At 46.2% G+C, this 566,059-nt stretch overlaps 15 protein-coding genes and 1 non-coding gene across 28 annotated transcripts; 8 read left to right on the forward strand and 8 right to left on the reverse strand.

The window, feature by feature from the left end:
- Positions 1-5,022: 5,022 nt before the first annotated feature.
- LOC8036290 (major facilitator superfamily domain-containing protein 12) lies at positions 5,023-46,652 on the reverse strand. Of its 2 annotated transcripts, none has more exons than XM_029973209.4 (12): positions 46,472-46,652; positions 34,647-34,781; positions 30,163-30,302; positions 27,597-27,838; positions 24,316-24,523; positions 21,825-22,137; positions 19,413-19,505; positions 18,878-18,970; positions 16,229-16,411; positions 15,084-15,178; positions 11,687-11,826; positions 5,023-10,713 (listed from the first exon to the last, which is right to left on the reverse strand). In XM_029973209.4, exons 3-12 carry the CDS (start codon positions 30,252-30,254, stop codon positions 10,592-10,594), a joined length of 1,581 nt encoding a protein of 526 aa, XP_029829069.1. In that variant the 5' UTR covers positions 30,255-30,302; positions 34,647-34,781; positions 46,472-46,652; the 3' UTR covers positions 5,023-10,591. The 2 variants fall into 2 exon arrangements, with proteins under 2 accessions (XP_029829069.1, XP_029829070.1); XM_029973210.4 differs by lacking the exon at positions 46,472-46,652 and adding an exon at positions 44,045-44,338.
- On the forward strand, positions 35,368-38,116 carry LOC8036286. 2 transcript variants are annotated; one of them, XM_042288897.1, is made up of 2 exons: positions 35,368-36,003; positions 36,115-38,116. In XM_042288897.1, exons 1-2 carry the CDS (start codon positions 35,761-35,763, stop codon positions 36,820-36,822), a joined length of 951 nt encoding a protein of 316 aa, XP_042144831.1. In that variant the 5' UTR covers positions 35,368-35,760; the 3' UTR covers positions 36,823-38,116. The 2 variants fall into 2 exon arrangements, with proteins under 2 accessions (XP_042144831.1, XP_002402191.1); XM_002402147.3 differs by having other exon boundaries at positions 35,378-36,828; positions 37,959-38,116.
- Positions 46,653-48,046: 1,394 nt separating the features above from the next.
- LOC8036289 (polyubiquitin-C) lies at positions 48,047-50,806 on the forward strand. Its single transcript, XM_002402148.4, has 2 exons — positions 48,047-48,206; positions 48,799-50,806. Exon 2 carries the CDS (start codon positions 48,811-48,813, stop codon positions 50,638-50,640), a length of 1,830 nt encoding a protein of 609 aa, XP_002402192.1. The 5' UTR covers positions 48,047-48,206; positions 48,799-48,810; the 3' UTR covers positions 50,641-50,806.
- Positions 50,807-52,760: 1,954 nt separating this feature from the next.
- On the reverse strand, positions 52,761-62,265 carry LOC8036288 (DNA repair protein complementing XP-A cells homolog). 2 transcript variants are annotated; one of them, XM_029973208.3, is made up of 6 exons: positions 62,195-62,265; positions 60,717-60,851; positions 58,104-58,304; positions 56,669-56,831; positions 54,376-54,493; positions 52,761-53,065 (listed from the first exon to the last, which is right to left on the reverse strand). In XM_029973208.3, the coding sequence occupies exons 1-6, from the start codon at positions 62,248-62,250 to the stop codon at positions 52,914-52,916; spliced, it is 825 nt and encodes a 274-aa protein (XP_029829068.2). In that variant the 5' UTR covers positions 62,251-62,265; the 3' UTR covers positions 52,761-52,913. The 2 variants fall into 2 exon arrangements, with proteins under 2 accessions (XP_029829068.2, XP_040077126.1); XM_040221192.3 differs by lacking the exon at positions 62,195-62,265 and adding an exon at positions 60,911-61,099.
- Positions 61,143-77,915, forward strand: LOC8036291 (zinc finger protein 532). Its single transcript, XM_029973205.3, has 9 exons — positions 61,143-61,464; positions 61,560-61,721; positions 61,805-61,871; positions 61,952-62,047; positions 63,595-64,068; positions 66,528-66,843; positions 70,268-70,695; positions 74,201-74,404; positions 77,428-77,915. The coding sequence occupies exons 1-9, from the start codon at positions 61,301-61,303 to the stop codon at positions 77,830-77,832; spliced, it is 2,316 nt and encodes a 771-aa protein (XP_029829065.2). The 5' UTR covers positions 61,143-61,300; the 3' UTR covers positions 77,833-77,915.
- A 3,284-nt stretch (positions 77,916-81,199) lies between these two features.
- Positions 81,200-91,736, reverse strand: LOC8036292 (metaxin-1). Its single transcript, XM_002402152.4, has 9 exons — positions 91,433-91,736; positions 90,853-90,913; positions 89,489-89,568; positions 88,624-88,716; positions 87,158-87,337; positions 85,598-85,674; positions 83,831-83,988; positions 82,380-82,525; positions 81,200-81,371 (listed from the first exon to the last, which is right to left on the reverse strand). Exons 1-9 carry the CDS (start codon positions 91,499-91,501, stop codon positions 81,327-81,329), a joined length of 909 nt encoding a protein of 302 aa, XP_002402196.2. The 5' UTR covers positions 91,502-91,736; the 3' UTR covers positions 81,200-81,326.
- A 176-nt stretch (positions 91,737-91,912) lies between these two features.
- LOC8036293 (vacuolar protein sorting-associated protein 45) lies at positions 91,913-111,331 on the forward strand. Of its 2 annotated transcripts, XM_029973120.3 has the most exons (13): positions 91,913-92,096; positions 94,451-94,646; positions 95,767-95,915; positions 96,703-96,840; positions 97,799-97,909; positions 98,482-98,616; positions 101,155-101,265; positions 104,813-104,980; positions 107,749-107,907; positions 107,971-108,078; positions 108,708-108,829; positions 109,503-109,643; positions 110,529-111,331. In XM_029973120.3, exons 1-13 carry the CDS (start codon positions 92,004-92,006, stop codon positions 110,593-110,595), a joined length of 1,698 nt encoding a protein of 565 aa, XP_029828980.2. In that variant the 5' UTR covers positions 91,913-92,003; the 3' UTR covers positions 110,596-111,331. The 2 variants fall into 2 exon arrangements, with proteins under 2 accessions (XP_029828980.2, XP_029828979.2); XM_029973119.2 differs by having other exon boundaries at positions 91,973-92,096; positions 107,749-108,078.
- On the reverse strand, positions 102,301-102,382 carry Trnas-gga. The gene has a single exon. It is a non-coding gene; the product is annotated as a tRNA-Ser (tRNA).
- Positions 111,332-114,525: 3,194 nt separating the features above from the next.
- On the reverse strand, positions 114,526-138,866 carry LOC8036295 (angiogenic factor with G patch and FHA domains 1). 2 transcript variants are annotated; one of them, XM_029973230.3, is made up of 10 exons: positions 138,425-138,866; positions 124,503-124,552; positions 124,308-124,427; positions 123,765-123,899; positions 123,293-123,571; positions 121,602-121,703; positions 120,285-120,515; positions 116,501-116,625; positions 115,613-115,712; positions 114,526-114,776 (listed from the first exon to the last, which is right to left on the reverse strand). In XM_029973230.3, the coding sequence occupies exons 1-10, from the start codon at positions 138,795-138,797 to the stop codon at positions 114,630-114,632; spliced, it is 1,662 nt and encodes a 553-aa protein (XP_029829090.2). In that variant the 5' UTR covers positions 138,798-138,866; the 3' UTR covers positions 114,526-114,629. The 2 variants fall into 2 exon arrangements, with proteins under 2 accessions (XP_029829090.2, XP_029829089.2); XM_029973229.3 differs by having other exon boundaries at positions 123,293-123,574.
- Positions 131,842-137,749, forward strand: LOC115314154. 2 transcript variants are annotated; one of them, XM_040221189.3, is made up of 6 exons: positions 131,842-132,078; positions 132,142-132,221; positions 134,435-134,599; positions 136,808-136,970; positions 137,036-137,131; positions 137,221-137,749. In XM_040221189.3, exons 1-6 carry the CDS (start codon positions 131,877-131,879, stop codon positions 137,295-137,297), a joined length of 783 nt encoding a protein of 260 aa, XP_040077123.3. In that variant the 5' UTR covers positions 131,842-131,876; the 3' UTR covers positions 137,298-137,749. The 2 variants fall into 2 exon arrangements, with proteins under 2 accessions (XP_040077123.3, XP_040077124.3); XM_040221190.3 differs by having other exon boundaries at positions 136,808-136,949.
- Positions 138,867-182,836: 43,970 nt separating the features above from the next.
- LOC8040737 (myosin-IIIb) lies at positions 182,837-343,179 on the forward strand. Its single transcript, XM_029980058.4, has 34 exons — positions 182,837-182,908; positions 262,398-262,436; positions 264,520-264,630; positions 266,920-267,078; positions 271,027-271,202; positions 279,497-279,601; positions 280,777-280,876; positions 284,452-284,528; positions 288,402-288,547; positions 292,680-292,745; positions 300,443-300,533; positions 301,055-301,219; positions 302,329-302,445; positions 304,116-304,220; positions 308,459-308,542; positions 313,021-313,171; positions 313,867-313,918; positions 313,990-314,094; positions 314,259-314,361; positions 319,470-319,596; positions 319,879-320,089; positions 321,577-321,718; positions 328,751-328,904; positions 329,232-329,320; positions 331,197-331,364; positions 333,321-333,589; positions 334,082-334,193; positions 334,954-335,107; positions 335,527-335,648; positions 336,468-336,599; positions 338,502-338,650; positions 339,817-339,917; positions 340,624-340,723; positions 341,949-343,179. The coding sequence occupies exons 3-34, from the start codon at positions 264,540-264,542 to the stop codon at positions 342,208-342,210; spliced, it is 4,185 nt and encodes a 1,394-aa protein (XP_029835918.2). The 5' UTR covers positions 182,837-182,908; positions 262,398-262,436; positions 264,520-264,539; the 3' UTR covers positions 342,211-343,179.
- A 14-nt stretch (positions 343,180-343,193) lies between these two features.
- On the reverse strand, positions 343,194-350,863 carry LOC8040739. Its single transcript, XM_042288899.1, has 5 exons — positions 350,560-350,863; positions 348,466-348,567; positions 346,715-346,919; positions 345,349-345,589; positions 343,194-343,624 (listed from the first exon to the last, which is right to left on the reverse strand). The coding sequence occupies exons 1-5, from the start codon at positions 350,709-350,711 to the stop codon at positions 343,521-343,523; spliced, it is 804 nt and encodes a 267-aa protein (XP_042144833.1). The 5' UTR covers positions 350,712-350,863; the 3' UTR covers positions 343,194-343,520.
- Positions 350,864-352,782: 1,919 nt separating this feature from the next.
- On the forward strand, positions 352,783-364,180 carry LOC8040736 (NADH-quinone oxidoreductase subunit B). Its single transcript, XM_029980061.4, has 4 exons — positions 352,783-353,027; positions 358,231-358,410; positions 363,300-363,435; positions 364,053-364,180. Exons 1-4 carry the CDS (start codon positions 352,791-352,793, stop codon positions 364,148-364,150), a joined length of 651 nt encoding a protein of 216 aa, XP_029835921.4. The 5' UTR covers positions 352,783-352,790; the 3' UTR covers positions 364,151-364,180.
- A 1,552-nt stretch (positions 364,181-365,732) lies between these two features.
- LOC8040734 (regulator of MON1-CCZ1 complex) lies at positions 365,733-368,164 on the reverse strand. The gene has a single exon (XM_029980059.3). The coding sequence runs from the start codon at positions 368,098-368,100 to the stop codon at positions 366,214-366,216; it is 1,887 nt and encodes a 628-aa protein (XP_029835919.2). The 5' UTR covers positions 368,101-368,164; the 3' UTR covers positions 365,733-366,213.
- A 326-nt stretch (positions 368,165-368,490) lies between these two features.
- Positions 368,491-481,558, forward strand: LOC8040733 (probable histone-lysine N-methyltransferase CG1716). 7 transcript variants are annotated; one of them, XM_042288901.1, is made up of 32 exons: positions 368,512-368,578; positions 368,678-368,856; positions 374,676-374,738; positions 410,729-411,288; positions 415,153-416,261; positions 418,633-419,112; positions 421,177-421,455; positions 429,319-429,611; positions 429,702-429,998; positions 430,952-431,080; positions 433,028-433,079; positions 433,172-433,248; positions 433,929-434,130; positions 443,121-443,218; positions 444,690-444,858; positions 453,189-453,314; positions 455,662-455,772; positions 456,781-457,058; positions 457,827-458,022; positions 460,152-460,341; positions 464,144-464,285; positions 465,133-465,192; positions 469,736-470,115; positions 471,206-471,399; positions 472,238-472,465; positions 473,318-473,458; positions 474,201-474,452; positions 475,552-475,712; positions 477,437-477,518; positions 477,786-477,833; positions 479,254-479,433; positions 479,900-481,558. In XM_042288901.1, the coding sequence occupies exons 2-32, from the start codon at positions 368,831-368,833 to the stop codon at positions 480,068-480,070; spliced, it is 6,774 nt and encodes a 2,257-aa protein (XP_042144835.1). In that variant the 5' UTR covers positions 368,512-368,578; positions 368,678-368,830; the 3' UTR covers positions 480,071-481,558. The 7 variants fall into 7 exon arrangements, with proteins under 7 accessions (XP_040360782.1, XP_040360781.1, XP_042144835.1 ...); XM_040504847.2 differs by having other exon boundaries at positions 368,508-368,578; positions 429,319-429,998; XM_040504848.2 differs by lacking the exon at positions 374,676-374,738 and having other exon boundaries at positions 368,491-368,578; positions 429,319-429,998.
- A 9,071-nt stretch (positions 481,559-490,629) lies between these two features.
- On the reverse strand, positions 490,630-493,146 carry LOC8040738 (40S ribosomal protein S26). Its single transcript, XM_002401089.4, has 4 exons — positions 493,044-493,146; positions 492,051-492,228; positions 491,162-491,298; positions 490,630-490,701 (listed from the first exon to the last, which is right to left on the reverse strand). Exons 1-4 carry the CDS (start codon positions 493,044-493,046, stop codon positions 490,657-490,659), a joined length of 363 nt encoding a protein of 120 aa, XP_002401133.1. The 5' UTR covers positions 493,047-493,146; the 3' UTR covers positions 490,630-490,656.
- Between the last annotated feature and the right edge of the window lie 72,913 nt (positions 493,147-566,059).

Genomic DNA, 566,059 nt, shown 5'->3' on the forward strand with positions numbered 1-566,059 from the left:
CACAGTTTCCCCGCTAAATTTAGCGGGGAAACTGAATTGGCGTTGAGGTCATGTGACGACAGTTTTACCGCTACATTTAGAGGAGAAACTAAATGCGCAGTGTTACATCATGGGACGTCACACACGGATTCAGTTTCCCCCACTAAATTTAGCGGGGAATTCAATTGGTGTTGAGATCACGTGACGTCAGATTTCCCGTTAAATCTAGCGGAGAAACAGAATTTGTTCATAGGTTACGTGACACGAAGTCAGGTGACGTCATTTTCCTCGCGTCATTTAGCGGGGAAATCATAATTGGTGTTGAGGTCACGTGGCGTCCATTTTCCAGCTAAATTTAGCGGGGAAGCTGTCGGAGGAGGGGAGGGTACGGAGGAGGAGGAGGAGGGGAGAGTGGAGAAGAGGAGGGCGAGGGTAAGGAAGGGGAGGACACGGAGGAGGGTACGAAAGAGGTGCAGAACCAGTATAGGAGAAAAGTGACCTATATTTGTACACATATCTATATATATATATATCCCTCTCAAATTTTTTAGCACGCTATATCGCAAAATCAAAACACCTCAAGAGCCGCGCTCTAGTTTCGCATTACAAAGATTTGTAAAAGTCCTTTTTTTTTTTTTCGTTTTGCAGTTACAAAAAGATAATTGTCTTCTCACCTTACGTACCATCATTAATAAAGCGGGTAAAGTATACTATGATATCCGATGCTTTCCTCTCCACTTTACTTTCAAATCTATTTTAATTAGATTTCTGCGAGTAAAGTGTCGAGACATTTGACTTCAAAATGTCGTTACGGATATGGTATGCCGGTTTCCATCGAAAGCACCGAAGAAGCTCGAGCGCGATTGTTTCATTCGATTACAACGAGAAAATGGGGGAGTCGGTGGCCGAGTGTGTCAACGTGCCGCAGCTCGGAGGGGATGGAGCAAAAAAAAGCTCGAGCTGCAGATCCCATGGGCTCTGCAGAACCCTGGGATCTTGGTGTTCGAACGAGTTCTTTTAATGTACGCTAGAGGTTCAACTGGCGCTAGTGTGCATACGACTTCCGGGGTGCCAATAGACATATTGCTAAATTATCCAGGCATCAAGGCGAATGCAGGGAATGGTGTTCCACGCGCCGTACGCGCACGCCTTCGCCGTATAAAAGATTCGAAGTAAAAACTGTAAAGCCCTTTATCTTCGCGATTCGGATACAGAGGTTATAATCGCGGCCACTAAATTTCGCGAATTCCAAACTCCTGCATTGAAACTTCTAAGAATCAAAATTTTTGCGTGCCGCGAATTTTTCGATTTGCGAAATTTGCGAATATTAAGGGCTCGCGAAATTATAGAGTTTTACAGTAACCAAACTAAAGCGTCGACGAACGCGCGTGCAAGGTGCCATTTGTTTAAGGATTTTGTTTTAGAATATTGACTGCTGCCATAGCCTCCTCTATACTCACAAAGCCTGGCAGTTCGACGACGGAGCCATAGAGTGCCCGGTCGCAGATTTGGAGCCTGAGGATCTGGTAGCACAGAGCATTTCTCGGGGAACCTGGACGCCAGCGCACGGCTTTTACAGCGGCGAGGACCCGAAACATGGTTTCCAAACCCGACGAGAAATGAAGCGGTAGCGCGAGGAACGCGAGAAGCGCGAGCGGACATTTTATTGCTCGGGAGAAGTGTGTTTCGGCGCCTCGCCGCAGCGGGGCGCCCGTCACGTGGCTCTTCTCTGATCCGTTGTCTGCAGCTCTGCCTTTTCCATTTCCCAGCCGCTTCTCGTGGCAATCTGCCAGGCTTTGTCACTATATGGGAGGTTGGTTATGTTGCTGCAGACGCCAGCACGTGCGGTGCGTGGAGAACCATTCGCTGCATTCTCTTGATGCTTGGATAATTTAGCAATAGGTCTATTGAAGCAAACGGTAACCAGTCTAATCGGGGGTTCATCTTTTATATTGATGCGTATCACTTATGCCTTTTTTTAAATTATAAGATATAGATATAATCCTAAAAAGTAGCACATAACACGCAATTTCTTTTTTTTTTTAGGAATAAGGTTGAGGTCAAAGAAGGTACGTGCACAGTAGGAACTTTACACTCGTTTAACTCATAGTTAATGTAGCCTGTCAATATCGTTTATGTAAAATTCTACAAAAACGTCGGTTAATAAAGATGCATTCCACCAGGATTCAGGAACCTACCAAACTCATAAACTGCGAAAACCATCACTCCCAAATTATAAAAAAAATTCAAAGTTTACGTTTAAAATCGACCTTTAAATGTGTAATACGTTTGCTAGTGTGCGTGCGTGCATGTGTGTGTGTTTGTGTGTGTGTTTTAGATTACTTACAACGAATTCGTTTCACGCGCACTGGATCCGTGCAAGTTCTCTCCCAGAATTCATCGGAACCCGATGCTGTCGCCATTTATGTTGTAACCAGAGTACCGACCTCAAACCGAAACTAGTACTTTGCCGTTCGATGACAGGCTGGAACGCCAGACAGTGCGGTCGCTGCAATGTTTATATTTGCGATGACTTAAACAGCTCGATTGTTTTGGAGATATTTGCAGACAATGTATGTTTCCGCCACAAGCTGACAACGAAGCAAATTGTAAGAAAAAAAAAGCGAGCAATCCTTTAAGTCTGTTTAAACTGGAAAAGCACCCTTGATACTAGTCGGGCATAAGTTTGATCAGTTTTAAACGTAATCACCACTGAAAGGATACGGTTTCAAACTAGTCGTTGGAACCTACAGCAATACGTCTGGCGGTACCTACGATTTCTGTCCTTGGTTGCACACAGCTGGATCAGCTTTTATTCCTAATGCGACGAAATCGAGAGCATGCACGAAAAATGAAACGATGGTGTGGTGTAGGTAAATGTTAAACATGGTGATTTCCCCCAAACCTTGGTTAAAATCATCGAGTTTAGCTTTCTCAGCTGCGTATCTACAGGTTCTGTTGAACGAGTTTTATCGACAAATGTTGTCCATTAGTGAGTCAACAATCGGCCATATTTTAGCAATACATTTTCATCCGTACACCCGAGAGATCAAGCGGTCACTGCTGCATGCGTTTTCCCCCCAGACTTTCTTTTCAAGTCAATGTATTTCAGCGACTGTACGGGAAAAAAAAACGACTCAAAACTTCCAAAAGTATGGTTTGCCGATTGCTTCCTTCATGAAATAGCAGAAAGTAACATTTCAAGCTCGCGTTCGATGAAAATATACTATTTTTTTTCTTTAAGTTTCCGCTTTGTGCGAATGGCAGTTCGCAGCAGAGCAGTAGCAGACGGACCCTCGTCGTCTGCTCTCGCACCTCACCTGAACAGCCCGGGCAATGCATGCCGGGATTGCATTCTGGCGCTACAAGTGGGCACGCATGGGCACGAGTGCAGTCTGGCCATTACAGCTTTTGCGCCATAAAACCCGAAAAGAACGAGCAATCGACTGCTGCGCGGGAACTACCTTAAATAATTATTTAAGTCTGCATGTTTTTTTTTTTTTCTTGGTACAGCACTCTAAGATCAGAGGTCGACCTACGATCAAGACCAAAAAATGTCGACCTGTAATATACTGAGCGTAATTTCCGAGCCCATCCGCACAAGATGTTCCCCCGCGAAAGCTGCTTCTCCTAGCACGCCGATGCGATGCGGTGAAGTTGGACGTGCCGACACCTGTACGAGGTGTTGAAGGTGGACGCGAGGTGCCACGGCGTGGAGACGCATGCAGCTGAGATTATAATCAACTGATCTCTCCGAAAGTATGAGACCCTGGTCCTGCCTTATCGCAGCAGCCGCCATACCACCATTTTATACACTTTTTTTCTCGCGACTTTTAGCTCTGTGATAAGACCGACATCACGGCATCAACGTCTTGAAGTTCAGATGATGACGTGGCCAGCGGGGTACATGTTTGTACCATATTCCTACTCTTCTGGAACACGCGAGCAAACCGCTAGTGTCCGCGTACAGGACTACCGGAGCCTTTCAAGCATGCTTTTAAGAGCGCGCCCAGCCCCGGGTGACTGATACCGCGACCGCGAAACACACAAAAAACACACACACATTTTTTTTTTTTATCGCAAGTTTAAATAATTACCTTTCTTTTAAATTTTTTTTACACTAAAGATATACACCGGCAAACACCAAATCTGTAAGAGAAAAAAACGCACACAAAAAGAACGCTCCTGAATTAAAAAAATATATATACAGTGTTTTTTTTTTTTTTAAGCTTAACAGATTTGTTTAAAAAAAGCCGTGAATGTGACACTTATGCCGCTTGTGGAGGCGAGTTATGCAGTCTGGGGGACATAGTATAGGGGGCTAATCGTAACGATCAGTCGGCTAATTAATTAAAATTCGTTAATTAACTTTTTAATTAATGAAAATAGACATATGGTTCCAATTAGAAACTTGCTCAGCGTCATCGAAAACTCCTAAATCAGTCATTTTCAGAAAGACTTTGAGCGCGTGAGAAGAGTAATAGTGCACTAAAGTTACCACTCGTGGAGCAGGTACAAAGCTAGCGGTTGCGGTAAGGCGCCCGCGCGATTTTTCCGTCTCTTATTTAGCCCCAGCCTTGTACCTGCTCCACGAGTCGTAACTTTAGTGCACTGTTACGCTTCTCACGCGCTCAGTTTTCCTGAAAATGACTGATTTTGGGGTTTTCGATGACGCTGGGCAAGTTTCTAATTGGAACCATACGTCTATTTTCATTAATTAAAAAGTTAATTAACGAATTTTAATTAGTTGACTGATCGTTACGATTAGCCCCCTATAATATTTCCCCTTGGCCGTATAACTCAACTCCACAAGCGGCATAAGTGTAACTTTTACGGCTTTTTTTAAACAAATCTGTTAAGCTTAAAAAAAAACACCCTGTATGTATAAAGAAATAAGCCTCCGAAACACAGAAGCCTATTTATGGAGCACAGTTTTAAATGGTGTTACCATTTTAAAACCAGGACGTTTTGGAAGTTGATCTCTATGACGGCAAAGCACAATAAAAAAAAAAAAAAAGAAACTAAGCAAACGAAGCAGTCGCTAAGATTGGATAAAATTTATTGTATAAATAGTCGCTTCCTTCTGGAAGAAGTCGAAAACGATGGGAAAAACACGCTTATAATACAATAAAAAGGAAGAAATCACAGTCCGTGTTCCCAGTTTCTTTTTGTACATTATGTACCCTCACTTAAAATGGCTCTTATAGTGGAACATACATCTTTCGAATGCAGTAGGCACTCTCCATACAGATTGTCATGTTTCTAAACACTCCTTAGTTTCGTTTTTCTTTACAAGTTATAACTCACGAAGGCTGGTCATAGAACGGGGTACAATTTATGTTTGTAGCATGTAACATGCCCAAATATAAATATACATTAGAAGCTAAAAAATGTAATGTGACCAATATAAAATTCACTCAATTAAGCAACACCAATTTGAGTGTCATCTTGATGCATAGATGGTGGCACGAACTTTTGGCAACAAGTACTGCCCTAAACTTTCAAAGCATACTGCCTAAAAACGAAATATTGATCCTATCTGTTCAAACCTTGGTGAGGTTTGACTATCCAGATTAATCTAAAAACAAAATTTATAAACGTGACATGCTGTTGAATGGTTACTGATCGAAAGGACCATTCTTATATGTCAACAGAATGCTGCTGTTATTCTCGTTTTTAGAAAAAGAACTTTCTTCTAAACAAACCCTTGTCAAGCACACAAAAAAAAAAAAGAACTATCATAGAAGAGACAGGCTATACATTAACTAAATGTCGACAAGCAAGTGTGCAGTCGAGTCAAAACTCCGGGCAGTATTTCACTGTAAGTCCAAACAAAGCCAAATCTACAAGGGCTGTCTTCTTTTGTTTTTGTTTTCTGTCACAATTTAATAATCCGAATTAAAAAACATATTAATTTCTTTTTTATTATGCACAGAACATTGACAATAATTTAGCTCTACTCTTTTTATAAATAAAAAAAAAAATTGGCACTATTGTTGTTTTTTTTGTTTTTTTTTTTACCCAATTCATCAGAACTTGGAAAAAAAATTAGTAAAAGCCCCTATATAAGCGCGATGACGGTGCCCTGAACTACACTCATGCACCGCACGAGGGAGCATGCTCAGCATACCCGGTCAAAGCGAAAAGCCCGCTCTCTTAGCTTCCGCCGTGCTCAAAACTTCCGCCGCACTCAAAACAAACAAACTCAAACCACTGGTGCGTGCCAAATGCCAGCAACTTGCACGTGAAACTCCGGAAGGGCGTCACCGCCGTGAAGTGACGTCGAACACGCGAGTTTGCAAAGATGTATGCAAACCCCATTGCCTGACATGCATATTTTTTGCCTCGGCCCTACCACTCCCAAATAATTTTTTTAATGTGCAGATGTGACATTCGACAGCCGTGTCGCGTTAATATGGACACCTCCGTTCCCTCCCCAAAATTCGTTCATGATTTGAGCTGTCCATAATAACTAGAAAAGGACACATATTTACCCAGTTTGTTCTTGAAAGTGTTGTCTATGCGATGGGATATCCGTATTATTGGGGGTCCATATCAACGAGACATGACTGCATTAATGAACTGAAGCCGGCATCAAACTCAAGTCAGCAATATATTTTCCCACATTTGAATAGTATATTGGTCCGTCATATTGGGTGCCGACACCTCTGTGCAAGACCAATCTCACAATTTCGTTCTTCGATAATTATCCAGTCACAGAACTACAGATCGAAAAAGCAAAAATATTCTGAAACAAAAAAGCAAAAATTGCAAGTCCCTCATTTTGTGCTCGAGCATAAGCAAAACAAAAAACCTTCACGTATTGTAATCAGTGATGAGTGACCCTATGTTGTACAATTCTGAGCATTCAACTTCTGTACTGTGGCAACCTCAAATATTTTTGTGCGAGCAAATTAGCCCCAGAAGAGCCCTTAGGGGACCAAACAAGCCATATGCAATTCAATACCACAAATATTTTCTTTTATCCATTCCTACCTGTCACAAATCACAACTAGACGATTTGCCAATTGAATACTACCCACCACAACCTCGCTTGCATTCATAACGCACGATGCATTTCGGCAGGAGGTGTTGAGTCGGTATCGGTCGTTGAACCACAACTCGCACGCTCACAAGTCTCGCCACCAGTATCTGGGACTGACTTTTTCCCAAAGAAACTAATGCTGTTAAAAGGTAGGCCAAAACTTTTAGATGGAAATGAGCCCCGAAGGTTTAGACAGCAATTTGGCAGATACGTCACGGATTCCACGAATTGGCAGCGTCAAGTTGGTGGTACATCTCGACCAAATATCGGAGCGAAAATAATCTCGGATCAGGCAAAAAAGATGCACTAAATCCGCCGGCAAAGGCAGCACCAGAAATGTATGTTTTCACGTAAACAATGTCACTTTTAAGGATCTGCCAAGAGGCAAGAAGTGTCGTAAGTGGTGCGCACACCCTCAACTCAAACAATGTCAGACACTTGAGTAGCGATAGGACGAGCACCAAAATGTAGAATGCGTCGTAGACAACTCTACACGGACAAGACTAGAATGCAAACACAGACATGGTAATGCTCCAAAAATATGCTACGTTAACCCCCAAGCCAACGGCTTACGGGTGAACGGTGCATAGAAGGTGCCCTGACAACATGGCGCAGGCACAAAAATTAAAAGGCATTCGCGAAGCAAGGCGATTTCAGTGTTTCGATCAATGTTGTTTTCTGGTGATTGGTGCGAAGGTACCGTGGAATGCTAGCAACAAAGGTTTGTACTAAATACGCTAAAAAGATGGTTTCAAGAACAGAGTTAGTGCGTTGCCTCGCAATGAAGGTCAATGGAAAGGACAGTTCGGGCTCGTTCAAAACAAGTCTTGGACCTGTTCAAACCCTATACGCGGTGTGTGAGGAAAAAAAAAGATATCCAAGCCTTTAACAGGAACAGGCAGTCACATAAAGTGCTTGTGAGGAGATGAAAAAAATAAAAAAGATCCAATATGAACAGTAATCAACACTGCAACTTCAGTAATGAGATTACGATTTTGAATGTTCACTAATCTACACCTGGAAAAATCTTTTAAACAAGCAACATTGATCCTTACAAGTCTTTGTACGAGTTAGAATTAGAAACATCCCGTGTATGCTAAAATGCTTACGGAACATTTGTCTCCCTGGGAATGAAAAAAAAAAAAAAAAACTGATAAGCACGAAACAAGGGTGCAGCCTGAAAACAACAAACCATTAGCTTTCCATAGGTTGTCTGCTTTCCAGAGCTTCAAAAGATGCATATAGACCTATTTTGTGCACTCTCGTCCCCAGTCACCTAATAGGTCTATCCGATATGAACGACGAAAAAACGATAAAATGTTTCTACCTGTAAATAGTAAACAAATAGAGGGGAGGCAAAACGAGAATGTGCGACAATTACACTTACATTCTAAACGTCTTCTATTGGTGTGGCAACGGCAAAACAATGTTTTCGCCCACACTGGAAGTGACGACAATTCAAAATGACGGCGCCCTTGTGAAAATGGTCTATACATTAGGGCGTCCCAAGCAGACTTTCTGCTGCAAAACAAGCCGAAAAAATCGGCGCCTGCGCATAGAAAGCTCAAACTTTCGCCGAATGAGCACTGAGCAGATCAGTTTCACTGCGTGAAATTTCAAGGCGCCGTTACCTTCCCGTAAAAAATTTGAGTGAAAAACCTGCCAAAAGCTAAGGTTGGGCACGTTTGCAGACGAGCGATTTGGCAACGCCCTTTACTCGTGGCGCCCCAACTCTCGATGGTCGCAGCGAGCAGACGACTCACTCTGTTGTCTGCTTGCTGCGCCTATCAGGAGATGGTGCCACAAGCAAAAAGTGTCGCTAGCTCGGTCGTCTGCGAATGCGCCCAACCTTGACTTTTGGCAAGCTTGTTGCTCTCCTTTCTTACACAACGAGAACTGCAGCTTGAAGTTTCACACGGTAAAACTGACCTGCTCCGTGAACATATGCCGAAGGTTCGAGCTCCCAGCGTGCAGGCACCCATTTCTCCGGCTCGTTTTAGGGCGGAAGGTCTGCTTGGAACACCCGACATAGACGCTTTGTAGCAGAGGCGCATGGGCGCAGCCATAACCGACCTTCAGTTCCCGTTTCCTCTTACTCCGTTCGCTTTACTTCCATTATTACCACAGCAGGACACGTCATTGCCATTTCAGATTCTACCGTGTCGTTCTTTCCAGCATAGACCTTTGTGGAGGCTCGTCAACGCCCGCTCCATTGGCTCGGCATCTCGATGAGACGAGAGAAGGTCAGCAATGGCGGCTGTAATCTGGCGCGCGTGCAAAGCGTCTATGATTAGTTTGCCGTGTTCGATGCTCCGGAAAATTCTCTCAACGAAAAGGGGGGCGGGGAAAACTGAAAGACCTCCCCGCCACCCTCGTCCTGTCAGTGGCCGTAGTGGCAAGAAAACAATCCTTTGACAATATGAAACTCTCTTGCTTTGAACTCTAGTCATCAGAGTGACAATTATACATATATATAGCTGCAATGTTCGATGTTCCAGAACATTCTCCTAATGAAAGCGGGAGATTGCGCTCCTGTTTAAAGAAACACAATCTGATGAATGAAAAAAACAAAAAAACACTACAGTAGAACCCCATTACATGTTACAAGCAACCTTCCCATAATCCCAAGTTCGTAAAGACATTCTCGACACGGCTGCCGATCCATTTACGAAATACAACTGACACGGCAGAACAACGTTTGCGATACTGAGGTTCTTGGTACCAGAAGTCGGCTTGACCGTATTAGAGCCGTGTTCCATGGAAGCCCAAGGCATGACTCAATGTCATAACATGGTGCACATGGCACCGGTGGAATGTAGAAACATGCAAAAATAATTGATGTATAAATGGGTTCGAAGTACTATCGTGTCAATGGTGATTCGGTATTACCAGCATATTGTACTAAACAACGTATAAGCACCATAAAAATACAAAGTACCAATAGTATGTCGACACACTTAGTAAACGAGATTGTACAAGAGTGCTGTTGATCGGCTCTGTCATTGAGACATCAGTCATCCCTCTCTTACTGTCTGCAGAGGTACACTGGACCACACCAACACAGTCACTAGGTTGCAACGGCATTAAAGGCTCCTCAAGGCACCTCGAACGATTCATGTTATCAACAACAACCGGTGCTGAGAATGTTCCCAATAGTTTGTAAATCAGAATATTATAATAATACAATATATTACATACAAGGCAGCAGCCAAGTTTCTGCGAGCCATGTGCCCCACCCTACCGATGCCAGGAAACATTCCGACAATCGAGCCGTATTGCCGAAGGTAGACGCACTCTGCGACGCAATGCAATCTTTTTGGCGTCATTGCAAACGCTAGTACCACATAAGCGGCAGCGCAGTAATAAGGAGTTTTTGTAGATCATTCGGACAACCGTACCCTCCAAGAACAATCTACCAAAACTCTCACATGTTGACCCAGGCATTGCAGTGACATTGACATGGTCACGGGGTTGGCAGAATAGATCGGCACGTGGGTGGCACGATGGGCAACCCAACTCATCGCGATTGGTCATGCAATGGCTCTCGCCCAAGGCTCGGAAACAGAACTAGAGCACAGGAGAGGGTCCCAGGAGTGGGGAGGACGGCGACTGGTCGACGGCGTCTTCCAGATCGGCCGGACTTACGCAGCGCACCTGACTGTGGTCGGCCACCAGGGAGTTTGTGGACACTGCAAAAAGGTGAGACATAGAAGCGTATTTAAAGTGGAGAAGGAAATTTTGGGGGTTCTGAAAGGGAGCTCCGGCTGTCTTGTGAGCTATCCAAATTAAAGAAACTTTTGAAATACCCCAGCTTTTTTCTCCTCAACACGCTATTTGTTATCTCTAAATTCAAAAATATTACTGGAAAAAAAAAAGATAGTGCCAAGAACAAATTATTCTGCACTTTCCAGCAGGATGTAATTTCGTAACAATTCGAGTACATTTATTAGCAAGTACCATATTTACACAAACGAATGTGGGTTTAACCATTTTTTAATTTTTAAAAATTTAAAACAGGGGAGGGGGGGGTCGACTCATAATTGAACCAAAGCATTCCACCGCCGACAAAAATTAAACAATGACGATATCGAGGACGCCTCAACTTGTTACGAGTTCAGCCGGCTCTGCCTGTAGCATTACGCTAATCTGTGCGCTCATTTTACAAGTTCTTTCTTAAATTTGCATGAACGAGTATTGTCGATAGCGATTAACGTTAGGAAGCGATTCCGAGTAGTGTTTAGCAAAAGTAGAAAAATTGTTTCATGACGACAATAATCCCTGGAGAAGGGGAACAAGAGGGACAAAGGACAAACACAAATCTCCAAACACAGCTAGGCGACTGGTGCACGACCGAAAAAATCCGCCTGGTTCGGGTATCGAACCAGAGACCTCTCCATTTTCCAGTGTTCCAGTGGAGTGCTCTACCTTTCTACAATGATTTGCATTATAATCGTTTCATGGCTCCTTTAAACGTGGATAAAAGCGAGGAAACTGAGAAATCAGCGATTTCCGATTTCCCTTGGTTTCCCCGCCTTTCTCTTTACACCTGTTCAGCTGGTTTTGTCCCTATTGCAAGCCACAGACCAGAGAGGCCGAGAGGCCACGACAGAATGCAGTTCGAGTCATTTCCGAACCACCGGTATCACAGAGTTGCCGACTCACCGTTTCCGGACAGACGACTCGCAGGAGCGTCCTTGTCCCAGAGAAGGAACAAGGCGAGAATAATTCCAAACGCGGCGGCACCGCCGCACGCAAGTGCCACCACATACTGGTAGTAGTTCGTCTCCGTCTCCTCGCACGTCCTGCAACACACGCAAGCGCCGTTCACGTTAAAGGGGCCGTGCAACGAGATTGAATCAGAACGTTTCTCACGAGATGAGAGCTCATTACTGGCACTACTGGGACCCAAGCGTGCTCGCACGAGACGCAGCCGACTAAGAAGATTCTTTGACGTCGAGCGATTTCACGAATGAAAGCTGACCTTTTCGTTCGGTCTCTCCTTCGCAAAACTTGGTGACAAAGTCGTGGGGATCGAATTGTTTGGCGTTGTCAACAATGCAATCTTCAGGATTTCACCGTCAAGCTTTGCGACCTCCGCGGTGACGATACATGCGGCTTGTACGGTGAGCACGAGTACTGCGTGTGCATTCCATTTGGGCTCGTGACAATAATTGCCTCGACACGCATACGGGTAGTGGCTCGCAGCCCAATTGCCGCGGTGACGGGAACAGCCGAACATAACCGACACGCGGGACTCGGCACGCCGTGTGGCTATGACAAACGATGATGGCATAAAATGGGCTCCACGTCGCGTGGCCGCTTGTTCTGGGTGCGAGTTGATGGGGACAACACTGCTTGTTTATTTTTTATTTTTTTCTGCGACCGCCACTGTGAGGAGAAAAAAAAACAAACCCGCATTCCATATACAATGGATGTCAAAAGATAATGCTAAGTGGAGTACAAAAAGGCTTGAGGTACACCTAAGCACTTCTTAGGAGTTGTGAATGCAAAAGCATCCGTGCCGTTTTTCCACTCCCGTGTTTCGTTTGTGGCATACAGTATAGACCTCTTACAACGTAACCACCTAGAGTGCAGGACCGGGTATAACGCGGCTTTCTTAAACCACCGGTTCGCCTCCCATAGAACTCCATGTAATTACATACCGCTTAAAATGCAGGCGCGCAAAGGGAAATACCGGTTATAGTGCAGTTTCTGGAACAGCCCGCCGACCGACCGCCGCAGCGAGCACACTTCCCTGTGCGACACTAGATAACGGCGCGAGCCGCAAGCGGCACTCGCGGGGCAAGGAGGTTGCTTGAAGAAACGGGGAGAAGTGAAGAGAGAGGCTTCAGTTGCCATAGCGACGGAGGGATGCATGCACGTGTCGTTCACGTGCGTGCGTCCTGCCGCTGCATTGGAAACAACTGCAATGACAGACCAATCGCAGGTCAAGGGGAAGTGTTCGCGTGCGTTGCTTGCCGGTCGCGGGCCGGCTTCTATCTGCAAACATGGCGTCGGTTGTGATCGTCGACGTAGACGGCGCGGTGGAAGCTCGTCGTTCCGCGTAAAAGCGCTATCCTTGACTGTGAATTTCCATCGTGTGTCGCTATGATAACTTAGCAAGTACGAGAAGGGAAGATCCACCTACTCGTGCGGCGATGTCGTGGCAGCACTCTCAACACGGCAGAAACGCCCGTGTCGTTGTGTTTGTTTACTTCGACTACAGTGGTGATTTCTAAGCATTTGTGTTTTCGAACATCGCCCGAATTTCTTATTTGGATCCCTGTGCTCAAGTTGAAGGTATTACTGGCGCGTACCGTATAAAGGATGCGAATTTTCACGCGTTTTCATCACCGGAGAAAAGTGATAAGGGTTAGCAATCCTGAACGCTCGCAACGTCCGTTCGCAACCCGTGACGCCGTTAAAAGGCTGCGCCAGGCAAAAGTCGCTCATTTCTTTCAAAATGTGTGATACACTTGACAGAAAAGCGTACTAGCCTGGTGAAATAAAGACTCCTCAAACTAAGCTTTATTTTTCATCTAACATAAAATAAATTCTTTTATAAAAAGGTAAGTTGTCTCATGGCATGTATTTTGGCCTGAAAAATTGATGTTATGGTTATAGCGCGGTACCGCTTATAGCGCGGATTTTCGCGACTCCCGCGACATACGTTATATGCGGTCTACACTGTATTTGTGCCGACCGTGCAAGCGCTCTACCAGCTCTCCTCGCAGCGCCATGGGGCGGTGGTCGTTGAAACCGACAAGCGCAGCGGCCAGTGGGAGCCTCGTCAACGCGTGCCAGCCAATGGGACTGAAGGCGAAATTCATCAGCTTTACTCCACTCCTTTGGGATCGGGGAAAATAAATGCCGTTGTCTAGGCTCTTCGCATGGTTTCATTTCATAGCTTGGAGCTGGCTTCACTTGAAGAAAAGATTTAAGGTGCCTTTTGGCACGCTTCAAACTGATGACGTCGGCTCGCTCCATGGGACCAGTTAATGCTTTCACATTAAAAATGTTGCATCACCCCTTTAAACTAGGATTTCTCTTCCGAAGGTGCGATGCACTGGTATGGTTGTCCTTTGTTCCTCTAAGTAGTAGTAGCAGTACCAGAGCAGTGCCAATTCGTATAGAATTGCTTCTTCGATTCCTACATAGAAGTTATTAATTGACATCTCTAAACCTGTTATTTAGAAAAACTCTGACACTATCACCTGTGGAACGAAATGCAACAAGCACATCACTCCTTACCAGTTAAAGGACACATGCAAAGGAAAAAAATAATTTTTTTTAAACAGCCTTGATGGAAAAAGAATGTCATAAAACAAATTTAAAACGAAAAAGAACATTTCCAGAGCTATATTTACGACGCGAAATGAATTTGTAGTGCATGTAAATCTAATGGGCCTTGTATCGCTTCATTTCTAGACATGCCATGTATGCAAATCTAGATACTACTACATTAAAACACAAAAATCACATTGCACTTGAGCTTAGATTGATAAATGGAGCTTTTCCTCTTTAAATTCTGTCGGCAGCAGGAATATGTCAGCTTTTCTCGAAAATATTTTATGTTTTCCCTTGCATGTGTCCTTTAAGATTATTTTAGAAACTTTGTAAACAAAAGCTTCCCTTGCTTAAGCGGTTTCCCTTGCATGTAAAAAAATGCTCTCATAAAAAAAAAATTTATTCCTTTACTTTTTTTCCCACAAAGAAAAAACAAAAATCTGTCAACTAATGAGTCACTTTGCATTTATATGCTTTCAGGAAAAAAAGCCAACAGATATCAAAAGTGCATAGTTACAGCAGCAATTTCTGACTTGCATTAGAGGCATTGTAAAGAAATTCATACTGTCTGCTCAAGCTCTATCTATCTGCAATATTTCTTTAGGCAATTATAAAAAACAGTACATTTTCACAATTTTTTTTTTTTTTTAAGTTGCACACGCAAATGTTGATGATGATACACTCTAAATAGTGCTGATGAACATGACATTTAAAAAATGGCATATGCTAACAGAGTATTGAAAAGCAGAAGTAGAAGATACTAATTTCCTACCTGCAGGAATGAAGATCCTGAATGGTGATGACAACAATTCCATTGGCCATCTTGTCCAGGAAGCTCATGGCTCCAAACACAAAGGCACCGCTCGTCTGCAATGATATTTCATTCTCAGTAAACTTTCAACCAACAAAACTACATTATAAAAATAAAAAATAAAATATATTTTATTGGTATGTTAGCGTCTACAGGACTAGCAGGCTGAAAATGAAGCAGGAAAAAACATTGCCACTCGCCCAAACACATCAATTCAAATTTATCTCCCTGAAAGCGTACATCGGCAGCTTTAGACTATGCCGTGTATACCGTACCGCTTGAAAGGCAAAGGAACATCTCGATTTATTCAATTGCCTTCCAAGTTGTCAAAGGAACAGACAATGTCATTGTCACAACTCATACTACGGCAATTAAATAAGGCACATTCAGAGCATCAAGTCTCCATTCCCGGAACGTCTTGTGGGTGCTGTAGGAATCAAAGATGCAACTTCTCGAGCTAGCTCGGGCAATATTGTTGTGCTCCAACACAAACTGCTTTACTATTTCTGGAAGATGAAAAAGCGTTTCCTGCGATTTCAGACGGAGCTCGGGATATCTGGCGACGACCATTTCAGGCTACAAGACGGACAAAGTGTCGTCATACTCTGAAGTGCAGCCCACTCGCCGGCTCCACCTGGTACAAATCGCCCGAACTGATGCGTAGAGGTAGACTCTCTTTCCCGGTGGGCAGTCCCTCTGCCCACCATGAAAGAGAGCACAGCACGCCAGTTTGCACGACAAGCAATCATGAATAATCAACAACCAAAATAGAAAAAAAAGAACAAAAAAAACTTCCCGTCTTTTTGGCACATCCCAAAGGGGCTCTTACCCTGTGGGATGTGCCATCGTCATCGCGCGATGTCACATTACCGTCAGGAAAGCACAGTCACATGACGTTATTTCACAGTCACACACGAAGTCACGGTCTCGTGCGACGACAGTCACGCCGATGATTTCACGGTGCACCTTAATGCTGACGACGTCAAGTGTGACGAAACCGTTGAAAGTACGCTCCACGCGCACGAAGGCATTAAAGGGCTCGCCCTTTGAACGCTACGCATTTAAAATATTCATTAGAAGGAAAGGAGGGTTTTCCCTCGACGCACCGTGTGTCCACCAATGAGCTCGTTGGTGATGGCAAGGCTGGCGAGTAGCACCGTCGTTCCCGCCATGCCCACCAGGACGGCGATGCCGTAGATCTGGTACCGGGTGTAGCCCGGCGTGGACTGGCCCAACATGATCCAGACGGAACCGGCCACGCCCAGCACGGCGCCCAGAAGATAAACATTCTGCGGCGGGGAGACAAGAGAGTTCCCATGCTGAGCACAACTCGCGGCGGCTCTCAACTCGACTGCCCACGGCAAGGACCTTCGAGACGTCGCTTGTTTCCAGTGGATTGAACGAAGAATTGCGTTCCTATGGAAGCTAACTCAGATTATGGGGCACTGCGTGCCCCACTGGAATTTAGCCAGCTGCCAAGAACGTACTGGACGGGGACAACAAAAAAAAAATTATCTCAATCCTGGGTATAGAGCCGGTATATGCACAGGACGCGTTTTCGCGGCCATTTCGGGGGGTTTGTGACGGACTTTCTGGTTACTTTTTTTTCTTTTAGTTTCCTTTGGTTATACCGAAAGAAACTGGGGGAAAGGAGAACACGAGAGCATGCAAGGTTACCGGAGCACCGAGCTCTGGCTGGAATGATTTGTGGGCAGACGCAAAGCAAGCTGCCTTTGTCCCTACTCACGGTCCAAACGCAAACACCGGCGTCCAGCGTTCGGCACTTGCGTTCAGACGGCGAGTAAACGGCTATTTTCCGTTCTGCAAGTCTCCCTTTTGGCACCTGGCTTGCAATCTTGGGGTCGTGGGCTAGACTCCCATCAGGTCGCTATTAGAATTTTGTTCTTTCTTTTCAATTAATTATTGTTTAGTCTCAATTATGCAATCTCTCGTACAGATTGTCCTCCGAAGTATGCGTCCCATATTTCGTGACGGCCTCTGTGGCTTTCCACCACACTTTCCATGGGGATCCCAGCCCCCCCCCCCCACACACGCATTCCGCGTTGAAAAGAAAAACAGAAGAGGCGGAAGGGACGACGCTTTAAGAAGACTTCAACAGCTGCGAAAAACTTTTTAAAAAAGAAACGGTACAGGAGGACGTGGTAACACTAAAAATCGAGCAGTCCTGTGCTAACCCGAGGTACAGTCGCGGCGAAGACTTCGATGCAATTGGCTTTGTTCTCACGAGCACGTACAGCAATCCCTCGTTATAACAAAATTGCTTTTTTCGAATTACTGCTTTTATTAAGTTCAATGTGGTTTCGACCGAAATGCACGCATTTCTAACCGGATTATTCAATGTGTATCGGCAGCTGACCACGCTTATTACAAAGGCTGAGGTGCCGAAAGCATATGCAAGCCTATGTGGAGGCAAACGGAGACCCTTGCGTTTCCTCCCCCTTCTCCACCGGGGCAAACTGGGAAAACGGAGTAAACAGCTGGCGGACGGTAGAGCGCTACTTCCGATGCTGATGCGCTGACGCGGGCATGCGGGCACAGAGCAGCAGGAGTAACGTCAACGTTCCGACGCTACTCACGGCGTTCGCGACCGACGCTGCCAGACTTCTGTCGGAATCTAGTTAAGGGAGCAATAGAGCCCAGAGGAGATCAACCCTTCAGGAGCCCCCAAAGAGTGCACCTGCGCAGGTGTGCTTGCGGCGTACTACACGCACAGGTGCGTTGTATGGGAGATTGGGAGTGTTCACCGAAAGTCGCTCAGATCTGCGAAGTTGACAAAAGTGGCCCGCCCAAGTCCGAAATCGCCAAAAAATTTGCGACATTCCAACATCGGCTGTTCAACACTGTCCACCATTTTGCGGAACAAGCAAGGCATATTAGAAGGGTTCAAGAAGTTTCTCATAAAGGAGAAAGCGCGCCCGCGACACGAAGATGAAAGATTGCCACCTGCTTCGTGCACGTCAGATTTTTTCTCGCGAGCATGCTTGCCGAGCCGGCGCACTATTTCCATAGCTGCAATGATCTCTACGGGAGTGTGTGAAAACATGTTGGCAAGGCCACCGAGGATAACTTCGATTCATTCGCGCTTGTCAATGAGGATGTTGCCGTTGTTGCTGCTGCCACGGATGCTGCGATCGTACACCTTGCATACGGCCATGGTAAACGCGAAGCGACGTCGGAGAGGCACCTCGAGAAACGCCGACGACTGTGGGGCCACGAAAAATTTTACGGTTGTTTCGAAACAGAGTGGAGTGGAATGCAGTGGCGGTGACAGTGTTCTTGCAATGCCTGGAGCACCTCGAGAACTGATGCCCACATAAAATTATCTGCAAACTCCACTTAGTTATTTTTTACTAGATAAAGCTGCTGCAAAATGTTCATAGCCCAGGTTTGTTTGATTAAATATACGGTCAGAGTGTTCCGCAGTGTTCCCGTCCTCCTTCGAGGATGCTGGCGCCGTTTGTTTGGCTCTATCACTTTTATCGAATGACCGCTTATATCAAACTTTTTTGCCATTGCTTTTACTTCGTTACAACGAGAGATTACTGTACCTTACAGCTCTCTCTGCGATGAACGGCAAGGTGCGTCGGCGCCGCCCTCAAGCGCGTCTTTCGGCATCTCGCGACGGGCGCAACAGCGGCATGCGGCGACGCCAAGACACCCACGTCTGCTGCCTCGCACAATGCTTTCGTCAGTTGCAAAAAAACCATGCAGTATTCGAAGGAAAAGAACCTCACCTTTGTTCCTATAAATCGCGTTGCATACTTGACTGGAAGTGATGAAATGAATCCGCTCACATACATCACTAGAGGAATGATGGCTATGCTTTGCTGCAACAAAAAGAAAACAGTTTCAGTAAGCAACGCGTGTAAATGTGCCGACAGACGTACGAAATCAAATTAAAAAGCTTACAAGGGCTCCCAGTCGGCAACTGTTAATAAGCTTGCGGTACGAGTGTTCACACTACTCCCTTGGGGTTTAGCGACTTGGAGAAGCTCATCGATTACACAGAGTACACTCCACGACGCACTCAGCGCAAACAAACCGTCGCCGGTTTTTGCAATTTTTTTTTCGGTATTGAAGGACTGCCATTAAAACTGCTGTAGTGTTGCCACACAGATTACTAACAGGCAACCAAAAGCTGAATGAACAAGAATGATGGCATCACGTAATGATTTGTTTCGATCGGTGGTATTCTTTGCTGAAGCCAACAAGAGCCCGATTATGACACGCTGAGAAAATGACAGCGGCGAAATACGTAATGTAGCTCACCCTATGAAGCTTGAGAGTTTCTTGAATGTACATGGGAATGAAGACCTGGCTGAGGTTCACGTAGAGACGAGTCGACATGTACAACAGGCCGACCTGGAAGGAAAAAACCAAGACAACAGCTGTCGCCATCTTCTTGCCCTCTTGCTACGTGACGAGAAACTTCCTAAGATGACTTCAATAATTACGCCGCTGCCCATGACAAAGAACGTGGAACACCTATTCTTCAAAACCACAGCTATATTTTTTCACTCATTTACTTAAAAAGATACTGCAGCTCACATATGTTAGCCAGTTAGCAATATGTTAGTGATTCTCTCGTTTTTAATTTTTTTTGTCTCACCTCGAAAAGTTTTCTTCTTTCTTATGTAATGTCCATCTCAACGTTTGGGCAAAAAAATAAATAGTATTACATAAATAGCACATGTGGTTACATGTAAACATGAGTTAGCATAATATACCGCACTCAAGAGCACTTACACGTGGCAGAACCGACAGCATCAATAAAGCCTACGAGCAATGTTAGGTTTGTCATTTCATTTGTTAAGCAAATGCATTAGTCAATTTACCGAGACCAAAAACAATATCTGAAACTGAACATATCAAGCTTAAATTTGTATCGTTCTATATAGCCCTCGCATTCCGAGTAGAGCCACCTCCTCCTTATGCCCGGCACAACGTCCTCGAAGGCAGCCCACCCACAGACGTCGATCAGTCACTTGTGTGTCGGCTGCGAGGAAGACGAAAGTGGCGTGCGAGGCAGACTAAACCGATTCGGGTATCATCTACGGACTATGCAGAGAGCAAGTCGTCTGCTTCTTGCGCAGGGGTTATGATGACATCAGAACACCGAGCTCTGATTGGCTCTGGTTGAAGGATAGTGGGTAGACCTTAAAGCAAGCTGCCTTGAGGTCTATCTACTGTCTTTCAATCAGAAGCAATCAGGGCTCGACGCTCAGACGTCACCGCAACCCCTGCACAAGAAGCAGATGAACTTGCGCTTCGCATACAGTAAAACCTCGTTATAACAAAATGGGATATAACAAACTAATGGATATAACAAAGCAATCATAATTTCCCTTGCTTGCTAATAGTGGGAAGAAATGGACACTGGCTATAACAAACTAATGGTTATAACAAAATAATTACGACCGCTCCTTCAACTTTGTTATAACGAGGTTTTACTGTACCTTCAACATTTAACAATCTGTTGTCGTTTCGGGACCGCTTTCGACGCATGGGCGAGATAGGACGCTTCCGCCAGAATTGATGACGCACGTAAAATCGAATTCATTCGCACTTTGTCTTCCTCTTTTTGCAGATTCCACGCTACAGCTTGCGATTAACGAATGGAATCTCCCATCAAGTAAGGTCATTACAGAAACTGCCAAATTTTGAGAAACACTCACCGTCTTCACTACTAATCGTAGCAACCAGACTCAAGATCATAATAGGAACCGTAACTTTATTATTGCCTAAATGGCATGCCTGTACGTGCTTCATTCTTACCGTTTTCGTCACATTTGCTACAGAATTTAGAAATCATATTTACGTAGACCCTCACTCGCGTAATACCCTGAAACAAATCCTCGAGGTATATACTAAATAAATGTGAAGCACAAGTTTGTCTACTTCTTGCACAGGGGTCGCAACAATGTCCAAACGCCGAGCTCTTACTGGCCGTTCAAAAAAAATAGTGGGTACACCTGGAGGCATCTAGCATTGAGGTCTACCCTCTATCCTGTCAATCAAAACCAATCGGAGCTCGGCATCATTCCGACGCCACCGCAACCTTAGTGCAAGAGCCAGACGACTTGCACTCCGCATAAATTAAAAATTCACAGGGTCTCCTATGTCTTATCCCTAAGACGACTTGAGGGAGAAAGCCAACGCACAGATGCGTTAAAAACAGACACCCCTCTTAATGTGCTGAGTCATCCTTGTCAACGTGCTGAGTCATCCTTCTCAATATGCTGAGTCATCATCTTGATTCGCTTAGTCATCCACTTAATTCACTTTAATTCCCCTTAATTAGCTTTGTCATCCTTTTTAATTAGCATTGATCACTCTTACTTCTCTTTAATTCCTCTAAATTCACTTTGATTCCTCTTAATTCACTTTGATTCCTCTTAATTCACTTTGATTCCTCTTAATTCACTTTGTCATCCTTCTTAATTTCACTGCCTCCAACTCACCTCAGTGGTCACGTTAACATTTTGGTAACTTTTGTGTCGCCGACGTGTTTTCGCTCAAGCACTTTGAAGGTCGACTGAACGATGAGACATATAAGGCTCTCGCCTTAACGCACCAGTCGAAGACACCCACCGTGCACCATGGTGCGTAACCTCGCCCCCCCACTAACGACGCCAGCCAAGACCGAGGGTCCGGGTCGTTGCGCGCCACGGCGCCGCTCACCATGTAGAAGCGGCGCTCCCGGAACCAGTCCCTCCAGCGCAGGTGCTGCGAGCGCTCCAGCACGAGGGAGCGGACGTACTCGTCCCGGTGGCGGGAGGCGCTCTCCCGCCGGCCGCCCCTCGAGGGGTCCCGCACCACAACGTGGAAGACGAGCGAGAAGAGCGACCCGATGCCCACCACGATGAGCACGATGTTGCGGAACACGTGGGCGTCCGGTGGGCCCACCTGCGCCTCGTGGTCCGTGCCCGAAATGCCCAGGGCTACCCAGGTCACCGTGTACACCACGATGTTGCTCGCCACCGTGAACGAGTACCTGCACGGGTGACACCGCCGAAAAGGAGGGTCACCGCGCGGCCCACGGGATGGGAGCGGCACGGTTTCACGCGCCGGGAAATCGCGACAGGTTGCTCGAAGCCGGGGACGGGCGGTACTTGAAATACGGGTATGTGTGCAGCGTATGCACTTTAAACGCTTTGAGTATTCTGTATTTCACATTTAGTTACATATTGGGGAATGTATTTGTGAACTGTATTTAAATAGTTAAATTTTAATTATTTCAAATACAGCCCCGAGTACAATTTTGAGTCGTACGGAAAGAGCATGAAGCCTGCTGTGCTTTGCACAGAATAAACGCTGAAGAAAAAAGGAAGAGCAGAACGTAGAATTAATGGGATGAATACAATTATTTGTTTAGGTGCAATTTAAGTCTATAAACATGTTGAATCAATGGCCATGGTCCTTTGAAAAGGCTTTGATGCCTCAACTTATCTTTGTAAAATTAATCTTGCAGTGAATACATTGTTTGTATCTGCCTATGAAAACTTTTTTTTTTATCTCTAAAGCTGCAACTTTCTTTTTAAGCACTTGATTCATTTAAACTTCGCCCTTTGTTTGGGCACTGTCTTTTTTTACCTGGGATAAATTTAAATCTAGGATGTCAATCTTTGAGAGCAAAATGTATTTGAAAAAGCATCTGAAAATTATCAAATACACTCGTTGTACCTCGTATTTAAATACCCTTCTTAACAGTGTAAATTTAATGCACTTTTGAAAGAATTTTGCCCATCCTTGCTCGAAGCAACACCACCCAAAAGACAACGCCCGCACCTTTCCTGACAAGGTGAGGAATGGCAGAGGGGAGCATGTGGCATAACGCGACGCGGTCATGTGACATCACGGCGTCAAGCCATAGGTCACATTACACCGCTACTTGGCACTTGACACCGTCAACACCGGGAAGCGCCGCGACACCACAACTTCACCGGGAGCCACGCGACGTCAGGTCACGTAACGTGATGTGCACACGGCGAAGAAACACCAAGTCTGAGCTGAGGCTGTTTCACACGCTTCTGTCTGACTGCGACCGGCTGCACGACTCCTTGCATTCCACCGCGACGCGATGTGCAGAGTGTCCATGTAGCACTTGGAACACTTCTGGTCCCGAACTAGACAATGTTTTGCTGCCCTTGCGAGGTCAAATCTATGCACTATCTAGGACGAACGGTCGTTTGTAACGTTCTCGGAATCGTTCCAAGCCCGTGACGTGTGAAAAAAATCACGAAATATGTGCACACCGGAAATGTTCCAGCGCTACCCAATGGATGGCGCCAGCGTCTTCTCTCGTCCTAAGCAGTTACAAGAGCATGTAGGGCAATCAATTGCAACCAAATGCAAGTGTGTGAACCAACCTATGGCTTCCGTTACGACGGAATATACACCCTTTTCAAAAGCAAGAGCAATCCAGTGGCAGTTCCGAAAACTCCACCGTTTATGCGCTAACGGCGATGCTAGGAGAACAACCTCGGGCCCCCCAAATCAAGCACCCTCGACTTCATAAATCAAGGGCGATGGACAAGGACCAACGTGTTGGGATCGATTCCCCGTTCTCGTCTCGGTGCTTTCGAAGACATTCACTCTTCCTGGCGCGAAGATGCGTAATGCCGTCGTTAACAACGTTTCTAGATCAAAGTCAGTTGACAAACTTGAATGGATGGATGGATATGAATCCGACTGAGCCCTTTAAATCGGGCGGTAGCTTACGCCACCTAGCCACTTCCCTAAAATGCCTGGAGCCCTCTCGTGGCGGGTCTGCGCGGTGGTGCCCACTACACCGTCAGCCCATTCGTGGACGAAAGCGGTGGAACTGGCGCAACGTTGGACGCACATTTTCTGCAACGGAAAGTGATTCTATTTCGGTTTTTATGGTAAACGAAGTTTACGCACAAAGGGCGTCGTTCAGAAATGGTCTTTCTCCATGGCTTGAAAAGGCACTGCTGCCAATGGTGCTAGGAACGCCTTCTGCCCGTGCCGAATCACGTGCGGGCAACAGAGAAGAACCATTTTCAAACGGTGCTCCTCTGTGGAGCTTGTCAACCGACAGGCATGAAAACGTTGGCCGTTTGAGCGTCAGGTTCAACTTTGCACAGGGTAGCTGGACAGACTTTTAAAAACGGTCCGTTCCGCGTTAAAAATGCAAGAAGGGGGGACCTGCCTGAGTGCGTTGAGCTCCACGCGCTCGTGCGGTATGGGGGTGAGGTCCGGAATGAGGGAGAGGTGAGAGACCTGGGTGGCGGCCCAGCCCAGCTGGAAGATGACAATGAGGGCCGCAAAGTACACAAACTCTGCCTCCTGGGTGCTGCCTTCTCCTCCGAGCGGCTTGGAGAAGAGGAACGGGAACGTGCCCATCACGCACAGCGTGCCTGCGGATGAACAGACGGACGTCGGACGACATTTCAGATTCAAACTCCTAGAAATACAGGATATTCCCCCCCCCCCCCCCCCTTTAAATATTTTTTATTCAAAAGTTGAAAGTGATTTTCTGAAATTTTCAATGGGAAAAAGGCGGCCGACAGAGTTCCCAAAAACACGGAGCTCTTTGGCGCCAGTTAGCGAAAACGAGCAAGAATGGGCACCATTTTCTTACAAAAATTTTCACAAAATCACTTATAACTTTTGGATAAGATAACGCTTTGTGCAGAAACTTTGGCGTCTGGTTTGAGACCGTAGCGCCACCTTAGGGCAGGGAATGAGCGTTCGGCGATGCATACTTTATGTTTGCTGCAAAAAAAAAACACCGTAAATGTTTTTTGGGGACATGCTGTAGATCAATTGGGACATATATGACGCCACTGTCTTTTCAATGCACTACGACAGTCCGGGGCGCAAAGGAGCGTCCGTAAATAAAGGGAGCAGTTCAAGTTTGTTTAGCATAGTTTCAGAACGTAAAAAAGGCAGGACGATAACCAAACTGGGCACCTATCGACTCTGCGGTGGGTTCACTCCGTTTCTCCAACTCAAAGAGGCAAGAGAGAAGGAAATGAGCAGCTTCAAGGATGCACGGGACATGTGAGCTGGGCCGGGCATGCGTTGAAACAGCCCTACAACCCCACGCGTTGTAAGGTGCAATGTGGAATTGACAAGATGCCTTGCGGGATCTTCCTAAAAGGTCTATCAGTGCCTGGAACCCCCCAATACTAGGATGTGCCTTTAAGGCAGGTCTGCGAGAAACCTTTTGTTTTTGGGCCGTTCAGAAAAAAGTGGGGCAAGTGTTTAAGAATTTTACACAAAGGTAGGATCCACCTTCTAGGAAAGTTTAAGACGAGCCCTTTTTAGTCCGCATCAAGGAGAGTGGGGCAAGCATTTCCGAATTTTACTCAAAAGTAGAATGGGCCTTTTAGAAAAGTCTCGATGAGCCTTTCTCGGCCATTTCGAAAAAAAGTGGGGCGAGCGTATCAGAACTTTACACAAAGTAGGGTGCGCCATTTGCGGAAGTTTATGGTGAGCCTTTCTAGGTCGTTCAGAAAGAAAGTATAAGGTCAGACCTTAGAGCGGGGGTCTCTAAACTCCGGCCCAGGAGCCGGATCCGGCCCGAAGGCCCGCTTCCAGATGGCCCGCTGCTACTGGCACAAAAATAAATGCGTTTAAAAGAAATGGTGCCACAACGCGCACCAACTTCACAGGCAAAGGTATGCTGTCAAAACGAAAGAAAACTGCCTACCGTAAGCGTGTCCCCTCTAATATTAAGTATTCACTGAACATTGTCCTCACCACCATCACCATTCTTAGCCCCCTGTTTCATACCTGTGTAATGTCGTATGTTAAAATTCCTGTGTGTTCCTATGTATATTGCGCATACTAGTAGTGTCCTGTGTCGTAACCATTGCATATTGTCAGCATCGGTTGTACTATTCTAATTAGTCTTCTACCCCGTTAGAACATGACCAAGTTTCTATGCGCTTTGATTTATGCCTGGCGAGTTTTCTGGGTCTATGCATATTGTATAATGTTTTGGTTTTTTAGCTAAATACTAGATTTAAAAATAAAGTAGGTGTATACATCCACCTTACATTCTTCTTTTGTTACTTTTTGCTCTATCAACTTTGTATTTAATAATTGCTTATTTAGAATTATTTCTTTAGTTTTTCCTTATTTATACTTATTTTCCGGCCCTTGGGACAGCAACAGATCCCCGATCTGGCCCCTTAGCAAAAGGTTCCTTTCAGAACCTTACCCTCGCGTTGGACAGACCATTTAAGGACACCTATGATAGGCTCTTTTAGGCCATTTAGGTGAAGTGGAGATGTGACCAATCTTTCAAGGGAAGTTTCTTCTGGATCTTTTCCTATGAAAATATGAAAAGGTCCATTCCAGAATGGACCTTTTCATATTTTCAGGGAGATGAGGGATGTGCTTTCTGGCCAGGTTATTTAAGGAAAGTTCTTTCCAGGTCTTACCCGTAAAAAAGGGGCTCATTTCACACCATTCCTCTTTATGCTTTTCAGGAAAAAATGGGATAGGTTTTTGGCCCTCACAGAAGTTCCTTTTGGTTTATTCCCTAAAAAAAACCATTCCAGGCTTTTTAGGAAAAGTGGGAAGTACTTTCTAGGACATTCTTGTAAAGACCATTCCAGGAAAGGACCATCTCACAAAGGGCCTTTTTATGCCTTTCAGTAAAAAGCAAGATGGGCCTTCTAGTCCTTAGGGAGTTCCCCAGTTCGTTCAGTAAAAAAGGCCAAATCCAGGCCTTTTTGAGAAAAGTGGGATGTACTTGCAAGGTCATTCTAGGAAATCTTTTTTAAGGTCATTCCCTTGAAATAAGAAAGCCCCACCCTAAAAAAAGGCTATCTCCCAATGGGCTTCCTTGTGCCTTAGAGGGAAAATCAGTATAGGCATTTTAGCCTTTAGGGAAGTTTCTTCTGTTTTGTTTCCTGAAAAGGCCCATGTCAGCAGGGGCGGATCCAAGGGGGGGGGGGGCGACGGGGGCAGCTGCCCCACCCAAACAAAGTCGACCCCCCACCCTCCCCCCTTCTCAGAGGGCAATTTGCCATGGGTGGACCCCCCCCGGTGCACAAGAAAAAATGGGAGAATAGTATCCTTACAAATTTTCCACCCCCCCCCCCCCACCCCCCCCCAAAAACGGAGTTCTGGATCCGCCCCTGCATGCCAGGCCTTTCCATAGCTTTTAGGCAAATGTGGGATGTTCTTTTTAAATCTTTCTAGGAAAGCTACTTCCGGGTCTTCCCCTAAAAAGGGCCCACCTCACAACGGGCCTCTTTAGTCCTTTTAAGGGAAAGTGGGATGGGCTCTCTAATCCTTAGAGAAGCTGCTTCTAGTTTGTTCCCTAAAAATAGCCTATTCCAGGCCTTCCCATGCCTTTTAGGAAAAGGCGGAACGTGCTTCTAAGATCATTCTAGGAAAGCTCCTTCGGGGTCTTTCCCTAAAAAGGCCCACCCCACAACGGGGGCATGCAGAAAATGCCGGGCGTCCACGCACCAACAAGATGCCAGGTCTTGCGTCGGCCGTAGCGGCACAGCCAGAAGTCGTCGTCCCGGTCGGACTCTATGCCCACGAAGGGAGTGGCCAGGGCATCCGCCACCTGCCCCACCAGGAGCAAGGCCCCCGCGAGGGTGCTCCTGAACTGGCGCACAAAGGTGAGGTAGACCAGCAGGTACGTGAACCACATGGAGGCACACAGGTCGTTGAGCACATGCCCGACGCTGTAGGCTAGCCTGGCCCTGCAGAACAGAACGAGAGAGGCGGTCGACTCCTTGTATACACCAGAGTCTGCTCTGTTCCATGGGCGCCACAAAGTTTGTTTATACAAAAGCCATTACATAGTAGGGGGGCTGCGCTCTTTGCCAGACTCCGTTTTCTTGGAAACCTTCACACATATGGTAGTGCAAAAACGTTAGAAATGCAGTCACGAAGCTCCAAGAACAACACCAATGTTCTATAAAAAGCAAAAAATCTTGTTTTATGCACAGCCCCTCTCTTCACAAGAGCTCGTGTTTGAGATCATTATTTCCCATTTTTATCACTGGGGGCTAGGATTTCAGACACTGGTCTATAGAGCTTGGGTTCTCAAACTCTGATTTCAAGGAAGCACTATCCCTCTCGATTGATGGCAGAGGAGCTCTTCCCAGCCTTGGCACTGGTACAATAAAGTAGTTTAGAAGCCTACCTGCCCTCTGGACAATAATTCACCTACTAGGGGGTGACTGACTCACAGTTATGCATCAGCGGATGGCTCAGATCTTCTGAAATAGCGCTTGAAATGAGAAAACAAGGAAATTTCGAACTTAGGAAACCTCTGACGGTGCTCTGGGGAACGCTAAGTACCCAGTGTGAGAACTCATGGTATAAATCGTCGCCGAAAAATGACGAGTCACATGTGGTGTGGGCGCGCAGGCGCAGGGGCCGATATTCGGCAGAAGAGCGGCGCACAGAAGCCGACCGTCGGATAAACCGTTTCGGTAATTGCCTTCTGCACACAGCCATCTTTGTTCGCTGGGCTTTAGAGGGTGCCCTTAGCTTGCGCAGTGGCACTCTCCTGCCGAATATCAGACGGCACGTATCCGTCTACGGCCTGGTGACTCTGCATTTTTTGCCTTAATGATTTAGCGATGTGTGGGGCACGCAGTTATGTGATGTGATCACTGCACTGCACTGCACGGGATGGTTTTTAGAGTCATCCCATGCAATTCAGATGCCACGGTCCATCGGAAATAGTAGGGTTCTGTGTTTTTAAAAAAATCCGGTAAGATCAAAAAAAAAAAAAAAAACGCCCGCCGGTAAAATTTTTCGTCAATCGGATTTATCCAAAGAACTCAGCATTTCAATGTCACGATTGCGAAAAAACAACAACAGAAGAACAAGTTATTCTACAAGTATAATTGGTCAGGAGACAGGGTCAATGGTCCTGAGGAAAGGCCTCTCCAGTTTCTTTTTGAATATCAGACTATAGACAAATGAGAGGTCACCGTTTATCTCAACAAGTTTTGTTCAGGAAAACGGCTCACTGTAATGTCAGGTCACAACAAAAGCTACTGTCCTTGTCTCCGGTTTGAGAGTCTTAGAGGAAAGTGTGGTTGTGTTTTTATAACAGTGATAGCTATCATCAAAGGAGGGAAGGGAGCAGCTAAATGTTCTGTTTCAGCAATCCACCCTGCATGGCCACAGGGTGCAGCAATGGAATGGGATGGGAAGAAAACAAGCTTGCCAGAGATTGTCAAGGAGTTCAATGATTCTACAATATTAACATTAATTAGAGCAACACTTGTTAGTTGTATGGTTGTGGGACAGTTACTATTATCAATGGCAAGGGTGCAAATGCTCAATGCAGCTGAAAAAAATATAACACGATACAGGCGAGTCCTTGTGCATTTAGGATAGGTTTGGTTCGGATAAAATTAGTTTTTATACTGAATTTTAAAAAAACTGGGCACACAAAAAAGCAAGCTTAAAAAATCGAATGAAAATGAACTGCGATAAACTCTGAATTTTCGGATAAAAATTAACAGCGAAAAACACCCTCCGAATTTCACAAGAAATAAACTCGGAAAACACAGAACCCCATTCATAAAGTGAAATGGAGAGCAGCAATTACGAACGGCAGTTTCATCCCATGTTCACCTGATTTGTAATTCTATGAGGTCGCATATTCAGTCTGAATTCCGCCATCTATATTCGGAATGTAGTATTCATTGGGTAAACTCAAATTTTACAAATAAACAAAAAAAAATGTGGCACTAACTATATACATTATAATATATGGCATGGCAGCCACATGAAAAGGTGCTTCATTCTGTCTGTCATTCCATCCCCTCCCTATCTGCCGTGACAAATGGGGACGCGATCAAAAGCAAAACATGTAACACTACTGCAAAGTCTCGTATATTGAGACGCCATTAATATGAACGCCCCTTTTCGGGGACGAGCTGGATAAACATACCTATGCGTTATTGTCTCGTCCTGGAGGACCCGCATTACGGATGATTGTTTGGGGAAACAGAAGTGCCTATATTGAATAGACGTGGCCGTAACAGCTGCATAGACCCACCTCAGGGGAAGCACGTGCGTTCTTGGAACCATGTCGTCTATTGTTCGGACCAGGGCCTCTTTGTCGGAAGATCCAGACGCCGTGCCGTCCATTTTCTAGCAGACGAGATTTCGGCCTCCCTCCCCGTTCAGTCCAGAGACCTGGAGGCAGAGAGAACACGCAGTCTCGCTTGCTCCAGATGTTAAGCAAATATCCTCATTTTCGGGAAAGATTTCAAGGAAAAACAGTTGTACCAGGAACTACATACGTGATACCATCTACCTTGTAGAAAACACAAGACATGAAGGAAGTCAGAATATCCAGTGCAACTCATCGTAGACATTTCACAAACATCTCTTATTTTAAGGAACTTTTCCCCAAACTTTCACAACTGTACAATTTCCCTGGGAGGTGCAACTCAACCCTGAAACTGCGGCTGCACCCCTATTTGTACAGTAGATATCCCAAGATGTGAAGAAAGACAGAACACACACTGTTGTTTATTCCAGGCTTTACACAAATGTCTCTGTTTTCGAGAATATTTTCAGTGAGAGGTATTTTAGGAAAAGGAGAGGGGAGTTTGGGAAAAGTTTTAGGAAAGATTTCAGATTTCAGAGGAGTTTTATTAGGAAAACCACTTCCTCCTGATGCTGTGGCTGCAATACTATTCACCTTATAATAAATTTGGACGCTTGAAAATACAAGATAAAGGGAAACCACAAAGAAAAAAAAAGGGGGGAGGGGACAAGAGTAACTTTTTTAGTTTTATTTGGATGATCACCACTGGTCTGCCTCCTTAGCTTTCTTTCTACATTCATTCATTCATTCATACACTAACTTTACGTGCTCATCGACACCTGATGCCCCAGTCATGATCATCTACTTTCTTGTCTGAAAAAACGCGAGAGTTCGCTAATAATCCCGGCACACTGAATTCAATTACACCGGCAAAAAAACGCAAATGGGCTCTTAAAAAGATTGGTGCAGAGACAAAACAATTTAAACATAATTGCAGATGCCTTAGATACATGCCTACTTATCCATTGCCAACATGGCATACAAGAGATGTGTGCTTCTTATCATAGTAGCAATATATGAAGCAAGTTTTGCATAATGGGCAGAAAACTTGGTTTCGGACTTGCTCTACGAGTCAAGTTGTCAGAAGCATCCTGAGCCCAGGAGTCAAACTCAGCTTCTTTTCATTTTTGTGCCAAATATGAATCCTTCATTTTAAAACATTAAGTGTAACAAAATTAGTGAGTTACACGAAGTAAGAAAAAACGAAACTATGTCGACAACAGTTCGTGAAATAATACCGAAGACAAACGCTGGCTACATACGTCACACGCTTCTGGTCGTAAACAGGGGATACCAACTCGCTAGAATGATACCGAATCGAAAATTTAAGGTCAAAGTTAGCAGCTGTAATGGCCCATATAATGCAAGCAAGTGCCACATGTCCTGAAGCTTTAGGCAATAACACTTCACAGACAATGTTAAAACCTTAAATAAAACTTACAGGCTGCATCCAGAGTGCAGCTTCACCATGACATTATTACCCTCCGCAAAAAGGCAAGGCCTACCCTTTACAGTGGATGTTCGAGAGAGAGGTGGAAAGGGTGAATATGAGAAAGATGAGTTAACCAGTTAAACGCAGAGTATAAAAGGGGACCAAAAAAAATATACATCACTTTTTTTTTATATATAACTATTTGTTTTTAAATGAACAAATTTAGTTAGTGTTCTCGGCAGTTGTGTGCTCCAAGAGCACACTTGCAGCTGTTTTAGAGTGCAGCTCTTAAGTGCTCAATCCCAAGCTTCGCGGCGTCAGCGTCGCCGTCAGCGTAACTACGCGCGTTGCATTATGGGACGTCACAGACCTATACACCAATTCAATTTCCCGCTAAATGTAGTGAAGAAACTGAATTCGAGGGTAGGTTTGTGATGTCCCATAATGCAAAACTGCGCATTCAGTTTCCCCGCTAAATTTAGCAGTAAAACTGACATCACATGACCTAAACCCCAATTCAGTTTCCCCGCTAAATTTAGCGAAGAATTGAATTGGTGTTGAGGACACGTGACATCAATTTTCCCGCTAAACCTAGTGGAGAAACTGAATTTGTTCATAGGTGACGTGACACAAAGTCATGTGACATCATTTTTTCCTCTAAATTTAGCGGGGAAACTGAATTGGTGTTGAAGTCACATGGAATAAATTTTCCAGCTAAATTTAGCGGGGAAACTTTGGGAGAAGTAAAGGGCATGGAGGTGGAGGGGAGGGTACGAAAAAGGAGGAGGGGAGGATACGGAGGAGGAGGGTATGATGAAGGAAGAGTACACTGAGGAGAAGGAGGGTGCAGAACCAGTATGTGAGGAGAGTGATCTATATTTGTACATACATATACTATATATATACATTTCTTTCTCAAATTGTTTGGCATGGTATATCACAGAATCAAAATACCTCAAGAGCTGCACTCTAATTTCGCATTATGGAGATTTGGAAACGTCTTTAATTTTTTTTATCAAGCCCCAAAGTTTCAGTTTTGTTTGCCTTTATGAGTGAGCAGTGTGTAGCGCAAAAAGAAATCGGACCACTAGCATAGCTACAGCGTACGCGGCTTTCACCAGAAGCTCTCAATAATGCTGGACGTAAAAGAGAAAAACAAAACGTTTCGACTGGAAGAGATCTCACGCCAGGGCCCTTTTCGAAGCCTTGTCTGGAAACTAGGACTATTGTCACTGCTGCAGAAGCCAGAACTGCGTAGTCACCCCCAAGCAACTATAAGTGTGGTAGCAAGTGGAAGCTAGAGCAGAGAGTATCAATGATACTTTACGTCGGTACGCAATAAACATGTGGCAGCAGTTGCATCACTGCCAGCAATCTTTGTGATGTCAACGACAAAAAAAAAAAAGGAAGAAATACAGCAGAGCTAGAGATGAACAGCTGTGGATTGACTTTCACCAGATAGCAATTCAGATTCCAAAAAGTGTGCGAATACTCATAGGTTGACGTGCCTGCCCTTTCCACAGCCTTTCCATTCCACTACACTATATGCAACAAAGTCGCAACCACCGCAGCTACACGCCATTAGTCATAAAACCTCAAGCTTTGCCACAGCTGCAGCTGCTTCAAAATTTTGTGCTGTAAAACTTTGCAATGCAAAGGGTGAGTCATAACTACGACTCGACTCATTAATCGGTACGACAGCCCCTTTAGTACAGGGTGCTCCCATATGTTTGATGAGCATATATATCTCATGACAAAGTTTCAGCATGTGCTTTCTACCTAAGCATGTTGAGCCAGACAAACGATAATTAAGCTTTTCCAATAGTCCTGGACTTAGTTAAAGAGTAATTATAATTGTGCTGTACATGTTTAGACAACAGGAAGTTAGCCAGCCCCAGTGGCCAGCTGGTATTTCTGCTGTAGGTGAGAAATTTAGCCAGTGCAATACAACTGCTAGCCTGGCATTACCACTACAAGCCTGGCAGCACCAGTCCTAGCCATGCACCACGTGGTAGTGATACATGACCACATGCCCGAATGACACTCATCTATATTGAAATAGAAAGGGGACCTTACTCTACGCACTTTAAGCTGAAGTCAAGAAAAGTTGAAGCCAAGGACCAACACAAAGGAAGTACTTCGGTCAGTGACTCTCACTCCCTGCCTCTATCAAATATCATACTGGTTGCAAGAAAAGTATTTTCATTTTATTGTGCAGAAATTATAGCTCCCCTGACTCTCGACATCTGTGCAAAAAGGAGGAGAGAGCCAAGGAGGAACAGTGAGACAATGGATGCTTACAGCCAGGCTGCTAGCAATTTTGTATGTTCGCTTTTAAATAGTAATTGAACAATTAAATAATTGAAACAATTAGACCCCAATTACTGCCTTTAACTTTAAGGACAGCTGACTCTCTGGCACTACGTACGACGACACTGTTGGATTACCACGCACCTGACGCGCAAACAACAAATGTGTGTTGTTCAATTAAGCCGCTACACATTAGGATGAACCAAAAGTGCCGTATGTTCCGGATTACTATCTGAAGGCTCTACATGCTTAAAAGTCAAATTTCGGCTGCAGAATATGGACCAGGTGAAGACTGCCTAAGCGAAAGCTTTATCTTTCAGCCGAAATTTGAACCTGCAGATCCACATTGATAGGACCACATGTCGAGACGGAGCTCGAAAGAAATACAATTAAGCAATTCCCATATGCAATTTCATAAAAAAAAAGAAAAAAAAGTTGTCTTTGTAGATATATTTTATCAAAGTTTTACATCAACCAAACCTTCCATTTTATGGCCCATTCACATACCCCCCCCCCCCCCTCTCATGTCTTCGACATGAGATATGGCAAAAGGGATTACACCCTGAATGTGTAACAAATAAAGTTGAATTTATATCTACACAAGACAACGTGGAAAAGAGTCCGTGTATGAGCGTTAGCACAGACCCCAGGCCCCCCCAATATAATTAAATGGAGGTATAATTACCCGAGAATCCCTTGGAGATTCTTAGAGCGTTCCAATTCACCTAACTCCTTCAAAAGTAGGCTGTAGACTACTGACAGACTGCTCCAGACGTAGCGCACTTGGAGACATCTTCGAGTGTTATCCACTAGCTCTCTTCTGAAAAGGAAAAAAAAACAAAAACAAAAAAAAACATTTTTGCAAAGCTAGCAATGAAAGGTCGCGCCACGTAAAAATCACAACAGAGAGCAATTTCTCTAACCAGATTGCCAGGCTGAAAAAGAAAGCAGCTGCTCCAAAGTGCACACAAAGGAAAGCGCAATAAACCAAGCTCACGGAGTCGTCATGCGTTCTTGAACAGGTGTTCAATACTCAACTCGGACAACCCAGACGTCAGAATGTATGCAGGTCTTCATTATTTTCGTTCCGTAGGCAATTATGGCGAAAGCTGAATTATAATTAAAGGCGCGCCAAAGTTGAAAATTATTGTTAGGTCGCTCGAAGTTCCTTTCGAAAGCAGACGATTCACTTGCAGACGCCCCAAAAGCAGACGACGCAACTGGCGCCTTTTTCGGAACGACCTCGCCGTGATTTCATATCCTTCAAAATTTACCGCGTTTATATTAATTTTTTTTTCTTTAAACAAAAACAAAAAAAAATGCGACACATTTTTATTATTTTGTTATTGTGGTTTCACAAGCGACACATTGGCATAAACACACCAACGCATGAAAGCAACACTGCTAGATCGCGAAAACCCTGCTGACTAAAAGCACGATAGCATCCCTCACCGCGATATTCAGACTAATATTGCTATTATTGGCCCGGTCACGGAAAACGAACAAGAACACACGACGTTCCGGACGGTGGGGACGGTAGCCAAGTACGAAAAACGAAACTGCGACGGATCATCACGTCGACCTGATACCACGGTAGCCATGGTAACACAACAGCATCGGCCGCATCATCCACTAGAGCAGCATGTGAGCGCGCCGCGCGAGCTCCCGTTCGACTCGAATCCCAGGCCCAAACGTGTCACTCCAACACGTCAACGTCCACTCCCGACAAGACGCCAGCAGCGAGCGCGCCTACCTACGCAGCCATAGTACTATTCATCATCCCAATCAATCAATCAACAATGATGACCAGCTACGACGTGGTCCTCTTCCTCATCTCCCTGCTGCTGGGGCTGGCGCTGCGGCGCGCTGCCGCTCCGATGGCCGAACTGGGCATCATCGAGCAACTCGAGCGCAAGCTCAACAGCCTCGAGAACCAGAAGCGAAAGCTCAAGCGGCAGCTGTCCGATTTCAGGACGCGCGCCTGCAAGAGCGAGTCCAGGCTGCTCGACGACGTCGCGACCTCCCGCGACGGTTTAGCCCAGGTGAGCCGTGACCTTGAAATCGAACGCGACCGCTCAAACCGTCTCGAAGAGACACTACGGCACCGCTGTGACGACGTGTCCAAACTGGAACGCGCTGTCGCTTCTCTGCAGAAGAGCATCAGGTCCATGGCGGAGCTTGAAGACGTCGCCGACCTGTACGGTCACAACCGCGAGGAGACCTTCAAGCTGCTCCACTTCTGCAGGTCCGCCGTGCTCGAGAACCTCGAGGGCGCAATCGAGTTAGCCGACAGGCGCAACTCGGCCGTGTCCAAGCTCTACTTCGACCTGTTCGGCGAGACCAACGGCAACGTGCAGCTCCTCAGCGAGCTTACCGACCCCTGGCGGCGGTGGGCCGAACTTCTGGCGTGTCAGCGCGACCGGATGGACCGCGTGTTCGCCCACTGCCTGGACCGCGCGAGCCGGAACAAGCGGATCAGCCTGGACGAGCTTCCCGCATCCGTGGGGCTCCAGGAGCCGGACCACGGGTTCGACCGGATCTTAGACCTGGTCCGCGTACGGTTGTCCCCGATGTCACGCTCCGAGAGCCTGGCGGACTTCGAGTATATGCCCTCGACGGACTCGCCGACGAGCACCGTGTGCGGAGGCGCCAACGGCTCTTTCGTGAGGTTCAGGAAGACCGGATATCTGAGGCTAGCCCGGACCCTTCACAGGCGGATGCCAGAGGTGCCGGAGGAGCGTCTGGTGGCCTGCCTGGAGACGCTGCGGACTCAAAATGGCGGGCTCACAGGGTTGCGCATCAGCGAGATCAGGGAGGAGGTGTCGCGGCTCGTCCAGGACTGGCCCTCGGCAATTCGCTGACCGGAGGTGCGCCCACTCTCGCCCTCGTCGCGCTAAGAGGGTATTTTGAGAAGGATAGAAGATTCCTTCGGCTTGGGAGTTAATGTAACGTGTTAGATGCAATCTTGAACAAAACATGATGGCTTATATGGTATGGTCGTCAGTATATTCCCTTCTTGCGCACGACTTGTAGTTCCAGCATTTCTGCAAGGCATTGTCCTGGACCTACTGCCATTAGGCCAGCCATAGTCGAGCACGAGCTTGCGGTAACGATCTTCCGCCGTGCTTATTCTACACTGCCATACTTTTAGTTTGATGCAGGTTATAACAGAAAAGACACAAATGCTGCTCATTAATGTCTCCTCCCATATTTGTAGGCATTTTCCCAAAAAGAACAATTACTGCAGTCTGAGCGCCCAAACTATGCTTATTAGGAGTGGCCATTGAACAGTTTGGATGCCCTACCATCTAGATTGGTACATCAAAACACAAAATGCTGCTGAATATTTTTTTTTTGAAGGATGCCAACAATACTTGTAGCAATGATAGCACCATATGATTGTTTAATTCCCCAATTGCTAGAATGCCCGGATCTATATTTAACAAATCGTTAAACTCCCGCAGCACCAGAGACTTCCCAATGGGGGTGCAGCTGGGCAGTGAAAGGAAGGGGGGGGGGGGGGGGGGGTGACGGCACTGGGCAGCACAATGGCTCTCAACAAGTAACTTATACCATAATCGGAGGCTTCACCTTGGAGTGCCATATCATGTACTTAAGAATTACAACTAGAATCTTATCTCTATACTTGACAAAGAATTTCGGCGCCCAAACCAGTGTGTTTACTCAATTCTCAGTCCTTGGTCAACGTTTTCTTTGCAAGCATTCCGAGTAGATAGCTCAAGATAGAAGAGTAGGAGCTGGCGCTGGGGTCCAAAACCATCTGTTGCCATGTCAAGTTTCCGAGTCGCCTGAGCTACCACACCTAAACCTTAGAGAGACAAATTGTTTAGTCGTGACTATCGCCGGTTGGGGCCCCCTTTGCATTTCACACCAAAATGGCCGCGCCCACGAAAAATTCGAGATTGGAGTGGCGATACACGAAGCGTAGCATATTTAGTGGCTCTAATTCCGACTTCTTGTTCGTCTTTTGATGCAGGGTGCCAAAACAACTTCGGCCGAAGACGCGTTGCCCCTGCCCGGTCCTTCCGTGCTTATTTCTAGAGACAGGGATCATTGTTTTGCCAAATGCAGTATTCACAAGCTGCCTCTTGGTTTCTGTCCAGTACTTCATGCTCATAAAATGTTTGAACATAAGACACGGTTTAATGCTCAACTCAACGGTTCTGTTTTTGCGCAGTGTCTTTGGTGTGTAACGGCAGCACTGCTTCCTTTGCAGGCAGTAGAAACCTTCTGCAGACTTGGTATAAAAATAGCAATATGATGAAGCTTTTCTCTGAAGTTTGTTATTTATGCATCAGTTTATGTGCAAGTTGTAAAACGTTCATATAACAAGGTGGGTCGATGTATGAACAGCAAACTTGTCAAGGCACTGGTCAGCATGAAATTGGAAAAGTAAATTGTGATACAAGCAATAATAATAAAATAAAGAAAACTTGAGAAGCTACGAAAAAAAAAAAAATATCTAGTAACATAAACGTGTCTACCCTTTTCTTTTACATTTTATTTATATTATTTCTCATCAAAAAATCTACAAGATCAACACGCTTTTCTACGTTCGATACATCTGCAACTGGAACGTTGGGAACAATGCGAAATATAAAAGCAACTGTTATGATGTAGGTGGACATTTCATCCATGTTCTACACAAATCAGGTTTATCTTGAAGGTTACTATAGTCCGTTGCAACCTAAGAACGAAGATCGACGGTAGACAAGCCAGGGAGGAGGAAGCAAAAGGAACGCTAAAGAGAGAAGGAGGTTTACCCCTCTCTTCACATTAATTTAAGCTGACCGAGGAAGAACGCTGGTTAACCTTGCTTGCAATCCTTCTGTACACTGTGGTTTTCAATGAACCACCTTGGTCAATAAAACTTTGGTTGGGGCTAGTTGGTTCATATCGATTGAAAGGTTAAAAGGCACGAACAAACGGGACGGAAAAAAACACGTACGACACGGACAGGAGCCTGTCCGTGTTGTACGTGTGCCTTTTTCCTTCCCGTTTCTTCGCACCTTTTAATCACCTTGGTCACGTCTTGCACCAGAATGTCACTGCACTGATAGTTAAAAAAACACGGGGCTTGGCAAGCCTCGGGCATTTGTCACTGCTCGGCCTAGTGCCACTAAATAAGCTACGCTTCAGAGTAACGACACTTGGCCATATTGTGTCTTAAAATCATGGTTGCCAGTTATCTGAAGCTTTATCTGAAATCACAGGAAACGCATTTCCGCCCTCCACAAATATTTAAACAGTTCGCAACAGAGCAAGACAATATTACATGAGCTTCCTAACACCGAATCTAATGCTGAGGAAGTCACACTTTTGAATCATGACGATCGGCAGTTTGGTCTGCTCTGCATACGAGCCAAAATCGCGGCGCCTACAACAATGTTGGGGAACGGAGTGCCGATACTCTAAGCGCAGCTCATTTAGTGACTCTAGCTCGGCCAATAAAGGCCCTTACAACGAGAGGACACACTGGCGCCATCTATTGGGTAGCAGTGTAAACTTGGCGGCTCGGCATATTTCCTATTTCTCTTGCGCATTATCCGTTCTTGGCTCGAAAAACTTCTGTCAACGTTATAAACGAGCCTTTCTCATTGGTACTACGCACATTTGACCTCGGAAATCCCACAAAACCTTCGCTCTTGTGAAATGCAGTTCCAGGGTCACTGCATAGATGGCACGAGCATCCCAGTGTGTTCTCTCGTCTTAAGAAAATTTAAGAGGTTTCAACAGGTCTCGCTCTCTTGGTCGTACTCGGTTGCAAGTGTGTGAGCGGGCCTTAAGACTGTAGCATTAGCCGATAAGAATGTTGGTGAGCAAATCACGATCGTAAACATAATAATGCAAGCCCTGTGTTGACTTCTGCTCAGTGCAAATGAATAGTGCTAGGTAGCTAGTTGCCTTCTTATAGTAGCCTTCTTGGACAGCTCCCAAATGAAGCAATACAAAAGCAATTTCGGAGCACTGTGGCATAGTGCAAAACGCTACTTGCAAGTCTCGGCTGCTTATTAGCTAAAGGGGTTATGCAATGATTTTTGTACTTTGCACAAATACCGCTTAGAATGGATCTCTGACAATAATGACCTGTGAAACACCCATTCGTTTTTCACCACACGCAATCAAAGTCTCAGAAAATTTTAAAGAAAAAAAACTAGCAGCATTTATTCCCTCAACTCGCAGCCAGAACAAGTGGCCACGTGGTCTAGAGCCGATTTTATGCCGCCAATGTTGATCGCAGCCAGGTGCTGGGGTTGGCCAGGCACAGGACACGCGCTGAGTTCCAGACATTGTTATGGCTCGGCTATTATCGCCACTGCAGCGATTAGACACGGGCCACTACTTGAATGCTCCTCGAGCGATTGATTATTATGAGCCCGAATCGAGTGCCCATGCTATGCTTGGGTCCAATCTATGAGCCACGGCCAAATATTGTCGCTGAGCACTACTGCGACCGCCCAGCTACGCCGTCAAGTTTTGCAAAGGAGAGATTGAATGAAAACGCTCGCTTTTGTCTTTGAAATTACACCGCAACAAAGGAGTGTCTTGGCCAATGGCGTTGCGTTACACCGCCCCTTTAATTAAGACAACATCACATCTGGAATGCCGTGAGTGGCTTGCAGCCATAGAACGAGAAGTCAGTACTGGTGGTCCCTCTTACATTATTTTCCTTCATTACTAAACAACGGCCGTAGACTGAGAAACCGTCATCAGAATAAACATTGCTTTTTATAAAAAAAATAACAATTTCAAGATTTTTTTTTTTATGTAACATATTTTTAAGGCATTGCTATGCAACCATCACAACTGGGAGAAGTGTGGGCATATTCCAGCCAGTTCAATGGCTAAAACATGCACTACGACGTTTGCTTCGCTGACCTTGAGGTTTCATAGTTTCAGGGTTTATTCGGTTATAAAGTATTATTCACAAAAGCTTTCGCATTCTGCATGAAAACTTTGCTGATGAAAAGTTACTCGACAAGACAGCGCTTGTGCAACCACTGATAACATATTGTCTATTTTATCTGGACTCGCACTTTGTATTACTGACAAAAATACAATGGGGCACATTAGCCGGTACAATCTTATTCCTATCCGGTGTCCGAGGTCGCCTGGCACAATTGGCTCATAACAACGTGGCACTCAAGATATGGAAGATTAGTTCAAATCAAGACGAAAAATCGAAAAACAGAAACCTGTTTCCTCTTCGTGAAGTACCGACAAGTTGCTGCGTTCTGGGTCTGCGAAAACGAAGGCTGGTTCATATATTTCCGTCGGTTGTGCTCCCAGCTACCGAGTCACAGCAACAAACGCGTCACTGGGAGAACCGTGCTTCGTATGCCCCATGGACGGGTCGTTTGTGTCACCTGTGTCTGACCGATCGCACACGGAGAAGAGTGCGTTGCTGGCATTGGCGTCACATCTGCTGCCATTGTGGTGGTCTTGCTGCCGAGCGCATACCTTCCGCAGCATATGTTCCGTACCGCTGAATTCGCTCTCGGCAAGAACAAGCAGAAACGACCATCAGCCAATGACGTCATGTACAGCTACAGGGCGAGTCATTAAGGACCAGCACATTTGACACGCATTGCAAAATTCTAATGCCGAACAGAAACATACCTGAAACCGGGCACGCAAAAGTCATTTCGCAAGAGGTTTCAGAGCTAATATTTACTCGAAGTTGGTGCAATATTAAAAAGCAAAAATGGCGCGGCCTGCATTTTCTATGCCCTTTACCAGCCTGTCTGTCGTCTGCTCACTGGTTTACAAGCTCGCTCTCGGATGGCTTGCTGAACGCAAATATGCCGAGAACACCTTGTAGAGGCTGGTGACGAGCAGTGTAATCACAATAAGTGATAATTTTAACGAAATAAGCTTGCAAACCAGTGTGCAGGCGACGAACAACCACTATAAGGCATTGAAAATGCACGACGACTGCCGTTTTTGCACTATTATTTCACCACCCCCGAATTGAGCTCTAAAAATTATAGACATAAAACTTTTTTTTATAAAACGGCGTTGGCGTGCCCAGTTTCAGGTACGTACGATTAGAATTCGGACTTTGCAAGGCTTGGCCAAATGGGCTGATCCTCATGGCCTCACCACATGTACACGCCATACAGGTATAGGGGCACGGATCTTTTGGACTCTTGAAAGTTTTTTGCAACTACTACTTGGGAACGGTTGCCACTTAATGGATGGCACTCAGTTGTCTTAGTGATTCTGTCATGGCCATCGTTTCAGTCATAGTGAATGCAACCGATACAAATGTAGGAATTGGGCTTTAGACCGCTCAAGTGTACTAACTGAACAAGTTGATTACTAGTTCCCATTTGGGATTGTGAAGGAATTTCCAAGAAATCCGGTGCAGCTACACTGCCTACAAAAGCACGACTACGGAGTTTTCTCTTTTCCAACGCTCCTTCTCTTTGATCACTAAACTTCCCACACCGCGGCAAACCGTAGGGGTCATCAAGAAAAAGCCCCCTCCACGAGGGAAGGTACGCTTCTCTCTGCCATACCGGTTATTTTTATTTTTTGCACATTCAAGTGCAGCTAGCAAAATCTCGGTACAGGTCAGACAACACCGGTACACCTACCGTCGGTGGCAGGCAAAGAAAGCAGTAGATGCTCTATCTACTGTGTGAGCTTTCTGTCTTTGATAATACTGCGGTCCTTGGACTATCTGCTCTGGAATCTTTCCGTCACGCAACAAAAACGGTTTTCCCAGGGACAATTTGAAGCACTAGAGGCATACTGCCATTGTCAGAGTCGTGTATAGAGAGAGTTTGGTCAATGGGAGGCACGGGCAGAGCCAGGGCGTGCATCGCAGAAAGAGGGCTTGACATGCTCTCTTGGCCAATTGGAAGCCAAAAAGAATTCCCTAGCGATGGTAGTTACAAACAGTTTTAATCATAGGTATATGTTAAGCATGTAAGAGTGAAATGCAGTAACCCTTTATGGTTGAAAATAGGGTGCACGTGATGTTTCAATCATGATCATGCAGAAAGATGTAAGAAACTAATGCACCGCTCAACTCTGTTTTGCTCGGACAGAGTGCGACCGCTCGATAGCAGATTCCCGGCCCTCGGCACTTGGCGTACGGATTATGTCGATTGTTCTGGTAGTCGCACACTTCCACCATGATTGAAACATCACGTGCACCATATTTTCAGTCACCGAGAGTTACTGCAAAGCACTTGTTAAGTTTGTTTCTCGCGACTACCGTCAGGGTATTATTTCCGGCTTCTGGTCGGCCAGATTCGAATTTGTGAAGACACCCTGGAACACGTCCAGCCCGCTTTCGGCCAATGGCGCCTCCTCATTTGTCTCCTATACTTCCCAACAAATGGCCAAACTCTCTACACCTACGGCTCTGGCCATCGTTAAGAATCAACCAGTCAGATCCTCGAAGAACCTAACGAATGGACGTGCATTCAAAGAAGCTACCACAGAGAAGTTGTTGGACATGCGTCTCCTCTTTCATAAAACCCCACAGATCCTTCGAACCAGATGACTGGAAACACCACCTACACTTGAAACCTATAGGGATGATATTTCGAAATAATTGTTACACCTTGTAAAGAGTGCAACATCTGCTTAAAAAAAAAAATTATAAACATTTCTTAATTTTTTTTTTTATCACGTGTTTTGCGTTATTTGTGGCGACAACACTAACTCCGACAGAAACAGCCAAACTTCCCAAACCATCAAGTAATTCATATAAAGACTGTGATACTTTGGCGCACGCGTAGCCAAAGCCCGGCGGGAGGCAACAAGAGCGCGCTCCTTTTAACCTCTCCCCTATTGACTACATGCCATTGTTTCTAAATCTACAGTCCGGCACGTGTATGTTCGTGGCTTCGATAGCGCAAGCGAAACGCATTCCACGTGCACAAAAGCCGAAAATGGCAGCAGCCAGTAGTCCTTTTCCCAAATGGCCTATAGCTCAAGGCGCGAAGAAGCTTAATCTGTGAGCTAATATCGCAGTAGTTCCGAATCATCACCCAGTCAATTCAGTTCTGAAAAGAAACAATGCGAAATGATGGTGCAATAACTCACCCCTGGTTGAGCAACACTGGCCTCTGGCTATTTTTCTCTCATTCCACGTAACTGGAAACGCTCTACTGAGTCGGGGTTACACTGATCCCGCCGACTGAGGTAATGCCACGTGAAAAAGCACGCGGTAAGGACGTTGTCGGCGCCGGTATCATCCGATACTTGAGGTCGTTTGTGCGAATTTCGTTATCTCCTCCGAAGACAACGGCCATTGATTACCACAAGGCTGAAAGCGATGATGATCTGACATTTGTTCTTGAAGTGTATCTGCTTATCATAGGGTCCAGGAACTCCTCTGATACCATTCGTCGAGATAGGAAGCAGTGAGCAAGTCCAATTCCAATGGGGGAATCGTAGTGCCTCAGCCGTGGGAAAGTGGAGAATTGCTGCCTAACAGGCTGGGTTCGTAACGCATAAGTAGTATTGTAGCTGTTACCGTAAAAAAAGTAACGAAATATGTTACTCATTACTTGCAAATAGATGGAGTGCATTACTGTAAAGTAATGCATGTTACTTTTGCATTACTTTTCTATTTATTATTTAAAGCCTTTGACGTTACGGGTAAGCATAAGCGCCATATTTCAAGCAGCGTTATGTCCACACAGAAACCTAACATAATTATGTTATCTTTTTATGGTGGCACCCGAATGCCCACAAGGGAAGCCTAGAAACAAAAAAATTTAAGATGAATTTTCTTTATAAGTTTTGGAAAGAAGCGACAAGTAATGCAACTATGGTACCGATTACTCAAAATAAGTAACGTAAGTATGTTGTCTGTTACCGTTTTAAGAATGTAACGAGCATGGGACTATGTTACTGAGAGAAGTAATGTGTTAGCGGTAACGGCGTTACTTGTAACGCATTACCGCCGACACTGTGCATAACTAGGATTTGGTGTTTTTGACTTTTGTTTTTAAAGTTTGGGAGTGATTCTTATCATTTATTTTTTCCCACATTTCCCGTGGTATCTCTTGGGGCCCTTTCTTTGGCGTCGGCAAGAAATCGGCATTTGTTAGGGGTTATATCGAACACCACAGGACAGACACGGCGTTCGAATTTCCCAATCTCGGGCCGGGGGATATACATGCCCAAACCAAATATGCTTGAAAAACGTCCAGACACCGGTAACAAGTGGAGACGCGACAAGACCAGGCCATAGTTCTCAAAGAAACAAAATCGGCCTCATGGACGGTCCATTGTGAGCAGCGTTTCGGGCAACAAAAATAAAGCTGTGGATATAAAGATCCCTTTGCATGTATACTGCAGCTTTCTTTTGCTTTGCATTCTCATTCAAGAACAGAATAAAAACAGGGTTTATCAGCACACACTTCCTCAATCGCAGTTAGCGGAAACACGGGAAGCCGAGAATGTACTCGGACGGTACCCTATGCCATGTGCTCCCGCCAACTGCGATTAACGCAGTAACAAGAAGACAGGACCCTTTATGCATAAGCAAGCAGGACTCTGTCATGTTTATGAACAGTTATTAAACTTGAACCTTTTGGCTTAATTGAAGCAAGAGTGCCATAAAGAAAGGTTGGTATTTTTTTTTAGGGACAACAAAGAATTCAAATGTCATGCCATAATACCTGCCTGGCAGAAAACTGCAGACCTCCATAATGCTCAGTTGTAGACAGCGCTATGGAGTCGTCCGAAATGGCCAACTTATATTGATTTTACGTTGTCTGTAACGCAGTAAGACCAGCCTTTGACTGTCTTACTGGCAATTGGATGAAAGGCTTCCGACCCTTCTCGTTAGCCAGAAATGAAGAAGTATGCCATACTGTCGGAGAGGTCCGAAAGTTTCTGCAACTTTGCATCTATTAGGAAAACCTGTATCTGCTATGATCAAGAAGAGAATCTGAAGAAATTGGAGGGCATATGTTGTTTAACGCCACAGAACATCGCTACTCAGTTATTTTTGTCGTGCGTAGTGTATTACTCTTATAATATATGCGCGTGCTTGCTTTTACTCTTCTAAAAATCAGGATTGCAACTAAATGTCCAAAGCGGTGTGTGTGAGAATGCCAGCCAAACGCCGTTTCGAGGAACCTTTCAAGGCTTTCCGTTCCACGGAAGTCCTGTGAGGTTGCCGCTTACGCAATCCGCTACACCGCTGCCAAGTTCATGGATTTCCCAATCGCCACGGGTTCACCGTAATACGCCCCCCAAAGTTGGAAAGTAGGCCGGCCATTCAAAGGAGGAAATCAAAGGGCTCTGTCGTCTCCGAACCCACGCCGAAGCAGCCGCATCAAAGAACACACTCACGAAAACCACCAAAGAAGATACCCGAATACACGATTATACATGAGGCCGTTGTTTTGTTCAGATTTGAGTAGGTGATCTCGATCCACTGCAGCCATGGTCATGGTACTACGTGAAATAGGCCTCGGCAAGAGTGCCGCTACTCGAAGTTAAAAAGTATCTCACCTCGTTGGAGTGCTGACGCATGCGGTTGACGGTGGTCTCGCGCGTTAGGAGAGCGACTTTTGGATTAGTATGCATCGAGAGAACGTTAATTGCCACACCGAAGCATTCCATTCGAACTTGCTTCGACAGGAACATGCGTAGCAGACGAAACAGTTCGTCAGGTGTCGAGGGTAGGAGAGACGCACTCTCAAACCAGAAACGTCCAACGCTATTTTTTTATTTGTTGTTTTGTAAATTACGAATTAGTAAGTACTGTGTTTACTACAAACTCTGGCTACAAGTACCGACTCTAACTGAAGATTCCCTGATAAAAAAGTTGAAAATCTAAAGGTTTTTCTTTTTTTCTTTTTTACATGCGTGGTGCGTCACGCGCACTGGCACTGATATTTGTCATGTAACATCTCCGGCATTTTAGAGATTATCGATTTGTACGAACGTTACACCGAGTAGTCGAGTACGAGCAATGCATGACTCACGTGTGTGTTTTTGCTAGGTCCTGATCGCAAATGACAAGACACTGCGCACGCGCACACTCACCATCACATGTTTTCATTGTCGTTCCCTGAACGCTCGCTCGAGGCGATGTTTCATCAGTGAAATACTAAGAAACAGTGACACGAGCGTTTGCGTGTTTCGACAGCGATCTCGGGATCCCAACTGAGTGTTGACACTTTTATATATATATATATATATATAAAGTTGCGAGAAACTGGGGAGGTCAGGAAGTTGTGGCATCCGGCCAACCGACTACGTAGAAACTGTTTGTTTGTTTTTAGCGCACAAATATACAAACTGCTACCCTAAAAAAATAGTATAATAATATCATATCAGAATTAACACTGATCTGAAATTCCTGAATTCATTACCATGGCAGGTAGTAGAATGTCAGAAAGACAGACTAGAAAGAAACGCACAAAGTGTCTTGATGTCTGCCGAATGGCGAAAATATCTGATTCTTCTAATTCCGCCACAAGCACAGAGGTAAGGCCAACGGCCGAGCTAAAATATATGGCCTTCCGAATCGGGAAACAAAGCTGAACATGCCCCGCCAAGAGCGTTGCCACATATCGAGTTTTTTATGTTTTGTTTCACGGCTGGGCCGGGTGGGGTGGTGAGCACCGTTGTTGAGGTTGAGTTTCCGACATTTGCGGTATTTTAAGCCCTTTCGCGATCGCAACTCCTGAACGGATCTCCAACCCCAAGAACGCACGACGGCGCCAGGCCCCGCGTGAAAAACGGCTGACGTCCCTTGATGACGTCGACGTCCTCCCAGACATCTCGTGCCTTTATGTCATCATGAAAAAAAATTAGAAGAAAAACCGTCAAAAACAAGCAAACCGCAGAATTAAATGCAGCGAACAAACGAGTTGGTTATTGAAATTAACGTCAAGCGTACTCCGTGCAAGAGAAACATCAAAACTAAAGATAATTCGGAATCAAAATTGGAAAAACATTCGCATTTTTTCTCCTGATACTCAATTCTAGTGTGACTGACCCCCTAGAGAGGGCGCAAGCAATAATGACGTCACTCAAATTTCCAGAGAGTTCTCGAAACTTGCGTCAGGCTCTCGAGTTCCGATTGGACGGGTATTGTTGCCGGGTTGCTCTCAACCAATCGCGTGCCGCGGTCGATTTGCGGTGGCTATATAGGCGGTGTGACAAAGGAAAAATCTAGACTTACCGCTTTTACGCTGGTAGTGTGACACGAGTGGTATATTTTCTGGACTGCTAAAAGGTAAGTTCGAGCTTTTTGGCGTTTGGTGTGTTGGTGGCTCGTTGTACGAGCTCGTGAACTACGTGCTGGCAGCGCGAGCGTTCCAAAATTTTGCACGGTCAGTTCCCGTCGGGTGCGCACAAGAACAGCCAGGTTTGGTGGCGGTAGGCTTATTCGCACAGCCCTGTTCGACTAGCTCGTAAAAATTCCTTCGTTAGTCTGCTTTGTTCTCACTTGGTTTGTAGCTATTACCAATCCGTTTCTTCTGTTTAGATGGCCGTTTTCAAAAGCTAGCCGCACTGCGTCATCGTAACGTTTCGCCACGTAATCGCCATTTTCCAACCGTCGAGGTGGCCCCTTTCCTTCAGTCCGAACAGAGCTATCGTTAATTGTGTAAGCTGTTTAGCGGCTAGCTTCTGCGTACCTTCGCGCTCGGAACTCTGGTTCTCTTGCAGTCCGGTTTCAATCCCGAGAAATTTAGCAGACGAGGTACGCGGTTCATCGCTAGGACTAACCGCCATCTTTGCGGAACAGCGTTTCCGCCCTTTGTTCGTCGCCTGCCTCGCCCGCCTCGCCCGATTACTCATGACGTGTTTTTATTCTCTCCCGGCAGAGCTGAACAGTCATGCAGATCTTCGTCAAAACCCTGACCGGGAAAACCATCACGCTCGAGGTGGAGCCGAGCGACACGATTGAAAACGTGAAGGCTAAGATTCAAGACAAGGAGGGGATCCCGCCCGACCAGCAACGTCTGATCTTCGCCGGCAAGCAGCTTGAAGACGGACGCACCTTGTCCGACTACAACATTCAGAAGGAGTCCACCCTCCACCTGGTCCTGCGGCTGCGCGGAGGCATGCAGATTTTCGTCAAGACCCTCACTGGCAAGACGATCACGCTCGAGGTTGAGCCGAGCGACACGATCGAAAACGTGAAGGCGAAAATCCAGGACAAGGAGGGAATCCCCCCGGATCAGCAGCGTCTGATCTTCGCCGGCAAGCAACTCGAGGACGGCCGTACCCTCTCTGACTACAACATCCAGAAAGAGTCCACCCTTCACCTGGTCCTGCGTCTGCGCGGTGGCATGCAGATCTTCGTCAAAACCCTCACCGGCAAGACAATCACACTGGAGGTGGAGCCCAGCGACACAATCGAGAACGTGAAAGCCAAAATTCAGGACAAGGAAGGCATTCCTCCCGATCAGCAGCGTCTGATCTTTGCCGGCAAGCAGCTCGAAGATGGCCGAACCCTGTCGGATTACAATATCCAGAAAGAGTCCACCCTTCACCTGGTCCTGCGTCTGCGCGGTGGCATGCAGATCTTCGTCAAAACCCTCACCGGCAAAACCATCACGCTGGAAGTCGAGCCCAGTGACACAATTGAAAATGTCAAAGCCAAAATCCAGGACAAGGAAGGGATCCCCCCGGATCAGCAGCGTTTGATCTTCGCCGGCAAGCAACTCGAAGATGGCCGCACCCTGTCGGACTACAACATCCAGAAGGAGTCCACCCTACACTTGGTTCTCCGGCTCCGCGGTGGCATGCAGATCTTCGTTAAGACTCTGACCGGCAAGACGATCACACTGGAGGTGGAGCCCAGTGACACGATCGAGAACGTGAAGGCGAAAATTCAGGACAAGGAAGGTATTCCTCCCGATCAGCAGCGTCTGATCTTTGCTGGCAAGCAGCTCGAAGATGGTCGTACCCTGTCGGACTACAACATCCAGAAAGAGTCTACCCTCCATCTGGTGCTGCGACTGCGTGGTGGCATGCAAATCTTTGTAAAGACTCTGACCGGCAAGACCATCACCCTCGAAGTTGAGCCCAGTGATACCATCGAAAACGTCAAGGCAAAGATCCAAGACAAGGAGGGCATTCCACCTGACCAGCAGCGTCTCATCTTCGCCGGCAAACAACTCGAGGACGGCCGCACGCTGTCAGACTACAACATCCAGAAAGAGTCCACCCTTCATCTTGTGCTGCGACTTCGTGGTGGCATGCAAATTTTTGTAAAAACTCTGACCGGCAAGACCATTACTCTCGAGGTCGAGCCCAGTGACACCATCGAAAACGTGAAAGCCAAGATCCAGGACAAGGAAGGGATTCCTCCGGACCAACAGCGTCTCATCTTTGCCGGCAAGCAGCTTGAGGACGGTCGTACCCTGTCGGACTACAACATCCAGAAAGAATCCACCCTCCACCTGGTTCTGCGGCTCCGCGGTGGAATGCAAATCTTCGTGAAGACCCTGACGGGGAAGACCATCACCCTGGAGGTCGAGCCCAGCGACACCATCGAGAACGTAAAGGCTAAGATCCAGGACAAGGAAGGCATTCCCCCGGACCAGCAGCGTCTCATCTTTGCTGGAAAGCAGTTGGAAGATGGCCGAACCCTGTCCGATTACAACATCCAAAAGGAGTCCACCCTCCACCTTGTCCTGCGTCTCCGTGGTGGCCAGTGAAAGAACTTTTTTTTTTTTAATTTTAGTGTCCGAGGTTTTTTTTTTTTTTCGAGAGAGGAGCAAAGAACTATATCTCAGTACCCTGAAGAAGCTAACTGCTTTTTATTTTGTTAGGCTTCTTTGATGTGACGAGCAAATAAATTTTGTTCAGGTTCAGTGCACCAGATGCTTTGTTGTGCATGATTTCTTTATTTGTTGTGGCATTTGCAGTAAACATTGGTGTTGCTCCTTGGCATGGTCTGGCTTTGTGGAGTTATCCACGACATTTTACTGCAGATGGTTCAGGGTATGCAACTGTTCTAGCAAAATTCGTGACTGAACTGTTTTGTGTTCTGTATTTGGTTAGAAGCTGCAAAGAATGCTTTAGCCAAGGGCATTTTCCACCTCATTTTGAGTGATAGTTCCAACCAATTCATAGGCTTTGCATAAAGAAAGTTGAACAGTTTTTGCAATAGTATGAAGCAACATGGCTTCATTTGGTCTGTTTGGTGATTCATTGCATATGCTTCTGATCTTATTCTGAAAAAAAAAAAAAAGCAAAGCGATAGCGTCAAGTGCCTAGCATTGGGTATTTCAGTAACAGGTTCAAGGTCTCTGGAGATTGCCTCAAAGTAACCACTGAACATTGTTCTGTTGCTAACAGAAGTGATGCTAAGTTAGCAGAAGTATGGTTTTTGCTATTTCTTTTAATTTGGAAGTTTTCCAAAACTTGCCGAAGATGACTGCAGATAACTGCGTCAGAGTTGTTATAATGTACGCTAGAGGTTCAGCTGGTGCTGGTGTATGCAACTTCCGAGAGGCAAATTGGAAGCAGACAGCAACCAGTCCACTTTTGTGGTGCTCCGGAAAACTGGCGTGAATTTTGTCTCTGCCGGAAAATAACATGAATAACTATTTATTTAGGTTGTACCAGATAGTATGTACCTTTATTATTATTGTAAAAGGGTAATTGCTTTAATTAAAGCATTTTTTTTACCACTGACCGATGTTACGCTTCGCTATATTTCAGGCCCAAACCTCTATTCCATGGCAGGTATGTAAAAACGAGCGACGATCGAAAGGAATGTAGAGCGTGTTCAAGGTTCGCTAGCATTCTGGTGGTGCTTATATATTGCTAATATGCCCATGCTTTCACTCCATGAATATGACTGTCATGCATCTTTACAATCAGTTAAAGAACATTCGAATGTAAAAAATGAAGTATGCGGGCTACGAAAGGTGCGTCTTTTTTATTATTTCCTATGTCGGGCAGTTTTTGTCGGGCCCCTGTTCTTTGACTTCTCCCTATTTGTAAAAATTTGGAGCGTGCGGTTGATGATTAGAACCCAGAATATGCATCTTTGCACATATATTCATGAGCAGAAAAAATAAAGCAGTACTTGTTTATTGCAAATTGGACTATATTACGTGGCTTTCAATTTAGTTTGATCGCCTGCATGCACAAGGAGTTATTTACCCAGTGTTGCTGCGTAGTTTTTGCCGTCTCTTGGTTTTCCACATGTCCTTCTTTCGTTTGACATGTATATCCCCCATGGTGGAAAGCGCCGACGCCGTGTTCGCGCTAACAGTGTCCGACAGTGCACATAAATACATGTCGAAGCGGTTTTAACACCGTTTTTCATGCCACGAATTTCAAATAAAAACGCCGTAACCGACCAATTATTTTGTCTGCGCGACTGAGAAATGTTCCAATGTGCCTAGCTTTTTCACTTTTTCCCATAGAAAAGCATTACCGGAAGTCAATTTCCGACTGGTTGCTGTCTGCTTCAATTTGCAGCAGCACCTCTAGCGTACATTATAATAACTATGAACTGCGTAACACAATTTTAATGACGAAAATTATGTTTTGATGAGTACATCTGTAGAGTGGCATTTGTTTTATGATTTTTCTCTGGAACAGACACTCGCAGCATGCTCCCTGGTGCTCAAGTAAGTTTGCAAGAGGTACATTCGACAAAAGACAATTTAGAGTCCATAACCTTAAACAAGTGCCACCATTGCAAGGTTCTGCAAGAAACTGTGTCATGCCCTATGTCTATCAACAATTCGTGACTGCTTCCGTGGAGCCGTCGCTTTACGAATTGCCCACGTTTGGGCGTCTTCAGATCGCAAACAAAACACGCCGACCGACATTTCCGAGGCATTTATTAACATCGACTTGTATTTACATTCTCATGCAAAGCTTAAGTTACACACCCCACCCACGTCAATAAAATGTGGGAGCGGGCTCCTATAAAATACGTTCACAGAGACAATGTGCGTGAACAAAGTCGTCACATTTTTTCGTAGCTCATCCGGTGGCCGCAGCTGTCGCAGATTTTGAAGTATTCGTCGTTGTCTGCGTCGTGCTCTTCGTCGCCATAAGAATGGACGTGGTTTGTTCCGGGAGGTCTGTACAAACTGCTTCTCACCGTCATGCGCAACTCTGCAAATTAAAAACATAAAAAAAAAGGATGTTAGTAAGCAAGGTTGACAGTAAACCATTTCCCACAGGAGAAGTCACCTAGATCCCAGAGTTTTAAATCGGAGACCTCAAGGCCCCATGAAAGACGTTATGCGGGGCTTTAACAAAACACAAATGACGCTCGCACAGCAGAACCGGCCTAGAGCATTTTAATTGTTCCTGTAACATACATAAATAAATCTGGGAAATGTGCCCAAAGTGAATCAATAGTGAAAAAAAACAAAATGCAGTAAAAAGAAGGAACTCCAGAAAAATGTATATATATGCAACACTTCCAAGAAACTGCAACATTGATCGTGCTATGTTTTCATTTATAATTCCTTCCCTTCCCAAATATGCTGCTTTCAAGCTTAAAAATCATAATATTTTTTCCACGTGACACCTTCGGAAGGATAGAAATTTCAGAGGATGCCACTTGTGAAAACCATGCAAGGTTTTTTGACCTCACCTCTCGGATCTGTGTGAGTTGCTAAAGAGACACTGACACCACCACAATTTTTTTTATTATTATTATTTTTTTTTTGCTAGGCAGTTTATTATGGTGTTTGAAGACTACCCAATCAATATTTTGCTACAGCGTCACATATATTTTTTAATAAAGTCAAAATACGTAACTGCTCGAAACCAAAACCGGACTGGGGAGGAAGAAGAAATATAGAGGAGGAGAAAGTTACCAAAAGCCATGCGGCTGTGTACCTTTTTTTTCAATCAAAGTATTGTCAGCTTTTTTAAAAGCCACAAAAATTGGATATCATTATTTTTTCTATCTCTATCTCTAGTATTGAGCGTGAGCCTTCAATGACCGATGACTTTGATTATCTTTTGGTGGTTCAGTAAGACCACAGAAAACGTCACGTGACCACGAAGAAGAGAGTGAGCGCGACTCAAACAGAGCAGTTCTCGATCGGCCGTCTCCGTGTGCAAAGAAAACAAATTTCGAGCTGCAAATTGTGTTCTGGGTAGTTGAGCTCTCGTACGTCATATACAAATAAAAACCTCGGCCACCATAAATACCCTGTCACTGTCCCCTTAAGACCATGCAGAGTGCAAGTTCGTCCGCTTCTTGCACAGGGGTTGCGGCGACGTCAGAACACCGAGCTTCCATTGGCTCCGATTGGAAGGATAGCGGGTGGACCTCAATGCTAGCTGCCTCGAGGTCTATCCACGAGACAAATGAAGTACCTCCCCGCCATTCTCGTCGTGTCACTGACTACGGTGGAATGTGCACTTTGAGCAAAGTTGGTGCCTGGCGTGCAATGCAACGCCCTCACCTTTGACTCTCTTGTTGAATGCTTTCTGTTTTCTTTTGGCCCTCTCGCCATCTTTCTTCTCAAGCTCCCTGTCGAGTTCTTCCAGCGAACCCCAAACTTCGATTGCCCTCTCTTCGACCTGGAAAACCATAGAGCAGAGCTATTAGCCGCCTCATTCATTAATACATTATATTGTTAGTCATACCACTTATAGTCTGTTGTAGGTAAGAATAGCTGGAAAAGCTCTTCCCAGCAGGCCCTCCACCTTTTCCACTTCAGCAGAGCGAACGCCGGAGAGGAGGAATCTGCCAAGCTTGGAGAGTCGAAAGCTTTTTGAAAAGGGCTTCTTCACCTTTTGATGCAACAGAATTATACGATCCACCAGTGCTATTCTCCGTCGTTTTTCTTTGTTTCATATATCCCTTTTATGTGAAGGGGGCAGGTTTTCACGAGCCTATTAGAATTGGTTCTGGTAAATAAAAGTCTAAATTTTTTGGCATTCATCTATCCTGCTGGACATCAGGTATGCACAATACTGGGAGTGTGATAAAGCATGATATAGTCTTGTAAATGCATGGCATCATCTCTGGCCATACTGCGAGAGTAAAAAATTAAAACCATATGACGAGCAGCACTTCCCTTAAAAGGTACAGTTACCACTAGGCTACTCCATGGAGAGCAGCCAGATTTCCTTTAATGATGAACCTTCGAAGCTAGAAAGACTGACTAATGTTTCCAGAATTGTTTTGTCATTTCCAGCAATCCTGCTCTTTCAGCCACAGATTAAAAACAGTTTGACATTGCAAGTATACAGCATTTCACCAACATAGGCGACTCAAAAAACTAAAAGCAAACTGACCTGTAAACATCAGTAAAACCTCCCAATACAACAGTTACAACCCAACCATGGGCGTGGTTACCGTCGAAAGCTTGTGGCGACTCCTATGGGCAGAAAACTGAGCTACAATCACCCGCTGAATGTGAGTGTGATTCTTGCATCACATCCAAGGAGTGATATTTTAACGACTAGAGTAGGTGCCGACTTCAGTACAATTTGAGGCAAAGCAGATCTGACTTTGTTCCGTGTTTTATACTACCCTTTATTTTTTTAAATTCAAAGGGAAATGAAAGACAAAGAAGTAAGCAAAAGTTAAAAGTGCCCAGTTCGTTGCAATGTAAAGTCTGATCTACACTGCCAAAATGGTACCGACATGAATGTTGACCTGATCAGCTCTGCTGTTTCGAACGGTTGATACCAAAACATAATCAACAGCAACAAATGGTGCGTTATATATAGTTCAAATATTTTCGTAGGGAAGCAGGGGTGGCGGATTTATAGGGTCAGGCTTGTGGGGACAGCGGTAGAGGCATTTGGATGGCGGGGGGGGGGGGGGGGGGGGGGGGGGGGGAATCTGCTGAGATGTGACGCTAAGGCCGAAACATTGTCTAGATCTTTTTTGTTGACCCAATAATTGCTGTCACTAAAAACGGATTTTTGGCTGGTGTATAATACATTTTTTCAATAAAATAAAGTTGACATAGGGAAACTTGGTACTAACTCTGCCCCTGCCGGGAAGTGATGCTGACCATCCAGCTGATGCTGACCATACAGCCGCAATGTCCGCAGCCTTTATCACACCATGAGCCGAACGTACATACTTACCGTTCTGCCTCACACAAATTAAAGTCACTAACCAAGTTAACCCTAGAGTACTGTCAATGAAGCCATACTGTTCCAGAGGTTCCGCGCTGTTGCGGACGGCTGGCACGAAAAAGAAGTGCCGTCCTATCGCATTTTAAAACAGCCTGCAACAAAGCCGAGCAGAATCGCCAACGTTACCCAATTCAAAATAAAACAAAAATGCAGGAGGTGGTACTCCAGGACGACACTGGTCGGTGAAAGCGTGCACGAAGCTTTGCGCAAAAGAATGGCGGCACCTACGAGTTTTCGGCACACACACAAGCTTCGTGCAACGTAAACCGACGAACGAGCACCATGGCGGCTTTGGACGGCGACACAAAAGTACCAATACCGTAGGCAGAGTGTTCGAATGACTCTGCCAAACACACGCATCTTCAAAAGCCGACGATGTCAAGGAAGTGCCATGCTGTTGCCTCCAGTATTCCTGGCGGTGGCAGACGTGGTGTTCATACGTGTCGTGTTTCTGTACGTGTTCCATCATCGCTGAACCAACCATAAATGGAAAGGGCCTAGTGACCTGTGCTTTTTACGCTGCTCGATTAGTCGTAGCATCGGCTGCATCTGGACTTAAGCTGAAACCAAATATGGCGACCACATCGGCGAGGGTCGTACCTGGCACTTGAGGTACAGTTTCATGCTCCCCAGGGTGTAGTGCGGGTTCTTCTTGACAATGAACTTGAGCGGTGGCTCGCGCCTGTCGAAGTCGCAGTCCTTCAGCAGATACTCGGCCTTGGATTCCGTGCGCGTTATCAGCTTGTGCTTGTCCTCTTTGTCCCTGCCAGAAAAAGCGGCGTATATTGCGAGAGACGGCATGCGAGAGACGGCACGGAAGATGGAACCGCTATACACTCCCGTCTCTTTGATACAAACCCAGTTAACAAGGATACCTCGCTATACAGGCAATATTTTTGGGGAACTGAGTAAATATGTTCATTTTTGGCTAGTCATAATAGGAAATTAACATTACGGATGACTTTTTGGGGCAACAGACGTGTCTATTACTGACGAGAAACTCGACTCCACTTCGCTTTACCTTACAACGAACCGCAGGCGCTATGACCCATCGGAGCTAATTTAATGCAGTGTGAGCGTCGAGTGAGTTTTATGAGGACGGCATGGGGTTCACTTTATGCCCCCCTACTACGACGAACCGCAGCATCAACTGCAGTTTGTCATAAGGTAAAGCGGGGTATACACCAACGCAAGGACAAAGGACCGAGCTCTGAACAGGCATCCCAAGCTCGTCAAAACCAAATTTGTCCCGTTGACGTTCGTTGGAAGTCGAAGGGATGGACTAAAAAACGCCACAGATTCGTCGGTCGAAGGCACATTCCAGACGCCACGTAAGAAACGCAGTTTGTCCAGTGCGGCACACCCGCCCACCTGTAATGTGCGCCAGACAGTTGTGATTACTGCAGAGCTGTGCACCGGTAAAACAGCTGCAGAGAAATTGATGGGGGGGGGGACCCTTTTCAACTCGCGACAACTGAGCGAACCTTGGTTGTTTCGTTTTTTTTCCACTTCCGCACGGGGTGTCACTACAGAGACTGGTTCACTCGCCATCCGAACCAAATAGCGTGACTAAAAAAACCAGACATTTGGACTAGAACTTGGTAAGTGGGCACTGCCAAGAGTACCTCTCCTATACGTTTCAAGTTTATAAGTTTGAAGTTCATTTTTGGCACCTCTTTAACGCTTTGACGGTCGCAGCCGTACATTTACGGCGGCGAATGCACGTTAGGAAGTGCCCGCCTGGTGGAGTGAGAAAGCGACAAGAAAAAATGGGTTCATTGACCCTTTCTCTATATTATTCCTTAGGAAACAAAACCTAACCATTAAAAAACAGCCATTGTTAATAAACTAAAAAAAAAGCTAGACCGTCAAAGGGATAAAAGGGCACACTAAGGTGGTTTTTGGGGTTGTCTTTTTATCTCATTCTTTTTAAGCCCATCGTTGCTGGCAATCAATAACCCTAGCTGTGACGTCACAGATGGGAACCATAAGAGCCACCGAAACAACTCGTAACCAATAGGAGGCACGCACACACCTGCAGTTGTCGCACACTTCTAGGGCGAAGTTCTCGAGGAGGAAGGAGAGGAGAAAGGCCTTGCCGCAGGAATCGCAAGTCGAGTGCTCCGATGGCATCTGCACTGTCTTGACAGGAGAGCCCTGCGACGCGGCGGCCATTGTCTCCTGGTCAAGCAGGAAGCCGCCACCGGTGTCCACAGCCCTCCTGCCTGCCGCATTACTGACAACAAAGATAGTCAGATCATAGGCATGCACAGCAAGGGGGGTGTGGGGACAAGCACGCTATGCCTCAACCCCTAATGGCTTGAGAAGGGTGCGAATTCAGCAAGGCTCAATTTTTATTACGCTACTCCAGAGCCATTAGGAGCATATAACGATAGCCAACAGACTGGAGCTATATAGGGTGGTCCAAGTCACCAGGTTCCATCTAAAATGGATCATAACCTGCACGTAGCAATCAAAGCTTTTCGTCAAAGGTGTATTTCATGGGTCGGTTTTTGCTTGTAAAATTACAAAGCATAGTTCTTTTTCTGTAAAAAGTAGGGCCAAGAAACTTGCCAGGGTTTACGGCAGGCGATGACCCAGACGACCAAGTCCAGTAGCGGGGTGTGTTTGGCGTTCGTATTGATAGACGGCGTCAGGAGCAGCGTCCGAAGGTGCGGTTGACCAGCGAAAGAAAGCAGACGGCACGCAGACGAAATCCGTTGGCAGCAAAAGTGCCGTCGTTATGCACACACATTTTTTTTTTGCTTTCAAGTTTTGCTTTTATTGTCCGCATTTATTTTTTACCCGAAGGAACATTCCAGAAAGGTTATGGTCATTTCAATACACCAGGGTGGTCGCGAGCCGTCGCGAAAAGGAGGTGGCGCCATCTATCAATACAAACGCCAAACACACCCCGCTAGCGGACACCCGTCGTCTGCGTCGCTGCCAGCTGTAGACCCTGGCAAGTTTCTTGGCCCTATTTTTTTACAGAAAAAGAGCTACACTTTGTAATTTTACAAGAAAAAACCGACCTGTGAAATACACCTTTGATGAAAAGTTTTGATTGCTACGTGCAGGTGTAGATTTTTACGGTCCATCTTAGACCAAGCCTGGTGACTTGGACCACCCTATATTTTTATTTGCACCCCCCTGGAGCCATTCATTAGGGGGGAGGGCATAGCATGCTATGCACCCCCCCCCCCCTCCCCAAATTGTTTGAGAGGGGTGCAAATTCAGTAAGGTTCTATTTTTGTTGTGTAACACAAGAGGTGTAAGGGGGAGCCATAACGTGCTTGCCCACCACACCACTGTGCACGCCTATGAGTCTGACTGGTAAGGTTTTCCTGGAGCGAAAGCTACAAAGGCCACATACACTGTTCCAATGTTTACAAAATCACAGCTTGATGAGGTCAGGGAGCCTAGTCAAGCCATCTTCGCAAATTTATTTTTGCCAGTGAGACCACAGCATTGTATGCGCTAGAAAAATAAACTTTGACACAGCTTGGCGTGTGAAAATCACAGCCCGGCATGCGCGTGTTCATCACTTCAGAAAGCAAGCGAAGCGTGCGATGCTCAAACACTTAAAGCGTCACTGGCCAGAACTTGGTTTCTGGAATGGTCTATAGAGAACCAAATGACAACAGAGGGGGCAGGGAAAACAACAATGTAATGCGCTGCACTGATCACATCTTGTTGGAAAACATCTCAACAATATTTTCTCACAAGGTGAGCAAAGTAGCTATCCATCCAACAGGGCGGAAAGCCAACACTCCAGACTAAAGTGCTTTGGAGGCCAGTGTGCCAAAGATTATTTGAAACGAAGTACCAACTCCTATGTTTATTAGTATTCTACCTCCATATTATACTTGTTGCAATACCGGTTTGAACTGTATTTGGACCGTATAGGGGGTACTCTCAATAAGACACCATCTTTATATTTACAAAATTAAAGAAAAGGACACTTCAGTTGTGTGTACATACCAGCGCGAAATCAAGATATCCGACGGCTGCTGGTGTTTAGTGACGGATCTTTATATCAGCTTATGTCTTACCAGGCTGACATCTCCTCAACAGGTTGCGATGTAACCTATCAAATTAGTAAATTTGTTCGAAAAACAAACAAACTAATAACAAAATGGTGGATTGATGTCATGTGCAAACACCCTACACTTACTCCCCTACTTTCATAACTTGCACGAGAGTGAGAGGCATGACCCTGTATGCACATATATTTGCTAGCCACATATACAATAACATATCTGTGCATATCAGCTAGTCAGATCTGTAATATAACATGTGCATCTGTTATTCAGAGGTATGTTCAGGCAGTATATATTACAAACTATTTCTATGAATATGTGACAACATGCAGCCACTTTGTGAAGCATGCAGAAAACTGGATCTTGGCATGTACTACATAGAGCAGCGCGTTGCATGCTTCATAGTGTACAGCAGGCATTAAGACTTTCTATTTTTTGCTTGGAATTTCCCACCAGTGTACACTAAGTGAGCAGCAAGATATTGGACTGTAGCTCTGCAGAGCACAGTGATCCTATTTATAGTTATAAGCCCTACAGGCAAGGCTACCACAAGGTTTTATGTGCAGTGGTACCTTTTATTTCCGCCTTCGAATCGCGGGTCTACTCACTTTTCGGCAATGCTCTTGACTGCTAGCTTGGCCTTCTTGATCTGCAGCGCTCGCTCGCGATTGGCGGCGATTCGTTTCCTCTGCACATCTGTGAGCTCTGGAACAATCTCACTCTCATCTGCCATTGTCACCAATCTGGAAAAGAGAACAAATAACTATATAGCTTATAAAGAAACTTAAAACTTCGCTCTCACCCACGAACTCGCCGAAGCTCCTCTAGACCTACCAAGTAACCCAGACCCAGGTATACTTGCTCTAAACCTAACAACGCGTTTCTTACAATTCAAGGTTATCTTACTGACGAAACTCGAGGTTTACAAGAGCCGACAAAGACCATTTTCGAATTCGCGATATCTTTCCGGCGTCTCTCTCCGCTCTACGACGGCGTGATGCGGCGTGAAGCAACAAATGAAAAACGAGTAGACAGACCGCTGCGCCGTCTAGCGGCAAGATGCCGTACTTTCCGTAGGACGTTCGAGTTCGGGCGTTGTTGATGCGACGCCTGTTCCTTCCGATCGGCTTCGTGCGGCTCGTATCACACTGTGCCCGCTATCGCCTCATGTGTACCACAGTACACATAGTCAATGTGGAGGCCGCGCAGCAATGTGAACTGTTGTGTAACCGGCTGTAAGAGCACCTACCGCACCGTCTCGGACTCGGGTCAAAGGCTACGCTTCTTCAGCTTTCCTGCCAAGGCGTACCACGCTAAACGACGTAACGACTGGATAGAACTGGTCAGGCGAGCCCGGTAAGCGAAAACACTAACCGTACTATCGCGCTGGAACCTCGGGTGTTCTGGCACACTCTCTCCTTCTGGTAAGAGCCTTTGTCTTGTGCTTCAAGGGGAGACACAGACGGCACTTGGTCACCGACAAAAAACTCGAGGATCTGCTCCAAGCACTTTGTTGGCCATGAAAAGGGCGAAGATCCAAGGGAGGTCAACTACAATCCGACCATCTTCGAGCCGATAAGCAAGGAACAAGCGTTACACCAGAAGCTCTACGCGTAAGTTTATCTTTCAGTGTCCGCTGTGCCGAATCAACTCGGGTGAGGTGCTGGAATAAATGAAGTCGCTGTTTTCCACACAGCTTTTACACTAAGGGAGGTTCGAAGAACGCAGCAGCAGGTTCAACTCGCAAGAGACCCTCGAAAAAGGTTCGTCATATTTTGGAACCAGTTAGCTGATACACGCGGCGTACAGTCTTTTGACGTTTGGCATTTCTTTTTCTCACCAGGCATCGAAGGACACTAACAACTCGGCTACGCAAACGACCGTGAAAAAGATGCTGTCCTCAGTAGCTCGCACAACTGCTACAACCGCGGTGACACAGGTTAGATTTATTTACAGGCTTGTTTCTCGGATCTCGGGGTCAGCATGGCTGCCACTAGCATCTAATGGAATGCTTTAGTGCCTTCCTTTAAAGCTCCTATAATCTGTAGCGTCAAACTCGCAAGTAAGAGGGAACAGAAACGCATACCCCCACCCGTGAAAAATATGAGCAAAAATGGCGTTGCGGGATTTTTTTTTCTTCATTGTTTATTTGTTTTGTGGAATGGTCAATGGCTTTGGATTGGCATGGATTTTCGTATCCGCATCGATGATGATGATCACGCGGAGTGCCAAATGTGTGCGAGACGAACGTTGTCCGTACCAGGCATGTGGTCCAAGTTATTGCATCGGCGTGATAACTGGAAACTAGAATCCCAACTTTGCCCAGGCAAAGTCTCAACTTGTCATTGACCTACTGCCACCGATTTACTCTTTCAACGACCGCTAACGACCGTGTGATTGACGAGTGCATTCGACGGCAACGTAGCGTCCGTCCTCACCAATGCGGTTCGTTGAGGTGAGCGACAAGTCGGCAAAACGTTTTTTCTTTGTTTTGTTTTCATTTTATTTTTAGAACGATGAGCGTAATCAGTCGTAGCTGAACGTGGTTCACGATCACTATTCTTAAACAGGCTCTATTTGTCCCCCGAAGCAAAACAAAAAAAAGAACTCGCCATCGAAAAACACCGTTTGTCGGTCCTTTTCGATTCATCACTACTACGCCGGCTATTTTAATGTCGGGATTATCTAACGCCTTTATAATTAGAGAGAAATGCGCTTTCTAGTGGAACCGAAAAATGGCTTTGAAATGTTTCACTCTGTTCCAAAGAAGCCAGGCACAACTTTACTCAATGTGACCAATGTTATTGAAAGTAGTGCCTCGCTCAACTCTCGATGAACACCAGAAAGCAGGGGTACAGGCTCACAGAGCCATCCAAAGAGAACAAAATGAAGACAATCGAATTGTAACTCTGATGCGCTTTGTGTAGATTGATACACAGACAGTATCAAAGTAATCGTATTGTAAGGGCATTTCTGGACGTGGAGCCATAATCATCCTCATTATTACAGTGTGCACTGCCCCAGGGGGAGTGTGTGCTCCATGCCCAGGGCAGTCGAGCTCTGGGCCTGGGACAGTAAACGTGACGCTCAGCAGCGCGCCTTCGTCTTCTTTATAGCATCTTATTTTTCCTCGAATGTACGACTGTGTGGCACCCAAATTTCTGTATCATCACTGACGAGGTGGCAATGACAGGGAGGAGCTTCAGTTAGTTGTCCCGCCCCCAGTGAAAACTTCGTACCTTCAACGATGCTTCAATGTCTTGTGTCTCTCGAGCGCCGCTCATGCACAGCCAAAGCACAGCGGAAGGCTCGGAGCGCACACTGAAGGCTGGGCACTCGAAGGGCATGGCCCGCTTTTACTCATCCTCTCAATGACCATGGCTGCTTCCAGTTCTACCCTTGCAATCTTTAATATTCAGCCAAACAGTTACCGACAGTCTCCCTCTAAAATTCTTTGCCGTTTTCTTTTTTTGTTTGTTTCTGTAGCCTCCCCAGAAGACAGTTTGCAAGCCGGCGTCAGTCGACGGCGACCTCGGAACCGTCACGCTCGACGACTTCCTCCGTGAGTGGTCCACGGATCCCTTCCCAAAGTTTGTTGCACCGCGCCTCGCGGGCAATGGCAAGGGCGGCGGCGGTGAGTCGAAGGAGGCCGCTGACCGCAAGGGCTTCGAGTGCCCCGTGTGCGGCGACAAGTATGGCTGCTCCCGAAGCCTGCGGCGCCACCTCTCCCGGCGCTCGTTCCTGGCGCGGCTGCCGTGCTGCAAGTGCCGCTCGTGCCACCTGGCGTTCAACCGCTGCACCCTCATCATGAGGGCACAGGGCTGCCACATCAGGGCAAGCGGCGCGACACTGTCGGCGCTCGGCCCCGGGGAGACCCTGGTGCCCGTCGAGCTGTCGCAGGACGGCGGCGGGACACCGGGCGTGGCGCAGGATGACGTGCCCATGACGGTGCTCGAGAAGGTCCGTGGCTTTCCGCTCGCGTGGTCCCTCTCCGAATGGCGTTTTTCGCGTCCTCGGATGCGGTCCCTTGATTTCCCCGCAACAACGTCGTAGATGTGTCATCTGCCGCAATCATACGCACAATTCGGTGCCACGTTGGAACGACTTTCGACTCCCGGGCGGGAAGGACCGTAAACAAACCGGTCGAAAACGCATTCCAAGCGGCATACTTCTGGCGACGACCATGCGGTCGTATGTTTCTGCCGCTCGGCAAGGAGGAGCGTCGGTATGAGCTGACAAACACCGACTCGCGTAGGGTGACCACGCGTCCCGCGACTTGCGGGACTGTCCCGCATAAAGGGCTCGTGTCCTGCGTCCCACGAGAAATTCCCGAATCTTCAAATTGTCCCGCATTTCACACTGTCGTAAAATTCACTCTGCAACTCATGATGTTGTCGAACAACAGGACATGAGGAAGTGCGTAGGTTGCTGGTAATTGCGTGAATCGCAATGGTACGCCATTTTATATACAAGAATTGCAAAAGTGATTGTCGTTCTTGCAAGAGAACCTACGCACATGCTCCATTGTGCCTCTCTTTGGTGGTAAAATATTGTAAGGGAAAATTGTTTGCCAAAAGTTTAAATATAAATTATTGTAATTATTTTCAAATCACTGTGTGAATGCAAAAGGGTTGCTATGGAATCTTTTGTTAGTGAAGTTGGCCACGAAAGGCAAAAGGCCTGCGACTGACAAAGGTTGGAAAGAACATAATGTTTAAAATTTGTGTGGGACCATGTTGATAAAAGTACAATAACTCAAAAAAGGAAGCAATAACTCGAAAAAGATTTACTGTTTCTTATTTCCATTTGATGCATTCAGTTCTGCTGCAGTTGATTTTTATGTTTTCAACTTTGACACATTTAGTAACATATTTAGCATTAAAAAATATATATCATTGGGAGTGAAAATTATTTGAACTTAATTGCTTCTATACAATTTGCAGGTGTATAAGCAGCACGGGATATTAAACGTGTTACCAGAGCCACGGTTTGGGGTGTGCGTGTTAAAGGGCAACTCCGCTTAATTTCAAAAATTTTGAGATAGTGGCCGATTTTGCTTTTCGAAGCACTCAAAAACAGTCCCCAATCCTTTGTTTCGCGAAAAATAAAATATTTTTCGTGTAATTTTACTCTAGCCATGATCACAAACCAAAACCGAAACGGTGGCAAAGCCGGAAAACATTGTATATTCGGCATCACTAAGCATGTACACCCACGTGATATACAATGGGAAGAAGGAGCTCCCCTCTTATCAGGATCCTCCTTTGTGCCTCCTGGATTAGCACAGGCGTCGCTATTTTCCCCCCAGAAGATTATAGAAGGTTAACCTGTCACTCAAAATTCTTACAAAAGCAGCTTCCCTCTCCGGGGAGAGCACGGCGCTGGCGCCACCCGTGCTCTCCCCAGGAAAGAAAACAAAATTGAAAAAAAAGAAGCTGTACATGCTTGATGACGTCACGGACGTGTCAGTAGAAGGAATTTGGAGGAAGCGGAAATGCAGCCGGGCAGTGTTGTCTGGCCCGCACGTCTCATCCAAAACCAGCGGATTCGTGCTTGTCAAACTTTGACAGCGATTTTAATGAACTTCTAGGCGGAATTCCGTCGTAATATTTGCCATGGGGGGTTTGTAGATGATAACAAAGAGAACTGTATAGTTTTGCACTATTGGAAAAGAAGCGGAGTTGCCCTTTAATAAATTCCCTCTACCCCCCCCCCCCCCCCCCTGGCCCCACGTGTTTCGCATTTCGCTAGCAGGAAGGTGGTCACCCTAGACTCGCGGTGTGTGAATAGTAGTTCGAATCGAATAGCCGTGCGTTGTTTGTAGCCCTCTAAGTGCCAGGGAAACCCGTGAAGTAACGGTCCTTTTTTGCCATGTCAGAAGCTAGAGAGGACGCCACGGCTCGTAGCCGGCTAGTCGGATGCATTCCGCTACAACGTCTCAAGCACATATTTGACCGGCGCGTCTGCCGTCCCTTCCCGCCCGAGCGTTAAAAACAATCCCGAAGGTGCAGCGAATGACAGTGCAGAAGCCGTCGCATCACGTTATTGGACGTTTCTATCTTGGCGGTTGTTACTAGAAGGCCCGGCGAAAAGTAAGAGCTACAGCCGGCGTCGGGGCGTCCCTTCTCGCAACTACTTTGGAATCCGCAGACCGTCAAGCTGGAGGGAAACTTGCGACAGAAAAGACGTCTGCCATATCTACCGGCACCGCCGCGACACCGCAAAATTGGTTGGAGGCGAGAGCAGGACACTGCTACAACACCGTTGGGCGGAAATCGAGGAACCACTTTTTGGGATGCGGTAAATACGCCTGTTAAGGGATCCGAACCCGTCTCGGGCACCATAGTGCCCGGTACGAGTCTGCCGCCGGACGTGCTGGTCGCGCTGCTCGCACAATGCGCTCCGCGTCCCTTCCACAGGTCCTCCAGAACGTGGTGTGCTCCGAGTGCTTCGTGGAGCTACGTGATGCCTCCGCCCGCGAGGACCACTTCCACCCGTCGCGGGGCAACCTGCTCCGCTGCGCCAGCTGCCCGATGCTGTGCACCTCGGAATGCGCCTTGCGCGCCCACCGGCGGCTGCACCTCCAGCGGCGGCCCTTCGTCTGCCCCGAGTGTGGCCTGCGGACGGAGGAGCCCTGGGCGGCGTTCCACCGCCACGTCTGTCTCCACTGCCACCACTTCGACCGCATCGTGGGCTACCACTGCCAGCTGTGCCCCGCCCTGCTGCTCGATCAGAGTGAGCCTCGCCGGATCGTCCCGTGGATCGCCCCCTAGATACTTACGAGCAAGCTGTGGAATCGCAAAATGAGCCGCGTGTATGCGGAGCACAAGGTTGTCCGCTTCTTGCAGAGGGTTTGCGATGATGTTGGAAAGCTGAGCTCTTACGGTGAAACCTGCTTAGAACGAACCCACATACAGCGAATTATTGTTGATATCGAACTCACGAAAAATTTAAATCAAAATGTATGTAAAAAGTACTTTTTATAACGAACAACATATTGGCTATATCAAACTTTTTTCCCCTGGAAGGCTTCCAAAAACTTGCAAACAATCGTCTTTCAGCCAATGCCTTCGCCGGAGAAAGTGTAGGAAAGAAAAGCAATTCCAAAAGCTCGAGCTGCAAACAAAAATAAGTGAAGAAAAGTGATTCCAAATTGGCACAGAAAAAAAAAAATCTTTTAAATGCAAAGCGGTTGCTTACGAAGAAAAGCAATTAAAAAACGGAGATAAGCTAAAAAAAATCTTTTAGCGCGTTGCTACAAGGCGGAAGCGAAGAGATGAGAAAGAAAGAGAAGTTCTCGCCTCCTCTCCCTTCGCACGCTGTTTCACCTAAAGTCACTTTAGTTTGACCTGTCATGTCCCGCCGAAGAGAACTTGAAGGCACTCTAGTTTGACCCTCCTCACCTTGCGCATTCACTTGGGGCTTGACACGGCATGCCCCAAGAGGCAATATGCCTATCGCATTTCAGATTCCATAGCATTGTCACATGCCGTTGAAAGCGTCAACCACCCCCAGGCAAAGCTCTCTCTCTCTCTCTCCCTCCCTCCTTTCTTCTCGTTAATTTAGTCGTCGTTTGTTGTCGTCTTTCTTGTCCCCATTGTACTTTCTGTTCACTGTGTGGGCCAGCTAGTTCCCGCCCGAAATGACGACAAAGCAGCGGCAGGCTCTGCCGCTTTCGGACGGATCGACATAATCAGTCGTGTGGAGCACGGCGAAAAGAAATCAGACTCGCGAACGACCAAACGCGGACAGCAGGCGCATCTGCAAGCCGGCGTACGACAAGGTGGAAAAAGCGCTGTAGTAATGGTTTTTTGACATTCGTGCGCGGAACCTGCCGGTCTCCGGACCGATGTTGCAAAGCAATGCTAGAGATTTTGCATCCCTCCTGAACGTCGAGGGCTTCACCGCTGGATCTGGGTGGCTGCAGCGATTTAAAGATCGATATTTAATCGTCGGGAAAGTCGTAGCTGGGATTTGCTATATCGAACTACTTGCTATATCGAACTGATCGTAGCGTTTCCTGCTGTTCGTTATAAACAAGTTTCACTGTATTGACTGATTGAAAAAAAAAAATGGTGGGTAGACCTCGTGGCATCCAGCATTGATTGTACCCTCTATTCTTTCAATCTGAGCTCGGCGTCATTCTGACATCACCGCAACACCTGCACAAGAGCAGACGAATTGCTTTCCGGATACCGTGGCAAATGGCGAGCTTTCGCCGAGCGGCTCCGACCGATCCATTTGCAATGTGGCGGAGCACGTTGAGCGATCCGGAGGAGTTTTCTGTGCAGACTTTTCCGGAGAAGCTCGATCCATTGTCACTTGCGACATTTCGGTTTTTAAATTTGCTTAAGCGACAAAAGCGATTGCACCAGTAGCGCTCGAAGATAAAATTTGGGATGCGATGCTGTTACAAGCCACATAACGAGCTGTTCAAATGTCGGCAAAGCGATACGACGAGGTATCGACGTTCCCATTGAACGGCCGGATTTAGGACCAAGACACGTAAAAAGTCACTCTTACTCGGGGGTACGCTTATTCCACGGGAAGGGTATAAGCTAAGGCAGTAAATACGAGACGCGCTCGTCCAACACAACGACTTTCGTGCCACACATGGGGATGACGAGGCATTGGAGGGTGGTGGCGGTGGAGAGAACGGCCACACCGTACCAGCGGTGGCCGTGCAGCAGAAATGCCGGCGAGCAAAGCCTGCTGCACTGTGGGCCCCTGAGAGCCGTTGCTCGGCCACTCCACCCCCGAGTCCGGACGCTCAGAGTCCCAAATCTGCGAGCATTTGCTGTTTGTCAGGGGAAAAAGCTAAGTGACTAGTGCAGGGTGGGTGCAAATGGCGATAGTTATGATTCTAAAATGTGACTTCTCTAGCTTTTGTTTTGCCCATCACGGACTATTTTTTCCGTTTCCGGAATGGCGCTCGCTGCGATTTCCGCTAAAGCTTTGGACTATCGGCAACAATGATTTCAGGCAACAAGATGGCCGACGGGTCGTTACTCTGGAGCATAGCTTATTTAGTGGATGTGGCAAGGCCCTAGTGTTTGGTTTTGTACGTCCACCACCGGAGGCCGGCATGAGGCATAAACGGTACACGAGCGCTGCTTCGGTGTTTGGCTAGGACTTGTGTTCGTTCGGCCTCGGGGGTGGATGTCTCGAGTCCTGGCCAGGGTATAAGATATATATGTAGTGACCCTCATAGTCAGCTCGGGCAGCGAACTACTAAAGACAAGGAAGAAAGCAGCAATGGCTCAGCAGCGTGAGCAAATAAAAATCAGTTTCAATCCTACCGCCGTCTGAGCTGGTCGTCTTTGTCTCCAGCTCCTACATTGGTGACCTGGACGTAATTCAAACCCATAACCTTTCGATAGGTGAGGACACACAGCACGGCGGATGCTGCGATGCGATAGACCAGATAAAGTTCTATTGGCGCGTGCCCGAGTTGCCTCAGCCAAGGGCGTCTCGCCGTCCAAAAAGCACACCTGAAAGAAAAAAGAAAGTATTGTTTTAGGCGCGCATTTTTTTTCGCTTGGAGCGTCTCCTCTGACCTTGACGGACGCCGGCTTGAACATCGCACCAGAGACCTCCCCGTTTTAACGCTTTGATAAGACCGCTACTGCCACCGTTGAGGCACGAAACCAGGGTCAACGCCGTTGGCGCAAAGTCCGGGCTGTAAGGTGAATGAGGCAAAACATCTTGGAAGTGCAGCTCCTCCAGCGCGGCGTTTATCTCGTCAACAGCCACCCTCGATCATCTACAACGGCACGTTCAGAGCAGTGCGCCGGTTGCAGAAGTGCATCGCCGCCGCTGGGGACTATATCGAGAAGCGATGTGCTCCTGGGAAAGAGGAGATTCCAAACTTTCCTTTGATTGTGACATCTTTCCGTTCCATCCCGAATAAAAAAAAGTTAAAGCCTACGAGGCAAATTCTATTGATCACCATTCGTATGTCATCCTAGATCGCAAAATTTCGTCTGAAAAATATTCCCCGAGACCCGCACCCCGTGAACTTGGTGAAACGTTGAGCCCACGAAAAATCAATTTGTTTACAGTGTTCAAAAACAAATTAGCAAGAGGAAAAATGTGAGTTTAAAAAAAACTAACGTCTATGCCGCGTTGTTCTCGTCCCCCAATCCGTCTTCGCTCGCAGACGAACTAGCGGCGCACATCGTGGACACGCACAGCAGCGCCCTGCACAAGTGCCAGGCGTGCCCGATGGCCTTCGTGAGCTTGGACAACTTCCACCAGCACCGCAAGTCGGTGCACCCGAAGCTCCGCTCCACCTGTTGGCTCATCCTCAAGTGCCCGCTGTGCGAGGCCGTCTTCGCCTCGTCCGAGCTGCTCACCTCCCACGTGGGGAACCACCTGGAGCGGTGCGGACGCTCCCTCTTCAAGTGCACGGCATGCGACTCGCTCCAGCCCACGCGCGCCGACCTCATCGCGCACTTAGAGAAGCTGCATCCTGGATTGCACGAGCCGTCGTCGCTCGTCGCGGAGGAGCGGGGCTTCGCGGTGGCGGTGGTGGCGTCGTCGGAGGGTGTCGCAGGGGCGCCGTACTCGGCCGGCGTCAAGAAGGAGGCAAGTGAAACCATCGGGCGTGACGCCGATTCAGTTATTTATTAACGCAATGTTCTTTGTGGCTAGGCGTTCGACATTTTGTGAAGCCCGGATAAAAGTGTGGCCGCGAGGCTTGATACCGATTGGTTGTTTGGTGGGAGAGGAGGAGTGCGGTGCTCGACGCTGATTGGTTAACGAGGAGGTTGTGTGACCAGAGGGGAAGGCGAGAAGGTGCTCAAGGGTATGGAAGGCTCTGGAAGATTGCCAGGTTTATCAGCCCGACAAGCAGTAGCATCGCTTCATTCTAGGAACAGCTGTCAAGTGTGCACACTGTGCACGTTAGACTGTCTGATGAAGAGTGCCATGAGAGTATCGCTAAAACGTTTGTGATGCTAGTACGTTTCCTGTATGCAACACAATTGCCCAGCAATCCGCCACAAATTTTTGTTATGGTGTAACCCCCATTGCCCAGAGGGAATTTTTGCGGGAATGGGATAAAAATGCAGATACGTATACAAATGTCGGTCGATGAAGATGTCCGCAGGGACATCTATATTCAATGCGGCCCTTGGCTCTCGCAGATTACGATAACGTGTTTCTATGGCTTGTAAACAAAAACGCACGGATGTACCATCGCGGACAGCACGAGCAGAAACAGTCCCTCGTGCTTCTTTGGCGTGCCAGACAGTTTTTGAGAGGGCTGTGGTCCCAACTAGTAACAAAGTGCGAAGTTGAGATCCCATACTTCGAACCCTTTGACAGATTGAAAGAGGATTGAACCCGTGGGGACCGCAGATGCAGAAAAAGGCCAAATTGGCCGATTCAGTTCGTGTTGTCCGCTGGGGGAACACGTAGCGGGACATTTGGTGAAGGACTTCTGGAGCATAACGAGCACGGGCCGGCAAGCGTCATGGCGTGATCCACACGACGACGCGTGCCTTCAGAACACCTCCGATTGGGTACATTCTGTTTTTACGCATTTGCAAGACAGATAGGAAACCCCTAAAAAGAGGAGGCGGTGTGGTGCAGGAGACCCAGGGTTTAAATCCCTGCACCATCAAAGATTTTGTCTTTCGGCAGCTTTGTGACAATTATTCTAGTCGCATGCGAAGAGCAGATTTTGGGTTCAAAGTAAACGGTGCTTTCGGCTAAATACTTATACTAGCATGCACCATGCTGAAACGAAAATTCAGCTGAATTCGTCAAGGTCGTTCCTAACCTTCCACTTGTCCACTTCTAGACAGTTGATTTGGATATAACTATATCAGGGTTCGTACAGGCTTCAAAGAAGGAACGATTCAAGGACTTTTAAGGTAATGTAAAGATATTTTCAAGGAGCCCTTCCAGTACTCTATCTAGTAAATTTATAATATAACATGTTTTTTATATGCAGTGCAAAAATTCTTTATTGCAGGATACCTAGGAAAAGGTGCATTTGCCAAGGAAGTGCTAGTAAAGGGTTCAGCAGGGCTACTGTAGCTTTTCCTCGATTGTCGACATTTATAAGTTTGTTTTCGCCGTTTTCCTTGGGCTGTTTGGCTTGACAATGTAGGTGATGTCACCTGTTGCTTCTGCTTTCTCGGTGTCTGTAGTTTCACCTCCCGGGCAGCGCGCTCAACTCAAACTGTGTCCACCATGTGCAGCATAAAACAGACGTGGAACAAGCAAACATTGCTAGCAGAAGCAGACAGTATGAAAGAGAATAAGGAGAATGACGGGCAAGATCGCAAGATTGCGGACGGGCGAAACCAGATCCGGAACCAACGGGACTGGTACCATTGTGGCCAGGCGCTTAACGGGCATCCGCTAAATGTGTCTAAATGTGCCACATAAGAAAACTTCCTCATTGAAATTTTGAAATTTACGTTAACATACACCGCATATTTTCGGAAAAATACAAGTCGTAAGGTGGGAAACGAAAGATCTTGTGGTCCGCTTCAAGCTACTAAATAGGCTATGCTCCAAAGCTGGTTCACACGTTTGCTTACGAGTGCCATTTCTCATAGATTGTGCATAGATCTGGTCTCACAAATACTGCGGAAGCTTCAGTCTAGTTATAATGCGGATCACAATCGTTCCAGAGTACCCTATAGACGGCTCCAGCGTGTTTTCTTGCGATGCAGTTACGACTGGCGGCAACGCATTAGCAGAGTAGCGACGCATCTTTAGTACCCGACTGTCTCGTAAGCGCCGCCTTTCTGTTGCCCAACGCCGAGCAAGTGCAACTGGCGACATTTACGGTTCGAAAATGCGACTTTCGGAGCTCAGGGGACGTCGTTCAGCTCCGCCACAGACTGTTCCAACGTTTCCAGATGACGGAAAAATGTTTCCTGGAGAGCTTCGGATAACTGGAAACAATGGTTTAAGCAACACGAGAGCCGAAGTCTCGCCACTCTGAAGCGTGACCAAATTAGCGTAGTATCCCGAGAGATGGCCCACCCCCGAAAGATGGCCCGCCCCTATTTTGGGCGTGATTTGCTATTTTTTCTGAAACATCGAAAGGTAGCCCACTTCTAGTAATTGCAGGGTCCTGGCCAATGGTGACCTTGGCAGAAAGGCATTACTTAACCACGGTGGGAGACAAGCAAACTTTGCTGATTGGGAAGGACAGTCGCCTTAAGTTCATTCCTGCGATCATTTAAGTTTCGAGGGTCACAAAATTGAACTTTTTTCTATGGCACACTTTTCATCTGATTTTCATCCGACTTGCTATCGATTTTAGGTGGACTATCTCGGGATAATATGGTAAATGCCTGACATTGATTTATGGAGATTAAATACGAGCACTGCCAAAATATTACGCAATGGGAAACCACGGTTCACTCTAAAACCAATACTAAAAGTGGTGGTTGGCTGTTCGTCGAGCAACCTTGTGCCCTGATGTCATCTTTGTTTTTAAGGTTTCTTGTTCGTACTTTCACTTCTTTCGCCATGTTTTTCTGCTGCATGTTATGAACCGTCCAAGCGGACCCTTCCTGCTTGCTATTCTATGTTTTAGTGGCCGTAGTTTGCAAGTGCTTTTTGGCGATCGCACACAAAGATGATCGACTCCCTGCTCGCTCAAGTGCGTCGTGGTGCCGAAGGTGGCATTCACTGGCATCCATAGTTTAGTCCGTATCTGCGAAACAAAGTAAAACAGCATCTTACCCGACTGACCGGAACCGCTCTTGCGACGAGGCCAGTCGTATGTTTTGCGGTACCGTAGTAGGAACTTGGCGTCGCACAATGGCCATGCAGCTAATCACAAGGGTTGCCATCATGCTCGAGCCGGTACTTTGTTTCGTCGTAGGCCCCCGAAACAAAACTTTCGAAATAGGTTATCCACAAAACTGTATAAGGCATAAGAAAGAAAATGAACACCTCAGAATTCAGGGACGCTTTCTTCACTGAAAACCGTAGTAACCCTGGAGTCAAGAAAACATGCGGGAGTTACCCTTTAATGGTGAAATCGGGTACAGTTTGAATGAGTCCCAGTTCCTTCTGTCCCTAACTGTTCTCCTTTCTCTCCCGTTTGGTCTCCGAACAGGAAGTGATTGAACTCGATGACGACGACGACGGCGAGGACCAGGACAGAGAGGAGGTGATAGACGAGGAAGCAGTTCGCTTGGCCAGAGAGGCAAAGCGGCAGGCAGTCACTAAAACGTACAGCCCCAAGAAGAAGGCAAGAAGCAACAGCCAAAACAGCAGCCAGAACAGCATGTCTGCCGAGGAGCAGCAACAGCCAGAAGCGGTGAGTCGACGGTTTTCTGACCCCTCCCTCCCCTCCTCCTCCCATGTTGCCAGTCTTCCTCATGGGGAGGTGAATGCGGTGTCATTATGCCTTTCTTGCCTTCTCTTATTGTTATTGGATGCATCTAACAAACGGACGGGAGCCCCAATTGTTAAGGTTAAGGCCAATTGTTAAATGTCTTAGTGAAGTTTCATGCTTTTGGGATTGAGTTTTCGCTAGTTCGATACCTTAGCCCCGCATTCCCGTGGGAAAAAAACAAACCGTTGGGATGGCCAAAAGTACACGCTTTTCGTGTAAGGCTGATAAAAATATTCAGCGCTGGAGAAAATAGGTTATCCGCGGTAAGTACTTATTTTGAACTCTTTGTTCACGTTCAGCCCATTAAGAAGACTGAATGTCAATAGACGCGAATGCAGCGCCTGAAGCCAGCTTCAGCCGCACCATCTTCCGAATGCCGTCTGCTACCAATGCAGCAAAAGCAAGCTTGGGCTTGGCTTCCGCACTGTGCACAACCACTCCTCGCCACCTTAATCATTTTAGTCTGTTTGTAATGATGAAGCAAACTATAAGGGGCCGGCTCACACATTTGCATTTAATTGTAACGGAGTGCATTGTGCCTAGTCGTGATCGCCAAATGAACACATTGGCAAGCTGGTGCCGTCTCTCGGGCAGCCCTGGGACATCTGCATATATATATTTCCCATTTTTTTAAGCATTATTCTTATCACTGTGGGCTTGAGATGATTCTGACGATGTTTTGAGTGACCATTTCTGATAGACTATGCCTAGACTTGATATCGCTAATACTGCAGAACCTTCAGCCTAGTTATAGTACGCAGGTTGGAAGTAATGATGCAGAATAACCGTAAAATCTTGAGAAGCCCCACCCCCGAAAGATAGCCCACCCCTATTTTTGGCTCGATTCGCTATATGTTTCTTAACACCGAAAGATTGTCCACTCCTAGTAATAGTACAGTAGACTCCCCATAAGGCGAACTCGCTTAAGCGGAATTCTCAGACGTGCCGAACAAAGTAAGAATATTTGGTTGGTCTCCCAGACGCAATGCAAAAAAAATTTGTTTAACACGAACCGCTTTGCGCGCGCATTTTGGTTAACTCGAACTTTCATAGGTCCCCTTCGCGATGGCACTGCACCGACGGCGACGCCGCGCATTGCGCCGGCCGAGGTGTATGCCAGATGTACCGCAAAAACCCGCATATAATACGAGGTTTATTTTTTTTTTAAATTTTCAGCTTCGATGAGGCGCGATCTAACGCTGTTTGACATAGTTTTGGGTTCAAAGCAATATGGCACTCAGAACAGCTATCATCATTATTAAAATCCCAATGTCCGAGGTGCCACCATTCGTACAAAGTCGGGCTCGGCAATGGCGTCAGCGCGAAAACAATCATTGGTCGCCTACAAAAGAAAAGTTCTTTCGGTTGCGGAAGACATCGGTAACAGTGCTGCCAGACGACAATTCACCGTAAATGAGGCCGTAAATCACCGAATGGATCGGTTCCGCCTCAAGTGGTGTGTGAAGCATTCTTTTTTTTTTCTTCTTCTTTTGGCATGGTAAGCCAAATAAATGTCCCTTTTTAAGTATCTCTTCATTGTAGGCCTTTTCATTCTGTGTTTAATGGTCAACAGTAATTTAGACATGCCCAGCATGATAATTAGGGCACTTCTGTTAAGGCGAACATCTGATAAGTCGAACAAATTTTCAGGGTCCCTTTGTGTTTGTTTTAAAGGGAGTCTACTGTAGTGCTAAGATCAGTGATGGCGTAAATGCGGCTAGTTCGCTTTGGCGGGATATAAGCGAACGTTGCTAGCTGGGAAGTACAGTCATCTTTGCTTCGTTGCCCCTCGCCACCATAACAAGCTTGGAAGGGACATGACCTAAAAATAGCAAGTTTTTTAAACTTTTCTTGATTGTACACCGAAAGTTAGCCCACTCCATATTTTCAGCCGATTTTCTCTTGAGGTTAGGTGGGCTATCTCTCGGGATTTTACGGTATCTGTAGTACTGTCTATTGTGGAAGCCAAATCAAAGTATTGACAGTAAAAAAAAACCTATCGGTGGTACTATCAGTGAGGTATTCTTGCGAGTTTGTGAGGATGACGAAGGTTCCGATGACGATGACATGTCCGGAGACGACAAAGTCTTTGGCATCGCGCCGTGATTTGGCTGAGAGCGCTGTAAATAAAGGTTTGTTTCTTTCTGTCTTCTGCCCAAACTTTCCTCCATTCTTTTAAAAAATAAGGTCGGCCTATATTCAGATATTTTTTTAATTATTTTCTGCGAGTGTAATATAAAGGCATCCACCTATATTCATGGTCGACTTATATTAGAATGAATATTGTAATGTATTTATTAAAATTTATTAATAACCCTAGGAATACACAAAATATGTGCGCAGAAAAAGTACAAAAAACGCCATGTCTGTTCCATCTCTAAATTTATTGTATGCAAATGCAACTTTTATGTTCAGTTTCCTTTTCATTTTATGTCTTGCCCCATGCCCCGCGTTGTCTGCCTGTACACATCCTTCGTCGTCTCCCTTTTGGGTGTGCTTTCATTTTCGTAACACCACACTTTTCTGAAAGTTGACTTTCGATAGTATTGATAGTCAAGCAATCAAAAGTTGACTATTGGTAGCACTATTAACGGGAATATTGGTAGTCCACTATCTATATACTACCGGTAATTTACCATCAATAGTTTTTTTTTATCTAACTACGTATTAATATTTATGTACGATAGTCAATTTTTCGATCGGAAGTGTTCCAGGCTGCCTGATAGGCAGGGCAGATCCAGAGTGCGTTCTCTCCTCGTAAGCAGTCGCGGGCGAGTGCTTACGAGGTCAACGTATTTGAATACGTTAACCAACTTAAAAACGACGGACATCACGACATTGCACCTTTGATCGGCGCCATCGGCTCGTGGCCGGCGCCAACGCCGGCCTCCGTTCAGCTCAGAACGAATCTGCAAAGCATGACAGATTTGTCTTCTCCTCCGCAGGGGCACACCAAGAATGCCGCTCCAAACAACAACAACAACAACAGCAACGCGCGCACATGCGCGAAGTGCGCGTTCGAGTCCGACGACCCCGCCGTCTTCCGCAAACACATCGCAACCCACCGGCCGGCCAACCACGAGACGTTCCAGTGCCCCGAGTGCGGCCTGTGCTACGTGGTGGAGCCGTCGCTGCGCAAGCACCTCCGTGGAGTGCACCGCATCGTCGAGAACGCGGCAGAGGACGCGTCTTCCACGGCGGTCGCGGGGAACAACGCGGGGGGCGCCTGCGCGGGGCACCGCTGCAGCGTGTGCCTGGCGACGTTCGACACGGAGCGGGAACTCAAAAGCCACACACGGACGCACGGCATGGCGTTCCTCAAGAAGGTCAAAGCGAGCGGAAACGCGTGACATGTGGCACGTAACTCAAGCATTTTGTTTTTGTTTTTTTTCATTACGTGCGGGACGAAATCCAATAAACGTGCCTCACGGAACTTGCAGTCTTTCTTTTAATTAAATGGTCTGTTTTTCAAATTTAGGATTACGACTGTTTTTAGCTAAGACAGTGTCCCTGAATTACGAGGTATAATTTTTTTTTATAAATATCAAGGCTCGAAGTTTGGTTTCGGGAGTCTATGGTGAAACAGAAACTGCCTGCTGGAGGGATGGCAACGCTGATCATCGTGGGGCTGCAGTACGCGGTACAACCAATCGACCGCAGCTCCACCGCGGCGTCGCGTCACGAGGGTGCCGCGACGGCGTTCCTCGACTAAAGGCTAACCCGCTTGCCACCCACTAAAGGGCAGCTAGTCGCATCTTTAATATCGGCATCAGTGAAGTATGCGGTTTCCCTTAAACGTAATATTTCGGCTGGGATCATATTTTGTGCCACTAAAGTGATACCGGTAGTTTATTTTGGTTTCGTTTTCGACCAGAGCTGCCCTTTAACCCCTCAGTTGGGCGGTGCACCTATTTTGACCTTGAAATGGGGAGTGCGTCTAAAGGTGTGCAACGCGTCCGTGTAATTATGTTAAAATTCTTTTGATGTTCTCATGTACTTGTGTCAGCATTAGTTTTATAATTCTCATTAGTCTTTTGCACTCTGCAATTGCCATGCACTTTGATTTTTGCCTGGAGAGTTTTTGCAGTCACAATTGTTGTGTAACATCATAATTAGCTAAATTAGGTGTCTTTTTTTCTTTTTAAGGGGGGACATGGGTCTTTGGAGCCAAAAACGTCCCAAAGCTGTATTCTTTTGAAAATGGCAATGGCTGTTGTTCTTCCGAATTTACCAGGCTTCTAATTTCGTGGATGAATATCTGGGCTATAAATCAACTAATAATGTCTATGCGGGCTGAATGTGAGTTGAAGTTGACTCTAAAACATTGTTTTCACAAGACAAAATTTTTGGACTCGTGAAAAATTTGCAGGAGGGATATCTCGGCATCCAGAGCAGATAGAAATATAACCTTTCCTGAAATGAGTAGCTAAATGTGTGAAGCACACAATGTTGAGCAGATTTTCTAATACAAGTCTAGAAAATTTTCTATTCAATCTTTTGTTTTATTTCTTGTCAGCCATGCATTGAGCACTGAACTTCAATGTGTGGTAAAATCACTAATAGTGGGTTTATCTTAAAAGTACTTCCAACATTGTATGCTATACACTTTGTAGTATCTAGCCATGTGTTAAAAAGGATTTTTTTTGTTGAGCAGTTTTTTCCTATCGTTCTTCCAAACGAAGGCAGGCAAGTTTTAATTACCTTGAGGATAATTCTCCTGACTGAGAAAACGACCACATATATGAAATCAGCACAAAAAGCTGTACACGCTTGTGCAGTTTCAATGGGTTTGGTCATAGAATAAGAAAAGAAGCTCCAAGACCAGCGTTCCCCCTTAAATTCATTTCTGCATTCAAACTTTTTACCTAGAGTCATTTTTTTAGTTTTTCCTCGTTTATAATCACTATTTGCTTTCCTGGCCCTCGAGAATGCGACAGATGCCTCATTCGACCCCTTGGCCAAAAAGTTTGAAGACTCCTGGACTAGAATGATAAATGATTTCTATTTGAATGCAAACGTCAGTGAGAGCAGCGGGTTTTGGGTAAAAATAGTGACTAAAACAAACAAAAATGCATAACAAAAATACAACAAAAATAGTTGAAAATAAAAATACTTGAATGCAGTAACAATAGATATTAAAGAAAAGATTAACCCGTAACTCAAAATTCGTACAGAAGCAGCTTTCCCCTCTCTCTTCCGTGGTGGCGCGAAGTGGACGACGTGACGTCAATGCAAAGCATGCATACACTCGGCTTTTCTGAGTACAGGCTTTATATTGATGTAAACCCACCATACTAGAACAAAAGCAGCTTCTTGCAATAGAACATCACTTTTCCCATTTTGGTTTTCTTTTGCACTGCACTTTGACTTGCTTGCAGTCGGACGTTGCATAACTGACAAATGAAATGGATCGTAGAAAAAAAAAGCTAGACGCTCTGGTTTGCGCAGCAGAGTTGTTCGCGTTCAACCCGCTTTATATTTCGTTTCGCTCGTTTCTTTACTTTAGATATGAAACAAGTGCACATTGAAAGAAGACAAGGTTATCAGACGGGGCGAGGGACAAACACGCACGTCTCAGTTGAGGTGTGCGTTGGACCCGTCCCCGGTGTAGTCCGTCGTCTCCAGTTAGAATTGCGTGCACATTGGAAGCGTTAAATGATAGACAAATAGTAGACGGAAAGTATTTTTTGGGGATTGCTTCTGCGAAAAAGGTTTGATTTAAGTTGCCGTAGTATAAAACCAGAGACTCGCTCCAGGCACCAAGCGGTGAGGAAACATACTGTACGAAATGAGCCGGGGCATGCTAAAACCCTGGTGGTGGTAGTAGAGTAGAACTCCACTATCGTGAAGACTGATCTGTAGCAAAACCGTGAATATGAGCGAAGCAAAGGGGAAGTATGCTTGACTGGCATTTCGTTCGGTGTTGCGGAGATCCTGAAAACGGTTCAATTTCCTGTAGGAGGAGTTTGCTGTAATTAAAAGGACAGTTCACGAAAGCATTGCCAGAAAATGGTTCTGGTGTGGTTCGTTGACTGCATATGCAACCTGCTTTCTTGACATGCTAACGGTGCACCATAACGGAGAGCAGCTCCCATCTCTGGGACGTATCAATATCATTTTGCTCTTTAATCTGATAAAGTTTAGCTGTTCTGACGGAAGGGTATGCTGATGACTTAACCAGTGGACGTTTTATTGGCAGAGCTCAGTTTTTCAACATTGTTGACACTGTTCAAAGTTGTCTGTGTAGACAGTGCCCCAAAAGATATTTTTCTAGTAGGTAGCCGCAAAATAGGTGCTCTGAAGGTCCTGTTATCCCCTCTTGCACAAAAACCCCTGGGAATTTGCTGAGCTTTTTGTTAGAGTGTGAAAGGTGAAAGCATTAAGGAAATGTTCCGCTTGCACAAACATACATGCGTCAAAAGCCGAGTTCAAGCCTGAAGTGTAAAATCATGATGAAAGCAGGTTGCAGGTCACATGCAGATATCAAAATCTCTTCAGGGCTCTACTACCTAGTAACATATTTTCGAATGAACGAAGAAAAGAGTGTGAAAATGACAACATCATGGCACTTTGCCAGCTTGTGTCATTTTCGCACTGTTTTCCCCATTATATGCTGAACTCTTGAAGCTGCCAATGCTACAGGATATTCTGTGTGCCAGTGAACTGCTTGTTTTGCCAGTTTTCTCAGTTCCTTTCAGACCAACGAGACATTCAACAAAGAGTTACAACCATTCTTTTATCTACAAGCGTCTATCACCCTCATTGCACAGTGAACTACTATATCGTACAAAAGCCAAAACCTGTGTAAAGAAAGAAAGAAATTTACAGCGTGTACTTCCGAGCTTTAATCTTCGTCTTGTGCTTCCTTCTCGGCCTCTTGATACTCAATCTGTAAAATAGAATGTCGTTGCATAAACCGTACAGCAATAGTCCCGCGAGGCTTTCCCGAAACGAGTGCAAAGATGCGACTTCGTCACTACCGCTACTGCAAACCGTGTTACGCCATCTAAAACGTCGGCGATTAGGAGGAATTTTGCCGTCGTGTCCTATACGACGGCACAATTTGTACGGGCTTTTTTCATAGCTGCGAGAGAAGCTGCGACTTAATACAACCACGGGGGTTACGTTTCTCGTTCGGTTTGTTGGACGAGAACAATGAAACTGGCTGCTCCCTCTTGCGCACGTGTCGTGATCACAATACACGCGTGCGGGCCTACTGGTGCAGTTTCGCAGTGCCAACCGTACGAAGGGGTGCGACTCGTCGAAAGTAGGCATGGGCGAATATTCAGTTATTACGAATAGCCAATTGAATTCTGTTCTAATCGGCATTCGCTTCGAATCGAATTTAAGAATTTAACAATAGTATTGAATTATTCGACCTTTCTAAATACAGTCAAACCCGACTAATATCGAACCCGTTTACATTGAATTATTCCTTATATCGAACAAGTTTTGTGCACAGTAATGTTACAGTGATAATATATAGCAAAAACTAAGATTATATCGATCAAGAATAGCAGCCGCAACCGATATATCTAACTGCCAAGATTGCCGTTTCGCTCTGCAAGCTGGCTTTCAACCAACGCGAGCGGCCGCATTGGGGGAAAGCCAGCTTGCAGAGCACGCTGGGTTTTTGCGGCTTCGCGCAAGGCGCGAAGCCGCAAAGGTCGGTATAATGGGAAGAAATAAAAAAGGTGACCTTCTGGATACCTCACACATGTAGTCCACACTTCACGAAAAAAACCTGGCTCGCGCCGAAATGTCCAATGCTGTTGCGAGACGCCCCATCTGATTCCCAATTTCACTCGATCGACCAAAGCCACGTTTTTCAGAAAGACTGAAAAGAGTTCTGCAAGTACCGCCGACGAGTTGTTAGGGTACGACAAGCCCGACTTGCCTGTATTAGTCCCGACGTGACCGCATAGATCAACATCGCTCCTGCTGCAAATGCGACGGAAAGAGTCGTGTTGAGCCAGGAGAAGTTGAAGTCTGTGTCTGAAGAGCCTGGCGAGCCCCCACCAGGTCGGTCCCCTTTTTCGGAATCTGCACATGGAGAAGAACAACGAGCACCGTCTTGAAAATATGTTTAGAACCACTGAAACACATACCGCATGCTTTGAGAGCGAGACAAGCAATTACTAGCATCTAAATGACATGCACATGAATGAACAGTACTGATCGAATGAAATGACCATTACAAAGCCGCCGAAATGCAAAACCTCGGTATGCCAGAGATTCAATTATTCTAGCTCATCAGTGCGGTTCAGACACCTGCATATTTTCGATTACTTCTTTTTGGGATGACTAAAATGCCCCATCACATCTAAATGTATCTACCAGATGGACACTGGATCACAAAATCTTGACATAAATTGAATCGGTGCTTTCCACGAGGGCAGTGCTGTGGAAAGGTAACAGGGCCGTAGGTCTGAAAGAAAAACGCGGCAAGTGCCTATTGGCTGTGTGATCTGGCAGTAATGTGTACTCGTGGAACGGAGAAACTTGGTTCTTAAGCATGGTTCTAACTTCCCCAAAGTACCCCCAGAAGTTCCTCATGCACCAACATTTTCTGGATTGTCCCTATCTCCGAGCAATGTTTAGGAATAGCGACAGTCCCTGAATGTAAAAAAACTTCTTGTCCCTAAGTTTGGGCATGAGGAATTGCGGCTGAAGTTGTAATTTGGCACTTTAGGCATAATCTAACCACAGCTGGGCCACGCATTGATGCATGACTATGACTATGAGCCAACCAATCCCATGTTTCAGAGCAGTATGTGCAGTATTTTTAACCAATTTGTAAGTTTTAACTGTGTTATTGAGAGAATGGTAAGGGAATGAACCTTGGCTGTCTGCCCCTGATGGTACTAGACAAAGTACCATCAAAGACAAAGACAACATTATTTGAGAATCACTGCCTTAGAACTTCGCATGGCACACGGCGACCTTCGACACACTTGTTCCAGAGCTTTTACTCATTTAATTTCTGCTTCTTTGCACACATCTTCTAAGTTTCATTATAAAAGCTGGAGTGTATGGCAGACTAATGATACTTTGTGAGATAAAATAACTTAAAAACTTACAGAATAGTAAAGAAGAAAACAATTGAGTTGCATTTTTGAGCCCATAAAGCCACGAAATGAAATTCTGCAAGGTGGTTACAACTTTTAGCACTGTTAAAAGCCTCATCATATATCATAAAACACGTACCAAGTAAATCGAAACAGACTTATGGGAAAAGTGCCGACCTTCCAGTGACTTCAACGCAAAATAGCATGTGTGGTATCAATTGCGCTCTAGAATAGATCTAAACATGTGCGAATTGATGCACATAAAGTGGACTTCACACACCTGCGCTGGCAGGCGGGAAGTACTGCTGCAGTATGCGACCCACAAACGCTGCCAAGTTTTCGCAGGCCTTCAGGTGGTTCTGTAGGGCCGCATTGGGGAAGGGGGCCTTCAGGAGAGGAGCAAGGTGCGCAAACACCACGGCATCCAGCGACGTCGGTCTGCAAAGCGTAAAAAAATCCGCCGCTCGTCAGTTGGAGCAAGGGTGCCATCTCCCTGATAGGCAGAGTGGGCAGACGACGCACCCTGTTGTCTGCTTCTGCTATGCTCTGTTTCGCCTTAGAAGTTCCGCAGCAGACGCTACGACCCACCCCAGCCGATCCCGCGCTGTGAATGTATGGTGTGACCCAAGCACACCATCTGCTCTAAAACGAGCCAAAAAACCTGCTCTGCCCATAGAAAGCTCAAACTTTCAACAAAGGCATAGTTCTCTTCCTGTAAAAAATCAAGCAAAAAACTTGTCAAAGTCAACACTGGGTGCCTTCGCAGACGACAGAGTTACCAATGCTATTAACTTGTGGTGCCTTCTCCAGAATGGTGCAGCGAGCAGACAACAGGGCGCATCGTCTGCCCACTGTTTCTATCGGGGAAATGGCGCCACAAGTACCCTAATTAGCATTGCTGGCTCGGTCGTCTCAAAACGTGCCCAATGTTCATTTTGGCAAGTTTTTTGCTCTCATTTTTTAAAGGAAAAAAACGGCACCTTGAAATTTCGGATGGTAAGACTGACCTGCTCAGGGCCCATTCAGAAAAAGTTAGATCTTCCCATGTGATGGCGTCGATTTTTCCAGCTCGTTGTACAGCGGGAGATCCGCTTGGGACATCCTATGTATTACGTGACTTCCCTATTCGTTCTTGCCCCTAAGTAAAGTGTTTTTTCAAGTTTAAGCACTACCTTAGCAGATCTGAACCACTCATTGGTACATAACTATGAGCCAAACACTTCTTAGTATATGTGCATTATTGCTTGCACGGCCAAAGAGCTTCACTGATTTCTTGCACCGAAGCCGAGACCGGGAATTCAAGGTCAAAGAATTTCAAAACCCCTGCAGTAAACTAATAAAGCAAAAATAAAAAATTCAACAGAGCAAATTTCAGGCAGGCTTGTAATACTGCTTAAAGTAATTGAGCTAGAGATGCAAAGGAAAACCTTACACGCAGTGAAGGCCTTTTTTTAAAGAAATAAACTGACTTAACAATTGAAAGCTCCCAGCATAACTGATATGTACAAGCTCCAGAAGCTTCAATTTCGGCCACGAGGATAGATGCTCAAACAGCAGGGGCCTCGAAATTACTGTAAAAAGGTTAGAAAGCAGGCTACCTGGCAACAGTCCTTCAAAAACAGCAGTTTGATGCACTAAGGCGACGCTGTTGCAAAATTAACCACATGAAAAGGGGAAATGCCAGTGCAATTAACAGCACAAATTTAAGGTGCTCGCTACATGCACCAGTTTCGCCTTTGGGTGAAGAAAGCACACATGAAATTCAGCTGCCTGCACCAGGGCATACCATTATTGCTTACAGATCTTGTTTCATACCTTAGCTGCATGGCCACGCTAGGCTCTGTCATAAATTCAAATAAATGTGCGGTCTCGGTTACTCTACTTTGCATGTTTGCCACTGGGGTCGTATGCCACACTGGAAGGTGGCACAAGCTACCACCCGACTCAGAACGGTTTGACTGTACTCGTCCATCCGTAGATTACAAGCATTCCTGTCACGCTTGCCACCATGCACATGACACAAGCGCCATTTGGTAAAAAAACCCACCGCTTGCCGAAGAAAAAGGTATCCTTCCCTAGCCGTTGCGAGAGCGTTGTCAGGCACTCCTGTGCCTCCTTCAGCAACTGAAAAGAAATCAAATGGAAATGCTTAGCAGCACAGGCTCAATCACCGCATCAAAGTATTCAAAGCAGTAACCCTGTTTGGGCGAGAGATATTACAGTACAACTTGTAGAACCTTCAAAGTCATGTTGGAATAGTGGCTCTGAAGGAATGCATAGCTGTGATGCAACAAAGCTATCCCATTGAATACTCAAAGCAAGATCATGCATGGCTCAAAACCGAGCGTGATACAGGTAGGAACAAAAACAGGCATGGACAAGCCCCGAACTGCCCAGTGCCTAATAGTATGTGACTTTCACGGACAACTTCAACGAAAGCCATGTATGAGGTGTTGGCTCTCACTGAGCTCCACTTTTACTTTTAATTGTTGCTATAAAAGACAATACGAACAATCCCAGTGATGAAGCAAAATAACAAAAAGACATCTGTGGCACTCGGAGCTTGGCTTCACATCATTCCATATTGCATGATTAATAGACTTGGTGAAACACAGGAACGAGATGTGAAGAATGTAAAACTCTACACGGTGAGTCCTCGAACAACAAGAGAAAAAAAGAAAAACGGACAAATACATTTTACCACAAAAAAAATGCTGCAAAATCAATGTAATTGAAACCGGATAGCACAAGTGGTTAAGAAGTAATTGCAAGGACGAATGAATGTAATGCATTATGCTTTGTGCACTAACAACCCTAACTAATGTGAATACTTACTTTAAAAGCTATCTAATTATAATTAAATTAGATTTAAAAAGTAAATTACCTAGCTCGCAGGCTACACGAGGCACTGATAAGTGGAACCGGTTCAACCAGGCTGTTTGCTACGATCCCGCTCACGTCTCAATTAAAGGATGTTTCATTGCGCACTGCAAATGTCCAGTCCTCAAAAAATAACATAATTCTCATAATAGCCTGTCAGAAAGAACACAAAACTCCTAGCAAAAGACATCCCCTTCTCAAACACAAGAAAATTCCAGTCTCCTTGCTGTCTCTTGCAAACAAGCTGCGGCGACAACTGAGGTGCTGCACACACTGTTGCACACAAACTACACACGATCACACCGCACAAAGGCATTTTCCCGCCAAATTTAGCATTGTAACAGGGAATTACCCGAAGCGATTGGGCCTGCTAAATTCAGAGGGAAAATTTGCTTCCTAAATGTAGCCAAAGCTTCTCCACTAAACTTCACTGTGTCACGTGATACTGTGCCATTATGTGAAACCACGACGTCACGTGACATGTCGACCCCACACAAAACACCTCCACGCGAAACCTTGGCGAGGTTTCGCCCAGGGATGTTTCGTGTAGGGTTGGACTGTCACATGGAGCCATGCGAAACCTTGGCTAAACTTGGCACAATAAAGAAGTTTCTCTCTCTCTCTCTCGCCAAGGTTTCACAGCAAGGTTTCGCAACAAAACCTCACTGAGAAGCCTCGCCAATAACAGCTACCGTGAAAAAACAAGACGGGAAAGGTTGCCACGCACCGCTGTCTCAGCCTGTTTCCCCTCCAGGTCCAGGAGTTCCAGCTTGCACTGAAGGGCGGCCATGGCGTCCCTCTGCATCTGCCCTGGCAGAACGTAGTTGAGGGGAAACGCGAGAGCCCTGGCGTACCAGGGCCGCGTCAGCTCCACGTAGTTCTTGGCATCCACCCACCACAGGTACAGCTAGGAAAAGAGACAGAGGTCTCGCTCGACTGGTGCCTCAAATCGAAGTCAAAGTTGGAGGTATTCTGGGCCAAGCCAACGAAGGGTGTTGGGCCACAGCGGAGGACTAATTCTGACCACCTGGAGGTCTAATCTTGATTACACAGCGCCTTCTCTGCAATAAGCTTACGTCAAATTATGGGCTGAAGATCCGTAGGCCGGCGCGTTGCTTCGAAGCCACCGCGGCAGCTGCTGGTGCAATGCCACACGAGAAAAATCAGTGGTCATGCATCGCCGTATTTTTGGGTTCTCTGGATGCTTAGACCAGATAAATTGGGTTTGCACCATAAAAAGACAATTTAAGAAATGGCTAAAGCTCCTCTGAATGTCATTTTTTAAAAACAAATTGATAACGAAAGCATGCGTAGCGAGAGGTCAGTTTGCCTTGAGGCGCAACACGGCACAAACCTGCGATGCAGCACTGTGCAACACAGCATAAACCCGACAACACGTTTTACTCAAACAGTGTGCCGACGAACAACACAATTCAACACTCAAGTTGGAGCTCTGACTGAGCACTTCCCACCACACTAATAGTAGTTTTCGGGCCTTCCAGTTCTAAGAGACAACGAAGGAAAAACCAGCAATCGTTTATTCGTGCTAACCGTGTCACGCTCTACGCAGGATGTTTTGTTCTGAGACGGCCAGAGCAGTACACGACTGCTAACCCAAGGTCTTTAATTGACCCCAATAGCGCACCGACTGGAGCAGAAGAAATACCTTAGGAGATGTAAAGATGCCGAGAAGCACCACACCACAAAGACCCGGCTACTTCAACCACTTCTTGTTTAAAAAGGGGGTGACATGGGGCAATTATCAGTGTATGACGTCACAAGTCTGTAAACAGACAGTTTGCAAGACTAAAACATTTAATATAAAAAGTATGGGTTGTATCAAAGAAAGCAATATATTATCATTACCACTGTCTTAGAGTCAAGCTCTCAAAAATAGAGGCACTAAAAATCACTCAAAGCCACCCTCCTGAAATGCTCGATGGATGGGCTCGAGCCGTCCAGACCAGGATGGTGCAAAAACACTTCCCGCGCTTCGTACAGGATATCAGCTACTTCGGTCAGCAGTACATTGAGATAGCTCACAATTCAGGGAACCATACAGAAAGCAGAAGTCACAATTTCACTCTAAACAAGCTCAGAGATATACTTCTGGTTGCTGTCAGACTTGGGCACTCGTCTAGAACCAGAGCTTCCTGGCAAAAGATGCCAGCTGCTGGATGAGCTGATACCCACCAATGCAGGTTTCAGCTTCTGCCTCAGCATGGCTGTGTATGCCCTGACGTCAGACGATTGCTGAGCGGTAAGCTGAATGTCCGCGCTGTAATTCTGCCAGGGGAAAAAGATGAAACAAATAAATAAAATAAACTTTGAGAAGGCGTTTCAGACAGGGACTAGAAAAGGGGAACAACTGTTTAAACGAAAGGATGCTCGCAGCTACATGAGTTATTTGATTTTCTACAAATTCGCTGCCAGTTGCAGTTGTGATATTTATTTGTTTAAAAAATAAATAAATACCCAATTGACATTTTCAGCTGCAGTGCAAGCTGATTAAAACTTCGACGAGAGCTAGCACCCTTTATTCATCTGTGAGACATAAGTATACTGGCAGTTGCAGTGACAACATCAGATCCACCAAATTAGAGGGATTTGATTTTCCAAGGGTTAGTTTTTAGTGGCAGTAGTAACATTTATTTATCTATTTAAATAAAAAATGAATAAATACTATAGCTTCAAATAAAAACAAACAACCTTGCCATCATTTCTGAGATTAAAGATAGCTACTGTGAAAGACATTATTTTTCCCAGACTATTTCAATAAGTTTTGGAAGTGCGAGTGTGATTTTGTGGGAACAATATGCAATTTGCAGTGATATGCTATGTATTTGTTGCCATGGGGAGATATATATTTGCGTGATCAATTCTTTTTCCACTATTTTCTGAGTTGCAAAAACAAAGCACTCGCAAAAAGTAAGTCTTTAATAATAGCGTACTGTCATGGTAGCAGTTTTTCTTTCTACAAATGTGAAGAGTTGAATTCCCGAAGGTCATCCCATTCGCACTCGACTGCCAAAAAAAAAAAAGAAGAGAGCAAACTTACTTGTTTTCTAAAATGAGACACCATGTCTTCAAATTTTGTAATCCTCGTGGACGGGCCGTGCCTCATTACGGGTAGTGTTGCTGCAAAGTGAACAAGCATCCAACGTTTCAGACACATCAACAGGTATTAAATTATACTCTTTGTCTAACTCCATGAGTATACCAAAAAAAAATTTACATATGTTAACTTGCCACAGGTTCCCAACATCTCTTTGCATTTATTTTTGTTTCGGGTCACCATGTGACTGGCTTTAGTGGCGCATAACTTCTCCCACATGAATATTGGCGATACAGTTTCTAACTTGAAGAGGGCTCTAACCTAGCACAAGACGCAATAAAACAAAAACACTAAAACATGGGTGTCCAACGATAGAGTAAAGAAATTGGCGGGAGAGTTTCACGTGCCAAACCAATGGAGGGCATCTGACGCACCTTGTGAAGGATTCGGGATTAAGGATCACCTAAGAATCCTTAAAGGCCGACCTGAAAAATATTTTTTAACCAGGGTGAAAATCCTCCTCGCCTGCCTTTCTATTTCCCTCTCCCACCACTATTTTGACGGCGGGGGGGGGGGGGGGGGGGGGGGGGGGGGAAGGGGGGGGGGGAAGGGGGGGGGGCTCCCTTTGTTACTGCATCTTGGGCCGGATAAGCCGGGAGCTTATCTCGGCTCATTCAGCCCTCCAAAAAATGCAGCAACAAAAGGTGTCCCCTGCCCCCCCCCCCTGCAGTCAAATTAAGAGTGGGAGAGGGGGAACCGGAATCGTGGTGAGGAGGATTTTCACCCTGGTTGAAAAATATTTTGCAGGTCGGCCTCTGACGTGCAACTGAAATCTCAGTTCTACGGCACCTACACTGCAACATGCTCTCATTCGACTACAGACAGTTATGCCGGAATCCAAAATTGCTGGTGGGGGATCCGTAAAGCTGAGATTGCGCTCCCGTCTTAAACTGAAGATGTCCGACATTATTCATAGAACATGCTCATGCTCTGTTAAAAAATAGTACGGTAAATCCAAGAAACTGTGGCCTTTACTATATCTTTTTATTATTTTGCAGGGGAAAGGGCGGGCACCACTGAAGTACGAGGTGATTTACTCCTATCTTCTGTGTAGACCTTCTTTCAGAATTATGCCGTCACTGGAAGAGCAGAAAATAGCGCAAAACAGCGTGCACAAATGACATCGAACTGAATTACATAATGTTCGCAAATTCTGGGCGACTATATATGATTATAAAAGTGCCTGTTTTACGGAGTTGCTTCATCTGTCGCATTGCAGTGTTTTCAAAGCTCTGAGGAGAAGCGCCTTCTTTTTTAAAGGAGTCTATTGTCGCTACCAATGCTCATGAGTAAAGTTTGTAGCTTACCAAACCACGGTCTTCTGACCTCGTTGACTATCAGAGGTGCCCCGGAAAACTTTGCGTATGCCTTGAAAGAGAAAGAGAGCAGTTTAGCATTTCTTGGTCCTCGCTGCACACCAACAGGTGTCTTGGCCGAAATCAATTCTATACGGGTCAAGGTTAGATTTCAAACAGCTTCTGTTTAGTTTTCCAGAACTAGGACATGTCATTACATCTTAATAAATACATTTTACTAAGTACTATAGTTCGTTCCAGGTGCAGAAACGCACGGCATGCCCCGCCCACAAAGCTTTCGGCTCGCCATGATTGGCGATTTCCTCCTCTCCAATCGCCTCGTTTCCAGCGTTTGCTCCGTTAAAGTGGAAAGGGGAAGGGCATTGTGGTAAAAGCTCACTGCGTGCTTCTCGTTTTTTAGGGACGTTTATGAAGCTGGGTGGCTGGATCGCATGCGTGTTGAGTCGTCTTTCATGATCTAATGATCATAAGCGTCTTTGGCTCCCGTCTACCCATTGACATATGCATGGATAGATATCATTGAGAAACAAAATTTGAGTAATCGAGGTAATTACGTCTACAAGAGACTCACCAGCGCTTCGAGACACGCAGTATCGATGCTCGGGAGGCCCCAGTCACCTTTCCAGATGTTCAACTCCATTCCGTGAGCTGCGACGCGTCTTATAATGAACAGGGCACTTTAAAAATGGCCTCTCAATTGACGACGGAGGGTTTCGGAGCGATTTTGCATAACTAAACATCAAAATGACACTGCAAAAACCTTATTATAGTCGCCGGCGGTGTGGCATCACGCTCTGCATTTTCATTGCATTTTCGGAATCGTCGGCATGGCGATTGACCGCGATGACTATCGGCACGCTCATTGATTTCTTTTTTTCGCGCTTCGCCAAAAACAAATAGTACCAATAATCATAAATCCTTCTTTGTTATTGCATACTCCTAAAGAAAACTGTAAGAGGGCACAAAAAATTACATTCATTTTTTTATAAATCAGAACAAAGCGCGTCAAACTTATTTTGAGAAATAATACGGCTTTGGTTTGTCGTCTGCTAGTCTTAGTCGTAGCCGGAATCCATCCAGCTAGCCAGCCGCTCGCTGCGTAAACCATCTTGTCGGGCGGGAACGTTGCCAAAACTTTCAGGATGAGTTGCGTCGCCGCAGTGCGGCTTTACATCGACAAGATGATCGAGGAAAGTGGTCCAGGGATGAAAGTCCTTATGATGGATCGCGAAACTGTGAGTAGGAAGCGATTTTTTATTGCTGTCACTTTGACACTTATTCACGGGGCTTAGTGACATGTAGCCTTCACGGATGGTTGGAGTGCGTTACGGCAAGCCTCCCTGGAAAGCCTGCTTTTATAATTTTCCGAGTTAAGGTTCGAAAGTGAGCTCTTTTCTATGAATAGGGTGCATCTCGAAAAACGTATGCTTTAATCTCCACCCCTGCCCGTTTCGATCTGGATGAGCATCGTACCGGCATGCGGTCGTATGTCACTACCGCGTGATTCACGTTCCAGACCTGAGGTCAACAGTGGTACTGCACCGGCTAAGTTCCTCATCTACAGCGAATGCACCAGACGCCCACTGGGGCCGACTAAGACACAACGAACAAACACGCAGCACAATCTGTACTTACAAGTGCATTGGGGTATTCTACTTCGCCATATTTCTTGTTGGCGACTACTGGGTCGTCACACTACCGCTCCCAGGCTGCGACGATGCCAGTGCTTCGCGAGGCTCGCTTTTCCCTGCTGCAGTGGCATCGAGACTCTACATTGCGTAGTGCGCTGAAGTTTGGTAGTGGTAAGGTGGAGCCCTCTCGGCTCCATCTCAGCAACGGTGCAAGGCCTGAAGCTCTGCACGTCATGTCGGCGATCTCCTTTCGTGTTAGTTTCCCACCATCAAACGTTTTGTTCTAAATCAGTCTGTTTCCTCTTGCCTAGTACGCTAAACATTGGCCAATGCGAAGAGGAAGGCTTCTTCTTCTAGTGCAGTGACGTCAGAACGACGCCGAGCTCTGATTGGAAGGATAGTGGAGACCCCAATGCCTTGAGGTTTACCCACTATTTTTTTTCAACCAGCCAATAAGAGCTTGGCATTCTGACATCATCGCAACCCCTGTACAAGAAGCGGACAAACTTGCGCTCTGCATAGCCAAAACACTGACTAATTGCCATGGAGTGTAACTTAGTTTAACCTTAGAGTAATCCTAACCAATGCACTTATAATGGCACCTCCAAACAAAACATGAGGGCAGTTGAAGCTGCTGTACTGTGCCCCCCCCCTAAGCAGACAGTGCAATGGAAGCTATATGCTCGATGAACCAGTTGTACATTTATCTTTTGCCACGTGATCACGCTCCTACCCATATCCACGAGAAGAAGGGGGGGTCTGGTGATGAAAGGCAGGCAGTTGATAGGTCCGGCGAGTGTGTAGCTCCTGTTGCACTATCACTTTAAGGTATACTATGTCTATAGCAAAAGCTGGAAAAGGAACTTACTGGAAGCCTCGGAGTGGCAGACGACTTTTCGCCACGACACTGTTTTCTTAGTTTCCGTTTCTCAGTTTTGAATATGCGGTGCACAGCTTGTGTCAGCTTGCCTGGGTGCGTTAACCCAGGAATACCAGAGTTCAATCTCCACCTCTGCCCGCGTTTCGATCTGAATGAGCATCGTAGCAGCATGCCCTCCTGCATCGCTACTGTGTGTTACATGTCAAAGACCCCATGCTGCCAGCAGTGCTACACTAGCTAAATTTCTCGTCTACAGCATGTAACATTGTTGTAATACTTGGGCAGACCTAACTCATGCTGTTTAAACACCTAATATCTAATTTGTTTTTTTCTGGCTTAACTGCATTCCCGGCACTTGCTCTTCGGCATTCCTTAAAGGTGCGATGCAACAATTTTTTGTACTTTGCACAAATACAGCTTAGAACGAATCCTTGACGTTAAGGACCTATGAAATGCGCATTTGTTTCTCACCGCACGCAATAGAAGTCACAGAAAAAAGTTAACAAGAGCAGCGTTCACTCCCTCACCTCGCAACCAGAACAAGCAGCCACGTGATCTGGAGGCCGATCATGTGCCGCCAATGTTGATCATAGCCCCGCGCTGGGGTTGGCAAGGCACTGGACACACGCCGAGTTTCAGACAATGTTATTGTTCGGCTATCGTCGTCATTGCAGCGATTGGACTCAGGCCACTACTCGAATGCTTGACGAGCCATCGATTATCACGACTCCAAACTGAGCGCTCACGAAATGCTCTGGTCTAATTTATGAGCCGCGTTGAATTATCGTCACTGGGGGGGGTGGGTTACTGCGACCTTTGTGCTACGTCATCAAGCTTTGCGAAGGAGAGATTGAAAAAGAATGCTCGCTTTTGTTTCCGAAATTACGCTGCAACAAAGGAGTTTCTTGGTCATTGGAGTTGCGTGCGAGTAGATTTGGGTCCCACTAGTGCCATTAAGCTTGTGTAAAGTGAAAAAAATTCTGAGCGAACGTCATTGCACGGCTCCTTCAACTAATTAGTTTTTCCGGTGTACACCTTCGTTGCGTAACGGCATCGTCATTCCACCTCTTAAAAACAGACGACCATCGTGAGCGTGGTGTACGCTCAGTCCGAGATCCTCCTGAAGGAAGTGTACCTCTTTGAGCGGATTGACCTGGCCGGGGGCGACGCCATGAAGCACCTCAAGTGCATCGTCTTCGTGCGCCCCACCAAGGAAAACATTGAGCTGCTGGTGCGAGAGCTCAAGCGCCCGAGATACGGACAGTACTACATCTGTGAGTCTTTGTTCGGCCTTGCGTCGTCAGTTTGTACCATCGCTGTGGTGTCTGGAACGCGTCTTTGGCCAGTGTGTTTACCTCGTCCTAAAATAGTGTCACATTGTGCCATGTGTCGTAAAAAAAAGTGTCACAAAGTGCCAAGTCAAGTCATAGAAGTCTCATGTTTTGTCGTGTGTCATGAAGTGTCATGTCAAGTCACAGGTGGTCATGTTGTGTCATTTGTCATAAAAAGGTGTTATAAAGTGTCATGTCAAGTCATAGAAGTGTCATGTTGCCGCCTGCGATCTCAGCAGTGTCGCAGTGACGCGGGGGGATATAGTAGATGCCTGTCCTGCTCCACAAATAATATTTCTTGTATAATGCATGTGCAAACAATATTTCTTGTGTAAACATTTTCGACGTCGGTGCTAGTCATAGAGAAAAGGAATAAATTATACAAGTGCTGCAAGCGGTGGAGGAAGTGTACAGGAAAATCTGAATTTGCAACTTGTAAATGTGTGCAATCTGGACACGACGTACCGTTGGTACAATGTGGCCAGCAAGTCAGTTTGTGCACACGCACTCCAATATATCATCAGTTCCTTTTTCGAGGCAATGCTTAGTTGTTTGCAGGAAAGTTTGGGTTTCTGTTTCACAAAAAAGATGTGTGTGAATGCTGGCTTGAAGCGAATAGTGCTGTGTCGTCCCCAGCTTTAACAGTGTTGAGAAAACCGGTTGTTGTGGCATTCCCTTCTACTCTGGAGGTTATGAATGACGCATTGCTATGCGGAGAGCAAGTCGTCTGCTTCTTGCGCACGAGTTGTGGTGATGTCAGAACTACGCCGAGCTCCGATTGGCTTTAATTGAAAGGATAGTGAGAAAACCTCAATGCTAGATGCCTTGAGGTCTACCCACCATTTTTTTAAATCAACCAGTAAGAGCTCGGTGTTCCGACATCATCGCAGCCCATGTGCAAGAAGCAGACAAACTTGCACTTTGCATTCGATTTGAATCGGTACTTGCACACCCCTAGAAGAAAGCCCTGCTTTTTGTCAGTCTCTTTGGAAGTAATTGGGTACCAGCATTGCATACTTCCGAGGATCTCCTTTTGCAACGACTTCTACTTGTCCTCCTTCAGACTTCAGCAACACGGTTAACCGCAGCGACGTGAAGGTCCTTGCGGAAGCAGACGACCAGGAGTCGGTGCACGAGGTGAGGGAGTTCTATGGGGACTATGTTGCCCTGGCGCCGCACCTGTTCTCTTTCAACCTCACGGGCTGTTTTCAGGTGAGCTGGAGACCTCCTTGTCATATTTGGTTAAAAGGGTCTCCGATATGTGCAATTTTGCAGTTCTGACGGGTAGCTGAGGTATTTTAAAAGGATCATTGCTAGGCCGTAGCTTTCCCTTTGCTTATCTGTAAGGGGAAATCGGCGTTTGTTGGCTTTAAGATGTCGCTGTATTTCGTTGATCCGCTTGGAACTGACGCTACAAACAGTGATTATCTGTGAAGAATGCTGTTGCGAAACTAAACATTCCAGTGGGGAGGATTTCAACATAAACAGCCCTAGCTGGAGCAAAAATTTTGCAAAATTGGTGTTCTTCGATTTGAACCGGTTTTGTACTTTTGACACCAAGGGGAGTTTATCGGTGTTTTTCGGTTCAAACTGGGAAGTCTATGGCCTAATTATCGCTTTGCTTGCTGGAAAAATTGGCATCACAATGATTTCAACACCAATTCAGTTTTCCCGCCAAATGTTACAGGGAAAATGACGTCACATGGCTCGATGTCGCGCAACCTACATGCAAATATAGTTTACCCACTGAATTCGGTGGGGGAAATCGACACGCGACCTGGCACGACTCTTCCAACTATGTCCGCTGCTAATCACTTAATTCGACAGCAGCATAGTTGGTTCTGCCCCAATTTGTTTCTACGACAGCTACCAATATACCTTCAATGTAATATACTTCTGTCCAAGAGTTAGATTTTTTTTATGGGAAATTAAGGGAGGAAGCACACCGCAACGGTCTCTGCTTACCGAGAGGCGTCCCTCACAAACTGTTTTCTTGCAGGGTCGCAACTGGAACCGAAGCGCCTTGGAGCGAACTGTCCACGGCATCGTTGCGGTGCTGCTGAGCCTTCGCAAGAGTCCGGCCGTCCGTTACCAGGGCAACTCCGAGACAGCACGTCGACTGGCCGAGGGAGTGTCGGTGGGTCCCGACACAGCCGTCGACGTGACGGCCACGTCTTAGTCTCTGGCGGTGTCACTGCTGGCCGTCGTGCAGCAGAATTGTCTTTTTGTACGCAGTCAAAGGCATGACACTGCCTTCGAGGCGTCGGCTGCTCGTGATGTTCTCAGCGCAGTGGTGTTTCCATTTCCAGTCCCGTCGTGCAGCGTCTCGGTGTTCGATGTCTGCAAAAGGCGCCAACGTGTAGAAAATGTTGTTCTGATGGATTTGTGTGAAAACGCTAAAACCTTGTTGGTTTTTTTGTGCCTTGTTCTAGTTTTGTTCTTGGTTTCGTTGAACTTCGGCACTTTTCTTAAGTTGACGTTGGAGATGGCTGTCGTAATAATGTTTATTTTTTTAGGGTATGAGAGTAAGGAGGACCACTAAAGACTACTTGACTATTTCTAAATGCTTGTTTGTTATTTACCAAGGATGACAAACTCTCCAAAGAAATGTACTAAATTGATATGTCGTAGTTTCTCTAGTCGTCCAAATTACACCCTTCACGATATGTAACATGTACCTATTACCTAATACCGATTTTATCTCCGTGAAGTGAATGGCAATTTATTGTGTGGGATCCTGTCTAGTGTAATATAGGAAACCAGGAACCAGATCTATGGTCATTGATATCATTGAACTATGACTTGGAAAAACAAAATCTCATAATGCCATGCCTATATTTGGAGACAACTTTCTGTGGCAATGTGATCAAAGCCAAATGTGCCCATGTGCTTGCACACTCTGAGCTCTGATCAAAGCTACGCACATTTACTCTTCACTGCTTCAGAAATGCCACAGAAAATTGTCCTCAATTGTAGGCACATTGCAGTTCTTACTTTGCAATACCATCTCAATATTTTGTCAAGCGGGGATGACATTTTGGCCAAAACATTTTGTCTCGCGATATAATTTGTTGGTGTCGTCCCTTGGCACGCAGCAACTCATGACACGCGAGTCCAAGCTGTTTGATTTCCGAAGGCCCGAGATACCCCCCCTCTTGCTCATCATGGACCGCAGGAGTGACACAGTGACGCCGCTGCTCAATCAGGTACGTCAAAGGACGGATAGACAGACAAATTCAACTGAACCTTTTGAATTGGGTGGCAGCTTGCGCCGCCTAGCCCGCGTTGCTAAAGCCACCCTTTTCTAGCGACCTTACCGCTTGAGATTTTTGTATAGAAGTTTAATGCGACAACCACAGCATCAACAAGCATCTCTTGATCCAGAGTTGCATTCCAACAGAAGCTAAGGTTTCGTGTTCGTCGGCGGCGTGCAGCACTTCACATCACCTGATGGTATTGGATCTAGTAACACTGGGTGTCAATTCGGGTTGCAATGCGACATTGCGTCACGTGACCATGTAGCGAGGCATTGAGTAATGTGACGCTACGACTTGACGCTGTCACGTCAGGGTCGTCACTTGACGCTGTGCCATGGATCATCACATGACAGCACGATTTGACCACCCGATACCTTGACGTTACCTGATGTAATTAATTAGCGTGTGAAACCTACCATTTCTCTTGCGTTGCAATCCGGCGAATGGCGGTTCGATTCGTGGATCAAAATGAAGTTGCGAGTTTTTTTGTTCATTTGGGTCGTCGTCATCTGCCGTCGCAGTGGACGTACCAGGCAATGGTGCACGAGCTACTAAAAATCAACAACAACCGCGTCAACTTGTCCCAAGTCTCGGGGCTGACCAAGGACCTGCAGGATATTGTCCTGTCCGAGGACAGCGACGACTTCTATGCCGGAGTATGTCACCTTTTCTTCTCTTTCTTTTTACGTTCACTGCATTGGTCAATTTCGTCATGCTATTCCTACCTTGAAGACAAACATCCGACAGAAATCTGTCGAAAACATTCGACGGGATTCAGCGGGACCTGCCAGCACCGAAACGACATTCCCAATTTCGGTCACATGCGGAGCACACTCACTGAACGCAGCAACGTCGAGGACCGCTGCAGTGACTTTAACAACCCGAACCGTCGACATCGGAACTAGTTATTGACAGAGATTTTTTAGGGGCGAAGCTCCTTAGGGTCTAGCCTTGTCTGTCCGGCGTCCGTGCTCACATCGATCTTGCTGGTGCTGGTGCTCATGCTCGTGCTCGTGAGCTCACGTGCTCGTGTAGGGCCAAAAAAAAAATAATGATAAAAAAAAAGAAAAAAATGTTTGCACAGTTGACAGGATTCGAACGTGTGCGAGGAGTCCCCAATGGATTTCTAGTCCATCGCCTTAACCACTCGGCCACGACTGCGGGAAGAGTAGGGCGCTCTAAGATGTGGTAGTAACTCAAGAGCTGGGGATGTCATGGATGAAACGTTGCTTGTAGCCGCTCAACGTCTATACAGGAGAGGGTGCTGCGGTCAAATGCATATATAATCGCGTTAAACTTTGCATGCATTGGCTCAACGTTTATAGACTAGAGGGCGCTGCGATCAAATGCTCAAATGCGTATATAACCGCGTTCCATACCACACATTCTCTTTCTGACATGGATGAAAACGAACGAAAGGTTCGGCATGCTGCGGCTCAGCATCTACGCAGACAAGCACCACCGGAGCTTCGCCCCAATCAACATCATTCACCACGTGGAGATGCGGTCAATTTTTCTTTTTGGAATCATGTCTCATTCAAACTACGCCAGAAACTGAACAGAAACTGGAAACCTTGCAACTGCTGAGGGAAAAGTATCCTCTGTATGTCAGAAAATATTCAAGAGAAGATAGTTTCAAACCTTTTTCATAATTATTGAAGGACCAATTTTTTGTACTACTGTGCAGTTAAGCATGACTTTGCATAGATAGGTGTTGAATGCCTTTTTGCTAGAGCCTAAGTTTATAGTTGGGTCATTGCTTACGGCTCTTGAGGTTAACTGTAACGTTTCCTGCCAACCCATCAAATATTTGGATGTGTCTTACATAAAGAATTATACTATCTCCATGCACATTTTATCAATGTGTTAGCTCTATGCAATATATAATCTAGGGATTCCCTTGATCAGTAGTTACAGATTTGAATTGCGGCTTTTGGAACGCCCAAAACTAAAATGTGCAAGAAGCCTTACGAAATATTTTAAGTTTCGCAAACAATACTATAGTACATGGAGTGTGTGAAAAAGAAAGCTGCATTTCGTAGGACTTCCCTCGCTGCTGCCTGCCTTGGAGAATGACACCACGCGCTAGTTGAACAACACGTGGTCATTCATAGACTGTTATCGCTCGCGCCGCATCCCCAAGGCCCCTTAGCACACGTGGCGTTAGTCTTTTATCAGCGGTTGAGTGCTGCTCGTGTGACCCAATTGCACTTGGCCCCCTCACGGTGAAAATGAGCAGAGACGATGTAGCATGCGGGCACACCAGGTCCGACGCTTTGGATCCCCAGGAGGCCCACAGTATCCGCAAAAATATGGAACTATTTATGAATAGCAAAACTGGCTGGATGTTTTTTTGTCTCTTTAAGTGCGGAAGAGGTATATTTTGTAGACTGGCTAGATGTCTTTTTGTTTCTTTAAGTTTGGAAGAAGCATATTTTGTAGCAGTGTGGCACCATAGGCCTTAGGTACAAGCCAATGGCCTTTCCGTGGTGCTGCAACCCTCCAGGTTTGAATAAGGATATTATTATTATTATTATTATTATTATTATTATTATTATTATTATTATTACTACTACTGCTGCTGGGAAACTTAGTTTTGTTGAAATTAAAACATGTCAGAAATATTTATTTGACATCCGTGGTTTTACAATTTGGAGTGCAAAAAAATTAGGCTTTGTTTCTACAAAACTGGTATATGTCTATAGAGCGTACCCCAAAACAAAATGTAGTTGTTTTTTTTTATTATTATTGCAAAAATAAACTATGCATTGCTGAACGTTTATTCTCTGTCCAAATATGGCACGATAGATGTCTGAACCCTATGCCAAAGTTTCAGCACGAACCAATATCTTATTTAAAAGCTATGAGTGATTTTCTGAAATTTTCAATGGGAGAAAGGGGATTAGTTTTCAGTAACTGGCGCCATAGAGCTTCGTGCATTCGAGAGCTCGGTCAGCCGCCATTTTCCCATGGAAAATTTCCGAAAATCACTTGTAACTTTTGAATAAGATTAAGAGTTAGTGCTGAAACCTTGGCACGCTGGTTCGAACCTCTAGCGGTACATTTGAGCAAAGAATGAGCGCTCGGCAATGCAGAGCTTATTTTTGCAGTTGAAAACACCCTGTAAAGTTTTGGGGGTGGACACCTCGTACTTAATGTTACAGCAATGTCATGGTCTTCTTTATTCTTTGCAGAACATGTACCGGAACTTCGGTGAAATCGGCTCCAACATCAAGGACCTGATGGAAGAGTTCCAGAGAAAAACCAAGAACCATGAGAAAGTCGAATCCATCGCCGATATGAAGGTCTGAACATTCTTGGGTTTACCCTCGTTTGTGGAGTTGCTTTGTGAGCAGCTTTGCCAGTGGCTATACATGGCCTACACTGGCGTCATGTCAGTGACCATTGGAGTGGCCTTTCTGCGGTATACATTTTGCATTATCAACTTTGTTTTCCTAGACAAGAATAAGTGGCAATGACCACCAGCAGAACGTGAGGACGTCACATGCAAGCCATGTGTTTAACCTGGTACCCATTACCCATTTTTGAGTAATATACTTATCACTTCCTGCTCTGCTTGAGTTCAGATTTGTATCTTTGTTAAAGTGGCACATGTCATGCTTAGATGCAAGAAATTTTGTTTGAATTATCCGAAATTCATTGAAATATGAAGCAAGATGAAATCATGATTTTGTTATATGGATGGCTACACATACAAAGCAGATATTTGACAATTTCCTCCACACAAGCCTACTTATCATAAACATCATGAAACATTGGTGAAATGTATAAGATAAGTTTATTCACCTCTCAAAAATGTTGTGTATTGTGGACTGTTTAGACAACCCATGACACCTCAAAATGTGTTTGCCTATTGTGGACTGTTAGGCCCGTTGAGCGGGCTTCTTTCCGAACACCGGTGCACTGGGGAAAAGCAACAACCGCGGAAGTGAGCTTTGCGGGTGTTGCTTCTCTGCAGTGCACTGGTGCTCGGTAAGAAGTGCGCTCAATGGGGCCGCGAAAAAAAAAAAAAAGTATGAATTACACAAAAACGCTGTTCGAATTAGGAGGCTTATAAATACATTAAAACATGGTGGGAAAGCCAAAATTTTGAAATTTGCTTGAATTTATTAGAAGTATGAAATATCAGAGTTTGAACTGCGAGTCTACTGTAGCTACCTTCTATATTATTGGGGGCGAAGCTCCTTAGGGTCTAGCCTTGTCCGTCCGGCGTCCGTGCTCACATCGATCTTGCTGGTGCTCATGATCGTGCTCGTGAGCTCACGTGCTCGTGTAAAGCATAAAAAAAAAAAAAATGATACAAAAAGAAAAAATGTTTGCGCAGTCGACAGGATTCGAACCTTTGCGGGGAGACCCCAATGGATTTCCAGTCCATCGCCTTAACCACTCGGCCATGACTGCGGGACGAGTAGGGGGCTCTGAGATGTGGTAGTAACTCGAGAGCTGGGGATGTCATGGATGAAACGTTGCATGTAGCCGCTCAACGTCTATACAGGAGAGGGCACTGCAGTCAAATGCGTATATAATCGCGTTAAACTTTGCACGCATTGGTTCGACGTTTATAGATGAGAGGGTGCTGCGGTCGAGTGCTCAAATGCGTCACATTCTTTTTCTGACATGAATGAAAATGAATGAAAGGCTCGGCATGCTGCGGCTTAGCGTCTACGCAGACAAGCACCACCAGAGCTTCGCCCCAATCAACATCATTCATCACGTGGAGATGCGGTCATTTTTTTTATATGTCTCACTGAAACATTAGTAAATCTGTGCATGGGGTGGCTTGAGCCTAGAAACTTTCTCTCTAGAATTAGTGCAATCTAGGCAAAAGGGGGGGGGGGGAGGGTGAAGTCCCCCTGGGAGCTGGACTTCACCACCTCTTCTGCATGGATGGACTGCAGGAAACCAGCAAGGGCCACTTGTACATTTATATTCTTGCTCAGTCAGCTTAGTTTCTAGCAAACAAAAAACGGAATGATGTGACTATCATCTCTCCAGAAAGCTTCTACAGCGACAGCTGTTATGGCGCTCTTGCCAGCCCTGGAAATGACATCTGTCGCCAAATGACTGGGCTTCTCCACATTGCACAGCTGTTTCGAGATAAAGCCTGCTCGGTGGCGACCGAGATGGCATTCGTGCAGAGCTGTAAGAGTCACTCTTAAAAAGTAATTTAGTTGCACATTTTTTATAAATCCACCGAGGTCACTGTTACAAAAATAAATACCTAGGTTACGGTTAAGAGTTGAGCTTGTTAGTACATACTTGTAGATATATCAGCTTGAACTTTAGAATAATACTTGAACACGAAGAAAGAAAGGACAAAAGAGGATGAACAGCTGACTACCAACAATGTTTTAGTGTAAACTTCTTTCTTGTGCGTTTGCTTCTTCATTCATAGTCCAAAGTAGAGTGCAATAAACTTATTATATAAATAAACCTAGTGCACTAATAAAGATTACTCTGATAATTACACCTATACAAAATTATACAGAAACATTTACACAGAAATACCTAAAAGTTACTGTTTTTGAACTAGCCCACCACAAGCTCGTGCTGTTATTGTTCGGGGCGTGACATTTCGTAGCTATTGTCTTTCTTTTTTGTGATCGGTGATAGATGGGGTGCTGACGCTATCTTCTGTGTGTTCCTCGATAGCGATTGCCTTCAGTATCTCACGTGCATGAGGATTTTTGTTACTGGCAAGGATGGTTGTGGTGTTAAAAGCTGCACTGCAGTGGAATATCCTGCAATGAGCTGCCAGATGTCCTGCCACTGTTCTTTTAAGAGACGCCGCATGCTTGCAGGCTCTGTCGTTGATACTTCGGCCCGTTTCGCATGTAGCATTTCCCGCGTGAAAGGGGATTGTGGTACAACACCCCTGTTGTGCACGGGACATACTGCATTCTGTGGGCCGTGTCGCAGGTTTTTTTTCTTTTTCGTTCTTCCGTTAACTTGTCTGCACATGGAGTAGGCTTTGTTGGGTGCAAAGAACACGAGCATATTCGTGTTCAGGTATTATTCTAAAGTTCAAGCTGATATGTCTACAAATCGGTTACATTGCAGTTACTTTTAAAATGCTGGAACTGCTGACTTGCTATCGAGTTTTTAATGCAGCAAAATATATGGTGACTGAATTACAAACTAATAAAGGTAACTAATTATGATCGCCACATTTTTCCATTGTTCTATGTCACTTTTTTTTTTCTCCAGAATCTTTTGTCGCTGCGTTTTATACAATTGTGCTACTTAAACACATTTTTTTTATATAAGTATGGACCTTGACTGCAGAAATTTGCCACGGCGGTTACATTTCTCGGTTGATTCGTCGATGCAAATATTGGAACTTGCCATAGGCGTACCAACTGGGGGGCAAGGGGGGCGCTTCCCCCCCCCCCAGTTTGCAAAGTGGGGAGTAAGGCGTGGGTTTTGCCCCCCCTGAAACAGCCACCACTGAGCAGGGCAAACACTGGCCGGCTGTGCCCAAAGGATACCAAGGGCACCGCCACCGGCCGTGGGTGGGGTGGGTTGGGGGTTGTGGAGGGGGTCTGGTTTGCCCCCTCACTCAAAAGCAAGTTGGTACGCCACTGGAACTTGCTCTCACTTGCGCTTATATTACAATCATAATGCGCACATGTGGGCTTTTCAGCGCGGTTTCACCACACCAACCGTACAGAGATATAGGTGCGGCTTACGTGAGAGCGGGCCGTTTATAAGGGCGTGTGACTTATAAATCGGAAACTGCGGTGTGCCGAGAATTTTCAGAAATTATTGAGTCCACTCGAAGGCAAAGCAAGATGTCCACCTCCTTACACGTGTTGTCGTGTCGACGCGCAGGCCTTTGTGGAGCACTACCCGCAGTTCAAGAAGATCCAAGGAGCTGTGGCCAAGCACGTGACGCTGATGGGCGAACTCTCGCGCCTCGTGGGTGCCCACTGCCTGCTCGAGGTGTCGGAGGTGGAGCAAGAGCTCACGTGCAACACCGACCACGCGGATATCCTCAAGGTGACCCCTTTCTCCGCCGTTTCACTTCAAATACGATGCAAGGAACGTTTCTCCCACTGGTGTGTCTGGCACCGTTACCACGGGCAATTAAGAGCGACCGTCTTCGTACGACACTCTCTTTGTGCCAACTTAATGTTCACCTTAATAATGATGACAATGATATTCATTTTTATGTGCCCAACAACCGGCAGGCCTTTACTTTGGTGCACAAACAGGATCCATGCAAATAAAAATGTTCAGACGATCATGGGACGTGGTGTGAATGGACGGCGTCGGCTGTGCGACATCTTGACAATGTGGCGTCGTGCAGTGTCTTGCGTAAACCACGACCGATCGCACTGGAACAGCTAGCACCAGGCACGTTCTTGTGGACGCGCTGCACAAATCGCTTGGTCGCACCGTGGTGTCTATTGTTCGCCCCGTAACGTCCTCTTTTATGTTCCGCTTCACGTTCACGGTGATGGAAGCGGTATTGGACCTTTTGTAGCAGGTTTTATGGCAGGCAAATGATCCGTGGGGCAGCCACTGATGCTTTTGGAGCAGGCACCAACATTTGTTATCACATTACGTAAAAATGAAAATGTGGTTGCACCGCTAAAGGAGTTCATATCTGATAATTTTTAGAAATAAGGCTCAGGTCAGAATAAGTTCCATTTACAGTTGTTAAAAAAAAAAAAAAAACAGTTGAGAAATTAAGCATAGTGCAACAGTTCAGTTGAGATAAAGCATCTCTCTCCTACCCACTTTTACACTCAGTGGTTAATTTAGCCCGTATATATAATTTCTGTAAAAGGCCGGCAAAAATAAGTATATCTGCTAAAACATGTATCATTAAAAATACGCCCTCTAAGGTTTATAAACACCAAACTTTATAAACGGGAAAAACAACCATCCCAAACGATAAAGAAATTTACATCTGTGCTTTAAAAGTGACGCTGCACTTTAGCGGCGTTCGAACTGGAGTTGTGTCAAAATTTGCAGCCCTTTCAATTGACCGCCGCCAGGGAACTACTTTGACTAACGTATTTATTAAAAAATAGACCTTGTTTGGCACAGTTTTCAAAGATTAGAGGTCAACCTACAGTCGAGACCAAAAAAGGTCAACATGCAAAAGTATTGAGCATAATTTCCGAGCCAATTTTGCTAACCCATGCACTCTCCCGTGTCAGCCGCTGCTCCTAGCACTTGGGTGCAAAGCGGTGAAGCTCGACACGCGCGGGCTGTTTTAAGGGCGTGAAGGTTGATGTGAGTGGTACAACACCCACAGTACACTGTAGCCACTGCATGGAGGCATGTGGCAGACATTATAATCGAGTGATATCATCAGGAGTAAAAGACCCCGGTTCCGTCTTGTTACAGTAGCGGCTATACCCCTAATTTTGCACAGTTTTCTCGCTATTCTTAGCTCCTGACATCGCCAACATTGTCTGAAACTTTAGACAACCAATCAAACAGCATCAAAAGCATGACATACTAACATCCGCCATCTGTCGGTACATGCTCTTTAATCGGTTAAAGAAACGAAACGCTAAGAATGCATGTAGACTTGCACTTTTAGTGTGTGTTTTTCTGGTAGTATTTGTTTGAGCTTTTGTCAGTGCTTTGACCTCAGATGAAACAACTATGCGGTAGGTAGAGACGCTGTAGAAGAGACATTTGTACCATTTTCGTTTCCTTCTACTTGTGCGCATATTAGGATTGACCTATACAAAATATTTTTTATGCTTTTTTTCTAAGTTCATCTTAGTGCAGGTGTGGCGCAATTTTCAGGAAAAATTTTGCTTTGGCGCATGACATATATGTAGCAGGCTTTCATTCATGGTGCAGTTTGGCACAAATGGCGCAGCACTTTCATCACTGCATTCACGCACATCATGATTTGGACCTCGAATGCGTTCCCTCCTAACACCCAGAATGAGACCGTCGGTACCCACACATTGACGACGTTCTCTTTCGGGCGCGTTTACGCCATCAAGCAGTCGCTACTTGCTCCGGTGTACGCTTCGGCCGCCCTGTTCTTGCGCGCAAAGGCCTAGAGCACCGAGGGAAAGGGCAAACAAAGGCAAGAAAGAGCAGGCAGCGAGGAACACGATCACATGACCCCGCGCACTCGCGGTTGGCCGAAGATGCCGCACCCCATCCGCAACCGTTATCAGCGAAAGGGTGAGGATATTACTGTTGTACTCACCCTGTCCAACCGCCAAAAGTATATCTGCTTTCATTTTCGGCAGCACAACACTCGCCCAGTACAACGAGCCCGGTACAGCTGATGCTGTAAAAAAAATAACGAGAGCACAGCAAACGACCATAAAAACCACAATAGAATCACTTTCCACCATAGGCAATGTGCACTCAGCATTCCGCCAGATCCATTGCTTCTTCCCATGCGGGCTGGGCTGATGGCATAGCGAGTGCCAGCCTAGCCAATCAGCCACGGAAAGGCACCGCGCGTTCTAGGAAGCTTATCAGCCGACTTTGAGCTAGTGACATTGAGCGTACTATCCCACCCACGCATCAAAAGTTTTACCTGAAGTGGTAGCTATTGTGTTTCTACATGCTGACCAGCAGAAAAACGCAGATGAAAAGCTTGTTGTGCTCAAGCACACGGTCCGTGGTATTAGCTAGCTTGAAATTAGTAAGGGGATAGGTTCGCCACTGGAAATGTTGACTAGGTAGCGCTACCTACCACCCAATTCGCAGGTTTAGCTATATGCATCCATCCATTTCTCTAGCGCGAATACCTTTTTTTTTTCCTTTTGTTCCACTAGCGGATCCGGAGCCTAGTAACCAACAGCAAGGTGCGCGACATTGACTGCCTTCGGCTGGTCATGCTGTACGCCCTCCACTACGAGAAGCAGAGCGGGGGTGACCTCGCGGGATTGGTGGAGCTTCTCAGGAAGCGCGGCCTGTCAGACAACCTCCTCCGGGTAACCGGCCAATCGCGGCGCCGCCTAGACGCAAAGGCTGACCGCTCGTACTTCGTCTTCCAGATGGTGTCTTCCGCCGTGGAGTTCCAGGAGCGGAAGTTCCAGCCAGGGGACAAGTTTAGTGCCGACAACATGCGAGCGTTCACCAAGAAGGTGATTAAGGGACTGAAGGTCAGTGCAGTTCCATTACGGTGTTTGGAGCGCGTCGACTTTTATGTTCACCGTCTTATCCAACCTACGCGTTGAAAGGGGCCTTAAAGTTGCAACAAATCATGTCGTGCTGTCGGATGTCGCGACCGTGGCAGTAGGTTGTAGATGTGCAAGCGGAAAAGGCGAGCGGACACAAAGGTTGCCATCGTCGCGGTGTCCCATCTCGTGTCTGCTTCGGTCCTCGTTGGCCATCCAGTCGCGGAGCTGCCTGCAGCGGAACAGGCATCTGCCACATACAGCTCCACTACCGTGTCATTGCCAGGATTGCGACAGCCAGCAAGGTGATGCTTCTACGAGGTCATCGGGTGGAAATCTGAGGGTCCCTTTTTAAGTGCGCAGTAAATGCACTCTTCGGAGATGTGCCCTGGGCACCCGTCTATCGGGTGGGCTTGGATCCTTCTGATTCGCATATATTTTAGGTATCATTCTTTCACCGCGTGCTCTAAATAATTTGGACGTTATTAGTAACCGTTTCTCCTAGATAGTGCATAGATTTGATCCCACGAATGTTACCGCAAAACCTTCAGTTTAGTTGTAGGCAGGCTGGACATTTACAAGACAACTAATCTGTGTTCTGCATTCTCCCATAGGGAGTGGAGAACATCTACACGCAGCATGTGCCACTTGTGTACGACATTTTGGAAGACTTGCTCAGGGGCCGCCTCAAGGAATCCTCTTTTCCCTACGTGCCTCAACATTCTGCAAGGGACAGGTAGGCAATTGTTTGCTGTCCGTGTGGTGACAGTCAATGTTTTGCCAGGAGACCTATCGACATCGAGCTTGTACGGGGCGGTAGGATTTTTTGGGGCAGGAAGCTTCTTCAGGACCTGAAGCTTATTCAGGACTTAAAGCTTCTATAGGATCTGAAGTTTCTTTAGGACCCGAGACTTCTACAGCACCTGAAGCTTCTACAAGACATGAAGCTTCTTAAGAAACTAAAGCATCTTTGGGGCGTGAGGATTCTTCAGGACTTGATGCTTCTACAGAGTCTGAAGCTTCTTCAGGGCCTGATGCTTGTACAGGACCTGAAACCTCTTCAGGGCATGAGGATTCTTCAAGTTCTGAAGAATCTTCAGCATCTGTAGAAGCTTCTACAGATCTGAAGCTTTCTCGGGACCTGAAGCTTCTTCAGAACCTGAAGATTCTTTGGGGCATGAAGATTCTTCAGGGCATGAAGATTCTTCGAGTCCTAAAGCCTCTGCATGGCCTGTAGCCTCTCCAGGACATGAAGCATCTTCAGGACCTAGTGAACGTAAGGCTTGGAGGCGGTTCCTTTGTCAAGTTTACTGCATATAGGCAACTTTACTGTGGACTTTGTAACTGGAGTCTTTGTCTTTGAGGCTATTTTGATTGTGGGTTGTGCTTCTTGTTCTTTCTGCATACAGCATGTTCCGGTTCCAAGACGTCATTGTCTTCGTAGCGGGCGGTGTTACGTACGAGGAGTCTCTCTCGGTATACAAACTCAATGTTGCCAACCCTGGAACCCGAATACTTCTCGGCGGAACCGCAGTGCATAACTTTACAAGGTGAGGCTTGTCAGACATAAAATGTGGTTTCGGTTTCTGATCGTGTACCATTAACCAGGTTGTATAGGTTTATTGATATTTATTTATCTTGGATCAGGCAGAACAGATCTATTTTCCTCTAATCTATTTTTCCAAGTGTAAAAGTCGATTGGCCCCTTGTAAAGCTATTCAAAGTCATGCTATAGCCATTTTTGAGGATGCTTTTCTGGCATTTTGCATTTTATTAGTAGTGATATGCTAATAAATCAGTAATAATCAGCCATGGCATCTGAACCAACAAAATAAAGAAACACAGCTACTAGTATTAGCTTGGTGGACATGTACCGTATATAAATCAAGAACTCTGCATTGAATCTGTAATACCAAGAAAGGTTCCACAGAATGTATTTATCAGGAATGTAGAACTAAATAGCAGCCACCCTCACTTGTAGCAGTTGTAGTTGGTGGAGGCAGACATTAAGATAGCAGCACTTGAATAAAATTGTCTTTTAGCTCTTCATTCATATTTATTTGCATTACGCCACGTGTGTAAGCTGACTGGTCCTGTTACTACCTTTTTCATAGGTGATTTCATGTCAAGTGCTTTTGGCGTTTTTTGGTGTTAAAACTGAAACTTTTTTAGCTAAATATATTTGAACTGAAAGTATAGCGTTTTTCATGGACACAAGGAACTGGACGTCTACATTGTAGTCAATATTTGTAGTGTGTTTGGTGACGATAATAATCCCTGGAGAAGGGGAACAAGGAGGACAAGAACAAACAAATCTCCAAACACAGCTAGATGATAATGCAATTAATGCACCTTTGCATTAATTGCATATCATTGTGTTTGGTGGTGCAGTAAAAGTAGACAAAATAAAAAACTATCGCCGATTTCCATTACAGCTTCTTGGACGAACTAAAATCAGCCACCGCCGACTTTGCTTCAAGATCAGGCCGACATCTCTACTGAGAAGTAGCATCCGCTGTCTGTATCCTGTGAATCCCAACGTTTTCCCTTTTCCATTGAACACCTGTTGGTTACCAGAAACTATTACTGTAGGTAAAACAAGTGGTTTAACAACCCGATTGTAGCTGGCCAATATCTAAAGAGCAATGGTACACCATTCCTTGCAGAACTAAACAACTTTATTTGTGTGTACTTTGTGTAATTTTGTGACACTTTTAAGTGATTAGCTGGAGTGTCACGTTATGTATTCCATGTACAGAGAACTGGACACACTGTCACATGTTTTGAGGGACCCTAGTTAGACCTGGCGAAATTGAAAAAATGAAGGCTAGAACATTAAAGTAAAATAATATCTGAATGTGACAATTTGTGATTGACACGATTTGTTACCATTATTCCTTTAATCTACAAGCATTAGATAAAAGCAGTGGAACAATCGTTAATTCTCAAGTTTTTTTGTTGTACACCGTTTTTGTTACAAGTTTATCGACCAGGATTTTTTGTTTAGGTTTCTATTTTATTGCTTTGTAACTTCTACTGATGTTATATATCATGTGTGTATTTATAGTACCTCTACGTATAACAAGTTGTGGATCACCGTTTGGGTGTGAAATAAATGGTAGACATCAGCGATCTTACTTAATCCAATGTCTTTGTGACCCTTTAATCTCTGTGATAAATTGCAGTCGATTCTGTTTGTGTACAACCCTTTATAAATAAAGCTGTTTCTTTTCCCTTTCATAAGCAGCAAGCAACACTAAAGAAAAAGAAGTGTGAGGCAGCATTGTTTTGTAGCACACTGTGCGACGCAGTTAATGCATTTTACTCGGGAATGAGTACTGACGAGTATCAAGCTTTACGACTCAAGTTGGTGTCTCAAACATGCACTTTCAATCACATTAGCACTGCTAATGTGATTGAGGGCTGTCATCAACACTGCTAATTTAGCAGTGTTGATGACAGCCCTTTGATTCTCACCGGTCCCCTGTTCAAAACTGTGACACATTTGGCCATGAGAATGGAACATGTGGTGAAACCTAACAAACTCATCTGTTGTGACCATATCCATATGTTGCATCTGCCTGCAGTCTCTTATCCTTAATGTCAAAACGTCTTGGAGGTGCACCGACACTCCAATTGTCATAAACACACAAAAAAATATTTCCCACAAAAATTGTGTTGCTTGTATGTTTAGATGGCCTTGATGCCAGTGCACTTCACTGGATGACTTGTCTCTTAGCTTTAGGTGAGAAATTTAGCCAGTGCAGTACAACCGCTAACCTGAGGTCTTTAACGTGCATTATGCAGTAATGATTACATGAATGTGTGCCGGTACGAAACTCATCCAGATCGAAGCGGGCAGGGTGTAAGGATCAAACCCAGAAGGTTTTGCAGGGGAAGCTTTCGCTCCAGCTCCGAGTTGAGACGCGTTAGCCCTTTTGGCCACCAGTCCCTCCAAATTTTCCCTTTTTGGCATTCTTCTCTTCCGCTCCTCACGTCCTCACTTCTTTTCATTTGTGACGTATTCAGTTATGAAATTTAGAAGCTTTGTAAGCGACATATCAATAATATTTAATAACAGTATTCGTAAAACATGCTTTTTAACGCAATTGCGAACGCACTACGGGCCTTCTTTTTGAAATACCGCGAATCAAAGTCCGGAGTGATGTCGCCGCTTTTTACCCTCCCTCAGAAAGGGTTTACTACGGTTGTACGAATGCCATTTCATCGAAGCACGTTTTAGAGAATGGGCACGTTTTATCGAAGCATGGTTTAGAGGAAGCGGAGCCTCAGTTGAGAGAAACGCCGTTTATCGAAAAGGGCATGCTTTTAAAAAAAAGGCTTTCCTACTTTTCACGTGTATCACTGGTGCGTGTGTTAAACCATGCCCCCTGCTGCGCTCCCGCCGCTTCGCAAGGGCAGTCTGTGGTGGCTCATTACAAAAATGTTAAGTCTCCTGATAGGCGGCAGGCACAGAGAAGAGCGGTTGATTGCGGAACGTGGGCAAACGGGACACTTCGGGTCAGGCCAGTGCGGTAGTGCAAGAGAAACTTAAGTTGCTGAACGATTCAACCTTTAACAACACTGCACTCAAGCAGATCGTGCGGGAACTTCAAACTTGACCTTTGGAAATTGCTTTTTTTACTCCACAAATACAGAGTGCCCAAGTTTCAAATTTTGAGGGTAGTGTCTAGGCATGGTTTTCAATCGTTTCGGATAATGAAAAAATACATGATTTTTACCTGTCGGTGTCCCTTTCAAGGGACACAGACAGGGGTATTTATGCTCGCCAAAGTTTTTATTCATGCATACATGACATATGAGAGCCCAACTACCCAGGACACAATTTGCGGCTCGAAATTCATTTTCTTTCCGCCCGAAAACCGCCGATCGAGAACTGGCCGGTTTGAGCTGTGCTCACTCTTTTCTCCGTGGTCATGTGCCGTTTTCTATGGTTTAGACACAACTACCAAAGATAATCAAGGTCGCGGGTCATCGAACGCCCACACACTAGATATTAAAAATGGACAAAAAATATACCACTTTTTGTAGCGTCTAAAAAACTGCAAATACGTTGAAAAAAAAAAAAAAAAAAAAAAGTTGCACAGTTACGTGATTTTTGGTAACTTTCTCCTCATCCACATTTCTTCTTCCTCCCCAATTCGGTTTTGAGCAGTTGCTTTTTTGCATTGATTAAAAATATATGTGACGCTGTAGCAAATTATTTATTGGGTAGTCTTCCGACACCATAATAGATCGCCTGGTCGAACATAAACAAAATTTTTTTTTTTTTGGGGGGGGGAGGGTGTCAGTGTCTTTTTAAGGCTGGAGCCTTGCAGCGGCCACGAACAGTTACGATAAAGACTCATGCTTGAGGCGCGACTCTAAAGCTTCGTCGCTCCCTAAAGTGACTCATTGTATGTAACCTTACAGAACACAGAATGATCCTAATTTTGATAAAAGATGGAGATTTTTAAAGCCAAAACCCAGCTTGGATCAAACCTAAAAAAAATATTTTGCTCTCTGTTGTACTACATGGATTTGTTCAAAAATGTTTCAAGGTTTGTATATTTTAATGAGGTACATTGGCCTTCAATCGCATTGAAATAACAGAAATATACCAAAAAATGTATTTCAATAATACAGTTCTAAAACTGCCCAGCCCCATGTCGTTACAAACATGGCAGCAGCATACAGCACAATAAAGCTGCATAAATACCATGTTTCAGCATAATTTGAAAAAGGGCGAAGGTTACAGTCTTCGTAATTGGCTCATCGGGGACGTAGTAGAAAAATATGAAAAACGAAACATTGCAAACTGTAATCAATTTTATTAAGAACTGTGCTGCAGTATTCCATGCAAGGAAAGTATACTCGGGAGTCTTTCTGTATCACATTCTCCAAAAAGTTACAACGCTCTTGTCATGCAAAGCTAAACAAGTCTGAATGTCCAGACTAAGGTCCGGCCAAGATGACGAAGCAGACTAGGCCTCGACCTTCAAGCTAAGTGGAGCATATTGTAGTCAATGAACTTGTTTTTTTCTAGCTCTTTTACTGTGACCAGGTTGTCCTCTGCATAACTCTCATTTTCTTTTTCTTTGGGCCTCTGAAAACACTCCAAACACTCCTCACCGGGTTATACCTTCCCAGAAACTTACCCAGTCTCAACATCAATACAATAAAGCAGTCCAAAAGCCTCGGAGTTTTTCTTACAGGCCCTCTGAACAATATAATTCACATGTACTAGGGAGTGACTGGTTCATAGTTACACATCAGTGAGTGACTAAGAACTTCTAAATTAGCACTTAAGCGGGAAAGACGCTTCCCGCAGGGGAGGAGGCGGTCGAGGAGATTAGGGAACTTGGGGAAACCCCTGACAGTATTCTGGGGAACCCAGTATTTTCCCCCGCTGCGAAGCAATCGAAATCCGAATCCCAACAAAGCATCCCCTCAATACGAGGGCAACAATTTTATTTCTGCAGTCGCAAAATAGGTAAAAAGGCTAAAAACAAGATGAGGAGTCGGGGGAGGGGGGCCTAGTTTCCATTCTCCTCGTCTTCTGCTGGGCCTTGGAGGGCCTTGTAGCGCTCGCGGGTCTTCTTCCAAATCTGGGCCTTGGGGTTTTCCTTCCCCGGACTGGTCGATCCGAGGCCGCTCCGTGAAGCTCTCTGCTCTACGGGGACCTACGAAGGGGAAGGACACAAATTGAAGTTCTATGAACACTGTGAATGAATCTCCCAATTTTCTGGACGTCTTGGACAAACTTCCTAATTGATGGATGCCTTGATTGAACTCTCTAACTCTAAAGGACATTAAGCAGTGCCATTGTTTGTTGTGACAATGGTGCGTATCTTTGGGGTCCATCATCTTTGTGACGATTGACTCCTGACAAACGTCTGGAACTTCTTTTCCTTCATGCTTCTCACATGAGCCGTCATAAATCGAGGAGCGACAAAAACAAATATAAATGGCAACTGTACAAGGCTAAACAATATGTAGACGACAAATACAGCATGCAAATCGCCTCCAACTAGTAATCGGCTAACTAAATTATGTCATTGGAACGTATATGAGCCTTGCAAGGTTTTTGAATCGCTGTCATAGGTGGAACGCTTCGTTTGAAGCACTTAGTGCGGCATGCTAAGCGTGGTGCACACAAAATGCTCGCCGTAATATCCCAAGAGATGCCCAACCCCTCAAAAGATAACTCGCCCATATTTTGGAATGATTTCCTATTTTTTTTTAAAAACACCAAAACATAGCCCACTTCTAGCAAGCAGGGCCATGGCCAGTGATGACGTCGGCAGAAATGGCGTTGCTTAGCCACGGTGGGAGATACGCGAACATCGCCAAGTGAGAACGACGGTCGAATCTGGTTCATCGCACCTCCCTGCGGCCACAAGTTTCGCACTTAACAAAATCTATAACTAACTCTTTTCAACTTTTTTTTTTAATTTTTTTTTATTGCACCTTGAAAGTTAGTTTATGTGACTAGTGTACACGCTTGGTTCACACTCACGGGTTCTGTGGTGCCTTGCTCTCCCTTGCCCAGTCCAGAGCCTTCCTTCCAACCCATCTTGTGAAGCATGCGGAAACCCACATTGTCCTGGTTGAGAGGCCTGAGAAGACGAGGGCGAAAATGTCTGACAAACACTCCTATTAATTTACTCGCTTCAAGGTCGAAGCAAAACTGCCGGTCAGGAACCACCTGCTTAGTGCTGCCTGCCCCCCTCAACCAGTAGCATAGCCAGGAATAGTTTTTTTGGGTGAGGGTTGAGGTGGCTGGAATGTCTATGACTTGGGGGTGTGGAGGAGGAGAAGGGAAAGGGGGGTCAAAATGTGTATGCACTTTATAAGTAAGGTTCTGTGCTTTCTGAATTAATTTTTCGTCAAATTCAGGGCGTTTTTTTAGTTCATTTTTAACCCGGAGTTTGTCGGAGTTTCTTTTCGTTTGATTCCCAATTCTCCAAAATTCTGACTTTAATTTTACAGTGTTTCTTATTAAAAAATAAATAAATATCCAGGTGTAAACGTATGCTACATAAGAAAATAACACGTGCTTGTATCAATTATTATTTCTTTAGCTGAATTTGGCGTTCGTGACAATATGTTAATGGAAATACATTGGCAATACAAATTTGTCCCACAACAAAAGTTGCACACAAATGCTGCTTCGATAAACGTCGATACCTTGAAATCGATAAACTCCGGGGAGTAGTTGCTGGGAAGCTCATGTGCAACCCATCCTGTTCATCAACTTATCTCGCGGTACCCCGCGGCCACGCAAGGTGGAGTGGTTAAAGACAGACAACCAGTTCGCACTTTCCACTTTTCCCTTGTTTCCTCCTGTTGTTATTATTGTTCCCCATGCAAATCGAGTCCACACACAAAAGAAACAAATTCTTGCCTGTTTGCAGACGCAGGCTCCGCGTCACGTTCGTGGGGAAAACTGCTTCCGACGACCTTCCGCCGCGTGTCGGCACGGTCTTGGTAGCCGGCGCTCACAGCCTTCCTCACTTGGTACTCGGCCCCCTGCGTGGTTTTTTTTGTTGTTGTTGTTTTGTTTATGACCATTCCTGTCGTACGAATGCTGAAGTAAATTTTAGAGTCCCTTGTTGTGGCTGAAACACATAGCCGAGGTATGCAGGGCAATGCAACCAAGTTGTAATCGAAACAGACAATACCTTGCCCTGCAAATTGATTAAAGAAAAGCTGAAGAGGTTCTTGAGTTGGAGGTGAATTCTAGAGTGTTTTTATCCCGCGAATCTGAATATCGCGTTCGTTTTCTCCGAATATGTAACTAAACGTGAAAAACCTCCCTCCGACCAGTCATTACGTTGTACCCAGATCTTTCGGCTGTCAAGCGCGTGTCGCTCGTGTGGGCAGCGCGCGTGCATATTTTTTTTGACAGGTGCTGAAGATGCGCGAGAGTGAAGATTCTGAAAACTCCTTTTATGACGTAACGCTTTGGGAAGGAGGGGCTTTGGAAATTATTTTTTGCAGCCTCCGTGCACCAAATTGAAAAATAATCTCAATATTTGTGATCCTGGAGGCCAAATTAAGACGATTTAAGTGTTCTTAATAAAACAGAACCGCTTCAGCTTCCCTTTAAATTATCAAAGTTTAATTCTGATCTGATTAACATGCACATAACCTACATGTTAGTCGCTCGTAGTGTACCGAGCTGAAGGTGACAAGCCTCGTCACATACTACAAAGCTGATCTTTCGCAAATTTTGGAAAGAAACATAGTAGTAAAATATTCTGGGAAGTAAAGGTCAGCACACTCAGTCCCATAAAAAGTAAGAATGTGACCTTCAAAAAGGGGAAGGGGATAACAATACACAAGCTGTAATAATCTTGATCTCTCTATCAAACATACCATAATACTAAGGCATACACACAAAAGCAGCCGCTGTCTTCCTTATCCGTTCACTATCGCCGTCATTTGCCGATCTGCAGAACTGTCTCCAGAGGTGTTGAAAATCTTCCCCTCGTTAGATTCATTAATGGGAGATGGCGGAAGACCCTTTGATATGAATTTTATGCACCAAGATAACCCGCAACCTGCACAAAAGCAATGCGGAGCGCTAGTTCGTCTGCTTCTTTTCGTTCGTCTGCTTCTAGTCGTCTGCTTCTAGTTCGTCTGCTTCTAGTCAGAACGCCTAGCTCTGATTGGCCTTGGTTGAAGGATAGTGGGTAGACCTCAAAGCAAGCTGCCTTGAGGTCCACCCACTATCCTTCAATAAGAGCCAATCGGAGCTCGGCATTCTGACGTCACCGTAACCCCTGCAAAAGGCGCAGACGAACATGCACTCCGCATATTTTGGTGTACTGAATGCAGGGTCCTTAGATTCAACATAGTTATCTACGCTGCACCAACGTTTAGCGGGGGCTCGGACCCAATCACAGGCTTCATGCCCGAGAGATGACGACGACCAATGCTGCTTGATGGGGATTTGAAGAGGGTCTATTTCAGGTCTGCCCTTAAAGGGCGCACTTAGTAACTGAATTTTGAGTTTGCAGCTGACACTCAGTTTTTGATTGTTGTATTCTCCTAAGGCCGCTGATACAGCTATTTGTCAAGAAGGACGTCGCAGTGTCGGAAACCGACGTACAAGACACGACCGAGCTGTCAATATGCTGAATTGTTTTGTTTTTTCAAAATGCCGCCAAGCTTTTTGGCCTTTTTTTTTTTTTTTTGCTTGCATTAAGACGAAGAATGCACTGAAGCACAGCAGACTGAGACCAAGAAGAATTGTGTGAAGTGACTCGTATCGTGTTGATCCATAATGCGTGCTGCATGCATAATACTAATGCCGAATAATAATAATGTTGATTTTATGCACAGTTCATGGGTGGTGCAGGTGTTTGGCCGGTGGCCAACTGTGCTACCCTCCACGTACCACCGAAGGCAGGCTTCAGACGACGCTAAATCTGGTTTAGCCTCGGTTGGAACGCAATACTGCATAAAAACTTTAGCCAGCGCTAGCCCGATGCGTTTGACATGCATCGTGCTGGCAGCAGCTTGGTTTACATCCAAAACATATTTCACTTTTTGTTTTGTTTTGTTTTTTTACAGAAGTAACTGTTATGGGCTCCTCCCACCACTGAAAATGACATCCATTGTTGATGTTGTAGTTGTAGTAAAGAGTAGTAGTAGCTATTGTGGTGGTAGTAGTTGTTGTCGTTGTTGACGTTGGCGTTGTAGGGCATCTGTCGTTGATGTTGCCAATCCTTGAAAGATATTGCCCGTGGGAATCGAACCTGGGGCTGCTGCCTCGCGAAGGGGAGGAGTTGCCACAGCTTTAATAACCCACTCTATACTTGGAGCTTTTGTAGTACCGCTCGCCGGAAAAAAAAAGCCGATAACAAGATGCCGTTGTAGCACTGCCAATGACAAGAGCTTGTGCCAGGAGGCGTGCTTTTACGTGCTCTTCAGATGTCTATTTTGCTCAGAATGCAACGCCGATGAGTAACATTTCGTCCTCCCCTGAGGATGGTTGTTTTCCGGTTCTCGTCGTCTCCTTCGTGTTTTGATTGGGATCGGGTGACCGCGGAACGATGTGCCATGCTGTGGGAATCTGCCGTTCTCGGCAGTCAGGAACCGGAGAAGACGTGATGGAAGTTTTGATGAATATATTTACACTGGTGAGCGAATATAACTACAGTGGCTGTCGCACTGTTGCTGTTGCTTGCGGCTGCCCGACGCCAACAACTAAGCCTCGGCACCAAATCTGTCGCCATGCATGGCAAGTTCTTTGTCCCGCAGAACAAACTTGCGCAACCGTCGGACCGCGGGAGTCGAAACGGGTCCGAGGATGCTACATTCGTCTCCCGCGGTCCGGGAGCCGCGCAAGATATTGCGAGGACCGCAATATCTCGTGAGATGGCCCACCTAAAAGCGAGAGCAAATTTGGTGAAAATGGGGTGTGGGTTAATTTTCGGTGTCTGACCGAGAAAGATTTTAGAAATGCTATTTTCATATTCTGTGTCCCACCAAAGTTGTTTTCGCATTGAGGAACAATTGAGCATGGACAACTGTTTTCCCCAGTCAGCAATGTTTGCTCATCTCCCGTTTGTGCTAACTGACCCCGTTTCAACTGAGGTCACCATTGGCCAGGGCACTGCACTCACTAAAAGTGGGCTATCTTTCAGTAAACATTTCTAAAACCCAAGACGGAGGCTACAAAGGGGGACAAACACGAGACGTCTCAAACCAGGAACCCGTACACAAACACAGAAGACACCGGAGAGATGACAAATATGACGACAAACATGGGACATTATGCTATCTTCTATCGTCATTCCTGATGCAGGCATTGTCATCTCACCTAGCGTCTTCTGCGTTTGTGTACGGGTTCCTGGTTTGAGACGTCTTGTGTTTGTCCCCTCTTTGTAGCCTCTGTCTTGGGTTTTAGAAATGTTTAAACCAGCTCACCTGCTTCATTACATTATCTTCTATCTTTCAGTGTTTAAAAAAAAATTGGAAATTGTGTCAGAAATAGGGGTCGGTTACCTCTCTGGTGTAAGGCATCTTTCAGAATACTACGGTATGTTGTCCTTTGACTGGTGTGCCCCTCCTTGCCTTCCAATGTGCCGAAGAAGCACTTCAGAGCATTTGCTTGGTGTATGGAAGGTGTTGGCCAACTACCGGCGTCGACCAAACGCCCGGCGAGCGTGGCAGCTCACCTTGAGGGCGTACTTCTTCTTGAGCCTTTTCAGGACGGCCCTTCGCTGGGCCTCCGACGAACCGCCCCGGCCCGTCTCGGTGTCGGCGGCAGGAGGTTGGGGGAGGGCAACCGGGGAGAGGAGGCCAGGCTCGCAGTGGCCGCACGTGTGGGACCCGGGGTGGATGTGGGCTTCCAGCTGGACGGGCCCCACTTCCAGGATGTCCAGGTGCCCCAGGGGACTCTCCTCGGTCTAAAAAAAAGTCGATTTTCACAGCAATAGTTGTTATACGGCACCTCCCATAGAGACACATAGGGTGGGACCTGCATGTTAGTTTGAATTATCCAAAAGTTTGAATTAAGAGGGTTTGAATTAACGAAATTCGACCGTAGTCGTTATATGGCGGACAAGTGTTCCGAGATGCGTCTTTGGCGTATTGGAACGCAAGGATGCATTCAAGGGGCAACGTAGAAAAGGCGCAAGGAACGCGCGGCGACGAGGCACCCGAGCAGGCACCGTCATTGGTTGAAGTCGGGGGAAAACAAAGGCATGTGGGCGCAGCTGGAGGCTAAACAAACATGCGAGGTGCACAAAAAGCAGACAAACCTGCACGCAGTATAGAGACTTTCCCTGCGGCGTTCGTGGCGTTGGCGGTGTGCTAGGCAGAAAACCCCGTGGCGTCACCAAATTCTATGTAGCCACATCTATCCAGAGAAGTTTGCCCCCTCAGCAGAAAGATGGTGGGCACACCCATGCGCTCGGGGCTGAGGGAATGAGTTTGTTCAGGACGCTTACAGAGAAAGGGAATTCCTAAGTTTATTCTGTGATTATAACACAACAGCAGTGGTGTACTTAGTAATATTAAACTGATGATCCAATATTATCATTTCAATCATACATGAATTTCGGCGGCAGCATGCACGATGGTGGAACGGAAGACCGATCACACATGGCGTGCATGTATCTCAAAGTTGCTTTCACTAAAGGCAACAGTGATGTCATGTCTACCCTTTGAAGTTTGTAACAGAAGCTTTGGTTTCAACAGTATTCGCTAGTTCTATACCTGAACTTTGTTACAAAGAATATATATTTGTCTCGGAATGACATAAAATATTTGGCAGTATGTTAGGTCGACTAAAAAGAGACGAATGTATTTTTTAATTTTTTCCAGAACACTTTTGGGGATGGCATTTTGGGATCATTTGTTAAGCTTTTCATTAAAAATCCATCTAAAATTTTTTTTCTGCAATTTTAGAGGGTTTATATTTATCAGAGTTATAAAGTATGTTTGGCACAGTTTGAAACAACGCGCTTACATTAAAAGATGTCAAAACATACCGGTTCCAGCATGACTCCGTTGAGCTTTGTGCCAGATTTGCTTTTCAGGTCTTTGACAAGGTAGCCACCACGGTCTTCACAAAACCGCAACTCGGCGTGGTCCTGCAAAAAGGTTGTCGAGTCATTGCCCCTCCAATCGCGAAAATAGCTGCAAGCACATACGACATCTGAGCGACATCTGGGCGTATCTACACTACCCTAATATGGTACGGTGCGAGAAACGCATCTCTCACTGGTATGTTTACAATATATCTCTATTTTGTCAGCGATTTCCACCTGGTGGTGTCATGTTTGTGCACCTTCTCCTGCCGCTGTGACGTTGGTGGCCGTTTCAGCGGCTGAGCCACAACCCGCAGATGCATACTATGACTATGACTGTTCAGTCTTAGCCAATCAATGAAGACGCCCGCGGACATAAGTGCGGACACTGCAATGCCAGCAATGTCTGTGCCAAATTTGTCTGCTATGCCATTGCTCTTACGACTAACTGTCGGGATTGCAACGATTTGGGCTGTTTCCTCATTGTGTTGCAATGTTTTGCCTTGTCCAAACACTTCAATTCACAACTGCAAGCATGATGCTCCAAATGGTACTTAAAGCATGTAAGCACATGTCACTTCCCTTGTCAGGGGCGGTTTTTTGGGGGGTCATGACACCAAAAACTAACAATTTCCTCCGAAAAAAGCTGGTGTATGTCGGTTTTTCGTTAAAAAAAAAGTTGACTTTGGTGGCCTCAAGGGCGGGGGGGGTCCCTAAATCTGCCCATGATCCCCGTGAAAGTAAATTCGGCAAGCTTGCACTTGCACGTGCTTGCGCACACAAGCAGAGACCATGTCTCTTGTGCACAGATGGGATGCCACCTCGATTCGGATGGAACATCTATTGGCGCTAAACTTCTAATTCGGCTTGAAGTTTCAATTCGGCTGGACTTTTCAATTCGGCTTAATTTCTAACTCGGCAACAGTCTTCAGTTTGGCTAGACGTTTTAACTTGGCTCAATTTAAAGTTTGGCTAGAATTCCAAGTTCGGCAAAAGGCTTACCGTAAAATACCGGGCAAGCGCCCACTCAAACTTCGGAGATAATCACAAAAAAATGGGGGATGGGCGCTTGTCCGGTCATCAATTTTACATATAAATGTACTGGTCGTGTTTTCTCAGATCTTACAAATATGGGAATGGGTGCTTAATGTGGAATGGGCGGATGCGCAGTATTCTACGGTAAATCTGGCCTAATTTCCAGCTTGGCTAGACACCTACACTTGGCTCAAGCAGCTCAATTCAAATAACCGGTGCGTTCACCGCACCCTCAAAAAGTTGTCCTTCAATTTCCGCCCGATGACGTCAAAAACAAGCGTCACGCCAAGTCTGCCCCGATCCTAGCAGTGGCTCAGCGGCGAAGATGGAGGTGGCAGACACCCGTTCCACTGCAAGTCGTTCTGCAGTGAGACAGCCGACGGAAATCAAAGCAGACGAGACAAAATGCCACGACGACGGCAACCCTTGCATACGTTCGCCTTTTCCGTCAGCTTTTTTACGACGAACCTTCGGGATTGTGACGTCTGACAGCACGACTCGCCAGCACTATGCGACGCCGTCTGTTGCCACTTAGGGACCACTTTCGATGCGAGGGCGGGATCAAACAGTAAACGCACAGGTCGAAGAAGCTTTCCAGGCGCCGCGACGGCACCCACCTTGTCGACTCCGTCGTCCGGAAGATGGAGTCCGTGACTTGACCGGCGCCCCACGGTGGCGCCCGGAAAGGACACGAGAAGCAGGCGATGTTCGCGGAGCTGTTCCGACGCCTTTACCACGAACCGGATGCACGGCGGCAGCTCCTTCGCGGGGTCCGGCGGATCGGACGGATCCACGCTCTCCGCCGAGCTCTCCGAGCTGCCGTCTTCGGAAGTACCCTGGAGCTCACCCTCCTCCCTCGACTCTTCAGACGCGGAAGAACCGTTCCGCTTTTTCCTCTGCTGGGTGAGAACGCCACAATGTTCGACACCATCGAGAATACTGTTTGACTCGCCACCCAATCGTTTCAATCGTTACAAAACCTGAATACGGGAAGGACGTAAGTATGAATGTGCTGACGTTGAAATTAATGGCCTTGTGGTGCAACAAGAGAACCGCGAATTTAGTTCCGAGAAAAAAGGAGATGCTTACCTTGCGTCGTTCCTTGCGTTCTGCCCTGGATTTCTTTTTGGTGGGTTTCACTTGCGAGTGTAGGTGGTAATTGCCTGTGCTTGCGTCGTAGCGATAGTACTTGCCGGAAGTTGGCTCGTACAGGAGCTGGGTAGCCTGGATGGAAAAGTACACGCTCACATGCTTAAGCTAATGCTCACCGGTCAGGTTTCTTTTTTTTGTTTTGTGGATCAGTAAACAGGTTATGTAAGGGACGGTATCTTAAATATTGTCTGTTTCATCAAGCAAGCCGTGGGATGACTAGCTCCTTCAAGAAAGATAGACACGCAAAATCAAAACCTGTACGTCAGACAAGTCTCGTGCAATGTAGACCTGCAAGTGAAACAGAATGTATTGTGAACTCTGAGCACTAGATTGCTACGTGGCCCCTTTAGCGACTAGCTCGCCGCCTCAAGTCAGCATAAAAATAAACGAGTCTTTCTGCCAATGGTTTCTGGCATCCAGCTAGAACACAACGTCCGCACCTTGTTGTCGTTCTGTGAGTTTGGGGGTTTCTCGACTTACGGGGTCGTAGTAGTATCCGGTAGACACGCTGTAGTACATCTTGTACTCCTCGCTGTACACATAGTCTGTGTTGGCAACAGCTTCTTCGGCCGCCTTCTTCACGAGGTCCGCCACAGTTACCTGACCGAGCAAAGTTGATTGGCATTAAACACTGCCACGGTGATGATTCAAGGCGAGTTTGATGACTGCACTCACGTCGGATCCTTCAGGAGGCATCCAGTCTTCCGCACAACCAGCTGTGGTCTCTGTGAGTGAAGGAGCTAATATCATTGGAATGTTGACTACAATCGAGCTAATAATTGTCTTTGCACTGCTTTACTAAAATATAAGTAGGAAATTTTCCCAAAATTCCCCAAGAGAATAGGGAGTTAAATACAAAACGAGCGTGTTGGTAACGGTAATTAGACATGAGGAAGATACATAGAAAGGGGGGACCTTTCTATGTATCTTCCTCATGTCTAATTAGAATAGGGAGTTTCAGCGAATCGTATCGATACTTCCAACAATGATACCTGATAACGATATGTTGCTATACAAAGGTGTCGGCAGAGTAACGGGTACGTCATTGGAGTTCTTGGAATGATCTTCTAAAACCCACTAATATACCAATATCGACCAAATTGTGTTTCTAAATTCTCTTACGTTCGAAACAGCTGTTTCATGAAACCTAAAGTTCCCTAAATTAGAGAGTTTAGGGAAAATTGATATTGGGATGTCTATGCATAACGTAATCACGTCTTTTAAAGGGCAACCCCGGTCAAATTTTTATGTTGAGAAAACAATGCAGTCCTACGTCGCATTATCTGAAATGCCTAGACGTAAAATATTACGACGCAATTCTGCCTAAAAGTTTATCAAAACGGCCACTGAAGTCAGGGCGGCTCCACGGTCACCAAAATCTGCTCAGTCTAGCAGGCGACCCGCGGCGCGCAGAGCAGCGCAGTCAACACTGCTGTGTGGACACAGCCAACACTGCGCGGCACGTCATCAACTGGAAGAATTGTTTTAAGAGCACAGCTCTTAGGCGCCCATTTCCGACATGAGCGCCGTCGCCGTCAGCGTAACTGCCCGGGTTTCATTATGGGAAAACTTCTCTGCCAAATTTAGCGGAAAAACTTCCCCGCTAAATTTAGCGGAAACACTTCCGCGCTAAATTTAGCGGAGAAAATTTCCCGCTAAATTAGCGTAAAAAGTTTTCCGCTAATTTTAGCGGGAAAAATATTCTGCTAAATTTAGCGGGAAAAATTCCCCGCTAAATTTAGCAGGGAAATTTGCGCACTAAATTTAGCTGGGAATTTTCTCCACTAGATTTACCGGGAAATTTAGCAAAAATTTCCTGCTTAATGGGAGGGGAGCAGGAGTGGGAGGGGGGGGGGGGGGGGTATGGAGGGGCATACCCTCCTTTCCTTCCTCATAAGCTGCGCTCTATATTCTGTGTCACTACTAGTTGCGTGCAGCACAGGCAAAGGCAACGCCAGGCCGGGGGAGATAGTGCAAGCACCAGGAAGGCTGGGGAGGAGGAGAGAAACCTTTTCTCTAACGTTTCTAGTGCTCTCCCTTTCTCCCCTTGCCCTCCATTGCACTCCTCTCTCGTTCCGCCTTCCTAGTGCTAGCCATTTCTCTCTTCGCCTGGCATTGCCTTCGCCTGCACTGTACAGAACTAGTAACACGGGAGTATAATTCGGCGTTACAAAGAATTGTAAACAACTTCCTTTTTTTTTTTTTCTGACTCATTCAGGTGCAGAGAGTAAGGCCCTTTGAAATTTCAGAGGGCCTGGCCCTCCAAAATCGAAACTACTTTTTAGTGGTTTGTTTAAGCGACATGCATGTGCCCAGCCAATCTCCGATGCCCGGCTGCGATGGCTAGCAAACCTAGCAAAAGACACAGAGGCTCTCAGTGTTGCATTCGTGGCTGCTTCAACTATCAGGGGGGACAGCCAAGCAGGTGTAACATTTCACAAGTTTCCTCGCGAAAGTGCGCGTCGAATACTATGGACGGAGACTGTGTGCCGATGGAACTTGGAGATCCCCTTCTCGCCAAAGGACCGAACACTGGCCTGTTCCGATCACTTCTTGATCGGATGCTACCTGCACGATCTGTGTGTGTTAGATCCGATGCTGGCCTCCCCATGAAGCACGCTCGCCTGAAGCAGGACGACACTGCACTCGCAAAACACATCCACACGGTGTCGATTCTTGATCAGTATCCAAGCGTGCAAAAGCACAGAGACACAGCGTTGAAGCTTTGATCACGCCGCGAGACCGGCGAAACTTGATTTCGACGAGTTGTGCCCTTTTCCTACAACACTGCACTCCCGAAAAAATTTCCACGTGTTCTCAGCGGCAAGTCTCACGGCTTACATAAGGTATTAAAGAAATTCTTCGGCGAATGACGACGAACGAGTAGAAAACATGTCTACGGCACGCTGTTGCAGCCTCCGCAACGCTCCAAAAACATAATTTTTCGACATGCAAGATGGGCGTCTCGTGGCCGCACTCGCGGAGCGGGAGCGGGGATAAGCTATCCAGCAATCCACAATTAAAAACAAGGAAAAAAAAAGGAAGAAAGGAAAAAAGGTTAGAACAGTGCAACCTAGGTTTTGACCTGACTTACATGGAGGAAGGACATAAGGTAAATCAAATACTGCCATGGTTAATGTATGCAGACGAGATTGTATTCATATCAGAAAGTCGTGATACAATACAGGAACTGATTAGGATTTGCAGCAGGGAAGGGGACAATTTAGGACTAAAATTTAGTAGGGACAAGTCGGGTATAATAGTTTTCAACAACGAGAAGGGGGAACCCCTGTAGATACAGGACAAATTGATAGAACACAGAAAAGTACAAATATCTTTGAGTATGGTTAAGTGAAGGAAGACGGTATCTAAAAGACCATGAAGATATTGTAATAAAGAAGGGGAAACGAGATTCGGCTATCATGAAACACAGGGCACTATGCAACTACACTACATATGAAGTCGTTAGGGGTGTATGGAAGGGAGTCATGGTGCCAGGACTGTCATTCGGGAATGCGGTATTGTGTATGAGGTCAGAAATCCAGGCAGGTTTAGAGATACACCAAAGGAGTGTGGGCAGGTTGGCATTGGGGGCACATGGGAATACACCAAATGAGGGAGTACAGGGGGATATGGGTTGGGCATCTTTCGAGAGTAGAGAGGCGATCAGTAAAGTAAAATTTTAACAAAGACTAGCTGAAATTGAGGATACACGGTGGGCAGCGAAAGTGTACAAGTATCTATATATGAAAAGTCTAAACACTAAGTGGACAAACCGAACCCGCAAGCTGAGATTTAAATGCATTCAACGAGATGGAGCCGATCAGAGCATATCAGTAGAAAAGGGAGTAAAGGAAACTGAGAGAAAATTGTGGGAAGAGAGAATGCAGGGGAAATCAGCTTTAACAATATACAGGGCACAAAAACAAGAAATAAAAAAGGAATAGCTGTATGATAATTCAGTCGGGAGCTCTTCATTGTTCGAAGGTAGAACGGGGGTGCTACGAACGAAAGCGTATAGGGCTAAATTCCAGGAAGTAGACACTGTCAACGTATGCAACCGCGAAAGGGAAACTATAGAACATATAATTTGAAGGTGCACGGGGCTTCGTCCCACCCTCTTGGGGGGGATGACCACGGATCTGGAGGGGGCACTGGGTTTTCCGGACATGGATGGACGAATGGATAGGGAAAGAATTGCGGTAACTAAGAGGAGATTGGAAGATTGGTGGAAAAGATCTAGGGAAGGATAAAAAAAAATACAGATAAAAATAAGCAATGGAATCACTTAAAAAAAAAGGGGGGGGTTGCGTTTTAACTAGGGATGCTGCAAATTTTTTTTGAACCGAAGTTTTGATGATCGAATGAAGTGGTTCGAAAGGTTGAAAAGATTTCGAATTTTCAAAATTTCTATATTGTAAAGTTCGACGGAAGTCGAATTTTCTAACCTCTTAAACTAAGAAATTCGACGCTTTTCGAAATTTCGAGCTTTGCACGTTCAGAAATGCAATGTTTTTCAAACCTCCGAACTTATTACGCTAAAAAATTCGATCCTTTTCTAACTTATTACGCTGCAAAACTCTATGCTTGTTGAACTTTCGAACTTTATAGACCAAAAAATGCGATGATTTTCGAACTTTCGTATTAAAAGTTCCAAGCTTTTCGAACTTCCTACGCTAAATAATTAAATAATTTTCGAACTTTCGAAATTATGTATCTAGAGGATTCGAAAAGTTTAGAATCCTGAAAAGTCAGAAGATCGACGAACTTCTAAAGATTGGCGGACGGTTTCATTTGAATTCAAGTGTTGAGGTACATTCATAATTTTTTTTCTGGAATTTTTATGTGCGGTGCCGCGTTCCTTGCGAAAGACAATGCCATTTATTTCAATGTTCTGGCATGCTTAGATTTAAAGAAATAAATTGCCGAAGGAGCGAGGAAGGACGACAGGTTTTTGACAATTGTCGTTTGTGCCATATTTGAAGCGTGCTATAGCCGAAGCTATATTTATGGTAGAGATGTTAAATTTTTAAGAATGATCTATGTATAGCCTAGGTAAGTGTCGTCTTAAGATATGATTATCGTTTTTCAATATGAGTTTCTAAGAAATGTCCAAACATGTATTTACGGGCAATCATGCCCTGAATTTGGTAATTTTTTTCGTCTAAATCGTTTGAGGTATCGCGTTTAAATTACCACAGACAGTACATATTATTGCCATCTTTACAATTCAAAATAGTGTATTTATTGTTTTTTCACGTTGAGGAATAAATTAACTCATGGGGGTAGATTTCTAATATTGCCCAAGTTCAGCACGTCATTAAAAAAAACATCTTTAATTTTTTTTTTTTTTTTTTTTTTTTTTTTTTTTTTCACGTTTTTGGGACATGTTTTTTTAGCCTGTACACATCTTGGTAGGAGAAACTTGTTTCGAAATTCTGAGTTTCTGAATATGCAAGAATACAACACTTCCTTTGGGGTCTTGGTAGATTTTTTTTTCCAGCTTTTTATCCCCGCATTTATTGTTATGTTTATTTATTTATTTATTTTTTACTGATGGCACAGTTATTTAGGTCGAGAAGACATAGCCTTGAACTTCCGAACCACTAAGCACGTGACAAGTAGTGCCTTCTGACAACGAGTTTCCGACAATGATCATCAATGCAATCCTTTATGCAGTGAAGAGCGACAGTAGCTATACATATGCATAAATAATTTCAGATTAAAATAAGCTAGAAAATGCCCTCTTTCCCCGTATTGTTTTCTTTAACAGTCCGAAATATCTGGAAGGGTGGGTGGGGGGGGGGGGGGGAAGCTCTTCGACCTTGAGTTGTGTCGGCTTCTGTACTTTTTGCTCGGCGTTTCCTCCGTCCCGGAAAATAAACCTCCAGAACAATTACAAACTGAACTTACTATATGCCAGCGTCACTCGGGCGGCGTTCTATCGAATTACTACCAGCGTGCAAGGAAGTGGGGAGGTAGTTTGCCAGATCGCTTCAAGGTTTTTCTGAGCCTCAACCTCCTGAACGCCCCTGGCCGTTTCAAACTGGATGAGTATCGTAAAACAGTGCGCTCGTGAGATCACTACTGCGTGATGCACTATAAAAAAAAAAAACCCTCCCTCCCTCCCTCCCTCCTCCTCCTCCTCCTCCTCCTCCTCCTCCTCCTCCTCCTCCTCCTCCCCCTTGTGGGCTGGCGGTCACAGTTACTGATCTATGGTCACACGTCATTCTGCACTTGCAAATATTCCAGCACATCCGGGACACTCGTCGTCTCATTTAATTGCCTGAATAACTTTGCGCAGTCTAAATATCACACCCAAACTTTTCTAAACCTGATTTCGTGAAAACCAGTGAGGCGTGAAAACATTATTTGAAACCAGGGATGGGCAAAATACATGCAAATTATGTATTGAAATACAAATACAAAATACTTTGTCAAAAATGTATTTAATTACAAATCTAATTACATTTCCAAAAAAGCATTTAGTACAAGATACAAATACAACCAAATGTATTTGGTCTCCTCCAAATACTTTTCCAAATACATTCCTCAAAATTTGCGTCAGCGACTTCAGGCCACCTGCAACAGGTTTCTGGGTATCTCATTTTAATTTTGCATTGCACACTCGGGAGTTAGTGTGCGAGGCTCTAGTAACGTAATAGAAATATAATCACAAAAAAAATGTAATCAGCTTGGACGTAATAGGTGAAAAAAAGTACAGAGCTTCAGGCAGCTTTTTTTGTCGATTACATTTTGGTATAGACCAACAAAGAACCGAGACGACCAAGACGCGCAGCACTAGCTGGAGAATTTTTTTATTGTTGCAGCTCGCACCAGTTACGAAAATCTGGACGACCCGCGCATTTAGAATGTTCCATGCAAAAATTTGGATGGAAATCAGGCTGGAAAGCATCACAAGTTGTCACAGGCACTTATTTAGCCAGTCTGCCTCTGAACGTCGATTTCGTCACTATTCTTGCCCTGGACTGGCACCGTAATCACAAAGTCACTAAACGCTTGTGCTTGATTGAGAGACACGTACTGCATTCGGTGCAGAACGTAGTTTTCTTCCTGCTCTGGACAGTGACAATAAATTTGAGGGATGTATTTTTGCCCACAAAATTGCATTTAATTACAATTGCATTTCAAATACCCCTGTTTTAGTATATAAATACACACGTCAAATACATTACCCAATTTGTAATTAAATACAAATGCAAAATACACAAAGTATTTGAAATACGTATTTCAAATACTTGTATTTGAAATACTGCCCACCCCTGTTTGAAACTGAGACTGTGGAGGAACATGAAAATCGGACTTCAAACTTTGAAAACTTAAATTAAAAATAAATTCGAAATCTTAAAAAAAAAAATCGAATTTAGCCCTAACAGAGAATTGAAATTTTCGAACTTTATGATAAAAGAAATTCGAAATCTTCGAATTGTTCGAACTGTATGTCTATAGAAATTCGAAATGTTCGAGTTTTCGAACTTCAGATCCCAAGATTTTCAAATTTTTCGATTCTATCGATTTTCAAATTAGGGAAGGTCGAAATCTTCGAATTTCTCGAACCTCAAGTAAAAATTTATTCGAAATATTCAAACCCGAACTTTTAGAAAACCGTGAAAGCTTCGAACCTTTCGATTTCGAAACTCCACGGTGATCGAAAGTTGCGAATTTTTCGAAATCGAAGCTCGGGCGGTACGAAAATATTGAAATCTTTCGAATTCGAACCTAGGGTGGTTCGCGACATCCGTAGTTTTAACAAAATTTATACAAATTAAAAAAAAAAAAGGATGACGAAATGTTCGGCTAGGTGGCGCAAGCTGCCGCCCGATCCAAAGGGCTCAGCCGTATTCATCCATCCATCCATCCTACAAAGGGTATAGCCATTACCGTCCATCCATCCACGCGCGAGCAGGGCGTGTTGCTAGCGCCCCCTGTTTGGTTGGAGAACAAATGGGCGTGCCGGCTAATCCTATCCGGCGACAGACGTGCGGAAGCGAGGACGGCGAGCGCTCGGGAGTTGCGTCGTTTGTCGCCATGCCGGCGCACTGCGTGGCGAACGGTTGCAAGAATTACTTTTACGGTAAAGGGAACACCAAGTTTTTTAGATTTCCGTCGGCCAGGCTTTATCCCGCGAAGAGAGAGGCTTGGATAGCTGCCGTGGGGAGAAAGAACACGGACGGCTCACCATGGCAGCCGAACGAGCACTGCCGGATCTGCAGCGCGCATTTTGTCACGGGTACGTCGATTTTGTACGCTCCTGGGGAACTTTGCTTAATTATAATCTGAAATTGAATTCTAGGGCGGCCATCAACCTTCCAGAACCACCCTGACTTCGTGCCGACTATCTTCAGCCACACGAAGACTCCGGGAGAAGCCGCGGTATGCCATGCATCGGGAAGCCTAGTTGTTTTCCAACCACTTTCCAGCCTCGCACCCAAAATGCCGAAGTTTCCGGCGTTGCGCAATAGGCGGCGTGCACTATTGTACAAATCGTGAATTGTAATAGGGATCAGTGGGTTGCCAATTCGCGACTCCAGCGAACTATAGGGGGCGCGCTGGTCGGGCGAAATAGCGGACGAAAGAAGGTCGTTTTTGCCGTTCAGTACGCGGACCACCATAAGTTTCTTGCACTGCAGTGCAAAATGGATGTTACATATGAAAGAAAAGCAAATTTTTGGCGGTGGGAACCTTCTTCTATGAAGTGCGTAGAAACGATACGCCGGAAGCATAAAAATAATTGCTGGAAACAATGTTTGTTTCTATGCTGCCTACAAGAAGCGATGGCACACGACAGAATTGAAACGACCTCCTCTCCTGAGCTTCTCGGCATTGCTGCTACGCGGCGTCAGTTTCGCTGGAGTCGCCAATACTCCGTTTCACCGTACACTGACGGCCCCTCTCACTCTTATCGTACCTCACCACCGTACCTCATGCACTCGTGGCCCTTCACACTCTAACCGCTCATTCTCACTGGAAGCGGATCCGCGTTCGCCTAGCAGTTGCGAACGCGGTTGTATAAAGATCCAGTCCAATAGCATGCGCACTCGATGACATCAAGTGCGCGTGCAATTGTACTGGATCTTTATACAACCGCTTTGCGAACGCGGATCCGCTTCCAGTGTGAATGAGCGGTTACGGTCCTCACTCACCCTCACCTGACCTGTGAACATGAGGGCGAGTGAGGGCACTCATGAGTGAGGTTTGCCGAGATATGCCGCCAACCAACAAAACGCCGCCCATTCAGCGGTGCCTCGCTGTCTGAAGAGGCAAGCGAGCGAGCCCCCAACCATTCCGACCCAGCTTCCTTTTTTTCTCGTAAACATAATGAAGAAAGCAGCCTAACCAATGCTAGCTGTGTAAACAGCGCTATCAAATAGCGCTAAGCAGCTCGCAGTAACTCACTCCTTTCTCACCCGTTACCCAATAATGAAACTGCACCAAGCATCCACGCGGCGAAATTGTTGCGAGGCGATCGTCAACCCCATTTCTTGGGAGATGCTGCGAGAGGTCACAATACCTGCTGAGACCCCTCATAAATTCTCTACGACTTCAAACGAAATCAGGCCTCACAGAGAACTCGTTGTCTCGCACAAGCCCCACACACAAATGCAAGTGCTTCATTTGAGCTCGGATCCCTTACGAACTGATGCCCCTCACAGCCCATACACCGCTCACGCACTCACAGTCCTCACGCCCCCCACGCACTCGCTAGCCTTACCACTCTCATGCCCTTCATGTGCCCATACCCCTTGCGCACTCACAGTCCTCACCCCTCATGCACTCATCACCCTCACACACACACAGCCCTCACAATCCTCGTGGTTCAGAAACTCCCTCACGGTTCAGAAACTCCCTCACGGTTCAGAAACTCCCTCACGAGTGAGGCTTGCCGAGGTATGCTCACAACTCATCGTGAGAGGAACACGCGAGAGGAGAGGAGCCGTTCCTATGTCATTCCTGCAATACGCCATCCGGCCCAGTGTTTGGTAGAAATTATGTGCCGCCGTTGCCAAGTAAGGCCTGGAAAACTTGGTGGTGCCCCACCCACCCTAGCCTCCAGGTTAGGCACCGTCAGTCTTATATCCGTTCCCGGTGCTCAAACGACATCTGAAACGATAGCCTTTTCCCAGTGACCATGCCATCACAGATGCTTGATGTGAGAACCTAGACAATTTGTTTCTCTTCATGGGTTGGCAACACTAGAACACCGCTGGGTAAAGTGCATAACACTCAAGGGAACTATGTAGATTAGTCCAAAAGTGCCATTCGCCCAATACAGCTCCTTCGGTTAGGCTCACTACTTTTCAAGCATCCCTTGTGTCTTTGTCTCCCACCGTACCCATGCAGACATTCACACTCTGTATACAAACTCGGTAAGAATATAAATATATCCATCTTCTTCAAGTGAAGTCTGCATAATAAATTGTGTTTGTCAATAAAATATTTACTTTGATTTGCTGTGTCGTGAATTGCTGCTTTGTTGCATCCCGTATTGCAGCACTCTCGCAGCTATCCCACACAAAGCTACCTCGTGTACAAGTTCACTGTGGTGACCGGATATAATAATAAACATTCATTGATTGCTTTCTCAGGCTGGAGACCTAGCTCCAGTTGCATCGATTGTGGAATATAACACCAGCGCAACCTCGACATCTGATGTCGTGCTGACAGGCACAACACTTGACGACAACCGTGACGGAGGCACAGGAGCTCACAATTCGTTGCAAGAGCAACCTGAAGGCTTCCATCGAGGCACAGTGAGTGCAGCATGCATTCACCCGAGGCAGTTACACATTCTTTGCTTCTAGTTGCCTCTTGCTTACATTTGCACAAATTAAGTGCTCGAAAGAAACGACATTTCAAGCAAGCTAAAGAAAAGGACAATACTATTGCATGGGATAATTACAACGCGTCTGATAAGGAATATAAAAGAGAAGTGAAGAATGCAAAGAACAAATTTTTTAACTTCGACCTTCTTAACATTTTGAAGAATAAGCCTAATAAGTTCTGGGAGATCATTCATCCTAAAGAGCATAAATCCATCCACCTGACTAATATGAATGGAACTCCCGCGTCTGATAGTGAAAGCGCCTCACTAATAAATACCTACTTTAGCTCAGTATTTACACTAGAAAACAATGACAATATTCCTCTCCTAAATCACCTCTCTCATTCTGCTATGCCTTCTATCGAAATAACATATTTGGGTATAGTGAAAGCAATAGAAAATCTCAAAAATTCTGCCAGCTCCGGTGATGACCAAATAAATTCTAAATTTCTGAAAAACACAAAACATATCTCATCCCAATTTTTAACCCTTATTTTTCAACAGTCACTTGATGTCGGCAAGCTTCCGTTTGATTGGAAAATTGGTAGAGTCATCCCTATTTTTAAAAGTGGGGATCGTAATGTTGTATCGAACTATCGCCCAATATCTCTCACCAGCATCTCATGTAAATTACTAGAGCACGTCATTTTCTCTTCTATCATGAAATATCTGGAAAATTACGATCTGCTTTTTAAAAATCAGCATGGTTTTCGTAAGACATATTCGTGTGATACCCAGCTAATACATTTCATTCATGAGCTTCACAGTAACCTTGACAAGAGATTACAGAACAATGTCATTTTCATAGACTTTTCTAAAGCATTCGATAAAGTTCCCCACCAACGTCTGCTACAAAAACTAACCCAACTGCGTATTCATAATTCAGTAATCACTTGGATAAAAAATTTCCTAACCGATCGTACACAATATACTGTTGTAAACGAGTCCCGTTCACCTGTTTCTCGTGTAACGTCCGGCGTACCCCAAGGTAGTGTTCTTGGCCCCTTGCTGTTTTTAATATACATTAACGACCTTCCTGCTAACTTAACATCTGAAATTCGCCTCTTTGCTGACGATTGTGCTCTATACAGACCGATAAGTAATAATAATGATCACCTACACTTACAGGCTGACTTACTAATAATAGAAGAATGGTGTCAAACATGGCAAATGACAGTTAATGCAAATAAAACGAAACTAGTGTCTTTCACCAGATCACAGTCCCCATCACTCTTTTCATATCGACTCAACGACACAATAATTGACCCCTGTACATCTTATAAATACCTCGGCGTTCATTTAACCTGTGATCTATCTTGGGCAACTCACATTAATTTTATTTTATCTAAGGCTAATTCATCATTAGGATATCTTCGGCGCAACCTCAAACTGGCCTCACCTGAAATTAAACAATTATCATACATAACATTTGTTAGATCTCGTCTAGAGTATGCGTCTTCTGTATGGTCCCCATGGCAGCATTACCTAGTTATGAAATTAGAGGCAATTCAAAACCGAGCTTTAAGGTTCATTTTCTCAGACTACTCTCGTTTCACTAGCGTAACAGGCCTAAGAAGCAAAGCTAATCTTCACGCACTCTCCTTTAGGCGCATTCTTTCTCGACTAGCCCTGTTTCATAAATTATACTATAACAGTGCCTCTATTAGAACATCCCTCTTCCTTCCACCCCACAGCATATCTCTCCGCCATGATAACTCCCGCAAAGTTTGCCTGATTTTTAGTTCAACTGTATCATTTTATAATTCCTATCTGCCCATGACAATCAAGGACTGGAATAAATTATCCGATAGCGTTGTAACCGAAACTAACTCTGATAGATTTGCCGAAGAACTGATCAATTACCTGGAACTTACAAACATGTCTATCTGCTAATTTTTTTCTTCCTTTTTACTGTTTACAGTGCATACCGTTAAAATATTAATAATATTGTGTAATGTTGATAACTACTTGTATTTGTTGTTCTTTGATTCATCTGTATTGCTGACTTCCTCTCTGTGAGTGTTAATTTATTTTAATCTATGATTATTAGTGTGTTATTGACCCCCCTTGTATAATGCCCTAACGGGGGCCCTCAAGGAATAATAAATGAATACTATCACCTGCCATTCTTTTACAGAGCACAGATCAAGCCACTGCTGCAGCAGAATGTTATAGTAGCACAGCCAATACAAGTGACATTTTGTTAGCGAATACTTCGTCCAATGATGTCTATGGAGCAGACAAGGAGCGCTCCAGATGTAGTTCATCGAGCCAGACATGTACGAGCACAATGTCGAGAGGTTTGTGAAATGTGCCCCATGGCATGTACGTTTGTCTTGTGAATATCATGTTTTTGATGTGCCAGGTACACGGACACCAATTTGGGGTGTTAGCAAAGGCATGCAAACAGAACAACCCTGTAGCACCTACACTGGAATTCAGGCAACGACCAGATCCTCAGGTATGTGGACATACGGGCTTACAGCATGATTTCTTTTATGTGCAAGTTCATCATGGCCAAGTTTCTAATGCAACACATTTCCGTCCCAGATCCGTTGCACCATGATGTTTGTCCTGACGCCCAGTCCGTTCTGGCTGTGGGCAGGCCAAAGACCCCTGGAGAATGAAACACGTTTCCGGACATGCAGAAGGAGTTGAAGAAACATCAGCAGAAGACGAAGAAGAGTTGCGACTATGACGCGCCTCGCCTACGAGCGGCAAAACCCCAGGCCCTTTGTTACTAGACTTGGACATTATTCCTGAACATGCGGAACTCGAGGGCGATTCCCCTAACAACGGCGACATATTTACCTGTGGTTTACAAAAATGTACATTCTGATGCTCACAAAACATTACCTGGGAAAAACTTACTTCCCTTGCATTAAAAACTGCGGCTGCGGTAGTGCGGGCATCGAGAAAAGAAGCAGGTAGAGCAGAGCAGATGACATGCGACACTGCCAAAGCACGACTGTGCCATATCAACAACACTGTCCGCCGCTTTCGCGGATGACATGGCCGACATCTCTGTACCACGTGATGTCTTGTAGTTGACGAGCAGAACCAATGCTGCCTGCCGCGGGCAAGGTTTTTTTTTTTTTTTTTGTGATTTTTGTTTAAACGAGGTTTGCAAGAAAACATCTCAGAATTTTTGGAATTCACCGGGGTTGCCCTTTAAATTCCTCAACTTTTTCACGTTTGACCTAGTCAGGAATGGGTTTCCACAGTGACACATTCCGCTTACACTGGAGACGGGAAAGCTGAAAGACCTCCCAGCCATTATCATCCTGCCAAAAACACAAACATCTAAAGCCCCCCCCCCCCCCCCCAAAAAAAAAAAAAAGCCATTCTCACACGACCCCTATGCTTATTTTGAACGATTTTGACACGAGCATGCGCAGTAGTTTCCACCAAAGGTAGTACGCGCGCCGCGTGGTGCGTCTTTTTACTCCATTTACTCAACTCTGCCTTCTTAAGTCGAATTCCAATTACGCTATGGCGCTGTCAGCCTCTATCTATGTAATGCTTGTGACTCACTTTATAACGCGGTGGAAATAAAAGAAAAAGCGTGGGGAGAGCTCATAAGACCAGAGGGATTTGGGAGCACCACGCTGACCGAATAGACTTTGTTTCTGACCTCCACCATTGATCTAACGTAACACACTACTTTTTTTTTTTTTCGTTTAATAGACATTGACATAATAGTTATTCGAACCCACGTTATATAAAACAATGAGAATTAAATCCTGTAACGTACCATCGCCGTTGGAAGCAGCGTCTTCCTTCCGAGCTTCAACCGAAGTTAACGAGTCGGCAGCCCCTTGCCTGTGGCACTCGCAGCAACACTTGGACGAGTTTGCCGACTTGATCCTGGCTTGCACCAGATCGTAGTCCAGCTGAACGGTGTCCTCTTCGGTATCTCCAGCGCTGACTCTGAGTTCGCTGAGCATCAGCGACAGTTCGGAAAGCGTCCATCGTACGTCGGTTTCGACGCTCACTGCTGACTCGTGGAGCGACTTGAGGAGGGAAACGTTGTTGTGCAACGCTGTGAGGTGTTCGTTGTTCCGTATCTGGCTTTCGAGCTTGCCGATCCGCCCGAGGAAATACTCGACACAGTCCTTTTTAACCATTTCTTGGCGAGGGTATCAAGTACTCGACGAACAAACGCAGCCCCGAAAGCGCCCATGCGGATTTGGATTGGATTGATGGGAAAACTTGAAGCCGTCATAATCCGCGAGAAAGCAGACGACACTAGCACCTAGTGTCGTCTGCTTTCTCGTGGATTATGGTGGCCACTGATGGGAGCCAACTTCAACCTTTGGACAACGCCAAAAAGGTAACATTTTTCACCCTTCGTTGAATGGTATTGAATTTAAATGCGAGAATGTGTGCTGTTTTGACGGAGCACAGTAGTGCAGGCATTTATTTCGAAAGAGTCTGTCCATTTCGAATTCAAAACTGTGTTTTGAACTCGAACAGCAGCGCGAGGTGCGAGTCCTCGCGCTGCGGAAGCTCGCATGTGAAAATCACATTTTTACAACTTGCATGACGCAATAAACTATAATGGTTGTTTGGTTGATTCCCACAACACAGTAATTCCCACCATTACTCTCGTCCAACCAGTGCGTCCAACCATGCTCTCGTCGATTTCTGTCTTGATGAGTCAGCGGCAGCCGACCTTTCATCGCTCAATTTCTTTTTCCCAAATTTAGTGTAAACAAAAATTAAAAAAAAAAGACCGCGTCCTTTTTTTTATTGATTGATTTATTTTATTGCAAAAATGAATTACGCGTCGCCGAACATTCAGTTTCCGCCCCAAATTAGCTTTTGTTGTCTGATTCAAAAGTTGCGAGCAGTTTTTGAAACATTTCAATGGAGGATGCACGAATGCAAGATGAATTTTCGACAGAATTTTCTCATTGAAAGTTAAATATCCGCGAACGGAAGAATTTATTTACTTATTTATTTAATATAACCCCTCCGCCTGATACGCACAATTTACAAATGACCACAAAACGTGTTAACATTTTTGTTTTTGTTTTACTTTACAATAAACGCTGCATTGGGGATAGTTCCCACTGCTACAGGTTGAAAAATGATTTCTCCAGTGGAAGTCTCGCTGTTCTCATGTGCTTATCGCGTACATTCCAAGGAGGTTATATTTAGATTTTAATATAATTTCCTTGGTACATTCTCGCTACAGGCAATGAAAGGGGAAATGGAAGCAGGAGGTCCTCGAAACCACAGTGTTAGCAAATATTTTACTATGGAACACAAAACTTACTCCGCGAGAATCCAATGGCCACGGTGCCAACAGCTTATGCGTAGTTGTAACGGCGGGACGCGCTCATCCTCGAAGTTTTCTCTTTTGTGTTGGGAGTAAAGCCCCTCTATCCTGGAAAAAGTGGCGCCATTTATTGTTTTAGAAATGCTCGAGGCACGTGCCGCGCGCCACTTCTGGGAAATTAATGGCGTCTGAAGTCTAGCTCAGTGCTGCGCTGTGCCGCCATAATCTTCCCAAGGGCTGCACGTTGCATGCAGGGGTTTTCCCAGGATTCTAATCAAGGGGGGGTGTCCCAATGGCTCGGGGGGGGGGGGGGGGGGGGAGGCGATGCGAGGCGAGGCTAGATAAAATATAAAACTGTTTCTTTTTTAGTCCACTAGCTAAATTACAGACGTCTATTAACCAAATGCTCATACCCGTAATGTATGTTTCCCTTTCTCTATATATACACCTGAGAGATGGAATTTTCTACTTAATCTGAAAAAAAAAAATTTTGTTTTCCTTTTTTTTTTAGATTTAAGGGGGGGGGGTCTCAACCCCCCCTAGGGGGGGTCTAGGGAAATCCCTGGTTGCATGTGCCTCGTGCATCGGCGCACTTTGCGCTACTTTTGAAACATAAAGGGCCTTTATTTGGAGGGGAGGTTCCCGCCATCTATCGCCGTGCAAACCCTCGAGGAGGATTTGGTGCCGAAGACGCGCTGAAGGTAAATGAGCAACGCACGACCTACTGCAATCCTGACCTGCCCACAAAAGAGTGTACCAGAGTGCACCTTGTAGTACAGGCCGCGGCCGCCGCGTTTCGTCACGCATTGACTTCGCGGCGCTGCACAAAGGTTTTCTCTTGTTTCCTAGGGTATCCAGACATCAATCGATGGCGCGCAAGGCGCGGCACCATCAAAGGCACCATTAGCTACCATTAGTATCTGGTTCTGACCTGTTCTCCTCGCGGCATCTCGTCAGGCTCAGCCTCGTCAGCCAGTGGGCACGTGGAAGATTCAAGTCGTCACTATACTCTATATCACCCTAAAGGTGTACTGCAGGAAAGGCTACAAGCGCGAGCTCTTTCCTCTGGGGAAGATCTCGGCGGCACAATGTCTCGTGCACTAAGAGCAACTGCCAACGGTATCAGCTCGCGCTTCTAGCTTTCGCTGCAGTACAACATTCGGTGAAACGCAGTGTAGAGACGCCGGCTGGCATCACAGTGGCTGTTCATGTGTGATTCGAGAGCACGACTAATTTCGATGATGGCACGAAAGCAGTCGAAGCTAAAAAATGCCCTTGCGCTTCCGTGCCTGAGGAACGCGCTCTTTTGATGAGAGCAAACATAAAAGCAACGCGCCCTGCTACGTGCTACAGCAGCCTGATGGCGCCACGACGATAATGATGCCTGGAGAAGGGGAACAAGGGGGACAAAGAACCAACACAAATCTCCAAACTCAGCTAGCTGAGCGACCGAAAAAATGCGCCTGGTCTTGGTGTCGAACCAGCTGGCTTGCAACTTTGCAATAATTGCATTATCACGGTATAGGTGTTCCCGACAAACAGATATCACCAGCCGTGCGCCGTGCGGACCGCGCCGCTAGACAGGCTGTCGGCCCGCAGAATTAAACTACGCACCGGAGCAAGCTGAAACTTCGTAAGAGGGTGACGTTAGCGGGTATAAGAACATGCGAAAGTTAGAGCATCCGACTTTACACTGGATCAAAAGCTACTAAAGAAAGACATAATATCTCTATGAGCCGACGTCCACCTAAGCGTAATTTTCACGAAATCAAAATTTGAGAATGTGGGTGCGTGTAACAATTATGTCAGTGGAAAAAAGAAAAGAAAAGCAACTTGTTAGCAAGAAAACGTATCGTCTTTCTAACTAACAAGTGTTTAGATATTTGTTTTTGCTGTCATAAATTTTGCAGGCGTTCACAATCTTATATATCAATTTGATATTAAGCTTGGGTGGATGTCGGCTCATAGATATTTTTTTTTCGTATTATTTGATTGAAGTAATGCCATGCACTCAAACTTTCGTATTGCATCACCACCAGCCTCAGATTCTCACGTAGTTTCACCCTTCTGCGGCGCGTATAGCTTACCTGTGCGGGTCGAGACACCGGGTTTCAATTGCTCGACCTAACCCCGTAGAATGTATTCTCCTCGAAAAATATTTGCTGGTTGAATGTCGAAAAATTACGAAAGTCAGTCTGGAGAGTAGAAGCCGAGATCATGGACGTCAGTCCGCCGTACTTGGGTCCTTTTGACTCACCGCTCAGTACAAGGTGCCGAAGCAGCCATATTGCGTTCACCGAGAAGACGGAGACTTTTGAGAGGTCGCGCGATCTATTTACCGAAGAATTCCGCTCTGCACTCGCGGAGCTGGTGGTAGAATAGCTGCCGGAATACACGCGCGGGCTCTTTCGTCGATTACTATCATCAGTATACGAATGCTGACGTCTCTTTCGCACACGCGTAGCTTCAGGTGGATGGAGGTCAACTCGAAAGAACGGTCATTATACTTTAAAAGAACGCCGTCACTTACTCGAAAGAGCCGAGCGGAACGCTGTTGTTTCCCTCGGACGAACAGATCACTGTGTCAACTTCTCTGTGCGAAAAAAACAAAAAAGTATCGCTCTTGAGCGAATAGTTTTGGCACGCAGTTTTCGGCTCTTGCAACCGAGTACGACCGAGAGAGACAAGACCTGTTGAAACCTCTTAAAATTTCTTAGGACGAGAGAACACACTGACACGCTGGCGCCGTTTACGCGGTGACCCTGGAACTGCATTTCACGAGAGCGTACGTTTTGCGGTATTTCCGAGGTCAAATGTGCGCAATACCTATAAGAAAGGCTCGTTTATAACGTTGACAAAAGTTTCTCAAGCCAAGAAAGAAAGGATAATGCCCGAGAGAAATAGAAAATATTCCGGACCGCCAAGTTTACACGCGTGGTTATCATTTGAGCCCGTTCTTGTTTCGCCTTTCTCACTTGGCCCTTCTCAAAACAACCATTCTCAAAAAGATATTCTCTCTTGGACCTGTCGCATTTGGCCCTTTCCCGTTTCGTCTTTCGCATTCCAACTCTCCTCATTTGGGCCACTTCTTGCTTTGCCCTTCTCACCTGACCCTTTTCATAACAGCCATTTTTAAAAAATATCTCGCTTTGACCCGTTGCACTTGACTCTTTTCATACCAAAATCATTTTTTAGGGTAATATTAATAAATACAAAATGATATATTTTGTGCGTGTCTTTGTGTGTGTCACGCTACAGGCATACTTTCTCTGCTAAGGACTTTAGCAGTGCGTCGAGGTCGTCGTGAACAGCTAATAGCTGGCAATAAAACAGACCAACTATTTATCGCAGCCAGATCATATTCCGAAATGTCACGTTGTTTGAGGTCTCTCGACTTGGGACAATGCCACGGCTTCTATAATGCAGTGGTTCTCAAATGGGTGTCTGCGAAGGCATCCTAGGGGCCCCCGAAGCCCTGTCTCAACAGTCAAGCACGGCAATATCAGTTGTCTTTCTTCACGTTGAGAAGAAACGTTCCAATTTTCGGGTGAGTACTCTCGTGTGTATGTCAATGAGATAAGTCTACTTCACACTAGCAATTAGTTATATTCATTGATTAAATCATTATCATGATAACCTATACCTTTCTATTCCCCGCTCCCCGAACGGGGTCCTTTATCATCTCCGCCTTTCTACAAGGGGTCCGCGAAACATCAATGGTTGAGAACCACTGCTATTATGTATGCTATTTCTGTTCAAAGTTTCCAAATGAAATGTTCATCGCTTTTTTTTTTTTTTTTCTCGTTTGCTTAGAGGAAGCGAAGCAGGCGTCATTGTACGATTCTCAGTGCGTACCCCTACACATAACATATATCTGATGGTATGTTGGGGGCCCAAGCAAGGTAAAGCTCATCAACAAAACCGCGAAGGCATAACGACGTTAGAAGCATGCCGAACTATTGCCATTCGGTCGTAGCGCGAACGGGCGAAATGAGAATGGGTCCAGTTGCGAAAAATACAAATTGGATCTTATGAGAAGGTTCAAACAAGGCGGACCAAATGAGAATGGGACCAAATGCGCAAGGCTCAAATGCGAATGGAACGTTTTGAGATTCACCCAGTATACACTGCTACTCAATAGATGGCGCCAGTGTCCCATCTCGTCCTTAGGGAGCCCCCCTACTCGTCCTAAGAGATAGGAAGAGCTTCCAAGGCACTCGGTTCTAAGAGGTCGCAAGTGTGTGAACGGGCCGCATCGGCTCGCATTAACGTTTACTGTGCAGACAGGGGCACGGCGGCAAGGGCGCCGTCTGCCGCCCACAGCGGGTGTGGTCAGTGCGCGTGCGCAGAACTCCCATTCGCGCGAGGTGAATCGACTGCGCATGCGCCGAGCCGACGCCAGCTGCGTCAGCGCCACCGCAACTGTGGGAGAGGAGGAGGTACGAGCCCGCGGGGACCAGGCGGGGTCGTCGGAATGCCGAGCTCTGGTTGGAAGGTTTAGTGGGTAGACGGAAAGGCTGGCCGCCTTTCTCCCTCCGACTATAAATTATAGAGCGAACGAGAGCGTCGTCTGCTCTTTGCGCAGAAGACGGCCACCGCGCGTGCCCAGAACGCGGTTTCGCAGCCCAGTAGACGCAGATTTTATTTCCAAAAGTTTGCGTCACCTCAGGTAAAACTTTGATGTGTTCGTAGGAGCATCAGTGTTCGTATACAGAGCATCAGTGATGCGAACTTTAGGCTGTTCATTGCAGTAAAACAAAAAAGTCCTTCTTTTCGCCGAACATTACTGACTTACTCGTTCATGTGGTGACAGGTTGTATTAAGATATGTGTGGATGAATTTTAGACTAGCTTGCTGTTATCTTATCAAGACGCACACGTTTCAAGCGCCAAAAGCACCGTTTCTTACTCCGACAACCAAATCTTCTGAGAACTACTTTGTGCAGCGCATAAATAATGGGCAAACCTTCCTCCTTTTTTTTTTTTTTTTTTTTTTCTTCTTCTTTTAATGTGACGACGAGTATATTATACTCTATCTCAGGAGTTGTGTGCAGGCAAAGGCATAGGCGCGGGTAGAGACACAAAACGTTAAAACTCGGTAGAACCACTAAATGAGCTGCGCTTAGAGTATCGGCACTAGGTGTGTCGCGAACTTCTGTCAAACCGTATTTTTAGGTCGAACTTTCGTTGTTCGACTTGTTCGAACCGGTTCGACGAACCTTCGACCTTTTAACCAGATTCGACCGGTTCGACTTTGTTGACAGTATGTCCGGACCTTGATACAAGCATGTCTAGGTGTGGAGAATTTTTTTTTATGCAGAAGTTTATTTTAGTTTTATGAACAGTTGCAAATAAAAGAAACTAATTCTAATCACTGAAGAAGTTAATGACTTAGCTTTTTACTGTAATAACTGAAATAACCAATCAGTGCTGCCCTTAATTAACCCTTTAGCCATCACCATCGAATCCGAAGCCGACTGGTCACCCTGTCGCGCATGGACATAGCAGTCGAACCTGAGTTGAACCTTTGTCGAACTTTTCACAAGAAGTTTGAAAAAGTCGAACCTGGTGGAACTCGAACCACCACCGGTTCGCGACATCCCTAATCGGCACTCCGTTCCCCGACATTGTTGTGGGCGCCGCGATTTTGGTTCGTATGCAGTGCAGACGCAACTGCCGATCATTATGATTCAAAAGTGCGACTTCCTCAGCATTACATTCGGTGTCAGGAAGCTGATGTAATATTGCTTTGCTCTGTCGCGAACTGTTTAAACATTTGTGGAGGAGGGAAAAGCGTTTCCTGTGATTTCAGATAAAGCTTCAGATAACTGGCAACCATGACTTTAAGCCACAATATGGACAAGTGTACTCTGAAGCGTAGCTTATTTAGTGGCACTAGGTATCGGCACTCTGTTCCCCGATAGTGTTGTGAGCGCCGCCATTTTGGTGCATATATGTACAGAGCAGACGCAACTGCCGATCGTCATGATTCAAAAGTGCGACTCCCTCGGGATTACATTCAGTGTCAGGAAGCTCGTGTAACATTCGTTTGCTCTGTCGCGAACTGTTCATACATTTGTGGAAGACGGAAAAGCGTTTCCTGCGATTTCAGATAAGGCTTAAAATAAATTGCCCACCATAACTTTAAACCCCGAGATGGGTAATTGTCGTTATACTCTGAAGCGTAGCTTATTTGGTTGGCTTTAGGCGCGGGCACATGGCTTTCAGATTTGTTTTTTGTTTTGTTTTTCCTCTCTCGGTGTGCTCCTGAAAGGAAGGCAAGTCTGGAAGTCACGCGCTCGCGCCTGTGCTTTTGCCTCTGCTGCACGCAACTCGTGAGATGAACTGTGTAATTTATCGTGCAATAACTAACGATTCTGACGCAACACTACTTCAATGTGACCTGTGTGCTGTATCCGAATGGTGTAACTTATGGAAAATGACTCTTAACACTAACAAATGCAAATCCATGAGGATTTCCCGTCGGAACACGTCCCCATCACCATACTCAATTTCTAACAACCTACTGGAATCTGTAACGTCTTACAAATATCTTGGTGTTCACATTACTTCTAACGTTTCATGGAGATTACATACTGATCATATTATCATTAGCGCTAACTCTATGCTTGGATATCTGAAAAGAAACTTCTCTTTAGCCCCAATATCATTAAAATTGCTTCTGTACAGAACTCTAGTTCGTTCAAAATTAGAGTACGCCTCATCAATCTGGGACCCCGGTCACACAACGCTTGTGACTAACGTTGAAGCTGTTCAAAATCGTGGAGTACGTTTTATCTATTCTAACTATCATCGCACCGCTAGTGTATCATCTATGAAAACCTCATTGTCCCTGCCTCTTCTTTCCTTACAAAGAAAAATATCTCGTCTATGCCTTTTCTACAAAATTTATCACTTCAACGCTTCACTAAAGGATGAGTTATTCCTTAATCCCGCATATATCTCTTCACGCATTGATCATCGTTTCAAGGTCGGCATTCCTCACTGTGAGACATCAGCATACAACGACTCCTTCATACCAAGAACGTCTTCTGAGTGGAACCACCTTCAAGCATCTTTAGCAGCTATCCCATCACTTGATTTATTTAAAGAAGCGCTTACTAATCACTTTTGTTAATATTTTGTCGAATTGATTGTGTTTTAATCACTGCCTTTTACGTTTGTATTTTCTTTTGAGTGAATTCTTATATGCCCCACCCCCTCTGTAATGCCCTATGGGCCCTGAGGGTATTGAAATAAATAAATAAATAAAAGTATAGTGGGTATTCACTGGCGGCCATAGCTGTGTGCGCGACAGCTGAGCACGTGCTAATGGCGAGCTTTCCCAGTTCTTTTGCGACGTGCATTCCGCACCATCAAGATTGCCGGTCTTAGGAGCCTAGTAATGTGAGCTCGTTCTGAGCATGCGCGCCCTAAATAGCGCCCTCAAATACGGCGCCGTGATATATATAGCGCCGAGATGTTTCCGTGGCGCCCTCTTATGGTTTCCCTCCGTGACGTCACGACTGGGATTTGCCTCGCCGTGACGTCACCAGTTGTTATTCTGGCTACTTACCATCGGGTGCGACGACGATTTCGATGCTGTGTTTAAAAAGCACAGCAGAAGTTAGGAGCCATCGCAATCCGAATCTAACACCGTCAAAGGTGACAATCTGACAGTGCTCATATGCCCATGGTTTGACCAATCGTGGAAAGCTGACCACAGCGACGCTTTTGGCCGCGCACATCGCTAATAGGTGATAGCACATTCCCATTTCGTACTGAATCTCGCTGAGCCCGATCGTGTTGTAAGTGCGAATGGGCTCCCCCATTTCCTCCAGGGCAGGCCGAGTGCTTTAACAGACCGATCTCACCAGCCAGTTTGACTACGCCACCGCTGCCGCAATGCATCGAGGGAACTTTAGTCTTTCTGCACGGGCAACATTGATGGAGCTCTGCGCGAGTGGAGCACGAGACGGCACGAGCTCTTGCATGCACGGCCGTCTGCCTCCCATGAACTAAAATTATGGCGGCGTCGCGCTTGCGCCGAACGCTTAGTGAGATCGGTCTATTGACCGCAGCTCGCTGAGCACGCGAACAAAAACCTCGCGCTGCAGATACCCAGGGGTTCAGTCCCCACCCCTGCGGCCGTTTAGATCTGGATGAGCATCGTACCGGCGAGCGGTCGTGTATCACTGCTGCGTGGAGCACGTTCAAGTCCCCAGTTTATAGTGTGAAACTCCTGTTCTGTGAATCACTGCAACGAAATTGAAAGAGTTCAGGAGCGTCTGTTTCGAATTGCGTACGATAGATACTATAATCGTCGTTGTTATTATAGTTACGATTCACTACTTAAATATCTTAACTTACGAGAGCTAAGTAAACGGCGTACCATTCGTGATTTGTCGTTTTTGCATAAAGTCATCTGTGGTAGAATTGATAGTATTTCACCCTTATCATCTGTGAACTTTCATGTACCTTTTCGTACTCTATAGATTTCTTTTGCAATTTTACCCAAATACATCATACCATGCCTCGCCAATGCCTAGGATCCAGCACCTTTATAACGAGCTTTCTTTTCCTGATCTTGACATCTACGGCAGGTACGTTTTTAAAAATGGTGAAGCATTTATAGAGCATGAAATTTTGTTTGCGTTTCTAGCATTGTGGTTTCTTTTGATTTTAGCTCTTTGTGTTACATGTAGCGTCTTGATATATGTGTGCATTGCGTTTGTTAATTTTGTGGCTAGTTTTGATTAACCTGTGCCTCACCCTGTGCCTCAACAGACAGATGCATCTCTGATGTGATGGTTATTTTGTTTATAGTGTACCAATAAGTAGGTCTTCGTGGCCGTTTCTGGACACTACCAGAAAATAATGTATATTATTATTATTATAGCGGTCGTGCTGCACCGGTAAAACCATAGCCTCCTCTATACTGACAAAGCCTTGCAGATCGTCACGTGACGCGGCCGCCGAAAGTGAAAAGGTAGAGCGGCAGACAAGAGTCTAGAGTGCCTTCATACACACGCGCGCTTTTGCTTGAGTGGTGACATCTCAGCCATTTTTCCGCCCAATCGTTTTTTTATGCATTTTGAAGCGCGCGCAATCTGATGTCACTCAGCTCGAGCGCGTAGCTTTGGTTAATGCATAGACGCCATTTTACCGACCTAGTCACGCACCGAGTGCGCGAGAGCGTCACGCGCTGGCACATTCAGGGCAACAATGGATGTCTTCACCCTTAGACAGACAGACATGTAGGCACCCTACAAGAGTCATCTAACGGGCGCCCCGCTGCGGCGAGACGCCGAAACACACTTGTACCGAGCGATGGAATGTCCGCTCGCGCTTCTCGCGTTCCTCGGGCCGCTTCTTTTCTCGTCGGGTTTGAAAACCATGTTTCGGGTCCTCGCCGCTGCAAAAGCTGTGCGCTGAATACCAGGCTCCCCGAGAAATGCTCTGTGCTACCAGATCCTCGCCCTCCAAATCTGCGACCGGTCCCTCTATGGCCCCGTCCTCGAACTGCCAGGTTTTGTGAGTATAAAGGAGGCTATGGTAGAACTTATCGTCTACAGCGTCAGCCAGTGTTGCCGCATCTCAAAGACAGACCTACCTTTCTTCATTGATCGCCGCCATCATATTGGGATGGAAATAAATTCAATTAATAATATTATTATTATTATTATTACTTTAGACGAATAATTTGGCTTGTGTTTTGGAATGCAGGGATATGATTGCTGCGCCGCCAAACCACACCAATGTCTTTATCCTGCAGCGTTCTGATATATATTTCCCCAACTTGTAAGGAATTCGCGTTACGATGGCGCGAAAACTTAGTTACACTTTATGAATGCTCAAAAATATCCGTAAAGTATTTACAGTAAGAGTTTTAGAAATTTTCATGCCATTTAATTTCTTTATACGAAACACTGACCGTAATCTGACGTTTCGCAATATTTACTATGTTCTTAGTCTGTTTGGAGAGTTGGCTTCGTTGAGTACGCTTCTCACTGCTCACTGGTCTACTGCGGTGAAGCGACAAACGCGGTGTAGGCGTCGCAATTTTGCCTATTTTGCTTCGCCTCAGCGCATCCGTGTTCTGAAGGGATCACACTCCTCCAGAGCTTGACGTTACACACGCCAACGTTAACAATATTAAAAAAAAAGAAGGGAACTTGGTGTGAATTTGTTTATACAATTGCGGCTAATATAGTAAATGATAGAGTGAGATATTCTGACAGCATACTTTTCAAATTCGAGATTTAGCGAGGATACTTGGGTATTGCGAGAAGATTTATGCATATTTTGCTATAGGTTTAATTTTTTTTCCTTGGGTTTAGTTATTACCATTATCTGAGACCCGTATGTTCGAAGGTACAGTCAGTAGAGTAAATTAAAACCAAATTAGATGGAAGAGTGAATGAGAGCTTGGGAATAACCTTAATCACCTCGGCAGGATTGCTTTTCAAGAAGGCATATTTATCGTTCACCTTGCCGATATTATATATTATTAAGTTCTACATATAAAATATATGGAATAAAACCTACCATTATTTAAACGTGCTATATTTGCTCTGCATTTGATTCCGTGCCTAAAGTAACCACTTAACGGCAGTTCCTAGTGTCTGTCATTCATGAATCAGCATTTTGTTGCCGCGTACGGTGCTAGCTTTTTAGGCATAAGTGATTTGCTAGTTGAGTGATTAAGGGAATCAAACCTGCCGGGCAATGAATTCTAAGAAACGGGCCCACAGAACTGGAGTCGCAAAGTAGATATTGTCCTTCAGTTGGACAGGCCAACAGATGCGTCTTAGCATAATATTCGAAGTGATATTATGAGTGAAAAGAAAATATGTGATATGCTTCACAATTTTTTTTTTTCTTTTCCGTTTTAAGATGGAATTTCGTCTGCTCCAGAAAAAAACAGGGATCCTTGGATCGAGCCCCACCCCTGCTAGTTTCGATGTGGATGAGCATCGTACCGGCGTGCGGTCGTGTATGACTACCGCGTGATGCACGTTAAAGACCCCAGTGTAGACCAGTGTCGCCCCATCCTGGCAGACCGACCTTACGCTGTATAAACACTAAACGTCCAATTCGACTTTTTGAGTTTGTCAGCTTCAAAACGTGCTTCCAAACGGTCCGGACAACGGGCCACATCTCTCCTCGTCGGGGGCGGTGACAGCAGCCGTTGCGAAGAGGTGTTTCCGGAAGGTCGGCGGAACGAGAAACGTGCTCTCGCTAGACCGGTGCCAAAAAGGCAGCCAAGCGTCGCCGGCATCCCCCAGGTTACTGGCCTTCCTCCTCGACTCGGCCGGCCGACGCGTATACCGCCGGAGGGTCCACACCAGGAAGACATTGAGAGTTGTATACACCAAACACACGGACAGTCGGCTCGCTCGCTCGCTTCCACCTCTGGTCGATAGCTCGGGGGCTGCCGAAATAGCATCCTTTTTTGGCTGTATGGGAGCGCTGACGATTGTACCACTGCATCTTTCTCCCAAGTTGTCTCTGAGATATCTACCGCGATACGTCCTTGTTTCCTTCTGGTGTCGGTGTTCCTACTCTTGTACACACGTCTGCAGGTACGCTTCAAAAGCTAGTCTGGCTACCGAGGGTGGGAAACGCTTTGTTGGGGCCATCAGTCTGGCAACAGTGGACACGCCTTAGCAACCTGGGATAGACTATCGGAAAATCTACACACGTCAAAAGCACACAAGCGAGATGGCGGCAAGCAACCACGCGTCAAAAGTTAGTCTGGCCACCGTGGGAGCGAAAGGCTTTGTTGAGGGTAAATCGAGCCTAAACGAAACTCAGCTGCAGGAAGTATATATATCCAGAAGGAATGAGGACGTTGTATCTAAGCAAGCCGAAAAGGAGTGGGCATATGATGATCTAGCGGCCATTTGAAAAGGGGGGGGGGGGGGGGGGATTTGAGAGGTATCGAGTTAAACAAGAAGGAAACCAAAAAGAAGAACAAAAAGTACGAACGAAAAAGTTGGTGGGATATGGAGGTCAAGGCAGTCATAGCCCGACGCCCAGAGGCATCTCATTTCAGCGGAAATAACGTCAAAATGCCTCCCTTTTGCTGGAGAGGAAAAGGGAGGCATCACCTTCAATAGAGGCTTAAAATCGGTAGTGCAGGAGTACACTGGATCATGAAGTTGAATAAAGATGACAGGAATGCGGCAAGAAGGTTTTAGGGAGCACATTAATATGCCGGGGAGAAAGACAGAGGTGTGCCAGCACGAGAATATATTAGGCAGCCAATCGAAGAGGCTTTTTTCCCAGCTTGAGCAGAGGGAGACAGCGAAAGACATTGAGGGCAGCAGGGAACATGAAGCGCAGAACAGTGTAACGATGGAGGCGGCCAGAATGGAATGGGACAAGGAACAAAGCAAGGTTCCAGCAGTTACAGCGATAGGCCCGGATGGCATATTCACGGAACTCATAAAGAACCTAAAATAAACAAGCAAACTGATGTTACGACATGTGATAAACAAAATCATTATTAGAGGAAAGGTACCAAACGAATGGAAACTAAGCAGGACGAGACAAGCTTATAAATGCAGAGGAAATAAGGACAACATCAAGACGTACCCCCCGATAAGAGTAACGCTGATAGTAAAGCGAAGAACGAAGGAATGGGCAGAAGGAATGCAAATTTAGGATGAGCTTCAACGTGGATTCAGAAGAGATAGAAGGCTAGAAGAAAACCTATTCATCATCACTCAATGTATAGATGTAGCAATGGAAAGTCAAAGTCCTCTATGGTTAGGTTATTTGCACATCAAGGGGGCGTACGATAATATGAACCAGGAAAATATCTGAGGCCAGGTGAAGAGGTATAACCTAGGTGCTAATCTAATTAGGTTTCATCGGTTTCTTCAAGAGGTGTGAACAGATAATAAGGTAGTTATAAAATGAGAAGCAGAAACCACACGACCAGCAGCGATAAAAAGAGGGCTCAGCCGGGGCTGTCCACTGTCATCCCTGCTCTTGATGATACACCTCAGCGGAATGGAAAAGAAATTAGGGCAAAACAATTTAAGTTCTGATGTGTTATATGTGAAGGACCGAGAGAAATGTAACACAAGTAATCCTAGGACCGATGTATGCAGACGACATAGTACTGATGGCAGATAACCACATTGCATTACAGGAACAAATCGCAATATGTTAAGAGGTAGGGAAAGCGTGGGCCTTAGTTTCAGTAGTGAAAAGTATGAAGTAATGATGTTTAACGACGAAGAGAACGAACCCCTATTTTTAGGAGATGGACACATCTTTAAGAGATAGACACTTTATGTGCCGCGTCGTAGTTAGAGCGAGACACCAGAACTTTTGATTTTGAATATACTTTTTTTCGGAATTTCGAAATGATGGGTAGATTAGGCGAATATGCATCCTTTCCTCTATGAATCGTTTCGATGATGCATAGTTGGTCATGCACCATGATCCTGCATTCGATACGAGCGCTTCATCAGCATTCGGAAAAGTGTAGTCGGATCGAGACGCATTCCACACGAGTGCTGCATCAGGGCTCGGCGCGAACTCGGAACCAATCACGGGCTTAACGCCGGAAGCGGTGAGACCAACTAAGGGCGGCTGCGCATTAATTCATGCATATCACAATTTCTGAAAGTTCTTCATCCAGCCCTCCATGAAGGGTAACAGATTTGGTGCTGGGTTTTGCTGGTGCGGATGGAAGAACGGAGGAGAAAAATGTAAACACTTACCCAACCCGTAAGGTGAAACGCAGCGACGGCTCAGGTGTGCCGTCGGAGCCTCTAAGTCTAAGGTGTCATTTAGGAGCAGATGGACTGAATGAACGGTAAAGGTGCGAGCGCAAACCATAGAGTCCGCCTACGCCTTTCGTATTAGACCGAATAACACACCAGACGAAAATTTCATAGCGTTTGGAACCAATGAGGGTGTTTTAAGTAGGCAGCATTTGAGCTGTCTGCGAAAGGAGCGTGTTTTCGTACGTCACTTCGGTACAAATAGTCACACGTGCTAAACAAAAAAACGCCGAACAAACGGGGACAAGGAAGCAGACAAGACGAAGTGCACCCTCAAATGGAGGTTTATTGAAACGAACGCGCACTATTAATACCATATTTCTGGCTATTTGTTTAGAAAATAAAACTTTGTGTCTGTCAGGTGCATCGACGGGGCATTAACGCTTTTGCTTTCCCCTTGCTTTCTGATAAGGAATGCATCCTAAAATTTTAAGGCAGTTCTGTCTGCGTACCTCCCGAGAATTGTTGTTTGTCCTAGTTCTGGGTCACATGGGCACCTATCCCAGGGCACTGCCAGATTGTCCGGCGGGGGCTGTTTTACTGACCAGGCATGTTATCGTGCTTGCTTGTTATCAGCGGCCCGTGAAATGTTTTGGCGGAGTGCCCGCGTCGATATGAAAAATTGCCCGCGTCGATAGGGAACGCGGTGGACGGCGCGAAACCGCGGAGTGTCCCACTAACAACTATCGCTGCAAAAGGTTACAGTCAGGGGGAGGAGGTCACAGAAGATTTGGTGGAAATTATCCAGCGCTGGTTAAAGTGAGCGTGTTCTAATTATGAATGCTTAAAATAGAAAGAATAAAAACAAGGAGGACGCTCACGGACAACCCTTTCGGTTAGCAACGATCGTTCTCAAAGAGTCTAATTGTTCGTGAACGTCCTCCTGGTTTTTATTGCTTCTGTTTAAAGTATCTGGCGGTCTGTGGGGTACGGATTCGATCCTTCTATATGTCTATCGTGTTTTTGGCGCTTTTATTCTCTGCAATGTACAACCAGCTCGCCCAAGTTCATACCTTTATATCTAGAGGAAAATTGATTGAAGTAAAACTCGCGCATCTAGGGGACAGGCGGGCATAAAGTCTCAACCATGTCTCCCAGTGGGTTTGGTGTTGAAGTAACGCCGACAAGTTTTGACCAGAGGAAAATTGGCGACTCCCTCTCCAGGGGGGGGGGGGGGGGGGGGGGGGGGGGGGAGGGGGCAATATATATATATATATATATTTTTTTTTTCCTTACAGCGGAGCTGTTAAAGGCTAGTTTCCTCAGGATTGTGTCCGGTAAAAACAAATGTCGACACCCCTGGTCGACGAAACACTCTGGTTGCCGCCGTCGCTCATAGATGGCTGTAGCAGTCCAAAGTGTTGTGTTTGCCGGTTGTCTGGTTGCCGCCGTCGCTCATAGATCGCGGCAACCTTTCCAGCAGGCAACCAGACAACTGGCTAATGTTGTCGCTCATAGATTTCGGCAACCAATCTTCGGAGGAACAACAGCGGGAACGGAACGAGCGTCGACGTGCGCAGCAGCGCGAATGGTTCTGCAACCGCCGCGAGGCCGCTATCGCCTAAGGTTCCACTGCGTCGAGCGCTTCAGATTCCCATGCGAAAGAAGAGCAGATCGCTCGCCTGGAATGCCACCGCCGAGAACAGAAGCTACAGCTCCGCTGCTCTTCCTTCTTCACCAAAAAAGAGCTAAAAGTTTTTTTTGTTTTTTTTTTGTGCCCCATTTTTTTAAAGTTTATTTTGGCGATATCCTACACTGCCTGGTGATAGTTATAGAAATGCGGAGGGCAAAATTTGTTTACTTAGAACGGTGAGGGAAGGATCATACTTTGATATTGTTGGTTTCTCAGTGTTGTGCCCGTTACCGAAAACTTTCATGAAGTGGCCACGCCGCGCTGAACTTGGCCGCGCAGCCTCTCCGGAGTTTGCCCGAGCGGGCTGTGATGCCAGGCCCCCACCTCATAGCAGCGGCCGGGCCGCTGCATGCGCTGCGCCGCCATTGAGAGGGCGTCTTGGGTAGCGTTTTTTGGAACTACGCCGCGCGCCAGCCAATGGCAGCCTATTCATCAGATCGCGGCTTCACTTCGCTTCATTGGGACAGGGGAGATTAGGTGTCGTTTGGCGCGGATTCAAAGCTGATGACGTCGGCTCGCTCCATGAGACAGTTATTTTTTTCGCATTAATAAGTAACGAAATAGCGTTACTTGTTAGCTTGGAAAAAAGCTAACGCGTTAGAGAGCTCCTTTACCATTTTGCAAATGTAACGAAATACCGGTGTCGTTACTTGCCATGACTGACGGACGTTACTTTTACGTTAGTTTGTCGTTCTTTGGGGTGTTTCACTGTTTGTATGTGACAGCTGTTTATAATAAACCGCCTCTATAAACTTCGGCAACAATACGCTTGTTCAGAGTGATTATTTATTTATTTTTACTCTGCAGCGCCGGAGCATTACAGCAGAGGAGTGGAGTACAGATCACATTTATACGTCGGAAACTTACACAAACAGCACAAGCAGGTAGGGATTCTAAAAGATGGTGACGTCTTTCTGGTGACGGTCGCCATTCGATGCTGCGATAACCTTGCCGCTTGTTAGCTGGGCCAGCTTGTTTGTCTGGCCTCGGCAGGACGTTTATTGTATACCCTCAAACATGTGATGCTTCGAAAGCGCGATTCGTACAACTCTAGTGTATATCCTCAGCACGTTTAGCTGGACCAGCTTGTTTGTCTGGTCTCGGCAGGACGAACGACTGGATGCACGCCACGTAACGGACGCAAAATAGACATGTAATCAAAGTTATTCCTGTAAAATAAATGTTATTTTATTCCTTCACAAACCAACGTCGCATTTCCAGTTAACGACACGTGAGCACCCGGCCACCGCTGACACACTTGTTTTAGTTCAAAGCGTGGGAACGTCAACGCTTCGAAACTTAGAGTTTATCCTTTTTGACGTTGACAGAACGATAATCTATTTGTTTTGAAGAGAAGGATGTGATCAACTGGCGTAGTTATGGACGCTGATGCAAAATCCTTCGAGCGGCGGCAGACTTGCCTTCTGAACTGATGTCTCTTTCCGGCAAGACGGCTGTTCAGGGTACGGCGACGGCGATCTTAGCAGCTTGTCTAGAAAGACTGCACCGAGGACGCTTAGGGGTTCCGCGCAGCGATAATCTCGCGCCTTTTGGGCCAAGTCGTGGGCACATTAAAAGTATCTTCCGAAAGAGCTTGAAATGACGCCGTTTATACATAGGTTTGTTGAGGTTTTTTTGTCACTTTTACGTATAGTGTAGAGAAGAAAAATTATTTTATTTTCAAACATTCATGCGGCCATCTTTAATCAAAAGTAACGGGTAACGTAATTTCATAGGAGATACCGTAAAATAATAACGAAATTACCTTAAGCGCGAGACACATGCGCGAAAAAGCCATGCGATCCGACGTGCGAACCGCCGGAACGACGTCCGAGGGCGAGGGTTTTCGTCGCACCGGAGCGTCGGACGGGGCCTCCGTCCGGCGCCCGCATGCGTCCAACTTGCTAGATATCGCCGCACGCACGGTCCGATTTTCGGAAGGCCGCAGTGGCCGCAGCCAATGAGCACGGATGGCGAAGGTCATGTTGTCAAGTGACTTTCGGACCGATCGGGCGAGGAGGCGCAATGTGGTTCGGGGAAGCGGATGTGGCGGTGCGCGGTGCGTCACGCGCGGCGAGTCGTGGTTGTGAAGGAAACGGACGCCATCGAGTTTTCCCGCGCGCACATAACGAGCTGCTGATTTCGAGCGCCGAAGCAAGCCTGCCTTCTGGGACCGATCGAGCCCGTCGAAAGCCGAATATACCCCGTTTCACCTTAGGATGTACAGCAGCGGACGCTACGAGCCATTCCAATGTCATGTGAGCTTCGGGAGAGACGCAGTTATGTGCGCGGTACGTAGTCACGTGATTTTTACGCAGTGCTCGTTTCGCTGGGATGGCTCTAAGGTCCGCTGCGGTCCTTCGCGATTAAGTGATTTCGAGCAGAAAAATAGCCTCACGGAAAATCTTCACACACGCACACTTTAATAGAAGGTAATAAAAATATTATGTTTGTTTTAAAGCCAGACAAACCAGGAAGGGCGAGGGAAGTATTTTAGTTTTCTAGGCTAGGTGGCGCGAGCTACCGCCCGTTATAACTATAGCTATTAGCATCCATCCATCCATTTGGTAGAGGGACACCCGAAACTGGGCGGAGCTGAACGGAGCGACGCAACGACGCGTCGGAAACCATGTGTCGCGAACCGTCCTGTGCGGCGATTCGGAGCAGCCATCTTCCCGACAGTTCGCACGCCGGATCGGACAGTTTTGACGCGCATGTGTCTCGCGCTTTACTCGTTAGTCATTTGGGATTCTAAAAAACTAACGCGTTGCCAGTAACGTCGTTACTTGTAACCCGTTAGTTCCAACACTGTTTCTAGCTATAGGTTTCGCAAGGCACCGGTCATTCTAAAAGGTACAACCGTTCTGGCAACAGTATAGGCACACTTCAGCACGCTAAAGGCTTGACTTTCAGATAACCTGCACACCATACAGGTTCGAGATGGCCGCGCACAGAGGCCGTACTTGCAGACGTGTATACACAACTACCGAGGTGACAGGGGATGCGGTGCTAGGCGGCGAACGGTCCGTGTAGAGCGTTTTCCCTATAGCGGCAAGTCTTTTGAAAGCGTGAAGCGCTGTCACGTATATCGGCGTGTCTTGACCAACGCGCGTGACGATATCGGAAAGATCTGGTGTGAGGGGAACAGCGCGTCGAAGAGGTCGTACCAGCGAACGTTCGAGCTCCGGCATCCTTCGATATCCATTTGCATCAGTGTTGTTGCTGTCTGTCCTCGCTGCGGGGGGAAAAAAAAGTGAAGTGACCAGGAAGACGAGGTATGGCGGAACGAAATCGACCGCCTTTTTTTGGAAGTTGTGCTCGCTGGGGTTTTTTTTTTTTTTTTTTTTACCTGCAAGAACTGGGGATGTCATTACGGCCTGTCCGTTTCGTTTTCAGATCGGTGCGCCGAAAACGGTATATGCGCCTATAGCGAAGGCGAAGAATTGGTATCGCTGTCTCGAAGACAAGACGTTTTGCGTCTGGAGTTGTGTTGTCCTCCGTTCCGATTTATATATATAGGTACGCCTGCTGGCTGTTGTGGTTGGTGTTGCGGAAAGCAGGCTGATGTGACTGAACTGGTCGATATAGAGTGTGGTTCTCAAAGTTGCGCTATATGTCATTATAGATGTGGATGTTGCTGTTGTAGTCGTGTTTTTTTTTTCTTTCTATTTTATTATTTTATGATTGGCGGACACGAGATGCTTGCCTGAAAGTGGCGTCACGAACGTCGATCGTTTGATGCCGCAAAGTTATCATAGCTGTCCATCGGTTCCAGCGCTAGTTTCGACCGCTTTTCTGCTCGTTGAGCTCAGTAATTTTGGCGGATGCGTCTTCAGAATACATCTGCCACTTGTCAGAAATTTGTTGTATTTGCGTTCATAAGGTACACGATAGATGCATGTTTTTGCGTCACCAGCCAGTGGTAGTGGTGATGCTAATGCTGATGCTGATGGTGATAATTATGATCCTCTGACTGTTCCCTTTGTAACGGGAGAGCTTGGATATTCGTGCCCTAGTCAAAATTATAAAAAAAAAACAAAAAAAAAACAAAAGAAAAAAAACCAAAAAGAACATCGCCCCTTACTGTCACTTATCTTGAGCCTCCAGTGCTCAGGGGTGTTTTCAGTGGTGTTTTCCGCACAAAAATGCCGCCTAGCGGCAATTGAAAGAACCAACTTAAAAAAAACAACAAAAAAAAAAACGTCCGTGTCACTCTAAAAAAAAAAAAAAAATGTGCAGCTTTTACGCTTTTTGTCACATAGATATGACACCCCAACACTTCAGTACGACGTGCAGCGCACTGAGGTTGAACCGAACGTACCAACTTTCATGAGCGGCTTGATAGCTGAGTTGTACAACTCATTAAAATAGCTAATGTACGTATGACTCACTGCAAACAAAAAAAAAAGTACTTGTGGTTTTCTTGGCCGTCATGATTTTCTTTTGTAGTCTTTGATAAGTACTTTAGCTGTTTAATATGTTATATCCCACCGTCATCAAGCCTCTCGTAAAAGTTGGGAGCGTCAGTTCGACGTTATTGCGCTGTACGTCGACCGAAGTTTTGGGGTGTCGTATATGTAACAAGGGGTGTAAAAACTACACCTTTTTTTATTATTTTTTAGAGCGTATGTTCTGCGCACGAGCAAAACATGCATCGGTTGCTCTGCAAGTGCGCCGTATATCCCCCGTTTCAACTCCCTTCAAATCGCATGTAAGCCTCCGTCTTGGGATTGAAGTTGGCGCGTGCGTATAACTCTTTTCGGAAAAAAAAGCGTCCGTTGGAAGGGTGGCGTCCTGGCCCCAGCGTCCTTCTTTATATACGGAGCGCTATTTCGTCTGCTCCTGTTGCAGGGGTTGCAGTGACGTCAGAACGCCGAGCTCTGATTGGAAGGATAGAGGGTAGACCTCAAACCAAGCTGCCTTGAGGTCTATTCATTGTTCTTTAATCAGAACCAATCAGAGCTCGACGTTAGGACGTCACTGCAACCCCTGCAACAGGAGCAGACGAACTTGCGCTCCGCATAACTTTTGCGAGTACAGTGCAACCCACTTATATCGAAAACGAGAAAACCCGAAATTTCAATCTTTATAACCGATTATCGTTGTATCTGGACTAGAAACTGACCATTTCCAGTCTAGAATCTACTGATCGTTTTAAGCGGTACCTCGTTATATGTGGCATCGTTGTAAGTGGGTTGCACTATATAACTTTTGCAAACTGAACGAAACCACGATTTCGGACTCCCATTAACATGAGACTTCAAGTCTTTGATGCTATCTAGGACATGCCGTCGCTTCACATTCCACAGTCGTTCAAACAGAGTTCTTCTCTTGCTGTTCCACTGATGGTACTCACGGCAGTGCTTGAAGTTATCTACCGGCAGAAGTGTCCAAAGTCTGTCACACGCACCTCGGATGTCCTGGATCCTCCTGGTGGCTCCGTTCCGGTAGGCCTTGATGATCTTTTTCTTTGCGTGCCACGGAATACTCGATGAGGAGAGATGTTTGAAGTGCTCCGGATCCACGAAGTTCTTGCGAAGACAGATGCTGAAGAAAGCCACATCCGTTTCTAACTCTGCCAGTCGACGTCCCAGTTTATCCAAAACCGCGAACGTTTCAGTTTTTTTTTCTTTCTTTTCTTTAGTGTAGAGGGTTTATGTTTTGATAAAATGGACTGTGCATAGAATAATAGGGGAAGAGATCCTTTTGTTCAAGTCTGGGGGTGGATGGATGTTGCCTTATCGCGTCGACCTGTAAACGTTGTCAACGTTCTTGCATTGTTTGACGAAGGCTGTGGCGCTTGAACTGTTTAGACTTCATCATTTTGTATTGGTGGAGATGACCTTGAGTTTGGGACTATATAAGGAGGTGGACAAAATAAATGAAGTTAGCTGAGTTTGAGACGTCGTCCTGTCTATTTTCTGTCCCTTCTACGCTTTGATGCTTCTTCTCTACCCCAGTCTCAGGTTATTTCAACATGGTTAATATTCACCATGTTCGCCTGCACCCTTATGATTTTTGTCTATTAGAAGATGGCGCCACAGTTCAAACAGTATCATCATCATCGTTCACACGGTTGCACTAGTTTCACGATTCGCTAAAATATGTCAAATTTCACGTACGATATCATAGAACCGACCAGCTGCACCGTTCGTGATTTCGGAACCGTGGGCTCGGAAAACGTCTCAACTCCTTACAATGGCCACCGATCTCACTACAAACGTCATCATTATGTGCATCCACACACTTGCAACGCCGCCTATGCGGAGCGTTAGTTTGTCTGCTGTTGCACAGGGTTTAAAATGATGTCAGAACCCTGAGCTCTCATTGGCTGATTGGAAAAAAACAGTGGGCAGACCTCAAGGCATCTAGCATCGGGGTCTATCCACTATCCTTCCAGTCAAAGCTAATCATAACTCGGCGTCGTGCTTACGTCACAGCAACTCCTGCACAAGAAGAGTGGTTGTTTGGGCGAGTTGGTTTGACATCTTATACAATCTTGTGCGCAACAAAGACGAGGACAAAAGCAGAGAAGAGGACACAACAAGGCGCAACTTTCAACTGAATTTTATTGAAAACGTGTTCCGGTATATATATAGTCTCAACCATCGTTACAATGACAACAAAAATACAAAAGTAAAGGAAAAAACACCATGACAGAGCATAACTATCTCGTTCTCAGGAAAAACAATTCCTTCTCCGATAATGCGATCGACGGCATAGCAACACACATGTCTCCTAAATAATCAATGTGCTCGGCTTCTATGATTTCGCGTGTTACCGCTGACTTGCATTTCCCAATTTTTACGCATTCATCCAACAGTGGGGTACAACCGCATGTCCTGCAATGCAAGTCAAGAAAGCCACCGTTCTTTTTTTGCACGTTGTTATTGTGCTCGCGAAGCCGATCATTTAGGCAGCGCCCCGTCTGCCCGACGTAGTGGCTGCCACAGGACAACGGAATGCGGTAAACCACGCCATCTGTACAGTCGACAAATTTCGTTCTGTGCTTCTTTTCACATCCGTGTTTGGCACGCACGCCAGGCTTTGATAGTTTGCACAGTTCCATGAGCTTATTGGGCGCAGAAAACACTACCTTTACATTTGATCGCATTGCTATTTTCTTTAGATTGTGCGACACTCGGTGTACATACGGAATCACAACAACTTTTCCTTTTTGTCTTACCGGCTGGCTCCCATTGTTTTCTACGAGACAGCGCTTTCTTAGAAGGCCTTCCGCGACCGCAACAAGAATGTGTTTTGGATACCCGGCTGCGAGCAAGCGCAAAACTTGCTGATTAAAACCCTGGGGGATCAAATGCTCACAGGACTTTTTTAGTACATTGGTGAAACACAGGTTAACAATACTCCTTTTGACTAGCTTCGAGTGGGCTGAATGAAAGGGAAGTAACGGCTTATTCGCACGTGGCTCATAGCACCAACAGATGTGGTCGTTGAGAAATAAAAATCTGATGTCAAGGAAGCGAATAGTGTTGTCCACAGGTATCTCATGCGTGACCTCGAGTGGGCCAGAACATTCCTTAAAAGTGGTCAGAGTTTTGACAGCCTCTGCTTCAAAAGCGTTTGTGTCAGATGCGATGAAAACTAAAAAATCATCTACGTACCTAAAAACTTTTTTTACCTTTGATCCCTGAAGCCGGCTGTTAAGAGTACCGTCAAGTTGTGCTAAATATATATCGCTTAGAACAGGCGCGATACACGAGCCGATGCATATGCCCTGTTTTTGCAAGTAAGGCTTGCCTCCCCACTGAATAAAAGTTGTTCGAAGATAGAAACTAAGTAATTCTAAAAAACCGCTGCTTGATATCCCTAGCTCATTTTGAAAGGCTACCACTCCAAACTTGTCGATGCACTCCTCCACACACAACAGCAAGCCGGAATGTGGGAGGGAGTAATAAAGGTCTTTCACATCGACCGAAAACGCCCTCAGGGCGTTTCCTTTTTGAGTTCTTACGAAGTCTAGCACTTCCTCTGAGCTTCTGACGAGAAAAGGGTCGTCAACGTGTAGCATGTTAAGTTTCTCTTCTCTTGTGTCCTCTTCTCTGCTTTTGTCCTCGTCTTTGTTGCGCACAAGATTGTATAAGATCCTGCACAAGTAGCAGACGACTTGCTCTGTGCATTGCTTGCGTCAGCGTCGTCGACGGCGCGTCTTGTAGCATCTCACAGCAAGCGCGACGCTACAACACGCGGTGACGCCAAGACGAACGCGTCTGCCGCTTCGGATGGACGGATGGATTGAAAAAGTTTTTTGAAATCACATTATAGTGAAGGCGGTTACGCTATATCATGTGGCAGAACCTGTTTCGGGAAAGGGTGTATAGTCAGAAGGTATTGTCGATGCTTGTGTCTTCCCCGAGATTTCACATTTCAGCTATATCTGACGTCGGAGTTTGTTATAACTCGTCAACTTTATAGAGTCTTCCATGAGTCTTCAAGATCCTGGGGACCTTCGTCCAATGGCGTAGTTTGTTTACTTCTTCTCTGGAGTGTGGGTGCAATCCCACCGAAGGTGTCTGATGTCGGGTGGCTCCTCCTCCTCGCGGTATATGGACATGCTGGTGGGCCCGGGACAAAGTTGGGGTTCAGGCACGTCTTTCTGACATTTTTCCTTTTTTTTTTTCTTTTTTTGTTGATATGCAGTGTTAGCGCAGTGCCCGTTTTCACCTTCCTCAGGAGTACCGTTTGGTGTCTTGTAATCCGATTGGGATACCGCTTTCGGTGTCGCCGCTTGGCGTGGGTCGGGGATTAATTTTACTAACGATGACGTACAATCCTTGTCTTTTAGGGGGTATTGGTCACGTGACTCTAAAGTCACTGGATCTTGGGAAGGTAGCGCCCTCGTGCCTTCCCTGCCTGCTAGCCGGACGCAAACTAATACCAACATACAATTACGACCAAACCTCGCGAGGATATATCTGTCCGAGTTGCCATGGCAATCGCCATTTCGGTTCATTCAAATTTCCGAAACTTCGAAAGGGTCGTTTTGATGAACCGTTCGCGCCAAGATCGCTATGAAGCATCATGGTACTGAAAGCGTTCCTCGCCAGTATAAGCGTCTTTCGCGCTGTGTATGTTAATGATCTCCCAAATTTTGTTTGTTCAAAAATCAGATTTTTTTTTTTTTTTTTTTTTGCAGACGACTGCGTAATTTATAGGCTCATGATTATCAGCGATGATAGCTCGACACTGCGGCGTGACGTAAATGTTTTGATGTCGTGGTGCGAGAAATGGAAAATGAATATCAACATTTCAAAGATTAATCTTCTGACTTTTTTAACAAAGAAAACGACATTTAACTTTGACTAAGAAATGAACGCGTCTTAATCTCGACAAAGTAAGCAACTATAAATATGTCGGTGTCAAACTAACAGAAAATCTGGATTGGAACGTGCATATTGATTACATCGTTTGCAAAGCAAATTGCACCTTCGGTTGTGTGAGAAAAAAAAAGTATTTTTCACCTTCTGAGTTTCGCTTGTTGGCCTATAGGTCCTTCATTCGTTCGACGGTAGAATACGCTGGCCTAATATGGAATCCCTGGCAAGATTACTTCATCATTAATGTCGAATCTATTCAAAACAAAGCGGGTTCGCATCGTTTTAGGGATCTTTTTTTTTTTTACGTCTAGTGCGCAACAGACGCAAAGTATCACGATTGTTTTTTCTTCACCGAGTTTACTACCATAATCCGCTTCTTAAAAGACGGCTTTTATTTCCTCCTCAATGAATTTTTCCCAGGCGCTTTCACCAGAACAAAATCAGGTTTCCATTATGTCGCACCAAGCAGTACTCCGACTCTCCTCTAAATGTGTCTGTCTATTAAGGAATGGAATGGTCTACCCGAAAAGGGGGTAAACATTTCTGCTTATCCACTCCGTGCAACACGACTGGCGCGCCGCCGCGCGGCCGGTACCGAAGGTAGGCAGTGAGAACCCCAGAGAAAACGAAACCGAAACCACGCCACGTACGTCGGTACGCTTTGAAGTCGGGGCGGTGCGGTTGCGCTGGGTTCACAGCATGAAGTGCTGCATGTGCTGCGTGATTAGGTGCTTCAATAGTTATGCGTCGTATCTCATGGGGACAAAGTTTCACAGTTTTTCACTTCGCCGATGTTTTGTGGGACAGCGACAACGATGGACCCGTGCCGTACGACGCGAGAAATTTGGTCTCCCGATCATGTCTGCCACTGTGTCGGCACTGCTGACATATTCTATACTGCTGCTTTGCGCTCTGCGTTTCTTTTCGTACCAGTAACGCCTACATGTGTTAGCGCCGATGGGACGAACTGCAATGGCACACTCGCGGGTATGCAGTGCCAATTTCGTTGGAGGAATGCCCTCCAAAGAAGTTTCGTCCCCATCGTACGTGTCGATGATATTTCCGGACAAGTATGGCAAGCAATCTGTGCTTCATGAAGAAAGATTCGAACGGTAAAAAAAGTGACAAATATGAATCTAAAGACAACAACAATGAAACTCGGAATCACTGGAGAAGCGACGTTTTGAGTATGGAAGATTATGTGGTGTGCTTTCTTTCTTGATCAGCCTCCTTTTCGATGTGGGAACGCTGACACCTCGAGTTCTGTAGACAACAATTTTTTTTCTCGGCTTTGGAGCCAGCTATCGCAAAGTGGTTCGAACTGGAAGGTACTTCCAGTTCGACTGGTCCCTTCCCCCTGTAAAGGGGGAAGGGACCAGTGGACGGGGGTCCCTTCCCCCCGTCCACTGGTCCCTTCCTACCTGTAAAGTGTACACCTCCCACGATGAGAGGTATTATCTTGACAGCTTTGATGGTCAAAACCAGTTCCCATTTAGTTACGCCGCCCAAAATAAATTTCCACCTGGTTTCGCTATGCCAACTTTTTTTGGTATAATAAGTGTTGTGTCAAGTTACGGTCATGTCGAAGTACCTGTGTGCCGGAAATCAGCGCCTCGCACAACAGGTTACTACACAACAACTGACCGCAAAAGCCCTTGACGGCCAAACCATGTGTTGGCCGACAACTTTGTTTTCTCGGCTTTGGAACCACCTTTCGTAAAGTTGTTTCAATTGGAAATACAGTCCACTAGTCCCTTCCTACCTGTAAAAACTCCATTTCCCAAGACCAGTGGTATTCTCTTGACAGCCCATGGTCAAAACCGGTTCCCATTGAGTCACGCCGCCCAAACTAAATTTCCACCTGGTTTCCCTATGCCACCTCTTTTTAGTATAATAAGTACTGTGTCATGTTACTGTGGAGTCCAAGCACCTGTGTGCCCAAATCTGCACTTTGCACAGCCCGCTATAACACAACATTTTGGGTTCAATATTGGATATCCCGTAGAGCTTTATTTCTTTATTCGTTAGAAACAAAACCTTCACACCTGCTGTCTTAATGAAACTTGGCACACTTCGTGCACACACTTAGTGAACATCTCACTCGCCTCCAAATACCACCGTTCAAGCAGTCCTACGTTTACAGCGACGAGCGAAATAAATTTCCCACTCAGAGCAATTATGGTGGCGGCCGTCTTGCTTTTCGGAAAATTGCTCCAACTCCTTTTTCGGCCGCAACTAGAGAAATTACTCCTAATAACGACTCAAACTCAATATATAAGTAGTGGAAAACAGCTAAATGCCCTTATGTCCCAACACTCATGCAACGTCACCCTCAACGTATCGGCTCAAGAAGCAAAAGTTTCGTCCGTGCGCGCTTCCGCCGCCACAGCTTGGCACGCGAAAAGGCGCCGCCGGCTGCTGAACGAGCCTCACTGTCGAACGCCAGCTCCTCCGCTAGCGGCGCTGCGCGCGTTTTTAAAAGCTCTCCCTATAGTTCCCGCACGGAGCGTACAAGCAATATAAAAGTTCTTGCGAGGAATTATTCCACTTACCTTAACTCTATGCATGCAGTGGTGTGTAGCTATTTCTTTCTTTGGGTATTTTTTTAAGACTGTAAAACCTTTCTGAATTTTATGTGCTTTGTATTCAAAGTGTATCCCCACTTTTTCTCATGTAATACCTTCGGGCGCTTTAAGGTAATGAAATGAAATCGACTTATCAGTCAAGCTTATTTCCACAGATCTCTCGCAATGATATCTTCTTGCTTTCTTCGAGACACTAGAATTATTCTTCAATGCCTCCAAGCTTCGACACTGCGTGTGTTGTCGGTACGAAGAAGTATACTCTTGTTTCGCCGGTGTGTCAATGTCAAAATCTTGGTATACAAGAAACCTCTCTATAAAGCCACCAGTAGATCGGCTCACCAAGAATGAAGAAGTCAAAGAGAAATTGCTGATTACATGAACCAAAATGGCGACCATATGCTTGGCGCTACTTTCCGAGGGTTCAGTTATTTTAGTTTCAGTCACCGTACCATATCACATGCTGATCGAATAACACGGGTGCTCTTTATGTTTCCAACGAGGAAGCGCGAAGCTTCGCAGCTTTTCAAGGTCACAGCTAGGACGTGAGCGTGAACGGGGTTTTTGCCAGCCGCGTGGGCATCCAGTGCAACGAAACAAAGGCGGCCCGTCTCATCTCAAGCAACATTCTGACCACACTGCGGAAGTTATAAGTGAAACAAGAAACGGGGAAAAAAAAAGAAAAAAAGCAACACAATACAAGGACACAAACAAAGATGGCTCAGACATTCACTGCATGGTTGGAGTCTGAGGAAGGTGCTAAACTGAGCTCTTTGACGGCGGAAAATTGTATTGATAAACAAAGGAAGCGGGTGTGTGCGCGAAACCGTTGCTGGGGGGGCCTGTGTATACGATCGACTCTGAAGATGCGTGCGCACGAAGCGTGCGTTGCGTTTGGGCGGAAGTCACGTGTTCGAAGGTCATTGAAAGGTCACTTCGCATCAGAGCTGAATGCCCCTGATCGACGTTGCGGTGTCTGGGGTCCCGATTCTGGTCAACGTGAGACCAAGAGCCTTCTCGGCTGTTGATCGGACGTTGCATGACAGTTTTTGAGCGCAATCAACCAATGAGGCGTTTTTGACCTGTCGGTGGCGGGCAACATTTTGTGGGAAACAATCTCACTAAGGTACCGATAGCGGGAGAGGGGTCTCGGGGCCTCTGGTGTGCTTGTCCTTGGTGCTTCTTCGTCCGCTGGTCCATGCCAGCTTGTGTACGGCAGCGGAACAACTGGAACAACAGAGTCCCTGCATGTCAATTCGGCTGAGAAAAGCAGAAAGCATGCTCGTTTGTTTTGCTGGACCGCGCTTGCCGTGGCCCCTTCATAGCGGTTCGCCTGAAATCCGCGAGGTGGCGTCACCGAAGGTGGTAAAAAGCCCAGCAGGTGTGAGTTGTATATGCTTCTTACTGCATCATCTCTAACTGCTGCCATCTGGTGATTACGTCCTCTGTGGGCTCGACGCTTATCTCGTCGATGATTTGCTGTTCGCGAGTTACAACGTTAGCTCCATAATGACACTGATTACATCGTTCTCAAATGACGTCCCCCGAACGTTGGATTTGTTCCGATGCTTACACCGTCGGCATATAATAGTTACGTCACCTCAACTTCTCTCGTCTTGCTCGGCAGCTTATAGACGCTTTCAGCGAGTCAGTTACTCGAGCTGCCACCAGTCGGCGCGCCCTTCGCGCGCTTTCCGGGCCGCCATAGCCGACCTCCAATTTCTCGCCGTTGCTACGCGTTGTGTGCTGCACGGGCCACTACCGAAGCTCCGTTTTCGTGTTCTTTTACGTTCCGCGTTGAAATCGTGTGATTTCTTTAGGTCCTTTCGACATTTAGGACTTTCATTTAATCATGTAATATTTATATTTTGACATAGTTCTTGTATTTTCTTATTTATGGAATGGAATCGGACAGCGAATGGGTCGACGATACAAGATTATGAGGCTTCAGTGACCATGTAAGTTCATCCCATTCTTACGTTTTTGTCGCTAATAAAGGGCAGTCAACACTATTGCGACATATGTAAATTGCAACGTCACAGTCGTGCTTCTCGCTGCATGTGCGCGCTCGTTTCCCTATAGCCGACCCTCATGTAAGCGATTTAGCGTGCGACGAGACGAGCGACGGCTATTTCTCACTGTCGCCCGTCGCATCGCTCGGTTTTGGGATTTCTGGAAAACGTCGCTCACCTTCTTGGTCGCTTGTTTCGTCGCTTCCATGCGGTTTGCCTCGTCGCGCGACTGACTGAGCGACAGCGAAGCGGGTCGCCGTCGCTTATCTGGTCGCTCGCCAAATCGCTTACATGCGGTTTATACTCAATTAATTTCCATGCACACATCATTGAACCATTAGCGCCTCGATATTAAGTATAAAACGCATGCAAGCGATTTGGCGAGCAACGAGACAAGCGACGGTGACCCGCTTCGCTGTCGCTCGGTCAGTCGCGCGACAAGACAAACCGCACGGAAGCGACGGGAGCAAGCGACAAAGACGGCGAGCGACGTTTTCTAGAAACCCCAAAAAACCGAGCGATGCAACAGGCGACAGTGAGAAATCTTCGTCGCTGACTCCCGTCGTTGTCGCCGTCGCTCGTCTCGTCACACGCTAAGTCGCTTACATGCGGGTTGGCTTTACGGAAACGAGCGCGCATATGCAGCGAGTAGCACGACTGGATAGCCTTACTGCGTCAGTTGAAATTTGAATATGTCGCAATGGTGTTGACTTCCCTTTATTAGCGAGAAAAACATTAGATTGGGACGAACTTACATGGTCTCTGAAGCCATAATCTTGTATCGTCGATCCATTCGCTGTCCGATTCCATTTCATAAATAAGGAAATACAAGAGCTATGTTGAAATATAGATATCAAATGATTAAATGAAAGCCCGAAATATCGAAAAGACCTAAAGAAACCACACGATTTCAACGCGGAACGCAAAAGAACGCGAAAACAAAGCTCCGGTAGCGGCCGGTGCAGCACACAACGCGGAGGAATGGCGAGAAACTGAAGGGCGGCAATGGCGGCAGGGTCACGTGACGCCAAGATGGCGGCGCCCATGAAATGTTGCCTGAAAGGGTCTATACGTTCGTTACGCCGCTGTGGCGGCGCTGCCGTCGGCACGGTGCACGAGCAGACGATTCACTTGACTTGAATCCGGTTTCTGCGCACGCGAAGTGCCCATCACCTGATTGGGGCAAACTCTGATTCGTTTCTAAAGAGTGTGTTGGTTTATATAGTGATGCGTCATCTAAATCTGTATCGTCTGGTGGATGGTTCGCAACTTTCGCGGCCTAAAAAGGGGGCTCACACCGTAGTTCCTCTCAAAATGGCTGTCGCTTGGACGATCGTCGTAGAACAGCAACACGAGCTCGCGTCTGCTACGCGTAAGTACATCTAATTCTCTGAAGTGCGAAGTACTTTCCAGGTCAGGAAGGTGTGTAAGTAAAAGCACCTTCGTTCTAAAGCCGATCGTCCGAAACCTATATGGGAGTCCGATTCCCCCACCGCGGTAGACCACCATCGCCGAAACTTTTTGCGAATACACGTATGCCATCTTTCACTTTCGTCGTCTGCTAGTTTGACGCAGAAGGCGGGCGGAGCCGTGTATACACAAAGTCGCATTCGAGGGCTGCGGAGAAAGAAGGAAAAAAATGGAGACGAAGATGTACGCGTTGCTCTGCGATACTCAACAAAGCCCAAGAGACCGTCGAACCCCTCCAAGACGTGACGCCCGTGCGTGCTTCAAGCATTAGCCTCGATGCCGAACAGCGAGCCGTCCAAAAAGGACGACGAGCCTGCTTTCGCGGTGCTGGTACGGCTAGGGTGCCTAGAAAAAGCAGAGTGCTTCCCTCCACTCGATCGAAGTCACGTGGTTTATTAATGTCGTGTGAATGCTTGTAGAGCCGGAAGTCAGTCTCAATGGGCGCTTGGTGTCTCAGGTGTAGGCGGCAAAAAGACGTTACTCAAAAAAAGTTATGGATTATAATTACAATTGCTGTCAATTAAAAAGTATTCAATAGGATTAGTTGATCATTTGAGAAGAAGGGTCGTTACTCAAAGAAGAAACCATTAAATGTTCCATTTCTTGGAAATTTTCAAAACGACTTTTTTTCTTCTTTTCTGCCGGTTCGAAGACGGCTCAAAGTTCGTACTGTCGATTATTGTATTAAAATCACCGGATTATCAACCGCTTATCTCCTTAGTTTACCAATTTTGGTAAACCACGCCCCCTCTTGGAGACTTGGTTCTAGGATTTCTTAATAGGAAACTTGTAGAAACAATAGGCCGCCATTAAGGGGTATTCACACGAGGGAGAAATCCCGGGGATTTCTCCCCGGCACGCGCGCATCACGAGATAAAAACGCGAGGCTTTTGCACATCGCAAAGCCTGTCGTTTTCGTCGTTCGATGCGCGTGCCGGGGAGAAATCCCCGGGATTTCTCCCTCGTGTGAATACCCCTTTAGCGATGGGGAGGGAAAAATAATGACGGTTACGAGTAATGACGTCAGAACGACGCCAAGCTCTCATTGGCTGTTTAAAAAAAAAATTAATGGATAAACCTTAAAGCATCTAGCATTGAGATCTACCCACTATTTTTTTTTTCCGTCGGCCAATCAGGGCTCGGCGTCGTCTTGACGTCATCGCAGCTCCTGCGCAAGATGCGCAGAAGCAGACGACTTGCTCTCTGCATACGATCACCGCGTTTCTGAAAGAAGGGGACGAAAACTTGGTCGCCTGCCTTCCTGCCCGCTTTCCCCCTCTCCACGCCACGCATGCGCGCTAGCGACCAATTTATCCAGGAGGCGTCCGCCATTCAAACGCAATCGCTCGCAATTGGTTCGAGTTGCTCTCGCTCTGAAATCTAGGCACTCTAGGTACTGCCACCGCAAATGGCGCCTCCCATCGCGTCGTTTTCGGTCTTCCAAGACATTTATGTTTTTATCTTGGTTTCATCGCAGATTTTTCTTCCCCTCCGCTTTTCTTTAATTTCTTTTTTAGTTTGTGTCGTTCAGTTTCGTTTTTCTTTTTTTTTGGAAAGGGGGGGGGGGGGGGGGAGTTTTCAGACTTCGGGAATTTGACGTCGTCTGCTATCTACCGTTTCACATTGCGATGAGTCACGTGGGACCCTACGAGCAACCGGAGCCAATTACAATTCCGCGCACGACTGGGGCGCGCGATCACGTGATACTTTCTCGGCTCTGGATTGGCCGAGATGACTCGTAGCGCCCCTCTGCGGTCACTCGTACGCCGAAACGAGGTGTATAGAAGCCCGCAATGGCCTCCTGCTTTTTTACTGCCATGACGCGAGTTTCGAGTCGTTTCATTGCTATTAATTTTTTGCTTCTCTCTCTTCTTCTTCCGTCTGTTTCGTAACCTTCGCTCGGCGGACGTGCCCTCGGAGAGACAAATATGTGAAGGAATGTCTAGCATTAAAAACGGAACAAAAACAACAAAAACACATTACGCTGACAAAGGAAACGGAGCGTGAAGCTTGCATTTCATGTTTGGTACGCCCGCAGCACGTCAAGTTCACTGCAGTGAGCGTGGGTAACTTTCCTCTCGGTGTTTCGTCCCTAGAAACTCTCACGATTACATAAACTTCTGGCACAAAAAAACAAAACAAAACAAAAAAAACAAATGTGTTTCTCTTTCGTCTCGCTCACGAAGATGTCGCAATCTTACCTTGTCGTGACCGTGGTAGCGCATCTAAGAGTTATCAGGCCACGTCTATGTACACCCTCTCGTTTTCGGGTAATCTAATTTTTTTTTTCTGTTTTTGTTTTTCTATGTCGGGGCTTTATTATAATTATTCAGCCACCTTCACCACGGTGGGAATTCGTTTTTGCTATTTTTAAAGACTGAAGCGACTTCATTTTACCGAGAATCTAATTGTTTTTTTGTTTTTTTTTTATTATGAATTTGTGCAACCATATAACGAATTGTATAGTAAACGGCGTAAGAGATTTCAAAATGTTCTGGGTAAAACAACTTATTGTGTGATTGAACACGCGCTTTGATAGTGAATGAGCTGCATGGGCGTGCGCGAATTCGAGTTTCAAATTCGGATTGCATGACGATTGTCCGAAGAATTCGCTGTTCGACTTTCGGATTTCTACTAATATTCGATTCTTGAATATTTTGATACATCGAATATTCGTACCGTTGGCAAATAATCGGGTTAATTAAAAAAACGCTGTTCATATAAGGACAAAAAAAATCATTAGAGGCGGATTGGTTCTAAATCAAGCCTGCATCCAACAGCCTTGGCTGACAAACCATGTCGACGAAAAGTGGTTCGCTTCTGGCGTTCGTCGAACGAAGCAGTCGTGCTCACAGCTTCATGGATACGCTCGGCGAGACCCAGGCAGTCACGTCACCATTTTGAATTCAAAGACCCATTGAGTCACCCCCAGTCAGGTCTGTACAGTACATATAAGCCTAATCCCGGTTGTTGCGTTCATAATATGACAAATTATTGTCGGAGTACAATTAACGGCGATAATTAAACCGGTCTCTCCCTGCATACAGTGTCGAGCCAGGTGTCAGAGCTAGGTGACGTAAGAACTGTCAACGTACTCCAGAACTCTGAGTGTCCTGCCGTGAAATGGGTGGACACATCTGTCAGCTACGTCTTACATTTGTCATTTAAGTGTGGTTAATAACACCGTTTGTATTCATGTTAGCCGTTCCGCGCGCCCGGCAACAAAAAGACCTGCAAAAGTCCGGTCATTTTGTTTTCTCTCACGTGCGACTTTTCCTGTTTAGTTTTGTTAAGATTGAGAATAAAACTATTTGACTTTTCAGCCATTATTCTGCACTATTCGATTCGAAGACAATTGGAATTGAAATCTCACTATGCGCAGCATCAGTTCGTCTACTTCTTTTGCAAGGGTCGTGATGACGTCACAAAGACGCCGAGGTTTGATTGGCTCTGATTAAAAGATAGTGGGTAGACCTCAAAGCAAGCGGCCTTGACGTCTACCCACAAGCCAATAAGAGCTCGACGTTCCGACGTTACCACAACCCCTTTACGTTGTAATATTTCAAACTGTACCACCCTACAACAACCACGAATGGGGTTAGTAGTATTGGAAATAAATAAAAAGAAGCAGACAAACTTGCGTTCCGTATTCGCACACCTCTATAGCGTATTTTATGGCTCTCAGTCAGACTAGAGTCACATTCAGACGCTTCTAAAAAAAACCGTTCATCGAAAAAAAAAAAAAAAAATCCAAGCTATATAAAATGAACGAAGTAAGGTAAACGCGAAAACTCGGGCTACACTGCAAATAGTGAGTTCGATAACCAGCCACTGACCTAGCCTTGCTAGCTCTAAATTGCGACTGGAGAGCCTTAACGCGGAAATAACTTTTTTTGTTCTGTCTCTCTCTTTCTTTCTTGAAGAAGAAGAAAAGATGAAAGATAATGATCGTTACCCCTTCATTTTTCTTACTTTGGAGAGCGTCACGCCTGGCTTGGCCGCCGCCAGAAAGCTCTTAAACTGGTATCCATTGTCGTCCATTACGGCCTGGCTGACGGACACAATGCGCACATCGGAGACGGGATGATTGACAGGCGGGTTTGCGGGGGCCGGTCAGCGTGCGCGGCCAACTGTAACACGCACACACACACACGCTGGCTCATTTTCGGGAACGGTCGAATCGCACGCATACGCGTACGACGCGCGCGCGTGCATTGCGGAGGGGGCTCGCAGAAGCACGCAGGTCGTTAGAGTGTGCGGCACAATTAGCGCGAACGCCGAATCGTTGGCAATATTTATTTTTATTACTTTTTAGAGGGGAGCTGTAAAGGGCTAGGTTCCCCAGGATTGTGTCCGGTACCAAACAAATGTCGACACAATCCTCTGGTTGCCGCCGTCGCTCATAGGTGGCGGTAGCTGTCCAAAGTGTTGTGTTTGCCGGTTGTCTGCTTGCCGCCGTCGCTCATAGATCGTCGGCCAGCTTTCGAGCCTTTCCACCCTGGCTTGCCGATTTGCTAACGGCCATTACTTCATTCGCACCATTGTACAGCTTCGCTGGTCGTCCTTCTTCACCAGAGTGGAAAGGCTGTTTTTTTAGGGGCGAAGCTTCTTAGGGGCTAGCCATGTCCGTATGTCCGTCCGCCGTCGGGTGCAGGTGCTCCTGCTCGTGAGCTCACGTGCTCACGAGGACGTGAGCACGTGCTCCTGTGCTCGTGTAGGGGAAAAAAAAAAACCGCATCTCCACGTGGTGAATGGTGTTGATTGGGGCGAAGCTCTGGTGGTGCTTGTCTGCGTAGACGGTGAGCCGCAGCATGCCGAGCCTTTCGTTCGTTTTCATCCATGTCAGAAAGAGAATGTGTGCTATGGAACGTGGTTATATACGCATTTGAGCATTTGATTGCAGCGTGACATGGATGAAAATGAACGAACGGCTTGGCATGCTGCGGCTCAGCGTCTACGCAGACAAGCACCACCAGAGCTTCGCCCCAATCAGCATCATTCACCATATGGAGATGCGGTTTTTTTTTTGTTTAACGTAGAATACGTTATAGGAAATGACGAATGAAGAATCAGTTATGGCGCTCTCATGACTACAAATTCGTTTAAGCGAACTCCTTATGGCGAACCGGATATAAAAACTTGTTATAGAAAACCCATTGTAGAAGCCATTATTGAGGAGGAGATCTAACCATCACGTTTTTAGCGGTTAAGTTGAGAACTAAACTCGTAGGAACGACCACAACGTTATTTACAGCGAAGCTGTTTATGGCTAGGGTTCCGTGGATTTTTTCGTGTGCGTCAACAAAAACTCAGGGAGGGCTCGCACCGCCCTGTCTTTGTCGTCGTCCCAAGCGCTTGCGTGCCTATTTACCTTTCCTTTCCGCCGGGTGGCGGTCCCGTCGCGCGTGTCTAGTTTCCTCCGGCACCTGGGGGCGGTGATAGTCCTCGACACGTGTGTGCGTACCTTTCGCCACGATGACCACCGATCAAGACAATAACTGCGTTCGTACCTTCGTTCAAAATTCCGTGTTACGTCTCTGTCGTGACACGCAGTAGAATCTAAAATGGCGATAACCCATCCTGCTGCGGTAATGACGAAGTGAATGTAACGGAATAAGAGGAAACGAAATACTAAAGGTCGATCATGGCGGCTCCCACACGCAGCTGCTGGAAAGCATCATCTGTCTATACATGGCACACACGCGTCGACATAGTATACCGTACCACTGGTCAGTCTGTACTTGTTCCGGCCGACAAAACCGAATTCGGTGGTGGGAAACACATGCTGCTAAAGGTTCGCGCGCATGCGATGACATGGAAACAGGTATTCGTGGTATTTGAAAGCACCCTTTCGACAAAAACCACCGGTCTAAAAACAAAAAAAAACAAAAAAAAAAGCAACCTAGTATTACGTTGGACATGTAGTCTCCTTTTGCGAAACAAACAAGAAAACGTACATATTCATGTACATAGCATAAAAATGGCATACGCGAGCAAGAAATACGGTAGAACTGGGTAGAACAGCACGTTCACATGGAACGTGAGTGCCAGTGTTAAAGTCTTTTCTTGGGGGGGGGGGGGGGGTTCACGAGCTGATTTTTAGAAGGTCTGAACCACTGCAGAGTGGTGAAATGACCGAATCCGCGGAAGTTTGATGCTATACATGAGTGAAGTTAGTAACCCTTATAGGTGCTCCAACTTCGCAGGCGTCTCCTCCATCCATAATTGGGCATGGATTTTGGAGCTTTCAACGTAGAGCACACTTTTTCTAAAGGAGTCTATGAAACGGATGAGTGTCTAACACATGTTCTCTCTTTCACTCATTTTTTTTTTATTTACTTCCTTTCTTTACACGTATATTCGCGTAAGCAGACGTGCACCCGCAAACAAGCGCACGCATAAGCGCATATATACACACAAAGAACCAAAACACGCGCACTGAAGCACATACACAGGTTGCACTCTTTCACGCACGTGCACGCGGACAAAGAAGCACACACACACGCAGACATATACACACATATACAAGCTCATAAACTCGCACACGCATACATACACAACCCCATGAACAGGCACGCAGACACCGCGTGGCAAACACATGCACACAGGGGGCTCCGCACACACACACTCGCGAACACAGACATACACGCGCTCGTGAGCCACGCACACATACAAACGGACAGAGACACACACATGCACACGGCTCACAGACACACAAACATACACGCAAATAATTCACGCACATACGCACGCACACACGTAACCCAGCCACATACACAAACACACACATACACGTGCACAGGATCCACGCACGCACACAAACACACGTACATACATACACCCGCACATGATTTGTGCACGTATACACACACGCACATACTTTCCCACACGCACGCGCACAGAAACGTCCGCACGCGAACGCAGATGAGGAAGAGCGTGCCCGCAAAGCCGGGGGGGCCACGCACAGACGTCCTCCTTGGTGGGTGAGATGCGGCAAGCCGAAATAGAACGCCGTAAATTGGCGTGTCCATCGGAACGAGTTAGCGGCCGGGCAGCCAAGAAGGAAACGATATCGAGGCAGGGAAAAAGAAAAAAACACAGGTAGAAATGAAGGAGGACACGAAGCACCGATTGTGTGCCAAAGAAGGTCCAGGAACGGAGCTCGTCGTACGCCTAAGGGCCGAAGCAAGCCGAAGCAGTCTTCTACATCCTTTCCGAATTAAAAATAAATATATATATATGTTTAAAAAAACGAACACGTACAAGACACGGTATGTGCGATGCGTGCAGTATTGGGACATATCCAGCTTGTTTTTTTTCTTTATTTTTTATTGTTTGAAGTGGTTTGCGTGACGAAAGTCTGAAAGTCGATACATTTCCTGGTTGAATCTACCTTACCCATACCGCCATCCTGATAGCGCCAAACGACTGTTTTTTTTTTTTTCTCTTTCGTTTAAAGATTTACCACGAAACGGAACGCCAGTGCACTTCGCACGACTGCGGAGTTTCGATTGGACGCGGGAGCCGCGTCATCCTTCGCTCGTCCAATCAGAGCTCCGCGTTGCCGTGACGTCATTCATTGCGTGCTAGAAGCGCCCACCACGAAACGGAACGCCGGTACACTTCGCAGGACTGCGGAATTTCGATTGGACGCGAGAGTGGCGTCATCCTTCTCTCGTCCAATCAGAACCCCGCGTTGCCGTGACGTCGTGCAAGGTGTGCTGAACCACACGCGTTTCGAGACGTTATCAAGGTGACGCTGATCTGGCCTTGGTTACAAACGTTCCGTTGCTCCGCAGCCAATGAGATTTTAGTATTAGCCGATGAAAACTCCGAAGAGCGAATCGCGAACAAAAAAAAAACAAAAAAAAAAGCACGTGAAGACAATAAGTGGAGGCACGTTTTAAAAGGCAGATGACAGCGAATAACAACAGAAAAAACAGACATGTTCTTACTGCAAAATCCGCTTCGTCTTGCGTGTTGGTTCTGATATGTAAACGACAGTACGCAGTGTCAAACTCCGGAAACTGGCTAAACGTCAAGATTGTACCATATGGCTAGCGGGAGCAACACTCCGTGCACACGAAGGGACAAACGGAGCTCGCGCTCAAAAATAAAGAAGTTGTTCTTGTTGCTGGCACTGATCGTGAACACACTACTTTTACAATGATAACAAGGTGAACGGAATAAAATAAATAAAAAACTTTTAGCCTTTCCACTCTGGTTAAGATGGAGGACCAGCGAAGCTGTACTATGATGGGAGGACCTTAAGCACGACTTCTTGGACGACCTCGAGGACGACGCCTTGAAGACGACGTCTAGGACGACCTGGAGGACGACTTCTAGGACGACCTCTAGGACGACGCCTAGAAAAATTCAGCCTTTCCATTCTGGTGAAAACCAGAGTGGAAAGGCTGGAAAGGTTGCCGCCATCTATGAGCGAGGCCGACAAGCCGGTTGTCTGGTTGCCGCCGTCACTCATAGATGGCAGTAGCTGTCCAAAGTTTTGTGTCGACCATAGAGTTATTATAATGTACGCTAGAGGTTCAACTGGCGCTAGTGTGCTGCTGCAAATTGAAGCAGACAGCAACCAGTCCGAAATTGACTTCCGGTAATGCATTGCTATGGGAAAAAGCGAGTGCATTTTCTCTCTGCGCTCGATTATAAGAGCAAATATCACGAATAATTCGTACGTACTAGGTAGCTTGGAACTTTTCTCAGTCACGCAGACGAAATAATTGGTCAGTTACAGCGTTTTAATTTGAAATTCGTGGCACGAAAAACGATGCTAAAACCGCTTCGTACGTGTATTTATGTGCACTGTCGGACACTGTTAGCGCGAACACGGCGTCGGCACTTTTCAACATGAGGGACATACGTGCCAAACGAACGAAGGACATGTGGAAAACAAAGAGAGACGGCAAGAACTACACAGTAACACTGGATAAGTAACTCTTTGTGCATGCAGACGATCAAATAAATTGAAAGTCACGTACTATGGTCAGATTTGTAGTAAATAAGTACTGCTTTCTTCTTTCTGCTCATGAATATGTGCAAAGATGCATGTTCTGGGTTCAAATAATCACCCGCAGGCTCCAGATCTTTGCGAATGGGGAGAAGCCAGAGAACAGGTGCCCGATTAAAACTGCCCGACATAGGAAATACTAAAAAGACACACCTCTCGTAGCCCACATACTTTATTTCTTTAGCAGACTGTAAAGATGCACGACGGAGTCTTCATATAGTGACAGAACGGACATATTAGCAATATATAAGCGCCACCGGAATGCTATTGAACCTTAAACGCACTCTACATTCCTTTCGATTGTTATTTTGCTTAGAATCGTCACTTGTTTTTACACACCGGCTGTTGAACAGAGGTTTGATCCTGAAATAGAGCGAAGTTTAACGTCGTTCAGTGGTAAAGAAAAATGTTGTAACTCAATCAATTACACTTTCACAATATCAATAAAGGTACATACTATCCTGTACAACCGAAATAACAAAAGTTATTCGTGTTATTTTACGGCGAATAGACAAAATTCACGTGCGTTTTCCCATAGGAATGCACAGGAGCACCGCAAAAGTAGACTGGTTGCTGTCTGCTTCAATTTGCCTCCCGGAAGTCGCATAGACACTAGCGCCAGTTGAACCTCTAGCGTACATTATAATAACTCTATGGTGTCGACATTTCTTTGCGGGAAACACGATCCTCGGGAAACTAGCCCTTAATAGGCTAGTTTAATAGGCATTGGAAAAAAAGAAACGTTTTTGATAAGTCCTTTAGTTTCCTGGTAGACGAGATACTTGCAGACAACTTGTTTGAGACTGGTCAAACAATACTAATGAAGTTATTGAGTGCAGTGGGTACAGCAAACTCATCTAAAGCAGTTAACAATTTTTTCCGTGTTCCGTTCGTCCGAATAATATGCTCTCGATCAACCAACGGCCGGCAAAGAAAAGTGAGTTCAGGACATACTGCCAGACTTGTGCCAATCCCAGATACTCCACTCAAGATACTGCATTTAAATTAATTTTGGTGGCATTTTGGTATCTTACCAATGCGTTTGATCGAGAGTATTTGCTACTTTATTTTTAATAAATTTCCCAGTATTTTGCACTCATTATCTTAAAAACTATTTCCAATCTTCGAAAGAAAAAAAAAGCGTGCTGCAGGATTTTTTTTTACCGAAATTGGAATCGGTACACCTCAGCGCAAAGTTGAACCGATTGTGAACTTGAGACGGACACTCAAGCAAAAATACGTTCAGGGCCAATTATGTAGACTTAAAATGCCAATAGGCGAGAAAACAGAAGGAAATAGAGAGAAAAGAACAATAGAAAACACGAGAGGTGTTTTATTGCTACTACTGTTTTTTGTGATTTTATTTGTATGTTTGACTCCACTCTTGCAGAATTTAGTTTCTGTCACCAATCTGGCATACTCAGAAACACTATCTGTGGGGAACGTAAAAAATCCGACACTTTCATTAAAAAAAAAGAAAAAAAAAAGAAACAGAGGTCGCAGAACAAGCTACGAGCAGCATGAGCTCTCAAAATGCAAACATAGAGTCTTCCTACAGTTATCAGCTATTCTGAAAGCGCTTTTAAAGTTTAGTGTCAATAAGGAAAAATAAATAAATAAAAACCGAGAAAGACAGCGGTGCTCCTACAAGTTCTTTTGTGCTTTTTTTTTTTTTTTTTTTTTGAGTGTAGTCAGTTTTAATGCAGAGTTTTGGGCCCGAGGAATTGGCGCGGAAAGTGCCGTCTTTTTGCGCATTCGAAATTCGTGTCATGTGAACTCCGGACAATTTGATTATGGCGTTAAGTAAGGCGATGCGTTCAAGGTGCGCATTCCAAGACCACCGCAAGATATGATCTTCGGCGTCTAAAAAATATCTTCCAATATGCTGTTGCACTGGGACACCGTAGAGTAGCACTACGATTTTGTTTTGTTTGCTTCTGATGACTGCAAATAAACCATTCTGGGGTCACTGAAGTCGATACAAATCACGCAATGAGGAAGCATCTTCGAATGTATTTGAATTACATTTCTAAGTATGTGTACTCTACTCAAGATATATTTCAGGAAAGTAACTTAAGCATAGTCCTCTAATTATTTTATAAAGCAGGTATTTGGTTACTTGCCTTAAATACTTTCGTCGAGTTTGATGTCCAACGCTTGGACAGACCATGCTAATCAAGTTGGTACTGAAAATTAAAGAGCAGCTTTCTGCGTGATTCGATCGTGGATGAGGATTTCAGCGTGTGGTATCGGAGTTCAAAAATGTCCTATGAACAGTCTACAGCGTAGCCCGAACTCATGAAGAGCGTTAGGACTAAAGGTCACTTCTCCGCTCACTTATCAACGTTAAGGAGGTCTATTATCTGGTAGGAATAATCTTAAGCAAAAAGTCACGATGTAACTAAACATTCGTTGTAAATACTAGAATTAGTGGACGTGCAATCAAATCCCATTAAATTTTTTTTTTATGTATCAAAAGAAAAGAGTTGATGTAATTTGCTACCGTTGTCCGTACATCGGAGCGGACACACCGCCAAAAAACAAACCAAAAAACAGCAACATTTGGTCGCTTTTCTTTCTTGCTAATATATATTTTTTTGCTGTTTATAGGCCTCGCTGCTCGGCTTTCCTCGGTGGACCGTAACACAAAACAAGCCGGCTATAAACAACGAACACGCCGTTCACCCCACGAAAACCGGCTTCGAACGTGTTGACAGTCCACAAAAGCGCATGGCGCGCGCAAACACACAAAACGTCGAACAACCAAAACCTCCGTCGTAACTACGCGAAAAGCGGTGACGTAAACGTCGTGTATCAAATCACGACCCTTCGTAGAGAGGCTCGTGAGACTACGTCACGATAAGAGAAAAAGGTGCAGCAAATATGAGAAGAGAGGCAGGTCAGTCGTTCCATCGACGCATGAAAGAAAATGACGTAAACAAAAAAAAGAAAGCGAGCGACCGCAGCGCCACCGCTTCCGCCAGGTCACGTGAGCTTCGACGCGAGCGAGCAGACGAAACCCGGGAGCAGTGTGTCGTCTGCATTTGCTTGGATAGGGTGCCGGCTTGGATAGCACACGTCGCTGACGGTTCGGTGAGTCGTTTCTTGCTAGTTCTGGTGACTCTTCTCGCGTTTGATGTAACTCGGAGTGTTGGTTATGTGCTCTATAAACTTACCGGTATGTAGAGCATAAGTGATTCGGAACAGGGTCGGGGGGTTCTCGAATTAGATGCAAGAACACAGCTCCTCGTCCGCGTTGGCACGTGCTCATATGGAGATTTTCTTGGCACGAAGTAAGCGAGGAAACGTGTTATTTGAATAAATCGGGTTCTGTTGAAGATTTTGGAGTTTGGAAGCTTCCACATTCTTCTATAAACTACGCGATGTTTTCGTTGCGATGTGCCTGATATATTGATAGTCGCCATTGATGAGTGGCAGGTGTTAGTTTTTTGAAAATTTAGTTTCTTTTCGAAAGAATATGCTTGGTTTCGGGCGGTATTATAGGATATGCTCGTAGGAAGGGATTTTCTTAATTACCGAAATCGCAAATCATAGATTTGCTATATGCAATAGACCTGACATTAGAAACATTCAACTGTATTCTGAGATTTTGGAGGTCCTTAAAAAAGTGAGGTTGCCATGAATAGACCTAAAAATGAATGTTTTCGTTGTAAAATACTTTTATTCCTTACTTTTAAAACATGCAGTACAATGTGAAGAGAGTCACCACAAACTATCTCCCTGCCACACATTAAAAAATAAATAAAAAACCATGTTATTCATTTTACAATCGGGGGTACACAGTTTTCGTTCTAGCTAATGCAAATATGGTGTGAATACTAAAACTGCTCTAGTTAGATATTTAGATTTTTTTTCTAAAACTACTTCGCGACAAGCCCAAAGGGTCAGAATCTCCTAATATTAACTAATTAATTGTTGCTCATGGCCTCAAGCGTTTTATCGTTGCCTAGGTTTTCCTTTGATAATGTGTAAATATAAAGAAGTTATTAGCGTATATTATTAAACAGACAAAACATTCGAATGCGTTTCTTTAATAAATTGACAACCCATGATCGTCTACACATTCCGATCTATACGCGGATGAATTCAATTTATATGAATTGCGGAAACTTAGTTTCTTTTCTGTCGCTATATAATTTATTATACGAATGCTTCAAATATTTTAGATCTCGAAATCCCTGAATTCAAGCTTCCAAATCATCGAGCAGAAATATTTAACGCATTCCGATAAGGTTTTCTCAAGGCCCTAAAATCGGATGTTTTAGTTGAAATATCTAAGAGGAAAAAAAATGAGTTGCCATAAATAACTGAAACCCACACGCAATGACTTAGAAAGCCAGATTGTTGGCACGACAATAAATAACCTTACGTTGCAATATTGACCAAGTAATGTTAGATCGCATCTTGTTGATTTCTTCATTTCTCGTCGCGGACCTCATAATTATTTAATGTTCAGAGAGATATCTTTCTCATCATTTTACGCTTGCAGGGTGGTGTTAATCGTAAATTTCTGCCACTTAATTTAAGTCGGAGGGATATTTTACTCAAATGCTTCAAATATTTTAGTTGTCGAAAGCCCTAGCTGGATTCACTCCAATAAGATTTTCTAAATGTCCGAATGTCGGATGTTTTATTTGAAATATCTGAAGAAAAAGAATATGTTGCCATAAATAACTGAAACCCACACATAATGACTTAGAATGCCAAAATGTTTACATGAAAATAACTCACTAACGTTGCACTATTGATGAAGTAATGTTAAATCGTACCTTGTTAATATATTCATTTACTGTCGCGGACCTCACAAAATATTCAATTCTTAGGGTGATATCATTCCCATCCTTTTACGCTTCCAGGGTAATGTTAATCGTAATAAGACATGGCGTACACACTGATAAATTGTAATGGAAATCGTAGGGTACAAGTACATGACATTCTATGCAAGAATTAAGTTAACGTTTGTGTTTATGCACCTATACCTGTTAGACGGTCATGTATAACACAAATATTGTCTAGAATTTGCTATCTAGAAGGTTTTTCCTCTGGATATTCAACGCAGAATTTGCATGTAAAATATTTTAACTGAATTAATAAGTGAATATAGTTTATTTCCTTTGAAAAAATTGTCGTAAAAAACTTGGATAGGTCATGTGAAAGTGCACTGTAAATGAATGAATAAATTTTATTTTCAAAAAGAGTGGGGTCACAGCCAGTTTGGGAAGAGGTGGTTGGGGCTCAAAGAGAATTGTAAATACAATAATGCACTTATTTGTACCACCACTTCTGGTGATTTAATGGTGCTAACTGCCGCTTGAAGAAGTATTTTATTGATGGAAATTTTTATCACAGACATAATTCTCATAGTTCGAAAAGCTAGTTATGGGACCTATAGTCAGTGACAGGTCAAGAACGAAGTGGATGCTCCTCCCACCTCTTTCCACTTTAGTAGAGTGAACGCTGGAAAGGGGGCAACCTCCTCCCCACTGTTCGCTCCGCCGAAGTGGAAAAGGATGGGAGAAGCTTCCACTTCGTTCTTGACCTGTCATTGACTATAGTCATAGCATGTAGTTTAGTACAGAGTGATCACAAATGCATGTAATTGTTACACCACAATCAATCATTAGGCTAGCGCTACTTACAGAATGTTTACTGGTAGAATACAAAGAGGATCAATAGTATGCTAATGACGGATTGCGCTGACTAGTGACTATCGGCAACATGGGGATTAATATATTTGTTTTGTCTTATGAATTGTAAATATTTATTTGGTAATTTGGGTCGGGTTACTGGGGGCCATGGCAGAAGTGGTTTGCACCAAATCCTGGTACAAAACAGAAGCACACGCCTTGCGCCGATCAAGGTATGCCTAAGGGCACACAAGGATCTGTACAGCTTCGCTCCCCCCCCCCCCCCCCCCCCCCCCCCCCCCCCCCGAAAAAAAAAAGTATTGCAACAAATGACACCCAGAAAAGGCGATTTTTCAGAAAACAGTCACGTGACATTTTTTCAATATTATGCTGTTTTTAGTAATGATGCTGTTAGTAATGATCGAATAGCCACTCCGATATTAGTTTGCACGGTTGAAAAGGTAAAGTTCAAAGGAAAAGGAACAGTATATTTATTCCGATACGGTCGAAATATGCAGTTAAACGAATCGCGCGCTTAAATGGGAATCAAGGATAGAAATCCCTGAGCCGCCGAAGTCTTTGCCAATCGACAGATTTTGAATGTGGAATTCCTTCGGCGGAGTTTCAGCGACCCATAAGCGCTCCATGTTCGTGACTTTAAAAAAAGTAGACGCTAACGCGCGCTTGCACGCCCAAGAAGATACCAGTAAAAGAGTGTCCAAAACCGCTTTAAATTCACCGTTGGGAATTTCTCATAATATTTATTGCTATTTGATCGTGTATGTGGTTCATTTATCCGCGTATTTCAGCATTTTCCTCTTTTGAGACGACGAAAATCACCGGTGCTTTACCCTGATAAAAGGGAGATGAAACAACACTAACCGCAACAAGCTGTTAAAAAAATATATATTATGAGCACGTTTCTCGGGTCTGATACAATCGCGTCTCGTTAATATGGTCCCCGTTTAACGTTAATATTGACGTCTTCGTTATACCTAAAAAGTTTAAACCTCAATGAAAAAAAAAAAAAAAATAAAGACCTTTCGAATTTCACAAGGGGTAGGCAGTGTTTTCGTGTATTAACACAGCGTGATGCGCGCATTGAAGGACCCCAGGCTATAGAAGATGTCCTGTGCACCGGCTAAAGCGTAAGCCCACATTGTCGCCATACCTCAAAAGCAGACAACATTGGTCACAGCGCTAGTACGTGTTTGTCTTTTTAGACTTGGGCTAGGTGGCGCAAGCTACCGCCCGTTACAAAGGGTCCATCCATCCACCCAACATCATACAAGAGGCAGTCTGCAGTCAATGAGTTCGAAGCGTGCATATGTACGAAGCAAAACATCCTTCGTGAACATAGCGGAGAGCAAGTCGTCTGCTTCTGGAGCAGGAGCTGCGGTGACGTCACAAAAAACGCCAAGCTCTGATTGGCTGGGAGTGAAGGATAGTGAGTAGACCTCAAAGCAAGCTGCCTAGAGGTCTACCCACTATCCTTCCATCAGAACCAATCAGAGCTCTCTCTGACGTCACCACAACCACCGACACGCTGTTTACAAACAAGCCCACGTTTGCCCACACCAGGTGTTGGCACTGCGCATGCGCAGAAACCAAATTCGCATGAAGTGAAGCGTCTGCGCATGCGCAGTGCCGTCGACAGCGCCACCGCAGCTGCGTGACGTCAGCTTTACGCTCTCAAAACACGAACGCGAAGCTTTCTTTTGTTTTTGTGTCTGGTACCCAACGGTTGTTTTAGGAACGAACGTTTTGTTTTCCTGTTGGACATCCGAAACGCTTCACGATCGTCTTCCCGAGCCCCGCACGCGCTGTTTTGAGCGGGCACGCGAGGAAAGGGCGTACACGCCGTCGGCATTCGCAAGTGGAAGCGGGAATTCTTTTTATTTATTTATTTTTTTTGCGGTATAATATGAGACTTCGTTCCTCGTCTGGAAATAGGATACAAAGTACGTGGCTCGAATGTTGTCTTCTTTTTTCTCTCTCCCTTTTTTTTTCTGTTGTTGGGGACGAACACGCGTCCTGTTTGGTGAAGCGATGATGATACGTCTGGGAGGATATGCCGACGTTCGCTCGCCTATAGTGATCGACGCGCGGGGACCGAAATAGAGCTTGCGATGAGATTTTGTTTGGTGAGATCGTTGGTCAAATATGGCGCCTGTTATGGACGTTTGCTAAAGCGGAAGTTGTGTCTCGGCCGTTCGCGGAGACGCGGTTTATGCCGACGCTGTGTCGTTATATCCTGGGAGGTCCATTGGGACACTGACGAGACATTTACCCGCGCCAATATTTTTTTTAAACATGAAATGTTTTTTTAAAACGCTACCCCCCAAATCCAAAAAAAAAAAAAAAAAAGAATTGCCCGACCGTTTGTGCATTTTCCGCTAAATTTAGCGGGGAAAGGGGCGTCACGTGGCCTATACATTTGGGGAAATCGACGGCACGTGACTTTTACGTCAACTTCCCCGCTAAATTTAGCGGGAAAATTCACGTCTTGTGTCAAAGACATCCGTTTAGTTTCCCCGCTAAATTCAGAGGGGAAATTGGCGTCACACGACCTGTGCAGCAATTCAGTTATCCGCTAGCGGGAGAATTCGCGTCTTGCGACCCGGACGGCAATTCAGTTTCCCCGCTAAATTTAGCGGGAGAAATCGACGTCACGTGAGGCGACGTCATGTGTCCGAAACAACCGTTCCGTTTCCCCGCTAAATTTAGTGGGAAAATGTACGTCACGTGAAAAACCAGTTTCCTATAATGCATTTCATGCATTTTAAATCTTTAAACTTAAACATCGCTGCCATTTTTTTTATTATTGAGTGTATAAAATTTGCAGATTGTGGCTATGCAAGTTCCCGCTTCTTGCTGTGTGATTTGTTCTGCGGGATTCGTTGTGCATTGGCTGCGGTACGGTGATAACACGCCCAGCCGCGTCTCTTAACAACTCTCAGTGCACCATAAACCGATTACGGTTGCGATATTAATATCGTAGCCTACACCCATCCCCTTCCCCCCCCCCACCCCCCCCCCCCAAAAACAAAAAAAAAACACACATATATATATATATATATATATATATATATATATATATATATATATATATAAAGCATTGAGCGTGAACATGACAACCTGCGTTCCTTTTAAACTGCCTGCGAGGTTTCGGAACTTTCCTCGATATATGTACGATTCCGTGTTCTCAAAGTTTATTTCTCGTGAAAATCAGAGGGTATTTTTCGGAGTTTCTTTTTGTAAGATTCCCAAGTCTCTCAAATTCGTAGCTTATTTTACTGTGCTCCAAATTAAAAAGAAAAATTAAATAAAGTCCGAATACCATGACCCGTTGTCCCGAAGGAACCATTATGAGCTAAAGGGCAAACCCATTTCGTCAGTAGTTTAAAATTTCGAAAAGAACCTGAGGTGGATCTTCTCAGGACCAGTGGCCATGAGCTCTTACGAAGTTTATTGGTAAAATACCGTCTTTTTTGCTTTTTATTTTTGTCATTGTGACCTCGGAATTCAAAGTATTTCGGATGCACCAGAAGTCACGAAACATTTACCGGCGTTTGTCTTCTGGATTTTTTTTTATCGCTCTAATAATATGATATTAAGAGCGAGCTCGGCAATCGCGCTCCCTGTACTTCATGGAAAATAGGCTTCACGATACAAACGCTTGCATGTAATTTGAAAACAATTTTGTAAATAAAGCAATGAATGAATGAATCAATCAATCAATGAACTGTAATGTAAGGCTCTAAACTCGCTCGTATTTAAAGGGGCGATGCCAACATTTTTGTACTTTGCGCAAATGCCACTTAAAACGGATCCCTGACGTTAATGACCTATAAAACACGCGTTCGTTTTTCACCCCACGCAATAGAAGTTCCAGTAAAAAAATTAAAGAAAAATGAGCACCGTTCACCCCCTCAACTCGCTAGGAGAACAAACGGCCACGTGATCTGGAGCCGATTATATGCTGCCAATGTTGATCATAGCCACGCGCTGGGGTTGGGCAAAGCGCGGGACACGCGCTGAGTTCCAGACATTGTTATGGCTCGGCTATTGTCGTCGTTGCAGCATTGGACACAGGCCACTACCCGAATGCATGTCGAGGCATCAATTGTCACGAGCCCAGATCGAATGCGTACGCAGTCTTCGCGTCCACTGTGTGAGCAGCATTTGAATATCGTCACCGCAAAGCTCGATGACGCATTCTCGGGGATCGTACTGTTGCCATTGTCCCCACAGCTCCGTCATCAAATTTCGCGAAGGAGCAAAAAGCGGCTTTGGAAGGAGAGACTGAAAGAAAAGCTCCGCTTTCATCCTTTGAATTCCGCCACGACAAAGACGCTTCTTGGTCAGTGGTGTTGCGTTCGAGTATTCTTGGGTCCCACTAGTGCCAGGAAGCTGGTGTAAAGTAAAAAAATATTCCTACCCAATGTCGTTGCACAGCACCTTTAACAAAATTACAATTCCTTACGCTTCAGAGACCTAACCTCGTACTACTGTTTACAAACAAGTTTATTTGCCCCCACCAAGCTGTATCCACTGCAACTAAAAATAAGTTTTTTTTTTTTTGTTTTCAGAAGATTTTGTGCATGCTTTATTTCCCAATCAACACCACCACCTCACTATGACGTCACATCTATGGCACGAGTTGTGTATCAAGATAGGAGCCTATCGTGCCAATGTGCTGTCTGCTTTCATCATCTGGATAAGTGCGGATCTCTTGGCGTGTGCCCCGCGCAATCTTCCGATGCGCTGTCGCGAATACTTAATTCCGTTCACACTTTGCGCAACGAACATCTTCAGATTTCGTTTTTATATTCTATTTCTTTTATAACCATTGGAATTCTATTTTCCCCGCTGAAGTAGTCTTATCTTCGAGGAATTTCAAGGCTGCGTGTTCTTGTTTTCTTTTCGTTCTTGTTTTTTTTACTATAGGATTACATTTTTTTAAAACGGGCAGAGGGCTGGAAAGAACGGCACCGCCTTCGTATAACGGTGAGCTTTGGCTCTTGTTCAGTTTTTTATTCATCGTTCATTCATTTATTTTCAGTATCCAGAAACAGCTAGACGCCTCCTTAGTGACACTCGAAAAGTAATCTGAAACGTTTACGGCCGCTTTTTGTGGAAGGTCAGTGTTCAATCGTTTTCTTTTTAATTTATATATTCAGAGCCTTTCTTTTAATTTTATAAAACGAAACATCCCGGTGGCAATTTTATTTTAACTTGTAGGGGTTTAAAAATGGTTACCACATTGTAATCTCCTTTGTTTATTCAATCTTAACTTCCTCTTATTTTTTAGATTCACTTCAATACTAACGAAGCTTCTTGAATTGTCTGATAATTTAGTTGACCTAGTTTAGAAATACATGATTCATTTACACTGTCACCTCCCAAAGAATGAGACTTGGGCAGTTTGGTAACTTTATGGCTCCAACATGGACGCTGGGACTATAGTGTGAGGCTGAAATTTTAAAAGCGCACTGCGTGTTTCGGTTGGGTAGGACATACCGTAACTTTAAAGCTGTTTGACGGTAATTCTTCGGTAAAACAACGGAATAACTACCGTATCTCTTAAGGATTGTCACATAGTTTGATTACATTAGTTTAAATACCAGAGTAAAACTACCGCTTCCGTTTGTTTCTTACGTTTCGATTACTGCAATTTCACCACGAAACTACTGCAGATCTCACCTAATTTCCGGATTTGTTCAACCCTTCGCTGTACGATTGTTCTACACTAAAACTACGGTAGCGTAAGACAGAACGACCTCACAACCGTCACACGGTAGTTTTGGGGCTCCGTGGTACCGTCCGTGCCGCAGTGGTAGCTCTACCGTATATGGTACAGTTCAGCGGTATCTACAGTGATGGAAGTGCTGCGCCAATTGCGCCAAATTGCGCCAAGGACGCGATCCTGCTACATGTAGCGCCAAATTGTCATTTTACCGAAGAATTGCGCCATGCCTGCGCCGAGATGAGATGTAGCTATAAAAAAATAAAAATTGAAGTCTTATCAGAGCGCGTGGCGTTACCGCGGTATTTTCCGCGCCGCAACTTTTACGCAGACCGAAACTGCGAGTGCGCATTATCGTCATCATCATTGAAAGGAACAGCGTTAGCAACATCTGAGACCAAAGCCGCGGAGGCTAAGCGAAGAACCATCCCACTGAGCAGCCTATTTAAAAAAAAAAAAAAAAAAGGCTGAGCTCGTGTATGTTTTCAATGTTGGCTCGCCCTGTTCCCGTGCGCTAGCTACCAGCGAAGTCAAAGCTAGCGCAAGCCCAATGCTCTGTGCATTCCTGACTCGCGCGTGGGCTCGTGCAGTGTGGGCACCGTTACGGGCTCCTTGCGCGCGCTTGTAGCTTCGGCTGCGCTCTCACTTAAGCTGAAGCGAAGTATAGTTGAGTTGCACCAAACTCTGGATGTAGTGCTGGTAAAGCCGCACCCTCCTTTTCGGAACACAAAGCACTGCGCGCCTCGCGCGACTGCAGTGTCTGCTCCGCGGGTGTCGGTTCTCTGCAGCGCGTCGGTGCATGCCAAGAAGCGCACTCAACGGGTTAACTGGCCGTGATCCGATTGTGACTTCGCCAGCACGTCGAAAATGAATCGGAATTTTTGAAGCGAATATCAGATACCACAATATTTGAAGCCTCTGCCCGAAAGACAACTCTAATCTGAACTAAAACATTCCACAACAGTGAGGGTCGTTAGATGCTGCTGCAGATACTTTAAAAAAAGTGCAGGCTGATAAAACTAAATATCCTGTACCATCAGAACTCAGTGCGACATATTTAATTGTATTTTTTTTATCTGACTAGCAGATAAACTTTATTTAAAAAAAAAAGTTTTTTGTGTTTACTATGTTGAATTTTCTATATCCTGTCTTAAAATGGCGACAGGCGCTGCGTTCCAATAATAGAGATGGGCTTTATATAGCAATGCGGCATGATTTCATTTTCAAGTAATATGCCAACATATGCCGGACCCTGCTCCAGAAGGGCCACTACCTGCTCCAAAACAACATTTTGCTTGCTACAAGGCATGCTCCAAAAGGTCAAATGGCACTTCCATCACTGTATCTATATAAAGAGATAGAACATCTACCGCTAGATAATCAGATTGTGCAATGTCGGGCTAAAATATGATTTTTTTGTAGTCAGATAATCCAATCAGCGAAAAAGACGATTCACAGTTTATATTGATCATTACATAAATGCGAGCCCTGCGGTATCTATAGTATAAAGAGATTGAACATCTACCGCTAGATAATCAGATTGTGCAATGTCAGGCTTAAATGTGATTTTTTTGCAGTCAGATAACCCAATCAGCGAAAAAGACGATTCACAATTTATGTTGATCATTACATAAATGCGAGCTTTGAGAGAAAAAAAAAAGCAGTCAAACAGTTTCGGTAAGTAAACTCTAGAGAGTTTTAGGGAACCGTTATTGCACTTGCGATAAGGTATACGATGGGCCCTCTGGTACGAACTGCGCAGGTGCTACCGCATAAGACTCGTGGATGCCCATTTCTTACCGGAGGGCCCATAGTTCCGTATCGGATGCGCAAAAGCGGTTCCCCAAAAGCTGTCTATTGTTACAAACGTTTACCGCTTCCCTCAACGGTTCTACCTCGGTAATGTGATACGTTAAGAAACGGTCTGAACCAGAATTGCGACAGCCGCATTAACATTCATTTATATTCCGCCGAAGTCTCGGAACGCAGACCACCGTTAGGGTAATGAACTTGTTCCCGGAGAGCAATTCGTTACCTGTCGCCGTTCAATTTGCGCGATCGTCGAGCTTAACGGAACGACGAACCGTTCCCGCTAATGCGTTTTGAAACCCAACCTTGAACGCAAAACACAATGTAACGGTCGCGTCAAAGTTAAGCCGTATACGCGAGCGTGAAATGGGGAACAGGTCCCTCGTTTATCCGAGCTGTTCGAATAGTTTTGTTTCCAAATAGTCCAATACTGTACAAGACTTATCATTATCTGTAGCATTAATTTGAATGCACCTCTTCAGTGTTTACCGAAAGCTACAAAAAAAAATCAAGGAACACTATTTACGCAAATACTATATCATTAGTAGTCTATTCCGAATCGACTTGCTGTATACAAAAAAGAAAAAAGTTTATTTTTTTAAAGCGATTATTTGCTTTTCTTAATTACCAAAATTATTTTGCTCTGGCACAACACACGCAGTTCCACGTTGTTGTTTTTTTTGTTCTTTCTTTTACACGTGAAAGGCGGTGTTACAAACAATTAACATCATAGTTACAGACAACTTTAAAAGCGGAGGGCGTGGCTTACGATATGTGCGTTTCGTACATCGTAATAGACTACTTCCAAAAATCCCTGCATGTAACACTGCGCGCGTTGCATTATGGGACCTTTCTGCACCCTCCTCTAAATCCGCCACTGATTGCACCCGTTCATCTTCGTGAGAGCCCCCGTTGAAAGACGGACCTGCCACTTTAATTAATCCGGCTCACGGATAATTTAAGAAGCGCAATGAGGAGAAGCCTGGAACATGATGACCGGCCTAGTATACTTCTTCCTCCATGTGCCCTCGTAATCCTGTTTACCATGCGCACAAATTATTCATAATTTTGTAGGAAACACCTACGGTATTATACATTTAAGGAAAGTCGCATATTCGAAAATACAAGCACTGTATTTGGTCGTGACGGGACGTTGTGAAGTGAGGCTGGCAAACCGAAACCGAAACTAAGTGACCAGTGTGGGTTCCCAGGCTGCTTTGCGCGGCACTACGGCCGCTAGGATCGCTTTGATTTTTGCAAGAGGTCTATTTGTTCTTTGGCGTTCTTATCGTCTAACCCTGCAAGCTGATTGGCTGCGGGAAGATAATGAGATGCTCGGAACTTGTCACACCTCGTGTTTCTTGAGTTGTCAGCAACGCTGCGGTGTGGTTGAACAGTTTCAAATTTGGTATTTGCGCCAACCGTGTCGTGAAGAGTGCATAAACGCACAATAGCCGCCTGTGTACGCCCAGCGGAGTGTGGAAAGAGGGTAGCTCCTTAATGCTAATGGGCCTCGCGCTCTGCATGACAAGCAGCTCGCAACACGATATTTGTCGTACAGCCGAAGCCCAAACCACGAAGCAGAAACAACTCGGCGTATATATTCGACGATATTGCGTTTCTCACGAATAAGCGAACACAATTTCTTTACGTATAAACGGATTGACGATTCCGAGCACTGCTAGTGAAAGTGTTTTGGTTACAGCTTCCAAAAGCCTGTTTGTCCCGGAAAGGCAACAAGGTTGGTACTAAGTAGCGTCTGCGATTCTATGCAATGACATCCCCAGTATAACTTTTCGCTATCCAGATTATGGAACCGGAAATCTACCTGGATTCTATCTGGACTCCATCTGGATCTTTAGGTTTTCAGAAATGATTTCTTTGTCTGCAATCTCGGTTTCCAGTTTCCAGAAACAAATTTCTGGTTCCAGAATCCGGATAGTAAAATGTTATACAGGATTTTTCGGTAGGGATTGCACTTTTTTGTTTTGTTTTATTAAGCTGGTCAATTTTGAGACTTTAATAGCTCCAGACTGTACATTTGCTGCGCTCGGAGGGTACATGGGTAGCTGTGTACTCCAGGCTTTTGGAAATCACGGGGTACTGTGGTACATTGTGACACACAAAATGCTAGCCAAAATATTTCTTCAATATTACAAAATACAAAGGCATATCTTTTAATTATAAAACTTCTGGACATAATATTAAACCACTGAACAAGCCATTGAGACAAAATGCTAATGTGTCAATGCTTTAATGTCTCCTAAAAGAACATAATTTTTTATCGCGCCATTTTGGTTTCGGTACCCTGTTGGCTGTTAGTCTTAAGGTACAGTCAACAGACAACCGAAACGTTTGTGGTACATTCCAATTGGGTTGTCTTGGGGTATACAGTAAAATGATGCAGGCACATAAAGAAATGTTTCTCGAGGTAACTTATTTTTCTCCGATAAGACTCGGCAAGTTTCTAACCGAAGCCATGCGCTTATATTACTAATTAAAAGAGTTATCGGTAAGTGGGTAAGGTAGCATCTACGGCTGTCTTTAAGTGACATACTTTAGTAGAAAAATAAAACGCATTGAATCATTTGAGTTTTGAACCGTTCTGGTGACCTAAGGAGTCGTTTTCATGACAACCAATTTGATGACCGCTACTACTACGACACCTTTAAAAACTTGCGTATAATGACCACCCTCTAAAATTCGCCTTGAAAAAATCTGTCATCGAAAAGTGCTTTGCCGATAGATACGCCTAAAAGAGACCAAGGTTCAGACGTGATCTACCGATTACACTCTTCGGCCTTCAAAAACAACAAGCGCCACCTAGGAGCCGCGACGCGGACCCCGAAAAACCGCGTCCCCAATATGCGGTAGCCAAAGGAATAACTCTCACGCACTCTCGAGCCCCAATGCGTTTCAAGCCGATGCGTGTGCTGCCCGCTAAGCACGTACCTACGGGGCCCATTAATGGCGGCTTCCAAAGTTGCCAGGCGAGCTTCGGTAAACGGTCCATTGTCTTCCGGTGGTTGAGTGAAACAGCATGGCGGCTCATTCGGCGGTTTTCCGTGTTACGGTGCCGTGCAAGCGCCGTACCCCGAGCGCTCTTTAGGGCAAAAGGTGACCCCGTTTTCAAGGTATACACTACACAGTGATCGTGTAACTGCGCCGCTTATGGTCCTTATGTCCAGCGGGTCTTGATATTCGATGGGTCACGTGAAAGGCGTGTCTAATAAGCGTACTGGACTGAGTGCCCATCCGATTTGAATATCTAACACAAGTGCAATCGATACGAAATGTCCGAGAAGTTCAAGATTCATTGGACACATAGAATTTAGAAATTTCTTTGGATATTCAGTCTGGTTGGATGTTACCACTACTTGAGAAATCAATCGGGTGTAGTCATCTTCTGGTATACTCTATGAAAGTAGGGTGTAATTTTACATTCCTAGGGGTGTATTTGACTTTTACCATATGGGGTATAATACTTACGCACACAGGGGTGTAAGTACCATATAATTCACTCCAAGTGTCCATGCATCTGCACACCCCAAGAGCGGGTGCTCTCTAAGGAACTCTCTAAGGAATTACTCGATTATGCGAACGGGTACATCGGACGAAGGCCTGGCGCAGGCAGTTGTACGAACTCTACCTTTGCTAGCAATCCCCTATATTGTTATCTTACTTACAACTTGCCCTAAAACAGACTCTGTTATGTGCCTACGATCGTCCTCTCTTTCCACAGTACGTCCCTGTTGCTCAGTCACCCTAAACGTCTGTAACATGCATCTGCGATCAATTTTTTTTTTTTTTTAGGACGATGTTAACAAGGTATTCGCGGTCACGGTAGTCCTATAGTCAACTGCTAGGCTTCTTCTACTGTCACCGGTAGTTTAAGACATGCGGGAGCGGGTCCCCGAGCAGATCATTATTGCTCTGCAACCAATCAGATTTCCGAATTAGCCGATCATATATCTAGAGAACCAATCACGGAGCGTGAAGACAATGAGTCGTGCGCTGCGTTTCTCAAACTATCAGCAGACTTGTATGGTCACTATACAAGCAATCAAATTACTTGTAATCGTTTACACTCTGAGTAATTTTGTAATCCATTTAAATACAGTTATTAGGAAGTATAATCGTAAGAGTAATCTATTACCTTTGGAAGTACTAAAATTATTTGTAGCCGTTACTAATTTCTCCCCGATTCCGAAAACGGCGCCCTTTGTTCGAACAAGTTTTTGACTATTTTTAAGTTTCCTACCTAAGAAATCCTCGAACCAAGCGTCCGGAAGGTGGATGCATGGTTTTCCGAACATTTGTGAATCAATGAGGTAATTGTAGCCTGTAATTCGGTAATTCTAGACCAATAATAGGCAGTGCGATAGACCCGTTTCCAAATCGGCAGAGAAAGATATGTCGTTTTGAAAATCGGAAGAAATTCCAATAAACTATTTGCTAAAAATCCCCCAAGCGCCCCAGCCCGCACACGAGAAGGACCATGCGAAAGGTGTTTCTCAGTTCCCTATAGTGATCGGTAATTTCAATCAATTCGATGCTTACACATTTTTTTTTGTGTGTGTGTGTGTGTAATCCGGTGTTATCCTGAATAAGCCTTATGTAAATTGCAGAGAGCTGTCTTATCACTTTTTCAAATTTCTAGTCAATGTCAGCATTTTTTATACTGTGTACATGCAATCCACCCTTCAACCTAACTGGGCTGCAGTAATCTCTTACAATTTTATCATTCCTTTACATCTTCAAAGACGCGAAACGCTAAAAAAATGCTATAAACAGCCCCGCTGACTCCGAGCTAAATACTGCTTTTGGTTGTTGTGAATTTTCGGCCAATTCCTGCTAAACCAACAATCACGAGAATGATAATATTGTAACAAATTTCTGTAGCTCACTCGGGTTGAAGGGTGGATCGCATGTACAGTGTGAACAACGCTGAAATTGAGGAGATATGTTAAAAGTGATATGACAGGTATCTGCAATTCGCACCGACCCTCATTAGAATGACTTCGGATTACACCCCCAAGGTGTTTACGCACCTCATTAATCGAAATTACCGACCCCTATAGGGAACTGAAGGAACACCTTTCCCGCGATTCCTTGAGTGCGCGCGCTTGGGCGCTAGGGTGATTGCATTGATTGAGTCTAGTACTTTTCTTCTTAACTAATTAAGTAATCCAATTGAATACTTTTGACCAAGAGTAATTGCAATTGTAATTAATTACTTTTTTTCGAGTAACGTCTACAAAACTGACTGTCAGTGACTTAAGGCCCACATTGGTATAGTATAATGGCGCCATAGCGTAAGCATATTTATTGCTTTGTTAATGCTTTCCCAATAAACGAACTTGCTGCTCGAAGGCGTACCAAACGCGTCTTACGTGCTGGTACATTCTCAAGAGGCAACGGAAGAACCTGCATGTAAAGAAGTGGCACTTGCTGCCGAAGGCCGCTGGGGCTGTCAGAACGCTGCCTTCCGTCATAATTATCTCCAGACCGCATTTCGCAAGCAGCAGCGCGGAACCCGGCGAACGCGCAGCAATCTGATGTTGTTCTTAGCGTCGAAGGAAAAGGAAAAAAAAAAAAAAAAAGCGGGAAGGGAAAGGGTCCGGAACGTTACGGCCGTTTCGGTGGAGGCTCGTCGTCAGTTCCGGCAACAGTATGGGAGCAATTTGAAAGCGCTCTCGTACGGGGGCGTAATCGGACGAACCGCGCGTTTGGGATCACGCGACGGCACCCCATGGCTTTCTCGGCACTCCGCGCGCAATGTCTGGGGGCATCAAAATGGCGGAAAGGGCCTCGCGGTGGGGATTGCTCGTGTCCGTACTTTCAACGTGGAGCGTTCTTTGGCTATAAACTCCATCTCATGAGTCGCTTCATATAGTTTCCTCTATACTGACAAAGCCTAGCAGATCGCCACGAAACGCTGCCACCGAAATTGAAAAGGTATGGGGTGTTTTCAGTGACGTCATGATTTCCACCATTTTGTTGTTAGGAGCAGCCTGGCGCGCGCCAAAGGGGAACGTTTAAAATATTCATTTCACGTAGCTCACTGGGGTCTGTAGGTTTCACCGAGGAGTCTGTAACTGCAAAAGGGCGGATTGAAGTCACGGAAAAACACCCTGTAGAGCGGCCGACAACAGGTTGGGAGGAGAGCCACGTGACGGGCGCCCCGCTGCGGCGAGACGCCTTAACGCACTTCTCCCAAGCGATGGAATGTCCGCTCGTGCTCTTCGCTTTTCCTCGCGCTACCGCTTGTTTTCTCGTCGGGTTTGAAAACCATGTTTGGGGTCCTCGCCGCTGCAAAAGCTGTGCGCTGACGTCCATGTTCCCCAGAATTAAATGCTCTCTGCTACCAGATCCTCGCGCTCCAAATCTGCGTCCGGGTACTCTATGGCTCCGTCGTCGAACTGCCAGGCTTTGTGAGTATAGGGGAGGCTATGGTTACGTGCGGCTGCATAGGCAAACGTACAGGCTCGAGTACGTGGCTTTCGAATTTGCTTTTCTTTCACGAGCACTCGTGAAAGGAAGGAAACTTGAAAGCAATGTGCCCGCGCCTATGCCTTTGCCTTTGCTCTGCGCATGTTTTCATGCATACCAGTAATGACGACAAACAAGATGACTGGGCCCTCTGTGTGGAAAAGTTGTATAGGTTTTCGGCGTTTCGTGAAGCCCAGAACTCAATGAAGCCTGGATAAAAGCGTGGCCGCGAGTCTCGACACTGATTGGTTGACGGGTGGGAAAGGAGGAGTGAGGTGCTAGACGCTGATTGGGTAACGGGGAGGTCATGTGACTAGAAGTGGAGCGAAGAGGAGAGGTTGTTGAGGAGGCGAGGTGGGCGAGGAGGAGGGGGTTACACGGTTCTGTAAGATCACAAGGTTTACCATTTGAAGTGTACGCATGCCGCACGTTAAATTATATGACGAAGAGCGCCGTAAACGTGGGCGTCTGGCTGAAGAGGCTAGGCGTGCTGCGAAACGATGATATAAACGTTTGTGATGATAGAGCGTTTCACATATGCAACACAATTGCTTAGCGATTCGCCATATATGGGTCTGTATTGTATTCTTGGTTTCAGACAAAAACAAAAGTCTGAAGTGCATAGGACAAAAGAAGACAAGAAGGCCCTATAGCACCCGTTTGCAGCACTCAGACAAGAAAAACGACAAAAGAACGCAGAAAACGAAAACAAAATATCGCTCTTGAGTATCAACGCAACATCGGACACATACTCAATAATGCGCGTAAACCAGCAAGATCCGTGAAACTTTTATCGTCACTGCATGTTCTACTCAAAGTTGTATTACATACTTCATTCGAAGCTGATAAGTCCCTTTGTAAACATTTCACTTGGACGTATCAAACCCCTATCGAGGTTCCTGCCCAAATTTATGTCCGAACTTGTATCACATTTTAGTTGCACATGCATCAAACTTATTCGGACTTGAGCATAAACTTGAATATATGCGTCTTTTAATAGTTTTGCGTTCAGAGCATTATCATAAAAGCAAAATATAAAAACAAAAAATAAAAAAATACAAAGACACCTTTTGGAGGCCCGAAGGTTGTGAAAAGCGGCCATTCATCGTCCAATCAGAAGCCTTTCAACGTTCCTTTCTTCAAGTCTTGCCCCAGTCCCATTCTTTGCCTCGTTTTGGCCCGACAATCGGCACCAAAAAGACCTCTCCGTTTTATTATTATTTTTTTTTCCATCCCGTCTTTGCTTCCTTCCAAAATAGACTCGGCAAAGCGAGAAAGGAAGTCAGGGCCCGCTTCGACGTTTCGCCAAAACACCGACCACGCGTCACACACACGCACACACACACCGAGAAAAAAAAAAAACACTCAATGCGTCGGCCTAGATACCGTAGCGGAGGAGGGTCGGGCGACCGCTCGGCCGCCCGGCGGAGGAATACATCACCGGTCAACGTCCTCTACGACGACAGCGGCGACGGCGACGCACGACAATGGAAAGTCGGTCAGCGGCGCCGCGTCACCACCACTGCCGCCGCCGTCGCCACCGCCAAAAAAACCGACGCCTGCACCGCCGCGCTAAAAAATAACACCCTCCCAACCCACCACCGCGGTAGGCAGCGCTGTTCAGCGACGCTTGGCCTTTTGTCACGTTCAGCGGCTGAGTTCCCCGCGGAGTCGCAGTTGGACGCATCGCTAGTCGCATCAGCTTGCGCGGAGGAACACATACAACACACGCTTCTCTGGTCGCGGCGTCACACGCGCGCGATCGCCGCCATTTTGTGTTTCTTTCTTTCTTTTCTTGACTCCGTGACGTTGTTTTAAACATGAGGTTTCTGATGCACGAATCTGTGCGGGGAGGGGTGCGGGTGTCATGCGACGGCAGGGCTGTCAGGGTCCGCAAGGTCCGCGACGCCGAACGCCATCCTCTCGTGGGTGTAATCCGTTACGGAACTTTTTTTTCAGTCGGATGATTCTCTATCGACGCGGCGCGCCGATGACGGGATGCTGTATAAGTTCGTCACGCGGTGAAGATGAAAGCGGATGTGACGTCCTGGTGTGATACACACACACACACACACACATATATATATATATATATATAGAGAGAGAGAGAGAGAGAAAGAAAGAGAGCTCTAAAACACGCTAATTCGCACCCTTAATGGTGAAAAACTTTTTAGTAAGCACACTAAGAAGTTTTAAGCCCTTAAAGGTGTAAAGGGCCCGCATCGGGGAATTACACCCCTGACTATACGCCCTTTCAGCGCCCTCTTTTTGAGTGGTACGCCCATTTTAGTAAAAAAAAATATATGGCTTTGTTTTATGAAACACCCTTCATGACTTGAAGGGCGTGAAAAGGGTGTGGAAAAGTGTGCTACAGTAAAGTAAGACGAACGACCTTTTGGAAGGGTGTTCGCCATTCAAGAACAACTTTAGCGGAGGATGTTTCGACAACAATGTCGAATAATGTTTGCTTCTACCAATTCTTCTTACTTGGCGATACATTCCTTGGAGTTAGATATTAGGTGCTACCTGATATATTGACGAGAACGAGGCAACGTACTTGTCACCTCTGTAATTGCAACGACGATCCCCTGCGAACGAGCGTCTTTGAATTGTCTGTTATATAAAGCGGTGAAGCAGACAGGGCAGAGGGGTCACGATTCCTGCCTCGTGCCTCAATTACTGCGCCGTATTGACCGCTCTTCTACACGTAAGAACTGCATGCGGTGGTTGTTGCTACGAAAATTGATGCTCGTAAAAAAATAGCCACAAAGGGCTGCTAAGACCGCTAGCATTCTATTTGTATGCTGTTCACCGGCAGTCTAAAGGTGTTCCTGCAACACCCTTAGGATCTTAGTCCTGGGCCTAGCTTATTTAGAAACTTAATTAAGGGTGTAAAACGTTTTAGCGTGTGTACGATCACTCCAGCTCTCTTGACCATGCAGATTTCTGAAAACGCCGAGAGAAAGCTGTGTATGTCGTAAAATCTGGTGTCACTTCTGGGCTTACCATTTACGTTAACGTGTATGGATGACCAATAGTAGTTATGCTAGTAGTTATGAGCTAGTGATTAATGCGACAATGGCCCTCCGGCGCGTTGGTATACAATCCTACTGCGTTTAATCGATAAACAATTAACAGTCAAGAGACTGTTGCGTTTTGTTTCTTGTCTCTTGCAGCTGTCGAGCTTCAGTCTTTTTCTTTCTATTAATATATTTATAGGCCGGTCGGGAACAACCATTGCGGTGGTTCGTTTAGGTGGTTGCACGGCCGCCATTGGTTAACTTCGACGTGGCCATTATATGAAGGTGGTTGTCTCGATGAACTGCCGAAAGGGAATCGGGGCCACCCCAAAATATGTACCTACAAGGTCATGGTAGAGCGGGGAGCGCTCTTCGTCGGATTTTGAAAACGACTTTTTTTGACTGCCGATTTCAAAACAGGCCCACGCGCGTTATATTGAATATGTGTCCGATGTTCAGTCAACACTCCTGGTATATTTATTTTTTTTGTCTCTTTCCTTTTTTTAAATTTATGCGTGCTGTAACCGGGTGCTAGGCCCCTCTCGTCTTCTTTTATGTCCCTCAGACTCTTGTTTTGTTTGTCTGAAACCAAGAATACAGTACTACACGATGCATGGCGAATTTCTAGGAAATTGTGTTGCCGTGGAGCGTCCTAGCATCACAAACGTTCATATTATCGTTTAGCAAACACGTCTAGCGTGTTCAGCCAGATAATTGAACAATTATCTGGCTGTTCGTCAAATTCGTCAAATAATTGAACGTGTGGCACGTTTACACTCGAAACGATAAACCTGGTGATCTTCCAGAACCCTCTAACCCACTCCTGTTCTGGCACCTGGTCTCCTCGCTTACCCCTCCTCCTCACTCCACCCTTTGGTCACGTGACCTTCCCGTTAACCAATCGACGTCGAGCACCTGACTCTTCGACCGTGCTGGAGCGCTGCAGTTCGAAGATAATTTATTTATATATTTATTCCAAAATACCATCAGTCCCTCTTGGGACTATGATAGGAATGGCCATGTACATTTTCTGGAAAAAATACAAAAATATAAAACAGCAACGCAGGTAAAAAAAAAATACAAAGCAACACGAACACCCTGTCTTTTGTAGGATGTATTGCGAGTGTGACGGCGACTTAAGGGTGTTCAGCGACGCCCTTAAAGTAAGCTATTGCCGGTCCCAGCAGCGTCCTAAAGATGTATTTTATGAGCAACAGGTGCACGTTGCAAGCAACAAGAGCCATCCTAAAGTCAGATGCTCAGAAAAGACCCGGTACAGACGCATCAAAGCACGCGTGAGACCAGACTTCAATCGAGTCTCCGTGGTCTGCTCCATCGCCTTATATGCTGGGGCAATTGAAAGATTCTCAATGGCAGGGGATCGCCCCAGCAATTACGAAGGTTACACGTAGGGCTGTCGCGAACTTTTGTCGAACTCGAGGTTCGACGTCGAATCTCGGGGTTCGGCAAACCTTCGAAGTGTTTGCGAAGTGCGACGAAGTTAGATTTAGGAACAGTGTTGCCTGGTTTCTACGCGAAGACTTCGGATTTTGGGGGAAAAAAAATCAGGAAGTAGTTTATTTTGTATTTAATAAAGTGATTACCAATGTTTTCACGATATAAAAGCAAAAATAGGCGCTTCTAATGCTTTCGTTTGTTAGTAATGGAGCCAGTGATGCCAATACACCCAACAAATGTTGCAATTTTCCTCCGCCAAATAAAGTCAACTCTTTTTCATTATTATTATTATTTTTTTTTTTTTTTTAATTTTCGCATTTGCGCACGAAAGTTGAGGTTGAGTCGAACTTTTGTCGAACTCGACCCTGGGCAGGTTCGCGACACCCCTTGTCCTGTGTGCTTCTTCGTCTTTTTGTCCCGTCTCTTTTGCGCTATTTTTAATATGAATGTCCACTACCAACTTGCCCAGCAGACCAAGCTTTTATAATAACCTCTGTGGACGGTGCGTTACTTCCGGAGTGGTCTTTATGACGACAGCGACGCTTCTTTTTTTTTTTACCCCCGCGGAGCTGACCTCGACTTGATCGTCGCAAACTTGGCAAACGACGAAGACTACGGTCCCGGCGAGCCAATCAGCGCGTCCTAAAAGAGACACGTGACTAAACTCTATCTGACTAGCTGCGTCCAGTGCTGTCGAAGACACGGACGTAGGAAACAGGGAGAGAGAAAAGCCGCCTTGATGCAGATTATTTAGTGCTCCGAGGTGGACAAAAATGACGTCTGGGGCACACGAGAGAGGGAGCGGTGAGTTTCACCTTTTCCTCTTCTCCATCCAGCTCCTCAAATTACGTTCTCGCCCCGTTGAAAAAAAAGACAATTGTCACGTGCTGCGCGTCCGCCACTCTGTCTGGCCTCGGAGGGGCCGTAGCTTTGGCTCTACATTCTCGGTTACAGGTTCACCACAAGCCCCTCCCACTCTTTTTCACTCTACCAGAGCGAATGCTAGAGAGGAGGCGACCTCCTCTCCAGCGTTTGCTTCGCTGAAGTGGAGAGGGGTAGTAATGACGTCACGTCAACTATTAACACGTCACAGACTATAATTCGGATACAGACTGATAGTGAAGTTAACAATGAACTCTTTCGTGTATAACTCTATAAATCTCGAGACACATTTTTGTGCACGGCGAAATTTCCGTTTTCCATGGGCGGAGTAAACTCTACCTGGTATGTGGGTCGCGCGATTTTCTTCCTCTAATTCTCCCGATCGTCGAGCGTCCAAAATTTTACACGCCTCTCTTGGGCGAGGCCTAACGGTCTACGAGAACGCGCGATCGCCATTCCACGACGCGTGTTCGCGCGTTCTTAGCGAGGGCGAGATCGCGGCAGGACGTCCAGCAACGCCTCCCAGATAACAAGGCCAATAGTGCTGGCTTTGTCGACGTCACCGACCGAAGGCCAGCGTGGAGCACAGAGATTGGACACGATTGGAGATTGGCTGCGGAACGTGTCTAATCAGGGGGGACACGTCCCAGCTCAACGCTGCCGCAGCACTTGTGCCTAATCAGACATGTATACTACTAGGCATTGCTAGTGACGAGTTCCTTCTACCTAGAATGTTATTGCGGTAGTGAGTAACGTATTTGGTATACTTGTAAGGCCAAGTAAGGAGTAACGGTATTTTGTTACTTTTGAAGAGTAATGTGTACAATAGCGTTTATACAGCCTCGCTTTAATTCTAACCTGAGTATGCGTGTATTGCCACAAAGACAGATGGGCAACCGGAAAAGCAACTAAACCGTATGGCAGTACAGCAACGTCAATCGCTGAACACGTCAGTCCAACTCAGCTGGGATACGTCCTTTACACGGCTAATACAATAAGATTCGTTGGTTGAACCTTCTGGAATCATGTACAGGCCGAATGTAAACCCGGAGCTTGCCAACACATGAAGCCAGAAATCCATTGCCAACTTGGAACTTTAGAAGTAGAGAGCAAAAGAGAAAAGGGGAATCTGCAGATTCATTAGTTCTTCCTGAAGCACAACACTGCCGTTCCTTCGAGCGCGTCAGCATAAACCGATTCTTCAGCGTCGCCGGAGATTTATCCTCAAGCAATCGGGGAAACATAACTGACGAAAACTTCGAAAGGCAGCAATGAAAGAAAGAAAGCAATAAACCATGAAACAAAAGCAGTCGTGTATTTGGTCGTCAAAGTAACGGGAAAAGTAACCCGTTACTTGGGAGGTAATGTAACGTATTCATTTTGAGGGTCGGTAGCGAGTAACGTATTTAATTACTTTTCTTTTGGTAACGTGTACAAGTCTGTGGCTATTCTAAGTGCTTCGCGCTGGCCTTCGGTCGGTGACGTAGACAAAGCTAGCGCTAGGCCTTGTTATTTGTGAGGTGTTCCGCGGGGCCACCTTGCTGAACTGGCTGGACTCTTTCCAGACGTCTGCGCGGTACCGTAAGCGGCAGTCGTTTGGAATCGGCAACGAGATTGAAGAGTAATGAATTAGCGTACTCAATCATTATTTAAAAAGGGAAGGAATATGAAACACGCAGAATTATGTTTTTTATTTGGGCCAAACAGAAAAAGTTACACCCTGTCTTGCTGGGGTTATTCACTCGGCCTTCTATTTCTATTGCAACACAACAATCGCTGTAGAGGTGCCCTTGCGGACTGCATGCAGTACACCCAGACTTCTACGAAACTCATTACTTTTTGGAGTTATTTCGTAATCATTTGACTACTGCTATTATGAAGTAGTCACGAAAGTAATTTGGTCACTTCTGGAAGTACTAAAATTACTTGTAAACGTTACTGATATTTCCTCCCCTTCAAAATGGCGCCGCCCTTTGTTTGCACAAGTTTCCTACCGAGAAATCTACGAATCAAGTCTCCAAGAGGACGACGGATTACCGAAATTGGTGGCCTAAGATGATGAGTAGTTTATAGTTCGGAGATTCTAACCCAATAATGGACAGCTTGAAGTACCTGTTTTCAAGCCGGCAGAAGAATCTGCGGGTTTGGATATCTAGCTGAAGTACTAGAAAAAGTAACGGTTCTTTTTTTTCAATTAACTGTCAATTACTTTTCTTCTTAAGTTTTGGAGGGCATGTATACATTGGTTTTGGAGGACGTGTATACCAATGGATAGCCAATTTCCTAAAAGAAAGGGAAGTCCACATGTCGACACAGGACGGCAACACCCTCTTCATCATATTACTAAGGGGGTACCACAAGAAGGCATCCTGAGCTTTTTAGCATTTCTCTCATAGGTTTCCTGAAGATTCTTCCAAAATCCGTTCGCGTGTCTATATACGCGGATGATATCTGCTTCTGGGCTTGCAATAGACCTCTGTACATCAACAAAGGAAAACTTTTTTTTCGAATTGTTCACCAAACCAGACAGATTTCTGTCGAAGATGTTTACTTTTAAGGAAGACTACAGAAAGCCATTAACATTACCGCACAGTATACCTACACCTCCGAGGTCTGCACACATCGCCGGACATGTCAGCGGCGATGGCATTCACAAAAAAAAAAAAAAAAAAACACGGACAAATACCCAATTGAAAGAGTCGGAAACAAAATTCCTTATGTCACGGAACATAATTTCCTGGGTGATACTCTCGATAGGCAGCTGACCTGGAGCCCCCATGTAAAACGCCTTAAAAAGAAGCTCTCTCCTTTTCCATCAATACAATCAGGAGGTTCTAGTCTCCGCACTCCTCGCCCTTTATAATGTCTTATTTCTCGGACTTCTGTGCCACAGCCTGCCCCTACGCATTACATCTCACGTACTCTTCTAAAAGAACTTTCAATTCATCTTTTATTACTTTGGGTTTGTGTGCTTTCTCCCTCTATCTTTTTCCGTTTACCTTTCGCTCTTCTGTTTTTATGTTTTTCGCTTCCGTTCATTTCACAATGTAGCGAACCAGCACTAGGCGCTGATTGACATCATTGTTTAATAAACGCCTACCTCTCTCTCTTCTCAAGTAATCAAGTAACCCATTGAAAGGTTTTTGATCGCGAGTGTGGACAAAGGACAAACAAGGAGAAATACGACAGACACGGACGGCATATTCGATCTCGCCGGAGTGGTGAAGTAAAGTTGCTGTAAGTCGGACTCCGTCTGTGTCTGTCGTGTTTCTCCTTCTTTGTCATTTGTCCATACTGGCGTTCAAAAACCGTTCAATACGTTCAACGAACACGCTCTCCTATTACTTTCGAGTAATCGAATACTTTTAACCGAGAGTAATGGTAATTGTAAGAGATAATACTTATTTTCGAGTAACGCATGCAAGACAGTATACATGCGGTATCTTGTGGGTGAAAATTTTCACCCAGAATTTCAGCTGGGCGTAAGATTGTACCCAAAACAGGACCCGGATTTGGTATCAAACTGCTTCCATAAAATCAGTGTGTCGAACCGAAAAAAATACGGGTTCGGTTACGGTTCAGGTTCAGTTCCGGTTCGATTAATTCGATCCGCGAACCGGTTCGCGAACCGGTTCGGGGCGCTGAACCGGTTCGCGAACCGGTTCGGAAATTATAAATGACAAATTGCAACATCAAAATAAATTACAAATAAAACATCTGAAATCAGCACATACGAAACGGGATACATCGTAGTGTAAGGCTCAGGGATTTCTACCAGGAATGGCTTCTTTATGTGCACTCAAATGTTACCTCACCGACGTTTACGCATTCGGACTTCATCTAATTGGGTCCGACGCAGTAGCTGTAAAATCCGCGACCTCCTTACAAACCCACTTACAAGTAGAACTCGCTAACTATCCCGCCACCTCGGCGTGTAAGCAATTGAAGGAACAGTGGGGAGAAAATACAGCTTTCTTTATTTGAACTAGCCTTCGGTAACTCAAATTAGACCCTTAAAGAAGTTTTCATTAAACAAGATACGGAATATGAAAAACACTTCACCGAACGCAACACCAAAAGAACGTAATAGGATAAATATTAAAATAGAAGAGTTCGCTGTCTCACAAATATGTTAGCTTCTAAGTGCCTATACGAAACCGGATGCATTATTATCAAATTCCACAGCCTTTTCTTTTCTCATTCCGATGGAAGCAAGCTTCAAGAACTCGCGCGTTCTAGAAACGTGTTATGAAATGAGCACACAGCAGCATTTAGGATGTACGAGATTGTAGGAAAATGAAATCCCGTGACGCGATTTTTTTTTTTTTTTTTGCACAGCATTCCAATTCTTTTTCTTCCGTGCAAGCCGCGACCAGCGCAATACTGGTTCCTATGTCAAGATTCATGGATGCAGCGTTTTTTAAGATTCATGGATGCAGCGTTTTTCAAGATTCATGGATGCAGCGTTTATATTCCTAAGACTGAGTGGAGAAGAAAAATATGTAAGCGAGGTGTCTGTCAGTTGACGGCACTTCAAGAACAAATGGCATTGATAGCACATTCATTGTCAACAGCGCTTGGCCGAACCGTTTTGACATGAGCCGGTAACCATTATTTTTTTCCGGTTCAGTTCCGGTTCGGGTTCATCGCGATAACAATATAACGGTTCGGGTTCGGGTTCAGTTCCGGAAAAAATACCGGTTCGGTTCCGGTTTTCGGTTCGGTTCGGTTCCGGTTCGACACCCTGCATAAAATAAAATAAATTTTCGAGTTCCAACAAAAAGCAAACTCTCAGTCCTCATTTCAGCACTTCACCGCTTCGTGGTTACAAGAACGCCGGCGCCTAAACCAGATCTGTGGTATGGCTCTGCTCTGGCGATTAAACTGTGACAAGTTATTCGCGCGCACGCTACACCGAGAGGTTTCCACTTTTGTTTTTACTTATTTTTATACATTGTGTTGCACGAGATGTTGGGAACAGAAAGAAAACGGCAAGTATGAGACGTCAGCGTCTTTCTCACGCACATTCTGAGTCCTCGACCCAAATCCTAACGTTCCGAAGAGTGGGAAGGAAACACAGCGTGAAGGCTGCATTCTTAACAACTGAAGTTATGGCGCTTGTTCGAATTATTTGCCCAATTCGGCATATGCACCAAATATCTAAAACAAGAGGAAAAAAAACCTATAATTCGTTTTAGGTTAAGTCCAGACGTAGCCGACGCTACGAGGAGCAACCAAGCAGCATCAAAAGCGCAAGTCATCGTGCCTCTATCTGTTTACGGTTGATTCAGTGATGACAGAACACGTACAGAAACACGACGCATGTTGGTTAGGTGATCTGGTTGCACCGAAATTCGGTCTGCATAATTTGCTCGACACGAAACCACGACCGAGCATGAGGTTTAAGCACCACGAAGATGTACCAATGACTAAACTCTCCGCGTTACAATAATCCCTTAATCGAAAGTCGGTGTTCGACTCCATGGTCTATTGAAGGTTGAGACTAGTAGGACAGGCGCCTCCACCAGAGCACCCTTTCCACTTTAGAAGCGCGAACGCTGGAAAGAAGGATTTCACCAGTTATGGCTCGTGGGAGCGGCTTGTTCTGCCTTTTTAAAACCTGGAGCGTGACTACCGAAAACAGTTAAAACACCTTCATGCGCGTTGGCGTCCCGTTAGCTCACTAACTGCGCCTCCTCGCGTAGCGGCTGAGAAATGCTGTGCACGACGATCGCCCACGGAGCATGGGCGCTGAGCGCTTCTCGTTAGGCCTAATTAGGGGCCTGTTTGTTTTGGGGCGAAGCAACGAGAGGGACGATCATGTATACCGAAGGGTGTCACGTGGACCGTGACGACACCCCCCTCTCTGTCCCCCTCACCCCCGCACGCACAAGCCAGCACACTCGAGGGTACACGTGAACTTGAGTCACGGGATTCCGTCACGGTCCACTGCCACTTCTGGACGAGCGTCGTGCAGAGCGGAAAGCCTCGATCTAAGAGAGGGAGCGACTCAGACCACGGGGGAGGGTATTTCGCAATTTAATGGCGGACCGCCTCCCCCCCCCCCCCCCCCTTTCCCCCTTTTCCCTCATATTGGCCGCCATTGCGCAAGCGTTGCGCCGTCGTCGTGCGGCGAGGAGGAGGAAAAGCGGGGGCAGAGAGGGCAAAGACGCTTCCAGACGATAAACGCTCTCGTCACCTTCTGGCAGTTTGTATTGCCAACCGCGGCCCGTAAACCACGTGACAGCAGTTGGTGACACTCTCAAATCTAGGCACACTGGTACAAAGACGCGACGCTAGATCTCGCGTGTGCCTCAGCCGAAATGGTTTCGTGTGGGAGGCCGTTTATTCCAGGGGAGGGGGATTGCTAGGCGGTACGTACAAAATGATTGAGCATTTAGCGTGTGGTATGTTGCTTCTTTCTGCGTTTTGTTCGTTGCTTGCGTGCCTTTTCGGTGTAGTTGCTGTCTGGGGTTCTGAATACGTTTCTTGTTTATTTTTCGTCGCGAATACTGTTGCGGAACACTCTTTTATTGTTTTTTGTTTCGATTTAAGAAAGGTCAAGAAGCGCGGAACGTTTATTTATTTATTTATTTATTTATTTGTTGTTGCCGGATGCCCTACCTCCCAGTGCGCGTGCGCTGCCGTCCGTCGTGCTCTGACTGCGCGCGCACGCTCGAAGCTCACGAGTCGCCGAAGTCTCGTTAAATGTAGGAAGTTCGTGTTAAAGACGGGGTAACCGAAATACGCCCCTGCCGTTTTTATTCTGTATAAGTCACTATAGAGGATAAAAAGGATCGAATCTTTGTATGCCCACTAAACAGAATCATCATTTTCAAAGAACGTTTCTCTAAAAACAAAACAACGTTGCTTTCTTGCTGGGGTGTCATCGTTTTTTTTAGCAAAGTGTAGGCAGTCACCGCGAGACTTCGATGGTTCCTCTTCAAAGTCAGCTTCTTGATGACCAAGCAGCGTTGCGCAGTACCGCTCAATAATAAAAGTCGTTCCAATAATGACAAAGTAATGTCTACATTTTTGTCAACTTTCGGTTCGCAGTTATAATCCTAGTTGTGATGGTTCAGGAAGAGTGATTTTTGACAAGGCGTGTAGGTGGGCTAGTTGGTGGTGCATACTTGTTTGGTGGGAACAGCGCTAAACGACGTAGGACCAGGACGGGGGGGGGGGGGGGGGGGGGGGGGGGCGGGAAGAGAACAAAAGGCAAAGGATTTCGTGTTTTCAGGGTTTCTTTTTCCCCTCATATTTGTGCTGTGTATCTCCGGTATTCATTATTTCCTACATGTTTCGTGGTGTGTCTTTCGGTGTTTATTTTTAATGTCTAAGGAAACAAAATCGGTGTTTAATGGGGTTTATTATATCTCCGGGGAGATGCGTGTGTTACTCGAAAAATCAAAGAATAAAATAAAGATATGAAATTTGACAAAGAAAGTGATTACCAAAGAAGAAACATCACAGACAGTTTAGTTTGGACTGTGTTCCGGGTAAAGACAAAATGAAGCTGTAAACAACCCAGGCAGTGCGCCAAAGCGGCACACTTGGCCCAAGTCTGGAAATCCTAGGGGTCTAATAATATTTTTCATTGACCCAATTAGGTTTTGATACTTCTAAGTTGTGTCTAATAAGGTTCTGCCACTTGGGCCTAATAAGGATGTTCTCTAAGATGTTGGTCAGTGCCGAAGTACACCTTTATTTTGCTTTGCTAGGTAATTACTCTGGTTGTCCACAGGATTGCTAAAGTGCTAGCTAGACATATGCCAAAGATGCCAGGTATCAACCGAACAACCAGGCAGTCAAGCTTAAGTCTGGCCCTTGTTTGGCCAATACTCAGATCGGCGAAATAATACAAAGCTTAAATGTACACTGAATTCTTTTCCTCTTTTTTTTTTTTTGGGGGGGGGGGGGGGGCGGAGGGGGGGGGGGGTTAGGTTTTATATACACTCTTTTCAAAATTCACTGTGGTCTGGTGGCCTGAAAAGAAGTTTCACTTTCTACACTAATCGGTCATGAAACTGTATTTTATTGGGCGCCGTCACTTTCGCACGGCGGATGAGAATCGGTTATTCGATCACCTCAAATCTATTTCTTGATTTGTTTTAGTTACAATACAATACAATACAATACAATACACTTTATTTTTCCAGAAGTACTAGAGGGGTCCCCAGACAAAAAGCTGCTAAAAGCAGCTTGACCGGGTCTGGTTCCCCCTTATACATGGCAGCAGCTCTGACAACAAACATCTAAAACACTTCATCAGGATGATAAGAAAAATAAAACAAAGTCACATAACACTAAAGTAGCAGAAAAACAAAATTAGTTATAGATAGTTAAAACAGGAGGTACGTAAGTCTTTTTTTGCCAATTGTGTAGATGTTTATGTTGTTCGTGAAACATTTATTTAACCCGTACGGTACTTTGTAATGCAACAACCGAAGGTTGTAATTTGTTCCCGCAATATGAACATACCTGAGATCACCACAAAGCGGCGACCCAGAAGCCCCTCGGTGAAATTTCCGTCATGGAAAGGATTTGGAGCCAAACTTGTGCCAAGAGAACGACTGCACTGCACTCCGAGGTAAAGGCTCAGGCATGCAGGCATCGTATTTGATTCGTGCGTCGTGTTGTACCACTGAAATCTCAATCCTACAGGCCTCATGTGTAAACCCTCCACTTTGTAGAATCTTCAACTTCTCCCTTTGTGGGCCCCAAGAAGGCCGCCGTTACTTTGGCACAGATGCCGTACACTGATATAGTGAGGGTGATCAGATCTATTGCCAGCAGGGTGGAGAATAAAAATCAATATGATCTTCATGGTGATTTAAGTCGGACCAGTTTTACTATTATAGTGTAAATCAAACCTTCGTTTACCACAAAAATTATTTTAAAAATATATATACATATATATTGTTCGACGCTTTCTATGTGCGTTTGCTTTATATTTAAATTCTTAAAAAAAGTCAAGCAAGACAGATTCATATAAAACTGAACACGAGCAAAAAGAAGTGCTTTTCTGGTAAAATCGGGGAATTGAGCTCGATTTCTATTTTTAACTTCGTTCGTCAGCTACGTGGCGACCTAGTGCAACAAAATCAGAACGCAAAAGAAAGAAACTAAAGCTAGAAAAGTAATGACCTACTAAAATCAAGTCAGAGCTCGAAAGAAAAACAATACATGAAACTTTATAATCAATCAAAAGTATGAAGCTGTTTTTGTTCGAATATGGCTGGGATGGCAGCAATAAAAGATCGTCAATGAAGCTGTACTTTACATTCGCAGTAATTATTTTTTCCGCGTTGTTCTCAATGATCGAACGATTCGATTCTGCCACGTTGAAAAATGAATCCAGTGGTAATCGCTATTTTCTAGCCACAGTGATATTAATCAAAATAATCTAATTTAATTCATATAAAACTCATCAAATCAAATCGATCTGAATTATTTAATTAAACAAAATATTGTGCTTCTTTTTTTTTTACCTTGATTGCCAGTCAGAAACCGAAATTTAGCCCCAAAAGAACCGTGCTACTTAGGAAAGATTTCTTTTCACGAAGATTGGACTTTTCTTATTCAAGGACGGCCCCAGTTAGAAGATAACGGTGTGGTCAGCTTTGCCTCCCGTCATGTTGGTGCTTAGTACTGACTGCGTGCTGCTCTGAGCTACCTTAAGATCATGGTTGCCACACTTGCAATCACCTCAAAAACCGTAGTGAAAAAAAAAAAAGTCGAAAAGAAGTATAGCTTTTCGCAGAACGCTACTGCTTTGCCCCTTCATGAGTTGAATTAGAATGGCACACCTTAGCTTATTTTATCAAGATGTGCACTTTCCGAATGGCATCGATTCCTTCCTTCGACAACCAAATCTTGTAAGGCCTATATCACGCAGCGCACAGATAATGCGTGTAATAAAACTTTTTTTTTCCTTTTCTTGGTGTGACAAGTATGATATGGTTACCCAAGCTTGTCTGTCCTATAGAAATGCCGCCTGAGTTTATTTCTTTTTACGCCCCATCGGAAGTTGCGTTTTAAAATGGTAACGACCACGTCACCTATCCCCGTTCTGCACAAAGCATAAAAAAATGGCGGCACTCCTCAAGATGCTCGGGGAAAGGGTTGTCTATGCCCTAATGCCTTAGTGACAGGGGTACACTTCACATCAGTTAAGTGTGACTGAAGTCAGACTTCACTGCAGTATAGGGGGCGCCAGTGTAGCCGGGATATATAATTGACAGTAACCGCGCTTACCGTACTTATCGGTAACTGTTGCTTATAGGATGCCCGCCGGACACCCTTAAAGGGGAACTCAAGTGGATTCTGAGATCGTCTATTAACTCACTCTAAAGGCTTTAAACACCCTAAAAAAAAAGAAGAAACTGCAATCATGGGCGGCCGATTTCCTTCCTAGAAATCTAATCAAAGATGGTGACACGCCCCACTTTCTGCACCTTGGAGTAGACACCAAAGGGTACCGTCGAACGGCGCTTTCCAACAATAATCGCTGTAAATTACGTCCCCCACATCCAAAGATTTGACGTTTTTTTTTGTCAAAATATGTGCCTAAAAAGAGGAATAATTGCAACGTTCGGAATTTCCACGCGATTAACTATTTTCATTGGTCAAATTCTATGGAGGTAATAAGAACCCGAGGATGCCCCCCCCCCCCCCCCCCCGGCCCCTTTCCCTTAAGAGAAAATAGTGGCCGTGCATTTTTATTGCAGCGAGTTTACTAGCATGTCTTGCCATCTAGAACTAAGGTCATTTGTATCGACTAAAGTCCAACAAACAGTATGCCATAAAAAGCGAACTTCCACAAAAAGCACTTGAGTGCCCTTTTAAGATACAAACGGGGCTTATTTCATAACCTCCTAACCTAACCGTACCTTGTTACGCGGTCAACCTTGAACGCAGTTAAGTCCCCCTTAACTGCAGTCACACTTGGCCATAGTCAGCGCACTATGCTTTCGCACTATTTGCGAAAGTATTGAAGATTGCGCGTGCGCAGCTTGGACGGGCACTCGAGCGCACGTGCACAGCTTTTACCGCACCGCCACAGAAAGTTTCTGCAAAAGTACGCAAGTATGGTAACGAACGACGAGCCGAATGGAAACATCCAGCCGAATTGGAGCGTTCGGCCGAATTGAAACTTTCAGCCAAACTGGTTATACAGCCGACTTGAAGTGTGCAGCCGAATTGAAACTTGCAGCCGAACCAGGTATCGAGCCGAATTGGAGCTTCCAGCCGAATCGAAACTTTAAACCGTATTGAGACTTCAGCCGAATGGACACCTCAGCCAAATCGAGACGACACCGCCCGTCTGTCGGGGGTATATTAATCGCTCTAGCTCCGCCGTCACCCACGCTGCCCTGCAGCTTGCGTTCTCCCAAGAGAAACTCTTTTTCGTTTATATTGAGTGATACATCTGTCCGACATGTTTCATTTCGAATGCGTGATCTCAGCCCTGTCGGTCTTCGTGATGTCCTTGCCATACGCGCCTCAGCGGCGCGTCGTCCGAAGCGAGAGTGCGATGTAAATTCCCGTCTGCCAACGCGAGTTCGCTGAAATCGGTGTCAACATTGCGTAACCGGTTCGTAAAGGCCTCCGCCAAAACGTTGGTTCGTTTACAAAAAAAGAAGAAAAAAGCCCACGCGCTTGTTTACTAATAAAAGAAAAAAAAAAACACTCACACACAAGGCGGTTGTATAATAATAAAAAAGCGAAGGCGTTCGTTTAATAATACTAATAATACTAATAATAAAAAGACGAGGTTCGTGTTTTTCAGTAGGCGCGCGTTGACGACGATTGCTTATTTAATCAACGGGGTCAGTTGGAAGGGAAACTCGTACGGGACGTCAACTTTTTTTCTTCTTTGCTTTTTAAGAAGGAAATAAAAACAAAAGTGTTTTGGCCGTGACAGGAATGCTGTTCGACAGTGTTTCTACAAATATAGAGGAGTGGCGAGTGAAATATAAAATCATAATGTTGGTAAAAAAAAAAATCTTTGAAGTAAAAGAGAGACTCGCCGTGACCTATTTATGGTTAATTATAAAAAAAAAATGTGTAAGTTAGTTTGTGCGAAATTGTAATACATCACAGTACAAAGACGATGATACGACTCTGCAGTCAAGGTTATCGGCGCGCAGGCGCAGTAGCGGCTTCTTCGTTGCGGAGGGCTTAAACGCGGTTTACGAAAACTCCCTATTGTCATGCATTAGATATCTGAGATATATTTAATTTCCCCAGCCCCCGTCGCAGCATAAAACAACAACAACAACAAAAACAAAAAAGCATACGTTTCATTCTGCCATTATAACAAATATTATGGCATATCGTAATTTTTCCCTAGGGTTTCGAATGAATAGAATCACCCACCTGCATCAATCGCATCGACTGTTTACTGTGTTCTTTTTTGTTCAATCGTACCAAATCGTGTATTCCCCACTGTCTAACTATTTTGTATGTTTCCCCACTATTGCTTTTGTTTGCTATCTCACCACACCCGTCTCCAATACCTCTGGCCCCGAAGGTAAGATAAATAAACGAATAAATAAACAAATATGGGGAACGCATATATAGTTGTGACCGTTACCCATCGCTATCCGTGCACCCATCCCACGCGATTTTTGACGGATATGCTGGAACAGCTCGAGTGTGCGTATCTTCGCGTCGACATCAGCCCCCCAAGCCGCTGGGTAGACCGCTAGCTGCTCAATCCCCCCTAAAGGATGTACCCACCTGATTATTTTACGATGGAGTGGAATCTACGGCCCTAAATTACGATTCGCTTCACCTTGAAACTATCTACATCGCGAAACGCGAAGAGAAAAAAAAGAAAAAGAAACATCGCTGAAGAAAGATAAGCACTCGCGCGCCGCTAAGATTCGTCCAGCGACACAGGGAGCACTTTCTCTCGAATGTTTATTTGGAATTTATATACATACGTATCAGTGCATCTCGGACAGATGTTAATTTTGTTTTTGGGCACTACAAATGTTTGTCCCTTAACGTTACGTTCTTTTTTTTTTTTCTTTTTTTTTTTTAGAATGTGGTTTAATATACGGAGATTTCGGAATGCCTCGGACAGAATTTAGGAATGCCTCAGACAAAATTCAGGGGATGTCGCGAACTTTGGTTCACCTCCAGGTTCGACTGGTTTCAGCGAACCTTCAATATTTGGCAAAGTTTGACAAAGTTCGACTTATGAACAGCAATGCTCGACTTCTACACGCACACACACACACACACACACAAACGAAAACTTGAAATGGTGGGTGTAAGCGTAACAGCTTCCTTTTAATTTTATCCTGTTCCTTTTATCGCCATCGTTTTTTGACGCTGTTACACCCACCATGCCAAACGTTTACTAACTCGCCCAGTTCAGCACCTTGTTACAAAAAAACTTAATTTCAGGGGAAAAGAATAAAAATAGTTCATAGAGTAGTTCATTCATCTATTATAAAAAGAACTACCGATGTTTCCCCCAACATAAAAGCAAACGTAAGTGGTTTTAATGCGTTTGCTAGTTTATTAGTGTGCAACAACGAAACGATATACCTATCAAATATATCGTATCTCCGCCAAGTAACGTCGGCTGTTTTTTCTTTTTTAATTTTCGCGCATTCGCAAATTAATCGAATTTCAGTCGAACCTTCGTCGAACTTTGCGATGGAGGTTTCGATTCTGGTCGCGACCTCGAACCTTGGCGGGATCGCGGCGTCCTTAGTCGTTATTCCAAAACCGCGGTCGCATATGTCGCTAACACAAAGACACAGTCTGCACATACAGTCTGGGGCGTGTCTTTGTGCGACGGATCCTGTCACGCTGATCGTAAAACAACTGCCTGCAGACAGCTGCGAAGCACACTCATGTACGAAGGAAACGTGTTTCGAACATACCCGAGGCGGGGTCGCAGATCGGTCTGTCGTCGTGGTGGCAGCTTTTGTGTAATCTATAAGCGCTGTGATTATTAAAGTGGCCGTGAAACGACCTTTCTACTTTCGCTAGATACTATTTAGACTCTCTAACGTTAAAAACGCGATGGGGAGGGGGGGGGGGGGGGTCTCTTAAGGTTCGCCTTTAAGAGTGGAACGCGATAGCGTTATCGGGCCCCGTTCGCAAAGCCTTCTCATATAAACCCGCGCTCGTTCGCGTGCAAAGCGTGTGTGCGTGGTCTAGTCGGTCGCGTCACGTTTTACGTGACGTCACGTGTTACGTCATGTCACATGACGTCACACGTGGCTTTGACGTCATGATCCCATCGGCCCGATAAATTTAGCGGAAAATTTTCGGCTAAATTTGCCGGGAAACATTTCTGCTAACTTTGTCTGGGAACCTTTTGCGCCAAATTTGGCGGGAAAATTTTCCGCTAAATTTTCCCGCCAAATGTAGCGGGTTGAGAGGTCATGACGTCGCGGCCGCGTGTGACGCCACACGTGACGTCACACGAGGCTGCACGCGTTGCATTATGGGATTTTTTGGCCCCACCGACGCCGACGCCGCATTTCCTGTAACACGAGCTCATAAACGATATCGCGTAAAAACTAAAAAAACTTGGCTTATTTTTTTTCTATAGGTAAGGCAGTTGGCATAGCTATATTCGAGAGATATGAGCATCGTTTAAACCCTCAACCCGCAACGAGAACAAGCACCCACGCGGCCTTGTGCCTATCCTATGCCGCCAACGTTAATCGCAGCCGCGCTCTAAAGTCGGCAAACTAGAAAACGCGTGTTGATCTCCAGGCATTGTTAAGAGTTCGGCGTCTCTCATCACCGGAGTGCTTAGACACGAGCCACTACCCGAGTGTCCGCCGAGGCATTGACTCCTACGAGCCGAAGTCGAGTGCTCACACAGTTCTCGTATCCAATCCATGAGCTGCTCTCGACTGTCGTCAGACGGGTGGTTTCAATCCCACAATGACGGGATCAAGCTTTGCAAAGGCACACCTGAAAAAAAAAAATAGTTCCCCTTTATCCTCGCAATTTCACCGCGACAAAGAAGCTTCTGCATCAGTGGCGGTCCGTGCGACTATGTACTTGGGCCAGACTATAGACCATTCCATTTAGCGCTCTTTGGGCGGCACCATTTTGTTCGCCCGCAGCGCCCTCTCCACACATCCGGGAAGTTCAGCGGGTTCGGCGGGGTAAAACGAGAGAGAGGGCACGCGCCAGACTCCGCTAGCAGACGACAAACCGGGAGGTTGCCATTCTCCATCTTTGGGCTGTATCGGCGGGCTCTACCGAACATCGAACTCTCGCTCGTGGCTGCCGTTGTGAAGTGGTTCGCGTTCTTAGAATGGTTATGGCTACTCCAAAATGAGCCTATAGCTCTCTGTTGTTCTATTTTGCGAAATGATGAACTAGCATATCTTTTTTCCGTTACTTAAATAGCAGTTGAGTGAGCCGGCAGTACTACCCTCAACTATTGCGTGTATTGCGGCAGGAGAGCACGTTTTATTTATTATTTCAGACTTCCACTCACGGTCGCTAAAGGCCTACAGCAGTACGAATTTTGTATAATTAAAAAAATACAGCAACCGGATTTACTTTCCGCCAAAGAGATCGGCCAATCTGACACAGTTTTCCCTATTTTTTTCTTTTATTTGCACGCTGGTAACAGCGCAATCGGACCCTGTGAGTCTCTTTATCTAGCATAATATTACTCGACAACTGGCATACCAAACTCTGCGCATCTGCGCTAGAAAGTTCCAAAATGACGCGATTTTAAACAGAGTTTGCACGCCAGCCGGACGCTAGCTACAGCCCACTCGGCGGAGCGGACGGCTCGCGGGGTGAGAGGGGGAGTGCATTTTTTTTCTCTTTTATCCTCTCTGCTATGACCCTAATGGAACGGTCTATAGACCAGTACGCCTCTGCAAAGTCACGAACATTCCAACCCGATATCGTTTCATGACGCCTCTAAGATTAAGATTACAGCGTTACCTCTTTGAGTGGCACTCGCGTAAACCAACTCAACTCTCTGACGTCACGACACACGTGGTGGCGCAGGTGTCGGTACTGCGCAAGCGCAGACGCTTCCTCTCACTCGAATAATGGTCTCTGCGCGCGCGCAGTGGGCACACGTGGGCTTGTTTGTAGACAGTGTGTTGGTCTATGCACGAAATAAAGCGTAAGCATGGCTTTCATTCAAAACTAAACATCGCATTAAAAAAAAATAAAAAAAAAGTTTGAAAAGTTGCTATTCTATTTTTAGAACGGAAAGTATAACGAACGAACTGAGCCGTACCTTTCATCGTCTGCTAATATGTCTACTTTGCTCGTCTGCTTCGGTAGTCCGCATACGCAGTTTCTGAGATAACGATCAGCGCAGGTTCACGCTTGAAGGAACACCCGAAAGGCGAGCAGTGTTCGACATTGTTTGATAAGGCATCTCTATAAAGTTCTGTGTACTCGTATTCTCTTTCGTTTTACGCTGCAAAACAATGTACGAGGCCCACGTATCAAAATGCACTGACCTATAAATTGATGCTGGGTTTGGACGTATATATAATTTCGCAGATAAGATGTGTACCTAATGACTTTGTTTTTAATGCGTTTTTTGTTTGTTTAGTGCTAGGAAAAAGGATTAAAAAAAAGGAGATAAAATGAGAAAAAAAATAGAGCGCGATTAAATATATATTATCGTGGGTAACACGTATTTTCATTTAAGCCGCGATTGTCGTGCGCGCTATTGTCTGCTTAATAACTGGATGTTAAAGAGCCGAAGCAATACATGTTATTAACCTATGTTTAGAATAACGTTCAGAATTGAGTTACTCCTTTACTAAAAGCAGCAATTTAATGTGGAATTACATCCACTCTGTTTATTTTTGCTTCAAAATATTTAGATTTTTTTTTATCGGTTTGAAACCTAATCCTGTTTCTATATCACGTCTTTGTACGGCGGCGCTAAGAGCAGATATTAGCATGCAGATGCGCAATAAGAGGGAAATCTTTATCGGTTAAACGCTTAAAGGAGCTATGCAACAATTTTTGTACTGTGCACAAATACCACTTAAAACGGATCCCTAACGTTAATGACCTATGAAACACGCGTTCGTTTTTCACCCCACGCAATAGAAGTCCCAGGAAAAAATTTAAGAAAGACGAGCAGCGTTCACCCCCGCAACTCGCAGCCAGAACAAGCGGCCACGTGATCTGGAGCCGATTATATGCCGCCAGTGTTGATCTTAGCCACGCGCTGGGGTTGGCAAAGCGCAGGACACGCGCTGAGTTTCAGACATTGTTATGGCTTGGCTATTGTCGTCGTTACAGCGATTGGACGCGGGTCACAACCCGAATGCTTGTCGAGCTAGCAATTGTCACGAGCCCAAGTCGAGTGCCCACGCAATGCTCGGGTCCAATCTATGAGCCGCATTCAAATATCGTCACTTGGGCGTACTGCGATCCCCGAGTTACGTCATCAAATTTTGCAAAGGAGAGATTGAATGAAAATGATCGCTTTTGTCCTTGAAATTACACCGCAACAAAGGAGTTTCTTGGCCAATGGCGTTGCGTGTGAGTATCCTTGAGTCCCAGGTGTTCCCGTAAGCTCGTGTAGAGAGAAAAACATTCCAATTGAATATCGTTGCACAGCTCATTTAATGAGCACGTGCCGAATGGTTAACTGTGAGCTTGTCGAGACGCTTGTTGAGTGCGAGGTTGGGTTGCGTATCGCAGTCATTTCGTATATATATATATATATATATATATATATATATATATATATAAACGAATATGTGCAGATGAATGAACCGTACTTAATCCAATGAATCAAAGAATCAAAGTTTTCAGGAACCCGCCGAAAGCCAAAAATTGGCGGAGCCAGGATATATATATATACGAATTCATTCTCCTGGCGTCACACGGAGATGGTGCCGTTCCCTGTTAAACCCGCTAGGTGGCGCAAGCGGCCGCCCAATTCCAAGGGTTCGCGCGTACTCATCCGTCCATTATTGTATCTATCTAGCATGTGTTCAAAGGCTTCATCGCAGTGCATGCACGGTGCTTGCAACTCTTGTTCTCAAATGTGCTAAAAACAAAAACGAGTTGATGTTTAGCGAAATTTATATACATGAAATCGATCAAAAGCGATGCCATATGGCTTTTTTCACACCGCGACTTCAACCTTTCGTCAGGATTTAGGCTGGGTCATATAACATTTTCCCAGTTCTAGTACATTTTCACCTCATACGATACACTAGGGACTTATAAGTTATACTACATCATTCCGATAACTCCCTAAACGATACCCAATACCCCGCAGACGCCTTTTCGCAAGCATCGTATCGTGGTGTCGGGATTCGTTATCCGAGGTGTCCGAAACGATTTACAAAAACTTCCTACTATTATCCCCGAGAAGTTTTGGTCGTGGGTGTTTAAAGCATGGTAGAAGTTCGTAGTCATCGCGTCTTAAGAAAAACACAGGCGAAGCTTGACGGTCCGACGTTGCCCTGATTTCCGCCGATAAAATTAAATGATTAATTAATTAGCCCATAATTTAATCAATCAATATTTTATTTGTACAACCTCCCGATTAAAATAAAATCAAAATGAAATAATAAAAAAAAACTATATGAATCCAACTAAAAAGGTCATGGCGAGTGTTTAGGTCAATGGTGCCCTCAGTATTCTCAGGACCAACCATGAGCCGGCTAGAAATCACGTGGTATAATGCTCCGACGAATCAGCAAACCCAATACGTCAAATAAAGTAAAAAATAAAAAAAAAATCATTTATTGTTGTTTTTTTGCTTGTTAGACTGTCCTTGAGAACGGCGACTCCGTTCGGAATGCCTGCCTCCGATGTAGATTACTCGTGGACATTCATTACCCGCGGTTAGCATACACCGTTAATCCTATTAATCCTCCTCGTGGTTGCTGAAGCGATGATCCCTAGATTCCACGTAGCTTTCCTGACCCATTTTGTTTTCTGCGTTTCTTTTCTTTTCTCTTGTTTGTTTGTTTTCTTTCTTCTTAGAATTCGGGTCAAGCTCAAAGGTGCGTGTGTGTGCGTGTCTTTGCTGTGCAAACGAACGTAGAATTCAAAATGCCACCAGACGCTTTTTTTATTTTTCTGTTGCTGTTATTACGAGGGATATCTAGGCCGATGGGTCTTGTTCTCAAACGTGCTAAAAAAAAAAAAAAACCAGTTGATGTTTAGCGAAATTTATATACATGAAATCGATCAAAAGCGATGCCATATGGCTTTTTCCACACCGCGACTTCAACCTTTCGTCAGGATTTAGGCTGGGTCATATAACATTTTCCCAGTTCTAGTACATTTTCGCCTTATACGATTGTTACTTATACGTTATTGTTGACTGATTATTTATATTTATTTTTTTACTTTAACTTCCTGTTGACATGGTCAACAGAAAGTTTGTTGATTTTTTGTTGAAACTTTTGTGATGATTTTCTTCAGTCTGAGTAAAAAAACTGCTGACTTTCGATTAAGTTTACGTTGATTTTTTTTTTCTGCTGACTTCCTGACGCAATCCATCCACGACGGAAGGCAGGCGTTCGATAGACACCCCCTGACGTTCTCACTTTGTAAGCCACTTTAGTATCTTTATTGGCCCTATTAAACTGGTAAACTAACAAATAAAAGGGAAATAACCATTTTAAAGTGGAGAAACCGCCTTGACTCGCTTTGTCTTGAGTGGTGCTATGCAGAGAAGCAATAACTTTTTTTTCTAGGATCCGTTTTTGTGGATGTTGTTTTAGCGACCGCGCCGAATTATTATTAGTTGTACCAATGTATTTTTAGTCAGAGATAGAGTCAACAAACTTCGGAACACTGTTTACCTTTGGACGGACGCAAGAGACGGAGATCGGATACTTGGAACCTTAATAAGTGCTGAGGTGGTCACCGGCCAAATGATTACCTCCGAAATGTAGGTTATATAAGGCTTTGGAACAGTCAGAGGGAATGTGGTTCAGGTTCCAAGTGCGTCTTGGTGTTTGTGTTTGTATTCGTTTCTAATGTGTATTTGTTAGATGTATGTGGTGCGTGGTATTAAACCACAGGGACATCAATTCATATAACAAAATCCAAAATATAATAAAAAGAAAAATTGGCGTGTCTTTTTATTACGTTATTCTGCGGCAGCTAATTTGGAGCAGAATGGAAACCCGCAGTGAGCCTCCAAAACTCTGTTGAGTAAATAGCTAAGGTGTAGAGCAATATTTTTATATGGCTGTAGTTTTTCAATTGAAAAGCTACAGAAAAAGCATCCTGGAGGCGACAGAAAGTCTGTTAACTTTTTATTAAAATGTGGGCCAATATTCAAAAGAAAGTTAACAGAAAGGATAGAGGAGGTCTGATGAAAAGCTGTTGACATTTATATACTCTGATGACTTTTTAAAACAGCCTTTAAACAGCAAAGCACCACAGTTTTTTGTAATGGAACAGAAGCGCAAGATTTTATAATCTTGCATACATTCGTTCCTTAACGCTTCCCTAGAGAAAAAGGAAGATTAATTAACATATCATTTTGTATAAGAACGTATACATGCGGATATGATTTATATAGGTTTTTGTATTCTTTTTTTTTTTTTTTACAAATCATATATCCACTTTTGTTTTCAATACTACTTAAAGCATTATTAAAAATAGTCCTAATCTATAATTTGACCTAGGCATTTTTTTTTTTTAAATATATTTTTTCATCTTGCCCTGAATTCAAGTTTTGATTGCATACTGTTGTACTAAAGCTTCGAAACTCATTCTTATCTTTACTTCTTAGTGATCTGCGGCTGTGCTACGGATATTTAGTTAAATAACTACAATCCGTTTTGGAAAAAAAAAACAAAAAAACGTTTATCTTTAGGAAGATTTTTTATACAAATAGACTTTTTCCTTGCCTTTCACGACTCCTTTATATTTAACTGGATTGAATTGAACAAGAAATACGCAGTGCGTACCTTTCAATACAGTGAAGATGGGGTCTTCAGATTTCCTATATTTACTGTAAACCACCGATGAACAATGAGTAATAATTGATTCTCGAGAAATAACTGTGCCTTTTTCGAACATACGGATACGATAAAAAAAAAGGGGGATCCAAGGACAAAATAACAATTTTTTGTAATTTCTATAATTTCTAAGTTATAGTTTTCATTCCGCTGCACTCTCGTTCGTTTTTTGTGCCTCGTCGATTTTGGTATTTACGTCATTTCTTTTTTACCTATTTTGTGTGCTGAAGTTGAACCTACTTTTTTCTGTAATCTCCGACAACAGCCGACCTAATGTTATAGCAATAGACGCCGATTTAAATTACCGCCGGATCGTGTCAGAAGTAAACGCAGAAAAGCAGAAGCGTGTATATTCTATCGTCGACGATTCGCCGTATACCCTCAGCGATAAATGAAAAACCGCGTCAGAAAAAAAAAAAAAAAAAAACGAGGACGGGAGAGAAAAAATGAAAGACGTTTGCAACACCCTCAACCTGTAACGCCGAATTAGAACGCAGCTCTTGAGGAGGAGGAGGGAAGGGTATACCCCTCCTTCCTCCTCCTCACCTCCTCCTCCTTTTCTCCTCCCTTCTCTTCCTCGTCCTCCTCCCCTCCTCGTCCTCTTTCACCTCCTCCTCCTCCCCTCGTTTTTCAAGCTCCTCCCCTCCTCTCATCCTCCTCCTCATCCCTCCTCCTCCCCCTCCTCTCCACGCGTTGCATTATGGGACATTTCCCATAATGCACCCCGCGGTTACCGACGCCGACACCGCTCAAGCCGGAAACGGGCGCCTAAGAGCTGCGCACTAAAAGTACACAGTCCGAGCGCTGTCCTGTACGTATTTCTTCAACAAGAGCTGTAGTTTCTGACACCTGATGCCTCTGATGATGCCCTCGGGCTTTGGATATGCACGCGCATCCAAAGCCCGAGGGCAGCTGGCAACGGGCACGAGCTGCAGAGGCCGCGCTCATCGGAAAGAGGCGCCTCGTCGTTCTCATCATCCTGTCATTTAATATAGGGCGCAATAAACAGGTATTTCTAAAAAGGCACCCTGCGTCGAGGAATGTGCGCCCAGTATATTTTCCAGGTCGTGCGCCCTTTCACTCTATTTATATCGAACGGTGTATGGTTTTCCTACTTCCATCCCCCATCCCCTTTCCCAACAAAACAAACAAAAAAACTGGAGCGTTTTTTTGTTTCTCGTTTGGTTGGTCACAGGAAGAACGGGCTACCTGATAATACAAAAATGATAATGATAAATCGGTCTCAAAACATAGATGGGCCAAGACGATTCCTTAACCCGTTTCCCACCCGTATATACAGCATTGCACTAACCGGCAAACGTGCGAACAACGCGCTATCCACATACGCTTCGGATATAGTACGCAGTATATCCGGATACAGTATATAGAAAATCCGTATATCGTATACACAATGCGGATATGATATATCGGTCGTACATAGATTAAGATGCGCCGGCGTGATTCTTCTACCCGTAAAATACTGCGTGCTTAATAATCCCAACAACGTTAACTCGTAAACGTGCGAACGATGCGCTATCCGGATGTAGCACACATGCAATCTGGATAAAGTATATACATATATCGGGTCCTGATACAGTACATATAAAGCAGAGAGCGCGAACTCCCACGATACTTTCCCCGTGGTGGGCGATCTATATTCCCTTCTTTAATTTCCTGGTTCCTTTTTCTCTTTTATATTTTCTCGTCGTTTTCTTTCGTGGCACAAGGAACGTCTTTGGGTTCCTGAAGCGAAGCAGAGAGTCGGGAACTATACGTCCTAAAAATAATAGCGTCCACGGAACTATAAACCAACAGGGCGATCGCTGCCGAGAGTATACACAAGTTAAAATGATAGGAATCAGCGTTCCAATTGCTCGGCAATGACGTTATAATAAATGTAATAATCATCCGTGTTTTTTTTCCTACGGTTAACGACGGACTTTTGTTTTCGATCACCCAGGCGGCGCGCCCCATCGTTCCCCACGAATTAAACGGGACAACAAAATTGCCCCCGAATTAGTGGTGTAAACAGTCCCATATAGATTCAATCATGTATACTAGGATGTGTTCCTCGGCTATCATCCTATTCAGAGGCGTTAATTGCGCCGATTGCTCCGCAAATCGCGTTATAATAAACATAATCACCACCCGTTCTTTGTTCGCTTTTGCTGCACGTATATAGACTATACGGCAACCCTTCCTCCTCCATCACCTATACGCGTCCCGACACCCCGAAATAAATAAGACAGCACAATATATATATACGGCATCAGAAGGCCTCAGTCCCACTGCCCGCATACATCATACAAAAGGTGCGCTTTAGACATGATGCCAGAAGTGTATGGCGGCACGCCTCAACCATGTTCGAATTAAGCCGTGTTCGAATTAAGCGGTTTTGCTTCCTACGTGCTTCGAACACGTCTGCAGACAGTTTTTTTTGTATTACCAACGTGAGAGAACCGTCGTGTACAAGGAAGGCACACGTCTCAGAAGGTGTCTGGAGACTGTCTTCTGTACGATGAACCGACCCCTTGGAGACCTCCAAGGCACGCAATGAACTGTTTTCATTGGTAAAATTTTATGGAGGTGGTAAAAACCCGAAAATGTCCCCCCCCCCCCACCCCCTAAGAGAAAATAGTACCCGTGGATTTCTATTGCTGCGAGTATGGTAGGACGTCTTGCCATCTAGAATTGGTTATTTTATTGGCTAAAGCCCACACTCTCAAGAAAAAAGGGTGTAAAAAAGTGTATCGTTACACCCTTTGTCCCATATAATACACCCCAAAACTTCATTTTGACGTACAGAGCACTACATCGAACAGACGGCCTCAAAGTTTACAAGGGGCTTTAAAACGGTGCGATATAACTTTTTAAATAGCTAAAGTACGTATATCAAAGACCACATAAAGAAAACACCGAGTTTTTACAGTAGGGCCAAGAAAACCCCGATTATTTTTTTTTCTAGTCAGTAACACGTGCATTAACTATTTTAATAAGTTGTACCACACGGCTATCAAGCCCCTCGTAAAATTTAGAGCCGTCTGTTCGACTATAGGGTTCTGTACGTCGAATTGAAGTTTTGGGGTGTATTATATGGGACAAAGGGTATAACAATACACCCTTTTACACTCTTTTTTCTTGAGAGTGCAACAAACAACATGCAACCAAAAACAGGCTTCTCCTGATAGCACTTGAGTGTTCCTTTAAGATTCGGTCTGTATACTCGGTGTCTTCCTCGGTGATCATCCTATTCATAGCCTCTAATCGCGCCAATTACTCCGCAAATCGCTTTATAATAAATGTAATAATCACCCGTTCTTTGTTTCCTTTTGTGTCACGGTGGACTACGGCCCCTCCCTTCACAGCATCCACGCACTTCCACCGAACGAATGGGACAGCGAAATTGCCGGCGAATCGGTCGTTTATATACGAGTACAGTTCCATAAGATTGAGTCTGTAGTGGTAGGATGTCTTCCTCGGCGATCATATCCTATCCATAGCCATTATCGTACTCGAGAGAGAAAGAGCTCGTGCCGGATACTCCGAAATTACGCTAAGCGGAGTAGGATGCCAAGGAAATGAAACGGCAAAAGCTTTTTTTTTTCCGGATGGTTGTAACCAGGCACTTATTGAGATTGCTGCGAAGGCGTGGGTCGAGTGTTTCAATTGTGTGAATACGTGGGGTCACGAACAACAAAACTGGTTCGCTCTGAGGCACTTGGTGCGGACGCGGTTATCATGCATCACAAAAGTTGCTCCGTCTTCCGTCTGTGCTTGCAAATGTTTTTTTTTTTTAATACACGCTCAACGAGGCACACGCTAAATTATCAACACGCAAAAGCTGCGATTTCACGCGTGCTTGTTGAAAAGTTACTGAAATGCATTGGCTCAAGGATGGTATAAAGGAAACACACACACACAGGCCCACACGCACGCGCACACGCATGCACGCACGAATGCGCGCGCGCACACACGCACGCGCACACACACACACACGCACACACACACACACAATAAATGTGTTTTCTGCCGCGCATTTTGAAATTATTGTTTGGTTTGGTTTCGGTTCGGCTTAGTTAGGTTAGGTTAGATTAGGTTAGGTTAGGTTTAGTTTTGGTTTGGTTTTGGTTTTGGTTTGGAATTGGTTTTGGTTTTGGTTTGGAATTGGTTTGGTTTGTTTGTTTTTGGGTTGGGTTAGTTTTGATTTTTTGTTTGTTTTTTTGTTTGGTTTGGTTACGGTTTTGGTTTGGTTTTGGTTTAGTTAGATTTGGTTTGGGGTTTGGTTTTGATTTGGGTCACAACTAGGGCTGGGCACTTCATCTACTGACTCACCGAGTAATAAATTATTTCTTTAATCGCGATTACTTTTTCTAATCGGTTAAAATTTGACAAACAAAAAGAGAGAGTAAAAATCCAACGCTTTTACCAAGCAGACGTGGACGAGTACACCTGCATCGAGGCAAACTTTAGGTGAAATTATGACCTAAAAGAAACTGCAGCTTTCGCCCTTAAGCACAAGGTCAGCAAAGGCACAATATGTAATTTTTTTAACTATTACGTATGGGAATGAACGAAACCGATTAATTAATCCATTGAGGTGTGGCGATTAACCGGGTTAAGATTTTTAATCGACGGCCACCAGCTAGCCCTAGTCACACCATTATCTACGGTCGTACACAATCACTAACACATTAAAAAACGAAAGGCGTGGCTTATTATGCTAATTTGCGGTTCTAGCTTCGCGACTGTTTCTTTCGACGTGGGCACTGCTGAGACGCTTTACTAAGGAAGGGAAGTTTGGGACTCGGTGATTTCTAAGTGCTTATTTTCAATTTTTGTTATAAAAATATATTCTATCTGCATATTAAAGGGACACTGACAGGGTATTTATGCTCTCCAAAGTTTTTATTTGTACAAGACATATGAGAACCCAGCAACCCAGAACAGAATTTGCGGCTCGAAATTCGTTTTCTTTCCGCCCGAAAACCGCCCATCGAGAACTGGCCGGTAATTGAGTCGCGCTCACTCTCTTCTTCGTGGTCACGGGCCGTTTTCTAAGGTTTAGACACAACCACCAAATTTAATCAAAGTCGTGGGTCATCGACGGCACACATTCAATGCTAGAGGTGGACAAAAATATTATACCCATTTTTTGTAACTTCTAAAAAGCTGCAAATAGGTTAATTGAAAAAAAGAAAGTTGCACAGTCACGTGATTTCTGGTATCATTCTCCTCCTCTATATTTCTTCTTCCTCCTCAGTCCAGTTTCGGTTTCGGTTTCGAGCAGTGGTGTTTTTTTTTATTTTATTAAAAATATACGTTACATTGTAGCAAAATATTGGTTGGGTAGTCTTCTGACACCAAAACAGATCGCCTGGCAACAATAATATATATATATATATATATATATATATATATATTTTTTTTTTTTGAGGGGTGGTATCAGCTGTATTTTTAAATGTTACTTTTTTTTTCTTTTTTACGCTGATTGTTTTATAATAGCTATAGCTACTTTTGAACTCTTGATCGTTATGTTACGAAGAAAAGCACGCTAAATTTAGCTTCAAAGTTTTCCCCCAGATTGAGCTGGAAAAAAATCCCATAAGTATTGCTCGGTTCGTAGGATGCCACGTGCAATGTCGAGTCACTGTGTTACGTGACACTCCGTCGCGCGACGTGACGTCACGTCACGTGGTCACGTAGCCCGTAATTAGGGCATCAAGCGCGCACGAACCGTTGCACGCATTTTACGTGCATGACGATTCACGACCCAACTACACCACAAATTCTAACAAACATACGCGGACACGCACGTACTGTATACATACAGACTGAACCAAAACGCGCGTGCGTGATTCGAACCAATTATACGTAGGACTAAGCTGTTTGCAATTGACTTTTTTTTTCAAAATGGCGGCGCGGTTGCAGCGGGAATGGATTGGCTAAAGTCACGGAATAGGCTACGCTTCAAAGTCCTGGATTGTCTCGTCGACGCAGACATTTTATTGCCTTGCGCACAGCAGCCCGCAATTCACGCGTCACGATTCAAAAATGCGACTTCCCGAGTTTCAGGTATCGGGAAGCCTGTGTGACATCATCTTTCTTTGCCCCGAGACTGTTTTTTTTTTTTTTTTTTTTTTTTTTTTTCACATTTTTGGAGGACGGAATAAGTGTTTCCAATGAATTCAAATACAGCTTCGAGCAAGAGGCAACAATGATGTCTTTAGATGCTGTTTGTAGTTGTTCTATTTTTGCCCGATCCTTTTTCAAGGTTATCCTTGCGATATTCAACACTGCCTGGCGATAGTTAGAGAAACGCAGGGGGGAAGGTAATTGACTAAAGTTGTCACAAGCCATACCGCCCGTTGTCAAGGTGTACTGCCGGTTTTTCCTGCTTCTCCCCTAAAAACTAAAGCCGCGCTGATACTATACATTATACACGAACTCACCTCTGTTACGTCACGGCGCGGCGGTGGCGCGTCGGACGCACTTCCGGTCCGGGGCTGTGGGCGGAAGTGCCCATCTGAGACGTGTATTCCTGCGCTGTTTTGAAAGGAACCAGACAAAAACCTGCCTTATTGTCAAAATGTGGCGACTGGGGCTGTACCAAAGGGCCGAGAAAGGTTTGAAGGTCAGTTTTCATGCGCTCGGTTCGTCCGAGAACGGGGATATATGCCGTGAAAAGGGAAAACCAGACGCCGTCGGACCACGATTGCTTGGGCGGGAAGCATTTTGGGTTGAATTCACGGATACTTCTGGCCATCAGATTTATCTGTTTTGTTCCAAAATGAACGCCGGAAAACCGTCAAGTTGTACGGACCACCTGCGGACTGTGTTCAGTGCGTCTTCAAGTTCAAACGGTCGCCCGATCGTTCGAACTGTCGTCTGCTCTTTCAAACGTTTCTGATTGTCGTCTGCTCTTTTGGAGGACACCGGCCCGTAGACCAAACGTGGGCCCGGTACTTGCGATAAGAAGTAAGTGCAGGCCTCAAAAGACTTAAGTTTGAAGGTTGGTAACCAGGCTCGACGTAAACAGTAGATACAAGATGTTGATCATTGTTACCAGTGGCCATCACCGACTTGTTATGCCTGATTCACTTGGTTAGATTCTGCTTGCGATTTTCAGTATCGACGTCGACATCTCAGCTACGGTTCACGCTTTTTCAGTCCGAGCGACGTCGCTACTGAAAAGTGCAAGCGAAATATCATCATGTGATTCAGGCTTTAGCGTACATTCTGCGGCGTCCACACGGAATGAATCGTCGCATGTCAGATTATTCACGCGAAGTTTTGCGGTGTAACGAGCCTTGTTAATTTCGCTGACGCCGCTCAAGTAGTCAGACATCGTTAGGAGGACGTAGAATCAACAATCCCAACGCGAAAAAGAGCGCGGGTACTCACACCGACGCCGACAACATCGCATTTCAATGGTTTGTTTATGGGCGACGACGAGCCTCTTGCCCACACCCCCATCGCGCATGCGCGGCGCCGGTGGCGTCCGCTGGGGGCGCTCCGGGCGCTCCGGTTTGTTTGTAAACATGAGTTGGTGTATACAAAAGAAAGTCTGGAGACACACTCCCTGAGGCCTGTTTATTCCTGGTGTGACCACGCCACTGTGGCGTCACATTGGTCATGCAAAACTGTCTGTAGACATTTTTGAAGCACACATGTGCAGGAAGCAAACGCGCTTTGAGCATGCTTGAGGCACAGACAATTTTGTCATCGCGTGGTGCCAGTGTGTTATATAAGACCGGGTGTTAATTACTGCCCCCTAAAAGCGGTCACCGAAACTACTATGGATGGTGGAAAGTGCTCACTTAGTATACTAATCTAGGAGGAAACATTTGGTGCCGGATAATAATACTCTTTCGAAATAACGTTAGAAAAAAAATCGCTCATGTGGTGTTTGCATTAACAGTGTCACGCAGTGTACGGTACTTCTTTGGAAACAAAAACAAGATTTCGTTCTTGCGTTGTCCAAGCGACCCAAAGCGAATTCGGTACGAGCGTGACTATTTTTTTCCTCTCTCTCTCTCTTTCATAACGTTTTGCGTTTTCACCGGTCATACAAAAGCATAAAGCAAGAAACAAGGTACGAAAGTCGCGTAATAGAAGATCCGAAGCTAGTGAAAATAATATTAACAATAAAAAAGCTATAAAACTAATTAATACGGAAGTGGCACAAATTGCTGTTTGCATTTGACCCGCTTTTTTTTTCCCCCTCTCTCTCTTGTCTTTCCGCAGTCTCAGGTTTTACGATGTGTGACGCTATAAACAGCACGTGTTATTTCTTTGTGCTTTACCAATACGGAAGTGCCCGTTCTTCGTAGCTCGCAGAAAACAAGAGAAGAAAAATCACCAAACGAGGAGTCCCTTACGAAAATGGCAGATCTGGACTTATATAAAAAAAGACAAATATGGATATATAAAAAATTGGGCAGATCTGGCCATATCAAGCACATCAGTTTATATAAGCCCTATATAGCCAGATCTGCCCAATTTTTTATATAACCATATCGGGGTCTGCCAAATAGGGGTATATCTGCCTCCCATATAAGGGTTTTTTTTTTTTTTTTTTTTTATTCTTGCAGATTTGTTCTTAGAAATTCGTGAAAGCTGCACTTATGTGGTTTCTGCGGGTGAGTTATACGCCAAGGGGGACATTGCGTGGGCGCTAAGCTGTGCGATTACTCGGCTAATGAATTAAAATTCACTAATGAACTTTTCAATTAGTGAAAATAAACATACGGTTCCAATAAGCAGCTAGTGGGGCGTCGTCCAAAATCCCTAAATCAGTCATTTTCAGAAAGTCTTTCAGCGCGTGAGAAGCGCACTAAAGATACCACTCGTGAAGCCGGTACAAGGCTAGCGGTTTCGGTAAGGCGTCCCGCAATTTTTCTGTCTCTTATCTAGCCCCAGCCTTGTACCTGGTCCACGAGTGGTAACTTCAGCGCACTACTGCGCTTCACACGCGCTCAGTCTTTCTAAAAATTACTGGTTTAGGGGTTTTGGACGACACTCAGCAAGGTTCTAATTGAAACTATATGTCTATTTTCACTAATTAAAAGTTAATTAATGAATTTTAATTAATTACCCGACTTATCGCAAAGATTAGCAGACTACATAACGTCCCCCTGGGCGTATCACTCTCGCACAAACCGCATAAGTGCAGCGTTCACGGCTTCTTTTTAAACAAATCTGCAAGAACAAAAAAAAAAACAAAAAAAAAACGGTATTTACTATGCTGGTAGTTGACTCTTCGACCCTCCACAGCGGAAGCAATGGTAAACTGTGCTGCGCTCGGCTGTAGCAATTACCCGGTATCCCGACGATCGTTTCGTCGGCATGAACCGCGAGACAGAGTGTCCGTCAAGTTAGAGAAAGTACAAGCAGGAGGAGAGGGATACGCCCGCGGATGACCGACTTAGCGGCACGCATCTCATAGCGGCGAGCAACGGCACTTTTCTACCGTTGTTTATGTTCGCGCACGCCTTTGCATCCGTTTTTGCCCATTTGTGGAGTAGATGTCCTGTGCCTATCGTTACATAACGCCGATAACGGCGATCGGTCGGCGGCGGCCCCGTGTGCAAGTTCGCCGAGACGCCGCCGTCAGGGGATCGGTTTGTGCCGTCCGCGAGACAGTAACCCTTGTAAGGAGCGAAAGTATCTTGGCATGCCGGTTAGGAAACATCAGAATATAAAGCCTGAGTCAATGAGAGTTGTCCGTTATATGATTTATTCTCATCCCAGGGTTTAGATTAGGACGGTAACTTAGCATTGTTTACCAGTATTTCGCAAAATCGTCACAATCTTTCCACAAGCGACTCGTAAAGCCGCTCGTCAAATTTTGGAACCCGTAATTAAGAGTTTCTGTTGTTTTTCGGCGACACGTCAAAACTTTGTCGGCGGCATATCAAAACTTTCTGCTTGTAGCGCAATCGCACTAATGCCAAAACATTCTGCACCATGATTCTCCCGGCTGCCAGGAGATAGACACGGCCTAAATCTAGAGGTAATCTGGAAGAATACATTTAGGAAAAACGATCTATTGTCACGAAGTAGGTTGCAGCGCACTTACGTTGACGAGACGCGACTTGAAAGGTGTTATCCAAGGGAGATGTCGACACGGCCATGGCAAAACCACCACTCGAACACAGAAACGCGAAGGTGCCCGTGAAGATTCAACACGATGTAGCACAAGCTGTCGTTTGTAGAACCGAACACTAAACAGATCACAAAACATTCTTGGGCTTCTTTGAAGAAATCGCTTGCAGAACCAGACATACGCAGCAGCCACAGATGGAGAATTCACACGCCAAACTAGGTCCGGCTAAACGCATTCCGAGATCGGGAACGGCTAATGCGTCATCCCTCAAACCACGTGACCACTCAACTTTTACAACGCTTTCAGCTTAGGGAGATAGAGAGGAGGATCAAGGGAGAGGCCAAAACGGGGTTTCACGAACAAAAGGCTTATCTTACGGGGCCACAACCAGGAGATGTGTCACTTGTAACGAAGGTTGACAGTGCTGTGAATGCTAAGTGTGGCCTTGGGCGCCAGGCAGGTGCGATGTCCTGCTTTGTCACCAGATTCTAGACTGTAGTCACGTGACCCTAACCGGAGACACGATTGGCCTAAAACACGCGTAGCATCTACCCTGCTGTCAATATCGAGTGAACATAGAGCTCTATGATGTCCAGCTTTTGAACTAAAAACGATGCGAGTTTTACGCTGTATAGCCCACATTATAATTTTAAATAAAAAATAAACGCGACTATTTTTTGTGCATGATGTCGACAAATAAATAAATATGTATACATATATATATATATATTTACCAATAAATTTAAAATCATGTGTACACTGTTTCAAATTTTTTTACGAACGAGTTACAAATAAAAGACACCACGGACAGCACATCTTCCGACTTTCAACACACGATGAATCGCCGGCGCTCGCAAACGTACGGATACGATGCTGCGCAAAGGGTTTTGAAAGAGTTGCATTTTGTACCCCGGGCGCAACGGCTTCCGTTCGAAGGGAAAAGGATTCGGGACGGCGAAGTAGCGTCTTGCATCTTGAGTAAGCTAACGGTTCGTGTTTACCTGCTCAATTTAGCGGGGAAATATGAAAAAAAAAAGATTGTTTCACTGCCAGATTTCGCGGCAAAATTGACGTCACGTGACAAACGTACCAATTCAATTTTTCGCTAAATTTAACGGGGCGGTTACACCGATGGCGACGCCAACACCGCTTAATTCGGAAGGGTGCCTAAGAGCTGCGACTAAAATCCATTGTTTGATTAAGTCGCGTTACGATCGCACTACGTCATATTGGCACACATCAAACATACAACCAAATTTCATTTGTCTTTCAATCTTCAAATTGAGCAATTGATTAATTGGTCCAAATCCCTGGAATAACTTCACTTTAAGGATGTTAACAATAGTTAACCAATTGCATGAGACTCATGCAATATAGATCAATCAACTAGTGTCTCAGCGAGTACATATAACTTGTTGCTTCCACAACTGAAACGGGCCCGTATGTCATTATCTGGGGCTATATTTGCCCGCGTATATGGTAATATATGCCTGTATTTACGCACTTATACGGCCAGATCTGGCAGTATTTGCCCACCTATATGTCGAAATACGGCCGTATTAGTTCCCATATCTGGCGAAATACAGCCCTATTTGACTGCTTATATTATCATATCTGGCCGTATATAAAATATATCAGGGCCATATCTGACATTTTCGTACGGGGTGTCTTTATATATTTTCGCATTTTTTTAAAGCGGTGCCATAACTTTATCTGGGCATGAATTTACACGGAGTAATCTTCATGAGCCGAAACCCCGAAGCTTAAATTCGGATCTTATAATGAAACGGGCAAATGTCATTTACAAGTAGCCTTTATAACATTTCCAGCTCTTAAAGACAAAAAAAAAAAAGGAGAAGAAAACTGCCAATCGTTTTGTTGTGCCTGTTGCACAATGCATGTCCAGCCAGTGTAAGCCAGCGAAAGAAAAAAAAAATCAGCACTATACGGCCTCATTATTTAGGTCAGGGGTCTCAAACTCATTCGAGTGTGAGCGCCAGATAGCTCAACCCCGAAATGGCGAAAGCCTGCGGGGAAGGGGGGGACATACATATTTTGCTTCCTTGGTAAAAACAAAAACAAGCAATAGTGGTGTATTACGTTTCAAAGCAGCCGACTCTCCCAGCGATACCCCAGATATTTTCTAGGCACGGAACCTTATCCTTTCTTCTTTTAGGGGCAAAGCCGGCAAAGCTCCTTAGGGGCTAGCCATGTCCGTATGTCCGTCCGCCGTCGGGTGCACGGGCTCCTGCTTGTGAGCTCACGCGCTCACGGGCTCCCGTGCTCGAGTAGGGCAAAAAAAAACAAAAAAAACAACAACCGCATCTCCACGTGGTGAATGATGTTGATCGGGGCGAAGCTCTGGTGGTGCTTGTCTGCGTAGACGCTGAGCCGCAGCATGCCGAGCCTTTCGTTCGTTTTCATCCATGTCAGGAAGAGAATGTGTGGAACGTGGTTATATACGTATTTGAGCATTTGACCGCAGCCTCACATGGATGAAAACGAACGAAAGGCTCGGCATGCTGCGGCTCAGCGTCTACGCAGACAAGCACCACCAGAGCTTCGCCCCAATCAACATATTCACCGCGTAAAGATGCGTTCTTTTTTTTTTTGTAAGCTCACCGTTTTGGCATTTTTAGCTTTTATGTGAATATAGACGCTTTACAGCAGCTGCGCATGGTCGCCGCCATAACTGACCTTCAGTTTTTGTTTCCTCTTATTTCGTATATTTCACTTTATCATTACCATAGCAGGCCAGGTTATGGCCATATTATATTCAACTGTGTCCTTTTCTAAAGCATCGGCCTTTGTAGAGGATCGTCAACTATCGTTTCAGTTGCTCGGCATCTCGGTAAGACAAGAGAAGGTCAGCAATGGCGGCTGTAATTTGGCGCGTGTGTAAAGCGTCTATACGACAGCTTTAAACCCTCCCCTGACGTTATAAGTAGATTTAAAACACCACCACAACAACGTGCTGGCCGTTTTCAATAGAACGAGAGCCCTGTCGCACAATTCACCAGGCTCAACAGGCATAGAACAACTACCTCTTCATATGGCAGTTTGTGCTTTCCTGACGATTTTTATAGCAGCGTTATAAGAAAACACTCGTATTTTAAAGGTATTGTCTGACAGCTATAAGTCCAAGCTCGTAGCTTTATCTATGGCAGTTGCTCCTGTTGAGCGAGAGTCCTTGCAGCCGAGGCAAAGAGCTCGCACTGGAAACCTAGTAGAGGTAGTATTGACATTCCGGTTGATGTACGTCAGAAATAGATTAGAAACAAATATTTATTCGAAGCACTACTCCATAAACAAATAGTGCGAAATGCGTGTACACGTTATTGGAGCAGAGTTCATTTTCGAGCGGAAATGAATCGACGATATAAAATTGCAGGGGGACACTTGGCCTTTCTGAGTGGAACGCTGTAGAGCTACGCATATAAACCCCCGCTTGTTCCCAAGGCGTGCAAAGTAGTCGCTGCTTATGAATTCCTAGCCGCGAGGTTTTCCTTGGAATATCTGGGTAATGTTTCGCGAAAAAGATTGATGAAAGATTTGATCGAGCTGTCTCGTCCGGCCTCCATCTACCGTACGTTGTAATGTGATATACCTGGTAACGATGTACTTAGTCGAGGGAAGAAAAAAACGATCGTCCCTGCAAACACAAAACCCTTTTTTTTTTTTTTCAACTTCTTAGTCGCATTTGTTCCGTTAAAACGTGGCTCCACGAGGAGGGTGTGTTTATGCTCTGAACCGTGAATTGTCCCTTAAGGTGATCTATTGGTTGAACTAACGCCTTGTTCAAGATGGCTGCCGTGGGACCGCAGCCTTAGTTGTGCAAACAGCCCGAGACCGCAGAGCATGTCCTCCTGTGTATTGCTGGGGTGCTGTCTTTCATGGGATGTCTGGCAACGCACTCTTAAGAAAGCTTTTCTTAACCGCGCACGGAATACGCTTTCTTCCGACAGATGATACACATTATGTGCCGTATGATTTAATTATGGTTATTGCGCTGCACAGCATATGGAAGTGCCGCATGGCAGTGCGACATGCTGACTTGGACGTTCGACCAGCGTGCCAGTACTTTACACAAAGTATCAGGCAGCTAAAGGACAGTATCATACAGCTAAAGGAATGTAAAGCATTATGCGGGGGAGTAAAGGAACGAAAACGCCAATAATACACACACATTAACAAGCAAACCAGGAAAACACTAAAAATACAGACACAGGTTAACAAGCAACAACAAACTACAACAGAAATAAACACATGATGCGGTGGCAGGATGTAGAAACCTTTTTCGATACCTGTATGTACATGATATATGCCGTAAAAAGAAATTCAATCGTAAGCACTTTCTTCCTTGTTCACGAAGGTTACAACCTGATGTGTGTTTCATTGCATGCAGTACAATCTGTACAGGGGCCGTCGCTTATCACGAATCTTTACGCTTGATTTTGAAGTTGCTCAAACCTGTACGCGAGGTAACTTTGAGGTGGGTCCCAAAGAGCATAAGCGTACTCTAAAATCGGTCTGGTAAAAGAAAGGGTACCATGGGCGGAAGTACGAACTATTCTAATCTAATCTCCATGGTACGTGGTAGTCGACTGTGTCACCTGGACAGACATTTACATGGCTTGCACGTGGAGTCATCGCGTCATGCTGGTAATCTTAGATAAAGTAACCGGATTCTGGAAATGTAGCGCCAAGCTCCCCGTTTGGTCGCCATTTTGGTCCATGGAATTAACAGGTTTTTTCACCACTCCAGTCTTGGTGAGCTGATCTAAGTTTGCGCTGACAACAGGTTTCTTCATAAAGACATTTCTTGTATACCAAGATTTTGCTGTCCACACAGAGGGATACAAGTGATAGAGTGATAGAGTGCAGGCGACCTGGTAATGAATTGACATCTTGTAAACCCTGAGATGGGGAACAATAAAAAAAAGTACAAAGTCCAACAAGATTTTATTGTCTTCGTCCGATGTTTTATTGTTCCTTATCTCAGGGTCTACGAGATGAAGTGCACATCTTCGCTTTGCCACCACGGACGGCGTCGGTGCTTGGTGGCATTGAAAAATAATTTTTCCGTCTCATTCATATAAGCAAAAAAAAAAAAAACATTCTCATTGTAAAAGATATGAGAAGATGCGCGTGATCGATAACATTATGGCATACACAGTGCTAAGGACGCTTGCACTAGCGAAGGATAATTTCTGTACGAGGAAACTCCGTAGCGATCATGGCGCGACAGATTCAGGACTACCTTTTTTAAGCTTCGAAGATTTAAAAAATGATTAAAAAATGGCGATTACCATGGCAACAGAGACAGATCGACCAATCACCTTGCGAGGTTTTGGTCGTCTGTAGTATCTGTTTGTGTCCCGATAGCTACTTTTCACAGATCCAGTGACTGCAGTCATATCTACATGTTCTTGCCAGAAAAAAAAAAATCGATGATGCGGAACGCATGCTTCAGAAGGGACGTGCTAAGCAGCTAGGCCTCTAAAGCACCCGCTGATATGACGTCAGTAGACGCTTGGGCGCTTGAGAGCGTAGCTTCCACTAGGTTAATTATATACAGAAACACGGGACGCTCGTTGACGTGTGACAGCGTAGCTTCTATACCGCACTACTTCTGGTTCCAAAGTAGCAGGCGGAAGTGGCACCACGCGCAAGTCACGCATATACTCGGGCAAGACAGCATAACTGCCCAGTTGATCTGTTTCAACACTTTTTACTTCCGGTAGGCGGGAGAGAATTTCTCTCTAGCACTATATGCTACATCTGTAATACAGACAGAGGGGCGTCATTATGAATGACGATTGAGGACTCCGTGAATGAATTTGCGTGCGCTTGCGTCCACGGCCGTCGAAACACAGCAGCAGCAAGAGCCAGAACAACAGCGAACAATAATAGCGCGAGAGAGCCACTACAACAACAAGAACAACGACTAAGCACACCACAAGTAAGAGCTGCTATACAAGAGAGCTATTAACCGAAGCAGTGGTATCAAACACTTTCGTTCACACCGCAGAACTCGCTGCAATTACGCGTGTCACAATACGCGGAAATGCTCCTCTCTGACTACACAAACCGGATCGTGCCTCCGCTATACCCGAAGGCTCGCTCCTTCGACAAAAGTTGCGTCGCCTTCTTCCTCGCAGACAAGATGGAGGGACTCGATATGCAAAACGGAGCTGTCTACACTAGGCGACTCGTCGACGCCGTTTATTGGGACCGTGGGAAAGTGGAACGAGATGCAGAGGGGCCGCATTCCACAGAGGAGGCCGTCGACAACAACGACGCAAACTCGGATAAAATAAACGAGTGGTCGGAATGACGAAAACGAAAGGCCAACGTCGCGCGGCTTGGCTTTCTTTACGACCCCGCGCTGTTTGCAAGTCGGAGCAGGCGTCTATTATTCTTTTCGAGACCGCGCGGAGTTGTTTGTGAAGGCGTCGGGAAAGTGTCAGTTTCTTTGCATGCGTTCCAGTCGGCTATGTGAGCGAGTTTTGATCTGTTTTGTGTCGTTCGGCAACGCTGACAAAGAATCCGAGCTGTTGTAGCGGAAAAAAAAAAAATCTCGAACGAGATTTTTTTGTGCATTTGCTTTAGCCCCTGTCTGTGAATACTCGTGTTACTGTACGCGGCAACGCAAATCCGGATTGTGTGACCTCTTCGCTTAATGTGACTCAGATGTGAAACGATTTTGCCTCAACTGATGTCAATTGCATTGGGACGGCGCCGCTGGTTTCAAGTCACCTACAACATGATCAAAGCTATTTCTATCAGCATTTCGATGTCATAATGGTATGATGAAGCACAGACAAGATTGGGCAAGCACATGCGTGCCCAATCAACGCGTCACTTCGACGCGTTGATTGTACACGACGCCGATCTCACTTTGGTGACGTTAAAATTCCAATGCACGTGGGCTTTGATCGGTGTTGGCTGACTCCTTCATGGCTGCGCCGACGATCTTTGGGTCTACGTCCGTCGATTGAATGTCGTCAACAAAATATGCCGGATTTGGAAAACCGAAATGGATGACACGGTGCTGATATGTTACGTGTAAACCTCATCTTATATCCGCTTCGATTTTTGGGCCTGGCAACTGTGCCGTCACTGGAATAGGCAAGAAATATAAAACCTAAACGTACAAAATACCAACCCTGGGTACGTTAAAAGCCCACTTTAAGTGTATTTTGAGTGACCTTAAACATACTTCTAATACCCAAAGTCATACTTTCAGATATGCTTCACGTTTTATTAGTGGTTCCGAGGCAAGCGCCGGCCGAGGGATTCCTAGGTGGCGAGTTTGAATCCCGGCCGAGGGGCCCGCAATCTGACGGAGGCCTATATTGCGGAGCAGGCACCGTGTAACTGAGATATCGACATGCACATCAAAGGTGGTCGAAATTATTTCCCGGCCCTCCGCCGTTCCGTGCCAGATCAACACCACCTCGAATAATCAGGGTCCGCGAACATCTTCCGCCCCCTTCTCCACGGAACGACATCTTAGTCGGATAGCGCCAACTCGGCAATTGAACCCGAGCCCAATGTCGAGTGTCCTTCGAGTCGTTGATTGGGCACGAGGCTCAACCGAACAATAACGCGACAATCGCGTCCAATCAGCGTCTGCGCTCGACCTCGCCGCGATGACGTCAACATTTTTTGTGCACAGGCTTTGCTTATTCTATAGGTGGTGTTGGCTACAGATGCTCATTGGATGGTTTGGCATGTAAAACACTCGAGCTTCACTCTGATGCTTTAGTAGTGAGCCATCCGCGCACATTAGATCTGGTATACTGCCTCCGACCTATAGTCCAGCCGCTCTAAGGTGTACACCCCCACAAATTAATATACTTCTAAGTGTGCGTGTTTTTCTTTTTTCTAAAAACTTAGAAACCAGGTGCGCGGAAAACTTACACACACACACACACTAAACAAAAGAAAATGTAAAAAAAAAAAAGCTTAAAAGAGTTTCGTCTCGTTTTCAATGGAGCGACGACGAGTCGTTCGACCCGAGAGCGGCTCTACAGACATAGTGCTAAATTACCCAAGCATCAACAAGATACGGGAGTTCTAGAATAGGGTGCCCCATACGCTCGGGGGTTGAGCTAATCGAACTTAGAAGACCTATATATCGGGAGCCACGTACCCGGCAGCACAAATGGAGCGCTACGAGATCGAGTCACGACAACCCACTATATATGATTCGCGAGACGCTGCCATGTCAACCATGACCCTCGTCGGCCTAACAATGGCCAGAATGAGAAGACGGTCTCCCCCCATTCGATGACCTTGCCCTTATTACAGGGCGAGATCATCACTCCTACTTTTCGATTTAAGCGAGGCGCAACCCTGCTGCACCATTCATTGCCGACGAACGTCCCTAATATAGTGCAGCGACCGTGACGGGTTTCTTCCGAAGCGAGCGATGCAAACGATTGCAAGAAACATTCGTTTCTTACATCTTTCTTCATGATCATAATCGAAACATCACGTGCGCCCTATTTTCGACCATAAGGGGTTACTACATTTAACTCTTGCGCGCTTATTAAAACCATATACCTACGATTAAAACAGTTTCTCGCTGCCACCGCTAGGGAATTCTTTTCGGCTTCTGGTTGGCCAACAAAGCATGTCAAGCCCTCTTTCAGCGTCTGGTGCACGCCCTGGCTCTGCCCGCGCCTCCCATGGGCCGAACTCTCTCTATACACGGCTCTGTCTATTGGCGACGTGAGCGATCGAAAGCGTCGCTGTGGTCGGCCCACCAGGATTGGCCGAATGCTGACTACGAAGTCAGCAAAGGATGTCTCATCGACGGAAATAAGAGGAATGTAAGAACTTCAATGGTTGACGTTGTTGGCAGTGTTGCGTTGAGAGCGCTATGATTTCAGGCTTCCACCATGCCCATTACAAACACCATCGAACATGTTGTTCACAAGGTAATGACGTCACGAAGGGTAACCGAACGAGGGCACCACCGAAACATCTCGCCGCCTCTCACGATGATTCTAAGTAAACAACCCAAACAAGGCGTTTACGAACGGGCGTGGAAGATGAGATTTGTTTTAAGCTTTCTGCTTTAGAACACTTACTGCTGCAGTCGCCAGCATGTGCAGAGCGTGTGATTATACGCTTTCAGCATGCTCCTTGCTGCTTGGGTAACTTAGCAAAAGAAAAAAAAAAAAAGACAGCAGAAAAAATACTGAAAGAAAAGAAAGGCACGCGCCGCTTCTATTCTTCGATGTGGTTCACTTGGGCGGAAAGCGCGCCGAATATTCAGCTGCGCCGCACACGCACACACACACACATGCTCCGTGTGTAGGTAACGACCGCCGCCTTGTCTGGAGGCCATATTCTTCGTTCCGAGACGCCATTCGTCGACCATTCTTCGAGCGTCGGCCGAGCGTGCCCGATTCGATATACCCTCCGAAATTCACCGAGGGATCGACGGACGGGAGTGTTTTCATCTATGCGGAATGTGTCTTATTGTTCACTGCCTGATCCGGTTGCGTATATGTATATATATATATATATGATTGGCTCTGATTGAAGGATAGTGGGCAGACCTGAGGGTAGCTTGCTATGAGGTCTATCAACATATATCCTTCAATCAGAGCCAATCGGAGCTCGACCTGTACAACGTGCCCCCCCCCCCCCCTCCCAAAAAAAAAAAAAAATAAAAAATAAAAAAAATAAAAGCAAGCACTTGTTATTGCTTTTTTTCTTTACCTTAATAATAAACTACACATTGTCGAACGTTCATTCTCCGCCCAAATATAGTGCCAGCGGTCCGAACAACATATACAAGTTTCAAAACTAACCGTCATCTCACTCAAAAGTTAAAGGTGGTTTTCTGGTAATTTCGGATGATGATGATGATGAGGCAGCCGAGCGCGCACCGGCATTTCGAGGTCGAAGGGAAACAAAAGCACGGGGGCGCGTTTGACGCATAAACAAAGGCACGAGGTGCGCGAGGAGAAGACGATCTTCCAGGTCGTACGGTTTACATGCCAGGTACGAACGTACAGTCGATACCATAAGGGTGGATGTTGTTTCTAAACGAATGTGAACGTGCACCTTGAAGTGTCACTACGCGAATTACACAATACCTGGACGTTGGGCAACTGCTTTGCAGATCGCAAAAGGCTGTGTCTTTCTTTTCTCCGGATAACCTTGGATCGAAGAAAGAAAGTGGGCATTTTACTTATCTTACATCTTGCTTGTTGCGTCACCGGTGGGGGGTAGTTTCAAGAGGTCCATTGTTCAAACCGGAATGGTAACAATGCCGCTGATACGACCGAAATGGTTATATAGTTGGCTACAGTTTCTTTTAGCGAGAATGTCCGTTTTTATACAGTGGCACATTTTACAAACTCGTATTTCAGCAGTTTCGTAAATGCTGTCGAGTACCCGGAATCTGTTCAAAAAGGATTCAATAAATAGTTTTTAGAGAAAGTGTACATATATATTAAATATCTCCAATAACAGGTCTTCTAAACAGCGTGCAAGATCCGTAATGGTGTAGCGTTCTCATTCAACACTACATATCTAGTAACGCATTTATCGGCCAGCACGGAAAAATCTATGCTCCAACAATTATCGTAGTCTTATCGAGCGTAGGTCTGAACCGTTCTCCAAGTCAACCTGCAGAAGCAAACTTCAGAAAGTTGTGGACTGAAATACCATTCGCACGGGAGATTACGCAATCTATGGATTCATTGCTTTATTCAATCGCTTCCACAAATTGTTTCTACCGGTACATAAGCCCAGAAAAACAGTCGACTGTTCCACAAAAATAAATAGAACCTAAAAACAAGTGAGGATACTTTATACAAGCAATTAGGATCTGTTATCAAGGAAAGCTTTCCGGTTCATACCCAAAAGTTTAACCGGAAACTACTCCGGCTCTCTTGTAACTCCGGTAGCACTTAGCCCCACCACGTCAAACTATCGGGCAATAATATTATATATATAAAAGAGAAATTCAACAAGCAAATCGGAAAACTTGACAGGTCCTAGGGTCGCGAACGCCCAAGAGATTCCGCGCGGTCACTTCCGGTAACCGGGACAGCGATGCAATGGAACCCGAAAGGTAAATCGTCCAGCTGCAACCGAGAGGACCTTTCGTTCCCTGAGTGCACGCAACGTGGACGCGGTTGTTGGCGGTCATTCTAACTGCCCTTACATTGTTTCGGTATTGTTCCCCGCCGCTACCGGTGGGGGGGGGGGGGGGGGGGGGGGGGGGGGGGGCCACCGTAATAATGACTGAGACTTAACTGCCCATTCTTGGCCTAATGCGAGTCTGGTGGTTCCGGGCTGTCTGCGTCCAACAACGCTGTCGGTGAAGGCGCTGGGAGCGAGCGAGCGAGCGAATGACCTCATTGGCTGTTCGGTTCCCTCCGCTTGGGGCGCCACCATCGGTGCCCCGAGTTGTATAGAAGACACAGGAGTCACGTGTTCAATGAAGTAGGTGAAATCGTTTCTGGTAGGACAATGGGCTGTCAAATGGCAAGAGAAATGCCCGAATCACGTAATAGCGTCTGTTTGTGTGTGTTTTTTCTTCGTTGGAGCAGTAGTAAGGTTAGGCGGAAAAGAACGCAAACTAAAAACGACTATTTTTTTCGCATTTTTCTTCAACGGTGACTTTCCTGACTTTTCAAGCAGTCGTAGAAAATTTTGGAAATCTCAAAACCGGCATCGGCCCTCCCATTGGGAAAAGTAAAAACCCAGAGAATCTTTTTTTTTTTTTTTAACGTTTCTTATGGCGGTGTTTATGGTCGATAGTCTAATTACACGCCTCTATAAATTAATTGAGAAGTACTCTTCTCCAGTAAGAGACCGAACCAAACAAACAAAAAAATCTAGAGAAGAACGAACAACAATAAAACACGAGGAAACTTCGCTGCTACTTTTGTAGATCTTCAGGGCAGTTAACCTCCTTTCGATATCAGGAAAAAAAAGGCTATATAATTTCGCGATGGCGCTACAAAAGAGGCCGAGCCTCGCATCAATTTCTTCGCCACCGGCATTTCTTTCCCCCTATCTCGTTGGTTTATGATCACTTTCGAAATAAGCTTTTGCTCGCTCGCGACGTGCAGGAATTAATTGCCCCCATTTTGGATGAGCTCAACCGTCCAGTGGACCGAAGAAAAAAAACAAAAACACGCATGGGCGTTATTGATGTAATGGGCACGCTTACTGTAAGGCAACCCTACCCGAAAAACCCAGTATAAGCTTTTACTATCTGGATCATGGAACTGGTAATCCAACTAAAGTTGGTTGTTTCGTGCAAAACTGAAATCCAGATTGCAGATGAAGGAATAATTTTCGAAAACCTGAAAACCAGATAGAACCCAGACATATTTCCAGTTCCACGATCCAGGTAGCGGAAAGTTATACTGGGTTTTTCGGTAGGGAATATTGTAAAGGATAAAAGGCTCTAAAAAACGACCGACAAGCAGGAGAAAGACGAACACCACATCGTACTTCGTCGTTTCTAGCGTTTTTATCACCAACCAGCCCACCCTCCATTGTTTGTTTAGCCATCCCATGTTCCCTTCGAAGCGGTATAATTAATTCACCGAGGTGTTGAGTACAATGCGCATCAATGCAGCCGTTCGTAAGCCGTCGCAAGAGGCTGAACAACCTTAATACCCCCCTCCCCCCCCTTTTTTTTTTCCCTTCCGAAATGTAGCGCTTTCGGTCCTAACCAGACGTCAAAGTCACAGAATCGTTGTGTCATTCAAAATTTACTCGATATTCTGAAAATTTCGATGGGAAAATGGGGTACAAGTTTTCCCCACGTTTTCGGTAACTGGGAGCCATTCAGCTCCGTGTGTATCGAAAGCTCCGTCGACCACCATTTTTCCATTAAAATTTCCCAAAAGTTCGCGCTTTCCTCTTTTCCCTCCCTTCCTCCTCTCCTCTCCTGTCCACCGTTGCCTGTTTCCTCCTCCCCCACGGTGAGAAGGATCTTCTGCCTTGCAGAATCTCGAGTCTGGTCGATCTTCAGCCTTTAACACCGTGTAAACTAGCAAAGAGGCCGTTGTGTTCGATATTTTACGTCGCCTGCAGCATTGCTACAACGCGCTGGTCCCGGACGGCACACCGAGTACGGCGCGTCAACGTTCGGCAGGGAGGTTCTTGTCCAATCAGCGGGGCGTACGAACCCCGGCCGAACGCTGAACCCAGCACTCGCGTCCAATCCATGCCCCAGCGCTGGCCTCCGGTTCGTGACGTCAGAAAATCGAGCACTACACGGCCTTGATCACGTCACGTGGCATTCTGACGTCACAATCCAGAGATTGTGATGTCACGTGGTTGGGTGAGGCCGTGGGACTTCAAGATATGCCGACTTTTTTCCCCGCTAAATACGGCGGAGTAATTTCTCCGCTAAATTTAGCGGAAAGCGTTTCCCTGCTAATCGTAACGAGAACATTCTAATGTCACGTATGCGCAGAGCGTACAGAAAAGCATATATGTGCTGCTGCGCCTCGGCTGCTGCCCCAGTTCATTTGCAAAACACACCAACAACAACACCAACAACAAAAAACGTGTTTTTGTTTTGTTTTTTGTGTGGAACCTTTTTTTACAATGACCGGACTTGGAATTCTGCTTGACCTCGCGGCTGGCAAGAATGCCTCCCTCCCGCAGTCCGATGATGCAAACCATCGTGCCTTCGGCCGCGAACAAATGAATCCGTTCGTACACTTCGCCGAATCGTTCAGCGCCCCGCGATTTCTCGCAGAGCCTCTATCCTTGACAGCTGTCCGTCAATCACTTTTGCGGGGAAACTGTGCGCCCAGAGCTCTGCATATGCCCTGCATGTATGTATGCATGTGTGTCTGTGTGTGATTTGTCAGATCTAAAGGCGAGAAATAGCGCCTTTGAAAGCGTGCTACTTGTTTACTATTATCGTGTTTTTTTTTTTTTTTTATTTATTTTGATTCTTAGCTTTTTTTGAGGAGCACTGTCTACCATTTTGGCTTTCATCGTTTTGTTCTGAAACCGACCAGTCCGTCTGACCCGTTTATAGCTCAGCCAAACTTGAAACCGCAAGTTTTTCTTTCCTTTTTTTAGTTTGTTTCTGTAAAGTGGGTGACCGATATTCTGCATCCTAAACGTTTTAAAATGATCGAGCGTCGGGAAATCATTCGGCTGGGTTACTAAACTATCCCAAAGCAAGGCAAAATGGAGAAAACGGCGTTTTTCTTTTATTTTACGATTTGCGAGGAAAGTTTTGCGTCTTGATTTTGAGGTTAACGCTGCATTTCGCCCGGTGCCGAAGCGAGACCTTATAAGGAATGAACCTAAAAATAGAACTAGGTATTGTTATAAGTTATTACAATACCTAATTTTATTTTTAGGTTCATTCCTACGGTCTAGAGACGGTCGGACAAAAACCCGAAGTCCCGCAAAATTTGTTTACGAGACATATTGGAATAAATTGCATACATTGTACAAAAAAAAGTAGTAAAAATGCACTCGAAACTTTGCTTATTTTTCTGCACAAACATCTTGTTCTTACAAGCGCTGCTCGTCTCAGAAAAAAACAAAAAACACACACGCACACACACACACAAAAAACACATAAACTTGTAATGAACTGAACGAATTACGCGCCAGAACGTAGGTACCGCTTTTCTAACGAAAATACAGCACGGATTCGTAAGAGCGAACATGTGGTCAATTATACTTTGAATAGAATTTATTTATTTATTTATTTATTTATTTACCCTCAGGGCCAGAGGCGTTACAGAGGGGAGTGGGTATTAAAAGTACAACACAACATACAGCGTACAACAGAAAATATTATACATTAGGTATGGCTCTTTACAAAAAAATATTGGAAACGGCAGTTTTAAAACACTCGATATCGGGGATTTCGGCAATGGCTCCGGGAAGGTGATTCCACATTGTTGAGGCACTAGGAATAAAAGACTCATAAAAATGTTTAGTACGATAAGAAGGAATGGCAACTTTATGACGGTGATCGATGCGTGCTGAAACGTAATGAGGTGTTGTTAGTAGTCTTTCTTTTAGAATCGGATTATTATGATATATCTTATGAAACAAGCACAGACGGAACATTTTTCTACGTTGTGAAAGAAGAGGTAATGATAGGCTAGACTTCATTGCGGTCACACTGGATGTACGATGATAATTTGAAAGAATGAAACGAGATGCGCGGTTCTGAATCGCTTCTAATTCGGAGATAAGTGATTCTTGACCAGGATCCCAAACCGAAGCTGCATATTCCAATTTAGTACGAACTAATGTTTTATATAAAAGTAATTTTAATGAGCTGGGAGCAAGACAAAAATTTCTTCGGAGATATCCAAGCATGCGGTTGGCGTTATTTACAACATATTCAACGTGACAGGACCAGGACAGATTAGCAGATATATGAACACCCAGATATTTATACGATGATACGGTTTCGAAAGAGAGATTATTTAGACGATAAGAAGCACAAGGAGTATCAAGACGGGAAACACGCATAGATTTACGCTTATTAATGTTTAGTTTCATGTTCCACAAATCACACCACTCAGAAACACTGTTAATATCTGACTGAAGAAGTGAGAAGTCAGAATCACTGTTAATTTCGTAAATTGAACCGGGTAATATACTTTAACCCTACGTGATAAAAACTACCATGTTACTCACTAACTTGTAACTAGGGCTCCGTTTTTTTTTTTGTGTTGTTTTTGCTTTTGTTGGTAAATAGTTATGGAACCATCAAAAAAAGATTAATTCCCGGTCTTTATCAAAATCGCGAAAATAAAAACAAAAACAAACCAAAACGAACTGAAGCTGTTTTTGAACATGAAAAACCAGGCTTCACGTGAACAAAATGACGGGGCTCGAAATATGATTAGTCTTAGAAAAACAACCTGCGCTTTGCAGACTTTTAAAGTATACTCATTATAAGTAATCAAATTACACGTAATCGATTACATTTTGGAGTAATTTTGTAATCATTTGACCACATTTATTAGGAACTAGTTACTAGAACTATCTGACTACTCTAAAAGTACTAAAATTACTCATAACCGTCGCTATTTTTTTTTTTCATACCCTTCCCGATGGCGACCTTTATTTGTAGTACAAGTTTCCTACCAAGGAATCATCGACAGAATTCTCTTATCGGTGGACGGCGTACCAAAACGGTTCCCTAAAACAACTATACTGTCTGAGGCCTGCTTCTTGCTCGTACGAACGGTCCGCCAGACCCATTTGTCGTAGGAAAACTGTCTGCGCAGACCCAAAGGAACGAAGCAAACATGCGTTTGCTTCGTTCGTTTGGGTAGACCTCGAGGCACGTTGCTTTGAGGCCTACCCACTATTCCTGTATCATCGGAGCCAATCAGAGCTCGTTGCCTCTCTGACGTCACCACAACCCACGCAAAAGAAGCAGACGAATTCGCGTGTCCCATAGACCCGAAACAGAACACGAAACACGCACACACACGCACACACACACGCGTCGTTTTGCGAGGTCGGCCTCTCCGTCGTTCCCCATAGACGACGACGACGGTCGGCCCCCATGTACACGAATACGTCGCTAACCCTGGCGGCCTTTTGTGTGCGCGGTGACGTCGGCAGCAGCAGCAGCAGCCAGTGTCTTTGTCGAGCGGAACAAGGTCGTTGGTCACGGTCCCGCGCTGCTCGACTGGCCGGCAATCAGCGCGCCCGACGCTGACGACACCGTCGGGGCAACCCCCCTCCCCTGCCTCCCTCGCGACCACCGACGATGCTGCTGCTCTGACCACTCGTATGTCTCCTATTTCGGTTACACCAGCGGGAATTCTTCCGAGACAACCGGGTTTCTTCCTGCCCCTCTTTTAAGAGTGTATTTGGGATTCATTTGACCTCACTTCATCGTTTTTTTTTTTATGTTTATTTTATCGTTATTTTATGTTTTAGTGCGGTGGGGAATTGCTCGCTCGCCGGACCCACCATGAACCACCTCCCTTTCACCACCTGACACCGCTCTCTACGCATTGGTGCAGCGTGGTCACGTGGAGAAAGACAGTCACCTGATTGGCCCAACGAGCACGTAGCTTCCACCGCACTGTCAGCTTACGGCTGAATGGAGCATATAGTCTGTCCAAGCGTCGTCGCGGTACTATAAGAAGTATTCATTGGGCGCCATATTTGTGGGCGCTGTCTAGAGCGCACGCTGAGAACGAGCACACAATAATAGGCTGCTAAAACCGGCAACCCTGATGGTGTGGAATGCACGTTGCAAAAGAACCGTGGAAGCTCGCCATCAGCACGCGCTCAGCAGTCGCGCACACAACTATGGCCGCCAGTGAATACTTCCTGTATACTTACCTCGGTTGTCCCTGGCTGTCTCCCACTTCCGAGTCGACCGGGTTCCTGCCTGCCCCCTTTTAAAAAAAAAAGTTTTAATACCTGGCACTACACAACACACACGAAGACAAATGAGTCGTTAGCTGTTTAGAAACCGTGAGGTTAGTCTGCCAGATTATGGCGACACTGTCACGCGCTGTAGACGAGAAATGTAGCCATGGAGTGTAGCACGACTGCTAACCTGAACCGTTCCACGCGAGTCACGCAGTATGCTGACACAGGACAGCACACCGGTAGGAGGCTCATTCAGATCGAAACTCTTATAGTAAAGGGGCCATGAAACGAATTTTCGGCTGGGATAAGTGATTTTAAACTGGGACTTTACTAATCGCATATCGTTTAGTTGGCCAAAAGGAAGAGGCTATTAAGTCAAAAGCCAGCTTTTCGGTACGAACATTTGAAAACATAGCGGACTATTTTGTACCTTCTTTCCTTCGAAAGCTCTCCGCCTTTTCACTATGATACATCCGCGGTTCCCAAAGCGCGTCAGCGGTGCCAATCTGACGTCAGCCGAGTCCAGCTCACGCATTGGACACGAGAACTGCGTCACTCGGACGTATGCGCTCGTCAACAATCAATCCGTCGACGAATATTTGGATTCGCGTTCGTGACCAATGAGTGCCCTGACGGAACTTATCGTCACTGGCGAATGACAAGTTCTATAGTGTGCATAAAAAGCACGGTGGAAGCTATACTTCGTTTCAGCTTCGGTCCGAGCGTGGCCCATGTTATGAGCCGAAGGGCCAATCAAATAGCGAAAGAGGCACAACGTCATAGCGTGCTCTCTGCAGTTGATAGCACCAGCCGGTATTCGCCGTCTCTCTGTGCGCGCTCCTCTGCCGGCTAGTCCCAACAAGCGCATAGAGCACGCCATGACGCTGCGCTTTTTGCGCTGTATGATTGGCCCTTCGGCTCATAACATCGGCCGCGCTCGGACCGAAGCTGAAACGAAGTATAGGGGTCATCGCACCGGTGTCGAAGAATGTCACGACGACGTGATTTCACAATTCGCGCTTGAGTTGAGGATTAAAGCTAAGGAGGAAGAAGGAGGAAAATTGTTTTATGACCCATTTAAAGAAGAGAGGAGACTATAAACGGAAAAGGAGAGAATTATTAACAGAAAAGTCCCAGTGACCTGCGCTTTTGAGGCTGATTGATCGGTCCCTTTAACTCGTAGCGTTGACTGTGTCTGAACTTGAGGGGAAACTTAAGTATTAGTAGTATAAAACGTTTCTTTGAACCGCTTTAAGGGAGAGGGGAAGGGGAATGAATCACTGTCTTCGCGGCCTGAACTCGCGGTATGGGGCAAGGGAATTATATATGTACTTCTATGCCAGCTTCGTGGACATAATCCAGAAGCGCGCGTAGAGTTCGGTATGGCTTATCTGGAGGGCCTGGGGCAAAGACCCAGTCCTCCATGGCTGTCACCCCGTCCTCTAAGTGCTTCTTCCTGGTTGCCTCAAGGCCTTTGCAGCCCCATAACAGGGGAACTAGGTTGACCGCATGTTGGGAGGCTGGAGTCCTTGCAGTAACAGCATGTCGGTGGTGTGCGCGCCTTTTCCCACGCTGCTCTTCTGTTCGGCGTGCAGGCGGTATTGGTTCTAATCCGCCTTAGGAGCACCCTCGTGCTCCGCCCAAAGCCTCGCGGCAGTGGGTCGGAGATGGGTGGAAGGTGTTCCTTCAGCGCAGTACGGGACGAAAGTTTGATCTGCTGTTCAGCTCCGTCGGGGTCATAGTCGTCTTCGTCATCTTCTGGTGAGGAAGATGCGTAGACGTGATCATGGAGGTGGCAGGGCGGCTTCTGCGTCTCGCGGAGTGTAGCTATTAGCGTGCGAGCTGCAGAGTGGGCCCGCTCATTACCAGCTATGCCTGCGTGGGCGGGCGCCTAGGACAGCTGGACTTTTGTACCTTGCGGAGAAAGTTGGAGGGCCATATTTTTTTATGGATTTTGGTCTCTTGCAGGGGCTGTTCCTATTTCTGCACTCGGTGAGCGAGGCTACCGAGTCCGTAAAAACGTGGAGCTCGTTTGGTCTAATGGTTGCGTCGTTGAGGACTGTTTCAATCGCATACTGAATAGCTCCGAGTTCACCACCCTTGACGGAGGTGCTGTTTGGTAATTGTTTGGAGGATATAATTCCTTTTCCTGGTATTGCCACTGCGACCTTAGCAAGTTGGTCGGGGAGTGTCGCGAAAGCCGCGTCTGTGTACACGGCTAGCTTCTCCGCCGAGCTTTCCCAGGCCTGCTGTGGCTACTTGCTTGCGATGTCAGACGATCTGGATGTCTAAAGCTCGCGTTCTTCGGGATGGGCTTGCCTTCTACGAGGTCGATGTGTTCTAACCAAGGAGGGTCGTTCTCTGGGAAGTCGGGAGGCGGGAGTTTAAGTGCTTGAATTAGACTGAGAATGGTTCTGCCGGGTCGTGAGTGTTGTAGTCGTTCACGGTGGGTGACAGATCGTACCATCACAGTTTCTAGTAAGTTGTTGAGCTGGGTATGTGTCCCTACTGGTGTGAATCGGGGTAAGCCGGCAATGACCCGTGCGGCTTGTCTGTTGATGGTGAAGCTGAAGCGGTTCTGTACAGGAAGCGGCCATAGCTCTGTGCGCGACTGCTGAGCGCGTGCTGATGGCTAGCTTCCAGGGTTCTTCTGCAACGTGCATTCCACACCGTCAAAATGGCCGGTCTTAGCAGCCTATTAACGGGGGCTCGTTCTGAGCATGCGCTCTAGAGAGCACCCACAAACAAATATGGCGCCCAGCGAATACCCCTTATTTTGAGGAGCAACACTTAAATCGTCTTCATTTGGCCTCCAGGATCACGAACATCGAGATTATTATTTTTTTGTTTAATTTAATGCACGGAGGCTGCAGAATTTTTTTTTTTTTTTTTTTTCGAAGGACCGCCGAAGCTTTTTTTTTCCAGGAGCGTAACGTTAGATTGGGAGTTTCTGGAATCCTCGCTCTCGCGCATCTCCAGAGCCTATCAAAGCTATATGCACGAGCAATCTCGCTGTTTTCGAAAAGGTCTGAAAAAGACGTCGCGACTGGCCTGGCATGCGCTTGCACGTGCACGCGCTGCCCACACGAGCGTGCACGCGCTTGGCGGCCGAAATATCTGGTATGGCGTAACGACTGGTCGTGTTTTCTCGCGCTTAGTGATGCATCTTCTGAACGTGATATTGAGATTCACGGAACAACTAGGGGCTGAGGTCCCGTCTGAAGACAAGTTTGTCTTCTTTTATCCCAGGCCCCCAGACTTCTCTTTCGTCTGAAATAAAGACTACATACATACATACGAATATAATACTATAAAATTCACCATTAACTCGTTGTTTTTTCTGTGTTCTTTTTTTTCAAGAACCTTTTTAAGCTTTTTGTAAAGGGCTCATGAAACAATATCGGGTGGGAATGCTCATGACTTTGCAGAGGCGTACGGGTCCTAGTCTGGCCCAAGTATGCTCGCACAGACCGTCACTGATTGGTAAGCGTTTTTGTCGCGGTGAAAATGCGAGGATAGAAGGAGACTATTTTTTTTCAGTCTTGCCTTCGCCAATCTCGATGACGTCATTGTGGGACCGAAACCACCCGCCTGACGATAGTCGAGCCCGGCTCATGGATTGGACACGAGAACTGCATGAGCACTCGACTTCGGCTCGTAACAATCAATGCCTCGGCGGACACTCGGGTAGTGGCTCGTGACCAACCACTGCGGTGATGAGAGTGGCCAAACTCTAGCAATGCCGGGAGCTCAGCACGCGTTTTCTACTTATAGCTAGAGCGGGTGCATACATGCACCCGCTCGTTCTAGCTGGTTCCGAATCGAGGAAATGAACGATGCTCATATTTCTGAAATTTATGTCGGCGACTGGCATTGCATGCCTAGAAAGAGAAACTAACGCAAGTTTATTCAGTTACAAACGTTAGGGAGTGATTCTAAGTAGTATTTAGCGAAAGTAGCAAAATCGTTTTATGGCTCCTTTGAGCTGAACCGAGGTATACAGTGCCGACACCCGGTGGTCGCTCACCGTCCACAAATACGCAGCCCGGATCGCGCTCGATTCCCGGAGCAGGTCTGTGCCGCTGCATATCCGAACGCGTCAAGTTTTACGCCCCGCCAGGAGTAACGCGGAGGCACTCGTGTTACTCCTGGCGGGGTAACACTCCAGTCACTCAGTGAGCAGACGAGCGCTGCCCCGTGCCATCGTTCGGATGTGGCACTCGTCCTGTCGACTTCCGCCCCTGGCACCTAACTGGATGTGGTAAGGTGCCGGTCACATGACCGATCCTTTGGAAAAAACAAAAAGAAAGACTCGACGCATAGTATGCAAAAAAGCCACAAACATCGTACATACAACGAAGCTCGGATATTTGGCCTAAGAAAACGATCCCAATATCGCCGCAGCCCCACGACATATAGCGGTCCGCGGTGCGAAGAAAAATACGGCGCTCAATGGAGCCCGTCTACCCGCGTCGATGCCTCTGGCGCCAATCACCATTAGGATCTAATTGCCTTGTCCCTATTTCTCACGTGCTAGACGCGGCGACCGTGACTCGAAGGGTGCTATCATCGTTTTCGCGGTCACTTCTCACGCCTCTCGATAATTGTTTTCGGTTTGCTTGTTTGTTAGGATATTCCACGGGCGGTCGCCGAGCGTGATTGCGAAAACGGTAACGCGCGCCCAGAGACCGCTGAAATGTGAACTGCAGTCGATTTAAAGCGGTTCGTGTGTTCGCTCCCACGTGTACGACGCAGTTTATCATCAAGGAGCTATTTACAAACAATAGCCACGGCGACGTTGAATTAAAGGATGTGGCTCGGTAATTGATGGGAACCTGAGCGCTCCGATCAAATAGAAAACGCAATTGCGCATGCGCAGTTTAACCATCGACACGGTGCTTTATCATAATCTTTTAAAGCTCAATGGATGCGAGCGGGCAGTGAATAAGGTGGCATTTTTGCAATGAAAAATAAACAGAAATTGTTAATTTTTTTTTATTTAAACATTCCTTTCTTTCTTTACATCTCCCCCCCCCCCCCCCCCCCCCCTCCCTCCTTCTTTCCTTTTCATTATCGAGCGGGGTCGGCGGAGTGCCGACGCCAGTTAGATAAACGCAAAAACAATTTCACGTCTTTTCGAAACTTTTAGTGGAGGACGTTTTTCAGCGTGCTTTTCCCAGCGTAGATGCTAAGAACTGATAGCGCGAAATGCACGACAAGGAAGCGTTTTTGGAAGCTCACCGTCAGCATGCGCTCAGCAGCCGTGAAGTGCATCGGACTCGGGGAATCGGTGTCCGAGTGGTCTAAACGCACACCGGCTCGGAGCACGTGGAGCGAAAGCTCGTGCTCCGGAAGCCAGGGATCCTGGGTTCAATCCCCACCCCTGCCCGTTTCGATCTGGATGAGCACCGTACCGGCGTGCTGTCGTGTATCACTACTGCGTGGTGCACGTTAAAGACCCCAGGTTAGCGGTTGTACTGCACTGGCTAAATTTCTCACCCACAGCTGGGAGACAAGTCGCCCGTTGAGGCAGGCGAAGCTCTAGGCTGTATAAACATACACAGACCCCCAATGCATGATGGGAGAAACAGTTAAGACAACACGGAATACGAAGAACATACACGACAGGAAAGTGCTCACAAGAACATACACAACATCATTGTCCTGTCGGGTGTGTTCTTATTCGTAGTCCTTCTTTCCTGAGCTTTTTTACCCGTCATGTATAACGTCAACCAACTGGCCCAGTTCAACACCTTATTATACACCCCAATATTATTTTCTTTTTTGCAGCTGACTTTTTGTACGCTGCAAAGGAAGATGAAAGAAATAAACTGCAACAAGGTACTGCGGTGGGCTAGTTGGTTCATACTTAGTGTTTGAACAGCGTTCCTGTCGTCTTTGCGCTGTTCAAACACGAAGATGAAAGCACTGGGCTTTCATCTTACTTGCCGAGCACGCGCGCTCCTGCAGTGTAAGCCAACGTGTGCAAGCCAACGTTCGCAAAAATATCGTTCAGTGACACTTTGGCACACGGCAACGTGATCGTGCTTACGGCTTCGGCTTCGCTCGTACGTAAAGAGAAACGTACTTTAAAGGAGCTACGCAACAATTTTTGTACTCTGCGCAAATACCGCTTAAAACGGATCCCTAACGTTAATGACCTATGAAACACGCGTTCGTTTTTCACCCCACGCAATAGAAGTCCCAGAAAAAAAATTAAAGAAAAACGAGCAGCGTTCACCCCCTCAACTCGCAGCCAGAACAAGCGGCCACGTGATCTGGAGCCGATTATATGCCGCCAGTGTTGATCATAGCCACGCGCTGGTGTTGGCAAAGCGCAGGACACGCGCTGAGTTCCAGACATTGTTATGGCTCGGCTGTTGTCGTCGTTGCAGCGATTGGACACGGGTCACAACCCGAATGCTTCTCGAGCTAGCAATTGTCACGAGCCCAAGTCGAGTGCCCACGCAATGCTCGGGTCCAATCTATGAACCGCATTCAAATATCGTCACTTGGGTGTTCTGCGATCCCCGAGTTACGTCATCAAATTTTGCAAAGGAGAGATTGAATGAAAATGATCGCTTTTGTCCTTGAAATTACACCGCAACAAAGGAGTTTCTTGGCCAATGGCGTTGCGTGTGAGTATCCTTGAGTCCCAGGTGTGCCAGTAAGCTCGTGTAGAGAGAAAAACATCCCAATTGAATATCGTTGCACAGCTCCTTTAAAGGGACAATGAAGGCAATTTCGGATATTTTTTTGGCGATTGAACTGGGTTCCCGGCACGTCTCAGGCCACGTTGCCCAAATTTCAGCCGAAACCGGCGCTTGTGTGCCGCGCGAATCAATTAAACAGTCGCGGTACTAATCGTACCGGGATCGATCGAGGCGACGCCCCGAGCGTTGCGGGAGAAACCAGCAGAAGCGGAGGTCACGTGACCCTGCAGGGCCTGGAAGCGTGACGTCACAAGAGACGCGTCAGCGATTGGTCGAAACAAGGAACGTGCTTTCGGTCACGCTTTGGTTCGTGGTTTTTATGAACACTGTTCTAATTCCACTTGAATAACCATGAAAACTATAAATCGAACCAAAAATGATAACTAAATCGTAAATAAAACGCCATAATTATTTTTCTCTTTGCTACACTGCACGCGAAACGGGCAACGAGCAACTATGGGCAAACAAAATATATAAAATAAAGAACACAGCGCGGAACACCGCGCTGCTATAACCCACCGCGGTAACCAGAGTCTCGACGCCCTAAATCCTACCGGTACCGACAATTCACATGTGACGTCACTCCCTACGTCACCTCCGTTTTCGGAGGCCCAAAATTGAGAAACACAGATAGTTCAGTTTCAGTTTCTTCAGTTCTTTCATAGGTACAGAAATACGCGTCACAAATGTCTATAAAAAATTGGGCAGTATGCCAGGTTCCTAAGAAGCCTAAAAACACCATTTAAAATTTTTAATTAAAATCGTCTTCATTGTCCCTTTAAACAAGAAGTGCACGCACGTGATATTGAAAGCAGCCTGTTAAAAAAAAAAAAAACATGCATTGCGGAAACCTCCCGAGGTTGTATAAATGTACAACATGCGAAGTATATAGGATCAGTGGATGCCTCTTCGATTCCCTATTTTCTACGACTGTACACGGCATTGCCACCAGCAAGAGTTAGACATTGAAAATATTAGAGAACGTGGCTTGCACTGATGTCACATCGTTGGCCACCGTGGTGGCCTTGCATCTGCCTGCCTGAGCATACATATTCTGCATCATACGTATTCACTTCGTAGAACCGAATTTGTATTCTTATCCGCAAGGACAAGTAGAAATGACCACCAGCATGGTGTGGTGACGTCATATGCGAGCCATGGCCATGCCTAAGAGCTGTTGAAGCCCACAAATTCCCACGCATCACCATCGGCATAAGCACCAGGCTGAGAAGAAACACTGCACCGTGAAGAGGAGGCACAAAATCCCCGATGGCGGCTGGCAGCCGTGGTCCACCGGACCCCTTGGGTCTGCACAGCCCAGGATAGGTGACCCACAGGGGCCACCCCATCATCAGGACAGCCCCTAAGGACAACTGGCACCATAACCCCCAAAATTCTCGCTTGTTGCTGCTGGCCCCTCAGCTGGTGCTGCGTCTTGGCCGACGCCATGGCGGCTTTAGCGAGGGTGCTCATGCCTCAGCCTTTTCCAAGGACCGAATTTGCGGGAGACGCGGGCCACCGACGGCCGCTCCTGAGGTGGTGTCATCTTGCAGACCGGCAGAACTCGGATGATCCGCCGACCGGTGCGGCCTGGTTGATTGATTGTCGAGTCGTTCGCAATGTGTGCCTTTGAGTATTGTTGCCATCGCGGTTAACTGTTTCGTGACCGGAGGAAACAGTTTGTTTTAGGCCATCGATGAACTGTCGGGGACCCGGATGAGTTTCTATGGTAGGGAAGGTGGATACTACTAGAGACAACAGATAAGCAGAAGGAATGAACAGACCAAGGCGTGCATATATCTCTCCGTTTATACTAGTCGTCTGTTTTCCCTTGGCGATAAGTTAAATTATTTTATAGAATACAAACTAGCTAGTGCATGTTTAAAGTATTCTATTGTTCCATGAGCGGAGGGGACCTCGCGTTGTCTTAGGTCATCTATGAACAGTCATGAGACTTTGAGGATTTTCTATGGTTGGGAAAGGGGCAACTGATAAGCACTGCTCAAGGAACAATTTATATTCAAAAGAAGCGACCAGACAACCGTGAACCTGTTCGTTCCTTCTACTCGTCTGCTGTCTCTTGACGTTGTTATCTTTTTTCAATGTACTATATCAACTAGCCCATCTGTATACTCTTTTGTGGTTCTATGACCGGAGGGGAACTCATGTTGTCTGAGGCCATCGATGAACAGTCTGTGCACAATCCTCGCAACTCCTACCGCCGCATTGCTGAAGACTGCGGGTAGGACAGGAACACTAATTTTTGAGTTGTTGAACCTTATAGCAATGAGGTGGACGATTCGCGCCGCTGACATGCGACTTGTTCTTTCTTTTTACCCGCAGGTGCCTGTCGAGATGACATCTGCCCGCGCAAGGCAGAAGGTGCGTTGACAAGTCGTCCTTGCGTCTGCGCCAAGTGTGTCACGGCGCTGTACTTCCTTCTAAAGTCCCTTGATACTTCTTTTACAAGTAACGACAACCAATACAAATGACAACGCACATTCCGCTGGAACCAGATGGCGCGCATTCAGTTCAAACATCTGCTGTGCGCCGCCATTCGCTTCTTAAAACCTGCGTCGTCACGCAGTCGGTGGTTCAAAGAATGTCGCTACTTGTAGGAAGCTCTTATCTAGGGACTTTACTCCATTCCAGTTTTAAGTCCAGACACAGCCGACGCGAGCTGATGGGTCCAGTCAGACGTCGGAATCGCACTATCATGGTCATGGTGTTCGTCATGTTTCTGCACGTGTTCTATCGTCTCTCAAACAGTTATAAGCAGAGAAGGCCTGGTTGCTTGAGCATTGACGTCACTTGATCGGTCCCATTACCTCGTAGCGTTGACTGCGTCTAAACTTTAGCTGGTACGAGCTATAGTTGTTTTTGTTGCTTTTTTTTTGTCACGATAAGGCTTACGTAATGTCATTCCGACATTGCCTGTCGAGCAACGGTCGCTCGTTACTATACTGTTTAGAATCACGAGTTCACTGGTTAATGGTGAATGGCCGGTATTCGAGCAGGGTCATCTATAGATAACACGAGGCCCGATCAGTTTGCCTCCCTCACCACAACAGCGCGGGGCAGATTTCGCTGAAAGTGCTGCTGTGTCAGCAATCGTGTCTGACTGAAACGGAGTTACAGAGCCGAACACTGACCTAGCACTTGTGTCCGGGTGACGTAGCACATCCAGCAGACAGACTCAAAAATGCACCGCATGACGTAGCCCATCCACCAATCAGACAGCCTCAAAAGCGTACCACATGATGTTTGCCATGTTTCTCTACCTGTTTCATCATCGCTGAACCAATCATGAACAGAAAAGACCCGGTAAATTGCGCTTTTAACGCTGCTTTGATTGGTCCGACTAGCTCGAAGCGTCGGCTGCGTCTGGACTTAAAAGCTTAAATGCTGACTTAACCCAATGTTGGGGCACTGATTGGGGCAAGCGATGCTTCACTTTTTGATAGACGCTTTCGTTTGATAAGAGCTTGACAGCGGAAGAGTGCACGGGCCTTACATCGTCCAGGTGGTGTTGGCGGGACATCAAATCATTCGATCGAATGATCCTTGAACTTCCTTAATAATAGGATGCTGGGCTGACGTCGAAGAGATACGCAAATCATTAACCTGAGAAAACAAAATGATGCTCTTAATTTTCCTTTCTAACCACCCAAGACGGTGGTTCTTAAGCGAGACACAACAATCTTCCATAGGCAATCGTCAAGTCGTAGATGAAAGAGCCGCTTCTAAACCTTCTTCCAGATGGGATATTCTAAATAATCGGAAATTGAGTTGGTAACGGCTCGTCGTGCCGGTGACTGACCAGGGCGTATCATGCGAAAGCCCATTCCATTTCTGGCCCCCTGCTGGGGAGAGTGTGCATAAAGGTGCCACATGTCGGTCAGACTACGAGGCTATCATGCTTTCGATTGATTTGACTACGGTCGACCGATCGCTGCCGCTTCACCAGTAGATGTCTAGAGACCGCGAAGCAGCTAAGTTTCCCGAGTTCGCCGCGCTAGAGGCGCGGCCCAGCTTACGTTGCGTTACAGCGTTGCGTTCGGGCCTTGGTCCGCTCCCGCTTGTTCACTGCCACTGCCATCTACCGTGGACGCTGGCCAGCTCCAGCAGGCGCAATACCACTCACTGCGGCCGCTCCGAGAAGTTTCGTTGCCTCCGGCATACAGAGCTAGTCGGCAGCCCGTTCCCAGCGGGGTGGGAAGCAGTATCGAGCGGCCGTGGAGAGCCCTCAACTCTTTTCACTTTACCGAGCAGACGCTGGAAAGAAGGAAAGAGGAGGCCTTCCGGCGTTCGCCTCTGCTAAAGTGGGAAGGGTCGAGGGCTTTCGAGGGGAGGAGCTTGTTTCCCTTTGCTGAACCTGTTGCAGGGTACAGTGGCCCTGTGTCCGGCAGATTTGTGCCCCGGTCGGGCGCGACACCAGCTGGAAGCTCTCTGTTGTCCCCCGCAGGCGACCCGGAGACGCGCTCAATGATGGAAGACTCTCACCGGTACCGGCTCCTCAAGCCCCTTCCTCTCCACACCGGGAATGGCTACGACGGCGGAGCAGGCGGGGGCGGAGGTGAGATATATCCCTATCTTTCCCTCTTTTAGGTCCATTCCTTTCTCTCCTTCTTTCGTGCCAGACGTTTTTCGATTTCCCTATCTTGTCATTTCTATCTCCATCTTTCTATGTATTCCTCTCTTTGCATCTGTTCAGATCTGTTTGTCTCTTCCTATCTGCTTTTTCTCTTTATCCATACATGGTGCCTCTTTTTCTTTTTCCCCGTCGCGCACTATTTTTCGCCCCCTATTTCTATCTTCACACCTCATCAGATGTGTGAATCTCTCCCTAACTTGCTTTTCTCTATCTTCATAATGGAACAGCGCGAATTTTACACGGACAGAGAAAGGAACTGAACAGGACGAGCGCTGACTAACAACTGAAAGGTTCATTATCAGGAAACCATACAACAACACGACTCTCTAATCACGATGGAAATGTGCATACGCCTCATAAAGTTGAGAGCTATCTGTTACACAATTCTATATGCGTCATCCCCGATCTAAAAATTCGACATCACTGTCCAGGAAATTCAAGGAAGCCTGACTCGCGCAGGCTGGCCCCTCCGCCTTTATTCTATGAGCTTTGACAATCTCTCGAGCTTTTTGGTCCCTGTGTTTATACAACACAATGGCCTTGTCCAGTAACGGTGTACAGGCGCAGTCCCTGCAGTGTAACGCCAAGAGGGAGCTTGCTATTCCTGTTAAAGAACTACGGTGTTCCCGCAGGCGAATGTTGAGGCACCGCCCCGTCTGTCCAATGTAAACCTTCCCGCACGTGATGTGTATCTGGTATAGTACACCCAAGGTGTGCATGGCACGAACTCAATGCGGTGTTTTATGCCGCACGGCCTCTCCCCCTATTTTTCTTCCTTGTTCACGCGCTTTTCTACTGCAGAGAAAATGCCGCTTAACTTGTTACGTTCCGAGAACACCACATCTACCCCGTACTTTGAGGCGGCTTTTTTAAAGAAAAGCGAATGAAAAGCGCGTGAACAAGGAAAAAAAAACAGGGGTAGAGGCCGTGCGACATAAAATATCGCATTGAATTCGTGCCATTCACCTTGGGTGTACTATACCAGATGCCCTCCACGTGCGGGAAGGTTTACATCGGACAGATGGGGCGGTGCCTCAACATTCGCCTGCGGGAACACCGTAGTTCTCTAACAGGAACAGCAAGCTCCCACTTGGCGTTACACTGCAGGGACTGCGCCTGTACACCGTTACTAGACAATGCCCATTGTGTTGTATAAACACAGGCACCAAAAAGCTCGAGAGATTGTCGAAGCTCAGAATAAAGAAGGAGGGGCCTGCCTGCGTGAGTCAGGTTTCTGCTGGACAGTGAGGTCGAATTTTTAGATCGGGAATGACGCATATAGAATTGTGTAACAGATAGCACCCAACTTTATGAGGCGCATGCGCATTTCCATCGTGACTAGAGAGTCGTGTTGTTGTGTAGTTTCCTGATAACAAACCTTTCAGTTGTTAGTCAGCGCTCGTCCTGTCCAGTTCCTTCCTCTGTCCTTGTAAAATTCGCGCTGTCCCATTATGAATACATACCAACTTGCCCAGTTATCCTCTTCGCTAAGCCTGTTTTCTTTACCTATCTCGTGCTCTCTCTCCCCATCACTCTCTCTCTTTATTTTGTTCTTCTTATTTATTCCATCTTTCCTATTCGTTTCTTTCTTCGTATCTTCTCAGATCTGTTCCGCTCTTCCTATCTTGTCTTACCCCTCTTTTCAAATGTGTATCTCTCACCTGTCTCATTTTATTTCGCTCCGTGTCACTCTATATTCCCCTCTGTGCTTCTCTTTATGTATTTATTTATTTATTCACCTATTCGTCCCTCCCTCCTCTCCCTAACTGATTTTCCTTCCCCTCCCATTCTCGCCATCTATTTTCCCGTATCCAATTCCCTAGTTCTCTCTCTTCACCACTCTACTTCTCCGTCCTTTTGGTGACGCACACGGACAGTACCAATCATTGTCCCTTGCAGTTAAGAACAGTAGGACAAGCCCCTCCCAGAAATCCCTTCACTCTTTCCTTCCACTTTAGCAGAGCGAACGCTGAAAAGGAGGTGAGTGGAAAGAAGGAAACCACCAATCCTGGCTAGCAGGGAGCTTTGTGTGTGTGAGGGACGGGGGGCTTGTTCTGCTTTTTTTTTTAAGCCTTATACAGACCCTATAGCGATTACGATTTTTAAAGGTTTAAAGGTACGGGAATTAATGACCACCAGCATGGGGCGTGATGACGTCACACGCGAGCCACGTGATCTTTATACGTTCTCAAGGCGTCTTCACCCTCGCAGTCGTGGAGCACGACCCGAAGCTGGCGGCCTACTACCGGGGCATCTCCAAGCACCTGGACCTGCTATCGTTGCCGGCGCCCGGCGACCGGTTCACGTTGGTGCAAGTGGTCGGGGAGGGTACCTATGGAGAGGTCTACGCCGCCAGGGACAAGCTTACCGGTGAGGAAGGCCTCTTCACTGCGCGCGGGCGGACAACCCTGGACGATCGCGCCGCTCATAGCATAGTACTAAGGACGCGGAGTTTCTCCGCAGACATGTCACCATGTCTCCGGAGAAAGTCCGTGATGACATGTCTGCCGACACGCCGTTCGAAGTATGTTTGCTTCACACGTGACCCAAACGTTTCTGCAGACATTTTTTGTGCTACCAATGGGACAGGACGATCGTACAAGGAAGGGTGGATGGATGTTAATGGCTCTACCCCTTGTAACGGGCGGTAGCTTGCGCCACCTAGCCTAGAAGTTAAGAACCAAAAGTATGCTTTCTTTCCTTTCTCTCCTGGATGGATGGTAGATTGATGGATGGTAATGGCTATACCCCTTGTAACGGGTGGCAGCTTGCGCCGCCTATCCTAACATTTGTCATCCCTTCTTTTTTTTTATTTGTATAAATTTTGTTTTAACCACAACCCCCTTCCCCCTTCCCCCTTTCAAAGGGTCACTGAAATCATTTCTGAAAAAGGTCGTTTTTGATGTTATATTGTTTAAAAGGTGTTAGTTCCCCCATGTACCAAGTCCTATATTAAAGAACTGCTTAATCACCTCAGGGCAATACAGAAACATATGGACTCCTTCTCGCGGACTACATTGTGTGGACCAATGAAAGCCCTACAATACGCGCAGATTCTGCATGATTTTAATATAACTCGTTTCGAAGAGAGTCTGATAGGTACACATTCAGACAAAACTCCTCTTTTTCTCCGCGGCCGATGCCATCGCTTTCAACTCGCCGATAAGCGCCCTTCGTCGACCACTTCACTCGGAAGAAAATTCTCCCCAAAAAGGGCGTGTCGCGATCTTTGAACACGCTTGTAACAAGGAAATAAGCTACGCACGATTGAGATTTCGGGCTGGTTTGGATGCTTAGAGCGACTAGATTGAGTTGTCACCACAAAAGGGTGATCCCAGAATTGACTTCAGTGCCCTTTTAAAGTGTTCCCATTGCTTATTTTTATCGGTATTTTCACCTCTCCCTGAATCTTTACGTCAAACTTCCAATCTCCTCTTAGTTACCGCAATTCTTTCCCTATCCATTCGTCCACCCACGTCGTTGGCCCCTCTAGACCAAGGACGTGGATTGTCTCCTTGGTCCCTCTGGAGCAGTGTTGCCAGACGCTGAGTCTAAAAGCGCGGGGTCATGGCGCACGCGCCCTGCACTTCATTGTTTCAGACGTTGATAGCATATTCGCGCTAAAAGACGAGAAAGAAAGGTGACGTTGCGTTTTTTTTTTTTTTTGGCGTTGCTTTGATGGGTTTTGTCGGCTCTTGTAGTATGTCGGCTAACAATGACCGAAAGTTTTTTTTTTTTTTTTTTTTCTGTATTTGCGAGGTTACTATATTTGTACGCACTAATTGTAAAAAAAAAACTGCCGCTTATAACGTTGTCAGAATTAGTTCAATCCTAAGGTGTACGAAGGACGCGTAAACAATCAGTGGTTATCCTAAATGTTTCTGTGGAGACTTAAAAAAAAAAAAATCCTAAAACTAGGGTGGTTGAGGAGAGAAGAAACAAGAAAACTCTTGTCGGGAACAGTTTGCCAGTCACGGCGGACGACAGGGATGGCAAGAAATAGTAGCTAGATGACTACCTAAAATTGACGAATTAACTTTTTTTTTTAATTCGTAAAAACAAGGCACATGGTTTCAATCTAGAAACATGCCGAGCGTCATCGAAAACCCCCACAAGCGGCCAAATTTTAGGACGACTCAAAGCACGTGGGAAGTTACTACTTCCCACGTGCTAAAGTTACTACTTGAAAAAACGCGGACGATATTCTTAGCGTCCGCGTCGGAAGCGGTTGCAAGCGAGCACTCAAACGCGAATGTGTGAACCAGTGTACAGAGCGTGACAAAGTTAGCGCGAACGACCGATCGCCATTTCCTGTTTTGTTTTCCAAAGACTGGTTCACACAAATTTGCGTTGGTTGCGTTCGCAGCAACAAAAAAAAAAAAAAAAAAAAAAAAAAAAAAAAAAGAAAACGACCGCAACACCGGGGCAACCGTGACTCACTGATTGCTTCACGAAGGCACCTCTTACCAATGTTTGTCACGTTGTGTGCGGTAAACACAGTTGTCCCGATCACATTGTCGTTGCTGTTATTTCGGTCGCTCTGGTGCAATATTGCAAAATCAAAACTGGCAATAAAAATTAAAAAGACATCGTTAAATTCAGCTCAATCTTAGGTCCTGTGCAAGAATGACTTTTTAATAATTTACTGCGAAAATCAGTCTAAGAACAGAATAATATATAAAATAACGCGTACAAGGAAGCTGTGTCGTTTAATTCAGGTCGTTTACATGCGCAGAACGATGCCAATTGCATGATCTTTCTGCTACTAGGTGTTACTGGGAGAGCTGTCTTCTTACACCTGCCGAGGTACACCTCAGTCGTTCCGATCGTTAGTGCAATATTTGGTGACACTCCAAAGTTTCAGTGAACGAATTCACATGCTTCGCAAAAAAGCTACATTTTTCACCAGAGGTACCTGACTCGTCTAACGTCGCTTGGAACTTGCACTTACCAGTCTCGAAGTTTAGGAGCCTATAATCCCATGTTTGCTGAATTATTGTGCATTGTTCACTGGGCTCATCTCATCTGGCAGACTCGGAAAATGAATTTCCTACGTTCACGCCCAACTGAGGTGAAAACATGTTTCGAGGTTTTCCACCGTAATATCTCAATGGCGTCGCAAGCGTTACCCTCAGCGAAGACAATTTTGGCGGGAGTAAGCAAAGATGACGACCCTATGATTCTAACTTACTATAAAAATTAAGCTATGATCGACGAATGTAAACTCTAAAACGCATTTTAGACAGCCAGAAAGAGGGAAAAAATCTTTAAGCCTTTCCACTCTGGTGAAGCTGGGAGACCAGAGAAGCTGTACTATGGTGGGAAGGAACTAATGGCCGGCCGCAATTAGTCGGCGAGCAGAATGGAAAGGCTGGAAAGGTACCGCCATCTATGAGCGACGGCGGCAACCACACATCCCGGTTGACTGGTTGTCGCCGTCGCTCATAGATGGTGGTAGCTGTCCAGAGTTTGGTGTCATCATTTGTTTGCTGACGGACATGATATTGGGGAAACTAGCCCTTAACAGCTCCGCTGTAAAAAAACGCTAGCATGACTTGAAAACCGCTAAAAATCTATCCGCCCGCAAAACGGCCATGGCTCCCGCTGGACGACTCAGAAAACCGCCGCGGGAGAACCGCTCAATTGGCAACGCTGCTCCGATGCAGCTGTTCACACAGTTCCGTTGGTTGCGTTGAGAGCGACCAACGTTCTTGGTCATTTTCATTTCAATGAGGGTAATTATTTTTTTGCGTTCATTAGATACCGCAAGAGTGTTCCGATTACTTTTGCAAGTGCTAAAATTACTATTTTCCCCTCCCCTTCATAATGGCACCCTTTGTTTGCACAAGTTTCCTTCCTAAGAATTGTCGAACCAAACTTTTGACACGACATGGTTTTTTGAAATGGGTGGATTAAGGAAGATAAGCAGTTTTTAATTCGGCGTTTGTAATCCAATTATGGACAGTACAAAAGGCCCGTTTTCAAACTGGCAGAAAATGTTGTCGTTTTGAAAATTTGAAGTAATCAGAAAGTTACGGTTACTTTTTCCGCTAACGGCCAATTACTTATCGTCCGTGTAATAAAGTAATCCAATTGAATACTGTTTAAGAAATAGTAATGGTAATTATAGTCGATTACTCCTTTGAGTAACGTGTACAAAACTGAAAGATGCATACACTGAGGCTTGTATACGGGATTTCCTTAGGCTTCCTCAAAGATCTTCAGACGCCGTAAACATAACAGCGCCTTAAGTTCCCTCTTTCCACGTGGCCCTATGTGGGTACGCTGAACATCGGGTTTCCTTCGGCCCCTGTGCAGACCGGCTGGTGGCGGTCAAGATCATGGAGAACATTGCGGACAACGTGGAGGAGATGGAAGAGGAGCACCGGGTGCTCCGGGACCTCTGCGTGCACCCCAACATCCCGACCTACTTTGGCATCTTCTTCCAGCCGGCCGCCTGCAGGGAAGACGACCAGGTCTGGTTCGTCATGGAGGTACGACAGCCGATGTTCCCTCGGTCACCGATAGACTGCTGCGGTGTAGAATGCCAGGAATGGATTGTTTGCGAGAAGAGTTCCAACATAATGTTCAGTTGGTTCATGACTGGATAGAAGCGCCGAAGGACAGGGACAAAGTGAGGGAGGTAACGACAACACGGAGCGCTGTGTTGTCGTACCGTGTTCTCTTTACCTTCTTCACTTTGTCCTTGTCCTTCGGCGCTTCTATCCAAAGAAGAGGCCTTCCTGCGCGTGCTCGAGCTCTACTCGCACCTGTCGGTGGAGGGTCATATGTACTTCGGTGGAAACGGCAAAAATATACTAGGGGAAAACTTTTTGTGGCATTTCTGAAGAAATGAAGAGCGCGCCTTTGCAGCCTGGATCGGCGCTTAGAGTGCTGGAATGCACAGGCCCTAATAGTTTTGCCTTCATTGTCACAGAAATCTGTCCGCCGATATTTCTCGGCTCGTGCGAGCAACCACGTGCGATTGCAAGCCTGCCAAGGAAGCTGTCGCGCTCATGCCTCACATGCTTTCACTCAAGGGGTACCAGGCGGGACGTCATGAATAAGGAGCTTCAGGCAGGCGCAATCTTCAGAGATGGTGCGTGTGCCGCGTTGTCTCCCTGCTTTCGGGAGCCACGAACCCGAGCTGCTGGGTTGTGGAGATCGCACGCTTGGCTGTGGATTTGTAAGCGTTAGATAGGGCCATCTCTGAAGAGGTATAGGGCTTCTGGCCGGTGACATTTTCAGCGTTTATACGTGCGCGTGCGCGTGCTCCGCTCGCTGTTCGACGCACATACGCACGCTGGGCTCTGGTTTTGTAAGCACTGGCATGGCGTATATTACCACGCGGGTCTCCGAGCAGGCGCGCCTGTGGCCGAATGGTTACCGTGCTTGGCTCCTACGCAAAGGGTCGCGGTTCGATGCCTGGGAGCGTACGCACCTTTTTGTTATTTATGTCGCGTTGGGGCGAATTCGACAACCCTGTTGCTTATTCGAAGTTCGATTGTTCTTTGTGCCGAACCTTCTACGCCGATTGTTGCAAAAACCCACGCGTGTACATAAAGGGCTCCGCGTGGCGAGCTGGAGTCAGTCTCGCCCTAGCGCTCAATCCTGCTGTTTCGCCGACATCGACCCCCCCCAACCTTCTTCTATTTTGTTTTGGACACAAGTTCGCCCCATTAGACTTTTAGTTTCTCCAGTTATTTTCCGCCTCATCATTTGTCATTCGTGACAATATTGACCGGCTTGTTCAAAAAAATGCCGAGACAGGCTGTGCTACGCCGCTCGAGAGACATAGCTTTGACAATTCATTACTCGAGAGAATTTGGACAAAATAGATATCACCACGTGCCAGCTAAAAAAGGGCCCGATGCAGCCGATGCCAATTAAGACGGTAGGAACGCTCGTGCAAGACGAAAACCGCGACGCTGGAGGAACAGGATGGCTCGGAAATTATCGCTACACACGTATACGGGGCACAGAGAACAACCATTCAAAAGGATAATTTTTGCGACAACACCGGGGGAAGTGGTCTCTCATTCTAGGCACGGGCCGACCGGGACAATGGCGAGCCCGCTTCACCGAAGACGCGGAGTCCGCTTGTGCGGTCCCAGAAACTAATCATCACAAAGCGATGGACACCCAAGGTTCGAGGCCGGAGCCAGTCTTGGCTTTGGGACGGAGGCGGGAGCTAACGTGGACTCGGACAATGCAGCTCGAAGAACCGAGAGCATTACGGATTGCACCAAGAGAAGACTGGGACTGGTGACGTCAGAGCAAGAAATAATGATGTAGTTACCCCGCAGTTACTTTTTGGCCGGAGCCAAAAAGTAACTGTCCGCCTGATATGCGAGGAACAGCCAAAACAATTCAATCTAGTCATGTAGCATCAAAACTTTCCTCGGACCAACCAGTGAAGACAGTAGCCGAGAGTGCGCCTCGATAGCGGACTATTTTCACACCAAGAAAGATTGATGGAGTATTCATAACTCGTATCCGAGTATAGCAAACTGACTACACTTCCTCAAAGTTCCTTTCAAAACGACGTGTCTTTTGTTTATGTATTCCAGCGGTTATAAAAATCACGTTGCATGTGGATTCTATTTCTTCTATGTATGCTGTGTATGGCTTCGATGTATGCTTTAGATGGTCTACAACCTGGTAAACATTTCGTGCGCAATGACGCCATCGCATGTGGCCCTGAAACAAAGGAGGGATCAGCCAACGCCGCCTCGATAAAAAGCTGTCGTAGTGCTGAACTATCTACGTAACCCACTGACGGCCAGCGCGAGCCACATATTGGACAGGAGTGGCGTGTCATTATTTGACTCGGATTCGTGGTCTGTCTCACCAAACGCCGGCATAACACTCACATACATGTGTACTACGAGATTCCTCAGTAGGTGGCGTGAAAAGTTCTACATTAAGGCTTTCTAGTATAGCCGGTGACGGGCTAAAAATTCAGTAGAAGTATGGACAACGAGCACATGCCTCCAGCACAATATGCTCTTGGTCTCCAATTTGGCTTTGACTTTGACTTTGGAGGCGGAGCATCGACAGAATTTTTAACCTGCAACCCACTATTGGCGGTGTTGGATCTGATCAAGACACCCGATTCCCGACCCGTAAGTTCCGGGCACAAAGACGGCATATTGTAATTCTGAAACTTTTTTTTTTCTTATTTTCTTTGCAGGGGGAAGTCTTTTATTGATTGTGTTGCAGTAAATATATCGGCAAGCATGCACATATTCTCAGAGTCCTTTCAAAGGAGTCATGAAAAAGCTATGGGGGTGCAAGTTTTACTATTACTATAGTCAGTTACAGGTTAAGAAGGTAGCGGCAAATGCCCCTCAAAGGGAATCAGATATCCCTCCGCCACCTTTGCATCCAATAGCGTCCCACCGTTTCCGTGACGTCGCGGACAACGCGCGAGGAGGGTCTTGCCTTTCTGTACATATTTGTTTTATCTTTCGACTTTGACTTAGCATTGTGGAAGCCACGAGAGGGAGATTAGAGTTCTCCCCCACCGACGGAAACAAATACGACTTTCGGGGATTAGCTTCCCCCCCCCCCCCCCCCCCCCCCCCGATGGATACAAAGGCTGCTTTCAGGGGCTCGGTTCCCTCTCCGATGAGTACAAAGGTGGCTTTCTTAAAAAGTGGGATCGGAGACAAGTGGGAATCCATTGAAGCGGAACAAGGAGCGTTTCCAGTGAACTCTTCTTTCGACTGCGGAGAGATTTGAAAAGGGCGCATCACACTTGTGGGAGGAGCTTCTCCTACCTTCTTGACTTGTAACCGACTATATCTGCATATCATGCGGTGCGGTGGGACTCCAGAGAACTGGCACATGAGACCAGGGAGCCAGAAACATGGTTTACTATTTGGAATTTTAAAAACAAAAACGAAATAATATTTTTTTTTTTCTTTTTCTTTTGGTAAGTTTTTGTATGTCGGTTGCCTATATAGTAACCGAGCCGAAGTCGAATGCTTGCTCAATGCAATTCCGCACAAAATCAGATCGTACCTGACACGTAACACACAATACGAGTACATGCCCCAGAACATAAACTGCCTGCACTGCAATCGAAGACGCAGTCCCATTCCTCTGCGTGCCGTGCTAAAAAAAAAATTAAAAAAAAAAATTGTAACGAAAGTTGCAACTTATTATCTTTTTGTCGAAAGGCAAGCTTCGGCTTAGAGAAAGAGAGAGAAAGGGAGAGAACAATGAACTCTGGAATGAAAGTGGGTGGATCCTCTGCTGTCGGCGTTGTTTCCCTGCTCATTGTTTTCTTCTCTTGGAGCGATTTTGAATCGATTAGGAGCAAGTCGCGTGTTCAATGGCATTCGCGCGACGTGTACGACTCCCCCGAAGGAGGTCATAAAAAAAAGAAGATATCGATCAACCTTACTTTGGACAGCTGAGAATGCTACGATGCCATCGGCTCCAGGGCGGAGACACCCGCCATATTGGGTCAATCGTTCAGCTGCTCTCGTCGGCGCCATCTGGGGCCAATGCTATTCAGATTGTCCTAAAACAAAAACAGCTATTTAAACTACTTCCATACATATGATACAATTACAATTATGATTACAATTACGATTACTCTCGGTTCATAAATGATTCAAATAAATTACTCGATTACTTGAAAGCAAAAGTAATATTGACCTCTACTCGAAAAAGTAACCGTTATTTTCTCCCTGACTTCTTTTTTTTTTTCCTTCAAAACGACGTGTTTTGTGTGTGTGTGCTTGTGTTTTTTTTTTTTTTTTGCCGGTTTGAAAACGGTGGGTTTTTCGTACTGTTCGTTATTAAATTAGAACACCCTAATAATAAACTACTCGTGTTGTTAATCTACCAATTTCGGTAAACCATCTTCGAGGATTCTTTGCTAGGAAACTTTTGCAAACGAAGGGCGCCAGTAGAAAGGGAGAGGGGAAAAAGTGATGGTTACGGGTAATTTCGGTACTTACAAGAAGTCATCAAATTACCCTTGTAATCCCTTTCTAATAAACGTAATAAAATGATTACAAGCTTACTCCAAAAAGTGATTTGGTTACTTGTCACGAGTGTCGTACAAGCCCGGAGTCAACCCAACGCCACGGGGAGGGTTTCCGTCATTCTTCGGGAGGGACTCAAATACATGCGGGCTCGCATAGACCTTGGCAAAAATCGCCTTCTGCGCGCGGCCATCTTTGTCTGCTGGGCTGTGGAACGCCTTCTGAGCATGCGCTGTTGCACTGCTGTGCGGCATTTCAGACGCTGCGCATGCGTCCACAGCCATAGCCTCTTCTATACTCACGAAGCCTGGCAGTTCGACGACGGAGCCATAGAGTGCCCGGTCGCAGATTTGGAGCGCGAGGATCTGGGAGCACCGAGCATCAAAAAGCCATTTCTCGGGAAACCTGGACGTCAGCGCACAGCCTTTGCAGCGGCGAGGACCCGAAACACACTTGTTCGCTCGGGAGAAGTGTGTTTCGGCGTCTCACCACAGCGGGGCGCCAGTCACGTGGCTCTCCTCTCATCTGTTGTCTGCCGCTCCACCTTTTTTATTTCGGCGGCCGCTTCTCGTGGCGATCTGCCAGGCTTTGCCAGTATATAGGAGGCTATGCCACGGCTCGGTGACACAGCATCTTTCGTCCGGGTGATAAGCGATGCAAAGGTCCGTAGTCGATGACGCGTTCACGGCGTTGGATTGGCCGGGATGACTGCGCATTGTCCGGTGCGATTCATCGTAAAGTGAAAAGGAGTTCTCCTATAGCCTTCGACGATCTCATTCTTGGGTTCAGGAAAGAAGGGCTGGGAAATTCTCCGTCCTGGAGCCGGTGAACGACCGACCTCGCGGTTCCATCAGGGTGTGGAAATGTCTCCGGGCACCGGCCCGGCCCACTTATAGCTGCGCAGTTTTGGACAATACCCGGCTCTGCGGCGTGGCTGCGTGACTGTTCCATATGCCGTTCCCTCGCATGGGCGTCGTACGCGTGACATTTGCGTGTTTTGCGTGTGTTCGAGTCTCGAACATCGATCGATTCTGTAGCGGCCCACGCCCGGACGAATGGAGCTCCGACGTGCGAAAGAATAAGGTGCAACGATTGACCTAGTATGGCAGATCGCACGTCGAGACTTCCATACAAGAATCGGCCGAAGCTAGTTATCCCTGGCTCGAATATATGGGACATTAGTTCCATACTTTGGTATACACGAGCTATAGACGCTTTACACACGCGCCAGATTATAGCCGCCATTGCTGACCTTCTCTTGTCTTACAGAGATACTGATCCACTGAGACGGGTGTTGACGAGCCTTTAAAAAGGCCAATGCTGGGAAGAAGGACACAATAAGAAAATAGAATAAGAGGAAACAAAAACTGAAGGTCAGTTATGGCGGCGCCCATGCACAGCTGCTGCAAAGCGTCTGTAAGCGTGCAAATCTGAGCTTGCTTAACATGTTTGTGCGGGCCTATTCGTAATGAACGGGAACTCTGGGCCCCATGCCCACACATGACCAGCCCGTTCTATCGCTGATAAAAATAACGTGCCTGGTGCACTCGTTCAAATACCTCTATTCCAGCAAGTCCAGAAATATAGACGCTTTACACACGCGCCAAATTACAGCCGCCATTGCTGACCTTCTCTTGTCTTACCGAGATGCCGAGCAACTGAAACGGTAGTTGACGATCCTTTACAGAGGCCGATGCTTTAGAAAAGGACACAGCTGAATCTAATGTGGAAATAACCTGTCCTGCTATGGTAATGACGAAGTGAAATAAACGAAATAAGAGGGAACAAAAACTGAAGGTCAGTTATGGCGGCGTCCATGCACAGCTGCTGCAAAGCGTCTATATTGCAGGGGCCCAGCCCTCGCGCGCCTTTGGCCGCGTCAACGTCGTTCCCTTCCACATGGCCAAAGGTCACAGAACTCGCCCAGGCTACTGCGTTTCCTCGTGGGTCCACATTCGCGCAGCCCAATGACGTGGCCCATAGCATACCCCAACATGGCGGAAGCGTTCCGCGGTGCCAGCATCGCTCAAAATGGCAGCGCACAGGAGCCTTGCTTGCAGAGTGACCATAGCCCTCTGTTGAAGCGGATTTATAGCGACTCCGCACCGCGCATGAACGAAGGTAAACAAAGAAGATGGCAGAGTGTTCCCCGTGTCTACCGAGCAGCTATAACGAGTATTCACTGGGCGCCATATTTGTGGGTGATGTTTAGAGCGCATGCTCTGAACGAGCCCGCTTTAATAGGCTGGTAAGACCGGCAATCTTAAGTGTGAGAAATGCACGTTGCAAAAGAACCGTGGAAGCTCGCCATCAGCACGCGCTCAGCAGTCGCGCACACAGCTATGGCCGCCAGTGAATACTTCCTATAGGGAGTATTCCCTGGCAGCCATATCTGTGTGCATGGTTGCTGACGGCGAGCTTCCACAGTTCTTTTGCAGCGTGCATTGCACACCATCAAGATTGCCGGTCTTAGCAGGCTATTAATGTAAGCTCATTCTGAGCATGCGCCCTAAGCATCGGCCTCAAACATGGCGTCCACTGAATACCCCCTATAGCGCGGTGTGATGGGATGTTGTTTTCCGCCTGACGGAGAATACGTCGGCGAAGATGGTTTCTTGGCGACAACTTGTTTCCCGACATTGTCTGCTGCCTCGACGTGACAGGGTCGCCAAACACGTGGCTTCCTCGTCTCGACGCACAAAGTTGTCCAACTGTTACCTCAATGTGACGGCGCCTTTCTGAGGCGTGCTTCCGTGAAAATCGAGAGATACGTACATCATGTCCCTCAAAAAAAGAGTTGCGATGTTTTTTACAGCGGAGCTGTTAAGGGCTAGTTTTCCCTGTATCATGTCCGTCAGCAAACAAATGATGTCACGAAACTCTGGACAGCTACCGCCATCTATTAGTGACGGCGGCAACCTGACAACAGGCTTACCGGTTGTCTGGTTCCCGCCGTCGCTCATAGATGGCGGCAACCCCTCCAGCCTTTCCACTCTGGCTTGCTGACTTGCGGCCGGTCATTACTTCATTCCCACCATAGTACAGCTTCGCTGGTCTTCCTTCTTCACCAAAGTGAAAAGGCCGAAAGTTTTTTGTTTTTTTTCCACCATAAAAATAAATTACGTATTACTGAAAGTGCAGTGTCCGTTCGACCATAATGCTAGCGGAAGACTGGACAGGACAAACGCTAAATACGAGGACGGGTATAGGAGACTGGACGGGACAAGCTTTCGTCCTGTCCAGTCTTCGACGTGTCACCGTTTTTCGCGTCAACTGTTTTTGAGATGTATAACCAACTAGGCCATCAACTTATAATGATAGCTCTAGCGGTTCGGACCGTCATACCAATGTTTCAAAACTAACCGTTTAATTATTTAAAACCTACAACTGATTTCCTGAACCTTTATCCGGGAAAAAAAAAAAAAAAGAAAGGAACCCGTTCCCGGCAGCCGATGCAATTTATCTCCACGTAGTTGTGGACGTTGTCGGCCGCCATTTTTCTCCTAAAAATTCCCGAAAATCTTTAGAATCAGATGACGGCAATCGATGAAATTTTGGCACCTCATCTGAACGGCTAAAGCCAAATTTGGGGCGGAGACTCGTTCCGCGATGCACACTTCTTTTGCCGTCATTACTGTTATAAAATGCCGTGTTTTTTTTTTTTTTTTTTTTTTTTTTTGGAGGGATTTTTTGTCAGTTGCCGTTTAATAAATTGGTGGGTCTGCCACGATAGGTCCCTGCGAAATTATTTAAGTTGTTGTTTTCATTGTGTTTCATTTTCCTCGCAGCTTTGTACGGGCGGCTCAGTCACAGATCTGGTTCAGGGACTTCGGAAAGCGAACACCACTCTACCAGAACGCACCATCGCCTACATTCTGAGGGAAACCATGGACGTAGGTATTCGTTCCTGTAAAAATCGAGACGCATCCTCCCCCTCACCCCCACAGACACACACGCACGCAAACAAAAAAAAAAAAAAAGCAGAAGAAAATATTGCCAGTTTTGTTGTCGGTCTCTCTAAATGTATAGCGGATTCATCCTTCCGCTAAATGTAGAGCGGACGTTTTAGCGTCCCACGATGTCACGAAAGGTCCTGTGACGTCACGCTGTCGTCCGACACTGCGGCGAATAATCCCTCGATAAATTTTGCGGAGAAATTTTCACGCCAAAGTCAACGAGGGAAGTTTGCCCGCTTCAGTTAGCGGGCGCGGGGAAATCGCGATGTCATGTGACGTCACTCAACATCACATAAACAAGATCCGGAACGATGAATATACACGTCGTAACTTTAAGGGTGTGGGGTTAGAGGCCTTCATTCCGGCAATTACATTTTTAAGCATACTAGAATAGAGCATTAGGTTATTTTAATGTACGTTAGAGGTTCAGCTGATGCCAAGTTTCGATGCCACTTCCTCTCGCTAGTCAAAGCAGACAGCGACCAGTCGAATTTTGCGGTGCTCTTGTGCATTTCTGTGAGGAAACATCCTGGCATTTCGTCTCTTCTTTATACAACAATATAAAAGTATACCTGCTTTAGTTAGCGAGTCTTCTTATATTTCAGATATGTTTTCTTTGACCATTTCGAGGCCGAAATTTCAGTTTCTGGGGCAAGTGTGCAGAGACCGACAAGCAACGAATCAAAGCTAAAGGGAGCTATTTTAAAATAACGGATGATTTATTCCAAGTCGGCTAACATTTCGAGGACACGAATAGGGGGGACTTGTCGATCTGTAAGACTGTAACAAGCCTCGACGTCGTCATAGCGTCGCGCGAAGACCTCCATCAGCGTGACGGTCCTTGTAACGTTTTATGACGTTGCGAGACACCATTATTCCCTGTGACACGACGTACCGTTCCGTCACGCGATACCCTAATGTCACCATGACGTGATATCACGTCGTCGCGTGACGTCGTGGGATATAGTATGGCGTCACGTGACTCGGCGTAACGTCACATCGTGGTCATGTGACGTCAAATGACTGCATGACGTCACGGTAGATCTATAAATGGCACGTATTTAAAGCGTCTTTAGAATATTCCAAAGAGACGGGCCTTTTTTTCTTCTTAGGCTTTGCGGTTCCTGCACACGCACCACTGTATGCACCGAGACGTAAAAGGCCACAACATCCTGCTCACGGAGACTGGGAGCGTCAAGTTGGTCGACTTTGGTGAGTGTTATTATTACTCCAGTGCTTGTCGCACGTCCGTCTTTCCTCCTGTAGCCAGCCCTGAGGCTGTTCAAGGTGCGATCCTGAAAGCGTCGTTGTCGTTCACTTTTTTCACATAAAACGATATCCACACGAGGGAAAAATCAGACGCCGCTTCTACACGCAGTACCCTCCTCCCCGATTCTCCCTCGAAGCTTGGTCCTTCGTTCGAAGCGCCACGTTTGCAGAGGCGACTGGCATGTGATAACTCCATAGAATACATAAGTTTTGGAGCACAGCGTCTTTGATGGCGCTTCCACCGTTACCACTCCTACAATAACTAAATGGTGGAATGTATACAGCATGTAAACTAACGCTTTTAAGGCACTTTAGGCGGCCCGCAAGATTCAGTTTCTCAACGAATCGCGCTGCAATTTGCTACAGAGGTGCGAGCAGGTGGTGGAAGTTCAAGGTGAAACCACCAAGAAATGAACTTACCTCGTTCAAAAGAGAAAGAGAGAGAAAAAAAAGAAAAACAGAATCCTGCTTGGGGCAACCTACCCGGACACTTTGCATACGACGCACGCGTAGTGAAAAGCGCTGCCGAGAGATGGCGTACGCCGCGTTGAGGGAGCTCCGGTCGATTCGTGTTGATAGCAGACGATCCCACAAAAGGACACGAATTGGCCGGCACTGCCTCGACGCGGCATACGCCATCTGCCGGCAGCACTTCTCACTACGCGTGCATCCTTTGTGAAATGGCGGCGTAAATTGCCCCATACAAATTTATTTGTGTTTTTCTTTCGAACTAGGTAAGTTCATTCTTTGATTGTTTCCCCGTAACTGGGAGCCGGTTACGGGGAAACAATCAAAGAATGAACTTGCCTCGTTCGAAAGAAAAACACGAACAAAAACACAAACAATCGCACTATTATTTCCAACTCACCTTTTTACATCTGAGCACATCAGCATTGACGATACTACACTACGGCGCTTCGCTGGCCGAGAACGGTCAACGACTCATTGCCGTGAGCTGTAAGAAGCGGTAACCAGCGCCTACGAGGTCCCGATCCGCACCTTGGCATCGTCCTAGAATCGGCACTACAATGAACCACTCGACTGAAAATGACAACATTAACGAGACAGACGTCATAATCCCTACCAAAAGGGTTCGCTAGAACGGAGCACCAGCAAAGGATGACGACGATACGTCGTGCTACTCCCTTGACGCGAGTGACCACAACGAGGATTCAACACCATTTACCCAAATGACATATTAAGATTGAGAAAAAAAACAAAAAAAAACAGACCATCTGACAGCCCCGTGAACTTTAAGCCAACAGGATCTAGATCATTTTGGCAAGTAAACCCCAACTTAATCGCAAATGATAATATTGTGGTTATGCAGGAGGAGATCAATTCACATAAAATCAACAAGGACGGTGGCCTCTCAGGGATTGTGCCATCACTCTGCTCAGCAAACAAGCTATTGGCTCTACAATCTCTGGCAAGCGTCTAAGTTACTGCACACGTGCCCCAGGCGTATTCGAGGAATCTGGAGATAATGAACAACGTTCCTCTCGAATACTCCAGCTCTGCACTGCTGAAGTATCTACTTGATAACGGCGTAACGTCCGTTCAGCGACAGAAAGAGGATGGGAGCGTCGAAGAGAAACCACCAGAATGTGTTGTCCTAATACTTCGCGCAGATCGGCCGATGCCTCAACATGTATCTCTTGACTTCACAGGTCACCCAGTTGAGGAACATCTCGGAGCCAGAGTGCCCAAGATGTGATCTAATTGAAACAATTCTACACATCATTTGTGGCTGTGGTGCCTACGCTGTAGAAAGAAGCAAACTCAAAGGCACACTTGCATACCTCGATAGCCGGCCCTTCTCTGTGAAAAAGGGGCTTGGTGCCTAGGACGAACCACAAAAAGGAGCAAAGGCCACAAAAGCTGTTGTTTGTTTCTTAAAAGAAACAGGCCTGGATTCCTGCTTATAGACGATGAACCTCCGTGTTCGTGAACAGTGCCGTCTCTATAGTGTTGAAGACTCGTTAGTTTTACGCTCTTTATTTTCTCTTCCTCTTTCAACCTCTTCTTTAATAACCTCGCCTTCCTCCCCCTGCACAGAGTAGCCAATCGGAAAAATTACCCAGGTTAACCTCTTTTTCTTCCTCTTCTGTTCTTCCTTCCTTCCTTCTGTACTCCAGTAACATAGCCACTCCAAGGAATACATTTTTTAAGCGCATCCCCTATAGATGGCGCTTCAAACGACGGGTGGCGGTATGGACGAAGTGGTTAGAGTAACTGTCTATGCTCCGCTTGCGGAGCAGAGTATCGCCATGGTTCTGCCAGGGCGGCCATGTTGATTCCAAGGCCGCACTGCGGGGAGCGATCGTCGCTTCTGCAGGAATCCGGAGGCGCGGATGGCGTGGCTGCGAGGCGGCGTGCCGCGGCGTGCGGAGCAGAGTCGTCCCGTCATTTGTCTCCTGTTTCACAACTCAATTATACAGTACCCAGTGGCTATACACAAATGTTCAGTGGTCAAGAAACCTTCCAGTTTGTTCGATTTTAGCGTATGATGTATTATATTTCGCAAACGCAAAGCGAGAAACATGCTCCGCCCGAAACTCGCCCCTGCAAGATCGCTTTCCCTCATGAAGGTTGGATCCGGCTTGGCGCACGTGACCGCATTTCCGCTAATACGGAGTTGGCGCCGCAAGGAAGAAGGAACTCGATACTCTGGCTCTGCAAGCATAGCCTATACAGTTACTCTAGGAGAGTTGATTTCGAGTCTCCGCGAGAGTTCCGCGACCGACGTGATCCTGTAACATTAGAGACGAGGCAGGTTGCAGCACAGAGGCGATGTTCCGGTCGTAAGACTGATTGACTGAAAGAAGTTCATTGAAACAAAAAGAGACTCAATCCAGGTGGGGCCCTAGTCTAGGGCTACAGAGCTTTCTGGAGCCCTGGTCTTCAGCAGTCGAGCTGAGCAGCGAAGCTTCTCAGGCCTCACGAGGAGGATTGTGGAGGGCAGGAAGGCAAGTGTTCTTCTGACAGGCCCACGTTGCGCGCGAAAGGGACGGGAATTCCTTACAGTGAGGACCTTCGACAGGACATACCAATTTGGATAGAATCTGCGGAGGATACCTAAGTGTGTGCAAGTGTGTGTCTGTATACAACGCCAAGACCCTCCCGAGTTGTACAAACGATCCCGGTGTGGCGACGGATCAGTTTGCTTTTAATAATATTCTGCCGCCAAAAGCTTCGGTGTTAACTGTACAAACCGTTAAATCTGTCTGGAGGGGTGTCAACAGGGCAAACTGTTAAATTCGACTGCTGGCGCCGACGTCCCCTCCCTCAGGAGGAAGTTGCTCCTGCTGATCCCTCCTCTTATTTCTCCTTCTTGTGAATACTGGTAAAAGACGCCCCAAGTGTATTTAATCCCAACAACATAGCTCAGGAGAAAGAAAAGTAAGATACAAAACAAAAGACCTAAAGAAATGAGCAATCGAAGGTTTAAACTATTACCGAATTTATTGTTCGCGAAGTTAATTTTTGCGAGTATAATTTTTTTCTGTCTCCTCCAGGCGTTTCTTCGCATCTGGACGAAACCATGGGCAAGCGGAACACGTCCGTGGGTACCCCTTACTGGATGGCACCAGAGGTCAGTATGCCGTGTCCACGGGTCAGCACACGGGAGTTTTGACTACAACAGGTCGCGGATGTCTGAAATTTCGTCGACAGTTTCAGACAACCGCCGCAAAGGGTGGCAACGCAGAGCTTGCAGTGTCCACGTGCCTCTCAATCTCAGATGCACATGGTTCTACAGTGTGTTTCCAAAATTCATATCCAGGCTGTCAAAAAAAAAAAAAAAAAAAGGATAATTAAGGTTATGATCAGAGGAGTACAACAGAACCTTTTCACAAAGTTGTTTTAAGCTGGTTCATTTATATGATTCAAAATTCGTGAGTGTAGGCTTTTGAGAGTGAGAGAAACAATTCCAAGAGCAATAAAATTTGGTATATTTTCCATGCAACGGGATAAAAACAAAACAGGCCGTCTGATCGAGTTTGCTTACATGTCGTACCACACACACCCGGACCGGCTGGATCCGTTTAATTGAGGTGTTCATTTCTGAGAAGCTTTCAAGTGTTTGTGCCATCATGTTGTGCCATATGTAAGCAGCAGCGTCATCCCGCGCATAAAAAATAAAAAAATAAATTTCTTGCAATATTTTTTAACAAAAATCTACACTCACGAAATTTGAGTGTGAACAGATGCACCACCTAAAGACTGCTTCGTTTGAAGTTTTATTGGAATCCGTTCAATAAACTATTTGTGTGATTTTTTTTTTTTTTTACTCTCGAATAGTTTTTAGGAGCAACGAATCCAAAGTACGAACACATTCCAAACCTGCATACCTAAAACTAAGCAGGCAAACGTAGTTTCGCAAAAAAAAAAAGAAAAAAAAAAGAGTTTTAGCTTGAGGTGGTAAAATATTAAAAATAGAACAAAAACGGCAACCGTGTATTTGCTGTACCCTATACCGGATGTTCGTCGTCGGTGACACTGGTTCGTGAGTTTGCTCCCCAGGTGGTCATTGTTCGTATGTCTCGGTAAAAGTATTAATTATCGCATTATCTCGCTCATCGCCAGCCTCTGCTATCGGTTTTTTAGCGTTTCTGTGCTCAGCGAGTCACCCGGGAGCGAGCTCACAAACCCGTGTGCAGACGACAAATATATTAAATAAAAGGTTAAAAAGCGCGAACAAACGAGGACAATAAAGAAACACGGACGACAGGACAGGCGCTTCACTCTCAACTGGTTTTTATTAACACCATTGTCACCTATATATACACACTGCCCAAACCACATCGGATTCAATCGCGACAATCAGAGCCAACCTTCCAGAAACACCATCTCACTCTGGAGCAAATACAAAGACGGAGCGCTGACGCAATTGTTTATATATATATATACAGAGTCTAAACTCTAGACGATCGCAAACAAGGCATGTGGCGGCCGCCATGTTCCAGCTCGTGCGAGCAAGCGCGGGCAGGCATGTCAAAGCTATCTCCACGCGAAAGCTGCCCGTGCTTGCACGCGTGCGGCATCAGTCGGGACGCCGTGCTTGCAAACGTCTATAGACCATACCAGAAACGGGCTTCTGGTCGGTGCCATTTTCAGAGCTCGTGCGTGTAGCGCGCGTTTCGCTGAGTAACGCGTCGAAATGCGGTAGCACTGCTTGTCGTTCATGATGGCTATATTCTGCCGATTCAAATAGCGACGGAACCCTATAGCGACCTTTTGCCTTCGATAACATTCACTTTGTCGCACGCCAAAGACAATCGGCGCGTGCAGGTGATGGAGCTTTTGATCGGTTCTTAACTTGTGACTGACTCAATAATAATAATAGCCAAATAAATCAAAAAGTACGATCGTTCTGTCGGTTTTTCGTTTCATTGTAAGACCTTCCGTCGTAGCAACGGGTAGATAATAAGAAAAAAACAAGATGGTTTAAATTGTGATTTAAATCGCGATTAAAATCTCGCCAGTAATTTAAATCAAACATATTCCGAGAAAAAAAAATGAAAAGATGTGATGATAATGCAACTAATGCAAAGGTGCGAGCGAGCTGGACAAGAACGACGAAAATAATCCCTGGAGAAGGAGAACTAGGGGGACAAAGGAAGGACAAACGCAAATCTCCAAACACAGCCAAATGACTTGTTCGCGACCGAAAAAAAACAAAAAAACACTTAGCTGTATTTGGAGATTAGTGTTTGTCCTTTGTCCCCCTTGTTCCCCTTCTCCAAGGATTATTTTCGTGAAAAGATGTTTCGCGTCAATTTGAAGGTTTTCAACTAAACATATATTCTGAAAGTGCACAAGAAACTGAACATAAAGCAGGATATAAACTTTTAAAAAAAATTTAAAATAATTTTTAGTTGTAGAAATACGATATAGCCGAAACCGAAACTGAGCTGCAACTTTACTGGTCCGCTCTCTTGGTGTGACGTCAGGTGTTGTATAAACATTATCGTGGCCAGCTTGAGCCTGTTTCGCCCAGCGTCTGAAGCAGTCAGAAAGCCGTCGCGATCGTCCGTGAGAAATAATGAACTACGATTCATCAATCTTGTGTTAGTCAAGCAGTGGCCAACAAATGATTTTAGATTTGCACCACGAGATTTCAGTCGATTCGCCGCTCGAATTCGATCAGGCGGCATCGCTTCTGAGGGGACCTCTCGTGGGGGCCGCATTCGCGATCCGCCGACATATGGACCGAGATGCCGCTTCAAAGCAGAATGGCCTGAAAGGTTTGATTTGCTAGCAAGGTGTGAACTTTTTTCTAGCACGACACGAACTCTAGTAGCCCGCGTTTTTCGTCGGACTGCTCGGACCCACTTCCGTCGCAGAAACTTGTCGGCCGGAAACCAATAAGATGTCACTCTGCTGCATTTCTTTGTGGTGCTATTGCATCCCACAGTCAGTCACCAATTTCGCCCACCTTCCATCGCACGCCGCACACAGCCTAAACGAGACGCAATTCGCAAAACCACAGACGCTCACTAGCACTACAACGCAAGACGCCGTGGAGTATGGGAGCGCCGTCTGCTCTCGGATACAACATTCGACGTCACGAATGCCCCCTGCTCGTTGTTGCCTGTAGAGCGGCAGCACGTGATTCAGAGGTGTACGCGTAAACTTCAAAATTCATTTCTCGAAAGAAAATGACTATTTTGATTAGATATTTTATAGACATACTCAGGGAAGGATATTTAGTACACGCGGTGAAATTTTTATAAAAATCAATGACCATCAATATTTCGACGGAGCTCCCTTCTGACAGTCTGACATTGGTCTCTTATTACCATCAATAAAGGCAGAGTTAGTCCTGCCAGGGACGTCATAGTGAGCGTTTGGCCAATCGTGAAAAGATTATCCCCGCCGATATCTAGCCAAACGTCACTCTCCGTCTCTCTGTCTCTATCTCCTCCGGCATCATTTGCCATGTCCATGGTTCGCCGTTTCTGTCCAGCACGATCTCGTTTTCGGTCCGCTTCCCTTCCTCTTGAGAGACATCTTGACGACTGCGGCGCGTCTTGTGTGCCTCGCCCTCCCGCATGGCCAACTCTCTGGTGCAAAAAATGTTTTAAGGAAATATAAAAACTCTAATTGATTTGCGACAATTACTGTCCTGGGTACATTACAATCTGTTGTGGAGAAAAAACTAAATTTGTCAATTTCGCGAATCAGGATAAAATAAAGAAAAAAAAGAAGGACAAAACTATAGGCGTCCAAAAGTTTAATTGCTGCTTATCGACATTTCATGGCTGTTATCTGAAATATTCCCGGCGAACATTCTAGTGTTTGTTCTCGTTCAGTTAAAATTGAGATTTTTAGTGCTTGCGCCGAGGCGCTGATGTCCCAGAAAGTTGTTCACGCGTTTCGACCTGACGACCTTAAAAGTTCTCGGGGAGGCGAAGGTTTGATCCAAGGGATAAAAGATACCCCCTTGAAAAGAACTTCTCGGCAGGTGGTGGCCTGCGAGCGTCAGCTGGACTACTCGTACGACATCCGGTGCGACGTCTGGTCCCTGGGCATCACGGCCATCGAGCTGGCGCAGGGGGAGCCGCCGCTCGCCGACGTCCATCCCATGCGCGCCCTCTTCCAGATACCCAGGTGGGGACGCCGCCGTCGACACTCTAGTATAGAGCCACGAAATGAGTTACGCACTCCGTTCGCCGATCTGCTAGTGTCCACCGCCATCTTGGTGTTTAGTGCGGAGCACTAAACACCAAGATGGCGGTGCACACATCGTCACAATTCACATACGCGACTTCTTACGGCGTTAGGAATCTTGGGTAAAACCAGCTGAACAAAGGAAGGAAAGTGACAGGAGAAAAGATTCGCGAACTGACCGCTGGTAACATAGGGTGTGCTCAGGTAACAAGAAAGGTAACTTACTAAGGGTGAAAGCTGAGCTAGTTGGTTCTGAGACATCTTGGGTAAAACCAGCTGAACAAAGGAAGGAAAGTGACAGGAGAAAAGATTGGCGAACCGACCGCTGGTCTTTTTCTCCTGTCACTTTCCTTCCTTTGTTCAGCTGGTTTCATCCAAGATGTCTCAGAACCAACTAGCTCAGCTTTCACCCTTAGGCGTTAGGAAGCTCGGGTGATATTAGGGAGTTTTAGGGAACCGTTTTTGCACGTCCGATACGTTACGACGGGCATTCCGGAACAAACTGCGCATGCGCTACTGCAGAAGAATCGCACATGCGCAGTTCGTACCGCATCGGATGTGCAAAAACGGTTCCCTAAAACTCCCCATTGTTTTACTGCGCTTCGAACTGCTTTAACATTTCTGGAGGACGGAAAAGCGTTTCCCGTGATTTCGGATAAAGCTTCGGATAACTGGCAACCACGATTTTAAGCACCAAGATGGCTGAAGGCTCGTCACTCTTAAACGTATAGCTTATTGAGTGGGTATATAGTCTACACCGAACGCGCTCGGAACGCGTCACTCGACGAAACCTGGGGCGTCGACTTTCCCGCAGAGCACTTGGAATTGACAATCTCTCCAATCTACAAAACAAGTACCTAACAAAAAGAAATCTAATTAATTGCAATTAAGCAAAATTGGTAGATTAAGAAGATGAGTAGTTTATGGTTCGGTGGTTCTAATCATATGCTGAACTGTACGAAAGCATAGTTTTCAAACCGGCAGAGAACTCTGCCGTTTTTGAAAATCGGAAAAGTAACGGCCGATTACTTTTCCAGTGAAGTAATCAAAAAACTTCTAATTGAGTACGTTTTATCTTAGAGTAATTCTATAATTGTAATCAATTACTTTCTTTTTTTTTTTATGAGTAACGTGCACAAAACTGCGTTTCATCATGCTGAGCGCCACAGCGCAGACGACTTTTTTTTTTTTTTCTTTAGATCTAGACATGTTTTCATCAGCATTGTTCGCCGGATATTTTCTGTGGATTGCAGCGATTGCGTGGGTTTCCGGAGGACTATGGCGGTGTAGGAATTCGCGTACCGCCGCCGATTCGCCGTTTCCCACGTGGTCCGTCAACAACCCGAGTACCGCCTGGTTCTTTCACGAGAGCGGGATTCCGCTCCCCGTTTTATGGTACAATAATACACAACGCTACAAAACACTCAATCTAAACTACAAATACACGCGACATCACACAAATATTTAAAAACGCCCGTCAAGTCCGAGTTATACACAAAGAGGGCCCCCAGGCCTCGTGTCCCGCGATTACCCTAGATCCGGTCGCACACACTTGCCTTTTTTCAGTGCCTTCCGGAGGAGTACTAAGCGCTGTTCGCCCCCTAGTGTGGGCGAGGAGGTTTCTCTTCGCCCGCCTTGGGCGCCATCCAGTGGCTAGGAGAGAAAGCGGCACGTCGGGAGCCGAATTCGAGATCCCGATCGACCCCGCGGCGACACGACCACTTGATCGTGTCTGAGGCGAGGCAACTGCATAGCCGCCTCGCGGTACCTTGTTTGATGGGCACCTTCGTGAATGCACGGTGCGCCCATAGCGGGAAAGTACATAGGATATTTTAGATGGGTGCACTCGCACGAGCGAAGTCGCGTGCTCTAGAGGAAAGGCGTTTAAGTAAATCTCGTGTATAACACTGTCACCTCGTGTGCAAAAGAAAAAAAAAACGCTATTAATAATGATAAAATAATACTACTAATAATAATAATATTAAGAAGAAGGAGAAAGGCGTTTTGTAGGACTCATAATGCTGAGAGTTTTGGCGAAACTTCGCTGCTCTGAAGATATCCCAGGGCACTTTTTTCCAAGTTCCCGCTACCAGGCTATTCACCTTTCATTATTTTTTTTTTTTCGAATAATCTTTAACGAGGCACAGCGAAATCCACATCCAAGCACTGCGTAAACAAAGAGCATATGCGACGGACTCAAGTTTCGACTAACGGGTGGAGAGACGAGCACTCGCGAGTAATGTAGGCACCCATTGGCACCTACAGAGTGTGCCTAGAGTTTCGGGAGTGTTTCCAACAGCTCGATTCGGGTCGCGTGATTTGTGGGTCGCGTTTGCAGCACGAGCCGCGAGGAGGCGCCTAAAGCGTCGATCATCTGCAAACGCCTCCGCCTTTCCTCCCCGCCTCGCGAAAACCTAGCGCATGCACAGTTGCGACCAATCGCCGCAGGAGGCGTCAGCTCCCCGGGGCTTGAGTTGCTCCGTCTATTACATCTAGGCTCTCGAGGCGGCTGCAGAGGAGGCGACGCCACCCAGCGGAAGAGACGTGAAGGGGAGAAGCGAGGGGCTGAACTTCTCTGACTGTGCCGCGGAAACTGGCGCGGCCTTGCGGCCGAAATGTGAAGCGGAGGAAAGGTCGAGGACTGAATGCGTGCCGTTGGAGCTGTAAATGTCAAGAAGAGAAATTAGAGAAATGGCCTCGATCTGTTGGAGCGCCTTCGAAGAGCCCAAGCGTTGCGGATCTGGGGGATTCTCCTTCAACAGCTTTCACAACTGTTTTTTTTTTTTTTCTATTTTTTTTTTTTTTTTTTTTTTTACGACAGTTGAATGGGGAAGATTCGAATGCTTTTTCATGCTCGCGGGCTGTGCGCAGAAAGCCCATGCGCTGTGCATAAGGAGGAACGCGTGATTTCTGCGCATACGCGTGTGCACGCGTGTGCGCGTGTGCGTCTGTTTGCGTGAAGGTCGCCGGTCGAGTTAGTAGACGAACTAACTTTCTGCACACGTCCTAATTTATAGCTGAGCCCGTTCTTCCGCGGAAGTCATGAACTCACACGTCAAAACAACCCTCTCCGTGACGTCGCGTCCGCCATTCTTTTTCGGTAGCCCCCTTTCCCGCGGAGAAGTGCCCCACGCTAAATGTACGGGACTTCCACGGCACGTCCTCTATTCTGTGCCCCTGTTTCCCGCGGAAGTTGCAAACCCGCAGGTCACTACAACCCTTTCCGTGACGTCACATCCGTGGGAAATAGGGGTAGCGTGCTGCTTGCCCTATTTCCCACGGAAGTACCCAACGTTAGACGTACGGGGCTCACACGTCACAACTTCCTCTTCATGACGTAACGTCCGCCATTTTGGGCCAGCAACCTGCTTTTCGCGCAGAAGTACCTAACCGTTTAAAGTAGCAGACTCCGTCAGAATTCCTCCTGCGTGACGTCAAATCCGCTATTCTGTACCGGCAACCTCTCCATGACGTCAGGTCCGCCACTCTGTGCCGGTATCCTTTTCCCGCCAGAGTACCCTAACAACAGTAACCTTGTCCCTTTTTCCCGCGGTACTGACGAAACACACGTCACACTAACCCCGCCTGCTCTCCCCGCCGTCACGTGCACTCTCGTGCGCGCCGCTAGCCCGCCTTCCCACCGCGCAGGCGAAGACGAGCGCGCCATACTTGACCGTCTAGCCTACAGCCGAACGTGCGTAACAAACAACCGCAGAAAAAACGAGCGACGATCCAAATTACGAAACAACGGGAACTAAACGGAAAGGAGAAGCTCCCCCTGCAACGTCTTGCTGCTACGGCCCGGCCGACGAGAACGATGATCTACCCACGCGTGCTCGTGCCAGCTTGCCTCCCAGCCCCCACCACACACACACGCGAGCCAGTGCAGTACGCCCGCGCTAGCGTGTCTAATCGACGCGCCGGACGGCCCTGTTTCTCGCCGGCCGTTGCGCAGGGGGGTGTAGCGCTGCCGGCGGGTTTGCGCCGTTGCACCGTGTAGCTTCCGCCGATGCCGACGGCGGCCGAGGTCCGATCGTCTCGCGAGGGTTGGTCTCTCCGCGTTGTCTTTCAGGAACCCGCCGCCCAAGCTGAAGAACCCGGCCGAGTGGTCCGATGATTTCAACAGCTTCCTGTCGCTGTGAGTACGCGTCCTTTGTTCTTTTACTTTTATTAACGCGGAATGTGTTTAAGGGCCTAATATTGCGCACGAAAATCGTGTCGCTCCGGTGTAGTACTAGGGGCTGTAGTACTTACACTCCTTGTCCCATTTATAACACCCCAAAACTACATTTCGACGTTCGGTCCAGTGATGTCGAACTGACGATGCGAACTTTTCCGAGCGGCTTGATAGCAGTGCGATATAACTTACGAAATACCCAATGTACGTATCAAAATACTACAGAAAAACAAAAAAAAAAAACGCCGAGATTATGCCGCAGAGCCAAGTCCAACAAAACCTTGCGTGTTTTCCTGAAGTCTTTAATGCGTCCATTAGCTAATTTAATAAGTTGTATCACTCGACTTTCAAGCCGCTCGTGAAAGTTGGTGTCGTCGGTACGACGCCAGTGGACGGAACGTCGGATTGTAGTTTTTGGGGTGTTTTACGTGTGACAAGGGGTGTAAGTACTACACCCCCTATTTCTGAGAGTGCATAGCAGAGCAGGCAATACATATAGGCACCCAGAGAAGCCACATCTAGTCACAGTTCATCGTACTTAATTAAAATTCAGCATAATTACTCGAACTTGACTCGATTTACCAAACGGCGCAGCGGGGGTCGAACCCCGAACCGTGAGACACGCCACCCGGTACCTTTGGTCGGCGCCACCAGGAGGCGACCGCTTGTGCCCGCTGCCGAATGACGTTGCACCCTGCCCGTGACGCCACTCCCAAGGTCACGGGTTCCGAATAAATTTCAAAACTGCGTCATCATTCTGAATTAGGGGAGCACGTAACGTGTGTCCATCGAGCTGCGAGGCATCGAACTCCACCCAAAAGCTCCCCGTAACGAAGCGTAACAAATCAGAACGCTCGCATAATGTATACGAACGACACATTTCGTATGTCCCGCGTTTATCAAAATGATCGAAACAATTTATTTATTTATTTTACGAATATTGCAGCCCTTGTCAAGGACGTAGCGTGTGAGGTATACATCAACAGTTTGGATTTCAAACACGAGAGGGTGACCCTTGCGTCCATGACATACTTGAACTATTAAACATCAAAATAAACACCTCGACCGCGCTCGCATAAGTTAAGGTCGATAACATGAATGTGCAAAGCGCGGGACGGACGGAACGGCGTTTCTCGGAACGAGCGTTCTTTTTAGGAAGGTCAGAGGAAACTCCACGGACAACGCTCACGCTTTGGGTCAGTGAAACTCGACAACTCCGTACTTTCTGAAACCCAAATGACCCTTTTTTTTCTTCCATTTCGTGCAGTAAACGAATTTGGAAGGCACGGTTTGGTAGTTTTGTGATACAAATATATGTTGTCTGTATGTCGGGAGTTTGAAAAAAAAAAACTGTTTTTTTTTCTCGTTGTAAATATAAAAAAAGCCTCACCAAAACTAGTCTTCGCCCGCATGTAGTGCTAGCGGTTGGAAACCAGACGGCAAGTCTGAATACTTACTGAAATTTTATCCAAAAGCTGAATTTCCATGAATTCTAAATGAAAAAATCGGATCCGTTTCCGCTAGAAAACGACATTAATCGCCATGTTGTATTCGCGGGCTTCGCTGGCCGCCATTTTCAAAATTTAACATTTTTTAGAGCGCAGCTATTAGGCGCACGTTTCTGGGTTCAGCGCCGTCGATGTCGGTGTAACCGCGCGCTGCATTATGGGACGTTTCCACGCTAAATTTAGCAGAAATGATTCTCCGCTGAATTTAGCGGGGCAACTTAACCCGCTAAATTTAGCGGAAAATTTTCACCGCTAAATTTAGAGCAAAATGATCCCCGCTAAATATAGTGAAAAAATTCCCCCGCTAAGTTTAGCGGAAAAAATCCTCTAAATCTAGCGGGAAAACATAACCCGCGAAATATGGCGGAAACATTTCCCCGATAAATCTAACGCAAAATCTCCCGCTAGTTTTAAAAATTTTTCCGCTGAATTTGGCGAATATTTCCCGCTGAATGGGAGGGGGGGGGGGGGAGAGGAGGGAGCGGCATACCCTCCCCTCCTCCTCAAGAGTTGCGCTCTAATTCGACATTACAGAGAATCGTAAACGTCTTTCTTTTTTTAATCGCTTATAACCGTTTTGAACCAGATAGCTGCACGTAGCTATACTTCGTTTCACCTTATCTGCGAGCGAAGCCAAAGCTAGAAGCGCGAGACCAGCGCTTTTTGCGTTTCTCGCCAGCTCGCGCGCTCGAGCAAAGCCTGAACGCACGGAGCTTTCGTGCTCACGCTTGCAGCTTTGCCTTCGCTCGCATATAAGGTGAAACGAAGTATAGCGCTGCATCTGAGCAAATTCTGAAAGTGCGACGATGCGTAGTTTGTTTTAACGACGAGGAAAAACTTGATACCGATTTCTCGCGAGCACCCGGTAGACTGATGGGTGTCGTGCTCTATTGTTCCGTTTTATATAACTTTGGAATTTCGCATCCTTCTAATCTGCCGGGTTGAAACTTCGCATCATTTGACTGATAACCTAAAGTAAACAGTAAGTGTTACGCATTAAAAAAGTATTAAAAAAATACTAAAGGTAGTAACCCGTCAAACGATGAAAAGTGTCCATGGAGCACAGAGAGAAGTGCGCGCCAAACGCCCACATCTGCGAGAATGCTCTTACGCATGCCCATCGCGGATGTTCGAATCATGTTGAAATTAATTATAGTTTTAGGTAATCTGGTTTCCGTTTCATTAGCACGTTTCCCTAGAAGCTATCAATAGCCTGATTAGTTTTTATAGTCAACGGGAGTCTAATAAACGAACGGCGTTGCTCAGTAATAGTAATAATAATAATAATCATAATAATGATAGTAATATCTATTAAGGAATGCGGATGCAATAGTGATATGGCGGTCTGGTCGAAACCTGCTTGTAAAACAAGGTAGTAATATAATAATAATAATAATAGTTGTTATTATTAGAGGCGTCATGTATCTTAAGATGTACACACCTAACGAGAAAATAAGTTGCAGTATAATCACGTTACCCAGCAAGATATCATTGAATTCGAGATATAGGTTTACTTTCGATACTCTCAAGAAAAAAGGATGTAAAAGTATGTATCGTTAGACCCTTTGTCCCATATAATACACCCCGAAAATTCATTTCGACGTACAGAGCCCTATAGTCGAACAGACGATCCCAAATTTTACGAGGGGCTTGATAACGGTGCAACATAACTTATTATGTTATTAATTAGCTAAAGTATGTATAAAAGACCACAGAAAGAAAACACCGAGTTTTTACAGTAAGGCCAAGAAAACCCCGATTATTTTTTTTTTGTTTTCAGTAAAACGTACAGTAGCTATTTTAATTAGTTGTGCCACACGGCTATCAAGCCCCTCGTAAAATTTGAAGTCGTCTGTTCGACTGTAGGGCTCTGTACGTCGAAATGAAATTTTGGGGTGTATTATATGGGACAAAGGGTCTAACGATACACCCTTTTACACCCTTTTTCTTGAGAGTGCAGGTATAAAACCGCTCAATTCATATCGACATAAGACTGTTCAAAAGCAGATTCTACTTTAAACTATACAGGGGTGGGAAGTTATAACTGATATTCTGAAAATTTCAATGGGAAAATGGGGCCCGTTTTTGCCTGTTTTCGGTTTCTGGTGCCATAGAGCCCCATGTATTCGAAAACTCCGTCGGCCGCCATTTTCCTAGTGAAATTTTCAGAAAATCACTTTTAACTTTTTATTAAGTTATCGGATCGGGCTGAAGCTTTGGCAGCTGGTTGTGACCTCTAACGCTACCTTTGGGCGGAGAATGAGCGTTCGGCGATGCCTAGTTTGTTTTTGCGGTAAAAAAGACCGTGTAAATTTTATTTTGTGATACCCTGTACATTGTTTTTCGGATTCTCGATATTTCGCCAAGTCTTCCAGACGTGACCTTCGTGAACATTTCGCCGGCACCAGATTTTACGATTTGGAATAGTACGCGCTTCATGCATTCGTCTATATAAAACACATTTTCACGAATTTTTTACTTTAAATCGCAAATTTTGCAAAGTTTAGGTTTTCGCGAAAATTAGATCCATTTAGGAGTAAAATTAATACTTGTTTTTGGCCGAGTGTAATAATAATCGTTGCCGTGGGCTGCGGTCGTTTTAATAATGCGCACAAGCCACATATTTTTTCCCGGAACGATCGCGATTCTTTGAAGAGCCTTATTTCGAATGCCCCGTTTCAAAGTATCCGTGTGGTCTACAGGCAAAGCAATGCCTACAGTGCACAAACCTAGTTATTAAGTTTTTCTTTTTTTTAGCGACCGATGCCGTATTTGCTTATTTCTCGTGACGTGAGAAGCATATGCGTTGGTCTATCTGGGCCGGGTTCGCAGAAGCGCCGAATGTAGGCTACGGAGCTGGTTTCCGCCGCGGGAACTAACAACTTACAAGCCGGTCAGTCTGTATAGTTCGGAAGACGCGCCCAAACGTTCCTTCTGCAGCTCTTCCCCCTCCCGCCTCCCGCCTCCGAACAAAATACCTCCGGAAACAAAATTACTATACCCGTTCTCACCTCAAGGACCCTAGTGAAACGAGTCCGGCTCCTCGAGGAGGATTACTAATTTCCCCCTTTATGTGGATAATTAAGATATATGCGGGTGATCAAAAAGTTCCGGGACTGATTTTGTAGCGTAGAAAGTGAGGGTAGTACAGTGATGCGCGCGCAGCAGTCAAAGTAAAGAACCTTCGCGTCGCTCTGTGAACATTTGGAGCTGCGCTACACTGGTTTGTTTGACCACATGCACGAGCATGATGGCGATATTTCCATACACTGCAAATCAAGGCGAGAACGAACATCAATTTTACGTCAAGCTCAGCAAACATAAAATAGAGACCTCTAAACTAATTTAAAAAGCTTATGAAGAAAAAAAAAAAAAAAAAAAAGAGGTGAGGCGTGCGAGGTGTTTTCGCGCCTCAAGAATGGCAGAACGTCACCGAAGTCAAGGAGAGGTCGGATAAAGTCGCCCTACCTCTCTTCGTCTTCCGGCGATGTTCTGCCGTTCCTGAACCGCGAGTTAAAAAACTTCGCGAAATTTACTGTTTTTTTACACAAGCCTGCTGAATCATATCGAAGGTCTCTGCGTTATATTTGTCGAGTTTGACGCAAAATTGATGTTCGCTCTCGCTCTGGTTTGTAGTCTTTATAGTAAAATCGCCATTGTGCCCATGCACGTGGTCACGAAAACTCGTGAAACGCAGCTCCAAATGTTCACAGAGCGGCGTCCTTTCGTATAACGAGACAGGAAGGTTCCTTCCTTCGACTGCTGAGCGCGTATCACTGTGCTGCCCTCTCTTTTCACGCTACAAAATCAATCCCGCAACTTTCTGATCACACCTCGTATATGCGGGTGAATTTTAAATTATATATATATATATATATATATATATATATATATATATATATATATATATTATGTTATCTTATCAAGACGCACACGTTCCAAACGCCAAAAGTATCGCTTTTTCCTTCGATAACCAAATCTTGTAAGAACTACTTCGTGTCGCGTATGAACAATGCGCAAAACTTGTTTTTTTCTTGAGGGGAAAACAACTAATAGCTAGCGCTCTTGTTTTACGCGGAAGGAGCTCCCTTTTTACGCAGCAGGGTTTAGCTTTCGTTACTTCTGAGTGCTACGATAATCTGGTCGACATAGCTGCGTGAAATAAGATATCTATGCATTTTAATTTGTATTTGTTAGCCATTTCGTGGGGTGGCAGTGACAAAAGGTGAATGAAAACACTCGATAAAGGACCCCATATAGGTTTCAATATGGCGCAATTTACAGGAAACACGTGAAGTAGGAAAAAAAATGATGACACGGGCGTTCGGGCAACGCTCACATTCATGTTGAATATACATCTTTTAATATATTCCAACAAGGTCCGTGAAACTCCTTTTCTCAACAATATGAAGAAAGAGAATGGGAGTGTTGGATTATAAGTTGTAAGATTTGTAGGCAATAGTATAAAAAGTCTTCTTTTTTTTATTTTGTCTTTTGAAAGCTGGCTTGCTCTGGTACATGTAAAACGGGAAAAGTCCGTAAATATTGAACGGTACGAAGACATGTCGCAATTAGGGAAAGAATCTGCGTGTAAAATTCCAGGAAACTATAACCCTGCTCCTAAATAAAAAAAAAACAAGGCTTCTCTGATGATATTTTCAAAGCCGAAGTTGTTTTTATTCGTTTTTGCACGACCTGATATTATTGAGGTTACACATTTTGCCCATGACCCGTTTCTCCTGTCACAAATTGTTTGCATTTGAGGGATATACCGCGGAAGCTATACATGAATGCGGTTTGTGCTAACATAGGGCGTTAATCGTTACGATAAATCGAATAATTCACTAAAACTTGTTAATTAACATTTTAATTAGTTCAAATTGACATGTGGTTTCAATTAGAAACTTGTCGAGCGCAAGGCTACGTACGGGGGAGAAAACGCGGGAGATAAGAGACGGAAAAACCGCGCGGGCGCCTTGTCGCGCCTGTGGCCTTGTTCCTTCTGCACGTTACACGTATGATAACTTTAGCTCTCCATCAATCTTCCCACGTGCTCCAAATATCTAAATATTTACTAATTGAGTGGTTTTTTTATTTCGGACAGCAAGTCTCTTATTAGAACCATATGCTTATTTTCAATAATTAAGACGTTAATTAACATATATGAGTTCATTATCCGACTGATCGTTACGTCGAGCACCCCCATACTATGTCCTCCTGGCCGTAAAACTCGCCTTCATAAACCGCATTAGTCTATAGCTTTCATGTCATTGTTCCAAAGGGAAGCTGAAGCGGTTCTGTATTTCAGTAAAAACACATGAATTGTCTTCATTTGGCCTCCAGAATCACACACGCACACACGTGTGTGTGTGTGTGTGTGTGTGTGTGTGTGTGTGTGTGTGTGTGTGTGTGTGTGTGTGTGTGTGTGCGTGTGCGTGTGCGTGTGTGTGTGTGTGTGTTTTGATTGGATGCACGAAGGTTGCAGAAGATAATTTTGAAAGCCCCACCGAAGCCCCTCTTTCCCGGAGCGTTATGTCATAAAAGGAGTTTTCGGAATCTCTGCTCTTGCGCATATTCGGCGCCTGTCAAAGCCTCTTCCTGACCTTTTCCAAAACAGCACTTGTGCTGTTTTGGAAAAGGTCAGGAAGAGGCGTCACGACTGGTGTCAAGGCGGGGGAATATATACCTGGCAAGCTGCCCACTCGAGCGACACGCGCTTGGCGGCCCAAAGATCCATTTATGACGTAACGACTGATCGGAGGTTTTTCGTGTTTTCCCGCGATTAGACACATATTCGAGGAAAACAAACGTGACATTCTGGTCCACAGGATAAAAATACTGTACAATTCACCTCTAACTCGTCTTCTTTTAAGGACTTCTTCAGCTTCCTTTTAAACAAATGTGTTAAGCTTAAAAACAAAACAAAACAAAAAACATTGTATATGACATTTCCACAACAGATGCCCTCTTTAACGCCTGCTGACTGTTTACGGGTACCATAAAAACAGATGAAAAGTGTCACCGACGTTGTTCAATATTATATAGTCGCGCTATAGAAAGATATATAATTTATATTTCTCACGTGAGTGTGTAGGTCGAAATAATGTTTTCTGGCCCACGAAAGAGACCGGTCAATTCGATTGATTGCAGATGTTTGGTGAAGGACTACGAGAAGAGGCCCCTGATGTCCGACCTGATGAGTCACAAATTCATACAGCAAGTTCCCAAGCACCCCGAAGAGGTACCGTACAATACCGAATCTTTAACGAGCTCTCCTCGGAATCTAAAATAAATTCGGAAAACTGCGAATCCGGCCGGGGATTTCAAAAATAATTTATTCTACATGTATGATAAAGAAATCGGCCAAAATTATCACTTTTCCTGCATTCATCTCAACCTTAAAGCATTGCAATTTCGTATATGTTGCCTCATTTCCGCATCATCTCCCAACACTCCTTTCCAGGAGTCAACATATACTTTGATTTAATTATTTATTTGTTGTTTAGGGCGTTCACTACGGGGAAGAGGGAACACAGATTGATATGATAAACCAAATGCAGGCTAATACGTTGACATTCCAAGCACAGAAAAGTAACTTTAGTACTGCCTCATCTACAGCAATTCAGAGAAGTTCACAAAACTCTGAAAAAGAAAGTTATCTGGTATTCTACTGTGAACAATATCAGTTCCTTATCGTACGAGCTGATTGCCAACTGATCACTAGGCTAACGTATCCTTCTGATTGTGCGCAACTCATTCCAGATCCGTCAGGAACTGGTCCGAATCCTGCGGGCCCAGCACAAGGTGGGATTCTGCAAGAGGTTACCGGAAGTCACCACCAAGCATGGACAGCTCAAGACGGACCGGAAGTCCAGGCCGCAGCCCATCCTCATGGACGACCTCTCGGCTCTCGAGACCCTCACCGAAGTATGTGCTCGTTCGAGCAACGAGATCGTGCTAATATTCCGGAACTTCTTTTTTTTTTTTTTTTGCAATCATCCCCGTAAAGATTATTTACGGCAAAACTTCAGTGAAATAACGGTAAAGTTGTTTGTTAGAACAGCACATCATCCGTATCGTTCTGGCGTGTTGGCCGATCCCGGAGGCAGTGCTATATCGCACGACGGAACAAGAAATGGAGAATCCGTCGACGCATTATCAGTGTTATTTCCGCAAGCAAGTTTTTGCGGCAGAATTATTTAGTAGCGCGGAGGTGTGAATTCATAGTTATTATACTACATAAGTATGAAAATGAGGTCCCGCCTAGTTTTATATCACTCAGAAACAAATGAATTAACCGTAAATGTAGGGAGAAAATGTGTCTAGAGTCATGGAACATTTAGAACACGCAGCGTCTATTCTAAACGATAGATTTCTCGCTTTGAAAACAAATGGGGCAGTTGCCTTTCGACTTTCGTCTTATAGAAATGGTAAACAGGTTTCACCAACTGCTCATACAAAAGGTGTGATTTTTATATATATAGTACAAGTTTATAGTTTATACATATATAGTTTAAGTACAACTGTCAGAGTAAAAAAAATCTTACAGGTTTGTGATGCTGAAAGAGAAAATTTTACACTTTATTTTCGCGGGCAGTGGGTACAATATCTTACGCGAATTTTTCAAATTGCGAGTTTTGGATTAATATTGCGGGCACAACATTTAGCGTTTGAGAGTGATATCTAATTGGTCGTATTATTATTTTGCAAATCGCAAAATTTGCAAATATTAGGTCCTTGCTAAAATGAGGACGTTTGCAGTATTTCATTGTCATCATAATCAATTGCCCTACCTTTATGGCGTGCACTGGAATCGACTACTTTTCTGCTGAGTTGTTAATTATCTCATTACTCCATAAAGCATAAAGTTTAAATGAATGAAGGCTCTTTGACAACGAAATGACTGCGGTTTGTTGCGTTCCGAAATAAAAAAAAAAAACTTGAGCATTAATAAAAAGAAAAAAAAAAGAATTTAACGAAGAGCAGCTCACTTTCGTGTTGCTTGCACCCTAATTATGGCGGGCTTAATTTTCCAGGAAATCATCGTGGATCAGCTGTACCAAAGATACATGAGGTGCCAGATCTACACCTACATCGGAGACATCCTTCTGGCCATGAACCCTTTCCAGAAGCTCCCTATTTATTCCGAAGAGGTGAGACATTCGACGCCCCTACTAAGGGCGACGCAGTACCTCTCAATCCTTTATCAGCTAAGAAAAAAAAGATGCATGTACCAAGGTATGACTTGTGGGTACCGCTGAGGCCATAATGCAACATATTGCTCCCTTTCGCATAGTGATCGTTTAAGTCGGTTTATAGTATGTTTTGTGGTGTCAAGGTGGGAGCGCTCCAGGAGGAATTCAACATTATGCCTTCTCTTGAGCTCGCGGAGTTTACAACCTGGGTGACGAAATTAAAGGGGCCCTCCGGAACGTTCTGCGATGGTCTATTTATGGCGGTGACTCAATCTACAGGCCGTAAGGATCCTAAAAATCATAAAATTACGGTCATGCGCGGCGGATTTCCCTATTAAAATTGCTATCAAAGTCCCCGGCACGCCCCCCTTTCTGAGATGACCCCGGAAAACGGGAGGGGCATCTCTTTACGCGTCAGCCAATAGCAAGCGAAGGATCCCGGCGTCACTGCGCGTCACCAAGGCCGCCGACCGCCGACCGGCGGAGGAATCTCTCGAACACGCGCGGACCGTCGTCAAGGGACCCGGACTTTGTGCTCGGCAGTCGTCGTTCGTCGCACCGCACCTTCGCGTTGCTACTGCAATACGCAGTCGCATCCCACAGATCACAAGGAAAAGTTTGACTCGTTGACGTGGAAGGATCGCAAAGCTGGCTTCGGAGTCGGGATCCACGGGAAGAAGGAACACGTGTCCCGCAAACGCACGCCTGCAGACGCCCCGGGAAGCAGACGAGCCGACGCGCCGACGCATCACCCCCTAGCAACAAGCTTGCGGGGAGAAAACATAGTTCATCAGTTTACGTTTTTCTCAAACTCTAATTTACAACAAGCTTAAAAAGTGTTGCAATAATAACGTTCGCATTCACCGCGAGATGCAGCGTTTCCATTGGTCAAGTTTTAGCGATGAGCAGGGAATGGGGGATTGTCTTCCAAGAGAAAATAGTCCCGATATATTTCTTCTGCCATCTGCGTAATAAACGGTTTTGTAATCTAAAACTTTGTATACATATTAACTTGCACCTACTAAGCAATATAACATCATAAACAGACGATCGCAGAAAGCTCCGGAGGGCCCCTTTAAGGGCGCCTCGACTGGGATCAGCTCATACAGAGCTTATACATTTGTCATGTTTTTCCGAAGAAGCTGCATGAATATGTAAAAATCGGCCCTTTAGTGTTTTTTTTAAGACATTTGTAAGGTTTGAAACACCCTGTGTGAAATTTTGTTTGTTGGAAAGAAGACATTTGACACAGGTTGTTTAAAAAGGGCTGAATCTCTCTTCTGCCAAACTTAGAACACAAGGTGCACGGTTTACAGTGACTGATACACGTTTGTATGCCACCTTGAAACACGAGTTTCAAGGTGACAGAGTATGTAAGGTGTTAGAGGTGGGAACCGGGAGCTCCCTACCGAAACCCCAATTTGTTCTGCGGAAAGCAGACTGATGTATTGACCACCAACGTTGCACGTATATCTCGTGCGAGTAACAGCCCTATAGCTTGGACACCCCTCCGAGTTGAGCTGTCCAGAGTCTACAGACGAGCACCATAGTTGTCCAATACGGGGAAGGTGCAGCCAGAGCGGGTGTATGCGTACATTTTTCTTCGTTAATCTTTGACAAACTCGCAGGCATCCCTCAAATACCGCAACCGTGCCAAACTGGACAACCCACCCCACATCTTTGCGGTGGCTGACAGCTCCTACCACAACATGCTGCACCAGAAGCGAAATCAGGTATACCCTGAAACCGAGAAGATACAGCGTGTGTCTCTCATGTATCATTACGTCTTTTGCGAGAATTTTCCCATCTATTTACCCAACACACTCTTGGTACCTCGTATAAATCGTGGAGCAAGGAATGACATGTATAATAGCATACGTTGTCCCTTCATAGTCTCACTAAATCTTACAAATTTCACAACGACCCGTGTATAGCCTTCGAGCACTGAACAGGGCAATAACAAACCTCTTCGTGTCTATTGAGGCAATAATAAGTAATGGTAAACATTTTTTTTCTGATTATGGAAAAACGATATTTAATATAATTTTTTCTTTGCTCTGAAATCCTGTCGATGAGTCAAAGTTATTGGGAAGCTACATGGATATCAAGATTAATGTAACTATCTAAAAATAGTGTTAGTCTATAGGCACAAATCTCACGGTTGCTTTGAGGCTCTTCATATATATATATGGCGGTTTCATTTGGATTCAGGCAACGAGGTGCAGTCGTATTTTTTATTTTGCTTCAAATTTTTATATTTCGTCGCGCATGTTCCAAGAAGAACAATCCTTTTTATTTTAATGTCCTGACATGTTTAATTTCTGAGACAAAAATATCAAAGAAGCTGGAGCGAACGGCAAGGTTTTGACGGTTGTCGTGTGTGGCGTTTTTGAATCACTCTCAATCTCAAAGTACTCAAAAACACTGTCTGTATTTTTTATTGTAATATGCATGCAAGTAGGTAAAACGGCATTATAACTACTACTTATTATTCGCCGCTCCAATCTTTGTAAAAATCTCCAAACATGCCTCCGCGAACAACTGTAACCTAGACTGCGGATTTTGTTTTTTTAGTCGATTATGTTTAGTATTTTTTTTTAAATAATACCACGTGTAGAACATTTCATTGCCTTCCAAATTAAGCAAGGTTTGTGTCGTTATCATGTACGAGTACTTAGAAATAAATTATGAAACAGGTTTTCACTTTTTGTTCAAATTCAGCACGCCAAAAAAATTAAAAAAATTTTTTTTGTCGCGTTTTGTTCACACATTTTTGTTTTAGCCAGAATACATTCTGTTAGAGGTAAACTCACTGGTTTCGAGTTTAAAGCTTCTAAATATGCTAAAAAAGAGCAAATGCCGATGGTGGGTTTATGGGTTAAATTGACGACTGTCGTGTGTGGGTTTTTTTTAATCACTCTGAATCTCAAAGTATTCAAAAGAGAGCTTCTATATTTTTTTATTGTGATATAAGTATATGCAAATAGGTAAAACTAAATTCCAACTACTATTTATTATTCGTCACTCCAATCTTTGAAAAAATCCCCAAACATGCCTCCGCGAACAACTGTGACCTAAACTGCGGATTATTTTTTTTGTCGACTATGTTTAGTATTGCTTTTAGAATAATACCACGTGTACTTACTTTCATTGCCTTGCAAATTAAGTAAAGTTTGTGTCTTTATCATGTACGAGTGTTGAGAAATAAATTATGAAACAAAGAAGGTTTTCACTTTTTGTTCAATTTCAGCACGCTGTATAAAGAAAAAGCAAAAAAAGTGTTTAATTTGTTGATTTTTTTTTTTCGCGTCGCGTTCGTCTTTACATTCTCCTTTTATCCAAAATACACTCCGTTAGAGGTATATGCACTGGTATTGAGTTTTAAGCCTCCAAGTATGCTAGAAAAGAGCAATTGCCGATGGTGGGTTTATGGGTTATAGTTGTATATTTTACTCTTTACTATAAGAATCTAAGGGACGTTTAATGAATAATCATATAAAATACATTGATGTCGTTAGAAGTATAATAACAAGTTTGGAACTCCAAACTCTTAAACACTCTATAAAATCGCAACTTCTGAAAGCGGGTTTTCAGACAATTTCCGCCGGTGCCATGACTGGAGAGGCCTCAAGCCTCTTCAACCATGGCACCCTATGCGCTACATAATCTATACTATGCGAGAAATTTCAAAGTATATCTAATACAATCTTGTGCGCAGCAAGCACGAGGACAAAAGCAGAGAACAGCACACGCAACAAGGCGCAACTTTCAACTGAATCTTTTTTTTATTGTCTTCTTCTTGTTGTTGTCTTCGTCAAAGTATAATATTGTAAAACATTAGGGTAAAATACACTTCCTATTGGAAGCCTAGATTTGTAAATGCGAAATTTTATATTTTTAATACGAAATTCATGTTGCTAACTCAAGAGATTAATTTTTACTTATTTTTACTACTCTTTATTTTTCCCGTTTTTATTTTACTCTGTAAACAAATACTGGGTTAAAAAATTAATGTTTTTATACAGTTGCTCAAACTGAACAAAAAGTGAAAACCTCTGGTTCATAATTTATTTATCAGTACTCGCACATGATTAAGACACAAACTTTGTATAATGTGGAAGGCAATCAAAGGTTCTACACGTGGTATTACTTTAAAAAACGATGCTAAACATAGTCCACTAGAAAAAAAAATCGGCAGTTTAGGTCACAGCTGTTCGCGGAGGCATGTTTGGGGATTTTTACGAAGATTGGAACGACGAATAATAAACAGTAGCTGGAATGTCGTTTTATAGACTTGCATATATAGGGTGGTTCAAGTCACCAGGCTCGATCTAAATTGGACCGTAAAAAGCGACGCCTGCACGTAGCAATCTAAACTTTTCGTCAAAGGTGTATACCACAGGTCGGTTTTTTCTTGTAAAATTACAAAGCGTAGTTCTCTTTCTGTAAAAAATAAGGCCAAGAAACTTGCCAGGGTCTACGGCGGGCAGCGGCGCCGACGACAGGGGTTCAGTAGCGGGGTGTGTTTGGTGTTCGTATTGATAGATGGCGTTGGGAGCAGCGTCCGAACGTGCAGCCGACCAGCGAAAGAAAGCAGACGACACGCAGACGAAATCCGTTGGCAGCAAAAGCGCCGCCGTTATGCACACGCGTTTTTTTACTTTAAGTTTTGCTTTTATTGTCCGCATTTATTTTTTAACCGAAGGTACATTTCAAAAAGATTGTTAATTGTAATAAACACCGCGACCACCGTGAGCCGTCGCGATAAGGAGGTAGCGCCACCTATCAATACGAACGCCAAACACACCCCGCTACTGGGCCCCCGTCGTCTGCGCCACTGCCCGCTGTAGACCCTGGCAAGTTTCTTGGCCTCATCTTTTACAGAAAGATAACTACGCGTTGTAATTTTACAAGAAAAAACCGACCTGTGAAATACACCTTTGACAAAAAGTTTAGATTGCTACGTGCAGGCGTCAATTTTCATGGTTCACTTTAGATCGAGCCTGGTGACTTGGACCCCACCCTATATATCACAATAAAAAAAAAAAAAATATATATATAGAAGCTCTCTTTTGAATTGTTTGAGATTGAGAGCGATTCAAAAACGCCACACACGACAACCGTTAATTTAATCAATAAACCCACCATCGGCATTTGCTCTTTTTTAGCATATTTAGAGGCTTTAAACTCAAAACGAGTGCATGTACCTCTAACGGAATGTATTCTGGCTAAAAGAAGGGTGTGAAGAGAACGCGACGCAAGAAAAAGAAAAAAAAATAATATTTTTTATACAGCGTGTTGAAATTGAACAAAAAGTGAAAACCTTCTGCTTCATAATTTATTTCTCAGTACTCGTACATGATAAAGACACAAACTTTGCTTAATTTGGAAGGCAATGGAAGAAAATACACGTGGTATTATTTTAAAAACAATACTAAACATAGTCGACTAAAAAACAAATCCGCAGTTTAAGTCACAGTTGGGGATTTTTACAAAAATTGGACCGACAAATAATAAATAATAGTTATAATGTCGTTTTACCTACTTGCATATATATCAGAATAAAAAGAATATAGACGCTCTCTTTTGAAAACTTTGAGATTGAGAGTAATTCGAAAACGCCACACACGACAATCATCAAAACCTCGTCGTTCTCTCCCGCTTCTTTGAGATTTTTTTTCTCAGAAATTAAACATGTCAGGACATTAAAATAAAATAAAAATGTTTGTTATTCTTGTAACATGCGCTACAAAATATAAAAATTTGAGGCGAAATAAAAAATACGACTGCACCTCGTAGCCTGAATCTAAATGAAACCGCCCATTATATGGGGGAAGGCAAACGAGCATGTACAAAAGAAGAATCAGCCTAACATGTTGCTGTGCTTGTAAGAATCCACTCTGCTGTTTCGAAGCTGCAGGAGAGTGTCCTCACCACATTTCTCCAAATACCGCCGCGATTTCTTTTTCAGTGCATAGTCATCAGCGGTGAGAGTGGCGCGGGAAAGACAGAAAGCGCAAACTTCCTCCTCAGACAGCTCGTTGCACTGGGAAAGGTAAGTGGACGCGTTACTTCCTCGTAGAGGGACTGTCGAAACTCACTCCCACCGAACGACAACGTACTCCGTATTAGATTCATACCGTAATCGAAAAGCTGGCACTATGTCAGTGATGCCGCCAACAGAGACCCTTTTAGGGAGGCTCTAATGAGAGTGAGTGCAACTCAAATCCTGGAGAGTGTTTGGAATTTAGTGGCGGCGCCTGAGGGAGAGGATTGGGAAAGGATACGCGCCAATGTTGCTTGCACGAGAGCAGACGCCCGCTCTGTTGCAACTCTGTTGCCCCATGCGCCTTTCCTCCTCACTCTCAAGGAAAAAGGGTGTCAAAAGGTCACCCTTTGTCCCATATAATACACCCCAAACCTGCAATTCGACACACAGCGCCCTACAGTCGAACAGACGGCCCGAAATTTTACGAGGGGCTTGATAGCCGTGTGGTACAACTTATTAAAATAGCTAATGTACGTTTTACTGACAACAAACAAAAATAATTGGGGTTTTCTTGGCCCTAGTGTAAAAACTCGGTGTTTTCTTTATGTGGTCTTTGATACGTACTTCAGCTTTTTAATAAGTTGTACCTCACGGCTATGAAGCCCCTCGTAAAATTTCGGGCCGTCTGTTCGACTGTAGGGCGCTGTATGTCGAATTGAAATTTTGGGGTGTATTATATGGGACAAAGGGTGTAACGATACACTCTTTTACACCCTTTTTTTCTTGAGAGTGCTCTCGCCTCCCATTGCAAGCAACGAACGCCTTGGCGTAGCCTTTCTCGCTCCGGGAATCGCAAACGTCGAGAGGAGAAAGCAGTGATGCCAGACAAGCAGCAACGTCCAAGACTTAACCTATCGGAACAAAACTGGTGGCTAGAGAAAAGCAATCATTTATACCTCGCGTAAATTGTTCAAGCACATTAATGTGCTTTTATGACCTGAGTTAGGAAATAAAATGACCCTTTGCCCCGTAGACTCCCAGCATAATTTAGAAATTAAATGGCGTCCATATCCCGTGATCCCCGATCTAGCAGTTGCCTCCACCCTCACTAGAGCCTCCCTATAGCACGCACTCTGACCACGTATTGGACACGAGTGTGACGTCAGCGTTCGGTGGCGACTGGGATCCAATCACAGGCTTCGTTCCCAAGAAATGGCGACCGCCAATGTTGCTCCTTGAACTTTTGAAGAAAAAAAAAAAGGGTCTATTCCACAGTAAATTAGCGAATCCTGGCATTAAAAATGAGAGGCGAGTTCTACAGCGTGTACGCTAACGCTTCTATCCCACTTTGAACAGTCCGCAAAAATCGGTTTTTCAACGTATCGCGCTAAGATCTACTACACGAGGCTGCCGAAGGTGGTGCATTTATTACTTGGGAGTATGAATACATGAAACCTCCGGAGTAAAAAAAAAAAACTAAAAACTGAATTTGTCTATAAAAAAATTGTCGCTGAAATAAAAAACAAAAGTTGTTTTGGGTTATTCTGACGCTTCTTATACAACCGAGAAATCGGTGAAATGGAAAGAGAATACAATCGGCTTACCTATTATTCACTTCACTCGGCCTACATGAGCGCCACATTGACACGAAATATTATTTAAGTGTACATGCAAAGTATAGGGAAAATAGAGTTGTTTTTATATTTCGTAATTCACACGGGTGAGCCAATCTTGCCTCAATTTAGTGAAAGCTTCCATACACCTTCGGGCACGTCTGTAGCAAATCCTAGCGCGATACGTTAAGCACCCGATTCATGCGGACCGTCCAAAGTGAGAGCGAAGCGCTATCTGTACACGCTGTAGACGACGCGAATCGTGTCTGTCTCGCTCTGCAATGGACGCATACAGTCAAAGATACAGTCCACCACGTGCAATCACGAATCACTTAGAAACCACGTGTTATTTCACTGCCACACGTTGGAGAAATGTATCACCTTCGCGAAGTGTGTTTCCAGGATAAGGTGTATGGTTCAGAGAGCAGCCACCGGCATTGGCGCTGAGAGCGGAGATTCTCGTTTGCTGTCTGCTCCCCTCTTTGCCATGGCTTCTGCGATAGGGGCGGCTACGGCAGGGGCAACGTTACTAAAGACCCTCAGTTGAAAAAGTGAAAGCCGTTTTACCAGGTTATAGCGCAGCTCTTGAGGAGGAGGATGGAAGGGTACTGAGGGATCGGCGACTCCTTGAGGTCATGTGACCTCAGGGGGGAAGGTCGTGTGACGTCAGGGGGGTCACGTGACCTCGGAGGGGGGGGGGGGCCGTGTGACCTCAGGGGGGAACTCACGTGGCCTCGGGGGTCACGGGACTTTAGGGGGGTCACGTGACCTCATGGGGGTCACGTGACCTCACGGTTACGCCGACGGCGACAGCGACGCCGCTCAAGCCGGAAACGGGCGCCTAAGAGCTGCGCTCTAAAACTCACCCTTTAGCGGTGAGGTTTAGCCCGGGCAGCTGGCGTCCACCGAGATCGAGCTAAATACGATAACAGCGCCACCCTTTAGCGACAAGTTGAAACATAAAAGTTTCTTTATATGGCCACTGCAAGATGGCCCTGCGAGATGGCACCACCGTCCCTTGCCCGACTCAACGTGCAGCCGTGCAGTTCCAGGAGCGGACACTGCGGGAGAGATGGCGGCGTTGCGATCGCCATTAGCTCGGTTCTCGAGTGCGGATCGCAGACTTGGACGTAGTTCAACTACTCTACTCAAACTACTGTAGTTTAACTACTTTTTTTGAGTAACTTGGTAACTTTCAATTATAATTTGATTTGGGTAATTAGTAGTTTAATTTAACTACTTTTTTCAGGTAACTTCTACTCAAATTACTAACTACTTTCGAAATTATATAGTTCTAATTTTGCCCATCACGAAAGTTTGAGCACAAAAATGAATAAGACGCCGGCAGATGAAGAGGCATTCCCTAACATGGGGCCCCCTTGTTCGGGAAGGCGTCCTTGTGTCAAGGTGGCGACGAGCAGCCAAAACATAACACCGGCACGCACGAATGCAGGAAGAGATGCTTAACAAGCCTTGGTCGGGTATTGACCTAATCCGGTAATGCACGCAGGCGCCGCGTTTCTACCTGCAACCGTGGAAGAGGGGGACACTCCGAGACTAGTTGTCTGTCTTTAGAGAGTTCTGACTCAAGCGGTAGGTTCCACGAGAGGCGCCACTGGAATGACCTCGCAGCGGGGCGCCTGTTCCCATGGTCGCCTTGTCGTCAGCGCATACGCCTTTGCAAAGCCGGACTCCCCCGCGCACAAACCCTGGCACGGATAATCCGTTCATGGAAGCACGTTTCCGCTTCCAGCTGCAACTGTATACGAGCGACGATGCTTGTTCACGTAATCCTTCGTGTCCTTCCGACCATCCAGGCCAGGGAGACCTCCTCTTTGTTAAAAACGATTTACTTGTCAGGCGTGTCAGGCGCGTCAGAATATTGTAGTCGCCGGCGAGGATTGCGAGTTACCCTTGGGAGATCCTTTTGTTGGACCCGGCGTCAGCGGCGAAGTATACTTTGATTCATCTTCTCTTAGACCAAAACATTTCTTTTTTCAGTACTGTAGCACTAGCACTACAACGGGACGCGCAGTCGTCCGGATGATCTCATCGTCGTTACGCGAGACTTGAACCCTTGACGGTCTGGTGCACTCGCTCAGCGTACTCTCAGAACGACGTCGGAATAAAGAGGGGCCACTCATAACAATCTCAACTTGACGAAGAAAAAAGAAAAAAAAAGAGGAAAGTTTGTTATAAAAGACCCTCTGCCCGAGGCAAACCTCACGTGTTTCGTCATGGACACCTAAGATGCCGACACTCGCTTACTCGACCCTGCACAGCCTGTTTCTCAAATTCAACGCTGCCGTTCCATTCAGTGCCACGGTGGAACGTCTATTTAGCTTGGCTGGGGACGTCTTTAAAAGGAAAAAATGAAAACTCTCCTATCAAGAACTTTGAAAGTCAATTGCTTCTGCGAGCGAATAAACTATTTTGGCGAAAACGCAAGCTATGAATAGACTGCATTTATTTTAGGCTCGCAGGGTTTTTCATTGATCAAAACTGCTGTTCATTTTGCTACCACAAAAATATAAAAAAGTAACTTCGAAAGTAACTTGAAAGTAACTCGCTACTTTTTAGAGTAGTTAGTAGTTTACTCAATTACTATTACTAATGCGTAATTTCTACTCTACTCCAATTACTTTTGGCGTCGATATTCAGTAACTTAACTTAACTACCTTTTTTGAGTAATTTGTACATGTCTGGCCCGGATCGAAGCTACTTTTTCTAAAGCAGGCTCCATGGCAGTTTACCAACTGAGCGGTTCTAGTAACGTTGGGCAGGGGTAAATAACTTTGCAAAGTCACCCACTCGAATGCTGAGCTGAAATCTCGTGAGCAGTGTTGAGATTCGGCTAAACTGGTCTATAAACAAGACTTTTTTTTTCTTCGTTTAGATTTTAATTTTCTTTTTCTTTGGTGTTCTTCGTAGGCAACGAACAGGAACTTAGAAGACAAGATCCTCCAAGTCAACCCCATCATGGAGGCCTTTGGAAACGCCAGAACGGGCATCAACGACAACTCCAGTCGCTTTGGGAAATTCCTCGATTTGACCTTCACGGAGCAGGGCAAAATCACCGGAGGTAAAACTCCAGCACACAAAACTCCCGGCGACTTCGATTGCATCCCTACGTTTTCTGCATGCTGCGATGAGTCGCACATACTGAAATATTCCTTGGGGTCGTTGGCCATTCGTTGTTGCGACGGGTACCCCTTGGAGGCGACCTATGTTCGCGGTTCAAAGTATCGGTTCTTTTTGTACACACGGACAGATTAAACACTTTATTAGCGGAACCGCCAAATCCCAACGATTTGATACGCGACACCACGAATTCACACCGTGACGACAGATGATGTGACGTTACGACTTGATTTCACGTGACGTTGCCGAGTCGTGGTGTTACGTGACAACAAGACCTCACGCGACGAGTTCGCGCGACGTGGCGGTATCAATTCCCGATGCCGTCACACGAAATCGACGTCGCACGACGCCCATTTCGCCACTAAATCTAGCACCGATATGATTACACACCGCGTGCTTGTTCGAGTCACCGAAAAGAACTGTTCAATGTTTTCTAAGCACACTTAAATGATCCCTCCTTACTTTCAATTTTTATGCTTACGCATCTCTAATGACTACAGCTCTTTCCTTTAGAGACCGCTACAGCAAAATGGTCCCCTAATCCACAAAGGCGTTATTTTGTGTTGGACCCTCAATAACCTCTAAAGCTAGTCATAAAAAAAAATAATAATAAAAAGTGTTTTCATTTTTTTGCAGGAAAGCTCTCGGTATACCTCCTGGAACAGTCGCGGGTGGTCTGGCAGGCATCGTAAGTACGCAGTGCGCGACCAAACTAACCGAACCTCACCCTTCGACTCATTCCTCTGTGTCTGGTCGCAGGCACGAGCGCAACTTCCACATCTTCTACTACCTGTACGACGGCCTGGCAGACATACGGCAGCTGGGGACTTATTTTCTGGACACGACGGGAAGACGTCAGCACAGGTTGGTGCCTTCTTAGATCACAGATTTTAGTTCAATAAAATAAACAACAATTTATTGCTCCAGATCGGAAAAAAAGTAAAAAAACTGGCGACATTAAAAACTTAGTATACTCAAAATTACGCCGTAAGGTTTTAAGCTTTTTTTTGTTTTCTTTTCTGCCGTAGGTATCTCCAAGGAGCGGCGTCTGACAAAGAAACAGCGTCTGCCAACGTGGACAAGTTCAACAACATCAAGCAAGGATTCCAGCTCCTTGGCTTCCGAACAGCAGTAAGCATATCTAGGCATCCCTCGCGTGGTTCAATAATTAGTTTTTGGCATATCAAACGAACGAGGTATAGGTATTGATCACCAGGCATCGTGTATGCTGGTACTATTCAAGGTCACTTTGTTTGACAACATTGGCGTCTCATTCTGCGACTAGACGCGCAGATAATGTACGCCTTAGCTTTGATATGACAACCAGTAAAACTTTCTTTGGAATTATTTTATACAGCGAAGCTGTATATGACTCGTAGGTAAGGTTTTTGCGTATCCGTTGACAGAAAACCATCGCGCGTAGCTCATCATTTATCATGTGGTTTTGACACTTATTTCAATAAGAAAACCACAAAACAAGTGTCAAAAGCACGTGATAGATGATAAGGCGCGCGTGAACGATAATAAGCACGTAGCGCGCTCCGCATGCGTTTCTCGGTAAAGATTCCGGTTGCATAAACTGCCGCGGCAACGGCAGGGTACGAAGTGTGGAGTGACGTCACTAGCCCCGCTAACAATGCCGAGCACGTAGCGCTCCCCGCATGCGTTTCTCGGTAAAGATTGCGGTTCCACAAGCTGCCGATGCAACGGCAGCGTACAAAGTCTTTCATACATTAAAAAGTTTTGGTACAGAGCCTTTGTATTGTCTCGTTTATCAAATTATCAACAAACGCCAAAAGAAAAAAAATTACCCTTTAAAATATTATGCTGGAAAATGAAAGAGAGATTAACCGATTAATAATTCGGTAGAAAAGGTTGGCGATAAATCGGGTTAAAATGCTTAATCGACGCCCAACCTTAATAATGTCACGAATGACTGGCGGAGAGACGGTTAGTGCAGTGGCAAACAAAACGTTTAATAGGAGGGGGGGGGGGGGGGGGGCAAACTTGTGCCCAAAATAAGAACACAAAGAGGTATCGTCGAAGGTCGGCGGGGTAGCACGATCGAGCGCAAGCGCGAAAACTGACCCCGGACCGCCGCGCGGAGCACCTTTTGTACCCGCGTGGGTTTCTGAAAAATTCGGCGTAGAACATTCGAACCTCGACCAGACGACAAGGTTCTCGCATTTACGAGAACGCTAAGTTGAAAGAATAAATAAAAGGAGCTTCCGCTTCCAGGAATCGAACCTGGGGCCTCCGCGCGGAAGTCAAGCACGGTAACCTTTCGGCCAGGCTTGCATTTTTTTTTCTTTATTGCCTGGTTAGACATTGAAACGCTATAACACAAAAACAAAACACACATATATGAAAATGATAAAAGCGCGTGAACCTCTGAGAGGCTCCGCGGTTACATCTAAAAACGTTTTACATTGACCAATTCATCAAGCAAGGATACCCAGTCGGGGGGCTCTTGCAAAGCGCGATACACTTCGCGTATATACGCGGCACTTTCAATTAAATGGTCTCCAGCGGGGCGTATCTTGACATCTGCGTTGTTCACTTCTGTCCTCGTCCTCCAGAGGCTGTGGAGGCCGAGGAGCATGAACAAATCGTACGGAACCCCGCCTTCGTTCTCCAGCGGTAAAAAACGTATGCCGTATGGATCGAGGGGGAGGTCTTTCTTCAACGTTCGCTGAAGTATGTCCCATAGAAAGACCGCGTCCCAACACTCCAGAAAAACATGTTCTATCGTTTCTTGTTTCTTACACAACAGACAGTTAACCGACCATGGGACAAAAAGACCTTTCTCCTCGAGCCATGGCTTAACAGGAAGCACACCACAATGTAATTGAAAGAAAAAGGACTTGATAGACGGCTTAACCGGCATTTTCTTCACTCTCTTCACGACATCCTGCCCTGGTCTGTCATGATACAGGGACCTATAGAGGGGTACAGGCAAAAGAACATCTACGAAGTCTTTATACAAGCTTTTACGACTAACTGAACATAGGTACTTCATTGAAAAACGAACCTTTAGCATCCGAAAAGATAAAACTATTTCTCGCATAAACCCACGAACACTGACACAATTTTGGTTGCTAGACGATATAATAAAATCGGGCAGATAATCCTGCAACAGGTTTTGCAGGACTGTACGCAAAAATGCATTATTCTGATCTCGCAAGAACATAAACCGCGATACAATCTGGCGAATGAAAAGGTGAGACAATCCCAAACCTCCACTACTCACGGAGCGAAACAAATTAGTGCGGGAAGAGCGTTCCCAGCTCGACCTCCAGATAAAAACCGCGAAGACCCTGTGCAGCTTCTGTACATTTAGGCGCGACATAGATAATACCTGTAAAATGTACCATATTTTAGCGATTAAAAATAAATCACACACTGTTGCTCGCGCAAACATTGAAAAATCCCTCCCCTTCCAACCTTCCGCTTTTGCCCTTGCCAAGTCCGTTTCAACGTCCCACAGTTGCGTAGTATCTCGGTAGTGTTCGAGCGGAACACCGAGATACTTCGCCGGCAAGGTTGTCCACTGGACGTTCAGAAAAACACCAGGCGCGGCGGACCAGTTTCCGTGCCAAAACCCTGTACATTTACCCCAATTTATTACACTACCCGTTTGACTACAAAAGGAAGCCACGACTTTGACCACTTCAAGCAAACTCTCCTGGTCAGTACAGAAGACAGCGACGTCGTCCGCATAGGAGAGGACTTTGACCTCGGTTGAATTTAAGCTAAAGCCGCGGATGCATTCATTATGAATAAGCCCTAAACAAAAAGGTTCTAAATAAATCGCGAACAATAACGGGGATAGGGGGCAACCTTGCCTCACTGAAGAGTAAACATTGATACTTTCGCTGACATTCTTATTGACGATAATAGATGTTGAACAATTCGCATATGCCATCGTTAACCCACCCAAAATAACGGAACCCACGTTTGCGTGTTCAAGAATACGAAAAAGTACATCGTGACCCACCCGATCGAACGCCTTTTCGAAGTCTATTTGCAACATTGCAACACGTCTCTCGAAGGCGTCGCAACACTCTAAAATGCTGCGAGCAACATGGATGTTTGTGCAAATGGACCTACCCTTTATGCCGCAGGTCTGATGTGGCCCAACAAGACAAGTTATAACACTTTGCAACCGAGTAGCTAGGACTTTCATATAAATTTTATAATCGACATTTGTGAGGCTTATTGGTCTATATGATGAAACAGATTGAAGTTTAACTGGGTCGACGAAAGAAAGTTTAACACTTTCTTTCGTCAATCATTTGGTATAGACCCTTTTGCTGTTTACAAACACGAAGTGCCGCTTGCGTCCCGAGCGACTTCCGGTCGCACCGTCTTTGCAATCAGGCTACACGGACAAAAAAGTTGGAGATTTAACAAAGGCCTTCGGCTGTACAATATTACATCTTGGAGGAGGCAAGTTGGTTTACATAATAGATCTCGCACTCCTTCGTTCCTTTGGCGTTCACATGGAGAATTGGTGGTTAAACGCTTGATCTACATTTCAGGCAGCGGTGTTTAGGTGGTGGCCTTTGTTCATTCATTTTATAAACCGGAAGTTGTCTGGGACGTCAAAGACTGGAGCACCACCTGGTGGCATTTGCCATAAAGAGCGTCTATAGTGCAGTAGCCAATCGTTGCAGTTGATACCACAACTTTACTCTCCAATCACCTTCGCAGCGTGAATTGGAGGCTTAACTTTTTTTACAGTGCGTTCTCTAAGTCGTTTCATCATAAGCCCAGACGCCGCCGACGCAACGAGCTGAAGGGACCAATCAGACATCTTCAAAAGCGCTTCATCATGGTCTTCGTAATGTCCATGTGCATGTTCTATTACCGCTGAAACAAACATAAACAGAAAAGACCCAGTGACTTGCGCTTTTGACGCTGGTTGATCGGCTAACAGCATTAAGTAGGTAGCATCTTATACGGCGAGCAAGGTCGTCTACTCCTGGCGCAGAGGGTTCTAGTGACGTCACAGTGCTGAGCTCCGATTGGAGTATTGCTCCGCGCTGCGGTGTGTAAACAAAAACTGCTAGTCATAGCAATGGCTGCCATGCCTTTTATGTGCCTGTCGGCAATCCACCGGCCCAAGAGGGCTCCGCCTTCGAGAGAAAGAAGAAATAGCTCGAAGGGTATAGTGCTCTAATCAACAATAATTTACAAAAAAAAACTTTTTTTTTTTTTTTTTTACATTGTGCAAATAATTTAAATCGATAGTTGTAGCAGGTGCGACGTGGTTAATTCTCATAGCCGTCGTGGAAGCCACTGTGGACCGTCACAAATGCAGGGTGAGCAATGGAGTGGGAAAGTGGCGGACGTTTCTAAACCCACCCAACATTGCGCGTAGCAACTGGATACTGCCAAGGTGGGATTTCGCATAACGCGAGTAATATGTTTGAAAACAAGTTTTTAAAAAACACGACACGGAGGCTCTCCTTTCGTCGCGTCGTTACTGGCGGGATACCGAAGCTCCCCTTCCTTCTATCCGCGCTGAGCGCGGCCGACGGGGATAACCCAAGAATAACCAACGGATCACCCGAATTTCTTGAGAAGGGTTTTTCCGTAGTGTCGACGACACCCCACGAGGATAAAATCCCTGCAGAAGTGTCACCCGTAAAACTATCGCAAAGAACAAACAAAAAACTTTACTTTTTGTTTGCGCCTTCTCTCTCATTCCCGGAGAGACGCGTTTTGGTTGACTTGCTCGCCATACTGAGAAACATTCACAAGCCTTGTTTTTGCTTCCTGTTTCAAACTATACCACTCAAATAAAAAACTTTTTTTTTTTTGGCAGAAATAAACTACGCTTAAATGTAGCGCTAGCGGTCCGCACCACATGTCAAAGCACCACATATTGACGCTATCTCTTTCAAAGATAGGGAGCGATATCCAGAAATTACCAAAAGTAAAATGGCGGTCGATGAAGCCTGTTAATGCAATTAGATAAAAGGCGTCGGCTAGAGGAAACAAGCCCCGTTTTCCTCTTCAAATTTCCCGGAAATAGCGAATAAGTTTTGAACCAGATGAAGACAAAGCTATGAAACTCTGGCCTCTAGTCTGGTCCGGTAGCACATTGGCATTGGAGGACACTGAACATTTGGCAATGCATAATTTACTTTTGTAATAAAAAAAAAAAAAGCAGTGAAATTTTTTTTTGCGGACATTTTGTAGATTGCCAAGGTTGTGATCGCACGTTTTCGCAGGAGACGGAGACCATCTATCGCATCCTGGCCGCCATCATCCACCTAGGGGACATCGAGGTTCGGGCAGCGGAATCCAACTTTCAGAACGACACCTGCGTCATCACGAACGCCGAGAAGATACCCCTAGGTGAGTAGCCGGCCGTCGACAGCTCCCCAGAGTTTGATCGAGTCCACCTAGATGACAAGGCCCGCCAGCTTTGCTCTCCTGACGTCATTACTATACAAAAAATGTCAGCAAGCGTTGGCGCCAAGATGCACGCATTGGTTCGTCGGTTCGCAATGTATACTCCGACGAACTCCCTCTTGTTTGCCGCTTAGGGCGGATCGAGGATTTTCCGGGAATGACGTCAAGGGCAGGCCTGGTCTTCTAGCGTGTCTCGTAGCCCTCCTGATGCGCGTCTCTCTCCAGTGTCCCAGCTGCTCGGAGTGCAGAGCCACGCCCTGCGGGACGCGCTGGCGTCCAGCAGCCTGGTGATGCGCGGCGAGGTGATCACCCGCTGCAATTCGGCCCAGGAAGCCGAGAGCGCCAGGGACTCGATGGCCAAGGCGCTCTACGCCAGACTCTTCGACTGGATCGTCAACCAGACCAACCGGCACCTGTCGCTCGGACGCATTGCCATGTGAGACGGCTGGCGCCATCTTATTATGCGGGATTTTCGAAACTCTGAGACGGACCGCGGCCGCAGTCATGGAACCCGATCTCGAGCTCGAACGTCGGAGCGCGACCCGTCGAACTCTGACACAGAGCGCGCGTTCGGTCGTCCCGCGGTTAGGGCTTCCCAAAGTTGCCCGGTTTTGGCCACCAGCCACGCTGACTAGCGGCCGACTGAGGTACCTCCTGTTCATTGCCCCGGGGCCATAGAGCATCGAGAGAGGGCATTGTGCATGGTGCAAATTAGCACAAACGGAGAGTCAAAATAGGGAGGTTTTTACTCCCAAATTTGGTTAATCCCCAGCGAAGGACTGGGGATTAATTTAGACCACCTGGAGATCTTTCAACGTGCAACCGAAATCTCGGTTACAGGGCGGCGCCTTCTCCGCAATAAGCCTCCGTCAAAATTGCGGGCACCTCAGCCGGGATTCGAACCCGTCACCTCGGCTGGGAATCCGTCGGCCGGCGCTTTCCCTCAAAGCTACCGAGGTGGCATTTTTCTTTTTTTTTAGAGCGCTGTTTATAGGCGTTTGTTTTCGGCTTGAGCGGCGTCGGCGTCGGCGTAACCGCGCGGTGCATTATGGGACATTTCCCATGATGCAACGCGCGGGAAGGAGGGGGAGGGGAGGTGGACGAGGGGAGAGGAGGAGGAGGCATGAGGAGAGGAGGGAGGGAGAGGAGGGAGGAGGATCAGAGGAGGGGATGAGCTTGAAGGATGAGGGGAGGAGGAGTAGCAGGGAGGATGAGGAAAGGTATACCCTCCCTCAGTACCCTTCCCTCCTCCTCCTCAAGAGCTGCGCTCTAAATCGGCATTACAGGGTGTTGTAAACCTCTTTCATTTCTTTTAGATGTAATACAAAGAAGTCCAAATGGTAAAATTAAGGGCCATTCTGCTTCGCCCGATTGCATGCAGGCCCAGGAGCATGACACAGTCCATAGCGATCTTATCATCCCTATCGACAAGAAAGAAGCGAATGCCATGCGGAGTTAGCTGCCGAGGCGGCTAGCACAAAAACAGACAGGGTACGCAGGGCATTGCTCGAAGCGCTGGTCAAATAGTTCCTTCCTTTGAAAAGTATGCATCGCACGGACAAAAAGGTTGTTTTCGCGTTAGTCTCTGTCAGAGGGGAGCTATTTAGGAAAATGACTAAACTTGAACATAATTAGCTTCTTAATTGTTTTGAGCAATTAACTTTAATAAAAATAAATCAAATCAAATTAGTTAAAGAACACGAGCACACAGCCGTTTATGCACGACATTTTACGGCAAAAAAAAAAATCGTACGTTTTTTTTTTTTTATTAGTGTTTAGATTGTAACGTTTTTTTAACAAGCTCGCCTGCACACTTTCACTTGCCATTTCTGTTTGGTTTCCCGTCTGAACGCGCTTCTGCGTCAGCGAACACGGGACACTGACTTTTGCGTGTCCCGTTGTTTTCCGTGCCACACGGTGCAGAGGTCTCCCCTTGTCCGTGGCCCTGTTGGACATCTTCGGCTTCGAAGACCTGCAGAAAAACTCCTTCGAGCAATTGTGCATCAACATCGCCAACGAGCAGATACAGTTCTTCTTCAACCAGCACGTCTTTGCCTGGGAGCAGGTACGCGGACGAATCTTTTGCAGCTGCGTCACTTATCTGCTCTCCTTTTCCTTTGCGTCTGTGTGTGTGTGTGGGGGGGGGGGGGGGGGGGGGCGGGAGATAACGAGGGAGGGGGAGTAGAGGGTGTCGAGTCCTGCTTGTGCGCGTCTTAGGTGTCTAACTTCAGAAGGTGTCTGAAGTCACAGATGTGGAAGTCACTAAATAGGTGCTGCGAATTGGCAATTATATCGAGCCTGCCTGATGTTAAAGGAACACTGACGCACCCCAAAAAAAATTAATTTTGTTTTTGATGCAATTTAATATGTTAGCAGTGATGGAAGCGGCATTTCACCTTTTGTAGTAGGTATTGTAGCCTGCAAAATATTCATTTGGAGCAGTCATGGATGCTTTTGAAGCAGATGCCAACATCTGTTACCACATCACTTCAAATGAAAAAGTGATTGTATCTTTAACCGAGTTCATACAATCATCTATGATAACGATGGAAGGTTCCTTTTCGACACTGGAGCATATTACTTATTGTTCTTTGCAATAAAGATAGACAGGGAGCTAAAGGGAACACATAGTTATGTTTTTGGAAATAAGGCACTCATTTACATTGGTAAAAAAATGGTTGAAAAATGAATCGTAGCGCAACATCTCAGTTGGGAGAAAGCCTCTCTTCCCTCTACATTTTACACACGGTAGTTTATTTAGCCTGTAAATATAATTACTGTAAAGTGCCAGCAAGAACCACCATATCCGCTAACACGTCTATCTATAAAAACGCGTCCCCCAAATTCTATAAACCTACCAAACTCAAGACTTCCATTGAACTGCAAAGAACAATTGCCCACAATTATTATGAAAGACATGTTTTTTTTTTTTTTTTTTTTTAAGGTCGCATTGCTTTTTAGCGGCGTTGGAACTAGAATTAAAGAAAAGCCGAAATAACAAAAAAAAAATCACCATCATTTGTTCTTAAAACAACACTAAACGTGAGTTGGTCGAGCCGTGATGTCATAAAATGATCACGCGCGATTCTAATTGCATCTGTCGCTCAACTATCAACTGCTAATCCTTATCTCGTTTCGTCTCCGTTTCGCGTAAGCTCGTCGAATTCGTTAAGGTGCCTGCATCGTCTGTAGAAAGGTGTTCGAAACTGCTGGACGAGCAACCATTTACTGAAGATAAGCCTTTTCTTCTACCACATCCATTCATTCCGATATATAAAACTAATGGGTGTGGAAGACCAAGATCTCTACTAAATGGTTACTAATCGAGCAGTGTGTTTGCCCTCTTTTCACTCTCTCTCTCTCTTCGTGTATCTTCCCACGTTCAGCTGGCATCTTTCAGAATCATGAATCACAAACTAGCTCAGTATCGACGATGCACGACGCTGGCTCTGCAAGTCGAGGAGCACGCGCGAGGGGCCTTTCGAGACGTCATGTTTTCCCTTCTCCTTTTACTGCCTTCTCCCGCTGCCGCGGAAGGACCTGCTTTTAATGCAACTTCAAAAGCGTCTAAGTGATACGGGTATGAAATAGCCTACTTTTTGGAATATTCGTTGTGCTTGAAGTCGGATTAAAACAAATCGAGTGTTTTTAATCAAACTCAAAACCGCTTCAGCTTCCCTTTAATTCAAAGTTCGCTGCTCTTTCGATCGACAGTTGTACGGGAACTACCTCGACTACCGTTTATATTCATTCAAACATAGACCCTACCCCGAGTACCATATTTATTCAAATACAGACCCGTGCTCTTTTCCTTCCCTCTCTTTCTTGGCTCAGTTTCTTTCTATCCCGAGATTAACCTACATTTTTTGACAAAGAAGGTCGACCCGTTATAATCATGAGCACAATTTGCGCGCCTATCGCACTAAACAAGCCGCTCCCCCAGGCAAGCCGCTGCTCCTAGCACTCCGGTGCAAAGCGGCGAAGCTCGACGCGCGCGCGCGCGCGTTGAGACGAGAAAATGTTAATCGCGACTGGCTCAGGTGCCACATTACACAGTCTGCAGCCACGGCACGCAGGCATCTGGTAGACGATACGAGGGTCACGTGATTTCATGAGTGCAAGGCCCTGGATCTGTCCTATCACACTTGCCGACATCCTAGTTTTTTCGCAAAAATTTCTCGCGACTTTTAGTTCCCGACGTCGCCGACATCGTCTGGAAATTTAGACGATGTCCGCGTCGGCGATCAACCAATCAGCACACGAACCGGCAAGAGTGGTTGAAAAGCAATCTCTATGCCTCTTCTAACCTTACGCCGACGCTACAGCCGGCGCTGCGAGCCAATGGGACAAATTAAACGGGATCAAAGTGCGACATTGTGGCATTCGTCATTTCCCTGTACGCGTTCTTTCATCGGCTAAACCAGTCAAGTTCAATAAATGTCCCGTGACTCTCGCTTTTAGTAGGTGTGTTAGTGGTTGTATGTGTTCGAGCCTTCGACCGTGCTCTAAGCCAAGCATGTGCGGCGCAGTACTTAGCGAAAATGGCATATTGGCGCAAAATGTAGCGCACTATCATTCATAGCGCAGTTTTGCGCAAAAGGCGCAGCACTTCCATCAATGTGGCGGAAGGCTACCCAATCAATATTTTGCTACAGAATCACATATATTTTTAATAGTCATAAAACGCAAGTCCTCGGAACCGAAACCGAACCTGGGAGGAAGAAGAAATGTAGAGGAGGACAGAGTTGCCGGAAGTCACGTGGCTACAACCAACCGCGTTTTCTTCTTTTTTCTTCTTTTTCCCCTTCGTTTTTTTTTTTTTTTTTTTTTTTTTTTTTATTGTGCGAGGCAGATGAAAAATTCGCTTTTGCATATCTTTCAAGCTCTCATCACTTCGTGTTTGTAAGACGAGCGATGTCTTCAGCCAGGAGAAGGGACGACGACTCGGCGACGTCTTCGTGTGAATCAGCTTGGTTCTCGGGCGTGTCGTACGGAATGAACCTTAATTGTTTTGATCGCTAAACGATTTCTCTTTCGAAGCTAGACAGATTCGCCGGTACCGCGAACAACAGTACTGAAGTAGAGGTCCCACGCCCGTCGTCCGCTGCCATCCTTCAGTCCGCTTCGTTCAGCCGTCCAGCCCGCCACTCCCGCGACACGACATCATGTTGAGAATTACGAAGAGAATGCATAGAGTGCTTCAAATTCACCGTGCAACCTTTTTTTTTTCCTTTTTTTTTCAATCAACATATTTGCAGTTTTTTAGAAGCCACAAAAAAAAATGGGTATCATGTTTTTTTGTTTTTTTTTAATATTGAGTTTTTTTTTGTTTTTTTTTTTTATGACCCACGACTTTGATTATATCAGTGTTGTGGAGTTGCCACTCCGGAGTTGGAATGATTCCGGAATCATTCCGAATTTTCGCGACCCCGGAATGGAATGGGAATGGAATGGCGGCAGCGTTGAGGGGAATGGAATGGAATTAGATGCCTTTTGCCCGGAATAGAATGGGAATGGAATGGGCCCGGTTTTTTTTATTTTTTTTAGTGTTTCCGGTCAGCGAATTTGAGCCAGTCGGCGAGCCAGTTGCTCCGACATAAAATGAGCGGGCAGGAAACTGCTAACCCGTGTGGAGCTCCAACAGACTTATGCGCAAAAAATGCAATACAAAAAAAGAAGCGTCAAAGCAAAGAGTAGAGGGGGGAGGGAGGGGGGGAAGGGTGACGGTGGCGCCTTTCGCACAGGCGACGGGCTTTACTGGCGTCACACGAGAGCGAGCGAACAAGAAACCAAGCACCAAGCAAAAGAAACAAAGGCACGGAGAATACACGCGCGCACAGACTGAGATCTGAGAGCGGGGGACGACTCATAACTCGCAGAGCTCTGATAACTCGTCGACTCGGGCGCCGCCGAAAGATGATCAGGTATTGTTTTCGTATAGTTCGAGGAGAGTTGTTTAGCAGGCGACCAAACCTGCTGCCTTCCACGTTCATTCGAGCGCACTCCTTTGAAGTGCGAACTGTCGGTTTGCTTTGACAATAAAACAAAGCAAGATTCACTTTTCTCTTCTCTTGCGCTTTGCACTTGTTTTATTATTCTGCATTTTTACGTGTAAGTCCGCCTTCTACTTGAACTTTCTTCCGATGCTTGTTTTCTGGGTTATATGTTTACATTCAAGTGGGTTAGGGTTACAAGCAAGCTAGCAGATTCCCGCTCATTTCCTTCGACTTTAGACTCTGCCTACTTTGTTTCACTTTGTGATGGACCGCCGCGGACGCTATGAGTCACCCCAGGCAATCCAGCACCATGAGCGGGACCACGCAAGGCGCGTTGCTGCGCCCCAGGGTCACGCGACACTCAGAAGGCACTGGATTGGTTTCGATGGCTCTCATGCTGTCTGGTGCGGTCCATCGTAAGGTGAAGTAGATTGTCGTCACCGCTCTTGTCGCGTGACCGAACTGACTAGACTTGCAGAAAGTCTATTTCGTGACGTAGTCTCTCGTGCTGCGCCGCAGAGGTTGCACTTTGTCAGAGGATGTGTTCCTGCCGCTGTGCATGGAGTCGCTTCCAGCAGCGTACTAACCGTATTGCTGTGCAGGTAGTTGAAGAATACAGTACTTAATATAGCTTATTTCTGCGCCACGCACAAACTGGATATTTTTATGGTCTTATCAAACAAAAAGGCTGGCGGCGTATGTTCTAGAAGACAAATGCAAAAAAAAAGTTTGCCAAAGAAAATGAGTGGATTTACGTTTTGCTGTTTGTTGCAAGCCACGTGGTCGAAAGACCGACGTTTTAAACAAGCATAGACATATCAAGAGGCTTTCACGATGTTTGCAGTACAATGTAAACAAACACTTAGTGCCACTGGCGCTCCCTTAGTAAAATCAGTGCTTTTTTTAGGCATTTTGCATTTTGATGCAGTTGTCTATGCATTTGATAATGTCAGCTTTATGGTGCTTATGCCGGCAACACAATGTAGCTGTCAAGAGCCAATTTTTACGTTCTGGAATTAGAGGAATGGAATGGAACGATCCAACCATTCCAGGAGTGGGAATGGGCCCAGTGTCCCCATTCCTAGGAGTTGAAAGGAATTGAATTATTGAAAACTCTAATTCCCCGGAATGGAATTGGAATGGAATGGGGGTGCCCATTCCGCAACACTGGATTATATTTTGTGGTTGTGACTAAACCATAGAGAACGGCACGTGACCACGGAGAAGAGAGTGAGCGCGACTCAAACCGGAGAGTCCTCGATCGGCGGTTTTCTGGCTTAAAGAAAACGAATTTCGAGCCGCGAATTGTGTTCTGGGTAGTTGGGCTCTCGTATGTCGTGCACAAATAAAAACCTTGGCGAGCATACATACCCTGTCAGTGTCCCTTTAAATCAATGCTTCGAAAGCAATGTTTTCGCACTAACTGAAGGAAACCAAAATAAGAAGCAAACCGCCACCTGCCTACACAGTAGCAAAACATCCTCCGCTATTAGAGAGGTCAGGTTGATCGTTCCGTTAATGATACCCGATAACGATACAGAATACATGTTCTAGTCCTACTAGGCAGTTTTAGTATATCGTTAAGGTACCTCCGATAACGATACGAGGCATGCGTAAAGGCGACGCCCGAGTCATCGGGTCATCGGAACGATCTACTCTCCATTAGTAGGGAGTTTTAGCAGGTCGTTTCCACACGAACGGTTCGCCCTCGAACGCATCCGCGACGCCACTGCGCATGCGCGCGCGAGTCGTTCGGGGAGTCGGGAGGCCCTTCTCGTTCGTTTCTCCCATTCCGGCCGCTGGAGTCGTCACCGCAACGCACCCAGCACCGTTCACGACTCGGGTAAAAAAAAGATGGCGGTCGGTTCGGCGACCGCCTTCGCCGACCCAGCCGAGCGTTAGGCTTAGAACAGCGGGAGGCGATTTGCCGCGTTTGAGAGGTTGAACCAAATCATTTCGAGGACTGCTCACAATGGTAAGCGATCGTAAATGCTGTACACTGAGCATGCTAGTAAATCTTTGCGATCTGCGGACAGACTAGCTGCCGTGCATGGCCACCGCGAGCGGACGAAATGATTTGGTTCGACGGCACACAACGTGAACGATCGTAGAAAGTTGAAGATGACGGAGACACACCACATACCTTTACGGTCGTTTACACTTTTTACTCTATCTAGCTTCGCAGTTCTTGAAATTCCGACCGGCAAATGTTACGTCGGCCGCCTTGTTTACATCAGTCGTGCGCCGGAAACACGAACTGCCACTGCCGCCACTACGGTGCCCGCCACCGTCGCCACTGATTTACACGTTGCATAATGTTTCACATGCTTACTAGAAGATGGCGCCACCATTAAGCATGATCATCATCATCGTCTACACGGTCGCGCCACTTTCACGATTCGCTAAAGTATGTCAAATTTGACATACGGTTTCACGGAACGGACCAGCTGTACCGTTCGTGATTTCGGAACCGTGTGCTTGAAAAACGACTCGCTAAAACTCCCTAGTAACTGGAAGCACTAAAACGGTTCAAACGACGCCTCTTTCGTGGTAGGCTGGATTGGTGTCCCAAAACTTGCAACTGGCCACAAATGTCGTCTTTAGCAATATTCTGCCATTTTCAAAGCCTACCATGTCAAAGATTTGGGACACCATCGATCGCTAAAGCATAAAAAAAAAGAGACATTGTTAGTGTCTACTGTCGCGAGCAATTGCCACTCCCATCAATTTAATGACAATGGAAGACAACGGTGCACACAATATAATGCTCTTAATACCTATTTATTTAAAGAAAAAACTGCGAAGGCTATTTACTGTTGCCTGTGCAGGTGACTTATACGGCCAAAGTAACATAAAATAGGGAGATAATCGTCATGATAGGTCGGTTAATTAACTAAAATTTGTTAATTAACTTTTTAGTTATTCAAGATAAAGATATGTGGTTCGAATCCGAGACATGCTGAGCGTCATCGAAAGTATACCGTCCACGTTTCTTTTTTTCTTTTAACAAACCTGTAAAGTTTAAACAAAACACCCTGTACAACGAAACGGTGTGCCCAACTCTGCATTGCCGTTTTCCAATGTTCACTTATCGGTCACAGCAAGAGTACCTGAACGAAGGACTGAGCGTGCAACCGATCTCCTTCGGCGACAACCGTCCAGTCTTGGATATGTTCCTGGGTCGGCCCCTGGGGCTGCTTGCGTTGTTGGACGAAGAGAGTCATTTCCCGAGCGCTACGGACCAGTCACTCATCGGTGAGTATGAATCCGACGAAGAATTCCTTCCGTAATGCACACGTGGGCAGTTTATGGCATTACACCACAACCTTTTTTTACGAGCAGGGATACAGGAATAGATAAAGCGGCTGTGTCTAGGCAACTGTATCATTTCACGCAGTCTTGGGAGTATTTAAAAAAACTCGTAACAGTATTGGTTTATGACTACGTTACACTACCTGGTGCCACACTCTCACGATCGCAAATAACTGAAAGTTTCGCGTGGCTCTCATACACTGCACAGCCCTGCAATATGGTCTCCGGAGAAAACTCCTCACGTCAACCAACATGTCTTTTCTCGAGCAGACAAATTCCACAACAACATCAAGTCCAAGTACTACCTCCGGCCCAAGTCCAATGCCCTCCAGTTCACCATAAGACATCATGCTGGAAAGGTGCTGTGCAACCATATCCGTAACTGATCTCTTTTTGCTGCACCAAGCATCTTCAGCGCAGTAGAACGAGTTATTACAATGATGTAGAATGAGCTGAACGCAACTATTTACTAATACATGTGCCAGAGGCAAAGAGGCGCACAGCATCGGTATGAAATTGGTAAACATCGGTCGCAGTGATATTTTCTGTGGCGACGTCACTAATGGGTTATGTAACTTGTTTGACTTTGTGAATATTCTCAGAGTATACCAAGCTCGAGGTAAATTACAATCTTCCTTAGAGGACCTTGTCATGGCACCGCAATCAAGTTTCGAGATCATTTATATCTAGATAAATGTTTGCATGCTTATTCCTTTTTTATATGCTTAGTTCGTTATTTGTTGAAAAAAAGAAACTGGCAGCGACTTTCACCTGCAAAGACCTGGAATGCATGAAACGCACTATAGGAAATCGGTGAGGGAATCGGCGAGGGAATTGGATTGTCAGGTGTCGTATACTTTCCCCCCTAAATTTAGCGGGGAAACTGGATTGGTGCCTGGGCCACAATACATCAATATTCCCGCCAACTTTAGCGGGTATCTGAATTGGTTTATAGGTCCCGTGACGTCGATTTCCCCCTAAACTTAGCGAGGCAACTGAATTGATGTTTTGGCCACAAGACGTGAATTTTCCCGCTAAATTTAGCGAGGAAACTGAGTTGATCTGGTAGGTCACGTGCCGTCAATTTCCCCAAGGTGTATAGGTCACGTGACGCTACTTTCCCCGCTAAATTTAGCAGAAAATGCACGGACCGACGGACACAATTTTGGGATTAGGTATAGGGGTGTAGCGTCAAAGAGTATTTCATGCTTTAAAAAATTTTGCGAGGCTATGGGGTACACAAGGAAACCAGCTCAAACGACGAAGACGAAGTGAAGAAACAAACACGACAGGACGAAGCTGTCAAGTTTGTTTCGTCCTGTTCTGTTTGTTTCTTCACTTCACTTTTACGGTTTACCAACTCGCTCAATTCGCTACATTAGTACTAGTATAAGTAATTACCTTACATGAAGTCCCAAGTTGTTTTTTTTTGTTTTTTAAAGTGCCAGGAAAGAACATGCATGTCACAAATAAGCTTTCCCTGAAAAAAGTTGGCGCAATATTTACGACTACCCGGTTACAGTGAAGCTTTGTGGTGAATATTATTTCGAGGAAAGAGAGCAACTCTACTTGTGTACAGGTTCCAAAGTGTAGGTCTGGTAGCTGTAGATGCTGGTTCCAGAGTCCCCTTGTTTACTGGTAGCAGAGTGTCATTACAGGAGATAAGGAGTTTCTGGTATATAAGTGTCCAGCAGACATAGGTACCAGATCCCTTGGCTACTAGTACGAGAGTTCCTTGCTAAATTAGACAAAGAGTGTGTGGTACAAGTGTCCAGTAGACACTCGTATCAAATTCCTTGGCTACTGGCACAACTCTCCCCTTGTCTACTGGTACTAGAATGTCTTGTACACTAGACAAGGAGTGTCTGGTACCAGTGTCCTGTAGACACTGGTACCAGACTCGTCCAAGGGTAACAGACTATCCTTGTCTACTGATAAGACTCTCGTTGTCTACTGGTAACAGACTATCCTTGTCTACTAGTAACAGATTATCCTTGTCTACTGATAAGACTCTCGTCTACTGGTAACAGATTATCCTTGTCTACTACTAACAGATTATCCTTGTCTACTGGTAATGTCTACTGGCCCCAGAACGTCTAATGGCACGTTTGTTTTAATACTGGACAAACAAAAACAAAAAAGGAGGAAAAAGGCAATTCTTGTGGAACAACTCTGCTGGAGATACGTTTTACTGGTGCTTCCTTTGCAGTCTAGAACATTCTGAACCCGATGCAGGTGCTGTACGACGCCCGGAGCTTTGTGGAGAAGAACCGCAACTTCCTCCCGACCGAGATAGTGCAGCTGCTCCGGCAGTCCAAACTCCCGGTGGTGCAGACGTTGTTTCAGTCCCCGCTCACCAAGACGGGCCAGCTGTACACTCCCTCGCAGTACACCTGCCAGAACGTGAGTGGGGTCCCCGACACGCGCTGCCCCGACCACCCCGCGACTTATCTAGAACGACAGCTTTAAGAGTATATTGGTTGAAAAAAAAAAAAAAGATAAGGCTCCACATTTTCCTGCTAAATGTAGTGGGAAAACTTTCCCGACAAATTTAGCAGGAAAAGGGCATGTGCTCCACTCGTAACGTTACATTTGTCCGTGGGAGAGGAGAACTTCCTTCCCTTCCCCCCAAACGTTTATATAAAATTGTCTGAAGTGTCTGGAGGGACAATTGCCTCCCGTCACACTGCACCCTCTGTTTCGACGCCATTGCCACCAGCTATGTGTCCGTCTTTGGACGGACACATAGCTGATAGCATCCATCTCTGGCCAAAACAGAAATAGAAGCGTGCCGTGTAAAGAGGCGAGTAGTAGAGGACAAAGGCGAGAGGGAGGTGACGTCACGAAATGGAAGCCAATGTGCGCGCGGATGCTGGGGCGAGTCTGAACTTGCAGGTGTGCGGAGCCCGTATGCCTTGGTATGTGCTACAAAATGAAGTGAACCAAGTGCTAGTGCTGGTCCAAGTAGGCGGTAAAAAATTAAAGGAAGATCCATTGGTTGATCCTTAGGGAATGCGTTAGCATGACCCTTGGGAAATGCTAACACTGACCCCGCAACGAAGCCGAAAATGGAGGAAGCAAAAGAGAAAACCAAAAAAGAAAATAGAAGGGGCCGAAAATGGAGGAAGCAAAAGAGAAAACCAAAAAAGAAAATAGAAGGGGTCAGTGTAAGCGTTTCCCAAGGGTCATGCTACGCATTCCCTAAAGATCCACCAATGAATGTTCCCTTAATTTATTTTTTTTAATTTTATTTTGCTATTTACCGTAAAGTTCTGAGAGAACGCCCGCCCCCGAGAGATCGCCCATTCCATTTTTCTCGATAAATATCTGTAACATATAAATATCGAAACATCGCCCACCCCCCGATTCCCGTCGGATGACACGCGATGTCCGACGGAAATCGCATCAACCGCGCAATTTGATTTTCCCGTACGTCTGACAAGCGAGTTCCAAAGCGGGTTTCCGCGTTTTTAGGGAGTTTTCGTGTATCGTTTTCGCCGTGCCGCAACGCTACCCGCAGCACGCTCTTCGTTACGGAAGGTTGAGCGGGGAGGGAAGCGCGCTCTACGAAAACTGTCTTTTGTCCGCGATCTGCGCAAGCGATATCGGCTCACGTAACACGCGAGTTGTTCCGGCGCGTATGTTGCACCGTGAAATTCGAATCTGCTGCGCCCGCAATCTACGCTATCCGTTTACGTGACATGAAGTTTGAAGCGGGTTCCCGCGTTTTTGTCCGCGATCTGCGCGCACGATATGGGCCCCCGTAACAGGCAAATTTGTAGCGGGTTCCCGCGTGTTTATTGCACCATAAAGCTCCTGCGTTCGCGATATTCGTTCCCGTGAGATGGGAGTTCTCGGTGGGTTTCCGCGGGCCCTTCGCACTGTGAAATCTGCTGCGTCCGCAACCTTCGGTATCTTTTCCCGTGACACAGAAGTTCCAAGCGAATTCCCGCGTGTTTATCACATCGTGAAACGCGAATTTGCCGTGTCCGTGACCTGCGGTATCAGTTCCCGCGTCACGTGGTTTGTACCCAGTGCCAGTGTCTGTATCAGTCATTTCTGATAAAGTTTTGCTGTGGCATCCCCAAAGATAGCCCATCCATGTTTTTCATTATTTCTCTTCATTTTGGGTGGACGTTCTTTCAGAACTCTACGGTAAATTGTTTTGTATTATAGATGAGAATTTTCCCGTGGAGTGCTGCCCCAAGAAATGCTATCGTATTGAAGAATTATGGCGAACTACTTTCCTCTTCGCCAGGCGCGTACAAAACGCAAGAAACGGCCAAATGCGTACAAAATGTCAAAACGCAGCATACCGCTGCCGAATCTCTAAACCATTCAAGGGCCCATCCGACGCAGATGTCGGCGCAGAGCCTGGTGAGTCAAGCCAAGGCTCTGCAGACGACCACCACGTCGTTCCGCTTCTCGCTGATGGACCTGCTGCAGAAGATGAGCGCCGGGCTACCCCACTTCGTGCGATGCCTCAAGCCCAACGACCACAGAGTCGCCGCAGGCTTCTCCAGGGAGAAGGTGCTCAGGCAGTTACGGTACACGGGCGTCCTCGAGACCATCTACATCCGGCAGCAAGGGTTCTCGCACCGGTACTCCTTCGTTGAGCTGCTCAAGAGGTGAGCTCGCCGGCACGTCAGTGCCTCTCGAGTAGACCGGGGTAGAGAATAAAGATCAGGATGATTTAAATCGGACCAGTTTTACTATGACAATTTAAATCAAACCTTTCCCGCAAAAAATAGCCCCGAAAATAGTCCTTCGTTTTAGAGCGCAGCTCTTAGGCGCCCCTTTCTGGCTTAAGTGGCGTCGCCGTCGGCGTTAATTGCGCGCTGCATTATGGGACGCTTCCCCATAATGGCGACACATGATGTCACGAGGGCAAAACTTCCCCGCTAAACTTGGTGGGAAAATTTCCCCGCTAAATTTAGCGGGAATTTTTTTCCTCGTGACGTCACACGTGACGCCACTCAACCCGGGAAACTTTTTCCGTTAAATTTAGCGGGAAAATTTAGAGGGGACCATATAGAGATATAGAGACATGTCTGCACGAACAAGTAATGGAAAAAATTGCAGATGTCATGTTCGCATTAAATGTGTCAGGACATCCACAGGTACTGCTTCCTGGCATTCAGCTTCAACGAAAAAGTCATTGCCAATCGCGAAAATTGTCACCTGCTTCTGTCCCGGCTCAAAATGGACGACTACGCCATCGGAAAGTCGAAGGTAACTAACGATCTTCCTTTGTGAGCCTCGGGAGTAAAACGTTGGGTGCGGCTAATTTATATCGTCCGAGATGGTAGCACATTTCATATATTGTAAAACGTTTTAGAAAAAAATTTTGTATCAATGAAATAATGGGGACAACGCTAAAGGTCAATGGTGGCATCAGCGTTGTTTCAGAAAGAAATGTCCATTAGACTTTACGACTGAAACTTTGTAGAAATGACCAATGCCGTGCTTTGCTCACATAATAGCAATGTAGATTACTTGTTGCTGAGATTAAAAAGGAATGTGTTACGTTTCTCAAACATTTACACTTTACTTCTTACGTTACAAGCTACTGTGGCTCTGGTGGCTGACATGATGAACCCAATGTGCTTCAGCATTCAATGCAAAGCAAGCAAAAGGATTCATTTGATGTTGCATTCGCCTTTCAATGCCTTGTTCATCGAAGGCGCCTGAATTATGAAGGATATTCAGCGCGAGTCTGGGGTAAGAAAATGTAAAACTTCATGTGATGCTTTCTTTACTGAAAAACGAACACGTAACATTATTAGCCAGTTAGCCCAAAAGTAAAGAAAACACATTGCCCGCTAGAACAAGTTCTCTACCTTATTGCGGGGTACAAGAAATAACATTACCCGCTACATACGAGCAAGCATGACCAGCTTGCACATTTCAATATCGACTAGCTCAGTGTCATCAGCTCGCGTGTCTCAATATCACGGTAAGACGCACATTTTGTTTTCCCACCATCGCTCAGGTCTTCCTCAAGTACTACCACGTAGAATACCTGTCACGACTCTACGAGCAGCAAGTGCGCAAGATCGTGGTGGTCCAAGCGGCCGTCCGGAGGTGGCTTGCCAAGCGCCAAGTCCAGAAACGGCGACTCGCCATGGCCCTCGTCACGCAGAGATGTAAGCGGAACGCATTTCTTCGCGAGCTACGCAGAAAAAATTATTTCGCGGGAATACCCTAGGATGACAACTAACACTCGGCTCAAAGGAAGCTGTCCACAGCCGCGTCACACGGGTGTTACACAGTATGTTTCACCAAACTGGGCATTGTCATTATCTTTTCTAAACTATAGTTTTCCTCATGTGACACAGTGTTCATCTGATGTACTTTTACATAACTCATTAAAGGATAAACTTATACACTTGCATCTTTGCATGTCACCTCTTTCCCATCTATGAATATGCCTGCAAATTTCACACAAATAAGGGTAACGGATAAAAAGTTTGCCTTCCCGACTAGTGTCCTCCCTTAAACACCTTCGGTGGGTTGTTTGACGCTGAAACGTTTGACAGAGTTCCGCGACGCTGCGACGTTGCAGGTCAGATGAAGCTGCACAGAAACAGAGATCCCCCAGTGCGAAGGAAAGCGGCGGCCCACAAACTCGCTGAGCCCCAGGATGCAAGCTGGAAGTGCTTGGAAATTCTGGACTTCTGCCATAAGGTGACCTGCCGTGGGCACGATAGCGTCTTGCCGTCTTCGCTCCCGATTATGCGCACTAGCGTGTCACATCCCGAGTTGTAAAATGAGCCTAGCTAATGTAGTCCACCTGCTGTATCTTACAGGATGTCGGCTCCGAGTATACTGCTTCTCGCAATGCAAATACCAAAACTCTAGGCTCCATCCGAATGCAGGCCCAGTGGTTGAGACGAGGCGTTAAAGATTCGAAACTCAATGATGTTGTCCAATTCAAAAGTTGGGAACGATTTTAGGAAATTTCAGTTTGAAAATGGCACCTGTTTTTGGCAGAAGACATTATTCATTTTGTATTCACAGACAACGCCGGCCGCCATTCGCTCGTTGCAACTTTTGCAAAATTACTTCTTGCATTGTTTATTAGGTTAAGTCCTGAAACTAGGGCCTCAGCCGCTATATTGTTTGTAGAGTGAAATTCCGGCAGTTTATTTTGTGCGAGACACGGGATACCCTTTCGCAGCCGACAACCTTACCATCATGTATGTGATCATATAGAGCTCATATATGTGCTCTATATGTATAATGCCAGATCACTAAGCTAATGGACTTGCAGAACACTGCTGAACCAGGGTAACGGGTGAAGAAATATTTATATTTCGACTCAAACCGTCAAATGCGGAATTTCGATCTATCAGAAATGTAGGGTTTTTGTTACTTTACTGGAACCCTCCAATTAATCGCCTAATGGCACGTGACCAATGTCACACGACGTTGTAGCGTGATGGCTAGAGATCACGTAACAAAGAGACAGGCAAGTTGAACAGGTGCGTGGCCCACCTTCCGCAGGCTCACCACGGCCCAACCAACCGGGCGCGTGGCCTGAAGAAGCCCCAACCCAACAACAGCAACCTGACGCAGCTCATCATGACTTGCCACCGAGTCTCCGAACTGGGACCGAGAAATGTACAAGCCATTGTGGTAAGAGGCAAAACTTCATATAGCTTGGTACACGCCAAATTTCCCCAACAAACGATAGACGTAGCACAATCGTGCTTCGCCAGCAACTGGACTCTGTAAGCTCATTTTGTTTCTAAAAAGCAGGACGAGCTTAAGGTACGTGGAACTCAAAAAAGTTGAGTTTTATGTCCTAAACTAACAAACACAATTGGCTCACCCCAGCTAAAGTCTGTCAAGATTTATTTCAATCAACTGAAATATTGTTTCGTCGTGCTCAGAGCAATTCTAATACGAAGTAACATCGCACATTCTAGATGGATTTGTCTCCCAGACTGAACCCAACAGGCATATTGTCTTCAATAACTTCAAATATATGCAGTTTTTAAAAGATGTGACATAATTTGAATGCTTTGAAAACTGAAAAGCAACTGCACCCCCCCCCCCCCCCCCCCCCCGCATAAAAAAACAACAACAACAAAAAAACAACCTTGATGTAATGAAATTTACAATATAGTAGTAACAAAGTCGGCGATCCCTCAGTATCTCCTTATCTAACAACTTAAAGACGGACGACCAGTTTGCGCTTTCCACTTCTCTTCTGCTTCCTCCTCTCCCCCTTCTACCCAGTTGACCATTGCCTGTTTCCTCCTTCCCCATAATGAGGAGAATATCCTCTGCCCTGCAGAATCTAGAATCTGATCGTCGGCCTTTAACTGTTGATTGGCTTTTCAAACGATATCCTCGTAGTACTACAGTGGAGTTGCATTTGAGAAAACATTCTTTGGCACATTGCTCATTAAAGACTTTTAGTGTGCTTAGAGAGTGCTTCCAACTGCTCGATCAGGGTCTTGCGGTTCACGGGCCACGTTCGCGACACAAGCTGCGACAAGGAGGCGAAGGCATTGGACGTCCGACAGTGTCTCCAACCTTAGCCAAGCCCCTCCACTCCTCACTGTCCGTCCGAGTTGCTCTTTCTCTTAAATCTGGGCTCTCTTTTAAGGAATTTTCTGTAGTCGCACTTGTACGGCGGTACTCGCTGCAAGTAATATAATTAGAGCTCGTCGTCGATTACTCTTTTTCAGAGTAATTTCGTAACCATTTGATTACATTCGTTAGGAAGTGACCGCAAAAGTACTTTGATGACTTTTGGGAGTACTAAAATTACTCGCAATCGTGGTTATTTCCCCCCTCCCTTTTTTTAATGACGTGCCCTTTGTTTCTACAAGTATCTCACCGAGCAAACCTCAAATTGAGTCTCCGCCAGGAGGACGGTTTACCGAAATTAGTGGATTTTTAGATGAACACTTTATAGCTTGGTGATTCTATCTAGCAATGGACAGTACGAAAATCCCGCTTTCAAACTGACAGAAAAATCCGTCGTTTCGAAAATCTGAAATAACTGGAAAAGTAACCGTTACTTTTCCAAGTGATGGCCAATTATCTGTTGGATTGTTCGAGTAATCTAGTCAAACTTTTAACCGAGAGTAATTGCAATCGACTACTTTGATCAATGGTTCGAGCACGCCACCTAGCCATTTTGTTTTACCATTTAAGCTTAGAATATTTAAATGTGAAAACTATATTCACTCCGCACTGCAAAGAAAGTGAGGCTATAAAACCTCCTTGCCATCAGTTAATAAGAAAATACCTAGTTTTCTCTCGCTTTCTGCCACCATTCACTTAATCTCTGCTCGGTAATCTCTCCTGTCTTAAAATCCACTCTTCCTTCGCTGTCTAAATAAAACCCGATGACTTTATTAAATCTATGTTGTCTTCAATAGGCATAGGGTGAAGCCCTTTACAGTAGAGTATCAAGTGCTCAGCCGTCTCGTCCTCGTCTCCACTGGGCATAGTCTTGTGCTCCCTGGTGGCAACCCTAGCGAGGGCAGAGCTCCTTTCTGATTCCTGTCTGTAAATGCCCAGGAAGAGGTGCCCGTGCCCAGTGAACGGAGGCTCAACGGCCGCTGCAAGAAGCAGGACCAGCAGCTGCAGCAGAGGCCACAGCCCAAGATGCCTCTGCACCTCAACAACTTCGACCAAATCTGCAGCCACAAGGTTCCCAGCAACTCCAGGTGGGAATAAGGGCCACGTGTGTGCTTGCCGCACCCCCCCCCCCCCCCACCTTCAAGAAACAAAAAAAACAACCTAAGAGCTGGTTTTAAAACGAAGTCAAAAAGAAACCAGAGGGCCAGCATAGAGGAATGAGAGGTCAGAAATTCAAGAGATCATCTGGGTTCTTTATACACCCGATTACTCATTCAAGATTTCCTTAAATCCACGATTTCTCGAGGCAATATGTATTACATTCGACAAGTGCTAATTTTTTCTTTTTATTCTTCTTATTATTAATGAAGATGTGGCTTAAACGGCTTGTTATACTAGTGGACAACTTTCTGTGGCTAAGCAGTCAAAGTTATGGGTGCAAGTGTTCTCTTGAGCGCCCATCAAAGTTGTTCACGTGCACTCCGCGAGTGTAGGCGACCCCAGCAAAATCGACGGCGCCTTGTGACTAAAACGCAGAGCTGTGGCGACAGGTGTGGTCCCCAGCCTTCTCAAGCGAATCAAATACCTCGGTAAATATAATTTTCTCAAAAAGAACAAGAACTCCATTCACACAGGCAAACACCATCATCGAATGCCACACCCGGGAACACTCATTTATATACTCCTTTCTTCTTCGTACATATCTTGGAGATTTTTGTTTTCGTTTTGTTGCTGATATGTAACTGCCACCCATTTTTTCTGTTTTGTTTGGCTTTGAGAAATGTTGCGTTGCATTTCTGGAACTTTTCATTTTGACTACACATATAACATATAATGCGAATCAGCGTTTTATCTTAGTGCATTGAATGTTGGTGAGTCAGCTCATTTTCTTTCTGTCTATTATGCCACTCCTAAGATATTCTTTCTATAGAACAATAAAACCAGTAAATTAAAAAAAAAATATATCTAGACTTCTGCGTCGTCATTGCATATGACTAAAAAGAAGGAATGGGCAAGCCTAACAAGCCATCTCTCGACCAGTTCTTTTATGTCGTAAACAGTTTAATTGACCATTTAAACAATACAAAAAAAAATTGTTTTCTTTGTCCATCTCTCGACCAGTCCGTTTATGTCGTAAACAGTTTAATTGACCATTTAAACAATAAAAAAAAGTTGTTTTCTTTGTTTAACTTATTTGTACACTCATAAATGCATTCTGAAAGTTCTGCTTTGTGCTCGCTCTTTGCCATTGAAGGATACCTCAGTTGACAGAAGCCCCGGTGAAACCGGCGCCAAGGGAGCTTCGTTGCAAACCCGAGGAAGAGCCGAGGCGTCAAGACGACGACAGCCAATCAGGTGAGAGATGCTCGCTTCTGATGACCTTTCGGGCTAATCCGGTCTCGGCATCATCGACTAAGTAGTCGATGACGTTGAGACCGGGATTAGCCCGAAAGGTTAAAGTGCTCTAACCTTTATAGTCCCTTAATACCTCTACTAGGACAACTCGGCCAAGGCGGGCGATCCTTCGATAAAACTAAACGCACGTTTTCACTCGCCGCCTTTCGGGGAGCAATTATCCCATGCCCAAAAATATAGGCCAATCGGTGGTTTGCTCGAACAAATTCCCACCACTAGAAAAGCTGACAAGTTCTCCGATACACAGCGCGAAACTGATGTTTGCTCCGTCCATACACTTGGGAATAAAGGCGATGGCTAGGTCAGGCATGGACAGAATTCCCCACTGCCGACGTCAAAGGACTTCCAACTGAACTATGGTCGGTGACGGGTTAAGAATGCTGTGCATGTGCCAAAAGCAGAAAGCTCCGGCTGGAGCATGTACTACATTCTTAACACGTCGCCGACTATGGTCGGTCGCTATTATGAGACGGGCATAGAAACTAAGAGACTGTGAAACGGTGGGGAATGTTTGCATTGTGTATGGCACCTGAAATCAAGTTAACGCTTAGACTCAAGTATAAACCAAAGCAGTGCCAAGACAGAATGAAACAATTAGACTTCAAGAACGCCGAGCACCCAACGGAAGCCCTACTGTTTATTCCAGCTTCGGGAAATTCGAGCAGCTCCAGCATCGGCGCCAGACCGACGATGGTCGAAGTCGAGATGTGGTGGCAGGATGGATCGCTCAAAGAAAACCAAGTCAGGTGAGCCCACCTCGATTGTCTTCCTCTGTCGCGCGTTCACCGTGAGGGAAAATACCGGGCGTACGGGACAAAAAAGAGAACCGCACGCGTTTTTCTCGTCGCAAACTAAGCTGGGTGTCGCCGAGTGCGGCGCTAGAGGTTGCTACCAGATGCAACTGTGTCCAAACTTACTTTTAACAATTCAGAAGTTATCGGCGCGTTTCAGAAATTTTCAACTAGGAACCGAGACCCAATTTGAGCGGCTAACGTCGTTTGCCTCCATGGATGCTCAGCTGGCTGCCATTTCGTCATTAAAAATTTCCAAAAATTACTTATAACTTTTGATTCAGGTAATGGTAAGTTCTCCAACTTTGGCATATGGTCCAGAACTGCTAGCACTACATTTGAGCAGAAGCTGACCTTTCAAAAACTGAAAGTTTATTTTTGCAGCAAAAAAGACCCCCCAATACACAGCTTCCTTTTCTCCCTAACACACGGTAGTATGGTCTCACACCTGTCCCCCTCTCCTTTAAGTTAAATACGGAAAAATAATCATTGCACACTTTTCACCCTGCCACCAATTCCTGCTAAATTTATTATACCACTTTTGGTCTCTGATAAAACATTTCCAAGCGACCCTGTATGGATGATTGGGTCGCATATTAAATGGACCATGAAACAATCTTTTTCACTTCAGCTAACTAGTGCATAGGACAATAAGACTAGGAACAGAGATCAGATTTTGTTCAAACAGGCTAGTGCAAGCAGAGAAAGGATTATCTCCAGGCAATAGATAATACAATCATATATCAAACCAGAAATAAAAAAAAAATCTATATCCGGGCCTCATCATGCTGACAAAGACCAGCAAACAAAGAATGCGTCCTGCACAACCCTGCTAGATTTATCATTCTTTTTATTGCATATTTTTTATTTTCATTTTATTTTGTTTCTTTCTTATATTCTATTTATTATTTATTTATTATTGTATCATATCTGTCCAAAAACCTGATTCTCACGCCGACACATTTGTATTCCATTAAAATTGTTTACCTTTCCAGACCAGCTGTGCTAGTTTCTGATGGTGGCTATGATACCCGACTGGCACCAACCAAGGTTTAAGCCCCGCCGGGGCGCAAACTTTACATATCAACGCTCCCAGCAAGTCACTCGTTCACGACGCTCATTACAACTCTCGTTTGTGACGATTTTCTGATAAAGAAACTAAACTTGATTTCATCGCCAGGCAACCTGAAACACCGACGAGGCCGGTGCCAAAGGTGGCGGCGTTGGCCCCCGAGTGCGACCCCAACCAGGGGCCGTACCAGTTCAAGAAGATCCTGCGGCGGCCCACGCCGTCACCCCAGCCCTCGCCGACCAACCAGACGCCGGGAGTGTTTGACTTCCGCAAGCTCCTACGCAAGACGGACCACGCGCCGACCGAGACCCTGAAGCGTTGCAAAGGGCTCCTGTCGACGAGATCGGTGTCGTCGGCCACGGATTTATGACCAACTTAGTCCCAGCCTGATGCCAGCATGTGCCGACCTGCTTCCAGCGTAAGCCGGGCTGTTGCGAGTGTGCGTCGGCGTGCTGCCAACTTGTGCCGGCCTGGTACCAACGTGTACCGACCTTCATCCAGCTTTGCCGGCCTGACGCCGACTATAAAAATGTATGTTATGTGCTGGTGCGAACGGAGTGCAGAGGCAACTAGTCTTACCTATCCGCGTCGAAAAAAAACAGCTTCTCAATGTCTCCGTCTCCCCTTGAATTCTCGTGAATCGCATCCACATGACTAAAGGTAGGAATAAACGACGAAACTGACTCGCGTGCGGGAATTCAGACAAAGTCGCTTGCTTTGAAAAGTTCACCAACCCCTCGTCTGTCGTCAATCTCGCCAGCTTCCAGCAGTCATGACTGCGGTTTATGTGGACGAAGCATTGTGCTGATCTACGCCTTTGTGCCTATGCAATAATCGCACAGCTTGTTTCGTCCATTATAGCTCGATGTATTTTTTTTATCAGTAATACATACTAATTCATCGTCAAGCTGAACGATAAACAGTATGTCTTAGGAAAGTGTGCGTGACACTTAAATTCCATCTTACGAGCATCAGACGTCTGAAATGTGGTATTAAAAAAAAGGGGGGGGGGGGCCAGCTTATTAAACAGAGTTACATGGTGGACAGAAACAAACTTTGCACTTGTGTACATGCCGCTTCTGTAAGCTGGCTGTGTTTCGTGACTTGAAAACAAACGTGTACCTAACAACCTACCTTCCTCAGGGCGCTTGAGCAACTACCACGTTGGCAGCAAATGACCTCCAATGCACATGCGGGGACAAGTGTGTGCAATATATAGCGTGCATTTATTGCAATCAAAACGTGAACCTTTGTACATAACGAATGAGACTGTACAGAAGATGTAAAAAAAAAACACATTAAAACCAGAGTATTGAAAATAAAGGCCAACAAATATGTCTTTTTTTGTAAGATGTGTTATGCTCTCTGGAGATTTCTTTGCACACGCCTCACCCACATATTTTTGAATACTGGCGAGATACATCTTGCAATGTTTGTTTGGCACATCTTGCACACGACTAGTATACCAAACCCTCACTTTCCTCTTCTATCACAAACAATGGGGTAGTATTCGCTGCCCCATTTTAAAGAAACGAGTATAAAATGAGATACTCACGTCCTACCGTAGAACCCGCCTCATTCGAAACGCGCTCAATGAGGTGAAGCAATACAACAAGGTTGGTTTCATTCTGTCCCCACTGCCCTAGAAGCTTGCTCCCAGACCTTTCTTGGGTGCATGTTTCATTTCGAGACGTAGGTAACGCTTGATATGCTGGCAAAGATACCGCGGCGGGGCTTGCATGAGAAGTATGTCTTGCTTCCCAGGCTTCCGTCAGTAAAACCCACTGCCAGAGACAGAAAAAAAAAAAAAAAAAAAAACGGCTTTAGTAATGTGCTTGTCCTAAATCACATGTTGACAGACCTCCAGTCAGTGAGGCCACAGGGGCCAGATTTACTCTTTGCGGCGGGGACGCAATGTGGCACGATATCGAGGCAAGCTGATTTTATACTGTACAGAAAATTCACGTAACAGATGTAATTTTGTTAAGATGGGTTCAGTCATGAAGCTATTGAAAATAATTGGGCAAATTTCTTCTGTAATTCAATTGCGATTGACTACCTAGATCCAATAGCAGTTAACTACCATTTGAATTACTACAGCAAAATGATTAGTCCCTAACAGTTATATTCATTACTTTTCGAAAGGAGTCTAATCACTTTGCAGTTGCTTATGCTACATGATTTCAATTCACATTATTTGACAGCTCCTTACCTGCAAAGATGTGTCTCTGTTGGGTGCCTCACTGTTTGACGATTCATCATCTTACCTTCGCCATATCTCTAACTTTGTTTGGCCAAGGTCATTTAGTTTAATCATCAGATATGGGGTGATGGGAAGCAGAGTTCCGAGCACCCAAAAAGCTTCACTATTTTGTGTTATCGCTAGGATTTCTCTTTTGCAGTGCAACTCGGAGCAGAAGTGAAACAAAGAAAATGTTTGTTTCACACGTCCCGTGTTGAGCTAGTCAGATACCCTCCACAGCATCTCTTTCCCTCGATACTAAAAAGCAAGCTTTAGCCCCGTAATATAACTACAAAGACAGCTGTTAGCATAAAGAAAGTCTCGCAATCACTGATGCCAAATGCCGATAAAGTAGTTTAGTATCAAATTTACACTACTTTTTGTAAAATACAGCAAGTGCACAGGCGAGCTGCTGGTAGATGGACATTGCCCTCCTGTGTCTTTTACTTCCAATTCAAAACATTCTCTTTTCCTTATTGTGGCCTCGGGTAAAAAACAATATATGGGTTACTTTAAAAAAAAAAAAAAATTATGAATCCCAATTATTTACCACACATTCTAGAGGTTGCCAGTTGCGTGACAGCAACTGGGCAGCAAGTGCCCCTTGACACGCACAAACGCATCAGAACAAGTAAAGATGGCTGCTGCTTGTTGACTGCCGTGATATACCGCTCCGGCTCTCCAGCCAATTGCTTTTTAATGCTCCCCGCAAATTCCAAAATTTCTCCCGACCGTCCGTTAGTGCATTTCCCACCAAATTTAGCGGAGAAATCGATGTTGCGTGACCTAGCCGATTCGGTATCCCCGCTAAATTTGGCGGGAAGGTAGACGTTATGCGACTTGCTCCCAAGACCTATGCACCAATTACGTTTCCCCGCTAAACTTGGCCGAGAAATCGACGTCGCCTGACCCGACATCGCACTACCTATGCATCAATTTGGTTTCCCCACTAAATGTAGCGGAGAAATCGACAATGCATGACCCATGCTTTTATACGCATATTGATGCAACATGACCTATACCATACTAGACCGTATGCTGTCCCATAAACAAATTAGAACGACCGCTCCTTAAATGACCTTGGGAATAACGGTCGCTGCCAATATTTTTGTAACTTTGCTTTTCCACCAACGTGCGTCGGCGAGAAAGTACCTCGACGGGCCGACCACATCATTTCGTCCCGGCTTCCTCCCTTGCGAACAAACCGAAAAAGTAAGTAAAACCCTACAAGCGTCGTCGCTGAGCGGACGGGCCGAGACCACTTACAGGGTTCCTCCAGGTCCAGTCCAACCCAGACTGTGCAGGCGGTGCTGGAGTCGAGGTGCCCGACGTAGCGGACCTTTCCCAGCAATCTGTCCCTCACGACGGCCCGGCAACCCTTCTCGAGTGCGCCCAAGGCTAGGTCTCTCAGTCGAGCCTTGGGACCCGGGAATCGTTGGCAACGTTCGCACAAACAGCTCTCCAGGGGGACCCAGGAGCTCGCCACTCTGCTCAGCTCGCGCAGCACCTAGCAACGAGATGTGCCCGTTGATGTCCACGTCGGATCTTGTTGCACTTTGGCCGACGTGCACGTTCGAGGTTGGCGAGATGCCAAATTGTTATTGAAGGTGGGAAGCTAGCGCAGTAGGCGGGACGTCCAAAGGATACTCCCCGGTGTTCCAATTCTGTCGGCGACCACATAAGTGGTAAAAGCAACAAAAAAAAATAATGGGTGGACAAAATGAAAAATGATACACAGAGACAGCCAACTCGCGATTCCCATTTTCTTTTAGCTTTATATAGATGCGAAAATAAAAGAAGGACAAAAAGGAAAGAGTACTGTGTACGTGAGTTTTTCTTTGTCCGCGAGTTTTGTGGCGTTATCCGATATTTATCGAGTACTGACCGTCAGACTCCGAATGTCGCTCATTTCGTCTCCCTGCTACGTTCGTGGTGAGATGCACTAACTCGTTGACAAACTTTCTGTGGAAGCGCAGTCAAAGCTATCTATGCCCGTGCGAATAATTGGACGTGGCTAAAAGTCAAGCGAGCTCGTGCAAGTGTCGATCTAAACCCTCGCATGCACCCCTCATTTTTATTTGAGTTGCAGAAAATTCGCAGTAAGTGGCATTCATTGATGCAGTGCCTTCAATCATGAGGAAAGCCATTGATCTACCTCGCTTTCAAGGAGGGGGGGGCAGTGCTATGTAGTTCCTGACAGAACATTCCATTGTCAATTCAGGCTAATTATTATACAGGGGATGTAATGGAAATCCCATTTTGAAAGTCAAAAACTAGTATTACGCAAGAATAGGAAAGGTTTCTCTCGCAAGTGGCATTCTGGCCTAAAAGTTAAACACTCTGCTCGGTTATGCGGGAAATCCCACCTGCATGAGATTTTTTACACAGATAAGACACAGGAACACAGACATAATTTAAAGGATTTGGAACTGCATGCGGAACCAAGAGAACATCAGAAGAACATGCCAAAGTAAATGAGAACTTTTTTTTTCTATCTGGCGGAGCATAGAAATCATTTTGCACAACAGCGAATGTTACCATAATTGCGTGTCTTTTATGTTTTGAACTTAATCCAGCATATTATAACATTACTGACAACATATTCATAGTAGCATCTTAATTGCAAACATGCCGGAACAGTAATATGCATGATGAAGATTGGGTGTAGCATGCTTACATGTACCACACTGATGGCTGTATTTGTTTGTAGACACCTCAAAACCGTACTCCATGAGCGGTAGAAATCGGCTGAGAGATCTGTCGTGTTGCGACCATTCTGCGCAGGATCTGCCTCCTTAGCCACAGCAATCAGCTCAGCGTCGTCAGTTTGAGTAGAACTGCAAAGAAATACATGCCGACTTAATTCTTGTATGTAGTGTAATCTTCCAAACTAAAAACACCTGCAGAATGCACACTTAAAAAAAAAAAAAAAGCTAAGACAAGCCATAAGCACATCATGGGCTGCAGAACCAGAAAGGATGACCCTTAATATACTAAACCAGTTGTTCTCAACCAATGACCTTTCGCAGTCTCCTTGTTGATTGGTGGAGATGATGGAGGACCCCCCTCGTGGTGAGAAGAGAAAGGTATATGTATTCATGATAATGATTTAAAAAATAGATATAACTAAGGGCTGTGTAAAGCAGACTTCTCTCATTGACATACAGACAAAAAAACTCGCTGGAAAAGTCGAATGTTTCTTCCCAATCTGAAAAAAGACAACTTTTATTGCCGGGCTTGACTGATGAGGCAGGGCTTCTCGGACCCCTAAAATGTCTTCGCGGAACCAGAGTTGTCCGCAGACCCCCCGTTTTGGGATCACTGTGCTAAACTATCATTATGAAATCAAGGGGTATGGCAGAAATCAAGGGGTATGAAGAATCTGCTGATGTTTTGTTTTTTTCTGCACACCTTCCAAACATGACCTCAGGAAAGTTAGTTTCTTGCATAACATAAAAGCACATTTCCTGGGTCAAGCACAACATGCATGCATTACCTACTTCTCATGTAAAACTAGAATGTGAGACTAATTGTTTCAGCAATGCCATAAAAAACTGAAGACGTTTACCATCCCCTGTAACACCGAATTAGAGTGCAGCTCTTGAGGAGGAGGAGGAGAAGGTATGGGGAGGAGGCTATGTCCCTCCTCCTCTCCTGCTCGCCTCCCATTTAGGGGAAAATTTTCCACTAAATTTAGCGAGGAATTTTTTCCACTAAATTCAGCGGGGATTTTTTCCACTAAATTTAGCAGGGAAATTTCCCGCTAAATTTAGCGGGGAAAATTTTCCGCTAAATTTAGCAAGGAAATTTACCCATAATGCAGCGCACGGTTACGCCGACGCCGCTCAAGCCGGAAACGGGCGCCTAAGAGCTGCGCTCTAAAAGAAAAAGGTGACGTGACAATAAAACTTAATAGTTAAGAAATGTCTTGATCCACCATTGCCCTACATTTTTAAAAATGGAGGAATTGCATTTTGAAGCAACGCATTTTGAAGCAACGGCAGCTTGCAGACATTCAAAATTATGAAGGCTAGAAACATTCTACAAATTTAGAAGTTACCAAAGCAGAGCCCAACTACTATTAGAAGGACCTCGACGACAGATCTTCAGCTCACTGTTTCAGCAAACTCTCCTCCAGACCTCAGCTTACAAAAGAAACTGGTTTTGATCTCAACAAAACTATTATACACACCTGCAACTGCTGCATTTTTGTACGCTTTGGCTTTCTTGCTTGCTCTAACTTTCACGTAAAACTGGCACGGGTGAAGCAATACTGAGTGTGTCGGTGCAGTTGCCACGGGAACTTGCACTCCATTTGTTTATTTTCGATGCAAGTGCTTGTTATAGTCAATGTCTTAAAGTTCAGCAACTTTGTTTACATACACTGGGCAGACAGTGGCGGCAACCCTTTTCCGTGTTTTGGCAAGGACTCCGGTTCCTGTGGCTTCAAGGCTTCGTTTGAGCCTCTCATTTTCTTCAAGGAGCCTTTAAAAGGAACAGTTGAACCACGTCAAAGGCACGAAAGTACAGTTCACGCCATTTCCTCTATTAAAAGGATACAGTAAAAACAGAGATGAAAAATTCGATATAGATGAGAAGAGTGGCTTTTCAACCAAGCACGAAAAAATTAACAAGGAATTAAAGGGATGCTGAACCAAACATTTCAGTGACTATAATGAGTGGTGCACTATCTTTCCACGTGCCAGCAGCTGCCGGTCCGCGCGAGCACACACAACGAAATTGATGTCATAGCCCAAACTCACGCTTAAGATGACAGTCAAATGTGTGGAGATGAAAAGACAAGCTTTTCATCTCCACAGTGGGGTCTGGTGTAAAAGGTAAGTGATTAATTGGTCTAACAAGCTTTCACCTTTGAAGACGAAAAGCCTGTCTTTACTCTCCTTTGGACCAAAGCCCACCCATTTCACTGTCACCTTAAAGGGGTAGGGAAACGAAATTTCAGCGCTCATTTTCTAGCTTTAATGTGTTGCATGTTGCACCCTAACCTCAAAAACACCAGTCTTCCGTCGGAAAGCACCAGAAAACTAATTTTAAAGTAAATAAACGATCTTTCAATGTGCACCTGGTGGATGCATGCGGAGCCTATTTGGGAGGTAGTCTAGCAACGTTGTGGAAACTGCTACGTAGTCGTGACGTAGCAGATTCCTTCGGAGCAGCGCCGCCCTTTGGCATTTCAACGTTTTCCTTCTTAGCTTTCCTCCTGAACTCACAAATCGCGCATTGTACCAAACGGTCCAAGAAGACGGAAAGGAAGGACCCCCTTCTTTCTCGGAGCCTCGTTCGTGCAACCGGAAACAGCCATTCTCCCCCTAGAAGATTAGCCCGTCGCTCAAAACTCGAACAAAAGTTGCTTTCCCCACCCCGTTCAGCCCTAAGCTGACAGTGTTGTGGAAGCTACGTGCTCCTTGGGCCAGCCACACGCTTGTCACCCCACGGGTACTTCGAGCGGCTAGGTTGTAACGCGCTGACGCTATTGACACCACCACAACGCTGACAACGCCACCAAGGGCAAAGCTCATAACCACGCCTGCCTTGCTACTCCACGAATGCGGGAAATATTTTCTTTCTGTTTTTGTTTGCGCCGGACATCCCATGACGCATCGCGCTCTCCGCTCGCTTCTCTTCGAGCGCTTGCTCGAGTGCACCGTTTGGAACGAAAAATATAGCCAATCGTTCAAAATACAAACGTGCGATTATGATTTACGGTTATTATCCGTCATGCTTGACTCATTTCCGAACGAAATTTGAATATTTCAATTTATGTTTCCGTACCCCTTTAAACACAAAAGGGAGACTGCGATGTTTGTTGTGTGCTCGTGCACGCTGGCGGCTCCTGGCTCGTGGAAAGAATGTATGTCACTTATTAAGGACACCGATTTGTTTGGTTCAGTACCTCCATAAACCCGAGCGGCACACATGGTCCTCCGAATATCCTCAGGACGTCCTGACATTCCAGGGATGTCCTGTGGATGTGTATAGGACATCTGTGCTGCTAGGGAAGGAGCAACATGTCAAACGGTGCAGATGCACCAGAGGCCTCAGGTACGAGCTAATGGCCTTTCTATGGTACTGCAACTGTCCAGGGTTGAATGAAGATTATTATTATATTAATTATTATCACTACCTAAGGATGACCCACTTCAGGCATTGGTATGTTGCATGTCATATTCTTGTTCCTGTATTTCACTTTTGCATTGACATGTAAAAATACTGGTTTGAGCATAATGCAAGACATGCAGCAAGTCTAACATGCGCAGGACGTGCTCGCTGCGCCTGCGCAGTGACGTCAGTTTCCTTTCAGAACGAGAACGGCACTGATATCGCTCAGCTGCCCCGCCTCCAGCTCGAGCTTCCTGCCTTCGACACTGCTTCGAGCGTGCACGCTCAGCCGAAGCACTGCGGAAGGCACCGTGCACATGCAGGAAGGCGTTTAACTCTTAAGCAAGTCCTCCAGACCTGTCCCTCTCTTCCATGATGGTGGCAATGTTGGTGCACAGCGACACGATTCCCTTCTGGGAGTGCTTGATGACAAACGCAACCGCCTTTGAGGCGCATTTTGCCTGAAGGCGCGATGGAGTCGACAAGCCGCCGTCCGTTGAATCTCCCATCGCTGCTGAGACCGCTACGACGTTGATGACATTCTGTGAGCAGACACCCACGACGCTAGTCTGTAACTCGCTTGGCACTCTGATTAAGCTGAGGCTGAGCTGATAAACCCAAGAAAAGTGAACGAAACTGACAGCCCTGAGAGCGTGCACACAAGAACTTCAAAATTGTTACACAAATATGATGATGATGATGGTGGTGGTACCACAATTCAGCATGTTCACGTAATTTTTTCCCAGTTACAACTCACAAATACTAACAAAAAACACAATTTGTGTACAAAAAGGTGAAATTACGTTACACTGCCTCAAGTAAACTTATAAAGGCTCTAAAGGCAACAAAGAGAAATGGTTTTATTTTGCTACGGCTTCTATCGACTTCCTTCGACTTCAGACAAGTACACAAGTTGGTAATCCATTTGCCTAGCCACTTTGCGCTGAAGGGTACAAGGGTACTCGCAAGGATGGCGAGTAATGGTAAGTGCTGAATTTGCGGTGGTATTAGAATTATCTGATCGCCTCGCTTTCACCTACAAGACGCGATTCATGGAATAACCGTCTGACGTCCAACGTGAGCAGCGATCTTTCCGCAAAAACGCCTTGACGGGTGTAGCCGAAAGGTCATAGCCGCAGGCTGCAAGCTTGGATTTTGAGTCGCAGTAGAATCCTCCACTTCCTTAGCCGTGGCGAATAGCTGTTCCTAATCATTTATAGAATGCTTGTTTTCAAAATATACTCTGCACCGGATTGCTGCCGTCTTCTCAGCGCGAACAACATCCATCAGTGCCAGGAGAGCGTCAGACCCGTTTAATTTTTACTTTCTTCTACCGTACTTACAAGTCGTTTCCCCAGGGTGAGAGAACGAAACATTATTCGACGAAGCCGGTGTATGCAAAGTTGGTGTTCACACTTTACGCAGATCTGGTTTAGCCGGAAAGCCCAGTCTCCGACTTACTGTCACCACTTTTAACACTCACCTTGTTGCAAGATTTGCGGAAGTTGGAGGTAACGACGCGAGCAATTGGAGCGCGCTGGTAAGTTCCAGGAATTAAAGGAAAGCAACTTAAAGGACGGAGACAGGACTTAACATCTTTCCGTACCCTTCTACTCTCTACTATAACTTTCTAACATTTGAAATCTTGTTATCTACCTTAAAACACACAATGGAACTTTTATTTGTCTTGAAACGTGTAATCAGTCTGGCTCGTGATCAGGCCAGTAATTCAAATCGTTACCCGTCCAGCACAGTCTGGCCCGTGATTAGGCCAGTGATCCATGATCAGGCCAGTGGCTCAAAACGTTACTTGTCCAGCACTGTCGTAGTTAACCGTAATCATAATCGAGCCAATGATCCAAGGCGTTAATATCTGCATCTCCAGTCTGTAGACACTGCTTGCACTTGACATCATAGCACCATGCTGGTGGTCACTCCTCTACTTTCCTTTTTGAGAAAAGCAAACTTAGTGCTGCGAAATGTATGCTTCAGCTCGGCAGCAAAGCCGGCACAATGGCTGATGATGTGACGTCAACACAAGCCACGTATGTAATCAGTTTGGCTAACGATCGAGCCAATGACCCAAACTGTTACCTATTCCTCATAGATAACCATACTCGTTACTAGGGTTCCATGTTTTGGGGGTTCGTGTCCTTCAAATTCGGAGCTCGATTTTAGGGGAGATTTATTTTTTTTCCCAGAGATTGTGTTTTTCACTTTAAATTTTCGCTGGTGCACAAAAAAAACAATTTTCACTTATCGGAGCTTATGCTAAAAAAGATGGCGCTTTTCTGCATTTTCCAAGCATTACCCAAACGTTCATAAAACGCTGCGGTACTGATAAGAGAACGAGGTAAGAAGTGTGCTTCCCAAGGAACAAACCGACCTCGTGAACTGTGTTTTGGGTTGACGCCGACTAGTGCTCGAGATAAAGTGGTCTGTCCCACGAAGCTTGGGGTCTACGAGATTATGATCAAAACTGTAACAACTGCAAATCCCGTCTGCCTGTAATCCAACTTAATCTTTGACTAGCCGAGTTGGATTTCTTCAGCGTAATCCAGCGTCGGTGCATTTGCGCAGCCGTTTGGATGCCCGGACGGATGTCTGCGGCCCTCTTGCATCGGCTTCTAGGCCCCCGGGTCGCAAAGGGAGCGGCGGCTGCCGTTCAGCTGCGGCTGAATGCATCCAAGGCGTCGTCGTCGGAACCGGCGGTCCAGTCAGGCCAGACCACCCCCGCCGTGAGGCCTTACTCTCCCTTCAAGCCCACCAATACCGTCGAGTATGCACTCGCTAGGGCAGACGACCTGCTCAACTGGGGAAGGAAGGTGAGACGAAAGACGGCAACTCAAAATGAAACTGTACTCGCCGAAGGCTTCAGAAACATGAGTCATGGCGAGTCTTCAACATTGTGTTGTCGCGTCGCATCGCAGCCCGTGAGATTGTGGCTTTAGATAGTAAAGATGTACAAGAATAGAAAAAAAAATGTGAACATAATGAGCAGCCTTGCCCTGCATTTCTTAAAGGGAAGCTACAGAGCTTCTTAAAGAAAATGAGTTAGAAGTGAATTCTAGCGTATTTTGACCCTGTGAACCCGAATACCCAAACCATTTGCTGCGCAAGTATTGTGAAACGCGAGAAAACGCAAAAGACAGGCGCTGTATGTGACGTCATCGACAGATCTTTTGACTGCCCAAGGCTAGGGAGGCGGTGTCTTCAGCCCTATTTTGAAATTGCTCTTTTGGCTCTCCGGCACGTCGCATTGAAACATAATTGTGATATCTGTTATTTTAAAGGCCAAATGAACGCAATTCAAGTGTTTTTTCTCAAATGCATAAGTGCCCCATCTTCTTTTTAAGCCATGAATTACTGTAGTATGTCCTTTTTCATTTATTCGGATTGAGGGCTATTCCACCAAAACAAGAAACAAGCATTCTTTTGTCTGTTCTCTTCAGTAAACGAACATTCCTTGTTCAGGCACCCACCACACACGACTACTCACAAAATCTCAACTTAGTGTTTATTTATTAAGGTGCCAACAAGACCCGGGACAGTAGGATATGAAAGAACAAAAATTAAATGCAAGTTGGAGCAAAAACAGTTAGAAGGCACTCTTGAAAAATATTAAAATAATGAGAGCAGTTTTAAAGAAATCTTATCGGGGTATTGGTGTCAATGATGTGGGCAGGTAGTTCTGTTCTGATGTTCTAGGTACAAAGGCATTTCAATAGGCTGAACGGGTAAAACCAACTTCAAAGGGAAGTTAAACACGGAAGTTAAACGGGTAGATTATTCTTGAAATTGAACACTCATAGGCTGCCTAGTATATACACCAAGTTTCGCAATTTTTAGTGCTTTAGTAATTGCAATAATCAATTTACGAATGTTGATTATTTTCATCTGGCGACCAGGCAAACAGGCAATAAGCCGCACCGTGGGGCTTATAAAACACATGATCATGAACGCTTTCTCATTCTAGTTATGCCCGTGCTTGCCCCACCACGGTATGATCAAAACCCCTCACGCGACCCGGCAACCCCAACGCTACTCTTTCCTCCGGATCTTTCACCTACCACCCTAAATGCACCTGTGAAATCGTTGCGGACGTCTGTGACCACGGCGAGTTTGTCCGTGATGATCTTGTCATCGCTGGAGCCGGTTGCCGGCGGGTCGCGGTCAAAATGACCAACTTCCAACATTTCTGGATCACAATCACTCTTGTCGCTGCTGCGATCAGTGTTGAAGACATTGACGAAGCGAGCGACACCATAGACGTAATTGTCGCAAAGCTCTTGCTCGAAACGCGGAAGGTAAACGAGGAAGCTGAAGCACGAGACGCCGACAGAGCCAAGTCTGTGAGTGCGTGCAAGGGGACGGCACGCGTTGGGCAGGTGACGTCACCGACACAACAAACGTGGCGGCCTTCCTGGATGGGGTGGGTCCGGGGGTCCCGCATTAACCCTTTGCGGTCATGTGTCGGGCCACGCCCGACATCGAAGAAACGCGCTTCCGGTCCGGTGTCGGGCGTCGCCCGACACGCGTTCGCGCGCTCTTTTAAACGTGCTCCTTCGCTTTTTTTTTTTTTGCTGGATTGGTGGCACCATCTCTAGGACTGTTTATACACTTCACTTTTGAAAGGGTTTTAGTTTTTTCTCATAGAGGGCAGAAGTAATCCTAAACAGTCTAAACAACGGAGGAGCGCGCAAATTTCAATTTCGCTGCCACGAGGGATGGCCACGTTCCAGCCACGCTCATTTTATGGTAACTCTTCGCGTGATGTAGTTGAAAGTGACGACAATTTCAGTGAAGAGGACAACTATATCCCTCCGTCAGATGATGAAGAGACGTCCTCTGCTGATTTGAGCGAAAGTAGTGATGAAGATGAAATGACTGCTCAAGACAACAACCGTGGAGCCGCTCAGCCACACGCATCGTCCTGGAGTTTGTACACGAACAATCTCCCGGACTTTCCTGTGCTTACCTTCAGTGTGAGTAATCCCGGATCACAAATTGGGCCCTCAAATCTTCAATCTGAACTCCGGTTTTTTTCAATTATTTTTCACGGATGAACTGATTGGAGAAATCGTTCACGAAACAAACCGGTATGCGTGCGAGAAGATTTCGTCTGCGGAACCTCTTGCAAAACATTCCATTTGGAAAAGCTGGGAGGACGTCACTGTCGATGAGTTCAAAGCATTTCTCGGAGTCCTTATGAACATGGCTTTGAATCCCAAGCCAGACATCAAAGAGTACTTCAGCGAAGAAATCCTGAAGAAGATGCCTTTTTTTCGACGGGTGTTCACCCGAACAAGATTTCTGCATATTTTCTGGATGCTGCACGTTTCTCCTCCTCCGCAAGGTCCATCAGGTCAGCCGACACGTGGCAGCAAGGTGAGAAACGTTGTCAGCTACATTGATTCAAGGTGCAGAGAGCATTTCAAGCCCGGTCCGAAGATTTGCGTAGATGAGAGCACCGTGGGCTTCAAGGGGCGAGTCTCCTTCAAGTGTTACAACCCACAGAAGCCGACAAAGTGGGGCCTTCGGGTGTATGTACTCGCGGACTGCGCAACTGGGTATGTTTCTGCATTCGAGCCATACTACGGCAGCACTACTACGGAAAGCCTCCCTCGGCCAGACCTTCCTTTCACTTGCCGAATCGTCCTTCACCTTCTCGAGAAAGTGCAGTGCGCTTCGCCTGGAAGGGGGTACCACCTGTACACAGATAGGTTTTATACGTCGCCAACACTCGCCGAGGAGTTGCTTTCGCAGGACGTCAAGCTGACGGGGACTGTGATGACCAACAGAAAAAATATGCCGCAGCAGCTGAAGAAAAAGATGAAGAAGGGTGACGTAGTTGCTTACCGACAAGGGAACTCGTTCATGGCCCTTGCTTGGCAAGATAAGCGCCAAGTAACTATGCTGAGCTCAGCTCACAACCCCTCCATGAAGGCTGTGACGAGAACTCAAGCTCATGGTCAAACTGTGACGCTCCAGAAGCCCGTCGTCATTTGCGACTATACTGAAAACATGGGGGCAGTGGACCGAGCCGACCATTACTGCGCAAGCTATGCCTTCTCTCAGAAATCTCTCAAGTGGTGGAGGAAACTTTTTTCTGGATGCTTGAAGTTTCCATTGTCAACAGCTATCTACTGATGAAAATGCAGATGGACGCAAATGGACTGAAAGGGCAGAAACACTTGCAGTACCATCGCAAGCTCATCGAGCAGCTTGTCGGGGACCTCCGAGTGCGACCTACGAAAAGAGGTCTGGCATCCCAATCCGACTGTGAAGAGCGGCTAGATGGAAGGCAGCACTTTATCTACAAGCTGCCAGAACGCAGCAGCAAGGACTGTGCAGTGTGCAGTGACCGGAAAACTAAAGGGGGCAGAAGAGAGACAGTTTTCTTCTGCAACACCTGCAGCAAGCATCCCGGCCTCCACAGTGGAGAATGCTTCGAGAAGTACCATACACTGATGAAGTTCCGCTAGAAAACGCGAGAAAGCAGGAGCTCTGCAAAAATATTTCATGTTACCTTTGTACGCCGAAATAATTTTATGTTTCCGTGGCCCGTGCATCCAAAATAGTTTCTGACCGGAACGACCATTAAGTTGGTCAGAGTATCTGACCGCAAAGGGTTAAGTCGATTTAGCCACGAGACTATCGCGCCATTTTTTTAACGAATTTAGTGGAAGAATAGGAATGTACAGTAGGTCCTAGCAGTATAGTTATCACATGTTTTATTTTTGCCGTGTCCTAACCCCTCTAAACTGACGGTCGATCTGTGACGAAACAACGGACGAATTGAAAAAGAGCTTTCCTTTTAGGATAAAAAAACTAACAATGAAACAGAGAGAAAAGAGTGGTTAGCATTCACAGATTATACAGCGATCTTCATGATAGTCGCAAACTATAAAAGGAGTGTTTCGATTGCATTGCACTAACGAAGCAAAATTGTGGTTTTAAATTGTGTTCATTGTCCATCGAAGTTTCCAGAATAGCATTTCTTCCTGGCTCTCGTGGCGCATCAGTAGCTTCTAGGCGAAGCGCTGACCCACGAATCCCCATTCGGCATGCTCATCTTTGGCCCGAGGTGCCTGCATTCCAACGAAAGCCCGTTGCACTAAAAGCGCCACGTAACTAAGACTTTGACTTCATGTCACGAGAACCCTGGGTGGGTAATATGAATCCCGAGCCCTTCGTTGGTGTGGCACGTAATCCCCCGAAATGCCCTACTCTCTCCCCATCTCTTTTTCCTTCGTACACCGGCAATGTGGGACAATCCACCCTCATGGACAACATCCATGTGGATGAATGGACGGTTGATATGACAACCCTTCAAATTGGACTGCAACTTGCTCCACCTATCCGGGCATTCGCACCTTTTGGCGTCTATAACTGGTGTTGCGAAAATCGAAAGTCCATTACCTGATATGTAAAGCATCGTCAAGCAGACCTTCCGCTATAAAACGAGCCGGAAATATCGGCACCTGCACAGAGAAAGCTCAAACTTTCAGCAAATGTGCACCGAGTAGGTCAGCCTTACCGTGTGAAATTTCAAGGCATAGTATTCTTCTAGGTAAAAAAGGGAGCAAAAAGCTTGCCAAAGTCAAACTTGGGTGCATTTGCAGACGACCGAGTCAGCAACGCCTTTTGCTTGTAGCGCCATCTCTTGACGGGTGCAGCAAACAGACACGCACTCTTTTGTCTGCTCGCTGCGCGCGTCAGTGATGGCGCCACAAATAAATGGCATCATTAAATCTGTCGTCCGCGAACGGGCCCAACCTTGATTTCGGCTAGCATTTTGCTCCCATTTGTTACTGGAAGAGATCTACGCCATGAAATTTCACTTGGTAAAACTGACCTGCTCGGTACACTTTCGGTGAAGGTCTAAACTTTCTATGTGCAGGCACTGATTTTTCTGGCCCATTATGCAGCGGAAAGTCTGCTTGGGGTCACACTATAGAAAGCATTAGGTGATGTCTTTTAATAGTAATACTGCTAAACACTGCGACCCGTTTTGGCGCTGTGCAGAACTCCCTGTGGCCGCTGACGTTCGGCCTGGCGTGCTGCGCCGTGGAGATGATGCACATTGCAGCTCCCCGCTACGACATGGACCGCTACGGAGTCGTCTTCCGCGCCAGCCCCAGGCAGGCTGATGTCATCATTGTGGCCGGCACCGTCACCAACAAAATGGCGCCTGCCCTCAGAAAGGTTGGCCCCCCGTCCTTCTTTTACAGGGACCATGAGTCTGTAGCCCCAGGGCAGTAAAAAGGAGACACATTGGCTGGCTGCTTTTTGGCGCGGCTCGTGGTCAAAATGGGCAACTCTAGGAAAGCCCAACCACCGGACGATTCGAGACCATTGCTGCATCAGAATTCGGCAAGGCACGCGGAGATTCGAGCTCAAATCGTCTTAGAGTTATGAAAAATCCCGCACAAGGTGGCACCACTGTCGAACCAAACTTCATTGCCCAGGCTGTATAGGTGGCCATAGCTGTGTGTTTAAAAATTGAAAAAAGAAAAAAAAAAAAAAAAAAAAAAACCATTAAACCTAGGAAGAAAAAAAAAATTATACTAGTTTGTTAGGACAGGCATGTCTCAAAATGAATATTCGTCGAGAAATAAAATTTTCTTGCTTAATATTTATGCTACAATACAAAATTTTTTTTATTTGCAGGTGAAACCGAAACGTACCAATGTGGGATGATGATGATAATCTTGGTACCCAACTAGTGTGCACTCTGAGGCCCAGCGAACTCCTGCGCACACTACCGTGAAATACCGGGCAAGCACCCACTCAAAATTTAGAAATAATCGCGAGAGAATGGGTGATGGGCGCTTGTCCGCTCATCAATTTTACATATAAATGTACTGCGTGTATTTCCTCAGATCTTACAAATTTGGGAATGGGTACTTAATGTGGTATGGGCGGATGCACGGTATTCTACGGTAGTTTGGTACAAATGCTATCATTATCATCCCACAGGGGTGCGATTTCAGTTTCGCCCGCAAATAGAAAAATGTGTGATGTACCATAAATATTTGGTAAACAAAAATAAATTTGTTCTATGGACATTTATTTTGAGACATGCCTGTACTAACCAGCTACAAAAAAAGCACAAAAAATTCCTAAGTTCAGTGTTTTTTTAAGTTAAGTTTTGCCACTTTAGCAATTTTCCCCCTAAATTTAGCAGTTTTCAGTGTTACCTAGAAAAAGAAATTACCATTTTGCGAGTGGCGGGATGTCTAGCGGTGTGCGAGTCATGTCAGCGTTTTTTTCTGGCGGTGTAAATGTTCATAATTTTTATTTTTTGTTTCTATAGTCGTTTACAAGTCAAGAAGGTAGAAGCTCCTCTCACAAGCGTGATGCGCCCGTTTCAAATCCATCCGCAGTCGAAAGAAGAGTTCACTGGAAACGCCCCTTGTTCCACTTCAATGAATAGATATTGGCTACAGAGTGATGGCAACTTGTCTCCGACCCCCACTTTTTAAGAAAGCAACCTTTGTATTCATCGGAGAGCCCCTGAAACTGGTCTTTGTATCCATCGGAGGGGGAACCTAACCCCCCAAAGTCGTATTTGTTTCGATCGGAGGGGCAAAACTCTAATCTCCCCCTCGTGGCTTCCACAACGCTAAGTCAAAGTCAAATGATAAAGCAAATATTTACAGGAAGAGAAAAGCCTCTCCCGCGTTGGCCACGATGCCACGGAAACGATGGGACGCTATTGGATGCGGAGGTGGCGGAGGGATATATGAATCCCTTTGAGGGACATTTTCCGCTACCTTCTTGACCTGTAACTTACTATAGATAGCTTAAGTTATGTGGTAAATTAATTTTTTAGGGTAGTCATCTTCGCTTACGCTGAGCAAAATTATGGTCAATGTGAGTAACTCTCGACGCCATTGAAAATATGTTGTGCAAAAACAGTTAGGGCGCAGGCGAGCTGGTGAAGGTTTACCATTTTGTTAGACTACCTGAGACTGGGTGGAAGAAACATGACGACGTCTCGTGTTGGAGACATTGTGTTTCTTCCACCCAGTCTTGGGTGGTCTAGCAAAATGTTGTGGAAGTCTGCAAGATATAATGCACACAGTAAAATAAGCACCAAACTTTTTTAAAAGGTGGAGGGCTATGATTTAATATTTTGGAGAAATATTGGAAGTTGAAAGCGACGTCAGACGAGTCATTGTCACAGTTCGGTGCGGAGCGAGAGGGGAAGCACACTTGCCGCGGACCGCAACGGGGGTTCGAACGCCCGCTATCCCACAGTACGGGGGCAAAACATGGGACGAACGGAGCACAAGAAACATTTAATAAAAGGCTAATAAGATGGTGACAAAAGTAAAAGAAGAATGCAGACACAGTCGCGGTCAGGCAGAAGCATACGAGGGAAACTTGGTAGCTATGGGCAGGACGGAGAACGCATAACAAGAGCAATAGGAACGATATTGCACTTAGGCGCAGTCTGGCACAACGAGGCTCGCAGGGGCTTGGGAGCATCCGAAGATGGTATTTTGCGATGGATTCTGTCTCGACGTGGCTGCGTCGCACCAGAGGCGGTGGTTGTTGGCTTTAGTCGCTGTTGTGCACGGACGGTCGACGCACTGGGGTTGTCCGGCAGAGGTTGGTCACGTTCAGCGTCCGGACGAGTCTTCCCCTTAACCGCGTTGCCCGAGACTATGCCCCGGGCCAACAGGGAGAGCAGGTTGCACTCTCGAGCCTCCCAAGTCGACTGCCGCACCGTTTCCCAGTTCCAACCGAATGCCACTCTTTCCTGATAAACTCAACGAAACACATCCGCTCCCCTACAATTGCAATACACACACACACAAAAAGATGGCCCTCACTGCAGCGAAAGCACTTGTCGCCCCTCAGCCCCAAACAAAGTCACTACCCAAAACGCTCAACTAGGGCATCTGGCAAACCCATTCCCAAATTCCAAGAAGTGTTATTGCATCCAAGCATCAGGCAAAAGCGTCCTCCAAACGGGAGTCGAAGAGGCCATAAACAAGTCAAGTTAGTGTCCCAGTCCAGACTGGCGAGGTGCAGACTAGCACCAACCAGGGAGTGTCACACCACCCGTGGCGACCCATGGCCCCGCAGGCAGCCGACGTGGCGCCATTTACAATACGCGTTGCCCGGAGGGACCAGGCCGGTTTTTGTGACAGTCACGTATCACTGCTGTAAAGCAGAACTTTCCGCAAAGCTCCTGAATTTGATGGCCAAAGCTTTAAAATGCCACTAGCTGTTTAACAAAAAAATTTGAAAGATGAAGGTGTATGTCGAGAGGTATAAAACTATCGGTAACGGAGAGATAAAGCAGTGGACATCGACCTGTGTATTGACGCATTCTAAGTCATGGAGCTTCCTTTTAGGAGTACTTTTGTTTATAAAACTATTTCTAGCATACTTATAGCAATGAATTGTATTAATAAAGTCGTTCTTGCCGTGCACTTTAAATTTAGCGGTTTTTCTGAACCCTTATTGCGGACTTTTGATTTTTGAGTTGGCAACTTTGCTGAAGCGTGTAAAGACAGCAAGCATCTGCCAGATTACTTTCATACTATCACAACTGTTGTTTATGGGGGGATGATAAGTTGCTTTCCCCACATCTCGTGCTGATGACATGCAAATACCTTCTATTTTAGTAGGCCATTTTTAAAGCCTATCTCAAGCGATGTAAAGGAGTACTGAGACATGGCAGCCTTTTAAGAGGTACTCTGCAGTTTTTTTATAGCTACCCTAACTAAGAACTTTTTTTTTTTCATATATGGGCTTTACTCTTTCTAACACGCAGTGAATGCTGTAAACTATATTTTTGCAGGCTTGATATTTTGCGAACCTTGCTAAAGTTGCACTTTTTTCAGACACAAAAACTTTGCTAGATTTGGCGTGATATGCAATGCATTCATTGCCATAAAGTAATATATCTGTGCATTTAATTTCTTTTCTCATACTTTTCATGTCGTAAAATTGGCAAAAATTGTTTCCAGTATTTTTATGGTCAGAATTTCTCTTGAGAAAATGGCAAACGAAGCAATGCCACTAACCAACATTTAAATATCCCCACGCTTTCCAGCGGTGTGACATCGCTGCAGACACGAGCAGAGAAAATAATATTTCTTGCAGTTTTTTTTTTTCTTTGTGGTGCTGAACAGTTGTTGAAGTGAGCTTGCACAGCATTAATTTGGCATTGTTAAACTTCTTGCAATCATGTGGGAACAAGTTTTAACCGCCAAAACAGTGAACCTGTGCCTGTTGCTGGCATCTCTTTTTCAGCTGTGTTTTTTAAAAAAAATAATTAATGTATTAAAAATATTTTTATTAGAGATAGCTATAATTGTTGAAAAAAATTTGAACGGCTAGAGTTATTTTTGGACACAGACATTTTGGGGAAGAGACTGCCCCCTTGAAATGTGAAAACACCACAGTTGCACAGCATTTCTGTATAAGGTTACTAGAGGAGAGGAGAGACTTCCAGGAGAATGAACAAGACATAATGCAAAAGTAGCATGCACGCATGGTGACACAAAAACAAAAAATATATATAAAGCACACAAAACACACAGTAATGGTAGTCTTTCAAAAAAGAAAAGAGAAAAGTCTTTCTCCTTCCTCTCACTTCTTTGCCCTCAAAATTAGCGAAACAAGGAAAAGAAAATGAAGTCGCTGCAGCCAGTAGCTACTTGGGGATCTTACGCATCACAACACACGTTTCTAGCGATGTCCTGGCAAGAGGGGTCACTTTGACTCCCTGTGGCCAGCCTTCCTTTCGTGTCTTCTTTTGGGTGTTTTCGTGGTTTCTAGCGATGTCCTGGCAAGAGGGGTCACTTTGACTCCCTGTGGCCAGCCTTCCTTTCGTGGCTTCTTTGAACCTTTCTGTTGTTTCTTTGGATTTCTAATAATACTAATAATAATATAATATTTTATTTGCACGTAAAAAGAACAACCCTGGGTGACGTGCTAGGCTGAGCAGATAGGCGGAAACCCGTACATGATGCGCCTGCTAGCCAGTCACCCAGGGGAAAGTGGGGAACATGGGTGCAGATGGTGTCGCATCTTCGCAATGAAGACGACGATGCGGGTGTCCGGTTGCGCAGGTGTACGACCAGATGCTGGAGCCCCGGTGGGTGATCTCCATGGGCAGCTGTGCCAACGGCGGGGGCTACTACCACTACTCCTACTCGGTGGTGCGCGGCTGCGACCGCATCATCCCGGTAGACATCTATGTCCCCGGTGAGACCGCTTTGGCCGTCTCGGTGCGCCTCCGTTGCAAGTTTTGGAGGTCGCTTGCCCGCTCAGAAGTGGTGGGGTCGTCGTCCTCCGGCCGCTCCGACTCTGGGGGAGAGTGAAGTCGGTTGTCCCACGTTTCCGCAGCATGCTCACATTGAACCGGCATGTCGCACCATAGACCATTCCACTAAGGGCTTTCTAAGCAGCGCCATTGTGCTCGACTGCAGAGCCATCTACACGCATCCAAGCATCTCGACGGAATCTTCGTGGTAAATTGGGGAAAGGGAACGCGCTTGATCCCGACAGCAGACAATGAACCTGCTGACCTCCTAGGACATTTTGACCAATTCGGTGAGGTGGAAGGGTTTGGGCACGCGCCGTTCTCATCGTCTGGGCTGTTCCGATGAACTGTACCACCAGAACTGTCTAAACATGGAGGCTCATTTTCCCCTTTGGTTTCACCCTAGTGGAATGGTCTATGGTCAACGCATGTCTTTTGAATTATTTCCCTTAAATGTTAGTTAACTCGAAAGATTCAAGTTAAAAAAAACCATGCAGCAGAGTGGTATTCTGTGACTGAACATGGGGGGTTAACGGCAACAATACTTCCGTCCTCGCAGGCTGCCCACCAACTGCCGAGGCCCTGATGTACGGGATCCTTCAGCTTCAGAGGAAGATCAAGCGCATGAACACTGCACAAATGTGGTACCGGAAATAAACATCTAGTCGCTCTTGTGTAGACCCCCCCCACACATTATGCTCCTGTTTTCGAGCGGAGTTTGACAAATCTCATCCCAGTAAAAAAAAGAAAATAGAATTCAGAGCCGTTTGTGTTGTCTTTTTGTGTCGACACACTCTAGTGAGGTGTGTTTCATTCACTCGCTCCGACGTCAAGAGAGTTAACACAAAATAGTGCCTGCCATTTTTTTTTTTGCTTACGTGTAAAAGGTTGTCATTGAAAATACTGATGCATTCAATGCTCTTCTCTGCAGTACCATTGACGGTAGTCAAGCTCGACAAGCTCAGTGTCTGTTACCATTTCCTATGCAGTGCCGAGAGTTTCGTCATGCTGTGTCATGCAGACTACATTGATGCAAAAGGTGGATGGCAGTGCAGCTCTTTCCAATGCGTTTAAGGTTAGGCCACACACCCAAATCAAATGAGGCAGCACAAGCTGCAGGCATTGTGGCCTGTAGTCATTTCAAATGTGCCTAATACTGCATCAGAGCGTACAGTAGACTCTCATTATTCAAACTCCAGGAAGCCGCAAATTTTGTTTGAATTATCGGAAATTCATATAAGTATGATGCAAGATAAAATTATAATTATTTAAATGGGTGGCTACACATACAAAGCATACATTTGATGACTTCCTCTACACAGGCCTTTTGTATCATAAACAGGTATGCCACTCATGAAACATTGGCAAGATGTATGACAAACTCATTCATCCCTCAAGAACGTTGTCTATCGTGGACTGTTTAGACAGCACATGACACCTCAAAACAAAATTAAGTTCGTTGATCCGGCAAGTGCCGTTGAGTGCGCTTTTTACCGAGCACCGGTGCGCTGCGGAGAAGCAACACCCGCGGAAGTGAGCTCTGCGGGTGTTGCTTCTCTGCAATGCACCGGTGCTCGAAAAGAAGGCTGCTCAACGGGGCCGCGAAAGTAAAGGTATGACTAGCGATCATAATCCCTGGAGAACGGAAAGAAGGGGTACAAAGGACAAACACAAATCTCCAATTACACAGCTAGGTGATTGGTGCGCAGCAGAAAAACTTCACCTGGTCCTGGTAACGAACCAAGGACCTCTCCGTTCTCAGTGGAGCGCTTTACCGACTGAGCTAACTAGGAGTTAGACGTTAGTAGAGCGAACCGCTTTTAACAGCTGCGAAACACCAACGAGGGCGAACGGCCTGCATTTTAAGGTTATGATGATAATGCAATTAATCCCTGGTTCAATACCAGGACCAGACACCTAGTTACGTAATTGGAGATTTGTGTTTGTCCTTTGTCCCCCTTCTCCAGGGAGTATTTCGTCACTCTCATCCAGCTTGTTCGCACCTTCGCATTAATTGCATTCTCATTGAAAGTCTGAATTGCACGAAAATACCGTTAGAATTAAGCGGCTTATAAATAAATTAAAAACATGGCGAGACAGCCAAAATTTTTAAACATGTTTGAATTAACCAGAAGTATGAAATATCCGGGCTTACATCATCGAGATGGAACACTCCTCCATCCTCCATCTGGAGAATGGAGGAGTGTTCTTTGCAATTTCAGAAAGCTTCAAACAATCTTTCGTTTTTTTAATTTTTGTTCTAAGTTTCTAGGCTCGGTGGTGGGAGCTACTGCCCGTTATAAAGGGTACAACCGTTTCCATCCATCCATCTATCCACACGGCTTAACTCTTTTGTTACTCTGAAACATGGCTTAGTTTGTGGCCCTGGTGTCCACCACCTCCCACGTTCCTCCCAAGTCTGGACGTACCACTTGAACAATGTAGCCTGTTTGAAATGCCCCGCAATTAAATTTTTTTTGCACCTGGCTGCAGTAAAATCCGACCGTATGCATGCCACCAAAAACTAAGCGCAGTTGGAAGTTAACGGTAAGCAGCAGAAAAAGCCAGAAATGCACAAAAAATCCGCATTGTATTCATACATTTCTGCTTCGGGGCCACAGTCCCCAAAACTCCGTCAATTTCCGTTCTCTCCCACCTTACGCGTTAATTTAAAAACCAACCTAAAAGACAACCCTCCCCCCCGCCCCTGGAAAAGTCATTCATGTAGCTGCCGCAGTAGTTGCAGTTGCAGTAGGCTCTCCGTACAGCGTCTCAAAGTGCTTCACATACTGTTCACAGTGCTCCCCCTTAGCAAACTCTGGCTTCCCCCTCAGGGCCACGTTCCTATGCTCGAAGAACTTGAACACTGCGTAGAACACGGTGTCGTCGTCGTGGCTCCTCGCCGCTTCCAGGAACTTGCGCGCCGAGATGGCGTCGGTGCCCCCCGTGTTCTGAACGAAGCGGATCGCCGACAGAACCTTGTGCTGCGACAGCAACACTTCGACGATCTCCTCGTTTGCCGTCCCGAGACGCTTCAGCATGTCGAGCGCCAGCTGCGTCGCGGGCGGATACAGCGCGTGCAGCGAGAGCAGCAGGCAAGCGAGCGGCTTTGTGTCCGTCAAGACGTGATACTGGAGGAACTGGTGTAGCTGGTGGAAGCGGCGGTTCCGTACGAGGACGTTGATGAGGAGCTCGTTGAGGCAGTACGGCACTGCCACGCGGTGCTCGACGAGCGAACGGATGTACTCCACGAGCGTCGAGACCACGAAGTGGTGACGGTCTTCGGCTTCGTCCGCGAATTCGGAAAAGACGTGCGCGTACATGTCCGACGGCTCGACGCAGCCTTCCTTTGCGGCGAGCTTGTCGAAGACGTCTGCTAACTGTTCGAGCGGGAGCTCGCTTCCCTTGGCCAGCAGACGACGGCAGACGCCCAGCAAGACTTCTTTCGAGTTGGAGCGTTGGAGCAAGAAGTCGACGAGTTTGCGTTTGTCGTCGAAGTGTGCCAGTAATGGTTCGAGGCTGAGCTGGACGTACCACAAGCACCCAATTTTGGCGTCGATCACAATGTTCGGCTGGAACACGACCCAGTTTGGGGAGTAGAGCTCGTAGCTGACCTCTTCGAGCGAGTTGTTCGGGACCATGGGTACCTTCAGCTTGAATGGTTTGATCGGGGAAGCCGGTACGACCGGCCTGTGGTGGCTCACGAATCCGTCGCTGATGCCGGGTATTCTGATGTCGAACAGCATGGAGCGCTTCGAAGCCTGGTGGTGCACGATGATGAGGCTGTCGACGACGTTCACGGCGAACCTGCCACTCGTGTCGAGTTTGAGGAGGTCCGTCTTTCTGGGGGGTCCCTCCTTCTGGAGGGTATAGACGACAATTTCGGCGCCGGCGCCTCCGACCGAAGTTCGAGCCTGGTGACGCAGCACTACGATGGCGCACTTGCCGTAGAGAACAGCCGCCGTGACGTCCCGTTCCAGCAGACACACTCGCGGAGGCTTGGGGATGATCGGGAGGTCCACCTCGAATTTGGGTAATCGCGTCGCGATGCCCGGCTTGAACTGGAACGGGTGTAAGATGTTTCCTAGCGGTCCGGAGGACAGTATCAGCAAACACGACGTCGGCTGGTAGACGAACCAGTTGACCTGTAGGCTGTATGTTTTGAGGGCGCGGAGCGTTCGCTTTTCGGCGCTCACCTGGTACAGTTCGATGCCGTGATCGGTGACGAAGACGATCTCGTTCACGCACGTCCAGGCAAAACCGAGGATCTTGGTGGCTTTTCCCTTGCAGCTCTGCGAGTATTCAACGCTGTCGACGCTGCCCGAGAAGTTGACGAACTCGACGGACTTCTGGCTGCGCTGGATCGCGAGGATCTTGAGGTCCGGGGAGAACTTGATAGAAATCACGTCGCCCTTGTCGTCCATGCTGAAATCGGTCGATTTGGAGTCGTCCGGACCCTTGACGACGACGCCCGTCGCGCCGCCCGACCGCACCGCGAACACCTGCTGGTTGGCGTCGTCGAAGAAGACATTGGTGATTTTGCTGACGGGCTCGAAACGGATGGGGTTGGAAGAAAGTTCGAGGAAATAGCCTTTTTCGTCTGCCATCGCGAAGATGCTCCGCTAGCTCCGCTCATCTGCTACGGCTGTGCGCGGAACTGAAGCGCCATTATGAAACGTTTATAGTAACTGCCGTCAGGACATATTAGCGGTATTATTTACTAGTGACATAAAATGTGGAAGTAATATATTATTTTCAATAATTGAAAACTTATTTCAACATATTAGCATTTTTATATTACAGTGTCACAATATTTGTATTACGACCTGGCGTACCATGGGACTCGTTTTAGTTGTCATTTATGCAAAAAAAATAGGCACAAATGTATCTTTATTATAAGCTATTCAGGTAATTTATTGTGGTAATTATGTCAAAAAGAAAGTTATTTGGGCCTATTTCCAAATTTCAATGCAGTGTCAGTGTTTGGTAAGCTGCGTGGAAAGCGGACAACATTGTGCGGCAAAATGCAGCCGCCACTCCGCCAAAAAAATCAGGGTGGTGAAAAATTAGCGATGGATCAGCTCGGTAAGTGATCTTCATTCCGAATTCGATTCGAGTCCGCAGAAACCAGCGGGGCGGTCTTGGGCTCCCCGATCGCTCTTTAATCCCGGCAAACGTCCGCAGGCAACTGGATCAATTCGACCAGGCGTCCACGCGAAAACCAGGACCGAGGAGGAGCTTGATCTCCGGGGACGACTCCGGCCTTCGGCGGCGGGTCTTTGCCGTCGCCTCCCTCAGCCAGGGCTCCTCGCAGCCCAGAACGCTGAGACCGACGCTATGCACGAACCGGAATCACCAACGGGGTGAGTAGTGAAATTATACCAAACGGAAATTACCCCCACTACCCCCTTTTTGTGTGTGCGTGTGTTTGTGGCTATCGGTCTCTTTTCTCTTTGTATTTTATTTCTTGCTCACTGGTTGGCCTCTCGCAAGCCTCCATCGGCGGCGCAAAGATGGCTGCCGCTGGTTGATCTAGCCCCGACCTGCCCGCGACCGACCGTAAAATCGAGATCACGCCGCGGAGCAACGTCGTCGGTGGTTCGCAGCCTCACGGAACGATCCTCAGGCTTCCTGGCGATTACGACGAGCTGAAATTCAGGCCCGTGCAAACGCAGAGCGACGCTAAGCCGCCGAATCAATGCAGACTCCGTCGTCGCCGCTCCAAGTCGCCTCGTCGCGGGCGCCCTGGCGTTTTCGGTCGAGGTGCGTCTCCTGCGTTATCCTGAGCTTCGGCGCCGTGCCGGTCGTCGCTCGAGGGTCTTTCGACGGCGTTCGTGGCTCCCGATCGCGTTTGTAACCCTAATAGCGCGGCCGGCTTTGGTTCGAACGGCTGTCGCGGTGAGCGGACGCGAGGCCATGTTCCCAAAGGCATCGGCACTCTCCGCGCTGGGAAAGGCGTCGGAACTTGTCCGACTCGGCGGCTTGCCTCATCGGAACAATGGCAGGCGCGCTGTAGCGTACGTTCGTTAGATCATTTCGTCGTTCGTGTTCGTCTGCGTTCCGATGGCGTTGAAGACGGCGTTGTAGTGTGGGCTGCGGTGATGTGATCCTTTTAAACGTCCGGTGGTGTTTCGAGGTACAGATTTCGAGCAGATCGATTCTGTCGGAAGGGATCGGGCGTTGTTTTCTGTCGTTACTGTGTTTTTTTTTCTTCTTTTTTAGGTATTAAATTTAGGCTTCATGTTGGATTGGGACACTCTTTGGATGTTGGTGGGTTTTGAATCGGAGGGGGATCGTCAGTTCGGTGGCGGGCGGCGGTAGCATCTTGATGGGTCCCCCGTTTTTTTTGTTTTTTTTTCTCGGGCAGCCTTTTGCAACTCGGTATATGTCTCGCGCGCAGCCAGCCGTCTTGTTCTTCGAGCAGATTCCGTGACGTTGCAAGAACGGGATGGGTTCGGCGATAAAAACGAACGAAAATTCACTCCACAGAGTGCAGGTGTTCATGCAAAGCATAGCATTTGTATGTACTTGCTGACTTCTAAAACTGTGTGATAATGAATCCTTCTTAAAGAGACTATGAAACGATTTTCAAATCAAATTTCACCTACCGCACGTCGTAAAAGGTGTGAAAAGAAACACAAATGTAGGGAGCTAAAAAAAATTCTTCGCTATAGAACTTTTAAAAGAAAACCGGACTCTTTTGGACCTTCTTTCCTTCGAAAGCTCTCAGCCTTTTCACAGCGATGCATTTGCAGAACTGCAGCACGTCAACCAAATCCACGTCGCCTATTGGGTAAGAGCCTACCTCACCAACACCGTGATAATAAACAATAAATAGCCAACGAATGTTTCTTAAGAGTTTTGTTAAATAATATTCAGATCCAGATTTTGTAGCATAATTAGAGATTTGACGAATTTGATAATGCTCAGAGCCAAGCGCCATCTATCGTGTGGTAAACAAAGCAAGAGAAAGACCCTACTGCGTTTGCGCAGTCAATCCCCGAGCGTCGTCTGCTGAACGGGTTTGTTCCTGGTTGCACTTTCTTCGCGGAGCAGACTTTCGTTTTCTGGCTGCTAGAGTAGTGTTTACATTGTTTGGGATCGATCGCTCCGTGGCTATGCCGAAAGGCTGCAGTGTACCGAAATGCCCGAATTACAGTTTCTGCAGTCCGGTGTTTAAAAGAAACAGTTACAGTTTCATCGCTTGCCACTCGATGAACCACGTTGTCACAGCATTCGACTATTTTTCTCTGTTTTGGAGGTTTTGTGAGGGAGCGCATCCGTTTGTCGGTCGCCCCTTGCCCTGTGGGTTAAGCGGGACAGCTGGGGCTATCGGCTTGTGCTGTTTCGCGGCCCCCGCTAATTAGGAACCGCGGGAGAGGTCCCCTCTCGAGGAGGGTGCGGCGGAATGTTTTGTCCCCAACTCGGGCGGTTTCTTCTTTTTTTGTTGTTGTTGTTGTTGTTTTGACAAGGAAAGAAATAGGAAAGTGAGGACCTCGGCTTGGTTTCGAGCCAAGTCAAGTCAGTGTATGCGGAGACTGAACCGGTGGGTGGACGCTACGCGAAAGTTGGGAGCGATAGCGGGTGCGGTGGAAGGCGGATTGGGGGAGAGCTCGGAGCGGCTCTGCAGGCCCCCAAGTGTGTGTGCTCGTAAATGAGTGTGGTGCCGAGGAGCATCGCATGGAGCGTCCAAGCACACGCAGACTTCCCCGTTTCGACCAGCGTCGCAACGGGCCCGCGTCACGTACACCCGCAACATATCTAATTGAATTTCGCTCAGCTGCGATGTGTCCATGGCTATCGTGGCGATGAGAGGCGCCGATTCAGAAAATATCGGTGACATAAGCGCAGTAAAACCTACCGGCACACCCTCAACTCGCCGCCGCCATTCTCGTACTGCCGAGAGAACTTCCGGTTCCTGTGCCAGAGTATGTCATGACCGTCAAAATTACGCCGCAGCTTGTTTTTCGGTCAGTTTTAGAGAAAGAAAAAGTCAATATTTCATTAATTTTTTGTGTAGAAGTTAATAAAACGAAAACGGATGCCTGTTCGGCATTCAGTGAACATTGAAGGTTTAATGTAAAAGTTATTTGGCAAAAGTAAAAAGGTCATTTCATGGTCCCTTTAAGTCGCTCATAAATCGCCCATAATGATCAGCAGCAAAAAAAAGAAAAAAGAAGGAGACCAATTTATATTTGTTTGCATATGTCCTGTGTTTGCGGAATGTTTGGTATTGTTTTCTTTGGCAGTATGGATGCTTCTCAGCACAAATGCGGCAAGCATTAAGAGCCAGCATCATGAGCTGAATGTTGTTAACCAGTCAAGCTAATTACACTGTCAGTAATCTGCCAACCTGCACAGCTCATCCCTTTAGTTTTCGTAGAGGCACACACGATTTCGGAACGACCTGTCAGCGTCATGCTTGTCTCCCACATGATTTTGTTCGTCCACCTTTTTACGAAGTGTGAGATTCTTATACTACACGTTTTCTTTACTTTCAACTTTGGTGGCATTCTTTGGTATACACCTTGCTCTGTTTGATGCTTCAGTCGCCAGGCGACACCTACTTTCGCTTTGTGCTTCAGCGGGCAGTATTTCTCTTTTTCTCTCTACTAGATGGCGGAAGAGTAGAGTAACTGTATCTGCCTTGCTCATGGAGCAGTGTCGCAATGATCTCCCGTTTTGATCCTCGGAGCATTGCAGGAAGCAACCGTCGCTCTTGCAGGAGACATGGTCACGTGTGACCTTTGACAACTTTGGTGAGGGTATGGGTGGCAGCAACCGTCTCCCTCAGAAGCCCGCACGCATGTGACCCCGAATGCACTTTATATAATTTTGTGCATTTTTGTAGACGAATGAGGAGTTGACAATGAAAGAAAAGGGAAGGTGATGCTTTGGTTCCACCATTTAGTCACTTTACTAAATAGAGCTTTTTTGAAGCTGAGGAGAACCGGGGTTAATCAGAATCACGTTGCATATGGCTGTTAGGCGGTACTTGCAATTGCATCATTCCTATTAGAGGGCTCCAGTTTGGTGACCCCCGTTTTACAGTCGCTCTACAATCTTCACAAGACTGCATTTCAAGGAATACCCAAACTAAAGTTGCCACTCTGGTCTCCGCCGAAACATAAAAAATTGGTGTGTGTAAGACCGTGTCGGAAGCTTAAATCTCTTGGGAAACGCGACATGACATGTGTTAAAACTAATAAATATGATTTTTGAATCCCGTCCAGTGGGCACCTCGCCTTTTTGAAATGTCATTCCCTTGTTTCTCTCAGCACTGATAACTTGACAAAGTAGCCATACGCACAAACGCAGAGAAGCAAGAAAGTGTGGTTGTTTCACATCTATGGGCATTTGGACCTTTCAGAAGGTGACATAGCGGCGCTACCAGGTGAGGAAGCTCATAACCGTGCCAGTATTGTTTCAGGCCAACATAGGGTGTGTCACCGACGTGCCAACACGGAGCTCCCGCTTTGGTGAATTCCGTTTGGGGATCCGAGCTAAATGTGACGCAGTCCGTTCAAAATGCAAGTGTCGTATTATCGTTTATGCATACTAAGGCTGGACTCCGTGCAGAAAATACCCCGCGAGCAGGCAGCAAAGTTTGCCCGGTGGCATTCTTTCTGCGCGCGACGTCGGAGCGGTGGATATTGATGCCGCGTCCGAAGAGAATGTGCCGTCGAGGGTAGTTCGTTGGTCGTTCACCACACATTCGCTCCGTGGGCTCCAGCTTCTTTTCAAGCATGCTATTTAGATTCCTATTTTTGTTTCAGAATCTCTACAATAACCAAACATAACATTCCGTCAGAGCTTCACTTTCGTAGTCGCATGTAACGCGATACAGCTGCCGTAATCCATGTTTGACTTGAAGCGCGTTTCTCTACAGACGCACCAACTGGGAATTTCTTTCTTTTCCTCTTGTTGCAATGACAATCTGAGTGTATTAGAGATTGTTGATTGGATATCTTAAAGGTAACTGCTCTTCGTATTTCAGCAAACAAGCCGAGAGCATTTTCTTTGATACCCTACATCACGGGTCTCAAACTCGTTTAGCGGGGGGGCCAACATAGGGCAGGGAAGGGGTTCAATATATTTTAGGACGAAGGGAAATAAAAACAGTGATGGTGTTGTTTGTACTTAGAGTGATTACAAAATTTCAAATACCACCATCTTGCCAATGTGCTGAAATTTTTCAATAGAACCAGAAACCAAGCACACATTCGTTACTCGGTCACTGAATTCATTTGGGAATTATCCGAGCTTAAAATGTATGGAAAGAAAAGGCTTTTCACGCGGTAGTTTTTGCCTTCCTGTCAATTTTTATACCAGAATTAAAAGAAAATACTTGTGTTTTAATAGTACGTGAGACAAAACAATTGTGATAAAAAAAAAACATGTTAGTGTCAAATATCTTAGAACTTCTTAAGAGCAGAGCTAAGTTTTCAGCGGAAATGAATGGACGGAAAGATTTCATTATTTATCCTCGGGGCCGCATGTTTGAGACCCCTGCCCTATATGCTCACATAGTCGTTTACTTGATGTCAACATTTTTCTTGGAAACCGGACTTGGTTTGTTTCGTCCCAGCTTTCCGGCACAGATTGAGATGTTTGTTGCAAAGTTGCTAGGTTGGTCGCTTTTCTTTGTGTAAAGATTGGAGGCTGGCTGAGACTGAAAAATGGCACCCGATATTCCACATGGGAAATTTACTGTTAATTGTACCAACAAAACTGTTTTTTTTTTTTCCAGTAACAATTTTTTTTGTTCTACTGAAACTTTTCTTTTAAACTTAATTTTACAAGCTTTGTCATCCACATTTGCATACACGTTTGCAAAGCAGTTATAGAAAAGAAAAGAAAACTTTTGTAGCAAGTTTTGGTTTTGTGATCTAATTTTGTTCTAGAAGGGTTTAGCTGCACTGTGCCATCTGTACACGGGACCTTGACAAGAATGCGGGTAAGGGGAGAAGGCAGGCTAAACTGTGCGCAAACGGCGTTGGGAGTATTGAGACAAAACAACAGGCGGGGTTGAAGTTACGTCGCTAGAGTTTGTCCGTGCCCTTTGGCCTCACCTGGTGTCTTTTCTCTCTTGGCTTTCTCGCCGACGCGAGGGACCCTGTTTGTTGCGACCGTCTTTGTTCAACTCTTGCGTGCAACCAAGTGGCGCTTCTTCCAAATGCAGATGCAACACTCCTCAGGGCAGCGCTTCGGTCGTAGCGGGATACCATGACCACCAATACCACAAGTATGTGCTGCTGCCGCATTGTTGCATGCGAAAGTTGCATGCAAAAGTTGCATGCGAAAGTTGCCATCACTTGTCACCGGCTAAACTGAATCACACGGGCAAAAGAGGAGCTAGCTAAGTTCCGCCTCTTGTTCACTTTGTATATTTGTTGCAAGCAGCGCTGCATGATTGGTTTCAAAATCAACTTGTCCTCATATTTGCTTAAAAAATATTTGAGTGCCTTTCTCTTTTTCTTGTTTTTTGCTCCTACACTGCATGGGATTCAGTTGCTGCTATATTCACAGACAATGATATGGTATGCAGGGCATCCCTTTCCTCTGCACCCCACGTGAGGGAGCTGGCTTTTATAATCCGCCAGCTACACGCGTGTATGGTCGGCGCTCGCTTTCACTTTACGCACCAGCGAAATTTTGTATCATTTCGGTGTTGTGTAGGTACATCTAAAAAGAACTTGAAGCAAAATTAGAGGTTACATACTTTAGGTAGGTAGTAGGTACCCCAACTCGCGAAGATGACGGTCGTTGTGACGGAGCACCGTAGGCGCTGCTTGGTTGGCTCCATTGGATCATTCCGTCGGACCATTTGCTATAGACCTTCCCACCCTCCGTCGCATGGGCGCTACCATCTTGGAATCGCCTGACGGGGCTGCCATAAGGAGGCTTCCACTCGTCGCTCCTCTCTCCCCTTCGTGTCCTGGTAAAGGCGGCGTTGTATTCGTGCTTTTCATCGCGTTTGACCGCGCTTTTTTCCCTTCCTTTGTGAAGTGTCGCCTGATAGTTATTTTTACTACCTAACTGCATGCCATCACTGTGTGCAGAACTTCTGCACTTGATTTTATAGCATGTTTTGACTATTTGCACCCTCCACGTATTGGATAAATGTGAGGAAAGGAATCAGCATTGGCACTGGCACCATTTGAGTATTTAGATCACTCTAAATAAGACACACGAGGGTTGAAAGCCAATTATTTATGACAGCGCAGATTTGCTTATTGGCGCAATAAGAAGTGCAAGGTATGTTTATAATCACACACTCATGATTTTATAAAAAGAAGGCACATATAGTCAACACAAGGAGTAGCCATGTGTTTTTTTAAAGCATCGTGCTCTGCCTTCATAACAGATCCAAAACAGTTGCTTTTGGTTAGATGGGGGAATAAATTTAGCGGTATAAAAATTCGCTTGATCTGTTTGTTTATGAATTTAAATAAACTATACCCTGTGCTCAGTCTCATGTCTGCACAATTTTCTTAAGATATCTAATTCAATTAATTTATATACGCACAGAGGGTTGGGCTCTTCGTGTGAAAAACGTGTCAAAGACAGCTTGTGAGTGCCTGACAAAAGTGCCTGAGACATGCAACATGTGGTGCCGAAAAGAAGCCGTCTGCTGGGAAATCACTCGAGTGCAGCATTGTCGACGCCGGATTTACTCTCGACGTCGCTCAAAGTAAAAAGCATATCTTTTAAAACAAATAAATATCTGTCTACCCATATTCATGAAGTGGTGCCTGGCATTTGACTTGAGCCAGCCAAGCTTGCTGGAGGTCAAGTCTTTTGTGCCCTTTAATTTTATTTCGCAAATCATACGGAAGACAGACGTCAGTCTTCAATTGGCGGGTTTGTCACATCTCCTATTGTCAGTGTGTTGTAAGGAAATGTCCGTATAACAAATAGTTTCCTAAAGTAAACTTTGTGAAATGCTGCTATTTAATACTTTGGTAGAGCTGATAGTTGAGAAAAATTCCTACTTGGGCTAGGATGGACCATCCAAAAAATACATAAATTCTTTAGAAAAACCGATGGAGGCAATATTGCTTCTTTTTTGCATTCCATGAAGTGGTACCTGGCACCACTTCATGGAACGCAGATGAACTTGTTCATCTGTTTTATGCGATTCAGCACATTGTTAGTGAGGTTGTCGACCTGCTTCTTCACTGTGCGTCCATGAATTCATCTCTTCATCAGTTAATTTCTATAAAAATTAGTATCAGCGGGTCCCCCCTCCCCATCTACAGAATTTTGTCATGGGCGGGCCGCCCCAAATCAGAATCCTGGCTACGTGCCTGACTGTGTCATTGATTTTGTACCACGAGGCATACATTTATATCACAAAACTAGTCTAAAAAAATAAATAACATACCAACACAACCACGAGCCTGCTGAAACCGGAACCTACGAAATTGAAGCCACCTTATGGCGCCGTGTGTGTCAGTGCCCTCTGTTTACCGGGCAGGTAACTACTAAGATGAAAAGGCCTATAGCAATGGTGGAGATTTGTGTCCCATTTCATAGAATAAGAGGAACACAAAAAAGGCCAAACAACTCTGCCATGTGAAGGGTGGTGAAAGTGCCACTTTCGTCAATGCCCTTGTAATGGCACTACCTGTCACGATGACCTTTTATGCGATACGTAATGTGTAAATATAATCCGTACGTCAATTCGGTCACACCTACTTGTTCCGACAGGAGTAGACGGGTATATGCAAGTATCGTCATTGAGTAGCCTATTCGCGACTGCAGCTGAACGAATGGCACCTAGTGGGAAGACTCTGAACTGGCCGGAGCAGGCCTTTCGCAACTTCTGCCCGTCCCTCGTGGCTTTCATGATTACGCGTTGTTGGTGGTTGGCGCGGTGGAACAATTGTCCCGGTTACTCTGTCGTCGCTACCGTATCCACGTGTTGCCCCGGTCGCTCCGAACGCAACCTACGCAACTGCGCGAACCAGTCGTTGCGCATTTATCAACGTCCATCATCACCGCAGAAGGACAGTAGGCAGTCCTTCCATCGCCTCCCCGAAGAAGGCCAAGCCTTGAAAAGCTTGCTTACGCTAACACATTGTGACGACTAAAAATCGGGGCAAACTGTTACGAGTTTAATGCTTGCCCGCTGAAAGCTGAGCATTGTGCGTTGAGCTAGCACATGGCACGGCACGACCTGTTTTAGACCGCCATAATTGCCTAATAGTGGCGACCCCTATAGGTTTGCTGACATCGCGAATAGCTCGTCGACCAAATTCCACAGAAGCCACCTCATGCCGCGCTTTCGACTATTCGCGACTCCAGCAAAACGGACGCCATCAAGCGGGAAAACGGGGAACCAGCCGGTCCAGGTCGCTCCGCGCCCCTCCGCGTCTCTAGTGGCTTTCGCGGACACGTGTTGTCGGCGCGATGGTGAACAATGTAATTTCACAAAGGTCCGAAAATTTCTTAAGTTTGCCTGAGTGTTCATTAGTGTGGTGAAGCCTCAGTAGACTGTTTCCTTCCATCACGTGTTTTCGATTTCATGGATGGGGAGGAATCGCGGAAAAACGTTTTGATGTCTTGTTTGTCTCGAATCACATTCAAAGTGACGACTACTTGGTAACTGATAAGGGGTTTCTTTATAAGGATGTAGAACAGTGGGAGGACGACAGACGAGGCATTTCACAGGAGGGAACACCAAAGTTGCAGTCAAGTGAATGGGAGCGTTCGATAGCTGCTTTTCTTGAGTTTGGTTGTGTTCGATTAGCTTCAAGTTTGAGCCAACCACGCCGGTCAGTGCGTTGGCTATTCATCTTGGCTGCTTTTCGCCGAAAAAGCCTCTGGACCACTCTGAAGGAGTTGGGCTGATTTCGCAATTGCTTGATTCTGGAAAACCTGCTCGCTGCAAATGACGGATAAGGGAAATTATCTGTTTTCAAAAGGTGGGGGACGCGTCTCGCAACGTTAGAAGCTGTCACGGTATTATGATCTATCGCGCCTCCAATATTTCTATTATAGCCCCGTCGAATTAAGCCAGCAGCAATGTACGTCTACATTGCTCAGGTTGACCGGCCACAAAAATTCTCATTTATCCGTTCAGGATTCGAAGTCAAGTTTAATGCAGAGAGGTTCTGCGTGAATCTCTAGTGGAGACTCTCTTCAGTTTGCCCGGATTCGTCTCCGTGCTACCGGTATAGAACCATGTGGCTAAGTTTAACTTAGTATCTCTCTGTCTGTCAAATATACTTTTATTCAGCAGTTGACCTAATAGCTAGTTAACTAAGCTCATATTTGAACCCGAAGAATATACTAATATCGCTTTAGGGGGACATAGTACGTCATAAGATACATAACCCGCTCGTCAAAATGACTTCTCGATTGCTACTAAAACCTGAATTGAAATACGAGTATCAGCTGCTTAGTGGGGCGCCGGCGGGTTAACATGGTCCTTGGCTCAAGAAGCGCTTGCTTAATTTTCGTAATTTTCCTGCAGGCTGTGTTGTTGACCGAGCAGACGACTGAAGCTGTTTCTTAAACGCGGATACGCACAAAAGCTCGATTTCGCGGACAGATAAGTCGCATGGTCGAGGCATGCGAGTTGGCTGAAAATTACTGTCGGTGGAAGAATTCTGCAGTCATGGCCGCTTTCTTTAGATGATCAAAACTGATTAGTATATTACCGTCTCTCCAGAGCCCATAGTTTCGGTTTTGAACGAAATCTCCAAAACGAAAGTTTGACATTAAAATAACAAAAAACACCGGGAAAACAAAACTATGCTCTGCACGTTTATGTGCACCGGCTACGCTTAACCGTCTCAGTTAAAATACCTATAAAATTGGGCATTAAACAAAAGAAAATGTGTTAAATTGAACGCGCCACCTGTTCAGGCGGCCCGGCCGAGCCGACGCGACCTGGACTCAGCCGCCATGTTTGTTTGTTCGTGGCGCCCCCTATAGGTCGCTGGAGTCGCGAATACTTGCTAACAAGATAAGAATGGCACGGTGTTTCCTTGTTCTTGTTCGTTCTTTGTTGCTTTTCGTCGTGCTTTGGTTGCGCGGCAGTAGGCCACGAAGTATCATCAGAGGTAGTAAGGTTCTGCTGGAGGCAAGGCAACTGAAGGTTCTCACTGCCATTCTTCTCATCCTAGTAACAACGACAATACTACTGTGTCTCTTGTGCATAATCCATAAGTTCTATTAGAGCGATTGTTCTACAAACATTTATTTTCTTTAAAGGGCGATGCAACAATTTTCGTATTTTGCGCAGATACTGCTTGGAACCAATCCCCGACGTTGATGACCTATAAAACATGCATTCGTTTTTCGCCATGGGCGTTAGATGTCGCAGAAAGTATAGAAAAACAAGCAGCGTTCATATCCCTCAACTCACAGCCATGCGCGGAGGTCGGCAAAGCACAGGACACGCGCAGAGTTCCGGAAATTGTTATGGTTCGGCTATTGTCGTCATAGCAGCAATTGGACACGGGCCACTACCCGAATGCTTGTCAAGCTATTGATTACCACGAGCTCAAATTGAATGCTCGCGTGATGCTCGGGTTCAATCTATGAGCCACTGTCAAATATCGTCACTGTGACCCTCCCTACCACGTGGAGGGAAAGCTTGCACTGCAGAACCCAGCGAAGCTGGGTTCAATCCTCACCCCTGCCCATTACAATCTCGATAAGCAGCGTACAGGTGTGCGGTCGTGTATCACCACTGTGTGGCGCACGGTAAAGAACCCAGGCTAGTGGTTGTACTGCACTGGCTAAATTGCTCATGTACAGTTGAGAGGCAAGTCGCCCGTCGAGCAGACCAGCTTCAGGCTGGTCTGCTCGACGGGCGAGCAGACCAGCCTGAATACACATTACACAATTTTGTAAAGTACAAATCCTTTTTAGCACAATCTTTCACGGTGCCCTTTCATTCCCTTATTCAACGTTTTTTTTCAAACGTATGCATTGCCCCAAGGGTACTTGGGGGTGCAGCAGTCAACAGTCAACTTTTTAGGCACTTATTTGTATCTGCCGCATTTACTTCACTCAGAGAAAGAGCCAGATAAGAGTTGCATCGTCTGTTTGCACTTCTGTTGAGAGTAGAATATCCCTCCCAGTATTTATTCAGAGTTGGCAAAGCATTGATTTGTGATACAAATTTAACAATACCAAATTTGGGTAATCTACTTTGAAGTAGGCAGTTGTACTTTGCTTGGAAAGTATCAGAAAAAATACTTTAAGTAAAGTGCAAGTACATACTCAAAGATAGTACTTCAAGTAAAGTGCTATTTTTTTTTATAAACCTCCCTGAAGTATTCGAAGAAAAAAAATTTTTAGAGCTATATTTACGGCGCTATACGAATCTGTAGTGGCCCTTATTTATCGAATGACTGGCCCTTATTTGTCACGTGGTGATTGCGCTCTTTCGGAACCTTCCTTTGGCCTCCAAAAGTAACTTATTCATCTTTGTTTGAACTATAACAGAAAACTAAGATCAATAAGTTACTTTTAGAGCCCAAAGCGAACTCCTGAAAAAGCGCAAGCAGACGTTGTTGTGTTCTGCTATTTCTTTGCTATTTCTGCTATTACTATTGCTATTTCTGCTATTACGCTGCTGTCCTCTGCAAGAACGTTAAAGATGTTTGACCCAGAGCGGCCTATCATCGTAGCTACGGATGCTTCAGCTTATGGAATTGGAGCAGTGTTGCAGCAGCTTCACGGACAAGACATTCACCCAATTGCTTTCGCATCACGAACGCTGACTGCCGCAGAAAGGAAGTACTCTTCGGGTGAACGAGAGGCCCTTGCGTGTCTGTGGGCCTGTGAAAAATGGCACACATATCTCTGGGGTCGCCAATTCACTCTGCGCACAGACCATCAAGCTCTCGTCGCTCTTTTGGCCACAAGAGGGACCGGACATCGCCCACTCCGGATCACTCGGTGGTCGACCCGGTTGCTGAACTATAACTTTCAAGTACAGTACCAGCGTGGCGCAGAGAATCAAGTAGCTGACGCTCTCTCCAGACTTCCGGTACCGGAAGATGAGGGAGGGACAGCATTTGACGAGCAGATTGTGTCTTTCACCGCTCTGAACGACGAATGCATATCAAAAGCTCAACTCCAACAGGAAACGGCGGATGACCCCCAGCTGACTGTAGTGATGTCTTATGTCATGTCGGAATGGCCACCATCTAGGGCGTTGTCTTCCGACGAAGCCATCTTCCACGCCACTAAAGAGACACTCTCTGTACACGACGGTCTCCTGCTGCGCGGGGAACAGTTCGTCGTTCCTACCAGTATGAGAAATGCTCTCATCGGCCGAGCACACGAGGGCCACCCTGGCATCGTCAGGACGCAGACTCGCCTTCGCGAACTATATTGGTGGCCCCGCATGAATGCGGAGGTGAAAATGGCAGTCCAAGCCTGCGGTGTTTGTAGCTCGGCTGACAAGAGTGCAAAGACATCGCCAACACCTTTGCAACCCGTGCCCTTGCCAGAGCGACCATGGTCAAAGCTCAGCATAGACATCGTTGGCCCATTTGAAGCTTCGCCACCAGCGTATCGGTACTGCATCACGCTCGTGGATTATTTTTCAAAGTGGCCTGAAGTCCATTTTTGCTCCAACGTCACGACAAGCACGGTGACCGGTTTCCTGAAGCTCGTCTTTTCTCGGGAAGGATACCCCGACACCATTGTGTCTGACAATGGACCTCAATTTTCTTCTGCAGAATTCGAGAGCTTCCTGGCTAAGCGAGGTATTAACCATCACCTGGTCTCTGTGTATTATCCACAAGCGAACGGGCAAGTAGAACGATTTAATCGTACCTTCAAGTCGTTCTTACAGTGTGCTGCACTAGAGAAGCGTCCAATCCACTCTGCCGTTCTGGATTACTTGTGCGTGTATCGTTGTACGCCGCACGCAACGACAGAATTGTCTCCTGCGGTTCTGCTACATGGACGCAAGCCACGCAACCGGCTTCACATCATTGGCCTTTCTCCATCGCAGTTCTTGAAGAACCCATTTGAGGAGCTGCAGCGTCTGCGGTGCCGAGTGCAGCGGGGACAAGAGCACAGCAAGCGCTACACAGACAGACGGCGAGCTGCCAAAGTTCCGACATTCCAGGTCGGCGGATGGGTGCGCGTCAGGAAGCCAGGAAAGGTAAAGAAGGGAGACCAAGCTTTTGGTCCGGCAATGAAAATTGTGGAGCGTGTCGGTCGATATACCTTCAAGCTTCAGGACGGTCGGATCTGGAACGCCTCCAAGCTTACAGCGGCAACGGCTCCACCTGGCCCAGATAACGTTGAGAAGTCGTCGCAAGCAACGACACAGTCTTTTGAGCGCCTTCGTACACAGGGAATTCTCAGAAAGACCTCTAGAAGCCAGCGTCCTCATCATGAGTGGCGGCCAAACAGATTAAAGCAGGCTACTCAGTGGCAGCAGCAGCAGCTAAGGCCACATACGCCTCCGCCTTTTCCACCTCCACGGGGACAAGATGAGGATGGAGACGAAGCGTGCCCAGGTAGTCCAACCGGTCTTTTTGACTCTCGACAGGGTGCCGTGACGGTGCCACCAAGTACACACCAAAGAGTGAGGTTGCCACCGGAAATTCCCGTTCCCTCAGTGGATGCTACAATTCCCCCAGTGCCAGTTTCCGTTCCCCCAGTGGAGGAGCTTCGGCGATCGACCCGAACTCGCCGACCACCGGTTCGGTTTAGAGATCTGAGTCTCTGACCCGCGGTGACAGACGTGACAGTTGACTATATTTGTCTTGGGGCGAAGAGAAGTTTACATATTTCTTTAACGCTTATTATCCGAAGTGCAATTTATTGCTGGAATTCTGTAAATAACTTGCCGTAGTTTTGTAAATAAGTTGCTGGAATTCTGTAAATAACTTGCCGTAGTTTCGTAAATAACTTGCTGGAATTCTGTAAAAAGAAACTTTCTGACAGTGTTATTTGAGATATTGTGTACAAGAGTATGAGTGTTGAGTGCGAATGCTTTAAAAATAGCCTAGGCTAAGAGTCTGATAATGAATGCTTAACTTGAATTTCTTTTGAATTATGATTTGTGCATCTTTGCTTTGTATGTATAATATCTATGACTGGCTTTGTTATGTGCATTTTGTATAGTCGTTTTTTCTCCAAAAGGGGAGGGGGAAAATGTTGTGTTCTGCTATTTCTCTTTCACTTCTTCTTCTATGTATTGCCCTACCTATCTCACTTTAAGAATCCTATCCTCTTTCTTCTTCTTCTTTTCTATGAGATAAAAGCAGTTTATCACGAGGCACCGGACGAGATGGTCGTTCTTTCATAGCGGTACGCTTGCTGCTGAATTCTACAGACGTGATAGACCTGTGCGTCGGTCAGATGACGGCGGCGGCGCCCAGAAGCAGACAAACTTGTGGGGCGGCATGGAAAAACGCGTTGAAGCGGTGTCGCACAACGCTCTGCGTGCTGCGGCGGCGTGACTTTACGGCGGTGCAGCGCGGCTGCGCACAGGCGTACTACGTGACCAGCGGCAACTCCCGCGGGTGCCAACTACAAATTCGTTTTGCGCTGTAAATATAGCGCTAAATTTTTTCTTTCTTCGTTGTAAATTCGTTTTATAATATTCTTTTTCCACCTATACCCGTTTTCACCTCAAGAACCACAGTAAAAAAAAGTCTGGCTTCTTGCGGAGCATTACTGATTTCCCCCTTTATGTAGAGAATTAAGATATACGTAGGTGAATTGTACATTAGATATACGTTGTCTTAGCAAGACGTTCACATTCCAAACTCCAAAAGCCTCGCTTTTTCCTCAGATAACCAAGTCTCGTAAGAACTACTTCGCGCCGCGTATGAACAATGCGCAAAACTTACTTTTTTCTTGATGTGAAGACGGGTATAGCTTGTTTAAAAAAAAGCTTTTTCCTTTGCATGTGTCCTTTAAAGAGACACTGACAGAATATTTATGCTCGCTGAGGTTTTTATTTGAACATGACGAACAATAGCCCAACTACCCAGAAGAGATTTTGCGGCTCGAAATTTATAGTCTTCTTACCCAAAAACCGCCGGTCGAGCATTGGCCGATTTCAGACGTGCTCACTCTTTTCCATGGTTACATGCCGTTCAAACTGATGCATACCAACCGTATTCAAAGTTGTGGGTTACCTGAGGCACACATTCAATATTGTAGAAAAAAAAATATGATGAACCCATTTTTTGTGGCTTTTCAAAAAGCTGCAAATACGTTGATTGAAAAATATTGTTGCGCAGATAACGGGAAGTAGATGTGCACCTCCTTCTCAATATGGTGACAAACTGCGGGCTGGACGATGCGGTGGCGGCGCACGACAGGCGCATATTTCGGTTTTGAGCAGTTGTTTTTTTACTTCGGTAAAAATGTATGTGACTTTGTAGCAAAATATTGCTTGGGTAGTCTTCTAACACCATACTAACTGCGTGACAAAAAAAAATTAACACATTCTTTTTTTTTGGGGGGGGGGGGGGGTGTTAGTGTCCCTTTAAAGTATTTCCCAACATTTGTATTTTTTGCTAGGGAAATTTTTTTGCATCTTATGGTGGTATTTTACAGCAGAGATGCACAAGCTCTGTACTGCAGCTACCAAAAAGGAGCACGCTTGCGTTTTTGTTGTAGGGTGATAATTTTCCGCTTTATGCAAGATTGAAATGGGCGGCCTTCATTTCACTTTGGTGATGCCACTGGTGCCTTGCCGTGTCGTTTCCAGAACCCTCAGTCTACACCGCATAAAACAAAATTTCTGCTGCAAGTCGCCTTGAGCGCCATGCGGAGTTCCCGAACTTTGACAGGCTGTGCAAACGCTGAAAACAATGTTGAGTTTTCTCTCAAATTGCTGTTTCTCATTTCTGAGAGGATCGAGGTATTGCCCAGATTTTTAAGGCATGAAATGCTTTTTAATTGAAATGCTCAATCCCAAAATTTTTCTAGACCGTCCATTTTGCTCTAGGCTTAGTGGGTAAATTGATGTCGCGTGTGCTATACACCAACTCGACTCTGTTACGTCATGCCGCGGGGGGTGGCACTAAGGGTGTACCGGGCCTCTACCAAAATGAACAGGGAGAGGTGTGACGATTTTTCACGGGGTTTTCTGCTTGCCCGGTTCGTCCGAGAACGGGTATAGGGGCCGAGAAAAGGGAAAACGGACGCCGTCAGACCGCGATTGCTTGTGCGGGAAGCACTTTTCAATTCTCGGACACTTGTGGTTGTCAGATTTATTTGTTTTGTTCCAACATAGATGCAGGAAAATCGTCAAGTTGACCGGTCCATGTTCAGTACGTCTTCACGTTCAAACTGTCGTCTGCTCGTTCAAATGACAGTGGCCCGTAGACCAAACGTCCGGTCATTGCAATAAGAAGTAAGTGCAGGACTCAAAATACTTTTAATTTTGAAGCTTAGTTGGAATAAAAAGGCTCGGTGTAAACAGCAGATACAAATGTATGTTGATAATTGGTACCGCTGGCTATCACCGACTTGTTACGCCTGATTCACCTGGTCCGATTCGGCTTGTGATTGCCAGTATCGACGTTGAGCATCGCACTTGCCGTCTACACTTTTGCAGCCCAAGCGACATTGCGACCGAAAATAGCGAGCAGAATCTTGTCTTGTGATTTAGGCTTTGGCATCCATTCCGAGGCATTTATGCGGAACGAACTGCCGCACGTCACATTTACGCGAAGCTTTGCGGTGTTACAAGCCTTATTAATTTTTGCTCGGGCCACTGACGTAGTAAGCGTAGTAAGACATTGTTAGGAGGACATGAAATCAAGAATTCCAACGTGAAAAAGAGCACACGGATTTGCACCGACAACAAAAACGTCACATTCCAATGGTCTGCTAAAGCGAGGCCGTACGCTGCCTGGCCACACCCCACCGCATGTGCGTGGCGCCATGTCGTGCCACTAGGGATGCTCCGGTTTGTTTGTGACCATCCAGTTTCCACGTTAAATTTAGTGGGAAAATTGGTGTCACGTAACCTAAACACCAACTCAATTTACCCGCTGAGAAACTTGGCAGAGAAATGGATGAAGACATTAGGTTCTCCTTCACTCTCTGAAATGACTGACTAATGTCTCCTAATTAAACTTAAAGGGGGGGTGCAAGGATTTTAAGAACAAAAAGAATTTGCATCTCATCATTTTTACATTGTTTATTGTGTCCCGGAGGACAGAGAAAACATCTCTTTTATTAAAAAATGTTGTGATTCCGCTGTCGCTAAACAAAAGTCAAGCTTTTTCCCCCACTTGCAGCCGCGAGTGGCAGCCGAAGGAACTACGGAGAAAAGATTGCGTGACCTCACTCGGCTCTAAGCTGCAGCATAACACCCGCTAATGTCAGCAAAGAAAGGGAGAGGAAGCGTCCTCCGAGATAGCACACGGGAACCTACACGGCACTCGGAATTATGTCACTAGGAGTTGGACCAGGCGTGACCCTGAAGACTGGGAGCGAGTTGAGGGGTGCCAAAAGTGCCAATATTTATCTTTTGTTTTTTACACAACAACTCGGATGCGCAGACGAAATTGGTTTTCTGTTCTTTACTTCAGAAGTGTCAGAGGGCACAAATTTCCACAAATTTTTGACCAAAGTCCGGAAATCGTTGCACTTCCCTTTTAAGTGCCTGCATATTGTGCATTATAGACCCCTTTAAAAAAAAAAAGAGTGCCATCGGTCACGCGGAAAGGCAACCAGCCTCCTGACGATGACATCTTGAAGGGTACCTCGTCGACCTTGCCAGTTTGTGCACGTTTAACGTCAATGCTAATCACAATCGTTTTGCATTCAGTTGGGTTAAGTTGGAGTAAAAGTGGTTTGGTTGCTCGAATTATAGTGTATTCGCACGAGATGTATCTCCATGGCAAAATCTTGAAAAACCAGCTACGTCGCGAACCTGTGAGGAGGATAAGCCGCGATGGGGGGACGACTCTCGGAGATAACCGGCATTCACACGGCGGAGTCGGCCATGCTTTCTGTTGAGGCTCGGCGAAGAGCAAAACAGCGCTGGCTTGTTCGTCGCCGTTTTTATTGGGACAAGGTGACACAAGATGCGACGGGTATTGTGCAAGCCGCCGACAGGCCCTCCGCGGTTATCCACAGGTGGGGCAAAGTGTGATGCGAGTCACGTGACCTCCAAACTATGCCGTATGCCCGCCCCCAAGGCCGCTCCACGTGAAAAACTCCGTCGTGCAAATACACCATTAGTGAGGAGACTGGGTCTGTCCCGTTCTGGCGTGACGTTTGGACTAAAAATCTGCCAAGATTGGGGTGGCAAGGCCCATTTTACGCGGAGATCCGCAAGTGTGGTGGTAACCTACGGATAGAGTTGCCATTGGTAGTCGCGAAAAGTGTGCGGCGATGGGTTTTGAATACGGCTTTATTTGTGTGGGAAGTTGCATTCGTAGATGCCAAATATGGGTAAAACTGCGACTTCATCGCGTGCTTGTCTGGCGGACTGAAAGAGCCGACTAGCTACAGCGTTACGTGTGCTAAATACAATTCAGTGGCATTATGGCAATATTTTTGTTGTTCATGCATGTACCAATTGTTTTCCGTGAATGTCCGCCTCTTATCGACGACGTTTCGACAAGGCAAGGGACAATTATTCGACTGTAAATATGTTTCGCCGAACAGCAAACGAAAATTAATTTCGCAAAACAAATTTTGAGGTGTGTGCATTTTTTTTATGTGCAAGCATTGGAACCCTTGGCTTGGTAGGAAAGGCAACATGATCAAATCTGACTTTCATGTAACCAGTTTACCTAGATTGTGTTCTGGCGCCATCCAGGTTTCACGAGGTTTATTTGCATCTAAATTTTAGGTTAATTATTTTTTTTAATTTGGTGTTTTTTTGTTTTGGTGATGAGGTTTTTTTGGGGGGGGTTTATTTTCTTTTTTACGCAAAGATTCAGTACTTTATTGTTGGCAAAAAATCTGCTATTCGGTGTTGACACAAGATCGCCATTTTTGGGGCATTAGGATGGAGGAAACGGGACACGACAGTGGGACTCCCCGAGCTTGTGGCGGGTAGGGGGGATATTTAAGCCATATGATTGGTTCCTTGGGGGGAGAAGTACCTAGCAGCAATGGCGACCGTTTTGCAAACGGCATTGCCAAGGGTGTAGCTGCCTTTCCTCAAAGCAAGGCATAAGCTACGAGTCCCGTAAGTTGCGATTTGTAAAAAAATGCAGCTGCGATCTTCCAGACGAATCGTACCCCTCCCTCGCGGTACCGACCGCTCTATTCTTCCTTTATTTCATTGTCGCGTTCCGAGATTTTAAGTACCGCTGCAAGGAATTTTGTGTCAACGGATCCAACGGGGTGTCGTAATCAGTCCGTAAATCATACAACCTGTTTGTCGGTCAGTGGGTATGTTGGTGGAACGGCGTGACAGTCAGTCAGAAAACTGTTTAAAGCACGTAATCGCACAGTAAGCAAAGTTAGCGAAGCATAATAGCGAAAAGAATTGACAAAACAGTGTTACTAAACGGAGCGCGGAGAACCACCGCTTTCAGCTAAACAAAAATCAAATTACGATACTTTTTTATCTCATTGCCTCTGCATGACACAAGTACCCGTTTCAACTTGCAATTGAACTTCATTTTTAAATTTGTTTTTGCATATTGCAATAAAGTTTTAGGGGTCACAAATTCCTAATTTATTATCAGCCCATAATCGTCCGGTTTCAGTGCGCGTATGTTTCGGACGTCGCAACCGCGGAAACCTGCGTTTTCCTTGCAAGTTCCCACGGCAACTTCACACGGCTTGCGCCGTGGCCTGGGCTTGTGCACCGCTATGTACTTCAATAGGCACCTCCTCGCACCCATGGAACCGGTCACACAGCATAAACATCTCTCACATCCGCCGGGAGGGATAGCCGCATCACTAGCAAACTGCCCCAGGGGACATGTGCGATACCCGAATACCCAGGCTAGAAGACCGCAGCCGCTTTGGCCATTTGGCACGGTTTCATGACATGGCTTAATTTCATTAAAGTATGCTAACTGTTTTTGTTTTGTTTTTGGTTCAGTTCTATTAATGTCTTGACCGAATTAGCACTACTAGACGGGTGTCTGCAGAAGATGTTCTGTCTCTAGCAGTGCATGTGTTCATGCAACAGTGAGGGACCAGACGAACAATGTCGGCATCCACGACATGAATGAATGAATGGCCGCTGTGCAGCATACCTCTTGAATTATTGGATCAACCTTCCTTTTTTTTTTATTTCTTGCCTTTGAGATCTATAAATCATTGAAGCTGATTTCTCCCGCATTTTCTCCTCCCACAACCATCTTTTTGCATTCTTAACTGCCTTTTCCACTGAACGTGTTTGTTCCCCCCCATTACCTATCCGCAAGAATTTCATCCTAAGCTTTCGTGTCCGTTTCGTGCTCAGACTCCTCATACACATGTATTTATAGATTTTATGAACTACTGTGTCCACTCTATGTCTTCGGTCAAAATTTGTTTTACTTACTGCCTCTCTGCTCTCAAACAATGACCAGCACATATCACCCTGCATTCCCTCATTTGGAGTGTTCCCCATATGTCCCTAGAGTTATCCTGCGAAGACTCTTGTACTATCTCCAATTTCGCTTGAACTGAAGAACTCTGGCACAAGACTCCGTTACCGAAGGTTAATCCTGGTACCATTACTTCTTTCCTCCCTGCACCCCTTCGTACTATTAAGCACCTTGTGTTTAGAGGGATTGTCCTGTGATATCCGGAAGTTACAAAGATTTTGTGCTGGTCGCGTAGAGAGGGTCTAAATATAGTCAGATGTGATATTTATTTCATTAGAGGACGCCCCAACATTCGTTAAATCAATTATGAACATCAGAACGAAACTTCACACCAAATTTCGCAAGTATGCATGGCTGGTCGTGTCATGACATTGACTTATTCCCGGTTTTGATCAACATGGTGCGTACAAAGATCATCGTCGAAGAACTGAGCTTCCCTCAATACCTTAAATCTTTCTTTTCTTGGAACCAAGTTATTTTACCGAGATAGCAGTCAAGAGCTTTTGTGCTCTCTTTGCACGATGTTACGTCAGAGCTCAGTGATATGATTGGCCGAAAGGCCTTGCTCTGCTCATCACGTGGGTCCGGAGCGCCACTCGCACGCTTTGTTGGCTGTCGGTCAATCGCTCAAGGCCTCCGCTCACAATACAGAACCGCGTCGGACGCCATCACGACGAAAGTGAATCTCGACAAAGAAAGCTGATCCGAGGCGGGCGAAACGCACCCTCCGACACAGGAATGTCCCAAATCCACCTCAAGCTGGACCTCCTTGGCCTTCGAGCCAAGGCGACGGCGGTCCGCGAGGGCGTTGGCGAGGTGAGCCAGATGCAGGTGGCGTGTGACGTCAGAGAAAAGTGGAGGAGGCGAGGAGAGAAGCCGTGATCGTGAAAATTTTCACGACTCCTGCAAAAATTTTTACGACTCCGACAAATCGTAAAAATAGAAGCGTCCGCTTCAATTTTCACGATTTGTCGGAGTCGGGCGTTTTGTAGTGTCCTGTTTGGACACCCCTTAAGTCATTTTGGAGCACCTTTCGGAGCAGCCAAAACAGTGTTTTGGAGCAGCAAATGTGGTCTTTGGAGGTTACCAAAACAGTGTTTTGGAGCAGCAAAAGTGGCTTTTGGAGCAGCCAAGACAGCATTTTGGAGCAGCAAAAGTGACTTGCGGAGCAGATATTCTTATAAAAATAAAAATATTAGTCTTAAGTGCTGTAACAACAAAGACACTTTGTGTTGTGTTCTGATGTGATGACGGAACTCGTGCTTGTGTTCAGTGTGCAGTGCTGTTGGCATTGCCGTTTGATTCTGAAAAGCCGCTTGCCGCCAGATTTTCGTCAAAAGTGAACACAGTGATGGAAGTGCTGCGCCAATTGTGCCAAATTGCGCCAAGGACGCAATCCTGCTGCATGTAGTGCCAAATTGTCATTTTACCGAAGAATTGCGCCATGTCTGCACCGAGATGAGATGTAGCAATAAAAAAATAAAACTTGAAGTCTTATCAGAGCACGTGGTGGTACCGCGGTATTTTCCGCGCCACAACTGTTGCGCAAACCGAAACTGCGGGGGCGCATTGTCATCACCATCATTGAAAGGAACAACGTTAGCAACATCTGAGACCAAAGCTGCAGAGGCTAAGTGAAGAACCATCCCACTAAGCAGCCTATTAAAAAAAAAAAAAAAAAAAATGGCCGAGCTTGTGGATGTTTTTAACGTTGGCCCACCCCGTTCCCGTGCGCTAGCTACCAGCGAAGTCAAAGCTAGTGCAAGCCCAATGCTCTGTGCATTCCTGACTCGCGCGTGGGCTCGTGCAGTGTGGGCACCATTACGGGCTCCATGCGCGCTCTTGTAGCTTCGGCTGCGCTTGCACCGAAGCTGAAACGAAGTATAGTTGAGTTGCACCAAACTCTGGATGTAGTGCTGGTAAAGCCTCACCGTCCTTTTCGAAGCACAAAGCACTGCGCGACTCGCGCGACTGCGGTGTCTGCTCTGCGGGTGTCGCTGCTCTGCAGCGCGTCGGTGCATGCCAAGGAGCGCACTCAACGGGTTAACTTGCCGTGATCCGATCGTGACTTCGCCAGCACATCGAAAATGAATCGGAAGTTTTGAAGCGAATATTAGATACCGCAATATTTGAAGCAGCTGCCCAAAAGACAACTCTAATCTGAACTAAAACATTCCACAACAGTGAGGGTCGTTAGATGCTGCTGCAGATACCTTAAAAGAAGTGCAGGCTGATAAAACTAAATATCCTGTACCATCAGAACTCAGTGTGACATATTTAATTGTATTTTTTTGTCTGACGAGCAGATAAACTTTATTTTAAAAAATGTTTTTTTTTGTGTGTTTACTTTGTTGAATTTTATATATCCTGTCTTAAAAAGGCAACAGGTGCCATGTTCCTATAATAGAGATGGGCTTTATATAGCAATGCAGCATTATTTCATTTTTAAGTAATATGCCAACATATGCCAGACCCTGCTCTAAAAGGGCCACTACCTGCTCCAAAACAACATTTTGCCTTCTACAAGGCCTGCTCCAAAAGGTCAAATGGCACTTCCATCACTGTAAACATAATACAATTCATTGCAAGCGTCCCGGCTGGTACCTCCGTCGTGCAGTCGTGTTCGCATGCATGTGAGGGCAACTTCGGTAGGCTTGCAGTTGCGCGCGCTTTGTTGCGCGAGCAGAGACAACGGCTGTTCGATCGAAACCGAAACCATGCCACTCCTCTCTGTCGCCAACTGGTTCCTAAAATTGTATGCAAAATGTAACTGTCGAGCATATGACAAAAAACGTCCAATGGTGCGTGCTTGCCAGGCTGGCAAACAAGGCAGTACAAGCTAAACACCCACAGAAAAAAGAACCTGAGCGCATCGATGCAAAACATTGCGAGCCACAGTCGAAATGTTCTTGGGGCGCTTTGTGCAACAACTGAACTCGAGACAAACAAGTGCGTTGTACAGGTTCAGTGTGCAGACATTGCCTTCTTTGCTTTAGCTCACTTCTCTTCACCAACTTTCTTTCGTGGCAGATTTTTCACGCACCAGGGTACCTCTTGAAAGAAAGCCCACCGTGAGAAACCTAGGTAATCAATACCTCGACACAACAGTCTATGAGTTAAAGAGGGATGTTTTAAGTAACGTAGGATTAAAACAGGAAAAAGAATGTTGATGAACATGCGGTGGTACTTAGTTTCATTTTAGAAAGCGTCATATCTGCAGTGATGTGGGGACGGCAAGACCCGATGTCGCGCGACCACAGCGATTGAAAGGCGGGGACCACATATAGTTTTCTCACGGCTATTGCTTTCAAGAGCGAGTGCTTCAGCTCGCAAAGTAACTCCTGCCTTGCGAAAACGTGGTTTTGTTTCAAGGCAGGACGACATGGCTGGTACCCGGCATGCTAGCATCGGAGCGTCCACACACACCCGCGTCTATCGTTGAAAACATTTTTAAAAAAGACGCGAGACAAGACCCACAACACGATGAGAACGCGACACGGCAGGAAAACCATGCAATACCGGATGGACAATTGATGCCGGGTACTTTTTGTCGGGCGGCCGCTTGCGCCACATACCCCACGCATGCTCAATTACGGTACTTCATTTAGTTTCGGTTTTAAAAGGCGACTGTAATTGGCTTTTTGGCACAGGTTTGGCACAGATTACCCATATTTTGGCAAAATGTAGCAGGATTCAGCAGGGTTAGCCCCCTGGCGCAGTTTGGCACAATTGGCGCAGCAATCGCATCACTGAGAGATTCCGCTGTTGCCAACGAAAACACTGTGTGTTTTGCGGGTGCAATCTGTGCAGTTGGGCTGGTAAAATTGGATTACTTGTGCGGCGGAGGATTAAAAATTTGGACATTGTGGATGATACTCCTAAAAGCAGTGACAATATAATTTGATTTTCTGACAGACAAAATTTTACCGGATCACCCCTTTAATAATGGCCAAATCTCTTTTACCCTTACCAATTATATGCCACTCATATTACTCTATAGTCGGTGACGGGTTAAGAGTTCAGGGTGAGGGAAAGGAAGGCTGGGGAGGGGGAAGCAGATGGATTGCTGGAGACGAGAGGAGGAAACGTTCCCCTTTCTCCAGAAATCCACCTGCTTCCTCCTCCCCAGCCTTCCATTCCCTTGCCCTGAACTCCTAACATGTCGCCGACTATAGGTATTTTTTTCCTTTGTTGATCCACACTCCCAGATATTTGTACTGGTCTACCATATCTATCTCTATCTTCTGTGCCTTTAAAGGATCTCCCTTCATGACGTTAAAAAACAGGTTTCCAGATTTTGTTCTGCTGAACTTAAAGCCGAAAGTGTTCCCTTCCGAGCATTCCAATCAATTACAGTGAAACTGTTTATGGCTAGGGTTCCGTAAATTTTTCATGTGCGTCGACGAAAACTCGGGTCACGAATTTGATGCAAAATCACTTCATTTTTTGCAAAAGCTTATATGTCTCATCACTTGGATATGCATTTTCAGTAGATTAGTTATCAATAGGCACCAGTTTGAAGATAATAGACTCTTAGGTAGATAATAAAGGTTTCTCAAAGATTTGCCGTTGTGCAACCCGCATCGGGCATGTCTACGCTCGCACTGCCCTCTTTTTGTCGTCGTTCCAAGCGCTTGCGTGTCTAGTTTCCTTTCCTTCCGCTCTCCCAATCAAGACAATAAATGTGTTTGTACCTTTGTTCAACATTCTGTGTCACGTCTGTGTCGTGTGCTAAACAGCTTCGCTGGTCATGTGGAATGGCTCATGATTTTTTCTGCAACTATTCTCGGTTATCTGCTAAGAGTACAATATCATCTGCATGCATTACGCCTGGCAATTTCTTCCTCACTGTTTCCCTTCCTTCATATACGATAAGTTGAAGCCTAATTCACATTGCTCTAGACTTTTTTCCTTTTGTTTTAGAATATCATAAAAAGTAGAGGCAACGAGGGGCATGCCTTATTGCTGCTGGATCTGTGTTTTAGCTTCCCATGTTATAGTTACTGTATTGTCCATGTACACTTCCCGCAAGAACTTTACCAATTTTATATTTAAATCTGGTTCCTTTAGCTGTGTCCACACAATTTCTTGATTAATATTATCATATGCTCCTCGTATGTCAAAAAAGTGCCATCCATAATGGTTGTTGGCTTGTCTGCACTATTTCAATACATTGTGTGACCATGTACAAATTATCTTCTCTAGTAAGTTACAGCTCAAGAAGGTACGGGGAAGGAAAGGAAGGTTGGGGAGGAAGGAGCAGACGGAACGCTAGAGAGGAGAGGGGGAAACCCCCTCCTCTCCATCTTTCCTTTACCTCGTCCTACCTTCTTGAGCTGTAACGGTCTATAGCAGTGGTCTCAAACTCATTTGAGTGTGGGGGTCAGATAGCCCCCAACCGAAAGGTCTGAGGGCCACGACAAGTGGGTTTGGAGAAGGGGGGGTGTATCAAAAGAAGAGACATTGTGCTCTATTTTTTTTTAACTCACAGTTTTCCCAGGGACATTCTTAGATTTAATTCATTTATATGACTACTTTGGGTCCTTACCTGATCTGATAGCAAGAATTAGAATGATACCGCCCCGCCAACGTGCTGGCATTTTTAATAGAACAAGAGAGCAAGTACAGTCCTTCCCATTGTTCAACTCACTCAGGAATTAACCAAGCACAATGTGTCTGTAAGAAACAGTCATTTGACAGTGCTTGCTTTCCTGGCGATATTGTTCAGAACACTCTGAACAAATACTTGTCTTTAAAAGGGGAACTCCTGCGATTTTTTTCATGGTCGCTGATTTGCCTCAAAATTGCCTCAACACGCCGATACACACGGCTGTACCAGGTCCCCAAGTATTGTGTGTAATGAAAAACATTTTGCGAAGTTATTGAATTTTCAAATTTCGTTTTCATTGTGTATTTCAAACCGGGCTACTAGCAACATTGAAGTGTGACGACAGAAATGGTACAAAGTGGGCAGTAAGCCATGTTTCTAACTGATTACAAAATGTTTGGTGGTGGGAAAATATTGCTTGGTAGCTGATTCACTGAGAAGCACGCAGAAAATACTCAACACACTCTGTTTAAGACTACCTGCACGACCTGAAAGTCTGTACCATTTGTGACGCCGCACCGCTGGAGAGCACGCGGAAATTTGAGTGCTGGTTTCGGCATCACATATATTTAGGGTTTTCTCAATTGCTATATTGAAGTTTGAGAAAATAAATAGCATACTATGACGACTGCAGTCCGGGTAGTCAGAAAATGCAATTTGTTTGAGTAGCTCAAAAAACGGCCGGAGTACCCCTCTTTAAAGGTTGTATTTTTTTACGGCGAGCCTCCCGAGCTCGTAGTTTCATCTTTTGCAGGGGCTGCTGCTGATTGAAAGTTCTCTAAGCCGAGATAGTCGAAAATCGAGATGCATGCTTCAACGAATAGCTCGCGCTTGCAGCCTAGTAGTGCTATTGTTGTACATTACAAAATGCTGAGAAGCAAAAAATAAAGCAAAAGGAAAGGCGAATGAACAGGGATAAGTATAAACTATGTGACTACGTTGAAAGAGCAGAGCTACTTTTCGAGAGAAAGTGAATCGACCAGATAAGATAACTATTGCGCATGCCATTTCTAGTGCTCGATAGATGGGAACCGGGACACGTGGCCGATTGCCTGCGGGCCGCGTGTTTGAGACCCCAGGTCTATAGTCTCCTACCCTTGCGAAACCCATCCTGGAGTTTTAACGTTCCTTCTGTTTCTCTCCCTCCTTCTACTCTACCCTTCACCACCTTCATCGCTAGTTTGTATAGGACAGATGTTGTTACCGTTATGGGGCAGTAGGATTTGATCTTGTCCCTGCCACCTCTATCCTTGTACAGCTACCTCATCCTGCTTTGTCACCACCAAGTCTCAGGTGCCTCTCCCCCCAACAATAGCTTTTTCTATTGTTTGGTGCAGCTTAAATTTAGTTGGTTCGCCCAGAATTTTAATGAGTCTCATTAGTATGCCTTCTGGTCCAATTGGCGTTTCTGTCAACACCCTGCTTTTGGCTCTTTTCCACTCTCTCGGTGTTATCCGTGGTACCTCGCTAAGATCTGCTTGGCTGTCACTACAATCTATGCTCTAGATCTGAGAACATTTCCTTACTCATGCTTTTAGTGTATCAGCACACCTCTTCCTTTTCCACCTGTGTCCCGTCACCATTTAAAGGGACACTGACACCCCCCTAAATGTTTCGTTTTTCGCCAGGTGATTCGTTGTGGTGCCAGAAGACTACTCAATCAATATTTTGCTACAAACGTCACATATATTTTAATAAAGTAAAAAATAAAAAATAAACGCAACTGCTCTAAATTGAAACTGGACTGGGAAGGAAGAGGAAATGTAGGGGAGGAGTGTTGGCGGAAGTCACGTGGCTGTGCAACTGTTTTTTTTTTTCTTAAGTCATTGTTTTTGCGGCTTTTTAGTAGCCACAAAAAATGGGTATCATATTCCTTTTCTATTTTTAATATTGAATGTGTGCCCTCGATGATCACGACTATGATTATATTTGATGGTTCTGTCTAAACCATAGAAAACGGCACGTGGACACAGAGAAGAGAGTGAGCGTAACTCAAACCGACCAATTCTCGACCGGTGGTTTTCGGGCGGAAAGAAAACGAATTTTAAGCAGCAAATTGTGTTCTGGTTAGTTGGGCTCTCATATGGTATGTACAAATAAAAACCTTGGTGAGCATAAATACCCTGTCAGTGTCCCTTTAGTGAGTGGTGACGCATCCCTGTCTTTCTACCCTGTGAGCTTTTTTGCTCCCAAATCTTCTTGGCTGCGTTCCTATCATTTCGGTGAATTTTGCTTGTCCATTTCATTTCGTTTTTTGTAATCATGTCCTGGATCAAAGCATATGCCTCTGATTTCTTTACCTGGAGGTCCTTCTGGTTTTTCTCTGCTTAAAGACTACCCCCCCCCCCCCACCCCTTTTTATTTTTGCTCTCTATGCTCCCTGGATTGCCTCCGATTTATGGCTGCTTTGGCATTCTTATCCCACCAGAATATTTCAAATAATTCATTGTACTACCACTCTTTTTCTGGATGGCTGGCTATTGTGTCCTCAATTCGTTTTTTATATTTCCTTCAGCTGTGTCACTGAAACCTACCTTGTCTCCTTGCTTCCGCATTTCTAATTCTTGTGTCCTACTAAGAATAACCTTCATTTGTCTAATGGTCACTTCCTAAGCTTTACATGCCTTCTCCGTCTATTTCCAGGCAACCCATTCTGTTGTACAATTTGTGGGGCGTTGTGCAGTAGTGTATTGAGAGTTGTTCCTCTCCTATGTTACTTTCCCCTCGCATTTGATTTGTGCTCTTCACCAGTACTAGATCTAAGGCGTCGCATAACTCCTGTAATATTCTTCCAGTCGCATCCGTGAAACCGTCAAAGTCCTCCAAGTGAGCAGTCATGTCTCCTATGATTAGTATTTCGTGGTCTTCTCCGATTTCCTCGATGTCTCTTCTTATGCATTTCATGTGATCTGTGTCTTCCTCTCTCAAATCGTTTCCTCTCCACAAATATGCAAATACCAAGTGTTGGCACACCCCCAATACTACCTTTCATCCACAAATGTTCCCTACAATCTTCCTTGACTCTCTCTCTCCCAATAATGTCCTTTCACCAATGCCCCTAGACCTCCCCTTTCCGTTCTTTTATCATTTCCTGTTGCGTCGTATCCACGAGCACTCCGGCATAATAAACGGTCCATATGTCTGAGACGTGTCTCCGCGATTCCGTGTACTGCGAAATTTTCCCTTTGGAGTTGGCCCTCAGTTTCTGGCCACTTCACCCTATTCCTGTCGCCTTGCATAATTATGAACCCTACATTCCGTTGTAATGTCCTTTTTCTCCTGCAAATCTTAGTCCTGCCCTTCCTTGTTGCCTCGACCCTTGTCAGACGGGGGTCTCTTCTCGGGCCCGTCTGCACCCAGAAAAACAAACCCTGGCTCTATGTCCTGTCCTGTCACCTTGTGGGTACGTTGTAATTAACACCATCCCAGGAGAAAGGGTGGTGTGCTCCAGTCCCGTAGATCTCCTGGTTGACATCCATCACATCGTACCTAAGGGCCTCCCTCATCTCTTGTATAACTCCGTTCGCCTCAATTATCTGCCTGTCTACCTCTGGCCCCCTTCCCTGGAAGGCTATGCCTGAACCTTTGGGATGGTTCACAACTCAATCTGCACCCCCCCCCCCCCCCTCTCTCCGAGACAGCCCGGAGTTTCACCACACCCGCCTATGCCGCCCCTTCAACTTGAGTATGTCATTTACACCCGCGTCATTTACCCCTGCACACTTGTTCAGTGCATCGGCGAATTGTGTGTCGTGGAGGTAAAAAGAAATAGACACCAAGTGAGGGAGTACAGAGGGACATGGGCTGGTCGTCTTTTGAGAGCAGGGAGGCAATTAGTAAGTTGAAATTTGAACAAAGGTCGACCGAAAGGGATGATACCCGCTGGGCACGGAAGGTATTCAAGTATTTATACGTGACAAGTTTAAACACAAAATGGAGAAACCGAACCCGAAAGCTAACATTTAAATACCTACACACTAGTGATGGGGCTGAGTAGACTACTTCAGCGGAAAAAAGGGGGTGAAAGAGGAAGAAGGAAAAAGTGGGAGGAAAGAATGCAGGAAAAATCAGCTCTAACAATGTACAGGTCACAAAAACAGGACATAAGAAAGGAAAATATGTTTGACAATTCACTGGGAAGTCCTTTGCTGTTCGAGGCGACAATAGGAGTTTTGAGGACGAAGACGTATATGGCTGAATTTCAGGAGACAGACACATTATCTGCCGCCTGCCATAATGATAGCGAGACACTAGAGCACATGGTTTTAAAGTGCACGGGGCTTCGCCCTGCCCTCTCTGAAGGGGTAACGGATTCGGCCGGGGATCTGGGTTTTGCTGGCGACGATGGAAGGACGGAAGAGAAAAGGATTACAGTTACAAAGAGGCGATGAGAAGGTTGGTGGAAATTATGGAGGGAAAATTAAACAATGGGGACAACTAGCTAGCACAACTGGGGACAGGAGAGACAGAGGAAAATTAAAACTCCCTCCCGCGTGGCTCCGGCCCTAACGCCGACAAGGTTTGACGAGAGGAAAATTGGCGACTCCTTTGCCGGGGGGAAAATGCGGGAAAGGGGAGGGGGGGGGGGGGGACGTTTTAGTTTTTTTTGCCCGATCCCTCGAAGGTCGTCGTGGTGATATCCCTACTGCCTGGTGATAGCCAGGGTAATTAGGGGAGGGAGATTGTTCTTAGAAGGGCGGGAGGAATCATGTTTGTCTTCGTCTTTTTAGACTTGGAATAGGCGGCGCAAGCTACCGCCCGCCATTTCCATGCATCCATCCATCAACATAGCCTGCAACCTAATATATATATATATATATATATATATATATATATATATATATATATATATATATATATCAGGGGTGGCCAAACCGCGGCTCGCGAGCCGCATGCGGCTCTTTGCTGGTCCAAGTGCGGCTCGCGGATCTCTCGTAAGGGGACCGCCCCCCCCCCCCCCCCCCCCCGCTCCCTTTCCGCGTTTCCTCAGGAAAAAAAAAAGAAGTAGGGATTTCAGAATGAACCACACTGCAGCTTGCAGTTTGGCAGCCTTGTACTCCCATACCTACAGTGGTACAGCCTTGTGCCCCCATACGTAGAGTCAGACTCTGAACAAAAGTAAAGTTTGCCCTTCCCCCCCCCCCCCCCCCCCCCCCCCGCGGCTCTTCGAAGCTCCGTGGTTTTGTTTGCGGCTCTTAGGCCAGGCCAGCCTGGCCGCCCCTGATATATATATATATATATATATATATATGAGAGAGGGGGGGTTGAACTGATCGCCGGCGCGACTCCTAGTGTCCTGTTTGGACAGGCCTCTACACGTGGAGATGCAAAAGCCTGCCTCCTTCGTGAGGAATGGGGCGGAAAATGGGGACCCTCATATCGTACCCCATACTCTTTATGCCTCCGCCTCCCCCCCCCCCCCCCCCCCCCCCCCCCCAAAGCCAAAAAAAAAAAAAAGAACGTATCGCTGACGTTAGCATCCGCCCAAATGTAGTTCTAATAAGGTGCGAACGAGAGCCGAAGTTCCAGAACTCGCCATCATCTTCATCAAAAGTTACGAGTCATTTTCTGAAAATTTTTTACTGGGAAAATGGGGCCCGTTCTCGGCAACTGGCGGCATTCAGCTCGATGTATTCGAGGGCTCCGTCGGCCGCCATTTTAACATTAAAACTTTCAGAAAAACACTCGTGTAAGTTTTTGAATAAGAGAAGGGTCGGGTCTGTAACTTTGGCTTCTGGTGGGGGACCGCCGGCGATACATTTGTGCGAAGAATGAGCGTTCGGCAATAAACAATTTATATTTGCGGTGATGGAAAAAGAAGTTAGTGGTTGAAAACTAAATTCTGGTCCGTCGACGCGTGCACTAAAGGCTCGGTAAACGACGCGTGATTTTGAAGAAGGCCTCTAGGCTATGGCATGCAAATTGTAGAATGGGTAGGAACGCACCGGTTAGAAGTTTCTCCACACGCTTCCAGGCTGCTTCCTGCAGGTCCACGTAACTGGACATGACCAAAACCCGGCAGTCTGGATCCGGCATCCGCCATTCCGAGAGCGAGAAGTGTGTCAAGGATATCTGACGTCACACCCCCCCCCCCTTTTTTTCCCCTTTCTTTTTTTAGGGGATTAAGGCTGATTTTACTTTTTTTTCTTTACATTTCATTTATTTAGTTTCTTTGAAATGCTTTTCCTCTTCCCTTCCTCCCGAATCCTTTCCTCTCCCTCTGGATGAATACATAGATAATAACAACTGTCCTTGTTTTTTAGGCACTCATTGCTTTATTGTTTTTTTTTTTCTCGTTTTTTTTGCGCGTTTTTTTTTTTTTTTTTTCTTTTCTTTTTTTGCGTGACGCCATTGGTGGATCCCCGACCTCCGAGCGGCAAACACGCCGAAGCCTTGACGAAATTCGTCGCCGCCCCGCAAACGCTGTAGACGCGTCCGTCTTGGCGATGCTGACGCAACCTAAGCGAAGGGGGGAGTGGATGGATGGATGTTGTTTCGTGGTTCAAAGCCACGCCCTCAGCGAACGAAAGCTACACTGTTCTACAGATTTCAAAACGGACATTAAAGACGTTTCGTGGAACGCCTTTTTTATCGAACACCGCTTCATCGAACGCCGCTTCATCGAACGCCGCTTCATCGATCGCCATTTCATCGGTCGCCGCCTTGGGATGTCCTCGGGATGGCCAATAAAGAGGAGAACAATGACTTAGATTATTATTTTTTTTTTTTTTTAGAACCCGTGATTATCGGGCGCAATTAGAGAAGGTACGTCCCTTCAAGGGCGGATACTCTCGTCCTTGAAGAGCGTCTTTGAAGCAGTGACCTGTTTCTGTGTCGCATAAAACAGGAGGAAAAAACAACACATCTTTGTTTTTTATTCGGCAGGACTGTGAATCTGCCTGCTTGTTTACCTATGTTCTAAAAGGTGTAGCTATTCTCCCAGGATATAATGAAGACAAGAGTGGTCGTACACGTACAGAATTAAAAAGGCGCGAAGGAATATAGTTTAGTGTGTCTTTTCAGTGAGTAACTTTTATGCGTGAGCAGATAAGGGGACGAAGAGGGAACAGTGTGTGTCTTTTCAGTGAGTAACTTTCATGCGTGAGCAGATAAGGGGACGAAGAGGGAACAGTGTGTGGTGGAGAACATACGCTTATCTTACGAGAAGACAATAGGTCGTATATTCACGCAAACTTTGTTTAATCGATAGCCAAATTTCTTTTTCTTTTTTTGAAGGAGTGACCATGGCAGTAATTTTAATTGTGTTGGTTCGACCAGTGTCAGTCAAGGTCTAAAAATCACTCTAATGCTCAAAAGTATGGTAAAGCGAAATTCGATGAAACGGCGTTCGGTGAAACGGCGTTCGGTGAAACGGCGTTCGATTAAATGTCCACGTATTCTCCGAAACCGCGTTAGACGAAATGTCCGGAACCCGCTCTTTCATGTCGAATCCCGGACAAAAGCTCACCGGACAGAAGCTCACCGGACAAAAGCTCACCCATTTTTTCACACACCCGGACAAAAGCTCACCAGGAGAAAATTTCATGCACGTGTGCGGACAACTTAGGTGCATGCGTACGACACTAAAATACAACGATAAATTAAATTAAAGAAAACCCATGCATTCGTAATGAAGTGGCATTGTGCCTAACCTTTATGTGCGCGTTTAGCGTGACATAAGCGCAATGACAAAGCGAGGTCAAGAAAGGGTGACTTCGCTTCTTCGGTCACTCTTCGGGTTCAAAAACTTCGGTTCACGAAGTTTCTTGGGCGTGGCTCACGAGTGCTCCGGCATAACTTGAGTCAAGGAAGCTTGATCTTATCAGCTCCATTCAATTTCAGTGACCAAAATGTTGGTCCCAGATAGTTGCTTCACTGCCTGTAATGGCTTATCGTCGACACCTTTGCATGGAATGGGATGCCAGTTCTCATAAAAATGGTGGAATGCCCATCGCGTCCGTACTTTATAACAGCCCGTGTTTCACCCGGGGTAGAAAAAAAAATTGAGGTGAGCTTTTGTCCGGGTCTGGGAAAAAACGGGTGAGCTTTTGTCCGGTAAGCTTTTGTCCGGTAGGTTTTGTCCGGTTACCTTCATGTCGGTGCCTTCTCGCTCGTGCTGTGGGCTGTAGTGCTATCTGAAAAGTGTCCGTGATTATTTATTTTTTTATCTGTTTGGTTGTATTACTTTTTCTGCTAAACCCAATTGAGCGTCACGTTTGAGAAGCCGGAAATGTTATCCGGTTTATTGTGGGCTTCGCTGTGGATCTTAGTCGAGTACGACGTAGCGTTTCGGAGCCACGTGTTCTTCAGCCCACGCCGTGTCACAAAGAAGCCGTCTGTGGCCCCGCTTCTGTTGGCCGGCTTCGTTTGCACGCGTTCTTAGCCCTTCATTTGCGCGCATGTTTGCTTACATAACGTCTTGGCGGTGGCCGCTGGAGAGAGCGCAAGCTTTAGCTCCGCTAAAATTACCCGGGCTACGCGCTCTACGTGTCGCAATATTTTTTGTTTCTTGCTCTCTGATTTGTTTTTTGAACTTGACAAAGGCAAAAGAGGACAAAGCGGCGTAACAACGCTCCCCTCCACCATCCGACTTCGCTCTCTTCTGGGCGTGGGTCTGCAAAAGAAAGTTATCACGGTGAAAAAAAAAAAAAAAAAATAGTTTGGAGCTGACAGTGCGTTGGAAGCTACGTGCTCGTTGAACCAGTCACGGCTCTATCTGTCGTCACCTGATAACGCTGCCGTGCACGCTTACGCCCAGAAGAGAGCGAGGTCGGGTGGTGGATAGGAACGCGTTTGATTGGTCCGGCGTTCACCCCACCGCACTGTCGGCGTTGGGGTGAACGGCGGGCGCGCCTGACGACGGCACCCTACGAGGTGCGTCTCCTCGCTTCCCTAATTTGCCCGCAGGGTGCGTGTGCTCCCCCTACCAGAGCTCTCTGTCCCCTATTGCACCGCCCTCCCTATTTTCTTTCTTTCACTATCGTGAACTGGTCTTTCTCTTTTTGCTCGCGTCTTTTTGGCACGGTCCGACGAACTAAAGCGCTTGTCGCCTCGTTTCACGTGGCGGCGTCGTTTTCTTTTCTCCGAATCGGATAGATGTTGAAAGGAAACTTTTGAAATAAAGTTACAAATAGACCGAGCAAAAAAAGAAAGGCAGGTGGGTGAGTGGGGGAGGGAGGTGTAGGGAACTTTAGGATGACTGTAACCGAAGGACGCTGCTGAAAAAGGAAACTCGCTTCTCGGCAGGTGTTCATCTATAAATCCGGTTTTCGGCAGCCTTCATTAGTGAAGACGCTGTGTGCTCGCTGAACCGATCGGGCGTCGTCCTTGCGTCGCGTGGCGTGTTTTGTGATACACGTACTATCATTGAGCAAGAGACCTTTGGTTGGGGCTAGTTGGTACATGAAGACGCCAACTGAAACAGGACGAAAAAAGACGCGGACAAGCGCCAACTTCGGACTGGTGTATTCTAACGCCATATATCGTCTCTCGATCACCACCACTTATAAGACACCCCCAAGCAACAAGATAAAGGTTCCTATCACTCATCACACGCAGCCATCAAGAAACACAACCTATTTGTTCGGCAGATAAAGTGCTGGTATGCTTACGCGGTTGTCAGCCGCTTTTTTTATGCGGAAAGCTTCGGTTATTTCCCTTTCCATCTTCTCATTACCTCTCTTAAAAAAAAAACCTGAAAAGAAAAAAAAAATTTTTTTTTTTGAACAGACTGGTTGGGACACGCGTGTCAAATGAAATAAATTTTACGCGAAATATATATATATATATTTTTAGAGCAATATTGACGGCGAGTTTATTTGAAATTCTGCGCGCGAAGTCAAGGGTCATTCCGGAATGACCATCCCGATCCAACCTCTCCTTCACGCGGCTGAAATGATGAGAGAGAAAACAAGTGGAAGGGAAGTCACTGCCGACTAAATCGCGTAGAATTAGATTTTTTGACACGCGTATTCCAAGCAAACTGCTAAAGAAAAAAAATATTTTTAGGGGCTTTTTAAGAAACCTTGTGCGCTTTTCAGACCCACGTCGTTTGCAGTGCTCCATAAAATGTCGGTTTCCCTGCTTTTCACAAAGCAGCGGTACTGGCATCTTGCGTTGCCAGTAAAAAACTGTTGGGCGTTCCTGTTCTCACTCGATATAAATTGCAAATGACCGCAGAAAGTGTGCGGCAATTGACAGTGTTTGCTTTAGACGGAACTGATGGAGGAGACGTGTGTGAGGAGATGTGTGCTTTGGTGGAACGAGTGTGCGAGATGTTGCATGTGTTCGAAAAAAAACACAAGACGGGATTTTTTTTTTTTTTTTTGCGCGGCACTCTCTGACTAGTACAGCACAAAGACATCTTTGTTTAGCGCTAGTAACGTTTAGGCGCAGGGCTAACGCAGTTCCACGGGAAAGGACACGGTTTGGTATGTGTTCGTATTATCACCTTCTGGCAGGAGCACATGATCAGAATTTTTATGGTTCGCGGTTTTTCATTTTCAGGTCCCTAATTCGTTCTGGCTGTACAATGCTGATCGGAAACCTTCCAGTATTCCTTCGGGCATTGCAGCTAGCCAGGCCACCTCCTCTGACGCATTTTTCGGGAACCTGTGCACTCCGCCGCGGGGTAGCCTTTCACGCAGCACCGGACGCTGCATACCCCCCCCCCCCCCCCCCCCGCACCCCACCCACCCACGTCACTCACAAAAGTCCACTGCGTGACCTTTTCGAGCTCACACCGTTTCGAGGGATTTGAGATCGCTGAAAAGGTCCTAGAAGGACTTCAAACTCGAAAGTGAAACGCCGTTTGCTCACACAGCGGTAGGCGGCACGCACGGAGAAGGCCAGTTGAACGCGAGCGAACACGACACTTCCCGTTGGGGCGCTTCGGAGGCGGGAGAACTCGAGTTGCAGGACGACTCAATCTTTGACGTCACTGCACTGGCGCGGATCTCTCGGAAACTTCAAAATCGGCTTTTGGAATTTTTTTTTTTTTATTAAACAAATATTGAGTTTCCGAGCTTTGACGTTCCCAAACATCAAAATATATGATTTTAACGTGTCACTGTTTTTTTAAAGTAGCGGTGCAACGATTTTTGTACTTTGGTTAAATACTGCTTGGAACGGATCCCTGACGTTAATGACCCGTGAAACACCCGTTCGTTTTTCACCACACGCAGTCGAAGTCGCAGAAAAAAATTGACGAAAAACGAGCAGCGTTCACCTCGTCAACTCGCAGCCAGGGCAAGAGGCCACGTGGTCTGGAGCCGATTATACGCCGAAAATGTTGATCGTAGCCGCGCGCTGGGGGTTGGCAAGGCACAGTACATACGCTGGGTTCCAGACAGTGTTATCGTTCGGCTAGTGTCGTCATTGCAGCGATTGGACACTGGCCACTACCCGAATGCCTCTCGAGCTATCGATCATCACGAGCCGGAATCGAGTGCCCGCGCAATGCTCGGGTCCAATCTATGAGCCCCATTCAAATATCGTCACTGGGCGAAGTTTGGCGAAGGAGATTGAATGGAAACGTTCGCTTTTGTCTTTGAAATTACACCGCAAGAAAGAAGTTTCCTGGCCTGTGGCTTTGCGTGCGAGTATCCTTGAGTCCCATTAGTGACAGTAAACTCGTGTAAAGTAATAAAAAAAGAAATCTGTGTTTTGCGAAACACTAAAGCTACGAAAATAAAAATACAAAAAGGGGGTGCAGAGGTGTCCTCCACTCCATGGGTTGTTTTTTAATTTTTTTTTTTTTAGGGGGAGTTTTAAATTGGGTTTCGCTCGGCTCTGGGCGTCTGACCCACTATGAACAGGGGAAAAAAAAAGGGGGGGGGGGGGGGGGGGGTTGTTGTAGCTCGGCGATGGTATGTCCAAATGTGAGCTTACTTTGGCAGGGGCTGGCGGCAGACAGTTTTATTGGAGGCCACGCGTGGCCGTCTCCTTTTGAGGACCCGAAAAGGGCAGGGCGGCTGCAGAAAAAGAAAGACCCCATTGGTACGCTGTCGCCCTGGTTTCTTTCTTCTTGTTGCTTTCCTCTTTCTTGACACCGTGTTCTCCAGGACTTCTGCCCAAGGCGTAATTGTGCATGGCGGGTTTTTGTTTTGTTTTCAATATAGGGATTGGTTTCGGGAGGCGAGATAAAAAGATAGGTCGGGGGATCCTTGGGGCGCGTGCGCTTTCCGTCGCGTGCTCTAAAACAACCCTGCTTCGCTCCTTTTTGCTTGTCAACCGCCGTCGGTAGGGTCCCTTGAAAAGAGCCGACACACGGAAAGCGCCTCGAGCTTCGAGAGAGGGGTTCGTGAAATAACTTCGTCCCTCTTTCTTTTTTTATGTTATCCTTTTGAGCATTGTTCAGAAAGGGAGGTTTTTCGATGTTTGTATCCGCTGCAACGTTTTGTTCTTCGAGCGGTGCGCGACTCTTCCCGGGAGGCGGCGTTTTTTTGGAATTGTCTGCTAGCGCCGCGGGCGTAGCAGACGACTCGTGCCTTTTTACCGGTCGCGGATTGGTCTCTGCCGCTGTCAAAATGACCGCGGCTTCTTTCATTCCTTGGAGGGTCTATTTCTGCTTCGTCTTGATGTTTTTGTTGTTTTTCATTCCTGTCACCGAAGAAGCGGGGAAACAAAGTTTGCGGCGGTCAGTTTCGCGCCTGCGATCGAACCGTGAAGGTGGCGCGTCCGGGATGTTCCCCGGATAGTTTTTGTCTCCGGCGTTCGAAGTTGCGGGAGCATGGAGTTGTTTTCTCGGACACCCGAATTCGTCGATTTCGGCGGATTTTGCTTCGGACCATGCTATGGTCCGGCTGCCTTCATTCTGGGGCTCTTCGGGTGAGATTGAACTCTTTTTAAGCGTCGTTTTGGACTACAAGTTTGGCCGAGATATACGAGGAGTCCTCGTTGTCTGCTACGGCGGCTGCTACTTTTCCTAGCAGACGACTTTCGCGCTGCTTTCAGTGTTGCCTAGCGGTAAATTGTTTGGTGATCGCATTTTCGAATTTATTTTTAAATATTGAAAATGATAAAATCCCTAATCAAAACTCCTTAAAAAAAATGTTGCGTTTTTTGTTTTTTTGTTTTTTTGCAAATATGTTTGCGTTGTTTGACCTAACGCACAAGGCATAACTTTTTCGAAGATTTCCAAATTCCATCTCTTTTGTCCTATGGTGTAATCAGTTCACTTAAGTTGTCGGGGCTCATCAAGCTGTTTACCACTATACTTTTTTCCCTTGTCACCTTTTCAACATTTCTTTTTTTAATAAAGGTACTATTAATGCTTCACAGCTACCATATAATCTCGTCCTTCTCGCGGATAATTTATCTTTTGTGTTGGCATTAAACTTTTTAGATGGCTGGGCGCTAATTACGTCATATTATATAGTGTTTTTACATCATTGCTTTGTTATGCTCACCTCTAAAATAAATATTTGTCGCTCGTAAAGCAAAACAAAACAAACAAACAATACATCCTGGTTGCCGGCCTGAGAAGAGCGCTTCTCCCTTTGCCTTGTTGCACTGCGGTGAGGCGGCAAACCCCGGACAAATTGCGATTTTCCTGAAGCTTTGAGGCGCGTTTTGCATCCTAAGGTCATCTATCCATCGACAGTTTCCGGAAACTTGTAGTCAACTTTAAAAAGAAGTTGGGCAGTCGAGACTTTGCAAGAGCCAAGGAAACATATAAAGTTGTTTTATGTGTCAAGTTATTTCTCTTAACTGAAATGGGATACCATCAGAGTCGGTGTTTATGAATCTTAGTGCTGTCTTGTTATTGGTGGTCTGGGAGGTTTGATAAAATAGCCGTGGAGTGCAGAGATATAGCTCACAATACATTTTTACGCAGCTCGTTATTATTTTCTCATTGCGTTGATTGTCCACGAGTGCCTACTCACTTGACTTCAGTCATCTATCCACCCGCAGCTGGCCACATGCCACGAAGGGTCATCGAGAGCTGATCAGGATTAGTCTAGAGATGGAGCAGGAGGGGGGGAAGGGAATGCATGGTGGCCATATTGTGCGAGAAAGAGGGGAGAGGACAAAGGTTTATGAGAGTGCATCACGATAATCTGGTGGGCTAGTTGGTTGATCATATTGTTGAATTAACAGCGCAAATACGACAGGAAGGAGAGACAAGGGAGACAGGATAGAGCGCTGAACTAATAACTGACGTTTAATGAAAATGAGAAGGAGGAAGAAGAACCGAAAAGCATTCTTCGGTTCTTCTTCCTCCTTCTCCTTTTCATTAAACGTCTGTTTTTAGTTCAGCGCTCTATCCTGCCTCCCTTGTCTCTCCTTCCTGTCGTATTTGCGCTGTTAATTCAACAATAGGTTTATGAGAGGTGTATGGAGGAATGAGAGAAGGCAGGTGACATATAGTGAGAGGGGCAGCATAAGGAACAATGCATTCATTTCATGCTATTAGCTTGATCATTAATCATTGGCAGTGGTTTCTGGGAGTGTTTTCTTCAAGGATCAGGGAAGATTGGCAAATATTACAAGGTTTGCACCTGCAGTCATATTGGGACATGGCAGTGCGACGAGCCACAACCCTCTGTCAAATTGTATGCGAATGCAGTTTATGTATGAAGTATTAGTCATACTTATATTTGGCTGCACGTAAAGCAGGGTAGCATGCAGACTTGTATGTTGTGCATGACAGGCAACAAGATTTCAACTCTTTTTTTTATGTGTATTTCATAGTTGCTTTTTTTTTTTTTTTTTTTTTCCTGTTTAAATTATTTGTGTACGATAATAAAGTTATCCCAATAAAGTGATCTGAGATTGTCCAGATAATGCAGAAATTATCTGCTTTTCAGCCAATTAATTTTTTTTTATAAGAACTTAGAGAGTCTTCTATAACCCAAACAAACAAATAAAGGTCTCAGTTACTGCATTGCTTTAAAGACGAGGCCTGGCAATCCTGTCACATAGCACAACTAATAAAAAAGTGACTGCTTTTTTGTTTTCTTTTGTAATTGCAGTGTATTTTTGGTTTTAAGAAATGAAATTTGAACACTTTAATTGTAAGCAATATAAATTTGACCAAAAATTACATGCATAAGAAAGATCCGGTGATGAACCAAGCTTTCCCCCTCCCCCATTTTCCACTTCCAGGGAAGAACAAGACGACGGAAAGAAGAACCATGTGGGTTCCAAAATCTCGCCCAAGCTCACGCGGTTTCGTCTTCGAGGGCTCCAAGCAAAAGACACATCCAAGGACCTTGATGCCTCCCAGAAGTCACCTAGCGACCAGAGGAACACCCTGGATCGTACATCGACGGCGGGCGACGCTCGAAGAGCTGCGCCTGCTAGAGACTTTTCCTCATCTGCAACCTCGTTATTGCCATCTGCAAATTCCTTATCATCGTCTGCTACCTCGTTTTCGCCGTCTGCAACATCATTTTCATCGTCTGGTGTAGTGGCCGGCAGTGCTCCAGCCAAGAACTGCGTGGTGGTGGTGTCGGTGAATCATGGTGCATCCGAGGACAGTGACCATGAGGTCCTGGCGGAGGACTTGGCCGCGGAAGAGGTGGCGACGACCATGGAAGTGGTGACCATGGAGGTGGAGACGACGGTTGAGGAAGAAGACGGCGGGCGCTCGGCGGACAGTGGCTCGACACAGGACGACTCCAGTTTCACTTCGGCTACGGATAGCCAGGCGTCGTCCAATGACGGTGAGTCGACCCGACTTCGGGCTTCTTGCGTCTTTTTGAAACTCTTTCCGGACTTTATGAACTCAGAAGTGTGTATTGCTGTGGGGTTGCGAATTGTGCCTGGTTAAAAATAACCGTTGTGTATAACTGGAAATTTCCAGTTGGTACCAACTTGGAAACGATCGAGTTTAGTCGTCATTCACTTCACGAATTGTTCATTCCAAGTGGATTAATTTTTTTAATTGGTCATACCATTTGGAATCTTCGAAGTCTAGTTGGCACTGAGTCAATTTATGAATCATTCCAATTAGCTTGCAGTTATTCAGTTGGGGATATCAATTAGAATCAATGGATTCCAGCTGGTACTGAGTGAACCGATAGACCTCTTGCAAAATGTATAACGCCTCGACGACAGGGAATTTCAGGAACCCTCGGTACGGGTCACGCGCTTTGTCGTTGCGACTGCGCGTGAGTCGCGGCAGCTACCGCCAGCAGTCGTTGCACTCATCCGCCAGAAAGTCGTCCGTCGTTGGCGGCATACTGCATCTGTGGCAGCTAAGCGCATCGCGACAGGTGGGGCTTTCCACTTATTTGAATACGTTATTCGTCGTAACTTACCTTCACGTCTTGCAGTGTCACGAAATACACTTATTTTGCACTGCAACAGTGGGAAGGTTCGGCTAGATTCAACAAAGCATTGGTGCAGCAGACGACAGAGCCGGTACAAAGGAGAGGGATGAGAAATGGGCAGCCTCACAAGATAGCCAACGCGATACCCCTCTCCATTTCCATGCGCTCGTCGCTCGTCCGACTTTGCTTTCGGCTGCTCGAACATTATTGTCACCATGGTAACCTGCACCTACTCGCTTATGCCACGTGGTAGTGGGACGAAAGACGATGGGAAAGGCATACAGAGGACTCTCATTATTCGTTGCACAGCGCGCGCGGGCTTTTGGGATTTTTCCAAATGGTCTTTTGGTCAGTCCATTGGGTTACATTTTTTTTTCAATACTGTTACAAACACTTTCCATTTGGCACATGATCTACCAGTTGGCCATACACCAATTGAAGTGAATATTTACAATTGACAGTTTATCCACCAGTTGTTTCCAACTGACAGGATTAGAACGGAGGGGGGGGGGGGGTAGATCCTTTAGCGTGATCGCGCTTCGTACCTCCGATAACAATTTGGCGCATCACGACGCTCAAGCATGCACTTGCAGCCAAAGCACAATGTAAGAGACATCGAGCATGGAAAGACGCCTCACCATTCTCATCTTGCCAGTGACTAGAGTAGTAGTTGTTTTATAAAGGAATATAGAGTAATTTTGTGAACAGTGGTTGTCTGATATTTCAGTTTATGGGGATAATTTTAGGCTTTCTGAAATTGATAGTGTTTTTGTGATTTTTGGGGGGATCCGGAAGGTAGGCTTTTTCGTCAATATTTTAGACTACCATCAAATTCTGCGGACCACTGACGCCACTTTCACTGAAAAGTGGGTTAATCTAGACGTGGGTGCTTTTCCGGTCAAATCGGGAGTCATGACATATAATTTGGAGATTTTCCAAATTTGAGAAATGTTAGTTGTGGGCATTTGAATGAAGTGGGCTGTTTTCTAGGTTTGTTTCCCAAAAAAGCATATAGAAAAAGTCAAACTACAAAGAGAAAAAAAAAATATTTTGCAGTGTTTTCTACTAAAATGTTATGGTGGGCTAATTGGATAAGCATAATGAACAATAAATAGTGCGAAGAATGCACACAGTCGAAGAATAAGGATAGAGCGCTTGTCCGTGTGTATCGTTTGTGCTATTTATTGTTCATTTTTTCATTTCTCGTCGAGTGTTTGTGCAACGATCGCTCGAGTGTGGTGATGGTGTCTATTGATTGTTCTAGAACATACTCCAGTTTCAGAACATGTGCTTTTACTGTGACTACATCTGGCCAAAGCGGCTCTCAGAGCTGCAGTCTTGTGCCTGTTTTCTTGTTAGGGTTGCTACAGGGTTATCCCTTTTTCGTCTTCACATTCTGAATATGTTGCCATGGCAGTTTCCATGCATATCCTTTTGTGTATGTAACCTCTGAAGCCTTGTCAACCGCAGATGCAAGTTTCACTGAATGTCCCTTTCATATGGGTTAGAAAAAACATTGAAATCATCCCAAGAAAGTGGTACTTTTTTAACCTCCTTATATAATGTCGTGCATTAGTAAGCCATATGTAAAAATTTTTTACACTTTATATTTACTATGACTTCTTCCTGATGAAGTTAGAAGAACAAAACATGTAATGCAACAACCTTCAGGTGGTCCTTTGTGAGGTCACAAAGTGAAAACCTGAGTAGTATCAGATTTATCAGCTGTCAATTTTGATTGATTTTGTAACTTGAACTTTGGTAGCTTTCTCAATATGTTTACAGCTGGAATGAATTTGTGCAAACGTTCACATTATAAAGAAGTCAGTTAAGACACAAGCTTTATGGATTGTGTTTCTTTTAATAATCTATAGGTTTAATCTCCTTTTACACCCAGTATGCTGTCTCCTGATGTTGCATTTTCTTGTTCCGGTGGCTGGTATTCATAATTGAATGTTCGGATTACATCTAGTGGTGGTCTGCGACAGGAGCATGTGTGGCTTTGGTGGTACTACCACTGTGGTGGCTATGCACCTGCTCCTACTGAATCATCTCTCTCTGTACAGAGCTCTTACTGGGGAATGATTTCAGTCCATTTTGGTGGAACAGAGGGGAAGCTTCGGGGTTGTGACATATATGACTCTACACATGTCAACTTGTTTCTGGTACATTCACGAGGCTAGCACGATTTACACAGAACTGCAGCCCCACATTGCTGCGAGAGCATGTTGTTTCATCTTGCATCTCATTCGCATTCACTCTCATGCGACTGAGACAGCAAACGGCTTTAGATGCGTTGAAGCGCTGTGCAAACTGCACTAGCCTTGACAATGTGGGCAAATACATGGCGCTGAGCATAGACCAGTGAAGAGTAAACCTTCTGCGGAATGTTGGACACCCATCCACAGCCGAGTGACTCGGCATCTTTCGCCTGGGTGATAAGCGTCGGAAAGGTGTATGTAGTCTGTTGCAGGTCAAAGGGCAACTACAGTCAATTCCGAAAATTCTGGGATTACGAGCGATTATCATGTCAAAACTACTAATAACGGTTTATGTCATTCGTTTTTCGAAAAGTTATATATAGCTTTCTTGCAAACCTTGCAAAACCAAAACCTTGCTTGTAGCAGGCAACATTTTTCCTGCCCGTCAACTACTGGACATCACGTGGTACGGAGACGTCGGCTATGTCGTCAGCGAAAGCGGCAGACGGCACCCCACACTCTCTTTTTTCTCTCTCGACCTCGCGCTCTGCGCCTCGAAAAGTAAGAAGCAAACAAAACAATTCTGCCAGTTGTTGACGTTCCAGACAGTGTTGACTGTGTCCATGCAGCAGCATTGACTGTGCTGCTCCACGCATCGCCCGCTAGATTGGGCGGATTTTGGTAATTGTGGAGTTGCTCCAACCTTGTTGGCCGGTTAGGCGGAATTGCGTCATAATATTTTACGTGTACGCTTTTCAGAGGATGCAACGTGGACTGCATTGTTTTCTCAACATAAAAATTTGTCCGGAATTGCCATTAAAATAAAAGCAGGACAATATCTTCCCACAAAGCCTTCCACTCTTTTCACCTTACCAGAGCGAACACAGACAATGAGGCGAGTGGAGAGAAGGAAACAACCAATTGTAGCGAACAGAATGCTTTGGGGGAGGGGCTTGTTCCGCTTTTCGAAACCTGCTTCTTAACCCATAGTGGGGGATGCGACGAATTTTACATGGGTGTATTCTCTTTCTTTCTCTCCTCTGTCGGGGGACAGGACTGACTGTCAAGAGACGCAGGGGCAGGCCCCTGAAGGGCTCCCAGTCCCCCAAGGTGTCGGGGGCGAAGACGATGGAGTCCGCCGCTTCCTCAAAAGTTCCGGCGACGCGCCGAAGCGTCAGGTTGCGCAGCGGTGACGGCCAGCGCTCCAGCAGTCCCACGCCGGCAGCAGCCAAGAGAGGACGCCGTAGTAGGACACCCAAGGGTCAAGAGCCGGAGCCTGCCAAGCAGACGACCAAGAGGCACCAGCAGGAGACTGCCAAACGGACGGCTAGGGAACCCACCAGGAGACAGCAGCAGGAGGCGGCTAAAGAGGCTACTAGGGTACCAGCTAAAGAGCTGGCCAAGAGACATCATCAGCCCGATGTTGCGAAGGAGACCGCTAAAGAGGTGGCTAGGGAGCCAGCTAAAGAGCCGGCCAAGAGACAGCATCAGCCCGATGTCGCGAAGGAGCCCGCTAAAGAGGCTGCTAGAGAGCCGGCTAAGAGACAGCATCAGCCTGAAATCGCGAAGGAGACGATTAAGAGACAGCATCAGCCGGAGCTCGTGAAGGAGACAGCTAAAGAGACGCCTAAGAGAAAGGAGCCAGCGGTGGTCAAAGAGACACCTAAGAGGGAGGAGCCGGCGGTGGTCAAAGAGACGCCTAAAGAGATAGCCAAGGTGCCGCAGCCTGAGTCAGCAAAAGAGGTGACTGTGGAGGTACGTCAAGACATTTCTGAAGACTTAGCTGACAGGCAGCCTGAGGCAACAAGGGAGATGGAAATGGTGGTTGTCGAGAAAGCTTCCGGTCAAACAGATGTGAAGGCGTCCGAAGAGACAGTTAAAGAGACTGCCAAGGAGACGTCTAAGGAGACGGCTCAGGAGACATCGGAGGAAGCTGTCGAGACGAAGCCTGGAGTTCCACCCAGTATAGTGATGACGGAGCCGGTGGAAGAGGAAGTGTGCACTCTTGGTGAGGTTGAGGAGGAGGAGAAGAAAATCAGTGAAGAGGAGACAAAGGTTGAGGCAACCAATGCTGGTCAGGTCATGGATGTGGTGATGGAAGAACAGCAAGGAGACCAGAAGGAGGTTGTCATGAGACTCGAGCCACTGTTGGATACAGAAAAGGTACTAGCCTATGTTCTCTTTTTCCGTGTTCCTCCCTGGACTAAATTTTAATGCGTGGTTTGAAATCATACTTTTACCTTATCAGTCATGACATACACCAGATGTTTAGCTGAGGCTTTTTGGACGTTTTTTTTTATTGTGCTAAATTTAGAAGGAAAAAGATCTGCTAACTGATGGTTGTTTGCTAGCACTGCATCTGCTTTTGCTATGGCAATTTATGTAAAATCTAACCTTAACAAAAAGAAAGTTAGGATGTCACCATTTCAATGTTCCACCATTCCTTTTCGTTGGTGGTGGATACAGTCTTTTGCTACATTATCCAAGCACCAAGGTGTAGGTGTAGCACTAGGGTGTAGTTTTTTTTTTTTTTTTATCCACCTGTTGGCACCTGGAGTAATAACTGTTCTAAAGTAAAAACTTTGGAGACAAGTGCCACTTCGCACATGCATCTGTGGGTGCTTTATTTTGATTATTTCCTTCTAGTCATGTGCAAATAGTGGTGAGTTCGAAGCGAGTTCATAGCGAATTGTGGTTTTGGCCAAGTATACTATTCGAATTGAATATTGAATATTTTTTTCAAGCCTTTCACTACTGTTGCACTATGTTTAAAAGAAAGAAAACCAGCTAGACTCGTGAAGGTTGTTCCCTGGCTTCCACTTGTTCATTTATAAGCTATTTTTAGTCCAACTACCTATACTTATGGACTGTGACCTCAAAAAGCTTGATGCCTTGGGATGGCAAGTAAGTGATGGATTTTATTAAAAATTTAACCTAAAGAGGTGCCCAGCTATACGTAACTGAGTGGATTTACAAATCTTGCTGTATGCAAATATTCTTCAATATCAAATTAAAAAAAAAAAAAAAAAAGTGATGAATGCAGGTTGTCAGGGCATCTCTGCCTACCATATATGCTTGCGTAACAGCCAGTTTATTTTATTTAGTTAGAGTGACCCACAAACAGCTTGACGCCTCATTAGCGGTGCACTTATCAGTGTCAGATAGTAGTAGTCAGATTGTTTAGACACGACAAAAGAGAATGGAAAGTTAGCACAAAACAGTGGTAGCAACACACTTTCTAAATTTTTGTTCTTCATCAAAAATATCTTCGCTAACATTCTTGCAGGTCTGTTCTAAATGATTATACGTCATTTGAAGGCGTGTCATGGGTGCTGCGTGATATAAATCAGAAGGATAAAAAAAAAAGTCTAATAGACATACGAGGGACGTTCAAGTAGACGTGACATTGCAGTGCTGGTGAATTAATGGTACCATTTACAAACTTGTATAGAAACATCAATCCACGGATCGTCCTCTTGTTGTGCAATGTGTCCAATTTCACGCGGTCACAAATCCTTTTGCAACTGTAGAAAATTCTGTTGAAAATATAACCGAATTATTAATTTTGAAAATTTTACTGCAACGTAGATATCAACATTCCCGAAGTTTACGTTCCTTTTTAAATAGACCAGGCGCGCGCTTTTTCTCCCAAGCACGGAATTGCAATATTCATACTATTCCAACTGTTAATCGCGGTTGGGTTACTCCGTTAAATGCACTTCTTACTGAGCATCGGTGCACAACAGAGAAGCAACAGCCGCGGAGATAGTTTCTGCGGGTGTTGCTTTTCCGCAGCGTTCCTATGCTCGCCAAGAAGCGCAGGAGCTAACCCACTGCAATCAACACTTCGGAAAATATGAATATCAAAGTTCATCTCGAAGGGAATATGGAATAGTGTATTATTAAAACTACTACTCGAAATTTGGAATATTGGTACAACACTATTTACTTCATATTTTAATTTCATAGTGATGAGGGTAGCACGTGCAGCGTGTGTATGTACGTCCCCAGCATTGTACTTGGCGGTCTTGTAATTTGGAGAATTGTTTATTACGATCAGCCAGTAGACTATCAAAATGCAAAATAACAAGAGTTTGCAGTCAGTATGAGTGACGTCTGTTATAATTAGGGTCCTGTGTTTTTGGATGAATCTGGAAAACTGCTAAAAATACACGAAGGTCCAATTCTTGTCAATATCAATTTATCCGATATACTTCATATCTCGAGGTCACAATGTCAAAAAAAGAAAACCAATAATCTACAAATAGGTTTGGTACAGTGTCAGTCAGTAATCCTGAGTAGATGCCTTTCTTTCAAACCTCAGACTACTAACAAGAGGGATACCATTTGTCTCCTCAGGTGTCCCATTCAGGGCAATGGGTCATTGTACTTCGTATGTAAAGCAAAAAAGAAATTGAAAGACACCCGGGCCTCTGAATTTCACAAAAAATGAACTCCGACAACAAGGAATCCTTGTTATAATTTAGTGTCTGTATGTGTAGTTTGTGACTCATCTTTTGCCCATCCTTATCAGCGGCGCGAGGACAGACTCAAGAGCGACTGCTCGGACAGCAGTCCAGAGTCGCTCCCGGCGACCAAGGTTGAAGTCAAAGAAGAAGACGAAGTCGTTGCCGCGACCGAATCTGGAACAGCCGAGCCGCCGCAGCCCCGAGCCCAGCCCGAGTCCGAGACAGTGTCCGAGGTCGAGGCGCCACCCAAGCTTGAACAACCGGTTTCACCCAAGCCGGAACTTGGTGACGCGTCCGAACCGAAGTTGACTTCACAGCCGACAGAGTCCAAGACAACTTCGAAGCCGGAAGTGGAGCCGACAGCAAAGCCGGTTGCCGTCGTCGAAACGGCCGAGCACACGACCACGGACGAATCGAAGAAGATCCGCGATTCAAAAGTGGGGGAAGAGGGCCCGGATCTGGAAGCTGAGGAGGTCAGGGCCGTGTCTGCGGATCACAGGGACCGTCGTTATTACAGCAGCCCCGAGAAACCGACCGTGAGCCAGGTGAGTTGAATCATTTGTTGCGGAAGTGTAGGAGCTTCGTGTCCCTGGTATTTTGAACGGCACTGAAGCTCCGTGCCGTTCGAGTGATCACCCGATTGAGAAATCACATTAATCCGACCAGAACCCAATAAATTTAGTAGCTCGATATTTCACGGCTTCTAAAGCAACTTCGTCACCCCAATAGATATCTGCATCGTAAAATGCTGAGGTTTTGGGCTGTAAAATACTGTAAAATACCGAGCATGTACCTATGACGAAACTTGACGTGAGAGCAGCAGTGCAATTGAAGCAGGCTCGATGAGGGTGGCGCAGCTGCACTAAAAATTGGGGTTCTATCAGACCCCTATACTGCTTCTATACTGTTCATACAGGATCAAGCCTACCCTACTATCTGCCCCTTCTGCTGTTCTGCTCCCATTCCTAACAGGCGCCCGCCCTAATTTTTTCACGATTATCTCCGACTTTTGCTCGGTGTTTTACGGTAGTATCCTTCAGCATGATTGTGCGCAGGTCAGTTCGAGAACGCTTCGTTTCTAGCATATTTGTGGTTAGAAAACCTCGAAAACAAAAAAGGGAGTGACTATTTCGACGTCTATTTTCAAAACATTTATAAGTATTAGTATCTTGACGTCCGTGACGCCGCTTCCCAAAGACGTGAGAATATTTTAAAAATCATTTTGACGTCCCCTGTCAAATTATATTTAATTATTTTGATGCCCTAAACTTGGTGGCTTCAGACTGGAAGGTGATCGAAATTGGGTCAGTGGCGGTAAAAAATAAATAAATATATATATTGCCTTGCTTGCAGTTGGTGTTGCAGTTCAACACACATTTTCCGACGAGTCCCATGCAATCGACTGCAGTGGCAATGCAAAAAATCTTCTCAAAAGTACAACTCGGCTCGTTTGCATTCACAGCGCTTTATTACAGCGACAGATGTTATAAGTTCTTTCCATCGCTAGAAACGACATCCAGTGTTGCAGTTAATTCTTGTCGTCGTGAATGTTGAAGTTGACATTGTGGGGCGTCCTTCGCCGATGCTGCCAAATCCTTCAAAAAGATTGCCCGCTGCCGGCAAAAATCGAACCTGGGTCCGCCGAGTGCGAAACGGAGGCGTTGCCACTGGACTGCCCCGCGGCGTTAACAACCCGTTCTATACTTAGGGTTTTTGTAGTACTTGACGCCTACTGTGTGTGCTCTCAGCAAAAGAGAAAAAAAAATAGCCGACTACAAATAGCTGTTGTACCCCTGTCAGTGCCAAGAGCTCGTGCCAGGAGATGCTCTTTCACGCACTCCGGAACAGGAAATAAATAAATGAAAAGAGGCAAAAGCTTTTTGAACGAGATGGAATGAAACGGAAGCATTCGGAACAAAACAGATGTCTGCAGAATGCGACACTGATGCACAACGACTTCGTCTTGCAGCTGTCGCATGACTTTACTGGGGATTAACGCAGGACTGCTCAGATTGCTCAATCCCGATCATTTCGTAGCCAACCAGACTTATTTATGCACGCATGGATCTTTTGAAGACACGCTCACACGGTACTGGAGGCATGGAGGCACCAAAACCTTTCCAAACTTTGTGTTACGTAGCGTGCACGCTTACATTCGTTATGTGCAGGAAAGATAGAGGGATGTCCAGCTTCCCTTTGTTGTGGATGACACATGTGCTGAGATGACACGCGAGAGCTCGGAACATCGCCGCCGGGCACCTCACGTCTGAAACTGGCTAAGACATTTCCAATGCCAAGTAGTACCGAAGCTTCTTAAACGCACGCGACATAGCGACACAGCGACACTCCACTTTGTCAGCGCAACACCAACAACATCATCAGGAACTAAAGAGAATGAAACTGCTTCCGCTCCACCTTAGGGCAGCATTGACGGGGGACGCCTAAATAATGAAGCCACCATTTTAACGTTTTACGGAAGTGGCGTCGTAGACATTGAGATAATTTACGAGACATCTCGACGGCGGACGTCGAAAGAGTCGCTGCCTAAAAAAAACGCTTTCAATAAGTTATTCGAACGCGCAACGCGACGTCGTCTCGTGGATCCGCAGGACGAAGCGCCCACCAAAGTCCTGACCCCGAGGTCCGCCCGTCGCAAGTCGCGCTGGGAGGACGCCCCTCCCAACGACGTCTCCGAGCCAGCCGTGGCGGCGCTGGACTTCTCTGACGCGTCAATGGCGCTGCGGGACGGGCACGCGGAAGGGGCAGGTGCATCGACGTACGACACCGGTGGCGCGGAGGGTGTCGCCCTCCCGCCCCCTCCCCCTCCGAGGACAACTTCTCCGCAGCGCAAAGAGGGAGCCGTGGACGCGTCTGGACGACCCGAGAAAGTGAGTGATGATTCTGACATGGCCTGGACTGCAGGTCACACTGCTAATCCGAGCTGAGAATTTCCATTGGGCTCCAATTGGACTTTTTCTATTGGTACAAATTAGGCATTTTGGACAGCCAATGGTAATCATTTGGAACTCTTTCAGGTTCCAAGTGGAAAAAATAATTCCAATTGGTCAGACCAATTGTGCTTTTAGTTGAAACCTTTAAAACCATTTGGTTCCAATTAAAACCAGTTAGAAGTCCAATTGGATCTATGGGAATTTTTAGCTGCGTTACATTGTACAAAATACCGTTTGCAGACACCATGTTTCTTCCTTGAATGACGGTCCAGCCACATTTCTTCAGTGTGACATCCCCCTTTCTTTTTTTTTTCTTTTTTTTGCCAGGCGATTTATTATGGTATCGGAATATTACCCAATTAATATTTTGCTACAAAGTCACATTTTTTTTTAATAAAGCCAAAAAATGCAACTGCTCGAAACCGGAACCCCCTCACCGCACTGAGAAGTGGAGAGGACAGAGTGAGTGGCAGAAGTCATGTGGCTACACCTGACCGTGCAATTTTTTATTTTTTTTTTTGACGAAACAATGAAATGCGTTGCGGGAGCGGGATCTATTTGCTGTGCGATTCCTTTGCAATTATGTGTTCCACTCGCTGTTCTGTACTTCAAGATCAGTTGTTTTGTACTTGTAAGTTTTGGCAATTAGTGGTGAGTGCCCGTGGTGAATTCCTGTGATCGCCTCTGAAAAGAATACTCCCAAGATGTTACGTGAAGAGCTGCCTCACATTAAATTTGGCGGCCGCGTCGAAACCTTAGAAAACGGCCTGTGACCACGGAAAAGAGAGCGAGCGCGACTCACACCGGCCAGCTCGATCGGTGGTTTTCGGGCGGAAAGAAACCCAATTTTGAGCCACAAATTCTGTTCTGGGTAGTTGGGCTTTCATATGTCACATACAACTAAAAACCTCGGCAAGCATAAATACCCTGTCAGTGTCCCTTTGGAAGGGCACTGACAGGTCAAAATCTTTTTATTATTATACGAAACGATTGAAAACGATGCCTGGACATCACCCTCAAAATTTGAAACTTGAGAACTCAGTATTTGTGAAGTAATAAAAACAATTTTCCAAAGCCGAATTTGAAGTTCCTGCGTGATCCGCGCCAGTCCAGTGACCTCAAAGAATGAGTCATCCTAGAACTCGAGTCTCTCTCACGCCTCCGTGTCATGTTCGCCCGCGTCCTGCGGTCAACCACTTCATGCAAGCAGACGACATTGCGAGTAGTGTCACTGCGAGCAGACGACACTTCACTTTCTAGTTTGGAGTTCTTTTAGGGCTCTTTCAGAGATCTCAAGATTTGAAACGGCATGAGGTTGAAGAGAACCCGCAGTGGACTTTTATGAGCGAAGTGAAGGGTCACGTTGCTCCGGTTCTGCATGAAAGAAAGGCTGCCTTGGCGGAGTTACCACAAAAACTATGATACTCAAACACCAAATCCAGTTGTTTTGACCGTATTGCTACTTCCTTTTCGAAGTCTAAGGGGTCATTGGGCAGCTAAAAAAGAGAACTTTGTCTGATTCCTTAACTCACTGATCATTCTCAGTGCTACATGCATCGAGCGCTGCCATGTGTTCCAAGGGAGGACAAAAGCCAGGGAGCAACACCACGCCAAACTCCTTTTTCGGTATTTAAGAAAAAAGGGCCGTAGTGCGTTTGCAATTGCGTTAAAAAATATCTTTCATGAATTGCCATTATTAAATATTATAGAAATGTCGCTTACAAAGCTTATAAATTTTATAATCGATTATGTCACACAAAAAAAAAAGAGAGGAGGTGAAATGCGGGAGAGAAAGGCGCCAAAAATTAAAAAAAAACATGCACGTGTGGGTTAAATGTTTTTAATAGATTCTGTTTTTTTTTTGTGTGTGTCTGTGACTACAACTTGCATCGTTTTTGACAATAAAAACATATACAACCTTTGGGGTGCCAGTGACCCTTTAAAGGGAAAGTGATGGGGTATTTATGCTCGCCAAAGTTTTTATTTATACATGACATATGAGAGCCCAACTACCCAGAACACAATTCACGGCTTGAAATTCGTTTTCTTTCCTCCCAAATACCGCCAATCAAGAATTGGCCGCTTTGACTTGCACTCACTCTCTTTTCTGTGGTCAGAAGCTGTTTTCTATGGTTTAGACACAACCACCAAGGATAATCAAAGTCGTGGATCATCGAAGGCACACACTCAGTACTGAAAATAGACTGAAAATAAGACACCTATATTTTGTGGCTTTGAAAACGTTGCAAAAACGTCAATTAGAAAAAAAAAAAAAGGAAAGAAGTTGCACAGTGACGTGATTTTTGGTACCTTTTTTCCCCCTCCATAGTTCTTCTTCCTCCCCCGTCCAGTTTCGGTTTCGAGCAGTTCCGTTTTTTGTCTTTATTAAAAACATATGTGACGCTGTAGCAAAATATTGATTGGATAGACTTCTCACACTTCCCGCTTGGCAAAAAATACAAAACAATTTTTGGGGGGTGTCACTGTCCCCTTAAGTACATTACACTTAAAGTACTGCTGCAAGCAGGTCTAGATAACTTGTAGAGTCTCCTGCAATATGAAAGACCCATTTGCCTTTTCAGTATAGGCCTGTGTGTTAAGCCCACACATGCCAGGCACATATAATTTTGAGGTAGGGGGAAGAAGAAAGGTTAATTACTTTTTTTGTACTAAGAAATGTTGGCCTTGTCAAAGCGAATTTGGCAGATCCACTTTAAAATGCATTTTCTAATGGTTCTTGCATATTGCAGGGGGTGTACCTTACTTGAAGTATGTGTATTTTCCGAGTATGTGTACTTGTACTTTATTGAAAGTATTTTTTCGGGTGCATTCCAAGGAAAGTACAAATCTTGGCCTCAAAGTACATTCCCCAAACTTGAATAAAAGAAAACAGAAACAAATGGCATTCGTCATGTGAAAACATGCCATCGTCTTTGGAGACGTCATCTGGTCATTTTTCCGAGTGAATAAGGGTGGCTATAAGGCTGACACAAATAAGTGCTTCGTAAGTCGTTTGTGTTAAATAGTTTGTCGGGGAGAGTAAAACAGCTACACTCTTTGTCAACTTGACTTTATCTGACATTTTCCGCCATTTCGGTAAGTAGCTGATGCACCCCCATTACCCTTGAAACAATGCATACCAGTTTAAAAAACAAACAAAAAAATCTATAAGGGAATAAAATGGCATCCCGAAAGAATGTGCTAAAAAGTACTTGCACCTTGCTTTGAAAGTACACCCGCTGGCGATATGAAGGTGAACGCCGGACCATCGACAGGTCCGTGCTATCAGCGCCATGACGCGGCTGCCGTGACTGCTCGTTTTCTTAACTCTCGCTTCGGTGAGATTAAGCGCCAATTGGATCGAGCGCTCTTCTCAGCTCTGCTGTTACTCCCTGCATGCACCATCAAACGTCTTGTAATCAGTTGGGAACATGGCTTACTGCCCACTTTATACCATTTCAATCGTCACACTTCAGTGTTGCCAGTAGGGGCTCCTGGTTTGAGAAACACGATGAAAACGAAATTCGAAAATTCAATAACTTCGCAAATTTTTTTTCTTTTTCACACAATACTTGGGGAACTAGAGTCATGTCTATCGTTGTGTTAAGTCAATTTTGAGGCAAATCAGCGACCACGAAAAAATCGCTGGAGTAACCCTTTAACCGGAACAACAGAACCTCTCCGTTGCAAGGCCGGGCTTCTTTAGATGAAATGTTCACTATTCCAGTGCCTCAAAACTTGTAATAGTGGACTATTCCAATACTATGTTGAAGGCTCGTAATATACTTGGATATTCCAATACCTCGTTTACTTGTAACACAGGACTGTTCCAGTAGCTTGTGGCATGTCCCAGTACAGAAACGAAATGATGTGAACACGAGCTCTCTACCCTTCGCTTCAAAGTCGGCCAGCGAAAAGCGCAGTGCGTATCGCGCTCGTGACATCAATAGTTCTCGCATGGTCAAGGGTACTGTAGTTGCAAGCCTTGACGCTTGGTGACGTTAATGCGTGACCATCTCGTCTAGTAATATCTGAGGACTGTACGCCTTATGGCCTATACATAGTTTTACCGTAACATCATTTGCGGCCATGCCGGTATTTTATGTGTCACGAGCGTTTGCCTCACCGTTTTAGTTTCACACCGCAGAAGTAGTGGCTCGAGGGAACCAGTAAGTAGAAATATTCGCCAATACCCAGCAGTGGCGAATGGTTGACCTGACAAAGGTCCCCGCATCCTCAGATCAAGCTCCTACCTAAAGCCTGCAAAGAATGGCGATCTCGATGGTGTAGATTGCCCGTTGCAGAAGCACTCTAGAGCTGTGACTGCAGGCAATGGCACAACCAGGAGAGCTTGAGGTCGCTGCTTTGAAGCATTGTTCCGCAGAACGATTGAGCATTCAGGCTAGAAATTTATGTCTTAAAGCCAGGGGCGCGGGCTAGTTTGCGCTTGTAGCTTTGGCTGCAGTCTCAGCTTATGTGCGTTCTCCGCCAAGTCAGATTCAGGACTAAGTAACTCCATGAGAGAGCCATACTGCCGCGAACTGACGCTGCTTCTTAAGAACTCATGACGTGACGGCATTCCAACGGAGCTTCACAGACCACCACCAGACGCAATTTTGAAATTGTTCTTTTGTTTTAAAATTAGTTTTCTTGACTTCTCTTCCTGCTGCCTAGAAACACGTACTTGTCTAGGCTAGTGTTTCTGGGCGGTTGACAAAACATGAACCACATATCTAAACAAAAAAAATTAAGGTGCAAGCATTTCGTTTCCCTACCCTTTTAAGGGGGCACTAACTCCTCCCCCCCCAGAAATATATTACAGTGGAGCTGTTAAGGGCTAGGTTCCCCAGGATTGTGTCCGGTACCAAAGAAATGTTGACACAAACCTACACGAACCTCTGGACAGCTACCGCCATCTATAAGCGACTGGCAACCAGGCAACCAGTCTGGTTGCCGCGGTCGCTCATAGATGGCGGTGACCTTTCCAGCTATCATAGAAGAATGGATAGTTGGGCGAGTTGGTGCGGATTTATCATAGGAAACAGCTCGAAAAACGGACGAGGACGAAGAAGAAACACACATGACAAGCGCAGCGCACATCACGTGTGTTTCTCCTTCGTCCTCGTCTATTTTGCGCGCTGTTTCCTACGCTCTTATCAGTTTCGGTTTGGACTCACGGTGGGTTGGCCACGTGCCCTTTCTTCGGGGAAAGAAGACCGGGTGCGGAAGGAGCGGCACCGTTTTCACAGCAGCGCGAATGAGTCCGCAACCGTCGCGTGCGTCGAGCGCTTCAGATTTTCTTGCGAAAGAAGAGTAGATAGCTCGCCTGGAGAGCCACTGGCGAGAACAGAAGCTACAGCTCTGCTGCTCTTCCTTCTTCACAGGAGTGGAACGGCTAAAAGTTTTTAATTTTTTTGTCAGTTGATTTTATATGGTGTCGGTAGACTACCCAATCAATATTTTGTTAGAGCATCACATATATTTTAATAAAGTCATAAAACGCAAGTCCTCGGAACCGAAACTGAACCAAGGAGGAAGAAGAAATGTAGAGGAGAGAGTTTCCGGAATTCACGTGGCTACACGCGACCGCATTTTGTTTTCTTTTTTTTTTACTTTGTTTTTTGGTTGTGCAAAGCAGATGAAAAGCTCACACGTCACACAAAATACCCAAAAGTCAAGTACTTTGTGCTTGAGCTTTGCACATTTTTTAAGCTCTTGCCAATTTATGTTTGTAAGACGAGTGATGTCTTCAGCCAGGAGAAGGAACGACGACTTGGCGTCGTTTTCGTGCAAATCACGGAATAAATCCTACCGTAGAATACCGTGCATGCGCCTGTTCCGCACTAAGTGCCCACCCCTAAAACTAGAAACATCTGAAAAAATATGCACAGTACATTTATATGTAAAATTGATGAGCTCACTAGCGCCCATCCCCACTTTTGTCGCGATTGTATTCAAATTTTGAGTGGGCGCTTGCTCGGTATTTTACGGTAATTGTTTTGATCAGGAAAAAATTTATCTTTTGAAGCTAGACAGATTTTCCGGTACTGCGAACGACAGTTCTGAAGTACAGGTCCCCCGTCATTTGCTGCCATCGCTTAGTCTACTTCGTTCAACCCTCCAGCCCACGACTCCCGCGATACGATGCCATGTTGAGAATTACGCAGATAATGTACAGAGTGCCTCTGGTTCTCTGCGCAACTTTTTTTTTTAATCAACATATTTGCAGCTTTTAGAAACCACAAAAAAGGGGTATCATATATAATATATATATTTTTTTTAATATTGAGAGTGGGTTTTTGATGACCCACGACTTTGATTACATTTGGTGGTTGTGACTAAACCATAGAAAACAGCACGTGACCACGGAGAAGGGAGTGAGCGCAACTCAAACCGGCCAGTTCTCGATCGGCGGTTTTTGGGCAGAAGAAAAACAAATTTCGAGCCGCACATTGTGTTCTGGGTAGCCATGGGCTCCCATATGTCAGGCACAAATAAAAACCTGGGTGAGCATAAATACCCCGTTAGTGTCCCTTTAAATATAGTGTAAACTACTTTATTTATGCCGCAAAGTGTGGGTTGCGGAAATATTTCATGGGCAGAAAATATTATGATTTGGAGTGTCATATATATGTTATACATTTGAAGTAGCAAAATTTTCAAAAATTAGGTCCACACGAAAATTAAGTTGTTTGTAGTGTTTGTGATACTGATTTCTTTATATACCTCAAATACTTTTTGTACTGAACTATTGTAGGACGTCTCAGGCACTTACAGGATTTATAGGAAGATTTTTTACGGAAAAATTAAACTAGGAACCGCCAAACGCTCATTCTCCGCCCGAAGGTAGAGCTAGAGGTCACAACCAGATGCCAAAATTTCAGCCCAATCCCATAACTTAATCAAAAGTTATAAGTGATTTTCTGAAAAGTTCAATGGGAAAATGGCGGCCGACGGATTTTTTGAATACATGGGGCTCTATGGCACCAGAAACCGAAAACAGACAAAATTGGGCTCCATTTTCCCATCGAAATTTTCAGAAAATCAGTTATAACTTTTGAATAAGGTGTCTGTTCGGGCTGAAACTTTGGCTTCTGGTTGTGACCTCTAGTGCTACCTTTGAACGGAAAATGACTGTTCGGCAATGCTTTATTTATTTTTGTGGTAAAAAAAACCCTGTAAATTTTTTTTTTTTGCGACACCCTGTATTTGAAATACTAAACCATTCCAGTACTTCAAATTCCTTTAGTACTGCAGTATTCGAGTACCTCAAATACCCGTAATGCTGGAATATGCAAACGACTTGTTTTTTGTGAGGACCTAATTTTCGCGAATCTCCTACAATTTGCGAAAAAGTAGGTCCCGCGAACAATTCCAGTGAAATGTAAAACACTGGAATCTATATTGAGATCCCATCGCGTCGGGAAAATTAGAACCCCCGAATTATTCCAAAACTTCAGCTTTGAACTCAATCGCGAAATATTGAGCCTGCGAAAAATAAGTCGTTTACAGTATCTACTATTTCATTACTACAAACTTCATACATTAATAACTTTACTCTAGCCATCATTACTAGGGAGAGGATCTGCTGTATGTGTCATCTGCCTTCCCCATCCCATGCTAGCACCCTGTGCGGTGGAGCGATGTCAGGAATGTACTTACGACAATTTCATTGCCCAAACTCACATTATAGTACATGCATAGAACTACCAGAGCGAGACAATTGATAAGCGGAAAGGGCTAAAAAAAGTGGAGATAAAATAAATCATTAATTAAGCGGTCGCACTACGCGTGGTGCAGGTGAAGTCTCGATGGCGGCGGAGCAGCGAGCTTGAAACTCGTGACGTGACGCCGCCGTCCTCTGCGCCTGTCACTGCACCATCCAAAACACCCGGACGGGACACGTCGTCCCCTCCTCGCGCCAAGGTTCCCCCCAGCACCAAGGTTTCCAGCCCCAAGGTTTCCAGCCCCAAGGTGGCCAGCCCCAAGGTTTCCAGCCCCAAGGTTTCCAGCCCCAAGGTTTCCAGCCCCAAGGTGTCCAGCCCCAAAGTTGCTGGCGCAAGGTCCACCGACATGAAGTCCACCGACGCGAGGTCCACTGACGCAAGGTCTATTGACGCGAGGTCCATCAACGCGAGGTCCACCGACGCAAGGTCCACCGACGCAAGGTCCACCGACGCAAGGTCCACCGACGCGAGGTCCACCGACGCGAGGTCCACCGACGCGAGGTCCACCGACGCAAAGCCCACCGACATGAGACCCGCAAGGGCGTACGATGCAAAGGAGGACACCAAGAGGATTTCCACGCCAAGCAGGGAGGAGATTCGGGAGAAGACGCCCCCCTCGACCCCTTCCAGGGAATCTAGAGATAGAGAGTCTAGGGAAAGTGGGAGAGGTGGAGAGTCATCTAGGGAGAAGGGTTCCCCATCGCGGTCCCTGGCCTACGAGGACATTGAGGAGAACCTCTACCGGTTCGAAAGGCGAGTTCCTCCAATTCTTTGTGATTGTGTTCTTGCTTTTTTCTTATCAGTATTCTTTTTGTCGATCGAATTGTGTTCTTGTTTGATTCTTACTATTACTCTTTTTGTCGGTCGATTTAGAGATCACTAACTTAGACTAAAGGAGTGTTTGGATTTTGGCGGTGCGGCAAGGTTTGTCGAGGCATGCAAGGGTGTCGCAAACAAAATAATAGTTTGGTCTCTTAAACTTAAAATCAGCAGTGTTTCTCTTATAAAAAAGTGTGTGATTAAATTATGTACTTATTCTTGAAGCTTTGCTAATATTCTGTACTATGCAGCCAGGCTTGACTGTGCTTGGTCTGCAGAAAGAACTAAGGTCGTTTTGTCCTTTCTTAGCATGGTGTGAATTGTGACATTGAAATCTTGTTCCACATAATTTATGCAGGGTGTTAAAGGTTACATTAGATGCAATTCGTGCCAAACCCCAACATTACTGCAGTATTAGGTCTGTATTTTGTCCGTTTTCTTGCCTTGTCTTCCTTGTCTGGTGTAGTGGAGAATGTACGTAAATATGAATGTGATGAGCTCCAACTGGAATGATTAAGGGGGCGCAAGGCTTTTTTATCTGCTAAGTATTCGAACACAAACACGGAATTTCGGCTTGCGGAGTTAGGGCGCTTTCGGACGCCGACCATTGACAAATGCGGCCAGCTTTGCGTCTACCCCCTAGCCATTCCGGTCCGGGCTTGTCGCTTTCTCATCCCCGCGTGCTCTCGTCTTCTCCTCTCAATTTCCACCCGCGTAAATTGCTAGGTGCCCGGTTTGAGGGTGTACACACTGCACGATTTTCCCTTTCCCGCGTTGGCACCGGGTCGTGCGAACAGGTTGGACGGGCGGATTTCGTTAGGCAGGCCGGGGGCGACCCGTTGCTTCCATTGGAACGCTGACGGAGCATGAGCCCCGGCGCCCCGCAGGAAGAAGTCCAAATGCAAGAAGGAGGTGCGGCGCATGATCTGCGACTGCTCCCTGACCAAGGACGAGAGAGACCGTGGCATCATGGGCTGCGAGGAGGACTGCCTCAACCGCCTCCTCATGATCGAGTGGTGAGCGAGGTCTCTTGGCTGTGGACTACATGTCGACGCCAAATCGCATTCCAACAAAAGCCGACTCGGATCTCGCGTTCGTCTGTGGCCTGCAAGGCACATCGCAGTGTCACATGCATGACCGAGGAAAAGGAGGAAGGGAGGGGAGGGGGGTCTTGAGCGGCCAGTTCTTTATCAGTGGTTTTCGTGCGTAAAAATGAAAGACTTGAGCATTAGTGGACCTTTTTTCGAGTAAGTCTCCGCGAATGCATAAATCCCATCCCCTGACTTTTTGGACCATTTTTGGAGGGCACCGTCGTGCTCGACCAGTGTTGTCGGTACCTATCCTGGCTTTTGTTTTAACTGTTTTTGCTGTTTATTTTTTAGCGTCGTTAGCATGGGGCAGGAAAAGCAATGAAAACCAGTGCAACAGCACAATGCCAATGCGGTTTGACTGGTGGAGGCACGTCGAGCCACCCTTCGTTTGTAGTTTGCAAACAACCTCCAAGATCGTGTTCGTTATTTGAAAAAGGTCCTTTTTGTTTTCGATATCGAGGCGGTTCGCTGGCTAACGTGGGTACATCTCCCTAGGTGGCTAAAATCCTTGCGAGAGGGATTTTCTGGTCGCATGACCGACTTCGTGGTGACAAGGTACCTGTAAACAAAAACAACTCAGCATCAATTATTTTCCGTTACATCATCGAGGCTAGCGTCGTTTTCGCGGTGCCACGGCCCAGCACCGCTGCGAGAGCACGTGGCTTTGTCTTGTGTCTCGTTTGCACGAGCTCTCGTGTAAAGGAGACGGAGTCACTGAATGTTCCCAGAGTACCAAAATTCCCAAGTCTCGTTTCGGAACCGAGTCGCGGGGCAGCAGTCGTGGTTCCCATATGGCGCTGCCCTGTGCAGTCGAAGCGAAGCGCACGCGGTGTAGCATTCGCTCTTGCGCGAGCCCTTGTATCCACGTTTTTGGCCTGTGGCAACGCTGGTTTGTTTTTATTGAAGTTCTTCGCTTCATTCCGAGCGGTGCGTGACTTGCTCCTCCCTGTCTCGTCACTTTCTCTCGCCTCGAAACACATTGATGTCAAGTGTCAGGCTAGGCGTCTGAGGCATAGAGTTAGAAACGCAGCACCAGCGCAACTGAAGCGAGCAAACGAGCCGGCAATCTTCTTTTCCGAACCAAATTAGCAAATACTTAATATATATATAAAAAAAAAAAAAAAAAAGCTAGGGAAATTTAATGATCTTTCTGTTCAGTCTTACTCATCGATGCCCAGAGCTCCCACCCGTGTGTACCCGCCGTAGCCATGGTAACGCAAAATCGGTTTATATATGTTTCTTTTTGGTTTAGGACCGATCCACAAAATGGCCGACTAATAACTTCCGCCACGCGTGCTAAACCAGACAATCAGAACTGGATTTTGTGGGACTCACTTTTGGTAAGCAGACTGAATGGAATTCGGTACTCTGGGAAGTTCCAGTGACTAGGAGACGCCGAACGAAGCAACGCGTTCAGACGAGTAGTTTTGGCGGCGTTAGAGCACTGTGCAAGTTGTGCCAGCCTCTACTATGCAGTACAAAACAGCTGATGCTGAGACAGGCAAATCGCCACCGTAATTCCATCCTCTCTTCGATTACTCAAGTCTGCTTTTGCGTGTAGAAAAAGTAAGAACAGGCTTGAAATGTGAGTGAAACGAATTGCCTTTGTGTACGCTCAGCAACGTAAGCCGGGCTTACGTTTGCTAAGCGGTATTGGCCGGAGTGCTGGGTACATCCTGCCCTTTATTAAGCCGACCTCGTGAGCAGAAAATTTCCCTTGCGGAAATTCTAACTGCCGGATACGCCGGCAAGCCGCCCTGGGCTGTTTGAGGTCGTCTCCCTGCAAGAATATAAATAACATTCGGAGACCCGTCGGCGAGTCATTGAAGTAGTGTTGTAAGATACAAACCCTTGGGTTCACATTGCTTTCAGTGGATCGCGATGCCCAAACGGGGACAGCTGCAGCAACCGGAGGTTCCAGAAGGTAATTGCTTCGTTCTCGGATTTCTGAGGAGGGAGAGGTGGGCGCGAATGTACTCACGATCCTGCCTTTGCACCCCCACCGGTCTTCCGCAGAAGAGCTACATCAAGGTGGAGAAGTTTTTGACGGAGAAGAAAGGCTGGGGACTTCGCACCGTGGAGACTCTTGCTTCGTGAGAACCACTTTCTTTTTCTCCTTGGCCTTTTGACGCAGACATCGTTGTTGCTGTTTGCACGAAAAGCATTATTCCAACTCTATTTCATTAAATGAGATGCGTTAAGCGAAAATGGGAGAACAGATAGACATTTTTCTTGCCAGCTTCAGTGTTTTTTTTTTGTTTTTTTTTCGTCTTGTATTTGTTAAAGGTAAAAAGAGGAGTGTTAATCTTCTCTATTTTGGGGAAAGTTCCATATTGGGAAGGAGAAATCAATTTTTGACTTGCTTTTTAGTTTGGGGTCAGGAATAGAGATGTCTTACTGCAGAGTATCTCTCTTTCCAGTCTTAGGAAAAGCTGTTTGCTTTCTCTTTTAGTTAACACATTAAGGATCAAAACTTCCAACATTTTCCTAAACTCTGGTTTGGGGTCAGGGATAGGGACGTCTTGCTGTGAGCGAGGATCCCTATTCCCTATCTTGGGGAAAGTCATTCCTTTTGTCTCCTAAGACTGAACACATTGGGTGGCAAAACCTTGGATGTTCTTTGACCCCCTAATTCGGGGTCGGGAAAAGGGATGTCTTGCTGCAAGGCAGCATTCCTATCCCCTATCTTGGGGAGAGTTCTTTCCTTTTTTCCCCTGTAAAGGGGGGGGGGGCCACTTCAAGGAAGGCTCACCCTCTGGTCTGGGGACGACAGGGGAGCCTTTGTGATAGAGTATGTGGGGGAGGTGCTGACGCCCGAGGACTTCCGCAAGCGGGTGAAGCAGTACGCCAGGGACAACCACCAGCACTACTACTTCATGGCCCTCCGGTCGGACGAGATCATCGACGCCACCCAGAAGGGAAACGTGTCCCGCTTCATCAACCACTCGTGCGACCCAAACTGCGAGACTCAGAAGGTGAGCGACCCATATTTGACCTTCATTCGACCTTCGAGAGAACCCTTGCGGTCTCTCCTCTCCTCTCGCGTGCCATGAAAAACGTTCCTACTAAAGGCTTTCGCGCACTTCCGTTCGGGCTGTACCGACTGCGACTGCTTACCACCACTGGCGTCATCTATCTGCCTATATTTCCTCGTGTTCTATGCACCATTATCTCACCCTGGGCTCGAAATTGTCTCGACCATGTCATATGCGACCATTTCTCGAAGACGGTGCATACATTTTATCTCGCAGGTAGTGCAAAACCTTCGGTCTGTACTCTCCGTTTGCCCCTAAGCCAACGGTGTAGCGGAAGTTACGTGCTTGTTGGATCGGTCGTATGTTTGTCTTTCGATCGCCACGTGACCACGCTGCCTCCCGCATCTCCGTGCAGAGAGCGGGGCCACGTGATGAAACGGAGGCTGTTGAATGGTTCGGCCAACTCGTAGCTTCCACCGCACCGTTAGCTTAGGAGTGAACGGAGTGTATACATGTGCAGATTGAAAGAGCTGCAGGGTTACCGGATAGGTGGTGACAGCATGCCAGTGTGCTATCTCGTCGGAAGGGGTCACAGCTGTTTCGACGCAGTCAGTCCCACTCGAAACCAAATGTGCAAATGTGCGAGCCGTCGGCACTTAGCTCTCTCTAGGGTGCTTTCATGTACGCTTTGCCAAAGGTGGTGACGTCGGGTTGTTTTCGTCGTGACTCTTTGCTCGGGATTGCGTGAAAGAGCGTCTCCCGGCATGAGGAAGTTTTGACTATGCTTTGGTGGCATTTTGGTTCCGGCTACTTCTTTGCGTTGCAGCAATGGCCGTCATGGGCTCTTTCCCATACTCGAAATGCCGATGTAAGGTGTATCCTCGACATTATCACTGACACTATGCCTTCCCAGTCGCATGATTTTACGCGACGTCACCCTGTCACAAGACATTAGGGTGCCACGTGAGATAGATAGTTTTATAGTTACAGTCTCTGGATGAATGTGTCACTTTCTGACTGTGGCTTTCGTTGGGACCGTGCTGTGGATTCGCGCAGAATTATTTTTATTTATTTTTTTTTTTTTTCTTCTTGCGAGCACGTGTTGTCGGCACTGGGAGCTACAGAAGGCGGCATCGCCGTAAACAGAAAAAATTAAAGGCGCCCTAGTTGTTTCCGGTTCGGATTGTAAAACTGCATTTCTGCTATGTCTAAAGACTACGAGGGAACCCACGAAGCCTGCTTGATGCCGAAATGTAATTGGTAGTGAGCATTGGCGCCTTGGATTGGTGAAAGGTGATTGTCTCTGTCGTGCGGCGGCTAGGGACTTGTATGGCCTACCGTGACATATTACAACATAATTGTTGCTAGTACCGTGCGGCAGCAAGCATCAAGAGAGATTTCGGTCGTGGGAGACATTTGTTTGTTCATTATATTAACGAGCTGAGACCTCCTTTCGGCGTGCAACTAACCGATGCGCAGATATTACAATAAGTCGGTTGCTGCCCGGAGGGGATCGGCCCCCGCTTGCCAACACGACGATGTAGCCTTTTTTTGGCGACCCAACAAACTTCGTGCCACTTGGTCAAAGGGCGCATTATTTTGTGGCCACCCGTTGGGGATGCTGCGACGCGGAGGAAGTTGCCGATAAGGTGCATTTGGCGTGCTTGTGAGCAGTGTTTTTTCACTTTTCATTTTATTTTATTTTTATTCATTTTCGGCCATATAAGCATTATTAGTGCGAAATCTGGAAACATAGGCGAGGTGTGAAAATACAGATGAAAAAGGCACCGACGGCCAGATCAGGTCAAGTGCCTTTGTTAAACATATAAAAATAGCGCAAAAAAAAAAAAAAATGGCAAGAAGTAAACAGGACAAGCGCTAAGTTTCAACTAGTTTTACTCAGGACAAGCAAAGCGTATATACAAACCACATGCGAAGCAGCAACACATAAAAGCTACCAAGTCAGTAAAAACGTCCAGCCTTTTTACTCTGGTGACGAAGGAAGACCAGCAAAGCTGTACTATGGTGGGAACGAAGTAATGGCCGGCTGCAAGTCAGCAAGCCAGAGTGGAAAGGTTGGAAAGGTGGGGGCGGGCAAGGGCCCCGCTTGCCCCTCCCCCTCCCCCTCCCCCGCGGTTGGTACGCCCATGCCGGCCAGTACCGTCGAGCTATGGGGACTACTGCTAAGCTGTCAGGACGCTGAAAGCTACGTGCTCGTTGGACGGGTTTCACCTTGCACCACGTGACCACGTGACTCACGCGCGGAGTGCAGGCTCGGGCGACACAGCAAACGATACGAGCCATCGGCAAATGTCACGTGACCTGTAAACGTATCACGTGATGCGTTTACACTGCTGGATTGGCTGTGAATGGCTCGTAGCATTCGCAGCGGTAAAATAGAACCTCCTTTTTTTTTTTATTATTATTATTATTATCTTCGTCCGGATTGAGGAAAGATGAAACGACAGAAAGAAAAGAGAGCACATGGCGTTGTTCTCGCTTTTGCGTTTTTGGGGGGAGTCGGAGGTTATCGCTCGCTAGCCCGCTGATCTCTGACGCAAAAAATAGCTCAGCGCAAATGTTTTTTTTTTTTTTAAATTATTTTACGTATTGCGTTTTTCAGTGCCATATCTGTGGAGCAGTTCTTACTTTCCACTCGGACAAGGGGGCCCATGTCGCCCCTGGTTTGCGTAAATTAATTTTAACCACCCGGTTTTTTTCTTTTTAGCTTAAAATTTTTATTTTTATGTAGCTTTATCGAGCTGCAGTTATTTATTTATCTTTGCTTAAAATGCGTACTTCTTTAGATCCGCTGAGCTGGAGTGACCTACGAGGTCACTCCAGTGACCTAGATTCCCCTAGGATTATCCTTGCCCCTTTGTGGCACAACTTTTGCCCCCAAGTTAGCACAAAGAAAACCTGCACTCGCGTTTCGACCAGCGCCAGGAGATAACCTCGACTTCGGCACGTGGCAGCGGTCATTCATTTTGAAAACATTTATTTTTCTGCCGTGTCAACGTTGAGGTTTTCTTGGTCCCGTGGCGTTGAGACAACAGTCGGCGCGCAGGTAGGTCCGCTGTTAAATCAAATGCACGTGTACAAACAAACACGGCATGTGTTGACGTTTCAGCGCCGAATGTATTACGCTACAACTAGATGCTCCCGTAACATGACATATTTGGTAGCTTTTTCTTTTATATACGCTCGGGCGCGTTATGACATTCAACGCTGGTTGCACTTATGCGTTTGATGACCGACCGACTGCGCTACGACCGGTTTCTCAGCCTCTTGTGACTGCTTGCGACCAGCTCCACTAGTGCGCTAACGCGAGTTGTGAACCGGCCTTTCCACTGTGAATTTGGCAACGATACTGTTGATAAGAGAACGTGTACCGTCCTGCGGGCCCCGTTGCTGTTGACAGGCAATGAGATAAGCTATCCATTTGCCCATCACGTTAAACCTATACCCCGATTCCCGCGTTTTTTTTTTTTTTTTTCTCTCTCTCCACTTCCGTGTTGGAACAGATCGGCCGATCGACTGTGGTTAGTCAGCTATACAACGACCGAGTCTGTAAATGAGCTGCCTATCCATCACGCTAGGCCCAATCCCCGATTCCGGCGTTTTTAGATAGGCTTTGTTTAGTCAGCTATACGGCGACTGGTCCATATCACAAGAGCGAATGACATTTTAGCGAACGGCGACATTTGAGCGAATGATCGTTTTAGCGAATAACGGGGGCGCGCGTTAACCCATCCGTCGCGCTGCGCTTTACGCCGCTTCGCGGCGACAGTCTGCGGCAACTCATTACAAAAATATGAACTCATTTGGCCCACCCGAAAACGCCGCAAAGTGTCATTCGATGAAACGTGGGCGTTCGCTAAAACGTCATTCGATCAAGTGAGTGCCTCCCCATTTGTAGAACGGCTTTGTTTAGTCAGCTGTACAACGATGTGATGTTAGGCCTAATCTCAGATTCCCGCATTTTTTAGATCGGCTTATGGTTCGTTAGCGGTACCGCGTCTGAGTCACTGAACCGGACACTCGGCGTAGTGCCTGTTTCTTGACGCGTTCTCGTGGCAAAGGCCCTTCGGGTCCCCGATGGATTGACGCTGGAAGCGGACCCGCGTTCGCAACCGCTTCCAGTGTGAATGAGCGGCTCGGCCGGCATAGTTGGAATCGATCGACAGTCGACTTGGCGCCTGCGTTATCTAATGCTAGCCGGCACGTTTCAGTTGCCTTCTGTGGCCGGTTTCGGTTGACGGAGATATCGTATTTCGCGAAGGCGATGGCAGAAACTCGGGACCACGTGGTAGCCATGTGCCGCTGTCGGACGTCGTGTGTCGGCAGTGAAGCCCACCCTTGCGTTAGCGCAAATGTAAATCCGCGATTCCTTTTTTTTTTTTTTTTTTTGGTTATGCACTTGGTTTTGCATCGAGCGGCATCGCCGTCGTTTTACCGCGCGCATTGTGGTATGGGACGTCACAGTTTCCCCGCTAAATTTAGCGGCGAAACTGAACTGGTGTTGAGGTCATGCGACGTCAATTCCCCGCTAAATTTAGCGGGGAAACTTTGCCGGCTAAATATAGCGGAGAAATGTTTCCACTAAATTTAGCGGGGAAACTTAACCCGCTAAATTTTATGTTGAAATTTTCGCTAAATTTAGCAAAAATATTTACAATATTTTTCACTGAATGTGACGGAAAACTTTCTCCGTTAAATTTACCGAAAATATCCCGCTAAATGGGAGGTGGGGAGGGGGAGCATACCCTCCCCCCTCCTCAAGAGTTGCACTCCAATTTCGCAATGCAGAGACTTTTAATCATTTTTCATTTTGTTCTCTTGTCTATAATTGTTTTTTGTTGCCAGTGACTGCAATAGCATTGTGAGGAGTTAAAAGAAAAATCCTGCAATATAAAGGACATGATTGCCTTTTTAGAATAAGTGACTGGTCGTTTTAGATGCCTTAAGGCCCATTCACACTCTTGCGACCTCTTAAAGGGATACTTCAACGAAATTTGAAATATTCCCGTCGTGTTCGAAAATAGGTCGAATATGATCCAAAATATCCGTAAATGACAATCTCACGTTTGTATTTTGATCCTGGTGGCTGTATTTTTCGTTATAAACGGCCCACTCTGGCAAGCGCTCGGAGAAGGCCCAGCTTAGAGCACGTGATATCCAACGCAATCGTGACTTAGGTCGTCTCAAGACGAGCAAAGCTATGGCGAGGCTGACGTCGAGAGGGTGGCCTAGTCGTTCCAGCCACCGAAGCGGCTGCTTTTGTACGAATTTTGAGTGACGGGTTAATCTTCTATAATCTTCTAGGGGGACAATAGCGACTTCTGCGACACACAAAAGGGATTCTCGGTAAGAGGGGAGTTCCTCCTTCCCCCCCTCTTTCGTCGTGGCCGGAGACGAGACAACCTCCGTTACTAGCTGTCAAGGTTCCTAGACGAGCATTACAAACGAGGCGTTAGCGACATCCACCAGGTGCTCTTTGCTAATCGTTTAATTCGTTTTAAAATTCCTTTTCGAGACTTTTTTAACAAGATATTGGTACGTTCCATGTGATACTGCTCTTTTGAACACATATAGACCAAAAAATGAGCGCCGAAATTTCGTTGTAGTATCCCTTTAAGACCGAGTTCCTTTAAACCTCTTACAACGAGAGTACACACTGTGTCTTGGTGGTCTAGCATATTTTCTATTTCCTTCGCGCATTATCCTTTCTTTCTTGGCTCGAAAAACTTTTGTCAACATTATAAACAAGCCTTTCTTATAGGTATTACATACATTTGACCTCCGAAATTCTGCAAAACCTTCGCTTTTGTGAAGTGCGGTTCCAGGGTCACCGCTTAGATGGTGCCAGCGTGCCAGTGTGTTCTCTCGTTCAAAGTAATTTTAAGAGGTTTTAAGAAGTCTCGGTCTCTCGGTCATACTCGGTCGCAAGAGAGTGAATGGGCCTTTATAGCAGGCACGTAGCCAGGGGGGCGGCCCATGGGGCCTGGGCCCCCCCCAAAATCATCCATTTTGCTGGGTCCTCCTTCCCACCTCCCCCTCATACAGCATTTTGTCATGCCCCCCCCCTCCTCCTCTGAAACAAAATCCTGGCTATGTGCCTGCTTCATAGGTTGTATTCATGGAGCCTGTAGGTTCATTTTTGCCAAAAACTGCCATCTTTAAGGTAACTTTTTTTTTTCTTCCTTTTTTCTTTTTGTGTTTTTGGTGTACAGTTTGACTGGCTTGGCTATGCGGTCATGTGTCTTAATTTCATTTCGTTGAAGATGCTTCCTGCCAAGTGCCGTGTGTACTCATTAGTGTGATGGTGAACTGCTTAGTTGTCAGGCGCTCTAACCACACGCGGAAAAAGCCTAGTCATGATAACTAGAGCCCTGCATATCCGCGGATATCCATAGGAAACTGGTGGATGCGGATAAAAATTAGACAAATTTTGGCGGATTGCTGATTGGATGCGGATATCCGCGGATCCGGATCAAAATTTCTGCCCGGTGGCATTCAGTCGACGAACTGAATGCCACCGGGAAATTCATAGAAAAACCTGAGGTGGTTTCGTCGCACACAACCCTGCTATTTTCGTAACAAACGTTTTGCGTCCCGCCTGGATGACAGGAAAGACGCAAGTGAGGCATGGTTTGGTTCAGCGTGCCTTAGTGAGTCGCGCGATAGCTTTTAGCGGCTTAGTGAAGAAATGCGTTGTCAACAAAACGTCGCAGGGGCATGTGCCCCTGCGACACAAACCGTGTATCCATGAAATGTATGTCCATGAAAAGTTGTTGACGAAACACACTTTTACAAAATGCGTTTCGAAGAAACGATAGGGATATCCTAAGAAATATCTGATTCTCACTGAAGATTGCTTCAGTTGGTGCGTTCCATCTCGTCAAAAATGCAATCTATAGAAAAAGTAAAGAATGCAGGGCATCAATCGTCCCGAGAAAGCGAGTACATTGGCAGGGAAAGAGCGAAAGACTTTCTCCGGGCAGAGTGTCGCGGACTCCTAGGACGATCACATAGCTAAATCATTTTTCCTTCGACGCACAACGTCTCGGGAAGGCTGATTGCTTCTAATATAAATTCAATGAAACTGATAATGATAAGACATCCCTTTTGAAAGGTGACCTGAAGATTTCTTAGAAAGAAGATAAGCAAACAACTTAAAAAGTGTTTTTTTTTTTATTTATTTACGTTTGATGTTATGAATATACAATGAATGCCTGGATTGTGAGTCGGATGTGGAGGTGTTGCGAACCGGCCGAAATTCGAGTTAGACTTTTTCGAACTTTTAGTGGAAAGTTCGGCGAACCTTGTATTGAGATTCGACCCGTGTGTGCATGCGCATGAGTCGAACCACAGGCTGGCCAGTTGGTTTGGGATTGGATGGTGATGGCTAATGGATGCATTAAGGGCAGCTCTGATTACTTATCTCAGTTAATGCAGTACACAAAATTAAGTTATTACCTTCTTCAGGGATTAGAATTGGTTTTCTTATAACTGTAAACTGTTTGCAAAAATAAAATAACCCTTTCCATAAAAAAAAAATTCTCCAAACCTTGACATGCTTGTTCCAAGGTCTGGCCACACTGTCCACAAAATCAAACAGGTTGAATCTGGAGAAAAGTTTGAATTGAATCTGAAAGTTCGACCTGAAAATCCAGTTCGACAAAAGTTTGTGACACCCTAGTCGGATGTGGTTCCACAATCTGCGGATGCGGTTCAGATATGGATACAAAGTATGCGGATGCAGATCGGGTAGGGATACAATAATGCAAAACGTTTACGGATGCGGTTCCGATGCGTATACAAAGTCTGCGGATGCGGATAATCAAACTGTTATCCGCGCAGGGCTCTAATGATAACTTTGCAAAAGTGGACTTTTTCCTCATCCCACAAGGGGTTACTAACTAGTGCGACAGGACGGCAGCCTTATAACTTCGAAGGTAAGAGCCACTCAGTAATGAAAAATGTGCCACATTTTTCTTTATCTGCGCACACGGTGAGCCGCACGGTGTTTCTGCACAGGAAGGAACATTGTAGGCACAACGTACAACACGGAGGCGATAGAGCAACACAGTTACACGGCCGTAGTGAAGAAAATCTGCTAGAGACAAAAGGCAAAATGAAAGTACTGGCAAAACAAAACGGAGTTACACCCACGCTACTCTGTCTTTCGGTGAAAAGTCGTCGTGCACTAAAATTTTCAACCAACTGAGTGCCACCCTACGTTTGGCAAACACTTCTGGCGTATGAGTGTCAGCTTGAACTGATCAAGACGGGACTGGCTATCAAGAACTTGGAAGAAATAGATGCAGGGCAGGTGCTTCTTTCTGAGGCAAACCCAAGCCTTTCTGAAAACACGACAAAGCTGGCAGGAATAAATGAGAAGCTGTCAAAGCTTTTAGGGACGGGCTTTTGATAGGTTCTTTGCAATCAAAATAAACAATGCACAGTAACTTTCATCAACTGTTGTATTAGCTTTTTTTGTATGAAAAAGATAAGTTTAGAAATTCCTCACAGTAAATTTCTATGAAAGATAAATTTTTCGTAGTTAAGCCTGTGGAGACCAACATTGCAAAGTTTAAAATTCACTTAACTAAACATGGGTGGTTAAAAGATTTCATAAGTGCATGCTCAAAAGTACTTTGGAAAGTGATATTTGGGTGGTCACAAGGGCTAAAAATTTCATATTTAAGTGCTTCAGAGTGCTCCAAAAGCCATTTTTAGGTGCTCGAAAGTGCTCCAAAATTTGTTTTTAAGCGCTCCAAATCAGGATTTTGCAGTCGCATCACTGAATCTGCAATTGACCGATTTAGTCGGTTTCAGTGATGCCCAAGAAGTTTTGCTTTGCTGGTTACTGGGCTTGAGAGGAAATTACGTGCTCTCCTTTTCTTTTGTACCTGGTGGAAGTAACGGTGGTCGGGATTTGGGGAAAGGGCGGTGGGAGTGTGACGAGGGCTGTCACCCCGTTTCAGTGGACCGTCAACGGGGAGCTCAGGATCGGCTTTTTCACGAGGCGCCCCCTTAGGGCGGGTGAAGAGCTCACCTTCGATTACCAGTTCCAGCGATACGGGTAAGTTGGGTCACCTTGTTGTTTTTTTTTTTTCTTTCTTTGTTTGTGCCGTTTTGAGAATTGGGGAAGCCATTTGTAGAAAGTTAGGGTAGTTGTTTGCAGCAGGTCAGAGAGGGCCGTTTGTATGAAAGTGGGGAAGCCTTTTTTAGGAGTTTGGGGAAGTTTGGGAGCCTTTTGTAGAAAGCTAAAAAGAAAGTAAGAGAAAATGGGGAAGCCACTTGGGGAAGTGATTCGTCAGAATTGAGGGAAGCCACGTGCAGAAATTCGGGGAGGTTGGGGCTCGAAATGCAGTATTTAAGGTGCGATCATTAAATTGATGTATAGGCCTCGTGACATAAAATTTTCCGCAAAATTGAGGGGGGAAAGCGAATTGGTGTGTAGGTCACGAGACATCAGTGTTTTTGCTAAGTCTAGTGGGGAAACTGAACCGCCGTACATGTTACGATACCTAAACACCAATTCATTTAGCCTAATAAATTTAGCAAGAAGTGCACAAACGAAATTCTAGGATTGGGAGGGCCTCCATAAAAATCCTTTCACGCTGTAAAAAGAAAAAAGTACAATTACTAGAGGCCATGTTCTCGGGTTTTCTGGGTTCAACTCAGAATGGCATCCTTCGGTTCATTTCGCCTTGCGACGGACCGACCGCATAGGGTGCTTCGAGCCATCAAATCCAGTCCACTGTTGCGCGAGAGTCACGTGACCTTCGGGAGGAATGCAGCGATGTGCAGGGTGCGCAGTCATGTGACACGTCCACAGCGCCGGATTGGCTGTGACGGCTTGTAACGTCACCTAAGGCCTATGCTGAGTGCAAGTTCATCTGCTTCTTGCGCAGGGCTTGCGGCGACGTCAGAATGCTAAGCTTTGATTGGCTCCGGTAGACCTCAAGGCAGCTAGCATGGAGGTCTACCCACTATTTCTCCATCAGAGCCAATCGGAGCTCGTCGTTTTGACGTCGCCCTTGTGCAAGAAGCAGACAAACTTTTGCTCCGCATATGAGGGTGAAATGGAGTATGGATAAGGTCGGTTTGCAGATTTGCGTCTGAGTGGGCTCTTTCCTTTAATGCACTTGTACACTGGGAGCCGTCTGTTGGGTAGATCTGGGACATATCCTACCCGTGCATTTCCAGACTAAAAGTTTTGCAGTTCTATGAGATCAACTCTCTGCGCTGCCTATGAAAAAATAGTCGCTTGTAACATTCTCGAAATATTTTGAGCCGATGATGGGCAGAATGGCACGTAAACTTTCTAAAAATATATATGCAGGTAATAAGTGTTCAAGGGCCACAGTGATGGTGGCAGCAAGTTAAGTTATTAAAATTTACGACCAAAGTTTGTCCTGTCACTTCGAACAACGTTGCAGAAACGTTGTGTCCCTTTCCGCAATGTTTTCGGCTGCCACGGAAAAGGACATTGCGTTTGACACGCCGTCCCCTCTTGCCCGGCGCGCTCTCTCTTTCCTTCGCTCCAGGAAAGAGGCGCAGAAGTGCTACTGTGAGTCGAGCAAGTGCCGCGGTTTCATCGGCGAGGACAACAAGATGTCTCTCAAGTCGGGCCGGGCTCTCGCCCCGAAGCGAGTGAGCAACAGCAGCAGCAGGAGGGCTGAGGAGCGCAAGAGGGACATCGTCGAGGATCTGGCGGTGAGTAGACCCCGACCTCTCTCGACTTCTGTGTGCCGCGCTTCACTTCCTAGAGCCAGTAAACGAGTTCGGTCCGTCCTCGCTCGCGTCTGCTTGTCTTCTCCCTCGTGTGGATGCGCTTGGGAGACGGACGAAACGCGGAAAGTCGTCACGTGATCAATCTGTCCGCGGATCAGTCCGTAGTGTGAATCGGCCATTAAGAACAACCCTTCGAAGGTCAGGAAAGACAAAAATATCAATTGACACGGCAACAGGTACCGATCAGCCAATCCCCTTGTGGGGTTTTGGTCATCTTTATGTTAGTATCTGTTTGCGTCCGGCTAGCGGATAGGGAGGCAATGGTGCCTCTTTCTCGGGAATCCACCCTCTCCAGAGCAAAACACGAAGTTCGGATGGTGGCATTCTAAGGATTTTCCACGCCAGAAAAGGCAAAGGTCTTTGAAAGCAGAAGCGAATAATGGATTCTAACTGTTCTCCTGTCACTGTCATTCAGGGGCGGATTTAGAGGGGGGGTGCGGATGTCCTGACCCCCCTCTTGATTTCTACATGTGTAAAATTTAGGGCGTTATACGAGAAAGAGGGGGAGGGGGTTCCTAAACATATGGTACGCTGACCAACACCTGACCCCCCCCTCAGAAATTCCTAGGGTTGTGCGAATATCCGAAATTTCGAATAGTAGTTCCGAATAATACACTATTCGATATTCCCTTCGAGAAGAACTGCACTATTCGTGTTTTTCAAAGTGCTGATTGCGGCGGGTTAGCCCCGTTGAGTGCGCTTCTCGCCAAGCACCGGTGCGCTGCGGAGAAGCAATACCCGCGGAAGCGAGCCCTGCGGGTGTTGCTTCTCGCCAAGCACCGGTGCTTGTAAGAAGCGCACTCAAAGGGTAACCTGCCGCGATAAACACTTGGAAAAGTATGAATATCGTAATTGCGTGCTTGGAAGTAAAGCATGCATTCAAAGCGGGATGGTGCACCTGTGCCGACTGTGTGATATCTACATTGCAGTAAAAGTTTCAAAATTAAACTTTTATGCAAGAGTATACTATGTTAGGCAGAGATGCCCTTACAACCTGTGTTCATCATGCACGATTCATTCTTTTTTAACTCGAGATTGAAGAAAGAATATTTTATATAGCACGATTTTTAAATTCACTCAATTGGGTATAGTTGGCCATCTCTACAGGATTCATTTTATGCCAAATCCATTAATTACTTGCCATCCCAAGACACCAGACCTTCTGAGGTCACAGTTCATAAATATAGATAGATTAAACTTAGTTTATAAATAAACAAGTGGAACAACCTTCACAAGTTTAGCTGAGTTTTCGTCTGAGTATTATGCAATGGTAGTGAAAGGCGTGGAAAAACTATTCGATATTCAAATCAAAAATATTCGGGCAAAACCACTATTTGCTTCGTATTCGTTCCGAACTCAAAATACACTATTCGCACAAGACTAGAAATTCCTGCATCCGCCCCTGCTGTCATTACTGCAGAAACATTGAAGCTTTGGAGACTGCCACTAGCTGGCTCTGACTTTTAAAAAGGATCTTTTGGCGATGATTACCGATTGGAAAATGCGACTTTTGGAGCTTTAGATACGGTGTGTTAAGCTCTGGCGATATCGTTTTGATCTGTTGATGAGTGTATTAACGTTTGTGGAGTAGAAAGAAGCGTTTCCTGCTATTTCAAACTAAGTTTGGGGTAACGGACAACGATGGTTTTATGCACCAAGATAGCTGAAATTGAAGTTATTCTGACGCGCAGCTTCTCTGGGAAGCGCTTCGGACGAAATTTGATGAAGGTAAAATCTTGCTGGCCGCTTCATCGCATCGTGCCTATGTGGATACCGAGCACAGCGGACTGCATGAACCACTTGGTGTATTCAATTAAGTCCCGCCTCCTGCGAGGGTGTACAGCCGATTTGTTCATACTGTTAAGTGTGTTCAAGAACACCTTACTCTTTGGGGTGTGCACTTTTTGCGCACCACGGTACACCGTAGCGAGCAAACCAAACGAGCCTAGGTAGCTCCTTGATTCTGCTCATTAGAATTTTCCCGCAGAAATGCTATGATGTGGTGGGCATGCACGTGTTTTTCGTGTGTTACAATAAGCAATTAAACCATGAGATGTAAAGATAAGCAATGAAAACAATTGGAGCATATTAGGTGCAGTTAAGCACTCTATTTCTTGCAAAATCTAAAACGGGTGTCTTGGGCCCCTGAGGCATTTTTGACGAGCCACAAGCTGACATGGATTGAAACTGACCCGTCTTTCTCTGATGCCAGTGGAGTATCCAAGTTCTGCAGCCTACTTAATTTGTGGCATAGTATTATCATCAAATGCCCTCTTTTTGTTAACCAGTATGAGCATTTGATTTATGTTCACTAATGTGTATTTTGCTATGAGGTATTTCCACCCAAATTCAGGGAGGAAGCAGTTTGGCAATCAACGAAGCTATTGAGTTTGCGATTGTTGCTTCATTTTGTTCTTGGGTACCTGCAATGTGTGTAACTGGCCCAAAGGCAGTCGGTAAAGTTCTTTATATGGTTATGTTGCCCCCATTTCAGTGATTCATACAATTTTCTCACTGAAAGATATAGCAGTATTCCTTCGCTGCTAACACGCTCGTGGAATTTTAGATATGTCTCAGTCGAAGAGTCGTGGTGTACTCTACCGTTTAATTGTCCCCGGTTAATATGTTTAAAAAAAAGCCTTATAAAGGATTTAGGGGCAGTCTTTTTTGACGAGCGTCCTTTGCCGCCGACCTCGTTCCACGTTTCTGCTGTAGACTCTTATGAAGCTGTGACTTCACTACATCGCTGTTCCCACACGACGGGGGATTGGCTTTATAAACACCCCACGGTGTATTTTGCTACCGTTTCAAGTTTTGCGTTTGTTCATTGTTGCCCGTTTCAGTGACTATGCGTCTTGGTAAGACTAGTCCGGGTGGCAGGTATAAGGTATTCATTGGAAGCATCCACAGTAAAGCCAGTTGGCGCCTTGGGGCGTTCTCTGAAATAAGATTTATCTCGGACGATTTTTGTGACTTTAATATCATAAAGTTTCGTGAAGGTGGAACTCTGGCGGCCTTTTAAGGTCTTTGCATTAATTGCTGGACCCAGTTGATTGCTCGCGAATTATTAGGGAATTAATTTGTTTATGTTGCGATTCAAGATAAAGCTTCAAGAGGTATACAGTACCACCTTAAAAAAAAGTTTAAAAGGCATCACTCGTCAACATAGGTTCGCAGGCCTCTGACCATATTTTATATTTTCCCGAGATATTGATTGGCTTCTTTAGGCGCCTTGTCGAACTTAAGCCAGTCAAGGTTTGAGTTCGACCAGGCCTGAGAACCTTCAGCGCTAAGTTCGGCGGACGTTCAACCAAAGTTTGACTGCTAGGCGCATGCACGGAAATGGAGTGTGAGCCGGCGGCAACTCATGGAGAAGGATGACAAAGCAACTAAATTATTCAGAAATTCTATGTTTTGATTTCTATTGTGTAAGCACTGGTAAAACTTTTTCTTTTCAAGGTTTTACGTTTTTGCATAGAGGTTGGGCAAAGTCAAAGCCAGAAGTTCGAAGGCTCGATGAACCAGTCGATCCCGGATTTGTAACGTCGAACCACAGGTTTGACGAGCGTTTGTAACATCCCCGCACAGTCGCCGACCGATGTTTCGGACTTCGCGGGGACCGAAGAAATATCCGGATACTAGAGCAGTCCGAAAAATCGGCAGATTAAGAAGCTTGCCTTTATTACGTCTAAGCATCTAAAGAAAGCCAACAATAGTTCCTAGCTTCGGGTTACGCCTCCGCTTGCGTTCGGTCGCTTTCTCTGAGCTTGAGGATCGCTGCCTTCTTTTCTAGCATTATGGTCGGGAACTTTCCGCTCTTCTTGGCAACACTTCGCGGCGGCGGAAGAATAGACGGGGCCACGACGTCCAAGCCAGCTTAGTACGATAACACGATTCGCCAGGACGAGACGAGAAGTGCAAGTCCACAACCTCAGAATGGCAAATGATTGAAGCAAAGTTGTAACAACGACAACAATAACAACGTGCAGCTAGAAAAAAAAAAAAGGCCAGTGCATAGCGTTTTTTAGCGCTAGTACTTAGCAGTACTCGAGTAGTGCTGCTAAATTAATCCACTCCGTGTGCAGCCAACATAGAATCTAAAATTGTGGCTTCTCAATGGTGTTTCCTACTGATCGCTCGCGACGATTTTGTTAGAAAAATCAAACTTTCGGTCCTCAAGCTGTCTGAAACATTGGGCGTGAATATGCACTTCTTCTATCGGGTAGGTCACGGTTTCTCCTTTAGATCCGAAATATCGAACGAGTCCGAATTATCGGCGTCCGAAAGATCAGTCGGCGACTGTTAACCACTGGTTTACAGATACCGGAGGCAAAATGGAGCAGGCAGCCCGTTTCATCACCGCTTCTTGCTTGGGTCATTATGATTTGTGACTGATCTGGATCAACTGCTAGTATTCTGAATGAGTCATCCTATGCATGTACAAGTGTCATTAATTATTTTATAATTTCTGAACTTTGAGGCTTTTCATGACAAGGGTGTGAAGTTGGTCTTTCTTTAGTTAGCAAGAGGTATCACCCAGGGGTGCAATTTTCATTTCTCTTTTTAATTTGGCTTATCACGGTATTTTATGCTTGTCTAATCTTCAGAATTCTGCCAATCATGTTGCATTGTTTACTATGTTTTTTTGTTTACCCTTTAGTGTGGTTGGCACATGAGGCATGTCAATACTCGTGTGTTGTTGTTTTCTGACAGCCATTTGGCAACTTTTTTGTGTCAAGAGTGGTTCGTGGGGACGTCGCCTATATTATATAGAATGTTGGAAACGTCTGCTGGCCGGTGTTTTTTTAATTTTTTTTATGCTTTTGTTGAGCATGTTAAAGGGGTACTCTGGCGAATTTTTGAGCAACTCCACCTAACTATAATTTTGAAATCGCCATCTTTTACTCTTTCCGGTATGCTATTTAGTATCGCGAAATTCAAGATAGTTATTGTATAATCGGCAAATGAAAGTGATGCCAAAACCAAGATTCGAATACACTCGCGCTTTTCATTGCTGTGATGTCATGGGATGGCAGGCTTGCTGTTCGAGCGGGCTGTTTAAATATGAACCATGCCGAGCATTTGTTTCATGCTGCTACACGGGAGCTGGAGCAACCTTCTAACGGCATTCATTTGATACCATGAAACTGTTTGTAATCAGTTAGGAACAAAGTCTACAGCCCAAAGAGTAAACCTCTGCCTTCCCATGACATCACTTTTTCAATGTTTCCAGTAGAGCTTTTCACTTTGAAAAACACGATGAGGACCAAAATTGTAAATTCTAAACTTCGCGAAAAAAAGTTATTTTGGCCAAATATTTGGGTCACTTTTTCAGTGATGTTTGCTGGTGCATTTAGCGAGTTTTTGTGCAAATCGGGGACTATAAAGAAAGCAGCGAAGTTGTACTTCTCCAAAGTCAATACTAAAACAAACAAACACAGAGCATGCCTATTGTAATTACGTTTGTTGTTTGTGCCGCGCTAAATCTAACCAAAAAATTAGGTACTTCCGTTATCCCGTGTAAAGTGCTTTTTGCCTCTCGACAGAGGCTACTCAGCTCTCACACATTGGCTCACAGCTCGTTCAAACACAACACGACATTCAAGATACGTCACAACATGTTCGTAAAGCAGTATCCGCGCGGGGGAGAAATTTGCCAATAATGTGTGCGTTGTCAACGGGGAGTGCAGCTCCCTCCCCAGCTTTGCCGTTCGCACCAAAGTGCCGGTGGTAGAGATGTCGGCATTAGCAGTCGAATTTAGAGCTTTCCCCTCTCGAGACCACCACCGACGAATTTGGCACTTTCTTTACTGAGCACCAAAGCTTTCGATTGACAGAACGTCATCAAAAGCAAACCGATCCGCCGTTACACCAGGATTTTTTGTACCGCCCGATCATTCCTTCCCCCGCCGCGGAGCTGACGTCACGGTGCCGCATCTCAAAAGCGTGACGTTTCCGTCACGTGATGGACTCTCCGGGCACAAATTTAGCAATATCTTGCCGACATCACGGCGCCACATCTCAAAAGTGTGACGTTTCCGTCACGTGGTGCACTCTCCGGGTAGAAATCTAGGAATATCTTGCTCATGCGAATGCCACTTAAAGATCCCTCTGGCAGAGTGGCTATGGCAACCAGAGTGAAGGAAGGCATTTTCCTCATCGCCGACGTGCACCGCAGCGATTTCTCTTACCTCGGATACTTTCCGTAGCGGCTCCAAAATGTGGGAAGTGTGTATTCCGAACACAAAAGGATTAGCATGAGGGGATTAGCATAGGGGACGGAGCAGGTTCAGCTGCAGAGCATCCTAACACGGAGCTTCTCTTACAGCTTCCGGTGTTCTGGCCTATAAACGTCCATGGCTGTCACGTTCGCTGTCGTGCCGACGTGAGCTCTCTATTCCGAGGTAAATAAGAGGGAAGATACGTTCTCCCACGCTTTGTTGCACACTTTCTGCGAGGAGGCCGATCACGATCGGTCGAACACAACACCTGCGCGTACACGGCATGCTACGGGAGACTCGCCGGATCCTGTTTCTGAGGCCCCCGACGATTCCCCTTCCCCCGAAAGAGAACGCAAACAGAGAAACGACCACGAAAATGTTTAGGTGTCCCGGCCGGCCTGCGACGTTTCCAACATTCTACTACAAAAATGTTGTGTATGTTGATGTGAATTGATTGGGTATGCTGAGAGGGGGGTGCTTTATTTTTAATTTGTGGGTGGTGTGTGGAGGGGGGAAAAAGGTTTCATAAATGAGGCCATGACATGCTCCATCCACCCCCTGCAAAACATAACGTTCTTCGTTTTGTTGATCTATAATTTTTTTGCAATTTGTAAGAGGGAATAAAGTTCATCTGAAATGGGATGTAAAAAAAAAATGTTCAGTGGGGGGTCACTGATTATATTTTAATTTAAAATAATTTGGCCTCCTTTTCACTGCTGAGGCTTTTAAAGTTATGTTACTGGTTTAGCTTGAGCCTCAGGCAATCTCCTTTCTATTGTGAATTGCCAGCTGCAGAGATAGGAAAAGGCTCGAGTTATTCCCTAGTTCCCAGAACTAGGGAATTGTCAGCATCTTGTCCCTATATCCCATTTAACATAATCAAGAAAGCAGCTCTTCCCTGTAATTACTTATTGTGGGAGGTCTTTCTAAAAGAAGGACAATGTAGCAGAGCTACCTTGTCCTCATGCAGAGCATCACTGATAAGGGCATGTGCAGAGTATGACTTAAACTTTGTCCAAATTGAGCATACCTTCAAGTCCTCTTGATCTGAAAACAGCCAAATATGTAGAAATAATTTGTTTCCAGGCAGCTGTTTATAAAAATGTGGAAATTCAGATTAAAAGCTGTTTGTTCCTTTTTATTGTGCAGGAATAGGGTACAAAAAAAAAAGTGGGAGTTGCCATATTTCTTTTGTTGCCTACATTTGGCAAGGAGGCAGGTTATAGGAGAGGAAAGGCGTGTCGAATTTAGAACGTATTTTGTTTCTATGAAAGTAGGGCTATATTAGGCTGTATACTTTTATTTTCCGCTTTATTTAGTTTGAATCGAAAGATTTCTGTGGTATGTCTTCAACCTTTATGAAGGATGCGATGCATTGTTGAGCAAAAGTAAACTGGTGTGAAATCTTTTGTCAGTAAATTTTCACTCAACACTATCATCCGCTAGGAATTAAAAAGCTGGCTTTCGTGGGCTGACACAAAAGGGGGGGATGCATTGTTTAACTATGATATGGGAGCCAAATCAACGCTTTTTGCGATTTTCTGAATGAAAAAATATTTTGTTACTTTGCGTAATACTGATGAATGCAGGATGTATCATGATTTGGAATCGATCTATTTGGAGTTGTTTTGCCCGTTCAACTTTTGGGGTTTTTGTTACTACGAGTCACATGATTGATGCCACTGTTGGTCGCGTAACATAATGTCGAGTCACATTACTGTGGAATTGCTGTGCCACGTCATCTGGCAAGGGACACATGATGTCGCAGTAATATTTGATGTTGCAGCGTCGCGTTCCTCAAATTTTGCAGGAAAACTTGTTAAACGCCGGAACATGCAGAAACTACTTCATTCAAGTTCTCTCGTTGAATATGGCGAGAAAACATTTTACCAAATATGGGCCACGTGATCTGTCCGTATTATTGTGTTACCAAAATAACTTTTTGCGATGCTCTAGAGTTGGAAAGCAGCCCTAAGCACACTCTGGGTTAAAGGCGTGAACCTCTCTGTGTTTTCGTCTGCCACGGTACAGATGGAAGAGGAGATTGAGAGGCTTGGCGGAGGCCTGAGGAACCGCAAGCACACCCTCCTCCTCGCCCGGCTCATGGTCAGGGGCGAGGACATCGAAACCCGCAAGCGGCTGCTCAACATCATCACGGTGAGTGGTGCCGTCTCTCTTAGTCTTAGAAAGACTTAGAACTAACCGTTATCTTGTTCAAAAGTTGTCATTTTCCGAAAAGTTGAATGGGGAACTGGCGGCAGACGGACCTCTCAAATACATGAAACTGAATGGTGCCAGGGTTGGAAAAAGGGATAAAAACAAGCACCATTTTTTTTTTTTTTTTTTTTTCAAAAATGTTTAGAAAGTTGCTTGTAACTTGTGATTGAAATAATGGTTGGTTTTGAAGCTTTGGCACCTGGTTCGGATCACAAGCGTTATGTTTGGGTAGAGAATGAGCGTTTGGCAGTGGAAAAAACCTTGTAAATATTTTTTTTATGTGGGGGGGGGGGGGGGAGAGTACTGTTTTTATTTTTTCTATTTTTATATTGCAGATCTTTGGGTTATCCTTGTAAATTACAAATAGCACATATTTTTTTTTCTTATTTGTGCAGTTTTGTGGTAACTTGTTGACAATAGTAAATAATGTGTGTTGTGTTTAAGCCAAATAAGTGTAAGGTTTTTATTTTTTTATAGTATACATTAAGTTAATGAAAAAAAAAAAAAAATTGGGTTGTGTGTGTGTTTATACAGCCTAGAACTTGGTCTGCCTCACAGGGGCGACGAGTCTCCCAGCTGTAGATGAGCAATTTAGCCAGTGCAGTACAACTGCTAGCCTGGGGTCTTTAACGTGCACCACGCAGTAGTGATACACGGTCGCACGCCGGTACGATGCTCATCCAGATTGAGACGGGCAGGGGTGGGGCTCGGACCCAGGATCCCTTGGTTCTGCAGCGCGAGCTTTCGCTCCACGTGCTCCGAGCTGGTGTGCGCTAGCCCACTCGGCCACCGATCCCCCAAATTAATGGAGATAGCTGAGAGCTCAGCTTGAACTCCAGTAAAATCTCAGCTGGGTGAGCACACTTATGAAAGTCCCCAGCTGGAATCCTCTGCCTTTGTGAAGGTTTGGTTGTGCAAATAATCTGTTAAGTACCTATTCTGGAGTTCACTGAAGTGAGGTTTCTTCTATTAATGCAAAAGCACTAACTATCCCATGGAGCAAGGGGGGGGGGGCGAGCGCATGTTTGACTGCCGCTCTTGTCTCAGGCAATGCCGGGAAAGGGGGGGGGGGGGCTGCAGCCACTTCACGAGAGTGCAAACTCGGCCGCCACTCTCTGTTGCTGGGGGGGGGGGGGGGGGGGGGCGGGCGGGCGGGCGGGGGGGGGGGGGGGGGGGGGCGGGGCGGCAGGCAGGAGGGCGGGGGGGGGGGGGGGGGGGGGGGGCGGCAGGCAGGAGGGCGGGGGGGGCGGCTGCGGCTGCGGCTGCGGCTGTGGCTGCTTCTGCTTTTCTCGACTCATAGGAACATGGCGGCGCCTAAGGCATCTACTGTGTTTGCACAATTCTAACGCGCAGGCAGATTTAGCTCTCAGATATGCAAAAAATAAATTGCTGCCGATTCTACCGCGCTGGTCAAACAATAAAGGTTGAACACATACCTCATAGAACAGATTTTATGGAGTGCACGTCAATACAAAAATAAGTGCCGTGCAGTATTCACCATTGTCGTGGTCCAACGATGGTTCTTCTCTGTCCACAGAGATGATCCTTGCTTTTGTCTAAAGCGTTTTAGCTGCCGCGCTTCTTGCGCTTGTACAAGTGCGCGTTCGTCGCCTCTCGGAACGTCGTCTTCCAAACAGCTTTGCAAGCTCGTTGGGTCGCTGAGATTGCAAGGCCATGCAGTACTGCTCCATCATCTCTTCTCGCCAGCGTGATGGTCTTTTGTTTAGATAAAGCCTCCTAGTGGAGTTTCTTTTTTTTTTTTCATCTTAAAACGACAAACACGAGTCAGTAGACTCGAGAAATTGCGCGTGATATGGTTACCAAAAGGCCGAAGGTAAACAAACGGTCACGATGGTGATGGGGCTAGCCACCTGGTACCGACCATTGCGTTTTTCTTTTTGAGTTTCGGTTTTTGGTTTTGATTGTAACACGCATGTATTTTTGGGCACCGATCTTGGCGAAAAAAGGTGTGCCTTAAAATCGTGCAAACACGGTATATCGGCGGCGGCCGCAACCCCAGCAGTAACGAAACGTGGCCGTCCATGCCACTACGCCGCAGACGAACTAAGGGAGCGGAAGAACGACATTCATGCTTTCGCATTCACAACTCAAAAGGGCTTAGGTGTCCTCAAAATTTTTTTTCCCCTCCAATTCAGAGTTCGGTTGCTCAAAACTCACTACATGGAGGGCTTTTCTTGTTTTGTTTGCTACATGTAAGTTTCTAAAGAAAAATTTAGGTCATGTTATCAAGGTCCTAAATAGGTGCGTTGTTGTTGTCTTAATCCAGAGCACCACGGAGACGGCGTGCCTGCGTCTGTTCCTGGACTACCACGGACTTTCTCTGCTCTGGAGCTGGATGGTCGACATTCCGGACAACGAGCTTACACTCAAAGCTGAGGCAAGTTTCCGAGACCAACGGGCTAATTCGTTGACGCTCTGTCTTGGGAAAGGAGCTTGAAAATTACAGTGTGGAGTCTCTTTAAGGAATTCAGTGAAGCAGGTGATGACGTCACGTCACCGACACGGTGCCGCACGACGTCACGGTGTCACGTGGGTCGGCCGTGTCGCCACACTCGCGTAACAAGGTGCACCGGTGGCTCCGTAGTAGAGCTCCCGCTTACAGATCCCCTGTCGGCGGGTTCGAGTTTCAGCTGAGGTGATTTCGGTTTCACTTCAAAGAAGTCCCGGCTGGTTCAAACTAAACCTCGGTCATATGCACAACCTTTCCACTCTCAACCTTTCCGCTCTGGTTTTCACCAGAGTGGAAAGGCTGAATTTCTCTATTCGTTGTCCCAGAAGTTGTCCAAGAGGTTGTCCTCGAGGTCGTTCTACAAGTCATCCTTGAGGTCCTAGACGTTGTCCTAGAAGCCGTCCTTAAAATCGTCCTAGACGTTGTCCTCGGGGTCGTTCTAGAAGTCGTCCTTGAGGTCGTCCTAGGCATTGTCCTCGGGGTCGTTCTAGAAGTCGTCCTTGAGGTCGTCCTAGGCATTGTCCTCGGGGTCGTTCTAGAAGTCGTCCTTGAGGTTGTTTTAGAAGTTGTCCTTGAGGTCGTCTTTGAAGTCGTCCCACTTTGCTGGTCTTCTTCACCAGAGTGGGAAGGCTGAGAGTTTTTGTTGTTGTTCTTTTTTTGTAGAAAAAGATGTGCAATGCCGCTTAAAGAACTGTAAAGGGGGCGGAGCACTCATCGGGCTCCGCCCCCTTTAGTCTCTGCCCCCCTCCCGATGAAATAGGGAAAAAAACAAATAAAGAAAGAAAGAAATGCACGCAGTGGAAAAGGACAAGGACCAGTACACTAGTTCTTGTCCTTTTGCTCCACATGCTGCAAATCAGCCCTGAAACACGCTTTGCGTCGAAACTAAGCGACATGAAGCTTGAACGTGCAACGTCTCGCCGGGGCCACCCGCAGATCCTGACGGTGCTGCGCCGGCTGCCGATCCCGAACAAGACGATGGTGAAGGACAGCAAGGTGATGTCGGTGGTGCACCGGTGGGCGTCCCAGCTGGCCGAGGCGCGGGAGCGCCCCAGGGAGTGCGCTGGGGAGGAGACCCCACCCCCGCCCAAGAAGCAGCGCGGCAAGGGAGGCGCCAACGACGACTCCAACAACGGCAGCAGCAGTGGCGCCGCCTCGGAGGAGGCCGCGGGTGGAGGGGCGTCGGACAGCGACGCCTCCGAGAGCTCCAACGGGTGAGGCCGCATTTTACGCTTACGGCCGTTACGGGGACTTGCCAGGTGCGTTTGCAGCAGCGTTGTGCCGGGAATGCCTTCCAGTGTGCCTTGGAGCGTCAAGGAAAATGCAAGGAATGGTGTTCCACGCGCCGCACGTGCTGGCATCTGCAGCAGTAACTGTTCTAAAGCAAAAGTCTAAAACAATTGGCATCTTGCATGCGCATTCGTCAACGCTTTATTTTGGTTATTTACTTCGAATCTCTTATACAAGGAAGGCATGCGCGCGTGCTGTGGTGCGAGTGTAAAAGATTTTAGGTGCTGCACACAAAAAATCCATGAAACCCTAGCCATAAACAGCTTCTTTGCTGTAAAAAGCACAAACGTTGTTTGGACCCATAGCCACAGGGTCAAGTGTAATGTCCAACCGCGAGGTAAATTTTTCAGTGCAGCACACATGGTAAAATTGCAACGGAGGAAACATTTAACGTTCTCAAAGGAGTGTTTAGTCAGTGGCATTGACCCAAGTGTGCAGTATGCTCCCTTTGCTACATACTTCAGTGACCACAAGGCTGTGTTGTGTGTGTTCTAAATAATTGAGTGGATATGCTTGAAAGTGGTTACTGAGTGCAATAACAGCTATCATTGTCGTTTCTTGGAACGCTGCGGCGAAAAGCTGCGCGGATTTTTCGTTTGGCAGCAGCGTCGTGCACTCTGGGATAACTTTCATTGGCCACGCGGTCAAAGCCACGGGAGTGCCGACTAAAGCCGTCCTCTGCTTGCTACCAGGTGCACGACTCCGGCGTCGGGTGCGTCCCGCCGTTCCCTGACTGGTGCCGTGGTCTGCTCTCCCGACTCGACCAACCCCGTAGAGAATGGGGACTCCGCCGAGCGACCCAAGGGGCCGGCGGACGACGGGGGCAAGGTGGTCAAGGAACTGTCACAGCTGGCGTCCACCCTGCTGGACTCCTGGAGCGAGCTCAAGGTGGGACCCCCGCTTGACTGGAGAGACGCCCAAGGCGATTTCGGACTTAAAAGAGCTATGCAACAGTTTCAGTGCTCTGCTTAAATAATTTGGGAGTTGGTGTCTCGACCTTTCTGAAGTAAAGAACGAAAACCGCTTTTACCTGCATGTCCTAGTTTTTATTTTAAAAATGGACAAAGATTGAGGTTCTCGGCACCTCTTAACTCCTTTACCATCTTCCGAGTCACGTGCGCTGTGACATCGATGGGGGTGGCCCAAGGGTTCTGGTGAAGCTCTCTTTAGAGCCATCAGTGAGCAGCGAGAGCTCATCTGCTCGCGACCGCGTGACCACGTGCTGGCAGCACAGCGCAAACAATATGGTGATTGGAGGAAAGTCTCATCTGGGTCCGGCCATACCCGTCCGGCTCTGTCCCCCTCCCCCTCCGGCTTTTGGCGGCTGTTCGCGGTAGCAGATAGAGCTGACAGTTTTGTGGACCTAGGATAGATGGCGCCACTAAAACTCCGTATAATAAAAATTTTGTCGATGATACCGGGTTTCTGACGCATTTATATTTATGTTGGAACGACTATATTTATAGAAGAGCTACCCTTTATCGAGCAGGCATTCGCACAATTTGCTATCTTTCTACAAGACCCCCATTGACGTTATGCCGCGTGTTTCTCGCGGCTGCAGGTGAAGGAATATTCTAATTTTTGCCTTGCGATTACGCGGCGGAATTGCGACATTTCGAAGGAAGGAGGTGTGTTTTCTGTCCTTTGTGACAAGGTGAACAGTGTCAAAAGTAGAAGATGCCAATTCTTTCAACGTTAAAATCATTGCAAAGCTCCTTTAAATGCGTGCCATTTATAGAGCCAGTCTTGGGGATGTGCCATTTATAGAGCCAGTCTTGGGGACTGGCGATGATCTAACATTCTAACTTATAGTGCATGCTCTCCGGTCTGTCCGATGTAAACATTGCCACAGGACAATTCAATGTTGTAAACTACACCGACAGCGCACAGCACATACAATGCCTTGCGGTTCTTTCCACATACAGGACTCTTAATCCTACCCCTGTTGACTTCAGCACAAAAACGGCCTAACTTCGAAGGCGCCAAAAAAACCACTAACACTTGTAACTTTTCGGCGCCTTTTTTTTTTTTTTGATGATTGTGACGCTTGTCGATTTGTATGTTTTCTTCCAATAAATCAGTTGAGAGTCAGCGATTTGTCAGTACACTTCGTCTGATTGTCCTCCGTTTTTTTGGCACTTTTACTTTTTTTCTTCAAACATGTACCACCAACTTGCACAACTTTCTATCATGTTTGGGGACGTAGCCTCGATGGTCTTGCAGTTTCTTGCGGTGCTCCAACGTCTTTATAATATTGGTGTGAAACGTTTGTTTGGCTCGGTATTTGGAAGTTCGTGAAGCCTGAATAAAAGCGTGGCTGGGAGGCTCGACACTGATATGTTGACAAGTGGGAGAGGAAGAGTGAGTTGCTCGACACCAATTGGTTAACGGGGAGGTCACATGACCAGGGGGGTAGGTGAGAAGGAGCTGTACCAGCTGTGCACACTGAGGGAGAAAACCTTGCAAGTATGGAAGGCTCTCGAAGATCGCCAGGTTTATCAGCCCAATTAGCGGTACTATCACTTTGTCCTAGGAACGACTATCAAGTGTACACACGCGTTAAACTATCCGACGAAGAGCGCCGTGAACATCGTTTTCTGGAAACTAAGCATTTGCGATGCTAGAACGTTTTACGTATGCAACACAATTGCCTAGCAATTTGCCATAAATCTTTCAGAAGATCCTTGCCTCTCGACAATGGCCTCCCACAAAGAAAGGAGCGCGAAGAGGCCCTACAAATGCTACGCATTTAGAGAACGCCTTTGGGAAATGCCGAGGGAACAGCCAATTTGTTTGTCTGAAATCGCTCGTCTGGAATTGCTTTCTTTGGACACTGTACACGCAGCAGTTGAAGGCACGTTTCAGGCACCTTAATCAAAATTATCCTCCGTCCTTCGCCAGGGCGTCCGAGACTCTCTTTATTGGCTTGGCACCTAAAACCCCCCAAACTCGACCTTGACACGGTCCGAACTGTCGTGCGAGGAACGTGGCTCACGTGACGGTCCTGGCTTCCGCAGGAGGTGTTCCGGATCCCACGCCTGGAGCAGCAGAAGCGGCGGGAGGACGAACGCGAGGCCGACCGGAAGGAGCGCGAGCACAACCGCCAGCAGCGTAGCCGAGAGTCATCCTCCTCCGCCGCCTCCGGCCGGGATTCGCGCCGCAGGGGCTCTCCGCCGTCGAGCGGACGCGACCGCAGGGACCATCGCGGTGAGTCACGTCTTGCGTCGGAAGCCGTCGGAGGCAAGGTTCGCATCAGGTCCTCAGGCGTGGTTTCCCGGGAAGGCTGCCCGGACTGGGATGTTTCTCCGCCGAATTTGGCGGGAAAATGTATCTACCGAGCATTACGGTGTCGTGCGATGCCGTGACGTATCGCGCATGACACTGCGGGGTCACTGACCTTGGGATATTGTCACGTGACGCCGTGATGTTATGCGACACGATTAGCGTGCAGTGTGATAGCGTTAAAGTCCGTGCGTGGCAGAGCGCATTTCTCGACTGTCGTCACAGTTAAGACACTAAATTTAGGTGACATGGCACCAAGTCATGTGATGTCATTTTCCCCGCTAAATTAGCGGGATTTTGAATTGGTGTTGAGGTCAAGTGACTTCAATTTTCCCGCTAAATTGAGCGCAGTTAAGTCGACGCTGCTCAACCCGGAGACGGGCGCCTAAGAGCTGCACTCTAGAACTGAGTTTGATATAGAGATGTACTAATCCATGTCAGCCTCACCAAAGGGGTTCAACTGTATATCACCCTTCATTCTAGTTATGTTCTGTTGTATGTTAATCTTCACCCAGAAGTTATACCATATTTTGGTCTTCACTATGGAGGTTCTACCTTATTCACCATGTTCGGAGGGCGTTGACGGCATTCGGCGCATCAGTATTTTGTGCCTCAGTACACTTCCGGCACTGCATTTACTTGCTCTTCTGCAACGTACCATAAGCAAACTGGTGATTTTCTAGTTTTTTTTCGGACACCAATGATTGTAATTTTTTTTACGAAAGAAAGCAAAAGGATGCAAAACAAAAATCGGTAGCGAGCTTGTTTGCAAACTAATACCAGCGAATATCGATGAAAAGACAGCTATTGTGCAGGCAAGCTGCTGATAGTTAATCACAATGTTTAAAACACAAGACTGTGGTGAGGCAAAAATAGAAAACTTTGAAGTCGAAAAAAAAAATAATAAAATTAGGCACAGGAGAAGCCGTTTGAATATCAATCAGTTTTTGCTATAGAAGTTTTACCTCATATCAATCTACTACCGTGAAACCCCGAGAGATGCCCTATTCCCGAAAGATAGCCCACCCCTATTTTTGGCTTGATTTGCTATATGTTTTTAAACACCAAAAGATAGCCCACTTTTAGTAATCGTAGTGTTGGGATCAATGATGGCCTCAACTTAAATGCGGCTAGTTATCTATGGCGGAATATAAGCGAGTGTTGCTAGCTGGGTAGTACGGTCATCTTTGCTTCGTTGCCCCTCGTCACCATAACAAGCTTTGAAGGGACACATGACCTAAACATTGCATTTTTTAAACTTTTCTTGATTATATACCGAAAGTTAGCCCACTCATATTTTCACCCGATTTGCTCGCGATTTTTGGTGGGCTATCTCTAGGCTGTATACTTTCCGGTTTTAACCGAAAAACACCGATGCACATCCGCTGGTGTTGAAAATACAAAATTGGTTAAAACCGAAAAACATCTTTTTTTTTCTTTTTTTTTTAATATTTTCGAGCAAGTGTTTGCTTTTCAACGAAAAAGTTCGGTTAAAACAAACTAAAAACTAGGCATGGGCGAATAGAGGATTTTGAGTCCGAATCGAATTCGAAGCGAATAGTGATTTTGGTCGAATAATTTCGAATCGAATAGTTCGAATAGTACTAGCAAAAAATACCACAAAATATGTTTAAACTATAGTTTTATATTTGCCCTTATTTGGTATTTGATATACTGTAATTGTTAATTTCAAGTGTATTGAGTTCGGTAGCACGAAACGGTCGGAAGCTTGCGCCACCTGGCCGTAAATCCAAGCCAGAGTAAGTGAAACCCGTTTATATTGAACTTGCAAAAAAAGTCTACCAGTTCGATATAGCGGGTAATTAGATATAAAAGTTTTAATGAACTTGACTCTCAAAAATCACCTTTCTGCTGAAATATTACACAATGAAGTAGTCTTGCATCTTCTGCTGCTTTTTCTTCATTGCATCCGCGATAACGATATTTTTCTACGCTATCGACGGACTCCAAAATTCTTGGGCTGCTGCCTTCTATATTCGCGCATTAGCGCCGAAATATGCCGAGAGCACGGAGCACGTCCAACGGGAGCACCTCCTGCAGAGCGCCGTTTTGCTCTGTAAGTTGGCTTTCCCCTAAAACAGGTGGTGCGTTGGGGGAAGCCAACTAGCAAAGCAAGCTGGCTTTTTTTTTCCCTCTCTGGGCGGCCGCGTCAATTTGGAAGAAAAAATAATATTCTCTTTTGCGGACGGACCACGGAGCACCGTCTCTCCGCAGAAGATATATTTTATTTTTTTCTGAACAGTCGACGCGGCCGCCCGAAAAAAAAAAAAAAAAAAAAAAAAAAAAAAAGTTAGCGTGTTTTGCAAGCTGGCTTTCCCCCAATGTGGCTGCGCGTTGGGGGAAAGCCAGCTTGCAGAGCAAAACGGCGCTCTTGGCAGTTCGATATATCGGTAGCGGCTGCTATTTTTGTTCGATGCAACCATAGTTTTTGCTATATATTATCACTGTAACATTACTGTGCACAACAATTGTTCGATATAAGGAATAATTCGATGTAAACGGGTTCGATATAGTCGGGTTTGACTGTATTTCGAAAGGTCGAATAATTCTATATTGTCGAATAATTCAATATTGTCGAATAATTCGATTTTGTCGAATACTTAAATTCGATTCGAAGCGAATACCGAATAGAACAGAATTCGATTGGCTATTCGTATTAACCGAATATTCGCCCATCCCTACTAAAAACACCAATAAACATCCGCCGGTGACGGAAATAAAAAATGTTGCAAGCGACAGAAATCTTGTTTCTAAATATTTTTTCAAAGCAATGTTTTTTTTTTTCTTTTTTTCACTGAAAACGTCCTACGGAAACTTCCGTCAAACACATTATCTTACCCAGAATCATGCACATTGTCTGTCTTTCTTTTGTGGCCTACGTTGTCTTGGACTCTTGGAGGACAGTAGTTTCGTTCCACTGTTGTCCAAGGTCAGCGGTCCTCCTAAGCCACCGACCGTGAAGATCACTATCAGTGGCCCGAGAGGCCAGTCACAGCTGGCCAGTAGCTGTCCCAAGCCACGTTAGACGTTTTGGGGCTTCCCGTGTCCAGTGCGAATGTTAGCAGGCATTCTCGAAATTGCGCGTCGTCAACAGGAAGGAGTGATAGACACGAGCCTAGGAATGTATGTGTGCATATACTACTATAATCAAGTGTGAAAGAGATTGTGTAAAAGATGTAAATAAAATTTGAACTGATTTTTGTCCTCAGTGGTCGTTTACATTCGCAATTTTTTCCCCCGATAATCACCGTTTTTAGCGTCTGCACGAAAGAATTCACCGAAAAGCACCGGTATTCTAGAAATAATTTAACACCAATAAACATCCGCCGATTTTTGTCATAAATAAACACCGAAAAGTATACACCCTAGCTATCTCTTGGGATTTTACGGTATATAAGTAGCGTAAAATACCGGGGGAGAGCCCACCCCACTTTAACTAAAAACTGGGTTGATCTAGACACTGGCTCTTGTCCAGCCAAATCGGGTGGTTAACGCATAACTTGCAGAATTCACATGTATGGGGAACTTTAACAGTGGGCGCTTCTGCGGTATTTTACAGTAGGTTCTAGTGTATTCCAGTCTTCACTATAGATCGGTTCTACCGTATTTTTGCTTTCACTCTAGATCGGTTGCACTCTATATCGGTCTTCACTGTAGATAGGTTCTCCAAGCTCCAAAATGATTTGTGCGTGTCCTCGTGACGCAGACTACGACCGTTCATCCGACCGCCGCCGCTACTCGGCGTCGCCCGAACACCGGGACGACAAGAAGTCCTACCAGAGGAGCTCCGACAGCCGCAGCTCCCGCTCTGGCGATCCCGCCCCTTCCTCGTCGTCCAAGCCCAGAAAGTGAGTGACCTCGTTCCGACGCCTCGAGCTGACGTTTGACGTTAACGTCTCTTGCGCGTGTTGTTTGGCACCGTCCTAGTCTTCCGCGGCCTGGCTTGTCGTCTTTGTCGGGGGAATTCGTTTAGAGCATTGGGGAAGGGTGCCACGTAAAAGATGGCTTCGGGGATCATGTTTGGTGGGAAAGTGTCTGGTGGATTAAGTTGTACACCCGTCACTTTGAAGCTAACTGAGAATTCACAATTGAGTGCATACCCCTTGACACGCAGAAGTGTTGGGAGCATCACGAGACGATTCACAGATTGCCCACGGCACATTTGAGTAAATGGCAACGTCTGGCGATGTCCCGACCAACTGTGCGGCATTTGGACCACTCCTGGGACAGGGTTCCGTTTTATTGGGGAACATTGTTAAGCGGTCGGCAAGCTTTTCGTAGATACATGAAGCCATATAAAGTAAAATGGCAGCCGTTAGATAGCTTTACCCTACCTGTTTTCACCTAATCCTGACTTCTGGCATCACCGGTTAATATCATTATCTCTTGTTGCGGTAAAGCTTGGGAAGTGCAGTACTTTTATCGCCAAAGTGACTCTTGCCTTTGATAACGAAAGGATACACTGGAAACTGAGGCTGGATGAAGGGTTTCTGTGACTGAAACAGTGTGAGCGTGTGTCCCATTTATCCAGTAGTCTTAGTTACTTCTTGTCTCAATGACCCTACATTGCTTTTCGTTTTTGATACGACTCGGTTACTTTTTGTCTCACCCTTTTTTGCCGAGGCTGTGGCGACGCTTTTGTGAGTGCCGCAGCGATGCTAAAGGTTTCTCGCCTTGTCTCGCCTTCACTTTCAGTTCGTACCCACGCCGTGAATTAGGGGCGTCTCAAAAGGGACTTAGCGGCAGTCCTGCAAGGTAGATTTGCTTTTGTTTGCCGTTTGCTGCATTGCTTCCTCAGCGCCACCGCTTCTCTTTTTTACTTTTGTCAACGGCACTCTGGCTTAACGCTTTCTTCGCTGCCTATCATTTCCAAGTCCTCGCGGGAGTAGAGCCACTGTACTCGTGCTCTGATAGGAAGCAGAGCGTACTGCCATTCCTTGGTGAATGCATCAGAAGCTGACCATGAACTTTTCATGCTATTCTAATGTAAAGTAGGTTTGCGGTATCCTCTTTTTTGCCGGAGACCAGATCACTGATTGGCTGGTGCTGGTAAGCATGCAGAACAACAATTTGGCATGGTGTTTGCATGCTTGTGTAATTGGTTACGTACAAGCATCAGAGGTCGGCATTTTAGGTCGCCCTCACTCACCCTCACCCTCACAGCCACATTCACCTAAGCCCCTCACTCACCCTCACCCTCACAGCTACACTCACCTTCAGCCCCTCACTCACCCTCACCCTCACAGTCACACTCACCTTCAGCCCTTCACTCACCCTCACTGAACCTCACGGCCCTCACGCACTCACCGCCCTCACGGCCCTCACGCCCCTCACTCACTCATGGCCCTCACGCCACTCACCGCCCTCACAGCCCTCACCGCCCTCACGGCCCTCACCGCCCTCACCGCCCTCACGGTCCTCACCGCCCTCACGGCCCTCACGCACTCATAGCCCTCACGCCCCTCACGGCCCTCACGCCACTCACCGCCCTCACGCCACTCACCGCCCTCACGCCCCTCACCGCCCTTGCGGCCCTCACACCCCTCACGCCCCTCACGCACTCCTGGCCCTCACGCCACTCAGGCCAGCTTCAGATGGGGCAATTTCGCCCAGAAACTTTACGTCGCAACAACAGCAACACGGGCCGCCCGCGATCACACGCAGCAACCAATTGCTGCAATTTGCCATCGTCATCATAAAAATTTTATTTTTCTTGCACTATCTAGACAAAATTACGCGTTATAAACGTGTTTTGATGCATTTAAACCTCGGTAAGAATACTAATACACCTTTCTGAAACAGTTTATTTCCAAAAGAACGATCGATTTCAAACCAGAACCAAGTCTTTCGGTGTCATCATCACCGGCACGATGTATCACGTGAAAATTTTGCGTCCCTGATTGGATGCAGCCGCTTCAAACGTATTCGAATTGCTCCGAGTTGCTTGCTTATTTTGAGCCGAACCCGATCTCAGCAATCCGTGTCGATCTAGGGAAAGCTAGAGAGCAATCCGCCATTAACACCAAAGTTGCTGAGAAAGATGCTCGATCTGAAGGGGGCCTCGCGCACTCACTGCCCTCACGGCCCTCACGCCTCTCATGCCACTCACTGCCCTCGCGCACTCATGGCCCTCACACCCCTCACGCACTCACCGCCCTCACACCACTCACGCACTCATGGCCCTCACGCCACTCACCGCCCTCACGCCCCTCGCCGCCCTCACGGCCCTCACGGCCCTCACCGCCCTCACGGCCCTCACGGCCCTCACCGCCCTCACAACCCTCACGGCCCTCACGGCCCTCACCGCCCTCATGGCCCTCACTCACCCTCACACTCATGAATTTTCCTGGTTCAGAAACTCACTCACCCTCACCTCACCTGTGGAGATGAGGGTGAGTGAGGGTGAGTGAGGGCCCTCATGAGTGAGGTTTGCCGAGGTATGACAAGCATACATTAATGCACACTGAGAAGGATGATCTTTCGAGGCTCTAAATTCTGCAGGCTTATTTGCTGCCAAATGCCGAAAGGTGCTTCAGTTAGCGCAGCAATACCTTGCTTCCTGCAGAGCATATACAGTGGCTTTATGTGGGAGAAGAGGAGAAGAGAAAAACATTGTCAATGGGCTTCTGGCTTTATTTCTGCTTTGGGTTTCTGCATGTGTTGTGGGCGTTACCTTTCTCTCGTGTGTTTGCCATCAGTGTCGGTGCTCGAACCGAGGGGGCAAATCATATCGAAGTAGTCTCAAAACGTCCAGCCTGCGCTTCTTTTGGAAGCAGGTTATGTGAATGAGAGTTCTTTCGAGAACTGCTAGAAGTGAAACAGATGAAACTGGAATTTTCTAGTTTCAATTTCATGAGTTAGTGGCGTGTCAATGAAGACTTTTGGTGTAACTTGCCCTCTGGGTGGCTAAGTTGCTGCTATCTATGACTTGTGTGCTGTTTTTAGGGGATGTTTACATTGCTGTGTGCACATGTTAGCAAGAATTTTGGGTTGAATGGATAGAAACTACCTATGTTGTTCACATGAAATAATTTAGAAACACTGTAGCTGTTTTTCACAATACCGAGCATCTGCAGTTACTGGTACGAGTTCTCACTTTTTTTAAACTAGTCGACGAGAGTGCATGCAGCATACACATGTTTAGGTGAGTCAAGCAAGTTCTCACTCGTAGTTGTGCAGCAGTTGTAATTTTGGGTGGCTTAATTCGAAAGCAACCACAATGGAATGGCAAGTGCGAGATTACGGTCCTACAGTGGTGCTTTTGGTACTTGGCATACCCTTAGTAGGTGAAAGCAGTTAAAATGAGAAATCTATTATGAACGCTAGTATTGAAGGGCCCAGCCTTCAACACGGCCACGTGAAAGGGGGACTATCATCTCTCTCCAGTAGTGAAGAAGACTGCAAAGGCTACACTTACGAGCTGGTTGCTCTAGAAAGCGATTGGGATATGCAGACTTCCGTGGACGAGACGAAACCAGGAAGGCTAACAGGCGCCCATTGCTCGTAATTTTTGTCTCTGCATCGAGGCAAAATGAAATATAAAGAGGAAGGACACCTCATTTTTCATTATTGACAGTTTTAAACTCCTTTTTTTTTTCTTTTTTTGCTTGGCGGTGGTGTTAAGGGCTAGGTTCCCTTGGATCGTGTCCCGTATCAAACGCCTGTCGACACAAACCTACTTGGACAGCTACCGCCACCTATAAGCGACGGCGGCAAGCACGCAACCAGTCTGGTTGCCGCAATCGCTCATAAATGGCGGCAACCTTTCCAGCTATGATAGAAGAATGGATAGTTGGGTGCGTTAATGGAAATTCATCGTAGGGAACAGCGCGAAAAACGGGCAACAGACAAAGAAGAAGCACACGTAACGAGCATAGCGCTCGTCATATGTGTTTCTTCGTCCTCGTCTGTTTTCGCGCTGTTTCCTACGCTCTTATCAGTTTAGGTTTGGAATAAGGATGGGTCGGCTGCGCGCCCTTTCGGGGAAAGAAGACTGGTTGTGGAGGCCCAGCGACGACTGGACTCCACGCCGGCTAAATAATTCCCGGGCACGATGGCGAGGTTTCGGAGGGAGTTCGTGGATTACCCGTTTGGCGTCACGTGCGTCGTGTGCGACCGACTCTGGTTCGTTGGAGACGTATCCACGATCGGCGGCGTGCCAGACAAGAAGAAGCGGGAAACGGGCGCGTGCGCATTGCGGCAGTGTATCGAGGACAGCTCCGCTAGTCTTCCTTCTTCACGAGAGTGGAAAGGCTGAACGTTTTTTTGTTCCTTCTATACAGTCAAACCCGTTTATGACGAACAGCAGGAAACGCTACGATCAGTACGATATAGCAAGTAGGTAGTTCGATATAGCAAACACCATTGACAATAAACTTCCACGATGATTTCGTTGTAATGCTAGAGCTTCTCTTTCTTTCTCATCTCTTCACTTCCGCCTTATAACAACGCGCTAGAAAGTTTGTATTTTTTTGCTTGCAGAGTTTGTTTTTTTAGCTTTCTCCCCTTCTGAATCGCTTCTCTTCGCTCAATTTTGTTCGCAACTTGAGCTTTTGAAATTTTCTTCCTTTCCTACTTCTTTTTTGGGGGAAGGGACAGGTTAGAAGATGGTTGTTTGCGCGCTTTTGGAAGCCTTCTCGGGGGAAAAATGTTTGATATAGCCAATATGTTGTTTTTTATAAAACATACTTTTTACATACATTTTTATTTAAATTTTTTGTAAGTTCGATATCGACAATAATTCACTGTGCGTGGGTTTGTTCTAAACGGGTTTCACTGTATTAGTTGAATTTGTGTTGTAGAATTGCCAGGAAAAAACCTTTAGTCCAGAAATTTAAAAATGTCGAGATTTTTAACATCTCTCGAAGTCTAGTTTGAAATTGTCGAAGCTCTTGTATGCCCCGTTTCACCTTGCGGTGGCCCGCAAAGGACAGACACTACGGGCCATCAAAGCCGATCCAGTGCATAGTAAGTGCACGCGACCTTTAGAAGGGGCTCATTGATGCACGGAACAATGGTCACGTGATGCATACACAGCGCTGGACAGGCTGGGATGGCTGCGCGGCATTTGCCGGTGCAGTCGGTTGTAAAGTGAAATGGAGGATTCCAGAAGTCTCGAGATAGCCAGGAGCCTAGAGATGTCAATGTATGGGGGAAGCACTATGTTTGCAAAGTATGGTCACAAAGAGGTTGAGAATGACAGGCTCGTAGACTATTTGCTTCGACAGTAACCTTACGGTAGACTCGAAATTGACGACCTTCCCCCTCTCCCTCCTCCAAACTCTCGGCAATTCGAAAGGACCCTGCTGCCGACGCCACCCCGTCTGTCAAAGGAAGAACGGCGCCAACTCTTTGCCCTCGAAGTTCAACAGCGGGACCAGGAGGAGGCGCTGCGGCGGCAGTACCTCGCGCCGCCTGCCAACGGCGCCAACCCGGCTCCGCCCATGCCCGGCGCGTCTTTCCTCCCGCCCCCGGGGATGGCGCAGGCCCCGCCTCCTGGTGTGGTGCCCGCCCTGGTCGCCAGCGGGCCGCCCCCGCAGCAGAATCCACTGTTCGTCTACGATCCGGCTACGGCCGCGGCTGTGGCTGCGGCCATGTACGGAGCGCAGCCGCCGCCGGGGCCGGCCTACTACGACCCGAGGGCGGGCATGCCGCCGCAGGAGTACGTCATGCAGCACAGTGAGTGGACGGCTCGTTGTCGGCTTTGGCTTTGTAGACTCGCATTTCTGCCGGCTGCTAGTTGCAGCTCTACGGGTGTATGCTTTGTCGCAGTATGGTTTTTGGCCGAAGGTGGAACGTTTGGTTTCTAAGAATTGTGTCTGTACTGGCTCCTAGTTGTGGCAGATTGGGCGACTACTTTGTCTTATCAATGCTTGGCCGAAGCCAAAGCCAACGTTTGGCGGGAGTATGTCATGCACCCCTGTGAATTGATACCCTGTCTCGTTATGGCTTTGGCTGAAGCTGGAACTTTTGGCAGGAGTATCTAAGGCAGCACAGTGAATGGACATTTTGTCTCCTTGCGGCTTTGGCTTTAGCTGAAGCCAAAGTGTCTGGCTTTGGGGACTTGCGTTTCTACTGGCTCTAGTTGCAGTACGGCGAGTACAATGCAACCCACTTATAACAATAATGAAAAAACCCGAAATTTCAATCGTTATAACTGATTATCAAAGTGATCTGAACTAGAAACGGCTTCTAGTTACGGCACAACGAGTGCCGTAACTTAGCGTTGGCTGAAGCTGCGGCGTTTGGCTTTGGGGACTGTAGTCACTATCGACATCCGGCTGCAGTTCTATCGCAGATGGTCTTTTGTGAAATGTCAAACAGTTCTGCCCTCGAAGAGCAGTTTTGCACGTTCCCTTCCCGAAGCTGTATTGGAGCACAGCGAAGGATCTAAAGGTTTATGCTGTCCACTGAAGCCTACTTGCAACACAACTATTATTATAACGGGGATGTCTTCACTAAGTTTCCAGTGTTTTAGCAGACTTACTGCACAGAACCTGGTTTAATCATAACACGTAACTGATACACTTCAACCTCTCTGTAATAGTCTTTATTTTCTTTTCTGTGAGGGGGGGGGGGGGGGGGGTTCAGTGCATTCACTCATGCTGCCGCCTTCACTCTGTCGCTACCTCAAATGTTTGTATACTAGGAGGACATGCATACTTCGCGATTGCTCTGCGGTCTTCAAAGTAGAGCGGGTGTCCTCATGCTTGTGAATCTCGATGAACTGCTTCCCCGTTTACAACGCGGCATGCTGTCCCTCGTGCAGACACAATGCTGGGAGGCATTCCACCCCAGCAGCAGCCGCAGCCGCCCCACCAGGGCATGCCCATGGGTGCCCCCCTTCTGACCGCGGGGGCCATGCTGCCGGGGCAGCAGCAGATGGGCCCCATGGGGACGCTGGGGCCCCCACTGCCCATGGACGAGGGCTCCAACCAGCTGCCACCCCAACACGCCGCCATCGTGAGTGCCGCCCATACCCCGTCCGTCCTCGTACGACAATAGTGAACTCGGCATACAGTTGGCTCACGATAATTTAAACTCGGATATTTCTTACTTTTGGTTAATTAGAAAAAATTTCAAAACCTTGCTCGTCCCGCCCCGCTTTAGGGGTATTCGTAAACCGCTTAATTCGAAAACCTTTTTCTTGCAATTCATACTTTTTGGTCCCGCAGCCCTGTTGAGTGCGCTTTTTTCCGAGCACCGGTGCACCGCAGAGAGGCAACACCTGCGGAGCTTGCTGCCGCGGGTGCTGCTTCCCCACGACGCTCGGGTGCTCTGTAGAGAAGCACACACGAGCGATGAAAGCGGGCGCCGCGCAGCAGCCTTCACGACGCCATGACTCTACGTCGCAGTGTCCGTGCCAGTTGGTACGATAACTGCCGCGCGGCGCATGCTTTCATCATCTGTGTGTCCCCCGCTTCATAGCTCACGTTAGACAGCCTCTTGGCTCTATGAACAAACTTAATTTCGTTTTGAGCATGTAAACTTTGGAAAGTCCACAACGAACAACATTTTTGAGGGATAAATAAACTTGGGTCGTACACTTCACAACTGTTCTATGCGTGGCATACCTGCTTATGATCGGTAGGCCTGGGTAGAGTAAATCATTAGATATCTGTTTTCTATGCATAGCAATCCATATAACATACCAGAATTTTATTTCGCATCATATTTAGATGAATGTCTGATAATTAAAACAAAATTCGTGGCTTCTTGGAGTTTGAAAGAGGAGTCTACTGTAGTTGCAAAAATAATAATAATGTTCGACGGCACTCATTCGTGTTGCGCGCGTGCGCAGAACTACCAGGCTCTGTCGGCGGCCGTGGCGGCGGTGTCGAACCTGCAGCCGCGCGTTCCGAGTCCTGCGGCGCCTCCTCCGGAGGCGAGCATCTTCCTGACGGACCCGATGCAGATCCCGCTGCCACCGTCCCTGTCTCCGGACACCGGGGAGGTGACGCCGCAGAACCCAGACCCGCTGTCGTCCCCGCCGCCCTTCGAGGAGGAGGAGGCCATTGCCGTCGCACAGGTGAGCATCTCGTTCCTTCCTCCGGCTATCGCGGAGCGCAAATTCATTTGCTACTTTTGGGAGGGATGTGGTGACGTGACAAAGATGCCCAGCTCTGGTTGTCTCTGATTGAAGGAAGTTGGGTATACACCTCAAGGCAGCTTGCTTTGAGAGCTACCCACTATCCTTCGATCAGAGCCGATCGGAGCTCAGTGTTTTGACATCACCAGCGCCCCTGCAAAAGAAGCAGACAAACTTGCGCTCCGCATAGTTGGGTAGACCCTGTGAGGGACTAGAAACAGTGCAAACACCCGATTTCAGGGGGATGGTGCAGCAATTTCGGGTGTATTTTGGTGCTTGCACTTTGAACCTGCGCCGTGCAAGAGCATTGCGTCGGCGTTTGGCATGTATCATATTTATTACACATAGGTTGACCCTCTAGGCATTCCGTCGCCGACAAAAACGAAGCAGTCGTGACATCGAGGACGCCTCGGCTTGTTACAAGTTGTGGCCAGCTGTACCATTGTGCCATTCTGTGTGCCGATTTTACGAGACACCGCGGCAGCGGCGACAAGTGCGGCGCCGGCGTCTGCAGCATTAACTGTTCTAAAGCAAAAACTAATAAAAATAGCATCTTGCACGAGCTTTCTCAATGCTATATTTCGGTTATTTACTTTGATTCTTGTATACGGGAAAGGCAGCATTAACTATACAAAATCATTGGTCTACGCTCGGTCTGAGCCCCGAGACGATCTGCCAGAACCTAGCTATAAACAGCTTCGCTGTAGAACCTGCTTTTTAATCGTCCTTTTTTTCCCCGAGGATGTTTAAAATTGTTTTCGGACCTTCTGACGTTGCATCGGTCTTCCCCAGGGCGGATTCCCGGACGCGAGTTCGGCCGAAGCGAGGGGAGCGCCCACCCAGCGTGCCCCTCTGGAGTACGAGCAGATCCCCAGGGTCGCCCCTTCGCCCGTCCAGGAGCAGACGCAGCAAGTGGTCTACCCACCTGCCCAGGTAGGCACCGCCGAAACGAACTGGGGAGAGGTTGTGGTGGAACCTCGACGATACAAATTATTTGTATCATTCAAAAATCGTCCCGTTCAAGAAGGGGGGGGGGGGGGGGGCACCGGAAAGGTAACAAAATGTGCGCACATACTCTGTGAGAACAGGTGGTTCTGGATGAGAATCTTGCTTTGATCCCAAAGACGGTGCAATACCGCTGCCTTCGGGATCTGCCGATTATTTTTATCTCTTGAGATCCCTGGCCCAAGCCGTAGTTCTCTAGCCGTGGCCCCGTGGCAGTAACGATATCCCACGCTGCAGCAGCTGGCCGCGACTGCCACGTCTGTGCAGAGGTGCCATTCGTGGCATAATAGAATGTGATCCGAGCTTGTACAATTGAAAATCGAGGTGGTTTTCCTTGAAATACCTTCACAGCTGCCCGAGTGGTGGGAAGTGCTGCGATGTTGTATGCTTGGGCTTTTTTTAGGCACACATTCTGACTCGCCAATAGTTTTCAAGGTTATCTTTCAACCGTCCAGAAGAATGCAGCAAAAGAAGCCGTTGTGCGACGGGGCGAATTCGTCGCACGTTTCGAGAAATCGACACTTTGCCATTTCAAGTTTGACCTGAAGAACTTTGCCATTTCAAGTTCGACCTGAAGAAAGTTCCACGAGTATTATCGTGGCTTGAGCTGTACCGAGAGCTGCATAACTGACCTTTAAGATGCATTGTCCATCTCTCTCTTTTTCTTCAGCACACGCCGCCCACGTCCATGCCGTACGCACCTCCCGGCGCCATGGTTGCGGCTACGGCTGCGCCAGTTCCCGCGGGACTGTTCCAAGCCAATCCGCAGCCCATGGGCCCTTACGGCCCGGGCTACGTGGCGGCTGGACCCGGTCAGCCAATGGGAGCCGTTCAGGGCATGGCTCAGGCGCTGCCCCAGGGAATGCCCCAGGTCTACTACCTGCCACCCATTCCTGCTCATGCGATCCCAGCTGAACAGCCTGTGAGTTTCTGTCCTCTTTGCTAGGGAATTCTTGTTCCCTAGGCAGTGATCTGCCCTAGATTGTGATGTGCTCTAGGCAGTGATGTGCCCTAGGCAGTGATGCGCCCTAGGCAGTGATGCGCCCTAGGCAGTGATGCGTCCTAGGCAGTGATGCGCCCTAGGCGCATTTGTACCTAGCACGGATGATCGTGTTTATGGCGCATGAGTGCCCTAGTCAGCGATCTGCCTCGGGTGCGTCGGTGCGTAGGACAGATGATTACGCTTGCCTGGTACGTGCTTGTGCCCTAGCCTGAGCCGTGCCCAGGGTGCATCAGTGCCTAGGGCTTGTACTAATGTTGGTTTCCTGCTGATACAGTCCCCAATTGAGCAGCCTGTGAGTTTGTGCCTTTCATACACTTAGGGCATGTTAGGTCTCTGGCAGCATTGTAGGCGTTACTGAAGAAATGTAACGAAATGCGTTGCTAGTGACTAGCAAATGAAAGCAATGCTTTACCGATACTCAAAGTAAAAGAAATGTGTTGCCATTATCGATAAAAAGTAACACACATTACTTTTGTGTTACTTTTTTTAATTACGAATTAACACATTTTACTGTTTTGATGGTACATATGCCATATTTCAAGAAACATTATGTTTATGCAGAAACTGAACTTAATTATTTTATCTTATTATCTCTTAATTAAACTCATAAAACTTGAGAATTCACAAAGCTCGGCACGTAAAAACACGAAAAAAAAATTCAAGTGTAATGTTATTTAAGTTGTGGCAAGAAGTAATGTAACCATGTTACCTATTACTTGAAAAAGTAACACAAGTATGTCACCTTTTACTGTTGCAAAAAAGTAAAGAGCATGTTACTACGTTGGAAAGAGGTAACGCGCATTACCAGTAACACTGGCACAATGTTCTTCGTGCCGTCTAGGCATAAAATGTGCGCGTGAAGTTTCTTCGTGCGCTCTGTGTAGCATCACTGAAAGCAACACGTAACACGCTCTGCGTTACCACTGCCTTTGCCACGATGGTGCGGGGAAGGGACGAATGTCTGGCACCATAGTGGCCGTCATATTGGAATCCAATCCACCACTTGGGGATCCCTCAGGTGCCGGTGCAGACGAGGGAGCCAGCGCCGTCGGGCCGTCTGGCGAGTCCCCCTCCGCAGCAGGAGACAGCGCCACCCAGGAAGAGCTCGAGACTGCCGCCCCACTGGAAGACAGCCAAGGACGAGGAAGGGAACCTCTACTACTATCACGCCCTCACCCGGTGAGGACTGAGCTCTGCCATCGAGTCGGTCGTCCGGACGTCTACCGGCGGGGTAAAATGGGGATGGTTGGAATCGTTGGGGAATTTTCACGTCCTGGTACATTCAGGGCAAACTCTAATTGTCAGCCAGCGGGGAAAAATGGAGATACGCTCCAATTGCTAGGGAATGTTGGCGAGCCTCTAAAGATGCCGCTTCAGATGGGGTTGCTAGGCGACTAGAGTTGTACATTCCGAAAAGTCAGCTATGAGAAAGTTTAATGTACCGTATTTACTCACATAATGAACACCCTTTTTTTTTCCAAAAAATTGACCCATATGCGGGGTGAAATTTTTGCATTTACACACTTTGCGCTAATGTCATATGAGGTGCCAATATGACATGGCAGGGTACTGTGGCACATGCCCACTGACGGATGCGCACCCATGGCCGGTCGTGGGCGTGCCACAGTAATCATGCTCTATAAAAATCGGGACCTTTTTAGGGCTGTTTTGGCGTGCCCTTTGCTGAAGAAAAAGCACGCTACGAAGCTCACTCAGCACGGAGAGTGACGCGACTGTTCTTAGGCCTAACCACTTTCATGTTATCACTGTTCAAAAATGGAGCGCAGACTGGGGCATGTTTTGTTGACATGAATGCATCCGATAAACGAAGCGTGATATCCAGGGCTTGGCAATTCCTTGAACCCCAGCTTCGCTACGCATGTGCGCCGCTCGGTTTCACGGTTGTCACGCAATTGCAGCCATCACGAGAGCGACTTGGCTTGGCTTGTTGGCAAAAGAAAATTGGCGGGCTTGGTGTTGGCTAGTCGGCTAGCTAAGTTGGACACAGTTCAAGACTCGCGGAGCCGAAAAGTAGAAGTGCGTTCATTACGCCAGAAAAAAAAAACAAAGTCCAGATATCAATGATTGTTGATGGGGGTGCGTTCATTATGCGAGTAAATACAGCACTTATAGACCGTTCCATTAGGGTCATAGCAGAGAGGGTAAAAAGAGAAAAAAATGCCCTCACCCTCTCGCCCGCATGTCGTCTGCTCCGCCGAGTGAGCAGTACCTAGCATCCGGCTGGCATACAAACTCTGTTTAAAATCGCGTCATTTTGGGAATTTCAAGCGCAGATGCGCAGATTTTGGTACGCCAGTTATCGTGTATTACTATGGTAGATAAAAAAGACTAACAGAGTCCAATTGCGCTGTTATCTGCGTGCAAATAAAAAAAAAGATTGGGAAAACTGTGTCAGACTGGCCGGTCTCTCCGGCAAAAAGTGAATCCGGTGGCTGTACCTTTTTTACTATACAAAGTTTGTACTGGTGTAGGCCTTTAGCGACCATGAGTGGATGTCTGAAATAATAAATAAAAGATATGTCACTTGATCATTTACCGAAGTAGAACAACGGAGAGCTCTAGGCTGATTTTGGAGTAGCCATAACTATTCTAAGAACGCAAACCACTTCACAACGGCAGCCACGAGCGAGAGTTCCATGTTCCGTACAGCCCGCCGATACAGCCCAAAGATGGAGAATGGCAACCTCCCGGTTTGTCGTCTGCTAGCAGAGTCGGGCGTGTGCCCTCTTACTCGTTTTACCCCGCCGAACCCGCTGAATTTCCCGGATGTATGGAGAGGGCGCTGCTGTCGAACAAAATGGTGCCGCCCAGAGAGCGCTAAATGGAATGGTCTATTGTAGGGGCCGAGTTAAATGTGCGCTCACTCGTGTCTTGTCCCACAGGGAAACTCAGTGGGACCCCCCTGCCTGGGACGAGGAGGATCAGGACATGGATCTAGGGACGCCCACGTACGACGAACCAAAGGTAGGACAACAATCTATCGTCTGTTCCAGTACGTTGTTACGAAAAGAGGATGCTGCGGGCGGTAGTTTTGCTCGTCCATAACTCCTACCGTGCTACATTTCTGTCACATCCTCATCTTTCCTCGTGTTTGGTGCATGCTGCGAGGGTGTGCGTGTTTGCCTTTGTTATATTTGCTTCTTTAGTCTTTTTTTTGTGTGTATTTGTGTTGGTTTTGTTTTTGGTTGACCTAACCTCCCCCTTACGTTGCGTGTCTGCTTCTCTTCTCAGGTGAACAGTACTGTGGGCAGCATGAGCATGAAAGTAAAGAAAACGACGGTCAGTATAAACTGTGCCTTTTTGCAGCTGTACGCTTTGTGCGCTTTTCTTGGACCTCTCCCCCTTCCCAGTTTTCTCTCTTGCATACATGCAACTTCTTTTTTTGCTTTTCATCTTATTTTATCTTAGCAAGATGAGTAAACAATTTTTTTTATTGTGAACTTTGTTTACGCACGCTGGTTCGAGCAAACAGTGCTTCTATGGTGCTCGTGTTTCTTTTGTTTTTTGTTTTTACATAACAAAAGAAACAAAGAAAGATAGGCCAGTCTTGCAAGAGGTCGTATGCAAAGGGGCCATGTTCTGCGCAAGTAACGAAACAGGCAAACAAATATTTATGGCAAATTGCTAGGCAATTGCGTTGCGTAGGTCCTAGCGTCACAAACGTTTAGCAGTACTTAGAGTTGGCAGATGCCTACATCCCTGGCACACTTCACCACACCTCGCTTACCCCTCTGGTCATTCCACCTCCCCGTCAACAAATCAGCGTCGAGCGGCTCGCTCCTCCTCTCCCACCTATTGACCAATTGGCGTCGAGCCTCGCAGCCACACTTTTATCTGGGCTTCTCGAAATGCCGAACTCCTAGCCAAAGGATGTTTCGCATTAAAAGATGCTGCAGCCAATCACGGGTAAGAGAGATCAGTCACCCAGCGGGCAGCTTCCCTCTTACAATACCCTCGAGAAGATTTAGACAGAAGTATAGGAGTGTTTAGAGCATGGCATTGCATGTGCAAGGCCTCCAAGCGTAGCGTCCTTGTCAAAGGTTAACATGTCCTGCATGGTGCCGGCATTAGTGTGCAAAGTGTCGTGCATGGTATTGGTAGTTTTTGCACAAGAGATTAACCTAATAAGTAGGATTTTGCATTTTCGTAGCTTATTTTTCGTCAAATTCCGACTGTGTTTTTCGGAGTTTACTTTTTGCCGTAAATTCAGAGCTCATCGCAGTTTATTTTTGTTTGATTTCTGATTCATCGAAATTTAGCGTAATTTTTCAATGTTTTATTATGGAAAAAAAAAAATCTGGGTGTAAATGTGTGTTAGATAAAAAAGGAATGTGCTTGTATCAATGAATATTTCTTCAGCTGGATCTGGCATTGGTGGCATTGCAAGTGGCACTACTCATTTGTTCCACGCCAAAAGTGGCAAACAAATGTTGCTTCGATAAAGCTCAACACCTTTCACTGTTACAAAAAGAGAACTCCCCCGTCATCTAAGAAGCACAGATAGTATGGCCCAAACTGGAAACTGGAACAGTTGCTTTTAATCATGATGTTTAAACCCTGCGGTGGTTTTAGAGTGCATGGCCGACGCTTTGAAAGTATGTGTTTTGGGGGGCTCGCTGCGTCTTCTTTTAAAAGCAGAACGGAGGCTTTTCGACGAGGTCCGAAATTGAGTGTTTGAAGTGTTGTCGTGGTATCGCAGAGCAAGAAGAAGACTCTGACCGCGGCCGCCGACACCTCGGAGGTGGCCAAAAAGATCAAGGAGCTGTTCCGATCCAAGATCTCCTCCCACATCGTGCACTGCCTCAATCCGTTCCGCAAGCCGGACTGCAAGCTGGGCCGAATCCAGAGTACGGAAGACTTCAAGCACCTCGCCCGAAAGGTGCGTTTGGAGTCTGCGTCGCGCTTACAAGGCCCCAGGGCATCTATGACACATTCTCAACTTGTATTTGAGTATGACAGTTGAGCTGACTGCCAGTTTGAACAGTTCGACCGAACTGGGAGAACTGTTTCGTGTCTGACAGAGAAAAAAGCGTTCCTCCTGGTTCCAGCTTTTTTCTAAAAGAAAGGGTCGTAAACGTTGAACGGCGCTTCAGAAAGACTGAGATATGACTGGCAGGTGATTCACAATTTAGGATCGTGTTAAGAGAATGTTTATTTGGCTGCAATGTTTCCTAGATCAAACGATTGGTCGGAAAGAATGGTTTATAAATCCTACGCAGAGTTTCTGATTTATCCGTTTAATAATAGGATGTAAGTACTAGAATATTTTGCAATCTTCTAATTGCGTCTCGTGCTTTAAAAAAAAAGTGGGTTTTTAGTTTTCGTTGTTTGCCTCGCTTTTTCAGCTGACGCACTTTGTGATGGCCAAAGAGTTGAAGCACTGCAAGAACGTGGAAGACCTCGAGTGCAACGACAATGTCAAGCACAAGGCCAAGGAGTTTGTGCACAAGTACATGGCCAAGTACGGCCCGTTGTTCTACAAGAAGGACAAGGCGGTCTCGCCCAAGGACGAGTGACAACGCACGTCGCCACTGAACGCCGCCATTTCAGCGGCACCAGACATTCATTGTGCAGGACAATGCGCACCCACATGTCGACCAGACCGCTGCAACGCAGGGGCGCACTCTTCGATCCGCGCGACCTAGCCACGCCGTCAACACACAACGGATGCATGCGGGCGCACGCCAGCCACGGGTCCCAACTGAGCTGTGGGTGAACTGAACACGGACGGATAGATGCCAGCCGAGTACGGTGGCTGTGGAGGGAGTTTTCCCGCGACCATGCATCCGTCGCAAGCGGATACGTCCCGACCATGTTGCTACGCGAGCCATTCGTGTGGGCACGCATCGGCTACGGATGGATAGACACCAACTGCATTCGGTGGCTTTGAAGCGAGCAGTTCTGCGACCACATATCTGTCGTGTACAGATACGTCGACGGATACCTGCTACGTGCGACGGCCTCGGAAAGAGAGGTCTGGCGACCGTGTGTTTGTCGCGGGCGGAAACGTTGGGAGCCAGTCGCATAGCCACACGTCGGTTACGAACGGATACGGCTACGTTTTGGCCACAGGAGCGTTTGGAACAAGGTTACCCCCGCTCCGTCGGTGGGGCTGTGACTGCGGTTCGCTTCAGACCAGTTATTCTCGGCATCATATTCACAACGTTCGTGTTGATTCTTACTGCCGCGCATTCATTTCAAAGTGTACGGGAATTATTTTTTCGTCTGTCCCCTCGTCAGTTTTACGCGCACCGAAAAAGCCGCCACCCCAGCTTTCGTGGTTCGTTTTCTCGACGTCTACGGGTCGACTCGTCGTTGTCGTGAGCAAGGGTTGCAAGTCGACGCGATATGTGGCGGCATTCTTCGTGGAACGACGTTGGTCGTTCGTGTCGACGAACCGATGACGCCAGCGTGGTTCTCTCTCATTCTGTAATTATAGTTCATCAGACTCGCGACGCGCATTGCACGCAGCTATCGCAGGAAGCGTGCCGCTGCGTCCGACATTTGTACAGACATATTCTCGGTTGTACCGTCGCACCCAACGCTGCGATTAGGCTTTTTTTTTTCTTTTCCTCTGTCTTCCTTCTTTTTTACGGTCTGCGTTTAGTAATTAATGTAAATACACCTGTGCATGTCAAGATCATGAAACATTTCTTTTTGTTAATAATGCACGGGGAAGGATAACTCTGAGGACGAAGGTGCAAACTCGAGCCATTTGGAATCGCGTCGCCGACAAACGAAGCTTTCGACAGGGGGACGCTTTTCTTTCTATGAAAGCATCGTCAAATCATTGTGTTGTCTTCGGTGTTTTCCTTGTTTAGTGTTGTCTGTAGTCGCCGTAACGGTGACTGGTGGGGGTTGTCGCCGACGGTGCGTGGGTGGCCGCGTGCCAGCCCCCGATGGTTGTAAATAGTGGACCCGACACGGTCGGATGAATTGTAAAGTCGGCATTACCCTTAGGGGCTCACCAGTGAGTCTGTAATAAATTTTCAATTTATTTCATACTGCCGTCAACTCTTTCTTGGGGTGTGGGGAGGAGGAACCGTGCGGCTGGATTCTTGGTGACTTGTGGTTGCCAAGAACAAGAGCAGGGAATTTTTTGCACTAAATTTAGTGGAAAATTTAGCGAATATTTCCCACTAAATGGGAGAGGAGCAAGAAAGGAGGGGACGGATGAGGAGCAGGTGCAAACCCTCCTCTCTGTTCCTTCCCCTCATCCTCTTCAAGAGCTGCGCTTTAGTTCGGCGTTACAGGGGATTGTAAACGTCTTTCATTTATCTAATTGTTTGCAAGCAAGATGGCGAGACATGGTTTTGGCAGATTGCTGTTTGGTATGTTATTCATTTGTTAAAAATAAAATGGCACCAACAACTGGTGTTGGCAAGTACTTTTAGTACATTGTACTCAAAGTTCTATTTTAAGTAGGTCTAGAGAACTTATAGTTCGTAGCATTCTCCATTTGGTCTTGTTAAATTTGTATCGCAAAATGATGCTCCTAAGAAATACTTGGTGCGGATATTCTACTCTCGCCAGAAGCTCGAGCCGACGACGCATCGCTCCATGTGTAAAGGGGGGCGGCTTTCCCGCAGCATTTAGAACTTGCTACTTTTTGCTAGGTCAGCGCAAGCGAGGAAGCTAAAAGTATTCCCCCCAGGAGGAATGCTTGCGGAAGCTATGGGGCTGACATCATGCTCTCTCTCCCCTAGTGTTCTTAACCGCCTTGAATGCAGGCCAGGGCAAGCGATGCCAAATTCAGATGTTAGAGGGATTTCTGAAAAATTGCTGTAACCCTTCATCCAGTATTTGCCGCCTTTTCCGAAAACAACTGAGCAATGCATACAAGTCAAGAAAAAACTCGCTATAGGGGAAGAAAAGGGCATTGTGAAGGACTGTTGAGAAGTACTTTTACTTTTAAAGTGCACTGTATTTATAATACTTTACTTCAATTACCCTGTGTCCGTTGTACTCTCAATCGCTCAAGGGCACGTTACTGCTAAAATGTACCGGCAGTTAGTCACCTGGGGGAAAAAAGTAACCCTGCTACAGTTACATTACAAAATATAAGGATTAACTTGTTGCAGTTACTTTGCTGTTACTTTGTAAAAAAATATTAGCGTTCAAAAGGAACCTTCTAGGCAGTGAATCCGATTTTTTTTAGAAACTGTTTTTTCCCAGTCATCAATTTACATGTTTGGTTCTTTCTATTTCAACTTTTACCATGAATAGCTTCCTGGAGAAGATTATTATTGAAGACATAACTGGAATAAATCCGTTATAAAGCATTTATAGTTTCTTCTTTGGCAAAATTACAGGCGGCTTCAGTTTCTCAAAATGTTGAACTAGCAGATACCTACCGATAATCCATGAGGAACTTCGAATAAGTATGGCCTCCATAAGGTACACACAAATGTAGCAGCACGCGTCTAGATCTCTGGTATATCCAATCGCGGTGCGAGTTCATGATCGGTCAATTCTAATTTCAGATTTCTTTGGTGATGCGGAATGGGACGGAAGCAATAAAAATCGTGCCAATGTTGAGTCGATATTAATATAAGTCTTACCTTGCAATCAGCTTTGCAGATGTTTTCTTATGTTGTTGCAATCTATTTGTCTGTCGAATCGTTTTCTACTGCGTTCACACAATCTTTCATGATGCACGAAGCTTCTCCAGAAAACTTGGCGAGCAATGTTGCGGCGACATCCCTCTGTCGAACCCGCTGAACATTACAGCGGTGCAAAAGAAGGTCTAATCAAGGTACAAACGACCACTGCGTGTAGAATTCCAAACAGCTGTTGCAATCTTTTCTCCGCCGCTTGCTAACCAGATCGGACATGTTTGTGCTCCACCTTCTCGCCACCCGAAGTAGAAGAGACCACCTGAAAAGCCTGCAACATGAATATATTTATAAATCAACTGATGCCAAGTTCCCCTGGTCCTGGCCAAGGGCAGCCTTTCAATTTCAAGAAAACGCACAAAGAAGCAGACCAACACAGACGTTTAGAGCGAATACAACTCTCTCAAGTGACCGGACCTGAGAAGCAGAGCAATGCGGGATAACAAATGGGTGACTGGAGGCAAGGCCAATAATTGGGTTGCAAAAAAGGGGAAGGGAGAGCGATTGGGTCTAAAGTCGAGACTGCAATAGTGCATCTGGGAGTTTGACGATTTAAATTAGAGGGGAAGGAAACGTATGCTTGGCGGAAAAAGACAAGGTTCGGAAAATCGGTTGTGCAGTAAGCCTGCGGGAGTTTGGGGCGACAATCGCCAAAAACTGCCCTCCGCAAAAAGCGCACGTTCCGTCTCCAGATAAACAAAAGAGAAACGCCTTAGAGATGCCGCAGTTTGTTACGTCTGCATGCGCTGTGGGCGATGTACCATACACGGCGGGTAGGGACACAAACGTCCCCATCCTCCCAGTTGGCGAGTCCAGCTAGGCTGAGCAGGGTCAAATAATATTTTTTATTATATTTTTGCCTTTTGTGCTTAAGACAGTTTTTGCTGTGCCCTTCCCGTATCAGGACTTGGGACTCTCACGAGTTGCGAGATGATTTGGTGGTAGTGTTTGCAATATTTTTGCACATAAATCTGCGAAGTAATTGTTACAACTTTGCTCTTTACATTTACTTTCGAAAAATGGTAACCTTCTTACAGTTACAAGTTATTTGCACTAAGCAGTAACGAGTTACCAGTTGCCCGCAGTGGACGCCAGGAGCCATCCAAGCCAATCCAGCGTGGAGAGAGTGTCGCGTGACCTTGAGCACCCTGCGTCGTTCTGCTCAGCCGGCAGGTCACACGATTTCCTCCCGGCGCTGGATCGGCTGGAATAGCTCGTGGACTCCACTGCACTCAGACTGAAGGTGGAACAGAGTATAGTAACTATGGCAAGACTGCTCACTACTTTACTTAAAGCACATCTCATTTGTAACTTTGAGTACCTTTCGGATGTACTTAACCCAACACTGCCAACAGGTTGAGCATATAGAAATAATGAAGCTCATTCTTCTAAGAATGCCGGTGCAACCCTTCGAAAACTTTGCGAGACAAATTTCGATTCTTCTGGCCATTAGCCTTTCCATCTAGCATACAGTGCAAATAAATCATGAGAATGCAGTGTTTTGTCCTCATAACCGATCGTGGCATTTTGTCACGACCGGTTACGAGATAACTATGGATAAATGTACTTCATTTAACACACCCACGAATCGTAGTTGTACTCTATTCCAGAGTACCAAAAAGGAATTGCTTGATACTTTGAAATTTGTAGTTCCCTCGGAAATAGAAGGTTGGTGCGCATCTATTGGGTAGTTGTGGAACACCTCTGATCTCTTGATAGATTCCCAATTTTTTTGTGCATTATTCTTTTGCTATTCGACTCAATATAATTCTGATCATTTCTTACAGAATGTAGATTTGATCTTGCAAACACTGCAGCACGTTCGGATCGGAAGGTGCTGCATACTATCCGACAGATGACGTTGGCGTGCCAGTGCGACATCTTGTCAACGGTTACAAGTGGGCACTAGAGCCACTGTATAAAGTGTAGTTTCATATAGTGACACTAGTGGGCACAAAGTACTTCATCACACTCAAGGATGTTGCAAAAAAAAAATAACAGCATGTGGAAGTGTAGCCATGCAGGTGAACGACAGTTTTTTTGCTGGTGCAGCATGCGAAAACGAAAAACCAAATAAGAGACGTTTTACTCCTCTCGATGCATACGAGCACAACCCTCGATGCATACAAGCACAGAGGTAACGCAGTTGGCACTGCAATGTGTGCGTAAGCAGAAAAAGGCGGGATCATATGCAGTGTCCTTGAGCAACAGGCCTTGATTGTGGACACACTTTCCATCTGTGTCACACTGCTGGTGCTCTAAAACATGCTTTTAGTGGATTGTCATGGGCTCGAGCATCTTTGTGGACGGCGATTTGTTATCCAAGACCTCTAGAATCCTATGGTACAGCTCTACTCCGTTCATCACCGACCTGACAAGGTAGTGGACGCTACATGCTTGCCGGACCAGTCGACGGTCTGTTTTACACAACGTGGTCACGCACTCAGCGCACACAGTCTGGCAATAAGAGCCAGGTGATTAATGCGGAGCACGAGTTTGTCTGCTTCTTTTGCAGGGGTTGTGGTGAAGTGAGAACGCCAAACTTCGATTGTATCTGAATGAAGGATAGTGGGTAGACCTCGGGGCAGCTTGCTTTGAGGTCTACCCACTATCCTTTCAATCAAAGCCAATCGGAGCTCGGCATCATTCTGACGTCACTGCAACTCCTGCGCAAGAAGCAGACTACCTGCTCTCCGCATTGGTTTGCCAAGCACGTAGCTTCCACTGCCTCGTTGGCATATTGTTGCGAATGGAAAAAGATTGACGACTGCCAGAAACGAGAAAAAACGAGCACTGAGAAAGCAGCGGCGAGCGTGGAGGTGTCGGCGCGACTCGGCAAGGCCACGCTAGGTTCCTTACCTACAACGCTCCATACATCGAACATTCCACCCAGAATATTTGAGCATCGAACACTCGTGAGACTGACTCGGTAAGATCATGTTGGCCTCTTTATCTATTGCACTCAAGGTGGGAGTTAACGGAAACCTTTTAGAAGTATGAAGAAGTGTTCCTTCTCGGCCATGCATTTGGTAGTGCATATCAGCTTAGCGGGGAACTGAGCATAGACTTCAGTTTCATATCAGTTACGAGTATGTTCTCATCACAGGGTGGAGAATAAAATCTAAGATGATTATCAGACCAGTTTTGGTATGATCTGAATAAAAAATATCCTAAAAAAATCCAAAAAATGTTTATTTACCCTTTGTCTATCATATGATGCTTTGTATCTGCATTTGTTTTGTATTTTAATCAATTGTTGCATAAGGACGATTTATATCGGGCCAAACGCAAGCGAAAAGCGGTACTCTTCTGAGCAAATCGGGGCTTTGTGCTTTCTTTCTAGTTTCTACCATGCACTTAATTCGGTTAAATAATGTCCTATTGCAAGCAAATTCGAATGCAAAATACAGCTGTTTTCTAGCCAGAGTGCCAAGCTCTTTGTTTTAGTATAGTTGGGTTAAATAAAAAGTTGCCCATTATACTGTACATTAGGGTACACACTAACTTTTTCTTTGGCATTGTTTTCGGGGAGCGAACGGATTGATCAATCAATCTACCGTGATTAGAATAAATCTAGCGATACAGAACCTTATTTTCTAGCTGCAGCGATTTAAATCAAATAAATCTGATTTATTAACTTTTTTCAACAAAATAAACTTGTTTTTACCGTGTTGCCACAAGAAGAAACTATGCCCTAATCAGGTTCGTTGTCTCGGCATGACAAGTACGGTGAAGCAATTTTATTTATCTGCCCATTTGCTCGCAACAGTGAACAGTTTTGACTTGGCACTCTTTTATGACCGCCACTTTGTTCGGCGCAAGAAGACTGGGCAGAGTTATTTAGGCGAAAGCCTTACTTGTCCCATTGAGCGAGCGAAAAAGTGGCGTATATGGCCATATTCGCGACTCCAGCAAAACGGAGGCCACCAAGCGGGAAAACCGGGAACCAGCCTGACGAGGTCGCTCCACGCCCCTCCGCGTCTCTGGTGGCTTTCGCGGCGGACACGTGTTGTCTGCGCGGTGAAGAGCAATGTAATTTGACGAAGGTCCGAAAATTTCTTAAGTTTGCCTGAGTGTTCATTTGTGTGGTTAAGCCTCAGTAGATTGTTTCCTTCCATCACGTGTTTGAAAGCCCGTTTACTCCACAACACACAGTCGCGTGCTTTCGATTTCTTGGATGGGGAGAAATCACGGAAAAATGTTTTTACTTCTTTTCTGTCTTGAATCACATGACGACTGCTTGGTAACTGATAAGTGGTTTCTTTGTAAGGATATAGAAAAGTGGACTGAGGACGAGAGACGAGGTGTTTCACTGGAGGCAACACCAATTTTGCAGTAAAGTGAATGGGAAGATTTGATAGCTGCTTTTCTTGAGTTCGGTTGTGTTCAACTAGCTTCAAGATTGAACCACCCACGCCGCTCGGTGCGTTGGATATTCATCGTGGCTGCCTTTCGCTGAAAAAGCTTTTGAACCACACTGAAGGAGCTGGGCTGATTTTGCAATTACTTGATTCAGGAAAACCTGCTCGCTGCAAATGATGAATGAGGGAAATTATCTGTTTTCAAAAGGTGAGGGACGCGTCTCGCAAAGTTAGAAGCTGTCACGGCATTATGATCTATCGCACCTCCAATATTTATATTACACCCCCGTCGAAGCCAGCAGCAATATACTTCTACATTGCTCAGGTTGACCGGCCACAAAAAATACTTATTTTCTCCGCTTAGGATTCGAAGCGAAGTTCAATGCAGAGAGGTTCTCCAAGAATCTCCAATGAAGACTCTATTCAGTTTGTCTCCGTGCTGCGGCTAGAACCATTTGGATAAGTTTAATTAGTATCTCTCTGTCTGTCAAATATACTTTTATTCAGCAGTTCACCTAATAGCTAGTCAACTAAGCTCCTATTTCAAACCGAAGAATATACTAATATTGTGTGGGACATAGTACGTAATATAATACATAACCCGCTCGTCAAAAAGACTTTTTGATTTCTACTAAAACCTGAATTGAAATACCAGTACCAGCTGCTTAGTGGGGCGCCGGCGGGTTAACATGGTCCTTGGCTCAAGAAGCGCTTGCTTAATTTTCGTAATTTTCCTGCAGCCTGTGTTGTTGACTGAGCAGACAACTGGAGCTGTCTCTTAAACGCGAATATGCACAAAAGCTCGATTTTGCGGACAGATGAGTTAGCTGAAGATTACTCTCGGTGGAACAATCCTGCAGTCACCGCCGCTTTCCTTAGATGATCAAAACTGATTAATATATTACCGTCTCTCCGGAGCCCATAGTTTTGGTTTTGAACGAAATCTCCGAAACGAAAGTTTGACATGAAAAGAACAAAAAACACCGGGAAAACAAAACTATGCTTTGCAAGGTTATGTACATCGGCTACACTTAACCGTCTCAGTTCAAATACCTATAAAATTGGGCATTAAACAAAGAAAATCTGTTAAATTGAATGCGCCACCTGTACAGGCGGCCCGGCCGAGCCAATGTGACCTGGACTCAGCCGCCATGTTTGTTTGGTGGTGGCGCCCCTATAGGTCGCTGGAGACGCGAATACACCGCGATAGTACAAAACAGTCGTTCTAGGCCTCTAGGACAACCTTACTCGTCCCATTACGCGAAATAGCAGCGTCGTTCTATGTCATCAATGACAAAATATGTCATCAAGCAAGTGCTGCGCACGCTGAAGTGCGGGAGCGTGATATCACCGCTGAGGCAGTGTGCAAAAGGTGCGCTTCGTACTTCGTCTGTACTAGTGTGGTTCGTGCAAAGGACTGCAACGTCTATATTTACAGCCTTGAAATCAGGAGCAGCGTCTACATCTACGGCTACTTCCACAAGCAGCAAACGTGGCAGGCTATGCAAATACGCCACTGCCCCAGGTGTCCTCCTCTTGACGTCATTCTCAATGTTGTTTTAGACGTCATTCTTGTTGTTGTCAATCTCTAGGATGTCGTCCTAAACTTTAATGTGTAGAAACATTAGTCGGAAACATTTCTTTCGCGGGATTATGCTTCCGTCTTCCTATACGTAAGCAGTCTTGCGTGCCCTCCCGTTTCCAGACCAGAGTGCAACAGCTAAAATTTATCATTGGCATTTAGTCGCCCACAAAACGAGAACGGAGGGGCACATCTTTCCAAACGCCTGCAGAGCATGCATTGCAAATTCAGTTAGTGTTGTAAATCGTCAACTATTGATACGCAGCAGAATACTGCTGGTGGAGATAAGGAACAGCCAGTTTCTCCTAAGTTTGAAAGCTGTCGTAAAAAAACGAGCAAACACCCTGACAGAACTTGGGAGACAGTAACGAGGAAATCAGGATGGGCTCTCTTGGAGACCAGTAAAGCCACAGGGGCACACGGTAGGTTAGTCCCTCGTTTGATCCGACGAAATGATACGGGCGCAACCTGCTTTGAGCCGGCATCTCGCAGCGAGCTTCACTACTTTGCACCGGCAGAAAGCTTCGTCGCCTTGCACCACCTTCTCAGAGAAGCAGCACGGTGGGCTAAAAAATTTGTTGCGTTGGGCATTAGGCACTTTACATGTCCTTGCCTATATTTAAAATTAAAAAAAAAGGAAGGGGGTCACCTATTACCATACCTGCCAATCTGTGGACTTTCAAATTCGCAAAACTCCCGCGGCCGCGGCGGGGGATATGGGGGGTTACGCGAAGCGATGTGCAGCTTAATGTCAGCCGGGCCAAAGTGAGATACACTCTGTAGCACGTGCACGTGCTACAGAATCCAAACTTCTCTCGCTTTTTGGGCGGCATGAAGCACGGAAATTTCGACGTGTAGGACTTCAGGAACACCTGAAAGTACCTCTTTCGAGGTTTGGTGTTCGGCATTCCGCCGCGAAGCCACAGTGACCTGGAGGATGCTGCAGTTACATGTGCAACAAGCAGACACCGTACCTCTTGCCTCGAAACGAGGCCCAACGTCTGCACACGCCGAACCAATGTGCACCCATGCACCGCCGAACACACTAACAAAGGCTTTGAGCTTTGGATTGGTTTTCAATTCGTGGCCACGGGATAGACGGATAGTAAAAACCACGACGCTGCTGTGGACGGTACCCATTGTCCTCTTGTGGCAGTGCAAGATACCACCAACAACAGAGTTACAAAAACAAAAAAATTTATATATTTTTTGTAAGATTTGAAGCAAGATTCGTAAAATTAGTCCCAATTCGTATATTTTACGAAAAATTCGGAAGAGTTGGCTGGCAGGTATGCCTATTACGATATAATGAATGCTCAGTATTCTACAGCACATTAGGGGACTAATTTGTAGTTACAGAGGGTAGGTACAGCAGTTTGAACTCGAGCACCAAATAAAGACAGCCATTTGAGTGCGTATATAGTGAGGATACTAATGTGATCACTTTTCACAAAAACATGATAGAAATTTCTATGAATCTTACGAAGAGGAGAATAAATGCGCAGGAGACTGGCGAGGCACCTTCCAATCTTTTATTCCATCGCCTATTTGACGGCAACACGAGGAGCGTTGGGTCCACGAGCCAGGTCCTGTAGAAAAAGATTCAATGAAAAGAATGTCACGGATTGGTACATAACTGGCAGCAAATTCACGCTGGTCCAGCATACTTTTTTTTTTTTGTTTTTTTTTTGCCAGCACTTTTAGAAATTCTTAGTGGGAAACTGATGCGATGAAACTGAGCAGAAACACTTGGACGTCCACAAACAAAAAGGAAATCTGAGCAGTCAGAAAGTCTTCAGGAACAATGTCTCCTTGACATGCGTTAGCGCACCAGTCGCCGACAGGACAAGAACGACGAGGCGTCTCCTGTAGGCGCCCAGCCTCCATAGTGCACCTGTTGCCTTCTACTGTGCTTCGAGTGCACATGCAAACTTGAGGCCCACGAGACGCCAAAGCATCACTGAAGCTCCCCGCCGTTCTCACCCGACGGCAGTTCCTGTCGGTGTCTGAGGGCACCCTCTACCAACTAGAGAGAGAAGTTGCACTCACAGCAGTGGCCCTTGGGAACCTCGGCGGGGGAGCACGGTCCTTACGAGCCTCCTTGGACCTGTTGCGCACTATCTTGGAGTGGATGGCGCAGGAGACGCAGTAGTGGAGCTTGGCGTAGAGCTTGGGCAGCGGGTACGCTGTGCCAGGGAACAGACAGATGCTTCTTTAGACACGTTGGCAACCATGGTGCCAACTGGGGTGCGCACGCTTGTAGCCGCAATACCCACCGACGGCTAGAACCCCAGCGCACATTGTTCGCAGCTTACCATTGCCAGCTTCGCACCTTTCGCAAATCTACATTTTACGGTGTGGTCCATGCAACTTACACAAGACATCAACCTTTAGAAGGTGTTTTGGTCTGCCATCCCCCCACACTACATTTTACCTTACGATAGACTGCAGCAGACACCATGAACCATTGCAGAGGATCCAATGCCGTGAAAAGTGTCACAACCTTCGTAAGGGGCACCGAGTGCATGGGGCACGCGGTCATGTGACATAATCCCAGCAATGGATTGAAAGGCTCGTAGCATCCACTACTGTACGTCGTAAGGACAAAAGTAAGCACACTTAACGGTGCACAGCATTTGAAACAAGAAGCTCCTGCAAGACTCAAAATGGTGAAAGACAATGTTAATGTCGGGTGGTACTACCAGCTCGACTAACTGTGCCCGGGACGAGCATGGCATTGACGAGGGGCACGTGGAGTCGTTTAACACAGAGCGAGTGGATACTTTGTTTGCCCCCAAGCTGATGAACCAATCTATGAATGGGTATGGTGGGAGCGTGATCACGCGGCAAAAGCGACGATGGCTGGTCTATTGACCACCTAGTTTCCACTGCACCATCAGCTTAGAGGTGAATGGAGTACAGATCTGTACCGACTTACTCTCGTAGACGCTAGCCACTGTGATGTCCCTCACGGCGGCAGCCTCCACGATGTTGCGGATGACGAACTTCTTAATGGACTTGTCCTTGGGCACGCAACGAGCGCAGTTGGTGCACCGCACGGGCTTGACGTGACCGCGACCGTGCTTGGAGCGACCGTTGTTTCGCCTTTTCGCCGTCTGAAAAGGAACCAACGCCACCCCACTTTAATATCACTAGTCCGTGAGTATTTGGCTTGAACGCTCGTGTCGTGCTACACGCAGTTAGTACATTTATTGCGCTTCGGGACAGCCGCGACGCCGCAGAAAGCAAGTGACCCATGCTGAGGAAGTCCATAGCACCGCGTGGTACGAGGGTGAAGATGTGGCGATCATAGACAAATGAGTAAATAGTGGCGACGAAGGACGAAAGGTTCCAAATACTGCACCGATGCCCAAGCTGAGAAGGCTGATCACCAAAGACGCTAGCTTCAAGGACGATGGACTTCCTGAACAGATATCTGAGTAAATTGATTACATTACTAAACAATAATGACGTTTTAAAGGAAGTCTCGCATTAGTGAGGAATCTTAGTCTTCCCCGACGGACTTTCTTACGAGACAACGAAAATGACACCTTGCGACCCGAGCAGAACTTGCCGGTAGAACGAACCATGCAAACTTCATTTCAAAGTGCACTTTAACGCGCTCGTTAGATTATAAAGTTTGGTTCAGATCAAAGCGGCGCTTATCTGGAAGGTCAAAAGTGCATTTGTACGCAAGAAAGCTCGACAGCGGCACCGTCAACAGTGCCAACCGGGCAACACATGGCGTGCGACACTAGGCCTAACCCGGCATTTCCGTCAATCTTTGCTTAATTTTACAGTAATATGCGCTAATTAGGCTTCCTTCGAAGACACTGTCGATCGTTCTTCCTATATCAATGTCGTTGTTAAATTTGGTTAGTTAAATATGCGGTAGAAATGTCTAAGGAACAAGAGATCGAGATGTGCTTACCATCGTGACCGAAGTGAGGAGCTAAAAAGGCCGCGAACTGACTACACCGGAAAGTAGTGCGACGTTGTCGCGAGCTCACCCGATAAGTTTACACAAGATAACCAATAATATGGAAATAGCTGAGTCTGACAGTTTTATTTTAATTATATTCTCATGTAATTGACGCTAACATTATTGCGCCAATTCTTTCAAAAATAAAATGTAGTACTCTTTTTGGGCGCGCATCAGCGCATGAATACCATGACTCTTTGACTTGTTCAATTCTTACACCGCTATAACGGCTAAAAGCGAGACTGCAGCTCTTCTCGGACAACAATTGCCTGACGTCACAGATGTTGTTAGCCTTGAATAAGATAAGAGTCACTCTAGAGTTACTAATTTGACTCCTCGTTGTTCTGGTTGTACGTTTTAATGATACATCACTATCATACTTTACAATCAAAATTTAAATTGTTTAAATTTATGATTTTCACATTATACTTTGAAAACTTTAATCAAGTCTGTTTTAGGACCTGTCCTGAGATAGCGTTTCTTTTATAATCGGTATTGTTTATTTAGTTTAGAAGTCACCTTAATAATGTTATAAAACCCCAATGGTTATATTTTAGATATTATAGGCTCATGGAGTAATTTGTTTTGAAAGAATACGACTTTTGAGCTTACCTTTTAATCAACGAATGACACGCAAGCTCGCCATTCTGCCCGAACCTGCGACGCGCCGCCTTCCCCGCGCGCCGTCTGTCGCCGCTCCAAACAAACACAACAACACGACCGCCGCAGAAGTTGTCGCGGGTGGCTCGTGAACGGAGTGGCGGCGTTTTTCAACGCGCGTTGTTTGTGTGTCGTCGACGGGTGCGCGAAGTTTGATCGAAGCCCAGCGCGTCTTCGACGATGATGGCGTGACAGTTTCGACGATCTCGAACCCATCCGGATTCGTCCGTGCCCTCTGCGATGGATTTACTCCTTCGGACTGTCCTGGCCGCGGTGTTCTTCGTCAGCGGCAGTACGGTCATCCAAAGCGTCAACGGCGTCTTGGAAGAAAAAGGCAAGTCCGCCGTGCCTCGGGCCGTCACGGTTCGCTGATTCTGGCTGCTTCATGTCACGCTACGCTGGTCCTCTTAAATGAACCCTAGAGGGTAGCGTCTCTTCTTTTCGGAAGCCCTTTTTTCGTCGTGCGGGGGACGAAGTTCGTTTCCGACCCTTTAAAATCTCGACCCTGCCGAAGATCTTGCAGCGCGCGAGCTTGCGGCTTGATCGCGCGATGACGGTTGTGTTCGTTCCCGACATCCTGGTTCTGGCAGGTTATGACGGTTACCTCTTTGGTTTTGAAAGTAATATATGTTCGTGTTAGTAAAATAACTATGAAAAAGGCAAACTTGTGAGTTGAACCAGGAGTCACTTCAGTTTAACCAACACTCACTGGTATGATTTCTCCAATTGTTTTATGTATTTGTCCCCAATGTACCTCTTATGTTTTCGTTTTGCGAACATCTTCCAATCGTTGTGGTTTCTTTTTTTTAAATTTAATTTCGGAAATTTTGTATTATTATATGGACAGACCATGCACCACTGTTTTCATGGCGGCTTGGGGCAAAGAAAAGTTATAATGTACAAACTAGAAGTTTGCTTTCTAAATCAGCCCCCGAACTTCATCTAATCTACTGACATTCTGTAAGTTTAACTGTGCGTTTAAACTAGTTACCGAAACAAGTCAGAATATTGCAGATCGTAAAAGGGCAACGCGTATCGAATACAATACAGTCTAATCTGTTTTATAAGGTTGTCAGTAAATCCAAAAATCATATATGTTCTCTATCTATATCCGTCGATTAAATCTAACATACAGCTATATCTAGCTTACATCCGGGCTGGAGAGTAAAAATCAAGACGATTTAAATCGTGACTTTTACCTCACTAGTTTTACTATATAACGATTTCAATCAAACCTTTCTCGTAAAAGTAATTCCGAAAATGTTTTTTTTTACTGACCTTTTGTCTATCATTTGATGCTTTCTACGTGAATTTGTTTTGTATTAATTTCAAAGAATCATCAAGCATGACCGATTTATATCAGGCAAAGCACTCGACCAAAATGCAGTGCTCTTTCGTGTAAACCGAATCACAAAGCTTTTTTTTTTCCTATACCTTTCGCTACATCCTAACATCCTATTCCAAGCAAATCAGAATGTGAAAGAAAAACACAGAAAACTAGAAAGGTGATGTCTTATTTCAAGCAAATCAGTTTGCGAGAAAAAGCGAATAAGGCTTTCTGCTAACTAAAATATATCTCTAAAACATCCATTTATTTTCACCCTGACCCTCTCAATTTGTTTTTGTTGTAGTATGGCTGGGGTTACACCAATAAAAAGTTGTTAATCAAACTGTACTTTAAATGTACAGTCTGCTACGTCTAAAAATGCATGTAGTGAGAGTCACTCATCTTTAGCTACAGTAATTTAAATCAATCTGGATTTGAAGTCGACTAAATCAAGTTTACTTTCTTTATTTCTTTTTTTTTTCTAAGTACTATTTCTTTCTACCCTGCTTAGATGGATTTTTTTTTTTAATCTCAGACAATTTTATTTACTTTGACTAAAATTCTTAAAAAGTTATGTCCTGTTGCTCCAAAGTGGTTCAAATTTCCCCTACTACGTGTAATTACGCTCACGAAAACGCTGTTTACGTGCTTCAGAAATTCGTCTACTCGTCATCCTAGGTGCTCATCAAGTACATAAATTGTGAGGCGTTTCTGTAGCCAATTGTACCATGCATCTTAAAATGCGAATTTTTAATAAAAAAAAAAAGAAAGGAAAAAAGATCATGGAATCATAATGAGGCATTCTGTATGTAATCGCGCCAACTACTCCGCAAAGACTGTCGTGTAAAATCAATCAAACCCTCCCGGATATCAAAGTGGATGTCCAAACGCTATCAGTTCCGAAACGGAGCTGGAATTTTTTTCTAAACGTTGTCCCACGGCGTTGAAGGCTGAGCTTGGTCGTTGGTTGCAGTTTTGACATCTTTATTTATCTCCCCACCATTTCTTTTTTTATCTATCATCATTCGACTTTTATGTAAGATTATTTTTTTTTTCTTCAAGCTCTCTCCCCTGCGCCAGAGCTACCAAGGAGAGCGGGCAGCGCTTTCTTCAATGAAACCGGATTTTTCTCGGGATGTTTGTTGCCTTTCTTTTTTTGGTTTGGAGGAGGGGTCCTTCTTTGAAGAAGACGACGCGGTGTGCCTTTTGTACGCCGTTTTCTCGCCGCTTTTTTATATTTTTAATTTCGTGTGTATAGTAGTACTGGTGGTACTACCTACCATCCCACCCCCTGGTTGTTGATGGTGGTTCTACGGCGGCCGGTTATTCGAGACAGGTTTGCTAGTTCGGAGGTTGTCGTCGCGCTGGTCATGTCGTAGATCATCCCTGTTCACTCGCTAAATTTCTGCGTTTCGGTTATTGTCTTTTTCTTATTTTCGTTTGATTTTGTTTTGTTGGTTTCTTTTTTTTGTGTGTGCGTGTTTGCGAATAGTTGTTTGGGTCGGACTTGCTGGTCGGGAGCAAATGTTTAATACATTTTTGGGCAGCGATGTTCCCTTGCAGGTCGTCTTCGCCGCAGAACACTAATATAATTAAAGTCCCGGGTGGATTTTTTGTTGTTGTTTTCGCCTAAAGGTCTGTGCCAACCTTGATCCACTCGAAAGTATCAGACATACTGAAGGTTCGTTCCGCCAAAAATAGAGAGGTTGCGGTAACTTCAAAGATTATTTTTTAAATTGCCGCTAGAAGAAAAAATAATGTTGTTTTTATTGTTTTTTTGGAGCCTTTAGTGCGCAATGAACCAATTAGTTCGATCGCCACCCCTTTTCGTTTCGATCTGGATGGGTATCGTACCGGCGTACTGTCGTGTATCACCACTGTGTGATGCACTTTGAAGACCCCACGCCAGCGGTCGTACTGCACTGGTTAAAATTTCGCATCTACAGTAGGTAACGATGTCGCCATGTTATGGCAGGCCAAACTCCTGCTGTCTTAAACAACTAACAAGCTCCTGCTGTTTTAAACAACTAACGACTATTTGGCCGGGCGCGTGTATGATGCTCGCTGGTTGGATACGAGCGCTCCGTTACCGGTCGGCTTGCGTTCGGAAACCAATCAAGCCGTCGGCGAACATTCGGGTTCGCGTCCGTGGCCAATCAGTGCGGTGCCGGAATTCGCCGAACCCTGAAGCAATGTCAAGTGCGCAACACGTGTAAATAAAAAAAGTCGCGGGGCGGGGGGGGGGGGGGGGGGGGGGGGGGGCGACATTGATGCTTATTAGGAAATGCATAACTTTAAAAACAGCGAAGGGGGACAAATATATTGTAGACGCCGGGAAAGCGGAGATTACCGAGCACAGGTTATCGGACTGGTGGCATGAGTCAAGGGAAGCATAAAGTTTCGTGGAGAATGGTGGATGAAGGCTTGTGCTTAGCGACGACATGAGATTATTTTAGCCTTCTCCATTGATTGCGAATTTAATCGGAGGTGTATTAATTTTCGTCAGAAGTTTTGGCTAGATGGCGCAAGCCACCGCCCAATTGGAAGGGTTCAGCCGTGTATTTGCATTCATCAATTCGAGATTTTTCGGTCGCGTTACTGGTGGGTTAATATGAAACTGCGTCTCCCCCCCCCCACGAAAAAAAAAAAAAAGAAAAGCACGTTGCATTTATAGTACTAAGTTTTCGCTTGTTGATGAGAGAAAGCGCACCTGGAATTGTCGTCTGCTCGACGCAAATACGGAGATAGCGCTGCAGACGGCAGGCATCTTGGTGCGATTATGCGCGCGTGCTTTGAGCTCATTATGGCCAGCTTTCTCCCCCGACCCTCGGAAAACAATGGCACTCTTTCTTTGTTTCGACCTTCGCTTTTTTTTTTTTTTCTTGTGCATTTTTCTTTGTTTTTATCTTCTGCCGCCTGGTGCGCTTCTGGGCGATAGCGTCAGACCCTGGGAGGACAAGCCAGACTCCTTTCTTGGCAGGGACCGACGCCATTTTAAGTGGGGCTTCCGAAGTCGCCCCATTGTGCCTTGCGATATATACGTATATATATATAAAAGAGACGGCCGACCTGTGTTGGATAGGAGCACAATGACGCTGTGCAGAGATCTTTTTCTGGGGCACCATCCTCTTTCGAGTTGGTGCCTTTGACGCGGCGTTGTTTGAGGTACAGTCGCTTTGATTATCCGTAAAAGCCTACCTTTTTCCGTGGTCCCCGGTTTGGGCTCCATTTATTTGTTGATGGCGCTCCCGTGATCCAAGCAGCAAATTGGTCATTGTGAAGCTGCGCAGGCGCCTCTACTCGGAGCAGTATTTGCGCTCGTCAGTGTTGGTTAGAATTTTGTTTTATGTTTTTTTTTCTTCGATGTTCACGGAGGATAATGCCCGAAAACGTCTACAAGGCGCGGCACAGTTTGTACGAATACTGGTTGACGTCGTTTCCATTTCTTTTGCTCTCGGCTCTGACATGCTGTCGTCGAAGTTTCTCCTCAGTTCGAATGTGTTTATGGGTACTACCTACAAGAACGACAATGTTTGTGGTATTTAACAAGGTAATTATTATGAAAAAAAAAACTTTAAGCGTTTTCATTTTGGTGAAGGAGGAAGAGCAGCGGAGCTGTAGCTTCTGTTCTCAGCGGTGGCTTTCCAGGCGAGCGATCTGCTCTTCTTTCGGAAGGGAATCTGAAGCGCTCGACGCAGTGGAACTTGAGGCGATAGCGGACTCGCGGCGGTTGCGGAACCATTCGCGCTGCTGCGCACATCATCGCTCGTTCCGTTCCCACTCTTCTTCCTCCGAAGAAATGTTGCTGCCATCTGTGAGCGACCGCAGCAACCAGTTGTCTTGTTGCCGAGGCTGGAAAGGTTGCCGCGATCTATGAGCGACGGCGGCAAACAGACAACTGGCAAACACAACACTCTGGACAGCGGCAACCAGAGTGTTCTGTCGACATTTGTTTGGTACCGGACACGATCCTGGGGAAACTAGCCCTTAACAGCTCCGCTGTAAAACACCAATTTTGTTTCGCATTTATTATACCTTCCGTAACCAGTATTAGGACAACGCACAAGGAGACTGTAGCAGTGATGGACGTGCTGCGCCATTTCGGCCAAATTGCGCCACGAACGAAAGCCTGCGACATCTTGCGCCAATGCGCCATTTTCGCTCAGAATTGCGCCACACCTGCCCCAAAAATGGGCTTAATGAAAAAATGTGATTATTGGTCGGCCCTAATATTCAGAAAACTTGAAGAAAAATGGTACAAATATGCGTTTCGCGGCGTCTCTACTCACCATACAGTTTGTTGCATTTTAGTTCAGAGCACAGTCGAAGGCTCGAACACAACCTCGAACACACATACTAAAAGTGCAAGTCACGGGGCATTCAGTGCACTCGATTGGTTTAACCGATGAAAGAACACGTACTTATTTTGCCCTTATCCACTGATTACGAATTTAATCGGAGATACATTAATTTTCATTAGAAGCTGTGGCTAGATGGCGCAAGCCACCGCCCATTTGAAAGGGTTCAGCCGTAAATACCCATCAATCCACCTGAGATTTTCCAGTCGCGTTTGCCATGCCATGATGCCGTTTGATTGGCCCCATTGGCTCGTAGAGGCGCCAACGTCAGGTGAAACGAAGTATAGAGATTGCTCGTCAATTGATCTGGCCAATCGATCTGGCCGGTCGATGCGCGGGCGACTTGTTGATCGCCGACATCCAAATTTCCAGACGTTGTCCCTCAATGTCAGAAACTGAAAGTCGCGAGAAAACTTTGCAAAATAGTGGGATGGTGGTATACCGTGTGATAGGACAGAACCAGGGTCTTGTACTCCTGATGAGATCTCTTGATTATGATGTCGGCTGTGTACGTGCCTTGGTGCCCTGCGGAGTAGCATGGCATTTGGGGCGCTCGCGTCACCCTTCACTGCATCTCACCAGCGTGTACTCTTCGGGCTTCGCCGCTTTGCACATGAGTGCTAGAGGTTGACCTGGGGGGGAGGGTTATTTATGATCAGGATTATTACATATCGACCTTCTTTGTCTTAATCGTAGAATTATCTCTAATGAAAAAAATAATAAAAAGAAACGGTCTGTATTTGAATAAATACAGTAGTCGCTGTAGTTCCCGTGATACTGTCGATCGAAGGAGCAGCGAATTTTGACTTAAAACTGGTTCCCACGCCGCCAAAGAGCAGTGTCACCTTTACAGGTGACCCTTTGTGGGTGGTGGTTTTTGTAGTTTATGATATTAGAAGAGTCTTTGAGTGTGGTACAGGTTCATAAAACTTGAGTGACGCGTCTTTATTGATGGACTTGTAGCGGATATGCTGGTTCTTGCCGGCATTTTTCAGAAATTATATTTACAGACTAATTAAACTACTGAGTGTAAAATGGGGAGGTGAGAGAGGCTTTATCGCAACTGAAGGGTTGGGCTATGATTTATTTTTCGACCATTTTTAGTACCCATGCATTGTAAATGAACCCTACTCCGACCAAAGTCTTGTTTCTAAAAAGAAGGTTGCGTTTTGAATTTTGCGCCCTGCTTATTTTTATCACAAAAAAAAGTAATATGCTCCAGTACCAAATAACTGTCAATCATCACCATAGGTGATCTTATTTGGATATGCACCCACTTTTCGTTTTAAAGTGATGTGCTGACAGATGTTGGCATCTGCTCCAAAAGCATCAGCAGCTGTTCCAAACCAATATTTTGCCTCCCACAGAACATGCTACGAAAGGTCAAATGCCGCTTCCATCGCTGGTGTGATCGGTGACTATAGATGCTTAGGAATTTATAAACTTACAAATTAACCAAAGATTTTTTTCTTTTTTTTTTGGAAAGTAAGTGAGATTTTCTATTTCGGCGAGAAAAGAGCATTAGTCACCCGCGACTACGCCTTCGGGTTTAGGCGTTCCTCTGCAGTGCTCGGCTGGGGTTGTTCAAGTTGTGATGGGCACTTTCTATGCGGCAAGTTTGGCGAACCAAATTGTGTAGCTCGTCAGCGTGCAGCTTGCATTATCTTCGGCGGATGTTGTGTTGCGCCATAGAAGTCTCTTTTATTTTTTTTTAATTTTATTTTTTTTTTAAGGGGAGGGGGGGTTGATACGTGGACGCGCGTTGTTGTGCACGCTGTGAACATCCGGACCTGTCATTTTGGAATCCGTGAGCGCGTTCTGACATTTTTGTTCTTGCGAGCTTTTCTCTTGTCAAACTTGGACACCGCGACACGCGACAAGCAGTATGTGCAGATCCTCTGAGTATCTGTCAAACTCAGCTTTCTTTTTTTTTTTTTTCCGTGTGAGCAAGCTTGAGAGCTTGCTTCAGTAAACAGGGGCAACAACTCTGCCATGAGTCTCTCAAGCACGGTGTCGGTTTTTGTGACCAGGTTTCTCTGCATCTCTAGCACGTACGTCCTTGAGGTTGTGACGTCATAGCCGGCCAGTCTGGTCTACAAACCAGCCTACGGAGTGCACCTGACGCTGTACATGACCTTGACTGGTCTTACGTAGTAATATACGTGACTTTCAATCGCTGCCTGCGTCGATATTCAAAACAGGTACTCAAACCGTAACCGTAACCGAAACCGAAAACCGTTTAGGAACGCAATTTTTTCGATAACTATAACCGGAACGAAACCGTTGTTTGAAATTTATGAAAACCGTAACCGTAAATTATTTCCTGGTAACCGATATTAACAGACAAATAAAAATATTAGTTTTTCACAAGAATGACCTCAAGGAGGATCTTAAAAGGTCGTGGCCATTTGACGGAGTTGCCGTCAGCGGGTGGTGCATCTGGTAATACATTTCCCTTCAATCTAAATTTAGGATTAAGAATACTTAGGTGGAATCAGTGGTCGAGCTAATAATAAAAAAGTCTCCATTTCTAAATCTGCTACACACCTACAATCGCTGCATGTATTCAGTACGTGTCGCCTTCAGAGTATTGACTAATATGTTAAAATTCTGAGATGTCCATCCAGCTCGGTTCTATCAAAACCACCGATGTTCCTGACCTCTAGTAGCCAGTATGAAGAAACGAGGGTAATTGGCCATCATGCGGAGTTGGCGGAAAACAAAACCTGGTATTCATTTAGTCTAAAATTTGTCGCGAGGGCCGATTTTGAAACAACACAGAAAGAAAAAAAAAAAAATGTCAGAGGTTCCCTTTTTGCGTCCACGCCTTTTTGTGTTCTGTATATAAACGCACACTGTTTCTAGCGTCGCAGAATCCGACAGCGAGAAACGTGCGCTTCTATAACCACGTACATTTGCTTGGAAATAGCAAACATGACGTGGGTGTAAAATGACACAACAACGAAGATTAGGGAAAGGAACGAACAACACAGGGCATATTTTTACAGCTTTCTGTGTTCTTCGTTTCTGCCCTTAGCCTTCCTTGTTTTGTGCTATTGCATTTGTATAATCTTTGTCTTTCACCAACTAGCCCAGCTCTCAATTTTATTACTTTATTCCACTAAGCAGTATTTTACTAGAGGATGGCTATAGTTCCGCTCCTCCCTTCAGTGTGGGCGAAGCCTCTTCTGCACATTTTAGGTTGCAACAAACTATAGCGGCGAGAAGGTGCGAATGGTTCTTCCAGCACCCAGTGGAAACTTTCTGAGGGTTGTTTACAAACGCTGCCGAACAACAAAGTAGCGATGTTTACTTTTATTTTTATTATATATACAATTCGATGATTCCCGAGTAACGGGGCAGGGACGTATATTGCTTCGGGGGGGGGGGGGGGGGGGGGGGGGGGGGGGCTGCTTATGACAAAATAGTGTATGAGGGGGAGAGGGCAGAGGAGGCCCCAGCAAAATGAAAGATTCCAGGGGGGGGGGGCACGCCCCCCCCCCCCTTCCCCCTGGCTACGTGTCTGTAGCGGGGGGTAACATGTATGCTTGGGTATGAGGCTATATAATACAAATAGATGTAGTGAACAAGTGTTGGAGCTAATTGCGTGCAACTTTTTACCAATTAGAAGTATTAAGACTTTTTTTGAGTTCTTGTTATTGCGAATGTCTCGTTGTTGGATATCTGGGACTACCTTAAACCGTTTATTATAAAACGGCTGTCTAGCATTTCAATAAAATAAAATATTGGAGAAACTAAACAAAAAACCGTTTTTTAGGAACGTGTAACCGGTAACCGAAACGAAACCGATATCAACAGGAAATGGAAACCGTAACCGAAACGTTATATTTTTCGGTCGGAGTCCCCGATTGAAGACATATATAGCTTCCGGCCTTAGGGATTTCCACTTCGCGTTTCTCAAGCCTCATGTACCTCTTTGAAACAACGGTGCCATGAACGTCGTTGACCTCCCAGGACGTTGCCTTGAGTCTTCTAGGAGTATTTGGCGTCGCAATCTGTCTTCGAGACATGGTATGCTTGTAGACACATTTTCATCTTTCATTCCACCGTAACTTTGAAGCGAAATCGGACAAATCCGATAAGCGATACTTCGCCCGTGAAAGACGGAACACCTGTATTACTAATTTAGACAGCCTCCTCGAGTCTTCCGCCCGCGCTTCCGAGGTGGCATTCTTCAGTTTCAGGGTCTTGAAGCCATCGTGTCAAGATTATTTCTTAGACTTAGCTTAGCCTATAACGGGCAGGGATGAGGATTGAACCTAGGATCCCTAGGGCCGGGTCTTAGCTTTCTGCTCTTCAGAACGCGTCAGCAAGAGTTGTCCCTGTAGTCGGTGGCAGGTCAAGAACGAAGTGGAAGCTTCTCCCATCTCTTTTAACTTTAGCAGTGCGAGCGCTATAGGGCGGCCTTCTCTCCAGCTTTTCGCTCTGCTGAAGTGGAAAAAGATGGGAGGAGCTTCCACTTCGGTCTTGACCTGTCACCGACCACTGACGGCGTGCGCGAACTACGCGGGGCGCTTCTCTAGCTATCATCATCATTATCGTGTGTGACGTCACGGATAGGACAGACTGGGATAGACCGCGCAGATCTTGGATATCTCAGCTCGTCACCTCGCTTCGTGCGCTGTTTGGGTAACGCGCGGCAATGCCTGTTTCACGCGTTGTGTTTATTGCGTGAAGTGATATTTGTAGTAGGATATTTTACCAAAGATTGAAAATGTGGCACGCGTAGTCATCTAACAAACACTTTTGGCGCTGAGGTGTTGAAGCGCTGGGATGGTGGTGTACTGTTCTCTTACGAAAAGCTAGGTGATGAAAATAGGATACCCAGCGCTTTACCCCATGCACTACAACATCTGTCACGGCGAATAGGGTGTATTTTTTTATTATTATTGTGGTTTGGACAAAATAAAGCTGAGAAAGGAATTCATCATCAAATGGAAAAGAGGAAAAGTGAAATTCGAGAACCTCTCGTGTAAATACATCAGTAAAAGCGACTCCGTATATCCTGTTGGTTCCACTGTGTTTTGTGAGTGACAGTCTCGTATTTGTTCTAAGTTGATTTCTTTTTGAATTTGAATTCACCCGGTCGATGCGAAACGTGCGAGACCCCCTCGTGATCAAAGTCTTAAATCTCGCAAGTCGGTAACACTTCAGCGTCCCCAAAAAATAAGGTGTACATCTGCTATGAATTATACCGTTTGTAAGTTGCGGTCGTACTACCGTTGCGGACCGAAATGTGCATAATGCGTGATGCGCTTCTAAGCTAGGGCTTTTAAATTTGTGAACACTGTAAAAATTAAATAGAACAAATCAATCAATCAATCGCCTGAATTTGCCGGGCCATATCCGACAATTTAATAATGTATGAAAATTTCTGCTTTTCTTTCGAGCCGAAGTCGCGATGTAACAAACTTCGCCACGTATTTGATTCGGGAGGAGCTAAGTGTCAGTTGCTGACAGGCATTTGCTCGTCGGCAATTGTCGAGTCACACTCGGATAGAAGCGTCGGTATCGTCAAGCTCTGTGTAGCTAAAACAAGCGTGCGGCGCTTTGCAACGCTACTGTCCGCGCGTGCGCGGCTAAGAAGACAACACGTCATTTGCTCTGGCGAATGCAAAACTTTTTTCTACAGCAGTTTCCACAAATTCGGAAGAAAAAAAAGTCAGGAATTAGAGAAATTGTGAATAGCCCTGACGCACACCGGCGCAAGCTGTAATGTGAAGCTCCAAGCTTGGTTTTGAACACTTTAAAGATTTTTTTTATAATATAAAAAGCAACTTCGGGGCACTGTTCTGCAATAGAAAAATACTCAGAAAAACGTCATACCCGTTTCTTTAATAAATAAACCGTTTTTAATCGGCATAGATGCGAACTAACATAGCCATTTTGTGCTTTGCCATAGCGCGTCGTCTGCTCTTATCCTACCAGCTCCGTCACAGAAGGGCGCCCGGGAGGTGGCGCCACCAAAACATCTCGTCGCCGATGCGGGTAGCAAGTCGTTTGCTTCTTGCTGCTGTGACGTCAGAACGACGCCGAGCTCTCATTGGCTGATTTAAAAAAAAAAATAGTTGGTAGACCTCAAGGCATCTAGCATTGAGGTCTACCCACTTTTCTTCCAATCAAAGCCGATCAGAACTCGGCGTCGTTTTGACGTCATCGCAACCCCTGCGCAAGAAGCAGACGACTTGCTCTCCGCATAGGTTCCTATTGGTTCCTACTCGTTATAATGTTAACCGCACGTCGTACGACAAGCCATGCCAGTTCTGGTTCTAATCTAGGGAAAGGAAGGCCGGGCAGGAGGAAGCAGACATAACGCTGGAGAGAGGAGGTGGTTTTCCCCTCTCCTCTCCCTAGCGTTCCGTGTGCTCCCTTCTCCCGGCCTCTTTTTTCCCTCGCCCTACCTTCTTGAATTGCAACAGTATACTAACACGGAGCGCCACTGATTCGGAAGCTTCTTGGTCGCGGTGAAATGACGAGGACAAAAGGCGACTATTTCAGTCCTGCCTTCGAAAAGCTTTATAACGTAATTAGGGAGTTTTCGTAATTGGTTTTCGCCGTCCCGCAACGCTCTCCGCAACCCGCTACAGTTCCCGGTACTCTACAGTCAAGGCCATCGGTGCGCAGGCGCAGTAGCGGCTTCTTTTTCGTTGCGGAGGGCTTTAGCGGAGGGGGAAACGCGGTCTAGGAAAGCTCCCTGTTGTGAAATCGAAACCAGTGCCATCCGACTTGACGACAGTCGAGCGCGGCTTATGGATTGGACACGAGAACTGCGTAAGCACTCGACTTTGGCTCGTAACAATCCATGCCTCTGGTACTGTGGCTCGTGTCCCACCACTACGGCGATGAGAATACGTGGCTACGATTAACATTCGCGGCATAGTTCTGGCTCCGAGTTGGGGGTGAACGATGCTGATATTTCTGAAATATATTTTCCGACTGCCAATGTTTAAAGAAACAACAAAAAAAACCTATGTTAGAAAGGAAAACATCACTAAGGCAATCAATCATGGCGCTCGTTGTCTTCTGCGGGGGTTGTGGTGACGTCAGAACAACGCCGCGCTCTGATTGGCTCTAATTAAATGAAACTGGGTATACACCTCGAGGCACTTGCTTTGAGGTCTACCCACTATCCTTCAGTCGGAGCCAATCAGAGAGCTCGGCGTCTCTCTGACGCCATCACAACCCCCGAAAAAGAAGCCGACGAACTTGCGCTCCGGGTCAAGATCCTGCGGACGCAGATATTGGACCAGCAGGAAGCAGCACGTCCGCGAATCCCGGTTCCTGCACGCGTTCTCCCCTGTGGTCTGCGCTCTTCTTTCGTATCTTGGGCTCTGTTCTTGGCAACTTTTAATCTTTTGCACTTCGTGGTTTGGTCGCCGGCGCTCTAGCCCGTCCCTCTGGCACATGTCTCTTCTTCGTCGTCTTGAGGAGTTCCCTCTTCTTCTCTGGCATATGACCCCCTCTTCTCGGGGGACCGATGGCGGTTGAGAACAGACGACGGCGATATTGGCCGGGGCGGGGGGTTTCTTCTTGCTCCAGTTGGCCCCAGGAGAAGCCAGACGGTTGGGGACGAGGGAAGGTGCAGGGGACCCCCCTCGGAGGAGAGAGGGGGGTGTCCCCCGCATATTTCAGGCACTTCCCCTCTCTCTTCGTTTTTGCTTTTTATAATTATTTTTGCTCGTTTGTTTTTGAACGAGGGTGAGGGGGCAAGGCTGGGGGGAGGGGGAGAGAGTCTACGGCGTCGTGGGAAAAAATCGGCTTCTTCGCTGGCTTTCTTTCGGCTTGCTCTCTGGTCTTCCAAGTTCCACCGTTCACGGTTTTTGTGCGTTGTTTAATGTGTACTTTTTTTCGTTAGAAGGCTTTTGTACGTGTTTGTGTGTTTGTGAGTCAGGGGAGAACTTGGAAGCCTAAGGTGTGTGCGTGAAGAAAGTGTGTGTGTAGCCTGTCTAGGTCTTGCTGTAAGACTGGGAGAGGTGGTGATGGAGAGGAGGGGGGGGGGGGGGGGCTATCGTGATTTTACTTTGTGTTTTTTTTTTCGTCAGTCAGCTTTGTAGTTTAGGTTCGTTCATGCCCGTGAAGTTTTCGGAGGGTCGCCTCTCGATACACCAAGTTTTATCTGTCACTGCTGTTTTTTTATTCGAAAAATAGCTTGCTCTCTGTTTTTGAAGCTTTATATTTTATTGCCTGGAAGTAAAACGGAGGCTGGCTTCCTCGTTCAGTGGTCTTCCTGTTTTGTTACCGTGGCTGTCGTATCTGTTTGCTTTTGTTTCTAAAGGGTGGAAAGATTTGGCGATGAAAACTCGCCGAGAAAGCTGCAGCGAAATTCCCACCTTGTCTTTATCGTATCTACGGAAGTCACGGTCGCATACCACGCGGGTCGTGCGAGCTTTTTTCCCATTCCGATCTTAGGCGAGCCGACTTCCATCGCAACATTAATTCAGCAAACAACTTTCGATCTTTTTTTTTTTTTTTAATGACTCCAAGGATTAAGCGGAGAGGCCAGCGTGAAACGTGTCACGTGTATGTTTAGAGAGCGGAAAGCTAGCAAGCCCCACGGGACCTTTGATGTGTCCCCGAGACATTTGACCAGTGCACAGCACCGCTAGCCTAAGCCTGGGGTCCCTCCATATTCGGTAGGAATATCACTTTCCGCAAGCTTGCTGGCCCCAGGTAGACCAACACCACCTAGACAGAAGGCCTCCGCATGGTCTCGTCTCCCTCTATGAAACGTCATCAGAGTCGGATCGTGCTAACTCGGCTATTGGACCCGAGTCCGAGCTTCTACGTGCTGATTAGACACGAGCCCCGGCCGAACACTGACGCAGCACTCGTGACCAATCTCGGACCTCGATCGATCTGACTGTGATGAACCGTGCGGAGGCCTTCTGTGCTTTGTCTGGTTTGTTTGTCGCCGCGTAATTTCAAGGATAGAAGCGGAAGTTTTTATTTCAGTCTCTGCTTCGTAAAACCTGACGACGAAGTTTTGGGGATCGTACGGTTGGCGTTGTCGACAATGGGATCTCCGGGATTTCGACATCGAGCTTTTGGGATCCCCGCGCTCACGATATATCTAAATGTGGCTCCTACGGCGAACGCTAGCACTGCGTGAACATTTTATTTGGGCTCGTGACAGTCAGTGCTAATTGATATGCATTCGGGCGGTGGCTCGTGCCCAATGGGTGCAACGACAGGAGGAACCTAAAGTCGCTGCATCCCGGGAAAGTAGCGCCATGCTCTCCCCGTATGGTCGCCATCTTGGTCCGTGAAACGAGCAATTTCTCCTTGACCTCTCCGTTCTTGGTGAGCCGATCTAAATTCGCTGGTGACGGGCAGCTTTATGGTGAAGTTTCTTGTATATCGAGAGTTTTCTATCCACACACCGGCGAAGCAAGCGTACATCTTCGTACCGCCACCACATGCTCTGTCGGTGCTTGGAGGCACTGAAGAATAAGTTTACTGTTTTGAAATGCGCAAGAAGAACAATACAATTGTAAGAGATCCGTGGAGATGGGCATGATTGGTAAGTTGATTGCATACACCAGTGGTTCTCAAATGCGGGTTCATGAAGGCATTTTAAGGGTCCAAGAAACCCTGCCTCATCAGTCAAGGCCAGCAACAGAAGTTCTTTATTATTATTTCTTTTTTAGATTGAGAATATAAACGTCTTAATCTTCGGGTGAGTTTTCTCCTGTGTATTTCAATGAGACAAGTCTACTTCACACTAGCCCTTAGTTGTATCCATTTATTAAATCATTAACATAATTAACCTATGCCTTTGCCTTCCTTACACTATGAACGGGGTCCTCCACCATCTCCGCCGACAAGCAAGGGGTCCGCGAAACATCAAGGGTTGAGAACCACTGGCGTACACAGTGCATCGGAGACGCTTATATTGGAGAGGAACGCTTCCAGTACGATGATGCCCCATGGTGATCTTGGCGCGACTGGTTTAGAAAGACCCTCTGGAAGCTTCGAAGATTCGAATGGACCGAAATAGCAATTGCCATGGCAACGTAGACCTTGCGAGGTTTTGGTTGTCTGTATCTGTTTGTGTCCGGCTAGCAGGCAGGGAAAGCAATGGCGCTACTTTCACAAGATCCAATGACTTTAGCTGCGGGTTGTGGGGTTGAACGTTGCGCGTTTTTCTCAAATTTATTCTGCAACTGCAATTGCATGAAAAAAAAAAAAAAAAAACTAACCCGTGTTTTATAGGCTATAAATGTCAAGGAATCATTCTAAGCGGCATTTCCTGAAAGGAAGTGTTGCATTGCCCCTTTAACATGAAGCACGTCGTAGTGATTACTAGAACACACGCCGGTACGATGCAGGTTCATATGGAAATGGGCAGGGGCGAGGATAGAAGAGTCCACGATCTCTGGGTCCTGCAACGCCGCGGGCTTTCGCTCCACGTTCTCCAGGCTGCTCTGCGCTTCACACACTCGATCTTCATACCGCCTCGAGGCAGCGTGAAAAAACCGACCGCTGGTTGTGCGTGTACAATCGGTCTTCACCTATTGGTCCAAAGCTTGGTCCGACGCCCTCGCACGTTGAATGCTTTAAATCACAGTTTGCTAGAACCGGCGAGCCATGACGGGCCGCTGCTGAGTTCGGGATCCACAGCAATCTTAACTCGTTCACTCGGGTCATTCAACAGGCCTCTTCGGGCATAACCTCGCTAGTACGCTCAAGGACCGTGAACCCCAACTTGACGTAAAGTCACGTGACGCAAAGTGATGCGGCAATGTCAGGGTGTGTCGATCGAGCGTGCGGTGAAAGATACTCTTTGGGTGAGAACACAGCGCTCGGTGAACGCTGCTACGCTATCGACGAGATAAAGCCCTATTGGCGCGCGCCCGTGTATATATCCGCTGCCGACAGCGTCTCCGGCGGCCAAACGGCGCAACTGAGGAAGAAAAAAAAAAGCGTTTTGTTTATATGGCACCTGGGCCTTGTGCTTTCCGCTCGGCGCGTCTTCTCTGACCTCGACCGACGCTGGCTCGAGGCCGCTGATTTTGATGCCAGAGATCTCAACGCTTTCGTAAGTCTTTTCTTGCCGCCGTTGAGGCACGAAACTAGGGTCAGTGATTGAGCTGTCTGTAAGCAACACGTGTCGCAAGCTTGCGACATTGTGAAAACGACTTTAAAAACAAGCGTGTCTCGCGCAGAGGACCCGCGACAGGCTATACCGCTTATCGGAGAGTCATCTGGCGGCGCCGCTTGCAACCAGGGTGAGGACTTTATCTGGCTGCTGCGATGCGCGCGGTGTCAACGCCCGTTTGGCTTACATCGTGGCCAAGCGCAACGCGGTGGTTTTCTTACGAAATCCAGCCCTATATATCGCATCCCATGCGGTAAATAAAAAGCGTTCGTGTCTCATATTTATCCATTATACAAAACGACATCTCCGATCGTTTTGATGTCGCGAGCTTCGGGCACGGCGCCGTCACCTTGTCCGCGCCCGTGCGCTGATACGGTTAGTGAATCGTGGTGTTTATTTCTTTTTACTCCCCAAATGCAGGAAGTGAGGTGGGGGGGTCTCGGTGCAAGAGGCGCGCGCTCTACTGCGCATGTGCGACGGTCCGTGTAGCGTGGCACGCGACCGCTTTCTTGGCGGGCAGCAGAGGGAGAGGGGTGTCCCGTCTTTCTTGGGTGCTGCCGCCGCCGTCGTTGATGGGCTCCAATTGGTGCTGCGCTCAAGACAGCAGCGCTTCGACCGCCGTAAATCCGGCCCTGCTCAGGAAACGTCCCATTTGGGGACCTGCAGGGGGGGTGGCAAACGCGGGCGCATTGACGGTTGTCGTCGTGTTCCATGTCGTGCAGGCAGAGATATCGGCCTTCTGCTTTGGCGTCGCTGTTTCCTTTTGTCTTCCCGTGTCAAGCTGCCGTCTCCTCGTTAAAAACGAAAGAAAGATAATTATGTTAAACGCCCGTTCGCACACTTGCGGCTACTTAAGATCGGAGGGGTTGAAAAGGCGGGTTTTCAGCCCGTTGGGACGGCTGAAGACCGGCTTGCGTTGCAGTGCACCCGGCCGTGTAAGCAGTCAGAGGTGTGCTTCAAACTCGATCTCGTCTCGGTCAGTGAGGAGGACATTGGGGCGTCTCTTTTGTGCTACCGTGGCCTTCGATGGGCGCTCTCCAATGCCTTCTTCCGTGCTCTGGGCCCCTAAACTCGTCAAACACATAGTTAAGGCCGAAGTTGACGGAGCGTATTGATTGACCTATCACGACGATGTCATCGCGCTGTCTCAACAGCCACGCGTCATATTTATTTATTCTTCTACAGCCGAGACACGAGACGCAGGTGGTTTAGCCAGGATTCTCAATGTATAGGTTTGTGTGAAACGTTTAAACTTTACAGTGGAATTCGAGGGGTACGACGAAGGGGGGGGGGGGGGGGGGGGTATAAATCATTCGCGACGTTTAATTTCGAGGCAGTGGAACGTCCCGCTTTCTACATGGCACCTACACAACAGGTTTGCTTACACCGTCGCCCGAAAGGAACACGTGATACTATCAGCCAAAGTAAGCATCGCATGCATTCCCCACTTTGGCAGTCTCGCTGTGATCTTCAATCGAGCAAATTGTTTGCAACCTCTTCGTTGCTTTTTTTTTCTTCCTTTTATTTTTCTGGCTATCGTGATCTAGTGGAACCGAAACACGATATGCGGGACGTCCTTGTCAGCTCTCCCCCTCTTCGTCGTCCGTGTCGTCCGCGCGAAGCTGGCAGTCATCAGTCGGCCAAGAAATCCGTAACCCTTTCTCCATGTCGAAAGCCTCTCACTCCTCTCTCAGAGAGATGTCACCAGCGTCGTGCCACTACATTTCACATCTAACCGTGGACCGAAGACGAGGCCGCGGGCCATCGAAGCCAATCCGATCCAGCGGGGGTCCACTCACGACGACGTCATGGGCGGACGACGACGCCAATCAGTGCACTTTTGGCGAGGGCCTGATTGGCTGCGCCGCGTCGTAGCCTCCCCTGCAGTCCATCGTAAAGTAAAAAAGTGTAACAAACATCGTCGTCTTTTCCGTGTCGCAAACGACAACTTTCTCACTCTCTTTCTCTCTGGAGCCTGTGCTCCAATAAAGCGAAAGAAAGCTGCGTCACGATGGACGAAGATCGCAACTGCAAGTTGTTGCGCTGTCATTACGACAGAAACAAATAATAATAATAAAAAAAGATGAGGGAAATATGGCGACCCCGTACACACACGCTTTGAGGAGGTCTGCGTCGTGGTGGGCTGTTGCTGCACGCGCGCGCCTTTGCGCACGTGGTTACGGGGTTTTACCTTTTTTTTTTGTTGTTGTTTTCTTCTCTTTGCTTTAGCCGCTTGCGTGTACACCATGTGTCAGCGGGACGTCCACATAGGCGAACATCTTGTTTACAAAGCAGCGGTGTCAGCGACGCGCTTGCGCAGAAGGGGGCCCACCGCATAGATGGCCCCGGTCTTGCTGTCTCCTCAGCCATATTCGCCTCTCCGAGCGTGTGCGTCTCCGAACCTCACTCTACAGTTTCACGTCTGCGTCGTATGTACCACGCTGCGGATACGTCGTGCAGTCTGCGGACGGTCTGTGGCGCGTGTTTCTTCCCTATGAACGTTCCCGTCCAATTGGTCATTAAAAAAAACAACTACAAAAAAAAAAAAAAAAAAAAAAAACGTCATGGATGAAGAAAGAATAAAACAATTAAAACAGGGACAGCACAGCCACATCTTTCAACTAGCAACAGTCAACGTGTCAAACCCTTCCCTCCTGCCGACGAAAACTGAGGTTGAATTTCTAAAATCCGAGATAAGCCCACCACTCTGACTTGCACTTCGCGTTTTCTTATCTTCCCTTCTCCCCCTTCTCCTCCATGGGTATAGTCGGCTGCTCGCTGTTGAAAGTTTACTCGTCTGTTGAAAGATGTGGTTGGTGTTGTCCCTGTTTTAATTGTTTTATTCTTTCTTCATCCATCACTGAAACCAACGCGCTCTTCTACCAAGCAAAGAAAACGTATGGCGTTTTGTCTGCGCTGTGTTTGTATGCCGATCGTGTGATGCTTGGCGCTCGCTAGCCGATAACGTGTTTTTGTTCTCCGACTCGTCTGTCCGATTGCTCTCCCATTTTAGAAAGTGTTATTGTCCAGACGTCCTTCATTGTTCTCACCTTGTGCAGGTGAGGGTATCGGGTTCGTGTTTGCAGTATTTTCGTTAGAAATCATTCGTTAAAAATAATAGTTTTTTTCTCCATTTTTGTTTTGTTAGAAATGCACGATGATGGGGCCTCTCAGGGAGAACTTGTGTATTTTCTTCCGTTAACAAAACTACGTGTATGAAAGAAAAAGAAAAGAAGTATTGTCAAGGGTGGAATATAATAGACGAATGCACAACTGAGAAAAAATGCATTGTTAACGAGGCGAACTTGCGCCTACAAAATAAAGCGAGGCTTCGAGCGTTCTGATCTGGCGACGGAAGGCTGACTGCCTCGAAGCAGCACGGCAGCGCCGGTTTTATGTGCGCGAATGCTCCGAGCCAGAACACTCGATGGCAGCCGAGAATTGGGGCCCGGCGACGAGGATCGAACTGCTTTCCTCCGTTGCTAACTTTGCCACTCACGCGGCTGCATTCAAACGCCTGCGAGTATGGAGAACTTGTCTCTTAATCTGTAAATTGGAAAACAAGAAAACAACAACAAAAAAGTCACCTAAAATGTGACTTTTTTGAGTCGAAGGTTGATGAGCCCCAAAGACTTGTTGGTTCAAACTTTTTTAAGTTTTCCGTTTTTCTTTATCTATTTACCTGTCTTATACCACTGTCGAGAAGCTATTTCCCTATCCATTCAAACCTAGCTCAACAACTGAAAAAGAAGAAAATAAAACGAGAAGAAAAAAAAAAGTTTTTCTATTTATTTTTCTTGTGGGAATAGCTGGTGTATATACAGGGTAGGGCCGTAAGGGCTAACAGATTTGGCACGCCGTGCAAAATTCGAATTACAAAAGCACACACCTGAAATAGGGCACGCGGGCGTAGTTTCGCAAGAAGTTTCATGCGTATTGCTTTCTTAGCTCGAGTCATAAGTGGTAGAATACTAAGATTAAGGACAAGACGGCAGCCGTGCAAATTTTCTGCGTGCTATGTTCGTCGTCTGCTCGCTGGTCTGTGAACTCGCGCGCAGCTGGCCATTGTTCATTGATTTCGTTAGAAGTATCAATTATGGCGATTATCTTCTTCATGGCCAGCCTCTGCTGGTGAAGTTACGGCAAGGGGCAGGTGAGCTGGTTGAGTATAGACATTATTTTAGCTCGGGTTTTCTGCTCTCTCTGCTATTGGTTTTTAGCGTTCTTGCTTTCAGCAAAAAGTCACTCGGGAGCGAGCTCATAAACCAATGCGCTGACGAAAGGCATAGAAAATACACAGCCTCGGAGTTTTCTTTATTTTTAATATTTCTCAACATCAAAAATTAAATAATAATAAAAAAAAAAACCTTTGGCGCAACTACGTTTGCGTACCCGATCAGGTATGCACGTTTGGAATTGAAAATTTGCAAGGCGTACCAAATGTGTTAGTCCTTACGGCCGCACCCTGTAGATCTATTTTCTTGTGTGTTCGGGCACGGTGCCCGAAATTTTGTGGAACCATTCGTCCGGGTGGCGTTTGTTTGTATAAAATCCTTCTCGTTGGTTTGTTGTTTCTAGGGGGCGGGGGCGATGGATATTGATTTCGTTTACGTTAGCTGATCCCCCTTTGGCTTTGTGTCGGACGTGTCTTTTCGTCGTCTGGGCCGTTAGAGAAACGTTTACGCGGTTCTGCCAAAATTAGAGGAACCGTCTTTTTTTCTTCTAACGTGTTTTTTTTTTTTTTTGTGCGCGTTTTTTACGTGTTATACAAAGGGCGGAAATGTGGGGATGGGGGGGGGGGCGGGGGAGGGAGGGAGGGAGGGAGGGAGGGAGGGAGGGAGGGAGGGAGGGAGGGAGGGAGGGAGGGAGGGAGGGAGGGGAGGAGTGGAGAGGGGAGGGGAGTCAGTGTACAGCGTTTAGCATCGATCCATCCATCCAGCCACCCAAAGATTATTTATCCAGCGGTGTGGCAAACCTATATAGAAAAATGATCTAATTTATACATAGTACCTTGCTAGTCCATTTGTGTATAGATGTCGGGCAACGCTGTCGACAAGTCCAACTTTGTCGAATTTTTCCGAGAGCTTGAAGGTTCGATCCGAACCAGTTTCTCAACATGTAGTTCCATCGCGTTTGGAAATGTGGGCTTCGCACCGGATAGAAGGATAAAAGAATACACAAGACTGAGCCGTCCTATTTCGGCGGCGGTCAGCGCCACCCAACAGGTAGCTATCTCGCGGATTTTGATCGAAGCTCTCATAAATTGGAACTCATACTCATGAGTAAATCTTTATTGTTTATGCTTTAAAGAATAAACAGGCACTTATTTCATATCGTCTGTGTAGTGAGAGGCATATCAACGCAGCGAACATGTCTGCAGTCTGCGTGTCCGGGAGCGTTATCGTAGCAAGCCAAGCAGATCCACAAGAGTGTTTCCCTCTTGCTAACCCGGAATACTTCTTAATATGCCTGGCTATTTCGGTGGGGAAAGAGCGACATTCAAGTTACGTCGTCCGCTGAAGTTATAGGGACTGTGGACACGTAACGGGGTTCCGGAAGAAATGTCCCCGGAAAAAACGTCCCCGGAAAAAATGTCCCCGGAAAAAAAGTCCCCGGAAAATATGTCCCCGGAAAAAAAGGCCCCAGGTGGGAAGTAGGAAAAAATGTCCCCAAAGGGACATTTTTTCCACTTCAAGTACAATCCGTTTTTGACTTTTGTGTATGAATCAAGAGTTTGTCATTTCATTCCTGATTTTGCAACATTGCATCTCAACTGTTTGTGTTTGTTTTTCATTGTGAACAAAACATTCACAACACTTCTAGCTAAAACCAAATTATTGTGTCGGGAAATTTGAGAGGTACTTGTGTACCCTTTTCCAAATAGGTAAAAAGCGCGACACTTAACACGAACAAGCGATCGCTAGTTGTTTTTTTTTTTTTTTTTAAGGGGCGAAGCTCTTTAGGCTCTAGCCTTGTCCGTCCGGCGTCCGTGCTCACATCGATTGCCATCCCATCTTTCTCCTTAAAAAAAGAAAAAAAATGTTTGCGCAGTCGACAGGATCCAAACCTGTGCGGGAGACCCCAATGGATTTCTAGTCCATTGCCTTAACTGCGGGACGAGTAGGGGCTCTGAGATGTGGTAGTAACTCAAGAGCTGGGGATGTCATGGATGAAACGTTGCATGTAGCCGCTCAACGTCTATACAACAGAGGGCGCTGCGGTCAAATGCTCAAATGCGTATATAACCACGTTCTATACCACACATTCTCTTTCTGACATGGACGTGGAGATGCTTTCCCACGGCATCCAGCGGATCCAAGCTGATCCGCTAGAAGAACCACTGGCTCTGCATTTCACCGACCATAAAGCAGTAATAATGAAGTCGAAACGCATCCCGGAACTCAGCAATACCTATGAGCAATAAAAAAAATCAGCACCATCAGCACTACCTATGAACAATGAAATCAGTATCATCAGCACCACCAGAGCTTCGCCCCAATCAACATAATTCACCACGTGGAGATGCGGTCATTTTTTTATAGAAACGAGAGGTTACTTGTCATCAAAGGTATTGAAGGTGCTTATTTGGGGATATAATGCAAACGGTAAAATTTCGTTCTCACTAATCCTCTTTCGGAGCCGTTTTCCCGTACCTGACACACGGTGCCTTTTTTCCCAGGACATATGACCGGACCGCCCGAAGCACATGAGGATCAGGGAAACCCAGAGATAGAAAATCCTTTGGGGACATTTTTTCCTACTTTCCACCTGGGGCCTTTTTTTCCAGGGCCTTTTTTTCCGGGGCCATTTTTTCCGGGGACATTTTTTCCGGGGACATTTATTCCGGGGACATTTTTTCCTACACCCCACGTAACGACCCTATAACGTGTTCAATGTACAAGAGCTTAGTCAGGGGTGGCTAAAACAGGCTGCAATGTATTTGTTTTTATTTTTCTACGACCTGTCAGAGGCATTTCTATGCAAGTGCAGCAGATTTACGCGCTGTAGGTGTGTGCAGCTCGCAATCGTCTGATTGCTGCGCCATTTTGGCCGAACTGTGCCAAAGTGTTTCCTCCTCTACGTCCTTGCACATTTTGCGAAGATGTGAAGAATTTGCTAAGCCTTACGGCAAAATGTAATTTTAGTTTAATAATAGTCATATTATCATAGCTGAGGCCTTGCTACACGGCTGGATCATTACGATATACCTGTGCTAATTTGCGGAACTTTCGACGATCGCTTTAAATAGCGTACGTACTATTTGATTTCTTCTCTCTATCAAACACGAAGTACTCGGAAGTTTTTGCAATGTGGCTCGGGTTCGTGGTTTGCTCTGACGAGTTGGTTGACTTTGTCGTGTGCGCCTCTCACTGCGTCCTGGCGTACTGCAGCGAAGCGACAACCGGAAAATAAGTATCGCGAGTTGGCGTACTTGGCTTCGCCGCAGCGTGCTCGCGCGATAAGGAGAAAGTCTCCTTCCAGAGTGGGATCGACATTGCAGACGATTTCTGGAGAAAGCTGCGGCTAGCATGATAGACTGCGGTATTCTGACGATGTCTTAAAAAATTGAAGATTTAGCGAGGATATTCGGGTGTTACGACGAGGTTTATGTAGACTTCTTTATAGGTTTATTTGTTTATGCCAACTCTCTTCCTTTATACAAGTTCCATCTGTTCGATTGCACAGTCAATAGATTAAATTAGAACTAATTTAGCTGGAGCAGCGGATGTAAGCGTTGTTTTTAAGAAAGCTTATTTTTTGTTGACATGCCGAGTTTTGTTGTCATGAAGTTCTACATGCAAAATCATGGATATTAATAATCAAATGGCAGAAGCTTGGTTTTATTTTTATCTGAATTAAAAATTGCAGCTACATTACAACGTTTATTACTTGTACGTTGTAATGTAACGTTTATCTCTTGAGATGATCAACATTATTTTATTCTAGCATTATTTCAGTGTGATATACTATTTAGTTTACCTTGGATTTCATGCCTAAAATAATCATTCAGAACAGTTCATACTGCCCTTCCTCAGTCATCATCCTGTGGCCGTGCCTGATGCTTTTACGCGCAACAAAACAGCTAGTTCCGTGTTTCAGGGAATCAAACCTGTTGTGCAATTGATGCTAACAGAAGTTTTCACAGAAGTGGGACGTCAAAGTACACGACGTCTTTTAGATCGACAGGCCAACACTTTAATATTAACGAAATATTTGCGGTGGTATGAATGATAACGCAGTGTGTGCTTATGCTCCAGAAGTTATCTTTGCCGCTCCAAATTCGACTTTTGGCTGCTCCGAGAAGTGTTCCAAAATGACTCGGACCCTAAGCTGGCAGTACGATGAAAGCTACGTGCTCGTCGAATCAGTTGTACTACATATGTTTCTCGCCACGTATGTTTTTCGCCCTACGGTACGTATCGACGAGAAACATGCGTCATACTATGTGTTTTTTCGTCACATTCTCGCCCATACTCACGCTCTGAGAACGGAGTCAGGTGACGAAAGGGAGGCGGCTGATTGGTCCGGCGAGCTCGTAGCTTCCACCGCACGGTCAGCTCAGGGTTGAACGGAGTTTTTAGGGAGTTTTAGTAGGTCGTTAACCATACCTCAGATGACGACACCCGATAACTATACGACGCATGCGCAAAGGTGTCAGCGGAGTATCGGGTATAGTCTTCGGAGTCATCGGAACGATTAACTAACACTAATTTTGGAAAGGAGATTGAATCGGCACGCCCCTAGTGGCGAAGTTGAGAACCGACTCGTGGGAACATGGGCTCCGAGATTTTCGCGCGCTGGGGCTGCGCTCCTTCGGCCGTCCGAATCGTCTCGAAGCGGCATATCCTTGCCGCGTGGCGGCGCTGGTGACCCAGCCAATTGTGCGGGAAAGCCACTCTCTAGCGTGCAGGAGCCAACTAAAATGGAAGACGACGACGCCGTGTACGCGATAGCTTTTGGTTGACGCCGGTGTTAAAGAACTCTCGACAGGATCGTCGGAGAACCGGTGAGTGGCTGTACCAGTTTCGGTTTTCGAAGCGATCTAGGCCTCCGTGGGCCTGTACAAAAGCTGCCGTTGCGATAAAAAGACAACCCGGGATGTAATAAACAGAAGTGTAGAACAGAGTGTATGTACGCCACTGGTCACATTCACTTTATACAGGCAGACGCTTGTTCCGCTCTAATTTGCGAAATTCCTATTAAATTAATTCGTGCATGCATCACATCAGACCGCTATTGGTGCTCGATGTTTTGTTCAGTTGCCAAGAGATGTGCACCGACGTGAGCATTGACCGACGTACATGAGCTAATTCATCGCGTTCATGCTTAGCGAGATTGTCTGACAGCTCGCGTAATTTGCAACGGACAACAGGCACGTAGCCAGGAGGGTGGCCCATGGGGCCCGAGCCCCCCCCCGAAATCTTCCATTTTGCTGGGACCTCCTCTCCCCCCTTTCCTCATACAACATTTTGTCATAACCGACCCGACCCCCCCCCCCCCCCCCCCCCTCCCCGAAACAAAATCGCTACGTGCCTGACGGACAACGTACACACGTCCGTTTTCTGTTTTGTTTTTATTGTACTCTGCCCTGGGTTTGGCATTAAGGTTAACTTATAAACTAGTTTGTCTACGTTTACCCTGTCCAAAATAACAAAGTTGTTGTGCTTATGAAATGGTTCGCGTATTTTGAGGTTTGGAAGCTGGAACTACATGCATGCGCTTTTCGAATGAATGAGCTTTCAGAAACGTGTCGGCTGTGCAGCAGCAACAAACTATAGGGTTCCTCTAAATACGAAAAATCTTGTCTTCATTACTTCTGCCGGCGCTGGTTTCCTCGTTATTACGTAATTTGCACCAATCATACTGTAGTGCTTATTTACGCTTAATACAGTGATTACAAGAGTAACCGCGTGGCAATTAATCAGCCGGTGTTCGTAAACCGGGCAGTCCGATAGCATAGTTGTAAACCCGAGACTGGGGATAGGGACAAGAGACGAAAACACAGAGCGGCACGGACCAAGTCTCAAACGCAGCTAAAAACTTTATTTCACGGAGTGGTCTCCCTTCTTTTCCTCTTCCTTTTCCCCAAACCCCTTTACCCCCTTCCCTCTTCCTTTTTCCAGGTCCCCGTACATTCCAATTAACGATAAGCTCACACGGCGCCAAGACAAGACTGCACACAAAACCACATGTCAACACAAATACCGCGGCACACCAAGGTCACTCAGGGTCTCCCAAACCACCGGTTTCCCTACTTAGGTGCATAGACGCCTGACTAATGCACTCGGCAGACGTCTCAATCCTGATCGTCTCTTTCACTTATCTTTTCATGTCCTCGCTTTCCCTTTCTAAAATTTCCACGTTTCCTCAGACTGGAGAGCAGTCTGCGCATTCAATCAGGTGTCTGGCTATTTCCAAATTCATATATATATTTTTTTTTTACATTCCTTTGATGTTCCGTTAATCTATCGTTCATTTGGTTTGGCCTGCATAACTGACAACACACTCCATCGGTATTTCGTACACCACACCGTACTGGCATACTGTCGAGTTTTCCCTGTGTGCGCTTTTACATTGGTTGGGTGTTCTCAAAAACGGGGTGAACCGGTCCAATCTAAAATCCCTCTCAAACACTACGTCGGCGCCAAACTTCATGGCGCTCGCCTTTAGGTTGTGTGAGATGTCATGGTCGTACGGGATGACCGCCAGACGACCCCTCCGTGGCTCCAAACTTAGTTCCCGCAACTAGCTTTTTAATCTTTCCAATTATGCAATCACTCGAAAACCCAGCATTTCTTAGTCGACCCATCTGATTCTATACACTGCCTTAATTTTGTAGTGGATACAAGACCGCGGTTTAAAGCGTTGTCGATTAATGATCTGAGAATGCCGCATTTAACCGTCTTTGAGTGGGAACCCGAGCGCGATAGCATAGGCTTCGGCGTAATCTTCCCGTACTCCCAGTATAAACCATTTGTCACGTGGATCTGCATGTCCAGAAACTGCAGGTTCCCATCTTTCTCTCTTTGTAGCGTAAACTCTACTTCCGGTGCGGACTCTCTGACTGTTGTTTCCATATCTCCTACCAGCTTTTCCTCTGCAGTTTCGTGAAACTGGCCTATCGGGACAGTGTTTGCACAGACACTGCTCTGGCAAGCTTAACCTTTTAAACGCCGCACTATGACGCAATGCTCGAAACACTAAAATGGCTGTTGATATTTCACATATGGCTTCTGAAACTGTTAAAAGAAAATATAGCCAAATTAACAATCACTAGGCATGTTTTTTTGCATGTTCCATTTTTGGAACATTGGCATTTCCAGATGCTGCCAACAAACCTGGTCGCGTCGCTTGGCGCATTTCTCAACGAGGAGTTTTGTAGAACGTGAACAGAAATAGCCCACGTGCCCACGTTCTTTGTTTAAAACTGAAAACTCGCAGAGCCATTACGCCGGTGTGGCGAGTACGGCTTCAGGTTTCGATTCAAAAGAAGTCTTTATTGAGCCAAAAGATCACGGCGTAGGTTCAGAGAGCCTAACGCGGCTGCCCTTTGGCTGCCCTCTCCTACGACGCTCCGACGATGGATTTGCTGGTCCTGGTTAAGCTTAAAATCTTGTACCGACGATGCAGAAGAAGATGAACGCCCTTGCTTGGCTGGCTTTCGAGGAGGATCGCGTAGGGAATCCAATCCACGGGCCTTGTGTTGGGTAAACTTTAAGTGAGCTCTGCGGAAAAAAGAAAAACAAGCTGAACAAAGAACACTGCGCTGCATTGCAACGCACGCCGTGCCGTCGTCGTTGGGGGCTGCACGGTAGATGTGACGTCACAAACCGGGTGTGTGTGTATGTGCTTCGCCGCGCACGTTACGGCATTCAACGATTAGGCCGGGTCCCCGACATCTGTTGGCCGGCGGCACACATTTTGGGCAGCGAATCAAAGGGGGGGGTTGGTGAACAGACGGCGACCGTTGGACGGAATCGTGATCCTCTCCTCTCTGCTCCCTTATGCATGATGGACCGCAGCGAGCCATCGGATACAACACAGCGCCGTGGGAGTTTCACGTGGCCCTCCGGATGAGCGCAGCTGTAGCCACTATAAATTAAAAATTCAATCTCTTTGTTTTGTTCTATCATGAGCGATGGGGGGTACCGACCAAAAAAAGCCGCGTTTATTCAGCTTGGCCAGCCTTCGGAACTGCTACAAGCCGGACAACGACAACACGACACTAAATTATAATAATGCAACAATATGCACTATCTGTCTCGGAAAGTGTGTGCGAACCGACGTCCTAGGCGTCGTCCTAGGCGTCGAATCACGTGATAACGCTTCCGGCGCTGGATTGACTGGGATGGTCTATACAGCGTCCGGTGCGGTCCGTCATAAGGGGAAAACGGAGTGAAGAGACCACGACGCAATCGGCCCGACGCCGCGCGCGCGTATACGTATCGTGGGAAAGTATACTACGCCGCGTTTACGGGGCTTCAACAACACGTTTGTCCTTGCGACGTAACTCTTTTCTTCCTTTTTTTTTTCCTCTCCCAGGGGTGCGTTAACGCCGGGGTTCGGAACCGTGCTCTTCTCACAGACGCGTAGGTGCTTTGTCCGTTGGATCGCCCTTTTTTAATTTTTTATTTGCGAGGTCATTCATGGTTTCTTCTCCCCTTCTTTGTCTAATTTTATTCCGCGTATACTGCGCCGCGGCCCTAAAGGGGAGAAACTACGCATGCGTGAAGCGATTGACGGGAATGGAAAGGTACAGGGCGGTATAATATATGTACGGGGTGTTTAATAGGGGCTTCGCGCGACGGCGCGCCATCTGGTGTAGTGTACGGCAAGTGCTGCTCTATCTTTGGTGTTGATTGTTGTCTTCTGGGACTGCGTTTGATGTTCAATACCTTTTTTGTTGGATTGAGTTTGCTTTGTTGCCCGTTCTCACGTCTGTCGCAAAAAACAAGCCGTCGTTTTTTGTTATGTTTTTGTATTTCTGTGCGAGACGAATCACGAGAACGCAAGAAGGGCAGGGTGTGGCTTTCCATGTTCACGCTTCTTGCCTTCTGATTGGTTCTTCGCATTAGCTAACGTCGCAATCTCAGTGGCTGCTGCGTTATAATGATATGCTCGGGGGACGCCTTGTCAGTAACTTGTAGCGATCCAATGCAGTTGGCTCGCTACGACTAGAACTAATGCAGTTGGCTCGTTTTGCCTGTACGGTTTTTGCACACAAGATTCTACGCACCTTTGATAGTCGATAAAACGGTCGTTATATAATAATATCCGACTTTGGGGCCGTCATCTACTGAAGAATCGACAAACTTAAAATGCATTTTGATATCTCGTTTTTTTTTGGTTTTATTTATTAGCTGGAATAGGCAATATGTGCACACAAGATTAGAGCTCGAACCAATCAGTAAAGTGCTCTCCAAAATCGAGACAAATTTTCTTTTTTTGAGTAACAGAGAGATTATAAATGCAATTTTTGTCTATTGCGTTATTATTTATTGTTTGAAGCTTGTTGTTAATTTTTTTTTATTGGATCGCAGCTTTTTGCAAACAACTCGAGCCTAATGTTACACTGTGGCAGGCAACGAGGCTTAATTAAGCCATAATCACGCTACTTATACTACGACATAATTACCTGCGGATACGGGTTCAGCCATGTTCGAAGCGCGTGTGCTTCACACATATGAGTCTGCTTCGATCACGTTTATAGACAGTTTTTGTACGACCAATGTGACGTTATACGAGGAAGAAACACGCTTTGGACACTAGGGAGTTTTAGGGAATCGTGTCTGCGCATCCGGTACAGTGCGATGAGCCTTCCGGTACGAACTGCGCATGCGCTATCGCAGAAAACTCGCACGTGCGCGGTTCGTAACCGGAGGGCCCATTGTACCGTATCGGGCGTGTAAAAAACGGTTCCCTAAAACTTTCTACTGTCTGCAGACTCTTTTTGTGTGTTGTATTAGCAGTTTGACTACATCTTTAGAGCGTAAAACGTTTCACGACTCGGCCCGTACCCATGTGCGCGGATGTGTGTGGTGAAAAGAGGGAAAATGGGGATGGGAGGTCGGTCCCCCATGCCCTCCTCCCTCCTTCTCCCTGTCGTAATCCCAAAAATAAACGCCCTGTCCGAAACCGGGGTCCGGGGGAGAGGGTGCAGCTTTTTCTCCTCTTCGTGTAACGTCCTACCCTTCCATCCAAAATGACGGAAGAGCCCCCCCCCCCCCCTCCCCCTCCGGAGTCGTTTTAAGATTAGGTCTCCGTGCAACTTCGAAATTAATCGCCGGAACTGGAGGGGCAGGAAGTAAAGGATTTTAATGTCCCCGCTGAAAGGGAGCTCCGACCCATACCTCGCGGAGTTTAAACACCGGATGCGACGATCGGTTTTTGCCGTGTCTCACTTTCTTTAATTTTTTTTTTTTTTTTTTAAGTTTTAAAAGGCAGCTCCGGGGTTTTACTAAACCCTTTACTAGATACGAACTAAACACGTTTTCGCGACATCCAGGCTTTACTCCTTGCGGAATATTATCTCTAAATGCAAGGTATCTATTGAGAGAACGGCAAAGGAAGATAATACCAAAACCAACATTGCAATTTTCCCGCGCTTTCCAGTGGGATGACGTCACATGGTGTATAGTTCGCAAGTCGAGCAGGCAGGCTAGAAGTTTGAACACACAAAATTTTGAGCACGTATTTTTCTTTTCTCGATTTTCTGGCGCGATCAGTTTAAGCTGCATTTATTTCACACAAACCTGTGTAACCCGTCTTGAACAAGCTGTAGTGCTTGTTCACATATTACAACGTTTGACGTCACGTTTCCAGAGTTGCCAGTAGAGCGGTTCAGCACGTACTTTCCGAAAACAAATGTGCAGTGCACTGCACTTGTTATTACCTTTTAAGTAATATAAAATTAAAAAAAAAAAACTTCTAAACTTCTTAAACCCTGCACGTAGCGTTTGTTTTGTTGTGCCCAGCATTACAGAACGTGGCACCGTTGCTTTTTATGATTTAATTCATGTCTTTATATAGACGAAGGAGCTGAATCTCGTGTCAGGAAATTCGCAGTTCATTGTAAAATGCGTTTTTCTCGTACCACTGTGCCAGAACCTTTGTTCGTTCGCACGGTTCAGAAAACATCAAGGAGGCAACGTTTGCATCCCCAACCTTTTATTTAACACCCCGATCGTTTCGTAGTTAAACCCGCTCGTTATACTCGAACTGAAAAAGAAAATCTAAACTGAGCAACGAACTTCCGAAACCCGGTTAAAAACAAGGCCGGATGCAAAGCGAGACTTCAACCCTATACGAAGACGCGCTCGCACGATAGGGAGGCACAAGAAGCGTGCCAAATTTCTAAGTGTTACGTAGTGTACGCGCTTACATTTGTTACGTGCAGGCGAGACAGAGGAATATCCAGCTCGCCTTTGTTGTGTATTCAAAATTTTAGGTGAGACGCGTGCCGAAATGACGTGTGAGAGCTCAGAACATCGCCGCCGGGCGTGTCAAGTCCCTAAGTGTCAACCGTCGAACCAGTCGCACACATACGCTGAATGAGACGTTTCTAGTGCCAACTAGGACCATAACTTATTAGGCACGCAACGCGTGAATCCGTCAACACGTCAAGACGATAGCGACACCACCCTACGAAACTCAACAGAACGAAACGATGAAACCTCGAAACGGCTACTACGGCTACTTTGACGATGGCGAAGCTGGGATGTAGAGATACCAGAGAGTGGGACGAACATGATCAGATAAAATGCAGAAACATTCGGCCGGAGGGGGGAGAGGTATCGTTCTTTTCCTGAGGGACGACCTGCAGCTGGGATTGTAACACACGCCCACAGTCATTCCTTCATTTTCGAAATAGGACAAAAAACGACATCGACATCATCTGAGTTAGCGGTCACACGACAAGCATAAGATATGCACATCCTATGTCAAACACCCCAGCACTGGACCATCTTCAGTGACTCAAGACGAGCGCTGCACATAATCGAGTCTCCTATGAAACCTAATGCATACGACTTTCTGGTACACTAAATCTTCTGCCCCTGCCACCGGGCCGTCCAGCAGGGTCATCGCATCAGTCTTCAGTGGATACCAGGTCATTGCGGTGTCGCCGGCAATGCGACAGCAGATAGTGCAACAAAATCAACCAGGAACGGCAATGAATTTGGTACATGTTACTCCAAATGTGACACGAACACTCTGCTTCGAGACAGGGTAAAATTCATTTCACGGAACTACTGGATGAATTTACACTACCACCATCCCAGGCTATACTCCCTGGATCCTCACCTTGCATTCCGCGTTCCATCTGGACTTTCAAGACAGCTGGAGGCGGTCTTGCACCGACCGCGGCTTGGTGTGGCATATACACCGCAGTTCCTTTGTCGAATTCGGAGGAGAGATTCTGCGAACTGCGCAAGCTGCGAAGTCGAAGGGACAGTTGAACACATCCTGCGTGAATGCGATAAATTCAACGAGGATCAACAAGTGCTGCAGCAGACATTAATGGCCTTGGACTCGCGGCCTTTCAGCTCATCAAACGTGCTTGGTGCCTGAGGAACACTACCAAGGCCGCGAAGGTCTTGGTAGTGTTCCTCACGAACACGGAGTTATCAGCCACGTTGTAGGGTGCTTAAAAATACCTGTGAGATTTTGAACATTTTTATCATTGCCCACCCTCATTGACAACTTCACCTTATCTTTCTTCCTCGTCGTCATAGCTTTTCTTCCTACTCCCCCTTGTCCCCAGTACAGAGCTGCCAACCAGAACCTACGTTCAGGTTAATCTGTCTGTCCTTTACGAGTTTTACGAGTTTTTTTGTACGACCCATGTGGCAGGATGGTAATGGTTAGTTCGAATTATCCGCAAGTTTGAATTAAAGGGGTACGGAAACCAAATTCTGGAGCTCATTTCTTTGTTTCAACACGACGCAGGTAGCAGCACAACCACAGAAACATAAATATTGCGCTAGAAAACGCAAGAAAACATATTTTAAAGTGAATTAAACGATAATCAAAAACCACCTGGTAGTTGGTTATGAAGCTTCAATGGAACGTCGTGACGACAACATGCCTCTGAAAGCAGCGCCGCAGCGGTATGTCCGCTCACTGGTATAGATTGCCTAGGCCTGAACGCAATACCGAGGCGTCTTGGTGGAAAGAGCCAAAACGAAGTGAGCCACCTTGGTTTCAGCTCTCGCGCGACGTGCAAACGCGTGCTTCGGTTGTTCTCAGGTTTGGTGCGCGTGCTGGCCCCGCGATATCTACAGCCCTTGGGTACTTCGACAAAGCGAGATTGTAACGCGTTGACGCCTCCAAGTGGCAAAACTCGTCACTACGGTACGCTTGGTCGTCCGAGGCATGATGACGTCAAGACGTCTGCCGGATCTCCCGAGATGCATCGCGCTCCTCCATGGCTGATTTTGAAGCGCTCGCCAAAATCGCGGCATTTAGAGCATAAAATATAGCCATCTGCTCAAAATACGACCGTGCGATTATTCATTACAGGCTTAGCTGATCATATTGAACTCATTTCTTGATGTTTTCTCTATATTTCAAGTTTCGATTCCGTATCCCTTTAAGCGAGTTTGAATTAACGACATTGTTAGCTCGAATTATCCGCGAGTTTGAATTAACGAGATTCCACTGTACAAGGCAGACATACGCCCGCAGGCTGTCTTTTGTGCGATGTATTAGTATCGTAGTGGGACTTTAAGCGTTTTCGATTACCTATTGTTTTCTATCGTGTCGTATTGGATTGTACTGCGCTCCCGTACGCATTTCTTGTTTTGTACCCGGAATATTTGTTGTTGTTTTTAGCTTGTCGGATCGGCCTTTACTGAGCCGGGTAGTCCTGTACGTCCTGTGCGATATAGATCCAGAACTGCCGTGCACCTGTATGTTTATCTATGTCGTTCGTTGTCGCGCTGGGACAGCTATATATGTCGCTTGTATTGTTATCTTAACGGGAGTGGAAAGTCATTACTTCCAGGGACATTTTTCCCGATGCAAAGATAACAGTGGCTGGATCTGTGTACGCCGCACGTAGGATTTTGGGGGCTAGGTATATATAGCCCACATATCTGGGCAGCTGTCGAAATGACGTAAAAAAACAAAAAAAAAAAGAAAACAGCGAGTCAGGGAAAAAATGGAGGGAAAAGAAAATATACGCAAAAGGGGAACGAGGAAAAAAAAGATGGAAGTCGACGGAAGTGGCGACTCGGGCGAAGAGAAAGTTTGGGGATCCGTACTTCCGACTTCCGGTTGCACGTGCCTTGCGCCGCGTATCCCTTTTTCGCTGCACGTGCAGATCCGTCATTTCTCCGCTCATATTTTTTTCGGTCGTATGTTTGTTTGTTTTTACTTTATTTCTTTTTTTTTTTCTCGGGCGTAACATTTTTGGAACAAATAGGGTGAATACCATATTAAAACATTACGGAAGGAGTATATATATATAAACATGCGGATCCGCGCTTGAGGCTCCACGCGTCAGCGTGCACATCTTTGCTTTCTTTTTTTCCTTATTATTTTTTTTAGTACGAACTTCGCTTTAATTGCTATATCAATCCGGACACACATTTTGGCCCGACGTACTAGCGTGGGTTGCGGACGGAAGCATGCATGGTGAACCCGTAGAAAAAAAAACAACAAAAAAAACGGATGTTCTTACTATTTCGGAACACGACCCGAGTCGCGCGTCTTTTGAAAATACTCGGAGTTTGAGCCATCCTCTGATGTTGCCAAGCGGGAAGGTAGATGGCGTGCCTGAGATTCTTATCCGTCACCTATTTCCGGGATGTGTAGGGTGTCCCTGATGGTGGATCCTGGCGCCGTAAAACGAACCGTAAAAAATCGTCGCCTGAACATAAAGAAAGCTCCAACTTTTGCCGAATGTGCATTTAGGTGGTGCATTTTACCTGGGGAAATTTCAAAGCGCAGCTCTCTTCTTCTGAAGAATGAGACGAGCAAACTCGCCAGGGTCGACGACGGGCGTGTTCGCAGACGACCGAGTTAGCGTTGGTTATAACTTGTGGCGCCATCTCCCGATAGGCCCAGCGAGCGGACGACGCACTACCGGCTGCTCTTTTTATGCTCATTAGAGGTTTCTTTGTTTAGACGTAAGTTTTTCCGGATTGTTTTACAGTCCTCGGATCCACTGGGGGCCTATGTATTCGAAACTGCTTTCCTTCTACAAGCTTTCGGTGTGTTTATATGTCTTTTTGTGCGTGTACGAGCAAGTAAAAGTATGTACGCACGTGCGAGAATGTTGCCAGCGGAGGCCGCTATAACCATCCTCAATTTAGCAGGCGCACGTGGTTTTCCCAACTTAAAGGTTTCTTTGTTTCGTCGCTCAGAAAGCACCATGGCACGGTCATACTTTTAGCTTGGGGCAGAGCAAAAATTGAAAGTATCCTCACTTCGAGGCTCCAAAAAACATCCACTAGATGGCGGCAGCTGTCTAATTTTTTAACGCGTGCTAGCTAGGTGGCGCGAGTCACCGCCCGATTAAAAGGGTTCTGCCGTATCCAACCATCCATCCATCCACCCTCAGTGCTGAATCATGATTGCTTTCACGTACACTTTGCGACGTGTATTCGCGACTCCAGCGACCTATAGGGGGCGCCACCACCAAACAAACATGGCGGCTGAGTCCAGGTCGCGGCGGCTCGGCCGGGCCGCCTGAATGGGTGGCGCGTTCAATTTAACAGATTTTCTTTTGTTTAATGCCCAATTTTATAGGTATTTGAACTGAGACGGTGAAGTGTAACCGGTGCAGATAAACTTGCAAAGCATAGTTTTGTTTTGCCGGTGTTTTTTTTGTTCTTTTCGTGTCGAACTTTCGTTTCGGAGATTTCGTTCAAAACCGAAACTATGGGCTCCGGAGAGACGGTAATATACTAATCAGTTTTGATCATCTAAGGAAAGCGGCGATGACTATAGAATTGTTCCACAGATAGTAACTTTTCAGCTAACTCGCATGCCTCGACCGTGCGACTTATCTGTCCGCGGAATCGAGCTTTTGTGCGTATCCGCGTTTACGAAACAGCTCCAGTCGTCTGCTCGGCCATCAACACAGGCTGCAGGAAAATTACGAAAATTAAGCAACCGCTTTTTGAGCTTTTTGAGCCAAGGACCATGTTAACCCGCCGGCGCCCCACTAAGCATCTGATACTCGTATTTCAATTCAGGTTTTAGCAGCAATCGAGAAGTCATTTTGACGAGCGGATTATGTATTATATTACGTACTATGGTCCCACTAAAGCGATATTAGTATATCCTTCGGGTTGAAATATGAGCTTAGTTGACTAGCTATTAGGTGAGCTGCTGAATAAAAGTATATTTGACAGACGAAGACATACTACTTAAATTTAGCCAAATGGTTCTATAGCCGGCAGCACGGAGACAAACTGAAGAGAGTCTTCATTGAAGATCCACGCAGAACCTGTCTGCATTGAACTTTGCTTCGAATCCTGAACGGAGAAAATTAGTATTTTTTTGTGGCCGGTCAACCTGATCAATGTAGACGTATATTACTGCTGGCTTCGACGTCCTGGTAATATAAATATTGGAAGCGCGATAGGTCAAAATGCCGTGGCAGCATCTAACGTTGCGAGACTTGTCTCCCACCTTTTGAAAACAGATAATTTCCCTCATTCATCATTTGCAGCGAGCAAGTTTTCCTGAATCAAGTAATTGCGAAATCAGCTTAACTCCTTCAGTGTGGTCCAGAGGCTTTTTCGGCGAAAAGCAGCCAAGATGAATAGCCAACGCACCGACCGGCGTGGGTGGCTCAAACTTGAAGCTAACCGAACACAACCAAACTCAAGAAAAGCAGCTATCGAACCTTCCCATTCACTTGAATGCAACATTGATGTTCCCTCCAGTATCAGTTACCAAGCAGTCGTCACTTTGAATGTGATTCGAGACAGACAAGAAATCAAAAAGTTTTTCCGTGATTCCTCCCCATCCAAGAAATCGAAAGCACGCGACCGTGTGCTGTGGAGTAAACGGGCTTTCAAACACGTAATAGAAGAAAACAATTTACTGAGGCTTCACCACACTAATGATCACTCAGGCAAACTGAAGAAATATTCGGACCTTCGTCAAATTACATTGTTCGCCACCGCGCCGACAACACGTCTCCGCGAAAGCCACCAGAGACGCGGAGGGGCGCGGAGCGACCTGGACCGGCTGGTTCCCGGTTTTCCCGCTTGGCGGCGTCCGTTTTGCTGGAGTCGCGAATAGTCTGTACAGACTAAATTTCGGCACTTCTTTTTTTTTTTTTTTTTTTTTTTTAGTTTGCAAATGCGAGCCGCAACTTTTCAGCTTTGTCAGAAACTCACTCTCGTTTAATTATGATCGCAACTTTTCAGCTTTGTCAGAAAAAGTAGGACATATACCTGCCACCTCTTGTTCGCGCTAACTGACTGAATCTCAGTTTCTGCCAATTTAATCATATTAAAACAACTCGTTTTTTTTTCTCGCACTCTTCATTAGTTACATGATTTCAGTGGTGTGGCCGCATGCCGGAGAAACCGTACACAGAGCAAAGATACAGTGTAGTCGAGCAAAGTACGACCACGCTTCGGAGAACCTGGTTTCTGGCCATGCGCAGACTTGTTCGTAAGTAGCGAGCACTATCTGAGCAAAAGGGGCAAGAGATATAAAGGAACTAAAACAAAGGAGTGGTGGCCAAGATATCGTTAGAAAGGAAACAACAGAATTAAAGTGGATTTTAGAGTCGCCAATTAGATCGGTGTTGTGGAGCGTGTGATTGTTGCCTTCCTTTATTGTTTATGTATTAATTTCGTCATGCTGTTTTAAAGCGATATCAGCTGGTTCGCTCGTCGGCGTGACCGTCCTTTAATTGAACAAATGGACGGGCTGAGGCTGGTGCGTTTCGCCGGAAACCCGAGGTACGGTCTCCGTTTTTACGCCTTGTTGCTCGCGCGTCCTTATTTTGTCTGCGCGTTTGTTTGTTTGTTTGTTTGATTTTGCCAATGGCCACGCGTTTTTGTGGGACTGTCTGCGAGAGCTCGCCATCTTGAAGATGGTCGGCGGCGTGCCTGGGCGTACCAATGCCACTAATTGGAATGAGGGATGTGGCGAACTTTTGGTCGAACCTGAGATTCGACTGATTCGGCGAACTTTTGAACTCTTGGCGAAAATTGACGAAGGTAACTAGCGGACAGTTAATGTCCTGCTCTATGCACACACTAAACAAATAGTATTTAGGGGGAACAGAGAGTTTATAAAGTTTACACATTATAAAAGTTTTAATGTGTTAGTTGAACCAAACTTCGAGAAGATATGACTTATGGACAGTTCATTGCCCGACCCCAATATTTTGAACTTTGGTGAAATGGTTATTAATGTATACAGACTATAAGAGTCAACATGCGAGCTTTTATTGCTTTAGTTAGTTTATTACTGCTTCATAGAGTAGTTTATTTTATGTTTTATGATATGAGTAACGACGTTTACACGAAATGAAAGCAAACGTATGCGTCTTCAATGCGTTAGAGCAAAATTCGAAGAAATTCGACTTGTGGACAGTGAATTACACGACTTCTATGCAAAAATCTTGAATTTTGGGAAACTAATGTTGAATAAAGTAGTTTACTTTATGTGTTATAAAAGAGCCACTCATGTCTACACATCATAAAAGCACACACGTGTGCTAATTTAATGCTTCAGTTTATAAATGTTGAAAAACAAGATGAAACTATTTACATCCAATGAATAGTGCACTTTTTCTCCGCCAGGTAGCGTCAGCTCGTTTTTTTAATGTTCGGACAAGCGCACTAAGGTACAATTGCAGTCGAACTTCTGTCGAACTTTCGTCGAACATTTCTCAACCTTCGCGTTAGAAGTTCGAAAAAGTCGAACCTGGTCGAGCTCAAGTTTCGGCAGTTTGGAAACATCCCTAATTGGAATGGCAAAAAGCCCGATACGCTATTCGCACGACTTCAGTCGAGATTACAGGTATACTGCCTGAACTGCAGGAAGCGCTTGCTCTTCTAGTGCGCACTCTACCGAAAAATCGGCCACCTTTTATTTCTGTTTTCTTTATGTTTTTTTATTTCCTTCATCGTGCTTTACGTGATTAGTGTGCGTGCATTTCATTCTGTATAAAAACAATTAAGTGTGTTTTTTTTTTCCGTTATCTATCTGGTTTTGACGTTGTTATCGTGTTGATGCGCATCGGGGGATCGCAGCGCCTATCTGTACTTCTTTAATTTCATGTCATAAAATACATCACAGGTCAGGACGGAAGGATGTGACTAAACGTGGCTCGAAGCTATTTTGGTGACATAATATCTGCCATCTCACCGAAAAAACAACGTTTCTTTCTTAAACAATCGGGTGTATGTCGTCTTTTTCGTAAAAAAAGGTTACCCTTAAAAGCTCCTTTTTTCCAGCCTTTTAGTCTAGACACGCGCCTCTACAATAAGTAACTTACGAAATTAAGACGAAACTGTGGAAACATCTTTCTAGCGTTGAAAAATAACTGGACCTTATAAACAACGTAACCTATATCTATTTTTTTAGTAAGTCCAACCAGATGCTGCGTACATTGGAAAACGAGACCTATATCTGCAACTTAATTATATTTTGTTTCAACTGAGTGCGATTCAATTACGTTTAACTTTCAGAGCGCTGGTATGCAGTCCTATTCTCGACAGTGAAGAGTTTTCCGCAAAGTGGAAGGTTGTGAGAAAACAAGCAAGGTTACAATCATTGAAATTTAACAGACTAAAAAAAAAAAAAAAAACATTATTTTCATTGAACATTTTTCTTTAGGGTTATCGAGAAGCTCGATGAACGTTTTAACGCATCGTCGGGAGGTAATCGTATTAGATTGGATTATGCTGGCTTAACAACACGTGATATCAGTTTATCACTGATAAAAGAAAACTGCAGCATCACAGAAAGGTCTCGAGGCTGCTTCAACACAGATTGGCGTTTTGAGCGCGCACCCGACCGGGGGTTTGTGACAGCATCCCGGGTAGGAGACAAGGCCTGCGCATTACGTCGTCACGGTTAAGGCCCGTTCACACTCTTGTAACCGAGTACGACCGAGAAAGACAAGACCGGTTTTTAAGCCTCTCCCGACGTCTTAGGACCAGCTCTCGGTCGTACTCGGTTGCACGTGTGTGAACGGGCCTTTAGTGGATCCACACAAGCGGCGAAAACGCGGAACCTCGACAAGAGGCGCCGCAAAGCGGCGGCGAGGAGATGGTTGCTATGGCAACCGTGCAATGCGTCGACGCAGAGCCGCCGTCACGCGCTCTATGATGCCTTCCGCTGTGCTCTGGCTGCGCATGCGCGTGGCTTCAGGTGCACGCTGGAGGCGGGGCAACCGATGCTCTTTCGTGCCTTTCTAACCCACTCGGTGACCATAGTTAGTTGATGTCTGACTCTATATAGACCAGGGGTGGCCAGGCTGACCGGCCTAAGAGCCGCAAACAAAACCACGAGACTTCTAAGAGCCGCGGGGGGGGGGGGGGGGGGGGGGGAGACTTTTGTCCGGAGCAATAAGCGAAACTTGGACTACTTTCAATCTATCCGAGTCAAAAACAATCCAACTGTACGCAATGTAACAGCTGTACAAGACTACCGAATCGCAACCTGTCTTTCGATTTAAAACGCATTACGTTTCTCTTTTTGGGGAAGTGCTCGTATGACCGGGAGGGAAGCGGGAGAGTGGGGGAAGGGGGGGGGGGGGGGCGGAGGTTGGGTAAGGGAGGGAGTGGCGAGTCGCACTTTAACCAATACCACACTGAAGACAAGGCCTGCACATGACGTTTGGTTAGTGGATCCCCGACCCGCCCCAAGCGACAAACACCCCGAAGCTTGACGACAGTAGGGGCACGGCCACTCGATTAGGACTCCCCTTGGGGGGGATCGAGTGGCCGTGGTAGGGGCCGCGTCCCTGTTACGTCGCATTCACTAGCGACTACAGCTGTGCGCGCGACTGCTGAGCGCGAGCTGATAGCGAGTTTCCGGTTCATTTGCAACGTGCATGCGAACACTCCCTCGGCCAGGAGCGCGAGCTAGCACGCGCTCCTGGCTTTGAGAGGTGCATTTCTAGCGCGAGGCCACGTTCTGCGGAAGAACGCTTTAAAGCAACGACCCTTTAGTTTAAAGGGGGGATCGGTGGCCGAGTGGTCTAGCGCACACCAGCTCAGAGCACGTGGAGCGAAAGCTCGCGCTGCAGAACCCAGGGATCCTGGGTTAGAGGCTTAGAGCCCCACCCTGCCCGTTTCGATCTGGATGAGCATCGTACCGGCGTGCGGTCGTGTATCACTACTGCGTGATGCACGTTAAAGACCCCAGGCTAGCAGTTGTACTGCACTGGCTAAATTGCTCATCTACAGCTGGGAGACTCGTCGCCCGTGTGAGGCAGACCAAGTTCTAGGCTGTATAAACATACACACAACCCAATTTTTTTTTAGTTTAAACAGCGCACTCAAAAATATCGTCCAGTGCGAGCGTCCACCGTACAGCGAAGGGCTTCGGAGCCCTTCGCACAGCAGTAAGGCATTTTCACTCGTGCATTTGACGCTCCACGTGAGTGTCTAACTTCATCGTATGCATAGCAACAGACACTCGGCGTGAGCATCTGTTTCATTATCCGCTACACAAACCACTGAAGCAGACGATGTCGCAGACGGTGTAGCAGACAATGCTGCTCATCCGGGCTAGCTAGGGGGCGCTCAGGGGATCTTTAGTGATGACGTTTAGAGGAGGAAACGCGCAATCCTTGTGTTCTAAGTGGTATTGCTTTAACACGCAAAGAGCCTCATGCGGCTCGCAAGCCGCAGCTTGGCCACCCGTGATATAGACTATAGACACAGATGTCTGAACCAGCATTCGGTGTGGCCAGTGGGAACGTGCAACCAAGTATCGTGGACTGTCGATGAGTCGTTGGTTATATAGAAGGCTATAGGGTGCCTGGAATGTGGTGTTTACCGTTCTATTCCGCCCATGCATCCAAAATGGCCCCAAAAGCCCGAGGGCCCGAGGACCAGTCAAGCTGCCTTCTGCAGCTTTTTTCCTTTGGGCCCCCCATCATTTGATGGAAGTAAAGTTATTATTATTATTATTAAAATGGCATCAAAGGACTTAAAAAAAGCGGGAATATTACGGTGTCGAATGTCGCGATCCTAGCGGTTAAACATAAAAATTCTATATATATAAAAAAAAAAGAAAAACCACGATAGAACGGGAGTGTGCTGTCGTCGACAACTTTTTTGCCCGCGGTAAACATCCCAGTCGAAGACGCGTTCCTGGCACCATAATACGGCTGAGCAGTGGCGTAAATGTCAAAACAAAACTAAAAAAAAAAAAAAAAAAAAGTGCGCTTTTTTTAAGGTGAATGAATGTTTTTAAAAAGTCACCGAATGCGCGCTGCTAAACATTGGTATACGCTTAGGGATCCGAGAGACTGATGTCTATAGCGAGAGTTATTTATTAGCGCCGTGCAAGATAGAATTTCCATAAAGTGGCCCGAGTGCGCCCGCGACTCCCTCAAAACTGCACATCGTATTTTTTGTTTGTTTTGTCTTTTACCGATTACATGCCACGCGCGTTTCCCAAGCTCGTTCTTCTGGCGACTGTGCGAGAGGTCACTTCTTTCTTTCGAAGTGGTCGGTCGCATGGCGTCTCCGCCCTGGGCGTGATTTGCATATTCCCCAGACCGTGCTATCTTCCTCTCTGCGAAAAAAAGACCGCTGCCGCCTTGGCGCGGTAAAACTGCACTCCATTCCAGCCCCCAAAGAGCTGACCGTCCGCGATGGAAGCTAAGTCTGCTCTCGTCACGTGATCACCTCCCCCGTTCCCTTCCCCGCATACTCATGCGCAGAAGAGAGCGAAGTCACGCGGTGAAAGGTAGACCGCTGATTGGTCCGCCGAGTAGGTAACTTCCACCGCACTGTCATCTTGGGAGTGTCTCTCCCCTCCTTTTTCCTTGCAAGGCCTTTGCTCTGTTTCGAGGGTTTTTTTTCTCTCGGGAAGACGGTGTTAGTCGCGGCTTGCTTGTTTGCCGTACTGCGCATGCGCGCTGTGGGCTTTCTTCGACTTGATTTATCGTCCGCCGTCGAAAGAAAACAAAAATAAAAATGAAACAAATCATGTCATGCGCGCCTGCGTGAAACGTTGCAGTGTAGCGCATGGGCATGTCGAGAGGCCTCACATTAATTTTGACTGAAGCCGCGAGGCCTTGATATGTCGCAGGTTGAGCGGTCGCGTGTGCGAATAATGTCGAGAGTGTGTCTGAGTAGCGGGAGAGGGCATTGGACGGAAGAGCATATGCTTGGCATCACTCCTGCGTAAATGGATCCCAGATAATTATACTCTGTTTCATCTTATAAGTGTCAGCGAAGCCCGTTTCGACGTTGAGCACCACACTTTCCAGCGCGATGTTTCTTGTTCGTTTTGTTGTTTTCTTCGTTTTTTTTTTTTTTTCTGCGAGATCGCAATATAAAATGGCATTATGTGAATCGGGCATTGGGCAGCGGTTTCACTTCACGAGTGCGCGTGCATAGCGGGGCAGCTTCAAACCGTTGAGTTCGCTCTTCTTCTCTTTTGCTCGCACTCCTTCGACGGCACGGATTCCATGAATGACGGAGTACGTTACTGATGACCAGTCGGTTATTCGAGCTTCTTTGAGAGCTAATCAAGCCGGCATTTGTCGAGGTGTCCCCAGTTCGGATGACGTGGTTAAAGAATTCCACCATTCGAATCGACAATCCGAGCTAAGCTTTTTTTAATAGACGAGGTGGCGTAATAGAACACGATTAAGAAAGCATTTGAACAATGATAGCTTTGGGAAACAGAGAAAGAGGTGAAACAGAAACTCCTGAATACAACCCCCCCCCCCCCCCTCCTCTTTCCCTCGAATTTATTCGCCGAGAATTAAGTGAGGGAGGGAGTGGTATGAAAACCCATGTGGACATTATCGCCAGCGGGTCTCAATAACAAGTACAACCGTTCAAGTTAAAAACACAGATTCATACGCTCCAAAACTTAGTTTCAAGCATACGTAACACGGGTTCGTTCAATTTACACTTCGATTTTCCTGATAAGAAACTATCGACTATTTTAAGCTCATTTTTTTCTCACATAGTAATTTCCATTCATGCGCAATCCCCATTTTTGCGTGTCAATAATTAACCCTTCTTCCTCGTCACTTTGCGAGGCCATAAATCTATTCTCTCGGATATTTGCCAAACAATTGTTCTGCACAGTTCAAAATCATCGGCGATGGTTCGCTGCCAGTCGTGGTGGCGGCGCCTTCTTGCGGGCTTGACAGCGCTTCTGCCTCGAGAAACTCTCATGGGTGCCCTTGAAGTTAACTGCCCAAGTTTTGTTTTCGTTTCTTGCTGCTGAACTTGCAGGGGGAGGACTGAATGCTAAACTTCTCTCGCGTATCTTGCCCGGCTGTTTGCCCACTCTGAACCGCGGTGTCCTGGCTCGATCGCGCTGCAGGTCCTCAGCAGGATTCCGTAGGAACTCCGAGGGGGAGAGGATGTGCAGTCTATTCCGCGTTTTTTGGCCATGGGTGCAGACTGTCGGTTGTTACAAAACAGCAGCTTGGAGGGAACAGAGTGAAATGTTCTCGAGACCAGCACGCTGTAAAAGGGACTCGAATGTGCGATTTCGGCGGAGCCGAGATTTGAACTCCGGGTCTCCCACTATCCGACGGGGTATTAGAAGAACGGATTTCAAATTCGCCTCCACCATAGATTTTTGTCTTTCGGCGGCTTCGTAGACTTTGATTCAATCGATCAAGTACGGTGCATTGATCTGCATATTTTCGATGATCTCCTCTGTTGGAAACCACGCACGACGATGAATTGCCCGTGATATGTATACGTGTATATGTAGTTCTTTTTCAGTGGGTCTTTTTGTTTGTTTTTAAGTTCTGAAAAAGCTGCCGTTCGCGATGTTTAGTCGCCCTTATAAATAGAGAGAATACCACACTTGGTTATAAGTATGCTTTTTCTTTCTTTAGGAAACATAAAAGAAGTAAGCTATCGTCAAAAAAAAAAAAAACAAAGACACGCTTAAAATTTATTTGTGGCCCTTTAAATGAAACGTCACATCTCGCCGATTCCACTCGCGTGTGTGTGCGTGTTTTCCGTGTGCGTGTGTGTGTGTTTTGCGCGTGTGATTTACGTTTCGCCGTTTCTCCGACCGCCACTGCATCCCTTCTCATTCTCACATCGTAGACGCGTCGGCAAGACCGGCACAGAGGGCCGTGAGAAGGGGAACCAGTTCGTATACGTTGCAACATTGCGCCAGAACAAACAACAACAACAAAAAAAAAAGCTGTCTTTTTTTTATGTGCACGTATCATTGTTATCCGACTCGTTTCTTTGCTTATAGAGGCCCAGGATTATTCGTCTGGGTTCCCGATATTTTTGTTTGTGCTTCTCCGTGGTCGGTGTGACCAGAGAGAGGGAGATAGATATCTTCTACGACCTAAGCTGACAGCGCGGCACAGGCTATAGGCGCTGCTGGGACCAGCCCCGGATGTCTATATTTTTTTGCCACGTTGCTTCTCCCTTTTGTACGCCAACATTGTGTCGCGTGTTTGTTCAGACGTCGCGAAGTTAGTGAGCCCGAACGGGGCTCCGGCGTCTTATTTGCCGTAAACGAGAAATTTAACCGGCACAGCACACACCGGTAGCCTGGGGTTTCTAAACGTGGATCAGGCAGTATATAGTGATACACGACTTCACGCCGGCAGACAATGCTCATCCATAGTCGAAACAGACAGGGGTGAAAATGAAAGAGTTTCAGAATACTATATGGTTTGGGGGCATCGCACTGGGTATTCTAAAACTCTCTGTTAATAGCGAGTTTTAGTAGAGCGTGTTTCCCCCTCCGTTATCCGGAAATCTACAGCCAAGGCCATCGGCACGCTGGCGCAGTGGTGGTTTCTTCGTAGCGGAGGGGGAAACACGGTCTACTAAAACTTGCTATTCAGCCCAGCATACCTGCAGCGCGAGCTTCCGCTCCACGTACTGACTCCGAGCTGCGGTGAGTGATTTGATTGATTGATTGACCTCAACTGCCCATTTTTGGCTATATGGGCATCAATTCTTGGCTTGGTTGGCTTGAATTGGCTATTGTTGACTACAAGCATCTATTCCTGACCTGGTTGGCTCGGATTGGTGACAAATGGCTATAAGTGACTAGCGTGGCTATTTTTGGCTATTGGCGTCTCTTTTTTTTTTTGTTAGATTGGCTTCCAATGGTTACTTTGTAAATATACTTGACAATTATGTGGTTTTTCGATGTTTATGGATGAAAATGACTTGAAATGGCTATTCTGCCGGTTGCCAAGTTCCACCGGCAGGAAAGAGCAACGTCGGGTGACGAAAGGGAGGTGGTCGATTGGTCTCACGAATGCATAGCTCCCGCCGCGCTGTCAGCTCGGGGAGCGAACGCGTACATAGTTGTTGCGGGGGGGAGGGCTCTTCTGTGTCGGATTTAGGGCGTGCCCCGTTCCGCGATAGAGCTGGAACGTCGTCCTACGGGCAGCGCATGTTAAGTGGGCACAACAGAGCTTTCGGGACGGGAGAGACGCCACTGTGCGCGCAGTGCGGCGAGGGATAAATTGCGGCGGATATATAATAGTGTGTGCGTGGGGCTCGCGCTCGCGTGTTTGCCGGGACACGTAGCGCAGCGGTTGGGCAGAATTGCACGCGCTGGATGGTGGCAGATTGGTTTCGTTTGTGCCGTCGATCGCGTTGTCTTGTTAGCCCGCTTGCCGAGAGAGAGGAATGGGAGTCTCGCGGCTGTGGTCGTTCGTTGTTGGTAGGGCCGCGCATATGGACTGTGAAGAAAAAAAGAGAAGACGGCCATCAGGATCACCTTTAGAAAATGATGTTTTGAATAGAAGGAGGTCACCAGAATCGTTTGTTTCTTTCTCTTTCTTTTTTTTTTTCTAGGCAGTAGTGTAGGGGACACGCAATAGATGAAATAGAGGAACAGGAATCTGCAAACACCTAGCTGTGTTTGGAGATTTGTGTTTGTCCTTTGTCCCTCTTGTTCCCCTTCTCCTGGGATTATTTTCGTTAGAAATATATGGAGTTCACTTGAGCTTTACGTATGATGCGGAAAGGGTCGCATTAATACCGATGTTGATATTTTTAAACTGATAACAGTCCTCGTGCTACATGGACATTCTTTATTATTATTTTTTGACGAATTTTTTTTGTTATATTGGAAAAAAAAAACTTTTATGATAGAAGACTTTTTTCTTCTGTTTTTTTTTTGTGTTTTTTTTTTTTAGATAGAGGTGGGCGGTTATTTTGCGGAGACATCACCTTGGCGTTGAACAACGTCATGGTGACAAAAACTGCCTGCGCGGACATCTTCGAAGCCAGCGCCGCGCCGCGGGCTTCTGTATGAGCCATGAGCGGTGTGCCTACACTTTAGTTTTCTAGAGACGCACGTCAGCATATGGCGTGACGTATTCCTTTATTTCTTTTTTATTTTCGTGTATTTCGTTTTAAAACGAACGAAGTTGCGTGTAATTTGTTTTCTCGGACCCTACTTTTTTCTTTTCTTTTTGCTTAAAAAAAAAAAAGAAGAAAAAACACTTGGGCCATGTCTTGTTCAAACGGCAACGATGACCTTTCTTCGCCTTTTTCTTTTTCACATTATTTTTTTTTTTTTGCAGCCTTCTCAAAACTTTTTGATCCAAAGAAAGAAGAAAAAGAAGTACGCTTGGCCCGTGGCGTTTTCCCCCCAGTTCACGTGTAGCTAGAAGTCTGGGACCACGGAACGCGGGGGACACTCGTAATTCTAGAAACGCAAAACCCCCAAAAAACTGCTCCAAACTTATTTGTGTGTGGTTTCTTTTTATTTTCTCCCGGCTGTAACGTTTTGCTTTCTTTGATTGCCGCCGCCTTTTATTTTAAGAGAGCGGGCTTTGTTTGTTTTCTTTTCTTGTTTCTCAGGGTTTCCCAGTGGTCGGCGGACCTTTCGAGGTCTTGTCTTCCTCTCTGGGTGCCCCGTGGGAAACGCGAAATGCGACACCCTTTTCCCCTTCCCCTCTTTTTTCTTCCTCTGTTTCCCCCTCTCTCTCTCTCGTAGCTTTTGATTTTCCCTTTTTAGTTCCTCCCTTTATACGCGGAAACAGAGCGAACGAAAGCCGAGGGAAAGTTGAGACATTACACGACCAAGAAACACGCGACAATTGAACCTGGTTTATTTATTTATTTTCAATCTTTTTGTCTCGGTGTTGTTTCTCTAGTGTTTATCCCTTGCGTTCTTCGTCAAATGCCTCGCTCCATTTCCTTTTCTCACGCTTGCCTAACGTTTTCTCAGTCGTCTTTTTTTTTTTTTACAGAATCTAACGCTTTATTTTGCATCGATACTTTTTTTTTTTTTAATTTTAAAACATGATATGTTTTTTAATGGACCTCCAGTCCCAGAATTTTATCCGTCTTTTCGTGCCTGCCAAATTTAATGGGGAAATTGACGTCGCGTGACCCAGCGTCACGTGACCCGACGTTACACGATGTCGATTTCTCTGTTAACTTTAGCGGAGTAATTATTAAACGAATTCTTTCACTCCCGGAAGCCACAGTTTGAGGTCTTCTAAAGTAATTTGAACAGTCGCAAAACAACTCCGGAGGCTTTTTTTTTTTTTTTTTTTATTTAAGTTAGACACATCTTCGGAATACCCGGGCATTACTCTTCCGAAATGTTATATATAAAAAAATGAAGGTTATGCGAAAACTAACATCCAAACTATTCTACGCTCTCCCGTGGGCTGACGTGACGTTCTGTATAACTTGCAAATCAATCAAAGTAAAGAAAAAACAAAACGCATTTTGAACTTTTTTTTTTCTTGTTGGTATGAGTTTTTTACGCATTTATTTCACACCCTCAGACTTCTTGTAAGCCCGTCGGAAACCAGCTGTGCTGCTCCCCATGTTACAACATTTGACGTCCCGTTTTCAGTGTTACGAGTAAGCTTCTCAGCCTATCGGGCTAAGACTAAGACTCTCGGGACCTGTCATTTGGGGTACTAGTTCCGATGTGTCTATTAATATGTCGAACCAATCTCGAGGCAAATCAACGACTATCAGTAGTACGCCGGAGCAATTCCCACTCGTTAGAAAAGGGATTTGAGAGGGGCTTATTGGGGGGGGACGCGCTTCAATGAAACGCAGGTACTGCGGCTCTACGCTCAGTAAGCACGCGTGAGGTTACCATCCTGCCAAGCCGTATTTTGCATACGCGTGTGGGGAAGCCATGCCGTAATTGTTTCTCACGTGCGCGGGATCACAGAGTGTCGGAGTAATCAGCGGGCGAAAAGTGCTGAGTCACTGCCTGGACTGTGGGCGGATCTGCGGAATTCGTCTGCTTCTTGGGCAGGGGTTGGGGTGACGTCAGAACGACACCCGAGCTCTGATTGGTTGGAAGGATAGTGGGTAGACCTCGATGCTATAGACCGTTTTATCGTGGGTAGCGCCATTTTGAGAGCGAGAGAGAAAAGGGGAAAGGGCTACCGGCGCTTTCCCCCTTTCTGATTGTGTAGAAAGAGTGAAAGCCCCGGATGAGAGGCCTGGCCGGTGTTGGGCGTCTGCAATGCCCCAACTAAGTTCGCGCTTTCTTTCCTGTTTTAAACTCCCAAAAAAAAAATTGGGTTGTGTGTGTGTTTATACAGCCTAGAACTTGAAACTTAATTAGAGCCATGGTCTTCGATGGCGACAGTCCCCCGGTCATCGGGACACCATTGCTCGGTCATAGGGTGCACGAATAACGACAGAAAGCGTCGAATACCGCCCAAGGACCTCGTAGCTTGCATGGAATTCGGCAAGGCACGTGCGGCTCAATGTTTTGAAGCTCCACCGCTTTCCGCGTGACTGGAAATGATGAACCATTCATAAGTTTTTGCTTGCAATAGGCCCATTTCAACGCAGCCGTTTTTAGTAATGAACAAGCGATACACGAAACGGGAACCTTAATTAACCTTTGTAAACACCCGGAGCTGCTACACATCGTTTTGCTGCGCTGCTTTTATCTTGCGTGTCCGTGTTCTCATATCTCATTGTGGATGAACGACGAAGACGTTCTAGATGTGCTTATATCGAACCGCAGAAAGCGTCAAAGCAGCCACGAATTATTTTACTATTTGATGCAATATTTTGAGTACTAATCTCCAATTTTTATCGCTGACACGTTCGCAGCCGCTGTTCCCCCCGTTGCCGCACTGGCGGGTCCCATGAATCGAACAAGGAAACGTACACGTTGGGCTCGAAGACGCAGATCGCAACACACGAGTCGTACCCTGGAGCGACTATCCAGCGCTTCAAAGCGCCCAATCAACGGAAACAACCCAAACAACCCACCAGCGGCACTCCAAGGAGCGCTTTTGCCGGCTCTCTGGTATCGCACAGGGATCGCTATTCAGGAAAACCGATAGAACTACCTTTTCAAAAATTTCTAGCCTCACCCGGCGGCGGAAATACGCCTTCAACTAAGTGTTGTAAATGATGAAATCGAGTCAGTCACCACTGCAAATTATCAATATTAAGATAAATTCAGTTAAAAAAATTTTACAAGCTGAAACAGCAATTATCACCAGAAAACTGGCACGTATCTTGCGAGCGTACCCCATGTTCATCGGCGGTACAGCGTTCGGTGCGCGCTCCATTCACAAGCTGTTCCGAGCACAGTCGAAAAGATGGTGTTGAGGAAATGTCTTTTCGGTTTACGAACGCAATCCACTGCCGCCGAGATCGGGGTCATGTGGAAAGCGATGGAGCTTAAAGACATTGCAGCCGCTCTCGCCTTGCCGGATTCATTGCAAGCTACATAGGTCCTCGGACAGTATTCGACACTTTCTGTCGTTATTCGTGCACCCTCTGACCGAGCAATGGTGTCCCGATGACCGGGGAACTGTGTCCATCGAAGCTCGTGGCTCTAATTAAGTTTGCGAGTTCAAAACAGAAAAGAAAGCGCGAACGAAGTTGGGGCACAGCAGACACCCAACACCGGCCAGGCCTCTCATCCGGGACTTCCACTCTTTCTACACAATCAGAGAGGGGGAAAGCGCCGGTAGCCCTTTCCCCTTTTCTCTCTCGCCCTCTTTCAGTAAAACGGTCTATAGATGCCTCGAGGTCTACCCACTATTTTTTTTTTCGATCTGTCAATAGGAGCTTGGCGTTGTCACATCATCGCGACCCTGTATAAGCAGCTGAAGAAGTTGCGCTGTGCATCCTCGAAACGAGTCCCACAGCCCATGGATGCGAAGATGCGATAGAGCGCTTCAAGGCGGTTATTCGAACGGCGTATATTGACGACGCATACGCGACCAAAAAAGCGTCGCTACCATCGGCTTTGACCGCCAAACGTTCACTCTGACGCTTCTAGCGGTATTAATTATGATTTCATTAGGGGAAATAAAAGAACCGCCACGCGGATTGTCAACTCTGACGGTGTATGTTTTGGAACGCGACGATTGTATGCTTCTACCGCGCTTTTTACACACACCGTCAGACTTGTCGTTCGCAAGCTATATGGTATATAGGTAGCCGGGATCACTACTCGTGAGGTCGCGGCGACGGAAATCCCGACCGTGACCTCACGGATGTGAACCTTAGAAGATGGCGACATTGGCGCAAGCATGTTGCCTCGCTAGATTCGCTGTGCGCATCCATAGCCTCCTCTACACTGACAAAGCCTGGCAGTTCGACGACGGAGCCATAGAGTGCCCGGTCGCGGATTTGGAGCGCGAGGACCTGGTAGCACAGATCATCAAAGAGACATATCTCGGAGAACCTGGACGTCAGCGGCGAAGACCCGAAACACACTTGTTCGCACGGGAGAAGTGTGTTTCGGCGTCTCGCCGCAGCGGGGCGCTAGTCACCTGGCTCTCCTCTTATGAGTTGTCTGCCGCTCCACCTTTTCCATTTCGGCGGCCGCTTCTCGTGTCGATCTGCCAGGCTTTTTCATGATATAGGAGGCTACTGCGCATCCATCGCCCCCTGGAGCGAGTACGAATAAGACACGTGTTCTCACAGCGGTGCACAATTGCGGCGCTGTAGAAGCTACGCTAACCTTGACAACGTATATTAGCCCCGAGAGCGAACACAAGCGTCGCTGCGGTCGCCGCGCCCTGATTGGGTGAGGCGTACCGTGACGTCAGGGGGAGGACTCCGCTCCGCGATCTCGCATCGGCTTGCTTCCCTGCACCGGTTTCCTGGTTTGGCGTTGTGTGCCGCAAGCTCTTCGAGGAGCTGGACTTTCTTTACCCGGTGTACAAGACGTTGAGTTAGGCCGACATTGACGTGCTTCCGTACATTTTATAAGCCTGCTCGTCTCTTTTACCTTTAAAATTGGGTTACAAATCCCGAAAGCTATCGGAGGAGGCAATTCCGCCGATGAACCTTCCCGCCCGTCCACACGACACAAGGCAATCTTGCGAGGGGTCGGTGAGGCGGTGGCGCAAGTGTTTCAGACGCTGGAATTCTGTTCCTTGCCTGTTCATGGTTTAGGACGATATTACATCCCGCTTTCAAAGGCATTTGAAGTGGCATTTATATCATGGGCCTTTGGGTGGTCGGCAAATTAGCTCGCGACCCCGACTCTGCGCTACCACTCTGCATGCGCTGGTTCGCAGATGTATTAAAGGCCCTGCGTCTGATGATCTTTGAAGTGATCGTGGAACAGGGCTGTTTTACATAAATGTAGCTTCTTCGTGAATTAATTATATACTTTATACACGTATGCAGGCATATTTTTTAGAAGATGCACAATTACTGAAAGTTAGTTTGTATGGTAGCAGCAAAAACGGCCGAATCGCCCCCAGGTGCCTGTATGATATGTATTGAGCTGCCCAAAATATGCACAGCAATAGTGCTGTAATTTGGAATGTTTATACTTTTTTCTGACATTCTTTATTCCAGCCTTGGGTATTAAAAATACACGGTTTAGTCTGAATTGTCATTTCCAGTAAAAGAGACTGCTACAGGTCCCCAAAATCTTCCTCAGCCTTCAAACTCCCTACAGCTGGACTCTCCGACAACAGAGGAAAGCAGGAGTAAAAGCAAGGATTCGAACGTCTGTCCAGTGGTAGATGCAGCACTAGTCGCAGAAAATGTGGAACCTGTGAAGGGCGACAGCCTGCGTGAGATAAGCTTCTGGTATTTTATCTTCAGGACACTTCGATTTAAGTAAAATCTCAATTTTAGTGCTTAAGGGACTAATAACGAGCTAGACACCTTCGCTTACGTTTGTTATACATTACTTGAGGGTTGATATAAACAAGTCCACAAATATCACCCGTGTAGTCCTTTGAAATACTATCCGAATCCAGCAAAGGTTAAATGCGAGCAATGTATATATTAAATGTTCCTTGTTTTTTTTTGTGTTTTTTTTTTTTTTTTTTTCACTTTGCTCCTGCACTTGGGCTGTCTTGTGATTCTCTTTCCATGGCCCAGACTGTATCTAGCATGTTGTTCGAGGAGCATGCAGCTTTTCTGCTTCGGCGATCTTGTTTAAAAACAGAGATATAAAAGAAAAATAGAATACATAACCTGCCAATTTATTCAGACCATCAACAGCATTTATTGTGCGAGATGTAAATCTATGATGATGCTGCTGCAATTGTGGCCATATTTCTTTATTTTCATATACCAGCTGCGATTCATGCGTGCCTGCCCTGTCAAGCATGCTTAAAATGTTGGTTGAAGTTTCGCCTGTAGCTACAGGCCATACCTAAATAAAGGCTCATATAAAAATTTACACTTCCTACGGAAAATACGCCTAAAAAAATTAAATAGAAACGAGCGCGCCGACAGCTAGCGTCGTCACAGCCTCCGCAGGGCGAGCGGGGCGAGTCGGGGAAAAAGTCTCTCCTCGCCGTGACGTCACCCCGGTTCGCCGTAAGGGGGCGCCACGCGAACTTATCGGGGCTAATAGCAGGGGTGGCCATGCTGACCTGGCCTAAGAGCCGCAAACAAAACCACGGAACTTCTAAAAGCCGCGGGGGGGGGGGGGGGGGGGGGGGGGGGCGGCGCTTAATTTTTTTCAGTCTGACTGTACGTATGAGAGCACAAGGCTGTACGGCTGTACGTATGGGAGCACAAGGCTGTCAAACTGCAAGCTGCAGTGTGCTTTATTCTGAAATCCTTTCTTTTTTTTCTCTGTTTTTCTGGGGAGACGCGGAAAGGGGCGAAGGAGGGGGGGGGGGGGGGGGGGTCCCCTCACGAGGGATCCGCGAGCCGCACTTGGACCAGCAAAGAGCCGCATGCGGCTCGCGAGCCGCGGTTTGGACACCCCTGGTATATAATATAGCTAGCAAGCGACAAAAGCTACGACTTCGGCGAGCCAATCGGAGCACGGGCCAAGTACGTGACGTACCGTTGCAGTGGTGCTCATCCCATGTAGAGAGAACCGTCACGTGCTTGAAATCCGTCCATCTAATATACCTCGCATGGGCCGTAGCGTTGGCCCTTTTGATGCCGAGGTATGCTCAAGCGGAACGAAGGGGGGCCCGGGGGGGGGGGGGGGGTGAGCTTTCTTCGTGTCCAGATATGTTTTTCTGTTTCGTTTACCCGTATCGCGTCGCCATCCTATTCGTCGTCGTCGTCGGAATTTGTCGCATTTGTCGCCGTTCGAAGCGGGTTTATTATCTGCGCCCAAGTGGCATTCGTTCCACGCTCCATCTTGCTTTTGCTTTGATCGTGTCGCCGCTCTCCTATCGCCACCATCGGTGTAGCGAACCGGATTCCGAAAGCGCCAGCAAGATGTACTACTTGGCGTTTCTATATTTCGTTTCGGGTTAACTTGGCAAATGGCAAAGTCTACGGCAGGCCCCCCAGCTAATCAGATCGACGAAGCGAGACACCTGACTGCTCAAGCAACAAGGACAGTCCGACCATGCATGTGTATTGTGACGTGCCTGGCACCGACGTGCTGATAGGTTCCCTGCGGGTCGAAGCCTTCGCCGCTTGCCGAGTTACGGCGAAACGAAGGATGCTATCCGCACGGCGGCGCGAAATTTGCTCGATTTATTTTTTGGCTCGTCTCGGAATACGACTTATCTCGACGTATTGGGGGTGTTTGTATGGTCGCGTATAAACGATGTGACGCCGCTCTCGCGGACGTTTTTTTGTTCCGTTTTTGTTGACTGGTTGTACGGCCCCGGCGGATCAGCGTTTGCGTTGTTGGGAACTGGCCTGTCATCGGATCAAGTGCGGAGAGAGAAAGAGAGAGAGAGAGAGAGATGGCGGCGAGCTGGCCGAGCTAAAGTCGCTCGGTGCCATCAAGGCCTGCGCCATTAATTTTTGTGACGTCACCGAGCGAAGGGCGACGCATCGCTTTTGTTCGGTGGGTGCTTCCAGGTTACAAGGATGGGCATTTTATTGGCCACCGCCGGCCATAACCACTCAGGGCCGTGCTCTCCCTTTGACGTTAGTCACCGACTATTCGCGACTCCAATTCACTATAGGTGGCGCCACCCGTTTTCCAATATGGCGGTTATAGTAAGGCTCAGAGATGCATTGTCCTGAAAACAAAAACGCTGTTCAGCGTAATATTTACGCCAAAAGGCACGTTTTAATTCTGGATCGAAACCGAAACTATCCTCTGTCTTAGACCTAATTTCTGGGTATGGGCGTTAATTTCGAATTCTCTCGTAACTAAAGATGTGCTTCACAGCGTAAGTTATTGAGCTAAAGCAGTTGCTCGCGGAAACTTTATTTTGTGATATACGTGTGCGATCCAGGCACTTCAAAATATTTTGGAGTTCATTGTTAAAGACAGTCTTTCATACACCTTAGAGGTAACATTGAATATTGTAGTTGTTGCAAAAGTCAGGGCTGATATTTTTGTGTCCTTGCCTGCCTTTTCTCGCTCAGATCATTGTCATGCGAAATAATAAACTGCGTGTCTTTTAATGGGTTATTGGGTATTTAGATGATTAATTGTCTTAACGTTATTCTTCGCACAAGAATAACAGGACCAATCCAAATTTTTTATATATTTCTACGGGTGATGAGTTTAGAATGTGCTTACTAAAACGTATAAATGAAGAAAGTCTGTTCTCACTAGAAAAATTCAAAGACGGAACCCGAGTCAGGAAGCAGAAGTGTGTGCGATTTTTTTTTTTTTAATGTAACGCGTGACCGTATGGATCTTTATATTACATACAGTGTTTGGCTGTTCGTCTATGTTGATAATGATGTCAGAGTTCTCCATGTGCAAAAAAGAACACAAAATGAGACCTTTCTAGAAAGACTATTATGGTTAAATTACGTATTTTTGCAATCGTGGCGTTTATTTGCGTTTATTGGGGATATTAATTGCCGCAATATGTATTAATATTTCAGATATATTAGTACGTAGTTTTTCAAGCTTTAATATAATTTGTTGCTTATTATCTAATTTCAAATGAGCAAACAAGTATGGCAAAGGAAAGTGGAAAAGAAATGAAATGAAATGAAGATGAAATGAAACAATAAAAAGTTGCAAATTATCATCACTGGTGTCAATCGCAGCATTTGTAATTAACAAGTAATAAAATAAAAAATAGCCTAAATTTCGTGAAAACATTCTAGCTAATCTCAGAACTCCGTGTAAAATTAACCTGTGAGGTCATAGAAATATCTAGAGAAAAAAATTATATAACGATATAATTTTTTGTCCCTGTCTCACCTGGTGCGGGACGTGTACATTGTGTACAACGTGAAGCTTGATATACGTCACAACTACTACTACATAGAGTCATGACCTTTTTTTCTTTCTTTTTTTCTTTGCAGGTAAGCGCCCATTCAAGGATTAGGCGAATATGCCATACACGACGATCGGGGATCATCTGGAACGGGTACGTTTTTATCGCTCCTCAAAGCAGCAGGCTGCCGTAGCATCGGCTGCCATTGGGGTCTTGCGGAGCTAGCATATCTTTTGCAGCATCCATTTTGCGCCGCGAAATTCGTTTTTATCGGAAAGAACAAGCTCGAACGATTAGCAGGACGGTGCGATGACGGCATGGACAAGCCACGTACTGGAGTATTCGCTGGCAGCGCCATGACTGAGGGCACTGAGAGCATGCTGACGGCAAGCGTTCGCAGTTCTTCTGCAACGTGCATTCCAATTTCCACATGATCAGTATTGCAGGTCTTAGCTGCCTCCTGATTCGAGTTCGTTCCGTGCATGCGCTCCGAACAACGCAGTCAAGTATTGCGTCCAGCGAATACCCCCTGTACCTGGAACCTCATTTTCTTTCAGCTGTGCTGCGGGTGGGATTGCTGAGGTTGGGCCTATATCCCTAATTTTCTCTTACACACGCTGCCTTATCGGACTGAAAAGCTCGTTCAGTCTCCTAGGGGCATTGCTCAACCCGAAGCGAGAAGATTGTTTCTGAACACTCAGCAGAAGGCTTCTGTTTGAACGAGAACTCGTGCATAGAACGCACTTTCCAAAGCCACCCGCTCGTGCCCATGACTTTGTTTGGACTGCAGATGTTTGTGAGATGGAGTATACGTGGATGTTTTGCTCCTTTTTGACTGCTATCGAAAATGGATGAGATGAAGATAGGGAAACGGCGCATAGTATTTGCTCTGTAGTCTGTTGCAGGTTGAGAACAGCGGGACAATTGCCCCTCCCACAAAGCTCCCCTGCTCGCCTTGAGTTTTCGGTTTCCTCCTCTCCACTCGCCTCTCCAGGGTTGGCTCCGTTTGCGTGGAATGGGTTGAGGGCTTCAAGGGAGGAAGGTTTGTCCTGCTCTTTATACAGTCTGTTGTAGTTAAAAACAGTAGGAGAGGCTCCTCCCAGAAATCCCCTCAATCTTTCCTTCCACTTTACCAGAGCGAACGCGGGCGAGTGGAAAGGAGGATATCACCAATCGTGGCGGGCAGTGAGCTATGTGGGAGGGGCATTTGTTCCGCGGCGAACCTTCCAGCTTTTGGCGAAATTCCACGAAAGAAAACTTTTGAGCAGTGTGACTTCTACACAAACATTTCAAATGATGGGAAACGTATAGTGCCTAAAATAATTCGGTTTACATTTAAATATTACGACCATACAACAACATCGAGGCAAACGTGAATTTTAGATGCTTTAGTTAGTTTAATGATGCGAACGATGAAACAATATCGTAACTATCGCCGTCTTTTCCCCTCGCCCAGACTTCAGTCGAACTTTGCGATTGGAGTTCGAAAAAGTCGAACCTTGTCGATATCGAACCTCTGCAGGTTCGCCACACGTACAACGGACTATGGAGCGCAAGTTTGTCTGCTTCTTTTGCAAGGGCTGTGGTGACGTCAGAACGACGCCGAGCTCTGATTGGCTCTGACTGAGGGATAGTGGGTAAACCTCAAAGCAAGCTGCCATGAGGCCTACCCACTATCCTTCAATCAGAGCCAATCATAACTCTGCGTCGTTCTGACGTCACCACAACCTCTGCAAAAGAAGCAGACGAACTTGCATCACCGCATAGCCTCAAGCCTCACACAAAGTACTGTCTGGAACGTGTTTGTTCGTCGTATGACGGTCTCGTCAGATTATTCACACAACTATATCACATATCCAGACATGTTTGAAGCAAAGCATGCTTCGGACATTTCTGAGGCGCGTAGTGTTTCTGTCATCACACGTCTGCAGCCAAGTATGATGTATGGAGCAGTGTGCGACACCTGGAAACTCTCTTCACTCGACTCCATGACGTCATCGGTGCGCGTAAGCCGGGTGGCGGCGCTACTTGCACCTTACGACGACGACGTCGACGCGAGGGGGTCCGTCAAGTCTCCGGTGCCTGCCCGAAGAAGTGGCGTGCCGCGCGGTCACGAAAGCGTGACGAACGTTGGCCCGCGCTGTCCGTCGTCGCCGGCCTTCCCCCCCTCGCTGTTTGCAGCCCACGACGAGTCGAAGACTTGGCTCCGTCCTCTTCTAAGCGGACAGTGCGGCGGATGTTATACGCGCTGGCCGAGCCAATCAAGCACTTCTCCCTCTCATCACGTGACCCTTGTTTCTTCTGCGCATGACCGGGAGGATGGTCACGTGGCCAGGGAGAGACGTGCGAATGGTGTAGCGAGCGCGTAGGCTCCCTCGCACTGTCGACTTTGGGGTCGAGGGGAGGAAGGGCGAGTGGGGGACACTCTCAACAGTGCATCATCATCTCGGCATCGGAGTCCGGTCGTGCTCGCGAAATGACCGCCTCGGCTTCGGAGTGGCCCGCCGCTGTCGTCGTCGTCGTGATAATGGTGGACTTTGTACTACGTTGCCCGTCCGTGTGTACGCGTCCGGCGCGGCATTTCGGGGGACGACGGTACTAGCCGCAAAACGTGCGTGTGTGTGTGTGGGGGGGGGGGGGGGGGGGGAGGGGGAGGGGAGGTTGTGCGAGTATGTGTGCGCATGCGTGTACGGGTCTGCGAATATGTTTTTCGTATATGTGTGGGTATGGGTGTGTGAGGGAATGAGTGTGCTTGTGTGAGCGCGTAAGTATATGGTGTGTGAGCGCGTGTGAGCAGAGCGTAATTGGGTGCGTTCGTATGTGTGTATAATACTGATCATCATGTGAGCTCTGTGTGTGCATGTGCGAATCTGAATGAGTGAATGAGGTGTTTTTGAGCGCATAAGTGTGAGTGTGGGAGTTTGTGTATGTACTGTGTAGGTAACTGAACTAGCCTGTGTGTGTGTATAAGTTAATTTTAGGGTGTGATCATATGTGTGTGTATTTGCGAATCAGAATTAATGCGTGTGCGAGAACACGAGTTACTGCGTGTCGGTGTCTTGGTGCGCTCGTGAGTATGTATGTGTGAGAAGGAGTGAGTCGATGGGTATCAGCCTTTGTGTGTATGTTCTGTGGGGATACACGTGAGTTAGTGGGTGATTATGCTCCTCATATGAGGTTAAGAGCGTGAGCGAGTTGATGTGAGTACGTGTGTGTGAGTATGAATATGGGCGGATATGAGACAAAACAGAAAGATTTTGAGTGCGTGGGGGTAATCACGAAGGCGACCATATCCTTTCCTGGAGAAGTATCGTCTAGACATGTAAAAAAGTAACCACCGTAGATTCCACATGATACCTCTCTCTTCCACAATTTCCTGCGGAGTCCAGATCCTCTAACCGTTTGCAGTAAAGTCCATTCACAGTGCACGTCCGTCTTTTATAATAAAGGTAGCGACAAACAACGCACATGACGAAGCAGAAGTTGCTCCCCCAAATCCTGCGCAATCGTGCTAGATGTCCCCGAAAAAAAGGGAAAAAAAAAAGGAATGCACTCTTTTTGTCTTTTTACTTGCAAGTAGAGACAACCAGGCTTGTGCCTATCTTAAAAACTCTACTCAGTATACTTTATTTCAAATACTTTTGGTAGTTTTTCGTTATCTTGCTAATACATTTCGTCATAAGTATTTGCGGCAATCTCTTAATTACATTTCTCGCTATCTTCTGCTCAGTATCTCAAATTTCTTTTTTCTACCTTCGAAAATATCTCTCGCCGGAACAATCTGCGAAACTAGGGATCGTCATACTGCAGAGCAAAGCTGTATCGATTTCAGACTTGGAGGCAAGCGACTCAACACAGGGCAGGAAACAAGCACGAACAAAACGCAGTTTTCGAATGCCAACAAAAGGCCAAATGGGTAGCTCCAAGTAAGGCCACCTTTATGTGTCTCCTTGTCCTTTTTTTTTTAGGTTGTTTTTGAATGGCACGTTATGCTTGCGGCTAGCAAAGTGCTTGTGGCGTCATCTTGATTTTATACCTTTTGTGTGAAGTTAGAGTGGTTCCGTCAACGGAAGATAGTGGCGCCGACGCTCGTTACGGTCACAATGGACCATTTTCAGAAATCGCCGGTTCAGAGGGTTCTGGTTATGAAAACACGCGAGCACGTTTTTAAGTGAGCACGAACACTCCGTCGGCCAGAGATGAACATGGATCCACGCTGGCTTTGTTGAGCTGCAGTGACCTGGGTTGGGCTTCCCCAAAGTCACTTGTGTGCCTAATGTGGCTTAACATTGGCTCCCAAGCGATTCATTTATCCCCTTCCGAATGCGTACGTTGTTTCATTATTTACAGAATCCTCCAACCCAGTTTTTCGTCAGGTGGAGCCACTGATTGAAGACAGTTTCGTGGACATTCCCTCGAGTTGCCTGCGTTTCCCTCTTAACCTTCCCTAATATATTTTACCTGACAAACTCAAGCATGCCAGTTACCATGCCTACAATACGTGAGTCCACCTTGTTCCTAAAATCTTTCAATGCACATTATGTTGCGTGTCCCGAATTATTTAAAAGTAAACTTGGATTGCCGCAGCTAAGTCGCTTCTTGAAAGTCATAAAGATCACCGCAGAATGTGATTTTCAGCGAAGTCATCACAAGTAGAGCACCCCCTTTGGCTTTTTTTTTATTCTTGCGTTACTAGCTTGCAACCTACTTGCCGAGTATCTTCGAATGTAATTCAATTACTTTTTCAAAGTATTTGTACTTTATTCAAGATAGTCGTAGTAAAAGTAACGTAACTACTATTCTAGATACATTTTCAAATGGGTGTTTAGTGTCTTATCTTAGATACCTTTGTTGATTATTTGGCACAACACCGAGACACGCAGGAAGATTGGATTTTCTATATGGGTTAACTTTGCTGCGGTTCCTCGAAAAGCGCTTGATTTTATCTACTGGGTGTATCAAGAAGCGGCCAGGCTCTTTAAATCGACCGCTAAATTCGGCTTCTTAACCTATCGCGTTCCGATTTTCTACTGCGTTGGACACAGGTAGTGCATTTTTTCTATAAACTTCGCAATCTTTTTCCTCAGGTAAGCTCGCTCTTTGCGAAGTTTATAGAAAAAATGCACCACCTGTGTCCAACGCTGCAGAAAATCGGAACGCGATAGGTTAAGAAACCGAATTTAGCGGTCGATTTAAAGAGACTGGTCGCTCCTAGTCACACCCAGTAGTTGGTCGATTAGCCCCTTGGAAAGCCACCCTCGGGCCTCGGTCGCCAGAGTCGCCATCTGTTAGAACTTCTTCTAACCAGGGCACTCCATTCATGGCCTCCGAGATCCCGAAGGATCTCAGAGGCCATGTTTCATTGACACAGACATCATAAAACTGTATACAATTTCAGAAAAAAAAAAAATGTCAGGCAGAATTATAAGCACAATTGGAGAATGGATACTACTAGTCCGCGCGTTTTGTTTTAGTTTCCGCTGGTTTTATCACGTGTGACCCGTGTGACGTATTGGACGGATGGATGCTAACGGCTGTACCCTTTATGACGGGCGGTAGCTTGCGCCACCTATTGCCGGTCGGGCGTTGGAAGAACCTCGGAGACGGAGATATTCGAGCCTTTCTCGCGTTGGCGCTCTCCACCGTGCGACGAAACATTTCGCTTTTCTTCGAAACTCCGCTGGAACGGTCGTCGTCTCGTGATCACGTTTGGGGCATCGGAACCTACAAAGGAATGCCGATTCTTTCGGCATGTCCGAAATCCCGAGTAGAAACCAGCCCCCCCCCCCCCCCCCCCCCCCCCTCCGAAACGCCGAAATTACACGGTGGTAGAAAAAAAAACAACAAAAAAACACCAGCATAGCAAAAACAAAACGAAAAAACATACACGCAAAGTAGAAGAGAAAAAAATAATCTAAAATAAAAGTGATAAAAAATCTCACAACATGGCGTTGCAAGAGCGGGAATCTTTACGGCATGTACATCCTCGCCAGCAGGCGTTCCATACTTCGTATGGGAAACGTACATTAGGGACGCTTGCGTCTGGTGATGACCTTCACACGGCGCTTGCATGGTGGAGCTTTTTTGTTGTTGTTTTCTGGTAAAAAAGAAAAAAAAAAAGGGGGGGGGGGGGGGGGGTTCGGCAATGGTGCTCTATGCGTATGCGTATGTTTGTGTTTTCGGGGTTCTCTCGGAGAAAGACGTTACTCGTCTTGGGATCGAGAGGGAAAGGGGGAGGAGGGGTTATCGGTTTCTTAATTTGAGAATCGTGGTGCTGGGAGAGGAGAAGGCAAGAAACTTGCTTTATTTTACTGACTTCTCGCGTTTTGATAAACTGGTTTCTTTTTTTTCTTTTCTTTATTTACTTTGTTACGTACGAGAGATTTGAAGGGGAAAGGGGGTTGGATGGTATTCTTTCGAGGGTCATTAGTGTGTCATTGTACGTAGGGGCCTCGGAGGTTGTGAATATAATCACCGATTCTAGGTGTGTTTTATGTTGACTGCAATCATTTTTTTACTGGCTTTTCTTAGATTTTCAATTGCGTTATCTCGACATAACCTCCCTTCCTTCGGCATCTGCATTTAAGAGGCGATTGCGCAGTTTTACTGCGCCTTGATTGTCGCTCTACAGTATTTCCACTTTTTTTTTTCTCACTACATTGCATTAAATTTAGTAATCGCGATATCAGGCAAGTGATTCTTCGAACGAGTCCATGCTCCTAATTAGAATTATTTAATCGCTTAATTGTATGCGCTGTATGTCCCACGAACTATCATCGCAAGATATTTTATAATGTCGTGTTCGTGGGGAAGTTCGCGGATGTACGAGCCATCGCCGTGTTTTCCTGTTTTTTTTTCTTTTTTTCTCAGGGTCGAGCGATTGTCATCAAAACTACCATATAGTGGTGGATAGTGGTCAGTTGGGGTACCTATAACATAGGTTGGTATCGTGTACTACTACCGCGTGGTGCGCGTTAAAGACCCCCAGGCTAGCGGTTGTACTGTACTGGCTACATATCTCATCTACAGCTCTGAGGCAAGCCGCCCGCTGAAGCCTGCGGTGTAACTTGGAGGCTGATTACTATTTACCCTTTCGAAGGAAAGTGCGAAAAAGCGCCCGAGTCGTGTTAGGCTAGCATTAGGGAGTTTTCGTAGATCGTTTTCGCCGTCCCGCAATGCCCTCCGCAACCCGCTACGATAGCGGGAACTCCACAGTCAAGGCTATCGGCGCGCAGGCGCAGTAGCAACTTGTTCGTTGCGGAGAGCTTAGCGGAGGGGGAAACGCGGTTTACGAAAACTCCCTATTAAGGAGTTTTAGGGAACCGTTTTTGCACATCCGATACCGTTCCCTAAAACTCCCTATTAGGGAGTTTTCGTACATCGTTCTCGCCGTCCCGCAAGGCCGGCGCAACCCGCTATGATAGCGGGAGCTCCACAATAGGGAGTTTTCGTAGACGCGTTGCCCCCTCCGCTAAGCGTTCCGCTACGAAGAAGTTGCTACTGCGCCTGCGCGCCGATAGCCTTGACTGTGGAGTTCCCGCTATCGTAGCGGGTTGCGGAGGGCCTTGCGGGACGGTGAAAACGATCTACGAAAACTCCCTAATTAAGGCTATCGGCGCGCAGGCACAGTACTAACTTCTTCGTTCCAGCGGAGGGGGCAACGGGGTCTAGGAAAACTCCCTATAGTCGCGCAGTGCGTACGGTGCACGTTTTGTTTTAGTTACGGGAGTTCGCCTTAATAAACATATATTTTGTATTTTTGTTTTAAATTGGATTACAGGTTTAATTCGCGACAATATGGAAATCCTTTTACGCAAGGTGTGTGTAGGTTGTTTTTTTTTTTGCGTTATAAATTAATTTTAAAAAAAGCCGTGAAATGCTAAGGCGGTTGTGCAGGGAGTTATACGGCCAGGGAGACATACTATAGGGAGCTAGTCATCACGATATGTCAAATAACTAAGATTAGTTAATTTCAATTGAATGTTTGAATAGGTCAAACTAAACACATGGTTCCAATCCGAAAATTGCTCGGCGTCATCGAAAACCAATAAATCATAACTTTAGAAAGATTTTGAGCGCGTGCGAAGCGCGGTAGTGCGCTAAACTTACGGCTCGTGCAACGGACGCAATGCTAATGGTACGAAATCGCGGGTGATAATAGGGAGTTTTCGTAGACCGCGTTTCCCCCTCCGCTAAGCCCTCCGCAACGAAGCAGCCGCTACTGCGCCGGCGCGCCGATGGCCTTGACTGTAGAGTTCCGGCTAGCGTAGCTGGTTGCGAGTGCGTTGCGGGACAGCGAAACGATCTACGAAAACTCCCTAATAGTGAGTTTTAGGGAACCGTGTTTCCCCCTCCCCTAAGCCCTCCGCTACGAAGAAAACGGCACTGCGCCTGCGCGCCGATGGCCTTGGCTGTAGGGTTCCCGGTAGCGGAGGGGCTTAGCAGAGGGGGAAACGCGGTCTACGAAAACTCCCTAATAGAGAGTTTTAGGGAATCGTGTTTCCCCCTCCGCTAAGCCTCCGCTACGAAGAAAACGCCACTGCGCCTGCGCGCCGATCGCCTTGGCTGTAGAGTTCCGGGTAGCGGATGGGCTTAGCGGAGGGGGAAACGCGGTCTACGAAAACTCCCTAATAGGGAGTTTTAGGGAACCGTGTTTCCCCATCCGCTAAACCCTCCGCTACGAAGAAAACGCCACTGCGCCTGCGCGCCGATGGCCTTGGCTGTAGAGTTCCCGGTAGCGGAGGGGCTTAGCGGAGGGGGAAACGCGGTCTACAAAAACTCCATAATAAGGGAGTTTTAAAGAACCGTTTTTGCACGTCCGATACAATACGATCTGGGCTCTCAGGTACGAACTGCGTATGTGCTACCGCATAAGACTCGCGCATGCGCAATTCGTACCGGAGGGCCCATCGTACCCTATCAGATGTGCAAAAATCGGTTCCCTAAAACTCCCTAATAGTCGGACAACCGGCAGCGGCGCGTTTCCGCACCTCTAGGCTGGCGCCTTATTGCACAAATTCTAGCTTTATCGCACCACCGAGTTTCCCACGCGCTTCGAGTCTTTCCAATCTTTACTGATTTTGTGGTTTTAAATGACGCTCAGCAAGTGTGGAATTGTGACCATACGCCTACCTTCACAAATTAAGAAGTTAGTTAAGACATCAGTTAATCACCCGACGATTAGCCCTCTCTGTCATGTCTTCCTGACTGTATAACTGACCTGCACAAACCGCGTTAGTGTAGCTTCCATCACTTTTTTTTAACAAATCTCTAAAGCCTAAAAACAAAAAAAGATACCCCTTCTAAACATTTTTTTTTATATAACGAAGATCTCATATAACGTACGTGTAAACCGAATTTAGCGAAATCGAAAGAAACATTGCATGGTTCTTTTAAGCAGGGATGAGGTGGAAGAGGGAGAGACCAACCTCGTACGAAGGGAGGGAATGGGGGAGGTACCCTTCAACTACGGCCCTGCCAGCCCAGCAGACATTCCCGCGGTCTCTCGGACTCGTTCCGACGAGCAACTTTCGGGGCTGGAGCGACCGTCGAGAGAGAGAGCTCGTTCACTCGCTGCGCTCTGCTTCGTCGCAGCTCCTCCGTAGAGCGGTATTTCACGATTTGCCCATTCGGGGGTTCTTCATCTCGAAACAACTGGTAACTTATTTATTTTTTTTGTTCTTTCCTTTATGTAAGAAGAAGAGGAGTTGGTCTCGCTAGTGACTGTTGCGATGTCGGAGAGGAAATAACAGGCTGTGCGTCCGTTTGCGGAGTCTAAAAAAAATCGAGGGGAAAAAAAAAAAAGAAGAAATGTCCGAAAAACAGACGCCCCTTCTAGGTTTGTTGTTTGTGACCGGTTCGCCGGTGGTTCAAGGTTTCACATTCCCGCGGAATCCGTAGAGGTATATAATATAAGCCCTGCAGCCGGGTTTGTGCTATGATGGAGGCATATCGCGTCTTGGAGCGGAAGGTTTTGAGACGGTCGACGCGCTCGGTTTGCGGGGTACAACACGGATGCTCCTTGTTTTTTTTTGTTGTTTTTTTTCGTGTCCTTTGTACAAGGGTGTAAGATAAGGCTTAGGTCTTCATTCGTGTTAGTACGTGTTCGGGTTCACGGAGCAGAGGACATCTCGAAACGGCTGAAATCAGCTGTAAACGCCTTCGGGTATACGCAAGATGTTTTCAAGACATCTCTTCTTGACGACTCAAGACATGTTACCCTCGTCTCGAAGAAATCTCAACGAGGTTTTGTTTATGGGATGTCTTTTTTACATTTTAGTAGCGAAAGCAATTGTGTTGAGTGAATGTTTAGCCTGGCGGGGAGTTAGTCAGCCCTCAATGGACATCTGATGTCCCCGCTTTAGGTGAAGATTTTAGCCAGTGCTGCACCGCTGCTAGCTTATAGATCTTTAACGTGCATCACGCAATAGTGATACAGGATCGCTCGCCGGTATATGCGATACTCAACCAGATCGAAATGAGCAGGAATGATGAGGGTCGAACCCAGGATCCCTGGGCTCTGAAGCGATCCCGGCAAATCGGTATATGGCCCTAGGCGTTTTAAAACGTCCTGTGGCCATCGCCCAGATAAGCTAACACACCGTCCTATGGGAGGTATTCACTGGACGCCATATTTGAGGGCGATGTTTAGAGCGCATGCTCAGAACGAGCTCACATTAATAGCCCGATAAGACCGGCAACCTTGATGGTGCTAAATGCACGCTCCAAAAGGACTGCGGAAGCTCGCCGTCAGCACGCGCTCAGCAGCAACGCACACGGATATGGCCGCCAGTGAATACTCCCTATATTGAAGCTACGTAGCTTCGGTAAGGACGGTGCTACGTAGCTCCAAGACATCTTGTACAAGACATCCTGGAGGTACTCCAGAGGCGTCTCGAAGAAACCTACTGCACCTAGAAATGTATATATAAGTTATGTATATATAAGAGGTTTCAAATCTCCCGTAACCGTGCGTTTTCTCAGCTGGTGCTCCGGTATTTAATTGTGGCCTGCGAGACGTGGACTTATCTACGAGCCGTATGTATACGGATGATGCCTACACGGTTACGCGAACCGTTCAAATCAGTGTCATCGCGATGGAAACGGCAGCTCTGATCGCATAGAAGGGTGCTCTTTGCGAGCGCCGCTTATAAACAAAAAACGCAAAAAAAAAAAGAAAAAGAAGAAGTTTATTGAATCAGTAAGGGTCATTCTTCGCAATACTACTTTCCCCGGAATGACTGTACATTAGTACTGCGTCACCGTTTACTCGAGACCGGGGCCAACAAATACCACCGCGTGTCTCTGCGCTTAAAAAGACAAAAAAAAAAAGAATATTAATGATCTTTACTCGATGGCGCTTCCTGTCCAGCTACACTTCATAGCCCTTCCCCTTATATATATGCCTAGACAGCGTGAAATCGGTTTTCCTTTCAGAAGTGGCGACACTGGTTTACGCGGTAGATGCAAAAAATGTAGCCATTGCAGTACGACTGTGAGCCCGGGGGCCTCGAACGTGCACCACGCAGAAGTGACACACGACCGCACAACGCCGGTAAGACGCTCGTTCAGTTTGAAAGGGGCAGGAGTGAGGTCTCCGAGTTCTCCAGCGCGAGCTTTCGCTCCAAGTAATACTCCGAGCTGCGGTGCGCCGTACCATAGCCTCCTCTATACTCGCAAAGCCCGGCAGTTCGACGACGGAGCTATAGAGTGCCCGGTCGCAGATTTGGAGCGCGAGGATCTGGTAGCACGGAGCACCAAAGAGCCATTTCTCGGGGAACCTGAACGTGAGCGCACAGCTTTTGCAGCGGTGAGGACCCGAAACACACTCGTTCGATCGGGAGAAGTGTGTTTCGGCGTCTCGCCGCAGCAGGGCGCCAGTCACGTGGCTCTCCTCTCATCCGTTGTCTGCCGCTCCATCTTTTCCATTTCGGCGGCCACTTCTCGTGGCGATCTGCCTGGCTTTGTCAGTTTGGAGGAGGCCATGGTACTGTCCAACGTTGGATTCGGATCGACAAATTATAACTACTTATATTCTTATTGCATTAATTCCGATGAACCCTCCTCCTATCGGAGACCCGGTTCGAGAATTTCTTTTGGAAATTAAAAACAGCGCGGAAAGACGAGGACCAGACAAAGAAGTGACACGGACGTAGCGCTGACTTACAACTGAGTTTATTGAACGCAAACTCGCAATATATATCTGCGGTGTCACGAACAAAAGAACAGAAAAAATTCAGCCCTTGTGATGTATCACCAATAAAAATAAAACAATGATAAAAAACATTGAAAAAAAATAAAATGCGCCATGACACAGCCGTATAGAGTATGTGCTAAAAAACGAGCAAGTCACGGAACCAGAAAATTCATCTCTTTGCCTGATAGGGCCACAGAAGGACTGCTTACACATGCTGCACCCAACCTCGCTATCTCAACAGCCTCTAGAATTTCCGGAGTAAGCTGGTCCCTATGACGCTTAACAACCTCACACCGTTGGAAGTCGGGTAGGCAAGCACAGTCGCGGCAATGAATGCCCAGGTGACCAGACACGGTTGTGGAGACACTGTAAGCGTGCTCTCTCAACCTGTCGTTGAGACAGCGGCCCGTCTGGCCAACGTAGCGCCTGCCACACGTCAGAGGGAGAGAATAAACAACCCCCTCCGAACACGGGACGAAGCGATCTCGATGCCTCGTACTGCAAGCCGTGGCCGCCCTCGAAGAAGGGTTAACAGCTCTGCACAACCTGGACAGCTTGTCCGGGGCAGAGAATAAAACGTCGACGTCACACCTGCCAGCAATGCGTTTTAGGCTGTGGAACAAGCCGTGTACGTAGGGAATAACCACAAACTTTCTTCTTTCCCTTCCCTTTCCGTTGTTGGCCTCTTCTTCACTTCTCATAGGGCTGCTCTTGATATCGCCGAGTCTTTGCTGAAAGATATCAAGAGCAGCCCTATGAGAAGTGAAGAAGAGGCCAACAACAGAAAGGGAAGGGAAAGAAGAAAGTTTGTGGCTCTTGATATCGCACTGCTCTTGATATCGCCGAGTCTTTGCTGAAAGATATCAAGAGCAGCCCTATGAGAAGTGAAGAAGAGGCCAACAACAGAAAGGGAAGGGAAAGAAGAAAGTTTGTGGTTATTCCCTACGTACACGGCCTGTCCCACAACCTAAAACGCATTGCTGGCAGGTGTGACGTCGACGTTTTATTCTCTGCCCCGGACAAGCTGTCCAGGTTGTGCAGAGCTGTTAACCCTTCTTCGAGGGCGGCCACGGCTTGCAGTACGAGGCATCGAGATCGCTTCGTCCCGTGTTCGGAGGGGGTTGTTTATTCTCTCCCTCTGACGTGTGGCAGGCGCTACGTTGGCCAGACGGGCCGCTGTCTCAACGACAGGTTGAGAGAGCACGCTTACAGTGTCTCCACAACCGTGTCTGGTCACCTGGGCATTCATTGCCGCGACTGTGGTTGCCTACCCGACTTCCAACGGTGTGAGGTTGTTAAGCGTCATAGGGACCAGCTTACTCCGGAAATTCTAGAGGCTGTTGAGATAGCGAGGTTGGGTGCAGCATGTGTAAGCAGTCCTTCTGTGGCCCTATCAGGCAAAGAGATGAATTTTCTGGTTCCGTGACTTGCTCGTTTTTTAGCACATACTCTCTACGGCTGTGTCATGGCGCATTTTATTTTTTTTTTTCAATGTTTTTTATCATTGTTTTATTTTTATTGGTGATACATCACATGGGCTGAATTTTTTCTGTTCGTTTGTTCGTGACACCGCAGATATATATTGCGAGTTTGCGTTCAATAAACTCAGTTGTAAGTCAGCGCTACGTCCGTGTCACTTCTTTTTCTGGTCCTCGTCTTTCCGCGCTGTTTTTAATATCCGAAGTATGTACCAACTCGCCCAAGCCTCAACTTTAGCATCATGAATTTCTTTTGATTGAAAACCTGTAGAAATGGAGGGCGCCATTAAAAAGGGTTGGGAGAAATGCTAACGGCTACGATTAATTTTAGTGCTTCTCTAAGTAAGCGACGCTCTTAGGATTACTTCCTTTTACATGTATTCCAATGATTACATAATTACTTCAAAAAGTAATCGATCGCAAGTAATTTGATTACTTGGAATGAGTGCCGTGCAAGTCTGAATTGCACGAGCACGCACGTTTATGCATTTTGAGCGCCCATTAAAGTTGCGTGCACGCGCACTTTTCACTTCTTGTGGAACTGCCACGGAAAGTTGTCCGCAAATGTAGCGCGCACCCCCCGCCCCCCCCCCCCCCCCCCCTTTTTGTTTTTATCGCTTTTTGCGTCAAATTATGTAAGCTTATCAGTGTGTTTCTCTCTTTCTCTTTCTACGGTATTCGGCCTCGTGTTTTTGTTTTTCCTCGTTTACCTTCGCTTCGTTTCGGTTATTCGTTTTCCACGAAACCTCTCTCCGTCGGACCACCGAACTAGCGTGAAATAAGATGAAGAATGCGTTGCCCAAAATTAGAGGCTTGCGCGAAAATCGGCAGGTGGTGTACCTAAGTTGCGAGATTTTTTTTTATTTTATTTTTTTCTTTCTTCAGGGGGTCGTGATCGAATCTATCAAGGTGGCTCCCCGGTACCGAGTCACGCGCGCGCGTCACCCCCCCCCCCCTCCCCCCCCTCCCCCCCCCCTCCCCCCTCCCCCCCCTCCTCCTCCCCCCCCCCCCCATCACCACCACCAAATTTCTTTTTCACTGCCCTTCTTGAGTGTCTGTTGCTTATATTAGGACGCTGTTATTTCTACCTGTTCTCTAACTTTGGGT

Source organism: Ixodes scapularis, unplaced genomic scaffold (genome assembly GCF_016920785.2).
Source record: "Ixodes scapularis isolate PalLabHiFi unplaced genomic scaffold, ASM1692078v2 PGA_scaffold11__112_contigs__length_91849675, whole genome shotgun sequence".
Taxonomy (NCBI): Eukaryota; Metazoa; Arthropoda; class Arachnida; order Ixodida; family Ixodidae; genus Ixodes; species Ixodes scapularis.

Excerpts from the sequence above, each read along its gene's own strand:
- LOC8036290 (XM_029973209.4), bottom strand. The coding sequence starts at position 30,254 with ATGGACGGCACGGCGTCTGGATCTTCCGACAAAGAGGCCCTGGTCCGA. Across the intron at positions 27,839-30,162 it reads ACGCACGTGCTTCCCCTGAG|GGCCAGGCTAGCCTACAGCG; the intron begins GTGGGTCTATGC and ends TCTGTTCTGCAG. Across the intron at positions 19,506-21,824 it reads GGGAGCGCCGCTTCTACATG|GTCGGCCTGTTGTACATGTC; the intron begins GTGAGCGGCGCC and ends TTTTCCTTCCAG.
- LOC8036286 (XM_002402147.3), top strand. The coding sequence starts at position 35,761 with ATGATGACCAGCTACGACGTGGTCCTCTTCCTCATCTCCCTGCTGCTG.
- LOC8036289 (XM_002402148.4), top strand. The coding sequence starts at position 48,811 with ATGCAGATCTTCGTCAAAACCCTGACCGGGAAAACCATCACGCTCGAG.
- LOC8036291 (XM_029973205.3), top strand. The coding sequence starts at position 61,301 with ATGTGGAGGCCGCGCAGCAATGTGAACTGTTGTGTAACCGGCTGTAAG. Across the intron at positions 61,465-61,559 it reads GAACTGGTCAGGCGAGCCCG|GGGAGACACAGACGGCACTT; the intron begins GTAAGCGAAAAC and ends TTGTGCTTCAAG. Across the intron at positions 74,405-77,427 it reads AGCAGCAACAGCCAGAAGCG|GGGCACACCAAGAATGCCGC; the intron begins GTGAGTCGACGG and ends TCTCCTCCGCAG.
- LOC8036288 (XM_029973208.3), bottom strand. The coding sequence starts at position 62,250 with ATGAAGAAAAAAAAATCCCGCAACGCCATTTTTGCTCATATTTTTCAC. Across the intron at positions 58,305-60,716 it reads GTCAAGAGCATTGCCGAAAA|TAATGCGGCAGGCAGGAGGG; the intron begins GTGAGTAGACCC and ends CTTTGTTGTCAG. Across the intron at positions 53,066-54,375 it reads ATTCAACAAGAGAGTCAAAG|AGTTGCGCATGACGGTGAGA; the intron begins GTGAGGGCGTTG and ends TTTAATTTGCAG.
- LOC8036292 (XM_002402152.4), bottom strand. The coding sequence starts at position 91,501 with ATGGAGTTGAACATCTGGAAAGGTGACTGGGGCCTCCCGAGCATCGAT. Across the intron at positions 88,717-89,488 it reads TGTCTCATTTTAGAAAACAA|AATTACAGCGCGGACATTCA; the intron begins GTAAGTTTGCTC and ends TTCCCCTGGCAG. Across the intron at positions 85,675-87,157 it reads GGAAACAGGCTGAGACAGCG|TTGCTGAAGGAGGCACAGGA; the intron begins GTGCGTGGCAAC and ends ATTTCTTTTCAG.
- LOC8036293 (XM_029973119.2), top strand. The coding sequence starts at position 92,004 with ATGAGTTGCGTCGCCGCAGTGCGGCTTTACATCGACAAGATGATCGAG. Across the intron at positions 97,910-98,481 it reads TGACGCCGCTGCTCAATCAG|TGGACGTACCAGGCAATGGT; the intron begins GTACGTCAAAGG and ends CTGCCGTCGCAG. Across the intron at positions 104,981-107,748 it reads ACCACGCGGATATCCTCAAG|CGGATCCGGAGCCTAGTAAC; the intron begins GTGACCCCTTTC and ends TTGTTCCACTAG.
- LOC115314154 (XM_040221189.3), top strand. The coding sequence starts at position 131,877 with ATGCCGGCGCACTGCGTGGCGAACGGTTGCAAGAATTACTTTTACGGT. Across the intron at positions 132,079-132,141 it reads CAGCGCGCATTTTGTCACGG|GGCGGCCATCAACCTTCCAG; the intron begins GTACGTCGATTT and ends ATTGAATTCTAG. Across the intron at positions 137,132-137,220 it reads GGCAACGACCAGATCCTCAG|ATCCGTTGCACCATGATGTT; the intron begins GTATGTGGACAT and ends TTTCCGTCCCAG.
- LOC8036295 (XM_029973229.3), bottom strand. The coding sequence starts at position 138,797 with ATGGTTAAAAAGGACTGTGTCGAGTATTTCCTCGGGCGGATCGGCAAG. Across the intron at positions 124,428-124,502 it reads TGCCTCCTGAAGGATCCGAC|GTAACTGTGGCGGACCTCGT; the intron begins GTGAGTGCAGTC and ends TTGCTCGGTCAG. Across the intron at positions 120,516-121,601 it reads ACGGAGTCATGCTGGAACCG|ACCGAGGAGAGTCCCCTGGG; the intron begins GTATGTTTTGAC and ends ACTTTTTTTTAG.
- LOC8040737 (XM_029980058.4), top strand. The coding sequence starts at position 264,540 with ATGATGGAAGACTCTCACCGGTACCGGCTCCTCAAGCCCCTTCCTCTC. Across the intron at positions 280,877-284,451 it reads CGTCAAGTTGGTCGACTTTG|GCGTTTCTTCGCATCTGGAC; the intron begins GTGAGTGTTATT and ends TGTCTCCTCCAG. Across the intron at positions 339,918-340,623 it reads AGACGACGACAGCCAATCAG|CTTCGGGAAATTCGAGCAGC; the intron begins GTGAGAGATGCT and ends TGTTTATTCCAG.
- LOC8040739 (XM_042288899.1), bottom strand. The coding sequence starts at position 350,711 with ATGGGAGATTCAACGGACGGCGGCTTGTCGACTCCATCGCGCCTTCAG. Across the intron at positions 348,568-350,559 it reads ATCATGGAAGAGAGGGACAG|GCTCCTTGAAGAAAATGAGA; the intron begins GTCTGGAGGACT and ends TTCCTTTTAAAG. Across the intron at positions 346,920-348,465 it reads GCCGCCACTGTCTGCCCAGT|TTCTACTCAAACTGACGACG; the intron begins GTATGTAAACAA and ends ATTTCTTTGCAG.
- LOC8040736 (XM_029980061.4), top strand. The coding sequence starts at position 352,791 with ATGCCCGGACGGATGTCTGCGGCCCTCTTGCATCGGCTTCTAGGCCCC. Across the intron at positions 358,411-363,299 it reads TGGCGCCTGCCCTCAGAAAG|GTGTACGACCAGATGCTGGA; the intron begins GTTGGCCCCCCG and ends CCGGTTGCGCAG. Across the intron at positions 363,436-364,052 it reads GGTAGACATCTATGTCCCCG|GCTGCCCACCAACTGCCGAG; the intron begins GTGAGACCGCTT and ends CCGTCCTCGCAG.
- LOC8040734 (XM_029980059.3), bottom strand. The coding sequence starts at position 368,100 with ATGGCAGACGAAAAAGGCTATTTCCTCGAACTTTCTTCCAACCCCATC.
- LOC8040733 (XM_040504847.2), top strand. The coding sequence starts at position 368,831 with ATGCACGAACCGGAATCACCAACGGG. Across the intron at positions 460,342-464,143 it reads CGACCGCAGGGACCATCGCG|ACTACGACCGTTCATCCGAC; the intron begins GTGAGTCACGTC and ends CTCGTGACGCAG. Across the intron at positions 465,193-469,735 it reads CTTAGCGGCAGTCCTGCAAG|GACCCTGCTGCCGACGCCAC; the intron begins GTAGATTTGCTT and ends GCAATTCGAAAG.
- LOC8040738 (XM_002401089.4), bottom strand. Across the intron at positions 491,299-492,050 it reads AGTGGCTAGCGTCTACGAGA|CGTACCCGCTGCCCAAGCTC; the intron begins GTAAGTCGGTAC and ends TCCCTGGCACAG. Across the intron at positions 490,702-491,161 it reads GGTTCCCAAGGGCCACTGCT|GACCTGGCTCGTGGACCCAA; the intron begins GTGAGTGCAACT and ends CTTTTTCTACAG.